This window comes from Meriones unguiculatus, chromosome 8 (assembly GCF_030254825.1).
Source record: "Meriones unguiculatus strain TT.TT164.6M chromosome 8, Bangor_MerUng_6.1, whole genome shotgun sequence".
NCBI classification, from domain to species: Eukaryota; Metazoa; Chordata; class Mammalia; order Rodentia; family Muridae; genus Meriones; species Meriones unguiculatus.
The window spans coordinates 28,464,492-29,041,207 of record NC_083356.1 but is presented as its reverse complement, the minus strand read 5'-3'; the positions used below and the strand labels follow the sequence as shown (position 1 = coordinate 29,041,207).

Sequence of the window (576,716 nt, the reverse complement as noted above, 5' to 3'; positions counted from 1 at the left end):
TGTAAATTATAAATAGCTGCTCAGTAGCCATTTCTTAAACAAACAACTCTATGAACTTATGATTTTCCAAATGGCTTTACAACTGGTTTATAGTATAACTTGCTAAGTAGTTTATGAGGTACCCAGATATTTTTCCTTTTCTTTTTTAAAGTCTGGTCAGACTCTGCTAATAAGTCACAATTTATCTTGTTATTTGCCTAGTATAAGATTTGTAGGGCTGTAGCAACATAATTAGCATAGTTTGGGTAGTTTCAATCACAGATATTTGATTTCTCTGTTTTGGAGGCAAAATACAAAAACCGAGGCTGAAGCATTCACTTAGTATAAACATTTTTGTCTTAGTTTTGACTTCTTAATTTTATGTATATGTGTGTAGAACATACATACTAAAACATATATGTGTATATAATGTGATAATACATGCATACATATTTACAAAATTCTTTGGTATCTTGGGGATTTAAATGTGGCTTAATCCTAACCTTCTCTACTATGTATGTGTTTGTTTTCCTCCAAATACTTTTTTCTGTTTTTAATAGGCTGTTATTTTCAAAGTATTTTGAGACCATTAAAAGATTTTGAAAATGCTTCTTAGAAGCTAACGGAAAACAAATATTATTGTCTACTGCTTAATAGCCAGAACTGCAATAATATGCTCAAGAATTATTTTCTCACCTCATTACCACTTAATTGAATTAAAGCTAAATTTGTATTTTTGCTGTATAATTAGGAATTATAGGTAAGGGACAGAAATGTCCTCATTAGTAGCCATCTGTTTGTAAGGCAGTGGTAACAGCACAGTCCCCATGAATGCAATAGCGAAGGCATGTGCAGACAATACTAGTGCCAAGACATAACTGTTCCTTGTTGAGGTGAAACAATGGATCACTTGTCAACAGGTCACAGAGCCATCATTGCCTTGGTCACCATTTCTCACTTCATGAGTCATGACCCCTTTAGGGGTTCAAGTAACACTTTCATAGGGGTGAACTAAGACCGTCCTGCATATTATATATTTGTGTTTGTTCATAATAGTAGCAAAATTACAATTATGAAGTAGCAATGAAAGAAATTTTTTTGGTTGGGGCTCACAGCAACATTAGGAATTGTATTCAAGGTCACAGTGTTAGGATGGTTGAGAACCACTGTTCTAGGCCCATATTGAGGCAGTTAAGTCTTAGCTGTAAACTTGATGGCATTAGGCACACGCAGGAGATTTGGAATGTAACTCTGTTGTATCTGTGGGAAGGGTCTCATAGTGAAGAGAAAAGATCACCAAGGGCTGTGCTCCTGTGAGTTGTATCTTGCTCTAGCCTTTGCAGGTATTCTCTGTCTCTGCTTCTTGGTCACTGTCACACTAATTGCGCTGGTTCTACAAATCTTCCCTAACAGAATAGATTCACACCTCTGATCTCCTAAGCCAAAATAAATCTTACTCCTTTTTCAATTACTCTTTCCATTCTTTCCATTATTTTAATCATAATTATGCAATAGTAACTAATATATCTATTTCATCACACACTTCAACTGAAATTCATGATCCCGTCAAGAAATATCCTTTGCAAATACTCACACAGATATATGTCTAAAGAACCCATTCATAAATGGATTATGGATCCTGTAGCCAGCTTTCTGGCCAAGCCAACTGATGATTAGGAGGTTGGATTCATGCCAAGTTTTCCCAGAAAACAGCAGTAGAATTGATAATTAGCCCTATGTACTGCTCTGAAAAGAAAGACCTCCTATCCCTCGAATGTGAATAACTTTTTCATCCTTTTTTTTCTTCTGCATATTCTGCTATTGCTGTTTATGTTATAACAACAGTGCCAGTGATATCCACATGCTGGAATCATTGAGAAGGCATGGACAAGGCATAGCTATTATTGAAAAGATAGCATCCAAAAGAAGATCTAACCTACAGGCAGAATAGTGTCAGAACTCAACACAAAGTAGAGCAGTCCAAATCACTCAAGAGCAAGAAGTGTAGAGAGCTGCGAAATGCTATGCCTTAAAGATGAAGCTGGTTTCCGCCTTCCACCTTCCCGATGGTGAGTGCTCTCTGTCACGAACAATTCCACATTTGGCAAGGCTGAGGATCTGGCTTGCTTCCATGTATGTGGACCTATCTGCATTGCCCACATGGCATGCCTGGGTTGGCTACCCAGAGGATATTTAAGCTGTGGGCTGGCTTTCCCCAGGGTCCGAGGATTGTTCAAGGTTCCTGAATAAACTGCATTGAAATTTAAGCTGTGGGCTGGCTTTCCCCAGGGTCCGAGGATTGTTCAAGGTTCCTGAATAAACTGCATTGAAAAAAAAAAAAGAAGTTATCTAGGCAGTGAGAAAAAAATACTTGAACAGAAAAATGGGAAGTGATCTGAATGGCGCAAAGGTAAGTAAATGTTTAAAGTGCTTATTCCTTTTAGCCTATATCATGCTCTCGTTCATTTAAGTTTTCTGGTCTGCTATATTTATTTACATGTGTATACACATATATGGGCCTGAGTGTGTCACAGAATGCACAGCAATGTCAGAGGACAACTTGCTAGAGTTTGTTCTCTCCTTTTACAGCATGACTTCTGAAATATGATGATTAAACCCAGGCACACAAGGTTGGAAGCAAGCACCTGTACATGCTAAGCCATCTCAATGACCTACCATAGTTCTCTCTCTTTGAACATTTTATGTAAATGAAGAGCTAAAGAAGACCTTCTCAGCAAGCACTGTTACCCATTTAGCCATATCCAAAACACTCAATATAATCTTCTAATAGTCATCCTAGTCAAGCACTGTGAGGGGAATGAAGATTTCTAATGGTAGCTTGTCTGGGTCAGAGCACAACCTGAAGGAGTTGGTTCACTTTTTCCATCTGTGGATCCTGGACAGTGAACTTAGGTTATCAAACCTGGCAGCACAAGTCTAAACTTGCTAAGCCATCTTACACACCTTAGATACAAATCTATCTTGAAAGTAAAGAAAACAATAGCATTTGCCTCTTATAATTACATTTATAATATTATGTGTTAGCTAGTTAGTTTGTTTTGTGAGATTGCCAATGTTTTGGTGCAGATTCAGCAACAATAACCATGACAGGTATATGTAGTAAAGGGAACTGGGATCACCATGGGAACAGAACAGGACAGAAGATATGATTCACACTCTTAAGAAATCTAATCTTAAGGAATTTAAAGATGTCTGCCTATATGGATAATAGTGTGTCATGACTCCTACATGCGATTCAAATAAAACAGCCTAGAAGCATTGCAGAAAGTTGTTTTTATTGGAATAATTCAGAAAGCTTTAAGAAGGAGGATGTCCATTCACTCTGCCCAACAGTTGCCCATCAGGCTCAGCATCTGCTTTGATAGTCTGTAGGGCAGAGGCTTTCAGAGGCCCTCTGTGGTAGGTTCCTAGTTTGTTTCCTGTTTTCTTCTTCTGGCTTTCAGTAGTCCTCTGTAGAAGGTTCCTACGTTGTTTCCTGTTTTCTTATTCTTCTGATGTCCATCCTCTTTGCCTTTCAGGATGGGGATTGACCGTTTTAGTTAGGGTCCTCTCTCTTGCTTAGTTTCTTTAGATGCACAGATTTTAGTGGGTTTGTCCTATGTTGTATGTCTGTATGAGTGAGTATATATCTTGTGTGTCTTTTTGCTTCTGGGAAAACTCACTCAGGATGATCCTTTCCAGGTCCCACCATTTACCTGCAAATTTGTTGAGCAGAGTGAATGGAATTTTATGTAAGAAGTGGAAAATAGTAAGAGCTGGAGAGGACAGGGTCTCCACAAGGAGAGCAACAGAACAAGAAAATTTGAACACAGGAAACTTCCCAGAGACTCATACTCCAACCAAGGACTATTCATGGAGATAACCTAGAACCCCTGCACAGATGTAGCCCATGGCAGTTCAGTGTCCAAGTGGGTTACATAGTAATGGGAAGAGGGACTGCCTATGACATAATCTGATTGACCTGCTCTTTGATCACCTCCCCCTGGGGGGGAGCAGTCTTACCAGGCCACAGTAGAGGACAATGCAGCCACTTTTGATGTGAACTGATAGACTAAGATCAGAAAGGAGAGGAGAACCTTCCCTATCAGTGGACTTGGGGAGTGGCATGCATGCAGAGGGAGGAGGGAGGGTGAGATTGGGAGGGGAGGAGGGAGGGTGAGATTGGGAGGGGAGGAGGGAGGGGCTTATGGGGGGATGCAGAATGAATAAAGTGTAATTGATGAAAAATTTAAAAAAATAAAAATAAAAATAAAAATGAGATGTTACAAAAAATTAATAAAAAAATTTTAAAAAAGAATAAATATTTAGCAATTAGAAATTGAAGAAAAAAAGGAGGATGTCCCAATAAATTCTGGAGGATAAATCAAATTTGACAGAGGTAGCCAGAATGGACACAGTGGGAAAAATGCAGCAAAGTACATTAAGGCACATAAGTGTGCAAAGGTAACTGGGAAGAAACTGATATGTCTGCCAGACTGATGGCAACATAATCTACATTTAATAAAGGGTGCTATTAAGCTGAAAAGGAGACCAGGGACAAAACAGACACTCAGTGGCAGGTTATGGAAACCATGGTCTACCGGGTTGCCTAGAGTGAAGGAAAATACCACTTTCATTCTTGTTCTCTACCTCCGTTCCAACAGTGGCAGCTGTCTAGAGGTAAATTGCATTCAGGGCCCTGTGTCTCGTTTTTATGATTTATTAGTTCAGCCTTTCAGTGGGGTGAAAATATAGTGTGTGCTGCATGGCACACACTAGGGAAATTTATGTTGCATAGCTAAACGTCATGTCTGTCTACCTCTTCCCAGTAATCTCCAATAATACCCAAATGGGCCTTTTATTTTAAACATCTGGAGAGCCTTATGGTGGTTGAGAATTAAGGTGCCGAGAGAAGAAAACAGCTCAGCCATAAAGTCTGCCAGATAAACAAAGCTTTCTTTGGAGCATTAACTCCTTTGCTGAGAAATCTCTGTTCCTCAAAATGCACTTAGTAACTTAACGTCTCCATCTCCAGGTACACTTTTCTTTTGCAAATACTCTCTTGGCATTTAATGGAGCTATTAAGGTAGGAAGATATGAGGTATTAGCATAGAAAGACCATTGCCAGAGGAAAAGATGAAAGAGGCCTACTTGCACAAGGGGTGCTCACCTCATCTCCATGTCCCCTCCTAGCACTTGCTTTTGTTTTATAACAGCAAAAATCCCCATTGTGGGTGTTAGTAATTTTAGCTAGATAATAATTCTGGTGGCCCTGTCACAAACTGCCAAAAGGTGTTAACTCAGGGAGGGCAACCACAAGACTAGAATGGAAAATAATCAAGTAGTTTGTTTTTAATATACACAAGCATTTGGTGAATAGAGACTACTGGGTTTTAGCTTCTCAGAGGCCTCTACAGGGTGGCTTCTTGCCCTAGTATGGCAGAGGAGGGTCTGCAGTTTTTGAGAAACCTGAGCAGTTGCAGTGTCATGCAGTCTGTCAAATGCCCTCGCTGCTCTGAAGTTCTGGACACAAGGCACATCCTCAGTCTCAGGTCCTATGCCTTCATCAGTGAGAACCCATTGGAAGAATACGAAGCAGCACCCAACAATCCTATGACTGAATTGCTGTATAGCCAATGGTCCTTCTCCCACGTGGCTCCTCCCAGGATGTGGGCTGGAGAAGAGGAGAGTCCTAAGCTTTTTGATACCTATTCCTAGCACGTAAGTGGGTATTCAAGTGGCTGCGTGGTGTTCCTTTTCTGTTGCTAAATAGAAAGCTATCCCAATATTCTTTATTAAAATAGCTCATATCACCTCAGAATTACTGTGCTTTGGGGGCTCAGTGGATCTTTGGCTTTGGGTCTCTCAGATTATACTGAGGCACTACCCAGCACTGATTTCTATCAAACATTCAACGGGAGATGAATCTTCCATCCTCAAGCTGTTGGAAGAACTTAGTTCCCTGAAGCCAGAGGACTCACATCAACTTTATCCTTTGATTCTTACAAGAACAAGACTCCAGACAGAGTTTGCTGTCAAGCTAGAATGTCACACAAAATCACGCAGCCACACAATGCCTGTCACCATTGTGCATTACAATAAATTGCTCCAAATTTCAAGTTCTACTTCTCTTAAGGGGATTATTTGAAAGTCTGGGTATTGGAAACTGAGTTTATAAACGTTTGCCGTCCTTGCTCACAATACAATTGTGTGTGTGTGTATGTGTGTGTATGTATATGTGTGCATTAAACTCACTCCCCCAAAATCTGTTTTGATTCGATATTTAATTTCTAATCATCACATCATTAAACCTGCTGTGGTGCCTGCCAAATCTTGTAATTATTTTATATATTAAGCACATTTGCCTCATAAGTTTTAGATGTGTGATGGGCAGAAGTGTATCCTGTTAGACAATACAGCCAAGGTGCTGACCATGGACTTGGAGAACAGAACAAACTCCTGATCAAAAGACTATTCTCTGACCTTGGCAAAATGCTTACATTCCAGCTGGGTTGGTGCAATCAATTTGGCTATGGGACCACCCCAGGAAGACTTCTTAGCACTAAAGACATGGGAAGAATCAGTCTTCAATTAGACACTGGCCTTCTCAGCAAAATCCATGCTCCTAGTGCAGACCTGCAGCCGTGTAGGGTCATAAGTCTGTCCGTTTTTCAAAATTATTCAGAAAGCCATAACTTTTCTCTTTAAAAATCTCTTTTCTACTCAGAATGATCTTTTCTAGATCCCACCATTTGCCTGCAAATTTCATGATTTCCTCATTTTTGATTGCTGAGTAGTATTCCATTGTGTAAAAATACCACAATTTCTGTATCCATTCCTCTGATGATGGACATCTGGGTTGTTTCCAGGTTCTGGCTATTACAAATAAAGCTGCTACAAACATGGTTGAGCAAATGTCCTTGTTGTGTACTTGAGCACATTTTGGGTATATACCTAGCAGTGGTATAGCTGGGTCTTGAGGAAGTGTTATTCCTAATTGTCTGAGTAAGTGCCAGATTGAAGTATCCAAGAAGGAGAAAGACAAACATGGTATATACTTGCTTATATAGTATATATAAGATATAATAAACATAATGAAGTTTATACACCTAAAAGAGATAAACAAGAAAGCAGACACGAGGTAAAATGATCAATCCTCACTTAGAAAGACAAATGAGATGTGCATTGGACATATGACAGGAGTCTACCGCAGAAGGCATCTGAAAGATCCTACCAAGCAGCGTTTCAAAACAGATACTAAGACTCATAACCAAACCTCCAGCAGAAGGGGAGTTAGTATGACAGGGAAATTAGTATGACTAATAGGGAGTTAGTATGACTCCTCCTCCTTGGGAGGAGCAGTTCTGCTAGGCCACAGAGGAGGACTTTGCAGCCAGCCCCGAAGATACCTGATAAAACAGGGGCAGATGAAAGGGGAGGAGGTCCTCCCCAGTCCATGGACTTGGAAAGGGGCAGGGAGAAGATGAGGGAGGGAGGGTGGGATTGGGAAGGAATAGGGGAGCGGGATGCAGCTGGGATGCAGAGTTGATAAAATGTAAATAATAATAACAAACAATAAAAAAATCTCTTTTCTAAGCATGCTTTGTTTGACACTTTGGGCTTCCCCAACATCTTAGGCCTCCTTACTCTTTCTGTGTAGTCTCCCTCTCTAGCATGAGGCTGCTTATCCGTCATCCATCGTGTGTCTGACCTCTGTGCTAGCTTACTTAGCACAGCTTTTGTACCTTTTCTTCCCCATTCTCCTCCACTGGGCAGCAGCTGAACTTTGTAGCACAACTGCAATGGGGTTTTTCTGTTCAGCCATACTTAAATTTTCCATTTGAGTCCACTCCAAAGTCCTTTTATGACTAAGACTAAGAACCCAAAAATGGGACCTTGATTTTGCTCATATCAAAACTACCCAATAGTATGAGTTGACTGAACAAATGACTTAAGTAATGGAGAGGCTACAGACATATGTCACTCCCTAGTAGGATCCATGAAAGGATAGTATATCATCTTCTTTCATTAAATAGTTTCCTTCCATGAATGGGTTAACTTGAAAATGAATAAATCAGCATCTCCTATACTAGACATTATTTTCTTTCTTTGAACATGTCAGTAAAAATGATTCTGTATTAAAAAGATATTTTAAATAGTAATAGAATTATATTACTTCTCCTTCCCTTCAGCGCCTGCCATACTCCACCACTCTCAATTTGATAGCCTCTTTTCCTTTGGTTATATTGTTACATACTTTTATATGTGTGTGTATATATGTACAAATATATAAATATAACCAGTTAAGTCAGTTTTTGTGTGTTTAGCTCCAGGACTGACCACTATGCATCAGAAAACCAATGAGGAGCCTCATCCTTGGAGTTACACAAAGCATAAAAAGGTAGCAATAAAAATAACTACCTAGATTAGTGCCATTTGTTTGTCTTTGGTCTGGATGTTTCTGGACCCTCTTTCTTCCATGTCTTCTGCATCCTTCCAACCTGGTGTTGCTTCTCCCTAACTTGTGCACATGATTGTATGTTAAGTCAATCCTCTTTCAACCTTTCAGCTTGATTCCATTTGGCTACCTGCCCTAGGTTGCTTTCTATCACCGTGAAAAACACAATGACAAAAGGCCATTGGGAAGGAAGATGTTTATTTCATCTTACACTCCCAGGTCACAGGCCACCACTGAGGGAAGTTGGGACAGAAACCATGGAGGGATGCTTCTTCTTAACTTACCCAATGCTCAGTCTCAGCTAGTTTTCTTACACAACAATGGCCCATTTGACTTGGTATGATGCCACCCACAGTAAGCAGGGCTTACTGAAAAGATGGCTCAGTGGTTAAGAACACTGACTGCTCTTCCAAAGGTCTTACGTTCAATTCCCAGAAATCACATGGTCACTGGTCATCCAGAACCATCTATAATTGGATTTGATACCCTTTTTCTGGTATGTATGAAGACAGAGCTCTCTCTCTCTCTCTCTGTCATGCACACACTCACACACACACACACACACACACACACACACACACACACAGTTGTGAGCCACCATGTGGTTTCTGGGAATTGAACTCCTAGAGTTTTCTTGAGGCTTCTTTTTTTTTTTTTTAGTTCACTCTATATTGTGTCAAATTGACAGTAAAATCTAACCAGCAGAACCACAGATTCTTTTACCATGCATAATCCTGAATCCCTGTTTTGCTATTCTCAGTCGATTTTACTTCATTTTCTCATAGGCACACCCACATGTGGACCCTGGTGCAACAGTGTCCGCTCCATTCTGCCTGCCTAACAATGAATGGCTTGTTATAATATGTGTAGTTCCTACACCTTCAAATTGGTGACCCTTCTAGGACTTCACATCCTTCAGAGAAAATGTGCAATCTTCTTGAGAAGGGTTGGATTGAGCACTTACTATTAAGCTTCCATTCCTTACAACTCTTTCACACTGGAGCAACCATTAACAGACTGCATTTCTTTATGTCAACATCTCAGATCAGGGACCACATATCTTGATTTTTGAAAGTAAATATGGATTCCATCTTTCCTTCATTCACCTATTTCTCCCACAAATAGTAATTAGTAATCACAAGAACAATGCATGAGCACACATATGATACAGTACCCATGATCATAAACAGCCTGAGCATTCATTTAACTTAACCATCATTCCATGCTTTTAGGTCTGGCCACATGGTTTCATTGTGACAAGAAACACTTATCATCTCTAAGCTGGAAATGTAGGAGCCAGGATGCATCTTCTATCATTCTTCAGCAATCGTTTAAGAGTCTGTTACTAATATGGCATGCTTGAATAGCTCACGACTCTCTGCAGAGCAGAATATATTTCTTCAAGTCACATGAGTATCTTAGACCTATGGATAAATGACAAAAGCTTACTTATACTAAGTCAATGATGCCAATGAAGCATGGGTAAATGATATTTAAAGATGAGTGACGATGCAGTTGATTCATGTAGAGGACTTCACTAATGTATGTAAGGTACTAGATTCCATCTACAAAAAAGATATAAAAGACATATGGAGAAATTTCTGGAGCCAATAGTCTACTACCTGACTTATCCTAGGATACAAGTATAATTAAAATGGCCTTGGAGGTGTGCTTTCAAGGAAGAGGAGTAATAAGTGTTATAAAATGTTTCAAGGGAATACTGGAATGAAAAGGATCTTACTTGGGTAGAAGAGTGAAGAACAAGGCAGACGATGGATACATAACACTAAGGGCATTTCGAAATGGTCACATGAAAACTTGCTACTCTAAAAGCTAAAAGAGAATTACTCAAAAACAGGCCAGAGATGTCCCTACTAAACACCAGAAGCTAACTAATAAAAGGCCCAGCAGCAAGAATGGGCCTCTTCTTCTGGAGTTGTTGGACAGTAAGACACCATAGATGGCTAAATAATAAAGCCTATTGCCGTTGCTCTTGATTACCCTCCATAACTTGACAGTAAGACCTTATTGCTTAAGATGCCACATACTTGAGCCATATAACATGGAGAAATCAAGTTGATACTCACTTTGACATCCTACTGCCTAACACTTACACTATACATGCTAGTGAAGTAGAAAAACAATCATCTCTGTTGAGATTGTTAACTGAACTTGTTAGCTGCAATAATGAGGAGTATAGTAAGACATGACCCCTGATGCATATTCCAAATATATAAATTTGGAATTTATAAATTATAAATTATAAATATGCTAAAGCATTATACCTATGACTGCTGAGAAGCCACCATTACTCAGGGCTCAGTATCCCATTGGTCCCAGACCTAAATCTTCCCATGGCAGCCACTTCTACATACCTGCTAGTTTGAATGAGAAATGTTCTCCATAGGCTCAGATATTGAACAATTGACCCTCAGCTGGTGGTGCAGTTTGGTGAGGTTTAGTGTCATTTCCTCTCCACTCTCCATCCCTTAACAGTGTGATCACCCTCAATCAGACTGGAGGCCTGAGAGGAAAAATAAGGCAGCCGGTGATAGTGGAGACCTCAGGCATCTGGTGAGCCCAAGAAGAAACAGACTTCTTGGGAGACAGACTTCATTGAGGAGCTGTTTAATTGGGGAGAACAAAGGATATTTGAACTTTTGGGGGAGTGGGTAGAGGGTTTCGGGGTGAGTGAACATCACTGGCAGAGGCCAAAGTGCTGTGAATGCCTTATTTGCATGAAGAAAAATTCCAGTGATTTCTGGACATGATCTTATAAGGAGAGAGGAAGTTGAAGTTGAAACCTGGCTACAAGGATAAGTCATTCCCTCAAGGGTGGCAAAGGTGAGGGACAAAAGGCTAAGTGCACCAGTACGTGCAGGCCCAGAACAAGGAGGTCCTACTCCTTCCAGTCTCAAGATGAGATTTCTGGGGTTTGGATAAGCTTCGACCTCACTCTTGTTCTAGGTCAGCTCTCCCACTGTACGGTTTCCCCAGCCAAACTGTTTAGGAGCCATGGTCTTGCTAGAGGATGTGAACCTCTAGAGACAGACTTTGAGATTTTATGGCCTTGTTCTAGTTTGTTCTCTGCTTCTACTTCATATTTGTCATTGAGATGTGACCTCTCAGCTCCCTCTCCCTACCACGTTGCCTGCCTCTTGAATATATATGCCTTACCATCATGATAGATTCTTAACAGTCTGGAACTGTAAGCCAAATATACTTTCTCTTCCTTTAGATGCCTTGGGTCATGGTGTTATAGTACAGAAAACTAACTAAATATCAGAGGAGAAAGCTATGATGGATATTTTCTGCACATAGTATCAGCATTCACACTGAGACCAGGAAGGAAGGTCATTTTCCTTAGCCTAGACAGAGAAAGGCTTTACAACTCATATGAAACTGAGGCATTATATTTCTTATGTTGCTTGTGCCCATGTCAAATATTATATGTTGGTTCAAGTCTTCTCCATACCCATATATCTCCTTTTCTTATATCTTAAATGTGCAGAGTGGACTTTCACACTTAGACCAGGAGATTGAAGCTTTGAAGGTTGTCAAAGACTGTTTCTGCAATATTAGCAGGAGGAACAAGCATTTTGCTTTTCTATAATGTGCTCACAGTTGGGCCATATCTATGCTGTCTTTATTATAGTTCCAAACACCCAGAAGGTGGGCTCCAATTAACTCCTGTCTAAACTTCATATCTTGAACTCATCCTAAATAACTGAATGTACCCCAATTGGTCAGCAGACTGACAAGTATTTGTTGAAACAGAGGGACTCATTAGTGTAAACAGATACGATATGACCAAGACATTAGATGTAGAAGTGTAAGTAAAATAGGGAATATTCTCTGACAGATTTTCCCTACATGGATACAATTACTGGAGTCCTCAGAAATGAAGCCTCTGGGTTATTTGAGACAGGTTTTTTAAAAACAATAGAAATGCCAAAGTGGGTGGGGGAAAGACCATTAGGCCTCAACCTTACACAAAGAACTATAGGCAATTAAGGAATGAGAGTCAGAGAAATAGTCTACACACAGAAAAACACAGCAATATGTTTTTTAATACCAAAGAGTCAATGTTGAAACATACATACAACATTTTACATAGTGAACAGTTTAGATTTAGGAATATATATATATATATATATATATATATATATGATATATTATAGCTATATGATATCTATAGGTATATGACATAGATATATGATATATTATATATCACTGCATGTATCATATGTCACTGTATGTATCATATATCACTATATATATGATAGATAGACATAGATTTATATAGATATATGCATGTTGACAATTAATGAAAAAGGGGCCATGAATTTAAAATAGCAAGGGGGTTATATGTGAGAGATTGGAGGAAGGAAAAGAGAGAATGAAAAGATGTTATCGTAATCTAAAAAAATTAAAAATTTAAATTATTAAAAATGACTAATATTTAATGCTGTCAAGGTTTATGTTTCCTTTGGCTAAGTGCCTTTCTTCCTCATGCTTCCTCTATACACTTACTGGCTGCCTTCTTATGCTTGGAATGCCATAACTGCCACATCACAGACTCCATGACAAGGAGACAGCACATGCTGTCCTCTTGGTCACGGGTGCCTGTGGGATGGGCTGCCATTGCTGTAAGATGGGCCTCAGAAAGGTCTATTGTCTGAGATTTTGTTTTCAGCCCACAGAGTTAGACAGCCTGGTGTCCATCCAGAGGACTACCATTGCACATCTGTCACCTTCCTGGTGCTTGTTTTGTGCCAAAATGATAGAATAGCAGTTAAACTGAAAGTTAAAATGGGAACAAACTTGGATCCCTCAGCTATGCATCCATTCTTCAAGTTTTCTCCTATTTTATTAATTTATCATACATTTTTTTTCAAGTACTCAAATTCATTGCCCACACCCCTGGAAGACAAAGACACTCTTCCTAAACACAGCGCAGGAACCAATGAACCTGCCATGCCTTCACCCCACCTACAGTTTCCCAAAATCTTCCCCTAAGCACCTATAACTACCCATGTCTAGATTTTACTTGTCTCAATAATTCTCACTCAAAATACTAACAGAAATAGTCTGGGTATATATAAAAATGTAACTGTCCATCTCTTGATTCTTCTTGTTCTGATGTTTTGAATTGACACACTGGGACACCCAAGGAATTGAAATGTCCTCCCATGTGTTAGTTAGGGTTTTATTGTTGTGAAGAGACATGATGACAACACTTGTTGAAAAAAAAAACAATAACAAAAAACAAACAAACAAACAAAAAACATTTAATTGGGGCTGGCTTACAGTTTCAGAGGTTTAGTCCATGATCATCAGGGTGGATAGCATGAAGATTGTGTGCAGACAGACATGGTGTTGGAGAAAGAGCTGAGACTTAAACATCTTCATCCAAAGGGAGCAAACAGAGACCAGAAGTAACACTTGGCATAGCTCGGGCATATAAGACTTCAATGCCCACCCCCGTAGGTACAAACTCCCCCCAAAAAGCCATACCTACTCTAGCAAGACCAAACCAGTCCCTACGGGACAAGCATTCAAACACATGAGTCTATAGGGGCCATTTCTATTCAAACCACCACACCCTGTATCCGTTTCTTTGTTCCTTAACTCTTATTTCTTTCATTACTGTTGTTTCTTCCTTTTATTTCTTCATTCAGGAGAAGTAATAGCAAATAATTTCTATTCACTCTCAATACTCACACGTAAAAAAGGGGGAAAGGCTTTGACCTATCCCAGTCCCTGGTCTCAGGAAGGCTTTGTCAATAGTATGGCATTGCAGTGCTTGATGGGTGCCCATGTCGAAAAATATACATTCACTCATGCCTTCACTTACTTCCTAAATGATACTGAACACAAATATATTCTGGGATAGTCTCTCCAGTGCCTAGCCCATGTGTCCTTCCACAAGCCCCTCATTTTCTTGAATGTACCGCACACCACCAGCCACAGTCTCCATGCTGAAGGTTCTCTGTCATAGACACCAAGACACGGCCCAACCACACTTGATACTCGGTGATATGACTTTGAGATACTGGATCTTCTTTGTTTTTTACCTAACCTTGGAACTAAAATTGACAGGGATAGGTGAAACTTTATCTGTGTGGTTCTCTGTCATAGACACCAAGACACGGCCCAACCACACTTGATACTCGGTGATATGACTTTGAGATACTGGATCTTCTTTGTTTTTTACCTAACCTTGGAACTAAAATTGACAGGGATAGGTGAAACTTTATCTGTGTGTAGTCATAGCCCAGGCAGATTTGGTGTATCTAAAATTTGATTGACCCTTACAGAATAAAGGCACACACACACACACACACAAGGTAATGAAATTTTACCTACACAAACAAAGGGGGTGAGCATAACAAAGAGTGTTTGGATAGGTTCAGGACCCTCAGTCCCTGGTTCCTAAGCAGATATTCCCTCCAAGGCCCTAGAAAAATTCTGAGCGCTTTTCAAACCATTCTCCATTTGGCTTGCCTTTACCATTGTGCTCTATCTCTCCTGTCTTGTACTTAAAAAAATTCCCTGAAGAATATGCTCCAATGGCAGCTGAAAGCCACTGTGGGAGGAAGAATCACATTGTTTTGTGTATGTGGCTGTTGGTAGGTTGTTCATGCCCCAGTGGATAAACCCCATGCCCATGCACATATAGGAAACACTAATTGCATACACACACATACACACACACACATCACTATATATGTATGTGTGTATATAAATAATTACAAAAGTAGGATGGGAAATTGAAAGGACAATATGTAATTTAGAAGAATGAGTGAGAGAGGTATATAATCAAGACTCACTGTATACAATTATAATTTTTTAAGCAATACATTAAAAACTACAATTTTAAAAATAATATTCTCATTTGCCAAAAAAGCCACCTAAAAATATGAATACAAAGACTCAGAATGTTTTTTTAATGTAAAACAAAAATAGAAATTACAAGAAGTGTTTCAAACAAGCAAAGAAAGCTACTGAGAGAAATCTGGAGAGAAACAAAGCACGATTCAATGTCCCTAAAATTTTGCTGCCCTGCAGCTGCCTCTTCTCTACCAGCAAACAGCTTCATTGTGGTGTATTGTGAGACTGTAGCAATCATCTACTGGAGCAAGGAAGCTGCGCCATCCAGTTATGTGGTCTGTTGTCTCATTATTCACCCACGGTAGCCCCATTTGCCACCCGCCCCTCTCAGTTTCACTTTATGCTTGCAGACTCACCCTCCCTGTTTCACACGACAGTTATGACCCATTCTGAGTCACCTCAGAATCACATTAATTTCAATAGGCAACGTGGCTCACTTCAATTATGTATTTGGAAATAGTATTCTCCTCAACCACAGTCCACTTCAGTCAACATTTTCACAGGCTCATGCTGGAATGCTTGATCTCCAGCTGATGTACCATTTCTGAAAATGGGCCAGAAATGGAGAAAGCAGCTTGCTGAGGATCTGACCTGGAGGGTTATATGTTCTGGCCCCACTTTCAGCTTGAGTTCTTTCTACTTTCTTATCCACAAAGATGTGAGTGTACCTGTGTGCGTGCACGTGCCTGTGTGTGTGCGTACGTGTGTGTGTGTGTGTGTGTGTTTCAGGGGGAGCTTTGCGGAAGCTCCTGTAAACATGGATTGGGACTACCTGTCAATCAAGAACAAAAATAAACCAATAAACCACCCCCCACTTCAGTTACTTTTGTGAAGTATTTGGTAACAAAAACAAACAGAAGAAAAACAAATGAAAAAATCGAAAACCAAACCAAAATAAACAAACCATAAAAGCTAATGTAACTGCTAAGGGCTAGGGCCACTGAAATCACCCAGACTACTGCAACAAGCCTTCATGGCTCAGACCTTTGGGTCTACGACTTACAGAATTCAATCCTTGGCTTCCGATCTCCCACACATGAATATAAGAACATCTAGTTCTGACTTTTCCCATTGAAGGGTAAGTAGAGGACATTGAACAAGACTGCTGTAAGAATAACACAAACCCATGGAGTTCTCTCAGAAAGAAGTCTTTCCAAGGCAGGACAAGCTCTGCTTAGCTGGCCTGGCCACACTCAGACATCAAAGGGAAAATATAGTGGTCACGGGACTGACAGTGGAGCAGGGAGTGGGTGTTGTAGATAGTCTGAGGAGGTTCAGTGAGCACTTTGGGTATTCCGACTGAACACCCCCAAGTTGAACTGGACTAAGGATCCCTAAGTCTGGAATGTGGGTGTCTCCTTACCAGAGAATGATTTTAAATTTACTAGGTATAGGTGCTATTCATAGTCATAGTATATAGAAAAATGACTCCAGAGGACATATAGATGGAAGAGTGAAATTAGAGTGTGTCCTAAGATGCATTTAGTCTTAGTGACCAGGAGCATAATAATAATAATAATAATAATAATAATAATAATAATAATAATATACAAATAAAAACAGAAATGGAAAATAAATAAATAAACAAAAAATAAAATAAAATAAAATGAAAGAAGAGTTTCTGCATAAAAAAAAAAAAAAACAGAAATGGAATTGACAGCAGAGTAGAACCCTGAACAGCAAGCCAGCAAGGAATATGAATCAGGGGACTGGATATCATGAGGAGACAGAATCCCACCAACACATAAACAGAGAAATCAAGACATGGGCTTTAATTATCAGAGTATTGAAAACAAGAAACAAAAATTACAAATCTGCCAGAGAGGCCAGAGGATCCTATTGCTACTGTAAACCTCCTGATGATTTTGCTTTGAGTTTAGCCGTTTACAGGTGTAAAAGCTAGTCTTCACCCACAGAACAAAAAGCAATAACAAATAGCCAATGGATTTTGATATCACAGTTTATTTTCTCAACCCGGAGCTTTACTTAGCTTGATGCCTTCAAGAAACATGAAAACCCGTAGAAAAACAAGTAAGTACACAAATACAAAAACTAGAGGTAGAAAGCGTGCTGTGGTTTTGGAGGTATATATTAAAACTTCTCTGCAAGTCTGCGGACCTCAAATGAATGGAAGAACTGGACTGTGAGAAATCATAATGGCTTAGAAATTCCTGACCTACACAGGATGTATCTGGCTCTACTCTGCAGTGCATGTTTGCATGTTTGCATAGAACTGCATGTTGCTCCACCAAGCCCTCACAGAGTCCAGCACCAGACATGCTCTTTTTATCTGCTTACTTTCCACAAATTCGTAAAAAAGAACATCAGTTTGAAAGTTGAGGTTTCTCTCAGACTTAAAAGTCTCCAACATCTGATCTGTTAGTGGATGGAAGGAACACTGGGCACAGGGATACTAAGATGCTGTAAGGGAACACCTGGGATGATTCATTTTCATTTTCAAATCAGCTGGATTTAAGACCACCTAGACACCTCTTGGAGTATCTGTAAGAATATTTTTATGGAGGTGGAGACTCAGGTGCACAGGCCAACTATGAATACAGACAGCACCATTCCACAGATGGGGTACACAGCCTCCATGAAAAATGGAGACAAATGGCAAAATATAACTAACCCCAACATGATTTCTCTCTGCTACTTGGGGACACATTGTGCCCAGCTGCCTCTCACTCCTGTCGCCATAGCTAAAGACTCTTTTCTGTCCTTGCTTTTATTCCAATGGTGCACTGTATCCTCCAACCTTGATCCAAAATCAGCTCTTTCTTTAAGTTTCTTTTGCCAGACATATTGTCAATGAGAAATGTAACTAATACAGAGCCCAGACTGAAACAGATAATATATGAATCGTCTTAGGGTGTATGGCTTTCCAAAGAACACCATAAACACTTGCAGGAAGTGGGGGAGCAATATGAGCTTCCTGGGAGAAATTAGCTTTTGGTGAACAGAAACCATCTTGTGATTCCCAATGGTAGAGTCTGAAATTTGTGCATGGAGATTCCACACTCTGCATTTCTGCAGAGTCTGAGGAAGTGCCACCCTAATCTCTTTCCTCCTTGTCTTCACACAGTTTCCATAATCAGATGAAGAGAAAAAGCCATTGTCCCTAGAAAAGAAAAAGCTAAAACTTCTCAGTGCATCTGGGCAGGGGTGAAAAACTCAGCATCCAACATGTAATATCACAGACTCTGCTGTGTAATATCACAGACTTTAAATCAGGAGAGATTACCTAGGGACTTAATGAACCAAGCCCTATAGCGGTAAAGCTAATTCTGACATCTATTACGTGAAATTATTGTAAAGATTATATATATATAGTTATTATATATAGAAACTATATATATATAGTTTCACGAATGTGTTTTAAATAGTACTAGAGGCATACAGGACATTGAAATAGTATTGGTTATGAACTCTGATACCGAGAACCCTGTTCACAATTTCCTGTGAGCTAGGTGATCAGTTCCAAGCACATTGATGTAAGAGCCCATGTGCCCTGTAACTGCCAGGGGTTTTTCCTATTTGTTTGTTTGGTTTTTTTCCTTTTTCTTATTAAAATTGAAAATAGATTCTTTTTTCATGTGATACATCCTAACAACAGTTTCTCCTCCTGCCATCTCTTTCCCACTTCCCTTCTTCCCTAGACCCACTTCCCCCTTTATTTTCTCTTCAGGAAAGAGCATACCTCCAGAGATAATAGCCAAACAGGACAGAGAAAGACAAAATAAAGCAAGGCAACATCCTTAACAGTGGGAGTAGGTATGTCTCTGACTCTTTTGCTTGCCCTTGGGACTCTTCTCCTCCTATTGGGTTGGCTGGATCAGCCAAGGACTTTCTAATATTTTGAATAGAAATTGAAAAATTTCAATATTTCCCTACCCAATTTCCTGGAAGTGTTCTAGCATATAACATGAGAATTTTTCCTGTGCTGCAAATCTGTCTAAACAATTGTCGAGCTAAATTTTAGGTAATTGGACTGGAGAATTCGATACTACGATGGAGCAGCTGAGAGTGGCCATTGTCACAGTAAATTCTACCAGAGTGGACGCAGGACTAGCCACAGGATTATCATCATGGATTGCTGCAGCCATGAATCATCTGAAGGAATGGGCAGGCATGGGAGTGCTAGCAGGCCTTCTGGTATTGGTCTCCTTGGTTTGCCTGTGGTATATATGCAAGATTAGAGTCTCACAACAGTGTGATGCAGCCATGATCATTCAGGCCTTTACAGCCATTGAAGCAGGACATTCTCCCCAAGCATGGTTGGATACCATAAAAAGCTAAAATGTTACGCTCAGGATGCGAGCTAAGCACTGCACTCAGGGTCAGACGCTTTCGACCCAGAGAAGAGCATGTCTGGTTGCATGCGGGTTGATGCCCCAGGTCCCACCTCTGAGAAAAAGGTATCAGACGGGTCTGATGCTCTTTGGGTGGATGACACCTAAATGAACATTGGTACAAAGTCCCAATTTATTTCTAATATCAGAGATCAGACCTCTACTCTTGCCTGATGCGTCTAAAACAAAAAGGGGGAACTGTAGAGAGCTGCGGAATGCTATGCCTTAAAGATGGAGCTGGTTTCCCGCCTTCCACCTTCCCGATGGTGAGTGCTCTCTGTCATGAACAATTCCACATTTGGCTAAGGCTGAGGATCTGGCTTGCTTCCATGTATGTGGACCTATCTGCATTGCCCACGTGGCACGCCTGGGTTGGCTACCCAGAGGCTATTTAAGCTGTGGGCTGGCTTTCCCCAGGGTCCGAGGATTGTTCAAGGTTCCTGAATAAACTGCATTGAAAAAAAAAAAAGAAAAGAAAACCAGACATGCTAAGATGATTTATATAACGTCTGTTTCAGTGTGGGTAGTGTTAGTTATATTTCAAAGTCCTAACTCACAAGACTTTGCACAGCATTCCACCCACTCCACAGCTCCCTAGGCATTGACAGCTAGAATATAATTTTCAAACTTTCTTCGAAAGTTTTGCTGATCTTTTCAGATAAGCAATAAAGAAGCTTTTGAACAGATCATTGAGACAGAAGCTTAAAAGAGAATAATGAAGCTAACAGAGGTCATAAATCAAATGGACCTAATGGAAGTCTACAGAACTTTTCACCCAAAAACACACATACACACAAAATATTTTTTCACAGCATCAAACAGAACCTTATTCAAAATTGACCATACAGTCAGTCACAAAGCAAACCTCAGCCTATACATTAAACTTTAATTAACCCATTTTTCTAATCACCACAGATTAAAGCTAGTCCTCAACAACAACAAAAACAACAATATTCTTACACACTCATGATAACTGAACTACTATCTGTAATGATCACTGAGCAAGGGAAGAAATGAAGAAACAAATTAAAAACATCCTAGAATTCAATGCAAATGGGAGCAAAACTTATCCAAACTTATAGGACACCATGAAAGCAGGAAAGACATAGCACTAAGTACCTTCATAAAGAAATTAGAGAGATCCCATAGTAGCAACTTAACAGATTGCCTGAAAGCTTTAGGAAAAAAAAAGAAAAGAAAAAGAGGAAGAAGCAAATACACCCAAGAGGAGTAGACATCAGGAAATAATCAAACACGGAGCTGAAAGCAATAAATTAGAAACAAAGAGAACAATACAAAGAATCGATGAGACTGAGAGCTGATTCTTTGAGACAATGAACAAGATAGACAAACTCCTAGCCAAACTAACTAAAAGACAGAGAGATGGTACCCAAATTATCATAATTAGAAATGAAAAGGGGAACATAACAGCAGACACTGAGGAAATCTGAAAAATCATTAGGTCTTACTTCAAAAGCTTCTATTCTACTAAATTTGAAAATCTAAACAAAACTGACAATTTTCTTGATAGATTTCACTTACCAAAGTTAAATCTGGAGCAAATAAAGAGTTTAAACAACTCTACAACCCCTAAGGTAATAGAAGTTGCCATCAAAAGTCTCCTAACAAGGGAAAAACATATGGCCAGATGGTTTTAGGGTGAACTTCTACACTGCTGGTGGGAATGTAAACTTGTACAACCACTTTGGAAATCAATCTGGTGCTTGCTCAGACAATTAGGAATAGTGCTACCTCAAGATCCAGCTATACCACTCCTAGGCATATATCCAAAAGAGGCTCAAGTACACAATAAGGACATTTACTCAACCATGTTTATAGCAGCTTTATTTGTAATAGCCAGAAGCTGGAAACAACCCAGATGTCCCTCAGTTGAGGAATGGATTCAGAAATCATGGTACATTTACACAATGGAATATTACTCAGTAATTAAAAACAAGGAAATCATGAAATTTGCAGGCAAATGGTGGGAACCTGAAAACATCATTCTGAGTGAGCTATCCCAGAAGCAGAAAGACACACACGGTATATACTCACTCATAAGTGGATATTCGTTATATAATATAGGATAAACATACTAAAATCAGTACACCCAAAAGAAACTAATCAAGAAAGAGGACCCTGGGTAAGATGCTCAATCCTCATTCAGAAAGGCAAAGAGGATGGACATCAGAAGGGGGAGAAAACAAGGAAGAGGACAGGAGCCTATCACTGAGGGCCTCTGAAAGACTCTACTTGATAATTTTTTAGATTGACCGTTAGTTATTCATTCACACATGTGTGGTGGGGTGTGGGATGTGAGAGAGCCAGTCTTACACCAACCATAAGACAAGTAAAGCTGAAGTCAGGGAGATTATCTGGCAAAGCCACAGAACAATGAGTGAAACATGTGAAACTGAACTCACTGGGAAGCATGTGAGATTAAACGCCAGGTAGCAAGTGTGGTGCCATGTGGACACTCATTAACTGCCTTGAAATGGCAGGATGCTTTGTTCTGGGTATAAAAATCTCAGGGCTTCTTGAAGGAGACAACACTGCTGTAGACATCAGAATCAGGAATGTTAATAGATGTTGATGCACAGACACAATTTAACACAATTGTGTCGTGGTTAAGACATTTTACAAACAGTTACTATGGAAGGTTAGCAATTAGAACTTTTCTTATGAGTTTTAGTATATTTTAAAAAATACATCTATGAGGGAGCAAGTAACACAGATAAATCATGAAATGCAATTTTGAAATATACCAGGAAAGCCCTACGAAGACTATTTTTTATAATTTCATTACATTTGTGTTTATTTATGTAAGGGGAGGGGTTGTACCAAGTGTCCATGTAGATATCAGAAGAGAGCTTCCAAGAATAGATTCTCTCCCTCTACCATATGGAATCTTGAAATTTGAACTCAGATCATCAGAGTTGGTAGCAGGAACTTTTATCCACAAAGTCATCTAGCCAGCTCATACAGAGTCAATTAATGGCAAATCAAGAAACAGTTAATGCCAAAGTCAGTACTAGAAAATGTAATTATGTATTTAGGAGACTTATAATTAGTCTGTGTTCTCACCTCCTCATATCCATCAAAATAAATCCCTCAGCAATTACAGGTACGATTTCAAACAGTAACTTTTAGAAAAACAAAGATAATAAAAATGAAAATTTGCCAAATCTCTGGAGATAGGCTGGCTATTTTGAATTTTAAAAAGAAGGGGGAAGATCACAAAAATAACAACAAACAGATTTTAATACATAAAAGTTAAAATATTTCCTACACAAAAAGTAACCTAAATTAAAGAGGTAAACGTGCTCTGGAACTTTCAGTGAATAATTTCCCAAAAGAGTATCTGCTTCATTATGCAAAGATTTCAAGTATTAAATAAAACAGGATCATGTTCCCAGGGGAACAGAGCCTATAAATGTGGAAACATGAGCAGTTCTAAACATGTTGAAATAATCACCTTTAACAGTAGTGTAAATCAATAAAATGTATGTAATGAAATGGTCGTTTCTTTCATTACTGTTTAACTTAGAAATACATTTTAAGGTATACTTACTCCATGACTATTTCCAGTTCTACCTACCAGCAAAGGAAGCAGCATGTTTTCTCCGTCTTGTATATTCTTTACAACAAAGCTGCATAGAAACTAATTATGATAGGGTGCTTCTATAAGTCACAAGTTAACAGAGTTATAAGATGTTCAGGAGAATATTTTTACTCACCTTTCACACTGCTCTTGGAAAAATCCAAGCACACCACATAATCTTAGTGGAAGAGTCAATGTAAGCCTTGGGTAGAAGACACTGAGAGCTGATCAAAGAGATCTCAGCATAGGCAAGTGCCAGTGAAGGGTTCAGTTGAGTGAGAATTTGGAAACACAGAAGAGTAAAAAGGCAGGAGGGGCAAAGTGTAAGCCTTCAAAGAACATCAAGACGGAATGTTGTCACTGTGGTTGATGAAAGACCACACCTCGGTGTGATTAAAGGGAGAAAGAAATGTGTGAAAGGATTTGGCTAAGGCTGAGGATCTGGCTTGCTTCCATGTATGTGGACCTATCTGCATTGCCCATGTGGCACGCCTGGGTTGGCTACCCAGAGGCTATTTAAGCTGTGGGCTGGCTTTCCCCAGGGTCTGAGGATTGTTCAAGGTTCCTGAATAAACTGCATTGAAAAAAAAAAAAAAAGAAATGTGTGAAAGGAAAGGACTTCTGCTCCTAGCCCAGGTGCAGGGAGGAAAGAAGATGGACCTCAGTCTTCATGTGCATGACCAACATACAGATGGCACATGGAACAATAATGATCAGACATCTGCTGTAAGTGAGGGTAGGCAGTGGGTCCTGGAGAGGACCAACTTATCTTTTCTTTGTAGTAGCAACAGGATACAACAGAGAAAGAAAGGTCCAACAGTACTTGAGGTGGATCAAGATGGGAAGGCGTAGGAAAGATACTGAAGGATAGAGCACCAAGCAGAAAAGAGATTCTCACACGCCCAGATGTGCACTATTAGGGATTCACACACTTGCCAATGTGCACTGTTAGGGTATAAACTCAGCACTAGATACATATGTAGAAGTTCTCTGAAGGTTGACAAAAATTCCTGGAAGGAACCAAACTGCTAGAACCTAGTGATCACAGTGGATGAGGAAGAATGCTTGCTGTACATAGTCAGACCAGAAAAGGTTAAAAGCACAGCATACCTAACACACAAATTTCAAGAGCATGGAGTAGCTAACAAATAATCATCTTGTCTCAGAGGTGAACAGTCATCAGCCATGGAATCAATATTGTTCTGAGAATGAACAAGAAATTCTTACCAGCAGAAAAATCTTCTTTCTTCAAATATATATATATATATATGTATATATATATATATATATATATATACACACTTTAGATCAAAGTACAGAATACTTAAATTACTATGAAAGTATTTTTAATAATAAGACAAATTCTCATATGGTAAAACGAAAAATATCATATTGTAGTTGCACAAGACTGACCAACAGAAGAAAGAGTCCAGGAGGAAACACGAGTCAGAGACCCATTCATTCCCACACTCAGAAACCACGGAAGAGCACTAATTTGGAAGCCATAATATGTATATATATATATATATATATACACATATATATACATATATACATATATATATATATACGTGTGTGTGCATACACATATGTCTGTCTGTGTATATGTGTGTGTGTGTGTGTGTGCACATAGCAGACATGTGCAGGCCCTGTGCTTACTACTTCAGTCTCTGTGAGTTCATATGACCTTGATCATGTTGATTTAAAGGCTCTTATTTCCCTGGTGTACTCCATGCCCTTTTGGTTTTACATTCTTAACTGCCTCCTATTTTGTGGTTTTCATAAGCCCCAAAAGTAGAGGAGGAAAATGAGAGAAGCAAATTAAATGATACAACCCATTTGGGATTGAGTGTTCCAAATTCTCTCACTCTCTGAGTATTGTCTTGCTATGTGTCTGTATACTTTTTTCTATACTTCATTTGCAGAAGGAAGTTTCTCTGATGATGGCTGAGCAACTATTCTATGAGTGCATTAAAATGTCATTAGAAGTAATTTTATTGCTACCTTTATTTTTTAGAACAGCAGCATTTGGGTTTACCCTGGGTGCCTCAGTTATCTAGTATCTGGTTCTTAGTCACTCAAGAAGTGTCATGGAGTGAGCCTTAAATCAAATCAATACTGATTGATTACTCTTACTTGAAGAAACATGTAGCCTATAACTGGAAGAACAAGATGACTGAGATTCAAGTGTATGCTATACTAGTAGATAAGTCCATTAAGATGACTATTATGATCAAAGGTTAGCATAGGGACATAGGAGACATAAATATAATTTCTCAGGCTGATATTACAGTAGATGAGGTTAAGGATTGGTTCAAATAGGCAGAAAGAATACATTCCTCAGCTTGAAGTCATTGCAGTAACGACTATCCAAATGAAATGTGGACAAAACAGAAAATAAGCAGGAAATCATTGTGTTCCTGTGACTTCAAGTGCAATAATGTTTATTTGAGTGAATGTTCCAAATAAATGAAAGAAAGGGGTCAGAAAAAATATTAGAGAAAACAAACATTACTTTCTGTTAGTGTGCTAGTTACCATAAACCTACAAAGTCAATATGCTCAGAATGAAACAGAAGAATTAAGAATGCTACTATCTATTATAATCACACACCATTGTCATTAATTACAATTTTAAAAGCAAGTAGAGAAAGACATGCATTACACACAGAAAAACAGAACTCTTGAGAAGTTTTATTCAGAAAAATAACAGACACAGCAGAATACCATCTCTACATGATGGAAGAGGGATGGGGGAAGGAGAGTGAAAGAGAGCAAGACAGGAAGAGACATAGACACAAACATACATACAAGCACAGAAAGAGGCTGAAGAAGGGAAAAGGGAAGAAGAATATGTCCACTTAAAATCTAAATGCCTGGTGAAAATCTTTTCCTAAAAGTGGAAATCACATCAGGAACATATTTAAAAAAAAAAAAAAAAAAGACTTCCATGCTATAACTCCAGAGTGCCAGGAACTCATTCCTATATAAGATGTATATCAAACAGCATTCTGTGCTTTATATAAAAAAAAAGCAAGTTACCTAGAATCCCTGCACAGATGTAGCCCACTGCAGTTCTGTGTCCAAGTGTCCAAGTGGGTTCCATAGTAATGGGAACAGGGACTGCCTCTGACATAAACTAATTGGCCTGTTCTTTGATCACCTCCCCCTGAAGGGGGAGCAGCCTTACCAGGCCACAGAAGATGACAATGCAACCACTCCTGATGAGATCTGATAGACTAAGATCAGAAGGAAAGAGAGGAGGACCTCCCCTATCAGTGGACTTGGGGAGGGGCATGTGTGAAGAAGGGGGAGGGAAGGTGGGATTAGGAGGGAAGGAGGGAGGGGTTTATGGGAGGATACAAAATGAATAAAGTGTAATTAATAAAAGTTTAAAAAAAGAAAAAAGCAAGGTATTAAAAATAATAAATACTAATGAATATGTAAGATCTCTTCCTGTTGTTTAAATACCATCAAAAGACATTTGTTTCTTGGAAGAAAATAACTGAAATCTGCATGGGGTTTATCACATGGAGGATTGAATCCTAATCAAAATATCTACAAGAACAAAAAGATTAGTAAGAGAAAAATAGAGACAGCTCCAAACGGCAGTGACAAGTGTGTACCATATCTGAGAGGCAGAGGATCCCAAACTCCAAAACTGGTGAGTCAACAGATGGCTGGAGCCAGAGCAAATAGATCCATATTTATCACCCTGCTGAAAACTCAAGTCCAGTGGAACAAAGATCTCAACATAAAACTGGATACACTAAATCTAATAGAAGAGAAACTGGGGAAAGCCTTGAATGCATTGATACAGAAGACAACTTCCTATACATCATCAATAAGACAAAATGGCAGCCTACAGAATGGAAAAGTTCTTCAGCAACCGTATAGTCAACAGAGGGCTGATATCCAAGATACATAAACAAATTAGACACCAACACACCAAACAATCCAATAAAAAAAAAAATGAGGTCCTTACCGCTGTGAGTGTTTCGGGCAGGAGGGGAAGGGAATTAAATCCTAGGCAATCCTCAGCCATGTGCGGTCGCCAGTGCCGAGTGCCTGTCACCATGCCTCGGAAAATTGAGGAAATAAAGGACTTTCTGCTCACAGCCCGGCGGAAGGATGCCAAATCTGTGAAGATCAAGAAGAACAAGGATAATGTGAAGTTCAAGGTTCGCTGCAGCAGGTACCTTTACACCCTGGTCATCACAGACAAGGAGAAGGCAGAGAAGCTGAAGCAGTCCCTACCCCCTGGTTTGGCAGTGAAGGAGCTGAAATGAACCAGTCCTCTGCATTTAACTATTAAAAATTCTGGAAAGTCAAAAAAAATGAGGTACAGAGATAGAGAGTTCTCAATAGCAGAATCTCTAATGGCCAGAAAGCAATTTTAAAGAACTGTTGGATGTCCTTAGTCATTAGAGAAATCCAAATCAAAACAACTCTGAGATTCCATCTTATACTTGACAGAATTGCTAAGATCAAAACCTCAGGAGACAGCACATTCTGGCTAGGATGGGGAGAAAGGGAAACACTCCTCAATTGCTGGTGGGAGTGCAAACTTGTATAACCACTTTGGAAATCAATCTGATGCTTTCTCAGAAAAATGGAAATAATTGTACCTCAAGACCCATTTACAACACTCTTGAGCATATATCCAAAAGATGCTCCACTATACAAGGACATTTGCTCAACTATGTTTGTAGTAGCTTTATTTGCAATAGCCAGACCTGTAAGCAACCTAGATGTCCCTCAACTGAAAAATTGATAGGGAAAAAAAAGTGCTACATTTGCACAATGGAATACTACTCAGCTAGTAAAAACAAGGACACTAGAAAATTTGCTGGTGAAAGGATGGAACTAGAAAAGGTCCTTTGAAGTGAGGTAATCCAGCCCAGAAAAACATACATGGTATGTACTCACACTCACTTATATGTAGATATTAGCCACAAAGCATAGAATAACCATGCTAAAAATCCACAGCCTCTCCCCCTCCACAAATCTAAGGAACAAGGAGGGCAAAATGGAGGATGCTTGAATTTCACTCAGAAAGGGAAATAAAATAGAAAATTGAAGGTGGATTTAAGGAATGAACTGGTGGAAAAGGGAGTAGGAAAAGTAAAGGTGAGGGGGTGGGAAAACAGGTATGTGTGCGGTTGTTGGTGAGGAGGTATCACTGGGACAACCCAGAGACCTGGGTTAGAGGAGGCTCCTGGGAGTCAATAGGGGTGATCTTAACTGAGACTCCTAGCATCAGGAGATATGGAGCTTTAAGTGTACACCTCCTGTAGCCAGGTGGGATTCTCAGGGGAGGGATGGGAGACCAACCCACCCACAAAACCTTCTTCCCAAAATTTGTCCTGTCTACAAGATGTGCATGGATGAGATGGAGTAGAGTTTGAGGGAATGGGCAGCCAATGACTGGCCCAATTTGAAACCCATCCCATGAAAGAGAGCCAACCCTTGACACTATTAATTATGCTCTGCTATGCTTGTAGACAGGAGCCTAATATAACTGTCCTTTGAGATGACTCACTTAGCAGATGAAGAGACCTACAACCAAACATTTGGTGAAGCTTAGAGGGACTGGTGGAAGAGTGAGAGGAAAGATAGAGGGAGCGAGAGGGGTCAAGGACACCACAAAAGATCTGCAGAGGAAACTAAGCTGGACCCATGGAGGGCTCACAGAGACTGAACCACCAACCAAACAGCATGCATGGGCTGGACCTAGGTCCCCCAAAAATATGCCACTTAGTCTTCATATACGTCCCCTAACAACGACAGCAGGGGCTGTCTCTATGTTCCCTGCCTTTGGATATCTTTCCCCTACTTGGGCTGCCTTGTTTGGCCTCAGTGGGAGAGGATGTTCTTAGTCATCCTGTGACCTGATGTGCCAGGGATGGTTGGTACTCATGGGGGTCCCTCCTCTTCTCTGAGAAGGGGAAAAGGGGTGGGTGGAACAGAGGGTGGGACAAGGAGAAGAGGAGGGAGCAGAGATGCACTTAGGAAGTAAAGTGAATAAATAAAGTAATTAATTAACTAATAATAAATAAATGGAAAAGAGTAAAGATAAAATGATTATGCACTACGAAAATATTTTTTGTGGACAAGTGAATTAATTGCCCTTAATTCAATTAATAAATTGTATATCAATGCTAATTAATCAAAACAAAACAAACTCCAGAAAGGCTATGGGTTGCTAAAAATAATTTCTCAACAAAGTTAAGTTTTTATACCACCAAAGTACTTTAGGTACGCTAAAGTGAACAAACTGCAATCCTGTGGTCTCAGGAAGCTTATGGCATAATGAGGCAAGGAGACACTGAGTTGTCTTCTGTTTGGGAAAGACACCAGCACAGCAAGGCCTTCTGTGGTGTGGGTTTACTATCAAGGAGATCCACTTTGAAGCGCTTCATGTTAGTGGGCAGGTATAAATGTGACCATGTTGCAAAGAGCAGTTATGAATGGTTGATTTAATCCAGTCAGCATTTTGTGAAGAGTTGTCCTCTGTGCTCACACATGGAGAGATGAGCTCACAAGAATGTGGAAATTTTCCATGGTCGGTGATTGAGGAAGATGATTGTAGTCACAGGAGAGCACCTTGTCTTTTTTCAGCTTAATGGTGCATCAGTCCCGGGAGCAAAGGTGGAGCTGCCTCTGTGTACCATCTGGATGCAGCCCATTGTTCTCTCAGGTCGGTCACATCCCAGTAACCCTGTCATTTAACATAGCTCTGCCCTGCTGGGCACACGGAGTCTACTGCCAGGACCACCTGAGATGCAATGAAACACATAAATTTCAGTAAAGACTGAAGTAAGATGCTTCCAGATCTCTACTGTGCGACTCTGTTATCATTCATTAACCCCTTTTTAAATAATTCAGAAAGTGCTGATCCAAACTTGACTGCAACATTCCTGATGTCTCCAGCTGACCTGCAGTAATAGGTCCCTGGAAGAACTTGATACTGTGTCATATTGTTTTCTCAGGGCCTTCCCTGCTTGGAGACAGTGGAAACACCATGGTTACTTTTAGTGCCCATCTGTGGAATCAAGTCCTCTTCCCCTAGACCTGTAAGGTGCATCTAGTGTGTCTAATAGTATATACTTTCAGTGACTGGGGGAATGAGGCATATTTGAGTGAGTGCTCATTTACTATACACAAAACCTTGGGTTTGATCCCAAACATCCCATTTACTGAATGAAGTGAACACAGGGAGGAGAATCAGAAATTCAAGGATATCCTGGAGACGCCAGCCAAGGATACATGAGACTTTCACTCAAAAACATATATGCTATGTTGTAGTCATTTTAAGTACTGAAGAGAATTTGATACATTATTTGACCTTTACCTCTACACCAGCCACTTTCTTCAATGTTGTGTCATAGTTTGGTTACATAATGTCCCCATAGGCTTGTGAATTGAGTAGTTGGTCCTTTCTACCTCTATGCTTCTTCATTCCTGGTTAGCCATGAGCTGAAATGAACAAACCATTCCTTACAGTGTTTCTCTTTTGCTCACAGCAGGTATAAAAGTAACCAATATGGTATGCTGTTAACTAAGTGTCTGATCTTAAGTACTCCCACCATTATGCTATCCCCATAGTGCTCCCACAAAAGGATCACTACTATAGAGAAAAAGACATGCCCTCCATTTGGTGAGTGCAAATCCAGTGACAACAGCTTTAAGTAACAAGTGTTTCCTGCACAGTCCACGCCCTCCTCAACAAAGCCAAGTTTTCAACGGCCATACAGTCCTACAAATTTGCATAGGAAAGTGTTTTAGGAAAAGGTGTGTTTCTTAGCTCTGTAGAAGATGTGCGTTTCTGAGATTTCTCAGTGTAAGTGGATGGTTCAGAAAGGAAGGACAGTGTGGAGACTTCTGGGCATGCTTCCCTCAAGGTCATGGAACACATGGCAGGTGAGAAGGCTTTAGGCCTTTCTGAATTTCTTTCATTTAAAAAAAGTTTTCCACCTCTAATTGGCACTTCAAGTCAGGGCTATTTCTGGTGTTGGTACAGCTCCAAGATGGCCCAGTCACTCTTAAATTCCCCATAGAGAAGGAAGAGGAGCAAGTCAGGCTCCAAGTCCAGCCAGCTTCTGGCCTCCAAACAGGAAAAGGGCAGGACTGACAAGCTAGGCTGGCTCAGTCCCTGTGCCCTCCTGCCCATCACAGCTGCCCTCTCCTGATAAGGCTAACTTTCCCACTTAGAAGCAGCCCAACCTGCTCAGCACCTCTCTTAGAGACACAGCTCTCTATTTTGTGGTGCCTTCTTCTTTGCTCTTCCTGGCTTCCCTGTAGGGGGTCCTGGGAGAATTCCCTCGCCATAAGGGGGCCCAGCCCCATTTCATTCTGACAAGCCCTGTTGGCTGACCTGGCTGCAACAGGTATGGTCAGTGCAAAGGATGCTTAGGTCCCAGCATGCCCTCCACCAAACTGTCACTACGTGGGGTTTTCAGTCCCTTCTACCCCACCCTACCTAGACCCTGCCTGAGGTTGGCTAAGCCCCTTGGCATACAGGAAGAAGGACAGGCATCTGTCCCACCCACTTTGTCAACTGGGACCCAACAGTGACTGAAGGATGTTAACACCTGTCTCCAGAATGAGGTCTCTCCTGGCTTCTACCTAACGCAGAAGGGGTACTAACTCTCCTCCCCCACTTCTACTCTAGGCTGTTCCCTCCCTCCAGTGGGCTCTGTGGAACTGGTTTGCCCCCTCCATTTGCTCCTCCCCGGGCCGCAAGATTCTGATGCGATCTTTTCCTCTGTTCACAAACTACCTCTGGACAGTTGTGTCGTGTTTTGTTCCACGTTCCTCTTTAGGCACCCGCCATTGCTGCTGCTACCAACGCCAACATTTATCCTTCCTGTTTTGCCTGCAGGGAAGGGGGCTGGGGAGCAGCAGGCTGGTCACCTACTTCCCCACACCAGAGAAGATGGGGGGCTGTGTGGTGGATGCTGCAGCAGAGGGAGGGAAGGGCCCACTTTGATGAGAAAGGGTATAGGGACAACATCTACCTTTGTTCTGTCCGGGAGGGGTTGCCAGTGTTTGTCCCAGGCTGGGGCCCTCCTCTGATTTCCTCTTTGCAGTTACTTGAATTAAAAAAAAAAAGTTTTTTTTTTTTTCTAGGAAAAAAAAAGTTGTCTTGAAATGAAAGGGGGACTTTTAAGGTGCTAACACAAGGGTTTCCTCCGAGGACACAGCCCACTTAGTTCCTAACACTGTTATGTTTGCAAATAGCTATCCTGAACCCTCTATGTGAATGGCTAATCATGACATGCTTTATGCCAATATTTACAAACACTCGCCTGATGGAACAAAGCTTCTCTGCGCAAGGAATTGTGTTCATTATAGAATAATAAAGTGGATCTTGATGTTCTCTCTTCATTATTATGCAGAGAAATGGTTGGCTTTGTTTTGTTTTCTCTCAATGAGATTTTTACCTCTTTCTATTGAATATTTCACATTCCAGGCACATGACATTTGTTAAGGAAAAAAAAAATTCAATAATATGCCACAACACTGAAACAGCTTGCCTTTCATGTATATATATATATTTTATTTCAATCTCTTTGTAACTTGACAGTTTCAGCATTACTGTTTTATAGATCAAAGCCACATCCAACACAGATGTTTTGTAAACGTCATGGCAAGCATCATGCTTAAAACAAGGAAGGTAAAGCTGAGTCCACAAGCTTATGAATCTACTATAACTTCACAACAGAGCCAATTGACACTGAATGTATTTACTCTAATTATTTTACCATATGATATTCTAGTAGCCTTAAATATCTTCAAGTGTACATGATTGTTCATGTACTCAAATTTAAGAATTCCACATGATTAATGAAGTTCATCTATTAAACACTTTGCATCTGTATTATTCTTTTTCTGAAATAGTGTTACGAGTAATAAAGTGGTTTCTATTTATTATTGGATTTATACTGAGAATTGATTTTTAAAGTCTTGTGAATTAAAGTAAGAATATAATAACTTTTCTTCCCTTTTTAGAGGAAAGAAAATGAACCGAGAAATAAAAATGAGTTGTGTGACCATCAAATACCAATAAGTCAGCTTCAGCTTTACAAGCTACTGGGACAATGCCATCACGTCAGATGAAAATAAATATGCCTCTATTCTTGATCATTCTGAAGCAAGCACTGACTATGAAGCTAGTTCCCTTGAGAAAACATGTATAGGAAACTGGGGTGGATCAATGCCAGGACCTAGAGTTGGAGACTGCCTAGCAAAATAATTAAGCTCTTTAAGCCTCCATTTCCAAACTGACAAAATAGAAATTACTTTTTCTTAGTTTTAAGTCTATGGTGGAAATCACATTTAAAAAATAATGCCACAGAAGAACTTTTCTCATCAAAATAATCTCCCCTCTTACTGTGGACCCATAATTTGAAAAAATAAGGTGATAAAGTCATATTTCTTTAATATGATTTAATATTATGTTATAGATAATATATATTATAGATAATAATATATTAAATATGTGGGGGGTTTATTTTTGCTGAAGATGGAACTCAGGAAATGTATGTTAAGGATATACTCTTTTCTAAACTGTCCATATTAAACTTATTTCCAAAATTGTAATAAATAAATCATATGATAGTTTGAATTTGTGATATTTATGCTGGCATTAATATAGACTGTTCTCTTCTCCTCCTTTCATGAGGTAGAAATGGTGTCCTCCTGCCACCAACAGAGCTGCTTTCCTGGTGCTTAATCTTAATTATCTATCTATCTATCTATCTATCTATCTATCTATCTATCTATCTATCTATTGCTATCTATGTATATCTCTCTCCCCTTCCCAAGAACTAAGTGGAACCAAGAAGCCCCAAAGCCAAGTTGAATAGATCCTCTGAGGAGTGACCACAAACTTTGTTGCCAAATTCAATCCATTATCCAATCCACCTATTTATGGGTGTGTGTGTTGTGGGGGGGAGATTTGGTCTCTTTTACCCCATTCTGAAAGCATAATGACATAACTCTGAGGTTTTAGGAGTTAATTCCCAGTCATCCTAAGTGATGGGGAAAGGGGCTTTGTAGGTGTGAAAAGAGGCACTAACTCACGAGGCATTCTTAAAAAATACGTCCCTTTTCCTAATCAGTCCCTTCTCCTAATTTAGATTGTTCTTTGCTTGCTCACATTTGGCAATTCTTTCTCTTGTTCACAAGTGGTTGAGAGCAGAGACTTTAGGAGCAAGAGAACTGTTGACCATAGTTCCCACACAATATAGAGTAAAGCTGGAAGCCATGAAGGAAAAGGCTAGTCTGTGGAATGAATTAATACTTGTAATAGGTAGATGGTAAATTAAATATGACATAATCATAGATGTAATTGTCAAACTCTCACTGTGATGGCAGTGGTCATTTCCATCCCATTTTCTCTTCTTTTTTAACTATATTTTTTGACAATTTCATATAAGAGCACGCAAATACAGAAGTATATACACCCAATTTACTGAGACCATTTAGTGTTGTTTATTTCTACCTGTCTCTAAGGCTGACTGTTTGGTATTGGATACAATTTCACAGAGCTATCCCTTGAGAAAAATGATCCACCCTCTTGGATCAGCCACTGGCTGGATATAGCCTTTTATCTAGAAGAGGACTTTGTGAAATTTCTGCCTCCATTTTGCATGCCAACTGCACTTGTCAATGTGGAAGTCTTGAGATTTCACTGGTGTAATTTCCTTTTCATTCGGGAAAATATCTCACAACATGTGTCCTGGTGCTCTTTAGAGTCTTTCTGCTGTCTCGCCTAGAATATTCCCTGAGTGTTAGGTGTAAGAGCTATGTTATAGATTTATCAATTGGGACAGGGTACCCCGGGGTCACTTATTCTCTACATTTTGACCAGTTGTGAATCTCTGTAATAATAGTCATCCCTTACAAAAATAAGTTTCTTTGATGAGAAACAAGAACTCCACCTCTCTGTAGGTAGAAGGATAAGTACTTAGAATATAGTTAAAACTTATATTGATTTAGGAAAATGTCTGTAGTAGGTTCTCTTCTAGTGGCTATGACCTTGTAGCCACAGGCACTTGCATTTCTTTTCTGAAAGTCAGTGTTCTTATCATTTGAATGAACACAGTGTTCTACATCTTTAAAATATCAATAATACAGTAAAAGAGGACTTTCCCTTGTTATTTAAAACTTACATTAGAAATGAAAGCCTTTTCTTAGAATTGTTAATTTTTTTACATTGCTTAAAAAAGATAAAAGCAATTGTTGTTCTTATAGTAGTACTTAAAAATAAGCATCATATATATATATATATAATGTTCTAGTTATAGCAGTATTTAAAATAAGCAATATATATATATGTGTATATATTGTCATTAACTAAATAAAAATGATCGAAGTTTTGCAGATCAGCTAATGATTCTGCAAACCTGGGTTCATACTGCTCTTTGATACCCTGAAAACACATCCATGCATTCTCTGTTCTTTGGTGTTTACAGCTGTGAAAGAAAAATCTTCTTACCGTAATGCTGTAAGATAGAAAATAAGAAAGTAATAATAAAATCAGGACAGAACCATTATCTGTTTCCAAGATAAATCAGCCGATAATAATTTCCTCTTTGTCAACTGAGTTTTTTAAATTAATTTCTAGAAAGTTCACATTCTTGTGAGACAGAACCTTTTTATGATATTCACAGATACATTTCTGTTATTTTTCCATTTACTTTTCACTATTCCTCAATAGAATTAGACTGTTGCAAATTTGAATGAATTCATGCAATTTTTGAGGGACATTCTTGAAAACTGTAGGATTTGGGGCATCTTGATTCCTGGGACTCAATTAGTAACACCCACGGACACTGTGATCAGGCAATAGCTTCCTCATTTTAAAAACTTAATGCCCTTCAAGCCATTTTTTTTCTGTATTTTTCATAGATTTGCATGTTTTAGGATTATTTCTGTGCACATTTTAATTCTTATTGTTATCATGAACAGAAGCCTGTATACTATCTCTGTCTTCCTTATTTTCTCCCTTTCTTTGTGTTCCTCCTTTCTTCCTTCCTATCTTTTCTTCCCATGCCCCCTCCTCCGTCCTTCTTCCTTGTATGCTTTCTCCTTCTCTCTCTTACTCTAATCTACTAGTACTTATTCTTATTCTACTACTATGTTTTTAAGAGCAAATTTAACTTCCTCATATATATATTTGTCTGTATGTGTGTGTGCATGTCTTCGTGCTTGTCCCCACATGTTTGTGTCCATGTGCTTGTGAGTGTCAGGAATTGACTTCGTATGATTTTCTCTAATATTCTCCATCCTAATTTTTTTTGACAAAGACATTCTCACTCTAGCTTCAGTTCACAGATATGCTAGAATGGCTGGCCTGCCATATTTAGAGATCCTCATCTTTGCCTCCCAAGCCCATGTGCTGGGGTTACAGAAATACACCATCATGCACAGCATTCATTAGGTGTTAGTGATTCAAACTCACTTCCTCATGCTTTTACAAAAAGCTCTTTACCACTGAGCTATAAGTCCCCAGGATCCTCATTTGAATTTGCAATTTAAGGTTTTACTAGTCAACTGAAGTTTTGTCCATTAAACTATATATTTAGAAAACCTATGAGACGGTATTATTCACCATAATCTATAGATTCATTTGCATTTTTTCTCTATATCTTTTTTTATGCATGTGTCCTGCAGCTGTTGAATTGGCATGGGAAGAGAGTTCAAATGTGAAAGGTATCTTTAGATCAGAAATTCACAGGTTTCAGTCCATGAGAGTTGGGCTTGTCTGCCTGTGACTGTGCAAAAATAGGGAGGTGGTGAGGTACAGTAGAGAAACTATGCCTACCCATGGCAGCTGGAAAGTAGAAACAGAACCACAAAGGGGTTGACAACAAGATATGTCTGCTGAATGTATGATACCTGAGAATGGCTGTCTTTAATTAGGCCCCACTTTTTAATAGCTCATTTAACTATGACTGCTCCAGTGATTTACTCCAAGGGTGAGGATGCCACCCTATTGATCCTGTCACCTCCTAATAGCACCACCAGAAAAAGAACAAGCCTCAGGGCAAGAGCCTGTGAAGGGTGTTTCACATTCAAATCACAATACTTCAAGAACTAAAGGCCAGTTTTTTTTTTCTTTTTCTTTTTATTAATTACACTTTATTCACTTTGTATCCTCCCATAAGCCCCTCCCACCTCCCCTCCCAGTCCCACGCTCCCATCCCCTTCTTCACTCATGCCCCTCCCCAAGTCCACTGATAGGGGAGGTCCTCCTCTCCTTCCTTCTGATCTTAGTCTATCAGATCTCATCAGGAGTGGCTGCATTCTCATCCTCTGTGGCCTGGTAAGGTTGCTCCCCCCTCAGGGGGAGGTGATCAAAGAGCAGGCCAATCAGATTATGTCAGAGGCAGTCCCTCTTTCCATTACTATGTAACGCACTTGGACACTGAACTGCCCTGGGCTACATCTGTGCAGGGGTTCTAGGTTATCTCCATGCCTGGTACTTGGTTGGAGCATGAGTCTCTGGAAAGACCCCGATGTTCAAATTTCTGGTTCTGTTGCTCTCCTTATGGAGTTCCTGTCCACTCCAGATCTTACTATTTCCCACTTCTTCTATAAGATTCCACACACATTGCCCAACAGTTGGCCATAAGTCTCAGCATCTGCTTTGATAGTCTGCAGGGCAGAGCCTTTCAGAGGCCCTCCGTGGCCGGTTTCTAGCTTGTTTCCTGTTTTCTTCTTCTGATGTCCTTCCTCTTTGCCTTTCAGGATGGGGATTGAGCATTTTAGTCAGGGTCCTCTCCATCCTCTCCCTTGATTACTTTCTTTAGATGTACAGATTTTAGTAGGTTTATCCTATATTACATGTCTATATGAGTGAGTATATACCATGTGTTTCTTTCTGCTTCTGGGAGAGCTCACTCAGGATGATCCTTTCCAGGTCCCACCATTTACCTGAAAATTTCATGATTTCCTTATTTTTCATTGCTGAGTAATATTCCATTGTGTAAATGTACCACGTTTCTGCATCCACTCTTCAGTTGAGGGGCATCTGGGCTGTTTCCAGCTTCTGGCTATTACAAATAAAGCTGCTACAAACATGGTTGAGCAAATGTCCTTATTGTGTACTTGAGCTTCTTTTGGATATATACCTAGGAGTGGTATGGCTGGATCTTTGGGAAGCTCTATTCCTAGTTGTCTAAGAAAGCGCCAGATTGATTTCCAGAGTGGTTGTACAAGTTTACATTCCCACCAGCAGTGGAGGAGGGTTCCCCTTTCTCTCCAGCCTCTCCAGCATGTGTTGTCACTCAAGATTTTTATCTTGGCCATTCTGATGGGTGTAAGATGAAATCTCAGGGTCGTTTTGATTTGCATTTCCCTGATGGCTAATGACGTTGAATATTTCTTTAAGTGTTTCTCTGCCATTCGATATTCCTTTACAGAGAGTTCTCTGTTTATTTCTGTTCCCCATTTTTTACTTTGGTTACTTGGTTTGCTGTTTTTCAGCTTATTTGGTTCTTTATATATACTGGATATTAGCCCTCTGTCAGAAAAGGGGTTGGTGAAGATTCTTTCCCAATCTGTAGGCAGTCGTTTTGTTTTGATGACAGTGTCCTTTGCTTTACAGAAGCTTTTCAGTTTCATGAGGTCCCACTTATTGATTGTTGCTCTTAGAGCCTGTGCTGTTGGTGTTCTGTTCAGGAAGTTGTCTCCTGTACCAATGAGTTTAAGTGTATTCCCCACTTTTTCTTCTAACTGATTTAATGTGTCTGGTTTTATGTTGAGATCTTTGATCCACTTGGACTTCAGATTTTTGCAGGATGATAAATATGGATCTATTTGCATTTTTTCTACATGTAGATATCCAGTTAGACCAGCACCATTTGTTGAAGATGCTATCTTTTTTCCATTGTATGGTTTTGGCATCTTTGATCAGGTGTCCATAAGTGTGTGGGTTTATTTCTGGGTCTTCTATTCGGTTCCATTGATCCACCATTCTGTTTCTATGCCAGTACCATGCAGTTTTTATAACTGTTGCTCTATAGTACAGCTTAAGATCAGGGATGGAGATACCTTCAGAGGATTAAAGGCCAGTTTTAAACTGTTTTCCTTTTCTTCAATTATTTTTTATTTTCCATTTCAGTAATCTGGACTTCTCAATGGTATTGATTACAGAAAACAATGGTTAACATATTTATGACTATACATGCAATTCTTCCAACTTTTTAGCACTTATCCTTTAAGTCACACATTAGGATTGGATGTTCCCAAATCATGTTTCTGTATCCTTTGCAATTATGTTAGTCTGATAACGTGAGTTATGCCTACAAGGCCCTGTGTTCTTATAGATATAGTCCTGGTGCTGATGAAATAACCATGGGCACAGGCATTTGAACCAGATTATAAGAATCATGTTCTTTTCACTATGGTGTGTTTCTCAAAGGAAAAAAAAACTTAAAAGTGTGGACGAGATCTTAAAAGTAATATGTCCTAAGGTCACCTAGACAAGAAGCAACACTGCCAGGATCAGAGTCCACTTCCCTCTCATACTCTCTCCTCTCTCTCTCAAGGCTACTTCAGTGCAGCTGCTGCCCCCACAGAGCTCTTCACCCTGTGGGCAGTGAGACTCTCCTTCAAAACCAAGGTCACCAACTAGGACTCATGCTCCCCTGCAAGCTCATTAGAGCACTCAGGCTACCAAAAACTCTCTTTGATTTCTGAAGCTCAAGAACTACCAGATGAACTACTTTGAAGTTTTGTTTCCACCTTCTTTTGAAAGGGATGATTTAAGTGGAGTGACTGGGATCAAGGAGGTCAGAAGGGGAACTGAAGCATGCTCTTTTAGTGACAAGCTCCTGAAGACAAAGAGGAGGGAGAGTGTGTCTACTGGGAAAAAGGTGTGGGGTGTGGGCCAGCTGTGTCTGGATGGCACTCACCAAAGAAAGCAGCTGCTTTAAAGCAGGAAGGTATTACATTTAAAGAAAAGCAAATATATATATAATATATAATAACATATAATATTATTTATAATATAATTATAATATATTATATATATTATATATTATAATGTGTAATAATATATTATAATATGTAATAATAATATATATTATAATATGTAATAATATATAATATATAATAACTTACAACTATATCCTAAAAATATAATGTTTAAATATATTATAAAACAATCTCATCCCTCCTTCCCTTTCCACCCTCCAAACCTTTCCATGTCCCATCTCTAGAATTCCTCCCATGCCCCACAACTCACTTTCAGATTGGCAGCCTATTTGTTATTATTATTAGTCAATGTTGCTGTTAGATATAAAACAGTATTTAAATAAAATTCATGTATTTTGCTTTATTGAAAATAACTTAGGGAAGATTATCTGTTGTATCAGGAGACCACAACAGTCTCAGTCTCTCCCTTTCATGCACTGGAGGTTGAGTTCCAGTATTGACTCTTTGTTTGATTGTTTTTGTTTATTTTGTTTATTCGAGACAGAGTTTCATATGTAGCCTTGGCTATCCTGGACTTGCCTTGTAGACCAGGCTGCTCTCAGACTCACAGAGATCCACCTGTCTCTGCCTCCCAGAGTGCTGAGATTACAAGCGTGTGCCACCATGCCCAGCTGTGATGTTGACTTCTTAACCATGAATGTATTATTATATTAGGAAGTTCCAGCAGGGTAGAGTCTTGCTCCTTGCTCACGCCTCCATTTGACTCCATTTCTATATTCTTTCTCTTTCATTTATTCCTTAAAGCACGGTTTGTATGTTAATTACAACCTGAATGACTGCTCTCTGAAGCATAAATTTAATAGTCTCTGCCTATGATTAATAATAACTAAAGCTCACAAATAATGATCTTTTGTTGTCCTTGGAAGTATGCTGAGGGTGTCACATGTGTGAGTTCATTCATTGTTCATACCCCATCCATAGAGGACCACTGTCAGTCATTTTACATGAGAACAGACTCAGGAAAGTATTGAAATTTGCTCTATGTTAGAGTCAATAAGTAGCATTTCACAGGTGAGAATACTGAGCTTAGAGAGATCAGCAGGGACTGTTTCAAATGTCTAATGAACAGATGGTCAAGCCAAGACTCAAGCCATAGATGCTTCATTCCTATGGTCCTGCTCCTTGGGAGATTAACAAAAGTCAGTAAGGCCTAGGCATGTTGTCTTTATTTGGCATATAATAAATTATATTCACTTTCACAAGGAAACTGATAGGCAAGTGGTAAAACATAATGCTCAAGAATTGTAAATCCTACAAGTAGAAATAGGTTCATATCTAAGAATCTATAAATCAGGCCCTGAAAGAAGAGAAGTAGGTACAGGAACTTTCAGGACAATTACATTGATTCAGTTTAGTATGTTAACAATATATATTCCCCCTGCTTCAGTGGGCAATAGCGAGATCAGAGGATTAAAAGACGGAAGATTAGGGTCGACATTGTTATCAAGGATGCTTTAGAAACTATATAGGCAGAAAAAAGCAGCATCCCATCTCTGGAACCTGTAAAGCAAAGTTAATAAAAAAAAAAAAAAAAAAAAAAAAAAAAAAAACGTAGCTAATGCTGAACTCTGTGCTCAAGTTTTGTCGTTTTCTTTCATTGGACAAGTGAGGCCTTGTTGATCATAATGAAAAGCAACATGAATGCTTTGTCTATTAGCCAGACACCAAAGGCTGTGTGCTATTTCTGTGGACCTCTACAGACGCACAAGAAAGGAATGCCCTGCAGGATGAACAATGAGAACCAGGAGTTTTTAGCAAGTTGTGAGCAAGCTGGGTGTGAGGCTAGCACAATGGGCATTGTATAACTCAGCACAGATACGTGGTGGTTTGGCTGGTAATCATAGCTGATTTAGGATGCACACTGTGAGGCAAGAAAGGAATATGGAGTTTTTCCTTACAAACCTGAAAGAAAGTGAAAAGCAGACCCATTCTTTCCCCTTTAAAAGATGCAGAAGGAGAAACCAGCAGGGCTAATGTGCCCAGAAATAAATAAAAGGAATTCTATTGCTTAGCTGAGGAAAAATAATTAGGTTAGCAGATTGTTTTCATCCTTGCAGCATCTGAAAGAAAGTGGAGAGCTGTGTGTCTTGACTGCAGCCTAGAGTGTGTTTCACAATGATGCCTGCTCTCCAATGGCTTCCCTATCACACAGTTTTCAATGTTCAGTATGAAATGCAAAGCCTCCCAGGGAGTTGATGACTTGAGAATCAAGACTTTATAACTTGTTAAAGTTGTATTCAAAATTATGCATGTATGTGACTACACGCATTTTTATGTAGGAACAAATTTCAATGATTTATTAAATTTCTTGAAGGAGACTGAGCTTCCAAATGTTTATAAACACTCCCATCTTAACCTCACCAGGCACTAATGATTGTAAAGTTGCTCCTACTTCCCTGTCTTGTCGTCATGCACTTTAGTTTTTTAGAATTTGCACTCTTGACCAGTGATGTGCCCATTACTTTCAGCTGACAGCTAAAAGAGCAGGTTTGAGCCTTTCTGGATGCTTGCAGAATAGAGTTCCATGAATGAGTCTGGAGTTGTCTCTCTGACCTCTGATGTCAGCTCACATTTTCTTTCTTGCCCTTTGCCTTTAAATAAAGCTTCCCATGAGAGTGTACTGTGGATTCTGGTCAATCCTTTCAGATACCTAAAAGAAAAAAGCTTTGGAGAGTTCATGAAATGCCCAGCCATGGATTTGGCTGTGGGATTAGCTTTGAAGATGGAAAATTAGGAAGCAGGATAGGGAGCCCTGAGGCACTTGAAAAACAGAAGTTGGCTACTTCAAAGTCAGTTCTATGGCTGTGAGGACATGCTTAGAGAGAACTAATGAAAAGTGAATGGTTGAGGAATAGGGAAGGACTTTAGCCTGGCACTTCAGCCAGGACCAACCAGCCAGGTTGTGTGTTTATGTGTAGATAAAGTATGTACCTACAATAGATAATAATAAATATACAACATGAAATGTAGAAGTGCATGCATGTAGTGATAATGCATAGACAACACTAAACTAAAGTATAAATAAAATTCCATTGCTATCTAGTAAAATAAGTTCCTCCCTTCGAGACAATCAATATTTCCAGTTGCTCATGTGTCATTCTAGAGAGGAGCCAGTGATACAGTTAGTTTTCATCCTAAGAAAGACCACACTTCTTGACAAACACAGACAATTAATGTATTGGCTCACAAATGCAATAAAACAGCATCATTCATCACTTGCAGTATGTCCATCTCTTTAAGTTTAAAAGCACAGACAAAATAATTGGATTACTTTCTCAAAAATGTTACTAGTTGAGAGGAAAAACTTGACCTCTAAGCCTCCCTTGCTAATCTCTGTGGCTAGGATGCATCCTTCTAGGGAAAAGAGTTGTTGTAAATCCCATTCCTTCCTTCCCTTTTGTAAAAGGCATAATGTTGTGACACATTAAAGGAAAAGGCAAAGCCACGCTCCTGCCAGTTAAAGTTGCCTACTGGGCCTCAATGAAGAAAGACGCAGCGTGTAATGGATGGAGACCATGAAAGCATCAGTCATCGTTGAAGCAAAGGCACCTCACCTTCTAAGGGTAATGACTATGACTTTAATTTGACGAACACTACAGCATTCACGTGCGAAATTAGGCTCACTTGTTGCACATGTAATATACCCCTCCCGTGTAGACATCTCTTGTCAAACTGTAGGGTACGTGTGGTTGGACAAACACTAGGTAAACTTAACACAGTCATCACAGCGTGATACATAAGCTACAGACTCAGCTGCAGAAGGGTTTCTATCCTGTCTTCTCAAGCATTTTTTGCACGGTTTAGTCACGAAGGCTGTCTGATCAGTTTTTTTAACTGAAAGAGCTGGAAGTGAGCAGTTATGGTGCTGACGACAAAGACCATGATAGCTCTAAATGTGGACGAATGCAAGGAGCCTTGGGTTTAATCCCTGTGTTAGGAAGTAAAAAGAAAAAAATACATATTCAATATGGACTCTGGCCTCTCAAGAGCTAGACAGGAACAGTGTTTCATAAGAAAAGCCATCATTATAGAGAAAAACAGAGCTGCTGTGCTAGAAGTAGAGAGAGGCCCTTAACTCAGACATAAGAGTTCATGTAGACAAGAGGGCAAATAGGACCTAATAATCAGACTAAAATGTCAGTCCACACACATTCCTTGGGAAAGGAGTCCATTCATTTCACCATGGCTCCTGACTTCCGTAGCAATGAAAAACTAAATTGTTAGAAGCACCTGGGTGGGTAATGTTTTAGTCAGGATATTTCAGCTTTCTCCTGAGCTTGATCTTCAGTATTAAAACGCATTATCCGAAGGAAAGATGTCAGTTTCTGTGATGAAGGATCTTCTGAGTAAATACCTTAAACAAACAAGGCTTCTTTGGTTCCTGGCTGGTCTGAAGTAGCTGGTACTGCTTAGCATTGGAGGTTTCGCACTCCTCCAGCCTGACTCCTTCCACCTTTGCCCACAAATCAACAACTGAGTGCTCAAGCCAGCACAAGCAGCCCCAAATGAATGCAGCAGCACTCTGGTTCTATTCCCAAACCCTTCATCAGCTTATTTGTGTTTTCTGTTGCAACCTGACACCTGTCTGTGCATGTCAGTCTCAATGCTGTGTTTATCATAAGGAAAATAACTGAGAGCTTCCTTTAATTTGTTCCTTATTCTTTTATGTATAGTAGTCTGAAGAGAATCTGGGAAACATTTCAAAATGGAAACTTAGAACTGATAGAAATGGTAGGTTCTTTGAACCCATAAATGAATTGCATTTCCCGAGTCCTGAAGCTTGATCAGACAGATGAAGCCTCCATTGGGTTGTAAAGGAGAGTCAACAGAAATCGGTAGATAATTTTCCCATTTTACAAAAATAGACGTGTGCTGCTTTAGTCTTTATGTGAGAACATTCACTTTAAAATTGCTATAAGCATATTTGGTCCCCAAATGTAGCCTGGGTTGAGTAACAATGTGTTATCCTTCCCAGGAGCAGATGAGACTTAACAGCTCACTCTATATATCTGTGTTATGCTACGCATACTGGGTTCTTTCTCTATTGGCCACAGCATTTGCAAATGCCCTCATAAAAGCCATCAGCCCTCTCCCTCCTACTAACTTACAATTTCTTTTTTTCCTTCCTGCTTTTTTATGTTCTTTCCTTGACTCCTTCCTTCTTTCTTTCTCTTCCTTCCTTCCTTCCTTTCTTTGTAATAATGAAATTACACCTGTTGGTATTTTTTTTTGTGTGTCACATGAGTATATTAGAGAAACCATGTGTAGAGCAAAGCATTTCTCTAAGTAGATGCCAGTCCAAGCCCAAGAAAGCAAACCTATCCTGTGTTTCATGAAACACACCAGTTCTGAGTTCTCTGACACACAAATGTTTGTATTTTAGCAACTGTGGGTATAGGTTACTGTTGGCTGTAAACAGGATCAAAAGAACCAAAGGGAACTCAAGGCCACTGCATGGGGTGAATGATCACATTTTTGTGGAGTGATGCTAGGAGGAAGTGTGTACAGTGGGTGGTGGAAGCTGAGAAGCATCAGCCTACAGACAGCTATGAGATTCCAGAGAAAGAAGAGTTTTCATTTATTTCTGAAATTTCCATCTCATTCTTTGAAAAAAAATCAAAACATGGTCAATCCCCCAAAAAGGGTGAACTTTCCTTATTGTGTATTTGAGCATATTTTGGATATATGCCTAGGAGTGGTATAGATGAATCCTGAGGAAGTACTATTTCTAATTGTCCAAGAAAGCACCAGATAGCTTTCCAGATTGGTTGTACAAGTTTACATTCCCACCAGCAGTGGAGAAGGGTTCCCCTTTCTCCACATCCTCTCCAGCATGTGTTGTCAATTGAGTTTTTGATCTTAGCCATTCTGATGGGTGTAAGGTGAAATATCAGGGTTGCTTTGATTTGCATTTCACTGATGACTAAGGATATTGAACATTTTTTTAAGTGTTTCTTTACCATTCGATATTCCTCTATTAAGAATTCTCTGTTTAGCTCTGTACTCCATTTTTTTTTAAATTTGGATTACTTTATTTGTTGCTGTTTAACTTCTTGAGTTTTTATATATACTATATGTTAGCCCTTTGTCAGATATAGGGTTAGTGAAGATCCTTTCCCAATCTGTAGGCTGTCATTTTGTTCTGATGACAGTATCCTTTGATTTACAGAAGCTTTTCAGTTTCATGTGGTCCCACTTATTGATTGTTGCTCTTAGAGCCTGTACTGTTGGTGTTCTGTTCAGGAAGTTGTCTCCTGTGCTAATGAGTTCAAGGCTCTTCCCCCCTTTTTCTTCTAACAGGTTTAGTGTGTCTGGTTTTATATTGAGGTCTTTGATCCACATGGACTTTAGTTTTATGCAGAGTGATAAATATGGATCTATTTGCATTTTTTACATGTAGACATCCAGTTAGACCAGCACCATTTGTTGAAGATGCTGTTTTTTTTTTCATTGAATGGTTTTGAGATCTTTGTCGAAAATCAGGTGTCCATATTTATTTATTTATGTGGATTTATTTATTTCAGGGTCTTCTATCCAATTCTATTGATCCACCAGTCAGTTTCTATGCCAATACCATGCAGTTTTTAGTATTGTTGCTCTGCCCTGTTTGTTGCATCTTTATTTGTAATAGCCAGAAGCTGGAAACAACCCAGATGCCCCTCAACTGAGGAATGGATACAGAAATTGTGGTAAATCTACACAATGAAATATTACTCAGCAATAAAAATCAAGGCTATAATGAAATTTGCATATAAATGGTGGGAACTGGAAAAGATCATCTTGAGTGAGGTATCCCAGAAGCAGAAAGACATATAGGATATATACTCACTCATAAGTGGGTATTAGACATGTAATATAGGATAAACCTACTAAAATCTGTACACCTAAAGACTCTAATCAAGAAGGAGGACCCTCAATAAAATGCCCCATCCCCATTTAGAAAGGCAAAGAAGATGGTCATCAGAAGAAGGAGAAAACAGAGAACAGGACAGGAGCCTGCCACAAAGGGCCTCTGAAAGGCTTTACCCTGGAGGGTATCAAAGCAGATGCTGAAACTTATGGCCAACTTTTGGGCAGAGTGCAGGCAATCTTATGAAAGAAGTGGGGAATCTTAAGACCTGGAGAGGACAGAAGCTCCACAAGGAGAGCAACAGACCAAAAAAATCAGGGCACAGGGATCTTTTCTGAGGCTGATATGCCAACCAAGAACCATTCGTGGAGCTAACCTAGAACCCCTGCATAGATGTAGCCCATGGCATTTCAGTGTCCTAGTGAGTTCCATAGTAATGGGAACAGGGACTGTCTCTGACATGAACTGATTGGTCTGCTCTTTGATCACCTCCCCCTGAGGGGAAGAGCAGAGTTACCAGACCACAGAGGAAGACAATGCAGCCAGTCCTGATGAGACCTGATAGACTAGGATCAGAAGGAAAGGGAGGAAGACCTCCCCTATCAGTGGACTTTGGGAGGGACATTCGTGGAGAAGAGGGAGGAAGGGGTGAGATTGGGAGGGGGGGAGGGAGTTACAGGGGGGATACAAAGTGAATAAAGTGTAATTAATAAAAATTAAAATAAAAAATATTGAAAAAAAATGACCCTTCCTTATTTTTCCCCCCTGAGTAGGTGAGAAATAGTTTGCCCTTTGTTTGGGTAAGACACAGAAGAAACAATGTATTGTTTAACTTTAGGTCACACTCACACCCACACTCTCTGATTGATACAACTTAAGGTTATCTTCCATCTTTCATAAAGTTGCAAACATCCTTCTACAGAACACAGTAAGTTAATTTTAACAATGAAGTTGATCTGAGTGCAGACATGAACTGATATAATCAGTAAAACTTAGCACGAGAAATTTCTGAGAGTCAGATGATTTTAACCTCAGCTTCAGAAGACCTGTGCTTTCAATGATTATGTGGAATCTGAAAACTTGCATTGAATTTAAAGGGAGGAGCTTCAATATATGCTGTGTGGGAAGACCACCTTGCCTGTTCATCTCCTTGTCTTTAGGGAAAACTACTAAAGGCTCCTCTGTGAGACATTTAAAACATCTTTGGAAGTTCAGAAACTTCCAAACATTTCCACAATTAAATTGTCAGATGGGGAGAGAAAGCTGACAAATACCTTCTAGCAGGCATGTCTGCATGGCTCCAGCACTCAGCAGAGGTGAGGGAGTGTACAGGGGATGCTGAGCCTTAAATTCAGATTCAGTAATCTAGAGACCTGCGTTATCAGGTAAATTCTGCAAACTCAGCCTCATATGGAGAAACAAAAAGCCCAGAATTTCCAAAAAGATCCTGTACAACAACAGATCATCTGGAGGTATCTCCATCTCTGACCTCAAGCTGTATTACAGAGCAATAATAATAAAAACTGCATGGTATTGGCTTAGAAACAGAAGGGAGGAGCAATGGAACAGAATAGAAGACCCTGAAATAAACTCACACACCTATGAATATTTAATTTTTGACAAAGAAGCCAAAACTATTCAATGGAAAAAAGACAGCATCTTCAACAAATGGTGCTGTTCCAACTGGATGTCTACATGCAGAAAAATGAAAATAGATACATACTTATAACCGTGCACAAAATTAAAGTCCAAGTGGATCAAAGACCTCAATATAAAATGAGACTCACTAAATCGGTTAGAAGAAAAAGTGGGGAAGAGCCTTGAACTCATTGGCACAGGAGACAACTTCCTAAACAGAACACCAACAGCACAGGCTCTAAGAGCAACAATCAATAAGTGGGACTTCATGAAACTGAAAAGCTTCTGTAAAGCAAGAGACACTGTCATCAGAACAAAACAACAGCCTACAGACTGAGAAAGTATCTTCACCAACCCTATATCTGACGGAGGACTTATATCCAGAATATATAAAGAAGTTAAAAAGCAATAAATCAAGCAATTCAATTTAAAAACGGAGTACAGAGCTAAACAGAGAATTCTCGACAGAGGAATATCGAATGGCAGAGAAACACTTAAAGAGATGCTCAACATCTTTGGCCATCAGGCAGATGTAAATCAAAACGACCCTGAGATTTCACCTTAAATCCATCAGAATGGCTAAGATGAATAAGTCAAGTGACAACACATGCTGGAGAGGATGTAGAGAAAGGGGCACCCTCCTCCATTGCTGGTGGGAATGTAAACTGGTACAATTACTTTGGAAGTCATTCTGGCATGTTCTCAGACAATTAGGAAATGTGCTTCCTCAAGATCCAGCTATACCACTCTTAGGTGTATACCCAAAATTTGCTCAAGTACACAACAAAGACATTTGCTCAATCATGTATCCAGCCACTTTGCTGAAAGTGTTTATCAGCTGAAGGAGTTCTCTGGATGAATTTTTGGTGTCGCTCATGTATACTATCATATCATCTGCGAATAGTGAAACTTTGACCTCTTCCTTTCTGATTTATATCTCCTTGATCTCCTTTAATTGTCTACTTGCTTTAGCTAGGACTTCAAGTACTATGTTGAGGAAATAAGGAAAGAGTTGGCAGAATGTAGTGCCTCTCCGCATCTTTTTGATTAGTTTTGATTTAAAGTCTATTTTATTAGATATTAGGATAGCTATCCCAGCTTGTTTTCTTGGTCCATTTGCTTGAAAAACATTTTTCCAGCCCTTTACTCTGATGTAGTTTTTATCTTTGTTGCAGAGGTGTGTTTCTTGGATACAGCAGAATGTTGGATCCTTTTTCTGCATGCAATCTGTTAGTCTGTGTCTCTTTATTAGAGAGTTGAGTCCATTGATGTTGATAGATATCAGTGACCAATGAACATTAGTTCCTTTTGTTATGGATTTGGTGGTCTTACTATAATTCATTGCTTGTTTTCTTTTAATTTTTGTTGGGATATTATCGATATTATCTGTATCCTATGTTTTTTGGGGGGTATAGTTTTCGTTGGATTGGAGTTTTCCTTCTAGTATCTTCTGTAGGGCTGGATTGCTTTGTAGATATTGATTAAATTTAGTTTTGTCATGGAATTTTTTTTTCTCCATCTATTTTGATTGAAAGCTTTTCAGGGTATAGTAGTCTGGGTTGGAATCTACGGTCTCTTAAAGTCTGCATGACACCTGCCCAGGCCCTTCTGGCTTTCATAGTTTCTGATGAGAAGTCCAGTGTGATTCTGATAGGTCTACCTTCATATGTCACTTGGCCTTTTTCCCTTGCTGCTTTTAATATCTTTTCTTTGTTCTGTACATTTAATGTTTTGACTGTGATGTGTTTCTTTTCTGGTCTAGTCTATTTGGTGTTCTCTAGGACTCTTGCATGTTTATGGACATCTCTTTCTTTAAGTTGGGAAAATTTTCTCCTATGATTTTCTTGAAAATATTTTCTGGACCTTGGAGCCTGGAATCTTCTTTTTCATCAATTCCTATTATTCTTAGATTTTGTCTTTTAATGGCATCCTTGATTTCTTGGATATTTTGTGTTTGGGACTTTTCTGATTTTACTTTTTCTTTGAGAGAAGTATCAATTTCTGCAAGTGTATCTTTAACACCAGAGATTATCTCTTCCATCTCTTGTATTCTTTTGGTGATGCTTACCTTTGTGGTTTCTGATCTTTTCTCTAAGTTCTCCAGCTCCTTGTTTCATTTCTTTGAAAGCATTTTTTTTTAGTTTTTGAGATTATAGTTTAAGAAAAACATTTCTTCCTTCTCTTTCTTCTTTTCAAATTCTCTCTTATACTCTTCCCTCTCTCCTTCAAATTCATGGTCTTTTATTCACTAATTGCTATTTCATGCATATAGGTCTATACATACATATTCCTAAATCTCCTCAGTCTGTGTATTACCCATAGTTCTCTAGGAGACAGAACAGAGAGATAGATAGATAGATAGATAGATAGATAGATAGATAGATAGATATATCATATATATATTATATCATATATCTTAGTTAGGGTTTTATTGCTGTGAAAAGAGATCATGACTACAAAAAAAATCTCATAAATGAGAGTATTTAAGTGGAGCTGGCTTATAGTTCAGAGGTTTCATCTATTATCATCATGGCAGGAAGCATGGCAGCATTAAGGCAGTCATGGTGCTGGAGTGATAACTGAGCGTTCTACATCTAGATCTTCAGGCATCAGAAAGAAACAATAAGCCACTAAGCCTAGAATAAGCTTCAGAAACCTCAAAGGCCACCCCACAGTAACATAATTCCTCCAAAAAAAAATCACACCCACCTCAAAATTCCATACCTCTTGACTATACTACTCCCAGCGGCCTAGGAGGGCCATTCTTATTCAAACAATCACAGCATGTGTATTACATATACACATACATACATATATCACATATATAATATAGTACACACAGAAATGTGTGTGGGTATGTTTCTGTGTGGGTTTGTTTTACAGGATAAGATCTGACTGTTTCAACCAATAACTATCTCCTGACAGAAAGCCCAGAAATTCAGTAGTTGTTCAGTCCACAAGGCTGGATGTTACAGCTCATCTTCAGTTTATACCAGAATCATGAAAACGTAGAATTTAATACCACTAAAGGAATGAACTTGTGAGTGACAGCAAGGCCTAAAAGACAAAGAATAAGAGTTTCCTTCTTCCATGTCCTTATATAGTCTTTGGTACAGATTTAAGGTGGATCTTCCCACCTCAGAGATCCTCCTGATTTAGGATTTAGGGTTGGTCTTTCCACTTCAAATTATTTCATGAAGAAAACCCCACATGCATATATCTGAAATATGCTCAACTGTACACCACTAACATTTGCTCAACCATATTTGTAGCAGCTCTATTCGTAATAGCCAGAATCTGAAACAACCTAGATGTCCCTCAATGGAGGAAGGGATATAGAAATTGTGGTACATTTACACAGTGGAATACTACTCACCTATTAAAAACAAGGAAATCATGAAATTTGCAGATTTGCAGGGAAGTGCTGGGAACTAGAAAAGATTATCTTGAGTGAAAAGGCACACATGGTATATACTCACTCAAAAGTGGTTATTATACATATACTATAGGATAAACATAATAAATCTATAGTCTTAAGGAAACTAAACAACAAAAAAGACCATAGGGAAGATGCTCAATCTTCATTCAGAAAGGCAAATAAATAGACATCAGAAGCAGGAGAAGACAGGGAACAGGACAGGAGCCTACCGCAGAGGGCCTCTGAAAAACTCTTCTGATGGAGGTATCAAAGCAGAGGCTGAGACTCACAGCCAAACTTTGGGCAGAGTGCATGGAATTTTTGGAAAGAAGGGGAAAATAGAAAGACCTGGAGAGGACAGAAGCTCCAAAAGGAAACCAAACGATCCAAAAGAAAAAGCAAAAATAAAAATAAAAAGAAAGAAAAAACAGAGCCCTGAGACTGATACCCCAACCAAGAACCTTGCATGGAGAGGACCTAAAACCTATGTTCAGATGTAGCCTGTAGACTCAGTCTCTCAGTCTGTTCCCTGGTAAGGGGAGCAGAGGCTTTCCCTGGCATGAACTCAGTAGTAAATTCTCTGATCATCTCCCCCTGGGGGGGGGGGCAGTGCAGCCTTGCTAGGCCATAGAGGAAGACAATGTGACCAGTCCTGATGAGACATGATAGACTAGGGTCAGATAGAAGGGGAGGAGGACCTCCCTTATCAGTGGACTAGGGGAGGGGGAGGGGGAAAAGATAGAGGGAGGGAGGGTATAATTAGAAGAAGAGGGAGGGGGCTACAGCTGGGATACAAAGTGAATAAATTGTAATAAATAGTAAATAAATAATTAAAAAAAGAAAAACCCTCAAAAATATAACCAGTCTTCTTCTTCTGGCTTTCAGAGGCCATCTGTAGAAGGTTCCTTGGTTGTTTCCTGTTTTCTTCTTCTGATGTCCATCCTCTTTGCCTTTCAGGATGGGGATTGAGTGTTTTAGTTAGGGTCCTCTCTCTTGCTTAGTTTCTTTAGATGCACAGATTTTAGTGGGTGAGGGCCTCTGAAAGCCTCTGCCCTGCAGACTATCAAAACAGATGCTGAGCCTGATGGCCAACTGTAGGGCAGAGTAAATGGAATTTTATGTAAGAAGTGGGAAATAATAAGAGCTGGAGAGGACAGGAACTCCACAAGGACAGCAACAGAACAAGGGAACTTCCCAGAGACTCATACTCCAACCAAGGACTATTCATGGAGATAACCTAGAACCCCTGCACAAATGTAGCCCATGGCAGTTCAGTGTCCAAGTGGGTTACATAGTAATGGGAAGAGGGACTGCCTCTGACGTAATCTGATTGGCCTGCTCTCTGATCACCTCCCCCTGAGGGGGGAGCAGCCTTACCAGGCCACAGTAGAGGACAATGCAGCCACTTCTGATGAGAACTGATAGACTAAGATCAGAAAGGAGAGGAGAACCTCCTCTATCAGTGGACTTGGGGAGTGGCATGCATGCAGAAAGGGGAGAAAGGGTGGGATCGGGAGGGGAGGAGGGAGGGGCTTATGGGGGGATACAAAATGAATAAACTGTAATTAATAAAAAAAAACTCAAAAAAAGAATTTTGAATATATAATCCTAAGTACTTCAAATCCTTTCTGTGTGACTTACAGTTTCAAATACAGATCATGAAAATGCCTATATATATATATATATATATATATATATATATATATATATGACCAGTCACTTGGGGTTTAGTAATTTTAGCTGTAGTCAAGTTGACAACCATGAACATTTATGATAATAATGAATATCTCAAATCATGACATTAGCATTACTGTCTACTTAATGTCACATGCACATTTATGTGAGCTTTTGAGGCTGACAATTTAGTACAGGACAACCAACTGGTGTGTTCTTCCCCAAGGAATTCTCAAATTTTTGTACTATTGCCTATAATTGTTTGTGTAGGATTGAAGACTCCTGGGCTTTTCCCAATCCAGTTTGTCATGTGTATTTGTGTCACTCTTGTTCAGCTCATGCATGGGCTGTCATTTCTGTGATACTTTATGAATATAGCTATTGATATTACTAGAGGACACAAACACACCAAACTCCATAATCTATAATGAAAATAAGCAAATTGAGCAAGGAAAAAATACACAAAGTATTTTGTTCAAGGAGAAAAGGGATACCAGGAAGTGAAATAGAGCTAAATCTTGTGTTCAAGGAGATAAACAGATTAAAGAAAAGCCTGATGTTAAATGGAGTAAAAGGAGTGATGATGTCAGGGCTAGACCCTACCCAGGTAGGCTTCTAATTCATAGAAAGGAATTAAGGAAGGAACAACATAGGTCCAGGTGCAGTAGTACATGCTTTTTTTCCCCCAAGGCCTCAGGAGACAGAAGTGGATCTCAGAGTTCCAGGTCAGGCTGATCCACACAGAATTTTATGACAGCCAAGCTTAGGTAGTAAAGGAACCTGTCAAAACCAGAAAGCTGGTGAAGACATGATTGAACCAGGGGGCCATGTTCCAGTCCCAGCAATCTGCAGAACTTAGTAGCTTTGGCCACATGGTTCTGGTTTTAGAATGAAGGATAGAAGAAAGAGATTGAAGAGCCACAGAGGCCAGGGATGTGTCAGGGGTGTTTCTGAATGAAGGTCTAGAGAGGCCATTGCATGAAACTGTGAAGGTGAAGCCTGGATTGTCTTAGAGACTCCAAGATGTTAATGATGCCAGAGCAGTGGGACACCTGCTGAGGAGAGGTTCTAACAGGGAGTAGAAGCAGCCCACAAGAGAGAAGTGAGTTGCAATCCACAAAGATAAAAAGGAGTTGGAGATCTAAAGAGTGTTTTGACACCAAACATAAAGATATAGTTTGGAGTTTGCCCAGCTGGTTTCTGGTTTTTGTTTGTTTGTTTGTTTGTTTTTGTTTTGTTTTTATGGTCCAGTATTCCCTCACTCTGCTCCCTTTTGTAATATTAATGTATGTCATATGCCATTATATGTTCAAAGAATGTTACCTGGTTTTCATTTTGATTTTATAGAAGGATTACAGTTAAGAAATTGCCACGAGTCTTAGAAGAAACTTTGGACTTTTAAAGAGTTGAGACTGGGATAGCCTATGGGGACTTTTGAAATTGGAAAGAATACAGATTTGCATTATGATATGGCTATAATCCTTTGGTGCTAGGGCATAAAGTGTGGTAGTTGGAAAGAAAATGGTCCTCATAGGCACATAAGGAGTATGGCACTATTAGGAAGTGTGTCCTTGTTCGAGTAGGTGTGGCATTATGGGAGGAAGTGTGGCTCAGTCTTCTTGCTGCCTGTGAATCCAGATGTAGAAATCTCAGCTATCTCTCCCAAACCTTGTCTACCTGCATGCTGCTATGCTTCCTGCCATGATGATAATGAACTATATGTCTAAGTTGTAAGCCAGATCCAATTAAATGTTTTTTCTTTATAAGAGTTGCCATGGTCATGCCATCTCTTCACAGCAATAAAACCTTAACTAATACAGATATCTGTGAACTACAATAACAAGTGTGGCACAATAACCCTAAGGGTACAGTAATGTTATGCCAACCTTGTCAGTAACCAACAGCTTTCTAATTGGACTTAAGACAAACTCACTTAGAGGAAGACTATGCCTGGTACTGGAAACCAAGCTAACAGTTCAATGCTAGTGAAGTCATGGTTATGGGAAAAGAATCTCCAAGTTCTAATTTATTAAACCATAATAATGTCTAACTACGTTTTAAATATTTGCACTTATACCCACTGGTAAGTGTAGTCCTCACCCTCCATCAAGGAAACTTCTCTTTGCAACATATATAGAGCATTAGAGAAAACCACAATCATTCATACATTTCAAACTCATACAGCCTTAGCAGGAAATAATTTCCTCTGTGCCCATATATCTTTCTCAGCCTGGCAGCCCAAGAGTCTGCATGTTATCCTCATTTTTCTATTAAACAATGTTCCTTCTTAGTATTTTCAGAAAAACCTTTCCACCATCTGATTATCAATGGCGACCCAAAGGCAAAGCCACCCAGCGTCCACCTGATGGTTCATGATAATCTATAACTCCAGTCCCAGGAGATCGCACGCCCTCTTCTGTCCTCCAAGGGCACTGCATGCACGTGACACACAGACACACATGCAGGCAAACACTTATGCATATAAAATAAATCAATAAATTATGAAAAGAAAAATATATTTTCCAAATACAGATACAAATATTCCGTTTGCAAATAACCTTACATGTATGTATACGTGAACCTGAGCACCTATATTTTCAAATATCAAGCACACAATGCATTGCCTGCAAACAAAACCCTTTTCTTCCTTAACATGTGATTTAAGTTTTCTTTTTTTAGTTTTTTTTATGGACTTAACACAGTTAAAATAAAATCACATCTGTTCAAAATTAGCGATTATTTCATAAATCATGCAGTTGGAGTTTGTTTCTCACAAGATTTCTAACTGTTCTCTGAGGAGAAGAAAATCTACCTTTGAATAAGTACAGTCTGGGGGATTTTTACTCTCAAACACAAACTGGTGATATATAGATCTTAGCAGAGGAAGCCTTATCTAATTGCAAGTGCCATCTGAATTACCAAAGTATGGTATCGTCTTGATTAAGACAGCGTCAGTGGGATAAAACGGCTAGACAGAGTGTTCTGGATTATCCCATACTTCTTGCAGATTTGTGTTGTTTAAATAGATAATGCCAAGAGGAGTCTTGGTTATGTTCAATGAACTGATTTAGCACAAATAAAAGCCAAGGATAAACACAGGTCGTAAGCTGGATAAGGTGACAAAGGCGAGTAACCTCAAAACTGAGAAGGCAGAGGCAGGAGGACTTAAATTTAGGGCAACTGGGAGATATATATGTATATGGAGGCTAAACATTCAAACACAACAAATCAGTCAGAATCAAATAGGAATGCAAGATCCATAGCCTGGGCCCAGTGGCTGTCAGCTGTCCCTGGTGATGCAGACCTCAGAGACTGCCTGCAGTCATCAGGCCATGCTGGTCCTTGGAAAGGGGCACTGTTTATAATGCTTGACATCACTGGCTTGTCAAAGGCCTTTAGGATGTGTGTCAAGACAAAAATTAGTTGTAAATGGTTTGGTCATTTTTACTAGCTTCTTCTCAAAATAAACCTATATTTCTTTTACTTACTTGAAATTTTCAAAATTCTAGTCTCTCGTAATGGTGTGAATGCACATGCCCTTCCTTTTGGCATAGGACTTCAACAGGCAGTTTCCCAAAACAAAGGTCTCTGGTATCTTTTAATTGTTGCCTCAAACAAAGTAGTTGGAATCATCCATTTAGGAGAGAAAGAAGAGAAATGGGAGGGAGATGGGATATGAGAGTATAAGGCATGATTTTGACCGATATATGTCATACATGTGTATAAACATGTAATCATGGAACCTAGAAACTTTTACAATTTGTATGCATTAATAATGGTTTTATTTATTTTAATTAAATTTATTTTGACTATGCCATACGTGTATATAATGCATTTGAATTACTCAAATGCCCAACTTACCCTCTCTTATTTGTCTCCCACTTCTAATAACCCCTCATCATTAGACTTTCCTTTCTCACTTTCATGACTTTTGGGGTGTGTGTATGTGTGTGTGTATGTGTGTGTGTGTGTGTGTGTGTGTGTGTGTGTGTGATTATCCAGGACTGTCCATTTAGCATGGATTTGGAACTCTCCATTGTAATTGGGTGGGCCAACCGGTGGATACACAACTGCAAACAGTGACTCCCTTTTCTCCATGAAAAGGTAGGGTCTTCTGAGCCTTTTGGCTATTCATGGCTTTCAGTTAATTGTGCTATGCCCACAGATGCTTTGAATCACTAAGTGCAATGACTATCATGCCCAGAATAAAGCATTTCACAGTTCTTCCTATCTCTAGTTCTATATTGTCTCTGATCCCTCTTCAGTAATATTTTATGAGCCTTAGAGATGCTGATGTAATGGCTTGCTTATGACTGAGCACTCCACTGTCACTTATTTTCAGCATTCTAAGGAGTTATATGTCTCTGCACTTACTACTATTCACTTATGAAAGTTTTCAGTAGGCCCCTTACTATGAGAGTTCAGGTAAAAAAAAAAAAATGTAACTCTATTCTTTAATGCTGAGGGCCTCTGTCCTCTGATTCAAAGCTTAGTATCCCTTGGCAGTCCTCTCATTATCATCGGAATGTCAGGGGACAGAATGCATGTGATAATTAATTTTAATTGTCAACTTGATTTGACTTGTAATCACCCACATGTGTCAAGTGTACTTTCACTGAAGTTTTAGTAAAGGGGAAAGACCCATGCTATATGTCACCACCACCTTCATTAAGACAGTGCAATGGTTTGAATGAGAATGTCCTCATAGGCTATGATGTTTGCTACTTGTCTGCCAGTTGGTGGTGCTGTTGTAGAGTTTGGAGGTGTGGAGTTGCTGGATAAAGCATGTCAGTAAGGGTGAGCACCAAGGCTTCAAAGTCAAGTGCTATTCCTCATTGGGTCTCTGTCTCTGCTTGTACATTCAGTTCAAGATGTGAGCTCTCAGCTGTATCGCCTTCTGTTGCCACAATTCCTTGTCATGATAGACTCTTATCTCTCAACAATAAATTCAAACAAAATTGTTTTCTTTTAATGTTACCTTAGTATTGGTGTACTATCACAGGAATAGAAAATTAATTAATGCACATGAAGGCCCAGAATGAATAAATACAGATTAAAAATAACTACCAGAGTTCTAGCACTGCCTGTACTCTGCTTTCTGATGTACTCAGATGTAAAGCAATTTAACTGCAATGAACCTCACATGCATTCCCACTGATTACAAATCCTCCTATCTAGGCTTACTTCTATAAGTTATTTGATTGAAACAATTTGAAAAATAACTCTCCCTTACTTACATATACTTCAAGGCTGCATTGGGAGGTTATATATGACAGAAGAAATAAAACTATCTATGGATATATTTGTTATAGCAGGTTGCTCCTCCTTAGTGAGGAAAGGGACAAATTAATGATCTGAAACAGATTTTAATTTTCAGGTGAAACTGAAACCCATTTTTATCCACCATGCTTCAAACTCTAGTAGCACTGACCCTCCTTGTGTCTGAATATCACAGTGTAGTATGTTTGTTTTCATCCTTGGCATTCGTGAGAAGTGCCACATGTCTGAAGGATGTCAGAAATTTTCCCTGACAGTAATAAAATGAGACACTAAATGAGCCACACAAAAGGCTCCATAGTACTTTGGGCATGGACATCAGTTGGTTTTGACATGAAGTCCATGGTTGCCTAAACAAGGAGCCTTTAGTGTGGCTTAGTGTTCTCAGGAGGGGCTGCAGAAGAGGTGCCACTCATTCTTCAGTGATTTGCCATTACCCAAAATCCAGGATCATGTCTCAGACTCCTACAGCTCATGCTGGAGCATCAGACATGATAAAAACACAAACAAACAACACAAAACAAACTTCACAAAATTTCCAGAGCAGAGGAGAGAGGCCCACAGAAGACAACTGACTTTTGAAGGACAGGCTATAGGCAGCCTTTTGTTACTGGATTTTTAGAAGTGTTTCTTTAAAAGCAATACTGAAACTCTACTCTGACTCTGATGGTATGTGCATTTTATCATCAAAAGTCACAAGGAAGTGGTTTCCCCTTTGTGTACATTTACTAGACTCCTAAATGTGTACAATAAAAATGTTTACTATTTTAAATATTTTCATATATAGTTACCGAATTTTAACTGAAAGATGTATGTTTTTTAAATTGTCTCTGTTATTTTAAATTCCTACAACATAAACATTGAAAATTAGAAATCCTTACCTTTCATTTTCAGTATTCTTCTCTTGTGGAAACTACTACATTAAATGCATTAACCCTAATGACTTTTGGTAAATATTGATTGAATCAAATTAAAATGAAGTATAGCCTTTCTTGCTGTGTGAATTTAGAATTAAAGTCAGTGTGACCTGCATGGCGAAGTTGGGGACACAGTCATGGAGCTTTGAGAAATGTGTTCAGAAGAGTGAATGCTATCCTTGGTGAGATGGCATCTGGGAAGTTTCCTTACCCAGCGCCCATGAGGAGCAGAAAGTAAGAATACCAACCACCTGAGCATGAATCTGTGAGTTGCTGCAATTTATTCCACTACTTTGGTGAATTACATGGATATATAATGGCTGTGTCTTCCTGTATGTGTTCAGGAGAGCCTGCTGCCTGTTACCCCAATCTGTACCTCCCACCCTCATCTTATACTTACTCATCCTAAACTGTTTCTTCTCACTTGCTTCCCTATGGCATTCTTTACTCAGAGTGAAACCTGAAACTTATCATTGTCATAACAAATAAAAGGTTAAAATGCTTCTCCTCCATGACAGCTCACCATCATTTTTCTTGCATTAATGCAACATGGCACTCAGCGACAGGCCATTCCTACAGTGTAGGCCTCCCTCACCTCACAGCACAAAGTGTGTGTGCATTCTGATTCCACAAACAAGTTTCCTCCATCATGTTTATATACCTGCAATCACTTGGCTTTTTTTCTCTGTCTCTCTGTCTCTGTGTCTCTGTCTCTTCCCCCCAATGTTGTCTTTGTGTGTGAATGGTGTATATCAAGATATGTGGTGTGTCTATTGTGAATCATCTAGTTCTATCACGCCTCTGCCTTATTTTCTTCTGATAGAGTCTCTCCACCAAGCCTCTAATTTTTAAAGATTATATATACGCATCTAATATACACAGACATAACACACAGATATATGTGTGTATAAGCACTTTACTAAGTGAATATACATACAGGTGCCCATGGGATCCAGGAGAGGGATCAAAACCCTGGAGATGGATTTGCAGGCAGTTGTGAGTCACCAGATGTGAATGCTGCAAACCAAATTCTGGTCCTCTGAGAGAGAATAATGATCTTAAGCACTGAGGCATCACTCCAATCTCTGTTTTTCTGTTTTATATCTCTGTCATCTATTGATTAAAGCAACTGAACATTTTAAACTCTGGTTTTCTGACCTATAAATAACTAATATCACTGAAAATAGTGTAGCAAAAATAGAAAAATAAAACACTTTAATAATGATACTCCAACCAAGGACCATTCATGGAGATAACCTAGAATCCCTGCACAGATGTAGCCCATGGAAGCTCAGTGTCCATGTGGGATCCCTCGTAATGAGAATAGGGACTGTCTCTGACATGAACTCAGTGGCTAGCTCTTTGATCACCTCCTCCTCAGGGGGGTGCAGCCTTACAAGGCCACAGAGGAAGACAATGCAGCCACTCCTCATGAGACCTGACAGACTAGGATCAGATGGAAAGAGAGGATGCCCTCCCTTATCAGTGGACTGGAGTAGGGGCATGGGTGGAGAAGAGGGAGGGAAGATGAGACTGGGAGGGGCTGAGGGAGGGGGCTAAAGGAGGGATACAAAGTGAATAAACTGTAATTAATAAAAAATAAATTAATTAAAAATAATGTGATTGCAAAAAGGACATTTGCTCAACCATGTTTGTAGCAGCTTTATTTGTAATAGCCAGAAGCTGGAAACAACCCAGATGCCCCTCAACTGAAGAATGGATGCTGAAATTGTGGTACATCTACACAATGGAATATTACTCAGCAATGAAAAATAAGGAAATCATGAAATTTGCAGGTAAATGGTGGGATCTGGAAAGGATCGATCATCCTGAGTGAGTTGTCCCAGAAGCAAAAAGACACACATGGTATATACTCACTCATATAGACATACAACATAGGACAAACCCACTAAAACCTGTGCATCTAAAGAAACTAAGCAAGAGAGAGGACCCTAACTAAAATGTCCAATCCCCATCCAGAAAGGCAAAGAGGATGGACATCAGAAGAAGAAGAAAACAGGAAACAACCTAGGAACCTACCACAGAGGGCCTCTGAAAGCCTCTGCCCTTCAGACTATCAAAGCAGATGCTGAGCCGGATGGGCAACTGTTGGGCAGGTGAACGGAATTTTAGGTAAGAACTGGGAAATAGTAAGAGCTGGAGAGGACAGGGTCTCCACAAGGAGAGCAACAGAACAAGAACATTTGAACACAGGGAACTTCCCAGAGACTCATACTCCAACCAAGGACTATTCATGGAGATAACCCAGAACCCCTGCACAGATGTAGCCCAGGGCAGTTCAGAGTCCAATTGGGTTACATAGTAATGGGAAGAGGGACTGCCTCTGACATAATCTGATTGGCCTGCTCTTTGATCACCTCCCTCTGGGGGGGAGCAGCCTTACCAGGCCATAGTAGAGGACAATGCAGCCACTTTTGATGAGAACTGACAGACTAAGATCAGAAAGGAGAGGAGAACCTCCCCTATCAGTGGACTTGGGGAGTGGCATGCAAGCAGAGGGAGGAGGGAGGGTGGGACTGGGAGGGGAGGAGGGAGGGGCTTATGGGGGGATGCAGAATGAATAAAGTGTAATTGATGAAAAATTAAAAAAAAATAATGTGATTGCCAGAATATTTTTGGTTATAAATACTGTTCCATTAAATTAGTCATCAAATAATTGTGGATTTTTTTTTTCTATATTCTGAGACAAGCATGGGGAATACTAAGAAAATCTAACTTCATTGTCCCATGAATGATAACTGAATAATTATGCACAGGTGCTCACATGCAATTAATTGAAAGAGTTACCATGAGAATAAAAGCTGTGTGTTTTATCAAAAATGGGAAGCTACACATAGTGCTGGGCAACAGGCTTCTTCCAAGGCAGCCATGGTCTTCACTAAGAACAGCTTTAAAGGCATAGAACATGTTCTTCTCTACTCTCCTGTCCTTATTCTCACTGGTTCTTCGAAGTCTTAGGTATACCAGAGTCATGTGATACACATGCACACACATGCACGCACATACGTACATGTGCACAGAAACACACACACATGTACACACACATGCATGCACATACACACTCGTACGCAAATACACACAGAGGGAGAGAGAGAGAGAGAGAGAGATACCTGAATTGATTCTGTACAATAGAACCTTCTGTACTATTGAGAATATCCTTTGTTTGTACAATCAAACACAATGACACCATGTCTTTGTGTCTATGAAGCCCTTAAAATGTAATAATACAACTGAGGAAATAAAATTTTTGTAATTTGAATTAATTTGAGATGAAACTTAATTCACTACATACAGATAGTGGCCACTTTGTTAGGACCTTCAACTATCCACTACATTTCTGTTTTAAAACTCAGAGTCAATTTGACTCAAAACAGTTACTCAAAACTCACACAGTGAGTTTGTTGGTCCGGGGCACACTCCATGTCTTCAGGACATTTATGGGCCCCTTATATTTAGAGTGATGGCATCATTTGTCTTTTCAGAGCAACCATAGTCTGGACACAATGACCACACCAGGCACGAACTGACCTGTAAGCCTTTTCACCAACGGATGCAAGAATAACACCATGTCCTTCATCAAATAATCAATTACTTGACACCTTCCTCTTCCTCCTGTGACACTAGACAATTTCTCTCAGTTTATGTTCAATGGACACTATTTACTGACTGGGTCTCAGGGAAGACACTGAGAATAGAAAAAGAAGGCTATCTCTGGACTGAAAGATGGCCTTGTCTTTAGCAGAGATCTGAATGAGCAACTAAGTCAGAACGTGACTAGAGTCAGATGGCGAAGAAAACTCTTTGGACAAGTCCATGAAAAGGGCTCCAGAAAACTAGGCAGGATCTACACAACACCAATAAGTGGTCTAGTCTATCCATACCTTGTTATTAAAGCCTAGCTGTGTGCAAGTATATTGTAGCCATTTATTCTGAAAAGAAGATCTTTCTTGGAGAGTCCAAGAAAGCTAAGGAAACTTGAAGTTATATTGTCCAACATGACCCTATCCAAAGTTACATAAGCAGTGACTAATTACTGGGAGAGAATAGACCATCTTCAGTGGATCTACCTGCTACTTGAACAGGAAGCTCCCAGGATGCAGCATTCATGAGTTCACCCAGGTTACAGTGGGCCTTTTTATTCTGTGGCTATCTTTGAGATGTCCATTCTCCTGCTTGTAATCTCTACAAACTTGGTTCATCAAGTTAGTCTTTGGTGGAATTGTTGCTTTGGTTTTCATCACTGCCTTATATGGGATGAAAAAACACTTCTTTTTTTTTTAGTATAAAAATGAATTAAAAATTTTAATTAAAAATAAATAAGTAAAAAAGAATCATCTATTGATTCCAAATAAAATACTTTTTGCTTCACAATTCATTAGAACATTGTCATAAATAATATTTCTGGTTTTTTTTTGTTTTTTTTTTAATTTTTTTTGTAAGTTAAGTTTTTTGGTTTTTTTTGGTTTTTTTTTTTTCAATGCAGTTTATTCAGGAACATTGAACAATCCTCGGACCCCGGGGAAAGCCAGCCCACAGCTTAAATAGCCTCTGGGTAGCCAACCCAGGCGTGCCATGGGGGCAATGCAGATAGGTCCACCTACATGGAAGCAAGCCAGATCCTCGGCCTTAGCCAAATGTGGAGTTGTTCGTGACAGAGAGCACTCACCATCGAGAAGGTGGAAGGCGGGAAACCAGCTCCATCTTTAAGGCATAGCATTCCGCAGCTCTCTACAGTTCCCCCTTTTTGTTTTAGACGCATCAGGCAAGAGTAGAGGTCTGATCTCTGATATTAGAAATAAATTGGGACTTTGTACCAATGTTCATTTAGGTGTCATCCACCCAAAGAGCATCAGACCCGTCTGATACCTTTTTCTCAGAGGCGGGACCTGGGGCATCAACCTGCATGCAATCAGACATGCTCTTCTCTGGGTCCAAAGCGGCTGACCCTGAGTGCAGTGCTTAGCCTCACATCCTGAGCGTATCATTTTAGCTTTTTATGGTATCCAACCATGCCTGGGGAGAATGTCCTGCTTCAATGGCTGTAAAGGCCTGAATGATCATGGCTGCATCACACTGTTGTGAGACTCTAATCTTGCATATATACCACAGGCAAACCAAGGAGACCAACACCAGAAGGCCTGCTAACACTCCCATGCCCGCCCATTCCTTCAGATGATTCATGGCTGCAGCAATCCATGTTGATAATCCTGTGGCTAGTCCTGCGTCCACTCCGGTAGAATTTACTGTGACAATGGCCACTCTCAGCTGCTCCATCGTAGTATCGAATTCTCCAGTCCAATTACCTAAAATATAGCTCGACAATTGTTTAGACAGATTTGCAGCACAGGAAAAATTCTCATGTTGTATGCTAGTGACACAAAGTCCAGCATATTTTCATTGACAGCCAGGTTGAGCGATTTGCCATAGGGTATCAATTTGCTCCTGCAAGAGGTCAATCCTCTGATTGAACACCTTCAAGCTTCCTTTTAGTTGAGCATTAATTCCTTTATGTACAACTAAGGCATGAGCTACATTGGCTAAATGATTATTCAGGGTCTGAGCAGTCTGCCCAGTATGACTCATGGCTAATGCCCTGGTGGTAGCTCCAACAGCCGTCAATGAGATGGTAGTAACAATGGTGGCTGTAGTTCCAAGATCCCTTTTCTGTCTGAAGAGAGTCATAGCGTGAGGGGCATCAATGGGCATAGGCACCCAGTGAGGCATGCGAGTAACCAGGGCATACCTAACTTTACTAGCATTCCAGCATTGGGCAAAAAAGCAAGTATCATTACCACAATTACTTGGCTCTATCTGGCTAATAATGAATAAAAATGGGGGATATAGACAAACAGGTGTGGGCTTATAGGAAATATTATGAGAAGCCTTAACCCCTCGTTGGAACATCCTGCGTCAGTTCTAGAACTAGCAGTGGTGGTGTCCGAGGTCTGAGTAGGTTCAGGAGACCATTGCCCCCAGGGGCGAGACGTGCTCCATGCCAATTGACTAACTCCATGTTTTCCTCCAATTTTGAAAGTCATTTAAGGTTCTTAAATTATTTTTTTCCCTTTTTTCTTAAATTTTTCATCAATTACACTTTATTCATTCTGCATCCCCCCCATAAGCCCCTCCCTCCTCTCCTCCCAATCCCACCCTCCCTCCTCCCTCTGCTTGCACTTCTTATCATAGCCTTAAGAAAATGTATGTAAGAGTTATGTCCAAGATCCCATAATGTTTATTCATCCCTTGCACACTATGTTGGTTTCCTGGCCATGCCTACCTCCTGCTATCATTCTTATACAGCATTTCTTGAACCATCTTCCCAGTTCACTCCCTGCCTTCAGAACAGTGTGTGTGTGTGTGTGTGTGTTGGCAAAAAACACAACAAAAATGTTAGTAAAGACAATACAAAGTATGCAATTCCATAAGTAGAAGGATCAGGTAGCATTGGATGTAGGAGAAAACAAGAAACAGGACAGAAGCCTACCACAGAGAGCCTCTGAAAGACTCTACCTAGCAGTGTATCAAAGCAGATACTAAGACTCATAACCAAACTATCAGCAGAGTGCAGGGAATCATATGAAAGAAGGGGTGTTAGTAAGACCTGGAGAGTGCAGGAGCGCTACAAGGACCAAATATACCAGGGCACAGGGGTCTTTCATGAGACTCTTCATCCAACCAAGGACCATGCATGGATATAACCTAGAACCCCTGCTCAGATATAGCCCATGGTAGCTCAGTGTCCAAATGGGTTCTCTAATAAGGGGAATAAGGACTATTTCTGACATGAACTCAATAGAGAGCTCTTCCACTCCCCTCCCACGAGGGAAAAGCAGCCTGGCTATGCCACAGAAGAGAACATTGCAGCCAGTCCTGAGGAGACTTGATAAGCTAGAGTCAGATGGAGGGGGAGGAGGTCCTCCCCTGTTAGTGGACTTGGAAAGGAGCAAGGAGAAGATGAGGGAGAGAAGGTGGGATTGGAAGGGAATGAGGGAGGGGGCTACGGCTGGGATACAAAGTAAGTAACCTGTGATTAATATAAAAAATTAAAAATTAAAAAAAGAAGGATCCGGTAGTAGCAAAATGCTTTCTTTAATTTTTTCTTTTAGTTTTGCCATGCCAAGGCATTTTAACAAGGAATGAATTAACAATAGAGCAAAGCATTTTCTGATGTACAATATTATGTAAGTTGTCATCATTCTCAATGACAAAGCAAAACAATGTTCTAGTTTCAAAAAAAAAAGACATAGGAGCAATACTTACAGAAAACAAACAGTTCATTCCTTTCTTTTTCTGGTCATTGAGAACCATTCCTGGACCATAGAGTTGTGTGTAAAAATAATAGAAGGAAGAAAAGAAAGTGTATGCAGAGATTTGTGGAAAGACGTTTTGGAAGTGATAGCCATCATGGAGTAGGACTTGTAGAATTCTTGATTTGAAGAGTAGTGGAGTGTCTGAATGTCTGACAAAGCTCTAGTGACTGTACAATAATGTAGACATTTGTTACATGTCACCCGTTCATCCCCTTCTGTGACAAATTCGGGAAGCTATTGTAAGTCTTGAGAGAATGATGGCAAGCTCTGAGATGTTTAGAAGTAAACAATTCAAGCAATCTGGAGAGAAGAGGGAGGAGTCTAGGATGATTCCCACGTTTCTGTTTTGTGTGATGGATGGATAATAGTGCTGTAGTAAAGATTCTATTACACAAGAAGGGAAGATTTAGGAGGAAGCATAATGGGTGCCTGGGGAGCAATCACATTGAAATATTTTGTTCGACAAATATCAAATATAACTCTAGATCAGTATTTCTCAGATCTGAAACAGGAGAAATTTCACCTTTGTGGGATGCTGAACCGTCTGTAATATTTTGGCTGGAAGGGGTACTTCTGACATTTAGTAAGAAGAAGTTAGGAGCCAAAGATGCTGCAGAAAGCCTGTCAGTGCTGTTTTGGTTTAGTTTTGTTTTGTTTTTGTCAAAGTGACACAATTCTAGATAGATCTGAGAAGAGGGAATCTTGATTGAGAAAATACCTCAATCAGATTGGCCTGAAGACAGGACCCTGGGTAGTTTTTGATTAATGATTGATATTTGAGGACGCAGCACACCTCAGATGGTGTCAACCCCTGGCAAGTGGTGTTGCATTCTGTAAGAAATAAGAAAGCAATTGGGCAAGCCATGGTTAGAAGGCTGGTAACAGCATGTCCTCCACAGCCTCCTCCTCATTTCCTGTCTCTAGGTTCCGGTCTTGAGTTCCTGCACTTCCCTGGCTTCTTAGATGATGGACTGTGGTATGGAACTGTAAGCTGGAATAACCCTTCTTCTTGCCAAGCTGTTTTTGGTCATCAAGATATATCACTGCACTAAAAAACATACCTAGAGCACTGGGTGTGTCGAAGCTGATAGTGTAGAGATGGAGAAAGTTTCCCCCCACTGTTAAGTGAGACACCGGGAAGGATGTTGACTTTGGATGAATTACACCCCATTCAAATCTCATATCCCCAATTTGCTGTGTCACCTTAAGAGTGAAATTTCTCTCCTCAGAGACTAAAGTTACGAATTTTGAAAATTGGAAAGAAGTCCCATGATGAAAATCCCACATGAAGTGCTGCTTATTGCATTGGCAGGTGCATAAGCAGCCATTAACAGATGCCTTCTCTCTTCATCTATATTTAAAATAAATAATGGTGTTAATAAAATAGGGCCACAAATTGTAGGAAACTTGCAATTTTCATCACTTTATGTTGTGATGTCTATTTCAGTAGTGATTTTTCTAGCATAAGAAATCTAAGAGTCTAGGAAAGAATTTCAATTTTTGTCAAAAATCAAATCTATTTCTGAGTTTTCCAGTCCTCCTGACTAAAGCCCTTGTTTCTTCTTGATTAATACTGGGATATGGTTGAATCTCTAGATTTCCTCGCTTTTTTATTTTATTTTTTTTAAGATTTATTTATTATATATGCAGTGTTTTGCCTGCGTGTACACCTGCACACCAGAAGAGGGACACCAGATCTCATTATAGATGGTTGCGAGCCACCATGTGGCTGCTGGGAATTGAACTCAGGACCTTTGGAAGAGCAGCCAGCACCTCGGAACTTCTGAGCCATGTCTTTAACCCATATGTCTACTTTTGTATCTACAACTCTATCTCACAAATTCTCAATATTGAATCATCCTTAAAATTAATTTTCTACAGCTTAAATAGCCTCTGGGTAGCCAACCCCGGCATGCCACGTGGGCAATGCAGATAAGTCCACATACATGGAAGCAAGCCAGATCCTCGGCCTTAGCCAAATGTGGAGTTGTTTGTGACAGAGAGCACTCACCATCGGGAAGGTGGAAGGCGGAAACCAGCTCCATCTTTAAGGTGTGGCATTACGCAGCTCTCTACAGTTCCCCCTTTTTGTTTTAGACACATCAGGCAAGAGTAGAGGTCTGATCTCTGAAATTAGAAATAAATTGGGACTTTGTACAGATGTTCATTTAGGTGTCATCCACCCAAAGAGCATCAGACCCGTCTGATACCTTTTTCTCAGAGGCGGGACCTGGGGCATCAACCCGCATGCAATCAGACATGCTCTTCTCTGGGTTGAAAGCGGCTGACCCTGAGTGCAGTGCTTAGCCTCGCATCTTGAGCGTAACATTTTAGCTTTTTATGGTAGCCAACCATGCTTGGGGAGACTGTCCTGCTTCAATGGCTGTAAAGGCCTGAATGGTCATGGCTGCATTACGCTGTTGTGAGACTCTAATCTTGCATATATACCACAGGCTGGCTTTCCCCAGGGTCAGATGATTGTTCAAGGTTCCTGAATAAACTGCATTGAAAAAAAAAATTTACATCATGTACAAACTTTCTTTGGATGTATTTGAGTCACACAAATCATGCAATTTATAAAATATAAGCATTAAAAACAAAATGCTCATTTAATAAATACATGATATGAAATAAAAAAAATGTGTAAAAAATTAATTTTCTAAGATATTTTGGAAACAGACTCTCAGGTAGTTCAGACTCTTGTTTCCAACTCAGAGATTATAGCCACTCCTAGTTCAAAGCTCATCTCAAGCTTGAAACATTTTTACATTATGCCATTGGTAAAATAATCATTACCTTCTTTGGCTTACAAGTCTTTCTTGTATTGTCTTAGTGGTAGACACCACAGTTTTTGTTTCCCCACCTTGTTCTGAACATTAACTATGCTTCATACAATTTTTCTGCCTTTTGCTTCTTTATGAATATACAACAAAGTAAGCCTATGAAGGCAAAGTTGGTGCACCCTTACCTACAACCTCATCTCTAGGGGCAGTTTCTGTTCCCTGTATCTGTGATGCTCTGTTGAACACTATTGGATGGTTAAACTTTAGCTTATGTTTTCTTAGCAGGTTTTCATATTTTCCTACACTAACTAAATACACTGTGATGCTCTTACAGATACTGCTTGTTCCGAGTCTCCACTTCTGTGGTGCTCATTTTCCTGGGAACTCACTTTTCCTTCCCTGGAAATGAAAATCTCCATTTCCAGAGAAAGGATAGAGGTAGAAAGGAGTAAGTACATTTTTGCACTTAATTTCTTTTTCCTTTAGCTGCAAGGCTCAAACTGAATTACCATGAGATTCTAAGTTTAAAACAGAAAATGAGTCACTGAGTTTGCAGAAGAACTGCGCTCATCAGTACCATCTGGGGTGTGCCAACACTCCTAAAAGGGTGTCACCTTTTAGAGAGGGAAGTGTACTCAGGAGTCATGCTTGGCCACAGCTTAGAAACCTACCAAACTTGTTTTCAAAGATGGGGTTGCTTTCAATTAATTATGCGTAACTTCTGATGAAAACACTGGGTGTGCCAAATATGTTAGAAATTAACTTAAAGTTATTCACATTACTAGTGAACCAGCATTCTGTGTGTGCCTCCTGAGCACCCTTTTTCCAAGACTTTGAAGATAATCATGGATCTCTGTGGTTCACTACACTCTACCTATCGACAATATAACTGAAATTGTGCTTTAGAGAATGCTGATGGACTTTACCAATATTTCTTCCATGATACACTGTAGCATCTTGAGAATAGAAAACATATCTATTCTTCTTTATAGTCATAATTTCCGACAATTCTACATTTTATGCCAATACTCAGTAAATAACTATTGTTTAAATAATTGCAAGAATAATGCATTGATATTTTTGATGGTGCAGACTGTGTCTGTGACAGTGTGTCTGTTGTGTGTATGTGCATCCGTGTATGTGCCTGTGGAAGCCAGAAGAGTTCATCAGATCCCTGGAAGCTGAAATTACAGGTGGTTGTGAGTTATTATAGGTTGATACTGCGGACCAAACTTGGGTTCTTTGGAAGTGAAGCAGATGCTCATAACTATTGAGTCATCACTCCAGTCCCAATAACTTAGATTATAATTCTATCTCTCATTTCATTCTCCAATTTGTATTTAATGTACTTACGTATTCACAAAATGAATATGTGAGAGCCTGTCATTCTAGGCTAGCCAAATATCTTCAAGTTTCTTCCCATACTTAACTAAACATTCCTTGTCAATACCTATTTCCTGTTTGCCTGCGGACCTGGAAGCACAAAATTTCTGCAAATGACAAGGCATCTGACAAATGTCTCATCATCTTGATAACTTTGCTCCAAATGTGCTTGCCATAGACTCTGGCTCTTGCCATGTGAGATTTGCTCCTGTTCACAAAAGCTAGGGCACTAATAAATAGCATCACAATTCATAACCAACACAGACAAAGGTCATAATAATATCTCCTTGCATATTAAGTCTAGAGAGCTAGGTTACCAGTTAAAATCACTGGCTGTTTTTCCAGAGGACACTGGTTCAATTCCCTGGCCACCACATGTTGGCTCACAGTCATCTGCAACACCTTTATCTCAGGATCTGATGCCCTCTTCTGACCTTTTAAGTGCACCAGGCACACATACACACAGATGCACATACAGGCAAAACACCCATACACACAAAAATAATTCTAATGACTACTAAAAAAATATGTATGTATGTTGCTCTGATTACTTAGCTATACCAACTGAGAACTCTGTTTCATTCATTGTACATAAGAAAATGTCAAAGTCACAATTGATACCATGCAATAGGTAAATTGTGGTTTTCAATGGGTGTTGCTATCTTTATCTTTGGACATTATGAGCTTGAACCGGTAGCTTTGTTTAACACAAGGTAGCTAATATTAATGAACTAAAATTAGCATGAGTATATGGGAGAATAAATATGGACCCTTTTGAGTCACGTGGAGCGTTAAAAGCTTAGAGCCCTCACAAGCACAAGAAGAGATACAGGGGTGCTGTCTTTGACAGGAATAAAAAAAGATGAAAAATAAAAAGATGAACCAATTATGAGGGACACTTCTGACATGGAAAAGGCAAAGCTCCTTGATTAATCGAGAGCCTGCAGAAAAGTCTACATTTTGCCTCACACTATGACTTTGGATTCAGAAGACCATGCCAAACATCTGGTATGGTGTCGAGATACTATGCCATGTTCTTTTAATCTACTAAGTGTGACCTGTTGAAGCAGCAAATATAAATCCAACAATCCAATGTAGAGAGATAATTAAAGCAGTTGAGGGAACTACCTCAATATGGATGGTGTGTGTGACATGTAGGATGCTTGGCAGAGGATAAACTCTGTAACATTTTTTATTTATATATATTTTAGTACAAAGTGATGGTTCAATGTATAAGAATACTCATCCCTAGACAAGAAGCAGAGTGGGATGTGGGTGGACGATTCCTATAGGGAACCAAGGAAAGTGACCTCATGAGATTCACAGTAAGATAGGAAACAAGCACCTTTGAGGCTCAGAATCATTAGAGTCATTCGGGGCTCTTGGGTAAGATGAGAGTGAGTTCTTGGGCCTCAGAATCATTGAGAGCAACTTGGAGCCCTTGGGGAAGCAGAAGACTGTGCTAACATAGGTCTGTGACATGGAGAGCAGCCTGTATGGACAGGAAGATAGGGCAAGGGCTTCTGGGCTTCACTGTCAGGGAGCAAGAGCAAGCTTGTGATTTCTGTAGAGTGCAGCAGCAGAAATAAACTTTCCGTCTTTCAGTGCCATCGACAGTGGCTCTTGAGCCTCAGTGCCATGGAGTGTGGGAATGTGGCCATGCACACTTGGCTTTATAGCAGGTGGATCAATGTTTAAGCACCATAAAGGGAGACATTAGAGGTTTTACCCCTATATATATTTTCTTTAAAAAAATATTTTTTTATACACTTTGCATCTTGATTGCAGGCCCCTACCCTTCTCCTCCCAGTCACCACCATCAAACACCCCTCCTCCATTCTTTTATTTCCTAAGAAAAGGGGGAGCCTCCCCCATGGATACCAACCTGCCCTGGTACATTAAGTCACACTCCTATTGAGGCCAGACAAGACAGGCCACTTAGGGGAACGGGATCAGAGATCTATTGGTATTTTCAATGGTCACTGTATCTCCACATCTTAGATCAAAGCAGTTGGCATACAGTAGTATTTTCCCTCACAATAAGATTTACATATATTTTTTCTGGGGATTGGCATGCATTAATTCAACTTGTTCATGAGATAGTGATAGCTGCCTCCACACGCAGACAGGATGCACTGAAGTGCTGCATGAAACTTATGTGGACAAAATGAAAGGAGTATAAAACTGCCAGAATCACTGTCATGAGGTATCCATAAAAGACAACTTATATTTTTAAGACAAAAAAAATAGTGTGGTTATGCCTAGGAAAATAAAATTTCCTAGTACCCTAAGTTATCTCAGAAACCAACAAGTCGGACGATGAAGAGGTGATTGCTTTGTCTCAGGACATAGAGCCAACTGATGAGAAATAGAGACCAGGACACACACAGGCCTCTGAGCCCTCCTCTGCTACTGACTATAGAGAACCTGCACTGCAACGAACAGATCCACTAGAGAGGCAAGGCATCTCTGTCATTGCCACAGGGGAATATTTTGAGCACAAAGCAGTGATTTCTATATAATAAAGGCCACGTGCTAACAGCCGCACTACCAGCTCAGGATGTGTGGTTGTATCATCTAATCCCCTTAGGAACGGGGCTTATTTTGGTGGGAGGGGCATCCACAGACCAGTATGGGTGATCATCCCTTCTAAAGTTGTATTGCCAGTTCAAGGAAAAGTAGGCACTAGACTTTAGCTAGCGTTGTACAGGAGTGAACAAAAATACAGGCTCAACATGCGAACAATAGTTCCATCTAGATTCTACAGCCTTAAGAACGTCACAGCTCTGTTCAGAAAATAAACCACATGAATCCTTCATTTTCTCATTATAAAAGCAGCAAAAGTGTGTTTTGTGAAGTTACTGTGGGGATTTATACATTAAATAACCAAATCATATTTTGTAAGTGCATAGGATGCCATGAATTCTGTGAAGAATACTTGATTTTAAAAATAATTTTGTATCAGAAATCATTGATGCATATAAATTCCAAAGACTAGTTTCTCCTTGCCCAGAAAAGAATGATGTCATGCAGACAAGAATGAGGTCTCAATGTACAACCCAAACTGTCTCACTAGCAACTTCTTCCAGAACTGCCTGCCTTGCTGTACATACAGCTAGGTTCCTCGCCACAGAATCCTGTTCCCTGTGATTATGGGCATGCAGCGCCACCTTATGGGCGTCTATGAGCTTCATTTTTCTCTCCGCAACTTAAATACCACATTACACTCCTCTGCTAGACATAGAAGTTAACTACAAGTTAAAACAACCCCAAGCCGACTTTCCTGAGTTCAAGTACTCAAACATCACACTGAGGATCCACACACATCCACAATGTGGAGAAAGAACAGGAAGGGTTCTTTCCAAGAAAGCCTGCAGGCTTATCTCCCAAGACTTACTTGGAAAACACCTGAAGTGAGGTAAGTGCTGGAGATAATCTGGCAAAGGCTTTCTGGAGGAGAAGGCAGGTCACAGGAATAACAAGCAGCATGTACTGCTACGGCATGGCCTCCTTCTGAATGGTTTAGATGTTTACAGACAATGCTCTCAAAGCAGTGTGCTTATGTAAGTAACACCAACCTCCAACTCTGGAAGGACTGGATCCCAAATTCTAACGCTCAGCTGCAAGTGCTGTGATTGCCAACTTAACAGGAGTTTGCGTTTTATATATGTTAGATAATGCTTAAGAAATGATAAAATCCTAATCACCTGGTTCTGTATAAAGGAAACTACTTTCCTTTAGTAAAATCATAGCCAATAGAATGGATGTCTAAAGGTAAGTTATCACAACTGGGTAAGGCAGTGAGAATTCGGGTGTGGTGTACAACAGGAAAAGTAAGACTACAAAAGTGAAGGTCAATTAGCAAAAAGGCTGGCTACACAGATCCTGCTCCTCTAGATTGTGTGGATAGAGTTGAGGAGTACAGTGAAAGGCATATTCTGCAGAATTATGAACTTTAGGCTACATCACAGAGAGGAGAATGAACACAGCAGAGAGATTCAAGCATGAGCACTGGCTTTCAGCTTTCTGAGTTCTGTGATATGACAGTCACATCAGAAACTGAGCATCCCAAGTCAACTTCAGGTGATGATTTTCTGCTTTTGGTGAAGTCTTTGTATTCTGCACAGGTTGTCAAAGATTAAGGCACTGATGAAGAAGCAGAGGAAACAGGAGTGGAAATAAGAAGCAGATAGCATGTGCCAGCACAAGAAAATTGTAAAGGTGACAGACAGACAGATTTGTGGCAGGAGAGGCAGGAGATTGGCGTGAGAGAATTTGTGTTTCCTAAAGAGTTCCAAATATGTGAATATTCCTTAATTATTCAAAGTACAGAGGTTGAAAGCCAGGCAGGAGAACACACTGTGTTTCTTTTGTATAGACCACTGAAGAGGGAAACATCTCTTACACCAACTGTAGTCACATGTCTGTCTTTGGAATGAGGTAGATCCTTGGTATTTTCATTGTGTGAGATGGAATGAATGTGTCATCATAAATGGGCATGTTAAAATGAATAAAAAGGTGGTTTATAGAGAAATAAGGTTAAAATGCTGTGCTCTGAGAGTGGCGAGTCCAGTGCTGCGTGATTGGGAGGGATCATGAAATGATGGCGATGGACGGTATCTCCACAAATTCTAGAGAAATGACCATGCTTTCTACTGCTATTTAATGAATGGAGAATACCCAAAGTCAGTCTCACAGTGTGCAGAAAAACATGGTACAAGCATGGCAACATCAGAGAGTAAGACATAGAACACGTGGGCTTTCAGTTGAAACACAGGTCATTATCTGGCCTCAGAATAACTCAGATGTTGCCTTGGGCAGTGGGCACATCGAAAGCTCAAAAGGAAATGGTGCCAACGACACCATTTAGAACTATGAATGTCTTTCTGTCTTATCCACATGTTTTGCCACAGCCTTGCAGAAAAAGATAATCTGACATAAATCTTAAAGCTAGCTCTGTACATTTTTATCACACTTTCAAGTGGGTGAATGATGCTGAAGCTACCAGAAGAGAAATGACATTTTTATCCTTTACAAATGATCGGGAGTTGTAAGAGCTGAGTGCCATCCTAGACGGCAGAGTGCCGGCAGACCGTGGCTGACTCAGCTGCACACAATAGATGGAGTCTGAAGGAGTCCTGCATCATCCGTAAAAGCGGAAGTGCCTAATTAGCCTCAGGCTCTTAGCTCACAAAAGCTTTGGGTTCTGAAGCCAGAAAAGTGGCTAATGTGTTACTATTAAGTAAGTGCTAATTAAGGTGTGTTGATCATTATTATCCCCCACACATTAGCATATATTCTTACAAACAGTAGCTGTACAGAGGGCATGCTCATTCCCTGAAATATGTTAAGTCAGAAAGAACCAAACGGAAGGCCATCCATTAGGCTCTTGATGGCATACATGGACCTAATTTGAATAAACCTAAAATTGCCATCCAACATTCCCTTTATTGTTTTCTTTCACAGATGTTGTGAGATAGTCAGGAAAACCTATCTCTGAATTATGGTATTTAAGTTAAGTAAATTTAAAACATTTTTCTCAAATTGTGTTGATAACTTTATACATTGCTAACGGGACTTGTGCTTAGAAGATTCTGTATCCACATAGATAAACAGCATTTCCTGGATACAGTGGGTGAATGGACAAAGGATTTACAAAGGAGTAGATGGATCTTCCCATACACAATGACATCAGAACAACCACTTCTGCCTACAGGATACTCTGAAGCTTACATTTTCTGGGAACACTGAGAATAGAACTTAATTGGATTCTGTCATTTTCACGTTAAAACATTTGTATTTCCAGGATGTGGTGACACACATCTGTAAACACAGCACTTGGGTTGCTGAAGCAGTATGAACACAGGTCCAGAACTTGATCTCATTTGTAGAACGAAGATATAAACTAAAGAAAAATAAGATAAAAAAATATCTCTGTCCGGTTTTAAAACAGAGAGATTCGCTGCCAAATGAGTTGCACGGCATTTAGATCAAAAATTTCAGATGCAAAGAACATTAAAGTTGTTTCTGTTGAGATTTGCTGTTGAAAGTGAGTTCCAGACTAATGTGAGAGTGGACCAAACCCTGAGAAGTTCATGGACCATCTCTGTCTCCTGCACAGCAGCATTTTCTTCTTAGGACCCTTATCCCATTTTGTAAAAAATCTCTAATGCTTTCATGTAGAAAGAGAAAACAATTCATTATCAACACACAATAATTGCACATGGATATGGGAGTGGTATAAAGTTCTAGTACTTAAATACATGTGAGGTACATAATAACCAAACAAATCAGACTATATGAAGTACAATGTAAGAACAAATTGTGACAGATTGATTTCAAAAGTCGTTGTACAAGTTTACATTCCACCATCAATGGAGGAGGGTTCCCCTTTCTCCCCATCCTCTCCAGCATGTGTTGTCACTTGAGTTTTTGATCTTAGCCATTCTGACCTGTGTAAGGTGAACTCTCAGGGTCATTTTGATTTGCATTTCCCTGATGTCTAAGGACATTGAACATTCTTTAAGTGTTTCTCTGCCATTCGATATTCCTCTGTTGAGAATACTGTTTAGCTTTTATTTTTTAATTTTTTATTTTATTTTTGTTAATTACAATTTATTCCCTTTGTATCCCAGCTGTATCCCCCTTTCCCAACCTCTCCAACCTCACTCTCCCGCCCTCTTCTTCTCTTATGTCCCTCTCCCAGTCCAATGATAGGGGAGGTTCTCCTCCCCTTCCATCTGACCCTAGCCTATCAGGTCTCATCAGGACTGGCTTCTTTATCTTCCTCTGTGGACTGATAAGGCTGCTCCCCCATCAGGGGGAGGTGATCAAAGAACCAGCCACTGAGTTCATGTCAGAGGTGGTCCCTGTTCCTATTATTGGAGAACCCTCTTGGACACTGAGCTACCATGGGCTACTTCTGTTCAGGAGTTCTAGGTTATCTACATGCATGGTCCTTGTTTGGAGTATCAGTCTCAAAAAAGACCCCTCTGCCCAGATTTTTTCGTTCTGTTGCTCTTCTTGTAGAGCTCCTGTCCCATCCAGGTTTTCAATCCCCCCCTTCTTGCATAAGATTCCCTGCACTCTGCCCAAAGTTTGGCTATGGGTCTCAGCATATGTTTTGATACCCTGCTGGGTAGTCTTTCAGAGGCCCTCTACAATAGGCTCCTATCCTGTTCCCTGTTTTCTCCCTCTTTCTAGGTCTGTCTTGTTTGCCTTTCTGAATGAAGATTGAGCATCTTACTTAGGGTCCTCCTTCTTGATTAGCTTCCTTAGGTATACAGATTTTAGCATGATTATGCTATATTATATATATATATATATATATATATATATATATAATGTTCCACTTATAAATGAGTGTATACCATATGTGTCTTTCTGATCTAGAATGCAGATCATCTCAATCATGATGATCTTTTCTAGGTCCCACCATTTACCTGAGAATTTCATTATTTCCTTATTTTTTAATTGCCCAAGTAGTATTCCATTCTATAAGTGTACCACAATTTCTGTATATATTCCTTAACTGAGGACATCTGGGTTGTTTCCAGCTTCTCTGGTTATTACAAATAAAGCTGCTACAAACATGGTTGAGCAAATGTCCTTCTATACTTAAGCATCATTTGGATATATGCCTAGGAGTGGTATAGCTGGATCTTGAGGTAGCACTATTCCTAATTGTCTGAGAAAGTACCAGGTTGATTTCCAAAGTGGTTGTACAAGTTTATATTCCCACCAGCAGTGGAGGAGGGTACCCCTTTCTCCATATCCTCTCCAGCATGTGGTGTCTCTTGAGTTTTTGATCTTAGCCATTCTGGTGGGTGTAAGTTAAAATCTCAGGATTGTTTTGATTTCCATTTTCCTGATGACTAAGGACATTGAGCATTTCTTTAAGTGTTTCTCTGCCATTCAATGTTACTCTATTGAGAATTCTCTGTTTAGCTCTGTACTCCATTTTGTTGTTGTTGTTGTTGTTTATAACGTTAATGAAGCCCTGATATGAAAACGGGGCATATTCTCATGCACATTCACAAATGATATTTTTGTGTTGTTTTTATTTATTAATTAATTACACTTTATTCATTTTGTATCCCCCATAAGCCCCTCCCTCCTCCCCTCCCAATCCCAACCTTCCTCCCCTTTCTGCATGCATGCCCCTCCCCAAGTCCACTGATAGGAGAGGTTCTCCTCTCCTTTCTGATATTAGTCTATCAGTTCTCATCAAAAGTGGCTGAATTGTCCTCTACTGTGGCCTGGTAAGGCTGCTCCCCCCTCAGGGGGAGGTGGTCAAAGAGCAGGCCAATCAGATTATGTCAGAGGCAGTCCCTCTTCCCATTACTATGTAACCCACTTGGACACTGAACTGCCCTGGGCTACATCTGTGCAGGGGTTCTAGGTTATCTCCATGCCTGGTACTTGGTTGGAACATGAGTCTCTGGGAAGTTCCCTGTGTTCAAATTTTCTTGTTATGTTGCTCTCCTTGTGGAGACCTTGTCCTTTCCAGCTCTTATTATTTCCCACTTCGTACATAAAATTCCATTCACTCTGCCCAACAGTTGGCCATCAGGCTCACCATCTGCTTTGATAGTCTACAGGGCAGAGGCTTTCAGAGGCCCTCTGTGGTAGGTTCCTAGTTTGTTTCCTGTTTTCTACTTCTGGCTTTCAGAAGCCCTCTGTAGCAGGTTCCTAGGTTGTTTCCTGATTTCTTCTTCTTCTGATGTCCATCCTCTTTGCCTTTCCGGATGGGGATTGGACATTTTAGTTAGGGTCCTCTCTCTTGCTTAGTTTCTTTAGATGCACAGATTTTAGTGGCTTTGTCCTATGTTGTATGTCTATATGAGTGAGTATATACCATGTGTGTCTTTTTGCTTCTGGGACAACTCACTCAGGATGATCCTTTCCAGGTCCCACCATTTACCTGCAAATTTCATGAGTTCCTTATTTTTCATTGCTGAGTAATATTCCATTGTGTAGATGTACCACAATTTCTGCATCCATTCTTCAGTTGAGGGGCATCTGGGTTGTTTCCAGCTTCTGGCTATTACAAATAAAGCTGCTACAAACATGGTTGAGCAAATGTCCTTTTCGTGTGCTTGAGCCTCTTTTGGATATATGCCTAGGAGTGGTATGGCTGGATCTTGGAGAAGCACTATTCCTAATTGTCTGAGAAAGTGCCAGGTTGATTTCCAGAGTGGTTGAACAAGTTTACATTCCCACCAGCAGTGGAGAAGGGTTCCCCTTTCTCCACAACCTTTCCAGCATGTGTTGTCACTTGAGTTTTTGATCTTGGCCATTCTCATGGGTGTAAGGTGAAATCTCAGGGTTGTTTTGATTTGCATTTCCCTAATGGCTAATGAGGTTGAGCATTTCTTTAAGTGCTTCTCTGCCATTCGGTATTCCTCTACAGAGAATTCTCTGTTTAGCTCTATTCCCCATTTTTTAAGTGGATTACTTGGTTTGCTGCTTTGCAGCTTCTTTAGTTCTTTATATATACTGGATATGAGTCCTCTGTTAGATAAAGGGTTGGTGAAGATTCTTTCCCATTCTGTAGGCAGTGGCTTTGTTTTGATGAAAGTCTCCTTTGCTTTGCAGAAGCTTTTCAGTTTCATGAGGTCACATTTATTGATTGTTGCTCTTAGAGCCTGTGCTGTTGGTGTTCTGTTCAGGAAGTTTTCTCCTGTACCAATGAGTTCTAGGGTATTCCCAACTTTTTTTCTATCCAATTTAATGTGTCTGGTTTTATGTTGAGGTCTTTGATCCACTTGGACTTCAGTTTTGTGCAGGGTGATAAGTATGGATCTATTTTTATTTTTCTACATGTAGACATCCAGTTGGACCAGCACCATTTGTTGAAGATGCTATCTTTTTTCCATTGTATGGTTTTGGCGCCTTTGTCAAAGATCAGGTGTCCATAAGTGTGTGGGTTTATTTCTGGGTCCTCTGTTCGGTTCCATTGATCCACCATTCTGTTTCTATGCCAGTACCATGCAGTTTTTAAAACTGTTGCTCTATAGTACAACGTAAGATCAGGGATAGAGATACCTCCAGAAGATCTTTTATTGTAGAGGATTGTTTTAGCAATTCTGGGTTTCTTGTTATTCCATATGAAGTTGAGAATTTTTCTTTCCAGGTCGGTAAAGAATTGTATTGGTAATTTGATGGGAATTGCATTGAATCTGTAGATTGCTTTTGGTAAGATGGCCATTTTTACTATGTTAAACCTGCCAAGCCATGAGCATGGGAGATCTTTCCATCTTCTGATATCTTCTTCTAATTCTTTCTTCAGAGATTTGAAATTTTTTTCATACAAGTCTTTGACTTCCTTGGTTAGGGTTACTCCAAGGCACCTTATGTCATTTGTAGCTATTGTGAAGGGTGTTGTTTCCCTAATTTCTTTCTCAGCCCTTTTGTCTTTTGTATACAGGAGGGCTACCGATTTTTTTGAGTTAATTTTGTATGCAGCCACTTTGCTGAAGATGTTTATCAGCTGTAGGAGTTCCCTGGTACAGTTTTTGGGGTCACTCACGTATACTATCATATCATCTGCAAATAGTGATAATTTAACTTCTTCCTTTCCAATTTGTATCCCCTTGATCTCCTTCAACTGTCTTATTGCCCTAGCAAGGACTTCCAGAACTATGTTGAAGAGATATGGAGAGAGTGGGCAGCCTTATCTTGTCCCGGATTTCAGTGGGATTGCTTTAAGTTTCTCTCCATTCAGTTTGATGTTGGCTATAGGTTTGCTGTATATTGCCTTTACTATGTTTAGATATGTGCCTTGTATCCCTGATTTCTCCAATACTTTAAACATGAATGGATGTTGGATTTTGTCAAATGCTTTCTCAGCATCTAGGGAGATTATCATGTGGTTTTTTTTCTTTCAGCTTGTTAATATGATGGATCACATTGATGGATTTCCGTATATTGAACCACCCCTGCATACCTGGGATGAAGCCTACTTGGTCATGGTGGATGATATCTTTGATGTGTTCTTGTATTTGGTTTGCGAGTATTTTTGCATCAATGTTCATAAGGGAGATTGCCCTGAAGTTCTCTTTCTTTGTGGAGTCTTTGTGGGGTTTAGGTACCAAGGTAACTGTGGCTTCATAGAATGAGTTTGGTAATGTTCCTTCTGTTTCGATTTTGTGGAATAGTTTGAAGAGAATTGGTGTTAGCTCTTCTTTGAAGGTCTGGTAGAATTCTGTGCTGAAGCCATCTGGTCCTGGGCTCTTTTTGGTTGGGAGACTTTTGATGACCACTTCTATTTTTTTTGGGGGGGGGATATAGGTCTATTTAATTGATTTACCTGGTCCTGATTCAGCTTTTGTAAGTTAAATCGATCAAGAAAACTGTCCATTTCGTTTAGCTTTTCGAATTTTGTGGTATATAGACTTTTGAAGTAAGTCCTAATGATTGTTTGGATTTCCTCAGTGTCTGTAGTTATGTCCCCCTTTTCATTTCTGATTTTGTTGATTTGGGTGGTGTCTCTCTGCCTTTTAGTTAGCTTGGCTAAGGGTTTGTCGATCTTGTTGATTTTCTCAAAGAACCAGCTCTTGGTTTCATTGATTCTTTGAATTGTTTTATTTGTTTCTAATTGATTGATTTCAGCCCTGAGTTTGATTATTTCCAGCCGTCTACTCCTTTTTGGTGTGTCTGCTTCTTCTTTTTCTAGGGTTTGTAACTGAGCCATTAAGTTGCTTGAATGCGCTGTCTCAAATTTCTTCTTGAAGGCACTTAGTGCTATGAACTTTCCTCTTAGCACTGCCTTCATTGTGTTCCACAAGTTCGGGTATGTTGTGTCTTCATTTTCATTGAGTTCTAGGAAGATTTTAATTTCTTTCTTTATTTCTTCCCTGACCCAGATGTCTTTTAGTAGCAAGTTGTTCAGTTTCCATGTGTGTGTAGGCTTTTTGCTATTTCTGTTGTTATTAAGGTCCAGCTTTATTCCATGGTGATCAGACAGGATACAAGGGATTATTTCAATCTTCTTGTATCTGTGGAGGCTTGCTTTGTGACCAACTACATGGTCTATTTTGGAGAAGGTTCCATGAGGTGCTGAGAAGAAGGTAAATTCTTTTGTGTTTGGGTGTAAGGTTCTGTAAATGTCTGTTAGGTCCATTTGATTCATGACCTCTATTAGAGATATTGTTTCTTTGTTTAATTTCTGTTTAGTTGACCTGTCTTTTTTGAGAGTGGGGTGTTGAAGTCTCCCACTATTAGTGTGTGGGGACCTATGTGTGGTTTAAGTTTTATCAATGTTTCTTTCACAAATGTGGGTGCCCTTGTATTTGGGGCATAGATGTTCAGGATTGTGATGTCTTCTTGGTGGAATTTTTCCTTGATGATTATGAAGTGTCCTTCCCCATCTCTTTTATTAATTTTGGTTGAAAGTCTATTTTATCAGATAATAGAATGGCTACTCCTGCTTGCTTCTTGCATCCATTTGCTTGGAAAGCTGCCTTCCATCCCTTTACCCTCAGGTAATGTCTATCTTTGTGACTTAGGTGTGTTTCTTGTATACAACAGATTGCTGGGTTTTGTTTATGCATCCATTCTGTTAGTCGTGTCTTTTTATTGGAGAATTAAGTCCATTGATATTGAGAGAGATTAATGACCAGTGGCTGTTAGATCCTTTGAATTTGATGTTGGCTGTGGTCATATGGTTGTGTGCTTGGTTGCTTTTTATTTTACTGTAGTGGGATTATTTATTTCCTGTGTTTTCTTGAAAGTAGCTAGTTTTCTTGGGTTGTATTTTCCCTTCTAGTGTCTTCTGTAATGCTGGATTTGTTTGTAGGTATTGTTGAAATTTGTTTTTGTCATTGAATATCTTGTTTTCTCTGTCTATGAGGACTGAGAGTTTTGCAGGGTATAGTAGCCTGGGCTGACATCTGTGTTCTCTTAGGGTCTGCATGATATCCGTCCAGGCCCTTTTGGCTTTCATAGTCTCTGTTGAAAAGTCAGGTGTGATTCTAATGGGTTTGCCATTATATGTTACTTGGCCTTTTTCTCTTGCAGCTTTTAGTATTTTTTCTTTGTTCTGTATACTTACTGTTTTGATTATTATGTGGCGGAAGGATTTTCTTTTCTGGTCTAATTTATTGGGTGTTCTATAGGCCTCTTGTATTCTTATTGGCCTCTCCTTTAAGTTGGGGAAATTTTCTTCAATGATTTTGTTGAAAATATTTTCTGAGCCTTGGTGCAGGGAATGTTCTTTTTCCTCTATTTCTATTATTCTTAGGTTTTGTCTTTTTATGTTGTCTTGAATTTCTTGGACGGTCTGTGTCAGGAATTTTTTAGATTTAACATTTTCTTTGACTGATACATCTATTTCTTCCATTTTATCTTCCACACCTGAGATTCTTTCTTCCATTTCTTGTAGCCTACTGGTTATGCTAACCTCTGTAGTTCCTGCTTTCTTCCCTAAGTTCTTTCTCTCCACCATTTCTTCCATTTGTGTGTTTTTTCTTTTTTTTATTTTTCCAATTCTATCTTCAGGTCTTGAGCTATTTTGTTGTTTTCCTTCACCTGTCTGACTGTATTTTCATGTTTTTCCGTCAATTCCTTCAGCTGTTTGTTTGAGCAATCCACTGTTTCTTTTATTTCATTCAGTGATTTAAGCATTTCCTCTCTAAAGGTCACAAACTGTTTGGCTGCAGCTTCCTCTATTTCTTTTTGTATTTTATTTGTTTCCTCTGTTATCTTCTTCATGAGCATAGATGTTAGGTCATCTCCTTGAATTTCAGTTATGCTGGGGTGTCTAGGGATATTTGCTCCTGGATAACTGGGTTTTGGAGATGCTATATTGTTCTGGCTTTTGTTGGTTGAACTTTTACGCTGTCCTCTACCCATTGGGCTATTTTAGGTGTTTGAAGTTAGTTTCTGGTTGTTCCTTGACTCCTGTAGTGGAGAGAATCCCTTTGTCAGGAAGATGGTTTTTCCTGAAGGAAGCCTTCTCAGCTTTTTGGGTATAGTCACTGGATGGCCGGTGTTTTTCAGGAGTTGCTACAGCTCACCTCAGGCATAGAGACCTGGGTGGTAGCTGTGGTCCTGTTTAGTCAATAGGGCTCTCCTCTTACTGGGAGAAGTCCTGGAGACAGCTGCCCTCCTTCTGGGTTTCTTGCTGTAAATTTAGTGATCAGCTGCTGTAACCTGTGTGTCCTGTGGTTTGGTCGGTTTTGGTAGGGATAACTGGTTGCCCCTTGGAGCAGTATCTGGGGGTTGATCTCAGGGTTCCCGGTCTTTTGTAGGTCTCAGGTTAGGGCTCTGTGTCCCAGAACCCAAGAGGTTATCTGTGGCGGGTGAGTACTGCTCTCCTGGTAACAGCAGGCTATCTGGGGCACAGCAGTTCCCTGGGTTGGGCCAGTCTGTGGGACCTTTTCTGGGGATATACTGGGCTGCCTAAGTCCATTCTCTTTGCTTTGTTCCTTGTTCCTTGTGAGGGTTTCTCCAGACAGTGTCTCTAAGACTCTGGTGTCTTGGGGCCCACAGTTCTGTCTGTAAGGAGTAGTTGGTACAAAGCAGGCCTCTGGGCTGGTGGAGCTGTGCCTGCCTGCTAACCTGCAGGAGCTGGGTTCCCAATACCGCTGTGCTCCCTGCTTGGGCCCAGGTTTGTGATGGCTGGGCGTACTCACCTGTTTGTGATCTGCGATCTGCTTTCTGCTAGACTTTCCCCAGGCAACGCCTTGGTGACCCCAGCAGCATTGTTTCTTCCTTGCCTGTGGGGCCCTCTCTGGACAGGGATTCCCAATCTCTTTTGCACTGGAGCAAGCAGATCGTCTGTACCAGTGAGCTGGGCACGAGCAGCAGCTCTCTGCGCGGCAGGAGCTCAGCTGTGAGGACGGCGGCGGGTACCCGCGGTCTGCAAGACCTTCCAGGGAAAGACTGGGTGACCCGTTATCAGACTTGCAAGTTTGCTTCCCAGTAGGGTTTTCTTGCAACTGGGACTCCCAGTCTCTGGCACCCTTGTGCCCTCCGATCAGCCTGGGAAAGTGATCAGGACCTACAGGCTTGTGGTTCCAGTTCGGAGACCCAAAGCCCGTGTTACCTGGGATTTCTTCTGGGTTCTGGCTGGGCAGCCTGAGAGTGGACCCAATCGATTCCCATACAGTGGGAGCCTCCCCTCACCTGGGAAACACGATCGCTGCAGTTTTAGGGCTCAGAGTTCAGTCTCCTGGTCGCTGCATGGAGAGTGCTGTCCTGCTTCTCAGACACAGTGCTCTCCCAGCGCCGCCATCTTGGCTCCTCCCCACAAATCTGTACTCCATTTTTTAATTGGATTGCTTGATTTGTTGCTGTTTAACTTCTTGAGTTCTTTATATGCCCTGGATATTAGCCCTCTGTCAGATATAGGGTTGGTGAAGATCCTTTCCCAATCTGTAGGCTGGCGTTTTGTTCTGATGACAGTGTCTTTTGCTTTACAAGAAACTTTTCAGTTTCATCAGGTCCCATTTATTGATTGTTGATCTCAGAGCCTGTGCTGTTGGTGTTCTGTTCAGGAAGTTTTCTCCTGGTCCAATGAGTTCAAGGCTTATCCCCACTTTTTCTTCTAACAGGTTTAATGTGTCTAGTTTTATGTTAAGATCTTTGATCCACCTAGGCATCTATCCTAAATATGTTCACGTATACACAAGGACATTTGCTCAACCATGTTTGTATCAGCTTTATTTGTAATAGCCAGAATCTGGAAAAAAAAATCCAGCTGTCCCTCAATTGAGGAATGGATATAGAAATTGTGTTAATTACAAAATGGAATATTACTGAGCAATTAAAAAAAAAACCTCGCAGGCAAATGGTGCAAACTAGAAAAGATCATCCTGAGTGAGGTATCCCAGAAGCAGAAAGACACACATGGTATATACTCACCTGTAGGTGTATATTAGACATATAATATGGGATAAACATACTAAAATCTGTACACCTAAAGAAGCTAAGCAAGAAGGAGGACCCTAAGTAAGATGTTCAATCCTCATTTAGAAAGGCAAACAGGATAGACCTCGGAAGATGGAGAAAACAGAGAACAAGACAGGAGCCTACAACAGAAGGCCTCTGAAATACTCTACCCAGAAGGGTATTAAAGCAGATGCTGAGACTTACACCAAGCTTTGGGCAGAGTGCAGGAAATCTTATGCAAGAAAGGGGAGATAGAAAGACCTGGAGGGGACAGGAGCTCCACAAGAGCAACAGAAACAAAAAATCTGGGCAGAGGGGTCTTTTTTGAGACTGATACTTCAACTAAGGACCATGCATGGCGATAACCTAGAACCCCTGCACCGATGTAGCCCATGGCACCAAAGTCTCCAAGTGTGCTCCCTAGTAATGGGAACAGGCCTTGTCTCTGGCATGAACTCAGTGGCTGGCTCTTTGATCACCTACCACTTGGGGGGAGGGGCAGGCTTACCAGGCCACAGAGGAAGATAATGCAGCCAATCCTGATGAGAACTGATAGGCTAAGGTCAGATTTAAGTGGAGGAAGACCTCCCCTAATAGTGGACTGGGGAAGAGCCTTGGGAGGAGAAAAGGGAGGGAAAGTGGGATTGGGAGGGGGAGAGAGAGGAGCTACAGCTGGAATACAAAATGAATAAATTTTAATAAATAAAAAAATTTTATGGGTCTCAGCATCTGCTTTGATGCACTGCTAGGTAGAATCTTTCAGGTGACTTCTGTGGTAGGTTCCTGTCCTGCTAATTGTTTTCTCCTATTTCCAATGTCCATCCCCTTTGTCTTTCTAGATGAGGTTTGATCATCTTACTCCTGGACCTCTTTCTTGTATATCTTCTTTGGGTGTACATATTTTAGTATGTTTATCCTATCTTATAGGTCTATATAAGTGAGGATATACCATGTGTGTCTTCCTGATCCTAGGATACCTCATTAAGGATGATCTTTTCTACATCCCACCTTTTTCCTACAAAATGCATGATTTCATTGCTTTTGATTGCTCAGTAGTATTCTATTGTGTAAAAGTACCACAATTTCTGTATCTATTCCTCCATTGATGGACATCGGGGTTGTTTCCAGGTTCTGGCTATTACAAATAAAGCTGCTACAAACATGGTTGAGCAAATGTCCTTGTTGTGTACTTGGACATCTTTTGAATATATGGCTAAGAGTGGTATAGCTGGATCTTGAGGTAGCATTATTCCTAATTGTCTGAGAAAGTACCAGATTGATTTCCAAAGTGGTTGTACCAGATGACATTCCCACCAGCAATGGAGGAGGGTTCCCCTTTCTCCACAGCCTCTCCAGCATGCGTTATCTCTTGAGTTTTTTATCTTAGGCATTATGATGGGTGTAAGGTGAAATCTCAGGGTGATTTTGATTTGCATCTCTTTGATGGCTAAGGATGTTGAACATCTTATGTGTTTCTCTGCCATTCTATATTCTTCTACAGAGAATTCTCTATTTAGCTCCATACCCCATTTTTTAATTGGGTTACTCGATTTATTGCCTTTTACCTTCTTTAGTTCTTTATATATTCCGGATATCAGCCCTCTGTCAGATATAGGGTTGGTGAAGATCTTTTCCCAGTCTGTAGGCTGTCATTTTGTTCTAACAACAGTGCCTTTTGCTTTACAGAAGATTTTCAGTTTCATGAGGTCCTGTTTATTGATTTTTTTTCTCTTAGTGCCTGTGCTGTTGGTGTTCTGTTCAGGAAGTTGTTTCCTGTGCCAATGAGTTCTAGGGTCTTCCCCACTTTTTCTTCTAAAGGATTTAGAGTATCTGGTTTTATGTTGAGGTCTTTGATCCACTTGGACTTTAGTTTTGTGCAGGGTGATAAATACAGATCTATTTTCATTTTTCTGCATGTAGACATCCAGTTGGACCAGCACCATTTGTTAAAGATGCTGTCTTTTTTCCATTGAATGGTTTTGGCTTCTTTGTCAAAAATCAAGTATTCATAGGTGTGTGGGTTTAATTCTGGGTCTTCTATTCGGTTCCACTGATCCACCTTTCCTTTTCTATGCCAGTACCAAGCAGTTTTTATTATTATTTCTCTGTAGTACAACTTGAGATTAGTGATGGAGATACCTCCAGAGGATCTGTTGTTGTTTTAGAAATTCTGGGTTTTTCGTTTCTCCATATGAAGTTGAGAATTTTTCTTTCAAGTTCTGTAAAGAACTGAGTTGATATTTTGATGGGAATTGCATTCAATCTGTAGATTGCTTTTGGCAGGATGGCCATTTTCACTATGTTAATCCTACTGATCTATGATCACGGGAGATTTTTCCATCTTCTGATATATTCTTCGATTTCTTTCTTCAGAGACTTGAAGTTTTTTTTCAAACAGGTCTTTCACCTGCTTGGTTAGAGTCACCCCAAGGTATTTTATGTTAGCTATTGTGAAGTGTGTTGTTTCCCTGATTTCTTTCTTGGCCCTTTTGTTTTGGGTATACAGAAGGGCTTCTGATTTTTTAGAGTTAATTTTGTATCCAGCTACTTTGCTGAAGGTGTTCATCAGCTGAAGGAGTTCTCTGGTTGAGTTTTTGGTGTCACTTAGGTATACTATCATATCATCTGCGAATAGTGAAACTTTGACTTCTTCCTTTCCGATTTGTATTCCCTTGATCTCCCTTACTTGTCTTATTGCTCTAGCTAGGACTTCAAGTACTATGTTGAAGAGATATGGAGACAATGGGCAGCCTTGCCTTGTCCCTGATTTCAGTGGGATTGATTGAAGTTTCTCTCAGTTGAGTTTGATGTTGGCTATAGGCTTGCTGTATATTTCCTTTACTATGTTTAGGTATGTTCCTTGTATCCCTGATCTCTCTAAGACTTTAAACATGAATGGGTGTTGGATTTTGTCAAATGCTTTTTTGGCTTCTAAGGAGATGACCATGTGGTTTTTCTCCTTCTGTTTATTAATGTGGTGGATTACATTGATGGATTTTCATATATTGAACCATCCTTGCACTCCTGGATGGAAGCCTACTTGATCATGGTGGATGATATCTTTTATGTGTTCTTGGATTCAGTTTGCAAGTATTTTATTGAGTATCTTTGCATCAATGTTCATAAGAAAGATCGGTCTGACGTTCTCTTTTTTTGTTGTTGTTGTTGGATCTTTGAGTGGTTTAGGCATTAAGGTGACTATGGCTTCATAGAATGAGTTTGGTAATGTTCTTTCTGTTTCGGCAGAGTGTAGGGAACCATATGAATGAAGGAGGAATTAGTATATCCTAGAGGGGACAGGGAGCCCCACAAGGTCCAAATATATCTGAGCACAGGGGTCTTCTATGAGACTGTTTATCCAACCAAGGACCACGCATAGATATAACCTACAACCCCTGCTCAGACATAGCCCATGGTAGCTCAGTATCCAAGTGGGTTCCCTAATAAGGGGGACAGGAATTGTTTTTTACATGAACTCATGAGCTTCCCCTCTCCCCTGAGGGAAGAGCAGCCTTGCTAGGCCACAGATAAGGACATTGCAACCATCCTGAAGATACCTGATAAGCTAGGACCAGATGGAAGGAGAGGAGCATATCCCCTCTCAGTGGACTCAGAAGGGGGCAGGGAGGAGTTGAGGGAAGGAGGGGAGGATTGGGAGGGAAAGAGGGAGAGGACAACAGCTGGGATACAAGTGAATGTATAAAATTATTTAAAAATAAGAAAATATTAAAAAAAGAAAAAAGCTACCACAATATATTAAATGATTTAAAAAATTAAAAATTTTTAAAAAGAAACACATTCAACCTAATAGCAGTTAAAATTTAAATGGAGAAAATATACAGCACATGATATTTATCTAAATAAATGAGAAGATTAATACTAGATATAGTATAATTTAGAGTAAACATGCTTACAAAGCATAATGAGGACATATTGCATAATGATTAAAAGACCAAAACATGTATAGATGAATAGTTCTGAACATGAACATTCTTAGCTGAAATATTAATACATGAAACAGGAACAAAAGTTATGAAACAAATGAAACAGAAATAACCACCATGTTAACCAGGTTTTGAAGGCCCTCTTTTTTCTTTTTAAGCCTTGAAAAATCTTTTCATCAAAAACAACCACCCACAATCAAATGAATCTTTTTGCTTTTTTAGTGTTGTTATTAGGTGTATTTCATAAACCAGAAAGGACCAACTTTAACTATGAAGTATATGCAAGCATATAACTTAAGTATATACAAGTCACCATGCAATTATTGTCACATTGTAATTCCAGAACAACATTATTTGAAATGAAAATCCAAAACAAACAAACAAAACCATCCATGGAAATATATATTTTTTTTTAGAATTGAAACATTCAATATTGGAAAATAAAATTCAAATAGAGTAACAAGTAGGTACTATTTTGAGAAAAAAAAATGACTGATGATAATTTTAAAAATACAAAATCTCCACAAAGATACACAAAATTTTTCCAAAACTTGAAATAGAAATTATTAGATTAAAAAAATATAATGTAAGAAGATAAAAAATGTGGAATAGGGTTTAAAATAGATGGAGGTGAGAAGGTAAAATTTGTGTCCTTGGGGAGAAATCAATGGATTTCACACACTCTGAACAATGCAGAGAAAATAAAGCATAAGTCAATTGAAAAGTCTCAGGGACCCATTGAACAATTACAAAACCTATCATGTGCGTCATTCAAGTGTCAGTTGGAGAGAAGCAGAATAAAACTGAAGAAATATTTAGTAAACAATGGATTCACACTTCAAAAACTTGGCAAAAAACACAAACCTACAGATTCAGGAAGCTGGGGAAAATATGATAAACACAAAGAAATGTGTGCCAGTGTACATCCTAATTCCATTTCTGAGTACAGAAACAAAGAAAAACACCACTAAACACAGCCAGAAAGAAGCAGGGATTTAGAGGGAAATTCAAAGGCAGATGACGTTCGCATCAGTGTCTCTTCCTGTTTGTCTCTTCCTGTGACAAAACTAACTTGATAAGAACAACGACGTCCATGGCCATATCACCCTGAACGTGCCGGATCTCGTCTGATCTTGGAAGAATAACAAAAGATGAAAGCGTTTGTTTTGGCTCAGAGTTCACTGGTACTTTACCCTGGAAGGGAAATCATGGGGAGGAGCAGTTTCTGCAGCTGGTCACATTTTATCTTCACTCCGGAAGCACAGAATAAGCAACACCCATGTACAACTGGGGTTCCATTTTTTATTCAGTGAATGGTCTTTGGGACTCTTTCGGCCCCCATTCAACATGGTTCTTTCACCCCAATTAGCTTAACACTGATAACTTTCACAAACCCGCTCAGAGGCATGCCTCTTAGGTGATTCTCAATCTTTCAAAGGTGGATTTAAATATTACCCACCACAACAGATTTCTAAACTAAATGATGGACTCTCATCTGTGTGTTCTACAAGCCAGTGACTGAAAGGAAAGGAAGACCTTTCAGGAGAGGAATTTTCTAGCAAGTAAACCCCTAGAGAATGCCTAATGTGCAGTTCCCTAAATGGAAAGGAAATGGCCAGGGAAAGAATTTCACACATCAAAGTAAGTTTCTATGTAATTAGCAATAGCTCACTTTCTGTTTCTCAAATCTTAGTTTTTAAAGCAAAGAGTCATGCCATCATTAAATGTGATACTGACTATAAGTATTAACATAAATTTTCTTTTAAGTAAAGATACTACATCTTCCCAATGCAGAGTAAGATTTCTGCGCCCAATATGTTGAAATGCCAACTTATCAGTAGTTTGAGGTAAGTATCCATGTTAACTATGTGAGACATCATGCCAATTCATTTGTCTACCATAATTTTTATATATATGCAAATATATGTGTGTATATATTACAGCTTATCTACATTAAAAGCTGCTGATTTGTTATTAATAAATACACAGTGCTCTATAGTTTAAATTTAGAAGGAGAAGGGTAGAGAAGGAAGGCATGCAGGGAAAAAAAAGGAAAGAATTGATAAAATTTAGAAAGAGGGGTTAACTCCCACAAGTAAGTGTTGGAGTGCTGTCCCAGCCACTCAAATGCCATGAGTAAGCCTGGGTGTGGGGGTGATACCCAATGCCTTACCTGTCACCACCAGTGGCAGTCAGGAGAGCTGGCTTCAGAGTCATGATTGCAGGATGATTATCCTGCCCCCATTGGCTGTAGCACTCACAAAAGCAGGCCCTGTGCTTTGCCAGGGTATCACAGTGGAACCTGCCCTAATGGCAAAGGCATGGGTGAACCAGCTCCCAGGGTGTGAGAGCAGGAGAGTTGGCCCAGCCCCTCACAGGGTGGGCCCTGCACCTTGACTGAACAGTGTAGTGGAGCTGGATCTGAAAGTTTGGGTGCAGGTGAGCTGGCCTGAAGGAATGAGAATGGGAGAGCAGACCCTGCCTCCTGCCAAAGGTGTCACTGAGTGGCCTAACTGGAAAAGAAGGAAGGAAGGAAGGAAGGAAGGAAGGAAGGAAGGAAGGAAGGAAGGAAGGAAGGTAAGATTGAGGTGTAAGTTGAAAGTGAAGGGATGGTTTAATGAAAGTTCAAGATGAGAGATGAGAAAGGGCTATGAATGTCAGGATTATGAGGGATACTGATGTGAGAAAAAAGAAGATGGAGGCCACAGAGAAACACTTCTCACACTACCGACCTCAGCTTTCTGAAAAAGCAAAACCATGGTAACAATATTTTAACGCTTTTAAGAGTGAGCGGAAAAAAGAGAAAATACAGCTTGTCCCTCTTTTGTACTTCACACAGCACCTCGCAGGAAGAAATAGACATATGACTGACAGTGTGGTCTCTCCAACTTCAATGTTCCTGCTTTCATCACCATTCTGTCCCCCATCTTGCTTCCTGTCTCATTCACAACAAAATTATAACCTGAATTTCCTGAAGCGAAGTCTCCTATGTAATTAATAGGGAAAAGATACAACAATAACAACCTTCCTGTGGGGAACTAAAAACAGAATCAAGGCTGATATGTTAGAAGAAGAATACAAAAGGAACCCAGGATTTGATAACCACCAGGAAATGTTTGCATAATGAGGAATATATAAACTGAAAGGAGAAGGGATGCTTAGAGACCAAGCAAGCAGATGGATTCATTAAACAAGGTTTGTGCTCCATGGGAAAAATGCTAATTCCAGTGTTTTCACTCAAAAATGAGGAAAGAGAGCTGCATATTAAGAATCCATTCAATGTGGATGCCTAGAAAGGCCATTTCTTTTCAGACAAAACTGACACTGACTATCTTCTCTCATGGGAAAACAGGGTTCAGTATGAGGTGGCTCATTCTTCAGCTTCCCTAGGGCTTGAAGGCGGCTTGAGCTCTGGATTTACTGAGAGACCCTTTTCAAAAACGTAAGGTTTTGGGTGATCAAAATAAACACCTTACACTGACCTCTGTGTGTCAAAATAAACAAAAGAAACACCTTACACTGGCCTATATACATACACAAATGCACATACACAAATGGAATTGGATTAATTTCAGATATTTAAGATAGGTCTCAGAGGGTAAAGATGCCTGCCACCCTGATAATCTGAGTTTCATCTCCAGAACCCAAACAATAGATGGATATAATCTACTCAGTTCTTCTGGCTTCCATATATGTGCCTTGGCATGATTTTTATCACACACATATACTCAAACTAATAAAAACAGTAATACAAATAAACAAAACAATCTACGCAATGTACTTTATCAACAAACAAATGTCTTATGATAACTGCTTAAGAAAAGAATTTGATAATATCCTAATGCTCATAATAAAAATCTTTAGCAAATTAGGACTATAGGTAAATTATCTAAGTTTCACATTGGAGATATACAAATATTTATATATATATATATATATATATTTAACAAAATACTTAATGATTACAAGATGAATGCCTTGATAAAGCAATGGCATTACCAAGTTACTATAATGCACCATGTGGTTAAGCCTGACAAATATAATGATCCGAGCAATCAGGATTGTGTGGGCAGTTCTATAGGGGAGTTCAGAGGCTCCAGTCCTGGTTTCAGCAAGCAAAGATCAACACAGGAGGGTTCTACTACTGTCTTCCAAAACGTTCTCCTCAGTTCTCCCCAGAAGAGATAAAATTATTTTGAGATTCACAGTACCCACAATTACTGAAATTAAGATTTGTGTTATCCTAGTCACATTATAATATGCAAATTTTTTATTGGTTTAAAGTCAGGTACATATGGATTTAATGGAAGAGAATCGTGACTGGCAAATCACTTCAATTTTTTTTTTCCTTTTGATGTAGAGGTCCTGCATTCATGTACTCAAATTAATTACTACTTGCTGTTAATCACTAGACATACCAATCTTGTAGCAAATAGCAGAAATAAAACAGATTATTTGATCTTCTGGGGGATTCCAATGAAACCCAAATTCTGCTACATGCCTGAAGAATGTTGCCTAAATCCAGTTTGTGGAATATAATTCATTATTGTGTCAAATCATTGTATGCTTATTTTTACAAATAGAAATACTCCTTCATGGAAGGAAAAAGGAAGGTCCCCAAAGACCATAAGATTATTACAAAATGCCATAAGCCTCTCTCTGATTGTAATGCTATTTTAGTAGGAAGGAGATCCTGGTGGAGCTGCCTGAAACTCAAGCAGAGAGCTTGCTGTGGAGGATTTTTGAGTTGTCACTGATGCTGGAGTGGGCTTTTCCATGATGCAGCTTCCCAAGTCCTCCAAGCTCTGTGAGAAACTCCAATAAAGTCACTGGCCCATAGAATGGGCATTGAATGGAGTTGCTATTTTTCTGTCTTTGGAGCTCTTACTGTAGTGAATAAATATTGGTGAACACATCTTCTGGAAGTTCACAAACACCATCTTGCTAAGGAAGTAGCCACAGCAAGGAGAAATTTCAAACTGTAACAAGGAATGAGGCAGAGGCTCAGCATGGAAAGAAGAGAGCCGACTCTCACAAATTGTCCTCAGACCTCCACATACACACCATGATGAGTGCTTCCTTGATTGCATAAGCACACAATAAATAAATAAATGAATGAATGAACAAAAAGTATTTTAAAACTCTAGTAAAATTAAAAACACCAGGTGGAATTAAAAGCATTCTAAGGGTGGATTTGAAACTGCTCTGTTCTAGTTTTAAAATGTTTTGTCTTATAACTGTTACATCATAACTCCTGTATCAAGAAGCCCCTGTGAATGTGTGTGTGTGTGTGTGTGTGTGTTGGGTGGGGGAGGGTGATAGTTGCATAAAGATGTATTTACAGAGCTGAGAGTTGTATGCTACTAATATGAAGCAAAATACTCTTTGAGAGCATAGTTGTAAACTAGTTGTAAACCTGTGATTTTTATATACCTATATATTTTAAACTAAAATCCCTATCTTAGAAGTGATATCTGCCATTTTTGTCTTAGTGTTTAAAGAAATGAGCCTGCTGTTTTTTGCTTCAGAGGTTATTGACTGTGGATTACCCATGTGATTCTTAACATGTCATCTATTTTTTAAAGCCACCCGCTTTCTATGAAACCAACACCAATGTGTGGTGTACAGTAAAATCTTGTTGACAGTTACGTCCTTTGAGGAACTGTCACTGAACATCTTGAGAATGTAATGAGTCATCACCACACCCACACAGGCACAATGAGTCCCCCAGAATCCACAGGACACTGTAACATTTCAGATACCCCCTTCTCCCTTCTAGGAAGGAAACCTAGCTTACTTCTCTTTGATTCATTAAGTAGTTCTAAAATGTCTTTTAGAACTTTTCTTTCCTGGCTTCAAGTAAATGCAAGGAAAACCCTGCAATTGAAGATTATCTCAGCAAACTCTAAGAATATACCTGTCAACAATAGAAACAGTTTTGGGGAGTTTATTCATACGGATTTCAATGTGTAAACATTACTTATATCCACACAGCCACTAAGTGAATAAAGAGTTTGGACAGAATTTGCAAAAAAAAAAAAAAAGTGATTGTGAGACCAAAAGAAAAAAAGAAAAATCACAGATGCTGCTAGTCCTGTTCTAGAGCAACGTCATGTTTCAGAGTCATTTGTCAGAAAATAGAATATCCTCCTGGCAGTTTAACTACACTATAGAAAGCAAATTCCTGGATCAATGTAAGATCAAAGATTTTCTACTGGACTGGGCTTCCAAAAATGACCCACAATTCTCACTAGAGAAGCAAATCCTTGACCAACATTAGCCTATATGAAACTAGGAAACTTCAGAGTCAGACAGATGCAAGCAAGTCAAGGAAGCCAGCTGCAGCCAGGTCAGGGTCAAACGGGCAGGTCCCTCTGTCTGAGCCCTGCTCTAATGCTGGTGAAATATCTCATTGGAATGATCTCAATCATGGCTCGGAAAGGAATATCAAGTACCACGGAGGCATGTACGGAATACCTGGGTTTCTGTTCCCCCAAAGACAGGAATGAATACAAGAAAGAGAGTGGGATGCAAATCAACAGAGCCTGTTCACAACAGACAGATTTTCTCTTTCCTCATACATAACTCTTCAGTTTGCAAGGATGCTGACACTTACTTCTCACTGTTTTCATCCTCTTAATATCTTATTGTGTGGAAATTACAACATGTAATCACACATAAAGAAGAGAGAAACAAAAACCCACATCTCTATCCAGGTGCTAATTTTTGAAAGATTCCCTAGTATCCAACACCACAAATTCTCACACTTCCAGTGCAAATTCCAATAACCCCAGTAAAATGTTAGAGAAGCTCTGGAAGACAGCAAGAGGCAGACAGCCTCTGAGCCCTTTTCATATGGAAATGAGTGCAACAAGGGCCAGTCTCAGCTGAGACACCTCCTGAGAAGGAAGATGAAGCTCATGTTTTGTAACAGATGTTCCTTGGTACTCAGAGCTCCCACGTCCCTTTGAATGGGCTCCAAGACAGTCGTTTTACGCAAGTTTTAATTATAGTTATAAAGTAAAACTCTTAAACTTCTCTCCAAATCTTGTATGTGGATTATATATATATTTTTTTTCAAAAATGCACCAGCAGTGTCTCATCCTTCAATTTTGCTTTCACTCCTGTGGAATGACACAACAGGGTTCCCACTGACAGCAACATCTCTGTGCCCGAGGCATCACAGCACATATAATAGTCATGTCCGGACTTCTCTGAGGATCCTCATTGGACATCATTTGGGAATAGTAGGACAGGAGGATGAATGAAAGTATGTAATCTAGGGGATAACAACCAGTTAGCACTGGCGTGCCCAAACAACTAGTTTCTGTGCGATCACATCACAGGAAAATGGGTGAGCATACCTTCAATGTAACTTCTACAGCCCTTCTTACTAATGGGGAACCTTTCTTTGCCATCTTTATGGTTCCATGTCTATGGCCTTATTTGCTGTGTTACCCCTACTCACCTATCTTACCACTGAGAAAGTTACAGCAAAATCACCCCAATATTAACCAATAATTTAAAATCCGAAGGATGTCCTCACATTTGGGTTAGAGATGCCAGGGATCCTTCACAAACAACAGATCAAAGATATATAGCAGTAGAAGGATTTTGAGACCCTACTTCTACTTCAAAATATCTTAAGAGAGTCTGACCTATAACTAAGAAAAGGGTGTCTCCGAACTTACATTAATGTTATCTTGTACAGAAGTAAAGGACAGGCATTAAAGAGAATACGAGACAAATCTGGAATTTGACCATAAGATAGAGTGATACTTTGCATATTATATCAATGGAACTCCAGGGAGCTGGGAAGTAGGGGACACTTTTGCTCATTCAGCTCTAGAATCTAGTTTTGGAGAAGAAATGGCATTTTCCTTAGTAGAAAAGGTCAGAATAGGCAGGTTCTGCACATGAAAGCACCTCTTTATAGATGAAATGTATATAAGGAGAGTTGGGATTCTTTGTGTTGGAAACAGATTTTAATAAAATCTCCAGCAAATTTGATATGTCTCCATACATGATTCTCTGCATTTTAGGGAAAACAGTGAGCATAAGAAAAAGACCACTTATTTTCTTTTATTTTAAACTTCTTTTTTTAAATTTTTATTATTAGTTACATTTTATTAACTCTGTAGCCCAGCTGTATCCCACTCCCTTATTCCCTCCCAATCCTACCCTACCTATCTCATCTCCTCCCTGCCCCTTTCCAAGTCCACTGATAGGGGAGGACCTCCTCCCCTTTCATCTGACCCTGTTTTATCAGGTATCTTCAGGACTGGCTGCAAAGTTCTCTGTGGCCTAGCGACTGCTCCTCCCTTGGGGGCTGGGGAAGTCAAAGAGCCTGCCATTGAGTTCCTGTCAGAGATAGTCCCTGTTCCCCTTACTAGTGAAAAATCAATTGGTTACTGAGCTACCACTGGCTACATCTGAACAGAGATCCTAGATTATATCCATACATGGTCCTTGGTGGAGTATCAGTCTCAGAAAAGACCCCTGTGCCCAGATATATTTGGTCCTTGTGGAGCTCCTATCCTCTCTACATCATACTAACTCCCCCTTTTTTCATATGATTCCCTGTACTATACTGAAGGTTTGGTTAGGAGTCTTAGTATCTACTTTGATACACTGCTAGGTAGAGTCTTTCAGAGGTCCTCTGCGGTAGGCTCCTGTCCTGTTACTTGGTTTCTCCTACGTCCAATGTCCATCCCATTTGTCTTTCTAAGTAAGGATTGATCATCTTATCTCAGGTTTTCTTTCTTGTTTATCTTCTTTAGGTGTATAGATTTAATTATGTTCATCATATCTTACAGGTCTATATAAGGGAGTATATACCATGTGTGTCTTTCTCCTTCTAGGATACCTCAATCAGAATGATATTTTCCAGATCCCACCATTTGCCTTCAAATTTCATGATTTCCTCGTTTTTTGATTGCTGAGTAGTACTCCATTGTGTAAAATACCACAATTACTGTATCCATTCCTCCGTTGATGGACATCTGGGTTGTTTCCAGGTTCTGGCTATTACAAATAAAGCTGCTACACACATGGTTGAGCAAATGTCTTTGTTGTGTACTTTGAGCAAATTTTGGGTATATGCCTAGGAGTGGTATAGCTGGGTCTTGAGGAAGCACTATTCCTAATTGTCTGAGAAAGAACAGATTGGTTTCCAAAGTGGTTGTACCAGTTTACAGTCCCACCAGCAATGGAGGAGGTTCACAACATCTCCAGCATGTGTTGTCACTTGAGTTTTTTATTTTAGCCATTTTGATGGGTGTAAGGTGAAATCTCAGGGTTGTTTTGATTTGCATCTCTTTGATGACTAAGGATGTTGAGCATCTCTTTAAGTGTTTCTTTGTCATTCTATATTTCTCTACAGAGAATTCTCTGTTTAGCTCTGTACCCCCTTTTTTAATTGGATTGCTTGATTTATTGTTTTTAAATTCTTTAGATCTTTATATATTCTGGATATCAGACCTCTGTCAGATATAGGTCTGGTGAAGATCTTTTCCCAGTCTGTAGGCTGTCATTTTGTTCTGACAACAGTGTCTTTTGCCTTACAGAAGCTTTTAAGTTTCATGAGGTCCCATTTATTAATTTTTGCTCTTAGAGCCTATGCTGTTGGTGTTCTGTTCAGGAAGTTGTCACCTGTGCCAAGGAGTTCTAGGCTCTTCTCCAATCTTTCTTCTAATCTATTTAGAGTATCTGGTTTTATGTTGATACTCTAAATCCACTTGGACTTTAATTTTGTGCAGGGTGATAAATAAGAATATATTTTCATTTTTCTGCATGTAGACATCTAGTTGGACCAGCACTATTTGTTGAAGATACTTTCTATTTTTCATTGAATGGTTTTGGCTTCTTTTTCAAAAATTAAGTATTCATAGGTGTGTGAGTTTATTTCTGGGTGTTCTATTCAGTTCCATTGATCCTCCTTTCTATTTCTATGCCAATACCATGCAGTTTTTATTACTATTTCTCTGTAGTACAGCTTGAGATCGGGGATGGAGATACCTCCAGATGACCTGTTGTTGTACAGGATCGTTTTGAAGATTCTGGAGGGTTTTTTTGTTTGTTTGTTTGTTTGTTTCTCCATATGAAGTTGAGAATCTTTCTTTCAAGGTCTGTAAAGAATTGAGTTGGTATTTTGATGGCAATTGCATTGAATCTGTAGATTGCTTTTGGCAGGATAGCCATTTTCACTATGTTAATCTTACCAATCCATGGGAGATCTTTCCATCTTGTGATATCTTCTTCAATTTCTTTCTTCAGAGACTTAAAGTTTTTCAAAACTTTAAGTCTCTGAAGAATGGCCACTCATTAAAGCTTTCTATTATCTGACTGTTTTAATGGCTTAGAATCTAAAATTTCAACAAAAATTTCCAGAAATATTAAACTATTAACTTCTGAACAACAGATAAAACCTCTGAACAGGGCTAATGAGACTCTCAGTGCTACATGGTACTTGCCTAGTATGCTCAAAGCCTTGGGTTTGAGCTCTAAAATAACCTAAATAAATAGATAAGTAGGTAGATAGATAGATAGATAGATAGATAGATAGATAGACAGATAGATAGATGATTAAATGATATATGAAATATAAATAGATGACAGTTTAGATAGATCAATGAACAAATGATAGAAGATAGATAGATAGATAGATAGATAGATAGATAGATAGATGGATAGATAGATAGATAGATATTAACATTAAGAAGGCCTCTTTCTCTGTGCTCTCTGTCTTTCCATTTTACCACATTGTCTCTTTGAAATGTCTAATTAAAAAAACTGAAGGAATAAGAAAGAATTTGTTCTATAGAAGTTACTTCAACTTTCTTGTCTACATTTGGGGATGCGGAAAAATAACACTAGATACAAAATGTGTGCCTTTTCAAAACCTCAGTTGGCAAACTCTGAGTTTCATTTAACTGATTCATTTGGTGTTTCTTGAGAACTGTGCCTCCCCTATCTATTTAGTCATTCATTACCATAATGCTAGACTATGCAATAGCTGCAAATGGGGCATCTCTCCCTGGTATTTATACTTCACAGGAAATCCCAGCTCACTTTTAATAGAGCAACACAAGAAAATAAGAGATAGCATCTAAACAGAAGTACTTTTGTAGCTGGGAATCAGATATTCCCATTTGAACCCTGAGACTCTGTGTTCATTTTTCTCTTACATGATGGTGTTCTTTCTACTTTTAACAAGTATAATATCTGCATTTTTAAAAATAAAACAAAGATGTCCTTCCTCTGATCACCCATCCATATATAACAAACAAGGCATCTATTTTTTTTTTTCTTGGATGGGTAAGTTGCTTCTAAACTCCAAGAGTAATATGATTTGTGACTAATATGACAACCATTGAAAGCATTTGCAGAAGTTTATGGAGGATGATTTGTCCTGGGTGCGGATTAGTATAGGCTATGTCCTTGACACTGCCACCCTGAGATTTTACCTTACTCCCATCAGAATGGCTAAGATAAAAAACATGTCCATCTGAATACACATTGTGACAAATTGGCACACTCAGTGTTCCTTCCCCATGTTTAATTAGAATGCAAAAGAATGAAAGCTAAAATACATTTTCCAGATATTCTGATGATATTTTAAGAAGTACCAACACTTCTTACTTGGTTAGGTATGTAAATAGTCTCTGTACAACTCTTTCCTCACTTACTGCTCTTATGCATTCATTGTCCAAACTGCCTGACTTGTGACTTTGCAACATTTACTCCACTAAACCCCCGTAAGGTTTGGTGTGAAATTCACTTAGAAGAGCAGAGGTGAGGTAAGGAAGCATGTACTTTACTGGGAAATATTGTGGTAATTCCACCATAGTTCATGATACTGAATATAAGGTGCAGGGGCTTTCTTGATTCTCCCATTTTCTAACCTTGAAAAAAGCAACAGCTCCTTGGATGGAGCACTCTGTCCTATAGCTTTAAAGTGACTCCAGAAATTTCAAACTACAATATGCTCCTGTAGCCTTCCTAGAGATTTAAGATAACTTTTTACATTATTAAATTTCTTTCCATTTACTCATCAAAGTGGCTGATGCTTATAACTCAACCAGTAACGAAACTCAGATTTTATTGAATCAAAGGAAAAATAAAATGTTTTCTTTAATGGAAAATTTTAAAGCATGCAAGAAAATACAAATGTAGAAGAAGAAAATGGGCATTGGGCTATGAGTGTTTTTTATTTTTCCTCGAAGTTGGGCACAAAAATAAAGTAAAGGATATGGGTAGGAAATTAAGGCCACCAGAGTTTCTATGAAATACAATTAACACTAGTTCTGAGCTCAAAGGTTTGCCAAGAGGACACAGCTACTCACATTACCTAGGTGCAGGAACTTAGTGTCCACCAAGCTATAGAAACAACTCCCTGTGTATCACAGGGAAAACTCACATAAAAATTATGAAAGTGAGAATATCAGAAGTGTTATAAACATCAGGGCCACAGGCAGTGACACAGAAGTATAATGGGAAACTTTCTTGTACACTTGGAATATTCTCATTTTAACTGAATGGTGAGTGCTGATCTATGCTGAGAGCATAAAGAGCAGTTGGGGCCAGTCACACACTCACTTGTAGAAGGAAAGAGAAGAGAGTTGTGGAGCCATCCACAGGTTAGTTTGCTGCTCATCTTTCCCTAGCAAAGGGCATTTTCCTTGAGCATTGTTTTTTGAGGTCATGTTCCTTCCCATGAGACCCGTCCAGAAAGCTGAAAAGTATCTGCCCTGTAAAAAAGTTTAGTTTCATTAGGTAAATGTTTTCCATTCGTTTAGGATTTCCTGGGTAGAGGGACCGCAAAACATTTTTGCAGTTAGTCTCACTCCTTGGTGGTTTTTCATGCATAACTAAAGGGATTCTATGAATTTTCCTGGGACAAGTTGTATTATTCTCCTTAATCACATACTGTACAAAGAATTCTAACCTTGTTGCAAAAATGTGCTCTTAAGTCAGGCTTTAACCCACATTCTTTCGCCAAGAACTCCAGCCAGTCTTTGGGAGCACATGTTTTCAGAGGCAAGTCAACACTCAGCTTATCTGGGTTCTTGATACTGTGTCTATTTGGATAAATTTCAGAAAGAATTTCTGAGGGTTACAGAAGGATATAACATGTACCTAACCAATATGCTTTTTGCTAGCTTTTCACCCCAGGACCATTCTGAAGTCTGTGCTCTAATTGTTGGAGTTTTGGCTGAAGCAGTACTTCCAGGATTTTCTTACAGGCTGTAATCCTGTAAAAAAAAAAAAAATTATGCTGGATTAGGAGGAGTCAAAGGACATAGAATATAATCTGTCCTTGTTATTTTGCTAAGTGAACCTTCTACCAAAGTATCTTCTAAATATATGTGTTCATACACACAGACCTGGTATGCTTCCAACCTTGCTCAGAGAAGCTTCTTTTTTATTAATTAATTTATGTCTTTAGTCACTTTAAAACCTGGCTGTAGCTCCATATCTCCTCCCCTCCCAGACCCTGCCTCTCTCCCCACAGTCTCTCTCCTTGACATGATACTGTGATTACATTCATGAACTCACAGCAGCTATGATTACCTGAACCATACCTGAAGAAGGTCAAGGTAGTAGAAATTCCAACATTGGTATGATGTTGCTCAAGTTGATGATCCTCAAGCCTCACCTTACTGAATAGATACTAAGGCATTTGATTGTTAATGTGGAAGGGAGAGCCATGTGTGTGTGTGTGTGTGTGTGTATGTGTGTGTGTGTGTAAAGATGTGGCCACTGCTAGTTTTCCCACATATGCCCACACAGACAAAACTAACTGATCTTAGTGAATTATCAACAACAACAACAAAAAAATTAAAGACATAAACAATGGGGAATGTGTTAAGTGTATCTGGAGGCATTAGAGGAGGAGCATGGGGATTCAATACGGTCATGCAGTACAGATATGTGGAATTCTCAGGAATAAAGAAGAAACTTTAAAATCAACAACTTTAAGAAAGAAGGGTGTATTTCAGAGCATGGCTTGTGAGGACAGCTAATTGTGTTGATGTATGGAAGTAAGGGTGGCCTCTGCTGTCACAGGAGCAGGACACATCCCAGATGGAAAAGGGTACCTTGTTCACATTCAGGACACAGAGAGCAATGAATGCTTGTTATCATCCTGTATTCTCGTCATTCTATTTCTTTTTAGTCCAGAACCCCAGAACATGAGATGGTGTCACTCACACTTAAGGTGGGGTTTTCTCCCTTCAGGAAAATCTCCCTTTTAAAGAGAGCTTTTCCTGAGGGGAAAATACTCCCAAAGGTGTGTAATCCAAGTTTTTCTAAATCTACTTCTCTTGACAATGATCATTAAACATCCCACAGATGGAGGGGGACACACACACATGCCTTTTCCCAAATATTTGGTTCATATGGTAGCAAATAAGTGTCTATGAGAATGCTGGGACATTTTAGATGGGTTCTGTTAGGAAGACACTGGGGCTGTAAACAATCCCTCATACCAGCTGTGAAGCACGGCTAAAATGGCACCTTCATACCCTCTAGAACATTCCATTTGTTAAGAAAAACATACTCAGTAAGTTTTTATTTCAATAAAATTGAAGTTTATTGAGCAAATCAGAGCCAGTAATTTTCAGTACATTCATCCATTTTCCTTTGAGAAATCCTGTTCTGTAGTCCTTTATCAACCCTGAAAAGAATTGAATTAAGACAAATAAACTATCTAAAGAAAACCCAAGTGGCCCTTTAAGAAAAGCTCTGGTAAAACAAAGGCCTCAGTAACAATTCATAGAACATAACCCATGCTTTTACATCCTTATTAAAGGCAAGTGGGTACAATTTCATTAGCACACAGAGAATATTTGGAAATGAAAATTTTACCCAGAGCATTAAAGAAGTGGGTTCCAAAACCATCAAGGTTATAATTTCCAAGAAAAGCTTTCTGTCAACACAGCCTCAAAGTAGATGAAGCAAACTGACAGTTCTAAAAGAAAAACCTGCAATGTTTTGAAAGTCCAACACCTTTATTTCAGTCATAAATGAAAATAAATCAAAGAAAATTATTAGAATACAGAATATTACATGTCTCCACCAATGTCCTTTAATAGAGGTTCAGAGAACACACAGACACAAAGATGCTTTTGTTTTCTTGTTTTTTTTTTTTTTGTGGCAAAACATAAGTTGGTGAGAAAATGCATATTTTTGGCAGCATGGAGCTTGAAAAGTGAATGATAAGAGAAAAGAGCCTATAAGAAAATTTCTACACATCAAATTACCTACACAATTCTTTACAGACCTTAAAAGAAAAATTCTCACCTTCATATGAAACAACAAGAAACCCAGAATTGCTAAAATAATTCTCTACAGTAAAAGATCTTCAGGAGGTATCTCCATCCCTGATCTCAAGCTGTATTATAGAGGAACAATACTAAAAACTGCATGGCACTGGCATACAAACAGAATGGTGGATCAATGGAATCGAATAGAAAACCCTGACATAAATCCACACACTTATGGACAACTGATTTTTTACAAAGATGCCAAAACCATACAATGGAAAAAACAACAACAGCATCTTCAACAAATGGTGCTGGTCCAACTGGATGTCTACATGTAGAAAAATGCAAAGAGATCCATACTTATCCTGCACAAAACTAAAGTCCAAGTGGATCAAAGACCTCAATATAAAACCAGACACAACCATGTATGGACATAACCTAGAACCTCCACTCAGATATAGCCTGTGGTAGCTCAGTAACCAATTGGTTTCCCAAAGTGAGGGGAACAGGGACTATTTCTAACAGGAACTCGATGACTGGCTCTTTGGTCTCCCCACCCCCGAAGGGAGGAGCAGTCCTGTTAGGCCACAGAGGAGGGCTTTGCAGCCAGTCCTGAAGATACCTGATAAAACAGGATCAGATGAATGGGGAGGAGGTCCCCCCCATCAGTGGACTTGGAAAGGGGCACGGTGGAGATGAGGGAGGGAGGGAGGGAGGGACTGGGAGGGAATGAGGGATCGGGACACGGCTGGGATACAGAGTTAATAAAATGTAACTGATAAAAAAAATAAAATAAAAAAAAAAGAAAAAAAAAAAAAAACCAGACACACTAAACCACTTAGAAGAAAAAGTGAGGAAGAGCCTTGAACTAATTGCCACAGGAGACAACTTCCTGAACAGAATACCAACACACAGCACAGGCTCTAAGGGCAACAATCAATAAATGGGACCTCATGAAACTGAAAAGCTTCTGTAAAGCAAAGGACACTGTCCTCAGAACAAAACAACTGCCTACAGATTGGGAAAGGATCTTCACCAAATCTATATCTGACAGAGGATTAATATCAAGTATATATAAAGAACTCAAGAAGTTAAACAGCAACAAATCAAGTAATCCAATTAAAAAATGGAGTACAGAGCTAAACAGAGAATTCTCAATAGAGGAATATTGAATGGCAAAGAAACACTTAAAGAAATGTTCAATGTCCTTAGTCATAAGGGAAATACAAATCAAAATGTCCCTAATATTTCACCTTACACCCATCAAAATGGCTAAGATCAAAAACTCAAGTGACAAGACATGCTGGAGAGGTTGTGGAGAAAGGGGAACCCTCCTCCACTGCTAGTGGAAATGTAAACTTGTACAACCAGTCTGGAAAGCAATCTGGACTTCCTCAGACAACTAGGAATAGCACTTCCTCAAGATCCAGCTATACCACTCCTAGGCATACACCCAAAAGAGGCACAAGTACACAATAAGGACATTTGCTCAACCATGTTTGTAGCAGCTTTATTCATAAATAACCAGAAGCTGGAAACAGACCAGATGCCCCTCAATGGAGGAATGGATACAGAATTGTGGTACATCTACACAATGGAATATTACTCAGCAATAAAAACAAGGAAATCATGAAATTTGCAGATAAATTGTGGGATCTGGAAAAGATCATCCTGAGTGAGCTATCCCAGAAGCAGAAAGACACACACGGTATATACTCACTCATATAGACATATAATATAGGATAAATCTACTAAAATCTGTACACCTAAAGAAACTAATCAAGAGGGAGGACTCTTGCTAAAATGTTCTATCACTATCCATAAAGGCAAAGAGATGGACATCAGAAGAAGGAGAAAAGAGAAAACAAGTCAGGAGCCTGACACAGACAACAGACTCTAACCTGCAGACTATCAAAGCAGATGCTAAGACTTATGGCCAACCTTTGGGCAGAGTGCAGGGAATCTTAGGAAAGAAGTGGGAAACAGTAAGATCTGGAGAGGACAGGAACTCCACAAGGAGAGCAACAGAACCAAAAAATCTGAGCACAGGGGTCTTCCCTGAGACTGATACTCTAACCAAGGACTATGCATGGAGATAACCTAAGACCCCTGCACAGATGTAGCCCATGGCAGTTCTGTATCCAAGTGGGTTCCATAGTAATAGGAACAGGGACTGTCTCTGACATGAACTGATTGGCCTGCTCTTTAATTATCTCCCCCTGAGTGGGGAGCAGCATTACCAGGCCACAGAAGAAGACAATGCAGCCACTCCTGATGAGACTTAATTGAGTAGGATTAGAAGGAAGAAAAAGAATTCCTCCCCTATCAGTGGACTTCGGGAGGGGTGCGCATGCAGAGGGGGGAGGAAGAAAGGGGTTGGGAGGGGAGGGAGGAGGGAACCATATAGGGGATACAAAGTGACTAAAGTGCAATTAATTAAGAATTAAAAAAAAAACAAAATTTCTCAAATGCTTGGAAATGAAACAGAAACTGTATATAACTAAGGGAGAAAATACAAAGTGAGTAGTGATGTAAAGGTTTACTTAAAATGGGATACACTAAATGATCCACCTAAAATAGCATTTAAAAGGATAGTCTGGCACAAAGCAAGAGAATTTTCAAGTTCTTGTTCTAAACATCTAGCTTAAGAAACGAAATGTAATGACAAAACAAATTACATTAAAAAATTCAAAAGAAAAAGCCAAAATAAATGAAATTGTAAAGAAAAAAAACACTATAAAAAGTTAATGGAGAATAAATTGGTTCTATCAAAATGAAAAATAAATTATTGTAAACTTCTAAGACAGAATGATGTAAAGAAGACAGGTTATTGAGAAGATGAACAGACTCTTCATTATCCACCCAGACATGAGAACCTAATAAAAAACTTCATGAACAAAATGACATAATGAGCAGTCTAATTTAAATAAATTAATTCCATAAAAGATATAAACTACAAATTCTCAATCAAGAGTAAAAGCTTACAGAATAAACAATATTCATTAAAGTAACTGGGTGTACAGTTAAGTATATGTCAATGAACTGATTTTGAAAATCTAAAAATATTTTGCTTCTAGAAACTAAGATTATATATTATATTACATATAGTATGTAATACATATATTATACATAATATATAATAAACAATATTTCTCAATATTTTGTATGTTATATGTTACACAGTTTAAATTATTTTAAGTTGGTAAGTGGACAGTACTGTCTAATAAAATTTTAAAAGTATAATTGAGAAATAAAGTCTGAAGAATAACATATTTAAAGTAACTTGTCTAAGCACACAGTAGAGATTACAGAACAAGTGACTTTACCAATAAACCCATCCAGCTGAGGGGAGGGAATAACATGAATATCAGATAGATCATCTTGTGGCTTTTCCTACACAAAATAGGAATATTAAAAGATATATATATATATCTTTATGATGAGACAGACAAACATTTGGTAACCAAAATTGAAAAACTGTTTTGGAAAAGCTCCTCAGAGGTGTGATATGGCTACACAACAGTAAAGCCCTGGAGAGTGGGGAGGAGGAAGAGAGGAAGAAAGGAAGGGAAGGAGGGGAGTGAGAAGAAGGGAGAAGAAAAAGAAGGAAAGGAGGAGGAGGGGGAAAAGGAAGAAGAGGAAAAGAAAGGGATAAATTGGAAGAAGGGAAGGGTGAAGAATGGAAGCTTGAACAGAAGATTCACAACACATAAAATATATTGACCTGATTAAAAAGTTAAAAGGCTGGAGAATGCAGCCTTAGCAGGCCACAGAGGAAGATGATGCAGCCAACCCTCATAAGGCTCAATAGGCTAGAGTCAGATAGAAGGGGAGGAGGTCCTCCCCTATTAATGGACTAGGATAGGAGCTAGGGAGAGAAGTGGGAGGGTGAGGGGGACTGGGAGGAGATAGAGGGAGCTACATACAGGATACAAAGCAAAAAAATTGAAATGAATTAATTAATTATTAATTCATTTTTAAAAAGTTAAAAGGCTTATAAATTACATGTAAATGTAAAGTTGATATGCAAGTGACGTGAAAGTGAGGATAACTATTTCTTAGGAAATTCAAGTTTAGTGTGACTGTGGATTATTAGGTACAGAAAAAAAATACAGGTTTTAGGATAAACAGAAAAAAATCTCGTCACAACAGCAATAGATGGGGGAAAGCAACCTTAAATATAAACACTACTTCAATGTAACAAAATAAAATGAAAACCAGAAGATAGAAGTGAGTTCCCTTAGTAATTATTGTACACAAAAAGCCTATAAGCAGTGCAAAGATCGGTGTTAAAAAATGAAGGAAAGTGCCAAGTTGAGGTAATTATGTTATAATCTCAAAAAATAAAAGAAACAAAAACTTTTGATTAGGAAACAAGCAGTCATGATTTGGGCATGAGATTACTGCAAGCAAAGAAGACACACCAATGTAACCAGCAAGGCTTTAGAATTAGTAAATGAATTTTTAGAAGTCCTGCAAAATAGAAAGGTAAATATGATTCAATTATATGTCAATATTCCAGAAATTTACTTCAATAAATAATTTAATTTATTTTCCTCTTATTAACATATATCAATTGTACTGTGTCTCATCATAACATTTCAAACTTAAATAGATAGGCTTGGATCATATCTAGCCCCATTACCCACTCTCCTCTTTATCTGATTCCTTTTATTAAGTATTCATTTTTAATTATTTTTATTTTCATTAATTACAGTTTATTCACTTTGTATCCCCCCTGTGCCTCCCTCTCTCCTACCCTCCCAACCTAACCCACCATCTTCCCCACTCATGTCCCTCTCCCAGTCCACTGAAAAGGGAGGTCCTCCTCCCCTTCCCTCTGACCCTAGTCTATCAGGTCTCATCAGGATTGGCTGCATTGTCTTCCTCTGTGGCCTGGTAAGGCTCCTTCCCCCTCAGGGGGAGATGATCAAAGAGCAGGCCAATTAGTTCATGTAAGAGATAGTCCCTGTCCCCATTATTGTGGAGGCCACTTGGACAATGAACTGCCATAGGCCACCTCTGTGCAGGGGTTCTAGGCCATCTTCATGAGTGGTCCTTGGCTGGAGTGTCAGTCTCAGAAAAGACCACTGTGCCCAGGCTTTTAGGATCTGTCACTCTCCTTGTGGAGCTGCTGTCCTCTCCAGGTCTTACTGTCTCCCACTTCTTTTATAAGATTCTCTGTACTCTGCCCAAAGTTTAGCTATGGGTCTCAACATCTGCCTCGTTACCCATAAAATTTGCAGGTAAATGTGGGAACTGGAAAAGATCATCATTAGTGAGGTAACCCAGAAGCAGAAAGGCACACAGGGTGTATACTCACTCATAAGTGGATACTAGACATATAATATAGGATAAACATACTAAAATATGTACACTTAAGGAAGCTAATCAGAAAGGGGGACTCTGGCTAAGATGCTCACTCCGCATTCAGAAAGGCAAAGAGGATGAACATCAGAACGAGAAAACAGGGCAGGAGCCTACCACAGAGGGCCTCTGAAAGACTCTACCCTTCAGGGTATTGAGGCAGATGTTGAGACTCATTAAGTATTCTTAATTATATCCTTCTACATTCAATTCTCTTCTATTTACATATTTTCAAGTATCAGAACCCTCCTCCATTGCTGGTGGGAATGTCAACTTGTACAACCACTTTAGAAATCAATCTGGTGTTTTCTCAGATATGTAGGAATAGAGCTTCCTCAAGAATAAGCTATACCACTCCTAGGCATATATCTAAATATGCTCAAGTACACAAGAACATTTGCTCAACTATGTTCGTCGCAGCTATATTTGTAATAGCCAGAATCTGGAAACAACCAAGATGTCCCTCAGTGGAGGAATGGATACAGAAATTATAGTACATTTACACAATAGAATACTACTCAGCAATTAAAAACAAGGAAATCATGAACTTTGCAGGCAAATGGTAGGAACTAGAAAAGATCATCTTGAGTGAGGTATCCCAGAAGCAGAAAAATACACATGATATATACTCACTTATAAGTGGATATTAGACATATAATATAGGATAAACATACAAAAATCTGTGCACCTAAAGAAGCTAAGCAAGAAGGAGGACCCTGGGTAAGATGATCAATCCTCACTCAAAAAAACAAATGGGAAGGACATCAGAAACAGGACAGGAGCCTACAACAGAGGCCCTCTGAAATACTCTACCCAGAAAGGTGTCTAAGGAGATGATGAGGCTGATAGCCAAGAATATATTCTTTTTCTTTTTAAGTCTGTCTTATTTTACCTGCCACTACCATCTATTCCCTGCTTTCTTTTTTGCATAGACATAATTCCTCTATTTTATGGCTCAATAAAATTCCCTTGTGTGTAAATTACATTTCTTGATGTTCATGTCTGTTAGTGGGCACATAGACTTAGTCTTTTATATTGTCAGTAGGGTTATGATAGACACGGGTATGCATATATCATTATTGCATCTTGTTTTTTTTTTTTATTCTGTTGACCATTATATAGAAATGGTATAATGGGTCATATGACACTTTGATTGACAAATTTTTGAAGAATTTTCATACTGACTGAACTAAATGCCACTCTCATTATCAGTGGATAAAGTTTCTTTCCCCCTATATTCTATCCAACATTCAGAGTTACTTATTTTCTTATTAATAGCCAATGACAAGGGTGAGATTAAACCTCAATGTGATCATGGTGAACATCATGTTTTCTCCCCGTAATCTTATTTGCTAACTTGTAATTTTGACAGTTGAGGATGTTAAAATGACAAATGTGTTGACCATTTGCATATCACTTCAGAATGTCTGTTCAGTTGATTTTTCCATTTTATTGATAAAATTATTTGCTGTTTGTGTTGAATTTATTATTTATTGAGCTCTGAGTATATTCTAGATGTAGATCACATGTCATATAAATAGCTGGCAAAGATGTCCTCTCATTCTGTAAGCTGACTCCCTCTCTTTAATATTTTCTCTTTATAAATATATTTACTTTTATTTTTCATCTCTGTGTACATATGCATATGTGTGTGCATGTGTACATGGAGATATGTGCTGTGGCATCCAGGAGAGGATGCTGGATATCCTGGAGCTGAAATTATGACAGATTGTGAGCCACCTGATGTGAGAGCTGGAGACTGAAACCAGGTCCTCCCCCACCCCACCAAAAAAGCAATAATTACTCTAAACCACTGTGCTATCTCCGAGACTCCTTGTCTTAATATTCTCTTTTGATGCATATAAGTTTTATAACTTCATGAGATCTCGTCAGCAACTCTTGCTTTTCTTCTCTGAGCTACTGGAATCTTGTCACACGTTGCTTATGTCACTGTCTCAAAGCACTCCCTTTTTTCCTGCAGTCATTCAAATAATCAAGTGCTTCCAGACATTTAAAATTGATGTATGATCAAGATGAATATGGATTGAGCCAAGCCTTATCTGTATAGACATCTAGTTTTCATGGAAATTTCCATTTATTCATTTATTTATTCATTTAATTACTTTACAACCTGATCCCAGCCCCCTCCCTCCTCTTTGCCTAGTCCCACTTACATGTCCCCTTCCTCCATCCCCCCTTTCCTTCTCATAGAAGGGGAAGTCCCAAAGGGGTAACAACCCACCCTGGCACCTCAAGTCACAGCACAACTAAACACATCCTCTTCCACTGAGGCCAGATAGGATAGCCCAGCTATGGGAAAAGGATCCTAGTCAGGCAACAGAGTCAGAGACAGCCCCTACTCCCATTGTTAGGAGACCCACAGGCTGACCAACCTGAACATCTACTACATATGTGTAGGCGGTCTAGGTCCAGCCCATGCATGCTCTTTGATTGGTGGTTCAGTCTCTGTGAGACCTCATAAGCCCAGGTTAGTAGACTCTATAGGTCTTCTTGTGGAGTCCTTGACCCTTAACGCTCCCACAATCCTTTCTCCCACTCTTCCATAAACTTCCCCAAGCTCTGCCTATTGTTCGGCTGTGCTTCTCTGTATCTGTTTCCATCAGCTGCTGGATAGTACAGGAAAACCATGCTACAATCCACAGAGCCAAAGAAGTCAAGGTGGAGCCAAGGGAGGATGCTTGAATCTCACTCAGAAGAGGAAATAAAGTAGATATCTGAAGTAGATGGAAGGAGGAAATTTGGCGGTAGAGATGGCGGGGAGGGTAACGGGAGGGGGGAAGGATCAGGTGTAGGAAAAGAAAGGTGACAGGGAGGACCAGGGGAGAGAATGGAAATCGGTGGGGTAGCATCTCTGAGATGAGAAACGCTCCCAGGAGTCTATGGGGGTGACCCTAGCTGAGACTCCTGACAGCTGGAAATATGGAGCCTGAAGTTGCTGTCCTCTCTAGCAACATGGGACTTCCAATGAAGGGAAGGAGATACCAACCCAACCATAAAACTACACGAAATTTGTTTTACCTACAAGAAGTGTAGGGAGACTGAGGGAATGGCAATCCAATGACCAGAGACCCACTCCACCCTAAAGAGCAAACCTCTGACACTGTTAATGATTATCTGGTATGCTTGCAGAGAGGAGCCTAGCATAACTGTCTCCTGGCAATACTTTTTAAGATGATTTTGCCTAGTCTACATTGTTGGCAATGATATGGTAGATCAGATGACTAAAGCTGTGTGGATGAATTTTTGCATCTCCTGTCACATTCATTGGTCCATATGTGTGTTTTGTGCAGGTAAAGGCTGCTGTTTATCAATATGGATTTATAGTATGTTTTGACGTTAGGTGCTTCAATATTGTCAGCATCTTTGTTTTTGTCAGGATTACTTTGCCTATATTGGAGTCTCTTGTGCTTCTATATAAATTTGGGAACTATTTTCTATTTCTATAAATGTAATTGAAATTTGGTTGCATTTAATATGTATATCACTTATAGTAATACATCCATTAAAAAACAGTTTTTCAGGTTTACTAAGAAAGACTTAAATGTGAGAAGTCCTTCCATCTTCTAGCATCTTCTTCAATATACTTATTAAGATCCTTATAGTTTTCATTGTTGAAGTACTTTATATAATTGGCTGGATGCATTACTAATGCTGTTCCCTTTTTTTTTTCTTTAGTTTTGGGATAATTTTCTTGGCTTTCTTGTGAATTTGATATCTAGTATTTTATGCATGTTAGTTTTGCAACATCTCTACTTTGATAAGAATTATTTATCTTGAAAGATCTTCTAAGGAAGTCGTCCTTTAGGACTTTAAACTATAATATTATATAATATGACAACAGGAAATTTTTTCCCATTCTAATCTGTATCCACTTTTCATCTTTCTCTTATTACTCCAGATAGGTTTCCAAACACTGTTTAATAAAATTGGACAGTGTAATTTCCCTTATGTCCTTTCTAGTTTTAGATGAAATGGTTTGTTTTCAATTTTTTCCCATTTTGTGCAAAATTCGGTAACAGTTTGCCCTATTGCATTTTTTTGTGTCAGGATAGTACTAACTTTGTGGAATGATTATGGAAGCATTCTCCATCAGTTTTATGAGATAGTTCAAGGAGCATGATGAGTAAGCCAATGTTAGGGACTCTTCTTTTTATAGACAAATCTAAAATTCAATATGAAATCAAATTTTGGAATTCATCTAGGTTCAGTTTAATGCTTGTTTTTGCACATTTGGGGCTTTCCACATCACCCCTACTCTCCCAGCAATCACACAGTTGAGGTTTTATTTCGAGCTTGTAAATACTGCAGGGAAGTTTTGTATGTCTGTAATTTACCACCATCTCTTCCTTTTAAATGGTACAAAATATTCAGCAGCATGTTTAATGAGAGGACATGTGTTATACATATTCTACAATATATAACACATTATGTATTATATGTATATTTTATATGTATAATATATAACATATATATATATTATTTATACTGTACAGCCCTTTAAAAAGCAGGAAGAGAAGTTCACTGAAACATAATGAAAAGAAGACCATGGTCAGCAGTATACTTAAAGAAACTCCAGTGTAAAGTACCCAGTCGGCCCAAATTGAATCACAGATTCATGGTATCTATGTTCAAGCTACCAAAGTTTATTTTGTTTACTCTTTGGATGTAGATAAATAAAATGACACTAGCGGTTTGCAGAAGTGAAAAGTGAGTACAAAACCTGAAGCATGTTCGCGCGAGAACAGAGCTGAGTGATGCAGTAGCAGACAGGAAGACTTATTACAGCGAGTAATTATGACACTGTGGTTCCAGCAGGTGCTAAAACTGCACAGAAGAATAGCATTCACAAACAGACTAATACACATGCTATTATTTGCCTTATGGAGAAGATGACAATTTTTTTTTTTAATGCAGTTTATTCAGGAACATTGAACAATCCTCGGACCCCGGGGAAAGCCAGCCCACAGCTTTTTGAACCCTCAGGAAAAAGTGGATTTTCCCATTAAATTATACTGTCACAGAATGTTCTGGGGAAGGAAAAACAAATTTTTATTATATAATTATAGAGAACTTATAAAAATGGTTGCATAATCCTGAAAGGAAACAGTGAGGTTTCTTTTTTTGTTTGTTTGTTTGTTTGTTTGTTTTCAGATATTTTTTCTTTTCTTTTCTTTTCTTTTCTTTTGTTTTTTTTTTTATCAGTTACATTTTATTAACTCTGTATCCCAGCCGTGTCCTGATCCCTCATTCCTTCCCAGTCCCTCCCTCCCTCCCTCATCTCCACCGTGCCCCTTTCCAAGTCCACTGATGGGGGGACCTCCTCCCCATTCATCTGATCCTGTTTTATCAGGTATCTTCAGGACTGGCTGCAAAGCCCTCCTCTGTGGCCTAACAGGACTGCTCCTCCCTTCGGGGGTGGGGCGACCAAAGAGCCAGTCCTTGAGGTTTCTTTAGTAATACTGGGGTCAGGCAAAAGAATAATCAAGTAGGAAAACATTGCTGGGTGTGGTGGTATATATCTAAAACTACAGCAGTCTTGATACTGGAATAGGAGGATCATGAGTTCATGGCTAATCTGAGGTACAAAGCAGGACCTACCCTGCCTCAAAAAAAAAAAGTAAGAGCAGCTGGGGAGATTGCTCAATGGTTAAGTTAAATATAAAGTGATCATTCAGGGAAACCGCATTGAATCCCCAGAGCCCACTTCAGGGTATGATAAAGAAAATTGTCCAAATCCGATATTTATTTGATAGTATCTGAAGTGGTCCACATGAAACCCCATACTATAAATGATGACTTTATACTAATAAACTTTTTTTTTCTTCTTTGGAAAATTTGTATACGTGTATTCAGTGTGTTGGAATTGCATTTACCTGTCTCATCCCCCTCCCATTCCTCTTGACTCCTCTCTTGCCAGCTAGTTCTCATTCTACTTTCAATTCTTTTTGTATGCAGGTCTTGTACAGGTGATCTTGGCTGCTGAGTGTTCATGATTGCAAAGGTCACAATGATAAATCAGAACTTCACTGAGCCTGTGGTACGAGGGTTTTTTGTACACATTTTAAGTATTATGCAATGTTGCCTTGTGATATTTATGTTTCATTGTCACGTTGGCATAACCTGGAATCACCCAGGAAGGTAGTTTCAATGTAGTATTACGTAGAGCAGGTTGGTCTTTCTGCGTGTCTGTGGGGGATTGTCTAGGTCACCTTAATCAGTGTGGAGAGATCCAGCTCACCGTGAATGGCGTCATTTCCTTCTTGAGTCTTGGATTAAACAAGAGTACAGAAGGTTCACTGAGTAGAGTATCCTGTTCACATGTATTCTCTCTGTCCCTAGTTATGTGATGTTATTAGCTGATTCAAGCTCTCACCATGACTTGCCTGTGATGATGGAGCTACACACTCTAAGCCAAATAAACATTTTCCCATTAAAGTGGCTTTAGTCTGGGTGTTTCATCTTGGCTATAGAAAATGTAAAAAGAGCATTGCTTCAGAGCAGTCCACAAAGTTCAATCAGCCTTCAGACATTATTAGGTCAAGGCTTAAGTTTTAAAAAAAATACCAGGCTTTGAGGTTTTTAGGTTTTTCTCTTTATGGTTGTAATTGTAGAGAAATCACCATCGCCAACCTTGTGTTTTATCTATACATAGGATCTGAAAATAATGTCGATGTCAAACAATTATAGAAAGAATTAAAAATAAACACTATATTTAATACAGCATGTGACACTTAATACACATGTTTTTACATGTTATTTAGTTAATATTAAAGAGTGTTGATGATGTCTCAAATGTGTTAAGCAAATAGTACACATTGTCATTGTTGCTATCAGAACTAAATATGACAGCATTTAACCCAAATCCTAGCTCATACCAACCACCACCTAAAATCACATTTTGGTCAGTATTGAAGAGAGAAACACCAAAAATTCTAAAGAAAAAGAGGGCTGCACTTGGTCCTATGGTTGCTTATAGCTCTGAATTTCCCGCTCTCCTTAAAGACATGGTACATGTAGGGAAAATAGAACACAGCCCTTTGGTTATCACTGAAGTATGAGGACCATGTTGATAATAACTAAAAATTGCAATTAGAGACATTTCATCTCAGTGCCTCTGGGTACCATCAGGCTTGTTTCACTACAAGAGTCTTGAGCCATTTTCAATCTGTGCCTCATTAGGCAGTTGCAGCCTGCATACCCTACAGAAGCATTTGGAAAAATAATCATTGTAGAAAGGAGGCATCTTTTCCCCTACAGAGCTTTTCCACTGCTGTAATGTCTGTTCTGCAGATACAGGGAGATACCCAAGTGTGCTTTGAGACTCTGACTTATTACTCAAAAGCGCTTTTTCCCAGATTACTTGTGAGAAAAGAACTAGCTGATATTTGATTTGGTATTACATGTTAAATTGTTTAGTCTTTGTGAAAGGGTGTGTTCTTACTTCTTTATAACCTGGTTAGACAGGGAGATGATTGAATGCCCCTTGTGCTTCTGGTCAAATGAGATCCACTTTGTTCTTTAACAGAAGAGATGTAGAATACACCCCCTTGGAATGCAATTAATTACCTCAGCACTGCTGATTAACCTTGACTTGTCTTTATTCAGTCGTAGAGGAAATGGAAACTAAAAGTCATTACCTGCTTGTTCTGAGGATTGAAAGAAATCCACTCAAGACTTTGTGTTTCCTCCTCCCGCCTCTAATATTTTTCAACAGACAACACATTCAAAAAGTGTATGCCCTTTTTAGATGTGCCAGAGGAAGAAAACACAGCTAGCTGGATCAAGTCCCAAAAAGCTTTTATAACAGGGTGAGAACAAACTTCATCCGAGTACAGTGGCTTTTATTCCCTGGCTATTCATTCCTGAGATTGTTATTACTGTCAGCTTGATAGGATCTAACATCTCCTAGGAGACAAACTCGTGGGCATGTCTGTGAGGGGGTTTCTAGCCTGCATTAATTGAGGTGTAAGATCCACTGGGATGTAGGCTATAATGGTCCCCTGGGTTGGAGTTCTGAATTGAGAAGAGAAAAAGTGAGCTAGCACCAGCATTCATTTCTCTTTATTTCTGATGAAAGGCCTAATGTGACCAGTGGCTTCAAGCTCCTGCCACCATCCCTTCTCTGATGTGATGAATAGCACACTAAAACTATGAGCCAAATTAAAACTTTCTTTGTTTTTTGTCAGATATATTTTATTTAAATTTATATTTTTTATTAATTACAGTTTATTCACTTTGTATCCCAACTGTAGTCCCTTTCCAATCCAAACCGCCCTCCCTCTTCTCCACCTATGCCCCTCCCCCAGTCCACTGATAGGGGAGGTCCTCCTCTCCTTCCATCTGATCCTAATCTACCAGGTCTCATTGGGGCTGGCTGCATTGTCTTCCTCTGTGACCTGATAAGGATGCACCCCCTTTAGGGGGAAGTGATCAAAGAGCAGCCACTGAGTTCATGTCAGAGACAATCCCTGTTCCCATTACTAGGGAACCCAGTAGGACACTGAGCTGCCATGGGTTACATCTGTGCAGGGCTTCTAGATTATCTCCATGAATGGTCCTTGGTTGGAGTATCAGTCTCAGAAAAGACCCCTGTGCCCAGAGGTTTTTTATCTCCTTGTGGACTCCTGTTCTGTCCAAGTCTTTATATCTCCCTCCCCTTTTTTCATGAGGTTCCCTGCACTCTGCCTAAAGTTTGGCTATGAGTCTCAGCCTCTGCGCTGATACCCTGCATGGTAAAGTTTCAGAGTCCCTCTATGATAGGCTCCTATCCTGTTCCCTGATTTCTCTCTCTTCTGATGTCTACCTCATTTGCCTTTCTGAATGAGGATTGATCATCTTGTCCAGGGTCCTTCTATTTGCTCATCTTCTTTAGGTGTACAGATTTCAGTATGATTTTTACACTGTTTCTCCAACTCCCTAAAATACTTAGTATTATCTAGAGGCATCACTTTCTGGAGACAACTGGGTGGATCATGAAATCTTTAGTTGAGACTAGTGATACTGATAAGCATTATAAAATACAAAGGGCAGTCACTCACAACAAAGAATCATCTAAATAAAAATACCATGTGGGATGATGTTGGAAAACCCTGTTTTGATATCATCCATGGTTTGATCTGAAACATCAGTGGCCGCCACCATCACGTCCAGACTCATTTCCCTGTGTAACTCTCGCAACCTTCAATGGTGAATTACCTGAACACAGATCCTGTGTCAGGTTACTCTTTGCTATGGTAACCTGAGGGCCTTCCACAGAGCCCTGTGGCAAGCAGGCTGCACAATGCTAGAACTAAATCCCCAGCCAAAGAGTTTCTGATAAGAACAAGAATGCAGTGCCTCCAGATGTTGCCAAGAAATTCTTTCTTACAAATGGGGGTTTTGTTTCGTAGATGATGGAATATAGTTAAAATGTTGGTCTACTTTTAGGGCATAGTGAACTTGACTACTGGGGGGACATGGTCACCCTAGGCAGAATATGATAAAATGCATAGACAAGTCAAGTTTTAATAGGAAGGACACTTGCCATTCTCTAACTCTACCCTTAGAAACCTGTGATGCTTTTGCAAGAATAGTTCCAGCTCTGTGTCTTACTTAGAGTTATAGGAGTAGTTTGGGTCTGGCCTTTCCCTTTTGTCACTGGTTCTTGGAATCAATAGGACCCAAACAACCATGTACCCCTATCCAAATGCCATCCAGATATGATCACAGTATTTGGCATTCTGATATTTTTTGTTTTTTGTTTTTTTTTAATTTTTATTTTTATTATTAGTTACATTTTATTAACTCTGTGTCCCAGCTGTATCCTGCTCCCTCATTCCCTCCTAATCTCAACCTCCTTCCCTCATATTCTCCCTGCCCCTTTCCAAGTCCACTGATAGGGGAGGACCTCCTCCCCTTTCATCTGATCCTGTTTTATCAGGTATCTTCAGGACTGGCTGAAAAGTCCTCCTCTGTGGCCTAGCAGGGCTGCTCCTCCCTTGGAGGGTGACCTGGAGAGGTCAAAGAGCCTGCCATTGAATTCATGTCAGAAATAGTCCTTCTTCCCCTTGCTAGGGAAACCCACTTGGTTACTGAGCTACCACAGGCTACATCTGAGCAGAGGTTCTACATTATAGCCATACATGGTCCTTGGTTGGAGAAACAGTCTCAGAAAAGACCCCTGTGTCCAGATATATTTGGTCCTTGTGGAACTCCTATCCTCTCCACGTCATACTAACTCCCCCTTCTTTCATATGATTCCCTGCACTATGCCGAAGATTTGGTTATGAGCCTTAGTATCTACTTTGATACTATGCTAGGTAGTCTTTCAGAGGCCCTCTGTGGTAGGTTCCTGTCCTGTTACTTGTTTGCTCCTACGTCCAATGCCCATCCTATTTGTCTTTCTAAATGAGGATTGATCATCTTACTCCAGGTCTTCTTTCCTGTTTATCTTCTTTAGGTGTATAGATTTCATTATGTTTATCATATCTTACAGGTCTATATAAGGGAGTATATACCATGTTTGTCTTTTCCTTCTGGGATACTTCACTCAGATGATCTTTTCTAGACCCCACCATTTGCCTGCAAATTTCATGATTTCCTCATTTTTGATTTCTGAGTAGTATTCCATTGTGTAAAAATACCACAATTTCTGTATCCATTCCTCCATTGATGGACATCTGAGTTGTTTCCAGGTTCTGGCTATTACAAATAAGCTGCTATAAACATGGTTGAGCAAATGTCCTTTTTGTGTACTTGAGCAACTTTTGGACATATGCCTAGGAATGGCACAGCTGGGTCTTGAGGAAGCACTATTCCTAATTGTCTGAGAAAGCACCAGATTGATTTCTAAAGTGGCATTCTGATATTTTTATCTCATATCTGAGTGGATTTGTATATTTGTTTTTCCTACATGATTATAGAGAATAGGATCTGGTGGAGTCTCTTTTACTGTGTAAATGTGTGTTTTTCCACTCAGTGATATGTCTCAGTTGCCACATACATCCATCTGGTACCAAAACAACAACAAGAACCACAACAACTAAACAGATTTACACACCAGAAGTTTCTCAAAGGATGCTTGGAAAGTAGCTCAGGTTAGAACAACAAATGAGTGCACAGTGGTTGTATACTTTGGAAAATACTTTATCTTTATACCTTCAAATTCTATATCTGTGTAATCACTCTGGATTAAAATATTTTTTAGTGTTGAAAGTATACAAACTTGTTCTGGTCTTTCAAACCTTAATATTAAAGAATAAGTTTCATAGAGTGTTTGCATTGGGTTAGGTATTCTATGTAGTTTATGGGTAATGTAAAGTATGTGAATAGACATGGATAAGTCATATACACATATGGCTTAATTTTATATGAGACCTCCAAGCAAGTGTAAGGACCTCTGCAAATATAATGTCCAAAGGACAGTTACTTGATCCTGTCTGAATGATGAGGAGAAATGGCATGCCTTAGAGGATGCTAACTGATAGTTAGAAACATCACATTTCATTTACATGTTTCTCAAGTTTATTTCAACTTAGAGTTATAACTAACTTATGATGGAATTTGTCATACAAAAGTGAGATTTGTTATTTACTTGCTCATTAAATGGCAAGGCAAATCATGCCCAATAATAGACTAGGCATAAAAACCACGTGTAGTCCATGGATATGCATGATAGGTATAATAAACTCAAGATAATAATTAGTCAGTAATGGAGTCTTCAGGAATGCAGTAGATACAGAAAGTAACAGAAAAGAATTATCATTGGTGATGCTCAAGTTTTCAGCTAAGCATAAGTGGGTGCTATGTTACTTACAGAAATCAGTAAAATTAGAACAAATGAACCTGAAGGATGGAGGATCAAGAACAATAAAGATGGAATGATTCAAGATGCTGAAATGGTCCCAGGTGAGATGCCCCATGGATCTTTGTGCATTTATCTGGCAGGCAGCTCTTGCTAAACTGTTATTGCTGAAATTTTGTTAACAGCAAGTTTCTTTACTACAATGGGATTGTCTGATTGCCAACTAGTATATCTACCAGTTTATAAAGGAGATCAACATGAAGCTGGCTCCAGTGGAAAGCTATGTGACAGATATTTTATATTGAAAGTTAATACTGAATGGCTTTTGTATACAGAAAGACAGAGATGGGATGAAGGTAAAAATGTACATAAAGCCAAGGACTCAAACATAGTAGTTATAAGAGAATCATGAAGGCCATGACAAATTTCATATCTTTTTAACCTTAATCTTTTAGTGCTTTTGACTGATGCTCTGTATTGCTTCTTTGTAGAGGCAAGACCCAGTGAGGAGTGATTGTTGTAGCTTTTCAAGACTTTTGAAAGTGTCTTTTGTGTGTGTGTCATTGTATTTTTAATTTCCCTTTTTTTTAATTTTTCATCAATTACACTTTATTCATTCTGCATCTCCCCATAAGCCCCTCCCTCCTCCCCTCCCAATACGACCCTCCCTCCTCCCTCTGCATGCATGCCACTCCCCAAGTCCACTGATAGGGGAGGTTCTCCTCTCCTTTCTGATCTTAGTCTATCAGTTCACATCAAAAGTGGCTGCATTGTCCTCTACTATGGCCTGGTAAGGCTGCTCCCCCCCAAGGGGAGGTGATCAAAGAGCAGGCCAATCAGATTATGTCAGAGGCAGTCCCTCTTCACATTACTATGTAACCCAATTGGACTCTGAACTGCCCTGGGCTACATCTGTGCAGGGGTTCTGGGCTATCTCTATGAATAGTCCTTGGTTGGAGTATGAGTCTCTGGGAAGTTCCCTATGTTCAAATTTTCTGGTTCTGTTGCTCTCCTTGTGGAGACCCTGTCCTCTCCAGCTCTTACTATTTCCCACTTCTTACATAAACTTTACTTCACTCTGCCCAACAGTTGCCCATCAGGCTCAGCATCTGCATTGATAGTCTGCAGGGCAGAGCTTTTCAGAGGCCCTCTGTGGTAGGTTCCTAGGTTGTTTCCTGTTTTCTTCTTCTTCTGGTGTCCCTCCTCTTTGCCTTTCTGGATGGGGATTGGACATTTTAGTTAGGGTCCTCTCTCTTGCTTAGTTTCTTTAGATGCACAGATTTTAGTGGGTTTGTCCTATGTTGTATATCTATATGAGTGAGTATATACCATGTGTGTCTTTTTGCTTCTGGGACAACTCACTCAGGATGATCCTTTCCAGATCCCACCATTTACCTGCAAATTTCATGATTTCTTTATTTTTCATTGCTGAGTAATATTCCATTGTATAGATGTACCACAATTTCTGCATCCATTCTTCAGTTGAGGGGCATCTGGGTTGTTTCCAGCTTCTGGCTATTACAAATAAAGCTGCTACAAACATGGTTGAGCAAATGTCTTTATTGTGTACTTGAGCTTCTTTTGGATATATACCTAGGAGTGGTATGGCTGGATCTTGTGGAAGCTCTATTCCTAGTTGTCTGAGAACACGCCAGATTGATTTCCATAGTGGTTGTACAAGTTTACATTCCCACCAGCAGTGGAGAAGGGTTCCCCTTTCTCCACAACCTCTCCAACATGTGTTTTCACTTGAATTTTTGATCTTGGCCATTCTCATGGGTGTAAGGCGAAATCTCAAGGTTGTTTTGATTTGCATTTTCCTAATGGCTAGTGAGGTTGAGCATTTCTTTAAGTGCTTCTCTGCCATTCGATATTCCTCTACAGAGAATTCTCTGTTTAGCTCTGTTCCCCATTTTTTAAGTGGATTACTTGGTTTGCTGCTTTGCAGCTTCTTTAGTTCTTTATATATACTGGATATGAGTCCTCTGTCAGATAAAGGGTTGGTGAAGATTCTTTCCCAATCTGTAGGCAGTCACTTTGTTTTGATGACGGTGTCCTTTGCTTTGCAGAAGCTCTTCAGTTTCATGAGGTCCCATTTATTGATTGTTGCTCTTAGAGCCTGTGCTGTTGGTGTTCTGTTCAGGAAGTTTTCTCCTGTACCAATGAGTGCTAGGGTATTTCCCACTTTTTTTTCAAGCCGATTTAATGTGTCTGGTTTTATGTTGAGGTCTTTGATCCACTTGGACTTCAGTTTTGTGCAGGGTGATAAGTATGGATCTATTTTCATTTTTCTACATGTAGACATCCAGTTGGACCAGCACCATTTGTTGAAGATGCTATCATTTTTCCATTGAATGGTTTTGGCGTCTTTGTCAAAGATCAGGTGTCCATAAGTGTGTGGGTATATTTCTGCATCCTCTGTTCAGTTCCATTGATCCACCATTCTGTTTTTATGCCAGTACCATGCAGTTTTTAAAACTGTTACTCTATAGTACAACTTAAGATCAGGAATGGAGATACCTCCAGAAGATCTTTTATTGTAGAGGATTGTTTTAGCAATTCTGGGTTTCTTGTTATTCCATATGAAGTTGAGAAATTTTCTTTCCAGGTCTGTAAAGAATTGTGTTGGTATTTTGATGGGCATTGCATTGAATCTGTAGATTGCTTTTGGTAAGATGGCCATTTTTACTATGTTAATCTTTCCAAGCCATGAGCATGGGAGATCTTTCCATCTTCTCATATCTTCTTCTAATTCTTTCTTCAGAGATTTGAAATTTTTTTCATACTAGTCTTTGACTTCCTTGGTTAGGGTTACTCCGAGGTACCTTATGTCATTTGTGGCTATTGTGAAGGGTGTTGTTTCCCTAATTTCTTTCTCAGCCCTTTTGTCTTTTGTATACAGGAGGGCTACTGATTTTTTTTTTTGAGTTTATTTCGTATCCGGCCACTTTGCTGAAGGTGTTTATCAGCTGTAGGAGTTCCCTGGTAGAGTTTTTGGGGTCACTCACGTATACTATCATATCATCTGCAAATAGTGATAATTTGACTTCTTCCTTTCCAATTTGTATCCCCTTGATCTCCTTCAACTGTCTTATTGCTCTAGCAAGGACTTCCAGCACTATGTTGAAGAGATATGGAGAGAGTGGGCAGCCTTGTCTTGTCCTTGATTTTAGTGGGATTGCTTTAAGTTTCTCTCCGTTCAGTTTGATGTTGGCTATAGGCTTGCTGTATATAGCCTTCACTATATTTAGATATGTGCCTTGTATCCCTGATCTCTCCAATACTTTAAACATGAATGGATGTTGGATTTTGTCAAATGCTTTTTCAGCATTTAGAGAGATTATCATGTGGTTTTTTTCTTTCAGTTTGTTAATATGGTGGATCACATTGATGGATTTCCGTATACTGAACCACCCCTGCATACCTGGGATGAAGCCTACTTGGTCATAGTGGATAATATCTTTGATGTGTTCTTGTATTCGTTTGCAAGTATTTTGTTGAGTATTTTTGCATCAATGTTCATAAGGGAGATTGGCCTGAAATTCTCTTTCTTTGTTGAGTCTTTGTGAGGTTTAGGTACCAAGGTGACTGTGGCTTCATAGAATGAGTTTGGTACTGTTCCTTCTGTTTCAATTTTGTGGAATAGTTTGAAGAGAATTGGTGTTAGCTTTTCTTTGAAGGTCTGATAGAATTCTGCGCTGAAGCCATCTGGTCCTGGGCTTTTTTTGGATGGGAGACTTTTGATGACCGCTTCTATTTCTTTGGGGGATATAGGACTATTTAGTTGATTTACCTGGTCCTGATTCAGCTTTGGTAAGTCAAATCTATCAAGAAAATTGTCCATTTCATTTAGATTGTCAAATTTTTTGGCATATAGACTTTTGAAGTAAGTCCTAATGATTGTTTGGATTTCCACAGTGTCTGTAGTTATATCCCCCTTTTCATTTCTGATTTTGTTGATTTGGGTGGTGTCTCTCTGCCTTTTAGTTAGCTTGGCTAAGGGTTTGTCGATCTTGTTGCTTTTCTCAAAGAACCAGCTCTTGGTTTCATTGATTCTTTGAATTGTTTTATTTGTTTCCAATTGATTGATTTCAGCCCTGAGTTCGATTATTTCCAGCTGTCTGCTCCTTCTTCGTGTGCCTGCTTCTTCTTTTTCTAGGGTTTTTAAGTGAGCCATTAAGGTGCTTGAATGAGCTGTCTCAAATTTCTTCTTGAAGGCACTTAGTGCTATGAACTTTCCTCTTAGCACTGCCTTCATTGTGTCCCACAAGTTCGGGTATGTTGTGTCTTCATTTTCATTGAGTTCTAGAAAGACTTTAATTTCTTTCTTTATTTCTTCCCTCACCCAGCTGTCATTTAGTAGCAAGTTGTTCAGTTTCCATGTGTGTGTAGGCTTTTTGCTATTTCTGTTATTGTTGAGGTCCAGCTTTATTCCATGGTGATCAGACAAGATACAAGGGATTATTTCAATCTTCTTGTATCTGTTGAGGCTTGCTTTGTGACCCACTATATGGTCTATTTTCAAGAAGGTTCCATGAGGTGCTCAGAAGAAAGTAATTTCTTTTGTGTTTGGGTGTAAAGTTCTGTAAATGTCTGTTAGGTCCATTTGATTCATGACCTCTGTCAGAGACAATGTTTCTTTGTTTAATTTCTGTTTTGTTGACCTGTCCTTTGTTGAGAGTGGGGTGTTGAAGTTTCCCACTATTAATGTGGTGGGATCTATATGTGCTTTAAATTTTATCAATGTTTCTTTCACAAATGTGGGTGCCCTTGTATTTGGGGCATAGATGTTCAGGATTGTGATGTCTTCTTGGTGGAATTTTCCCTTGATGAGTATGAAGTGTCCTTCCCCATCTCTTTTTATTAATTTTGGTTGAAAGTCTATTTTATCAGATATTAGAATGGCTACTCCTGCTTGCTTCTTGGGTCCGTTTGCTTGGAAAGTCGTCTTCTAACCCTTTACCCTCAGGTAATGTCTATCTTTGTGTCTTAGGTGTGTTTCTTGTATGCAACAGATTGCTGGGTTTAGTTTATGTATCCATTCTGTTAATCTGTGTCTTTTTATTGGAGAGTTGAGTCCATTGATGTTGAGAGAGATTAATGACCAGTGGCTGTTAGATCCCTTGATTTTGATATTGGCTGTGTTCATAAGGTTGGGTGCTTGGTTGCTTCTTGTTTTACTGAAGTGAGATTATTTATTTCCTGTGTTTTCTTGAATGTAGCTAGTTTTCCTGGGTTGTATTTTCCCTTCTAGTGTCTTCTGTAATACTGGATTTGTTTGTAGGTATTGTTGAAATTTGTTTTTGTCATTGAATATCTTGTTTTCTCCATCTATGAGGACCGAGAGTTTTGCGGGGTATAGTAGCCTGGGCTGACATCTGTGTTCTCTTAGGGTCTGCATGATATCTGTCCAGGCCCTTCTGGCTTTCATAGTCTCTGTTGAAAAGTCAGGTGTGATTCTAATGGGTTTGCCATTATATGTTACTTGGCCTTTTTCCCTTGCAGCTTTTAGTATTTTTTCTTTGTTCTGTATACTTACTGTTTTGATTATTATGTGGCAGGAGGATTTTCTTTTCTGATCAAATTTGTTGGGTGTTCTGAGAGGCCTCATGTATTCTAATTGGCCTCTCCTTTAGCTTGGGGAAATTTTCTTCAATGATTTTGTTGAAAATATTTTCTGGGCCTTGAAAAGGGAGTCTTCTTTTTCCTCTATACCTATTATTCTTAGGTTTTGTCTTTTCATATTGTCTTGGATTTCTTGGACGGTCTGTGTAAGGAATTTTTCAGATTTAACATTTTCTTTGACAGATACATCGATTTCTTCCATTGTATCTTCTATACCTGAGATTCTTTCTTCCATCTCTTGTAGTCTGTTGGTTATGCTTACCTCTGTAGTTCCTGTTTTCTTCCCTAGATTCTTCCTTTCCATTATTTCCTCCATTTGTGTTTTCTTTAATTTTTCCAATTCTATCTTCAGGTCTTGAGTTGTTTTGTTTACTTCCTTCACCTGTCTGATTGTACTTTCCTGTTTTTCTTTTAGTTCCTTCAACTCTGTTTCTTTCATTTCATTCAGTGCTTTAAGCATTTCCTTTCTAAAGGCCATAAACTGTTTAGCTGCAGCTTCCTCTATTTGTATATGGATGGCAATATTCTGTTTGAGTTTATCTTCCTCTATGTCTTTACATATCTTATTTGTTTCCTCTGTTATCATCTTCATGAGCATAGTTGTTAGGTCATCTTCTTGGATTTCAGTTATGCTGGGGTGTTCAGGGCTACTTGCCCCTGGGTAACTGTGTTCTGGAGATGCCATATTGCTCTGTCTTTTGTTGCTTGAGCTTTTACGCTGGCCTCTACCCATTGTGCTATCTTAGGTGTTTGGGGTTATTTTCTGGTGGTTCCTGGGGATCCTGTGGTGGAGAGAGTCCCCTTTGCAGAAAGCTGGTTTTTCCTGAAGGATGTCTTCTCAGCTTTTTGGGTATAGTCCCTGGATGGCTGGTGTTTTTTCAGGAGTTGCTCACCTCAGGGATAAAGACCTGAGTGGTAACTGTGGTCTTTGTTAGTCGAGAGGGTTCTCCTCTCACCCAAGGAAGTCTTGAGGGCAGCTGCCCTATTTCTTGGTTTCTTGTTGTAAATTTAATGATCAGCTGCTGTGACCCAGTTGGACATCAGGCACGCAGCAACTGTTTGTGCCTGTGTCTGGAGCACAGCTGAGTGCTGGCGCCTCGGCCCCACTGGTCTGCTAGACTTTTTCTAGGGAAGGATTGGGTGATTTAAGTCAGTACAGTTTTCTTCCTTCCCTGTGGATTCTCTGGAGACAGGGACTCCCAGTGTCTTTTTTTGCCCTGGTGCACACTGCTCAGTGTCCACCAGCTGGCTGGCCACAGAAACTGCCTGTGCCTGGAGCACAGCTGATTGATGGAGGCTCAGTCTCCGCCAGCTGTCTGGTGCGCAGAAACTGCCTGTGTCTGCCTTTGAGGCCTTTGGGAGCCTGGGTGCATCCCTAAGCTGGGTAATTTTCCGGGAACCTTTTCAGGCTGGGGGTGTCGGCTGAGTGCTCTGAGATCAGACCAGCCATCAGTGAAACTCATTTGCTGGTGCCCTGGTGCTCACAGTCCTATCTCAGGCGGCGAATCAGGCGCGCAGGCAGGCAGAGCTCTGTGGTGCCGAAGCCTGGGTCCCCGGCTCTGGCTCCGGGCTGGCTCCTGGGATGCCCGTGGACCCCGAGTCTTTTCCAGGGGATGTCTGTGTGACCTAAGGCTGGTCCCAATCGTTTCCTGTACCCTGGGGTTATCTCTCCACTGAAAATTCCAGTCTCTGATAGTGTGGTGCACATGGTTCAGTCTGGGACCTTGACCAGAGACACTGGCTTGTGGCTCTGGGCTGGGGCTGGGGCTGGCGGCCAGCAGCCAAGCATATGGCAGAACCGGGATCTCTTCTGCGGTTTAGCCAGGTGAGTTAAAAGCTGATTGAATCCCCCACACCGTGGGGTATCCTCTCACCTGGGAAACACAATGACTGTGTTTTATGGCCACGAGTTCTGATTACTGGTCACTGTGCTGCTCCTGCTGCTCAGAATGAGAGTCCTCCCGGCGCCGCCATCTTGCCCCTCCCCTTCCTTTTGTTTTTAAATTTATAACATAATTAAATCATCCCTGACTCCCAGGAACAAGGTCACACCCACAACAGCTAACACAGAATGGCGAAGGGCAAGAGCCAATTTCCATTAGTTGGGTAACCTTGAGGTTATGTTACAGCAGTCATCTGCAAGGCCCTTTCCGCTCTTGAATTTTGTAATTCTGTGGTTAGCTCTGTTTCTATAAACACTATGACAAAAATTTGCTGGTGAAGGAAAGGCTTTATTTCATCCTATACTCCAAGGTACTAGGTCATAGCTATGGGAAGTCAAGGCAGGAACCTGGTTCAGATAACATGGAGGAATGCTGCTTACTGTTTTGCTGCCAGATTCATGTTCAGTAACCATTCTTGTACAACCCAGGCCCACCAGACTAGGGGTTGTTTCTCAGATGGTGGGATGGGCCCTCCTATATCAGTCAGTAACCCCAGGAAAATGTCTCACAGAAAATGTCCACAGGCAAACCTAAGGGTGGCAAGTATCAATAAACATTCCCTTTTTTTTTTTTTTTTTGGTTTTGTCAAGTTGGCAAACTAACTTAGTCTTCTCATTGAAAAAAAAAAAAAAAAACAACAAAGAACATACCTACATCCTTAGTTTATGGAAGTGTTAAACAGTGCTAGCATAGAAATGTCTTAATTAACTCTTAGAACTTACAGAAAAGGGCCACTGAAAAGGGGTACTTACACACATGTGGCTTTAGAAAAGGAGTTGTTCAAGCTCAAGAGCCCCAGAAAACTTCCATGAGCCAGAGAGGGGAGAAAGATGCTTCTCTGGACATGAGGGACAGTGGCCCACACAGTTCTGATAGTGCTTTCCCATTTGCCCATGAATCTAACCTAGGAGTGGCCTAGATACAAGCATACCCATGTAGCAGGTTCTCCGAGGACAGATCACAGTGTTTGAAAAATTTAGTGGAAGCATTCATTCTCCTCTTCTTAGCTTACTTGGACCACTTGATAGAATTTGCACCTCACAGGTCAACAAGTTGATAAAATCATTATCTTCTGGCCTTGAATTCCTAAAGTGTTTGCCCCATGGTTCATTTCATCTCAAATATCTGCATTGGTAGTAGAAAAAGGAAGTGTTTGACATAACCTAACTTTCAAGTGAACTCTGTCAACTTGATGCAACCTAGAGTCACCTGAAAAGAGTCTCACTTGAGAGGTTACTCAGATAAGATTGGCCTGTACGCATGCCTTCAAGAGAGCAATAGTAGTATCATCAACAGTATCATTGTTGTTATTTCATGCAAAATATCTCAGCTTGCTTTGGCTGGCACCACTCCCTGGGCAGGTGTTCTGTACTCTACTGCATGGCAAGTGATCCAGCAAGCAATGTTCTCCCATGGTTTCTGCTTCAAGCTCTTGCTTAAGTTCTTGACATGAATCTTCTCCACCATGAACAGTGACCTGGAAGTATAAACCACAAACCTTCCACACCCATGTTGCTCTTAGTCAGAGAGTTTTAACACAGCAACAAAAACTAGAATGTCCACCCACATGGATGTTTCTTTAAATATATCTAAAGACATCTTCACATTGGATTATCACATCCTCACATTGGATAACCTTTTCCATAAAGCAGTGGTGGTAAGGGCTTCATGGTCAGAAATCCCTGCTTCTTATGCTATGACCTCTCTATGAATTAAGAGTGGGGCTCTGGTTTAGCCCACATTGACCTGAAAATTTCTGTGTAACTAAGAACTTCTTTGAACTTATGATCCTACTTTATCTTCCTCCAATGTGCTGAAATTGTAATTGAACATCACATCTGCTTTGTTGCATTTCTGAGGATCAAACCCAGTATCTTGTGCATGTTAGGTAAATGCTATGCCAGCTAATATGGAAACCACTTAAAAGAAGTCTACTTTTCCTCTTTCTCCTCCATATACATGGCTCATCTTTTCCTCCTTCTTCCTATTACTTATTAAAAACCTTTCATTAAAGTTTTATTAAATAATATATTTTAGCCACTCTGTGCTGCTGTCTCTTTCTAGGTTGATAGCAGTTCTTTGATTGGTTTTATTTTTATAGACTAACAGAATTAATGGTGCAATGTATTTTCCCTTCAGTACAGAATGCTCATGAACCAACTACGATGTCTTTTCCTTGCTTTTTATCTTTCTACCTGGTAACCATGGACTCATCTTTAAGATGTTCAGCATTTGTGCCCCTTACTGGGTAGTGGCTGTGTGTCTTCTCTTAATCAGGTAGTACCTTCTTCCCCATCTGGAGTTATTATCACAGGTTAGTAACATTGTGAATTTATATTTATCCACCTTTATCTGGTACTCCTATATTAGAAACCCATTCTCTGACTCTTGAAAACATGCAGCCCTGAAAATACACAATCTTAGATCCCTACTGTAGCTGGGTAAAATTATTTTAAACTTTTTTATTTCTAGGAAAACTTATTAGATTGTTAAGGAAATGTTGGTCAGAGTTTAAGGCTTTTCTTAGCCCTTTGTGCTGTAACAATATACTTGAACCAAGAAAAATTTATTAAAGAAATTTTATTCTGGCTCATAGTTTTGAATTTTCAAAGCTAAGAGGTTCATCAAGGTGATGTCATTGGTAGTAGAGTCACTAAACAATGTAGGGCATTGCAGGATGAGAGAGAAGGAAGATAAATACATCTCTTCTTGTCCTTCTGCTTCTTCTTACATCTGGATTCAATCACCCTGATATAGTCCAACCTCCCTCTAACACCATAGTTTGGTTAAGTTTTCATCTTCCTAATGTCTCCCATGATATTTGAAATTGAACATCTGAAGGGTTGGAGAATTCTCAAAACACATTCAAACCATAGACAGATGTTTTAAATCTTCCATGGGACCATGTGTCAAATTTAGAAATCTTTGACAAATATTACATAGTACAAAGGATAGGAAGGCGATCACTGAGAGTTCTTCCTTAACCATTTAGTGTCATAATTGGATTAACTCATAGATTAATGGGTTATTGTGCAAATGGTTTTGTTACAAAAAGGCAATGAAGAGCCCATTGAGGATTCAAAATTTTTAAGTACGGAATGCTATATTGCATTTGTGTCTTTAAAATATAAGACTGTGAAATGAGTGCTTTACAAATGGAAGGACTGAATTTTTCCCATTATATTCTGAACCCAGAATCTATTTTCAAATATCTGGACTCTTTGTTAATTGTTATCCTTTGCTGAGAAAAGAAAGAAAAAAAAAAAGACAGACTACAGAGCAAGTGATTTGATGAGGATAGGGAGTACATGTAAAGGGGAGAATTGGCCAAAGGCTTTTCAACTCTTTTATTGGAAAATACATGACAGCAGGCCTGAGGATGGTAAAAAATAAATAAAAATAAATAAAAAACAACAAATGTTCATGCTCAGCCTACAATCCTGAGACTTAATGACTTGTAATTCTGAGACTACAATATAGATTCTCACAACCAAAGGGCATAGAGGAGCCTGCTGATTAAAACATGAAGAAAAACACTCTGATCTTCAGCCAGGCATGGATTTTTGTTTACTTCTTGCTTGTTTTATTTTTTAATATACAAGATGGAAGAAAGTAAATCTTGGTGAAGAACTTTATGAAAACCCTCCCTACCATGGGACTTCCCAGTAATGAAAGAGCAGGTGTGTAATTCAGACTGAGACACACTCAGTGGGCATCAAACATATGCATTGATGGCTACAGGGGTCTAGCATGATCAAAGTTTTCCTGACTTCCACAGAGTTTCAGGGTGAAATGTGTTTGGAGCTTTGAGGTACCCTTCCTGAGTCTTGGTTTTTTTATTGTCACTGTTGTTCTTTGTTTTGTTTTGTTTTGTTTTCTCACTTGCAAAATAAAGTGAATAAATAATTCAAAGGAAACTCTCAAGCTTTGAAAATGCTGAGATTTTTCATATAGTAAGGAACAAAGGAATGACCTCTGCAATGTGTCCAAGATGGAAACTTATTCAGTCTGTGGCCATTGGCACAAAAGTTGGGTTGGTGGTATCACCATTTCTACTGTTTTCTGCATCTAGTTATTGTATTACTTAGATCTCTGCTGAGTTTCCAGTACTCACATTGCAGGATCTGCCTCTTTGTGGAACTACAGCCCATGATGGCAGTGCACTTCCTCTTCTAGTGAGCATACAGTATTTGTGACAGTTTTCATGTTTTGCATCTAGACTTTACACAGCCCAAACTACTGTACCTTCCAAGGCAGAAAACACACTGAGTCATTCTCCAGAACAGCATTCTGACACATCTGTACTTTTGTATGGCTCCTTTCTCCATGACTGTTCACCCTTTCATGATCCTCCACCCACAAACACATGGATCTTTGCCTAAAAGCTTCCAATGCTCCATGTCAGCAAATACTTCCCAAGAAACAAGAGTGGCAAAGCTTTACAACTTGAAGATTCTAGGCACCAGAACAGACAGAGGATAGTAGATCATGGGACTCTGGAGGCTCTGGAGTATGTGTGCTGTAAGTTTTCTAATTCTCTGGTTAGAGACTCCCATCTCTGTGGTCTGAGGAATGGAAGCAAAGGAAAGGAGTTACTTTCTTGTTTTATATTCACACGGTATGTCAACTGATGCTTGCTTTGACTTGGTGGAAATAAATGTTGGAAATAAGATAAGGTTTGGATAAAGCTGCCTCTGAGGTTTACATGAAATAGTATTTGCTTATGTATTCTTAGTTGGGGAGAGTAGTGAGAATTGTTTTTAATTTAAAATCTTTTATTATTTACAGTTTATTCATTTTGTATCCCAACTGTAGCCTCCTCCTTCCCCTCCTAATACAACTCTCCCTTCCTCATCTCTTCCTATGCCCTTCTCCAACTCCACTGATGGAAGTCCTTGTCCCCTTCCCTCTGACACTAGTCTATCAGGTCTCATCAGGACTGGCTGCATTATCTTCCTCTGTGGCCTGGTAAGGCTGCCCCCACCTCAAGGGAAGGTGAACAAAGCACTAGACAGTGAGTTCATGTCAGAGACAGTCCCTGTCCCCATTACTAGGGAACCCACTTGGAGACTGAGTTGTCTTGGACTACATCTGTTCAGGGGTTCTAGGTTATCTCCATAAATACTACTCCTTGGTTGGAGTATCAGTCTCAGAAAAGACCCCTGTGCCCAGAATTTTTGGTTCTGTTGCTTTCCTTGTGGAGCTCCTATCCCCTCCAGGTCTTTCTATCTCCCCCTTCTTTCATAAGATTCCCTGCACTCTGCCCAAAGTTTGGCTATGAATCTCAGCATCTGCATTGATACCCTACTTGGTAGAGTCTTTTCAGAGGCCCTCTGTGGTAGGCTCCTGCCCTCTTCCCTGTTTACTCCCTCTTCTGATGTTGGTCTCATTTGCCTTTCTGAGTGAGGCTTGATCACTTAAAGAAATGTTCAAAATCTTAGTCATTAGGAAATTGCAAATCAAAATGACCTTGATATTTCAGCTTACACCCATCAGAATGGCTAAGATCAAAACCTCAAGTGACAACATATGCTGGAGAGGATGTGGAGAAAGGGAAACCCTCCTCTATTGCTGGTGGGACTGTAAACTGGTATAACCACTTTGAAAACCAATCTGGTGTTTTCTCAGATAATTAGGAATAGTGCTACCTCAAGATCTAGCTATACCACTCTTAGGCATATATCCAAAAGACACTAAACTATTCAACAAGGACATTTGCATAACCATGTTCGTAGCAGCTTAATGTATAATAGCCAGAATCTGGAAACAACCCAGATGACCCTCAACAGAGGAGTGGATGCAGAAATTGTGGCACATTTACACAATGGAATACTACTCAGTAAAACAAGGAAATCATGAAATTTGCAGGCAAGTGATTGGAACTAGAGAAGGTATCCCAGAGTCAGAAAGACACACATAGCCACATAGCATATACTCACTTATCAGTGGATATTAGACATATAAGATAAACATACTAAAATCTGTACACCTAAAGAAGCTAAGCAAGGAGGACGACCCTGGGTGAGAAGTGAGAATTTGAATGGGAGAGATTTAGAGAACTATTTACTTTCCTAGCTTATTTCTCTGTAGAATCCCCCCCCCTTTTTTATTCTCTACCCTTATCCAGGTTCCAAGATGAATAAGATTGGGCTGTTTGACTAAACTGAAGGATCATGAGGGTGGGAGTATTTCAGTTAAACAGAGAGAATTTGAATCTCCCTGGAATCTTGTTCATACAGCTGCTGTGCAGCCATACATTAAAAAGGAAGCAGAAAGAGAAAGTGGTCAATGTGTATGACATTCTCAGCAAAGGTCTAACCACTGCCACAGTGTGACAGTTCTCCTTTAATAGGGAAGAAGGACATATAATAATTAAAAGGAGGAGGCAGTCTCAATGACGTAATTGGGACCAAAATGTCATGCCCTGTGCGAGAGGTATAATACATAACAGAGAATGGTGAGGGATAAATAATTCTAACAGAAAAGATAACTGAAATAATAGGAGTGTTTATAGGAAAGGCACCATCTTTCTTTAGCTATCATGGTTGTCACCATTGTACAATCCCTCATTAGTATAAAAGACTCATGGAAGCAGGGATCTTGCCAATTTAGGCTGCTGATTATGAATGGGCAAGTGGTCAAACATGATACAGAACATTGCTAGGATTCAACAACTACTTATGTGAAATAATGAATGAATCACAACCAATCTCATTAGAATTCTACCTCTGCCCTTACTGATAGAAATCCTTTGAAGTGAAACTGATACCTTCTGCATTAGTTAGCTTTGTATCACTACAACTACATAGATATTAGATATCTTAAAAGTGGTACTTCAGAGGTGTCAGTCCATCATGGCGGGGAGCATGTGGCAGAGCAAGATCAGCAAGAAAGGAGGGAGTCATGGTGTTACCTACACTTGTAGGCTCTCTCCCTCTCCTTTTCTTCTGTCTGGAGTCCAGGACTATAGGATGGTGCTGTCCTCATTTGAGGTGGGTCTTATTAATTTAATGAAAATGTGCTCACAGGCTTCCTTAGAAATGTGCTTTACTCACCTCACAGGCATTCCCCATTAGCCAAAAGGATTAGCCATCCTTCCAGGGTACATAGGTATAATATCTTGATAGGAGTGTGGTCCAACTCAAAGCAACAACAAACCAACCTCAAGTAGGAAAAGCATATGATTGATACACAGGTTCCTGATAGCTCACACATGGCTTTCATAAAATACTTCTGAATCTGTGGACCACATTAGAATGCATTCATTATGCTAGAAACAGTTGCACACCCATAACAGTTACTGCCCATCACAAATATACCTGAACTTCCTGCTTTTTGTTTTTTAAAACTAAGTATCTTTTTATCCTTTTCTTACAAATATTTCAGTCACATCCTTTGAAAGCAGGATACTGAGTTCCTGGGAGCACGTTTGCTAGTTTCCAGGCTGAGAGAGCCCTCTGCAGGCCATAGGTAACCATGCCTCTGATACCTGCATGGTACTAGGCATAGAAAGCCCAGAAAAACAACTCCTGATGTGCTGTACTTAACACTCACTGGATGAGCTGTACATTTTCCTGTTGTTAGGAGAGATGGCTCATGACAGAGCATTGGAATGAATTATTATGCCAAAACATAGCTAGTTACAGAAGTCCTGGCAACTCTCTGTATATTTAACAGAAAGACAGTGGGCTTAGGGATTTGCTATTCAGAATCCGTTGAGCCCCAAATGTGCATCAGATACAAACTCATCCATCTGCTGCCTCCATTTTCATTCGGGGCCTATTGCACAACCAGACACAGGAATTCAAAAGTCAAACAGACTGCATGCTTTCATGAAGGTGACAATTATGTGAGGAAAGAGAATCACTAAGATGAATGAGGGGGTTGGAGAGATGGCTCAGAGATTAAGAGAATTGGTTGTTCTTCCAGAGGTCCTGAGTTCAATTCCCAGCAACCCCACATGGTAGCTGATGACCATCTATAATAAGATCTAGTGCCTTTTTTTGACATGCAGGCAGAAGTGTATATATAATAAATAAATCTTTAAAAAATAGATGAACAAGTGAAATGGGTAATAAACTATAGAATGGTAAATTCTGAGAAATAAAATGTAGGACATGGACACTAGAATTTCCAGAATGGGTTTAAAAACCTATGAAATGTGAAATCGAGTCACCAAGAAAAATGTGAGAGGTTTACTTTGCAATGACATCCAGGTGAAAGGTAAAAAGCAAGTCGTTAGCTAGTTGGGGACAACATTAAAATGAGGGGATTCCCACTGAGAAGCTTTAGGCAGTAGGATACCTATAGACTCAAGTACACCTACAAAGAAGCCTGCATGAGGAACAGGAGAGAGGAAGAAAGTTGGAGGTATGTGAGGGAGAGGATAAGATGGGGTAGGAGAGCTGAGGTGGCTTTAGAAGCAGCAAAACATTGCATGTTATCATGGGGTGTAAGGAAGAACTTCAGAGACTCATCCATTGTGAACTCCAAGCAAGTCACTTGACCATAGTCTAGACTTCTGACATGAATAAAATCATGGATTTTAGGATGAGGAAGGTACCTAAGTTGATGGGCACTAAACAATGTCTTTCCTAATTGTCTCTACATCTAACTCTAGATAGCACATTTTAATTGACTAAATGGCTTCTGAAACTATTCTGTCTCAGAACAATTGTGTAATTGCTTCCATGGCTCTCACTGCCTCTCTGCATTGGAAGTGCTATTTATAGAGCCATTACATCTTCAGTAACTAGACACAAGGCTGAGACTGGAGAAGAATTGCTGGTTCTACCACCAGTAACTGAATCTGAGTCAGACACTAGAGCTCTCTGCTCTTCATTAGCTCACTCTGTCCATCTCAGTGAATGTGAGTTTCTAGGGAAGAATGTACAGGAGTATCATTTGTTACCTGGGATTATAAGTCAATGTGACTTCCATAGAGTTTTGTACAACTTCAGGTTCAAGAGACCCTTAGAAGGTTTGGATGAGACAGGGCTGGATACATCTTAACTTTGATGTAGGGAACAGGGAACCATTTGTTCATCTTTAAGAATCTTGGCTTCATTCTGTCTAATTATGGGACACAATGTCTAAACCCTTGTCTGGAGCAAAGGGTATCTTGAAACAAAAGTTTAGACTAAGCCTCTTGCATTTTGAATTAACATTTTGGAACGTGGCACGATGCTGATGTAGATTCCTTTGTAACTCGTGGGAGACCCAGTGTGATGCTCTCACAGAGAAAGCATTAAGAGTCCAGGCAGCTTCAGGGATAAGATGACTGGCAGGTAGAGCCTCTTCTCACCAGTATCCTTTGCTATGTCTCTGGCATGTACCTGCGTGACTGTATTTACTTCTCCTACTGTAAACTGATTCTCACTACAGTTCAGTTTATAACTGAGGAATAGTAAACGTACTTTGACCTGCTTTATTCCTCTCTCCTCCATGAATCTGCCTACCCAAAGTCACTGTCTGGCATATGGAACTGTGGGGAGCCAGATGGACGCAAAATTTTCTCAGAGGCTCTGATGAAAGGGAGCTTTCGATCTGACCCCATGTCTAGGAACACGGACATGGAAAGCCTGTCTAATACTGGAGCCAGTGCCTCAAAGGAATTGAGGTTTCAGCTTCTGGGACTTGATTCTTCCTCTTGGGCTGTGATGATCAACCCCAAGGCAAATGTGTGTGAGGTATCCCAAGTTGTCTATGCCAACGTTGTCTGACTTAGCTCTCCATTGACCTTGTCTGGTTTTTACCCTGCAAATAAGTTTCTGTTTCTTCTTCTTCTTCTTCTTCTTCTTCTTCTTCTTTTTCTTCTTCTTCTTCTTCTTCTTCTTCTTCTTCTTCTTCTTCTTCTTCTTCTATTTTTTTTTTTTTACTTAATAAGCTTGCTTGTTACAAACAAAATTTATACAAAAGCTCAAGACTCCAGATTTTATCTTCTCTGTGTCTACCTTTCTGTCTTTCTCATCCCTGGCACCTCTCCTTTAGGACTGCATTGCTGAAGAATGACCTAATGATCCAGGTCATAGAACCTCTGTTTTTACCTCAGTTGTCCAGCTATGGTCCTCTGATCAGAGCTCATGATGCTCTCTAGGGGCAAGAGAAATTGTCAGTATGCCAAGGCTATTGTTGCAGGGAATGGAGATAAATCTCCTAGGAATGGAGATAGCCTGCTGGCCTTCATTAGGGCAGAAAACAATAGATAGACTTTTTCTTACCACATGGTACATTCAACAGAATCACCACCCAGGGACCAGGGACACTGTTCCTGAGAGTCCTATGTGTATCTCTAAATATGAAATTCTCTGCATAATTGAGTTCATTGAACAGAGATATAAGTACCAGAATCTTCAGTCACTGGATGCCTTGTCCTATTCCCCAACTACATCCTTCTAGGATCCAGCTGAGAGTTTTCCTCTGTACTACCACCCACACCAGAACACCCTAAGACTTTTGCAGTAGAGTATGCACCCCCAATAGCACCCATGTTGCACATGTCTTTTGATCAACTATAAAAAGAAATTCTTGAGCTTTAAAATGATCTACATTTTAAATGGCCATCTGTTAAAGGCTTGGACACCCATCTTTGGGTTTATTTGAGAAGTGATAAAGCTTTCTAGAGATGAGGACCAGTGGAAGAAATTTATTTAGGTCATGAGGGTGTCTTTTAAAGAGACTATAAGGATCCCGGTTGCCCTTCTTTCTGATATTACAAGGTGAACAGCTTTGCTTATCCACATAATGTTACTCCAGTCTCAAAACATTCCGGCAAGGAGAGCCATGGACTCAACCATCTGAAACTGCACCACAGTAAAGCTTTCCCTCATTTGAAGTTGATTGTTTCCACCACTTTGTTATAAGATGGGAATGCTGAATCACGCAAAGCCCAACTATACTCCCAAAGAGTAGATATCATATATCTCGTACACGCAGGTTCTCATAAAAGAATTAAAGGTGTTTTATTATTGTTATTTTGTTTATCATTTATTCACATCACATTACACAAAATGCCAACCAGGAAGCAAATGTAGAAAAATAGTGAAACTTACTGGCATGAGTGACTAAGGTTTTTTTTATCACAGACAATTTGCAAGGATGTTTAGGAAACTGATTATTGAATATATATATATTTTTCAGCAGAGTAAAGATGAATTAGAAATCACAGTGGAATCAGGTTATACAAACAAGTTCTGTCTTTGAGACCATGATAAAATACCTTAACTCTCTTCATCATTTGAAAATAGGCATTATTTGAAAAAGGAAATAAAAGTTAAAGTAAGCAATCTCATAACCTTATCCCATGCCACCAGTGGACATTAGTCCAAGGCAGTTCTTTGTCTAAGCAAGGCCATGCTTGTGGAAGCCATTATGTGCCTCTTATTTGCTTGCAAAACTATAGTTTATCTGTTAAATGGGAAAACATGTAAAAGCATCCCTTAGAGTCTTTAGAGCATCCAAAGATTATACATTACAGCCAATTTGTATGTCTCTAGGCAGAAAGAGCTCCTTGATAGACTAGATTTTGACATGGACCATTCATCTCTCCTAATCTCCCACCTTGACACTGATACAGGAATGGTGGCTGTGTGCAAAAAAGCATTGCAATCCTACCTGAGAGGTAGAGTTTACATCACTGTGACGTCTCCTGGAAATCACTCACCTGTATCCAGACTCACAAAGGACACCAAAAGCCCAAGGTTAGGAGTATGGCTCAATGCTAGAGCCACAGGATCATGTTCTTACGGTTCCCCCTGGGACTCTTAGTTTATTCTATCCTGGGGTAGTTAAGTAGCCATCTTTTCCTCCCACCATATTTAAGGAAGCATTCTAACACAATACTTTCTATAACCAACTATAGTTAGCAAAAATCCAAGGAAATACCAAATATAAAAGAAATACATTTGAGAGTGAGTAATGTGAAAATAATGGTTAAAAGGTCATAGACTTTTTAGCAAAACATGGGAAATTATTATGACTATGTGAACTATGCTTTTTAAATGTAAAATAATGTAATTATTTTTCTTTATATAAGTATGTGTGTGCATATACACAAACATATAGGCATACAATGTTAGATGTACCTTATGATTAAAATTTCTTGGGGTATGAAGGATGAGAAAAAATTATTTTTCATGTGCAATAATTTAGCCTGAACTAAAAGACATTTAAAAATATCTCTGTAGTTGGGGGCAGTATAAAGAAATTGGATTGATATTTACAAATTTCAGCTTCCAAACACAGTTAGATGTAATTCTTTTCCTAGATGTGTGTTGTAACCTTTTCTCAACTTTTTGTAATGGCTAATGATGTGCCCTGAGTAGAAAAATTATAATCTAATGAATTGCATACTGAAATATCCTGAAAATGTGCAGGGTAAAAACACCTGGGAGTCAAGAAGGAATATTTCAACTGGTAAAAACCTAAGCCAAAATTTTTAGACACAGGACTGTCCCTCATACCATCCTATAAATCACTTGTAAGTCACATAAAATGTTTCTTATCCCAATAAAACTGCTCCCCACTAACCTTTTTGCTACAAAATATTTCCAAGCTTCCTCCAGATTTCCAAATTCCTGATGTAGCAATTTCTCTGCTTCAGATTAATTTCTTCTGTCTCATCCATTTCTGAACTGCTTTTAAATAACCATTTTCAAAATCTATTTCATAAGTGAGAAGACAGGCTCTTCTCATGACATAAAACTCTGTTGCAGTTTATTTTCTCATGATGCTACTTATTCTGGGAATTCAGAAGCTCAGGAAATCAGCACACCCAATGCTGAGTTGTTTCTGCATCAATTTCAGTTGCTGTTGCTGAGATTAAGAACTGGATAAAAAAAATGCATGGGCTTTCAAAAAAATGGGATTTTTCAAATGAAACAACCCCCAAAACACCCCATTCTCATCCCCATTTTGTGCCAAGTAAGATTGAGCCTCAGGTTTTCATTAATGGATTACACATGATGCTTGCCTTGAGGAATGATGTGTACATATGAGTGAAATGTTAATGTGATGGAAATCTCAAGAATGAATGAATTTATAAGACCGTGAACACAAGCTAATGACAATATATTGGGGCTTAGATTTATTATGCATAGGAATATCTCCTCCACAAAAAATTTAGTGGTGCTTCAAGCCCTTTTGTAAAGGGTCTTCATTTGTGGATGAATACATGTCTGCTAGCCTGGGATATGAATAATAGAAAGTACATATATCATGGTTTCAGAAACTATATTGTAGCAAAAGAAGGAGAAAAGACAATTTGGAGATGGAGAGATGAAGCAAAACAGATGATCTGCTAATAATGGAACACTCCATCTACTAGCTTCTGTCACTGAAAGTGATTTGTGACACCACCTTTGTTGGTGGAAAATATTTTCTATGTCACTTATTCATTGGTTAGGCAGATGTTTTGAACAGGATGTTAGAACTTCACAAGATTATGTATGACTTGGAAGTAATCTGGCTGCAATGTTTTAAAACTGTATCTAGAACCCCTGCACAGATGTAGCCCATGGCAGTTCAGTGTCCAAGTGGGTTACATAGTAATGGGAAGAGGGACTGCCTCTGACATAATCTGATTGGCCTGCTCTTTGATCACCTCCCCCTGAGGGGAGAGCAGCCTTACTAGGCCACAGAAGAGGACAATGCAGCCACTTTTGATGAGAACTGATAGACTAAGATCAGAAGGAAGGAGAGGAGAACCTCCCCTATCAGTGGTCTTGGGTAGGGGCATGCATGCAGAAACGGGAGGGAGGGTGGGATTGGGAGGAGAGGAAGGAGGGGCTTATGGGGGGATACAAAATGAATAAAGTGTAATTAAAATAAATAAATAAATAGATAGATAGATAAATAAATAAATAGACTGTATCTTTTTCAGTCAACTCTGGATTGAGGGAACCATAGCCAAAGAATAGTGTGAAGGCTCAATGTTCAAACCTCAACTCCAGAATACCTAAATAAACACATAACTTCGCCTCCAATATAATTTGTTCATAGTGTATGCAATATTTCATGACTAGTAGCTTTCTAATTGGATTTTTAGGCCTTCTCCACAGAAAGGAATTCCATGCATAGTACTGCAATGTTGGTCAAAGCCCATGTTAGGAGATGACATAAGCACTAAGATTGAACATACTAATTTATCTTACTAAATGGTCATGTTGGTCAAATTGCCTTCTAAATAGTTATGTTTATACCCATAGGCAGGGGACTGCTCTCAACTTCAGTCAGACAAGTAGCGTCTTTGTGCAGTGGACAGCAGTCATCACGGGGAAGCTGATCTCTAGGCCCCACTCCTTACCAGGGAGCTACTGGCAGGTAATAGCATCTGGGGAAAGCGAGAATTCTTCTCCTTTAAGTGTGTAGTTACTCAAAGGTTTCAATGGCTAGCCGCACACACAGGCACATATAGGCACTACTATTAACCATAATTATAAGATAGTTTTAAAGGACATGAGGTTGGGGGAGACTGAAGGATGATTTGAGAGAAGTGTGAAGGGGCAATTGGAAAAAAGTGTATATGGCCATATTCTATTAGATACAAATATGAAATTCTTAATTAATAAAAGAGAGACTGATTTTTTAAGCAGCCATTCTATGTTTTCTTTTACCACGTCTGCTGTCATCTTCTCGGGCTTCTCAATGGTGTATGCTATGCACCTCAAAGGGAAAGTTCAGTAATGAGTGGTGGGGAGAGCATGCCGATGGACTTCAGGCAGGGGTGGGAGATCAAGGATCCCGAAAACCAGCATAGGAGAGGGGTATAATAACACACTGGGGAAGGATTGGCAACTGGGCATCTCATTTCCAAGTAGAGTCCCTTACAGTCAGAGATCTCGGGGATAACTTCCTCTTGACAAGTGAAGAAAATGTTGCATGGATGTGGAAATCGTCTCCTTTTGTCACTATTGCTCAAATATTCACCATCTGCCCTTTAATGTGCTATTGGCCTTTTTTTCTGCTCTTCTTTATCCACATCTCTCTCTCTACCCCTTAATTTCTTTGTTTATTCTCTTCCCTTTGTTAGAAGTCACCCCAAACAGACCTTTACCAGACCTACTCTTGGGTCAGCCTTCCTATTAAATCTCAAACATCAAGTTTCTCCAGGGGAGAATTCCTAAGAGCAGTCACCTTCTCTGGCATAGGCAGGAATCCTGCCTCTGGGCGCTTCTAATAGCCCTCCCCCAGTACCTGTAGGCCCACCAACTTCATCACTTTTTTTTTTTTTTGCCTAAGCCATGTGCTACTAGACTTACCAATGCATCTCAGCAGAGAAGAGACCTTCATATAGATACATTTAGTAGAGAAATGCCATCATTTAAAAAAATGCAGTGATAGCTGGGCATGAAGAATGGTCTCCTCTTTAGAGTCGCACTTTCAAAACTATCTGCTTGTTTTTTCCCAGACAATGGCGATTAGAATTCTATGATATCCTGCTCCTGGCCATAGCTCTAGCATAGCTCTTCCTTGTAAGATCATAATAACCGGTGTGGTACTCTTAATTTCCTAAGCATCATACTTCATGTGTTGTCTATGAGTTCCTATCTGGCATAGACAGAAGCACAGAAAGTCATGGAATTGTAAAACTGTGTAGGATGTGTTTTTCCTTTCAACTCTCCCTGTGTTCTCAGCACTGCACCTGATTTCAGCTGCCACGGGGGTCATTACTTGACTTCAGACTGCTTTAGGTTTCTATCTCCTTCTCTGGATTTATTTGGTTCATGAACAACAAATTCCAAGTAATCTCAAGGTCAGTAATGTTTATTTCTAACTAGTTTGGGGAAGCTTCAAATCATACAAACAAAACCCAAAATAGAACTGAGGATGGAGACATACTGGATCATTACCTTGGCAGGCATTTTGTTTGTCATGTTTATAACCAATAATAGAATGTCCATGTTTACATTATACATATATTATATATTTATATATTATATATATTCTTTAATAGAAAGAGACATATAAAAGCCTTTTCAAATGAGGCATGACAGGTGATACTTGACGCTCTTATTTACAATACATGAAGACACTTTCTACATGATGATGATGGATTCTCAGTGGCCAGATAGGGTTTACAAAGACAGCAGGACACCTAAAAGAGGTGTGCCATGCAGCTGGACAGTTATTGCCATTAGTTCTCACTATGTCCAGACAGCACATTGAAGTTAAAAATGGCATCTGATTGTTGGAAAAGACGATGGTCATCAAATTCATTCTGGCTCCATAAATACTACAAGGTTTTCCAAATGACCAGGGGTTGACAAATGCTGCAGATGAGGACTGGAAACACAATGCAAAATGAGCATATCAGACCTGACGGGCAGGGCTCCACACATAGCCAAAAGGAAGAACTTGCTACAGACTGACCTTGCCGCACTAAGGAGCAGCAGCTGTCTGTGTCAGAAGGGCCCAGGAGAAAAACGTTCTCCAAGAAACAATGCCAGCATGTCAATGACATCAAGTAGACAGTGTCTGTCCCAAAGCCTGACTCAGGATATCAGGAAAAGGCCCAATGAAAAATGCATGCCTTGAGACCAGGATGTAAAAAAATTCAGAAATGATCCATAGAGAAACCCTGAAATCACTGTAGGGAGGTCCACCTTTGCAAAGCCTTCAGCCTCCTCCCAATACCACCCCCAAGTTTACTGTCCTACAAACTGCCAGTCTGAACTTATTTTTTATGGTCTAAATTTACTGAATGTGTGTGGATATACAGTTCTCACATGCATCCAGACTCCCATAGCTTTCTTCTCATGGGATCAGTGACCTGCAAGCCTGGTCCATTTGCCCAGGCAGACAGGTTTCCATACTGTACATGGTACTTCTGAAAAAAAAAAAGGGGGGGGGGGGAGGCTTTCTCTGCAGTGTCATCCATGCTGTCCCGTTTCATGCATTTCTTCTCTATAGCTACATTTTCATCTTTCTGCCATTTCGCCTACATAGTGAACTTATACTTAGAGACCATTTTAAATATTCTGGTTATTTTTAAAACTTCTGTATCAGTCACTTACCAATAACACTTTAAGTTGGGTCTTCAGTCTGGCTTTTGTTCTCCATTCTGATCTTACTTTTGTCTATCTGATAGTTTTTACAAATGTGGTCTTTCCTAGCCCTTTATTTTCCTAAGGCATGAAGACATCACTATTGAAAAATAACAGCACCCATCTTAGAGCTCCCCTGAGGTTCTTTACCCAGCATGCCTCTCTTAGGATGCCTTTCTCCTTCCAGGGAGAGGAGAAGCAGCTGGCCCTGTTAATGGGTTTTGATTAGTTGCTCTTGCATTCAGGGCTGGGACAGCATTTCTTTAGAAGTGCATCAGCGGTAATTTCACACACGAGTACATTCATCTGACTGCCTCTTTCTGCTAGGTAGAGCTTCTCTCAGTCTTCCCTACTTCAGAAAGAAATGTAAGCATTCACAGAAACAATTTGTAGACCAGGCAATGCATAGAAAAAATTTAAGGAAGTAGGTGGAACAATTTGTTCAATATGCTCCCTTCAGTTCTTTTTGTTAATACCAAACCTGTATTGACCAACAGTGTCACCTTCACCTCCACTTTCTCTAAGTCACCCTACCTACTGGTACTACAAGATAAAATGTGGATTTGTCATACTTTCCTTTGCCCTTTCTTTAGAAAACATGGAGAGGATGAAAACATGAATATAGCAATTTTTTTGAACAAGTAGTATGTTTGATCTATTAAGGGTTCTATTTACAGGAAGATGTCCCACTTACACACAGAAGTTAACCTGAGATCTGAAATGTTTGTGTGCACTTAATTGAATCAACACATGATAAAGCTATGACCTAGTGACAGATTGGGATAATCTAGTTAAGTTGGATCAGTTCCCATGAGCCATAGTGATTATAAAGCTGGGCTCGCCAATGGCACGTGTTCTGTTTCTTACTTTCTCATATTGTCCCTAGAAACATCTTGAATGAGACTCTAGGAAGCTAGACAAATTCAAGAAAACATTGTTGTCTTTTACACTGTTTGTTCAGCTTCCCCAATGTCTCAAATACAAGCATCTCTAGTGTCCAGCCCCACCCCAGCTTGATCCCTCCACACCTTCCACTCTCTTACTCCACTCTGGAATTCAGCGGTGTGGAAAAGCATGACCTAGCTAAAAACTCAGCTGATTTTAAACAGCTCTGGCCAGTCACCCAAGCTGTTCCCTGGAGGCTGCTATTTGAAATAGTTGAGTCCTGCCACCAAGAAAAACTTCTCAAGAAAGAGTTCCGAGTCCAGCACGGCTATGTGAGCTGCGCGGCCAATCAAGGTGTTGGCAGTGTTGGGCAGAGCATGGAACACGTTATGTCTGATCAAAGTGCAGTCCTTGGCTTCTACCAGAGGGCCCAGGAGATTGTTGATCATTTCCGCATACACTGGCCCTAGAAAGAGGGGGAAATAAAGGAAATCAGAGTGGTTTTTAGAAATATAGTCTAGAAAACAACTCTGCATTTGTGTTGGCAGAGCACATAATAGACTGAGTTCCAACCTCATGCTAGTGGGTGGAAATATGCAAATAAATGAGGAGTAAAATCCCACTTCTTTTTAGCAATTCATAGCATTAGCATGCCATTCTCTTTCTTCTTTTTCTTTTTTCTTTCCTTTCTTTTTCTTCTTTCTTTCCTTCCTTCCTTCTTTCTTTCTTTCTTTCTCTTTCTTTCTCTCTCTCTCTTTCTTTCTTTCTTTCTCTCTCTCTCTTTCTCTCTCTTTCTTTCTTTCTTTCTTTCTTTCTTTCTTTCTTTCTTTCTTTCACAGATGATATAGTGGCCTGGTATACAGCACAAGGGAAAGGGATTCCTACAGGAATGTTGTCTCTCAGCATGGGAATAAGAGAAAGAAGACTCAAGAAAAAATCATCAGAGATTCAGTTTCTGCTTCAGAAGACCATGGGGGATGGAGCCAAATGTATATAAGTCATAAAAACAGACATTTTCTATTATCACAAGTTGTTCAAGACAAGGAGCATTTCACTACCCCCATTTCAAACAAAAATGAGTGGGACAATGCAGAATTGTTGTTATCAGGTTGCTTTATTTTTAAAATTAAAAGTGTCAGTTGATGGTGTTATATCTAAAAAAAGTGACTCAATCACAGATTTGCTTTATATAGTAGGGACATAGAGGCATGCTGGAACAAAAACCAGTGGGCAGTGAGGAATGTGGCCACCAGAGTCTACAGGTCACATCTCCTCCATCTGCTTTCTTCCTGCACCATCTTCATGGCAAACTTTATGCCATAAAGAACTGGTTCTCAACCTTTGTGTAGTAACCCCTTTGTGTGTGTGGTAGCGGGGGTTGTGCAGCAGTTGAAGGACCCTTTCACAAGGATCATTTAAGACCATCCAATATTTACATTACGATTCATAACAGTAGCAAATTTACAGCTATGATATAGCAATGAAAATAATTTTATGGTTGGGACCACCACAACGTGAGGAACTGTATTAAGGGTCACAGCATTAGGAAGGGTGAGAACCACTGCCATAGAGGGGCTTAGATGACCTTGAGGGCCAAAGTGACTTCTTGACTCAGTCGGGAAGGTCGTAACCAAAAGTTAGTACATAAGCCTCCAGGTGTTTATTCAAACTAAGACTTGTATTATAAATAGCCAGTATGCTACTCACAGAGAGAGGCCGCTTTACTGAATGTTCCAGTCTCCCAGCCACAAAATGAGCATCACTCCATTCCACATGAACAATCTCACAGTTTTCCCTTCCCTTCAACTTATCAGTAGTGCACAACACTGGGGCTGTTTCTCTGAGTGCAGAGGATAATTCACTGAACTATTTGTCTCTAAATTTTATTTTCTTATTCTCCTTTTTCAAGGTCTTGATAGTTTTGATGCTGATGAAGCTAAAATGCAAACTGAAATAATTCTGGATTTCTTTGTCGACATATATGTCCCAATCTTACCAATTTGTCCATTGGGAAAAATGGCTTGTGGTTAGAATAAAAGGAATCCTTCTTCCAAAGAGCCCATAATAGTTATTTAGAATAGTAACGAATAAATACATAAAAATATTCTGGAAGACCATCATGTTTTAAAATCATGTGCAGAAAAAGCTGGTTTTAGAGAGAAAACTGAAGTCAATCAAAAGTCACGGATGTTGTGTTCATGAGCTCAAAACATCTGTTGCTACCTGCACAATACCCAGCCAGTTAAGAATTCTTTGAGGAAAGAAGGAGCTCTTAAGGTCCCATCCTATGAGGAGATATTGGCACCTGATGGCACCTGAGGATGGAGGCTCAATTTTCTGTTTAAGTATAGCCACTGGTAGATTGTCACCCAAGTTGGTTATTACACGCCCATGTGTAAATGGGTAACAGTAACTGAACTCAGTGGGTTATTAAAATGAAAGACATGACATTGGATGGGAGGTGTGTTGGGGAGTGATTGGAGAAGGGTGTTGGAAGGAGGAAATGGGAGTGAATATGACCAAGACTCATTGTATACTTGTATGACATTTTAAAGGAATAAGAATAAAACGTGTTTTAAAGGAATGACTGATAGGTTAATAAGGAGCTGTGCTTGCTGGTCTGGTCAGAAGGGTCTGTGCCTCTTCCACAGGATGCCTATTATAACAAGAATAATATGTAGATGTTGTAGATGTTCAATCAATATTATAATTTGTTAACATTCTGTATGCAATAGGGCCCATTCAGTCACACATAAAAAAGGCAAATTCATTTAAAATGTAGCAAACCCTCAAACTATTATTTTCTGCTGAGACATCATTGTCACCCTTAACCCAGAGGGAGTTCCCAGTAATTATTATTAAATATGCATAATGCATCCTTAATTATTTTTCTCAAAGTACTGCTTTCATGTTGTTTAACTTTTAGGGTAGGAACAAATTGTCTTCATGACAACAAAATGTCATGAAGACAATTTGTTGACTAAATAAAGAACTGATAAAGACACAAGGGAGGCCGGGAGGTTTAGCTCTGAATTTTTAGAAAGTAGGATTATTAACAAATAGTTAATGAAAACAAAAGTAAAAATTAAACTTTTCCCACATAGTCAAATAAACTTATGAATTAAGATATGTTCCTTTGATAATTTGTATAAAAGTATAATGGAAACAGCATAGGAAAAGAGGGGCCTGCTTTTCCCGCTATGACTGGAAGGATTTAAATTGAGAATGAATATTCTTTAAAGAAGAGCAGCAAGTAAACATCTCCAAGATGGTACAGAGCTGTATAAAGGGCTTCATCATAGCAATAATTTTGAGGTAGTGTTTAACATATCCTCAGAAACTCTACAGCAGGAGTCATTCCCATTCTAGCGGGAAAACATCATCTTCAGTCCCTCTTGAAGATATCTTTTCCTATGCAAAACTGAAACTGGAATTATGTCCCCCTCAATGAAAGGAAATGTGCAAAGGCGTGGAACTGTTCCTGACACAGAAAGACCACAGTGCACAGCACTGCTGTTCTAGCATAGGGCATGCCACAGGCTCACAAGATATCCAGGTGTGTCACCAGCACATGACTCAAGACTATCAGTGCACCTTGCAATCTAAGCAAATGTGTATGGCTGTGGGTTATATTTAGCATGTGGGGAATAAGTTTGAGGGACCTTGTTCTTAAACATTTACAAAGCTCAAGTAGTCAGCAAAACTATTACCTTCTCAGACAGGGTCTCTCACCAAGCCTGAAGCGCAACAGTTGGCTAGGCTGGATGAACAGTGGTGAGCCCCTGACCACTCTTTCCTCAGCACTGGAATTACGGACACATACAGCCACGCCCAGTCTTTTAATTCTTAGGGTCCAAGCTCAGGTCTTCAAGCACATTGCTCATCGAGACAACACCAAAGCCCTGCAAGTCTACCACTTCTAAGTTAACACATGGTTACAAAGAGAATAGAAGAAAATGATGAGGAGGTATGGAGGCGTAGAGGATGATCATAAGTGGAAAAAAATAGGTTTGACTTCTCCAAATACTCTATGAATTGGTACTTTTCTACTTTATATTTCAGGTATACGTGTGTGTGTGTGTGTGTGTGTGTGTGTGTGTGTGTCTGGGTCTATGTGTCTCTGTGTCTCTGTGTGTGTGTGTGTGTGTGTGTGTGTGTGTGTGTTTATGATATGTGTGTCTAAGTGATTTTTGAAAATGGGAGAGGGCACTGGATTTTCTAGAGCTAAAATTACAGGTAGCCATGAATTATCTGATGTGGGTTTGGGGATAGCATTTAGGTCTTCTGCAAGAATAGTGCATGTTCTTAATCACTGGGCCATCTCTCCAATTCTTTTTGGAAAATGTTTATTTTTAATAGGCTTCTGTTTTAAAAAAATATTTTCCTGGCCATATGTGGTGGTGGAGGCAGGAGGATTTCAGTGATAACAGGTCAGACAGGTCTATGAAATGAGTTCAAGCCATCCAGGGCCACATAGTAAGACTGTCTTATAAAGCCAACAAACATAAAAAAGAAATAATTCTCTGTGACATGCTTAGTCTAATTTCCAGAACACATACTAGAATGTAAAAATCACAGTCTTACTTTCTGTATTAAATCAGTAGGTTATTTTTTTTAATTTCTCTTCGGTTTCAATATGAAGGTTTAATGTTTGCATAAGTATCTAGTTTGGGGGAACTTTGATGTACTTAAAAAAATAGAATATAACAACAACAGCAAAAAAAAAGTTGCTTTTGAAACTGAAGCAAACTATTTGATATAAACTAATCAACCAAAGGAAAAGAGGAATGCTAGTTCGTATCCTGGTCCTGGTTGCCTAGGAAACTTGCTACCCTTGTCAGTTGACTTCTCCATTGGACCCCAATAGTTCCACACCTTGCCTCATTTCCCTCCCACAAAACACGAGTGCATGACAAACTATTCCCTTTCTTTATACACTGTACTTTGCTCTTAGCATTCTTACTTCTCAGTGCACTAACTGGACAATAAGCCTTAGAGCCCATCTGCCAAGTCTGTACCCACCCTTCTATTTTTCACGGATAACACACAAATGGAGCTCACCATTTCCAGAGATCTGACAAGCACATGGCTGTTCACCTCACTTGAGGGAAGTTTCTCTTAACAGGAATGGGTCTATATACCCAGACAGTAAGCTTATCCCAGCATTCCATTCTGGAATCCATGCAACGCTGTACTACTCTGAGCCTGAGCCCAGCTGCTGCTAATAAATATACTCAGGTTTTCAACCATTTTCTTTCACTTTGAAAACTACAAATTCCCTTTACGAAGGAGATGTAGCTTACCTGTGTGTCTATCTTTGAGGGCGGTTTTACACATTTCGATCCTGGCTGAATGAAATGGCACATAGCGGTCTTGGGGAGAAGCAACCAGAACAACGTTTTTAAAATACTGCAGCCCTGTAACAAGAAGGAGGGTGAACACTTCCTGCCTGGGTCCTTTACACTGACAGACCCTCTGGGATGCGCACATGTTGAAGTCTTCCCCGGAGAGTGGCAGTGAAGGAACACCAGACACCTTGCTGCACAGGCCTGATGTTCTGAGGGTCACCACAGACTTCCCAGGAGGAGGCTTCTCAGGCACTTATGGACACCTGATCTTTGACAAAGACGCCAAAACCATACAATGGAAAAAAGATAGCATCTTCAACAAATGGTGCTGGTCTAACTGGATGTCTACATGTAGAAAAATGAAAATAGATCCATATTTGTCACCCTGCACAAAACTGAAGTCCAAGTGGATCAAAGACCTCAACATAAAACCAGACACATTAAATCGGCTTGAAAAAAAAGTGGGAAATACCCTAGAACTCATTGGTACAGGTGGAAACTTCCTGAACAGAACACCAACAGCACAGGCTCTAAGAGCAACAACCAATAAATGGGACCTCATGAAACTGAAAAGCTTCTGTAAAGCAAAGGACACCGTCATCAAAACAAAGCGACCACCTACAGATTGGGAAAGAATCTTCACCAACCCTTCATCTGACAGAGGACTCATATCCAGTATATATAAAGAACTAAAGAAGCTGCAAAGCAGCAAACCAAGTAATCCACTTAAAAAATGGGGAACAGAGCTAAACAGAGAATTCTCTGTAGAGGAATACCGAATGGCAAGAGAAACTTGAAAGAGGAACTCAGTGTATTAGGCCTTTTGTGTTTTGGATATAAGATAAATTTCTTGACCTCGGGGAGGCTCACAGGAGTTTCCCTGTGAACACTGAGGAAAACACAGAAAAGTGCCTGCCAATGAGAACAAAACATGTCTCCGTGGACTGTTAAAATAAAAAGCCTATGAGGAAAAAAACAGGTTTATTGTTGTAGTTGTTGTTTCGTCCTCTTCCTGGTCCCCTGATTTTAGCCGCTCTTGCGCTGTCACATGCAGTGGGAAAGCAGCCTTCGATCCTGCTGCTGCTTCCTGCCTCCCCCCCTCCAGCCTTGCTTCCTCCAGCTTTGCCTTACTGCATTGTTGCCCACAGGGAGAACAAACTATCTTCCAACTCAAATGTCAGCTCGGCACCGTGATGCAGCCCTCAGTACTCATCATGGGCATCTGGGAACAAGGCGCATGACACTGCACTTGGTCCTGGCCTTAAGATGGAGCTTGTTTTCTTACCCTACATTTAGCTACCCTATTTACTTACCAACCCTACCCTTAGCTGAGCAAGATGATGGCTGACAGCTCTTGGCTGACCGTCCCTGTAGGTCCCCACATCCATATCCAAGATCACAGTTCAGCCTCACACACTGGGGCAGAATCCAGGGTAACGGCTGCCTGATGTTGGCCCAGAAAAAACTAAGGTGACCCCGTGATCGACTTCAGTACAGTGTATTGTACCACTACTCCAGCTCTTGACCTTGCCATGGCTGAAACAAGCTGAGACACCTTTGCTGACATCATTGCAATTCAGCATCTTTGTACGCCCAATTCTATCTCTCTTTCTCCACACAGGGGGGAACTGAATATTCCTCTTGGCACAGGGAGACACGGGTGCAAAAGGAATGGCTTGAGCATGTAAATGAACTGGATCCAGGGGTTATGGACTTATATGATAGACCCGGGCAAGTCTGCTTGTGCAGCAGCACTGTGTAGGCTAACCACTTAGTGGTTCTGCTCCTTTCCTGGACACAGACTACTGATCCAGGACTGATGCTTTCCTCTGCTTGTGGTCTCTATGACCTAGGCTGGGTTTTCACACTACTGTCTGCATCCTCACCACAGGGTGAGGGAAAATATAAAAGGAGGCTCGTGTGGCAACACAGGCAATGCTCTACTCACACACAGTCCTGGGTCCACGTGATTGACAGGAAGTAGAAGGCACAGCTTCTGTGCACTGCAGTGACCCTACACACCCTGTGCCTCCTGTGAAGCACAGCAGACAGGCCAAGACAGGGCGACCCTCTACAACGTGGCCCCTCAGCAGGTTGTAGAGACACGGCTGGACAGCCTCACTACACCTCACGTGAACAAATACACACAGTACCAAAGCTACTCTGTCTTAAGGTTCTGAGCGAGTCACACACCTGTTTTTTGGCTAAGTTGGTAAAGGAAACATTTGCGCAGATCAGCATTATCCCTGAAAGTCAGCTGCAAAAGGGAGCCGGATTTCTTCAGTTTCTGCATGAGCCACAAGCCTAGGAAGAGAAAAAGAAAACAAAGATTTAAAAAAGTAAAGCAAGGGGTCGAGATATGGCACAGAGGCTGGCCAAGAGTGCCTGCTGCTCTTCCAGAGATCCTGAGTTCAATTCCCAGGAACCTACATGCTGGCTCATGAACATCTATAGTGAGATCTGGCGCCCTCTTCTGGCGTGCAGGCAAACAGAACATGGCATACTAATAAATCTAGAAAGAAAAACAAAATTAAAAAAAAACAAAAAAAGCAAAGCAAAACAAAACAAAGCCAGAGAAGATATTTTCAGTTACCTTGAAATAAAGAGAGCAATGAAAATTTTATCAGATACCTAATAGCTAAATTTGTTTTTGGTGTGTGTGTGTGTGTGTGTGTGTGTGTGTGATATTTGGCTGTGCATATAGAGGAGAATATCAGGTTTCTGGTGAATATCAGACGCTTGCTCTGATATTCTGATATTCATCTCCACCGGACACAGAGGGAGGCTGACAGCAGCAAGCCCCAGAAACCTTCCCATCTCCATACCCACTCCTCACGGCATTGTGGTTACAGTTGTGCAGAGACACACACAGATTTTTACAAGAGTTCTAGAGACTTGAACCCAAGTCCCCACACTTGTGCAGCCAGTTTTCTTATCCACTGACTCGTGTCCCCAGACCCAAAATTTACATTCTCCTCCCTGTTGGTAGCAGGAGTCTGAAATTATCCTGGAAAATGGCAAAGCAACAGGCGTGTTAGGCCACGAAACCAGGCATTCTCTGATCTCCATTCGGTCTCCTCCAGTAAAGGAAGCCAAGGGAAAGAGGACCCAATAAAGGTCCACAGACTGGAAATCCAGAATACATATTTCTTACAGAGCCCATGAAGTGCTTAAGCAGATACTTACAAGAGTATCTGTATCAACAACCAAGGAAAGTTTCCATAAAAACATGAAGACAATATGAAAGGCTGTGTGTGTGGAGGGTGGGGGACATACACATATGCCCATGGTGGTTTATATGTAGAAGGCCACATGTGTATAAAAAAAGTAATATGAACCACATGGACTTACTTTAGGTATTCTGTGTTGGATGAGTTGGGTCTCAGCGTCTTTTTAAAACTTATTATATTTCAAGTTTCTATATGGGGAGCTGCCTAAATTAATTTATCTTTGTTCAAAGATGGCTTTGGGTTTATGCCAAAGGGAAGACTTCATGTGTATGTGAAGTCTTGTTATGTATAGAACTACCAAATAAGCCATGGGCACAGGCTTAAGATACTTGAGAGAATAATCATGAATCTCAGTCACATTTTGAAGAGAGTCGCACAGTGAATGGGAAATAGCAGGAAGACTGAAGAATTGACAGGGAGAGCGAGCTTGTTAGAGGTGAGCCCAATGCCACATAATGGATATAGCTAATCAGTAAATACACAGTCACGTTTCATCTTTTGAAAACACATCTGTTCAGTGTTAAAGCCTGTTTTATTTTTAAATTGGGCTCTTTGTTTTCTTGTTGTTTACTGCTTTTTAGGTCTTTGTATGTTCTAGACACTAACCCTCAGTCAGATGTACAGCTGTGATGTATTCTTCTTCCACTCAATAGGATGTGAATGGGTGGATCTTGAGGAGTAGGAGGTGAAAATGATCAAAATACATTGTATGTGTGTATGAAACTTTAAAACAATTAATGAAAACATATCAAAAGAAAAATAATTCAACACACCAATCATTGCTGCATATGAACAAATCTCTTGGGTGTTCTTTTGAACACAAAACCATTAGCTAAAACCCATTAGCACTGTCTGTGTTGTCTGTGCTGCGTGTGTCTCTAGCATCTTCCTGCGTAACTTACGGCCCTTCACCATCTGGCTGTTACCTGGCCCTGCCTCCACCTTGCACTGCGCAGTGCTGTCGTTCTTTCTTTGAGACTCGCCAGCAGTTGGCTGATGAAACCAACCTTCCAGGTCATCACCTACACCAGACCTTCTGCTTTAGATGCAAATGCTGCTCACGTTCCAAAAAAACATCAAGCCTCTCTCCTCTGCTTTCCCCCTCCTCCCTCCTCCTCTTCCTTCCATGCCCATATTTTCCTCCCTCTTCATTCTTTTCAGTGGTATTGGGGATCAAACCCAGGGCCATGTGAATACTAGGCAAGCGCTGTACCCTAAGATACATCTGTAGCCTTCCTTCTTTTCCCTCTCTAACCCCAGATTCTCTTACAATACCGTTGAAGTTGTGAGGACCTCAAAACAGAGGGCAAGCCAGAAGTAATAGAATTTAGTTCAGTTATATATGACCTGGAATAGATGGTGCATGTGTTAATGCGTGCAGCGTGTGCACCCCCACATGAATCAGAGCCTTGCGCAGGTGAGTGCTACATCTGCAGAGTCAACATACCAAGAATTAAACAAATTTTTTTTCTTTTCCTTTTTGTTTGTTTGAACTTAAAAAGTTACTATTTTAATTGCAAAGAAATAAAGAACCATTGGGGAAATACATAGACAACATTGTATATCAATTTCTTTTGTAACACTTGCAATTTATTAGGGACTAAAATCAGCCTGGAGATGGTATAGAGTATAAAAATGGTTGTCTAGGTTGCATGAGAGGCTTAAGAATTTTAACTTTTGTTATCCAGGAGGGCCATGGAATCAATAGATAATAAAATATAAATATGAGCACCTACATGTATCCCATGTATGTTTACACACATATATAAGACATATATGTGTTTATACACATGCATATAATATACATACACACACTAGAAACATGTAAACACATATGCAAACATGCATGCAGACATACACAGTCCCCATTTTATAGAAAGTAAATGAATATTTTAAGAGTAAGAGGCCTTAGTCAAACATACAGTCTATGGCTGTCTGGGGCTTGGATTTTTAGCTTAATATGCTATTTTTAGTTCTGTCTATTAATTTCTATGAATTTCATAATTTTCTTTCCCTTCGTGATTGAATAAAACTCCATTGCATATATGTACCACATTTCCTATCAAATCTCTGTCCACCACCCTGCATTTGGGAGTTAAAACATTCCATCATTAATTTATGTCTCCAGTTCCAAGTTCCTGATGCCGCTGCCTAATTCTGGAGGAGAATGAAGGTGAAGAGGTCTTACCTGTACTAACCAGGGTGCTGTTGTTGTACAGAGTCCCCAGGTGAGGCCCAGACAATGACAGGAATGTGTGGAGTTTGTTGAGGTAATACCGGAACCTGGGCCTTGTGAGAACTGATCTGATGATAATGTTGCCAAGAGAATGGCCGATGAAGCTGTTTAGAGGCAGGAATGGCACACATAAGTGACAGCAGGGGACTGCTGCTAAGACATGGGTTGGGATAAGAAGCACCAAGGTCTTAGCACCTCCCGCCTCCCCAGGTACAGAGGATCTGACACAGGATATGATGACTTATAAATTCATTTTCACCTGACGCTTGTGAATGGAAGTTTTATACCAGTAGTGAGGTGCGGAAGAATAACCCTGTTTACCTCAGATCTCTATTATTAGATCAGTTCCCCCGGTCTCTGGTCCCCAGGCTTCCTCTCAACCAATCTGGGGGCAGCATGGAATCCTTCCTGATGTCCCTACATCTAAGAACTGTGCTCTCCTTGTCATTTACAAAATAAAATCTCAGTCCCTTAGACTTTCCTAGAAGGCTTTTAACCTCAGCTCTGACTACCCTTCTATCTCCACTCATCTCCTCATTTCTCTGTACCTGTATTGAGCTGCCTCCTCCCACCTACACTGACTGGCCATTCTTGTGCATGTTTTGTTCAACCTTCCTTCTTCTTTCATATCCATAAATTCATATTTCAATTATTTTTTTATCCAAACCTACAGTATGACGGGGTGCTGCCTTGCCTCTTCTCACAATCTATAAAATAGCAGCAAAGGAAAGGTTGACCTCCTGGCCTATACAACTGGATTGCCTGGACTGTGTCCTGAAATTATATCCAAACCTTTAAAAAGATAATCCTTATTTGTCAAATCAGTACATTAAATCTATCTCTGGAAAACAAAAAGAATAACTGATACCCCAACTTTAATCTTATGTTGATAGATCTATATGCTAGCTGCTTCCTTTATTCTGAGATATCTAATATTTACCTATCTAAATATGTAGACCAACGTTTTTGTCATATTTTAAGGATACAATTAGCACTGGCTGAAACCCTCTCATTAGACCCCCAAGGCAATTCCTTGGGTGGTTTAGTATCTCTGTTTCCTGACAGTACAATAAGATATAACAAAAGAGATGCTCAAAGCTTGCAGAAAAGTTACCCACTCAGTACATGGTAAATCCTAAACTTCTGAGAATTTCAACTTGAATTCAAACCTAGACATCATTGAATTAATTTTAAAACTCTTACTGCTGAGAAACAAAATATTTATTCTTATCAAACACATTATGAGAGATCATATAGGTAATAAACCAGACTTGATACTCACTCATTTCTCCCTGCCTGAATGCAACCAGATTTATTAAGAGCCAAAAAGGTCAGTTATCACAGTGGCTTACAGAAGTATCTTAAGATTCGTATGCAGCAAACACTCAAATACATGGCACCCATCTTCCCTCAGTATTAGCTACCTGTTGTTTCCTTTTACCTAATTCGGGATATGGAGAGGTTGTACAACTGGATGTGTTGAATAATCTCATCCAACAATCGATCCGTCATGGTATCAAAATCTGCAAATGTGTCCATCTGGAAGAAGAGAAGGGAGAAGGTGTTGGGAGAAGTTAATGGACTCTACATAAGAAATCTTCCTTCATTAAACAGCATGATACTTTCTGGAATGGTGTGTGAGCCTCTTGGAGGGGTTATAGTTTGAGATGTAACATCAAGGAAAAGGTCGATTGGGGCTCTAATAAAGAAACTGGGTTTATGGGGAAAGGTCTTCAGTTAGAGGAATGCAGTGGACAGTCTGAGTATATGTTCTTAGCATGCGGTACCTGCTGTCACAACCTGACCTCACTGTGTCTGCTGGCATGAACTCACATGGGAGGAAGCAGGCCCTGCTAAGGGAGACCACTCAACTTGTAGGATCCAGGATTCACAACAAAGTATGCTCGACCCTTATGCTGATTGTTTTTTGTTTGTTTCTGTTTGTTTCATTTTGACGGTCATCTTGACACAAGCTAAAGACACCTTGGATGAAGGAATCTCATTTGAGAAAGTACTTGCTCTAGATTGTCCTTTTGGCAAACCTACAGTGCATTTCCTTGTCTGATAATTGATTTTGGAGGGCCCAGCTCACTGTGGGCGGTGCTGCCCCTGCATGCAGTAAGAAAGCTATCTAATCAAGCCATGAGGAGCAACCCAATAAGCACTGTTCCTCTGAAGACTTCTGCTTCTGTTCCTGCTTCTAAGTTACTGCCTTGGGATTCCGTTCCTGCTTCCCTCAATGATGGACTGTGAGGTGGAAGTGGAATTGAAATAAACCCTTTTCCCCCCAAATATATTTTGGTCATGGCATTTATCTAGCAATAAAAAGGATAACAGAGAAACTCCAAAGCTGCTGCTTAGATTATTACACAAGTTAATGCCCACATATCAGCAGCTTTGGGAAAGATATGAAAGACATCTGTGTCTTGTGAAGGATAACCAACTTATAAAGGAACACAAAAAGAGGAGGGGAAAACTCCACACTTGTCTAAGTATTTGAAGATATAATAAACTGGTCTATATAACTAAATTTTAAGAATATGATTGGGAGCAACATAGAAGCTTATTTAGGTTCAATATAAAACGTCCCTCAAACAGTGCTGGAGCAACAGCATCTTAAGATGCTGAGCTTCCAGCCAAAACTCTCATGAATATTTATTATGGTGGTGAAGAATTGAGTAGACCTGACAAAGTCACTGCAGAGATGAATGACCATCTTAAGTCCATGGTCACCTGAAGCCTTCAGCATGAGAAGGGCACAACACAGTGGTGCTTCTGCTAGGTTCCATACAATATGCTCTTATCTGAAGCTCTGCTTCCCCTGAGACTGTGGCACCAGGGTCCTGTGGCTTCCACAACCTAAGTCTGTTTCTCCTTGGTCTTTAAAAGTGAAGAATGCAAAGTAACTTCTTATCACCTTAAAGACTCTTGAAAATGTTGTTAGCACACCTAAGATTGGTGCTGCAATTATCATGACCATTTAGTCTCCAAGACCCTCTTTGCTCCTTTCGAAATTACTGGTTAGTATATTCATTTTTTTACAATTGTGTAATAATGAAGTCTGCACTCATTATGATGAAAAATGCTCTGAAAATCTCAGCAAGGTACATATTTGGTGTACTTTGAAAGGACCTTTGTATTCTGAGCTCTTTACAAGACTTTTAATATTTAAGCAGTGAAATAGCACAATAGGACTTAATCAGTACTAGGACAAGTCCCTCCAGTTTAGTGACTTGCACAGAAACCTGGTTCAAACAAGCTTCCATGTGGGTAGAACCCAAATATCCTGGGACACAGCAGAGAGCATAAGAAGGGACACACATTGAAGGCTGGAGCCCAGGCTGGAGCCCTGGCTGGACTTCTGCTATTAACCATATCCCTCTGCCCTGAAAAGAAAAGTTCACTAAGATAAAGTCAACACAAGTCCAGGGGGGAACACTGGTTAGGCATTATTCTATCCTTTTCTCTGAATGACCTGGGTTATCTCCCTCAAGACATAACCACATATGAAACATTGCCTTAGGACAGAGCACACATACACTATCTGGAGTTTGCATGACACAGTGTTCTTCAGGTTAGAGGGAGGATTCTCTGCAGAACTCCCAGGGTTCATGTTTTTGCTGTAAAGACCTGGTGCTAACAGTTAGCAATGGAGCTGCTTTGAAGGTGGAATAAGGAACTCAGACAGGCATACTGAAAAAGTAGGCCCTTGGATGGTGGTTCTCTTATGTCTTCATCCCTTATATTTTACTGCCTCTTACATAGCCTAAACCAACACAGAGTGTGTCAACATCAGGCAAAGGAATTAATCACTAGCTGTTGAGGGATGAGCTATGTCTTTTTGGCTTTTGAACATTTATTAATTCATGATGTATGAGTAGAAATCAAAGGACAACTTAGGAGAGTTAGTTTTTACTTTCTAGTATGTAGGCCTCAGGGATTGAACTGAGGCTATTAGGCTTGGCAACAAATAACTTCTCAGGTTCAGATAGTTCAATAATCATGAGACTTTTTTCTTGCTTATTAGCAATAGTATTTTTCCAAAGGATACTTGTGACTCATTTACCTCACTCTCTAGCCATCCCTATCTCTTTCCCATGGATTTGCGTTGACTCTTGGCACTTCTTTAGAACCACAGCTTCAGTCTACCACGGCTCATTCTAAAACAATCATAATCTGGTTCCTTAGTTGCAGGGGACAATGCCATGTCCCCAGTCTGACTACATGAATGCCCACAGAGTTGGTAATCCCAGTGCCCAATATAACCAGAAGCCTCCAGTCAGTTGAAACATGCTGGTTCCTACCCATGTTTTTTTCTCAGACTCCCAAGGAAACATGGTGGTTTTTTTTTTTTTTTTCCCTCCAAACTACCAAAATGCTTGATATTCTTCTTGAAGGGGCCCCTTCACTCATGTATCCATATATCATCTTAGTGATTTTAGAAGGTCTCTTTTAAATCCAATGTTCTCTCAATCCAACATTTCTTCCATCATACCTGATTCTTTTTTTTTTTTTTTCAATGCAGTTTATTCAGGAACCTTGAACAATCATCTGACCCTGGGGAAAGCCAGCCCACAGCTTAAATAGCCTCTGGGTAGCCAACCCCAGCGTGCCACGTGGGCAATGCAGATACATACCTGATTCTTTTCAGACATTAGGAAATCCAGTTTCCCCCCAGGGAGCCCAAGTTCTATGAATGTCTTCACCAGACGGAGGTCTGCACTGTTCCCTGAAAATGACAGATAATCCCAGTCCTACAATTAATCATAAGAAGTTACAAGAAATAGCTTTCTCTTCCTTTCTCATATCACAATTGAATTTACCTTTTATTTTAAATCGGGTAACAAAAATCACTGAAGAACCCCACCCCCTTCTCTTCTCTTGCTATCCCAGCCCATGCACACACACAAAGGTAGACTCTTTTGAAAGGCCTTTCTTCAATGGAATCATTCCTAGAGCTGTCACATCAGTTTTCTCTCTCCTCCAGAAAACCATTCTCTCACCAGATGTTTGGAGGGGGCTGCCTAATGGCTGAGATGGCACAATGGGCCAGTCCCCTCTTAAATAACTTGCCTATCACTTATAGGTAACTCGAAAAAGATAAATTCTCAACACGGTTCTGTTGTATAAGTAGAATAAAAATTACCCCTTGGCCAAGGAATAATGGATTAGTAAGCTTGTAAATGTTTAAGCATACCACCGCAGGCCAAGGAATGAAAGGTTGGCGATTCCGGTACATTGCTAGGACAAGAGGCACAAACAGCACATGGGCTACATTGTTGGTGGCATGGGAAGCAACATGCAAAGTGAATTTGATATAACCAAGTAAGTTAGGCACACATTTCACATGGGCTGTGGGGATCCCACAGTATCTATATTAATATGTTGCTAGTTCATAAAACGAGTTGCAACCTATTTGGTGTTTTGGCAGTGTGCTTTTCCGTGTAAAGCAACCCCAAAGGTCATGGTTTCAGACAAGGTATGTTCTGTAAGTGAAATTACAACTAATTATATATTGTTATTCATAAATTTCCCCCAATGATTCAAAGGTGTATAAAGGACTAACAAGAAACTTGGAAGAACTCAAGGTTTGAGACCAACCTTATGTGCATGTTCCCAGATGCTAGCCATCAGTAGCCTATAGCATATAATCAAACATGTAGGCCCAAAGTCACATTCTTTTAGGAGAGATGCATATTTTCTCGTAGGAAGTTAAAATTCTTCACCATTCTGTTTATTTCAATAAATATATGCTCTTTGGACTCACTCATGTTATGGCTTAAATTTCCCAAATGATATGTTGATAGTGGTCTTTTTAAAAGATGGTAATATTTATATTTAACATAAAGAGTTTGGGAATAAAATATCCCTTTCTCCTCAAGATACTAAGAGTAAAAGAAGTTTCTGAACCTAACCTTTCTAAAACCTAACCTTTCTAATTTTATTTAATTATGTGTTAGACTGAGAACTTTTACAAGAAGATAGGTTGTGGGCTTTGGGCACAAGAAAGAGCCTCTATAAATATTAATTATTTGTCTTAATGTATTTAGTTATTAATATTAATAGGCTATGAGACAGATTTAAACAAAAAATCCTATAATATTCTAAATATGTTTTACACATGCTCCTTGAACTGCTGAAGTACTATCATGAAAGCTGTCTTTATTATCAACTGTTTTTCTTTTTGACCTGGGGCATGAGTGACACTGCCATGGGTTGTTCAACTCTCCGAATGAGCACAAAACTGGCAAATCATCTCTAGCTTCATTACATAATTCCCTTTCAATATGCATGAAGTAACAAAAGAAAGTCCTGTTGCCTGACCAGAGTTCTTGCCTTAAAGATTTATTTTTATTATTTTTATTTATATGTATGTCCAGGTGAGTAATTTCCACAGGTATCGGGTAGTCCCAGAGATCAGATAAGAGCAATAGATTCCTTGGCGCTGAAGTTACAGGCTGCTGTGAGCCATTCATTCAGCATAAGTGCTGAGAACCAAACTTAGATCCTCTGGAAGAGCAGCAAGGGTTCTTAACCATTGAGCTATTTCTCTGGGTCCCCAGATTTCTTATTTGCAAATAATTTTAGAGTTTTCAAAAACATTGATAACAATCACTTTTTAGTGACATTGAGCTGATGAATGTAAAAGTCATTTTTATCTTTACAAATCCTAGAACATAATAGTATCTGGTAAACAAAAGGTGTTACAAAAGTGAGAGATGCACACAATAGCAAAATAGTTGCAATCACTAACCCCAGGCTCCTTAAAATGCATATTTTATTTCCTTCTCTCCATTTCTTCTTCAAGAACTATTCTATTGACTCAGAAATTCCACCAATTCCTGTATTTCCCTGAGATACTAATTTCAACAATACCTCTATCTCTGCATTCATTTATTTCATTCTCTCCATTCCAAATTCATTTTATAAATTATACAATTTATTTGCTCATTCTATTGATTGCTAAAATTCACATCACTTATTTAATTGATTAATTCATGAATTTGGATACACTATACAAATACATATATATGTATATGTGCACATATATACATAGATAATCTTGTGCTATGCCCTTTCCCTAGATGATAAAGTTTTCATGTTTGGTTGATTTTAGAATGAATACCTGATTTAAATTACTTCATAAACATAAACTGAATATAAGGTAGCAATCTGAGAATCAAACTTCTTTAAAACTTACCATCCAGGCCATGGACACAGACCACCAGGTGAATCCCATCTTCCAAGTTTTCCTCCTCTTCCTCTGGTGGGAAATACGGTATGTCAGAAGCTAGTACAGATAAGTCACTGTACAGAAATCCTTCAATCTTCAGTTCTTTTTTAAACTTTTCTTTGGCCTGATAAAAACTGGAGAATATACCAATTAATCATAAGCCATGATGTGTGTTCCATGTTGAGCAGGGAATGAATGGGGCTGGTATACAGGAGTGATGAGTATTTACAAGCAAATTGTCTTCAGAACATCAAATACTAAATATATCTTAGGGATACGCTCTTCTTAAAAAGGTCAAGAAAACACTCCAAGTAAACCAAAGAAAGGGTTTTGATTGTGCAGATATCTATTTTGATCCTGAAATGAAAAGAAGACTGGGTAATGAGACTTACAAGAATCATGCAGTTATAGGATATAAACACCTTTCACAAGATCTTCTGAGATGGGAAGTGCCTTCCCTGCCATACAAGCCCACCACAGTTTAGCTTCCGATTGCCTTTTAAGTACTATACCTCACCATTCCAGGCTGCAACACAGGTTTTAGGGGTTTGTGTTTTGTTCTTTTGTTTTGTTTTGTTTTACTTTGGTTTGGTTTGGTTTGATTTGGTTGTTTTCTACTCAGTACCATGAACTAAATGGCTTACTTCATATTTCTTTGAGCCTATGTGTATTCTGGCATCCCGGAATGACTTTTATTCCCAGTTAAGATGTCATTTGTATGGTTACTTAACAAGATGGTGCTTAACAACATTGATTCACAAATGAGAATACTAAGGTTAGAATCTTGGTTTTAACATTTCTGATAACTCTGGTTATCTGAAATGCTTAGGACTAGAAGAGCTTTTGTTTGTTTGTTTGTTTGTTTGTTTTTAAGACTTAGGGATATATACATGTACATAGTGAGATAGCATGAGGTTGAGTCCATGTCTATTCACATAATTTAAATTTTGTTTTCTGTATGGCCTAAGCCTATTACCTAAAGGTAAGGTAACTTAATGTAACATTTTTATTAGGGCTGAATATGACACAATTTCATGGTACAAAATTATATGTTTTGTCACACCAGCTTTCAATATATTTTAGTTTTCAATAGTATGGAAATACAATTTCATTAAAGATTTCTTGCTTGACATGAGAACATGAAAAAAGTCCTAATTTTGATCTAGAGCAGTAAAAAACAAAAACAAAAACAAAAAACATGTAAACTCTTGGATCTTAGATGATGTAAAATTGCAGATTTTCAAGTTAGTGATGGTCTGTTACTATTATCACCATCCTTATCTACTTCCTCTCAGTGAAGACATTCTCTCTTTTCTTCTGTTCCCTTTCTCTAATGTATGGTCATTGCTTCCAGATAAAACCTTTGTCTCCACTGAGCATTCAATAGTCATCACATTTGCCCAACACTGTTCTTGATTGTTATGTTGCTTGGTTTCTGTTGCTGTTCTTGATTGCTTGGTTTCCTGCAAGACTGTGAGTACAGTTAGGGCTGGGGCAACTCTGACTCAGCTTCAGACAGTGCCTATCTAGATTTCTTGAATGGGTGACCAGTATAAAATGACAGGTATTTAATACTATTTATTACACAGAATGTCCAATGTTTATCTGCTTGATCTATTTCTTTATGTGAGTATCATTAACTATTTGCTGTTGGCAAGAGAAGAATGATTATGAGGTACTTTGATAAAATACTTGTATTATGTGCCCAATAAAATATATAGGTGATAACTGAGGGTGCAGAATGAAATAGTTCAAGCCAAAGATCAAGCTATATATTCTACTACTTAAAAAAAAAAAAGTAGCAGCTTTGAGAAGCCCACAATCTTAAAGGAAACTTAGGGGGCAAATCTGATGGAGTCCTTTTCTCTCAAAGGTCCTAAAATCTCCTTAAAGATGTGAAAATGTAGAGTGTCAATCATATTCATAAGAGAGTTGTATATCAATAAAAAACAAACAAAATTTTCATATACCCACTAATAATTTGATTAATAATTCATGCTACACCCATGCAATGTACTACTATAGAAGCATTAAAATGCAGAATCAAAATGGACTTACATTCAAAGATAGCTGTAATATTTTTAAATGGGAAAAATGATCAAGAAGTGTCATGATAATCCTATTTTGATAAAAATATTTATATTTAGGAGATAAACATCAACGCACAAAATTTCTGTGTAAAAATTTGTTATTCTGTTATGTTGGGAGATGTATTTATTTGTAATTCTTTCTAATACTTAGACATTCATCATTGCAATAACATGTACATCATTGTTTTATTTGCGTGAAAATGACAAGTACCTCTATGTTTAAATAGCATGCATGAAACTGAGAAAACTAAAAACTGCTAAATGACTAAGGACCTGCAGGCTATCTACAAACTTACCTAAACATCCTTTCACTGACTTCTTCTTCCAACTTGCTGGAGTGGGAGGAAACGACGCCAAAGGAACCCAAAGGTTGATGAGTAATGGGGGCTAGGTTTTGTTTGGAAGAGAGTCCAACCCTAGCAGGGGTCTCCTTGGGTACAGATGAGAAAGGGAGACAGGTGGCAGTACAAGACACAGACAAGTTGACGACTTCCACTGCTTTCAGGCTATCCAGAGTAAAGGCCTCTGTGGAGTTCAATTGGGACCCAGAGATGGAAGTGCCTGTCTTCAGCTCCTGATTTCGTGACACCTGGGAGGCAATAGTGTGAGTCACAGTGGGGCACACGGTGCCTGCTTCATGTTTGACCTCCAGAGAGGCAGTATGTCTTCTGTTCAATGTCATGGTTTCATTGACACTTAGTGAACCGTTTTGTACACCTGTAGAATTCAGGTTGACAGCTTCAACAGCTGGTGCACAAGTGATTTCAGGCACCTTATGGTGAGATGCAGCCCTGACTTCTGAGCCGTTGTTGGAGAGTATGCGTTTACTCACACTCGATTCTTTAGGTTTGACTTTTGTGGTTTCTACTGCTGCTCTAAGTAAAGACCTGGTCCTAGAATTTTCAAGCACTATAGTACATGGTATTTTTAAGTTAAGAACTTTGGTTTCAGTACTTGATGTATTTTCAGCCATGCCATCCACACAAAAAGGTTCTGGAGAATCAAGCTGATTCTCTTTGCTTTTGCGGATGTCCACATACCCAAGGCCCTGGGGTCTGTCAGAATCTAAAGCTATATCTGCAAGGGAATGTCCTGCCCTGACATCCTGAAGCCTGGAGCTACCATAAGCATGGGAACTGTGTCTAGGTGAACTGTTGTCCTGGCTAGAAATGTCCAGGTCTTCAGAAAATACTCCTGTGTTCTTCAAGCTATCTGTACCTTCAGCAGTATCCTCAGGGCTGCTGATCTGGGGAGCAGAGACAGACTTGGTTAGCTTGGTAAGTGCCAACTCCCGCTCCTCATCTTCAAAAGGCAAAGAGCTGATAGAGGTAAGTGAAGCCTGGAAGCCACTGGGCAGACTAGTGTTGCTTTCTGTATGCCCGCCTTCCAAAGAGTTCCTGTGGTGGGCATGCCTCCGAACTACCTGATGTAAAGCTTCACGATCGCTGGGTATCTCCAGGGCTCTGCTTCGAGCCTCAGACCAGGCAACTGAGCTTGGCTCACTCTCAATGCCTGAGTCAGATATTATGGAGGCTGACCTCTTTATAACGCCAGAGAGCACTGACAGATCTTCCTGCTCGTCTACATGGTCCAGCAGGGAAGGCCTGGTGTCCAAAGGTTCCCTCAGAGCAGTGCTCATCGGATCACAGGGCTCAGCAGGGGTGAGCTTCAGGCTCAACAGTACAGGTTTTCCCTCCTGTTCTGCTCCCCTTCCGAGAGTCCTGAACTCAAGAGCAGCTGTTTGGCTTAAGGAGATGACATTATTCTGACTTATTCCTGCTATAACTTTGTTTGGCACAGTCTTAACAAGATCATGGCTGTCCCTAGAGCTACTGTGCTCATGCCGAACATTAAGGTCCTGCGTGGGCTCAGCTCTAGGGTGGTTCTTATTGCTAGATTGCACATCAAGGTAGGTCAGTGCTGGGGCCTGCCCATCCTCAGGGCCTGGACTTCTACGCATGTCCACATCTGCTAGTGAATCTTTTACAGCATCAGGTCTCGGGCCAGTCCAGCCTTCCTCTTCAGGCATTCCTGTTTTGTTTTGAAATTCACCAATGGTCAGATACACTTGAGATTCTGAGCACACATCCACAGAATTCCGGGTGGAGACATTCTCTTCCATCTCTGAACACCTAACAACATCTTCATCTGAGCCCAACTGGGATGCTTTTGTAGTAGATAAGGAAAGGTCCTTTCTTGAAGATGATTTTTGATTTGCAAGAATCTTTTCTTTCCCTTTTAGATTCATTATTGCAGGACTTGTCACTGGCACATCAAAATTAGGATAAACACTCAAATTATGCCCTGTAACAAAATAAGAAAATTGTATTATAGTTTACAAACCAATTATTATAGATTATTCAAATGCCCAAATGTATGAAAATAATCCAAGAGACCTTTATTACTATTTTTTGAAAGGGGATGGCCTTCATATTTGTGAAAATTTTCAAGTTACAGAAAAACTTTTTTTTTAATTAAGAGTATACAGATATTTTATGCTAACCAGGTGATGGGTTAAAGTCCCAAATAGTTTAGCTTGAGACAAATAAGGATATGAACATAACAAAACATATAAGTAGAGGGTTGGGCAAGGAAAAAGAAATAGCCATTAGACTTCTGTGAGAAGACTGAATCTAGGTGAGAGACCAGTGCCTCACTCAATTTTGTCCACATAAGAAAAGATCCATGAACAGCCAGGATCCTGTGGCAAAGAGCAACTCCTCAAATTCACAGAGTGACAACATAAATAGATGCTTCAGGATAAGGAAAGTCCTGAGAACACAGAAAGTTCAGGCCAAGCTTCAACCTAAGGATCACCCTCTTCTCTGTCTCTCATCTTTCTCTCTGTGTTTCTGTGTCTCTGTATGTATCTCTCCTCCCCTCTCTCTTCTTCTCTCTCCTCTTTCCTCTCTCTGTCTCTCTCTCTCCTTCTTCCACATCCAGTTTTTATTTTGGGGAAATGGCCATCCTTCATTTCTAACAATAAAACTCTAATTGCGAGCAAAGCTCCTTTTTGAGTTCTGTGAGTCATCCTAGCAAATCCTTAGATAAGGGTAAATTAAATGAACCAAGAATTTATATCCAGTGGCCAGAATTGCAGGCTGCCAATTTGCTTGCAGAATGTGAAATAAAATTTTGCTTGAAAGATATTAGTCTCTGACTTGCATTATGCGCAGCAAAAAAAAAAAGGAAAAGGAAAAAAAAAAAACTAGAGAAAATGCAGCTATTTTATCTTATACCACTTACCTTTGTCAAAATACAATTAACATCTCCTACTTACAAATTCAAAGAGGTCTATCATAAGCACAGTGTTTACAGAGTAAGATAAAAATATAATTTAGAGCTGGGAAGGTCTGTTTGTAAAGTCCAACATGGCCATTCATGAGCACCCTGGGCCACTATGGACTTCAGTAATGTTTTCCACCTTCCTCAGCTGTGGGATGGGCAGATCCATAGGAGCCTTGTATGCCTTTCACTCATTCCTAATCCATTATATGAAATTATGTCATGCATGGAGACAAACAATTCTACTTTCTGCAAAGCAAACACTATTAAGAGTGATCCCTGCCATCAGAATCACAGCCGTCTTCAGAGGCTGATAGCAGGGAACCAAAGTGTGATCTTTTATCTTGTTTTTTCTTCTGCTGTGTTCTATGAGCTGTTTTTTCACTTCCCCTCAATTTTAAATCCTTTCTTTTTATTCTTGTCCCACACAACTGATCAGTAACAAACATTCTCCATGTGCCCTTGTTAAACCCAAGACATGAGATGTGGCATGGGACATTTCCTACATATATCATATAAACAAGAGGATGTTGTGTTTGTGTTTTCTTTAATAGGTATAAACCCACTACTGATGGACTGCTACACTGGTTCCATCCATTTCCTTACTACTGTGAATAGTGCAACAATGAACACACATCTTTGTGGAAGAATTTACATTTCTTTGGGTGCATAGTACTTCTGGTTTCAGTTTTGTAAGAGGCTTCCGTTCTAATTCCTGTAGAAGCTTTATACTGCTAGAAACCATGAAGGCAAACAAAAAGGAAAAGGATATCCACAGAGGAACAAAGGGCCAAGGGAGAGCAGTGGAGGAAAAGGAGGTCAACCACACTCCCAGACAGACCCCACATCCACCCAGGAGCTTTTGGGTAACACAAATAAGACTTAATGAATCTCTGCTATTTTATTTTTAACAGAACAGAAAATTGGGTGGGTAAGGTAGTAGGGAGATGTTGGAGGAGAATGAATGTGATCAAAATACATAAAGTAGTAAGTATTAAATGTAATAAAGAAACCCATTACTTCCTATGTTAATATGTTAAAAATCAAAATAAAAGTTAAAAGGCTTCATGTGGCTTTAATAGAAGGAAAATCAATACAGCTTCTCTTATCATGAATTAAGCCATACATACATACACTGTTTGCAGACCACATGAGGCTTTGATGCATGATTGTCTAATAATTTTCAGTGCAACTTGTAATTAGATTGATAGAGGAACGAACTCTTCCTTTACCTGGGTGCATTCAGTAAACCTGGAAGTACTGGGAGGTGTTTTCTGTCCTCTGAAGACCTTTCTTCAGTTTTCAGCAAATTACCCAGCATCCTTTCTACACCCATGCAGTGTGGTACACTCTATCACATGTGATGACCCACTTGTGAACACTTGTCTCCCTGGAGGAAACAGCTTGTGTTTTATTTCTGTAGCCTGCAGTCTGACACTCTGTCTAGTACATATTTGATGAACTATGCTCCTTAGAGGAACTAAGCCAAGAACAGGAATCTAGCAAAACAAAGAATATTGTATTCATGTGTTGCTTTTATTGGCTTGAATGTAATTATTGCAATGATGTTTAATACCACAAAGACTATAACTAGCATGACTTTGGTAAAAAAAAAAAAAAATCTCCATACTAGGAAGTGGGTAGGTAAGATCAAAAGTGGGCATTTGTTATAAGCACCAAGAAACTCTTGTCTTGATGGACTTTTCAAAAAATATTGGGAAGCACACAAAAGAACAACAACAAGTTGCCTTGCCAAAAAAGTATGTCTGTTGTGGCAAAGCTAGAAAGAATGGTTTCCAGGGATCCGGCAAGTAAGGAAAGGAAATATGAGAAGAGCATAGAGAAGATCGAAGGTGGTGAAAATGATCTACATGCTGTATGTGATGTGTTAGAGTGGGCAATGTATACCACAAAAGGAACTCAGAGTAGTGTTAATACCAAATCAACTTTAGATAATAATTACTTACCTAACATAGAGGCATGGACTGGAACACAAGTTACCCTTGAGTGGAGGCTATAGGCGGTGCAGCTGAGAAAGTAAGCATGTGCAGGGCCAAGGAGTACATGGGCTACCTCTATGTAGTAGCCCACAGACTTTTTAATATCTCTATTGCTGGGAACTGAAATCTAAAAATCATTTCATAAGGAATAACTTACAAAAGTAAACAGAAGTAAATGAAGCACAGCAGGACACTGTTCTGGGGAATGCTTCCTCAGAACAGCAGACACTGGGTCGTGGTAGACTCAGGGATGTCACAAACAAAGAATAGAATTCTGGAGTGTATAGTCCCTAAGTGGATGAAGTGAGCATAAACAGAGGGATATGACTATGAACAGGCAGAGATAATCTGGAATGTGGATCGGCTTGCAAGCTGTGAGTGAGTTTGTGATGAAAGTCGTAGGGGAAAAATTATAGATTCTCGGAAAACAAAATAAAAAGGCCCATCCTTAACTAAGAGACAGGATGCAAGAAATGGCAGTGAGGAAACTGTTGCCAGCGTAATAATTTGGAGTTGTCACTAAAACTTTGAGAGACTGAGAAGAACAAAGCATCTCACTCAGAGAGACAGGTGGAGGGCCAGACACTGGTGACTGGTGTTAATTAATACCCGTTGGCCCTTGGCTTTTAGTCCTTCAGTGTTTTACACCTCCCAAAATAACCCTGTAGGAGATACCCTTTTGTTCAACTTCAAACCCTAATGGTTGGAAAAAAATATTTAAATCCGAACACTATGATGAACTGTTGTCTTGTAACAGGGTATGGACTCCCAGGAGAACAACTACAATTTCTGAAACAGAGCACATATTCCTACCTTGACTCTAACCACAAATGCACACAAATATTGCAAATAGAAACCAAACTTGTGTACATCCCATTTGATGCTACCCTGAAAGAATGTACTAAGAATGTGTCTGACAACCTCTTGGCAACATAAAACTATTCAGGCCACCACACTCTTGCAGAAAGAGGAAATAGTTCAATGTTGTATTAAGATATTTGATTTGGATTTAAAAAGCCATCCAAATACTTTGTAAAAGAACAAATCAGTCAAGAAAAGCTTTGAACTTAATAAGAATTAAGAAAGTTTAGAAGAAGAGCTTTGAGTTTTAAGTGGGCAAGCCAGTAATGCTTATGAGACAGCAGTAGCACATCAGGTCAGGGCTTTATGGGGGACACCCTGAGGAGACAGTTAGACAGGTAAGAGTAAATGTTCACTGTACCAAAATAATTGAGACTACAGGGCTGATCCTCAGCCCACAGCTTATGACAAACAATGCAAAGAGAGATGTACTGAAATTTTACTTATGTGTGACAATTAGCTTTTGCTGTCAACTTGATACAACTTAGAAGCACTCGGGATGAGAGTCTTAACAACAGATATTCTACATTGGATTGGCCTATGGGTGTGTCTGTGGAGGGCTGTTTTCATTGAGTTATCTGATGTGGGAAACCCAGCCTACTATGGGTGGCGCTGTTTCTTAGGCGCGGGTTTCTGAACTATATGAGTGGAGGAATCGAGATGAGCACAGGCAAGCAAGGAATAGAGTACAGTGTTCATTTTTCATTGTTCTTAACTGTGGTTATGATATGACTCGCTTTTGATATTCTCATAGGGATGTACTTTAGCCTGGATCTGTAGTCTGAAGCAAGCATCTTTCTCCCCTAAGCTTTTGTGTCAGAGGGTCTTAGCACAGCACCAGAAATGAAACTTGGACAATGGATGGCTTACAAGAACCTGGGTAAGCAAATGTTTGCTGTCATATCTCCTCATGTTAAGACTCCAGACCCAAATGAGTAACATGGGTAGAATGTGGTACATTGGAAGACCTTGTGGGGAAAATATATTTACTTTTCAGGTGAAGCTATGGGCTAAGAGAAAGTGTAGTTGATTCAAAATAGAATAAAATAACATGATAGAATAACATGCATGAAGACTGAAATTTATGCTCACTGCAATATTTATCAACACCTGCAACTGAAATGACTGGGAAACAATCTACATCAAATTCTGACAGAAAAATGTCAGAGGTTCTTACAATTCATGCTTAATTTCCTCAATTGCTCTAATTATGTAATTATGTAACTACAAGATGTATTAATGAAAACACAAGCATATAAACACGCAAGCACACATGTGCTAACATGCATGTGAACACACACACAATCTGTACATCTAAAGAAACTAATCAAGAGAGAGGATCCTGACTAAAATGCTCAATCCCCATCCTTAAAGGAAAAGAGGATGGACATCAGAAGAAGAAGAAAACAGGAAACAAGTTAGGAACCTGCCACAGAGGGCCTCTGAAAGGCTCTACCCTGCAGACTATCAAAGCAGACACTGAGACTTATGGCCAACTGTTGGGCAGAGTGCATGGAATCTTATGAAAGAAGAGGGAAATAGTAAGATCTGGAGAGGACAGGAACTCCACAAGGAGAGCAACAAAACCAGAAAATTTGAACACAGGGGTCTTCCCAGAGACTCATACTCCAACCAAGTATCATGCATAGAGTTAACCTAGAACCCCTGCACAGATGTAGCCCATGGCAGTTTAGTGTCTAAGTGGGTCACATAGTAATGGGAAGAGGGACTGCCTCTGACACAATCTGATTGGCCTGCTCTTTGATCACCTCCCCCTGAAGAGGGAGCAGCCTTACCAGGCCTCAGAAGATGACAATGCAGCCACTCCTGATGAGATCTGATAGACTAAGATCAGAAGGAAGAAGAGGAAGACCTCCCCCATCAGCGGACTTGGGGAGGGGCATGCATGAAGAAGGGGAAAGGAAAGTGGGATTAGGAGGGGAGGAGAGAGGGGTTTATGGGGGAATACAAAGTGAAAAAAGTGTAATTAATAAAAGTTCAAAAAAAGAAAGAAAGAAAATTAAAGGAGTACAACTGCAAAAAAAAAACAGAAAGAAAAGAAAAAAACAATGTTTAAAACATCATTGAGTTGGAGGTTTAGAGTAACTCAGGATACACTCCACTTGTCATACACTGTCTTGACGCTAGATGTCAGAGTACAACTGGAAACCAGATTCATGTTTGCACTCTTTCTCTGTCCCTCCAGGTCACCTAGATTCCAGACTACAAGTCTCCAGTTTCAGAGTTTCTGAAATGTAACCATTTTTCTGTGCTTTATAAAGCAGCAAGCAAATTAGTCTGGCTTAAAACAGCTGAGGAAGGTAACAGAGCAGTGGAGCAGAGGCTGCACTCTGGAGTTGAGTATACACCACACACACACACACACACACACACACACACACAAAATTTAAAGGATTAAAGAAATAAACCATTTTGTTAAAGTTTAGTTAAATCATTAATATGGCACTTGACATTTTCTGGTCACAGCTGTGTTTCTATGGTCAAGTTGCGAAAGAGAACAGAATAGGGACATTCATTTCTTTGTGTCTGGTCATTTTGCAGTTGGTCTCAGGGTTCACTGAAAAACAGTTCTCAGTGTGGAACACTGGAACACAAATAAAAGGTACAACCTTGTTCTTTTATTCCCTGATACAGTTATCTGTTCATGGATTCTCATAGTTACACAGACCATTTTCTCAAGTCCTTGACCTGCCTTGTGGCATTAAACAGGTACTTGGATTACATAGTGAGTGGCCGGCTAGAATGATAGCAAAACCTTATCCAAAGGAACTAAACAAACAACCACTACCACAAGAACCACCACAAGGGAGGCACTAACTCAGTGTCATTAAAGCCCAGAAAGAAATGGCTGTAGTTAAAGCTGTATACGTGAGATAACAAACGTTTATCACCAGCCTTTGATAGCTCTTGTGTGTGTGTGTGTGTGTGTGTGTGTGTTTGTGTGTGTGAATGTGTTTGTGTCTTACCCTGTAGGTAAAAACACAAGCACCAGAGACAGTTTTGAACCAGAAAAGTCCATGTAGGCCTTAATACCAACTCTTCTTTTAAAATTCCTTAACTCCAAAAGGAAAAGGCTGCCTCCATTTGCTCCTACTGTCGTGAATAGTGGCCGCCAGAACTCCAGTAGCTCTAGTTAACGCACTACTACTTACCCGGGAAGCCTAATTCTTGTTTCTTTTCAAAACAACAGAGAAAGACAAACCTGAGGCAGGGCAGTCCACATATCTGTCCTCAAAGATAACAGGCAAGGTGTTCCAGTCACCGTCAATGTCCAGGCACTCTGCGGGCAGTGGGGGCATGCTGGTGAGGTACTCTGAGTTCCGGATATCCAGAGACAGCTGGCTGTGGGTCTGTGTCCTGTGGAGAACACGGACAGGTAATCAACCACTGGGGACCGAAAGTTTTCAATAGAATCTTATCATGCTAACCCCAAGAAAGCATTAGCAGTGCTTTTAGCACATCCTGGCAAGGACCATCTTTGTGCCCTCCAACCTACCCCCTTCCCCCCGCCCCCCGCCCCGATGTAGTAGTCTGCTTTGCTGAGGAACTGATCCAGGTACCTGATTTACTGAGGTACTGATCCAGTGTTGGTGCAGTGCATTGTGGGATTGGCTTACACAGGCCAGTTACAGGAAGGTAATTAGCACTTGGCTACTGAAAGGCAAGCTAAGAAATGGCTACAGATCTAAAATTTGTGCTTAGGAGGAGAAAGTTAAATTACTCATCTATTACTCCAGCATCTTTGACTTTTTAAAGTACTCAGGGTCTGAGTCGTATTTGATACAGCTGAGTTAAAAGCCACCTGAGGTAGCTTCTTTATCATTACATGGTTACTGACAACTTTTATTAGTGTGTAAGCTACCATAAATCAGGAAGGATATAATTTCTGTTTCCCTGTGGGGGGATTTTTCAAGTTTATATTTAATCTCTATGACCTAAACATGATTCTAACAAGAAGAATTTGATTTCAGAATCTGAGGTAATTACTACTTTATGATTTAAAAGTTGGGAGGGGCATGCTATTTTAATTCCCTACCCAGAAGAGATTAAATTCTTATTATGAAAAAATAACTAATTAATGTTTTATATTTGTATATAACAACTAAGTCACTATTCCCTAAGGGAAGAGAAGGACTTCTAGGATTGTAGATTTGGGAGAAGATTGAACATGTGTCTGCCAGTCTGCCTGCCTGCTGGCCTGTACCTCTTTATGTAACAGCCTCCACTCTAGACACTCCCATGTCACTTCCCAGCCATGTGGGCCATATGTGTCTATGAAATAACTGTAGCTGTGTAACCCTGCACAGATTCTTCACAAATTCTAAACATTATATCATCACCATCAACAGAAATACCATGAGATCAACACATACACATCTGTGGTTTGTGTCATATATATGATATAAATATTAATATAATGTTAATTATGACAGCATATATTCATTTTTATAGATTAAATATGTTTGCTTATTTTTTCTATTTTCTAGTTTCACCTATAATAATAAAGTGTGAATTTTTTCCTCTTATTCAAAGTTCTATAGAAGTTGTTGCAACTTTATACCTATTTGAATATTTAACTATTTGGATGTTGTAGCTGGATATTTAAATATTTTGTTTCAGTTGGGTCTGCACTCTATTCCACCTTTTCTCTCCTAAGTATGTAAAGGTGTATCCAGAAGACTCTGGCATGTGAACTGATGATAAGCTTGCCAGATCTTGATTTCAGTGTGGACAGGCACCATTTGATAGGTTGAACAACACAGGGATGGACAGAATGAACTTTTTTTTCCCCTGAAACCAGGATACATTTGTTTTCTCCTGTTATCTGACATCACTATCCCAGGTTCTCCAACTTTCAGACCATGGGGCTCACAGCACCATCCCTAACCCTCAGGTTCCTTTATACATGAAACTGGTCCCCTGGTCCCAACATCTTCAAACACCGCTTGCTTCTCTGGCTCTCTGGCTTCCATACTGATCACAGTGGAGCCTGTCAACTTGAACCTGAGGCTCACTAGTTCAGCTAACTGACTGATCAACCAATTTTAAGGATCCTACTGTCTCTTCTTTTGCAATGCTGGCATTACAAGTACTTGCCACAACACCTTGCTTTTTATGCTGGGGCTGGTGATCTGAACTTAGATCTTCTTATTTTCATAGAAGCCATTTTCTTAACTGAGCCTTCTCTCCAGATCCGGGGGGGGGGGAGGATGTCCTTTAACTGTTAATCTATGTTGTACATGTTCCATGTAACTAATGACTTCAGCACTTCACTCTCACCAAAGACAGATCACCGAGACAGAAACTAAACAGAAATACTTAAACTAGCAGATGTTGTGAATCAAATAGACGAAACGGATATTTACAGAGCATTCCATCCAAAACCAAAAGGATGTACTTTCTTCTCAGCACCTCACAGAACCTTCTACAAAATTGACCATATAATAGACACAAAGCAAGCCTCCACAGACAAGAAAATTGAAATAAACCCTTGTAACTTATCATACCACCATGGGTTAAAGCTGGACTTCACCAACAACAGAAACATCAGAAAGCCTATAAATTCACAGAAACTGATGACTCTACCCAATGGTCAATGGGTCAAGGAAAAAATAAGAAATAAATTAAAGACTTTCTAGAATTCAATGAAAATGAATGCACAGCATATTCATGCTTAGGAAACACAATAAAAACACTGCTAAGAAGAAAGTTCATAGCACTAAGTTCCTTCATAAAAACTTGAAGAGATGTCATACTAGCAATTTAAAATCAAATCTGAAGACCTCTAGAACAAAACAGAGCAAACAGGCCCAAGAGGAGTAGATGACAGAAAATAATCAAAGTTCATGTTGAAATCAATAAATTAGAGACAAAGACAACAATACAAAGAATCAAGAAAACCAATGCTGGTTCTTTGGGAAATTCAATAAGATAGATAAACCCTTAGCCAAACAAATAAATGGCAGAGAGACAGTACCCAAATTGACAAAATCAGAAATGAAAGGGGGTCACAAAAAAAAACAGATCGTAGGGAAAGCCAAATAATTATTAGATCTTACTTAAAAAGCCTGTACTCTACAAAATTGGAAAATCTGAATGAAATAGATGAATTTCTTGACAAATTCTACTTACCAAAGTTGAATCAAGATAAGGTAAACAAAATTTTTGTTTTATTTCTTCTTTTTAATATAATATTTTATTTATTACAAATTATTCACTTTGTATCCCAGCTGTAGCCCCTACTCTTGTAGCCTCCTAATCCCACTCTTCCTTCCTCCTTCATCTCCTCCCATGCCACTTCCCTAGTCCACTGATAGAAGAGATCCTCCTCCCCTTCCAATCAGGATTGTCTTTCATAGTCTCCCTCTGTGGCCTGGTAAGGCTGCTGCCCCCTCAGGTGAAGGTGATCAAAGAGCCAGCCACTTAGTTCATGTCAGAGACAGGCCCTGTTCCCTTTACTAGAAGCCCATTTGGAGAATCAGCTGCCATGGGCTACATCTGTGCAGAGGTTTCTAAGTTATCTCCATGAATGGTCCTTGGTTGGAGTATCAGTCTCAGAAAAGATCCCTGGGCCCAAATTTGTGATTCTGTTGTTCTCCTTGTGGAGCTCCTGTCATCTCCAGGTCTTACTATCACCCCCTTCTTTCATAATATTCCCTGTACTCTGCCCAAAGTTTGGCTATGAGTCTCAGCATCTGCTTTAATACCCTGCTGGGTAGTCCTTCAGAGGCCCTCTGTGATGGACTCCTGTTTTGTTTCTTGTTTCCAATGTCTATCCCATTTGCTTCACAGAATGAGGATTGATCATCTTAATGAAGACTGATCATCTTACCAAGGGTCCTCCTTCTTGCTTAGCTTCTTTGAGTGTACAGATTTTAGTATGCTTATCCTATAGTATATATCTAATATCCACTTATAAGTGAGTATATACCATGTGTGTCTTTCTGCTTCTGGGATACCTCACTCAGGATGATCTTTTCTAGTTCCTACCGTTTGCCTGCAAATTTCATTGTTATTTTTTTCATGTCCTTGTTTTTAATTGCTGAGTAGTATTCCATTGTGTGAATGTACCACAATTTCTGTATCCATTCCTCAATTGAGGGACATCTGGGTTGTATCCAGATTCTGGCTATTACGAATAAGGTTGCTATGAACAAGGTTGAGCAAATGTCCTTGTTGTATACTTGAGCATCTTTTGGATATATTCCTAGGAATGGTATAACTGGATTTTGAGGTTGCAGTGTTCCTAATTGTCTGAGAAAGCACCAGATTGATTTCCAAAGTGGTTGTACAAGTTTACATTCCCACAAGCAATGGAGGAGGGTTGCCCTTTCTCCACATCCTCTCCAGCATGTGTTGTCATTTGAGATTTTTATCTTAGCCATTCTGATGGATGTAGTAGCCCAAAATTGGAAACAGCCTATATGTCTCTCAACCAAAGAACGGATTAAGAAAATGTAAATTTACACAATTGAATACTACTCAGCTATTAAAAACAATGACATCATGAAATCTGCAGATAAATGGGTGGGACTAGAAAATATCATCCTGAGTGAGGTAACCCATAAGCAGAAAGGCACACATGGGATGTACTCACTTATACGTGGATATTAGCCATAAGGTACAGGATAGCCATCCTACAATCCACAGACAAAGAAGCTGTGTAACAGGGAGGGCACAAAGGAGGATGATTGAATTTCACTCAGAAGGGGAATAAAATAGACACCTGAAATAGATGGATAGAGGGATGTGGGTGGGAGAGAGGACGGGGAGGGGGAAATGTGTGGGGATCAGGGGTAGGGAGAATGACGAGGGCTGGGAGAAAGAGGAATTTTTTGTGTGGGGGCATCTGTGGAACAGGGAAGGCTTCTAGGAGTCTATGGTGGTGATCTTAGCTGAGACTCTTAGCAGCAGTGGATATGGAGCTTGAAGTGGCCACCTCCTGAAGCCATGTAGGACTTCCAGTGGAAGGAGGGGGATGCAAACCAACCTATAAAACCTTGTACTCTGACAACCAATGACTCTTCTAACTTACTAATTATATTATGAGAGAAAGCCCGCCTCTGCCACTATTAATGCTATACTTGCAGACAGGAGGCTAGCATAACAACAGTTATCTGAGTGGTTTCACTCAGGCACTGATGAAAACCCAAAGCCAAACATCAGGTGGAGCTAGAAGAATCTTATGAAAGAGGAAGGTTTGGGAGAGCTAGAGTGATCAAGGATACCACAAGAAAACGCCTACAAAATCAACTAACCCGGGTCCATAAAGGACCACAGAGACTGACCCAGTATCCAGAGAGCATCCATGGGGCAGACCTAGGTCCTCCACACATATGTCACAAATGTACAGCTTGGTCCTCATGTGGGGACTCTAATAGCAGAGCAAAGGCTGTCTCTGTTTTCTGCATTTGATCCCTTTCCCCTAACTGAGCTGTCTTGTCCAGCCTCAATAGAAGAAGATGCGCCCATTGCTACTTGATATGCCAAGGAGGGTTGATATCCATGGGAGGTCTCTCCTCGTCTGAGAAGGAGAGGGAGTCATAGAAGGAAGGGGAAAGGTAGGAATTGGAAGGAGAGGAGGGAAGGACAGTTCTGATCAGGCTGTAACATAAATAAATAAATTAATTAATGAAAAAAATTAAAGAAATTAAGATGGTAAAATGGGATTTGAAATGCTAATGTCCAGCTTCATTTTCAAGCTAATAAACCATGAACTGAACTTTTCATGAATCTGCATTATTTTCTGGTGCAGAACACAAAGCATGAGCTAGTCTCCTGCCCCTCCCTCCTACCTTCCAGTTCCTGCTTCCCTCCATCATGTTTGTTTGTCTCAGACCCAGATAATTAATGGAAGGTCTTCTTGCTTCATAACCAATGTTCACAGCCCGAGTTGCTATAACCACAGACTGAGGTCAAATGTCACATCCTCAATTATATTTTTTTCTCTTGTCACTTTGTTAAAATCAGACCATGATCCACACACACAATTTTGCCTAAAAGGGTGTTGATGCTAGTTTGCAGGAATAAGCTATATGTGTCTCTTTCTAGCTTCATACATCACAATAGCTCATAAATAACTTGAAACACCATTGTGGGGAATTCACATAACAAAACTCCATAAATGCTTTACAGTACATGGCTTGGTTTTGGGATTCTGAAAACTAGTGTTCAGCCATTTATGAGAGCACCTGCCATACCCTTTCTCATTCCATATTCCCTTATCTTGCTTATTTTCTTTTACACCTGTAACTACCTGAATGAGTGAATTTATGCTTCCTGTTGGTCAGGAAGAATTCCTACCTGACCTCATCTCTAGTCCAGGTGGACAATTGATGGTCATTCATCAATCACCATCTATATTTACATAACCATTTACACAGGAAGGTCTCTGCCTTGCACTGCTTGCACTCTGTGTGGATGTTCCCATTTTGTCCTTTCGTCTTTTACTTTTGGCCATTTTATGGTGACAGAAACTATGAGTAACCCATTCATTTCCTTCCTTGCTGCTGTGATAAAATGCCCTGCCACAAGCAGCTTATGGGAGAAATCATTTTTTTGGACCTCATTTCTCAGTTATAGTCCACCCTTGCAGAGAAGTCACGCCAGCAGATGAAAGCAGCTGGTCAGTCACAGACAAGAACAGTGCTTTCTCCACTTTCTATATTCCAGAATGTCCTGCCCAGGAATGGTGTCACCCATATTAGGCAGGTCTTTTCAACTTGATCACTGTAATCAAGGCAATCCCCACAGACACTCCCTCAGGCCAACCTAATCTAGACAAGCTCTCATTAGTACTACCTTCTCAGCTGATTCTAAATTTGATAAAATTGACAAAAACCAACCATCACAATTAGCTGCAGTTGAGATTAAACTGACAGCAGGAAAATTAACTTCTCAAGGACTCACTCATTGTACACCACTGGATACCCTATGTTACGAGTACTTGGTACAGGTGTCTAGAGGGCTGGCATTCCAACCAAACTACGCTCACAGATTGTGATGCTTAATTTTCATTGTCAACTCAACTAAACTGAGAACCACCTGGGAGAGACACTCACTCTGGACATGTCCGTGATCAATTTTCCAAGGTGTCACTAATGATAGAAGAACCACTCTGAACATGGTAACATCAGTAGGCTGGGGTCCCAGTTTGAATAAGATGGGTCAAAAAGAGGAAGCGAGCTGGGTACAAGCATTTCTTGTTCTGCTTGACTTAATGCCTTGTGACAGCTGCCTCACTCTCCTGCAGCCTTGACTTCCTGTCAGGATGACCCTTCAAATTGTGGGCCACCCTCCTTTAAGTAGATGTTCTTTGGCATTTTAATCCCAGCGATGAGAAAATTAATTAGTACAGAAATCAATGCTCTCTGTGACCTTCACTTCCCCATGAGTTCACACTCTCTGAGAAGCATGGTTTACCCATAACACAAACTCCACCTTTTTCCTATTTTGTATAGACTTCCAGGAATGCACTCCTCCCCCCCTCCCCTATATTTCTGAATTTCAGTGTTTTGTTCAGTGGCCCTCGAGGTTATATTTAACTTTAACTGTTTTGTTCTTCCAGTCCTAACTGTCAAATTAGTCAGCCAGTTCTAGCCCAAGACTTGAAAAAAATGAGTGAATGAATGAATGAGTGAATTAATGAATAATTTCATTGATGTGCTTGTATAAGACCTCAGTGATATCTTAACAAGCTATTTTCACAAGAAGATGCATTTTCCTTGCTGTCCCACTCATTCTCAGAACCAAAAGCAAACACTAAATGTCACTGTAGTTTGCATACACAATGAAACCTGTGGAAGAAACAGGGTTATATACACTATAATGAAAGATTTACAGGTCTGTCTTATGCAACACAAAAACTCCATCAGCCTCTTCTGATGGATGCACTGTGGCCTCTCAAACACAATCCCACTCACCTTTTCTTTTAGACAAACAGGTTATTCAAAATGAAAATATTGGTGGTCATCAGATCTCAGTGGGGTCTCTGCCTGTCTTCCCCAGGGAACCTAAGAAACCTCATCTCTCATCACCCCTTGAACGTACTTGAATACTTTTCAGTACTTTCTGAAAAGAAGGCAATTGTAGAAAGGCATCAGTCCTCCTGATTAGAGATCTTGGGTTTAATTATTGTGCTAAATATATGTTTTAGCTACTGCGCCATAGGGCTTTTCTGACATAGCATGTGCCCACACCGCCTGCTTCCATTAATTTTGCAGACTTGGCACAGATGTCAGCAGAGACTTGGGAAGTCTCATTTCTTCCTGATAGACATGGAACAAAAGAAACCTTTGGCTATTGACCTTTCCTGCCACCTGCAGCTCGTGCCTCCCCAGTGTGAATACTTTCTCTGCCTGCACAGAGTTTGTAGACTGAGTGTGCAAAGGGAAACAGAGTGTCTGTTTCACAGCAAGAGACGAAAAGAAAAGGAAGTCAGAACAACAACAAAGGGCTGAATGCCTTGGGTGGCCACTTGAACGGGATGAAGTGGGTGGGCAATTTATTACTTACAGGTTTTCCTGAAAGGTCAAGACTGCAAGTTTTTGGTGCTCCATGTAAAAGAAAGCTTCAGAAAACCTTCGGACCTGAGGGGTGACAACGTAAACAGCTTAATTCTTCAAGTGGAGATAGCCTCCATTTTCTAAACTTGAGAGCCTGGAGATCAAGTGTGATCTTTTCATGGAAGGAAAGCTGTGCCTTCACACAGAGGACTGAAACAAGAGGCTTCCCACCCTCTGCATAAGCCTACACATCTTCATAGCACTTAGCTCAAACAGTGTAGTGTGTGTTTATAAACTCATTCCCCTTCTGCTTTGATCTTTAGAAAGTTTTACTCTTTCTACTAGAATCTGAGATATTCCCAAGCCGGCATTTTAAATAAGTGCACAATGTGGAGAATTCCTAAAGCTGTGTGCTCTGTGGACTCTGATTCTCATACAGTTATTTCTCTTGTGCAAAATGAGATCCACATTAAGCCATACATATTAATACCTACACCTACAGAGTCAGAATGAGGGCAACACTTTACACTGAAAGCACTTTTTCCCGAGTATTTTGAGACACTTGTAACAGTCAATTGTATAAGCTCAGCCATTATCAGATATGGACAAGGAATGTGTTATACAAATAACAGAACAGAACTGGAGTAGCTACTGGGTTTTTGGCCTCAGAATGCTCGTTCACAGTTGAGTGGTACCTCTGTTGAAATCTATAGATTAACACAATGCCCAAGCTGCTTACTCTCAATGAACCAACTTTCAAAAAACTTCTCCTTAAGTATAAACACATGCAGTCAGAGAGTTTATAGCACTTTACAATTTACCCTCAAAGTGTGATGTTCCTGGGTGAGATAAGTGGTCACTTGAGAGTGCAGAGTCACTGTGTCCAGGAATTGGGTCCACAAAGCCATCAGATTGGAAGCCAGCCAGGCAAGATCCTTGCTGATCTGCTCAGCTATCTTCTCTGGGTTGTTCAGCATCTGGAGGGGTAAAAAGGTATAAGTCAAAGACCTAGCTCTATTGGGCTGCTCCAGTCCTCATCCTGGGATCATTAGTCAGCTCCTCTGTCCCTTTCCAGACATGGTGTAATAACACATTATGATATATCATGAGACATGTGCTTTAATGCTACATTATTATAGCATTATAATATTATATTATATATTATATATAATATAATATTATATATAGTGTCTCATGCTATAGAATATAGAACTGTGTAATCCTGTCCCTTTGGATGTGAGAGTTAAGAGAAGCAGCAATGAGAAGGGTAATCTATTTGGCAGTTTCCCGTCTATAGATTAACATTCAGATCCCACGGTCTCATAACAAGGTTAGCCTGTATCTGTCTATCCCCAATCTATGTTTTCCCTCTCCGTGCATGTTTTAAGTGAGACCTATTTCTAGATTTCCAAAAATGTTTTGTCTAGTATGTCATCTCGGCTTTTATATACAGTTGATACTCGTTTTCAACTCTCTACCCCAAACTTCTGATCTCATCACCTTAGAACGCATTTCCCCAAATATTAGCACCTACGTCTTTTATCCATTTTTCATGGCATTTGCACCATTGCACCAAAGGGAAAGCAGCCATTGCATCCTCCCTCAGACCCACACACTCAGAGCAGAGATCCTTTTTTTTTTTACAATTGAAGCAGTTGCTCTTTATATTTTTTAATTTATTACAATTTATTCACATTGTATCCCAACTGTAGCCTCCTCCATTAGCCCCTCCCCCTCTCCCTCCCTCCCCCTCCCTCTTCTTTTCCCATCCCCCTCCCCCAGGCCACTGATAAGGGAGGTCCTTCTCTCCTTCCATCTGACCCTAACCTATTAGGTCTCATCAGGACTGGCTGCATTGTCTCCCTCTGTGGCCTGGTAAGGTTGCCCCAGCCCTCAGGGTGAACTGATCAAAGAGCCAGTCCTGAGTTCATGTCAGAAACAGCCCATGGTCCCCTTACTAGGGTACCCATTTTGAGACTGAGCTGCCAAAAGCAGCTACTCTTTCAGGGCAAGATTCTGACTGGAATACTGTATGAGTCCACAGTCTCTGGTAATCAAATACCTTAATGTGTACTTACTGATGTCTTTTTTTTTTTTCAATGCAGTTTATTCAGGAACCTTGAACAATCATCTGACCCTGGGGAAAGCCAGCCCACAGCTTAAATAGCCTCTGGGTAGCCAACCCCAGCGTGCCATGTGGGCAATGCAGATAGGTCCACATACATGGAAGCAAGCCAGATCCTCGGCCTTAGCCAAATGTGGAATTGTTCGTGACAGAGAGCACTCACCATCGGGAAGGTGGAAGGCGGAAACCAGCTCCATCTTTAAGGCACAGCATTCCGGACAGAGCAGAGATCTTTGTGCTAGAATCTACCCTGTATTTCCTTAAACTCTGAACTCAGTGCTTTATAATCACAATGGCTCCACTTACTAATATTTATCACTTAGCAGGAGGATGATCATAAATTTTATACATGCTTCACGTTCAATTCATACAATTATCTTTTAGGTAGAATATTATAACCATCCTTTCACAGAAAGCAAAATGACAGTGAATTAATAGAGCATCTAAAATCCAACTAAGATTTAACTGAATAACTATATAACCAAAAATCCATATACTCAACCTCAGTGGGTACTTAAAATACCTTTGAAGACAATACAATTCTCAGAACCCCAAAATACTTAACTATCTGGGTCATTAGACACACTTTTAGTGTCTTTGAGTCATCAGTATCTTCTTAACCTTCACTTTCCTCTTCTTATGGAAGATTTCAGGTTACCTTAATTACAATGAGTCAGACTGCAGTGGGCCTAGAGCCTTTGGTGTAGCCTCTTTTGGTAAGAACATGGTGGAGAAATAACTGTGGCTTAGAATGGGGAAAGCCATATTCTAAGGGCATAAGGGGAAAAAAATAAGAAGATGAAATGCTCCTCTGAGGAAGCCCACCCACTGAGCTCCAGGCTTCATCAACACACAGAAAGCAATTAGAGGGCTTTCCTGGTCTTGTTTGGAAAAGAAAGACATGTGCTAAGTTAGAGAGGGCCTCTGCTGTTGTAATGGAAATCATAAGGATATGTCCTAGTAAGAATGATATGGAGCTTTCACAAAGCCACAGCCATTCAAAGCCAGTCTCTTTCCCTCCTTCATCTTGTGCCTCAGTTTCCTTATTAAATACACAAACAACAGCTTCTAGATACAGTTTTGTAATTGTTGTTATTGGATTGAGGATTACTTCTGGATAAAGGCAGAGCAGGTAAACGTTCATATCTAAGAGTAAAAGGTTGAAGGAGATGTTTCCTGCACAGTGAGGCTCTTAGCACTTGGAGATACTTGCTTTTTTATGATAACTAGCTTACAGATGCAAGGCTCCAGTTACACAGCATCTTCTAAAACATGTGTATACCCTTTCATGACTATTGACAGCTCAGCCACATAAGCATTATGAGTAGTCAGAGAAAGAGAAGGAAAGGTTCAGGGGAGTGGACCTGAGGGATAGGATGTATCACTGGGAAAACTGCAGATTGCAAAGCATAGCTTTTCAATGAAATCCAAGTAGCTCATACTGAGATTCTTCAACCAGAATCTTCACTAATGACAGCCAATGTACTATATCAACACTCGGCACTATATTGCCACCGGAAATGATTCCCCCCTTATCCAAAGCTACCACACCTCTTACCAAATGTACCACCCTTGTCCTAACTGTGCTGATTCACCTATAGCAGCATGCTTAGGCCTGGCTATTTGCAACACCAGACCATTGTTCAGGCAGCATCTTCCCTTTGGAATGCCTTGTCCTCTCTTTTCATCTTCTGATTTACTTTCTTGTTCTGTTCATCACTTCAGGATGCTCTGTCATCCACCAGGGAATGACTAGGGAGTCAATTCTATTTCCCTATATTTATGACAATATTACTCTATGCTATCAGTCTAAGGCTCATTCCTCTCTTTTGAACTCTTCTTGACTATGTGCCCTTGACCTTCCTAGACCGTCCTAATGGTGCCTCTAACAGAAGTGTGGCTTGTTCTACTGCCACTGCCTCAGTTTGTCCACATTTTCAGTTTAACCTCTCAGTCTCCCTACTTCCAGCACATCAGGCAATAAATAATGTGAACTCAGCAACCCTTTAGTACAGAAATAGGTGGATTAAAATCTCTGAGAGATGTCCCATGTCTCAATTATGTAGTCCTGCCTTTCTGGGATTCTATTTCTGCCCTCTAAGCAAACCCCCCTTCACCAGAGTGGCACTGGCAGACATAGTATGAATTCTGAGTACAACTACCAGAGGTGAAGATGGAAAAAAGAAAGATTTCATTAAACAAGTCTTTGGGAGAATTATTTCCTCCATAGTTGATTCTAGAAATAGCTTCAGATGAAATTACAGAGGCTTCTAATTAAGCCAAGGGAGGACTTTCCTATCATTACCGACACATGGGCCTGTATAACTACACAAGACAGGTATGGATAGCTTTCAACAGCAGGTGAAGGAGGGGCCTTACCTGTTAACAAGCCAGTAATCATGGTACATTGCTTTCACAGGGCCTGGGGCCTTTGGTGGAGACTCTTCTGATAAGAACATGTTGGACAGGTAACTGTGGCTTAGAATGGGGAAAGCTCAGCGACCTACTTTGACTGTTCCCAAAAGCTTTGATCACTTGGGCACTAACCACATTCACTCCTCTGCTGCCTTTCACTTTATTCCATGCTCAGTTTCTGCTACATGGTGTGCTACAGTCTGGCAAGCCAGAAAGTCAGTAGAATAGTGTAATTGTGTGTGTGTGTGTGTGTGTGTGAAAAAGGGTCTTCTGGGCGTCCTTGAACCATGCCTCCTTGAGCTTAAAGTCAGTTCTTCCATAGCAGGGACACGAAAATTCATCTGGATCAGGGCATCCGATTAGGCCATCAGCTTCTAAGGTTGCTTCCCAGCTTGAAGCAAGGTACTCTCAAACCCTCTGTTGTGGTTAATTTCAATTGGCAACTTGATGAAATCTAGAATCACCTGGGATACTGGCTTCAGGCAATGCCTGTCTGGGATTACCTTGAATGTGTAAATTGAGGTAGAAAGACAGCCCACCAACAGAGGGCGGCACCATTCCCTGGGCTAGAATCCTCAACTGTACCAAAGGAGACGGGGAATTCAATGTGAGCACTTTTCGCCCCGTGCTTCTTGACCTCAAGGTCTTACTGTTGTGACTTCCCACAGTAATGACTGACTTCCTGGATAGGTGAGCCAAAATAAACTCTTTCTCTCTTAAGTTGCTCTTGATGGGTAGATTTATTAGACTAACAGGAAAAGCTGCTAAGATCCCCTCTGACAAGTGTGGCTGACACAAACAAATCAAAACCCAAGTATCACTTTCTTCTTAAGTCCTTATTTTGGAGTATTCCCCAATAGAAGGGGGCAGCTCCAGGAGCAACTACCAGATAATTAAATAATTCCCAAAAGTTCATGGAGATAAATACCAGACAGTATTTTGTACCTTAGAAATGTCTTAAGTTGTTGTGACTAAAACAGAAAACTGACCCTAACATCAAGGCTTACTTCCCATTGCTGCTCAGCGAGAGTCAGGAGGCTCTCCAGTGCTTTGGTAAGGGGCACACTTCCATGTTTGATTAATTTGTGCTGGGAGCACCCTCAGCATCACCCCACCCAGATTTGCAGTCTATCATCTCTATTTGCATTTCACGTTCTACACGTCGCAGGAAGTCGGTAAACTTGCACGTGCTCACACTCATATGTGACCTGTGCTTCACACGGAAGTTTCTCCCACCAAGTAAAGATGCCCTGGGAGCATGCTGCTGCAAGAAAACTCGGGATTTCTATTGTTTTAACCACCTGAAACCAGCCAGCTCATCCCTGCCCATAGTAGTAAGGCTTGAGATGAACACCTTCGCCACTGCTCACCACTGGCCAGAAGGTGGCGGTGTCTCATCTCTAACCAGATCCCAGCTCTGTGATCCGCGAGGGTTGCTAAGTATCCAGCTGTATTACTACCAGTCAATCCTCAGGCCAGTCAATCCATTAGGAGCAAACTAAGGGGTAGAATGAAGCCCTCACCCTTCACCGTTAATAGCTCGCACCCATCACCACTCAGAGTTTCTTACCTAATAAAATTCTGCGATAAAGTGTGCTTAGAAAAATTCCTGCAGCATCGAGAGAAGTAAGAATTCAGTGGGACACACAGAAACACACACATGCATATACACACAGGAAATGAAAGTAGAAGAGAAACTTGCGAAGAAGAATTTCAGCCAGAGAAGGAGGGGGTATGAAAGAGGGTAGTAGATGGTAAACTGGAGACCATTCATCATACACACGTGAGACTGCCATAGAATTGAAAAAAGTAAAATCAAGAAAACCTTCCCACAGCCTGGGATTCTGCAGTAAGAGGTGGAGGTGAGCACTGGCCCTCTTCGGAAATAAGTCTGATAAAACTGTTGACAGTTCTGCCTTCAAATCTCTCAAGTCATTGCCATCATCAGAGGTGACAAATTGTCATAGAGGAAGGTGTCCCAGAGACCAGAGCCACAGTGTTCTCTACCATCAAGCAGAAATTGCCATTGCACCTTGTCACGCTTTTGGTAATCTCATCCAAAAGATTACCTGAGAATTGGCTGAGAAACTTTTTGTTATTGTTGTTACAATTTATTTGCTTTGCTCTCTCATTTCCTTCCAGTCCTAACCTCCCTCCCTCTTCTCCCACTATGCCCCTCTCCTAGTCCACTGATAGGGAAGGTCCTCCTCCCCTATCTGACCCTAGTTTATCAGGTCTCATCATCTAAGGAAGCCCAGCTTATTTGTATCCACTTGCCACTGTGAATGCATGTTTGAGCACTTCCTTTGTGATGAGGCTGCCCTGTGAACCTCACTGTTGTCATTGTGGATAAAACCATTGTCATCCTTCTCAATTCAAGTTTTCTGCTGGAGAGCGCAGGTGCATTTCAGTCTTTTGTTCCTGATGAGGAGCACCCCAACCCCCTGGAATCTCCACAGCAGTAGGAGGGTGAGTGTGTGCCTGCATACGTGCATGTGTGGGTATGTAGGAGTGGGGTGCAAGAGAAAGAGGGAGAGAGAGAAACAGAGACAGAGAGACAGATTTTGGTATTTAGTCTTTTCTAACAAACTCCTGAAGTGGATCTCACTATCCCCTAGCCAGCTACAGGCTAGAAACTGCTGCCATGAAAGCCAGCTCATGGTTAAGAAGTGGGTATTGTTCCCAGATATCAAAGAAGGGAGAAGTGTTGGGGATGGAGTAAATTACCAATGTCCAGGACCTAATCAATCACATCTCTTTACTGGAGCCTCCATGAGTGAAAAATTAGTACTGTCTGTTCTAGCAAAGGGTCATACAGAAACAAATGTCATTTAAAATTGTGAAGAAGCCATTTGGCAGAAATTCAAATTCCTCCAGCGCCAGCACTTACTGAAAAAAAAAAAAACATATCCATAGGTCCTTGGCCTCCCAGAACTGCGCTCTGCCTGTCCACACTCTGGTTTGACTTATGCAGCAAAGTAAGAGTGTGAGGCCAGGCTCAGACCACTTAGTGAGAAAGAGGATCCCTTTAGGGGAAAAAAAGCCCAGTAGGACCCCACTGGGTGTGCTTGCCTTCTTGATGAGTCATGGGTATGCACCCTTCTGCAGAAATGAAATGTTTTCCCTTTCTGGAACAAGTTGGACTGTGTGATAATTTTCTTGGAGGTCCCAGATCCGCTTCTGACATAAAGGAACCATCAAAGCTGGAGATTGTAAAGCCTCTGGGTTGGTGAATGTACCCACCTGCCTGAAGTTTATATGGCTTGACTAAGCAACAGGAAGTCCACTCTTGGCCTCCTTTTTAGACTTTGACCTACATATCCTTCATCTAGCTCTTCATTTATGCCACTTGTAACATCTTTTATAGTAGACTGGTAATGTTTATGAAACTGTTTCCTGTGTTCTATAAGCCATTAAAGGAGACAATCTAACATGAAAGGAGTATGATTACAACGTCTACCTGACAGCTGATTGGTCAAATTAGGATAGGTCCATAAACTGCTTCTGAATGGGGGACAGTGTTGTAAGACTGGGCCTTTAACCTGTGGGACATGATGCCAACCCTAGGGAGACAGTTAGAATGACACTACATAGTTGGACATACTGTTAGTATCGGAGAACTAACTGAAGGAGATGGGGAAACCCCACATGCACAGATGTTGGAAGTTTATTCTTCTACACCTGCTCCAAAGGATGCACCATCCTCCCTGAGTCCCAGTGACTTAGAGAATTTGTCCAGGCCACATGGTGAATGGGACATTCAGGCTTCTTAATTATTAGTCTTAGCTCCCTCCCTGGAGCTTCAGTCAATCTCCTCCTTGCAGAGCTCAAGCTTCTGACCCTCCTTCAGCCCTGAACCAAAGACCCTCCCCCTTCAAATCTCTGTCACTGCCCTGGTGCAAAATCGCAAAGCTTTGGTATTCCCTCAGTCCTTGATTTCAATGGAGCTTCCTCTTTAGAGCCCACTAAAATCTTGTTTCCTCCTGAAAAGGATTACTGACACACTGGGATCCCATCACTATCTGCAGTATCTCTGTCCAGATATTGTTTAATTTGTGTGCTAAATAGCAGTGAAAGCCCAAAAGTGATTAGACTCCTTCTCTAACCTTCCCTCCAGGGGAAGGGATCACCACTAAGTCCCCAGAGCTAACCCTGGTGCTCACAATTAATGGGAATTTAAACATGCCAGCTGAAGTGGATCCAATTTCACCTGGTCAACAGGTGCCATTGCTCCTAACGAGATGCTTATGAAAATGCCAAAGAGAAAAGGGGTGGTTGGCTCTTTGACAACACTGCCTGCCAAGGACCCATGCATCACTAGAAACTACTCAGTAGAGGAGAGAATGCCCAGCCAGAGCCCCATGGTACTTGTGGCAATAAATAGTGTGGTTGGCTCTGTCTGCCCTCTGTCCTGTACCAGGCCCCATGTGCATAGGTCAAACTCTACTTCTATTTTTTGTCACCAGTTTTGTTTCCTATGGTAGCTTTGTACTGGGGAGCAAAAGACTCTGCCACAGGGAGACGGATGTCTCTACTTGTCCTATGTCCCTGATAACATCACCCACTCTGTGACCTGTTCCCCAGTCACTACCCTGTGGAACATAATAATATTTATTTTACAGAACATTCTGTTGACTAAATGATGACACTTTATGCAATGCTCACCAAATAGCAACAGGCAGGTTCATGCCACATTTTTAGCTAAAAGAGAGACCAACAAAACCCAGATGTGTTTTATCTCTGTCTGTGCCTGTGGTGTTTATGTGTGTCCAGATGCCCACCTATGTCTATAATTATGGAGACCCAGAGTTGACATTGAATACTTTATCAGTGGCTCTCCACTTCATTTATTGAAGCAGGATCTCTTGCCAAACCCTGAGCGTGACAATTCTGACTAGTCTAGCTGGACTGCTTGTACCTGGGATCTCATGTATATGAAGCAGCCATCAGGTCTGGCCTTTCCACTTTTACAAGTGAGTTCTGGAGATCTGAAGCGTGTTCTTCATGCTTGGGCGGCAAGCACTCTAACCACTGAGCCATCTCCTCAGCCCCTGTTCCTGCCTCACAGATAGGAAAGCCAAGATTCACAAATATGAAGTAACTGTCAATGCTGTAATACACAGGTCTGGTTTGCAGCCAGCTTCCAGCAATGAGCAACTGTGTCACTCCCCAAGTTGACCAACCTCCTTCCAATACTAAATTCCTTTCCTTTTGCAAGGACAGGGGTCCTTACCCACGTTTCTGAAGTGTGGCTGTCCCACTTGCTTAAGAAAGGCCAATGAAAACCAGATGTGTGTTATCTCTGTCTGTGTCTGTGGTGTTTTCGTTTCTGCACGTATACAGGAGCACGTGTGCACAGGTGTTCACGCATGTTTATGCTTACGGAGACCCAAAGTTGACACTGAGTGCCCCAGGGGCTGTAAATCACAGCAGGTGACTCAAACAGACACACACTCATTCCGCACACACTCTCCAAATGCACGACTCTCATTTCCTTCACAAAGCTCGAACCAAGTGTCCCCAGCATGAAATTATTCCTTTTTGTCCTGTAAGTTTCTTGAGTCATTCTTCTTCCCTGGCAAAAGCTAAAAAACCAAGAATAAAATGTTCTTTCTTAAGAAACCAAGGGGAAACCTAAATAAGTCCTCTTGGTTGCCCAGTCTTTTGCTTAGTGATCACTGGCTCCACTGGGTACAGAAGTCACAGAGGTAAACAGTGAGGTGACACACTCAGGACTAGCATCACCCCAGACAGTGCCCTGACTTGTGGATGATTTGGATGATTACGCTGTTAGGGATCTGCAGATAACTTTGTCTTGCTTAAATGGGTCAAAGTCATGAACCGCTTCACTTGAGTGTATGCAATGTTGGAGCGTGACCTTTTGGCATCTGTAGTCTCTACCCATGTACAGTGCTAATGCTGCCATTTCTGAAACTGCTGCCTATGAACAGCAAAACATTATTTGTTTTCCTCTCTGTCAGTCATGTTTCCTAACGTGGCCTCAGACACTGTCTGTTTACAGACACAGAAGTCTCTCAGCCCTTTGCTCCGGAAGGCAGATTTGAGGCCAGGCCCATCCCCCATCCCCACACATCAGTACCTGTGAATTCACTTGTTCTCTCTGGGGAAAATTGTGGCTTCAGTGAGTGGCATGCTGTGTGGCCAGCAAAACCAGCTTGGTCCAGCACTGTAAGTACCTTCCATCTGTTCAGATTCGGGGTCTGAACTGTAATTACCTGTAACTCTGAGCACAGCTGAGAAAGTGTTTCTTCAACAGCAAGGGCCTCTGGGAAGGAAGAACAAAGACCACACAATTAAACAGACCCCACTTAAATGCTGTACTTGCAAACTAAAGGAAAAGGCCTAAATGTCATGAGTTATATGGTAAACCCGAAGAGAGACAAAGGCAACTCCAGAGGACTCCCTGATCAGACTTTGAAAAGAGTCAGCTTCATTTGGTACCATGGATTGAGTGCAAGAGACACCCACTGTGGAGTGCGGAGTGGAATTATAAGGTACAATTGACCCCTTAGTGTGTCTACCATTGTGCGTTTCCCCAAACAAGTTTACATTTATTCATCCTTTTCCAGATGCATGTCCACAGGCATGTGCACATTCATTCGTACACATACACATGAACATACACACATACATGTGTATGCGCATACACATACACACACACATACACACAGAGATTCTCACAAACACATATTTTTAACAGAGCAAACACAGATTTGTGTCTCCACCGTGAGGCTGAAAAGAAGCTGCAGGAAGAGAAGTGGCAAGCCTGAGTAGAGGGCAGACTCCAGGGACCTTCTCACTAATGAGCATCATAGCAATCCGGGCCACCCACAGGGCAGCCTGCTATGCACCAGCTTGTCAGCCTGAACCAGTGACCTCCAGCTATTAGTGATTTAATGGTCAGAGTTTTGATCGTTTTTGAGCTCTCTCCTAGCTCTCCAGTGCTAAGCTGAGCCATTGGCATGCAGTTGTACTGGCTAGGGCAACGTAAGCCATCTTTTAGCACCTCTGTGTCCTGCTGACCCTCCCATCTGACCAGTTACCTCAGGTCAATTGACCCAAAAGTTCATCAGACTTTGTCCCTTTTCAACAGGACTATATCCTAAGTGTACAGCACAATGGCCAGTATAGAAGATACTCAACAAAAATATGTTGGAAATGTTTTAGTGAATAAAGAAACCTTGTTCTATTTTTAGGCTTGATCACCAACTGCTGCTTAATAAAATCCATTTTATTTTGAGCAATGTAACTGGGCTCTGACTCTGTACTTCTTTGCCTTGTCTGTGGAGCTGTAGGTCAAACCCAGGATTTAACATCTGCAAAGCAAGTACTCTGTGGAAGAGTCACAGCCTGAAACACTTGTAATTTTTTTTTACAGCCTCTATAAAATTGGCTCCCGAAAACACCCAAGTCGAAGAGTGCTTCATTCAAAAACCTGGCTGGCCACTGGCTTGGCCAGGGGTCATGGCTCATAACAGTAGATGGCAAGAGGGTCTGAAATCCAATAGCAGTACAAAAACTCCTCTGCTCTGCAGACTAGAGGCAGAGCATAAGGAATGTGAGGGGGACCCAGGTCTCACAGACCCCGTAGTCTATAAAGAGAAACTTGTACCTATGTCATTGTCATGCAACCTGCTTATAATACACCTGCCACAGGCACTACCAATGGTATGGTTCTCGCAGAAGTTGGTATCCAAAGGAACAAACAGAGAAATAAAAACTCAGTGGGATTCGGACATTGACGTATGCAATATCCTTGAACAGTCTCCCTGTTAAGCCTCTGATCCAAAGGACTCACACTGGAACCACAACACATGGCATACTCTAATGGAGGGTGGCAGGACTGAAGCATCCTACCCCAGGATCTCTGTCATGGCTATCTATTCCTATATGACTTTGAGTAGTTGTTTTAGTTCTCAAGTTTGATGTCTCTATTTACTACTCAAGTGGGATTTAAGCTCACTAAGCTCCATGATATCTAGTTTTGAAAAAAAATCTATCTGTCCCCATAACCAAATTTGACATGTCAATGGAGGTTCTAGAATACTTCACAGGATAGAACAAGGGATAATTAGATACACACAAATATAATAGATATGAATGGCTACAGGTGTACATATATGTGTTCATGATTCCCTTCTGTATAGTGCTCTTTTATGAAGCTGTTATGCATATTTATAAGTTATAACTCTATAATTGGTCTTAATTGTTAAATACTACAAACTTGTAAATTATTCCATAAAACGTGTTGTGTGTGAGAGAGAAGAAACGGGGGAGGGGAGAGTGAGGGAAAGAGAGAGAGTCTATGTTTTAATCAGTTGTAGTTTGTGGCCTGGAAAGGACTGAAGGACTCAAGAACCTTCTGCTTTACTTGATTAGACAGTCACTTTAGATTGTGAAGTTGAGTTCTCACCAGTAGGGTGAGATTCAATCTACCTACTTCAAGTGATGGAAGCCAGGAGCTATGGTGGCCGTGTTTTGCTGCTAGCCCTGTTTGGGTTCTGGCACATCCTTCTTGCAAAAATAACTGCCTTGTTGATATTTTGGCTTTGTTTGTATGTTCCTTTGTGTGATACCAAAATTAGTTCTAACAAAGGCAGCTTAACATTATTGGATAGGATGCCAGGTATGTAGTAAGTGTTCAATAAATATTTATTTGGCACATAAATGAATGAGTGGATGTCTTAGGGAACTCATATTTGTTCTTACTGCATTTGTCATTATTCTAAATAATCTCTCTTAATACAATGAGGTAGAATCCAGAGAAGCCTACATGGCTAATCATGTTTTCACCATGATCTTTGCAAAAGCATACCACCTTTTCTCCATCCACACTCCAATGTAGACTGTCAGCTACTGAACTGAGATTTTCTGCTCCTAGTCCCTTACCCAGCTTCATGGTGGGCAGCTCAGGAATGTCTCTCATGATGACTAGAAAGTAGAGCCGGAGGCCCCGATAGGCATGGAGCAGCAGTAGACAGAGGTCCCGATGCCACTTGTGTGCATGCTGTATGCAGTTCTCCGAGGGGACATAGAAGCTTCCCTGAAGAGATAGAAGAAACAGAGCTAAGAAATCCATGTCTCATCCTGGCCCCACAGTGCTCCTCTACTCCACCCAACATTTACAGAATAGTTTGAGCTTCAGAACAGCGGGTCTGATTCATAGAAAATAAGAAGACTCTAGGAAGAAAGGTGTGGTTGAGTTTCTTCTGTATCCTTCCATATAGAAAAAACAATAGGCATGCCATGCCTCTGTTGTATCATGTTCAAGTTAAGATATTAATAGTCGTAGTATTAAAACAAAAAACAATGGTAGAAAATGATGAGCAACAAGCAGATAAGACTGACAGTGCCCCTGTCAGGAAGGTTTGTGACCACTGACTGCTGCCTACTCAACAGCCATTTTCCCTCATTCCCAGAGAACACACTGTAGACACGTTTGAAGGGCGGAAGAAGTAGAATCCATTATATGAGTGGGAGGAGGATTAGAAAGACCATTGGGTGAGGAGCAGATTGTGTTTTACAAAGAGAAAGTAAAACTATCTTATAAAGTAGTAAAGAAGCATGCAGTTGAGTCCTCTGTGTTGATTTGCCTAATGAGAGCTCATATTTGAGCTCAGTTTCAGAATGCCTGGCACAAGGAAATATCTTTGAGGCTGTAGACCTGGTAGAAAGACAATGTGGTCTGGGCAACGAACAGAAAATGCTTAGGTCCACAGTGGACTCAGCATGGGGAAAAAGTGTAAACAAGAGTTTTGTTTATTTTTCATAGGATTATTTGTCACTCTAGCCTCAGAGAGAAAGATATTCCAGAGTGTTTCGAAGGAGAAATTTGTTCTAAGAGCAGAGAAAGGAAGCATGTGGTAGGATGGTAACTGTGGAAAACTGAAGATACTGAGGGGTGGCAGGAATATTTGGTGGTGTTACACACCTGCTCATTCATCCACTTCCCCCTTGGTTACAATGGAAGCAAGCACTGGCTCTTCATGGTTCCCTGCTCCCGACCTGCCCATTCTGGAGGAAGAGTCAGCTAGGCGCAGGGTGAGCTCAGTGTGTGAATCTGTATGGCTGGTGATTGTGGCAGCTTCTTTCCCATGCAGTCTCTGTTCATTTTTTTTTTGTCAGCATAATATTTTTACTGATTCTTTGGCAATTTCACATCATACACTCCAATCACACCCACATTCCAGTCCTTCCATATAAGCCCCCTCTGCCCTTGTGATCTCCTCTGCAACAACAACAACAAAATAAGTCCAATTTGTCTTATCTATATACTCACTGGAGCATAGTGAAACTCAGTGGGCTGCCCCTTCAATAGAACTGAGTCAATTCCTCTCCAGCACCTGTGTTGCAAGCCATCAGTTGTGGAGAGCTACATATTAGCAGCCTTATCACACTTTCTAGAGAGTTCTCTTCAATGGATTCATGTTTAGGCTGCTGCTTTTTTTGGGGGGGAGTGGGGATAGGTAATTTGGGGTGGGATGGGAATAGAGGCTGTCACAGAAGCTGTCCATGTCCCTCTGTCTCATCTGTGCATCAATAGTGACTGATATCATTGCCAAAGTAGCTTCCCTGCTCTTCACTTTCAGCAGGAGCACGGATCGTGGGCTTTCCCATTATTTCTGTTGACAGCACAGATAATGAACATAGCACCCAGCTACAATATGAACGTGGATATCAACATGATCTCAGGTGGCAGCATGGGCCACCCCCAGCAATATGGCTCCCAAGTGGGGCATGGCCCTTGGACATCAGCATGGCTTCAGGCTGCAGCCTGGATCATGGACATCCACATGGTATTCTGTTGCCACACAGGCCAGGGACATCAACACAGACCCCAGTTTCGAAAAAGAAGAAGAAGAAGGAGGAGGAGGAGGAGGAGGAGGAGGAGAAGGAGGAGAAGGAGAAGAAGGAGATATCAGTCTTTTCATAATAAGAAAGCACTGCCTTGGTTTGTAGGTAGAGAAGAAAAACATTTAAAGGAAATGACTCAGAGTTGTTTACTGAATGAATGTGGGAACCCTTTCAAATGTCTGTAGTCTCTGGTCTTGCTGCTAACTAAACAAGCTGAATTGGTTTAGTGAGGATATGACAGATTTAATGGGATCACACTCTCGAGTATGAGCCATCCCAGGGAACAAGATGAGATCTTTGGTAAGCAGCTCTTTCTAGAGAAGCCATCAATAGCTGGCTTACAAAAAATCCCCATCTTGGAAGGGTTGGCTCAGGATTGAAGCAACTCCTGGGCAATATATTTCATGTCTACTACAAAGGCCTCTGCTACCGCATCTCCTTTCTAATGCTTTATTTCCTGAGCTCTATAACCTTGCCTTGTATCAGGGGTTCTCAACCTGTGGGTGGAGAACCTTTATGCATATCAAGTATTTGCATTATGATTCATAACAGTAGCAAATCATAGTTATGAAGTAAAAATGAAAATATTTTAAGGTTCAGGGTCACCACAACATGAGGAACTGTATTAAAGGGTCATAGCATTAGGAAATATGAACTTAAGAGAAGCATCATACACAGATGACAATAAATCTTGAGAGTAGTTTATATACATACTGCAATGCAGAGTAGGAAAAAATAGATGAAATTGGAAATTAAGGACATACCACATTTTCTTTATCCATTCTTCAGTTGAGGGGCATCTGGATTGTTTCCAGTTTTGGGCTTTATGAATAAAGCTGCTATGAACATAATTGAGCAAGTGTCCTTGTGGTATGATAGATCATCTTTTGGGTATATGCCCAGGAGTGGTACAACTGGGTCTTGAGGTAGAGTTATTCCCAATTTTCTGAGAAACCACCAAATTGATTTCCAAAGTGGTTGTACAGATTTGCACTCACTCACACCAGCAGTGGAAGAGTGTTCCCTTTGTTCTATATCCTTGCCAGCATGTGCTGTCACTTGAGATTTTTGATCTTAGCCACTCTGACCTGTGTGAGATAGAATCTTGGCTTTGTTTTGATTTGCATTTCCCTGATGACTAAGGATGTTGACAATTTCTTTAAGTGATTCTGACCACTAGAGATTCCACTGTTGAGAATTTACTGTTTATGTCTGTACTCCATTTTGAAATTGGGTTATTTAGTTTGTTGGTGCTAAATTTCTTGAGTTCATTGTATGTTTTGGATATTAGCCCTCTGTCAGATGTAGGATTGTGGAATATTACTCAGCTATTAAAAACTGAACATCATAAAATTTGCAGGCAAATGAATGGAATTTAAAAATAATCATTCTGAGTAAGGTAACCCAGAACCCAAAAGATGTGTATTCTGTGTACTCACTTGTAAGTGTATATTAGCTATAAAGTACAAGATAACCATGCAACAATCCACAGACCTAAAGAAACTAAGTAATGAGAGCTAAAGGGAGAATCTTAGTCAGAAGGGGAAGTAAATTAGACATTGGGAGTAGATGGAAGGAGGGACCTTTGTGGGGAAAAAGTGGGGAGGAAAACAGGAGGGATCAAATGTGGGGAAAATAGAAGGAGATAGAACTGAGAGAGAATGGAAATTCTTGTTTGTGGTGGTGAGAGGTCACACCTCTGAGATGAGCCAGAAATCTAAGACAAGGGAAACTCCCAGGAGTCTATGAGAGTGACCTTAAATAAGACTCCTAGCAACAGGAGATATTGAACCTCAAACCAGGTTCTTGTAACCGAGCAAGACTTCCAATGGAGGGATGGAGACAACAACCCACCCCTAAAACCTTCAACCTAAATTTTGTCCTGCCTGCAAGAGGTTCAAGGATAAAGATGGAGCATAGATTGAGGGAATTGCCAACCAACTTGTGACCCACCCATGAGAAAGAGCCAACATTTGACACTATTAATGATGTTCTGCTATAACTGCAGACAGGAGCCTGGCATAACTATCCTCTGAGAGGTTTACCCAGCAACTGATGAAAACAGATGCAGAGACCCACAGCCAAATCTTAGGTGAAGCTCTGGGGGATCTTATGGTAGAATGGGACAAAGGACTGAAGGAGCCAGAGAAGCCAAGGACACTACAAGAAAACCTATAATGTCAACTAAACTGGGTCCATAGGGTCTCACAGAAAAGGAACCATCCCAAAGCACATGCATGGAACAGACCTAGTCCCCTACACATATGTAACAGATGTGCAGCTTGGTTTTCACCGGGGTCCCCTACCAACTGGAGCAGTGGTTGTCTTTGACTATGTTGCCTGTCTTTAGATCCCTTTCCTTTAACTGGGCAGCCATGTCTAGCCTCAATAGGAGAAAATTCTCCTAGTACCACTGCAACTTGATATTAAAAGGCAGGTTGTTATCCATGGGGAAGCCTCTCCTTCCCTGAGGAGGAAGGGAAGGAAAAATGGGGGGAGAGGAGGTGTGTGAGAAGGACTAGCAGGAGTGGAACCTGCAATCAGAATATAATGTTAATTAATTAATTAATTAATAATTGACAAGCAATAACAAACACTTTTACATTTTTTTTCTGTACAATTGATGTTAACAGCTTTCTGTCAGCTCTTAGCAAGTATATGTCAGAGTTAAACCAGTACAGTGAGGAGAAAGGCTCATCTGTGGAAAACAGAGATGACTTCTAGTAGAATATAGATTCTTGGGGAGGAACCTCCAATCCTGAGCCAGTTTAGTCAATTTCTTCCTCTCTTTTATCAATGTAACCCCATAGTCTAAGCTAGTTTGCCCTGAGGAACTAAGACATCCTTCCATTTGATTCTTCATTTCCATCATAGTATTTAGACAATGCATTGTTCATGTGGTACTCTTAACCCTTGTTGGAAATGTCAATCAAACTATTTTAAGCTCTTGTTGCAAACCATCAACAATTTAAGGTAGCAGAATAAACCTTAATATTGGCAGAATTGTTTCATTATTCTATCTCCTTTCCCCAATTAATTAATTATTAATTAATTAACTGTAGATCTTTCTAGAAAACATTCAAACAAATACATATATGGATCTATACAGCTATGTGTATACTATACACATACGTATTTATGTTTTACAACATGTGCAGATATGCCCAAAAGGAGGCAAATTATCTCAAATATATTTTTGATTTCTCTTTTATAGCCATGTGACTTCGACTTCTTTGGGAACAGACCAAGGCTAAGGCATAAGAATGCCTTTTTGTTTTGTTTTTTTGTTTTTTTGTTTTTTTTTTTTTTTTTGTTGTTTTTTTTTTGTTTTCACAGATCAAAACACTGGGGCTCAAAGAATTAAAGGACCCAGACAAAGTCACTCTGCTTTCCAGTGGCAAAAGTGGCTCTTTGAGGCTATGATGAGACAAGTGCTCTTTGCCTGGGCACATACACAGAAAGATGGGGTATGGAGGAAGAAAGGGACTGGGAGAGAGAGAGAGATACCTGTCACACAACAACTGCTTAACAGAGGTCTGCTTGCTTCCACAGAGGCATTAACACATAAGTCCTGCTGTGTCTCCATTTGCTGTAACTAAGCAGCAACAGAAGCCGAAAGAGGATTACAAAGGCATCAAATCCAGTAGTCACAATGCTTCTGGCAGTCCTGAAAATCCATTTTTTTCTGTCCCTTCTTCCTTCTCAAAATTTCATCCTTTTACCACTATGGACTTTTGGATAGCAACCCAGAAACTAACAAGGAGAGTAAAGAATCCTTCAAATCTGTTAAGTTTGACTATTATTTTATATTTTTAATTCATGACAGTGTCATGCTTAAATGCAATCTGCTATTATCTCACTCACATACTCTCCCTGCTACTCTCATCCCCTCCCACGCCCAACAATCTCTTCCCAGTTAGTTTTCCTCCTCTCTCTCTCTTTCTCTCTTTCTCTCTCTCTGTGTCTCTGTCTCTGTCTCTCTTAACCTTTTCTTGTCAGTGGTGGTGGTAGCTTTTATTTTTTGTTTTGTTTTGGTTGTTGATACAAACCCCAAACAGGTAATCACAAATACTCAACTGACTTCTTGACCACAAATGTGACATCTGTGTTACAGGACATTTCAGAAGAAGGAGTGGAAAGTTCTCTGGGAGCTAAAGGATGGGAAAGAATATGGTGCTTGTTTTCTAGATATGACATGGCCATTGTAGTCAAGTCTGAATTTTAACAGTAGGCCTTAACGTCATATATTTTAAAAAAGGCATAAACATATTTGGTGACTCTTCATAAGGCTGGCTCATTATCATTATAGAGGTGAGTAAGGAGATTAAATGGTAAACTAAGCAGATCTCCTACAAAATGGCTGGGGAGCATCATTTACAAATAAATTCCATTGTCCATAAATTATGCAAGGACAATTTTTGGAATTGGGCAATATAGTATAGAAAATCACACTAGCCAGCACTGCAGGCCCATGGAGCCCAAGTGTACATAGAAAAGCCAGTGTTTCTCCATCGGTGCTGAATGAAGTACTTCGAAGCCAACTTTTCAAAGTCTGGAATGGAATCTGTAAATAGTGCAAGAATCAAACAGGGCATGGGCGCTGCCAGCGAAGACACGAACTCACAAACGGTGACATCCTGTGGATTGGACTCAGTCCACAGGGAGATACACAACAAAAGGCTGCTGTGGCCTCCTTTCTACAGATGAATTAAATCCTTTTGTTAAGCTGGAAATATTCATACAGGTGGATAGAAGTGAAATGGAATCCTTGCCCGAGGCAACAGAGAAAAGAGTTTGGCTATCTGGGCTTTATGGTTTCTGTCCCACTGTCATGCTGGATAGAGTACTTTTCATCTCAGTACGGCAGGCATATCATCTACAGAGAGGGGTCATATACAATACAGGCATCACAGGACTACTATTAAAGAACAGATGGGGCCAGCCAGGTACCGTGTTGAATTGGTGCCTTTTGAAAAGGCACTTACACACACAGATGGCCACTGCCCCTGATGGACTTATGAACATGCCTGCAGATAACTAAAAACTGATAACAAAGGCAGACTCAACAGTATCCATTGGTGACTTGCAGCCATGTGCTATAGCTTAAACACAGATTCTGGTCTCTGCTCATGGATTAGCCTCTCATTAACCACATGTAGAGTTTCCCCATTAATATCAGAAGAGCCAATTTCCTGATGTAGGAAGTGGGGATGTTGGTTAAGTTTCACTTTGTCTGACATTTATTACCTGCCAGAATATACAAAAGTCAAACATAATTTTGCATGAGCTGGATTCCACCTCTGTATGTATAGATCCCTCTCAAGTACATACTGCTCGATCTAAATGAAGGACTGGGCTCCAGATTCCTGAATTGCACACTTATGATTGGGTATCTTGCCAGGTGTGCAGAGACATCTAAAATCAGCTGATTGTGTCTTCCATTCAACCTTTGCTTCTTTCCCTCTGGTCTTCGCCACTGGGACGCCACTTTGCCAAACACCCAAGAAAGCCAGGAAGTTCTAGGATGCAAATTCTTTAGGACTTCAAGAACCTCCAAAACGTCTAAGATTTGCATCTGACATTCTCTGCTGTCTGCCTGAGTTTCAGTTGTTTCCATTGTTCATGCAAATTACTAAAAACAAAACAAAACAAAAAAAAAACAAAAAAGTCTCCTTGCTCCGTGTTCCCCATTGTCTGCAGCCATAGACTACACACTAGATTCCTTCATCACCCATCATTTACCAACCAAACTACAAATCCTTTGGTATGGCATTCAAGGTAACTTGCACTGTAAGCCTTCTATAGTCCTTCATATAAACTTTGATTAACCACCTTGAACTCCTAACAATATTGCCTGGACACCTCCAGGGCAGAAACACAGAGCTAGCTGTCTCTGAACTGTAATAATCCAAACCACTGGTATCCACCCAGTACCTAGAGTATCAAAATAAAAAAAAAAAAAAAAATGAAGGAGTGACAACAATATCCTCTTCCTCTACATGGCACTGCAGCTCAAGACACCATGGACCTGGTTAACATATACCTATCTCTCAAGTTCCAACTTACCCTAACCTTGCCCTCTTCAGAACTGTGGGACTTTTATCAAATCAAAGATGTAAACTACAATTTCCCCCTGTAGTGAATCGCATGTACACTTTGAAAAGTTACCCTTTAATAGTGTTTAATGTATCATTATAGTGGCTCAGTTTTTAAATTTTTGACTAGGCTTGCATTAAATATATAGTCAATTCTGAAATAAGCATCAGACCAAAAGTAAGGTCTTCTGTCAAGATATGACAATATAGTTGGTCCTACAATTATGTGAAAACACATACGTGGGATGGTATTAATGTTCTCTATAATTAATCAAAACATACATGTGTGTTCAATCAGATGTCAGTCTGAAATGTTGTGATAACTGACCTTGAGTGTCAAATCGACAGGATTGGAAATGCCTGGGATTGAGTGTTCTGAATGCTCTGTAGGGCTGTGTCCCAAGGTGTCTCACTCAGGAGTGCTTTGACCTAAGTAGTGGTTCACACATTAACAGATTCAAAATTTGATGGACAGTCAAGAAGTGGTATAGTGGAAGCTGGGGCCTCGATAGCATCTTAGAGTCATGTGTTGACTGTATAGTAACCCTGACCCTTCTTTAACTCTGTTTCCTGCTGCTGTGAACTGAGCAACTGTGATTCTCCGTGCTCCTTCACTTTGAAGTTCTGTCTTACATAGCACAGGATAAAAACAGACTCAGGTGACAACTGACACCTCTGAAACCAAGAGCAAAAGTAAGTCCTTTGTCTATGTTATGTTGTTAGAAATTAAGTTTGCTTAGCACAAAAGCTACTGATATTTGCTTTTGTGACCATCGCTCACATAGCTGCGGTGTAGCTATCAAGACTTCTACGGCCCCATGCTCCCTATTCTGATAATTCAGTGACTTTTATACTATTATTACATCTGTATGGATAAAAAAACAACATTAAAAACGGATAAGCCATTATTAAATAGTTACTTATTATTGGACCTTTATAAAATGTCCTGTACTATTGAATAACTTTATCCAAGATAAGTGATCAGTTTTCATGGTGTAGGCCACTGGACATGATATGGATATCTGGCATGGGCCAACATGGCTAATTCTGGACAGTATATGGCTGTGAGTAAGCATAAAATGGCTGATAGTGAATGCCTGAGAAACCCCAAAGTAAATAGTGATGTAATCTGTTGCAGAACTATTTTTAGCAGAATTCCATGTTTGTGTGAATTTTGCAATATGGCCTTGACTTCAGAATTGAGAGCTTCCAATTTCACCAGTCTCTTCTCTCTCTCTCTCTCTCTCTCTCTCTCTCTGTGTGTGTGTGTGTGTGTGTGTGTGTGTGTGTGTGTGTAAAGCTTGTGTATCTACGTCCATGAGACATGCACCCTGGTCTGCATGTATGTTTATGCTCATATTTATTCAGTCTGTGTGTGTTAGCCTGTGTCTGGGCACCTGCACATAGCTGCCTGACTTATGATATATGTTATGGCCTTTTCCTGGAGTGAATAACGCATGTCTCATCTCCTAGCCTTTCTGTTTGTCTAGGACTGGAGCCTGGACTTTACACTTAACAGTGCAATAAGACAAGTCTGGTTTGTAGTGAGGAAGGTCACTTTTGCAGCCCTCAGGCCAGGTACATGGCAGGTCAAGAACTCAGGACTAAGCCAGCACTGAATGTCCACCCACTCTGGATCTTGGCTCTGAACTTCCTATTCCAGTAGTTTGTTCAGTCTGAACACCTGCCTGTGTAAACACAGGCATAAGTGGCAATTTTGAGCTGACTTTCTTACCAGGCTGGGACTCAGGTTTGAAGAGAAAGCTATTCCTTCAGTGGCAAAGAGAATAAAGGTCCCACTTGATAGCTTTGTCTTTGTTACTAACCAACTCTAGTCTGGGAAAATCACTTGGCTTTTCCAGACTCCAGTGCCCTCTCTGCCAGAAACACATAGCTGAGGTCTTTCTGATTGTTAGTGCTAATTGTCAACTTGACAGAGTCCAGACTCACCTGGAAGAAGGGCCTCTGGGCATGATTGTGTGAGATTATATCTTAATCACATTAACAGAGAGAAAAAAAATCCATCTGAAATATGAGCAAGGATATGCCATGTGCGGATCCCGGGTTATAGAAAATAAAATGAGCTGTGCACTAGAGTACCATTCATTGTTCTCTGCTACTTGACTGGTTCAACAGCTACTTCAAGCTGTGTTGTCTGGATGTCCCCACCGTGAGAGACTGAGCCTTGAACTGTTAGCTAAAATAAACCATTTCTCTCAAGTTGCTTTTTTTTATCATCAGCAGCAGAAAAGGAAATCAAGAGAAATCATTTTATGCTTCCTCAGTCCTATGACTGAATACTCTCACAAGGCATGAGTTTAAAAAAAAAATCTCTACTTATTACCCCGAATTAAAACATATTCCTGCTGCCTTTCTACTTACAGGTGATCTTATCTTTCATGGATCATCATATGAATGACTTCTAAGCATCATCATGGATAGATGTGGCTCTGGCCATAGCAGTAATAAAGTTGGTTCTCTGTCCCTCTCCTTCTACATATGGATTATATGCAGTGTTACATCTTGTGCTTCCGTGTAGTTGCTTGAAGCAGACTTTAAAAGAACAAGTTCTTAGTGGACTTTGAGAGATGTCTTCTACTTTCTATGGGTTCTTATGTGCTCTTTCCCTGCAGCCCTGCTTGAGTGGAATTACCACCAGTGGAGAAGTTGGGGGAGGAAACATCTTGTGGGTGGGAACACCAGTTCCCCATTCTTAACCTGTTTCTAACACAGAAATAGCATCAGCATAATAATCCTAACCCCTCTCTTCAGTTTATTAAACAAGTGATATGCTTTGGTAAGGAAACTGGGCAATGCCCCATCTTGCAAGTGAAAGAATACTTCACTGGAGACCATAGTACCACTACCAAGGGTTTAGTATTCATGTGTTCCATTTAACCTAGGATGTTAGCTAAAAATCTCCAGTTTCTCCTCCTCTGTGATTCTGGTTTCCCACCAGTATTACTGATTTTCCTTTCAGTGCTCAAGACAGGTGGGGTAATGCAGTGTGTTTACAGAGGTATAATAGATCTGGAGACATTGAATACATGGCCTCCAGTCTCACAGTTGCTAAGGTCTGGACCTCCATGCTGTAGCCTGGCTTAAAGCAGAATATTTTCCCACAAGGTTCTATGCTCACCAGAAGCACAGTTGTGAAGTTGACTAGTAGCTTCTAAACTGAACAGCAAGAGAGTGTGGATAGAAATCATGAAAATATCAGAAGCTAGAAGTAGCAGCCATCGGAACAGCAAGACTAGTTATGCACTATGGCCCAACAAAGACTACTCCAATCCCAGGGACTTCTGAGATCATTGTCTCAGATTATGTAGAACAGGGAGTCTTCAAGACTCATTCATAGAGACACTGTGACCACTGTGTGTCTTCGTACTGGGTGATTGTTGAGGGTCAGTACAGTGACTTGATGAGTCTGTATTGTACATTTTTGTGATGTTATTCACTCTACAAAGGAAAACAATTATCACCTACAAGTACTGTATCATGATGAAATTTGAGGTCTATTGTGTGAATTTGTTCTTTATCTCTCTCCATGAGATGCTTGATGGACTTTGTACATGTCACCCATTCTGCATGGAAACTGAAAAGCAGGTCAGAGATAAAAAACATTGAAAACATAATGTATATTCTGATACCACACAGACACTCAGGTGGGTTCTCCTGTCTCTTGAATTGAACCACACAGAACATGGAAAGTTTATCTGACTGTGGGATGGGGAAGAAGAAGTGGCCTGTGTATTTCCAAACTTGTCCCGAGTATGGATAGTATGGATGTTAACTGTTAGATGAATGTGACATGCCTAGTACTAGAGAGCTCATTAACAACCAGTACCAACCAATCTTCACTAATCATGACCTCCACAGTAACACTGGTAACCTCTGGATTCCCATAGAAATAAAGGCAGCTGCCTTCAGAGATTATAAAACCACAGAAGAGATCACAGATACCCCCAATTCTAAGTAAGTGCTACAAGAAACCAACTCAAAACTTGTCTAACAGTCACATGATGGTAGCAGTTGTAGAACCCAATATGGTGAACACTGTTATTTGCATGAAGTAAATTACAGTTTATCTAAAGCTTTTGAATAAACTCTACAAGGTTTGTAGCATTATTAACCTCTTGTTGGATGTTGAAACAGTGCTATATCTCACAGACAATTCAGGAGTAAAGAATTCCCCACAAAGATTTTTTCATTTTAATCAAAACCTGAACAAATTTTAAGTAATTCTGAGAATACTTGGATGGTCATGTTTCATACAAATATTGCCACATATTTTAAGTATCTGTGCATGCATGTGGTGTAAGATAATATAATCACTGTAACTATTTGTATGCTGCACTGCAGCATTTCCTTATTGAGGTCAGTGTACGGGAAATGATTTTTATGTCAACTGGCATTACTTGACTGTTTCACTAGTCTTCTGATGACTATAGTGAACACCTTTCTGCATGGCGTGTCACTGTATATCCACAGGCAGTATATCTAAATCATCTACAAGAAACAAGCACTGCAAGCCAGGATCACATGACAAGTGTCCTAGAGAGTCTCACAAAGAACAAGCACCAAAGAATAGTTATTTGTATGAGGGAGAGCCACAAGTGGCACATACAGTCCAGCTTACAGATGGGGTAAAAGAGATGGCCTCAGGAAACGTCTTAATGCAAGGAGAGGGCAACACAAGGATCCAGCAGGCAGATGCTGGCCATTGTCCCACAAATGCACTTTGCAAATATTTTCCCCTTTTTCTGGACTGAGGCACAGGTTAAAGTGTGTGTGTGTGTGGGGGGTATCAGAACTAAGTTTCCAGTCTTGCAAATGCTGCTGCCTTCTGCCCAGTTCTCTTCATTATTTTAGACAAAGCCCTCATCAGACACATAGAGTTTAACAGACAGGAATGCAAATAATACGTATAGACCATTTTACAAATTGAACTATCAATAGTGACCCTGACGACAGTAAATTCTTTAATCAAGGAGACTGATATCAGTACAACATTTCAGTGTAGAAAATAATTAACAATCTACACTGGAAAGAGCTGAATCTACCTACTGAAACATTTACAGCTTCGTCTTCTTGATTATCTAGTATTTTTCTTTCAATTGTTCTTTAAAAGCAAGTCCTGAAACTGCATGCCATTCCATGAGTTTTTTTAGCTATTGGAAATAGGATTCTTAATATTCAATCTAATTGAGAACGACTTCAACACTAGCAAGTAATTTAGTTGTCAGATCACCCTAAGGCCACAAACGTCATTATTGATGAATGACTTTTTATTTATACTCTTGCTTGAAGGAAGGTTCTGATTTAAGGGAAAACACTATAACTCTCTGATATCTATCTATACATATGTATGTATGTATAAAACAGTCACAAGGGATGTTTTAGAAATGCAAGTCCTGTGTGTTCAGCGTAATAAGTCAGGCTTCCACCTGGATTAACATGCACACTTTGAAAATTCCTAAAACTGAGATCAAGGGCAAGGGCAAGAGAGGTTATTCCTCTTAGATAAATTCTTCTTGTGGAAATGCTGAGTCTATAGAATCACATATGGTCTACATGTAAGACGACTGATAAATTACACAGTCTGTTAGATGTACATATTATATCTAGCATAAACATATTAAATAAATATAATATAGCCAAAATAAATTGAATAACAATAATGATAACTGTCGTTATAATCCATTGCTTTCTTTTAATTAATGTTGCTACAATAATCTTAGTAGTTTATAGTCTCATATTCCTTCACACTAAGATTGTATTTATAAGTCACAGGAGGCAGGCAGAAGGTCAGACAGGAGAGGATGAGAGCTGTCTTGCCTGTCATTTTCAATTTATCGAGTTCTTCTCCTTCTCCCCCATCTCCTGCCCTGATACTCTCCTTATCGTTTCCTCCTCTTCCTTCTCCTCTTTCTGTTCCTCATTCTCTTTCTCCTTCTTTCCCCACCTCTTCTCCTTGTTCTGCCTCTCCTTTTACTCCATCTCATCCTTTAAAATGACCTATAGCACTGACCTTATTTGGTGTCTTTTATTGCTTTAAGTATTGGCTCTCACGTCTAACAGAAATAGCTCTTAGAATAATTCTATTTTAGCTTACTAATGGTCAGAAGTGGAGGAATTTCACCTCTGTTACAAATTTCCATGTGTGTCTTTAAGTCAAAAAAAGATCAGTTTAAGCAAGAGTAAAGGACAACAGATAAATACAATGAAATCCTGTGAATCATGGAAGCACCATTAACTAGTTCTCTTAGTAGCAGGGAAGAGGCAGAAACTTTGAGTGTGCTGAAACTCACTGTAGATAGGAGGGAGTGATGGCGCCTCTGCACCTTTTGTAGCCCTGGAGATCCAAGGTTTAGGTCTGGTCTACCCTGCCTTAAAACGATTTTCCTGTAGACTTCAGTGGCTTTGTGTGGAGGTCTTCATACCACAGGAGCAAAATTACAAACCCAGAATTCATTCCTTTTCTTTTTTTCCCCCTCCTTGCTATGATCTTAATATTCCCTGAATGAGCATGCTCTGTCCTGGAATCAGTTGTCTTTTTCCTAACTGGGCACCAGTATTCTGACCTTTTGCCTCATCTCATCTGATTCCAGGTGGCTAGATAGATATCAGCCCCACAGGCTTTTCCATAGAGACCACAGTACTTGAGAGTTTATCTCATCTCTGCTGTTTCCCTACCTCAAACGCTGTACTTACTAGTAAGTGCATGAGTCATTTTTGGGCATGAGTCATTCTAGATAAAGCAGTCACATTTCAGAAGTGAAGAGATTAATATGTCTCATATGTGTATGCAAGAATAATTTATCCAATATTGTTTCTGTCAAGGTACTAAGCAGAAATACAAATGGAAAAATTATTTTGTAATGATTTTCTGCATTCCAGTCCTTTTAGTCTATCTAGTTCATGATAAAGCACATAGACAGATTTCAGCACAGTTTGGTAAATTCTGTAACAATCTGACACACACGTGCTACTGTAGCTCAGACAGAGACACCTCGTGCCATTCTGGGGAAAGCAAGAAAAGTGTCCAGGACAGTGATTCTACTGTTGAACAGAAATAGGTAGGCCCTGAAAAGAGTAAGAAAATTCTAATCACATTGGTATGTATGAGCCCATATGATACAAAGGGAAGTCTCTGTGGGAGTGAAAAACCAAACCAATATCCTAGTAGGATGAAGTGTGTTTGGGATACATTGACGATGAACTGAGGTTAACTTTAGAGGAATGAACAACACAGTGGTTTCCATTATTTGGTCTGATGAAAAACACAAGATTTTCTCCCTCAAATTAGCCATTGTGGGAATGGAGTGTACCTCCAGAAGCAGAAAGAGGTAAGCTGAGAAGCTATTGTGTTTTCCAATAAGAAGCAATTAGAATGGCACTCAGGCTGTGGAGGAAGAAGAAGATGTGTGAAAACAAACATAAGGTATGTTAGTAGGAATAAATCCCTTAGAGGAGAGAGAAAATGGATTGGAGATGGTTCCTGGCAAAGCAGTTAATAAACCACTTAGGGAAAAATTCAGGACCCAAGATGTCCCTAGCTGCCCAGATCTCTAGTCTTGCAGCCCCATTCCAAATCTTTATGTAATAGGTCTTGGGACAGGTATTCCTCAATGATGTATTTTTTTTTTCTATCTGTAAAATAGAAAAAATACTAATAGCGTCCCAGAAGAGTGCTAGAGTACAATAAATCAGAATATGTCTCCATCTGCTTAACATGGCAGAGGTCAGAAGTCAATAAAGATTCAATACTATGTTTTAGATAATTCTATGCTTTAATAAAAAGACAATCCTCAGCAAGTCATCCCAGTGTCATGTTTTCAGACTGTCAATGTATGAAGAAAGTGCTATGTCCAAGTGTATGCAAATACTTCGGGACCAAGAGAACACTATTAGAACCCAAGTCATATGTCATCCTTGCTAAAGCATTAAGGTTAATTTGCATAACATTCAACTGATGCTCTTTGATAAGTTACCTGAACTCCCCATTCTCACCTAGTCTCCTTTTTAAGAATAACTCAGGCACCAAAAACCATGGTGAGTGAAATTTAGAAAAATTCTCCAGAGCCCCAGAATACTTTCTCATAGCCTGGAGCAAACATTGATTTGTGTGAAAGTTCTCTTGGGAAAGAACATGAGATCAATATTGAACATGACTCTCCAAATTACCCTGATAGGGAATTCAAGGAGGCAGGGGTAATTCTTAGCAGTGAGGAATGAGGCCACTCTCAAGTGATAAATCCTGGAGCAGACTGTAAAACTGAATGACACAGTTAACATACTCCAACATCTGTCCCTATAGACAAGAAGACAGTATTGGGAATGATCTAAATGCATGGATCCAAGAGGGTCACACTTCATGCCTACCCTAGAAATAGGTGGTCTTGGATGCAAAGGTGGCCATGAGGTGCTTGATATCAATTAAACTAGATGACTTGGAGGGATCTTTTATGAACAAAACATAATATGCATAGATGTTCAAATATCACAGTGAAACATTATTTTGTATGCTAACTGTGGTGATTTGAACAAGAGTGCCCCACATATTCTCATATGTTTGAATGCCAGGTGATCACGGAGTGGCACTATTTGAGAAGGATCAGAAGGTGTGGCCTTATTGGAAGAAGTGTATCATGGGGGGGGGGAGGCTTTGAGGTTTTTTTTTTTTTTTTTTTTTTCAAAAACCCATGCGAGGCCCAGTTTTTTTCTTTGTCTCTCCTTGCAGACTAGGATATAGCTCTCAGCTACTGTTCCAACATCATGTGATGCTGACATCATGTTTGCTGTCATGCTCCCTACCATGAAGATAATGAACTGACCCTCTAAACCTGTAAGGAAGCCACCAATTAAATACTTTCCTTTATACAATTTGCTTTGGTCATGGTCACTCTTCACAGTAATAGAACAGTGACAAAGACACCAACTGAAAGTAATAATAAAAATAAATTTAAAATTCAGCTTAATTAAAACTAGCTAAAAACAAAATTTCCTAGGAAGTAGAAGAAGGCTATCCAGAGGGGGAACCATAAGGTGATGAGGTTTTGAACATAATAAATAAACACTATACAAATATGTGAAAATGTCATAATGTATTTATATATAAGTAATTACATCAATAAAAACAAATTCCACAGTATAAATTAAGATGCTACAACAACAATCTCTATATAAAGTTATAGCTAACAAGATTTATAGTCATTGGAGGACAGGAGAAATTTAAATAAGTGTTGACATATCTCATGAATGTAAGGCTTAGAATTTTCAGAGAGCCATTGTCATTTGCGTATATGGTATTTATTGAACTATAGATAGCTGTGCATGTAGACAATTATGAATATAGTGAGAAGGACCTTCAGTCTACTTTGACATGAACATTTGCAGGAAGATGATATTTGCACTAGGTAGAAAAGAAAAGGATGCAGGCAAAGCCTCTCTGGACAAACAGTACTTGCCCTGGATCCTAGAGTCTCATCAAGGAAAAGAAGAAATAATAACAATAAGGAATTATCTCATAGGTTGAGAAGCAAACACAGGGACTGCTAATTATCTTTTTGACAGCGTGGTAACAGGAAGCACAGCTGTTTCCGGTCCAAGATAAAGAGCTGGTGATGCTGTGGATGTTCAGAAATGAGAATCAGCTTTCCAAATTCCGATTCTTTCACAGACACCTTGACTTTGAGGTCCCTACCATAAGAATGCTCAGATCACATAAACGATCCTTCGAGAAGAGAGTTACAGCCCTAATCATCTCATCATGGATGAAGCTGAGGCATGTGCCATATAACTTAGTCTCTTCCTCAGGCTGGTGGACTGTGGTATCCACCAGCTCTTCTTACCACAGCTGTATGCCAAGCAACAATTGCATAAAAGCAGGTTCCTGATGCATGGGATACTGGAACATATTTATAACCATGAAGTTGTTGTGAGGGCAAAATATGCCAACTGTCACCACTGCGGTTGTCACTATGATCCCGAAAAACACACCCACTGAGGTCAAAAGTCTGGAAATCTGGTCTACAATCTGCATTTACATAAAAAAAATAGCTAAGGCGGAAAATGTAATTCATGGAGAGATTTACCTACATGTTTTCAGATAGTTATGCCTAGACAACAAAATATTAGTTCAAAGAGCCCTTGGCCTAAAAGCTGGCAGGGCCTTGTTGCAATTTTAACATTTCCTCTTTATATGGAATCTTTGTGTGCTCCCATTCCTCCTGAGGATATTATCATGACTTTCCTCCTACATGGACAATGCCAAAAGTATCAGCATTCTAAAAATCCACAGTCCCTTCTTTCATAAAGTATGAAAGGAAAGGAGCCATATGGGGGATGAGAAGATGAATGCTGCTGTGAAACACCCATGAGAGAAATTCAGGAAGCTTGGGGGTTTCCTTCTTGACAGCCTTTTAAATGTAAGTAACTCAAATCCTGTACCCAATATTACCTCTCCATTTCAAATAGCGAGACTGGTAATGAAGGCACATCTAACCTCCATATTAAGCATAACCGGCAGATTTTAATAAAGGAGTATTTAGTGTTCATGGTGACATAATAACTACTTCCAAATAAATGAGAAAAGAGACTTTGGGGAAAAATAAAACTGAATCCGGGTAAGTGTAGTTCTTGAGTTAACAAATATCATTTGCACAAATGAAAAAAATATAGTAATATCTTTGTTTCTAGTGCTTCTAATTATAGCTAACTAAAATTAATAAGAAAATTAAATACAGCAGAAGGAGAAACGGGAGGAAGGAGCTTTGACTTATGCAATATTTACAGTGTGCCAATCACTATAAGTCTGTTAGCCATGACAACACTCATGAAGATCTCACCAGGCTAGAAATGTGCCTGTTCACTATCACAAATTAGCTGTGTATATATACAAAAGGGGCAAGCATTGGAGTTTTGTGGAGGTCAGTGAGCATATGAGCTCTTAGATAAAAAGGCACCTATTTCTCAGAGCCTTGGTTTTCTCATATGTAGACAGATATTCATGAATCCTATAGGACCCAGAAAAGCCAACCTTGAAGGCATGTACCTGATATGCCAGCACTCAGGTTTAGGAAAGGTGATTGCTGTGAGTTCAAGACCAGCTTACGCTATAGTAGAAAGCTTATTCTAGTCCTCACACACATAATGAAACAAAATAAAACAAAAACATCTTAAACAAACAAACAAAAAACCTCAGAAGAGATGCTGTTTGCAAAAGCTGAGATCTGGGTAAGGCATGCAGTTTGATTAATAGTTATTCTTCCATTCTTCCTAAATTTATTCTTTTTTTCCTAAACATTGAGTTTCTTGCCTTCTAAGGTATGAGGTTACTCTATAGAGACCTGGTTCAATGCTTCACTTTCCTACAAATGTGTACACACACACACACACACACACACACACACACACACACACAAACACACACACCAGACCAGACCAAGCTCTCTGCTTAAGAAATGTCTTATTTCTTACCAGGCACAGGCTGTACACCCTTTGAGAAAGTTAAATTGAAAGAAACTATGAGGAAAAGCCACTTTAAAACTCCAAGAGTAAATGCAAGTTGAGATATTTTCCATACACTTGCAGGCAGTGATACATATCATGTACTTACTGACCAAGTTAACCCAGCACACGTGGACTCAGCAACTGCCAACAAAAATCACAGGGAGAACACTAGCAATTTTGTCTCCATGGAAACGAAAGGTAATATCCCATCCCTGTTCCTAGATGGATGTTTTATTATTTCAGTCTTTGAAAACCAATTTTTCACGGTGATAGAAACTATCAAATATAGTCAATTATTCATAACAATGGAGATAGAAAGCATGGGTCTTCAATGTTTCTCTGGCCCTGCCGATGTTTTAGGGAGGAAAGAGGACACTGGAGAGGGGAATGGCTGACCATACATCACAATTTCAGTTGTGCTAACATTGTTCAGCCATGAACCTGGCCTTCATAGCTTTCATCAGAGTTGACTTCCTGACTTCAATCATTTAACAGAAGTTCAGTTGGTACTAGCACCCAGAACCTCTATGAACTCAGCAATCACTCAGTGCAGCCAGTAAATATTGCAGATATCGTAAACTGTACATGCTGGGATGGGACTGCAAACATACCAGGGAAATGAAGTTTAAGACACAAGATCAAAAAGCCAGGGGTTGTGGGTCACGCCTTTAATCCAGCACTCAGGGAGGCAGAGATAGGCGAATCGCTCTGAATTTGAGGTCAGCGTTGTCTATGACAGTCTACAACAGTCAAGACTACAACAGAGAATCCTTGTCTTCAAAACAAAACAGACACAGATTAAAAAACAAAACATACACATACACACACACACACACACACACACACACACACAAAACTGACAACAAATCCTGGGAAGGATGTGAATGAGAGGGGGACCCTCCTTAACTGTTGGTAGTGTTGGAGCCATTGCATCTAGTCTATAAATCAATGTGCAGAATTTTTCAAAACTCTAAAAGTGAAGGGTCAGTGTGAGATTCCTTTCTAAGGCATGTGACCTCAGGATCCCTGAGAGCTTGCTGTGTTTCCAGTGCTCCCCATTATGTCCTTCCTTCTGAGTGGACCTTAAGTCTAATTAGGAAGTTGTCGGTTGCCACAAACCCGTGAGTGACACTTATTTCACCCTTATGCATTTATTTCATGCTGATCATTGTGGTTCACAGCTGTTGCAGCTCTGTAGGACAGTTTAATTTCTCCCTCCCTTAGCAGCTTCTTTTCTGGGACCATGGAAGCCAGATGACAGGAAAGATGCTTCTGGGTCAGGCCAGCTACAATCATCCCAGTCATGTATTTTCAGGATGTGTTGTCATCAGCAATAAGGTCCGACCCTTCACCCCTGAGAGGCAACCAAGTGCTGCCTCAGTAGTCTATATTGTTTGGGGAGTCTCTTGGGCTATCGCGACCGACCATCCAAAAGGGGATTTCGCATGCTTGGTACTGGGGATTTTGTTAGTCTACGCTCCTTGTGAGGACCACTGTCAGCGCAAGGGGCTTGTACATACAATGCCTTTGCGCATTCTAATCATATCATTCTACCCACAAGTAAGTGTACCACCACCCTTCATCCAAGAGTCCCCTCTTTCAGGCAAATGGAGACCATCACAGAAGACTGTTGGGTATAATTCAGAGAACAACATGTTGTGGGGGAGCCCAACCTCAATAGACATCACAGCTCCTCTCTCTATGTCTCAGGGAACATTGCAGAAGAGGAGGTAGGAAGAGTGTAAGAATCATAACACCAGAAAGCCATCTGTGAAACAGTCTCTTCTAGAAACGGCTACACAAACAAGACTGGAATAGTGCTAATGTCCGCAGACATGCTAATGTGAAAGTGGAAAGGTTTTTCCAGCCCCACACTTAAGAAAAGAACAACAGACAACTAAGGGCTCCTGGGAGAAAGATAATGAACCTCTCTCAGGGCCCACATATGGGTTGTCCAATGCAGAATGGTTAGATTTGAAACCACACACATACAAATAATAAAACCAACTAGGCCAGCTGTATTGATATATTTTGCACACACACACACAATAATAATAGTCATTATTATTATTTGGTGGTTAGTATTATTGATTAATGATATTATAATTACTATTTTAAAAAGAGGCTATCAACTTGAGAGTGGAGAAGGAAGATGGGAGTGGATGGAGGAAGGGTACCTAAGGGCCTGGAGGGAGGAAAGGTGGTGTAAAAAGAGCTGTAATTCTGTATCACCTAAGAACACCTTTTTTTTTAAGTTAAAAGACTATATGACATAGGACCACTCATTGGCATGTGCCCAAAGGACTCAACAGTCTACTCTACAGATCTACTCGCCAGTCTACTCGCCATACATATTACATCCTGATTGACAATAGCTATGAAATGGAAACAACCTAAATGTCCCTCAGTTGGTTAATGGGTAATGGAAAGTTGTACTGATACACAACAGAATTCTATTAACCTGCAAAGATAAATGAAATTTGTAGGTATACAGATGGAATTTACTGACTGAGGGAACCTAGACTCAGAAAACAAATGCCACGTGTTCTCTCTTACTTGTGGATGCTAGATTTTTAGATGGGAGCATTCAAGCTGAATTAACCATATATACCCGTAACGTTAAAAAGGAACCATGGGACATGAGGAGGAGTGCCAGAGAAGGGGGTAGTAGGGCACAGGTGCTATTATGCCCAAATAAGAGAAATGGGTATGCTTTATCTGAGGATCTGGGAGGGAAGGCCATCCAGAAGGAGAGGGATAAAGGAACATTAAAGATGCCTGAGGAGCCACAGGGAGAGATTATTTTACACCTATTTAAACACACATATATAAATTATATAAGTGTACGTGTAATATCCACTGGCACTTTCCTGCAACGCACATGCATGCACATGTACAAACACACACACACACACACACACACACACACAGATGCACACAGAGTGACTGTGTGTGTGAGAGGTGCATCTGTGTGTGTGAGAGATTGAGGTTAAATATGTGGGTTAAGGTAATCCGAAAAGAATAGTCTCAGCCATTCTCACTTTAACGTTAATCCCGTTTGTTAAATCAAGCTCCCTCAGTGGGGAGCTAGCCTATAATCGTGCCCTTGTGAACTGCTACAGAAATTTTTCAAACCTACTTCACTGCAGCTGCTTTCCCTCTATTATAGCCATACCTCTGCCATCCCTCTGTCTGTCTCTACTCTGCTTTAATTATTCTTTTTTTTGTGTTTTGCCCCTAGCCACCATTCCACTTTTTTATGGAATCGCTGCAACAGCTTCCATCCTTGCCTCTGCCCTAAACTGTAGTCACCGCCAATCCGTCTTCTGCAGTATGATAAAGAAAAGAGTTATCTTGTGAGTCCCTTGATTGTACTCTGTTTATGACCAATCTGTGCTAAATCTGGCTCACACAGCCCCAAATCATTAGGCTGGTGGAAGAGCAGAGGCTGGGGACACTACATAAAGCATAAAATATAAAAGAAACCAGTAGGTGGACAAAGCCTGAAAGGCCCTCTCCACCTGGGCTGCAGTTATCAAACAGAGCATGCTCAAGAGAAGCCCAGATATACAAAGTCAGGTACTCAGTAAATGCCCTGTAAAGCGCTAAGCCATTCCAAGCTCAGTGTTTCTGAACACTTACTTTTCCCTTGGCTCACTACCCTACCCCATTCTCCTGGGTATTTTTTTTGTTATTAATAAATTGCCCCCATTTCTATTTCCATCCAGGCGTCCCTGATCCAAATATATGCTGTAAGACACAAGAGCCTGGACATATCAGCAGGCTCAGATATGTGCCAATAACAGGGCCACTCATGACATCTCCAACCCTATGACTGGCCACATTGGCCTTCTCAGGGTTTCTCAATGAAGCATTAAACATAAGCACTGTCCAGCTGAAGACACACCATGTGACTGCCAAGCAAACATGAAGGTTCATTCATAGAAATGAGAAGCAGCCTTATTGAGGCACACCTGTTGCCAACTGCTCAGTCCTAAACACTGAATGTGAGAGCATGGTCTGAGCTGGGGCCTGTGGGTATGGGCAGATAAAGGTGAGTCTAAATGCAGAGGAGGTAAGATGTCCCCACAGTTCAACAGCATTCATACTCCAGCTGGTCTGCTTCAGTCATTAGATTTCTAGCCCCTCCAGTTAGATGATGTGAATAACTGCTGAGCCAGGAGATTTCTGTGAACAGGTAGACAGGTCAGTGGTATTACCATTTCACTGCCTTGGGATTGTCACCAAGACCGTATATGCAGAGGTTGCAAAGTGATGGGACATGCTTTACCATCACAAGTTGCAGACAAGCCTCATCACAAGCAGATTCCATCCACCCCATAGAGAAACAGAGGCTTAAAGCAGGGATGGGACTGGGACAAACACCTATAGGTAATCCACAGGGGCAATGCTCCAGTAGCCCATTCTGGAGATAGGTCACTCCACATCTATTGCACTTGCTAATAGCCTTGCTGATTTTTCACCTTGCATTCATACAGCACCTCCTTGCTAAATGTCTACCATGTTTCAGGAGATATGCTGGGCACCCATAAGAGGATGGGCAACTCTGGAAGGTCTGTGAAGAGTACAATTTCCTCCCTGTGACTTGTGATCATGAGGCAGCCATGTGAAGTGAGGGTTGTCTCCAATAACGGGGATACGGCATGTAAATAAGCACCTTATAGTTAGGATGCAAAGCCTGTTATCACAGATGTATATGCTCCTTTAGAAATGAACTAAGGAATAGTATAATGGAGTTAAGTATTTAACTCAACTGCAGACACACAGATGACCCTAGCCCATACTCCACACAGCAACTTGATACTTTTTCTGTAAGATTTTATTAACTCAGACAGTCATTTAAATGAGAAAATTTGTCAACTATTTCACATCAATAGGAGAAACACAGCAGAGGTTGTCAATATAATTCAAACAAGACAGGAGCCTACCACAGAGGGCTTCTGAAAGACTCTACCCAGTAGTGTATCAAAGCAGATGCTGAGACTCATAACCAAACGTTGGGCAGAGTGCAGGGAATCATATGAATAAAGGGAGAGATAGTAAGCCCTGGAGAGGACAGGAACTTCACAAGGAGAGCAACAAAACCAAAATATCTGGGCACAGGGATTTTTTCTGAAACTGATTCTCCAACCAAGGACCATGTATGGATATAACCTAGAACCCCTGCTCTGATGTAGCCCATGGCAGCTCAGTATCCAAGTGAGATTCCTAGTAATGGGAGCAGGGACTGTCTCTGACATGAACTCAGTGGCTGGCCCTTTGACCACCTCCACCCCCTGAGGAGGGAACAGCCTTGCCAGGCCACAGAGGAGGACAATGCAGCCAGTCCTGATGAGACCTGATAGGCTAGGGTCAGATGGAAGGGGAGGAGGACCTCCAGTATCAGTGGATGTGGAGCCTTGTGTGGGAGGAGATGAGGGAGGGGGTGGAATTGGGAGGGAATGAGAGAGGGGGCTACAGCTGGGATACAAAGTAATTAAACTATAATCAATATAAAACAAAATAAAAATGAAAAAATATATTGAAGTGTATTACCTTTTAAGCTATAAATCACTTTTTTAAATAACCATGTTTTGGTGTTGTTTTTTTTTTTCTGGTCTTTCTGATCATGGCATTTTTCTTCCACCTTTTAAGATTCAAGTGAGAATACTTAATATGAGACACCCCCCCTTTTAACAAAACTGTAAACACACAGATCAGGATGGAATGCAGGGCAGGGCTGTGCAATAGCTTTCAAGAGACCTCACTCATCACATAAAATCAAAACTCCCAACTCTTTTCTTTCCCCACATTCCTGGTGACTAATACTCTCCCATTATTTTCTATGTGATGGTCTGTAGAAATTTCACATAGTGTATTTTTTTCCTGTGATTGAGTTAAGTCCTAAAACATAATCCTAAAAGACACTAAGAACCCTGAATAGCCAAAGCAAATGTGAGAAAAGAATAAAGGGGGAAGTTTCGTAGCTGTTGATTTCAGGATACAGAGTGGAATTACAATGATTAACATGGTAAGTTACAAATATAGAGACTGGCATGTAAACTAACTGAACAAAACTGAGAGCCCACCCAAAAGCATTAAATACAGTAAGCATGTTGTTGTTTTTCTTCAAAGAATTCATAACACCATAATATACCTTTAAAAAAAATCCTAGCAATAAATTAACTGTATCACTGAATAGTGCCAAGGCTGCACAGTGGGGCAAGGATAGTTGTTCACACAAATAGTGTTAGAAAACTGTATATCCATACATAAAATACTGAACTCACTCTTTACCACATGCACTGTAAGCATCTTAAATGTATTGAAGAATGTAAAGTCAGACCAGAAACTCTTAAGAGCCTTGGAGAAAATGTCTAGGCAGACTTGAGGACATTTATATTGGCAAAGCTGCACAACAGCCAAAAGAAGAGAGACAAGTATGGCTGTGTCAATGAAGGCACCTGTCCTGAAAAGGGACAGGCCATGCAAACACGATGGAAGAAATAGAAGAAACATCCTCAACAGTGGTCAGATGAAGAGCTAATATCCAACATGCATAAGGAACTCCTACAACGAAACAAAACCCAAAACCAAATACTAAACATAAGCATGTTTACAAATTGGCAAATTGCTTAAATGGACATTCCTCCAAGGGAGATGTAGGAGGGACCAATGAGCATATGAAAATGGTTCAGTGCTAGTAAAAATCTTCAGTGAAATGCAGACCAAAACTACAACAAATAGCAGCTCAACGAATCATGTCTGAAAAAACAAAACAAACAAACAAACAAACAAACAAAAAATGCCACTAGAAGCCAGGTACACATAGGTATATAGAGAAGTGAGACCTTCACAGGAAAACTGTGACAATGGAAGACATATAGATATATTTTTTTTTTCTGGCAGTCCATTCACCTGGTGTCACAGGGTAGCTGGGAAATGATATGATACTCATTGGGTTAAAGCTTTAGCTTAGTCCCTGCCCAACTATACGATGGTAGTAGAAGTAGGACAAGGTGCTTATCTTAACTTCTTTCTGTCTCAATGTCTCCATCTCTAACATGAAATGTAAGTTGGCCATTCCATATGTTGACTCATCTGAGACATCTGTGCCTTTCTTTACTGGGTGCCATAAGGTAGAGCAGATGACCATAGGTGTGAACTAAAATGACCAGCATCACACTTCTCCTAGTGAAAGGGACCTAGTGGTGGTCACCTGGCAGTGATGGTATGTGTGTGTTTACACATGTGTGCGCATATATGGAAGCCAGAGATCAACATATTTCTTTCTCTATCAACTAAAGTATGTCTCAACTGTATCAACTGTTTGTGGCAGTGACAGGAATGCAACAGTAAAGATGGCAGAGAAGCCCTCAAGGAATTCTCCTGCAAGATTCAGTTTTCTTTCTGTGTGCAGGGAAAAAGATCTAGAGAGGGCAAGTGGCAGGTTCACAGTAACTTAATACTGAAGCCAAGAGCAGAACTCTTCAATATCCCACCTGCAAAAACACAGTCATAATTGTGGAACTGACATGGATTTAATTATGTACATTTAATTATGATATATATGTATATCACATATATATATACCATATCATATCATATATCATATCATATCATATCAGCAGAGGCTTTTCGTAGGGAATTTTCTGCTGTACTCTGCTCCAGACCATTACAGTGTTGCACCATTTTGTCTGTTTAGAATCCAGTGAGGCTCTGCTAGTTGTAACCACTCCCAAGGTGAATGTCATCTCAAAAAAGTTGAATAACTTCTCCATTGCAAACATAATTTGTAACAGGAAGCCACACAAAATCTCAGGCCATGGCTCTAAGTACAAAGTTCAAATTTCAAAGTTGCTGCAGGAGGGAATTGAGTCACAGGACACAGGGATCTGAGAAACAGGGCAGATCCAACTGCATTATCATCCCTTACCTTCCTGGAATGCTGTTTGCTCAAAAAAGCTCATTTTGCCAGTGAATCTCCAGTTTTTCTTTTACAGCCCTTTGCCAAGAAGGGCTTACTGGGAGAGGCATGTGTGCTCTGATCCAGCTGATGCATCAGCCCGTGCAGATTCTGGTACTCTGCTAATGCTCTGGGCTTCTTTAGATTTGGATGCAAAGATCTCAAGGGGATGTGGAACTGAGATTGGATCGTCTGCTTGGCAGCCTTGACTGGTGGGAAGGTACAGGGTGGGCACACAGCCCTGACTCCACATAACTGGATGGAACCCAAATGGAAAACATACAGAAAAAGAACCAAGCCCCGAAAACAACTCACTGAGCCAAGTTTCAAGAGCAAGCCTAATGCCAAGACTCAAAAGTCAGCCATTCTCTCTGAACATAGGAAAGATGGTCACATTTAATTTGACACAGAGCCAAGAAAAATAGGAAAATAAACAATCAAGTCCCACAATATTGCATCATCTGCCTGCCAGGAAGAGTTCTATAAAACGTTTATACATATGAACCTCTGATGTCTTCCTGAAAGACAGCAGCCATTTCACAACTGGGCAAACTGAGTCTATATAAGTGCCGGTTTCCCCTTGTTGTAAGGAGTCACAGAAGGTGACACATTACAACAGTATCAGGCAGTGTGTTAGGTCAAGTTTAAAAGTCCAGTGGTCCAGAATGTTCTATGGTACTCATGACCCTACCCTGTGCTGGTTCAAGGGTCTTTGCAATCTCCCAACATGGCCCAGCACACTACAGCTCCTTCTCTCTTAACAAAAAATATTTTCTATTCATTTTACATCTTGCTTGTAGCCCCATCCATCTTTGCCTCCCAGTCCCATTCTCCTTGCCTTCCCCCTTTCCTATTTCTCAGAAAAGAGGAGCCTACTTCCCATCCACCCCATCTCATCAAGTTGCATTAGGATTGAGTATGTCCTCTTCCCTTGTGGCCTGACAAGGCAGTCCCACAAGTGTGAAGTGATCAAAAAGCTGAAAAGAGTGTCTGTCGGTCCCTGCTTCCCTTACTTGAGGAAGAGGGGTGTCTAGGTCCAGTCCACACATCCTTGGCTGATGCTTCAGCCTCCACAAGCCTTTCTGGGCCCTGGTTAGATGGCTCTGTTGGTCTTCTTGTGGAGCCCCTGTCACCTTCAGCTCCTTTTCTCTCTCCTCCCACTTTTCCACAAAACTCCCTACACATAGTGCAATGTTTGGCTGTGAGTCTCTTAATCTGTTTTGAGTTGTTGCTGGGTAGAGCATCTCAGAGGACAAGTCAGATAGGCTCCTGTCTGCAAGCTTGGCCAAGCATCATTCATAGCATCAGGGGTTAGCACTCTTCCATATGGCAAGTCTTTGGTTGGGCCAGTCATTGTTTGGACATTCCCCTCAATCTCTGCTCTATCTTCTCTCTATCTTTATCCCTGCACATATTATAGGCAGAGAAAATTTTGGGTCAAAGTTTTTGTGAGTCCTTCCTTACTTTCTATCTGCTACAGTGAGTAACCTCTCGCCAGCTGTTCAACTCTGCACCAGCATGGCATACACAGTTATGTCAACCATCCATCCAACATATATGCCTTGAGCACTGGTTTTGTTGGCCAGGTGACTTGTTAGGTCCTAGGGGAAGAAGCTAAATGAGATGCTGACTACTCTGAGCTATTCAGAGTGCCTGCATAGGGGAGCCAAAGAGACTTAGAACATTTGGGAAATCAGAAAGCACCATCTCAGTAGTGATGGTACAAATGGTCCTGGTTGATGTAAATGTCTCTGAACACCAGAGCACCTCCCAAAATCAATGGAGCCTTATGACCCTTTCACACACTTCATTGGCACCAGCTAAGGACCTCAGCACATGAAGCACCTTCTGTAAATGTTCCAAATTGGGCTGTGGATGCTGAGAATTACCAATGCCTCTGGCCATATTCCCTTAGGAAGAGTCCGAGATGAAGGTTTTTAGGTGGTATGTCTATTGGGGAGACTCTTAAAACTACCACACAGTGTTGAGAGAGAGGCAGATCTTGGCACAAGGAAGATTTAACTGTGATGGGAAGCTGGACAGAGTAATTGTTCCTATGTGGGAGTCAGCTGTCAATGTCTCAGTTGCAAGGAAATTAGCAGATGACTTGGGGACACGCCACACATCTCCTGTGGGATGAGGGGTCTATTGTTGAACTTGAGGGTGGAGAGCCTTCTATTCTGGCCACCCCCATGCTGAAACATAAATTTAGTGATGCATAGAGAGGTGCCCATGTTATGCTGGCAGACTCTTAGCTCTCTCCTCTCTTTCTCCCACTCATTTGAGGTTCCTGTGTAGGAAGGAAGCACACCAGCTTCTGGGAAGCTTGGTGAGCATCAGGGGTATTGAGGGTGTGCATTCATTCTGTTCTTATTGTTCTCTAAAGCCAGGCATGATATCAAGCCTTACTATACACTCAGTTCTCCATCTTTCCAAGGGAATTGTGGCTGTCTTTCTTTGGGGTCCTCAGGACCATGAAAACATATGATACAGAAGCTTAACCCAAAGAGAGACATGACATTTGCAGCCAGATCTGGCTAGATCTCAAACTAGGGAAAATCCAGAAAATGAAAGCGTGTGTTTTACTGCACTTCCTGAATAATCTGGCCAAAGATCCTGCTGTACCAGAAGGTGAGCAGGGCTGGCTAAGCACAGTCTTGCACACTGCTGCCACGTGTTTCACCATGATAAATCTCTTGGATCTATTTGTCTGTGTCTTGGGCTATCCAGATGTTTGGTTAATCACTGCTGTGGCTGTCAGTATGGGTGTCTTTACAAAGGACCTGCCTGAGCGAAAGAGATTTCCCTCCCAAAAGTGACAGGCCTGGTCCAATCCACTGAGTTCCTGGATACAACAAAGTGAAAAGCTGCTTCTCCTAAGACATTGTTACCGAGCTTCTGTACTTAGGCTTAGCCTAGAACCCTGCCATCGGCTCTCCTGGGTCTCCAGCTTGCTGAGTACAGATCCGCAGCCTTTCATCCTCTAGTAACATGTGAGTCATTACAACAAGGGAGGAATCATTTTTGTTGGTTCTATGTCTCTGGGCAACCCTGAGTAATATTGGCTGCTTTTTTTTCTGAAGACGACGCTAATGAAATGTCTCTTGTATTTAAGAGCAACACATGCAGTGATGAGAGAAGAGTAGTAGCAGGCATCTCTTGGGAGGAAGCAAGGGGAATGGAAAGGTAGACATGTTTATGTATTAACCACCAGGCACTAGGCTAAGACTTTTACATTTAGGACAACACTGAGAGTATGTGATTGCGCGTGAAGTTAGTGGTTCTTAGTGACGCCACTCTGGATGTGAGATGACAGAAACAAGGAAAGCGAGTAAGCAGAAGGTAGACCCAGGTTTTAAAAATGGGCATGACCTACTGACAACAGACATTCACTATCACCACAGAGTGGGAAGGAAACATCCTCACAATAGTGGCACCTCCTACAGACCTCTCACCTCCAAAAGAAGAGAGACCATAAGACCATAAGACCATAAAACCTACAACTACTGCAGGGATTGACACTCAGAATTTGTCTGAGAGACGATTAGTGAGAAGTGAAAAGCTGGATGGACCTTGAAAGAAATGGCCAAATAGTGCTGTAAAGCAACATCTGAATGAAGACAGAACCTCGTAGAACAAATTCCTTGCAAGGTGAGAACTGCGGGATATGGAGGCATGGCCCCATTCGCACGTTACCTCTGAAGAAGTCGGCTTGCAGTATCCAGCTCCAAAGACCAAGTTTTCCAAAGAAATCATGGGCTGTTCTGGTCCTGTGTCTAGGCCGCCTTTCCCTAACCAGGAGCCTCTTCCTGGACGAGTGAAACTAGAAAGAAGTGGGAGGGGAAAACAGGAGACAAGTTATCATGGGTTAACCAAGCCATCTGTGAGGGGGGTAGGCACTGCAATTGAGCATCCTGTGGCATAGATCTAGGGGGATTCCGGCAGGAGGGTGTGCGTGTTGTGATGTCAAGGCTGTCTGATGGGTAGGTATGCTTGGATGAAACACTTCAATAGTTGTACAGAAGGTACCCTAATGCCTGTACACCCACCAGCGGAAAGCTTGCTGAGGCCCCGTTCTAGGGAAATATCAATTCTGGCAAGCAGACAGGAACTCCTGACCAGAACTCCTGACCACTCCCAAGTTAATCATGCTTCTGCCCTCATGGAGTCATCTCCTGCCATGAGCTCCTTCTAACCTCAGTTCCCTCCCTGTTTCTGCTTACCTTCCTGGGGAAGACATTAAACAACATTCATCTCCTTGATCCATGCAGGAACCAAGCCCTATGTCCTAGCCTGTTATAATCAACAGAGCTTTCCTTATATCCATCCCATGTGAGAACCTGTAATCTTTTCAACAGCAAATTATGCAGGTTTTTGTCCAGTTCAGGTTGGTTATAAAGAACATCTGTAAAGTGTGCTAGCCATGATCAATGTCAAACTCAATTGGCAATGTGATGAGGTCATATGATCATATCATATTTGAGGATATGGTCATTCTCTCTACCTTACACTTGGTGATTTCTTCTAATAATATATAAGCAAAACCTGCATATCCCCCAGTCACCCTTCTTTCAGGTCTCATCTATTAAAACTGTGCTAACTCAGATGAGATTGCATGTATTCGGAATGGTATGTGGGGTTGGGATGTCTTCTATATTATAACAGGGAAGCACACCCATGAAATCTCAAATATACAGTTGCCTAAACAACACATGCACAATGAGTACACCAGTTACCATGGCATTTCACATGGGGGAAATTTCACAAGACCCTAACCCTAGGTGAAGAGCTACAGGCAACTGATAGCCTGCTGAGGGGAGAAAAGAATCAGTCTTCTGAAAGAACAAGCTACCTGATAGGTTATGCAATACCACGTGGTCAGCGCTAAACACATATATATGAGCAATACTAAATGGACTCTGCAGGCTGTATTTATATACACACAGGTGTTGTGTGTGTACAAAATATATAATGTAATAATAATCAAAGAAGAAAAGGACATAAGGTCATTAGTATGAGAGGGAGTAGAGAGGGCACAGGCAAAGTTGGAAAGGGGAGAGAGGGAATAAAAATATTCTACTCTCACATGAAATTCTAAAGAAATTAAAATTCTAATTGTTCTTTTAAATTTATGATTTATACCACAAAACCCCTTTGTAGGTATCTTTTAACCTCCCAACGAGATTAATAGTTTCTCATGGCAAAAAAAAAAAAAAAAAAAAAAATGTTTCCACCAAAAAATGTCCTCAGAGCCTCAGAGGTCATCATCTTTGCTCTAGTTGCTTGAGTTTACTGGTGCACATTTCAGATAAGAAACTCATATTCCTGGTTGAAATGTTGACAGAGAAATAAAGTTAAGGTTATATATCTATTTAATTCATTTACTCAAATATTATTAGCCTTTAGCAACAAGCTAGGGAGTGTATGAGGTGTTGGAGTAGCAACATGTAAGCACACATAGACCTAGAAAGGGATTCAAATGAGTAAGTCAACACTGGAATGCGATGGGTGTAAACAGCAGCCAATAAGCAGAGAGGAGAGGTTTATGAAATGGTGTAGCACAGTGGACAGCCATGACGATGCAGCTAGCAGGAGTTACAAACTAGTGGCACCACCCACATGTTAGGGCCTGAGCTGTATTGAATCTCCTACTTCATCTCTAGACAGAAGGGTTAATAGTGCCCTTGAGCCTTGGGGCATCACAGAGACTCCTGACTGTAGCAAAAGCTAGTCTTCAGTGTAAGGCGTACCAAACGGTGATACTAAATAAAAGCTAGTTAGTAGCTATTCTTGATAAGATAATTGGTATCAAATTCACTGAGTCACTCACTGCACATCTACACATGCCCATGGGATGCCAATTTTATGTAACCCCTTAGCTATAATTGTATTGGTATTGTAAGTAATCTAAGGATAATTTAAAGCATGCAGGAGTAGTATATATATAGGTAATAGGAAAACATATCATTTCGTACGAGTGTCTTGAGCTTCTGGCATTTTGGCACCTGAGGGTTCCCTGCCTCAGTGAGGAACAATGGCATATAATACTAATACTACCTGAATTTGCTTTGTTTTGATTTGGTTTGGGTTTGTTTCTGTTGTTTTTCGTTTGTTTTGTTTTGTTTTTGTTTATGAGACAGGGTTTTATTTATGCCAGCTTGGTCACGTTCCTGACCCTCCTGCTCACCCACTTCCTGTGTGCCGAAATTGCAGGTGTGTATCACCGCATCTGCTTTTGGACTTGTGTTGAACCAAGAGTTAAAGCAAGTTTACCATTCCGCCAGAAGGAGTTAGTAGAGACATTCTAGAATTTAAAAAACATGTACATGTTTTTGATATACATTCATGGTTCATAACTCCTTCTCTAAGACATCTGCCAACAAAGAACTAAGATACTTGTTAGCTTTTATATGGAACAGAGCCTCTGAGTAAGACTCAGTTGCACTTACTTGACGATTAAAGACTCGGTTTTGGTTTGGTTTGGTTTGGTTTGGTTTGGTTTGGTTTGGTTTTTGGTTTTCTCAGTGAAGGTTAAGGGTCCTCTGAGGTTTCTGCTGCGTCCTTGTTGGATCTAACGTGTTATGAGGGTGTTTTTTTCTGAAAAGGCTTGTGCTTGCTCTATTTGACAGGTATTTCCCACTTAGAGGGTTCCCTTTGTTCCCAGCTACCATGCACCAAGACAAAAATTCTTGCAAAACCCAGAAAGTGGAAGGCGGTTCTATTTTTACCCCATCTGTGAAGTTTAACTCTCCAGCAGCTGTGTGCGCTCCCATCTGGAAGGCTGCTGCTGAAAAGCTTGCAGAGTGTGCCATTTATCAGAAGGTTAAACTTTCTGCTGAGACACCCTGACTCCAAACCCGCAGCAAGATGGCATCAGAGCTCTTAGCACCGCTAGAACCAAAAGGTAATGCCAGGTGCTAGGGACCTTTCGGACCTCTCACATGTCATCCTGCCTGAACTACTGACCCTCCTGCCTAAGGGAGCTTTGAGGAGGCTAAGACTTGATTTTTCTCAGATACAAGCATTCAGTGCCTCTGTATACTCAACTAATTTACGTCCAACCCCTCAATGCAAGCTGCCTGCCATTTGTCAGGAGCTTATCAGTGCTAAATGGTTATCCCAGAATATGCTGGGTGCTTTATATATAAAAAAAAAATCTATATACCCCAGGACTTCCTATGTGCTGTCATCGAATCCTTTCAATATTCTCCTGCTGCAGACTGAAACTGAATCCTGCATGCTCAAGTGAACAGAGCGAGAAAGTAGGGACTCAGATTTGGCACTTGGGGCTCCCCCAGCCCTGAAACTTTTTTTTAGCACATACTCTACTCAGGCCTCCCCAGTACTTTGCACACCACTTGGTTTGGAAGCTAATCCACATGGATGACTGACAGACTCAAGTCTCTTAAAGACAAGGTCACAATACATGCATCTTAGAACTGCTAGTTTCCATGTTTCTAGAATTGCTTCAAGCACCTTTACATACACACGTACTCATCATGTGAGACAGTCTATATGATTTTATTCTATATAATATATAATCTCTGCTGCTTTATTGTCACAAAATTCTTCATTTTGTATGTAAATTTATGTGTCTATGTGGTGAAACAGATATTTAGAGATGTGAGATAAGCTATTCTGAGATCACCCAGGACATTAGTGATGGAATTAAGCAAGGAGATGTCCCTTACTCTCTGGGACCCCAAACCCCATGAGACCAGTTCCTTTCCTATCTGAGTTGTTGTCTGGTCTCCAGCTGCTGTCTAAATTGACTTAGGGGCACAGATGCTCTGTCTCACCCTTGGCACACAGATCCAACCCTGAGACATTCACTGAAGCAGTGTTTCCTGATCCAAGGGAGCCATCCAGATGGGGAATGTGCTTTGCAGGAGTTGCAGCTTCCCAAGGTCAGGGTTGCTTTCCATGTTTCTACATTATAACATTTTCCTAACATTCTTATATAACGCCCTATGTGACTCAACATACCCATATCAGAGCTCTGTGAAGGAAAAGCCTGTTCCAAGGGCACTGCATGTCCTTTGTGAACTCACTTTATATATCCTAATGCCTCTCCTGGAGCACAGCAGGTCTGCCATACACACTTATTAGAAGTGATGAGGGAAGAAAACATAGACTCCTGACCCATGTTCCTCCTTTCCCCCAATCTAGGACTTTTAGTCTAGGAGCTAGAAAGGCTTGGGGCAGGAGAACATTAGGTACAGAAGACCACGGGCTATTTGACCTTGACTTTCAGCTCCAGACTCACACCTTTTGCATACTGGTGCTATCTGCACCTCTGAATTTCCCTTTCTGTCTGCTCTTTGCTATAGGTGCTGTTTTAACTCCTACGGAGACTTTTCCACTGCTAAGTGCTAGCACTTTCCCCAAACTCACTCCCTGAAATCCAGGGTTGCCTTTTAAGAATCATTTCACCTTGCCTGCCAGCCAAACATTGCCTTGTCTTTGGGCAATGCTTTTTGTCCTAGTTATTCAATATATATCATCTTACCTACTGTAACTGAGAACTTGAACTGACTCTGTTGGTCAGTAGAACAGGAAGCAAAACTGGGTCAAGGGATGAAGTCTCATCTTATGTGGAAGAGCAAATATCTCATTTTCTACTCTCAGACTCTAACTGAGATCAGAACTTTTAGAACATGGACATTGAAAGCAGTGAGGACTCTGCTTTTCCTCACACACATGAAAAATCTTAGAAGCTGTCTAGAACAGAGATTTGGACAAATTCCCTTCCTTTGTGTTAAGAGAACTTACCCTAAATATCCCACTGCACGTATATGTAACTTTACTCACATGTTCTCAGTGTTTTAAAATTATCTACATGAACATATTCAGCCATTATGAGACACTGTTGAATGGCCATGCACAGCCCACCTCAATAGTTTTCATGAACTCTGTCCTTACACTTGTACAATGAAGAAAACCTAAGTTCTCCACTGCCCCTTAGAGATGCTTTAGTGTGATTCAATGAAAGGCAAAGGCCTATATTTGAGCAAACAGGGACTCTGAGAAGGAATGGATGTGGATCCCTGACATGCTAGTCTTGTCCTCTGAGATTCACTAAAACTTCACATGAATGGCCCTTGTTAATCACACACACACACACACTCACACACACACAAAAGACATAAATGTGTTAAAAGAACTTATAGGGAAGAAAGGAGATTTACGGGAGTGGAATGGAGAGAAAAAGGAGCAGGGAGTAAGAATAATCAGAGTGAATTATATACACATATGAAGGTGCCAATGTATACATTATTTAAACTTAAATTGAATTTTAAGTAATAAAGAGCTGGAAACCTGATATATACTAAAAAAAAAAAATCAAAGGAATTGAAAAAACAAAACAAAAAAGGCAAAACAACTTTATATAGATGTTGATGATAATCACAATTTTATAGACAGAGACTATGTATCTCAGAAACATGAGGAGCATCTCAAGGCACCACTAGGTAAATGTGAGGCCATGGGAAGAACGGAATCCCTGAGGTGTGGGCTATAGTTTGTAAGCCATCCATCCCCGGAATCCCCCAAAGTCGTCTCAGATCTTGAGGCTCTCTCTGGCATGCTCCCACTTCTGTGGAACACAGTGAGACCCGAGCTTAAGTCTCCAACCAGGAACAAGCTGCTCTACTTTGTGCTGACCACCTTTGGCAAACTGTCTCTCAGTGATGCATGTAATGAGTGTTAGTGCTACTTCTAACTCCATACCTGATCAGGGGCTGCTGCAGAGCCACCAGGGCAGCGTGGATGGTTACCGAGATCACTGACAGGTGGAAGTAGTCGAACATGACAGGGACTTGGTGGTGCAGACCCCTCCGGGGATGGAAGTGAAGGCCAAGTGTGCGACTGCTGATCATCGGTGTCCCAGTCAAATCTCTCAGCCTGAAAGGCAAGGGAGCGAGCTCTTAGAGCATGTTTGGTTGGCCCTGTTTTCACTCAAGCAGCTCCACTTTATAGCCGCAACATCTTACACAGTCCTGCAATATTCTGCCTGGTTGAAAGATTTTTTTTTTCCCCTCAATTGGAAAATGGAGAATGAAGATTATGTGGCAGCTCCGGGCCCCAGCTCTTTTGTCACTGCCTCTAAATCTGTACCTCTGAGATGGTGAAGATGACCAGATCTTTCCAGGGCTGCTCTCAAGACTGCAAATCTTTTGGACCTTTTTGCCCTCTCTTCTTGCCCATAAGATGGGCATTGTTCTTAAAATGCTGCACGGATCCTTGTCGGTTTGCGTTTTCTGGTGGATTACTAACACCCAAGGGCAGGAGCTATGACTAACTCATCTTTACATCTCTCGAATCTCACTGATACGGGGCATGATGGAGAAGTTGATCAAGCCTATGCTTGTAATAATGACAACAGCTGACTGAATGGTCAAAGGCTAAATGGTATCGAGGGCACACGCTGAAGGTCTAACGAGATCTAGGCAGTCACCCCTTCACTCTGTTCTAGCACTTTGTAATCAGTGCATATCCATTCTTAAAAGACAGGCCACAGACAGACAAACTCAGAAGCACCCTTTATTACAAAAAGGAAAGTTTTTTCCCCCTAAACAAAAGTGCTGAGAAGCAGTCCCTGTGGCTCTGCAGGTTGCAGGAAACCAGAGTTTGTGGAAAGCCACTTTGGGCATCTCCTGGCAGTGCAACATAGAAAATATCCCTTTTTCCTCCATGGATTAGCAAATAGAGAACAGGGAGGGAAAACAGAAAAAGCAGGCTCCCACGGGCATCCATGGGTCTGTCTTTCCTTGTGCTCCTCGCTGCTTGTGTGCAAGGGAGCACCAGCTAGTGAACCCTTCCTGCCAAATGTAACTACATGTATGTTTTGACCAGGAAGAAACCTGATAAAGAGAGGAAGAGAATAGAGCCATGGGTGTCAGCAAGCTGCTGTCCTTCAGGCTCACATTAATTTGGATGATAATGATCTTACTCTTGACTATGGATTGGATATTCTATTTTTCCCTGTAAGACACTCATAATGTGCTTACTAATTATATTCCACTCATAAAACATGTGAAACTTATATGAATTGTTTAACTTGTTCACAGTCACAAGAAAAACTGCCCTGCCAGACCAGGAGTTTCTGCCTCTTTTCTGTCTGAATTACTGTACAGTATTTGTGAGTATTTAGAGTATGTGAGCCCCTTTAGACGTCAGCTCCTGGCAGTGAAACAAGAAGTTAGGCATAACCCAAGCCTCCTTCATAAGGAAAAATTAAGGTGAGAATTGATCACTGTTCTGTGATGGGGAATGGACAGCACCTATTCATGGAGACAAAGCCTACTTCCTAGGGAACCTCAGTGGAGAGAAGATACAGGTGAACTTTAATAGAATGCCTGAGGTTTTTATAAAGGACCTGAACAAACAAAATAAGCAAACTACAGCAAAAGTTAGTATCTCACAGGAAGGGCAGCCCTCCTGGCAGAATTATTCTGCACACTTGCAAGGAATAAAATTAAGGCCAACCAAGAGAACCCATGGGAAGACACAGCATCCCATTAAGTATTAATGAATTTCCTATCTGCTGAGCTGTGCAGGCACTGGGAAGGCTATGTGGGGATGAGTGTCCTGACCCTGTGCAAGCAGGTTCTGATGGACCCCACCAAATCAAAAATCAAAGATAGGATGGTGGTCCAGAGCATGCAATACTGACTTTTGGGACTGAATAAAGCTTTGGAAGAAACAGCTGTTCTGCACATTGTCGTATTTAGCAGCATCCTTGGTTCACATCTACTACATGCTATCATCACTGCTACCTCCAGTATCTATGAACATGGCCAAAGCGAAGGGCCATCACTGTCAAACTAATACATGAGAATGACCTCATTAGCTGGCCTAACTCTGATTAAACAACAGCCCCTCCACACATACCTTCCCCCCCCCTTGTTTTCTACATGCTGTTAAGAAAAGGGGGAGGAAGAAAACCAAAACAAAAACACCTACCTGACTTCATGATTCAAATCCTGATTTCTAACTTATAATTTATATCTGGAGGAAACATAGGCATTTGTACATGTCCTAGTTGAAGAGTGCTCTCCCTAAGCTTCTATATTTCATATGTTTTACATGACCAGTTTCCTGTATCAGGCTCCCCCATGACTGCTCTTCTGCTAGCAAGAAAAACTATTTCAACTGCAGTATGTCATTAAAATTATTAGAAGACCTTGCCAGACAATAATTTCTGGGCTATGTTTGTGACTGACAGTATGGTTCTACAGCCAACCAGATATGTGCATTGTGGAGAAATGGGTAGAAGTTTCTGAAGCCAGGAGGCATAGGGTTCTCAGGCTGAGTGGTTGCTAGAGGGTGATTACAGAGATATCAGATTACAGGGGAAGTCAGGAGAACAGGAAACAGGGGCACTGATACCTAGGTGTAAATGGACTTTCCCTAGTATCCACCAGCTAGAGAGAAAGAAAGAAAAAGAAGAAGAAAAATAGGTGTGTGTGTGTGTGTGTGTGTGTGTGTGCTGAGAACATTCTACACTAAGAAGACCTTATTTTTAAAAGAGGCATGGAAAGAAGCCTTAAGTGAGATAAGAGATTAAAGAGGTTTTGTCCTACCTTTTTATACCTGGGAGAAATATTGTTTATTTAATTCCTGAAAGAATATAGGAAGACTAAGAAGCAAATAGGGCAGCCCAAGGTAAAGGAAAGAGGCCATGAACCAAGCTTGAAGAAAGCAGTCAAGAAGGAAGAAAACTGTTCCCTGCTTATTTTCTCAGCAAGTTTTACATAAATAGATCTTCAGTTCTCAGAATGGTGAGAACAATAGCAAATGTTCAGTAGAGACACAGGGAATAACACAGCAAGAATGGTTTGAAAGGGATTTTGATTGTCTATCCTCATGGAGACATTATTTAAATCCCCCAAATCAGTACCAAATAGAAAAAAATGCTTTTATTAGAAGGTACCCATTAATAAGGCAAAAAGTTAGCAGTTTTCTGTGTGCAGAACCTAAACAACCTGACTCCACATAAATGAGCTTTTCCTGGCTCTGGCAGACATGCTGTGATGGCTAATCTTGGCTGACAATTTAACAGCATCTAGAATGATACTAATAATAATCAGCTAATACCCAATCTGCAGGGCATGCCTGCGAGGGCTTTTCTTGATCAGTTTATTTGCATCAGGAAGACTGGAACTACCGAGGGACATCACAAGTTACCAGTAACTGGTTGTGCCAGAGAAACTATGAGCACTTTGTCTTTGAGGAAGCCCCATGTGTGAGGAAGGGGCGGATGAAGAAACCCCCCTACTCAGTCCAAGGATGTCCGTGACACTCACTGCTGCTCACTATCAGTAAAATGCAGGTCCACCTTGAGCTGAAACTCCACCTCGCTCAGCGCATCTTCTACCTGAAAGACAAAGACCGAGAGAGTTAAGAGGCCAACTGGCAATCCAATGGGGACATTTAGCACACTGATTCTTAAAACAGAGAAACAGAATCTCGCTGTAGAGTGAGAATCTCTGTGGATGTCATGTAGAGTACTAGATAAGCGGGTTACCTGGGAATATTAGCTATAAAATGGAAAAACAAAAAATACAAGAACAGTGGATCCAAACAGCCGGCTTGGTAAAAGTATATTCCCAACAATTATTAAATAAGCATCCTTGTCATGCTTAATCTCAATTGTCAAGTTGATGAAATACAGAATCTCCTAAGAGATAAACCTCTAGGCATATCTATGAGGGAATATTCAAAGTCTGGGATGCAAATTAGAGATAGTCCTGATTAGGTTAACTGATATGAGAAGACTCATCCTAAGTGCTGAGCATTTGCATGGACTGGTTGCTCTCTGCTTCCTCTTTGTGGATGCAATGTAGCAAGCTGCTTCACGTTACTGCAACCTCAACTTCCCTGCCGTGACAGGCTGTGCTTGAACTGTGATGGGGGATAAACCTTTTCTCCCTTAAGTTGCTTCTGTCAGCTTATTTTTTAATCACAAAAACTAAAAAAGAAAATCAACACAATCTATCTTGCAAGCATTTTAAGTCTCATTTTTCAAATGGTTTTGACATGGGTTCCAGGCATGAGTAAGAGACTGAATAGCACCTGCTGTGTGCAGAATGGCAGAGTGAGCTGTCAGTGAAACCAAACTTGTACAGTGATGCCTGAAGTTGTCCTTCACACTCAGATGTCTCCACATGACTGGCATCCCCATCCACAGGTTAAGGGGAGGAAGCTGGCATTCAGTACGGCTAAGTAATTGCCAAGGTGACTCAAGCTCCTTCAGCTTCATAAACTCTCCACCCTTCAATGTTTGGATTTCATCCATGTCTTCATTTATTTTTACTCATTTTTTTAAAGACAGTTCTTTCCATGTGTGCCCCAAAATGGTTTTCTCATGTCTTCTCTTACACGTTGATAGGGAAATCATATGCTGTAGACTAGTCTTCCTTGTCTGCAGTCCTTGGATTTATTCAGTATCAGTACTGCCTCCATGCCATAAGGCTTGGATTCTTATCTGCTCCCAGGCTGGCTGAAGCCTCCCTCTGTAACTCACAATGAGCCTCTTCCTTTCTCTCTTCACATTCAGCACTTCTGATTATAATGGCTTGTTTTGAGCTCTTCAGTTGGAAGCCCCCTGAGCCAAATCTGTGAGCCAGGCATGTTTTGTTTAGTTCCCCAAGGTATTTTTAAAAATGTTTTGAACAAGTTGCACAGGCTGAAAAATCAGGTAATTTCACATTTGCATTCATATCGTGGGTCTTTAGCTTTTTTCGGGAAAAAAAAATCCCTGGGATCTGGGAAGGCAGGGATGACATTTCTTAGCTGTTTGGATCAGGAAAATCCTGCAAACGCCATGGTTTACCACACTCCGATGGCAGTGCTCCTCTACTTGAGGCAAAGCACCATGACTATTTTCTTGTCATATGTCCCCACTGACCTCCTTGTCATTAAGGAATACATTAGTCCTCGTTCATTGTGGCCTCTAGCTTCCAGGAACAGTGTACTACTGCAGAGGCAGTGTCTATGAATCTTCAAAGAATAAAACTATTTTCTCTCAGATTCACCTATTTTGATTTTTGTTTCTTTGCAAGAATACCCTTACCCCACAGGGACAGACATCACCCATTCAAAGGCTTCTCTGTAAATGTCTTTATGGGTTAAGCATAATTCAAGCAGAGACATATGGATGGAATTTATCTTTAAGCCTTTGTGGTTTAAAAAACTGTTATTTAAAAAAATATTTAAGACCTAACATTTTGCTGAATCCAAGTGTTGTAAATACTTCTTTTCTTATGTTTGTTTTGTATAACCACAAATCATGCTTCATATACAACCAAAGAGACACAGGTCTTACCACCAGTTTCCTGGAAGTAAAATGGGATAAGTAAATCATCTAAAGACTTTTTGAGCAAACATTTGCCTGGATATTGAAAACTTCCTATGAACATTAGATTTACTGGGTGTAATTCTCTAAGAATGGAGTCTACACTAAACCTGATTATGATTTTCACTGGTATCTTGCTAAACCTTACTTGCAAGACACTAACACATATATGTTTATAGAAAACTACATATTATAATTGCAACATTCCCGCTCATATAAGTTTATACAGTGACTCTTCCCTTTTTCCCCAAGGTCCACTGTAGCCTAAAGGCTGAGGAAGCAGCTTCAAAAGCCAGAATTTACAAGTGAAAATCACAAATCTGCTATCCACTGAATCTCTGTTGGCTTTTTTTTCCCATTCATAACATGGGAGTAAAATAATTCTACTTATGCTATTGCATTATACTTAGTGAAGTAAATAAGAAAGTGTACAAAATGGGTTAACAATTTCAAATAATGCAATTTGTTATGGTTGTTGTTATTTCTGCTTTACTACTGAGCTTGAAACCAGAGGATCCCTTCTCTCACCACATCTATAGGCTGACCCTGCATGCTCTATGGAAACCTCTTGTTTAAACCACGACTTTACCACATCCTAGTGATGTGATGGAGACAAGTCACAGTTCTAAGTGTCTGCATCCCCATCAATCAAATAGGATTGGGAAAGCCCCTCATCACACTGCAATGACTCAATGAGAAATTACAAAACACTCAGCAAAAGTCCTGACAGAATTCATCTAGCAAATATGAGATGCTACTGGTGATAAGATCAGTGGATAGTCCTCACAGGTAGACCCAGCTCCTATCACTATCCAATAGGAGATTTGCTTCCCTCACCTACCCTGGACTATCACTGTTGTCTCCAGCAGCATAACATACCCTTATAGTCCATTTCTACTGACTGCCTTATGTACATGAAGTCCTCCATCTCATAGGTATAAGTGAACTAATCTCTCTGAGCTAGCTTTGGCTGTCACATGGTTCAACCCTTGACCCTTGACCCTGTTTCTGTTCAACTGTTGCTTTCTTTGTCTTGAGCTTCACCAAGACCCGCATGGCCAACAGCAGCAACCACCTTCATGTCCTTGGTCTCATTTGTAATACTTGCACTTTGGTCAATCTCATATCTCTTCCTTTTGGAAAAATCTCCACGGTTGTTACCTCTAGGTCAAGGTAAACACGCTACTACATTGGGTGAGATCACTGTGGTTTCCCACATCATATCCTGAACCTTTTTTTTTTTTTACATTCACATCTGTGCTTGCCCTACACTACTTGATAAAATTCCCATCCCAGCTCTTGCCACCCTAAGTTTAACCCTGAATGCTCTACCACTTTCCAGTATAGTGCTGCCCCAGGTCCTAAACCTTCCAAGTGTTCCCTGTAGAAAGACCAGCAATGCCTGCTTGCTCGACCTCTGAATCAACTCATCCCCTACCCACCTAGTCTCTGAAGCACTCACCAGGTCTGTGGTGGGCTTGGGAAATAGCATTTTGCATAAGCATTATCTAGCTTCTGTCGTATGGGCACAAAGAAATTTTCCTCCAGGGATTTCCGATTTCTATATAACAGTGGCTCTCAACCTTTGTAATGTCGAGACCCCTAAACAGTTCCTCATGTTGTGGTGGCCGCCAAACATAAAATTATTTTTGTTGCTACTCCATAGCTGTAATTTTCTTACTGTTATGAATTGTAATGTAAATATCTGCTTTCTGATGGTCTTAGGCCATCCCTGCAAGGGGTTGTAAACCGCAAGTTGAGAACTGCTGCTGTATAGTGTAATTTTGTTCATTATCACTTTTTGTTGTGATCTCTACCTCTCCTTTGTCATAGGGCTAAGCATCTTCTTGTTAAACTGTCCAAATTCTTCATCTTAGCTACAGCAAAATTAGTCCTCCACATGTAAACCACTAACAGACAATGCCAAGAACATGCTCATGTGTATTTTTCCTGGTGGATTTACCCTGACAGCTCAAGACTTACCCTCTCACCATCTAAGAGCAAATGAGCCCGGAAGAGCATGACATCATTTACGGGAACTTCTTCATTCCTGTATAAGATCTGCAAGACCCGACTATGCACAGCACTCTCATGGACAAAGGCTGAATGCAGGCTGCTGCTCTCTGCAAAACAGGAAAAACAGGAGGTGATGAACTCTAGAACCATCCTGAAACCACAGTACCATCCAGGTATCTTTCTGGCCTTGGGGATACTCTGATTCCAAATCTTAAGATCATGAATGAGACCCCATCACAGGAACGTGTGTTCATTGGAGTAAACTGTCTCTCAAGAGAGCTTTGATCAATGTCTTATAAGCCACATGACTTTGTCACTCTTGCTGTGAAGAGTGTTTCCATCTAGAAGTCAGTGCTTTCAAAATTCTTCACCTGATCACATGTCAGTTCTAAGAGTCCTGTCACCTCCATCCAGGAAACAAAGAATATGGTGAACAAAATAGAGAAAGTGCACTTTCTGCAACAACCCCAGAGTGCTCACAGAACCCGTCACCACCATAAATGCTGCCATATACTGTGTAATTTGAGAAATGTTCCGTCGAGAATTTGAGGCAAGTTTCACATTCACATTGTCCTATCAAGCGGCTTAATAGACTACATTATGTTGGAGCTCCAATGTGTTCTGTGTTCTATTTCATAATCCCTAAACAATATTTTAATATTAAATTTGATTCAACTGAACAGCAAGATTAAGATACCTTTCTGCATCCATTTCCCAGAGTCATCATTTGCATGAAGTAGGTACATGCCTATAAATCTTCATCACATATATTTCAGAGGGAAAAAGCATGCAATAATTAAAAATAATGTCAATGTTTATATAAGACATTGATTACTTACTCCTAATAATATACATCTATAAAGCACACTTAATAGCTTCCAAAGCAACTTAAATGTTTTGCATACTACCCAAGGGGAAAAAAAAACTTTTAAGTATGCCCCCAAATTAGAGGCCAATGCCTTACTAGTTTCTTATTGGGGAATGAATGCTCCTGTTTATCCCAAATTATCATGTTCAAACATAAACTTCATGTGATACCAGTTGACAATATTGGTCCTTAGAAGGTGATAAGATTGTAAATGGTGTAGCAGAAATGATGATATTTCAAAGAAACAGCTGTGTCTTTCAATCTGACTACCCAACTGTTGTAATGATGGACCCCAAAGAATTGGGAATTTTCTTGGAACTATCATTTTGGGAGAAGCAAAGGACTCCAGCCAGACTGGGGAATTTGCCTCTGTAAAAAAGATTTCATACAAGTCTTATAACTTGTTAGACCATCTTAGAGGTTGAAACTGAAACCCAGATAATGATGGTCAGTGGTGGGCAGACCACACCTTGCAGAACTGCTTAGATATGGTGTCTTCTATTTAAATGTTGACCTCACTTCAGGACTACAAGATAGACTGCAGGCCTCTCTGAATCTCATTGTCCTCTTTCCTGGTGTAGACACATTAAATAACTCTCCTTTTTTTCTCCTCTTTTAATTTGGTTCCTTTAATTGACTTATTAAGAATGTGTGTCTGGATCTGATACTGACCTGACATGAGATTGCAGCTCCCTCCCCCAGTTCTACAGCAAGGATACAAAGGCTATGACTTTGTGAATGAGATACTTTTCCTGCTAGGAAGAGGCCAAAGAATGAACCACTTGCTTCTTCTGCAGTGTGACAGTGCAGAGAAGTTTTCAATGTGCCTGTTCCAAGCCAGGGCCTGAGAATCCAACCATTCAGCTATATCATGGTCTCAGACCTCATTTTCCAAAGCTGTGGGAAACACATTTCTGTCATTTGTCAGATGGCTAGTTTACATTATTTTGTTGCAGCTGCTTTGGCTAAAACACCGACCATGGCAAAGTACCATGTAAGAGTGTCCTCATATCTGTCTACTTAAATAAGAAATAAAGTTTCAGATGGTGAATGAATGAAATTTACTACATTTCTGGTAAAGGGTTAGTACTCTACAAAGCACAGTGGGGAGAAACAAAATAGCGTTGTGGGAGGTTGAATGTGAAATAATACCCATTGGCTCTAGCTTATGAACATGTGATCTCAGTTGGTGGCATGGTTTGGGGAGGTTTAGAAAGTGCGGCCTTGCTGGAGGAAATATGTCACTGAAGTCAGATTTTGAAAGTAAAAAACCCCACCTACATTCATTCCCCCCTTCTCTGTTTTGAAGGATTGAGCTCTCAGATGCCTGCTCTAGCCATCACACCTGATGCTTTCTGCCATGCTCTCCCAACCATCTAACCCTTTGAGACTATAAGCCAAAATAAATTTGTTCTTCTATAAGTTCTAAATTCCATTGAGACCAAGTTGAAGTCAAGATGACACCGCTTTTAATTAGAATTCTCCTCTGTATAGATAACCTTCATTTTGATTTCCCACTCTACCTCTTTCTTCTTTCCTTCCTCTGTCAGAGCCAGGTTGATCTGTAAGTAGGACCAACAGCATGAAAGAGGATGGATGGAGCAAATCCCCTGAAGGTCAGAGCAGCATGAGCTGTCTGCTGCCAGGAGGGACAGCTGGCAAAGAAGCTCAATCTGTTTCCTTTTTAGGGAAGTGACATCATCATTTATAACAGCAGCTTTTCTTGTGAAAAATGGGCACAACCAAACTGATGAAGTGGAGTACCATGGATATAAAGACGACCAAGCAGACCAGGATCCTATGACATAGAACATACAGGGACTGCTGGGTACACAGTGATGGCATTTTAGCTGTGCTGAGAACTGGCTTTATGAGCAGTTTCTTTTGAATTCAGTGGCATTAGACAGGTCTTTAAGGACAAATGTCCTCTGACTTAGATCATATTGGTGAACTACGTCACAGGAATCTGTCATCATTGAAGATCCCAAAGCCTCGCAATTCCCTCTTCATCCTAGGACAGGCACTTAGAAGACTGAACGGGGATCTCTGTGCCATTTTCTAGTACCACTCGACAGGGATTGTATGTTTATTCATAAGGGAAGGTGCAGGGATGATAAGACCCCCTCCCTGGTGGTGAGCCCCATCAACATTGTACCCATGTAGCCCTGGTTGCATTTTCTCTCCTCCAGTGATGACAGTCCATGTGCAGATACCCCAGCCTTTCTCCCTCTTCCTGATACCCTGAAGGGAAATGCAATTCTCTTCTCAGCAAAGCTACTTCCTAAAATATTTTACCCTCGGTCTCTGTTCTCTTTGTGTAGGTTTCTCTACCAGACTAGTGGGACCCATTCACATCATCTATGCTTCTTCTTACTCTCCTGACCAGGCACAAGGAACTCCAAAATAGGAAAAGTATGTGTTCTGCATCCTTCAGAGACCTAATAAACAGTGCTGAGGTGGTGATCAAGGTCTATCATTCCAGCTACACAGGAGACAAAGAAGCAAAACAATTTTATGCCTTCCTGAGCTAGAGTGAGTTCAACATCAGTCTGGTTAACTTGGTTTATTTTTTAATATAATTTTTTATTTATTACAATTTATTCATTTTGTATCCCAGCTGTAGCCCAACCCTCATCCCCTTCCAATCCCACTCTCTCTCTCTCTCTCTTATCTCTCCCCATACTCCTTCCCCAGTCCACTTATAGGGGAGAATCTCCTTCTCTTCCATTGGACCCTACCTATCAGGTCTCCTCAGGACTGTCTTTCATAGCCTTCCTCTGTGGCCTGGTAAAGCTACTTTCCCCTCAGATGGAGTTGACCAAACAGCTAGCCACTGAATTCCTATCAGAGACAGTCCCTGCTCCTCTTATTAGGGAACCCATTTGGAAACTTAGCTGTCACTGGCTACCTCTGTATAGGGGTTCTAGGTTATCTCCATGAATGATACTCCTTGGTTTGAGTTTCAGTCTCAGTAAAGAACCCTCGGTGCAGATTTTTTGATTCTGTTGCTCTCTTTGTGGAGGTGCAGATCCTTCCAAGTCTTTCTATCTCCCCCTTCTTTCATAAGATTCCTGCACTCTGCCCAAAGTTTGTCTATGAGTCTCAGCATCTGCTTTAATACACTGCTGGGTAGAGTCTTTCAGAAGCCCTCTGCAATAGGCTCTTATTCCTTGTTTTCACCTTCTTCCAATTTCTATCCCATTTGCCTTGTGAATGAAGAATGAACATCTTACCCAGTGTGCTCCTTCCTGCTTAGCTTCTTTAGCTGTACAGATTTTAGTATGTTTATCCTTTATAGTATGTCTAATATCCACTTATAAGTGAGTATATACCATGTGTGTCTTTCTGCTTCTGGGATTCCTCACTCAAGATGATCTTTTCTAGTTCCCACCATTTGCCTGCAAATTTCATGATTTCCCTGTTTTTAATTGCTGAGTAGTATTACACTGTGTAAATGTACCACAATTTCTGTATCCATTCCTCAATTGAGGGGCATCTGGGTTGTTTCCAGATTCTAGCTATTACAAATAAAGCTGTTATGAACATAGCTGAGCAATTGTCCTTGTGTATACTTGAGCATATTTTAGATATATGCCTAGGAGTGGTATAGCTGGATCTTGAGGTAGCACTATTCCCACCTGTCTGAGAAAGTACCAGATTGATTTCCAAAGTGGTTCTTCAACAAATGGTCCTGGTCTAACTATATATCTATATGTAGAAAAATACAACTAGGTTCATACTTATCACCCTGTACAAAACTAAAGTCCAAGTGGATCAAAGACTTGAAAATAAAGCCAGACAGACTTAAATCTGTTAAAAGAAAAAGTGGGGAAGAGCCTTGAGCTCATTGGCACAGGAGACAACTTCCTGAACAGAACACCAACAGCACAGGTTTTAAGATCAATAATCAATAAATGGGACCTCATAAAACTGAAAAGTTTCTGTAAAGCAAAGGACACTGTCTTCAGAACAAAAAGACAGCCTACATATTGGGAAAGAATATTCACCAACTCTATAACTGACAAAGGGCTAATATCCAGTATATATAAAGAACTAAAGAAGTTAAACAGCAACAAGTCAAGTAATCCAATTAAAAATGGGGTACAGTGCTAAACAGAGAATTCTCAATAGAGGAATACCAAATGGTGTAGAAATATATGAATGCTCAATGTCCTTAGTCATCAGGAAAATGCAAATCAAAAGGACCCTGAGATTTCACCTTACACCCATCAGAATGGCTAAGATCAAAAACTCACATGATAACACATGCTGGAGAGAATGTGGAGAAAGAAGAACTCTCCTCCATTGCTGGTGGGAATGCAAACTTGTATAACCACTCTGGGTAACTTGGTTAATCCCTATCTCAAAACAAAATTCAAAAAGTACTAGAGAAGTGCCCGAGTTGTAGAAAAGTTACCTGTTCTGTGTAAGGCATGACACAGATCAATGAAAAAGAAAACTAATGCACATGTTAGGGAGTTGTCCTCTATTATCTTAGGGATGCATTGATCAAATTGGTCTATAAGATGATGTACAGCCATGTCTTCCCAAATGTTTCTCATCCTCTTCATGTCAGGTATTGCACCATGCATGAGAAGGGTGGAAGGGTAAGGTCTTTAATTCATAAAAAGACAGGTGAGAAGAAGGATTGGAAGAGGAAGAAGAGATTGCAGAAAAGAAATTTGCATTCAGAAAAGTGAAGATGGCAGAAAGTTCAGAGGTCCCCACTGTACACAGAATGCATATGAATGTCTGTGCCTGGATTCAGGCCGAAGAGCAAGAGGAAAAACAAACAAACAAACAAATATCGTGTATCTTGTCATTTCCCTTTCTCCCTGCAACAGACTCTTAATCTTTGAAATTCAGATGATAATTTTCCTCTGCTGAGACAACCTTCACACACACACACACACACACACACACACACACACACACACACACAGACACAGAGAGAGAGAGAGACAGAGAGACAGAGTCAGATATACAAAGACAGACAGACAGAGAGAGGGCAGGTGCTCTGTGAGTACAGATGACAAGCTGGAGCTGCCATTCATTTAACAGAACGCAGTGGTCATCTGCATCCATGTACTTGTGAACTGAGAGCCCCAACACCATTTCAGAAAGATGCTCATGGCTCTGCTTGAACACAGGAACTATTTCAACTATAAAGTTGACATTCACCATATCCCCAGGCTTGAGACCGGCTAAGTAGGTGTGAGAACGTGCACTAAATGAAATGCTGAGATTACACTTCTGAATATTGACCTCAGCCCACACTGTATGAAAGAGTGCTTCCCACACCCATCAGAAAACACTGCTTTGGCCAATCTCTGAGTGTGAGTCCCTCCAGGAACACCTGGATTTTAGAAGAAAGATTGCTCAGACCAGGGTCTTATTTAGTTATTTCTATATTCACCCCTACGACTTTTCTGAATGTTTGGCCTAGGGCAGGTTAATAAATCTGAGCTCAAATAACACAAGAAGCTGTCCTTCCTGCTTTCCAGGAAATGGTTAGTAAAAAAACAAAGTTTTTAGCTATAAAGTTCTCAAAACTCAGATTTCCAAGTAAAATGAAGGTAAACACAAGTACACTGTCTATTTTCTGCCTGTTTCCAAGAAAGATGGAAAGCTACTTTGAAGCCGGATGATTAGTATTTTTTTTCAAGCACTTCAAGGAAGAAATGAAGCAAAGCCACATTGAAAACTAAATTCAAAACGTGAGTCACATGCTGCTGGCTCGTGGAAGTGGGGTACATGCTCAGCCACTGTAAGTAATGGGATCACCCATTCTCTCATTGAGGTAGCAAGAACCTCTGTGAATGCTCCTGTCCAAAAAGATATCCACATACTGTGTGGATCAGAGAACGGTTCCTTGTTCCTAGAAGCAAAAGGAAGTGAAGAAAAAAGAAAGACCAAGATGAGAGCACTCAGCACTTCCAGTGGCCCGGCCGCTCCTGTGTAAAAAGCTGGTTTTACTGCACTGTGACCTTTTCCACATGGGATGGACAGTCTGGACTGTGTAGAGCTGCAGGTCGATATGTGAAGGTGTTTCAGGGTGTTTCGTGCTACAACTACATATTGTAATATGTAATATGTACAGTTACATATTACATATTGTAGCATATAAACCATATTGCCACAGCTTGGAAGGTTTATAGTGAACAGGAACGTGTTGGCTCAGGGTACTGGAGGCTTCAACATCTTGCCGTATCATCCCCACGGCAAATGCCTTTTTGTAGTGGTAGCTGTCATACCCAAAAGGTAGAGTCCTACTTCTAGCATCTTCTAAAGTCCCACTTCACTGTAATAACTAACGTTTATTGTCAAGTTTAGAGATGACAAACATTCAGAGCACAGTCATGTCTAAAGAGTTATAAACTGGGAGCTTAGAAGTGGAGTCTCTAGAGATCTAAACAGATGCTTGGACCAGCAAGGAGCTCACCACTAAGTTGGGAGCGTCTTGATGAGTTCTATCAATCCTCACTTCTCCAGATTCAGTCACCAAGCCAGGGCTTAGCAGCGAGGTCCTGATCAGATCCAACATCTGGAAATGGGACTACTTCAACGTTGTTCAGGGCTTACCAATAAAATATTGCCATTTTTTACTATACTTCCAATGACTACTGAACATCTTTTGTTGTTTTCCATTTTAAGTACTCCATTGGAGATGGGATGCTGAGAATTTTACATTTATAGGAATGGGTTTAAGTTTATGTCTCTCACATATCCCCAAATTAATACGTTTTATGACTTTTAATAAATTAGCTCCATGCATGCTTGCATTTTAGTTATTACTAACACATAGACACCAGGCATAAGCAGGACACTGAGACTCAGAAATGAGCATCATTGTAGGGTTTCTTGTGTCTGTTTTATACTATTATCTGTTGATTAAGGAATGAAATCTTTTACTCAACCCAGTAAGATCTTTTCTCCCTAAAGGATGCCTCACTGTCTGCGATATGGTATTATTTGCAATATCTCACAAAGCGTAATTGAAAACTGTTAATTAAAGTGACATTTTATGTATACCAAATTGAGTTGGAAATAGATATTTTTACTAACTCTGTGGTTACAAAAACTGCTTCCACAATATGTTGTAAAGAGAAGACAATTTAAAATTTCCTCCACAGAGGGTGTTTTCCTTCCTCTTTCTTTTATGATAGCATGGCTCTTGGCATATAGCATGTTCTCAGCAAGTTTTTTTTTTTAATTTGTAATTTGATACTTTCACAGATAATACTTTCTGGTCTCATTCAAGCCTCCCACTGCTGTCAGCTCTTCCTCCTCTCTCACCAAGCGCCCATCACAATTTCATGTATTTTTTGCTTTGCTTTGCTACAAACAGGGTTTTGTCATGAATACGTGTGTGGACATGGGTGCGAAGCTTTTCATGCACATGAGTGACTCATCACTGAAGACAATGGCTTCAGTTAACTCAACCTGGTTGGTGGGAGCACCCTGGTACCCTTCCTGTTTATGACTGGAGGTTATAGGTTCTAGAACATTGCTAGGAGCTAGCTTTGGATTGGTCACGCACAGTTCAGCTGTTTGCATGCTTTGTGGTGGATTGAGCTGTGGAATGGTCTCCCATAATCTCATCTTTGGCCCATAGGGAGTGGCAGTATTAGGATGTGTGGCCTTTTTGGAGTAGGATTGGCATTGTTAGAGAAAGTGTGTCAATGTGGGGATTAGTTTTGAGGTCTCCTAAACTAAGACCAGTGTGGTACACAGTCTCCCTTTTTCTATCTGTGGATCAAGATAGAGAACTTTCAGGAGCTCCACCAGCAAAACGTCTGCTTGCATGCCACCACACGTCTCGCAATGACAATAGTGGACTGAATCTCTGAAACTGTAAGTCAGCCCCAATAAAATGTTTACCTTTGTAAGAGTTTTCACGGTCATGTGTATCTTCCCAGCAACAAAAGCCTAACTAAGACACATTACTCATTTCACTTCATGTTATTCCTTCATTATTTCATTTTGTTTCATGAGGAAATTTGCAAACACATAGTTTATGTGTATGTTCAGCATCAAATGTTGATAGCATGGAGGCTCCAGGTTGTGTTCTGTTGGTGGTGGTGTTTCAAATTTTTATTCCTTGGCATATTTATCTGACCATTCACTATTCAGCTACATAACCCATACAGGCAATAGGTTAGGCGTTATCCTCTTGTTGGTAAGAATGTAATGGCAAGGGATACTCTCCAGCACGTTGTGTAATGATTCCTCACTTCTTTCTCCCACATTTTGCTTCTGGTGATCATTTTTTATTATTATTAATTACACTTTATTCACTTTGTATCCCCCCCCCCCCGTAGCTTGGTGATCATTTTTAATCTATTGTGTTCTATCAAAGTTATAGAATAATGGAAGAGTAGGCTCTGGGTAGCAGAGTCACTCAGCTCTCCACACTACCACTTCATAACTCTGTCAGTTACTAATGAGCACAAGCCTGAAGGAGAACAAATAAGCAAAGCCATCCCATAGCAGTGGGACCCTTGTCGATGTTGTGGTTCTAATATTGGGAATTTCTCACGCCTAACTTACTCTGTGAGGAAACTAAAGTTAGAAAGCCAGTTCTAAATTCTGGCACAGATTCGTACTTATAAGAGGGCAACTAAACCCAAGACGCCATTTAAACGTCTGGCACTAAGCAAGGGCTGTTGCGGCAATTTGCTTGGGAGTGTTCTCCTATCAACCCTGAGTGGGTTTAATTGCTTAATTACAAGCCACAATGACCTGCCTGTTAGATGGAGCCCAGTCAGTCCAGCACTTGATAACACTTTATTGGTCAATAATGCACATTGCTCTACATTCACAAAGGTAAGAGGCTAGCATGAAGCCTGTAGCACACTCTAGTCCTCCAACGCCCTCCAGCTGGGCTTCTTCCAAATTGCTTCCCCCTGCTGAGCAGTCTCAAGTACTTTCAATTTGCATTTCAGTAACAGAGTCCAGTAATGAGTCTTACACATGTATGTTTTGTAAAAACCAAAGTGCAGATTTGAGTTGTTGGTGTGTGGTTGCTCTTGGCATTGGAATCTAGATAGCATGTATTCATGCACAAAGCCTCTTCTAGTCTGAGCCTAAGTTTTTCTCAGCTGTGAACTGGGACTGCGAGAGTACCACCATCTCAGAGTGAGTCTACTAAATCGCTTGATATGGGAGGTTACATATGATGGGTAGTCAAAACTGTTGAACAGACATGCTACTGGATGAAATTAGCAACCGATGTGCCTTTAAAATCATCAACTACAAGATTTTACCAATAGAACTCTCATAGGAGAATGGGGGTGGTGTGTTAGAGATCTTCAGTGTTTTTTCTTTGTACTGAAAAAAAAAAAAGAAGACTGAACACACAGAAGGCATTGCTTAGATGGAGCATGGAAAAGCTCTCTGACTACACGTGAAGGACTCCAGGGAAGATGTTTAAACCACTCATTTTTAGTTCCTTCACAGGCAAACACAGCACAAGCAGCCTTTCAGTTCACAGCATTTAAGTCCATGCTGTCAGGACTGAGCATGTCCTCTTCCCCTGTGGCCTGGAAACACCACAGGAAAGTGATCAAAAATCTGGCAAGTGAGTTCATGTCCAATGCAGTCCCCACTTCCCTCACTTGAGAACCCGCATGAAGCCTAAGCTACCCATATGCTAACTTTTTGCATGGGGCCTAGGTCCAGTTCATGTATGGTCTTTGGTTGATGCTTCAGTCTCAGCAAGCACCTCTGGGCTCTGGTTAGTCGTCTCTGTGTCTGTTGGTCTGGGCTGGGAGAAAGGAGCTTCCTTTTTCTAAGGAAAAGGGGTGGAGGGAAGGGGGGAAGGGATTGTGTGACTAGGGGAGGAGGAGGGAATAAGGCTACAACAAAGATGTGAAGTGAATTTAAAGATTAAATAAATTTTATAAAAGAGGAAAGAAAGAGAAAGAAAGAAAGAAAAAGAGAGAGAGAGAAAGAAAGAAAGAAAGAAAGAAAGAAAGAAAGAAAGAAAGAAAGAAAGAAAGAAAGAAAGAAGTCCGTGATGTCTCCCTCCCTCCTTACATTCAGGACCCTTTGCCTTCTTCAATAACCTCTTACCTCAGTGTGCCAGACTACAGATCCTTGACCCATTTATTTCTGCTTCATAAACTGTACTCTTTTCTCTGGAGAATCTGAGCTGGCTCCAAGAGTTAATACATATTTTATTCATGAGGAAACAATTGTAGCCCCAACTTCTTTCTGAGTGAGTACGATGCTTTATAAAGCTTGACCTTTATGTCAAAGATAGTGCATAAGCCTACTATGTCCAAAATAGACCCTTCCATTGTGTTTCACTACATTTGTGGGAATGAACTACATGTCAGATGGAGAAGGTAGCTTGCTGATGCAATCTCTGTTTACAGCTAAGTTGCCATGCTTACCTATAGGCCACATCAATACATGTTCTCTTGCAAACAAATATGCCTAAAAAACAAAGTATGGGACTCTTGGAGGATGGTATAACTACAATTCCAACTAATCCTGGACACACACACATATATGCATTCTTGTGCATGCATATGCACACATACACACAGACAGAGAGAGAGAGAGAGAGGGGAGAGAGAGAGGGAGAGAGAGAGAGAGAAGGGAGAGAAAAAGAGAGAAAGAGACGGAGAGAGAGAAGCACATTCTTGTCAATAAGTCATCAGGAAATTCAGCAAATGTGAAACAAAGAGCCTGCTTATGTGATTTGGGCCTTCCTGGACCATCTGCCACAGCCATATGCTTCCCAAGGAGAACTAAGTTTAGCTGCAATTGCAGCTAATCAAACATTTGCAAGTGCTGCAGTGTCCCTGCCTGATCATGAGTGTTCTATAAAACACAGTTCTACTCTCTAGATCATGGTGACTTTGGCCTAGGTCACAGAATACAAGAGAAAAGCTTAGATTGTTACACAAATAGCTGGGGTTTCCATAGCCACTGCTGAGCAGGCAGGATCCTGTGGCCATCAGTACCCCACAGGGTTCCTGTAGTGGCTGAGCACAGTCCTGCCCAACCCAAGGCTTGGATGAGCTGCTCCATCACGTATTTACTTAGCCTTTCCTGCAGCGCCTCATTTTTCCTGTTGCCTCTCTCCCTTGAGAATTAGTGTACATACTCAGTTCTGATGGATATTCCAGAGTGAAGAAAAGAGGGTCAAACAGTGCAACAGTATATATAGCATAGATGTAAGTTTATAATGTGTTCCAGGCATGGCAGTGAAAAGGGTCCTGTATCCTATGAGCTAGCTGGGCACAAATCTTTTGTTTATGAGTTCCAGGGAACTTGAAGGCCTGGAGATAGAGCTATTTGGCCACAGTAGAAAAAATAAAATAAAATGCTGGGCATCGATTTTCACAATTGTCCCTACCTGCTGCTGCTGCTGCTGAATATTGCCCCTTATTAAAATAAGCAAGATATTCCTAAGCCAAGGCCATTTAGCCTCACTGCGCCTTAACTTTTCATGCTGCCATTCCAAGTTCCAAAGGGTCTGGAGCCCTTTGACCTTCATGACACTTGAGGGGTCACCAGCATTTGTTCCCATTACTTGAACAGAGGTGCTAAATGACATAGTTTCGAATTGTTGCTCTGAGGGTAGACTAGAGTTATTCTAGGGCCAGGTCTCCTCTTTCTGGTTTGTTGGTGTCCTCAGCCTTTCTTGTCAGTCTACATGTCTCAGGGACCTGACATAGTATGTGACCTAGATCCTGAGATCACTTACTTGGCTGAGCCAAACACTGAAATTTTCTATTAGACATAGTGGGCATGAAATGGAAGAGTTTCTACTGCTCATGCTGTCTTTTCTGGAATCCTTCTTGGTCTGAACTCAACTTCCTGCCTTAGCTCCAAGACACTGTCACAGTCTTGGAAACAGCTGAGTGTCTCACAATGTCCACTTAGGGTGCTCCCACTTGAATGGCAGAAATTTGACAGATCGATGCAGCCCTCAGTATCTTGGCATTTTTCTAACCTATGTCAAGGTTATCAGGAACTAAGCTTCTAGACATGCCTTCCTCAATAAAGCCCTCTGAAACCATGAACCCAAACAAACCATTCCCCAATTAAGGTGTTTCTGTCACATGTTGAGGTTGCAATGACACAAACATAATTAATGATGCTGTTGGACACCGCGGCCACTGCCACACTTGGCCCTTTGTGCGCAATTGTGGGCAAGAGTCAAGGTACTGCCAGCCCTTGCTGATATATTTCGTTGAAGATATACATGGTTTGAAAGCTTAGTTCTCAGCTTTCAGTGCTACTTTAGAATGCAGAGTCCATCTAGAGGAGGCAGACTGCTGGATATAGATTTCTTGTTTTATATTTGGTTACTTTTTGTGGCTGTTTTTCTGTTTCCTGGTCTGCTATGATGAGAACATCCTCTACCACCATGCTCCAAGCTCTTCTTCCATGACTTATCTGACATGATGCACTAAAACCCTCTGGAACCATGAACCCAAATAAATATTTTCTCTCTTATGCTATTTTAGTGAGGTCTTTTCTCATGGATGTTCAGAGTAACTGATGCACTTGGCTTGAATATCCATGTGCAAATAATTACAGAGGAAGTTGGCCCTACCCAATGTTAAGCTGATATACATATTTTCTTATGGTCCTCAGCATCTTGTAATTATTTGCAAATATGTCTGCATGAGTTCCTTAGAGATCAGTCATGTTGCTTATCACACCTGGCCCTGGGCCTTAGAAAATGGACTCTCTTAGTGATTAAAAGGTCTTGGCTATTTTTTTCTGTCTATTTTACATACGAATTTCCCTCTGCTAGGTCAGGTCCTTTCCAATGATCTTTAAATGTGCTCCCTTTATAGTCTCTCATCAGAAATAGAATGCATACTAAAACTAAATTGCTCATTCTGCCCCGCTACCTCATTTAGGAATTAGTAGCTGACTACAAGGGATGTATCCACTGGCTTTTCTTTTCTTCAGTGTTCTATACATTCTGCAGCACCCTCAAATCTACTTCCGCCCCGTTTGTTGCAAGTAATTAGTGTCCTACAGCTTTCCAAATGGCCGAGGAATCTTCCAGTCTGCACTGAACTGCAAGGTTGTGCAGTTCTTTCTTGAGATGCTCCCCACCCTTGACATTGAACTCTGCATTCCTCCGCCTCCCTGTCAGCCATGAATCTGTTTGTTAGTGTGTTGTTCTTCCTAACGGCTGCATATTTTTCTCCATTATAGGCTTGTATTGACTGATTTCTTGTCTGACCAGAATACAAATTTTGTGAGCAGAAAGGCTTACATTCTCCAAATTTCCATGCATATATAGTGAAACCTGGCACAACAAAATTTGAATTTTGTGTCATAATTAATGTAGGAGGCTTCATACATGAAAGGAATTTCAGATTCCAGATTCCAGGTCTCCTGTGGACAAAGTAGAACACAGGCTTTTCTCCAAGATGATCATGAGGATGTTTATGCTTAAAATTATATTTACAAAGTACCTAGTCTATTGCTTGATGTATGTTCCTGTGCTCTCAACAGAAATTTATTAGTGCTACTACTATCAATCCCTGAGAGTGAGTCAGTCATTGGCACATAATCTCAGAGAGCTGAAGGAAAGCACATTGACTTGTAAGGAGATAAAAGGGATCATGACTTTTATTGCACCCTAAACCTGAACAATGCCGACCTGTATTGCTTCAAACCAAAGGAAATGACACTGGAATACACGTGCTGAGGTTGACTACAAGGCTTAAGTAAAAGGGAAGAGGCGAATAAAGTCTGGGGATGATCGTTATCACCATTTTGCATACGTTAGTTATTCAGACTCCAAGTCTTCATGTAAATCTAAGTATGGAGTGGTGCTGATTTCCCAGCCACTAAGTACTGGCGATGGGAAGGATAACTTCAGATTCCATAGGCCTTAGTATATATAAAACAAACACTTTTTACAAGAAACATAGTGTGCCTTTGCTCAATTATAGGGGTGTAAGTACTACAAAATTAAAACTTAAAGAAAATACAGCACACTTTACTTGAGGACAGGGAAACTTACTGTCTAGAAAGGAAAATGAGTATTTTCCTGCAGTGTTTTAATTGACACTTGACAGAGTGTCAATCTTCCAAACCCTCATGCAAAGGGAAACAATAAAAATAGAGCTGAGGTCTGGATCAGTTGGTAAAGTGGTTGTCAATCAAACATGAGGACTCATGGGGAGCCTCCAGGCTACACCAGAGTAGCCACATGAAATTGGCTCAAAACATCCCAATGATAGAGCTGAACCAGTGTGAGGGCAAATCAGAACATCCCTAAATCTCCAAATCTCAGCCTCTCCAACCATCAAAGGAAACACTGAGTTTCCAGGGTTGCGTTGTTTGAAGGTCTGATTATTAGGCTAAGAAACCCAGTCTTAGCCTGTAGACAAAAGCTTTAGCATATTAACCCTAAAAGTTTAAAATGTGTATGATGAAGACTAACTAAACAAGGTTAAAAGGTAAAACACAAGAGTTTTCTGCATAATATGTCAAAGAATGACTGTCAAAAATGTGTTTAGCAATAGGTAAGAAAAAATATCACATAATTTCCTAAAGAAAAAGAAGTCAGAGTAGATGTGAGAAACCTTTGTGTTCATCATCAGTTCCTGTAGCTTGCACAAACAGACTGCATGTACAACTCATACAAATTGGTTTCTTTAGAGGAAAGGACTCCAGAGGTTACACTGTGGCCTCTGTATAGCCAGATTACCAAACAGATACATAATACATGCCAAAAAATTACCTATGGTGTCTTCACTCAGATTTGGCTAGAAGTCTAAGATAGCTCTATTCTCTTTTTTATAATATTCTGAAGGAGCATTCTGTTAAGCATTACCTACCTAACAGAATTAATGATTTAACCAAGGAACCTTCAGAAAGTCCTCTTAGGGTGAAGCAGAAACCTGAATTTTCTAGTCATTTGAATATACTGGAGTTAACCTTTTCTATAGTGTACACATACAAAGTCCTCAGGCCAACATCCTCTGTGGGCTTGATAGACCTCCTTTGTGGACCTACTGTCTTGTCCCAATTATTTTACTTCAACATTATATAAGTTACATCACAGCCAAAAAGCTGAGCCATCCACAGCCATAAGGCATGGCTCTCATAGTTGGGCCTAATTCCAGTTATTCTAGGTATTAGTCAGAGGCTTTCCCTAAAAGACAGAACAGGCTGCTTTATTGATTATTTTTTTTAACTAAACAGCTTCTGTTTATCACCTTTTGGGCTGGAATGATGACTCAGTGGCTAAGAGCACTTGCTGCTCTCCCAGAAGACCTACGTTCAGTTCCCAACACTCACGTAGTTGGTTCACAACAGCCTATATGAATGGAATATAGAAATACTTCAGTTTAACCTAGAAGAGTCTGTATGTCATAAGCTTGTTGGGCGTTGGCCTGGTGCTATGCATTCTAATGTTAATCAGTGGCCCTCAAGATCTTGTCCCTGCTCAGAAGAGCATATGCGCATGTAAACCTATCCCTGCTGTGTAAACCTGCCTAAGTCCTTATATCTGATTGGTTGATTACACAGCCTATACCTGGGTAGGACAGAATGGGGTAGGCAAGGCTAAGGTTTCTGGGCTTAGAGGGGACAGGAGAATCACAGGAGACAAATAGATGGGAAGAGAGGAGGAAGGAAGACATCACAATGGGTTAGTGTGGAGAAGGAACCACATAAATGAGGAGGAAGGATTCCAATAATGGCATGAAAAGGCCCAGATGAAGAATACAAGCAAGTACCATGAGATTATGGATAGAAGATAGACCAGATAAGGAGAATTAAAATGGATGGCATTGGATGGGGCTGGGAGATAGATGTGAGGTTACTGACACAGCATAAGTGAAATATCTGCCTGGCCCAAGGTAAATAAGGAAATTTTAAAATCTAGCAGGTATCTGTGTCTCATTATTTGTGATAGTGGGTTAAATAATACCATCATGATAACCTTAGGGCTAATAATAAACATTATATAAAGCCCAATACTTACTTTTTATATTCTACAATATAAGCTCATCATTAATGTTATACTAAGTAGAAAAAAACAGAAAGCACTTCCTCTCATTTCAGGAACGAAACAAGAGTGCCAGTCTTAATAGTTCAAATGAACATAGTTCTGAAAGTGCTAGCCACAGCGAAAGAAAAGGAGAAGTAAAAGGTGTTCAAACATTGTTTTTTTTTGTGATGGATGATTGCCTAAAAATATATTTGATATTGACAATGCAAAATCCAGTATGAAGTTTCGTGGCTTCAGAATGGCTAATTTAATATATAGAAATTTATTGAGATGTATAGATTTTTGATCTGGTTAGTTTCAGTGTGATTTCTTTTTTAATTTGCAAGTTCTTTACAAGAGATTTAAAACAAACTCAGAAAGAAATAGGTTAATAGTCTCCCTTGGTAGATATTATGATTATGTATAAACAATCTCTAAAAGCTTCAACCATATATTGTTAAAACTAACAAAGCAAAACTTAATTTTTCATAATCAATATTCATAAATTACTAGTGCCTCAGCAAAAATGACAAAATGTGGACCCAGGGTAAGATGATCAATCCTCACTTAGAAAGACAAATGGGATGGACATTGCATGTAGGAGAAAACAAGCAACAGGACAGGAGCCTACCACAGAGGGCCTCTGAAAGACTCTGCCTAGCAGGGTATCAAAGCAGATACTGAGACTCATAACCAAACCTTCAGCAGAGTGCAGGGAATCATAAGAAAGTAGGGGGAGTTAGTATGATGTGGAGAGGACAGGAGCTCCACAAGGACCAAATATAATGTCTGGGCACAGGGATCTTTTATAAGACTGTTTCCAATCAAGGACCATGTATGGATATAACCTAGAACCCCTGCTCTGATGTAGCCCATGGTAGCTCAGTATCCAAATGGGTATCCTAGTAAGGGGAACAGGAACTTTTTCTGACATGAACTCAATGGCAGGCTCTTTGACCTCCCCCACCCCCCCAGGGAGGAGCAGCCCTACTAGGCCACAGAGGAGGACTTTGCAGCCAGTCCTGAAGATACCTGATAAACCAGGGTCAGATGAAAGGGGAGGAGGCCTCCCCTATCAGTGGACTTGAAAAGGGACAGGAAGGAGATGAGGGAGGGAGGGAGAGATGAGGGATTGGAGGGAATGAGGGAGAGTGATACAGCTGGGATACAAAGTTAATAAGCTGTAACTAATATAAATAAATAAATAAATGGCAACATGTTGAAAAAGACATCAAGAAAACAATGCCATTAATAATTCCACCAAATAAGATATAAAAGAAAGATATTAAAGGCAACAAACATAAAACCAAAGATACTCCATGTTCGTGAGTTGGAGGGATTAATAATCATTAAAATGTACATATAATACTGCACAAAGCAATGCAAAGACTCAGTGCAATGCTTATTTGAGTTCCAAATTTCATTTTCACTTTAAAACGTCCTAATATACAACTTAACCATTCACAACTAAAATATACAATTTACAACTAAATACAACAATACACAACTAACATCAACTCTATACATCTAAGAAAATCTCTATTAAAAGAATTCTAGAGCCATTACAGTAAATGACTTCAAAATATATACTAAGTTTTAGATATCTAAACAGCTTGGCACATAATAGAAAAAAGTTAGAACCTCGGAAATAAATCAGTGTGCTTATCAATCAGTTGACAGTCTACAGAGATGTAAAAAGTAAGCAAGGGGAAAAAACAGCCTCTTCAGTAAACGGTGATGAGAAAGCACAATATTCATATGTAGAATAAAATCTTTCTTATCTTCATTTCACAATATATACAAGGGGTAGCTGAAAGATCTAAAAGTACAAAATGATTAGAAGAGAAAATAAGCCAAATATTCACTAAGTTGATTGACATTTCAAAGAAGTTGAATTAGAGCTTGAATTCAGACAATAAGACAACAGGCAAATAACCATTGGGACCTTTCTCTGTTACCCATTAAAGTCTGTGCCCATCCTTGTATTCTCTCATCAACTTTGTCACAAAATATCAGGTCAGCCAGGCCACAAGGACAGATGTTTTCCTCTGCTCATGACTAAATAACTTCGGTAGGCTTTGAGGGGACTGTGTAAGTAACAAAGAGAGGCAAGTGTGAATATTCTTAAAGAAAAACAGAATTAAGGCCCATGGGTTCACTTGCTTTTAGCTGACTTAAGAAATTGTGGTACATCTACACAATGGAATATTACTCAGCAATAAAAAACAAGGAAATCATGAAATTTGCAGGTAAATGGTGGGATCTGGAAAGGATCATCCTGAGTGAGCTATCCCAGAAGCAGAGGGATGCACACAGTATATACTCACTCATATAGACATATAATATAGGATAAACCTACTAAAATCTGTACACCTAAATAAACTAATCAAGACGGAGGACTCCTATCCAGAAAGGCAAAAAGGCTGGACATCAGAAGAAGGAGAAAAGAGGGAACAAGTCAGGAGCCTGACACAGAGCACCTCTGAAAAGCTCTGCCCTGCAGACTATCAATGTAGATACTGAGACTTATGGGCAACCTTTGAGCCGAATGCAGGGAATCTTAGGAAAGAAGTGGGAAATAGTAAGATCTGGAGAGGACAGGAACCAAGGAGAGCAACAGAACCAAAAATTCTGAGCACAGGGGTCTTTACTGAAACTGCTAGTCCAACCAAGGACTATGCATGGAGATAACCTAAGACCCCTGCACAGATGTAGCCCATGGAAGTTCAGTATCCAAGTGGGTTCCATTGTGATAGGAACAGGGACTGTCTCCGACATGAACTGATTGACCTGCTCTTTAATTACCTCCCCCTGAGGGGGAAGCAGCATTACCAGGCCACAGAAGAGGACAAGGCAGCCACTCCTGATGAGACCTAATTGACTAGGATCAGAAGGAAGGAAAAGAAGTCCTCCCCTATCAGTGGACTTGGGGAGGGGCATGCATGCAGAGGGTAGAGGAAGGTAGGGATAGGGATGGGAGGAGGAGGGAGGGAACCACGGGGGGGGGGGATACAAAGTGTGTAAAGTGTAATTAATAAAGAAAAATAAAATAAAATAAAAAAAGAATTTGAGGTCACTCTTTGATCACCTCTCCCTGAGTGGGAAGCAGCTTTACCAGGCCACAGAAGATGACAATGCAGCCACTCCTGATGAGATCTGATAGACTAAGATCAGAAGGAAGGAGAGGAGGACCTCCCCTATCAGTGGACTTGGGGAGGGGCATGCGTGAAGAAGGGAGAGGGAGGGTGGGTTTGGGAGGGGAGGAGGGACGGGCTTATGACGGGGATACGAAGTGTAATTAATAAAAAAAGAAAAAAAAGAATTTGAGATCACAAAACTAAGCCATACATTATATGCATCCTCTCTGCATTGATAACAATTCTGACATATGCCGTCTGACAGCATTTGCTTAGGCTCTTTTGCAGTTTTGCTAAAAACACTGAGTTCAATTAGAACCTACAGATATCTGATGGGTGATTCAAATTAGATCAGAAGCTTGGTACGTCTGCATTTATATTGGATATGTTCCATTTGCTTTCTTGGCTTTTGAGTCAGACTCTATTCATCTCTGAAGATAGATAAGTGGATTTTCTGAGAAATGCATTGCCCATAACTATAACCCCCAGTTACCTTGACCTATTCTGCTTGTTGGAGTATATAGGTGTTTCTTCTACTCAACCCTTCTTTTTTGTCAGTAACTTAAGAACCTAAATCCTTCAGCATACTCCTAAGGTTCAAATCAACCAGTAAGACCAGAGCATTTATGTAAGTTGATAACATCAGCAACAGGAAAGACTCATCATTTCCTGGATGATGGCATGACTCAATAGCCCACTAAATACAAACCAAAGATGTTTGTGCACACAATAAAAATATCTTTGGATGTTGTGCCCATGACTAATGGACAATCTCGGCTAATCACCAAACATTACTCTATGCTCAACAAAAGCCAAGGTCTTCATATGACCTCTGAGCAGTGCTAGCTCCCTCTAGGTTCGGTTGGCAACATGAGTTTATGTCCACAGAGCAGGACTAGATTGTATTCTCTATGATAAGAATCTTGGTCTCATGGCTTCTCATGACATACATGACATAGCGTCTTATTTTCAGGAACCACTATGGGAAAGCTGCAAAAGTTTCTATTTACTCAGATATAAAATACTAAATATATGCTTCCTCCACACTGAAAATGGTCATGATTTCCCAAAAGCAGAATTATTATTAAATTTAAGAGGAAATGTAGACATTAAGTAAATAATGAATATATACTAAAGTTCGCTGCAATGGTCTGAAGAATAAAGAATTGCGTGACAACAGGTAACTGGGAGTCAATAATAAAAAGTCCATGCAAGAATGCCTCTCTGAAGAAGGCACATTTGAACCAAATCTGCATTAATTGATGGAACACTAAACAAATGTTGGGAAGGGAATCAAGTTCCAGGTAAAGGTTGCAAGTTCAGAAGCTCTGCCCTAGGAGTGAACCCACTGAAGAGGAATAGACATGACTCAGAGGGATTGTTAAAGCAGATGCTGCAGAGCACACTGCAGCCTGACAGAGAACTCCTGAATGCTCTAGGGTGGACAAGAAGCCAGCTATGCTCTGGTAGGATCCAGAACTCCTAGGTTATAATCTTGGTTCCTAATTCACTGTGAGTATATCAGTATTTTTCACTTCACAACAGAGACAGCAGTACTACCTAGCCCACATGTTTTTATGAATCATCTAAAAGTGTTTAAGTCAAGGATAGACTGTCCCCTGAGATGATGGGGGCATCTCTACTCTCATTTAAAATGCATCTTGTTGACATTGCTGTGCCTCTGCAGGGGGGAGGGGGAGCTGGATCCATTTTATTTCCTAAAGTGATACATTCCTAAGTTTCATTAGGCAAGCAAAAGTAAGGCAATGGATCAAAGACGTTATATAAAAAACAGGAGTGTCTTTTTTGCTTGATCTTTCAAGGAAAAAAAAACTGCCTGGAAAGATAATGTAATTTGCCTGCTTACTGAGCATAGATTTATGTCTATAGATATCCAGATGATTCCTAGGACAGGTACACAATCTCATGAACTACCACCTAGCATCACAGGGAATACTCCAAAGTGGAATGTTTCTCATTGCCAATAGTACCTGCAGCTGGGCACATGGGGATTCAGAGGGTTCAAAAACACACCATGACTGGTTCACAAGAGGCTTTAAAACACACACACACACACACACACACACACACACACACACACACACAGACGCACACACCAATCTGCACTAATACTTTGGTCCTTGGAGGTTTTTTTTTTTTTTTCATGCTTGCCAATTCTGATTTCTAAAATAACATTATCAGAAGCTAGCACTAACTGATTGAGGGCTTAGGATATCAATGCTGTGTATATGACTACATTCACAGAGTGCTGCTGATAACATTAGAGTGATGTAAACAGAGACCCTGGAAGGGTAAGGAGGAGTTCAAGGTCACTTAGGTAAGTTGGATAGAACTAGGCACTTGTTTCTGGAGACTCTGTCCTTGCCTGTTCTCACCTGTCACTGAGGTAAATTCTTTAAAACCGTATGCTCAATCTTTGAGGCTAAAAGGACCCTGCCCAGTTCCCTCGATTTCTGTCTAGGTCCCTTTGCTAAATGTGGTATAGTTTATGTAGGCCTTTCTACTGCAAGTCCAGGCCATAGTCCCCAGATGAGGATTATGCTAAAGGATGTGGAGGCTCCCTCAGTGAGTATACATGGACAGAACAGGGATATCTGATGTCATAAAGACCTACTAAGGGACCCTCCTCATTTTCCAAACAGAGGGAGTTGGCCGTGCTGACCTTGGGTATCAGCATCAGATGTACCTCACAGAAGGGAGTTTCTCTCAGAAGTTCCTTGACCCCTAGGACCCTGGGTCTCTCTCCTCCTGAACCCCCACCTCTAACACTCAGCACCACTTTTCTTCCCATTCACAGCAGATGTCCAAGTATCATTGCATTGCGCAACAACAGTCCCTCACACACATCCAATTTTGAGGAACTAAAAATCTGAGATCCAGCAGGCACCATGAAAAAATCGACAGCATGTGTGTCAGAGAGACTGTCCCTGTTTGATGAGGTACAAAGGTTATATACAGATATGATATCTTACATAGTACATGCATGTGAATATTTGAACACCCAAGAAATCTATCAGCTACTTATACCAATTTAATCAATCTTTGGCTCTCCGAGCTCTTTCCTAATGATTATTCTACATATAGAGAGATATACCAACACCTTGGCCCAGGGTTGGTATGAATCAGCTCTGGCAACTACTAGCCCTCTGTGCCTAGAGGTTTCCAGACAGTGTTGGTAGAGAGGTAGGCAGGGATGTGGGTGTCAACAATTTTTTAAGGGTTTGCCTTCAGTGAGGTCACCAGTGGACTCAGGGGACTACAGGCTATATATTTTTGCTTATCTAGTGGAGCAAAATGTAACCCTGGAAAAAAAGGGGTTGACATCAAAAATGGAATGGACACCATAAGCGGGACAGCTGTCACTCAAAGCAGGTGGAGTAGCCAATGATGTAACGAAAACTCCTGAAGCAGGCCCTGAACCCAGGCAGCTTTTAAATGCATCCAAAGAGCAAAACACAGTGAGATGTTAACTTGACACAAAGGAAGCTGAGGCCCTGGGCAGCTGGCATAGCAGACTCTCCCAGTGCTTAGGGGCAGAGGTAAAGAAACCCCCAAGCCATTGTCATCCCCAAGCTGCCTGTGGGACTTGGCTGCAGCTGAGTATGGTAATGGCTTGTAATACCTCTTTGAATTTCCAGGACTTAAAATAGGCAGCTAATCTGTCACCCCTGAGCTGGCTGTACTCAGACCCCAGATGGATCAGAGCTTGAGAGTTAAGAGTGTTTTACCTGCTTAGCATTCTCCACGAAAACAGGGACATTTGATATTTAGGTGCACTTTAATGGACCATGAAAAGAAATTAGATTGATTCATTTGAGAAATAAATGTCTCTCGCCGCCCCTACACAGTGAGCTCTTAAGTGCTTCCACTTAGTGGAAATGGAAATTACCTCTCAAAACATTACAGAAACTAATCACGGCGAATTTTGTACATTTCCACAATTTACTCTGCTATCTTTCCCTTTGCTTTGATGAGCAGACAGTGGCAGATGCCTGTTCTTAACCTAATCATTTTGCACAGCCTCAATAGACTTTGATAGGCACCTCTCTTCCAAGTCTGCCCTCTGTCCTAATTGATCAGTCCCAAGGGAAACGGCTTTTTGCTTTTCTTTACCTTCTGAAGAGGAAGAAAAAAACAAGAGAATTTATTAAACAGAACCTTTTTATGAAGGTAAATACAGAAGCTTAAGAATCCTTAAAATCTCTCCATTGTTCTGGACATGCTAACTGAAACCCTGAACTCAGAAAAGATATGCTTTGAAATAGCATAATTGGATTTTTAAAATGTCTTATATCTACGTTCCTGCTTTCCCGAAATACCTTAATTCTCACATTTCAGTTACTCTCCAGTCTTCTTTTGTTTAGGTTTTATGGTTTCTGAGAGGCAGCTGAGCAGTTTGTTGAACGCAGAAAAATGTTGTTTTGATTTCGTAGACTCAGGTAATATTTTAGAGAGATAAATTGTGATCAGCTCTTTCTGCACACACACACACAGACACAAGCACTCACATGTGTCTAAATTTTTATGTATAGATGTGATGTTTAATCTTGATTGTCAGTTTGACTGGATCTGGAATCAAGTAAGTAAAATGTCTCTGGGTAGAGCTGAGATTTCCTGGAAGGATTAGCTGAGATGGGAAAGATCAATCTTGGAGTCAGCCCCCATGTAAACAGCTCTGAAAGGAAAACCGTTTTTTTTTTTTCTAGAGCCCCTCACCCTCCAGTGTTGAGCGCATTCACCGTGTGGTTGTCAAGAGTGTTGCCGTCTGCCACTGACATCGGATTCCAAGCTTTTTGACCTAACAAAGTGGAATCAAGACCCTTGGGTCTCCTGGTATCCTCCTGGCCTTCAGTGCCATACATACTGAGGACTGCTGATACATCATGCAATGCTGTGGACTGGGCAGTTACCAAGTTCTCAGGCTTTCTAGTGTGCAGACGCCCATTGTTGAACTACCCAGCATGCATCATGCAAATTAATCTAATAAATCTCCTTTTCAATGTATATTACTCTATTACTCTAAAGACCATGACTAATGCAAAAGGCATCTATATGTTTACAAAACTATGCAATATGTATTCAAATCAATTATGAATATGTAAATACCATGTCTTACCTACTAAGAACAGTGAAATTACTATTCATTTACAGTAGTTTGGGAACCAGTGAGATTTCTGAGAGTCCCCATTACATGAGAAAAAAATGGCTTCCAGGGTGTATTCCATTGCTTTTATGCATATCTAGCTTGACATAGGTAAGGCACAGAATAAGGCTGGGAGACCTTATTATGAAAGGAAGAAGACAAGAGAGCACATCCTGCCACTTACATGGATGGCGAAACATGTTAAGGAATTCATGGCAAGCTAACTGCCGTAAGGGATGTCTACATCACAACTACTCCTGTCAAACCTTTGCCTGTCTGTGCCCACATTGCCATTCTCACTGTCTCACACCCGATTCAGCTCTGCCTTAGGAACACTTGTGTTGCCTCCATTCGTGAGCTTTCATTAAACCCATGGTAAGATGCTTTATTGGTAAAAGACTAAAATCTGCCTAAGCCTTTTCTTTTATTACATGTCAATCATGGAACAGTAGTCCAACCATCAAGCTCTCAAATCTTGGAGGTTGAACACCTTTGTGTTGGGTGAATGGGATTTTAACATGGGTAAATCCAGGGTCTGATGCAGGTACAACCTGCCTCTCCAATAGCCATATACCTTCATCTAATGATTTCCCAGTATTAACTACATCAAAAGCAGAATAGAGATATAGCATGGGGAGTCTTTACTCTCTTTTAGATTTTAGAACACCTATGGATGCCCTAGATAGTCACTTGTTCTGGTCCTATTCTGATCTTATTCTGGTGATAACAGAGACCCTAATGCTAGGTCCAAACTTCCCAGGGTCCCTACGTGCACACAGACATGTCCGTCTTTGTAGCCTATACTCAATGCCTGTGAGCATGTCTAATACCGTTAGAGCTGTCACCTGATCAAGTACCTGTCGCTTTCCTGACACTGGGATCTTTTGAAATGCCCAAGGGAAGGACTGTTCCTAATGGGCATGAGCTCAGAGCTTGTCACATTCCACTCAAGGAGGTGCTCAGCTGACCCAGATGAGAAGAAATCACCCCTCTCCAGAGAAATATCTTCTCAAGTTACTTTTTGAAAAGTGTTATGACAGGTAGTGCAAGGACACACAGGTTATGCACATGGAACATAGGAAATAACCATAAAAATCTCTTATGGACTTTGATGTGACATTGTTTTGTACCTACAGAATCTGCATTGAAGCCATCAGAACCACTGAGATGTGCTTCTGTGTAACACTTACTAAAGAACCAGCAAGCTTGAAGAAGACAGAATGAGAGTAATACAGTAGAGTTCCAAGACCCATGATGGGACAAATAGCTCCATGGGGCCTACGTGGGGCCTGAGAGGGGACTGGGAAGGGCCTGGGAGGGGCCTGAGTGTTTAATTTCTGAAAACCCTGTGCATATGAACAGCACTAGGTTCATGTGTTAGAAGTATTTCCCTTCATCCTTTTGTGCTTTTCAGACAATACATCTCTCCATTATGAAGCACAAATCCAGAAGGTCTGCCTTTTTTCTTTATTTGTCCAAGTTCTTATCAATACACTGGATCTAATCTATCCAAACATGAATAATCCAGGTCTCATTCAGATTCCAGTGCTTGTGGGGTCAAAAACTGTGGCCTCTGCCTGATCATTCATCCATACCCTCATCTTGGGCCTTGACCTTTCAGGCCCCACACTGTGAGGCTTACCAAGCTGCCCTTTTCCTGCTTAGCTGTTTGCTCCAACACAGGTCTGGAAATTCTATCTCTATTGTATTATTCTCACCACTTTTAACTCATAAAATGTCTGTAAGACCACCTGATATGAACACCAGTATCCACAGGGGTAGGACCAAGATTCTGCACAAAGGAAAATATTGTTAAGCAAACACTTACACTATGCATCATAGCTTCACAGCCTAATGAACAATGAATTATTCTAGGCTTTCTCTGAGCCCAGCTTCTTTCTAACAGAATTTTGGTCTATATCATAATCTGTAAGGTCAGTATCAACCACTGATCCCAACTTATAAATAAAGAACTGGAAATAAAATTGCTTAAATAATAGCCAAGTGCAGTGGCCCCTGCCAGTCTGCTCTACAAAGCAAGTTCAGGACAGCCATGTCTACACAGAGAAATCCTGTCTTCAAAAACAAAATAAAACAAAACAACAAAATTGAAAAGATATTGCTTAAATAACTTCAGAGTTCACATGTCTTGGAGGTGGGGGAAAAAAGATTGGAATATGGGCAGTTCAGTGCCCCTGACACTCTGTTCTACGGAATCCTGTTTCCCTAGACTCAGTAAGCTTTGCCTATGACCACATTAAAGACAACTAGAACAAAAAAATAAATTAAATAAACTACATTGACAACTCAAATCAATTAATGACTGCTGAAGATATCATTGTCCCTACTTTGACATTCCTGGATTATTTTTTTTTTTTTTTAGTTCCCTCACACTTTGCTTCCAAAGTATTTAATATATTTACTACTTTTTATGCAGAAATAACTTCAAGTGATGCAAAGTATGTTTAGATGATTGTCTGTAATCATGGCTGTCATTGTCCTCTCAACATAGGGATTTAAAGGGGTGTATTACAAGAAGGAATGGGGTATATTTCTTTCCAGGTAAAAATAGACAGCCATGAGAAAACCCCTTTACCAGTTTCACACATAGCCAGGAAGCAATGTAGAATCCTCTTTCTTTTATCTCCTAGCAATGAAACTACCATGTAAAATAGTTTGATATTCCGACTAGATGCAGAACTTAGCTACCCTTTAAGCAGTGAGCTGAAGGAGCAGACCTGTAGGTGAAAAAGTCTTGAGTGTCCCATCCCAGCTGAGCCTCAGATAACACTAGGGCATCTTTGAGGCTGACAAGCTCAGCCCTCTTGAAACATCAAGCAGAATAGGCCACTGTTTTAAGCACCAAATTGTGAAATGATTTAAAATGTAAGCATTCAGAGGAATGTGTTATAACTAGAAAATTCACCTTGAAGGAGAAATAAATACGCACTGTATCTCTCCACCCATGCAACCATCTGATTATAAGGCATTGTTAGCATGCTTGGCAGTCTGCACTACATGGCACTTGCATGCAGGACTCAAGGGCGGGAGAATTGTGTCACAGTCATCACCCTGACAAACAAACCAGAAAGGAAAAAGAACTTGAACCTAAAATTGCATTTCGTGTTGACTTCCTTTGTCATTGCAGCACCATCTCAGTCAATTGTTTCTCTGTGGACTCCAAATGCTCCTGCATGCCCAGCAGCCCCTGTGCTCACTGCTGAGACCACCTGCTCCAGAGAACGTGCATCAATGACAGGAGCTGAGTTCAGCTGCCAAGAATCTCAGAGAGGAAAGAGACCAAGTCCACACTGCTCTGCAGATAACTGTCATCATCGACTTTCACACCCACCTCTCCCCGAGAATTTTGCTCCGACTCTAAGAATGAGACCTTGGCTCTTCACGCTGACTTATGGCCACTCACAGAGCAGACTCTTGGCCCTTTATTTTACAGCAGCTCCCATCACAACACACTCGTCGTTATCATCTCTATAAAACACGTTTGCTGTATATCATCACCACAAAAAGAGAAAGATGCCATGGAGGTGAATTTCTGTCTTCCTTTCTCAAGTGAAGAAATAAAGTCAAAGTGTTGATCATTTATCTTGGATCATACAGCCAGTTTACCAAAAGCAGCGGCCAAGGATATTGCTGCCTTAGTGGATGCCATGGGCCTTTAAGGCAGGGAAGGAAGGAACATGGTACAGGATAGGAAAGAGGGAAATGGTTCCTAAATTACATGGAATCTTTATTGGGCAAAGTTTAGATTGTGGGAGAGTAGGAAGCCTCCTTTCCTCATCTAAGATGCACAATCTACTCCCAGCAGAGGGGATTGGACAAGAGGAACATCTTGAGAACACAGTGACTTACCTGATAGCTTACACCTGCTCAGCTCAGACTTTCAGAAGAGGCAGTGATCCAGCTGTATCTTTCTCTTTAGGCCTTGAGTTAGAGGAACGATCTCAAGCCTTGACTCTGTGTCTATACTGTTCGCTTGTGTGGCCTCAATGGCATGTGGCTTGACTCACCATTTTGCTGTCACCCATTCCAAATGAGTTTGATGAGGTGTGACTAGGACCGACACTCTTCTACATCTTGTTTCTGACCATCAGGGTCACTCTTAGCTAATGTGAACAGGTGCTCCATCGTTTTCCTTTTCCTTCCCTTCCTTTCTCTTCCTCTGGCCCGAAAGCAAGATCATTTCTTTTGAGACTTGCTAGAATATGTGGTTCTGCCAGGTTTGCTCCCAGACTGCCCTGTACTTCTGCTAGCTAGTCTTTCACATGTATTTCCTGTTTGTGAGATTCTGTATTTCTCCCTCAGCTCTAACAGACTGGCTCCTTAAAAACTGGGGTTTCCGCCTAACTCTCCAGCATCAAAATTAGGACCTGGGCATTGCTTGGTACTCCTTTTACACTGGACGTGAAAGGTTCTTTAACAGGCCTGAGCATGGCAAACGTGACACTGAAGGGTTTTTCCCTATTCCCCTTTTCTTTCCCCCTTGCTAAAAACCATTAGATTGCATGGCTAAAGCTAGCCCCCAAGGTCCATTCTCTTATTTGGCCACTGACTCATTCCTGAAACAGAACACCAAGGTCCTACAATCAAAAGTCAATATTTGGCTCTACTGGTTAACCAGACCAATCAAGACTTACCAACTCACCCTACCACAGACTCATCCTTTATCTATGTAAAAATTCACTCCTGTAAAAAACGCTACTGCTGCTGTTGCTGCTGTTGCTGCTGTTGCTGATGGCTGCTTGCTAGCTGCCTCTACCCAATCCAGAGGCAGCCTCCCCATCTCTAATTGCACCTTCAGGGTAATAAATCTCATTTATGTATTTAACATCTGAATATGTTCCTTACAGACTCTGAGGGGCCACCATCCTTTACAAAGTGATGACATTCAGTTATACTATTGTGCCTAGAAAGTGCCAACACAACTGCTTACTTACTTGGTCCTCTAATGCCAAGCCTTCTCCTTGCCTATCTTCTGGATACTGTTTCTCATCCATTTCATCCAGGATATGACTTCAACCAACCTGCTACAGTTAGTTTCACCCAGCTATCAGACACTCCTGGGAGAGCTTTCCTCAGTCCAGTGTCCTTAACAACAAGGTTGACACTGGGATACTTCCAATAAAGCGTCTGCCTTTCCAGCACTCACTGGTCCAAGGGTCGACAGTGAGACCTGCACTGTATTCTTCTAGACCATAACACACAAAGACACATGATGGGTTAACCCTGAGGTGGGAGCTCTGCTCTCTACTCACCTGACTGCCCAACAATGGAAGCACTCAGTCTGTGGGGAATCCTTGATGACACTTTCAGGGCCACTCGGATCTGATAATACCTAAGGAAAGAACAGAAACCAGGCCATGACGATGTGACTTCTTAATATGACTTCTAAAACTATCAAGATTTAATTATGGAAAGCCGTAAGAGACCACTGAAGGTCCTAGATGACCATGCAATTATCTGGAACCCAAAAAAACTGTGTTTTATTGGAGCAGTTGAAGGATAAGGGACAAGGCACAGAGGCAGGGAACTGCATCATTTGAGATCACGTAAGACCGAGCAATTCTGGAGTTGATGCCAATACAGAAAAGGAATGAGTGGGTCATGTGACAATCAAATGTAAACACATTTTTTTGGGGTTGCTTTTCCTTTGCTTGTTTAGTCTAGAGAAAACAGCTGTCACAGGAAGATGGCACAAGGTAGAACTGAAAATCCATATACGGAATGACTTGCTGATTTGTAAAGTGTGTACATATGTGTGCTTGTGTATGCACACTCCTCTTTCACATACCTCCTTGAAGCTGGGTTTTCATTTCTGTGTATACTGCTAAGCACTTTTCCCAGTGTGTTTGTCTTACCGCATTTTTGTTCCATCACAACGACATTTGGTACTCCTATGCAGACTACCAAGCTCACAGTAACCTCCCCTGTGTGTCCCAGCCCCCACTTAACTATCATTAGAGAAGCTTCCTCCTGCAGCAGATGGGAACAAATACAGAGACCCACAGCCAGACAATATGCATGGAGTGAGAGATCTCGGAACACTCAGCCCTAAATGGAGTGTCTCCATCAAACCCTCCCCTCAGTGCTCAGGGAAACCCAAGGAAGAAGTAGCAGGAGATATTAACAGCTTAAGAGCCAGAGGAAATGGATATCACCAAGGAAACAAGGCCTTTTGCATACAGCTCAACCATTGTGCATATGAACTCCCAGAGGTTGATGTAGCATGCACAGGTTCTGCACCAGATAGGGTCCTAGACCTGAAAGGAGAAGTGGACACAGGCTCCCGTTTCTCATACAGAAGCCATTTTGTTAGCTACTTGTAAATGAAAAATTAGTTTTATCCAAGATAATTTCACTGGCAGAAAAAACTAATCTTAACCATAGGGTGAATGCCCAGCAGAAGTTGGCTAACAGAAAAGGAACTCAGTGGCAGCTTTTGAGGTTCTTGGTCTAATAATGTCCTGTGAGAGCTTTGTTTTTAATTTTAATTTTTCCATTTTACTTGGGTATTTATAATGGCTTCAAATTTTCCAGTTTTGTGTTTTTATGGGATTCACGAACAAACAAGTGGGTCTCTGCAGCTATATCTGTTTCTTGTGACATTTGGGGAGAGGGTTCTTTTATTTCTGTTTGTTTGTCCTATTCAGGTTTTTTTTATTTGATTTTTTGTTTTATCCTGTTATGTTTTATTATTATCCCTTTGAAATCTATTTGTTTTCTAATGAGAGACAGCAAGGGGATGGACCCAGACAGGAGGGAGGGTGAGGAGGAGCTAGGAGGAGCAGAGGAAGGGAAAGCATGAACAGAATATATTGTATGAAAAAAAAAAAAAACAACCTACTTTCAATTAAAAGTAATATGCAAGCCTACACTGCATTTAGAACAGCTTTTCAATATGCTCCAAATACAAGACAAGTTCTTAGAGCCTGAATCCAAAGCAGGTCCTATAAAAGCAAAGAGGGACGACTCTGATTTCATTAAAATGAAACACTTCTGTCCTGTGACACATGCAGTTGGGGATTACAGTTGAAGCTGCAGGGAAGGAGAAAACATTCGCAAATCTCACATAGACTGTCCTCATTACTTCTCAATTCCATCCTTGTAGACTCACCTACTTGCTGACTAATTTGTTAAACTCGGATTCAAAGCTTGCATCTCCCTTGTGCTTACTCACAGACACGAATTTGGCTGCAATCAATAGCCACATCTGACATTCGGACTGCAGCAGAGAGTGAGGGAACAATTCTGCAAACATACTTACATTTGGCAATATTGTGCTTTGGGTTTATTTCTTTCCCATTAAGCATGCCTACCCCAGGGTGATGATGTGTGGCTGATCAGTGCCCCAAAGTAATTTCCCTAATATTACTAAGAGGAAGTATATGGACAGCTCTAGGAATTTGTGCCTCTGCCTTCCCAGGTCTGAGGTTAATATCACCACGCTTGGTTTTTAGTGTTATTTCTAGATATCAAACGTTTTCCTAACTGAGCCATCTCACTAGCCCAAGGTTAGGTATTGAACTGTTGAAGGAAATGTAAGGAGAGGCTCATGGGTATCATTTTCCCTAGGAAGGATGACTCAATATTCGCTAATTTGTCATAACTTTGTAGAAGGCAGCTACATCAACTTTCACCTTTGTAAACTAGCAAAGGTTTATTACCTAAGCTAAAATATTCTCCTAATTCAAAAGTTTAAAAAAACACAAAATTTGAAAAAAATACATAAATTAATATTTCACCAAAGGAAGTTGGCACATTCTGTAAAAAATAAAAACCTGTAAATAAGTTTCAGCTTCCACTCAGTCCTACTCAAAACAATATATAAATTCAAAACATCCAGAAAAGAACCGATTACCTTTTCATACTGAGATAAATAAAAACAAAAATAGACAGAAAACATAAAACTCTCACACATACTAAAGAGTTAAGATATAGGTCAGGTAGCTGCAGACATCAGATTTCCTGTTTTCAAATGACATCAAACATTGATAGTAATCAAAACTGAATGGTGCCGACATAAAATAGTCATTGACCTGTGGAATATATTCAAGGGGAACAAACAAGAATATAGAGTGAGCTCAGTCCATTCTTGAAAAAACATGGAAAATTCACAGAAAAAAAAGGGAGAAAGATATCAGTAAATAATATGGGAAGATTGTAGATCCATAAAGGAAATAATGAAATAAGAAACCCATTCAACACCGTTCACAAAAGGACCTCAGGATATAGAAAAGATGTAAACACAATACCTCAAAATTAGGAAACTCCAGATGAGTACAAATGTGGTATTGGCGATGACTGGCTTTTCCTCCGCCATCAAAGTCACAGGCCATACACAAACAAGAGGAAGCACAGCAGATAAAGATGCTGCTGCACAGCAGACGAAATCATAAACAGAATACAGAGCATCCTTCGTATGAGAGAAAATATTTAAATATCATGTGTCTGCTGTGTCTGGTAATTGGTCCATAAACATAATATGTAAAGAGCTTATACAAATCAACAACAATAACAAAACAACAAAACTCTCCAATTACATGTGGATAAAGTACAGTGATTCGTATATATGATAAAACCCGTTATTGTGTTTACTTAGTGAAAATGTAAGAATTAAGAAAAACTAAAAAAAATGTAGGCAAAGGAGAGGAAGAGACATATTCCCAAAGACAACAACAACAAAAAACAAGTTTTCACAAGGTAGAAATTATCGTAGAAATGCAACCTGAAACCACAGTAAGATGGTCACATGTCAAGTTGCCTATTGCAAGAGGCGAATAGCTTTAAATGAGGTTTGAAAAAGGAACCCTTGTGTGCTCTTTGTGGGAAGTTAAATTGTGACAGTCATTATGTAAAGCAAAGAGACTGGTCAAAACAGTAAAAATACAAGTTGCTTTGGGGTCGTTCATCCAATCAGTTGGATGTGTTTATTCCTGCTTGGACTTGAAGTGCCAGAGTGGGTTGATACCCCTTGGGGGCCTGCCTTTCTCTGAGGAGAGGGGAAATGGGGGAAGGAGGCCTTGAGAGTAGGACTGGGAGGGGAGAAGGAAGGAGGCTGGGAACAGGCTATGAAGTGATTAAACAAATAAATAAATACATACATACAGGGGAAAAGAATATCATCAAATACAATAAAACAAAAGAGATCATGATTGGTGAATTAGCTAGAAAAACAACTGAGGAGGACTCCAGACATTAACTTTGGCCCTACCTATGCAAGCAAACCTACACATGTGAGTCCATACACATGCAAACATGTACACACACGCACACGCACACACACACTCACGTATGGGTGAGTGTACGTGTGTAGAAAAGAATCTACCCTGTTCAGTATGACAGCCACAATGACTGCGCGTTTCTGACATCACAGGAAGCTGCATCAACTGCAGTCAAGTCAGGACCCACAGGTGCCAGGTACTTAACCCAGACAAACTTAGGAAGCACTGAGTCCTCTGACGTTATATTTTTTTTTTCACTTTTGACGAAAATGGTCGTAGAAACACCATACCTCCATGTCATCAGTCTAAGGCGTGTTGAAACGAAACGCTGACTGTTGTCTATGAGCGGGTGTGGTTTCATGGGACATTTTAGAGGTGACTGGGGAGCCAGAAGTAGTGGTAGGCTGACTGTACATCCCAGAACTAGGAGGGATGAGAAAGGAGGATTGCAAACTTTGAGGCTAGCCTAGGCCTTGTCTTTTTTTAATTCCAAATAATTATTGCTTAGGATATATTTATTCCTTGAGTATTAAAATAAACTAGAACATTTATGTCAGTGTTTGTTCATTTAAAACAAATTCAATGCCTTTAGGAATTTTTCTTTTTTTAATGTATTTTTCATTTATTACATTTTATTCACTTTGTATCCCAGCTGTAGCCCCACCCTCATCCCCTCCCAATCCCACCCTCCATCCCTCCCCATTCTCCTACCATGCCCCTTCCCCAATCCACTGATAATGGAGGTCCTCCTCCCCTTCCATCTGACCCTAGCTATCAGGTCTCATCAGGACTCTTTCAGTCTTCCTCTGTGGCCTGGTAGAGCTGTTCCCACCTCAGGTGGAGGTGATCAAAGAGTCAGCCACTGAGTCCATGTCAGAGATAGCCCCTGTTCCCCTTACTAAGGTGCCCATTTGGAGACTGACCTGCCACGGGCTACCTCTGTGCAGGGGTTCTAGATTATCTCCATGCATGGTCCTTGGTTGGAGCATCAGTCTCAGAAACGACCCCTAGGTCTAGCCCTTGTCTTAAGAAACCAATAGCAACAAAAATAAAAGCAGGTGATTTGAGCAAAACAGCTCAGTTCTCATGGATGAATTGTTTGTAAAATTGATGGTTTGAGATTGGTTCTGCTATAAAAGAAAAAAAAGTCAGAATGGTTCTTCCTCATTTATGTATTGTCTCTCAAAGTGAAGCCTTGCGTGGCCCAAAAACTCAGCTGAGTCCCTACCACATAAAACCCTCCAAAGCTGTAAGAAATAACTTTATTCCTTAAAAAATGCTCAAGAATCAGGTGTTCTGTTACATAGCAGGAAACAGACCAAAGCAACTGTTAGAAAATGTAAATGAAAGAATAACAAATTACCATCATGGAAAGATTCCTGCTTCATCCACTGTCCTAGCTTCATTTGTGTTACTATGACAAATAGCCTAACCGAAAGCAATATATGGCCAGAAAGAGTTTATTTGGCTTTCCATTCCAAGTTACCATCCAGGATTGACGGGAAGCTAGGTACTCACACCCACCATGAAGAGCAGAGAGAGACTACAATTATCCGTAGTTAATTATACTTATGCACAGCTAGTTTCTTTCACTCTACCATTCAGGACCCAGCCCACAAAATAGTGCAAGAGGGGAGGGTCTTCCCACATCAATTAACAATCAAGGCAGTCTCCCACAGACAGGCCCGGAGGTCCGCTTGATCTAGATAACTATTCATTAAGACTCGCTTCCCAGCTGATTTTGGGGTGGGTCAAGGTAACAAGTAAAAGCTGTGGCATCTACGGGGTTTGTGAGCTGTCACAGCCACTAATCACCACAATGCGGAAATATCACTTTGTTGCCCTATCTTCCTCTTTGTCACAGGAGGACATTGACTTCTCTAGGAGCCATCTTTAAAATGTTATATATCAGTTTAAAAATCAGTTACTAATGACAGAAGCATCATCAGTAACAAAACAGTAGCAGCATCAACCACAGCCCCAGAACTAGCAGTAAATAAAGCACTGTTGACAAGGCAGATCATATTTGCAGGCTTACTCCTTAGAACAAAGTCCTTGCAGCCTCTCCTCCACACACATGCACATTGCTGCCTTTACCCATGCATTTCAGCGACTCTATCAGCAAGGGAGCTGATATCCATCCCATCAGCACCATAACTGATTGTCATATTCTAATGACCTCTTGTCTAAGCAAATGACACCTCAGTCATTACCAGGGGCTATGAATCAATTTCCTATCACACTGTACACAGAGCAGGAGGCTGAGCTCAAGATTCATTAAGGACCACCATTCTAGGATTGAATGGTACTAAAAACTTGCATGTATGCAATCCTGTTTGAGTTCCTACAAATCTTCTGTGAAAAATGACATCATCCCAAGTGCTGGGCATGGAAAAAACTGAGCAGTTGGAAAGGTCTGACCCTATGTCAAAGCCATGGAACTTGGGGAGAGCAACCAGGATTCTCTACTCAAGAATGAACTTACAGTTTTCTTTTCTTCTACATCTAAGGGTATTGTCATTTGTTATATAAATTAGGCTTCTTTTATAACTGGTTCCAAACCTCTTGGAAACTTCTTAAAAGCATTTGATCTTAATGAATCTCCCTTTAAGGAATCAACCATCATCTTTAATGTCACATACATTGCAAGTGTGAGTTGAAGAATAAGCTTTAGGTTTGCCTATTTGTCCTGAGGAAACAATGTTTAAACTTTCTAACACTTTTATTTCATTTGAAGAGTGTGCCATAACACAATGAACACAGTTTATTCATAACACAATGAACTACACATCCATCCAAAGCACAGCAGATGACCTTTAGTTTCTTCAGGATATATTTAATGAATTTATCATGATTTATGTACTAAGTAAAATTAACATCTAGGAATAAAAAAACTAATCCATGTTCACATGATAAATAATGTACACAAACTTTTCAGAAGGGCATTACTTTTTGGTGTAAATCATCGAATGACCTCAGAGAAACATTTTCTCAAGAGGATGATTCATTGCTAGGAAAACAACACATCATACCCTTTCTCTGACCACTGATTTTCTAATATCATTTCCATGCCACGCATTTTCTTCTGCTTTCTCAGAAGTAGCTAGAGAATAGAAATGTTATATGTTGCCCCTTTGCTTTCCTTGGAGCTCTAAAAATGCACTGAGGAGGGTGCAACATCTAGCAAGCATCTTTCATCAGCTGGTTAAAGAATTCCCATCACTACAAGTTGCTGAAGATAACCATGCTCTATCCTTCTTCAAGTCTCAAGAGGCTAACACAGTTAAATAACAATAGATATATCAATAAATAGACATGGGCAGATGGTGGGATGAATTACTGGATGGAAATTTAGACACGTAGAAGAAGATCCCAATGACACAGCATCCCCTGGTAAACAACATGGCTATACAACCCAACCTCAGTATCTATAGTTCTGTGCATGACCCAGAATCCACAAATTATCCTTCATAAATCTGGAAGTAGTAGCATGTGGTGGAAATGCAGAGATGTAAAACATTTTGCAATAATAATTTTCATTTCAGTATATTGTGAAAGGACACTCTGACCCTATGGTATGACCTGAAATAAAATCACTGTAAAGGAAAGGTCAAAAGCTGACATTGGAACCACTAGTTCCAAAAGTCAAATAGTCTTCGGCATGTAGCTTTTTATCTAAACACTCATTTATTCATGGTTAAAGACGCTCACATGTACAAGCTTCACATAGTCAGAGCATATTTCATGGACTAAACAGTTAGCCAATGTGTGGCGTCTGACCCCAGATTCCAACGATGATGTGGTGTCTCTATTATTGATTCCTAAAACATAGGTTAGACACTTTCCACATCTGTAACCTGTTTTGCTTCCAGTTGTACACCTGGGGTAAATCTGACAGGGGGAATGATGTTCTGGGTAGAATAAGACTCAGAGGCATGGATGGTACTTAGTTCCTTTTTTGTTTTGCTTTGTTTTGTTCTTTTGAGACAGGTTTTTTCTCTATAACTTTGGCTGTTCTGAATTCTCTTTGTAGATCTGCCTGCCTCTGCCTCCCTAAGTGCTGGCATTAAAGGTGTGCGGTACCACGCCTAGTTCTTAGTTCTTAATAAACAGATGATGCAGTCAAGATGGAGATTCTTTGCTCTGGTCTGACTGATGACGTGGCTGGAAATGTGTCTTGTGTGTACGAGCAAAGCTGATGCTCTGTGCTACTGTCTTTATGGCCTTATGTAAATCATCTAATATCCTGCTTGACCTTCTCTTCTGTAAACAGGACAACTGGGATGGTAGTTACCTTTAGTGATCATGGTTAATGACTAAAATACAAAGTGATTCAGGTGACTGTTAAATTTTAAGCAAAAAAGAGTGTATTTATGTGTCATTATGATGAAATGGGAGAGAATCTTCTGTGAATGCGCTCAGGCACCTGGATATATACTTATCCTGTGCTAACAGACAGAACAGCTGCTTTCCCCCTTCTGCCTGCTCCTGAAGATACCAAGATTCCTATGAACAGGTGAGATGATGTCTTTTTGGGTGCCCTACTGATAATAAGAGAATCAAATATATTCTGTCAACTTACTGTCCACAAAGTGACTAGAGAGCATGAGAACATCTGTCTCATAGCTGGGTCTGCTCTACATGAGCTCCAAAAAGGAGCAATAGAAAGATATTTTGATGAAAGAGATAATAGTTCCAAATTTTTCAATGACTCCAAATTTACAGAAACTTGGTTATTTAATTTGAAATAATGCAAGATGTGAATCACAAATTCATAAGACTTCTTGTGGCGAGGATCTTCTCATAGGGCAGTGCCATCACATCCTATAAAGATGTCCTATAAAGACTATGCCTACACCCCTCATTCCCCACAATTGAAAAGATTCCTTAAGAATGTATGGCTAATGAATGGAGAACTCAGAATCTGAGTTATTACTTCTGGATAGGGTCTGGAACCCTGGGTTTAAACTTCAATTACCCTCCCCAAAATTAAAAGCAATTCTAAATATAGAATATATATTACAGAAGATGAAGCTGCTCTTAAGTGACATATATATATATATATATATATATATATATATAAAATACATATATGGTTCAAGGTGAGCTATCAGAGATTAAAGATACAAAGATTAAAATTTTAAAGCTAATTAAATCAATGTGTCACACACTAGGGAAAATGGAAAATGGGTCTTTGCAGTACCGCTCCTGTGAGGCGCACACTCAAGCAGGTATCATGCCTTGAGCAAGGTCCAACTTAATTCTCTAGGTATATGTACACTGCTATCATCATCAGACATTCATCAAAGCTGCAAATCCTCCACATTCCTGAACTTTCCAGTCCCATTTGCCTTACAAATCTTTGCACTGTTCTCACATGTCTTGTTACTAAAAGGGTTAGCTGCAATTACTTGAGTGAATCCTGTGTATTGGTTTTGTTGTCCACAATTTACAGGTACCAACTTATTTAATGCTTGCACTGACTCTAAGGTATCATTATTCCTTTATTTCACATGCTAAAAAATTAAGATGCAATATATTCAGACAGTTTTCTTGGGACACTGATAGAGTCAGGATTCAAACACAGTCTGACTGTGTGTGTTCTTATTTTTTTGTTGTGTTTACTATTGTGACCTTTGTTAGGTCTGTAGATCTCCCTACAGGTCACTAACTTTAAATAATCAGGGTTGAGTATAGAACATAACCGGAAAGTATGAGCCCTCACAGAGAGAGAAAGGGAGAGTATGAGAGAAGGGAGCTGCTGGGCAGACTAGGGCGGTATCCGGAGACAAGTGCTAAGAAGTGGTAAGCAAAGGAAAAACAGGAATAAGTCTCTATCTGGGGAGTGAGGAGGTCAATAAATTTGGAAAAGGAAAAATGAGGCACAAAGAACCCAAGGTTGTTGGATAAAGCTTCAAGGAATGATATTATTTTCTATTTACGTAAAAGTATACTATATATAATAATAATAATAATAATAATATATACATATAAATATAGAGAGAGAGCAAAGGTGCTCATTGGGTGAGAGTTCTTGCTGAGCAAACATTAAAAGCTCAATGTGGAGCCATTGTGTGTGTGTTAATGTGAGTTAAGGTACTTGGGTTGACAATGTTCCCCACAAGAAGCACCCCAGTAGCTAACACAAGAAACCTCCTTTCGAATGGTTGGTCAGGATACACTAAGTAACCTGTAAAACAATACAGACTGCTGTAACCCTTAGCTGTCTCTCATGGGTTGAGGGGCCCCATTGCTGAAGACACCACACATTTTGGACACTGGACTCAGATGATTCAAACTGGGTCTGACCTGAAAGCTCCTTCCCATAGTCTTTCATGATACCAGAAAATACTAAGCAAGCTGCTAAGGACTGAAAGCAATGATATAGTTCTACGCAGATGTCACCTCTGTGAATCATGATGATGACCAGCATGAGAAGACACGCATAAAGGTGCAATTGATAGACTCCACTCAACACACACACACACACACACACACACACTGCCTTGCTTGGTGCTGGAAACCTAGTCAGTTTTCCAGGACTAATGAAAAAGAGAGCTCATTTTATTTTAATTTCTTTTATTGTTATTCTTTCAATACCTGTTTGTTTTCTAATGAGAGGCAGAAAGGGTGTGGATAAACTTGGTGAGGATCTTGGAGGAGTTGTTGGAGAACGGGAAACTAGTCAGAATACATAGTGTGATAAAAAAAAACTATTTTCAATAAAAAAAAAATAGAAAAGAAGAATCTACTACCACTGCTTTGGTAGACCAGTATAATTCCTTATACATTCTAAAAATTTTTCTTTATAGTCACAGATAAGTGTAGATAAGCCTCTCTTTGTAGCAAATGGAGACCATCACGGAGAGCCACAAAAGGACATAATGCTGATATCAACAGATCACGGGGAGCCCATGCCAACTTACATCACAGCTCCTGCATCTATAGCTCAGAGAGCAGTGTAGACAGGTGAGGGTGGGAATATTGTAAGAGTCAGAACACCAGGAAGTCAGTTGCAAAACAGTGTCTTCCAGAGATGGCTGTACAAACAAGACTGGAACAATGGTGAAATCATTGCGCATGCTAACATAGAAGGGTGAAATCTCATGAGGGTCTCATCTTTAACAAAGAACTGCAGGAAGCAAATGATAGACAAATAAAGGACAATCAGCCTCTTACAGGCATAAACCCCTCTACATATTGTTCAGTGCAAAATGGTCAGCTCTGAAATCATATATACACAGACAACAAACAGATTCGGCATGTTGCATTTATCTATGTTCACACACATAAGTAACAGTAATAAAGAAGACTATTAGCTTGAGATTAGGGAGGCATGGGAGAAGTTGAAGGGAAGGTTCCCAGAAGGAGCTGGAGAAAAGAAAGGGAAAGGGGGAAGTAATATAAGTCTATTTGAATTAATAGCATTAAGAAGTTAAAGAAGACGAGAAGGGCTGGGAGAAAGATGCTCACTGGGTTAGAATGCTAGCTTAGCAAACATTGAGGACCCATGTTGGAGCCTCAGGATTCACATAAAATATGGGTGTGGCCATACACATCTGTAAACTTAGTTCTGAGGGGCATAGATAGGATAACTGGTGCTTGTGAAACAAACAGACCAGTCAACAAGCTGTGAGCTGCATTTTTTGAGAGAAGAAAACAGAAAATAATAGAGTAGAATCTTCTCCACTGACCTTTACATAAATATGCATGGGTGTGTACACTTGGATGCATATAACACACACATGCCCACACCACACCACACACATATATACCAGTCCCAAACAAACAAAAAAAATGGAAGAAATAAAATAGCCAACAAAGTTAAGTTTATAGCTAGTAATGGGAGATCTGAGTTGTTGGCAATAAATAAACATTTGTTCAATTCAGTTGTTTTTTTTTTAATTGGATGTCTTTAATTGGAAGCCCATTAGCACAGTTATTGCATTTTTAAGTGGTTGCCCCTCACCAGGTAGTACTGTATTGATTGTGCACAAATTCACACTCCTTGACTTCAAGTTCATATGCTGAAATTGACTGGGATGGGAGGACAGTTCACAGCATGGAAATTGACACATTATACATCCTTTTGTTAAAAGGACATTATATGTCCTTTTGTTTTTTAATGTTTATCTGCATAATGCTGCTACCCTTCCCCCATCAGCTCTAGCACTGTATTCTTCTTATCAAAATAAAATTGAAACTCACATAAAGTAAATAACTAGAATAATTCTAAGAATATCACTGTTGAGCCTTTAGAAAAAAAATACTTTATTGTTTAGGAAAAAAAAATGTCATTGAATACAGTGATACAAATTAGGCTCTTGAGATAATTCTCCAATAAACTGGAAGGAAGAACGGCCATCCTATATGTGTATCTTTAATCTATCTCCTTCAGGCAACCTTACCCTTAGCCTCCCTCTTCATTCATGTGACTTTAAGACAGTCACAGAAATGACAGTAGTAGTGTGTTTTGTTTTCCCAAAACTTGAGACTATCTGTATTATGAATTCTGATTTTTTTATAATTTGATCTAGCTAGCTAGCTAGCTATCGATCGATTGATTGGTCCATTTATTTTTTATTTATTTTAATTTATTCACTCTGTATCCCTGTTTAAGTTCTCTCCCTCTTCTCCTCCCAGTCCCGCTCACCTTCTCTCTTCTCCCCCTATGCCCTTTCCCTAGTCCTCTGACAGGGAAGGACCTCCTCCCCTTCTATCTGATCCTAGCCTATCAGGCCTTATCAAGGCTGGCTGCATCATCTGTGACCTGGCAAGGCTGCACCTCCCAGGAGGAGGTGATCAAAGTGCCTGCCACTGAGTTCATGTCAGAGACAGGCCCTGAACCTCTTACTAGGGAACACACTTGGAAACTGAGCAGCCTATGTGTTTCCTCTGAACAGGGGGTCTAGGATCTCTCCATACAAGGTCTTTGGTTGGAGTATTGGTCTCTGCAGGGCCCCCTGGTCTCAGGTTTTTTTGCTCTGATGTTTTTGTGGAGTTCCTTTATTGGGCTAATATCCAGAATATATAAAAAACAAAACCAGAAAATTTGAACACAGGGGTCTTCCCAGAGACTCATACTCCAACTAAGTACCAGGCATGGAGATAACCTAGAACCCCCTGCACAGATGTAGTCCATGGCATTTTAGTGTCTAAGTGGGTTACATAGTAATGAGAAGAGGGACTGCCTCTGTCATAATCTGATTGGCCTGCAATTTGATCAACTCCCCCTGAGGGGAGAGCAGTCTTACCAGGCCACAGAAGATGACAATGCAGCCACTCCTGATGTGATCTGATAGACCAAGATCAGAAGGAAGTAGAAGAGGACCTCCCCTATCAGTGGACTTGGGGAGGGGCATGCGTGAAGAAAGGGGAAGGAGGGTGGGACCGGGAGGGGAGAAGGGAGGGACTTATGCGGGGATACAAAGTGAATAAAGTGTAATTAAAAAAAAAGAATTGATAAAAAATGAATAAGTTAAATACTAACAAATCAAGTAATCCAATTAAAAAATGGGGTACAGAGCTAAACAGAAAATCCTCAACAGAGGAATACCAAATGGCAAAGAAACACGTAAAGAAATGCTCAACATCCTTAGTCATTTGGGAAATATAAATCAAAACGACCCTGAGATTTCACCTCATACCTATCAGAATGTAAGATCAAAACCTCCAGTGACAACCCATGCTAGAGAAGATGTAGAGAAAGGGGAACGCTCCTCCATTACTTGTGAGAATGTAAACTTGTACAACTACTTTGGGAACAAATCTGGCACTTTCTCAGAAAATTAGGAATAGTGCTACCTCAAGATCCAGCTATACCACTCCTAGGCATATACCCATACGTTGCCACACCATTCAATAAGGACATTTGCTCTACTATGCTCACAGAAGCTTTATTCATAATAGCCAGAATCTGGAAACAACCTAGATGTCCCTCAATAAAGGAATACATAAATTGTGGTACATTTACACAATAGAATACTACTCAGCAATTAAAAACAAGGAAATCACAATTATTTTTTTTAAAAGAACAAACATCAGTTACATTTTGGAGCTGATGCAGAAGTTGAAACAAATTTGCAAATCAAAACTGAGTTTCAGCAAATGTTGACTACTGTCATTACTTGTAAGCCTTGCTATCAAATCCAGAATGTGCTGTAGGTCCTGCAAGGAACTTGTGTCAGCCAACAACTGGAGTAACAGTAATAAAGAAAAGAAGGCTATTGACTTGAGAATAGGCAGCATGGGAACAATTGGAAGGAAGTTACCTGAGAAGGCCTAGAAGGGGAAAAAGGGAGGAGAAAATTATGTAATTCTATTTCAACCTAAAACGAATTTAAGAAATAAATAAAAGAAGGACCGAGGAAAAAGATACTAGTTATGTGAGCATCATTGCATTTTTAAGTGGCCTTCCCCTTTAAAAAGGTTGGGAGTGACTATATATAATTGTTGCTGAGTGCTGGAAAATTGAGAAGGGCCTCCCACTGCACATCTCCCTCTGCTGTTTTTTATTCCCGATGCCTGAGGGACCTGTTGTTCCTACCTAATGAGTCAGGCAGACGGGAGTTCTAAATTGTGTGAGTGGCACATGTGTTGATGTTTCCCTGGGAGAGTGGCTGGTCCCCATCAACTTATAATCAAACAGGCACTATTTGCAGGTAAGAGCTATTCCCCTACAAAATGCAGGCACTTAACACATGCTAAAAAGATCCTGCTCGCTTGTCCTCAGAAGGGAGGTTAACAATTTCCGCTGGGTGCATGGCGACACACTCAGGGACCCTCCAGGAATAGAAGGCTGGAAGATTGTAAGGGAGGGATTAGACATCTGAATTGTAACAGGATTTGCTGGACCTGACAGTGAGGTTGCACATGTGAACTTGTGGCTCACAGCACGTGCAACTGTGTGCACAGGACTTGTAGAAAATCAAACCAGCCAAAATGCTAACATAGGTGGAGGAGAAACTCCGGAAATCTCACCCCTGAGGAAGGTTGGTCAACTGAGAGATACTAACAGAGGTCAGGAATTGGAGAGAAGGGGATGGAGGAGTTGGATTTTATCAAAACACACCATGGGCATGTGAAATTCTCAATAAAGAATTTCATTGTGGAAACAAAATGAGCCTGAGTGGAAAGCAGGCCTTCAAGTAACTCGCACAGCTTGAGATGACACGGGTAATTTAAAACCTCAGAGCAGAAAATCTGCCTTGCGATCTCATACTGTGACGGAGGTCTCCGCAGAGAAGGCTTTTTTAAATTGACAAACCCAGAATGCACAACCAGTTCCAAACCAAGAAAGTGCAGTGAGGGCAAACCCGGCTCACATATATTTCATGCAGAGAGGGTTCCAAAGAATGAAATGAAAGCATGTGATGGAATCCAGGGTTCCAGCATTGACCCACACAGACCAGTGCTAAATGCTGCATTTGTCGGTGATTAATGGTACGTGACCTTGGGCGATTCATTTTGTGTCTCAGAGCATTGTTTTTCTCACATTAAAGATGAACTGCTCCAAGGAACAAAGGAAATAATACAGATAGAACACCTGGAACTGTGTGTGAAACATTGTATCAGTTCCTTCAGAAACTATAATTACACTTATTCTTTTGTGCCACAACAAAAGCACTTGTGTGTTGCTTATGAGATAGACACAGAAAGGGGAAAGAATGCCTTAAAAGATTTGCAGGGCCTGTGTTGAAACTCAGGGCTACTCTTCTTGTCCCACCCATTACCCCCGTTGTATTGGGATATGACTATAATTTAGAACAGACCCAGAACATTAAACAACAACAGAACTCCTGTCAGCTTGTAGATCAGTGAGCTTATTGTTGCTTTCCTTTCAGACACTCCACAAACAGCTGGAACATCAAGATCAGCCTGTGACAGGGACCATTCCAGATGTTTTATGCATGTGGTTCACATTCTACCTGAATGATATCCATAACATTATTCGGCGTTGTACTGTTGTGACTGCAGTAAATAGAAGGTCCAAAACAGAAAGCACCCTGCTTACAGACATGCCTCCCCACCCCCCGAACAAGGACCATTATGCAAGCGTGTGACCAGAAACTTCAATGATGAAGAGGATCTTAAAACTGGACTCAATGTGTGCATCGTGGAAACCAGCTGAAGGACATCAGAATATCATAGTGCCTTACAAACACTGAAAAGTCATGATAGCGAAATGGGAGAGGTCATTCCACATTCTGTATCTAACTCGGCCATAGCTCTCTAGTCAGCTATAAAACGACCAACGGTGAGGACATAGCAGTAGAGCAGCAGATGTGTGTGATAAAAGTGACTCAGCCCCAAGGAGCTCAACAAAAGCAGAGAAAGGCTGCGTTGCTAGCTTAAGAAGGCTCCCAGGCTTCCATTTAAGGTGAGAACAAGGGCCAGGCTAACACAGTGTGGCAGAGGTACACCTTCAGAAAAGATGGGATTGGCCCAATGTAGAAGAGATGATAAGGTCAAAAGTCACTAAAAAAGTCATGGGAAATAAGGATAGACCTTACTTTACATGAAATAGCAACATCATCCAAAAACCTCAAGGCCAAGGGAAAAAAATCAGGGGGTCTGGAGCAAATAGTATTCTCTTTGATGTCAAGTTTTTATCAGCTTCTTACTGAATGCTGTCTCAGGGGAGAAGGCTCCAAGTGTTTTCTGTATTTATACATTCCCTAGAGGGCCAGGGTGCTAAAACGCAGACATTGACCGACAGACATTGAGATCTGGTTCAGCAATACCCTATAATGACATTGTGCCCAGGTTGCAAAGCTTTAGGCATATGAGTTCACCTGACTTACTCATGGACTAACTTCTCAGCTGTAAATTCATATGGGTGGAGCACACACGCCATCTTGGTTAAAATGAAGGAAATGTGAAAAAAAATGCAGACAAGCTGGGCATGGAGAACAGGATGGGGAATGAGGAAGGACAAGTGATCATTCCTTTCTCAGAAATAATTGTATCACTACTATACACACCTAGGACAAAAAGCACCTTCCACCATGAAAGTCAACATAGAGGTAAATGGCACTATCTGAAATCGAGCAACTTTATTTGATAACCTGATATACCACCTTCCAGATTTTACCTTTGAAAAACTGCTTAGCCTCTATGAACTATAATTTCCTCCCACATAACATACGCATAGACAAATCCAAACCACAGACTTGACTAGGCCTGCTTTGAGAAAATTTAGTGTAACTTGGAATAAGAATTGGACAGTTGTTAGCTATATTAATTTTGTAATCATTATTATCCTAATAAGGATGAGCCATGATGACAGGAAGACACAGCCTTTGGGTTTTAGCTGCATCATCTACAATGTATGTTAAATTAGGGGTGTCATTTCATTTGTCACACTACATTTCCTCACCCATTACAGATGGGCAATAATACCTACCTGGTTGGTCTATGTTCCAAGAAGTACATGATATTATACATGAAAGGACAAATATTACCTATGTGCTTAGAAAATACAAGGGGATCTAAACCTTCTTTTAGATGATGCCATATTCTACTCTGCCTCTTTCCTAAAGGGCATTCACAACCCCTTCTCTCTCTCTCTCTCTCTCTCTCTCTCTCTCTCTCTCTCTCTCTCACACACACACACACACACACACACACACTCACATACGCATGTATATACTCATGCATCCACACATGCTTACACAAGCATTCAGGCAAAATTATCTACTAATTACCAAGTCGTAGTTCACATGTGAGCTACATCTGAAACCTATGTACACGAATAGCAAGATGGATGGTGAATGAAGTAGAGGACGTGTAGGTAAATGCTTGCATGGGTAGATTGGGTGGGTAGAGGGTTGGTTGGTCGATACATAAATTGCTTGATGGACAGGTAAGTGAAAAGATAATGAATAAATGGATGCTCTTGCCATTCTTCACTTCACTAGAATGCTTGTCTTCTGAAGAGAAAGTGCCGCTGTCACATGTTTATCTTCCCCATGTCCATCTCCCCCCACCCCCAGTCTCTTACTTTCCTATGAATATGAAATCTGACAAAATGACCTGAAGCCATTCTATGAATTTCAATGGATATTCTGATATGTGAAAGTGTTCCATTACCTCATCAAATTTTTATTTCCAGAAAGCTATTCACAAAGAATAACAGAATTCCCTCAGCTGTTTGTGACCAACAGGCATATTCTCCCGTTACAGTGAGGAAAGGGTCTTTGAACCAAAATAGCATGCACCATGAAGCAAATGATTCTGCAGAATGGTACTCTGGCTGAAGTGACGGGCAGGGTAGAGAAGCAATTCTGGGGCCACTGAGCTGTGGGGAGCTGCAGAGACTTCACAGTTTCACTGTGAGGACTAACAAGGCAACATATGTGAGAGCACAGCTCAACACCCAGCAAGACAACTGCACTTCAGTCACACCATCACTAATAAGATCATTATAACAGTGCCAAAGAAGCCCTGGAATTGGTGTTAAAAGACCTTGTTCATGAGTTTTAACAGATGGATTCTCTATAGACACAATATGAAAATCATGACACAGATACCACTGAATATAACTACAATGGACCAAACACAAAATGCCAGCTTGAATCTAGGCTTAGAACTCACTGTTTTAGAGGAAGCTGATATTCTCTCTCTCCTCAGTCTCCTGCCCCACCCCCCACCGTCCACCATACACACACACACACACACACACACACACACACACACACACACACTTAATCCCTGCACTTCCCTGACAGTAAAGTCCTGACACTGAACTTTACACCAGGCAGAAGTAGCCAATTCTTATCATTAGTTAGTTGTCTTTCACTGCATTTCTCCCTTAACCAGAAGTCAAGGTGTCATGAGTTAAAGGTTCTGGCTGCAGGGATACTGGATCAGACTCTGGTAATGACAACTCACCTGTGAACCTTCCCTGATCCTGATTTGTAAGAAAAGTAAACACCAAGTCCTGTAAAAGCAGAGCCTGAGAAGATGATATCCCTCTGGGCTCCTGGCAGTCCTTTAAAACATTGCAACATGACATTAATTGAAATAGTAGGACTCTCTATTTGTCGGTTCTAGCAACCTTGAACATGGCCAGGCTGGCTTATTTATGAAACTCAGAGACAACATTGCTCCTGTGACTTTGCTAGGCTCTGGTCTGATGATTAAGCCTGCCAGGATATAATGGAGTTCTTCCATCCTCACTAAGCATCTCCATGATTCCTGGGCAGGACTTGGATCTGCCAAGTTCCAGACAAGATTCTCAGAAGAAAGCAATCATTGTTCTCTCATCAGCTCAGCCCATGCAGCCCACAGTAGGTGATAGGATACACTACCTGAATTAACGAAGACCCCAGACCATACATCACTGGGCGTGAATGACTTATTATAAAAAATATATACTTGGCACACATTTCTCATCTGACTCACATATAGGTATTGGAAGTCTGGAAGGTTTTTAATCAATAACATATGAGCCTTGAGCTTACAGTTTTCGATTAAAAAATAGTTCTCTTCAGGATGTCAGAAAATGGTTTCATTTATTTTAAGACACGTTTTGATTTATTCTTCAAAAATATAATTTCTGTATATAATGTATATTGGTTACATTTTTCCCTACTAGTTCATTCTGTCCTACCAGACGTCTCTCACTGCTTTCCTTCCAACTCTCTCTCTCTCTCTGTTTGTGTGTATGTGTGTGTATGTGTATATATGTATGTATGTGCGGATGTGTGAGCCGTGGAGTCCAAGTAAGTGTTTCCTATAAGCACATGTGTTTGGGGGCATCCACTGGAGCACAGAAAATCTACCAGAGGCAATACAACAAAGAAAGTCCTAGGCAGGCAACTGACATCAGCCGTGAGTTCATGGATCAAAACCAGAAGATAGTTTCACACCGGTCATCTTCAAACTCTCATTCTCTGACTACTGCAAACTGCAGTGAGAGCTGCATCATGCTTAGGCTTGTACTTGGAGAGCTAGCTGTCTCTGAGTACAAGGCTTAAGACTCTTTTCCCAGAAGTCCATAAGACACTGTAGCCTTAGTCCAAGACTGGTTACCTGATGTGAAGAGAAGGATGCCTAAGTGTTGTGAGTGATTTACATTTCCCTGATGGCTAAGAATGTTGAGCATTTCTTTAAGTGTTTCTCTGACATTCAATATTCCGTTATTGAGAATTCTCTGTTTAGTTCTGTACCCCATTTTTAAATTGGGTTATTTGATTTGGTTTGTTGGAGTTTAATTTATTAATTTTTTTTATGTTTTGGATATTAGCCCTCTGTCAGATGTAGGGTTGGCGGTGAATAATTTATTAAAAAATAAATGAAAAATACATAAAATTTTAAAAAGTATTGCGAATGAATCTGGGTTGTGCTGGAAATACACCTGCTGTTCAATGGAACATTTTTTTTTTTTTGTGGCCCACATTGCCCTGTGGGGTGGTACATAATAGCAAGTTGCTGCCACTCTCAGAAGCCCAGCAAGGCTTTTGTCTCTGAGAAAAAATAATGTTCGCACTTGATATGATCCTATCATTGGCTTGAGGGACACTGCCACGTAAATTACATCATGTTGTTCTCCGAGGAATATCATAAAGTGGATGCATCCCAACCTTACAAAAGATAAATAGAAAAATGAAGATGACATGGTAAATCTAAAATTCAGACACAAATCCGGTTGCAAAGAGCACAGTTTTCCTCTCTATCATTCCGGTTGAACTCTTGTGTCAGAGAAGATGACATCACTAACTGCTATGGGTGAGGTGGACCTGGGGAAGAAACAGGTGTGTATGGTATACTGGAGACAAGGAGGAGAGAAGAGTATAACCTTAGTGAAGTGACTCACGAGTCTTTGAACACCAGCAAATGCTGAGCAATATCCAAAGACTGACAGCAGTGCCCTTCAGATAACTGGAGATGTCTTTTTATGGGGATGGCATGGTGTGATGACCTTTAATCAGATAGGGGTGGGCACCTTGTGCCACACAGGAGCTGCTCTGCCACAGCTTGAAGCTGAGACTTGGAAAACAATGGCGTATAGAGAGGGAGTTGTGGTGGCTTTATATTTTAGAGCAAACAGCTATTCACTAAAATTTAAAACACTTGATGAAAAAATCATCTACTAATACCATTGGGTCAAAGGGTCAAAGGTGATATCAGCACAATCGTATAAGATGATAAGAAACAACTACGGATATCTGTGCTTTTTAGGGATTTTCCTTATAACCAGTTCCTGGAACAAAGATAATTTCACAGAGCTCTTGCATGAGGAATATGCTTCTTCTCAGCTCTCTCTCTCTCTCTCTCTCTCTCTCTCTCTCTGTCTCTCTCTCTCGTAGGCCCAGTTTTTCTTTCGACATTGGCATGAAAACCTACACCCTACCTGGTAGCTGTGTGCTCTGCCTCTGTTCTGTAGCATGGCTTTTCGCTAAAGCATCTTGTTCTGCATTTCCACCTCTGTACCTGCCACTCACCTCAAAGGCTCCTGTCTTGACCTCTTGAGACAGCTTTCCTTTCCTGGCTTTCAAATGAATATAGTCTGATCTCTGCTATCTAAATGCTTGGTGCTCACCTCTGTTCACATCCTTCCCCCTGCATTCTAGAATATGAACTAGTATTGCTCCATCCTGTTTCTGTTCTAAAGTTCAGCACAACACCTGACACCTAACTTACTCCTCAGAGCATTGATTAGAAAAATATTAATACAATAATAAGAGTTAATATCTTCTTGCTAGGAAATCCTGAGCCAGAATGTGTTGTGCATGTGGGGAGAACTTGCCTTATTGATCGATGGTGGAAGATTCCTCACCGTTGTTTGTAGACTGAGTAGATGACTCAGCTATAAGCCAAGCCCAGTGGTCAGAATATGACTGTTCACCTGATTCTAATATCCATCTCTCTCTTCTTGACCCATCATAACAGAGAGGGTCTAAGCGACCCTTGTTCTGATAGTACATTTTTGTTTGCATGTCATTCATACTTTGTCTGTAAAATGCCTGTAAAACTCCTTAACAAATATCTATTAATTCATAAACTGGTAAAGAATCATAATAAAAGGCTATATATTTAATAATTTAATGTAATTATGCCTCACATGCTTATATTGATGTGTATAAATTCCACTCATGCAGTGGACGACCACACATTTTCTAAAGGGCTAGTAATACTTTGAACAACTCAGTTTTTCTGGTTCTGTACATTTAAGTGAACATACATTTCTCTGTTCAACAGAATGTCTTATTTTCAAGTGTTCCAAGTACAATACTAAATATGTCCTAGAATGTAGGGCTGTGAAGAGGGATCTGCTCCTTGATGTAAAGCCTAGCTCTACTTGTTTTGGGAGTGCCCCAACTTGCAGTATTGTGTCATGGTGCACAAATAGAACTTTGTGGCGAGAATAAAGTGCCCCCTCTAGAGTCTTTCTTAGCACTCAGTGAGCCAAGAAGGTACTCTTGCTGCTTTACCTCACAATTCATATAATGAGGATAAAAAGAAGAGTGTCAGCATACACATGGTGACTTCTGTGGCTTAAAGTCTAGAGTCTTTTCAACATCTTGTACCATCTTCTTCCCATAAATCAAATGCTTCATGCCTAATTAATCATGCACACAGTAGCTGGCTGGGGACACGCATTCCCATCTGATAAAGTGTATCTTCAAATTTGAGAAACAAGAGGTTCAGTCCTTACAATCAACGTTTTAGACTGCCCCCCTTGAAGGGATTATTCTCTTTTCCCCCTCTCCACTGCTCTCCTCTCTCAACCCCAAAGACAGATGGTGTATCAACGAAACGTTAGTCAGAAATGTCAACACTTAACACTTCTTCTATGCCTTCAGGATACCAGAAAGAATAGAAGTGAATTGCAGAGACAAGATAACTGCAGTGAATATTGATACTAAACTGGTGCACAAGCTTGCAGGCGGCCTCTTTTCAGAGCAGAGTTGGGCTTGAAGCATATCCCCACAAGTCAGTCCCCATGGAATGTGGATATTCAAACAGTACTGAGAACACAGAATTGGAAAGCTGCAGGATCAGAATGTCTGTGAGGGTGGAAGGGTGGAAGACCCTACACTCTGAAAAGGAAAAACTCAACTTTTACCACAGCGAGGTAGACAATTAGGTCAGTTATACTTAAAGAAAGGGTTGCAAATAATCAAGAAATCCAAGGGCCCTACTTTCAATCTAGGGCATCAAGGGAATTAGGTATGCTAGTCACTACATTGCTATCATGTGTACGTGGTTCACGTATGTCTTCCAAAAAAAAAAAAAAACTTCAGAATTAAAATTCATCAATTACATTAGAAAGAATTAAAAAAATAAAGAACTTGTTGAGTGGGTTTAGACATTTAAAAAAGAAAAACATTGCATAGACATAGAAATAATTAAGACAAAGGGTAAAATAAAAGGAATGACTTCAAGAGTGATTTTTCCATGGCAGCCTGATGGATAAAAAGTGGTCCAAGATCTTCAGAGCAGCATAGAGTCTGTCTGTTCCCCACCAGGCAGCAGCCTTGTTCCCAGCAGTGACACTAGTCTTACTTCCTTCTTTGAAATAAGTTATTCCTGTCACAGGGCCTCTCATCTGTATCTCCTACTTCAGCCTTTGTCCTCTCACCTACACTTGACCACCTTTTAATTAATCTTCAGGACTTTTCTTCGATGCTACATGCTCAAGCAAGCCTTTTCTGGGTCCTCAGTTTAACTTAGGAGCCTGCTGTCATTTTCCATGGTCAGCTGCCTTTCATGTCTTATCAGATACTTCAAGTATAAGAATCTCCTGAGGAAAAAATAAATTGGCTTTAATGGATTTTCTTCCCCCTGAACTCATGTTCTATGAAGAGCTGGCCACTCATGCTGGGACAGGACCTTTCAGAACAGGTCTAAGGAGCCATGGACTTCTCTGCCAAGATTGGTGGCACAGATGTTCCCTAGAGGGAAGACAATAGAACACAGAGTCCATCACTTAGAATAAAGACCAACACCACCTCCTTTGAGAACAGTGGTACATGATTCTGTAACTGGATCATACTCTTTATGAGAGGGCAAGATTTGTCAGCTTGATACAACCTAGAATCAGCTAGGAAGTGTCTCAGTAAGGGACTGACTACCTTGGGGTGACCTGTAGGCACCCTGTGAGGGATTGTTTTGACTGTGTTAATTGAAGTTGTAAGAAGACCTGCTACTGTAGAAGGCACCATTTAATGGGTAGGATATCTTAGACAAAAATCAGGCATGCTGTGCAGTACTCAATAGACTTTGCATAGTGCTATTGCTACTATTTTTTTGTGCTATAACTCATGGTTTTAATATATCCAGTGATGTCACTATGGCCTAGGAGTAAGACACCATGCTGTTCTGTCAAATGATATCAATGCCCTGACTCCTGTAACAGACCAAGCTTTTCTATAAAAAGTCAACCTGATTTTTAAAAAGTGAACTTTAAAACATGGATGGAAGATTTTGACCTAATCTGTCACTACCATTTTCCCACAGAATGGGGATGTCACCCATCAGAATCCCATTTTCTCCAGACTGAGGACACTCATATTTGCTGGGAGTGATCCTGGACACTGAAGACAATCCCATTAGAGTGCATTCCCTGACGGTAGGAATGAAAACCCACCTGCCTTTCTTTTCCAGAAGGCCATTGCTGATAAGAGAACTAACAGCTGTGTTTCATAATTAACAGTCTGCCTAGCGAAAAGAAGTAGCTTGTGTCCAGTCCCTTGGCTCCAAGCATAGAATGGTCAGGTGGACACTCTGAAACCTTATCTGGTCTCACAGGTCTGTGAAATAGCTGCCGCAGAAGAAAAGGGGGGCATATCCATACTTCCTCAGTTGGAACTGCCTAAGCAGTTTTGGAGGTGTATATGGATAAGCCTTAGGAAAGAAAAATGGCATACCTCTCAAGAGAGATTGACATGGAGGGGAGCCCTGAGACTTCTATAGAATAGACTGAATAACTTCATTTTGGGTACATTGCCTTTCTCCGTGTTGAATGCTGTTTGTTCATATGTAAAATGGAAAGATAACATATGATGAAATAATGTAGATAAAATGTCAACAAACAGCAGAGGATCAACTCAGTCTGGTTCCTTTTTTTTTTTCTTCCTTCCCTCTTTACTTTGAAATACCACATCATTTGGCAGAGCTGTTTAGAAATGCATGATGAGAGGCAGGGTGGGTGGGTATATGATTGATGGATGAGCTGCCATTTATATTGCTGTAACAAAATACCTCAAAGAGAACCTAACCAAGGAAGGGTTTTCTTGTGTCCACAGTGTCAGTTTGGGTCTGTTACAGTAAAGGAAACATGGAGGAACTCAGTGCAGAGGAAGTGTAAAAAGCCAGCTGCTTGTTGAAGCAGAGAGCTAGACAGAATCCATTCAATTCAAAGACTGACCTATAGAGACACACTTCCACCCAGGATCCTCATCCTGCAAAATAGTGCTGTGAGCTGAAGACGAAGCGCTTTAAGTATGATTGCATGGGGGACATTCTAGATTCAAGCCATAAACTCGAACAGATAGATGCATAAATGGATATATCTAGGTGTGGCCTCACTAGAGGCCATTATGTGGCCTACAATGAGATCCTTTCCTGTCTAAGATGAGACAAGCAGAGCCAGAAATTCAAATGTGTGAGATAGCACAGGCTTCAGAGTGCTTGGATGCAGGCTGACACTCAGACATATCAATTGGTGGTATTCCCCCACACCCACTGCAGAAAGAAATGTGGAGGAAGAGGGCATATAATAACCACATAGCAATGCATCCACACTTCTTTATTGTTTAGAACACACACACACACACACACACACGCACGCACACACGCACACACCCGCACACAAGTAGACCTATAATTTAGATGAAGAAAAGAATAATCATTTGCCCAAGTATGTTCACGTTCTTTAGAGTCTTAGGGCAGGCCCTTTTCACAACATGTGACACCATAGCCTAAGTCCCAACCACTGATCCAGCCTTTCTGTCTTCACTTGATATGTTGTGGTTTGTATTTCAAAGCTGCAAACTAGAATTTGTTACACAAAGTGCTGACTCACCTCGGTCAACATTCTCATCCTCAGTATTCAAATGAAGGCACCTGGACAAGAGGAAAAGCATAATACCCACTGCCCCAGCCCTCTAATCAATCCTAACACAGTGTAGATTTATAAACAGATCCTGCTGATGGGAGAGCTGGCAATATGAAGGTGGTAGCCACTCTTCATGATGTGGCCCTTCAATGAGTTAATGAGTACACACATATTCAAAGATGGGGGAGAGAAGAAGAGAGGGAGGGAGATAAGAGAGAGCAGAGAGCAGATACCAGGACAAAGATATACTGCTACAGGAAAATGTCCAAAGAGAGAAAAGTGTAACTTGCATTTGGGGAACAATTCAATTCCATTGAATTTGGCATGTTTGTGGAAAAAAAAAAAAAGACACAATTAGGAACCAGTAAATCTGAGGTCATGGGAGGATTCTTCTATTTGAAGGCTCAACTAATTATAAAACCTGGGTTGTCAGTGGTGCATAGATGCCCTTTAGCCCCATGGGAGTTAACTGAGCCTAGCTGTAGATGTTGGTAAAGAAGCTTTGCTAATTTGATTGACTAAAGGGTGAAATATTTTTCCATTGGTAATCTCATAATAATAGATAGCATTCCATTGCTTTAAGTGTCAAGAGCAATGAAGCCTTAAATCAGCAAGATGTTTCCCTGTGCTCAGTAAATAAGACTAAGCATCTATGACTCAAGTTCCATCAAACCTCTGAAATGCTCCTTCCTCACCCCCCCTCCCATCCCGCTGCTGTAGTCTCCAAACATTTAAGTCCCAAATCTAAAGGTTTGTATCAATTAGGGTGGGAGGAACAGAAAAATAATGCTACTTGGTTATTGTTAAATCTGCCTCCTCTTCATTATGTTATTACTCAATATGTTTTAGTTTGTATTTGTTTTGTTGTTGTTTGTTTGCTTGCTTTAACCTTACTGCTCTGAATTAAGAGAGTGCCAGAAGCTTTTTCAACTATAAGCTAAGCATACAGTTTTCATTTCAGGACTGTTTTCTAGGGTTCCACTGCTCTCCAAGTCATAGAGAGAGAGAAATCAGAGCAGAGTAAGCTTCCTGCAAATAATGTACCTGGCTTTTCAGAAGTCATTCACTGGTAGGAACTGAATTTCTTAAGCGGCCTCTCTTAGTCACACTGTTCAGTGGATGTCTTCATCATCATTCCCATCCAGCTGACATAAGTAACCCACACCCAACAAAGGAATTTAAACATAAGAGTGCCTGCTATGCTCTAGGCAGACACTGAATCCACCTGTCAAAGGCCCCTCTCCATTCTCCAGACAAACTATATGCTAGGCCAGATATGACCACATCATCTCCTACTTAAAGCACACTGCGAAGTCCAGCTTGCTGTCACTCTCATAAAATAATTGAGACAATAAGCTTATAAGAGCAAAGAGATATTTGGATCACAGTTCTGGGGGCTCCCTTCTGAGTTCCCCTGACTCCATTGCCTGGATTCTACATGGTAGTGGTGGGAATCACAGAGGACAGCGAATTGCTGACCTCCAAATCCAAGGAGCAAAGGAGAAAGGCCACTTTATGTCTTAGTCTCCAAATCCTCTTTGTGAGCACATCCCAAATATCTAAGAATCTACTCCTCAGAGTTCAGAGGTATCAGTAGTATCAACTGGGCTTGACTCCTATTCTAATTCGCTATCTGTTGCCATAATACACACTGTGGCCAAAAGTTGCTTCAAGAGGAAAAGTTTTATTTGGTTTACAGGTTGCAGTCCATTAACAAAAGGAGGAGGCCAGGTCAGGAACTAGGGCAGGAGCTTGCAGCACAAACCACCATGCAGGAATGCTGCTCACAGGCTTGCCCCAGGGTCATCTTCAACTTCATTTCTTAGCTCATGTCTAAGTACCTATGGATTATAGTGCTGACCAATAAGTCCTACATACATACCCACAGACCAATATGAGGAAACAATTCTGCAATTGATATATTTTCAATGGAAGGGCATTGATTATCACGTTCACAACAAAATCTAGCCAGCACAATGCCTTTAACATACGGACCTCGGAGGATCCTACCAAACCATACAAGACTTTCCATTTCATCCACCCGGCAGCACTGACAAAAGGTGAGGTACAAGCTCCTTTGAGCCTCTGAATTTCTTCTCCTTTTAGTATTATTGAAGTAACACATGAGGTGAAAACACTATTGCCCTAAGCTCTACCTTAGTTCATAACACAATGGGTGACTGTAGCCCTTAGATAAAAAAATCATAATGCCTAATTCATAGGGCTGTTGACTGCATAACAGGAGAGGGTATGATGAAGATTCAGAAAGATGGTCTGAACTCTCAAAGCATTTACTAGAGCCATAGTCACTGCATGATTTTGATTAGGCTTAGCAATGCCCACAAACTGAGACATATCAACCCAGATGCCAGCATGCACCCAAATGTCATTTGGCCAGAAGATGTGTGGACTCACAACTGCTACTGCTCTCACCTCGTCCTTCTCCTCAATTTTATCACATAGTTCACCCAGGGGAGAGCTGTTCTGACTTTTCTCTTCCTCCTTACCACAATGGAAAACACTAGTTCTCTGGTTCTACTATCTTAGGCTTCTTCAGCTCTTTCCTCTGAGCTGGCCCTACCTCCTCCAACACATCTCCACACCAGCTGTCATTATTTTTGTCTTCAGAGTGACAGTATGTAACTCACACGACTGAGCAGCAATCCTGCAGTGTTCTATAGCCCTCCTTATCTATGAGATGCACTTGTAGGTCAGAGCAGGACCCTTATGCCCCTCACACTCAATCCCCTGCAGCTTGAGCAGTCCTCTCCCTTGCACTATCAAGAACATCACTTCTATGCCATTCTTTCTATATAAGATCTCAGGCCTTTTCCACATCTAGAACTTTTCACAATGTATTCTCAAGGCTTGAGGTCCCCCACCATTCTTACCTGTCTAGTGAGTTCCCTCATTCGAGTAACATGTCCTGATAGCTCCTGGGTGGCTGTCTGCCATCAACATTTTGTCCTTGGACTTCTGTTTCTGATCTGTCTTTCTTACCTCTCTTCCCCCATAGGACCTTGTGAACAACATGCATTTGCATCTGGGTCTTTCTTTTTATTATGGCCAGAATCACTAGGACACAGAATATTAAAAAACAGATAATGTCCACTTATATGGGAGTCCTCCTCCCCTTCCATCTGACCCTAGCTTATCAGGTCTCATCAGGACTGGCTGCATTGTCCTTCCCTGTGGCCTGGCATGGCTGCTCCCCCCTCAGGAAGAAGTGATCAAAGAGCTAGCCACTGAGTTCATGTCAGAGACAGCCCCTGTTCCCCTTACTAGGGAACCCACCTGGATACTAAGCTGCCATGGGCTACATCTGAGCAGGGGTTCTAGGTTATCTAGGTTATATCGATGAATGGTCCTTTGTTGGAATATCAGTCTCAGAAAAGACTCCTGTGCCCAGATTGTTTGGTTCTGTTGCTCTCCTTGTGGGGCTCCTGTCCTCTCTAGGTCTTTATCTCCCCCTTCTTTCAAAAGATTCCCTGCACTCTGCCCAAAGTTTGGTTATGAGTCTCAACATCTGCTTGGACAGGGGCATGGGAGGAGATGAGGGAGGAAGGGTGGGATTGGGGGGGAATGAAGGAGGGGGCTACAACTGGGATACAAAGTGAACAAATGGTAATTAATATTAAAAATAATAGTTTAATTAAAAAAACAGATACTGTTGTTGTCTTCCACAAAAGAGAATCCACATCAAGTTGTTGGGCTTTCCACTGAGAAGAATGTCTTTTTCTGAGGTTTTGCTAGTTGTGGGCTTGAAGCATCTACTTTAGATGCTGGAACCAAACCAGACTCAGAGCCTGAGCATGCCAATGGGGTTTCCATCTTTGACACTCCCACAATGAAGATGCTTAGTTCAGAATTAAATTGGAAACAATGGTAGGTAAGGCTCTCTTGGGTAGTTCTGTAAAACCTGACCTCAGTTTTACCATGTGCTTTATACATATTCATTAGCATGTAATAAAGACGGACCAGGATGAAATCAAGTCAGCGAAGTTAGCAGCTTGAACTCAGGTCCCAGCTGGTAGAGAACAGAAGAATTACAGCCAAAGCTCCCGTTCTCAAACGTCCTCTTTTGTGCTTCACTGACTTCAGGGCCATACACCTTTAATTCTACTTAAGAAAACTAGTTGAGGGCTGGCAAGATGGCCCAACAGGTAAATGCACTTGCCACACAAGCCTGATGACCTTATAACCTAAATTTGGCCCATGTAAAAAGCTGGATGCTGTGGTGTGCATCTGTAATCAAGAACCGAAACTGGGAGCAGAGGCAAAAAAATCATCAGAAAACTTATGGGAGGACTAATCTGGAGTACACAGAATGGTAGAAACAAATAGAGACCTTGACCCAACAATGCAGAAAAAGAGACTCAACTGAACAAATTATCCCCTGTTCTCTACATGTGTGCTCTTACATAGGCCATACAGACATACACAATTAATACATACAAACAAGATTTAAGAGAGAAAAGTGGATGAGACTCAGTGAGTGCCTTTTTTTTTCTTTTTAGAAAAGAAACTGGGAAGGTCCCAGAGGCATTCTGCTTTGCTTTGATTCTGCCAGGGGGTAATTGGACCCTGTGGGTGGCTCTGAGCTCACCAGCAGCTTTCTCCACCCCTGCAGCTCAACACGTGTCCCCTGGAAAGGTCTTTGCTTTACACACCTGCTGACTGTGTCCTCACCAGGGGTTAAGAGGATAAAAGGCTCGAAGCAGCAGGCTCACAAAGTCACAGATTAAAAGAGAAATGAGTTTAAAAAAAAAAACAAACAGGTCTGGGACATTATTATCCATGTGGATTTGCTGTAAAAATAATCCACAAAGCCCATGTGCATAAGCACTCAAGTGACTACAATCAGGTCAGTCCTCACAGGGATAATAATGACATTTCATGGAGGGTGATCAAACTTTATTAAAATAATAATTATGTGATTTTAGCAAAAAAAAATCAGAGACCATGAAAGTTGCCTATCTATACTCTTTATGTCTGACTGCAAATAATACATACACTAAATCAAGAGGGTTTAAAAAATTTTTAAATGTATTGTTTTTCTTAAAATGAAAATCACACAGCTGACTGGAATGAAGAATCAACTCCATCACATCTGCAGTGTCTCTCCATGAGTAGGGACCCCTCACCTTCTGCAGTGCCTGACTCTCTGAAGGCCTGGAAACTTACCTCTCGTTTGCCTCCATGATTCTCCTAGCCTTAATTTTTCCCCCAAAATAATGGTTATTCGATGGTTTTTTTCAAACCTATATAATCCTCACACCCTCTCAAAAATGTGGGGCAGAATGAAAAGAATCTCAATACAAATTAATAAAGGAAGTTAAAACAAGATTGTTTCTGACAGAACCAGACAAATCAATTAGTTGATCTCTGGCAAGCAAAGATAATTGTATTTCAAAGTCTATTAAGGCACATCAGGGCCAGTTAGCTAATTTCACAGGGGAACTGGCTGTCGTTGGGCATTAGGCAGCAATGGGAAACATCGGGCAGAAACACAAGATGGCATTTTCTTCCAGGGATCAGTAGACCTATAAACTCAGAATTACAGTTCAGCAGAGAAGAGGCAGGTCTATTTGTTCAAAGGGGATTTCCATCCTGACAGGGCTGTGAGCAATTGAACCTCTACACCAGATCTGACAAGACTGATTATATATCCTTTGTGGGAAGTTATTCATCTAAATCCTCTGAAGAGACATCTTCAAAATGAGATGAAGGAGAAAGGGCTGAGGAAAGACAAGGGATGAATCTGAACATCAAAAGATGAAAAACATCACTCAGAAAAAAAAAAGACAATTTGGCTTAAAACCTTTTAAGAGATAGGTTAAGTTTTATTTAACTTAGAAGTAAAGTTTTAATTTCTTTTTTTTAATTAATTGAATTATTTATTTATTCACTTTACATCCTGGTCACAGCCCCATTTCTTTTTACCACTCAGTCTCACCCTCCCTCCTTCTCCCTACCCCCCTCCTGTTCTTCAGAAATGGGGAGCCTCCTTTTCCATCCACCCCAGCTCATCAAGTTACTCATCAGAGCTGAGTGTGTCCCCTTCCCTTGTGGCCTGTCAATGCAGTCCCTCCAGAAGGAAGTAATCAAAAAGCTGGCAAGAGAGTCTATGTCATTGAAAGCTTCCCATTCCCCTTACTAGGGTTTTCCCACATTAGCCCTGAGCTTCCTATCAGTTCTTTGTAGAGGGCCTACAATAACCTCCTGCATTTTATCAGACCACTATGGATTAAAGCTGAATTTCTTTTTTAAATAACAAATGTTAGCAGGGTGCAGTGGCACACACCTGTAATCCCAGCACAAAGGGAGGCAAAGGCAGGCAAATCTCTGAGTTCAAAGCCAGCCTCATCTACAAAGCTAGTCCAGGGCAGACAAGGATACACGAAGAAACCCCATCTCGAAAAACCAAACCAAAACAAATAAACAAAAACCAATCAACAAACAAATAAAACAATCTTAACTTCCAATAGTAGAAATGAGGGCTTGTATTTATTTTTGTTACTCTTACCTGCAAGTTTATCTTGCATTCAGTAGGCTGGGGTATAAGAGCTTCTAACCTAATTACTACTGGTTTTGAAAATAAATGTCTTTGTTATAGTAAAGTTGACACAAATGTGGCAATGTGGAAGCCAGAGGATAGTGGCCATACTTATCTTTGTTTCCATGGAAACTTTGAATATTTGTTTTATATGAATTTTTCTTTACCTTTCAAACAAGATATTTAAGTGTACCCCTGAGATGCTGAGCAAGCATTTGTAGTTCATACAACAGAATGTCAAAAAATTTAACTGTTGTAGTCTGTTTTGAAATCAAGTATCTTGAAACATTAAAATAAAAAAGTGAGTGGTTTTGCTCTCTTACAGGTACAAATGGGCTAGAAATACACTTAGATGATTGATTGAAAAACATGTAAAGTATGGGTCTTTAACTAATCATTCCTCTATTATTATCTATATATTTATTTCCTTAGGAGAACATTGCTGCTCGCTGTAAAATGAGACTCTCCCTACTGCCTTCTTGTGTCCAGTACCATCCTGAAACCAAGCTGAGGAGACTCTGCAGTTACTACAGCAGAAAGATATACAAAGGCATTGGGGGATGAAACATCACAATCTTCAGTTCAGAGACGAGAGCAAGAAAGGCAAGTAGACTCTTCATGGAAATCTAATCAACCATCTGAAAGCAGAGGATTTACCTGGGGACCTTTAAAAACTGCGAACTGCTCAATGCTACCGTGGCAATGTTGGGCTTAGTTGGCCTGCGGAGGGAGCAGTTTAAGCGTTCCAGGCAATTCCATTGAATGCCCAAGCTTAAGATTTTCATAAATAGGATTTTAACAGTACCCCTGCTCATTTCAAACTGAAAGACTTTAGAGAACAAGCTGTGGTTTCCTGTGAGTCAGATTCAGTAAGACAGCAGTTATGAATTTCAGTGTTAAAGATGTATTCAGGGGATGGTGGCACTGCAGCCCAGGAGCCACACTTTAGGTGCCAATATAAACAGTATGAGAGCAATTAGGATGTCTTCTCTGTACTATCACCATTTACTGAAGACCCACAAGACTGCGTCCGTAATTGATGAAGAAAAAGCAAACAAACCAGCAACATGAAGTTTAAACTCATCAAGGGTAGGCTGCTACTTCACTTTCTGTGTGCACCTTGCATTATTGGGTACTGGGATACATAAAGATAGCAAAATCAGAGCCTCGCTCTTTAAAATTTCACAATTATCAACAAGATAACAAGCTACCCATAACACCTCTAACATTACCAGTAACCTATAGCCTTATTTAGAAGAAGGAGGAGGAGAGGAAGAAGTGGAGGAAATGGAGGAGGTGGAGGTGGAGGAGGGGTGGAAGAGAACGAGGAGAGTCCTTCCCTTTATAAAACTCATTTCTTATTTTCCTTCCTTATAAATTGTCATCATTAGTCTTGGGCTAGCTCATCATCCTGACATGAAAGACACTGTGCTCTTGCTTTGTTAGACCTTCAGAGATACTAACCCCGCCATCCTTAAGCAGCCTTACCAGGCCACAGAGGAAGACAATGCAGTCAGTCCTAATAAGACCTGATAGGCTAGAGTCAGAGGGAAGGGGAGGAAGACCTCCCCTATCGTGGACTGAGGGAGAGGCATGGGAGAAGAGAGGAGGTTGGGGTTGGGAATGGAAAGGAAGAAGGAGGGAGCTATAGCTGGGATACACAATGAATAAACTATAATTAATAAAAATAAATAAACATATTCTTTTAAAAAGTTTGATACAATTGTACTTCGTTATGGCTTCTCTCACTCTGCCTGCAGACTGGATTAACCTTTCTGCATCTATTCTTCATCCCCTACATGTCTGTTTTGGTTAAAACTTATCACATATCATATATGTACTTGTTTCTTTCTTTAGGTCCTAAACACCTTGAAGTCAAAGGCACAGTCTTTTCATTGTAGTGTTTCCACACATGTCATAATAAATATATCAATGAGTGTCTGAGTCTAAAACCTCAAAAGACATCATATGAATGAGCTAAGTGGTGGGAATATAGGAATGATAATAGGTTATGAAAACATGTCTAAGTGCAGTAATGTCAGCCCACCTAAATGGTTTATGGAATTAAGGCATCCTCCACACTCAAAACTAGTCCTATAAACAGGGCCAAAACTCATGGCTACAGAATACAGGATCACCAAGGGAGAATCTCTAGTACTATTTTTCCTAAAAGGTCATGTTGTCACACTGCTTTATAAATATTTATATTTAAACCCATAGATTTGTTTTTCTCCTTACTTTGGTCAGACACACTTCATATTGTAACGGGTAGTGGTTAATGCAGACATACGCTGCTCTTCAAACTGCTGAGAATAAGCAGCTATGAGTACTAACAGATGGGACATCTGTACCAAATCTCTCTCTCTCTCTCCTCAATGCTCAGAGAACATCTAGGAAGAGGGAAGGGAAGACTATAAGAGCTAAAACACTCTGGGAAGTGCTGTATTCCAAGTGTGAACTGGCTGTTGCATACACAAGTTCAAAGCAGCTATAATATCTGTACATTGTCTTCGAAAAAGATCAAGTCTACTAAATGTTCAGCATTGGGGGCAGGGACATCCTGGTTCCCCACTGATAGCTGAGGAGCTGTTTGTAGGTGATGGTTTTCTGTAGGAGGGCCACTTATTCTTTGATTGTGTATTTGGTTCTCCATGCCCTAGTGGATAACTCCACACTCCTGTAGTTGTGGACAGCACTAATTGGACTCAGTGGGTTAAAAACAAACATGCAACCTTTAAATAAATAAATAAATAGAGAGATAGAGAGATAGATAGATAGATAGATAGATAGATAGATAGAAAGATAGAAAGATAGATAATAAGGAACACACAACTTTAGAAGGGATCCTATGGGAAAAGGTAATATAGCAGAAGTAAAGTTGGAGTCCAAATGAACAAGATACATTGTATACATATAGGAAATTTTCAAAGAATTAAAACATGAAAAAGAAACATTTACATATCACTGGTTAAAACACTAGTTTCAAGAGAAAAATGACAGCCCTTACCAGCCATTAAAAAATTACTTTGAGGAATCTATTTGAGCTATAACTTGCCTACAGTAGAATTATCAAGGCAGATACTAGGCATCAGAGAAACAAATATGTTCTGAGGCCCAAGAAGTTGAAGATTAAATTACGCAAGACTTGAAAAATAGAGTGTAAACTCAAAAGGAACAGAGGGTTCTCAACAGAAAGCACCATGGTCACAATAACCCCGTGTTTTGTCACATCCTAAATGGTATCACACACAGAGTGGAAAAAAGCATATGAGCCACATCTTACAATGGCTACTATGCTGACTCACAGCATGCTTTTTTTCTTTTGCTGTAACTTTCAGCATGTCACTGTGAGAAAGCTAGCTATTACGGACTATAAGATTTTGACTCTATAATATATTACACCTTTTTCATTTTTGTTTTTAATTAGGACACATTTATAGGTTTAATTATGGAATTTTCATATACACTCATGTCAATATACTTTGTTTTTATCCAGCCTCCACTATCCTCCCTTATCACTTCCTTGTTCCTGCTTGGTGTGACCTTCCTCCCTAGGGATGGTCCTGTTTTTGTTTCAATGTCACATGTGCTTCATTACCAGCTATTTTCCCCCTTCTGCTTTGACTCTTGTCCTCTCATCTTATTGGTTCCATATGTTTTGTGTTTGTTCGATGTGTGTGTGTCAGTGTGTGTGTGTGTGTGTGTGTGTGTGTGTGTGTGTGTGTAGTAATGTCTTGTCTACATGAATGTCTGTCAAGTACATTTAAATTTAAGTCTGGTGCCTACGAGGCCAGTGGGGGGATATTGGATCCTCTGAATTTGGAATTACAGACAGTTGTGAGCCACCATGTGGGTGCTAGAAATCAAAATTGAGTCTCCTAAAAGAATAGCCATTGTTCTTAACCACTGAGCCATCTCTACAGTCCCCTCCATGTGACTTTTCTGTGTTTTTATCCTTTGACAATTCATACACTTATAAAATGTTCTCTAGTCATGTTCATCCCCACCCTACTCTCCTTTGTTATCTGTCTTTCCCTTCTGACAAACTTGTTCTTATCAGCAAGTCCTCCTCCTGCCTTGTTTTGTTAGCATAATTACAGACACCCAGCATCTTCTAAGCTCCTGGGTGGCAGACAGTGTATGGCCCCAAATCCAGTCCCGCCTTCCAAATTCAAACTCTCCGGTAGACTGAGTCTGATTTCTGTTTGCATGAGTCTTAATGCTGAATGTGGGTGTGACACCTTGTGATATTTGTTGACTATGGTGAAGACATCTTCCCCTTTGAGAATTTGACTCAGTCAATACAGACTTTGGATAAACGCAAGTTGACTGTTTGCTCAAAGCAAACATCATCAGAAGACATCCTGCCTTCTGGAACTCAAAAAGCGATCCTCAAATATACATGTGCAAGTTACTCTGTTAGTGGGGACAATTCTCAGGCAACATTTTGCACTTAAACGTTTTCTCCACCATCTTCCAGATCTTACACTCTCTCTGCCCTCTCTTCCTTGATCGCCCCTGACTCTTAGGAGAGGAGAGTTGATATAGATGTCTTATACATAGCTGAACACTCGTTGTTGCTTATTTTTGCACCTTCAACAGTAATGAGTGTCTATATTAATCACTACAAAAAGAAACTTCTCTGATCAAAGTTGAAAGTGGCACAGTTCTATGGATATAATATAAACATTTAGAAGGCAGTTTGACAACATGATAATTTATTAAAACAACAGTAACCTTATGACTTCTCTAGCCAATGGATTTTAATCATTTTTATAGCACCAGGCATGAGTCTTCTCCTGTGGAATAACCTCTGAAATTCAATCAGGAAAGTTATTTGTTATACAGTCTTGCCACTATTGCACCATGGGTCATTTTCCAGGCTGGTTAGTATTATAGCATGAAGAGTCTAACTCTAGGTAAGACCATTGATGCCTTTCTTATCTAGCAAACTGGATAGCATCTTCCAGCACAGTGAAAACTAATCAGTGAAAAGCGTTTTCTAGTCAGTTCAAGGCTACTTGTCTATGTCCTACAACCAAAGCATGCAGTGTCTTTAGCAATAGACATCACCAATTAATTATGATGGGAAAAGAAGAACCACAACAGCCTATGTTGCTCATTTTCTTATTCTTCCACTTTTAAATAACAATGTTTACTTGCTTACCCTTTACCTGTATATCTCATCAGTCTGAAGCTGCACAACTGTAAATTAGTTTCTCCTGAATTTCATGTTTGTCTTCAATCTCAAAGGAGGCTTTGGAATAAGTCTTCTTAGCAATAATGGGACAAAAAAAGACTTCGGGACTTTAGTGATAGTGTAAATACCTCTCTCTCTCTCTCTCTCTCTCTCTCTCTCTCTCTCTCTCTCACACACACACACACACACACACACACACACACACCTTACTTTATATTACCTTACCTTTGGTGGTCAGAGAAGGATTTGGATCAGCAATGTCTACTTAATAACTATGTGTTAATGCTTGGCTATTTGTCATTGAGATATGGTTGAGACACAAATAGAAACTTTTGGATCATATTCAGATCACTGGGAGCATACCCTTGTGAGGTTCTTAAATACATCTGTCTACCCGCTCTCCATCTCTCTCTCATTTCTTTCTGTCCTTCTGTCTCTTCATCCCCCTTTCATCCCTCTATATTTCATATCTATCTATCTGTCTGTCTGTCTGTCTATCTAATCGCTATTTTTATCCCTCTTTATTTTTCACCTGGAAATAGCTGATTTTGCTCCACTATAAACTCCCTTGTCAAGTCCCACTTTGTCATAAGTCCAAGACAATTGGAGCTCATGCATCTTGGACTGAATCTTCCAAACATGAAAAACAAGATAAAACTTTTTATAACTTGATTTTGTGAGTTGTTTAAGTGATGGATCTCTGACTGACGGGCCCTCCTAGTGACCGTATGTGGAGTATTTTTGAATCATTTAGTCATCAATCCCTGTATTCCCCTAATCAACCACATTTTGAAAACTTGCTGTTTTACTTACTGACAGTGAAAATCCATTAACTTTTTTTTTTTCAGAACATACCCTAGGGCCTCATCTTCCCCACCAGGCTTGGACTGAAGCCATTCATCTTCCATGAAGTTTCACTAGAAGCATGGCTCCTTTGGGATTCACATTAAAACCATCCTCAACTATTGAGCCTCAGGGATCATGCCCATTAGGAACTCTCGTGGAAAAAGCAGAATTCTGGTTGGCATTATGCCCAGCCCATCTGCAGCTCACTGAAGGCAGGAATTTGGGGGATGAAGGGGGTGCTGATCATTATTTCAGAGTTTTATTGTTTATCCAACATTGTGGAGATTCTAGAGCTCATTTTTCCTCAGAGGTGTAATTCAAAACTTTGCAGAACCTGCCTATAGATAGAGTTTCTATGAAGTCTGCTCTCATACTTTGAATCATAAGCTCACAACCTCACCCATACATGAAGAGTGAGGCTAAATGTTAACACTCCTGGGGACAATATGCTGGCATTAAGAGCTGGAAGCTTTCTTTTAAGTTTTAGTGAGTACAGCAATAGCCTATATTGCTTGGGATCCTCTGCCTTTCCCAAGACAACTCATAGGGATGTATCCCACAAATGGCACTCAGATTTTCTTTTCATAAGGTTTGGCTCCCAGAAGAACCAACTCATAACTCCAGGGGATTTCTGTTCAAACTCTTGTTGCTAGTTAATAGAGAGGCTGATGACAGGTCAAAGAGTTGAGAGTGGGTGGCTATTGAATGATCAGTTCTATATGAAACATCTATATCAAACCACTCAAGGCTTAGAAAACACTGTGGAAGAAAAAGAAGAAAGAATTTGGGATACAAAGAATAAGCAGAAATATTGTAAAAGTTTGCCTTCTGAACATAAAATGAAATCACAGTAGTTATAGTTACCTGCACAGAACTTGTACAAAATGGAGGCATCAACACTTAGTTACCAATGCAGTGCTGGGGCTCATGAGGCCCTATGTCTCACTGAGGATTGGCAGTTCAGGAGAAGGATTCATTTTCCTTAGTGGTGTAGACACTGGTTAATTGCTCGTTTCCTGGTGAATATGCCTCTCCTGGGTTAATGCAAGCAGCCCTAATTAAACTCATTATTTGTATGGCTATTCTTGGTTGTCACCGTGATGGCATCTAGAGTTAACTAAAACCCAAGCTTCTGTCAACACCTGTGAGGGAGTTTTCTTGATTGGATCATTTATGGTGGAAAGACCTACTCTAAGTCTGGGTCACTTCTGGTGTCAGCCTATATGAAGGACATGGAAGAAGGAAGCTCTTTCTTTTTGCCTGCATGCCCTCACTCTAACTGGATAGTTCATTTCTTTTCATTAAGACACATTGTTGGAATAGTTGGGACACAGGCTGTAAGTCACTCTGATAAGTTATATATGGATATTATAGATACACACAACTAAGAGATAGATGATAGATATAGATATATTCCATAAATTCTGTTTCTTTAGAGAACCCCAAGTAATACAGTACAACATTAAGAAAAGAAGACACAAAATTAGCAAGTCAATATGTTGAAAGGGAGAAGGGGTTCATCAAGACTGGGGAGGGTAAGCCAAGCATGGTGGCACATGCCTTTGATCCCAGCACTCAGGGAGGCAGACAAATCTCTGTAAGTTCAAGGCCAGATTTGTCTACAAAGTAAGTCCAGGACAGCCAAGACAGCCAAGGCTACACAGAGAAACCCTATCTCATAAAAAATGGCGAGGGGATAAGAGAGAGAAATGAGTTGTATATGTCAGCAAGATGCATATGTCTGTAAGAATTTGTCAAAAGATATGTTTTTAGTAATAGAATTGAAAGTTGGTAAAAAATTCTCTTCTGGTGAAGGAATTCTGGTGAAGTCATCTCTAAATGTTAATGATTTGCATGTTCACTAGTAAGCATATCTTTAACCAAGCATATAAATATATATATAAAATCTCATATAAGCATTATTATATGGAGATAATGAACTAGAATGTAGAAAAGGAATGTTCAAGTACAAAATCAGGTTGCAATAATCCATCATTTAAAATAGATATTTTATGTTCTAATATTATTTTCTTCTTACTAATGACGTAAATGCCCTACATGTTTGGGTTCTAATTTAGCCTCATTTTATGCTACCCTCTGTTGATGAACATAGCTACACATTGCCTCCCAAGCATTCAAATACAAAAGAAACATTCCAGACATACTAAAGAAATTATGGTTTTCATATTCACTTTTCAACCCCCGTTACAACCTCACAAAGATCTGTCCTCACTTGGTATGTGTCAATACCAGGCTTTGTCAGTGTCGGCTATTTCATATAAGACTGCCAAGTTCACAGTTAGAATGAGCTGCGCGGTGAACATACCTAATGGTCTACATATCAAATCATCTTTAAAATAAGCCCAACTCTGCCTATTTATTAATGGATCTGATTGAACTATCATTTTAAGTTCTGCTCTATGCATCAACCAACTTTTGCCCAGGAGTAGGGTGAGTAACATTCAGGTCTTTCCTGGTGATTCAGCTATCAGTATCATCCTACACTCATAATTTATCGAATTCTGTGAGAATTAAAATAGTTAAAATTATAATGAAGTTTATGGCTGTGTCCATCTGTACACTGTCAGTATCTTGTGCTATGAACCTGGCTGTTCTGTGGAGGCTTCCTTGTTATCAATGTTATGAACTGCTGAACGAGACTCAGAACTGTTAGATATAGGAACAAAGAAAATGCTTCAGAGTTAATCAAAATCTTAGTTATTACATTAGCTTGCTTTATTTATACACCTTGGCTACAATCGCTGTAAACTTAAAGTATAATATCATCTATATTGTACACTTTGGAAAGAATGTAGACTACTTAGACAACTAGCTTAACTAACAGAAAAAACCTACAGGATTGTGAGTGAGAGAGTCCTAGGTTCTCCAATCCATTTGGCTGTGTTATGGCTATGATTTTTGTACACCCAGCTCCAAAGATGCCTGTGTAAAAAGTTCACATGGTGCTACTTGTTTCTAGAGATTGGCAATAATTAGAAAAGTGTCTAATGCCCAGATGACATTAGCAAAAATGCTTTCTTTTCTCATAAATGTGAAATTTGAAGAGTAGAGCATGCGTGAAAGCATTAGAAACAGAAATGAGCTTTCCATTCTACATAAGCTCAGTGTCCAAGTGGGTTTCTGACATGAACTCAGTGGCTGGCTCTTTGATCACCTCCCCCTGATGGGGGAGCAACCTTGCCAGACCACAGAGGAGGACAATGCAGCCATGCCTGATGAGGCTTAATAGGCTAGAGTCAAATGGAAGGGGAGGAGGACCTCCTCTATCAGTGGACTTAGAGAGGGGCATGGGAAGAGATGGAGGGAGGATGAGATTGGGAGGGAATGAGAAAGGGGGCTACTGATGGGATACAAAGTGAATGAACTGTAATTAATATAAAAAATAAAAATTAAAAAAGAAGTGATTTGAAGGAGCTTTGCAAGCTGATAGGGGAGATAAGCAATCAGTGGTCCTACCCAGCTACAAATCCTATGAAACACAACAATGACTAATGTGACAAGATGTCCCCCCTCAGGGTACAATAGTGACACTTACATCTTGGGAGTAACCAACAGCTTATTGAACTTAAAGTCTACTGAATAAGAGATACCTAACTGGTATTGTAAACCCAGTATAGTCAGAGAATTGATGGCCTCCCTCCAAGTCCTGCCACTTTCTTAAACCATTATAACTTCTAGCTGTATCCTAAATACTTACTAATACCCAATAAGCATAATACCCAATGTAGCTTTCACCATAATCAAAGAATGTTTCCTTTTTCAACACACATAGAACATTATATAAAGCCACTATTGACCAAAATGCAGAGATAACTGATCATAAGGTATCCAACCCTAGTTAATACATCTACAATAGAGTCCCTACATCTAAGGGTCAAGAAACATTTTGAAGAAGGGGTAGAAAGATTGGAAGAGCCCGAGAACAACAATGTCTGCTGTAAGATAGTGTCTTCCCTGAATGACAAGGAAGTTTTATACACAATATCTTGACAATATGGTCACCTAAACAAGACCTGCACAATGACAACATCAGATGACATGCCAATATGGGTGAGGGAAATACCACAAGGCCACACTCTTAAAGAGCAGCAGGCAATAATAACTAATGAGAGAGTGAGAGAGAGAGAGAGAGAGAGAGAGAAAGAGAGAGAATGTTAATTTTCCCCAGGGATGAACCCTCTGATTATTCAATCCCAAGTAGTCAGCCCTAAACACATTCACATATGATCAATAATAATTGGACATAGGAATGTATATAATATCTTTAATATATACATATATGTATATATGTTTAAAGTTCACTAATTTAAGAACAAGTTGGGGAATACAAGAGAAATTAGAGGAAGGAAAAGATAGGGTGGGAATGTTGTAAGTATAGTACTCATATCATTATAAATAAAACAGAATCATGGTACTCAAAATACATTAATTTCAGATCTATGCTTCCAAAACTGGAGTCTTGCTTCACTGGTTGAAACTGTGCAGAGGTTCATAGGTTCTTCCACGTAAAAACAGCTTCTACCTATTTCTCTGCCCTGACCTATGCTGGTCTTATAATTTTCTTTATCCAGCAGAGGCATTAAAAGCATGCTATGTAAATGTCAGGGCTGGGAACCAAGAGGTTTAGGACAAGGACCAAAATACATGTATCTCAAAAGAAGATGCCCAAATGACTAACAAGTATTTGAAGAATAAACCAGCCTAATATTACTAAGTATATAACCATTACAATGACAAGGAAATCTCATCTATCCTTAATAATAAAAACTATTATCAAAATAGCAAATAAATGTTGACAAAACCTTGTACAAAGGGGACTTTTATGTATGCTGACAGTATTAAAAAGATTACAATTACGGAAAGCTATATAGAAATTTCTTTTTAAAACCTAGAAATAAAATGGCAGAATGATCTAGCAAACCTAATATGAGTATATATACAAGGAAAAAATCATAAGTATGTTGCTGGTAGTGGTAGACTCATTGTTTCCAATTAGTCTAGATGCCCATCAAGAAATGAATGAATAAAGATAATTTACATACATATACATAGCACAACATATGTTACATGTGCATATTTATGTTTGTGTGTATGAATATAATATGTATGTTTTCAGCCATAGACATAGATGAGCTGGGAAGATATTATATTGGATTAAATTTAATCACATAAAGAGAAATATCACATTTGTTTTATGAAAGTGAAAATGCTGATTGTTTGAAAATAGAGAGCAGCAATATCTCAGTTACGGTTACTATTGATACAATAAAACACCATGACCAAAAGCAAATTGGAGAAGAAAGGGTTTATTTATCTCACTCATCCACATCATGATTCATCATAAAAGGAAGCCAGGGCAGGAACTCAGACATGACAGAAACCAGGATGCAGGAACTGATGCAGAGAATATGTGTATAAATCTTACTTACCAAACCCCACTTCCTTTAACATACAATGAAAATGCCAACAGAGAAGAAGGAATGTAGAGGAAAATGTACAAAAGATGAACTAAATTAGCTCTGGGTCAATGCATTGTTTACTCTCAGATGAACTAATAGTCTCAGTTTTCCATTGAGCAGGAAAATATTGAAAATTCTCCATTAATCCCAAATGTCTTATCACGTGACCACAACACAGCACACACACACACACACACACACACACACATACACACACACACACACACACAGTGAATTATACTCACCCTCTCTGAAAGAGATCCACATTATAAAATTTGTGTAGCTCTACAGAAAACTCAACTGTTCCTTGTACTTCAGACATGATCTTTTTGGTTCATTACCTGAAAAACAAAGAAAGAAGTTAATTGCTTAAGATGACTTCAGCCCAACATATATAGCCTGATTTCAATAGCCAGAAACTTAGCAATGCCTAGATAGACAAAAACATGTGTCCTACATGACAAATTAAGCACATGTGTCTGCTTCATGGTGTGTTCAAAGGTTCTTATAGGGGGGAGAAAAACAAACAGAAATACACAGTGTCTCACTTAAGATCTTGTGCTTAGCATCTGTTATAGCTGGAACTAAGTCCTGGTCCATGGTCCCTTCATCTGCTTATTACAAGGATGCCACATACACCCAGTTACTATCAGGAGTTCACCAGCTTTCTGACAGGAGATGTTAGGAAAGTCATTTAATTCCCCTGTTCCTTGTACTGTGTCCATCTGTGGGTGTGGACTAGTAACTGCATTTGGTTTGAACAAATTATGACAGGATTAAGTGAACATGCCCCACTGATCATTTTGCACACACTCTGGCATGTAGCAAATTCTCAATAAATGCTAGCCAGCACTGATGATAGTGCTTAATAATCACAGAATGTCACTCTATCATCAATATTGAAGATGCAGGTGACTGAAATGGCAGCAGAACACATGGGTGCTGTGACAGGCAGATGCTAACCCAATTTGACAGATTGATGCAAAAGCTGATAAGAAGGTTGGACGAGACACATGGAAAGAAATAGAATTACAATCTGATATTGCAAACAAATCAAGAAGAGGACCCTAGGCGAACTGAATCTTTTGAGGGTATGAAATCAACTCTATATGAGGTATTTGAAAGAAGAAGGAAAAATTAAATCAATAAAACACCTGCTATATTCACAGTGCTGTATGCCATATTATATAAACAACCTGGCTTTTGACAACAATGATTTGGTGACAGAAAAATTTCATCTTAATTTTCTTTTCAGAGAAACAAAAAGGGATAAAGGAATTCTTTCGAAAGTCTCCTCATCTTCCCAAGGACCAGTTTACTACTATGTGCCACAGACACAATGTAAGCTACTCAGTAAAATTCCGGGTAATATAGAAGGTAATTATTGCAATGTGCCTGAGGTCCAGCTGTTCTTGGGAATGGTATGATCTTTTGAGAGAGGGATATTGAGAGCAGAAGAGATAAAACTAGAGGTCACATAGGCTTTTATGGCTGGCAAAGGTGGTGGACATGCTCCCCCACTCTCTGGTTCAGAGCCCAACTATCCAGGGTCCCACTAGGCCTGCTCCCAAGAACAGCACTACACCACACAGGAGTGTGTGAGTTTTCACGCTGAGTTTCAGTACTGGCAAAGGCTCCCTCCCAGCAAATATTTCTAAGAATAAGGAAGGCTGCGTATCAAATGAGAATGCTGCACCTCATTTTCACCAATCTATATAAAGATATAAAGGCTGACAGTCAGAATTCTCATACAAAAGAAAAAAAAAACAAAAAAAAAAAAAAACACCTGGACTGCACATTGTGCTGAATACAATAGAACCAGCTGGAGCCAGAACCTGCCTCCTTAACACCAATCTCAAGATGTGTTTAGGAAGGGTCAAATACCTCTCCCTGTGATTCACTTATCACACTGAATGCAGCACCACATGCTCCCCAATTTCTTATCATCCCAGAGTCTCAATGATCACAAATCTGCAGCACTGGTTCAGCCATCTGACTCTTTGATTGTGGGTGTCAGCTTTTAATTACCCTGGAGTCTTCTGATCTATTATCCCTGGGACCAGAATGTACAGGAGAGAGAGAGAGAGACAGAAAGACACAGAGAGACAGAGGCACACAGAGCGACAAAGACATGGAGACACACACAGAGACAGAGAGAGGAAAGGAGGAAGAGTGGGGGAAAGGAAGAGAAGGGAAAACGAAGATGGAGGAGGAGAGACAATGCCAGTATTGATTGGCACATGCTAAATTTTACACATTCTAACTCACACAAGGCACTGTTACCATTCTGGGAACAGAGGTGACCCAGAATCCCAAAGACCTTGCTTTTCCAGCTCCAGTACTTATACGCAGGTTTTCTGGAGCAAGAAAGCACTATAAAATAAATACTTTGAAGAAAAAATTGTTTACTAGATGTAGAATGTGACGCTATCATTCTCTCTGTGGAAAGTTTACCACCTGACGATCTAGAAAGCCTTAATAAAGTCAGTTCTGGAATTTGAAAACACAAACACAGGAGCCTTTTTCTTTAATACCACATGATTAGTTATAACCATCCTGTGCCACTAAATGAAGAAGCTAAGCTCAAAGTTTACAATATCCACTTTGGTTTTTCAGGGGACTAACTGCACAATATGAAATTTATGCTCAATAATTCAAAACCATCTACCTTGATCCCAATCTTCTCCCAAAATCTTTCCATTTGAAAATTTGTTAATTAAAATTAATGAGAATCTTAGATTGGTGGCTTTCCAGTATGGTCTTCAGACTAGCAGTTTCAGTGATGGAAGCAACAACTTTGAGTCTTAACCTAGATCTACTGAGTAAGACCTCACTCAAAGGTTATTCAACCTCCCTGGAATTCTGATGTACACACTCATTTGAGAAGTACTGTTTCAGACACTATGCTTGGTGCTAACTAGACTTGAGTTGACCCAATGAGTCACATAATCTTGGATCATGGTTGAACTTCCTGTTCCCTGATTTCCACATGGCTTTATATTTACCCCGTAAGGCATCCTTAGTGGTGGCAGGAATAAAAGATGTTAAAAAATTTAATACATTATTGTGTATACTGTAAAATATACACATGAAATACACATAGCAGTTACAAGGGCCATGCCCAGCACAACCCACTTCACCTACATCCAATACAGAACAGTCACACAAATACACACAATATACACAAACATTACATACATACCTATATGTGAAACAATCCATGACACTTATAAGATGCCCACCACAACTAGCACACACACTGACAACCACAAAGCCCCTCACACTCAACATGCACATAAAAGACACCCATAGCAAAGCACCCTAATCACCTTGAATGCTTAGACAATACACACACATACACACTCACAACACACACATACACACTCGAACACAACGTACAGTCTCTGTGCTGCCTGCTCCAACCAACGCCACCCATAATTCATAGCTTGCAAACATCCTCTTGTATTTGTTTCTTAGATGTTCATCTCTAAGACCACATTTCCTAGAAGCTACTAAGTTCAAGTACTAAGATTACAGAGCTTAAAGGAAAACTATCCCTCCCAAATCCTCAGAATGAACAAGAGTGATCTAGTGACCATTACCTCTGGGAGCTCCATGAGAAGAGTGGTGTATTCACATAAGACTCAGAATTTCTCGAAGGGAATAACCTTTGACTGAGAAGGCCTTTGCTGAGCTTTTGTCTGGAGTAATAAATGTCAATCTTTCTTAAAAGAAAGATTTGTCATCTGAGTTCACTTGGAGTCGCCCACTTGTCCTTGAAACATAAGTTCACTGCATGTAAGACTTTATGCATAACCTGCTTCACTCACTAGCTGGTCCTGGCTAGGGTGGCATCACAGAAAGCCTACATGTGGTCAGTTTGGCTTTACACAAGAGGGTGATGGAATAGTGAAGGGCCTGAAGGTGTAACACGAGGTAACAGAAAGATTTCATTGTTCAGGAGAAGAGCAGAAGATCTGCTCTCTCCAATACAGTTTTTTTTTACTCAACATTGGCCCTAGTCCCCCCCACACACTATAAATTTAAATATAAAAAACAGACTAATGGGTCAAACAGCCAGATTTCCTCAACACCAGAAAAGACCTAGTAACATTCATAATAAAGTTTGCAGCCAGTGAATCTGCTTTTAATGTCAACTGGGACAAGGAAACACCATGGAGCTAAGAGAGGAGCTAGAGTCCAGATGACAGCATTGATTTCCTATTAGTACAACCAAAGAAAGACAAGAAAGTGACTGACTTCGGGAAAGAGTAATAAGCTCTTCTGTTGAGGGTTGGTCTGGTGCTCTGTGTATTCACATGTTAAATTCTGGGCCCCAAGATCTGGTTGCAGTCCAGTGAGTGCATTCTCATGTGCACCAAACAATATTGTGTAAACTTTGCTCCCAATTATCTCTGATTAGTTAATTAAGGAAAGATGGACAGCCTGTAACTGGACAGAAGAGAGGTAGGTGGGTCTTCAGTTCCCAGGCTTGGGACCTCAGGTAGTGACCATGAGGCCAGAGAGAGGAAGATGGAAAGCCTGAGGGAGCAGGTCCAGCCTTGACAGGACAAATATTGGCAAGTAACTTGGGGCATGTAGCCAGGAAGTAGACAGAGTAGCTTAGGAAATTACTATAAATTGAACCTGCCCAGTTATTATTGTTAAAGACTGTTAAGTAAATCAATAGGTCTCTACTTCAATCGTTTGGGAGCTAGCTGGGTGAGGAAAGCCCTCTAGAACTAATAAATTTCCTGCAATAACTTTCTCTTTGCAAATGCAAGTTCCTTCCTTTAGAGTTATGTAGAAAGCCTAGACTTGTGCACTATTATGTAAAAGGTGGCAAGTCTGGGAGGTATCCAGGGGTCTTTGTGCTTGAAAAGTCATGTGAGTGTGCATAGGTGTGCATGAGTGTGTGCATGAGTGTGCATATACATATCTGTATGTGTCTTAGGTTTGTAAATAAATAACCCAGGAATTACATACCTATTTTACCATTTGATTCAGCTTTTAAGCCTTAGTCTTCTTTTCATCTATTTATTTATTTATTAGTTTATTCACTTTGTATCCCAGCGGTAGCCCCCTCCCACATACCCTCCTACTCCCTTCCTCCCTCCCTCTTCTATGCCCCTCTCCCAGACCAGTAATAGGGGAAGTCCTCCTCCCCTTCCATCTGACCCTAGCCCATTAGGTTTCATCAGGAGTGGCTGCATTGTCTTCCTCTGTGGCCTGGTAAGGCTGCTCCCCCCTCAGGGGGAGATGATTAAAGAGCCAGCCACTGAGTTCATGTCAGAGACATGAACTGTTCCCCTTACTAGAAAACCCACTTGGATACTGAGCTGCCATGGGCTACATCTGTGCAGGGGTTCTAGGTTACTACCATGCATGGTCCTCGTTTGGAGTATCAGTCTCACAAAAGACCCCTGTGCTTAGATTTTTGGTTCTGTTGCTCTCCTCGTGGAGTTCCTGTCTCCTCCAGGTCTTTCTATCTCCTCCTTCTTTCGTAAGATTCCCTTCGATCTGCCCAAAGTTTGGCTATGAGCCTCAGCATCTGTTTTGATACACTGCTGGGTAGAGTCTTTCAGAGGCCTTCTGTGGTAGGCTCCTGTCCTGTTCCCTTAGTCTTCTTTTCAGTATAAACAAGATAGCCTATGTAATAGGGAGGAGAATGTTTACAAAAACATGTTCATCTATACCTCTTCATGAGTGCTTCATATGAGCTTTCTTTTTATATTAATATTCCGATTTCATTGATTCCTTTTGTGTTTCCTTCTAGTTTCTGCTTTTGTTGTTTTGGGTTTTTTTTTGTTGTTGTTGTTGTTGTTGTTGTTTGGTTTGGTTTTATTTTTGCCATCATTATTTAGGAGGATATAGTTAAAGGTATTGAAAACTAAGCAACATGGAGAAGGGTGAAGGAATGAGCTCACTTTTTTCCCACAACATGGCCAGCAACGCCATCCTCTAGAGTGGGGGCAAGAGAATATTCCATCCTTGGACCAGAGGTATCTGAGTGATTTCTAAACTATGTAAGTTTGTCACTGCCTACAAAGGTGTCTGGGAATCAACTGGAAATTGGTCATTTATGCTTTCAAACTTAGTTTTTGGTTCTCACCACCTTCAGTTCTTCAAATCCAACCCCTTCTCTTCATCTCTATAACACTGACCTGGGGAATGCAGTCATCATCTTTTCCTGCACTAAATGTGCCTGCTGGGTACAGGCATCTGCCCCGGTCCATGCTCCTGTTAGGACACCCACACACTCTCAACACAGTGATGCTCTTTCTAGAACATACATCAGTTTCCAATGCTGTGAAGTGGGTCCTCCTTGCCCTTAATGTGACATAAAAGTTATTTTACAGCCATGGATTTCTCATTCTTAAGACACATTGGTTCCTACCCTCACACCCAAGTTGTGTCTTACTTTACTCTCTTACCCTCGGTTCTACAGTGTGATTTCTCCTGAGGATCTCATTTTTGCACAGGTTCTAGGAAACCTCATGACTAATGATGTCAATACACACAAGGGTTTCAGCTATTGCCACCAGATTGCATTCAATTGGCCATAGAAATTACTGTTTTTATTTCTTTCTTCAACATAGGGTTTCAGCAGGATTCCTTTCTTCAGCAGTATTTCAAAAGTCCATCATAGAATCCATTCTAAAACAACCAGAATGCCTTAGCTTAGAGGTACTGGAGCACAAGTGGGACAGAGGTCCATGTTGATTTTAACTGTTTATATTTGCTTGAACTTTTACAGTATGTCTAAACTTCATAATTATAAATTTATATTTGCCAACAAATGTTTTAAAATGTTCTCAGTTACCTTCTGAGAAATCTTGTTTAAAAAATACCTCTCTCTCTCTCTCTCTCTCTCTCTCTCTCTCTCTCTCTCTCTGTGTGTGTGTGTGTGTATGTGTGTGTGTGTGTGTGTGCATGTGTGCATATGTGTGTATCATTATAACTTCAGTATCTTACTAGGTATTGCCTAGGGAAGACTTCTTTAACAAGCACACTTTCCATTAAAGAATGGTTTTCCTTCAAAATTTCAGTATTTAAGTTGTGCAGCCTTTGATATTTTAAACTAACATAAAAAGTGCATTGACCTTTACATACATTTACTTTATGAAAAGGGCACAGGGCATTAGTGTGATTTAATTTTTTTTAAAAATTACCTGAAAAAAGAAAGGTCAGCAAACATCTCTCATACTACATGGAAGGTTGACAACAGGGAAGGTCCCTGGAGGACAGTGTAGTGACTGCAATGGAGTGCGACATTCTAAGACTCAGAATGCTGTGTCCCCTGTCTTCACTCAATGATGAGATAGATGGCTCCTTGACACCTGTCTCTGAACTACATGCAGAGATGGCTCCCCGATGTAGGCACCTGCACTTCTTGAGGGGATGGTTCTAAGACATCTGCACGTGCACTCCATACAGAGAAATCGTTCCCAGATTCCTCACTTGCACTTCATGAAAAGATTGTTCTCAGCAGCCTACGCCTGCACTCCATACGGAGAAGGTTTCCTGACACCTGCATCTGCACATCATGCCCCTGTATGCTGTGCAAACATGGTTGCAGCCACCTGGTCCTTCCCTCCATACACAGATGGTTCTCTGATGCCTGCACCTGTACTCCATGCAGAGATGGTTACCAGCCAACCATGTCTCCACTCTATACAGAGATGGTTTGCAGCCATCCACCCCTGAAATCTACTTTTTCTATCTTCCCCAGAGAATTACTCCAAGCAGTTCCTCTAATAATGTGTGCTATCATAACTTGCCAGATGTCATGGCTGCTGTGAGAGAAACTGCTCAATGCCCAGGCAAATGATTTCAGTAAGAATGAAAGTGGTCAGCAGCATTTGTTGAAGATACTGAATTTTCTCCTATCTGTATTTTTGATTTATTAAAAAAACAGGTATCTGTAGGTGTGTGCAGTGATGTTCTGGTCTTCAGTTATACTCTATTGATCAGTGTGTCTGTTTTTATGCTGGTATCGAATTGTTTTTATTATGATAGTTCTGTGCTACAACTTAAAATCCCAATAGTTCTTTTTATTAAATAATTCAATGTGTCTCCACTATCATAGTTTTCTTTCCTGGTGTGTGTGTGTGTGTGTGTGTGTGTGTGTGTGTGTATCTGTTTCCATAATAAGTTTGATTGTTCTTTCAATTGATTTGAAGAACTGTGTTGGAATTTTAATGGGGATGGAACTGAGTTTGTACACTGCTTTTTGGAAGATTATCACTGATTCTACCAATCCATGAGTATGGGAGGTCTTATTATCTTCTGGTGTCTTTGTAAGTTTCTTTCTTCATTGTCTTTACATTTTGAATGCACCTGCTTCTTATTGTTCAGTTACGCTTGTCCCAAGATATTTTGAAGTTGTTGTGAAAGATACTGTTTCCATCACATTACTATACACACTAGAGGAGAAAAAGAAGTCATCAATCTCACTCAGCTACTAATGCTGAGACCTTCAATAGTGAGCTGGCTGCAAGATGTCACCTATGGTGCAGCAGCGGCACAAATGTAATGTGAGTAACCAACCACTCTTCAATAGGAATTAAGGTTCACAGCATGATATGGAACCCATACCTGACACACTCACAGATCTGGGCACAGAGTTTCTCCTCCTCAGCTGATGCTAGATACTCCAGAGGCGCTCACTCCCAAGTATGAATTGTATTAGGCACAACCGTACTGCTCATGATACCAGCTAAAACACATGCACACCAAGGCATCCAAGTGTTTGGGTACATACATATCCAAACCTCTCCATGAGTAGGGCCTCCCACTGGGAATGTGGGTTAATGCAAACGGCAGTGGCTCTGAGGATTATATTCTGACCTCACAGGCTACCTAAATCCTGCTTCAGATCTCCCAGTTTTCCTTGTCCAAAATCCTGCAAATTATACTATGTACATGGCAGTGGTTTAGCTTTTGAAAATCAATACCAATGCATATTTTAGTAATAGTATATAATCGCTGTTTAATAAATAGTACATAATATTAGAAAACATAATAATTAAGTATACATTATACAATAATATTTAGACATAAAGAAAGACGACCTTCAATCTCCAAGCTGATCTGACTGGTGGTTTGTCTGAAGCCCCAGAAATGCTTCAGAAAAGCAGAGCTGAGGGTGCTTGAAAAATATTTTAGTAGTGTGCCTGGCCCAGAGACTAACTAGGACGCTGCACCAGGGAGAGGCAGGCTGAGTATCCAGGTAACATCCATGGAAGCTGGGTCTGACTTGACTTCATGTCTCTCTGAGTGTCAGAGAAGAGAGAAGTTTCTTCCCTCTTTCTGAAGAACCCCAGGCCAGTGAGGTGCTAAGACCCACATCACTACAGTTGATCTGGAGGGAGGTGTCTCAAAGCAATGATAAAAATCACAGACGTTGGAGATAAAAAGTGACAGACACACCTGCTTGGGAGGCACAGATTTGCAGTCTCCAGAAGAATATCGGCAGCTGCTGTCTGTCCCAGAAGCTAAAGAGGGGATTCCTGCTTTAGGATGGAGCCTCAAGTCGACATCCTCTATGCTTCCTGACAGCTTTGAGAGTCTATGAATATCACACCATCTAATTTTAAGGTTCCGCATTCATTAATGGCTATAAATGTTTCAGAAGCGTTTCCTTTGCATAACGGCAGGGCACCCAATTCAATTTGAATCACAGGAAAATGTCAGCAGGTTAAGAATTGTTGCTTCCTGGTTTAACCCTTTGAGTTTACCTTTGCTCTCTGGGCACTAATACCTTACACACAAAACGTGGACATTCAGTGGACCCTAGGCTCATGCCCCCTTCATATACAGGGACGCTTGCACTATGTTCTGGGTACCTCAGGGATCCTGCCTTTTAATTTCCATTACAGAAACTTAGCATTCTTGGTAGCCACAGTTTTCAGATCTATGATTTCATTTGGTCACAGAAAGAACCCAATACTCTCTAATCAAGAAAAAAAATGATAGCCCCCGAACCCTGCTGTTAACAGGAAGTGAAGCAGATGAAGTGAGCTGCACCAGAAACTAAGGATTTTGGAGTCTTTGAAAAACTAAAGGAAATGCGAGCTCAGCCACTTCCTGCTGGGTGGCTTGAGGGACTGGCACACAGACATCTGAGAGAAAACTCAAGACTGGAACTTTAACATCTGGGTCCTCAGAGTGTGATGATATATAAGGCTGCACAGATGGACCCACCTATGCCACAGGGCCGTCCCTGGCACCAGGGTGCATCTCTTCCAAGAAACACATGAATCCTTATCATAACATCAAGGGGCTTCGGTCTTAGTCTCTTTTTCTCTACCTACCTCAGTCAACCATGGGAAAGCTCCTCTTTAGCCTTCTGCACTTGTGTACTCCACCTCCTCAGAGCATTTCTGTGCTTTTGTCCAAACCATCACTGACAGCAAGGTAAGGCCAACTTTCACCTCTCTAGCAGATAGGCGCCCTATCTTTGTGAGCCCTCTACCTGCTTCCAAGACTGTCTGCCCTCTCCAACGCAAGCTTCTGCCTACCATAGAATGTGAAGGCACATCTGCATGGAAGCGTAAAACTGTTGCAAGAGGACCACTACCAAATTTACCAGGAATCATGGGAGAGTATAGGTATAGAATAAGACTTAAGGATAGATAAGAGAAGGAATGGAGAACAAAACAAATGCACTTGTGACTGAAGGAGCCAGTTGACTGGTCTTCTTAACACTTACATATAGATTATCCATGTTCACTTTGAACTTGCATCTACACAGGCCTTGCAGAAGCCAAAAGAATTCAACCCTAGGCTTCTTTTGGCCTGTGCATATGTCTATGAGTAAGAGGGAAGGCAAATACAACCTCTCATGCCTGGAAAGGCCCCATATCACAGTTCTGCCTGGTGGGATGCAGAGGTGTCTGGGGTGTGCTCTGCAGAGAGGGCCATAGTTATCTATGTGCAGTATGAAGATTAGAGGACCTGACCACAAGCAAACAGGACACAGTCTTAACTGATGGGACAAGCTTGACATTTCAGTTGTGCTCTGTTCGTGCCCTGGATTTAATAATTTGAGATCTCATTTCATTTAGCATCTGTCATTAGCCTTGAAAGTACACCATGACTCAGTCTGTCTTTTCATTCCCACATTGACCACCCACAAGATCGATGGGACTCTATTCCAGCCTTCTCACACCCTTCCAGGCACGCTCCACTCAAGAAGAAACAGAAGCAAAGGATAGATGTCACTTGCAAGTGGTCCTCATGGATGTCTTCTGCAATTTCCTGGGATCCAAACAGAGCATGTGATCAGTCTTTCCTGTACTCACTGTGGTTGGTGCTAAGTGTGAACCAGGCTCTCTTTTTTGGGGGACACACATTCCATTTGTCCAGGTGTCCAAGCCTCTCTTGTGGCTATAGGTGTTGGATCACAAAGTGCCAAAGCTGAAGGGACCTTTGAACAGAACCAAAACCAACTCTCTCTGCTTTTCAGAAGGAATATGTCAGCTAATGATTTGGAAAGCAGCTTGGTATAGAGAGAGTGAGAACTTGGTGCCAAACTGCCATGACCACAAATCCTGTTCTTTACAAACTATTGAATATGTACAGGTGGGTTTGCTTCTTAATTTTGTGTGTGTGGTTGCTGTTAACACTCTCCAGCCAAGACTGTAAGAAAAGCCAAATAATGTCTATCTAAAGCAAATAGTTTGGGATTTCACAGACAGAAAACACCTGACGTAGAATCACTCTTGTTAGTATCGTATTTGTGACAGAAGACAAGCACTTTCAAAAATTGGGATTTAGAAAAGCAATAATCATTTCAATCAGAGTGAGAAATACTGGCCTCTTAAAGTAAATAGGGAGCTTTACTTTTATTCTTTGGAATTTACATTTGTTTTAATTTAAATTTTAAATTATTTTACTTTGCTTACTTGAGTGTTTTTCCCTCATGTATGTATATACCACATGTGTGCCTGATGTCTACATAAGCTGGAGGAGGGGGGTCAGATCTCCTGAAACTGAAGTTACCGATGGTTTAGAACCATCACATGTGTGCTGGGGACTAAACCTAGATCTTTTGCAAGAATACTTAACCTTGAGTCAGTTTTTCATCTCATTTTTCTTTTTTCACGGTGAGTATTTACTTTCCCAATCCAATCTAAACCATGATCATGGCAAGAAGTTACCCCAGGATCATAAAGAGACACCTAGAAGAAAGAGGGCAGACAGAGAGAGAAGAGGTCCATATGGGCATAAGTCTGTCCTGGACAAATCCATAGGGAAAGGAAACAGGTCAAATGACAGGCAAGAGAAAGTTCACTCATTAGAAAAACCACAGAGCTATCTCCATTATTTCCAACCACAGTGCCTGTTTCTGTCCCATCATCCAGTCTTCCTGATGTGAGGGAAACTCTTTCAGCTCCAGAATAAATGGCTCTTTAGATGAAGACTCAGAATCCTGTGGCAAAGAGATATTCATTACCCACTCTTTCTTTGGCTTCCCGCTCACAGCCTTAAAGCTGTGATTCATGCTTTGATTCAAATCCCAGCTCCTATGCATACTTCTGATGTGCCACTTACTACTGTGAGAATTCAGTTTCCCCCATCAGTAAATACATGTACATCCAACAGGAAGAAAGAGAAGATTCATGAGACATCCATGAAGTTCGAACACTCCAGTTTGTTCAGCCAGTGCCTTGTCCCTGATCAGAATGCCAACACACTGCACAGAAGTGAACTGTATAGACCCCATCTCAGCCCTTCCCTAGAGAAACTTCATATCAGCTGTGGAATGGAATGGTAGGATCCTAAAACTCCATCTGTATTTTCATTTTCCCAATAGTTACATCATTTAAGCACATTATTTATTTCTATATGTATGTGTTATGGTATTAGAATAATGCATAAAAGGAGGGAACAGAGGCAAGAGTTTTTCAAACAGCATAATCCCTGGAGCTGAGAGGATGGTTCGCTGGATGAAAGCACTAGCTACCTTCTAGAAGACCTATGCCTGGTTCTCAGCACCCTCACGGCAGGTCACAATGCTCTATAACTCCAGTCAGTTCCAGGGGCTCTAATGCCATCTTCTGGCCTCTGTCAGTACAAGGCATACTTGTGATGCACAGACAGACATACAGGAAGAATACTCCTACACATAAATATGTTAAAACTTCTATTTAGAGACAGCCACCTGATTCCCTTCTTCACCGCTGCCATCTCATGTTTTACGTAAAGGGCGTAATTCTTCACATTGATCTTCTGATTTTCTTAAGACTCCCTTTTAACTAGGTGGAATCATTTTCCTGGCTCTTTCAAAGAAGTGACTCTAAGCACCTTACCTCTAAGGACTTAGAAATGAGCCCTTAACAAATTTCTACTCTCCTGGTCATGAAACTCTATACCCTTTTCTTGGCCATCATGATCCAAATGATCTCCTTCTAGTTCTACTGTAGATAATACCTTCCTAAAAAGATGACCCTATCCACAGTTTGCCTGCTGGTCAGGAACTGCCTGTATCAGATGTACCAGAGGCTTTGGCCTGAACCTTTCTTATCCCTCTGAGGCTCTCTCTAAGGTGGTCTTAATCCAAGGTCAAATTCCTTAAAGATTCTGTCTGCTTTCTGTTCTTCTCCTCTAGTAAGTCACCTTGATTTATTGTTTTTGGAGCAACATTTTTTTCTATCGAATTAACTGTTTACTTGGTTTTTATGTCTATTAAAAGAAAATTCATTCCTGGAAAAGAGAAGCTCCCTTTGTTCCTGAGCTGTTGTGTCTCCAGAGGAGAGCATCAGACTCAGGACAGACACTGCATTTCATAAACGCTGAATGTGCTGATGTGAGAATGGGCTAAGCTCTAAAACACAGATAACTCAGATGCTAAGAAGGACCATTTTTTTAGCAGTCCCTATGATCCTACATACTTCAAATTTTATTTCAGTCCAGCTTCACAATACAACCTAACCGATCATCATGAACATGCTCATGGCTTTATGAAAGGACATTTAAGTAGGGGCAGGCAGCCACAGATGCTAAGACAATCCCACTATAATAAATTTCTTCATGGCTCTCAAACGGATTGACTGAGTCTCATTAGCCAGAGGGGGGGAAAAAACAATGAACAACCCAGAAGACAAGAGTCAGAGGTGATTAAGAGAACTATGGATAAGGGAAGCATTCAGGAGAAAAGAAAAAGATAAGGTCAGTTTAAAAAAATATATATTTCGGTAGCTTCCTTTAACTATGAATCAGAACAAACTTAAAGTTTGAAACTTTGTACTGACTTAGCTATTAATCATACAACAATGATCAACCTATTTTTGGCGTGAAATTAATCATGAACTTATGCCTTTTACTTCTTTACAAACAATATTCTTTAATATATGTCCCCACAAAGGCTGTGTAGACCTCTCTCCTACACATAAATATGTTAAAACTTCTCTGTCTCCCAAATCCCAAAGCCATCTCATCCACCAACCCCAATTCCTAAAATACACTTGTAAGTGCTCCCTGATTTTTTTTTATTTTTGCATTTTCCATCTAGAAGTCAGGGAGTCTTTTAATACAAAAATTAAATTGTATAATTTCCTAGCTACTAAATCCTGCTGGTTTCCTATCACACTTTAAATAAATTCGATGTCCCCCAAAGAAGAAACACAGATGGCCAACATATCCATGAAAAGAGGCCCAACATTTTTTAGTCATTAGAGATATGCCAACTTAAACCAAAGTGAAACATGCCAACTTAAAAAAAAAGGGGGGGGTCAAAGATATCAACAAAGACTTCAGCAAAAAAGACACACAGAAGAAAATGACACGGAGAACATACCCCTTACCTTGTGTCACCAAGGAAATGAAAACTGAGAAAAATACACAACATTGCACATCTAACCACAGTGCCCCCGAAGTCACAACACCAAAGCACCCAACGCTAGAGAGTAGGAAGAGAGACAGGAACTCTCATGCATTTTTGGCAGGAATGAAAATAGTGAGGTCACTCTGGAAAAGGATTTGTGTTTCTATACAAAATTAAACATATTCTTAACACCAAGCTCCAGAAAATTATGTTCCTTGGTAGATATACAAAGAAGTCTGGAACTACTGTCCTCGCAAAAAACCTGCGTGCAGATGGTTAAAGCGTGCTGATCATAATTATGCAAAATTGGAAGCAAACACGATGTACTTCAGCCGGTGAAAAGCTAAATGAGCACTCGCATATTCAGATAGTGGGATGGTATTTAAAGCTAAAGGGAAACAGACTCACATCCCATGAAAGTTTGTAGGAAAAGCTTACATGTCTATTACTAAGTGAAAGACACTAAGATGCATAGGTACATATTGTCTCACTCTAACTATGTCATTCTGTAAAAGGTGAAATTGTAGAAAGTGTAAAAACAAAACAAAACTCTGTGGTTGTCATCAGTTTGGGGGTTTCAAGCCATGAATAGATGGAATGTAGAGGATTTTTTAGGGTAGCAAGATAAGCAAGACAGTGGTAGGTGAGTGTCATTCTGTATCTGTCCAGATACAGCAATGTACAGCATCAAAGCTGAACACTAACATAAACCATGGAATTTGTGTTATAATAGCAACACTGTATACCAATATTTAAAAGCAGTATACCAAAATGTAGTAATGATGATGAAAATTAGACATGTGTTGAGTCAAAGCAGGAACAGAAAATATCTATTCCTTCCATTATGTCTTTATATAAACATAACATTCTTCTGAAAAACAACCTGTCAACAGACACACATAACAGTGATACAGTAACATGACTTTACTCCCACAGGATTGCTGAACTCTTTAGAAAATCTGAAAACAATTTCTGACAAGGTAGTAGAGAAACTAGGGCCCTTGTCAATTGATTATGGAAATGTAAAGTGATGCAAAGCAGTTTGAAAGGTTCAACGGCTTAATCATAGAATTACTGTGAGAGACAGCAATTCCAAACCTGGTATTTACTGAGGAAAAATGAAAACATTTGATTAAACAAAACTTTGTGTGTGTGAATGTTCAGAAAAACATTATACACAATAGGCAAAGAAGGGATAAAACTAGTATTTATCAACTGATGAATTGCTAGAACATATATGGCAGGTAGACACAAGAGTATCATTTTTTTCTTTGTTTCTCTATTCTCAAAATTGGTTATTGTCTAAGGAGTTTGAATTCCATAAATACACATGTGTTTTGACTAAATACAGCCCTATTCCCTCTCAACCCTCCATCCCTCATCTTTCCCACCACCTTTTCTTCCCAACTTCATGTAGTCTCTCTCTCTCTCTCTCTCTCTCTCTCTCTGTGTGTGTGTGTGTGTGTGTGTGTTTTAATCCATTTAGTACATTTTATGATCCAAGTTTGGGCATAGATATAGGGTTATCTGAAGCACTGCAGCCTCTCAGGTACTACAACTCTGCAGAAAACTCTTTTTCTCCCTTAGACACCAACTGTTGCCAAAAGCTAGGGGTGGGACTTCATTAGGCAATGCCTCTTCCATTTTTGGATTTTGTAAGGCCTGACATATGCAGGCCTTGGTCAGGAAGTCATTACATGATTGCTGTCTTAGTTAGGATTTTTACTGCAGTGCTGTGATAAAACACCATAATGAAGAGAAATTTGTGGAGGAAAAGGTTAATTTTATCTTACAGCTTCATAGTCCATCATTCTGGGAAGTCAGGACAGGAACTGTTTCAGAGACCATGGAGGATGCTGTTCATAGGCTTGCTCCCCATGGGTTGCTCATCCTGTTTTCTTATACCACCCAGGACTACCAGCCCAGGGTCATTACTTTCCACAGTGAGCTGGACCCTTCCACATCTATCATCAATCAAGAAAATTGCTCACAGGCCAGTCTGGTAGGGACATTTTCTCAATTGAAGTTCTCTCTTCCTGAATGACTCTAGCTTGTGTCAAGTTGACATACAACTAACCATTATAGGTTTCTTGGCTTCTTATGCAGAATATTATTTAATGATAGAAATAAATGGAGTTTTAAAATACAGGTGAACCTTACAATTTGAGGCTAAATGAAGGAAACCATACAAAATTGTTGTATAATTTCATTTGTAAGAAAGATGTGGACTGAGGCAAATCTGCACAGGAAGGAAACATGTTAGAAGCCAAAGTGTGGGGAAAGAATGATGGGCAATGGCTGCCAATGGATGTGAGATCTCCTTCTAAGGTTCTGGAAGTTTCTTAGACCTAAAGGGTGGTGTCCAATGCCATGACTGTGAAAATACCCTATTGAACTATGTAAATGTTGTCACATATGTATTTCCATTCTTAAAACAAAGAAAAAGAAAAGCCTTTCCTCCTGTCCTATTTTGTAGTTTCTCAGAGAAGTCAACACTAAACCTTTGGGGGACCCAGGAATCAGCTGCTGATATAACCATGTATACAACTAGCTTCACTGCTCCTGTCACCTGTGTGTGTGTTGCCTTTCATTTCTCTCACTGCTACAGATTTACACATAGATTGACCCTTAATTCACTTGTTGACCAATAAATTTACAAGACCCAACAAAAATAAATCCAATAATGCAAATTTAGAGATATATATTTTTTGCAAAATACATTCAATATTCCTGAATGAAAATTAAATTTAAGTGGACATGGTGCCGTTTATCTATTCACCCATCATAACTTTATTCCAGGAGCAGAGAGTGGGTACACAAAAAAAATATTTTTGAAAACTTCATGGATAAACAAAGCACAACATCTTAGAACTCACTAGTGAGTAGACAGTCATTCATTAAACATTTCTGAATAGCTCTATACTTTTCTGCCGTGTAGACAGACCATGAAGAAGATAGAAGAAGATATGGAAGCAGCATACCTCAACGTTAAGTTTGTTCCCTGTTGTTCCCTTTTGACCTTTGAAGTGACTGAGAAGGATGCATGCAGGGTAGGAATTTAGTCACTGCAGCAGACGACTCCCAAAACTAACAGTGACCCTCCTACTGATCCACCTTCTCTCCAGCCACTCTCTCCTTATAGCTCTAGAACCTGAGGCCCACCCTTTATCTTTATTTTTCTGTCTTGGACCATTGTGCATTGGTGAAATGTCAGCTTGTCTCACCAGTACTGAGACCATAACTATCTATGATGCATTCTATGATTTCTACCCTAGATATAAGAATTTTAAAGCCTCCAGGACAAGTCTCCCTCTGCCCATTCCAACACCATTTCTTCTGCATCCCCTCCGCTTGTCATCTTCTGGCCACCTGCCAGCTCACAAAGATCCTACTGGTCATAGCACAACTGCAGCCACTTCATAACCCAGATAGAACCCCCATATTACTAACTGTGCATACAGTAGACACTGCTTGGACCTAACATCTCTATCATGAAAGGTTCCTACTTTCTCTTCAGGATTCTTTGATCAGCTGTTCCTTGAGACTAAGCAGATGAGCTGGTAGGAAAACAATTTCAGGACTGCCAACCATCATTTCAGTTGTTGCCATTGTAAATAAAGAACCCATTATCTGAGGTACACTGAGAACTGTTCCCGAAACAGACCAAGTCTAAAGATTTTATGTTATTCTCTTACCCTCCAAGTGTCCTAAGGCAGCAGATGTCATTAGCATCCATTTTACTGAAGTTGAGCAGTTTGCTGAAGGGTCACTAAGTAAATCAGAAGAGAAGCTAGATTGGAGCCATTGTGCTGTGATCTCATCTGAATAGAAACATTCTCTCGTGAATGGAGGAGGAAATGAGACCCAGGAAACAGGCAAATCTCACAAATCCTGGAAGCAGAAACTAACAAGATTCACAGGGCTCCTTGTAGCTGGTCTTTGCTACTTTGTGGGATTTTCATTTTCCCACTCATTGTTCCTCCAGCCTTATCACTAGATAAGACAGAAAGAATGATAAATAGAGAGAGAGAGAGAGAGAGAGAGAGAGAGAGAGAGTGAGAGAGTGAGAGAGAGCCCAAATCGAATTTCTTTCTTCTTGTTTCTTTTTTGAACACGGCTACTAACATTCTACAACCAACCCCCTGAACAACCAAAACCACCAACCCCACCTCTTGGGGGCTCTAGCATTTATATACCCTCTGAAGTTCCCATAATTCCAAATTTCAACACAATGGCAGAAACTGCCTGCCGTGGGCAAAGCCATGCTTCTGCTAGAGCATGAGACAAATCAAAGGCAGCTGCTGCAGACACTCCGAAGCAGCCCCACATCCCTACACCTGGGATTAAAACAAAAGCAGTCTTAGATTTCTGTGTTTTTTAAAGAAACCAAAATTCCAGAATTCTCACTATAGCTCCTGCCCAAGGTTATGAAAACAGTACACAGATTCTAGGGCAAGAAATAATTCTATGACCAGCCAAGTTTCCTGAAAGAGACTATCTGGTCTGTGAAGACTTCTGAAGAGGCAGCTTTCCTGAGCCATCACCAATGCTCACATGGTGATGCAGTAGGGCAGCTGCCTGTGGGTTGTCCATGCTCCTTTACGTGATGCCAATCAACTAACGGCTACCCTAGCCTGGACACTGGGAGAGTTACTACTTTTGTTGGATCCCTATCTGGGGTAAATAGAATTTACTGCACATTCCCCAGAAATTTAAAAAAAAAAAAAAAAAGTCAAACCAAAGCACAGATCCAGGACAGCCTGGTTATGACCTTGGTTCTTCACTAAGCCAGGAGACATCTCCAAGTTAGCACTTTCACTCCATGCCTCCATACTGGCACCTGTCCATGAGGGACACAGCCAAAGGAAATCACTGGAATTTAACATTAAATCCTCAGTTGAATAGAATACAGTAACACAAGGAAAACGCCTAGCATGTTGGAAGTTGCCCATTTAATAAGGTTTGGAGTTTAACCATCTCATTTGAATAATGATTTCTTTTACAGAACTGCTCATCCATCTCCTGGCCCCTGGCCTAGGACCCCCTGGTTAAGATTTCTCTTCCTACTTGCTTCTCTAGGCCTACATTAAGAAACTCCGCAGGCCATAAGAATAAGTGGCACTTTGCTACCTGTGAAGATATTAGCTAATTAAGGTAATTCACACTAAAGTGAGAATAAAGACAATAATTGAACAGGAAGCAGGAAGGGGGCAATTAAGAGTGGTTGCTGAATAAATTGCATGCACCCAATACTATTGAAGTTATTTTTGAACCATGAGGTGAGCACCCCCAATGGGACTGCCTGATTCCCTCACCCTCCCTGAAGTTCTCCTGTAAATCACAAAGCCGAGCCACTCCGAGCCGGGGTATTTCTGAATCAACATAAATCAAAAAATACTTTATAAATAGACCCACTCCTCTCCACTTCCAACCTTGTGACTTTACACAAGAACCAATGTTTCATGAGAATCTAAGTCCTCCTCTGTGAATGATACTATTTGGGTTTAGATGGGTATACCAGAGTCAAAAAAAAAAAAAAAAAAAAGACAGGGTGATACAGGTTACAGGTTCACACTGTCCATGCTGTCCCAGAACCAACTGCTACTGACTATGATAGATAGACTTCAACTTAGATCTGTCCAGGAAAGTAGTGGTGCTGGGAGCTAGGACTTGTGTGTTGCACACAGAAGGAATGAGTCACATCAAGATACATCTTGAAACATTGAAAGGAAATAAGGTGGAGAACACATAGACAATCACATCCAATTGTTTTATAGATACTATTAGGCCACTTGCATCTTGCCTCTTGATCTCTGTTTCTATCCTTTCCACATTGCCCTATTGAAGCTAACCCCTGACTGGCCCAAGTGGCATGTTGCCAGTATATGGAGTTAATGCTTCCCCTTCCTCCTTGTAGCTTTAGCCTATATGAAAAAATATGGCCTGAACCCAAGAGTCATTTACCTAATGAGATGGCAGTTACATTAATTATATTTAATGGTTCCACTTACACAATAAATTTGCCTGCACATTCCTGCCATTATCTCTCCTCTCTAGCCCCTTTCACAGCATGTGCATCTCTGAGAAATTTCTAGCAGATGTGCCAACCCCAAAATAGAAGGAACACAGCTCAGAGATGCACCTGCCTGGGTAGCCGGAAGGTCTTCTCCTGTTTTGCATTGCAAATGTGCTCATCTCTGAGCCAACATAGAATGTTGGAAAGTCAAAAGAACTATGGAGAAAGGGGGAAGTAAGGGTCAGAAATACCTGGATTACAGACGTGCTCGGTTACTGGCTACATGGGCAGTCTTGGAACTGCCATCCAAATTCTTCAGAGCTACAGAGTTCAGACCAAAATTGGATAGATTTGACCATTTCAGGTCTCAGGTGAGTTTGTCTCAGGTAGCAATTGTTTCTTGAACACATAATATGGACCAAATGAAGTGCTTGGCTCTGAGTCTTTACATATGAAGTCAAAACTCTACCTACACTATGAGGACAGGAAGGAGGAAATGTCTGTACTCCTAAAGTCTAGCTTTTAAGCCCTTCTCTGTTGCTTAACAAATATGATGCCAGGCTGAATAGTTAATATCATGGCCCTTTATTTTGATTACCTGAAAAGTGAAGCTGAATGTTGTTTTGTTAGTAACTTTGGTAACTACAGTAAGGTATAAAATCTCTGACACAGTCATGGGTTATAGCCTTTTGTAAATTACCTTTGTCAACTTGACAATCTAGAATCACCTGGAAAGAGAGTCTCAATGAATGATTGTCTGTATCAAGTTGGAGTTGGGACACATCTGTGCAGTTGTTTGGTTGTGTTAATTGATGTGCAACCCCCAAGCCTAAAAGCAGATGGAATCATTCTTTGGGTTTGGTTCCTGAATTGTATGAGGTGAAGCGAAAGAGCCTAGTGTGTGTGAACAAGTGTGAACATGCATGTGTGTATGTATCCACTTTCTGATGTTGACAGTGCACGTGACTAGTTAGTTTTGATCCTGCCTTGAATTCTGTGCAATGACAGACTGTAGGCTGGAGCTGTGAGCCAAGAAAAATTAAAGTTACTACATGAAAGTTGCTTTTGTCCAGGCATTGATATTTCACTGACAGGAAAGGTAACTAGGACAAATTCAACAAATTAGGTGATTATTTGTTGTTGTCTTTCAAGAGATAATGGAAATGTAATCCTAAACCTTGGGATTTCTTGCAGCGAATTATACCGTGTTTTCTATAGAGGTACCTCAGTTTACCAGTCTGTGCACGAAAAAGGTTTAGTATACTCTGCTTCTTGGCCTTGGGGTTAGACTTGGACACAGTTCCTGCTCTGCTTGTGTTCCTGCCTTGGCTTCCTTCAGTGACTGTGACTTGGGCTATGTAAGACAAATAAATGTTTTCCTCCCCAAGTTGCTTTTGGTCAGTGTTTTATCACAAAAAAAATGTAAATCAAACACAGACACCACTGCATGGATGTGAGATTCTATGTGAAATGATGAAAATGATTGGGAGCTTGAGGACATGACTGCAAAACATTGAGGACATGACTGCATAACCAGAACATCATGCTCAATGTCAATATACTGTCTATTTAGAAATGGTCAATATAATTTTGTGACTTTTCATCTCACTTCAAAATGCAACGAGCATCATCATGTTTATGTGATCTATTGTACACTGTAGTGAGTTAGCAGAACCTAGAATCACATGGACATGCCTGTGAGGAATTGTCTTGATCTTTTATTTGAGGTGTCCCCCTTTTCTGGCTGGAACCCCGCAATGTGTGAGTCAACCAATGAAGCTGAACAGCAGCCTGTACTCATCAGTTTCCATCTTCTGACTGTGGATGTGATCGAATCACCTGCTTTAACACCTGCTGCTTTGACTTTCCCATCATGATGAAAACGAAGCAACTAAACTCTTTCCTTTAAGCTGATTTTGCTTGGGTTTTTATCACAGCAGAAGGAAGAAAATAAAACTAATAATCATATCTCAAAGCTCAGTAAAAATGAGTATATTGCTCTTAATTCCTCAAAGAATTAGTGACTATCATTTCATATTGTCTTGGATCTGAATTCAAAATTACCTGGTGCTGTGTTCTATGACCTGGCTTAGATTCTACAAATCAAACATCTTTCCCATTGTCAGAACTCCAGGGATCTGAAGTTCAAAGTTAATGTCAGTACATTTTTGTCTGTGCAGACTAGCCAGGCTTCAGTTTTCCAACCTCAGAAAATAAGATTCTCAAACTCCTTACCTTTCACACCCTGTTATGCTTAGAAGAAAGAATCCCTTCCTCCTACATGGGATCTCCTGTTTAGCCATGGTGGCAACCACTCCCTTGAAATACTAGATATATCCTTACCACCTGAGGAATGATACCTGCCTCAAGACTCTGAACCCTCCTTGAACAATGTATTAGAGCTCACCTGGATATGAACTTTAGCTGGCTTATCTCCCTCAGCCCCCAAAAGTGCAAATTCAGAAGTTCAGGGGCACTACATCTTGGACTTTCTAGTCATGACCCAATAACCCTGTGACAATGTGTTTCATGCCTTCTGTGAAATGGGATGTTGTACTGTGGTGCACTCATTAGAGGCCAGTGGACCATGGTTCAATGTATGGCCTCCTAGCATGACATCTAATACTTGGCAGGTCTCCTTCTGACCCCATTCGAGAAAGAACCCAGAGGAGAAAGCAATTACTGAATGGATTTTCAAGGGCATTTATGTGTGTCTGTAGTCAAAAGGATGCTGTTAAAAATAGCAGGGATTTTATGGATGATTTCATTCAAATCTCCTCAATTTACAAGTCAAAATCTTACCTCCTTTCTCTGACCTGCAGGCCTCAGAAAACTAAGAGTGTTGCACAGTGCACATAAGGATGGGACACAGATATGAGCCAAGATCATCCATTCTCAGTAACCCCAGGAAAGTGGTTAGACTTATACACCTCAACTCACAACTGAGAGCAGAAAACAAATTCTGCCCTAGTAATTCTGTTGCTCTGATAAGCATCATAATCCAATGCAGCTTGAGGAGGAAAGGGTTATTGCATCCTACATTTCCAGATCAAAATCGATCACTGAGTTATGTGAGGATAAGAACTCAAGACAAAAACCTGAAACAGAAGATACCATGAAGAAAGGATGCTTGGAGGCTTACTAGCTTGCTTACATAGCTTTCTTATAATGTCTAGGCATATTTGCTCAGTGGTGATGCCCCTCAGTGAGCTATACCTTTCTACATCAGTCACCAGTCAAGATAATCTCCCAAAGATGTAGCTGCAGGACAATCTAATCAAAGCAATTTTTATATCAAGGTTCCCTCATCCAAAGTGACTTTAGGTTGTGTCAAGTATTGTGTCACATTGTTGATAAATTCTAACCTAGACAGATCTGATATGGTGAAGATATAGCCAGAAGCTCCCAAGGGCGAGGAAACAGGCTGAAAGGGAGCAGAATGCCCACAGTTGAGGCACATTCATTTCTTTTAAGGCAGCATGGTGAAGCCATGGTTTCAAACCTATGATGGAACAATGCTTGCAGCATTCTTTAACACAGGAGTGGTCAGACCATAAGAGAAGGTGAAGGATGCCTTTGCTTTGATTTTTAGAAATGTTTATCAACCAAGTTTATGTATCTCTAATCTGAGACTCTCTTTCCTCTATCAAGTAACTGATACATTTTCTGACAGGTTGTTGCTCAAAGATTAGCTAGAAGAAAGTTGTCAGTAGAAATTGAATAACAAACAGATGTCCAGGATTCTAAATCAAAAATTATTCCATAGTCTTATCTTGCTTATTAATATCAACCACACTCTCCCAACTAACATAGTAACAGGAGTTCTTGATATAGAGCATCATTTTGATTGACATGCGCTGGATCATTACACAGAGCTAAACATGCTGCAGGAACTCTAGATGATAGATACGAATGTTATTTCCATAACAGAGTGTCAGTCAAGGTCTGACTTCCAGCAGAATTGTTCAACCCATTCCCATTCTGTTTCAGAAGCATTTGGGCTTGACTAACACACATGATCCTCTTATACTCTGCCTTATGAAGAATAAATTGTTGCTGAAATCCTTTAACAAACAAGACAGTTAAAGCTCTGACCAGGGATTTGGTCGTTAGGGAGACCAAATTAGGGAGGAGTGTTCTAATCCAATCAATGCAAAGTAGGAAGGACTACACTCTCATCATTACTTGACCACTCTTTGCAAAACATATGATTTCTAAGTCACTCCTTAAGCCCCAGGGCACAGGTCAGAGGCTCCCCATAGGGCAGTGGTTCCCAACATTCCTAGTGCTGTGACCTTTAGATACAATTCCTCATGTTGACCCTCCCAACCATAAAATTGTTTTCATTGTTACTTCATAACTGGAATTTTGCTGCTGTTATGAATCATAATTAAATATCTGTGTTTTTTTCTACAGTCTTAGGCAACCCCTGTAAAAGGGTCCTTTGTCTACAAAAGGGGTCAGGACCTATGGGTTGAGAAACATTGCCTTATGGTATACTTCATTAGGAACACAGATTCTACAACCATGTCCTCTCTGCAAACTTCATAGATGAGAGGCAAGAACCCTCTACAGTTGTTCCTTTGGGAGAAAGTACTGATGACTAAACTCCTGAACAAAATGATTTTCCTTCCATAACAGAAATGTCTAGAACCATACCAGCATACTATGTCTATAGTTAAATACCTGTTGGACAAAAGAATCAGCTATCATCAGCACTTAAGTATTGCAACTGATTGACCTGGGTTCCTGCTGCACAATTACATTTATGTCAAAACTGTTGACCAAAATATCCATGCCAGATTAAATCAACCCTGGCTACAGAGCACATCACATAGAAACAGAAGGAAAGCCCATCATCTCAGGAGTCCTTGGTCATCCTGGAAGCAAAGACATACTCTTGGCAAGGTAGTAAAGAGATGTCAACCCATATCACCATCATTTGAAATTGTCTAGGTAAACACATACTTTTTAATTTCCCCTTAAAGTGAATCATTCATTCACAAGTACACTTTCCATTGCTTCCCGAAACCCAGGTGCTTCCATTAGCACTGCTCTGAGCAAAGCCATCTTTAAAACACTAGTTTCCATTTGTATCTATCACCTAGAGTTCCTGCAGCATGTTTAGCACTGTGTAATGATCCAGCGCATGTCAACTGTATTCATAAGTGCTGGGGTCAGGGGGGAATGTCAGTGCTGGACTTTGGGCCAAAAACAAGCTAGGAACATTGGCTAGGATCATTCCTGGAATCCCAGGGAGGCCACAGCTTGAATGTGTCCTCTAAAAGTGACATATCAGAAGCATAACACCTCAAATTGCTTATAGTGGCATTCGGGGTGGGGGGAGGCTTCGGAAGCAATTAAGATTGGATATGATAGTGGAACTTGAGCCTACAATGAGATTAGAGCGTTTGGAAGACGAAAGACCCAAATTTCTACATTCTTTCTGTTTAACCACGTGAGGCCTCTGCCATATTATCACATAACGGGAAGACTCTTGAAAAACACAGCACCTCAATACCTGCTTGCATTGGCTCTTGAACTGAATAGATCCCTTTTGCTTATCATGTGTGTTGCCTGTGTATTCAGTTAGAGCCACACTCAACAGACTAAGGCAAGCTTGGGGCCGGGGAGGAAAGAAAGCGTCCAGAGGAAGGATCCACAGAACAGATACTTCTGCACTGACCCATAGCTCTACTGGACAGGGTGTTGCGGACTTCTGTGTACCGACTGCAGGAGAGGGAGGCACCCAGCATCAGCTCAGGACCAGAAACCAAGTGCCGTTCCCATGGGCCATGCCCCAGCGCTTGCCAAGTGTATCCCAGTCTCACCCTCCACCCACCTCCCTGGAAGCACGTGGGAGGAAGGGAAGAAGGGGAGGTAAGTGAAGAACAAGTAGGTCAGACACCCACTCCCGGTAGCTGGAAAGAGGAAGCAGCCTTGAAAGCTGTGGGATCCCCTTTAGTTTCTTCATGCACCCTGCCCAGTCTTTATAAGAACCTGTCCATGTCAGGGAGCTCCCTGCCTTCTGAGGTTGGCAAGGCTCTTTCTCCTTGCGCTATGCACAGAACTCACTCCAGCCTCAGGAGAAGTGGCCTACTCTCCTAATTTTAAACAGCTGTGATCCTCACAGTCCTGTGTTGTTTTTTTTCCAAACATCCACAGTGTATGAGAAGTGTTAGTATAAGGCTCAACCTATGATTTTCTTTTCTTTATTTTTTTCTAGAGACAGTGACTTTAGAGGAACTGAACCAACAACCTCTAGCAGAATTCCACAGATAATGCCAATGCATTAATGAAAAACCTGGAAATTCATAAAATGGGCCCCAACCAGAGTCCCAAATATCCCGAGTACTTATTTGTAATATCGTGAATCTGATATGTCATCAACTAAAATATGATTTAGCATTGTAAAAATGAAAGGCTAGCTTTGCTCAACTAGATTTCGGGCATATTGGATTGAATCGGTTCCTGGCACTCAGAACTTTCGGTGAGGTATTTTCCTGTAAGATATTGCAAGCACACCTAGAACAGGATTCATCATTGCCTTCTCTGATAATGGAATTCACATGCCCCATAGCCCATGGTACACTCTGAGATAGATTGATCTGGCAGCTCTGTCACTCTGAGAAATCATTGACATGCTCCTGCTCCGAGTCTTAGCTGCTTCCACCACAAACTATGCTGTAGCTAATGACAACAGAAGTGTAACCATATGTGCCATGGAAAACTACATTTTTTTTTATCTCCCCAGAGATACTTACAAACTTAAAGGGACCCCATCTGCTGACTGGCCTAGGCTCCGAGAAAAATGTCTGTCTCAGGTGTGTTTTCCATCTTTTCTTTTTTAACTCCTTGACAACAGAGGAAAAAACTGACAGCCAGGCTGGGGCAGCAAAGTATGAGTCTGCTGTTTAATGTAGTGCTGTTTAACGTAGAGACAGGAAGCAGCTGTATTTCCTTTCTCTGGAGCCAGGTGATGAATGTAACTGACAAGTAAAAGATGCCACTTGTGGATAATATATCTCGGGGAAGAGCCACAATGTCAAGCTCACCCCATCATCTCTGAGAACTGTGGGGCTTACATGGTGGATCTTCTGAAGAAAAGGCAGCATTCTGGGAACTTCTGCTGGGCTGACTTGGGAGACGTGCTCCCCATAGACCTGCATAATGTATCCAAGATAGCCAGTCACTAACAGTTGTCACTTGTATTCTGTAATCCCTATCTCTGGAAAAGAGGAGAGAGTGCAGTCCTTTTTCAGGCAATAGCTTTCTTATGCACAGGAAATGGAAAATGAGAGAAATGATAAAGAACAACTAAGGCTCCACAGCTGAACTGCTGGGGTCTTAGACACCTGCTGCCTGTGGTACCTGGAAAATACAGGAAGAATTGAGCCTCTCCTCTAGGGACAGAGAGGAGATTTGTGGTACTCTACTAGCTCTTACAAAGCCACGGTACCTACTGATAAATAATGCCCTGTTTTACTTGGAAGATGAAGTATTTTCAAGTAAGAATGATAAGGAACATGACTAGGACACTCAGCGTGGATCAGACCTTGTGCCCATCAGCCATACCCTCCTTAATTCCTCTCCACAAAGGAGAAAGATATTCCTTATCAAAGATGAGAAGACCAGGACACAAGGAGCCCCAGTCACTTGTCCCTAGGCCTCACAGCAAAAAAGGATGGGTTTTAGGTCCCAGGATGCTGCTCCCAGGAGCCCAGATTCCACTCTCAATGGAAAACTTGACAGTGTGGTGTAGATGTAAACCTGGAAGCCTAAGCATCTCAGCCCAGCTGACTTGTAAATCTGCTCTTCACAGCCTAGCGGTGGTGTGCTGTGGCGGGCATGGACATCTCTGTAGCACAAGGACCTTGGTGAGAAGCTCCTTTGTACTACACAGAGCTACCTCTATGTGCACGGCAGACGGAGGATGAAGCAAGCATTTCTCTGCATTTCTGGAAGAGCTCCAGGAAAAGGGGAGTTAAAAGATGAGAGCTGATCTTATTGGCATAAAACGATCTTGCCCTGGGACTTTGGTGACTACTGAACACAAAGTGTGCTGTGGTAAGCTGACCCTGAGATGGCTCCAGTGACCCTGACCCTATAGAGAAGCCTTTGTGTAATCCTCTCCTGAGATAAGACAGTACGTAAGCATCCTGCCTCTGCCTTGCTTGCTGTCTCTTGCAGGTTCTGATATTAAAAGAAAAAAATTATGGGTTCCATTTTGTATGCTGTGCTATGGAAAGGAGACAAGGATAAGATTGGAACTACAGCCTGCTTTAACTAAATCCTGCCAAAAATTAGAGAGAACCTGGATGTGGAACTTTCTCAAGAAATTCAGAGCCAGAGTTTAATCTACCTTGATGGTAGATTAGGCCAGATCATCTGACTTAACCACACCAAAATACTCAGTCAAAGACGTTCCTGCTCTGAAGTTGCTGACCATACCGGTAGTTTGCCCAAATGCAAAATATCTAGCATGCAACATACCGTGTGTTCTTAGGCTCAAATTGCACATGCCCATTCCCTCACCTGGTTCTGATCCTAGCTTTCACAGTGAGCAGCTCTTGGGCTCCAGTCACTCATGTACATGGATGCCAATCCTTCTTGACTGTCTCAGCTCACAGCCCCCTACTCCAACCTGCCCTCCCACATCCAAAGGAATCAAGTAACTGTAGAGCAAATCTCTGGCCATAACGAGAAAAGAAGAATATACATTCTCCTTTCTCAAGCTTTTCCTGGGAACGATGTCCTGAGATTCATCTCATTCCACTATGGGTGCTGCTCCACCTGCAGGAGTGTGTGGCCAAAAGCCATTCAGGTAGCACCCACCTGGCTGATGCCTATGCTAAGATTTTGTTCTCAGTATCTCTGCTCCCTGACCGTGGCTCCTTCTCCCTAGAAACATAATAACTAGGATTATTCATAAAAGGCTTCATGTCAAACTCTGTTTCCTAGACAGTCTATGGGCTCCAAAATACATATGTAATGTATCACAGCCACTCATTAGTGGCAACTATCCAGTTCCTGCTTTCTTGGACTAGGTGACTGCTGCAGTATCTCTTGTTAGTTTGAAAGTGTGTATGTGTGTGTGTTTGTGTATGTATACATATGTACATATATAATGTATTTATTTTAACAGCCTCTCGCTTTTTCCTGCAAATATAGCAGAATGAAAGACACAAAGAAATTGCTCATTGAACAAGTTTTGAATCATATTAAGGGGAATTTCTGTCTCTTGCCATCTCTTTCTGTCTTTCCCCTCTCCCACATTTATGATTTCTTCTATTTCTCCTTCATGTGACTTTAATATTACACCATTCTTTTCTACCTCAAAATCGCCATGCCTTATTAACTGTTTCATGCCTCTAAGTACTTGCTTATTTGTGTCCTTGATCTGAAGAGCTTCCCAACATGTGGTTAATTGTCATGTATGTTTAATGGGGTGCCATGGAATCTAGTAATTGAAGAAATCTTCCCTCTGACCCCTCTATTGGTGTAAGGTCTCACTCTCTCTGTGTTATGAAGGACCTTGAACATAATGACAGCCTTTAACTTATTTCTCTTGAAAACACTAAACCCATCTGGGACACAGCCCAGACTCTGTTCCTCTTTCTTCCAAAGCGCTGAATTAGTTTCCCTGAGTGAACAAGTGGATCCAATAAAGGAAGATGAATAGTAAAACTAATTTTCTTGTGAACATAGAGATAACTATTTCTATCTAAATCTGACAGCCATTCATGTCTGTTTTGGAAGAGCAGGTGGTCTGAACAAAACTACATGTTCATTCTACTAGGTCCCTGCTGAGCCCTGTGGTCAGTGTCATTCGTGCAGTTCAGCAAGCCATCCAGCCCACCTCATGAAGTGTTCGAAAAGCTTATGAGAGCGGCAGAGCAAATGACAGAGAAAACCTAGAGACCTAAGCCATCTTCCCTAACCTTTCACCTGCCAACACCCCATTCACAATGCTGACTCGAGTCAGCATTCATTCAGCTTTCATTCAAGAGCAAGAACATGACGCTCTCAATGTTCTACAATTTTAGAAAAGTCTAGAGATCAATGACCTCAATAGGCTGAAGGCTGTCTTGAATATTTGATAAAGCAAGGCACTGATAAACCTTGGTGTATGTACATGTATGCATATACATTTGCATTCATACATCAACACATGTGCACACACACTCACACACAAACACACACAATTTTGGAACCACATTACTATGTGAGATGGCTCAGTAGTTTTCCATCTACATACTAAATAGAAGTGATGCTCTTACGTACGGTAAGTGATCTGTGACAAGCCTTTTGATCCAGAAAGTTTTCTCATATGCAAAACTGAAAACATAGTAGGTGGTCCAGGCCCCACAGGAAGGGTGGTAGTGACAATGATGGAAAATAGCATGCAGTGGAAATTCCTAAATAAGAGGTTATTGATTTCCCAATGCAGAATTCATTGCTATGCTATGGTTTATAAGGTAAACATGTACTTTATTTCCCATGTCACCAGGACATGCAGCATGCTAGAATTCAGACATTAAAAAAGAAGTAGTTCTGGATTTCAGACTTTGAAATGAACTTTTGAATTGGATGAAAACTACTTAATGGCAAATCATTTATTTCAGAGCTTCACAGTGTGGCGATGTGAGTATGAATGCCAATTTCAGCATCTCTCCAAACCACTAATATATTACCGTGGCACACTTGTTCTACTTTTACCCTGTGACTGTGATAATATATCCCGGCAAAAGCAACTATGAGAACAAAGACTTTATTTGGCTTACAATTCCAACTTACAGTATATTATTTCAGAAAAACCAAGACTGAATCAGTTGGTCTTGTCACATTCCACAGTCAAGAGGAAAGAGAAAAATATCTTCTCCTATTTGCTTGCTTGATACCTATGCTCAACTAGCTCTGTTCACTCTTGCACAGTTCGGGGCTCAGCTTATAAAATGATGCTACCCACATCCATGGTAGTTCTTCACACTTCAATGAATACGATCATCACTGCAGACATGTTCATAGGCTGACTTCATCTGGCTAATTCCTTATTAATACTATTTTCAAAAATGAATCTAGTTTGTGTGGAGCTGAGAGTTAAAACTGACCGCTATGCTAACCTTAAAAAGAGGAAAAAATCTGATTAAATTAGAGCAATTTTTATGACGAGTGGACAAGAAGAGAAAAGGGGGATTATTTTTTAAGGACTGAGGTGCTCAGCTCTTCTGTAATCCCCAACTCTTCCTGTATGACTTATTCTAATGAGAGAATGAGATGGTTTAAAGGAATCTCTGTGCAAACAATACCGTGTCCTCCTCCCTGGATCAAGTTTGGAACACAGAGGGTCTTCTTCAGATTCCCACCAGCACCAACTGCTACCCTATTAAAAGATCCCCAAGGCTTCAGGGAGCTGGAAACAGAAACCACATGATAAAAAACTGAGCAACCAATGAGCAAAGCTCCCTAAGAAGATGTTAAATGGAGCAGGGTTTGCCTCTGAAGGAAGAACTCTTCTTTAGCACATACAAGGCCCTGGATCTTTATTGGTCCTTGCGAAACCAGTGAAAGATTTAAAGTGTGCTTCTAAAGCTACACATGGTCTGGGACACCCATACTCATTCCTTATCCTCATCATTACTGTTGTGTTCTTTAACTACAAACTCACAGGGGAAAAACATGAGGAGAAATTGGAATTTTTCTGTTTTCATCTCTGATCTGGAAGTTAGAATGGAAATGGGGTTCCCCTGTAAGCAAATGGCTACATTTTTCTGATTCTGGATTACCAAGATGTATGTCACCATAAGCAAAGGAAACTGCCTCAGTACCCAGTCTACTACAGGTGTGTAATGAGTAAACTCCCCCCCCCCATGACATGGAACTGACCCTGGCTCACTTAGATCCAAATTTAGCTGCTGCTGGTGACAATGATGAAAGATTTAATTATAGAAACTGTGGCAAAGACAGAACTTTGCAGTGCAGCTCTCTCAGTTTATAGTTTGAGAGCTGAGACCCAGGGAGAGAAATGACAGCCCTGAACACAGGACTGCATGCCATCAACTGTGTAAAAGCTACTGTATCATGGCATCATTCCTCTGCTTCCAAGGAATCCTCTTAAAAAGAACTGAGCATTGTTTTTAAGTGATTAAAGTGGTGTAAGACAAAGGGTCAAAAGAGAGTTGATTAGCACAGAGCAATTCCAGAGGCAGTGGCCCCCAAGGACCAGAATGAATGCAGTGGAAACAATAACTTTACTTGCTCTGATCATGAGTCTCTTAGTAGACTCCACTTCTGAAATATGACAGACTACATCTTTATCTCTCATCAGACATTTCCACTGGCTTCCCAGGTTTAAGAAACTGAAGTCTAGGTCCCAAGAATGACATTCGAGGCCTCTCTATCTGGCCTCACTATATACCCTACCCTCCTCTCCTTTCTTCTGACCCAGCCATGTTTGAGCTTCAACCTTTTTCCCAGGCTGCAGGGCTCTCTCTGCTATCACTCCTCAAGTTCAGCTTAGCTTGGACGGTGCAGAATAGCCATGGCACAGCCCTTCATCACCCTTTATAACTCTGGAGTAGATAATTAAAGAATATAGCAGGACAATAGAGAGGTAAGAACCTTTGAATGTGTGTCAAACAGATATGATGTGTGATAGCTGTGTGACCCTGCAAAAGTTCCTCAGAAGGCCTGCATGTTTGATTTTCAAAATAAGATATTCAAAAAGTCACCTTCTGAGGACAAGTGACTTCCTTCCACACAATACCTATATTATGATTAGAGTATGGCTGGTCCTTGCTATTCCATGCCCTCTAATACAACAGTATGCATTGGTTATATTTGAATGTCTCTCTTTCTGTCTTGTTTTCTCATTGTTTTGGTTTCTCTTGCACCTTCCTCTTCACGAAGTATGCTATATGTTTCAGCTATGTCTTGTTTGTTTACTCATTTATAAATAAATAATTAAACACCAATTTATGGCAGACAGTGCCTTAGGCACTGGAAATAGTGAACTGCCAAACGTGATTTTTATTTTCAGCAATCACACTTCATATCTGCAGACACAGACACGTAAACATTCTTATCTTCAATTCCATTTCCAATTCTACCTCACTGGTCTATACAAAAAGGGTTATTTTTATAATATCTACCTTTATGAAAAAAAATCTTACATTTAAGTATTAGACTAAACCATACTATGCACTATTTAGAAATATTTATGATTTCCAAACATGGAACTTTCCATGTTTATATTGAAAAAGTATGGCTTTATTGGATGAAATAACTTGTTCAGAGATTCTCAGATAAGAATCAATAGTACCAAAATTCAGAGTTATGTTTGTGAACCACAATATCCTCCCCTTGAATTCAGTTTGGCTTATTGGATACTTAGTCAATAAATAAATACGATGATAAGTAAAATATGAAATACAGAAAGGTTATTTAGCATTCCATCTCAAAAGTAATTTCTAAAATTGGAACCCATGCTTTACTGGAAGACATGTATCATGGTGAGCTTCGTGAGATCCTCAGGTGGTTTCATAGTAAACTTACAGTGCAGAGGTACAAGAAAACCTCTGCGGTATTCGGATACCATCTTCTACGGCATTGATTTGTCTCTCATTAAAATGTGGCTATCACAAAGGTATCCCAATACCACCATATTGGACCAATAATAGTGCAATCGTTATTCTTTTACTAATTTCAAATATCTATCCTTCAAGAACTGATACTGAATTCAAGGGTCAGCACAGAGTGGCGGCTCAAGCAGTATCCAAGTGCACACCACACAAGTTTACCTGTGTGGGCACAATCGATCTTTATTTTGGCCTTGAAGGTAGATGGCATTTCTCTAGTAGTACAGGAGGAGAGGACTCACACTACAAATAATCTGACCAAGGCTCGAACGGGATCAATGAAAGGCAGCACTTGATCCCAAAGAACTTATTTTTGGTACCGTGTTTCAGTCTTGAACACTTACTTGGAAACATGAAGTACCAGTGACAAGGTCAGCATCTGAGCAGGATGTTTCATCAGTAAGAGGTGGGTAGGGAGCAGGTAGGGGATGAACATCTTCAGGTATCCATAAAGATATCAGAAGAAAGTAGAGATATAGCCCTTGGTGGTGTGTTCTCCAGGGAAGCCTTATTAGAATGTTCTCTGTTCACAATACTCTGACTCATTGGCTGCACCAAACATTCTGTTGGGAATTGTTTGTGCACAATAAGGACTGAAGTGTGATCTCAGCCAAAGCCAAACCCCGAGGTAAAGAGTAAACAGACATAGCATTGAGGGCCCCACCTCCTGAGACTTCAGCCCTTTCCTCCACAGTGTAGCCCCTGAACCTGAGTTCTAGCAGCTTCTTTTCAGGTACTTATCTAGGACCTGAAAATGGGCAAAGGTGAAAGGACCCACTTTGCACCATAAAGTTCATGAGAATTGGAGGTTGTAGCCAGTGTTTGCTACTTTGTGGGTTCTTTTTCTTCCACCCTCCTCCGCCTTTTTAACCCCTAACACTAGATAGATGAGAAAAAAAAAAAAAAGATGGAAAGGAAAAAGGGCATCATTATCATTAGACTACTACTTCCTGTTGATTAGGGGCATCAAGCTCCTGGGGGCAGGTTTGATCTTCATTGTCAGGAGACCTAACTTTTTCTTGTTGTTTCTTCTTTAAGCACAACTACGTAACAAACTGCAAGCAAGAACAACCAAGCCACGAACCAACACGCCCCCCCCCCAATTGGGGCTCTAGCATTTATATGTCATCTGAAAATTCCCAAGAATTCCAAATATCACAAACTCCCAGAAAATATCTGCAGCTGGCAAAAACATTCCCTTGATAGAGCACAAGGCAAATCATAGTCACCTGCTGTGAAGCTGCCTCATATCCTCACACCTGGAAATAAAACAAAAACATATCCTTGTAATGTTCTTGTGTTTTATCAAGAAGCCAAAATTCCAAAATTCTCACACAACAGGAGAGCATTAGAAGAAGGCAAGCAAGGTAAGAGGAACATTTAAGCCTCAGATCACACACCAAGTTATGGTGCCAAATGCTGGTAATTGTATGAAGGAAAAAAAATGGTCACCATCATTTGTCATGTGGTAAATGCAAATTAAAATCATAACCTGTGATGTCACAATGCCTAGAATTCCAAGAGAAGATGTAGACAACACCAAGTGAGGGCATGGGATATGAGGCTACTATAACACTGAAGTGACCACTTTGGAAAAATACATTTAGCAGTGCCCACTAAAACCCAAAATGCACAAACCATGTGTGCTACCACTGAGCTTTTCATAGTGCATAAAAGAAATGCATGCACATATTGACTGAGCTGTGTATGCAGATGCCACCATCATTTCTTGCAATGTTCCACTGATGAAAGATCTCATCAAAATGTATACATGAACTGTCATGGTTTGGACATTATAGGACAGACTATGGAGCACCATCCTAGGGTCTCTACATAGCAATATGCACAATTTGCAATATATAGATATATCTGTATCTATATCTATCTATCTATATCTATATCTATATCTATATCTATATCTATATCTATATCTATATCTATATCTATATCTATATCTATATCTATATCTATATCTATATCTATTTAAGGGAGCTAAAAGTTAGCCATGAAAGAGTCCATACTTTCAGGTCACATTTGCATAATTCTATTCAAAATCGGGTAAAGGTAATCTACACTGTCGGTTATCAGCAGAGTAACTTGATGTGTGAAGGTGACTGGAAAGGAGCAGGGTGGGCTCCACTGATGTGGATGGTTTTTCTGCATCTGTATCTAGGGCCTGGTTAAACTAGTCTTTGTGCTTAGGAAATGTTTTCAAGCTCATATATGCGTATATATGTTTGGGTTTCTCTTCGTTTGTTTCATTTTGAGGCAAGATCTCACTCTGTAGCCCAGGCTAGCCTGGAACTTGCCATTTAGCTCAGACAGTCTTCAAACTTGAGTCAGTCTTCCTTTCTCAGCCACCTAAGTGTTGGAGTTACAGATACAAGCCATCATATCCAGCTCATGAATATGCATTAATTTTTTACTTTTATTTATTTTTTTTGACACAGCGTTTCTATGTGTAGCCTTGGCTGTCCTGGACTTGCTTTGTGAACCAGGCTAGCTTCAAATGCACAGTGATCCGCCTGCCTCTGCCTCCCTGAGTGCTAGAATTATAGATGTGTGCCACTACCCCCAGCAACAAGCATTTTATAATGATTATTACAATAAAATATTAACTTCTTCCACAGCATTAATGACTTGCTGGCTGATAAATGTTCTTCACTATAGTTTTTACAAATTTATTTTATCTTGAAACAAAATATATTTGAATGATACCATTTAAAATTCATTAATACAAGATCTGAAACTCTAAAACTGGCATTTTCTGAATGGGATTCTAGCTACTCAGAAAACATGGCCAAAAGCTGACTAATAAGATTTCATGAAATTAAAAGGCTTTTTTATAGTAAAGGGGGGAAATCAAGTGAAGAGACAGCCTACAAAAATGGGAGGGAATTTTCGCTAGCTAGACTTCTGACAAAGAATTAATATCTAGCATATACAAATCACTTAAAAACTATACACCAAAACAAACAACACAGTCAATAAATGGGCTGAGATGAGTAGCTAGTTACCTGATGACACACAAGAGGCCAATAAACATGAAAACCTTAACATCACTAGACATTAGAGAAGTGCAAAACAAAAACAAAAAAAATTACATTGAGTTTACATTTCATCCCAGTCAGAATGGCAGCCATCAAAAAAATATATATATAACTAATACTAGTAAGAATTTTCACAAACAGACACTTTCTACTCTGCTGGTGGAAACTAGTCCAGTCACTATGGAACTCAGTCCAGAGATTCCTCAAAATAATATTTAAAAAGAAAACTGTCCTATGACCTTGATATTGCACCGCTGAGTATTTAACTAAATGACTCCAAGTCAACACATCACAGAAATGCTTTTATGTCATGATTTATGGTAACACGTTAAGATCACTAAATTATAGAACCAACGAAGGTATCCACCAATGGGATAATGGATCCAGAAAAGGTTGCATATATACACAGAAGAATATTTCTCAACCCTGAAGAAAATAACCTGTCATTTGATGGACAATACACCCAACTGGACATGATCATATTATATGACTATCCTATAATTAAGTTAATATCATTAAGTCTCAAAAAGAAAAGGGGTCTTAATTTCTCTCATTTTGGGAATCTAGACTTAATATTCATTAAAGCACAGTATACAGGATGCAAACATAAAAACAAAACTTTTTAGGTGGATGAAGGGAATAATTGGAGAGGGAGGGATGAGGCAAAGGTCAGTGAGGAGTGAGGGCATAGACTTAAAATATAGTATATACATGTAAAACAAGATAATTTAAAGTCAAATAAATATTTTAAGACTAGATTTATGAAGCAAGAATTATGAGGTTCACGTTGACAAAACAGTTATGAAAATAACTGGAAATTTATTCCTCAACACGTCGATGAACGAGTGAGAGGAGGAATTTGTGAACGAATGAAAGTGTGTGGCTCAGTTAGTAGTGCGTGACAGTGATTGAGTGAATTACAGTAAATGAGTTACAGTAAGTGAAAGAGTAAGTACGTTACTGAGCAAGTGACTGATAGTGAGTGAATGAATGTGTGTGAATGGGTAACAATGAGTGGATGAGTGAATAAGTGTTTGACAGTGAAAGGCTGAGTGAGTGAATGAGTGCATGAATTAGTGGATGAGGGAATAAATGTATAAATAAGTACTGAGTGAATGTAAATGAATGAGTGAGTGAATTAGGTGAGCAATTCACATCACCGTTTTCACTTTAAGACATAATTAATCCACAGTTCATTAAATAATGTGGCAATGCCCTCTAAATCCAGACTTGTATATATGTACGCTGTATCGCAGTGATGATCATGTAGATCTAAAAACCATGGTATCAAAACAGAGGTTGCATCCTTCTCTGATAATTTCCCACGTTTCCACTAATATCTGAGTGCATTCATGGCGTCCATTTTCTCTCTACCAGAACCAGCCTCACTCACCTGGAACACTCTCTGTGTTTCTAAATCTCCAATCCAGGTTGTCTCATACTCTTGATATTCCCTCTGTAGCAATCTGTCCAAAACACCTAGTTTTCTCAAAGCCTGTAACACATGCAATCTTCTCAAAATCTTCCTTTTTAGATTCCATTATTCTTGGCCTATTTCTCCAGCAGCAGTAACAGCACCACTGTAAGAGCCTTCCATCAAATAGGTGTCAATCATATGGCAATCTCTGGGATAAATGTACTATATAAACTTGAGACCTCATAATTTTTGAAATAATATGAACATGTTCTTGATTTCATGATATCCAAGTGAAGAAACAAATTAACAAGAGCCATGAGAGTTTGAAGGCAATATCCTATTTTCAAATCAAGCCAAGGAAACAATTGACTGTGACTTAAGCCCAGCCATGTAGTTGGGAGTTGGATGACTTGGGGTCCAAACCAGACATTCAAAATCATGGAGGTTCAGTAGGGTATATGCTGACATAGTGTCCACTTACAGTGGGGTAAGGGAAACCAAGAGAGAGAGGTGTCTACATTGATACCTGTTAAGACACTGTGTATGCTAACACAGGAATCATAAAATAGGTGTGTAACTCAAGATAACATCTCTAGCTGCTATCTAATGAACCCATAGAAGTCAAGCAATGTACTCAAAGACATACCTAATAGTGACAGGAACTGCACTGTGCTTAAAATACAGAGATCCTTTGTACTCTTATGCCAAGCTCTTTATTATGCAAAACAGACCTTAAAGGTCCATGGTGCATGAACCTGAGCAGGGAATATGAAAAATTCACAAATGTCCAGTGAAAGCAAACTTTCATTTTAAGTTATGGTCTTTAATTAATTAACTAATTAATTCACTTGACATCCAGATCATAGCCCCTTCTCTTCTCTCTTACTGGTCCCATCTGCCCTCCCTCTTCCCACATACCCCCTCCCCTAATCCTGACAAAAGGGGAAACCCCATCTTATCAAGACACATCAGGACTGAGTGCATCCTCTTTCTCTGAGCTCTGGCAAGGCAGCTCTGCCAGGATGAAGTGATTAAAAAAAAAAAACAGGCAATAGAGTTCATGTCAGAGACAGCCTCTGCTCCCCTTACTAGGGTACCCATATGAAGTCTGAGCTTCCCATAGGTTACATCTCTGTAAGGGGCCAAGGTCCAGTCTATGCATGGTCTTCGGTTGGGTGCTTCAGTTTCTTCAAACCCCTCTGGGCATGGTTAGTTGGCTCTGTTGGTCTTCTTGTGGAGCTCCTATCACCTCCAGGTCTTTCTATCCTTACCCCTATTTTCCACAAGATGCCCTTATGCTTTTCGCAATGTTTGGGCATCTGTTTCAATTCACTGCTGGGTGGTGTCCTCTCAGAGGACAGCTATGTTAGGCTCCTGTCTGTAAGGATAGCAGAGTATTGTTAATAGTGTCAGAGGTTGGCTCCCTTAAGCTCCTTTATTAATTTACTTATTTATTTATATTACATCCTGATTGCAGTCCCCCTCCTCTTTCCCCAGTTTCCCCCTCACTCATGCCTCCCCTCTCCCTTCCCTCAGGGAGGGGGTGGAGGTCCTCATGACCTCACATGAACTCGCCCTGTCGCATTAAGTCACTGCAGAACTAAGCACATACTTTCCCACTTAGGCCAGACAAGGCAGCCCAATTAGAGAAACGTGATCTAAGGGGAGGCAACAGAGTCAGAGAGAACTCCTGCTCCAGTTGTTGAGAGGTCCAGATGAAGACTAAGCTGCGAATCTGCTACATAGGTGCAAGGAGCCTAGGACCAGTCCATACATGCTCTTTGGTTGGTGGTTCGGTTTTTGTGAGCCTTCTCAGGCCCAGGTTAGTTGACCTTATGGATCTTCTTGTGGAGTCCTTGACCCCTCTGGCTCCCTCTATCATTCCACCAGCTCTTACATAGGACACCCCAAGTTATAGCTAATATTTGGCTGTGGGTCTTTGCATCTGCTTCCATCGGCTGCTGTGTGAAGCCTCTCAGAGGCATTATGTTAGGTTCTTGTCTACAAGCATAGAAGAGTGATATTAGCAGTATCAGGGATTGGTTCTCTCCCATCAGATGGGACTCAAGTAGAGTCCGTCTTTGGTTGGTCATTCCCTCAATCTTTGCTCCGTCATTGTCCCTGCACATTTTGTAGGCAGGAAAAATTTTGGGTGGAAGGTTTTATGGGTGGGTAGGTGTCCTTCTCCCTGCACTGGAAGTCCTGCCTAGCTACAGGAGGTGGTCACTTCAGGCTCCATATCCCACTTCTTTCTATTATTTCTATTATTTTAGATGCAATTTTCTATTCACCCTTCAAAACCCAATTCAAATATCTTGTTTCCTGGGAAGCTCTCCTAGACCTTGTATCCACTGTTTCACTTAACCAACTAAGGACCTACTATGCAGAAGGCAGAACGGCCCCAGGAGTGAGTGGTGAATAAAAAGGCAGGCTCTTTGCTCTTCTAAAGAGTACTATGTGGAGAAGCACATGCATCGCTTGCAAATGCAATTTCCAGCTGCGGTAAATGATCTGAATGGAGAATACTTGGACTTTAAAAAGTATGTGGGAGCATTAGAGCTAGTTATCGGGGTCGGGAAAGGCTGCCTTGTGCTCAGGCAGAGGTAATTAGCCTGGTACTGTCTGTGCTTTGTGCCAGAATCTACTGCACTGTGCGTAGTTTATATTCCACTAGCCCATGTGTGACACAAGGACAGGACAATGCTTTATCAACACCTTGATCTTTTGCCCTAGAAAACTGCCACGGTGGCATATTATAAGTGGCTGATAAATCTCCCTTAAAGTGGCTTTTATTATCATTGCATTTATTCCTGCCATCCTTGGGGACTAGAAGTAGTGTGCCATTACTACTACAGAAAAAAAAAAAAAATACCACAAATATCTGCACAAAGGCAAGACCTGAATGACCGGCCTCTGTTCTTGCTGCACAATGGTACTTCAAGAACAAAAACAGCCATTTGCTGATGACAAAAGAATAAGTAAGCTGAGGGCCTCCGTGCACTGCAATGCCACTTTGCTCACAGTCTCTTTCTGGTTCTCTGATGGCAATTAGAGAAGCCGTGCCTAAGTTAATGATTGCCTGCAAATCCAATTTGGTGATTATGTTTTGTATTAAGCCTGGTTAAAACAGCAGCTTGCCAGTAGAAGCAGAGACGAAGGTGTTACTAGCCAGTCCAGAACATGGATCAAATAAGCTATTTTGGCAAAAGAGATGCATCCTTAGGAGTTTTATGTCTTCGAGCCATTTCTCTCTCTCTCTCTCTCTCTCTCTCTCTCTCTCTCTCTCTCTCTCTCGTGTGTGTGTGTGTGTGTGTGTGTGTGTGTGTGTGTGTGTGTGTGTGCTGTGTGTGGTTGAATGAGTGTTTGTGTTTTTGCCATCTGCTGAAGTCTTCTGGCACAGACACTGCCAAACCACCACAGTGGAGAACCTGAGATGAACTCTAAGCCTGAGAAGATAAATTCCAGGTGATACAGGAAGATGTAAACAAAATTGAAATTCTGGTTTCCAGCATTGTGTGTGTGTGTGTGTGTGTGTGTGTGTTCACACACGTGTGTGCGCATACAACAGTCCTTAAAACATCCCTGGTGATTTTGGTAAGACACAGAAATAGTAAGTTTCAAGCCAAGGTGGAATCTTCAACATAAGTTCTCCCCAGATGACAAAATTAGTGTGGATTTTTTATCCCAGCATGGCACTTGATGCCTTCATTTTCTTCCAGTCCACACTCCCACTGCTCCTTCAGGCAGCCGGCTCTGCAGTGAGATGATGCTCTTTAGCTGCTTGACAGCCACCTTCCTGAACTGTGGGTACATTTTCATCTGATAACACATGCCCCTCTTTATTGATCATAGACAGTGAGCTACACCCAGTAGGGTCCTTGGCTTACAATTCTTTTACAAGGATGAGGAATATGACATGGTTAGTTAGGATATTTAGCGTGCACCCCAGATATAAAATGATGCCCACATTTACCCTGAACTGGGTGGCTGAAAGTAGGAACTGATTGATTCTCCCCACATTTGCAAAATGTATAAATCTCACTGTGTGAATAAAATTATTTCACTCTCTCTCATTAGATTCCAGTTCCAGATCACACTGGCCTCTAAGAGAACAAAACCTAGGAAGTAGAGCAGATGCTATGGCCCTCTTGAGCCCCCTCTGTGAAAAGCAAACACAGCATAGCTGTTGCCATGCTTTCGTCTTCAAGCCATGTGACAGGGCTGGCTCAGCTTCCAGGGAGTGGAGAAAGGCTCTGCCTCTCAGTGAGAGATAACGCCTCTCTGTAGAGACCATGTAGGAAGACACTGGAAATATTATTACAGATGTCTTTAGAAGCAATAATTGCTAGATTACATTGGTGAGGACTGTGTTTTCCTAACTCTGACATATCTGCTTTATAATTAGCCCTGTGTCCATAGACAGGATGCTTCACTTCTCTGAACCTCATTCCATCTCCTAAGGAGGATATAATAGCAGCTACCTCAGAGAATCTGTTAAGGGACAACTTTTCATACATTTAGAGAAGCCTTACTAAGCTGTCTTTAGAATGGTCATACAATGAAGGGCATGTACTCACTTATAAGTGGATATTAGCCATGAAGTACAGGCTAAGCATATTACAATGCACAGACCTAAAAAAGCCAGGGAGGGCCCAAGGGAGAATCCTTGAATTTCACTCTGAAGAGAAAATAAAATAGGCATTGGAGGTAGATGGATGGAGCAAACTGGTAAGAGAAAGGGTGGGGAGGGGAACAGGAGTGAGGATCAGGTGTGGGGAGATTAGGGTGGTGGTTTGGAGGAGGACTGGTAGAGAGAACAGAAATTGGTAGGGATTTCTGGGACAAGGCAGGCTCCCAGGGGTCTATGTTGGTGACTCTAGCTGAGACTTCTAGCAGTAGGATGTTAGGGAGCCCAAAGTCACCACCTCCTATACCCTGGTGGGACTTCCAATGGAGGGAGGAGGACAGCAACCTACCCAAAATTTGTCTTGCAAACAAGAAGTGTAGGAATAAAGATGAAGTAAAGATTGAGGGAAACCAATGGCTGGCCTAACTTGAGACCGACTTTAGGAGAGAGAGCCAACACTTGTCACTTTTAATGATAGACTGCTATACTTGCAGACAGGAGCCTTGCATAACTGTCTTCTAAGAGGCTTCATCCAGCAGCAGATGGAAACAGATGCAGAGACCCACAGCCAAACAATAGGCCGAGCTTAGGGAGCTTTGTGGAAAAGTGGGAGGAAGGATTTTGAGAGCCAGAAGGCTCAAGGACACCACAAGAAGACCTAACCTAACCTGGGCCCGTGGGGGCTCACAGAGACTGAACTGCCAGCCAAAAAGCATGCATGGGCTGGACCTAGGCTTCCTACACATATGTAGCAGATGTGCAGTGTGATGATCATGAGGGTTCCCTAACAATGGAAGTAGGGGCTGCGTCTGACTTTGCTGCCTGCCTCTGAATCCCTTTCCCTTAGGTGAGCTGCCTTGTCAGGACTCCGTAGGAGCCGATGTGCTTAGTCCTGCTTCAACTTGAGGTGTCAGGATGGGCTGGGTACCCCTTAGGGACCTCCCCTTTTCTGAAAGAAAAAGAGAAAATGAGGGAAGGGGTTTGAGGGTGTGACTGGGAGGAGTGAAGGAAGGGGGCTAAGATCAGGCTGTGAAGAGATTAGATAGATAGAAGATAGATAGATAGATAGATAGATAGATAGATAGATAGATAGATAGATAGATAGAAGATAGATAGATAGATAGATAGATAGATAGATAGATAGAAGATAGATAGATAGATAGATAGATAGATAGATAGACTAGATAGATAGATAGATAGATAGATAGATAGATAGATAGATAGATAGATAGATAGATAGACAGATAGACAGACAGATAGATGGTCGTGTAATATACTACCCAAATCTGAATAACACTAAAAGAGGAGTAATAGAAGACTTTGTACGGTATAATTTCATAATTTCATGATGAAAATAGAGTTACAGGGGGAATTGAATACCTTCTGTTGATACTACTGTTAGACCTTGAAAACTAAATAGAAACTCAAAAATTCACTTAGTTACTCGCCTGCACACTCACGGGGGTCTTCTTCTGTGTCAGGCCCCGAAACAGGTAAAATAGACACCAGCTTGGGGCTGCCAGGCTGGTGTTCTGATTCGTCCAGACAAAGATATCCTCCAAATAAATACCTTTCCTGATTCATGAAAGCTCTCCTTCCCAGCTTGTCTTTATACTTTTCAAATTCTTCTAACTCTGTATTTGTGGGTGGATTGAGAAGTGAGCTCTGCGAGTGCAGTGGCAGGAGAGGTCGCACTCACACTTCCCATGACATTATCCAGCACAGTGTGCGTGCACAGTGCAATACCACCCTACACCCACGGAAGCCAGACTGGTAGCAGGAGACTCTAGTCACACTTCTTCAATTTATTCAGGGTGATACTTTCCTAGAAAACCTTGATATTCTTGCAGAAATTCAGCTATCTAACAGAAAGACACATGAGAAAGAGTGACACTGTAGTATTCATCCACGCAGTGACCAGTTCTTAGGAAGTTCTGATGGGCAAAAGATGGGGTCAGAGGGAAAAGTGAAACATGAAGCAGGACAACAGTCGCCACGCATTTGTCACAAAAGATGAATGATACATAGAGTGCATGACTAGTGCCAATAAAATTAGGTCTGATTTTTCAGCAATAAAAAGCAAGCCAAGAGCAAATATTGATGGCAATTTTATCTCAAAAACTGTGTACTGTATATATGTGTATGTAACCCTCACAACATACAATAAAATAATTGTAAACTATTTTGTTGGTGAGAAAAATGTATGCTGGGATAGACCAAGTAGAGCTGAGGCCATGAGAAAATGACAATTTCATGGCTCTCCCTGACTCTCCTTAATACTCAAATTGATGACTGCATTGTCAACCATACAGTGGACCTCTGCCCAATAACACAAATTCATTCCAGTGAGAAGAGAAGAAAAGGGTTTATTGAAAATGAAGGTGGGGATGAAGACACCAGTGAGAGGCTGCTATGCTGGTTTTGTCAAGGTACTAGATATCAGTATAGATCATAAACGAGTGAGTGAAGAAGAGCATTGCTGCAGCTGGCACAGATGTTCCCATCTTTGGGAAGTGTGCTGTGGAGAAATAATCTCGTCTACTTGTACCACTGATGCTAAATCAAGAAAGCACCATACTTGTCCGGGAGATGACAGCCCTGACTCTGGGTACACATTCTAAGCTTAGGCGAGCTATAGTCACAAGGGTAGAATATTATTAGTTTCGCTGTTTCAGTTCCAGATTTCTCCGTGAATCATGTGTGCATGAATCACAGCCACCACTCTTCATATTTTAGAAGCAGATGTATAATTTTTTTCTTATCCAAGAAAAAAAAATCAATTTCTGCCTAAATCTGACTCCACTGTTGTCTCTGAGTCTCTTTGATTTATTCAATTCTGAACCTTCCTTTTGGGGAAGAGTGAAAATAATTAGCAAAGTTTTAAAAAGAAGGTGACATTTTTTTTTCATGTATTCCATCCGTGATTTTAAGTACTCCACACTTCAAAAGTGAGGCAGATCTAAATATTCCCATTTTCAAGAACAGGAACATGGGACTCAGGTGAGCAGTTTATTGATCCAAAGTGTCACAGTCAGTGGTCAGATGGAGCTAGGATTCCACTTAATTATGTTACACAATAAATCCTTTGCTGTCATCAAACCTGCTTGGCTTTCTTGCCTACAATGTAAGGAATGATAGCAGACAGACTGAATCCAAGTGACTATTTTTTTTTTTTTATCGCACTTAGAGATGGCTTTCAGTTTTCCCCACCAATTGGTATTTGTTGTCTATTGTCATCTTAGGAACTTCATTTTAATCGCTGAACTCTAATTTCCAGTGATCGTTTTGAATCTATATGAGAAAGCAATAAACATCAAGCTGATTGCTCTGAAGGACATGGTCCAAGGACATAGGGACCAGGGCTAATGTTGTTCAAACATTGACACAAGTCAGACACAGGCAGAGAAGAACCACCTTTCTGGCATCAGTCACAAACATCTTCCCCTTTGGTAAGAGATCATTCTCAATCTTTCCAGTGAAGCTAAAGCTATATACTGGGTTCTACTCTGGACAACGCACCACATGTCCTGTCTCTGAAACTCCCAAGCACAGATGAAGCTTAGAGTATTTTCTTCATCTTGTTGACAAGAAATCAAAGTTCTGAAAGTTGCATTGTCCACAGATATACTGAGGGGCTGGACAGATGGCTCAATGGTTAAGAGCACCATCTGCTCTTTCAAAGGACCCAGCTTCAATTCCCAGCACCCACATGGCAGCACACAGATATACTTCTGTGTGACCCATTATTACTACTCTATTACAAGGAAAATTTTCACTCCAATAAACTGTGCTTCTTATTAATATGTAAAAATATTTCTCAATATTTTCAAATGCAGCAGTAATATCTATAAATACCTTATTGTAGATTTTTAACTTTTTATTTATTTTCAATGACATCATCATTGGAGCTCAAAATATTTTTTTAAAATTATGTTCCAAATAAGCATTCCAATGGCTGGCGATGGTGGTGTATATCTTTAATCCCAGCACTCAGAAGGCAGAGGAAAACAGATCACTGTAAGTTCCAGGACAGCCTGGTCTACAAATCAAGTTCCAGGACAGCAAGGCTATAGAGAAATCCTGTCTTGCAAATCAAAACAAAACAAAACAAAAACAAAGCTTTTTAAAAAAATAACCCCCAAAATACTTTACCGTGAAGTGTGCTCCACTGTGAAGTAGATGTAGAAGTGTAAAAGTGCCCAGTTCTGTGAGAATATTTGTGAAATCATACTCATTCTAGATGGACAGCTTAGATCAACATGCCTGCTTACTTTGCCAGCGGTCAGTCACTATGCTCAGGGCACAGCCTTCTGCATGATGCCATGAGAGTCCACATCCTTCAGACTTCAAATCAATCCTTGGTACTATAGTAGAATCAGAGCATCATAATTACCCAAATTTCAGCATCAAAGGAGTGTCCCTGCCTGGGCTTACATCTGAGCAAGGCTGTCTGGAACAAAGATGTACATTATGTTGGTATTATTTTTTTATGCTCTTGTATGCTGCAGGTTTGACCGTTTGGAAAATCACAATTGTCTCTAAATGCAAAATTGTTAATGGCATGCTCACTGTGAACAGGAACCCTACACTTCACTTAGCCAAATGGCCAGGAAGTGATGTGAAATCCATGTACGGCAGTCCAGCAAAGGAGGATACATTTGGCGCAGTCTGGTGTGACCATCAAATCTGACTAGTACATGGCTATCTAACATTGTGAGGACAAGAGGACAATCCATTGGAGTTTAATGAACTGATAGCATTTTTTATGGGATATGCAACCTTATACAAATCCTTTAACCTTCCAGAGTCTTAATTTCATGGTCTGTGAAATGAACATGAAGATTTACCTCAGAGGGTTGCTGTGAGAATAAAATTTGGTAATGTCTTTACTGTAACGACAGTCACATTACATCCTTAGAGAGCAAAATTTCCTTCCCTTGTTAATTGTATCTCTGAGCGCTGCATGAATATTGATAAGCAGGATGACAAACGGAGAAAAAAAGTCCAAATGCCTTGGCTTGTTTTGCAAGCCCCCACCTCCACTCCATGTTCTGACTTCTACCGGCAGTCTGGCTTCATCTCCTCTTCCTGCCATTGTATAACTCCAATTCTAAATCCCTAGGTCTGCATGCACTTCTATTTTTGGTGAGGATATATTATATTGTCCGGGAGTATAGAAATAGAGAAAGGACATGCAATGCAGTTGGGAGAGAATAATATGGACAGCTAGTCCTCAAACCTAGATTACCATCCCAACACTGACACTTACTGGGGTCACGCACGTGGCAAGCTCTTCGACCTCATTAAACCTGGGCTGCCAAGGGAAGAGAAAACCTATACTGCTGCAGCATAAAGAAAAGATAAAACCTGCATTGCAGTGTCCTTGTAAGGAACCAATGCACTGCCTCCAGGCAGGTGCCAAGCACAACACACAGCTGCCTGCAGCCACCGAATAAATGGTAGTGCAAATAAGCCTAGGGATGCCTCTACTTACGAACCACAAAATTATTGTCATTATTATTCTGAAGAGCGATGAGATTTAGAAATGTGTTTGTGTGGTAATGCTGAATTCACTGGTTCTTAGAATGACTCTGATTAGTCAGAGGACTTATTTGTGCTTCAATTTGCTCACCTGGAGAAACAGCCCCAAGTATAAAAGCAATCACCTTCTGTGTCTAGGAAACCTGTTCATTTTAATTAACCTAAAAGGTTTCTAGCAATTCATGTTGTTAAAGCACTTTGACACCCTAAGAATAAGAGGCAATTTGAATGTGAAGTTTTATTACAACAGCATTTTTACAGTTATTCCTCAAGGTACTCAAGCAATGCAGAGCCTCCGGAATTTCTTGACTCTCATCAAAAGACACTGGACTGCCACTTAGGGACAAGGAGCCTCTTCTTCCGCAAAAACAGGGGTTAGTGTTAGACTGTAATAAAACAGTTAAGATTCAAATACTAGCTAAGTGATGCTGCTTCTAAATCTACAAATCACATTTGAACACACTTCTGAGAGTAATCAGAAAAAAATAGGGAGAGATAATGAAGTAGTTTAGAAATATTTAATGAACCTTTGCTGACAGAAGACGGGGGATTACAATCTAAATCAAACTCCATTCTGAGTACAACATGAACAAATAGGGATCTGTGGTCTAGGGGCAGAGTCAGAAAGAAGAGAGCTATTTACGGGGAATGATCACTAGGAGTAAGATATCCTAGATAAAGAGACTTAGCATACTTCTTGCTGAAGACAGGTCAGGATGAGCAGAGAAGACAGAGCATGAAAAGCCAGAGAAATAAACACAGTGAGGTTTTCAAATCATCCCCAGTTTGGGTCCTTTGGGTCCTGTGTCTGAGATGCTTTACATCTTCAGCAACAGGGACTTACCTTCCACCTTTCTTGGGTAACCAAGGGTAGCAGCAATAGACTTTAATGTTTGATGTGTGTTTCAAACGCAAATGAAGCCTGTAAGTGAGAATGTTTGAATAGAGGGAAGAGAAGAAGAAAAATTATATAACTATACTTTCTTTGTTAAAACTAAAGAAAATGAGAATAAATAAACTAAATATCCACATTGACAAAGTAGAGTTTGGGGGATTTTAATAAAACTATATTTTATAAGGGACAATACAGATGGGTCAGGAGAAAATTTCAGAACTGACAATAGCTTAGTCAAGGAAATACATTCTGTTAGCCCCACAAATACTCTTTGTATATTGCAAATTGATATACAAAGTAAATTCCTACTATGTCTAAACATTTCTATGGTCTTTGCTACCATGATGTGCTTTATAGCATTCTATTCTCCTTCTTGCTCCAATCTTATCATCACACCAAAGTCCTCTGCCCAATGAAACATGGCAATACCATTGCAGACTGTGTTAAAGTCATTTTTATGTATGCACTAATAGACATCTTTATGACATTTGCCTGCACATATATTATTGTACCTTGCCCTTATTTCATCCATATAATTTTAAGTGCAAAGTGCACACACACACACACACACACACACACACACACACACACTGCACTTCTTTCTCACTGCTAGGAGTTTTAAAGAAACCAGTAGGACAGAGGCGGGAGAAAGAGAAAAAGTCAGAAATATCTCATTGAAGAGGTATTTGAGTGGAAAATAGAATCAATAAGTGTGGGTCCTTCTGTCACCTGCAGAGTTTTACAGGGAGAAGGAAAACAGCAAAGCTCTATATTAGCAAGACCTTTTTAAAAAAGAATTACTTAAAGGGCAAGCATGCCTAGAACCAGCTGACTAAAGGTAACAGAGAGCAAGAGAGGGGGTCTTCAGATGTACAGATTTTAGTAGGTTTACCCTATATTATATGTCTATATAAGTGAGTATATACCATGTGTGTCTTTCTGCTTCTGAGACAGCTCACTCAGGATGATCCTTTCCAGTTCCCACCATTTACCTGCAAATTTCATGATTTCCTTATTTTTCATTGCTGCATAATATTCCACTGTGTAGATGTAACACAATTTCTGTATCCATCCTTCAGTTGAGTGGCATCTGCATTGTTTCCAGCTTCTGGCTATTACAAATAAAGCTGCTACAAACATGGTTGAGCAAATGTCCTTATTGTGTACTTGAGCCTCTTTTGGATATATGCCTAGGAGTGGTATGGCTAGATCTTGAGGAAGCACTATTCCTAGTTGTCTGAGAAAGTAGCAGATTGATTTCCAGAGTGGTTGTACAAGTTTACATTTCCACCAGCAGTGGAGGAGGGTTCCCCTTTCTCCACAACCTCTCCAGCATGTGTTGTCACTTGAGTTTTTGGTCTTGGCCATTCTGATGGGTGTAAGGTGAAATCTCAGGACCATTTTGATTTGCATTTCCCTTGTAGCTAATGAGATTGAGCATTTCTTTAAGTGTTTCTCTGCCATTTGATATTCCTCTATCGAGAATTCTCTGTTTAGCTCTGTTCCCCATTTCTTAATTGGATTACTTGGTTTGTTGCTTTTTGGCTTCTTTAGTTCTTTATATATACTGGATATTAGGCCTCTGTCAGATAAAGGGTTAGTGAAGATTCTTACCCAATCTGTAGGCATTCGATCCCTGACTAAAATGCTCAATCCCCATCCTAAAAGGCAAAGAGGATGGACATCAGAAGAAGAAGAAAACAGGAAACAAGTTAGGAACCTGCCACAGAGGGCCTCTGAAAGGCTCTGCCCTGCAGACTATCAAAGCAGACACTGAGACTTATGGCCAACTATTGGGCAGAGTGCATGGAATCTTATAAAAGAAGTGGGATATAGTAAGATCTGGAGAGGACAGGAACTCCACAAGGAGAGCAACAGAACCAGAAAATTTGAACACAGGGGTCTTTCCAGAGACTCATACACCAACTAAGTACCATGCATGAAGATAACCTAGAACCCCTGCACAGATGTAGCCCATGGCAGTTCAGTGTACAAGTGGCTTCCATAATAATGGGAAGAGGGACTGCCTCTGACATAAACTGATTGGCCAGCTCTTTGATCACCTCCCCCTGAGTGGGGAGCAGCCTTACCAGGCTACAGAAGATGACAATGCAGCCACTCTTAATGAGATCTGATTGACCAAGATCAGAAGGAAGGAGAAGAGGACCTCCCCTATCAGTGCACTTGGGGAGGGGCATGCGTGAAGAAGGGGGAGCAAAGGTGGGATTAGGAGGGGAGGAGAGAGGGGTTTATGGGAGGATACAAAGTGAATAAAATGTAATTAATAGAAGTTAAAAAAAAAGAGAGGGGGTCTGAGAAACATGACACTCCAAATCTTATAGAGTACAAACCTTATAGTGTACAAGGAGTTTGGCAGGTAATGAAACTTAGTTAGGTTCAAGTATAGTTCTGCGCAGAGACACAACATGATCTCCTTTGCATTTTAGGAGATGCCTTTCACTGCTGGAGAGATAAAAGAATGTGTATGAGCAAAGAGAGAGTGAAGAAAACCCATTAACAGGCTATTACAACAAAGCAATCAGAGGGTGCTGGTGGCTGGGAACACAGTGGTCGCATGAAATGGTAAGACATGCAGAGTATGTGTTGCAATGAGTGCCATGCCACTGCGCACCCTGAGGGTTCCGGTGAGAAAGGAGAACGAAGGACACTTCGGAATTACTTGGAAGTTGTAATCCACTAAAACGGGAAAACTGGTTAGAGGTGAGGTAGGGAAAATCAGACAGGTAATGTGGGATATGCCAACGAGAGCTCACGCTGGGCACTGAAGCTAAAGGGTACTGCACATATAGGTAAGGGTCAAAACTGGAGTAAAAAGTAGGAGGTGATACACCTCCATAAATGTCAAAAGGCTTGATGCCCAGAAGTGTGGCCTAGAGGAAAAGAGCCAACAGAGAAGAAATGTAAGTTCTTGTCCTTGGAGCAGAGAACGGAAGACCCATATGCATGAAAGACAAAAAGCATCATGGATGGTAGAGAAGTGGGATGCGAGAGCAGTCAGCATGCTTTACATTCGTGTGTGAGATCACCTGAGAACAAATTTAATTTTTTAAACGAATCCTGTCATGCTACTGAAAAACAGAATAAAGAAATAACGATTCGATTTTTCTGCTGACTGTTTCATATGATACACGATCCTTGGAACTCTACACTGCTTAGGAACAGGTGAAGCAGCAGACAAGGCCCATGAAGAGCCTGGGAGATTCTTCTAACACCACTAACAGCTAGCACCAACTCGGTCTTACTATCATGACACAATGCCCAAGGTTTGATGTCATGGCCAAATGTTTGATCATTTTCTCTTGTGAAGAAGCATGTTGTCCAAGCTCTGACAGGCTCTGTGAAAAGGTAGTCTTTTGAGCCTAGGTTCCATAGCTTCTCTTCCTCTAGTCTGTGTCTAGGCTAATGCTTGGCACGAAATAACCTTGAGCAAACCCTCTCCAGTTGTTGGCAGAGTGTTGCATGTCTAACGCTGTGCTTCTGTGGCTGCATTTCATTCCTGTTTCTTGTCTTTTCAAGGGATAATTTCCTGCCCTGCAATTGCCATGGCAACCTTGAGGGTGGGGAGAGGTGGGTCACTCTCTAAACAGGACCATATCAGATGTGACTTCTGTTCATAATTGGTACCTGGACAGACCCCTGGGTCATCACATTAGCATGACTCAGGACATCTCTCACCAGGGCATTAGCCCCGAGGAAATACAGATTACAATTAACTTCCATAGAAATCACATTGTTTCCTGACCATTTGAAGCCTCCATTTATCCATGAGGAACTTTACCAGGCTCCAGTATGCACATATTTGAAAATCTTTGCTAAGGACCCAGCACAGAGACAGTGTTCTTCCAAGCCATAAACCCCTTGCACAAATTCTCTATTATCATCTCACAGTGGGCCTGCATGATCAATATGAGTGGGGGGGGATCCCGTCACACTGAACAATGACTGATAACTGAGGGTTAAATATTTAGTTAGGCAGAAACCCTGACATGCTGAGTCCCAAATCCTATGCAAAGATAACAAATAAAAGACTAAATATCCTAAACCTACAATACACAACCAACAAACAGGCTATGGATGAACAGGCAGGTCTCAAAAGGTAAGGGACAAATTGTCCATGAAAAACTGCTCAGCTTCAGAATGCGGAAACGGAAAATAAAACTAGATTACGATTCCATCTCATGCGCATCTCTTGCGGTGACCGTGAAGAAAACAGTGTGCGTGCCTGCAGCTACAGCACTAATCCGACTCCGTGGATTCTGTACATGAAGTTGTACGGATGTGTTGAGGGGAAAATAAGAGGTCTTAGGGGTTTGTAGGGTGTATTTAATCAAAATATATTTTATACATTTACAGACTTCAAAAAAATAAAATAATTAAAAGCAAAAAAAGAAAAAAAAAACAATAAATGCTCCTGAAAATGCAAAGAAAGAAAACCCTTATGCATTGCTGTCAGGGGTGTAAAACTGGTCCAACCACAAGGGAAATCAGTGTGCAGGTTCTAACAAACTAAAAACTCAATTAACATGTGGCCCAGCTATTCCATTTCTGATGTACCTTAGGATGCTACTTCAAGCTAGCACAGAGACATCTGCACATCCACTTTCACTGCAGCCCTGTTCACAGAGCCAGGCCATGGAATTGACCTAGGTGTCCACCTTCAGGTGAGCTGATAAAGAGAATGCATACAAATTAAAGATTTAGTTCATCACAGGAAAGAATAAAAGTATGCTCCTGAAAACGGCTAGAATTGAAGGTCATTATTTTAATAGAAATTAATCAGAGACATGAAATGATAAATTTCATTTTCTCTCATTTGTGAATCCCTGAGTGTATATAGATACATAAACACACACACACACACACACACACACAAACACACGGCACAGAAGCAGGAGGAGGCTTGGGAAGGAAAGATACTGGTAGGAAGAAGAAAGGAAAGGGGAAAGAAGGTGAGAGAAGAAAGATGTGAGAGTGGAGATGGAGAGAGCGAAATACATGACAGATCACCATAGACAATAAATGTATGACAATAACTTAAGTTCTGCTACAGCCAAGTGACTTAATGTTCTTTGTTGAATCCCAAGCTTGTCTCTGTGCCTGGGAAGCACATTGAACACTAACCCATATTACATCACAGGAGGGAGCTTACGGAACTTCAGTGTGTGCTGGAGTAATCAAGGGATCCTTGGTTTTTGTGAACGGTAATGTCTCATACAAAGCAAGTGGTAGAGAACTTTCTACCTGGGCCATATATTCCTCCTGTATCTTCACAGCCACTCTCAAATTCAAACCTGTGTTCTCAGTTACTGTATTATATATGCAGCGATATGCCTCACATGGCAATGAGGAAATTGATGCTCAGAAAATAAGACTGTCCATTATCACAGTATAAGGCAAAATAGGAGAGCTGAGCTTGGAACTCAAGTTTTCTTGACACTGGCAGATCAATGCTTTTGATCACTTCAGGCACTACTTCAAGTCCTGGGTTGCGTGACTAACTACTTCATGGCCCTTGAGATACAGAGCACTAACATTTCCCTACAATGCAGAAGGGTATTGAGGGGAAACCTGGAGGTATGAGCATCACTGAGAAGACAAGCAGAGACTAGCTTAGGATTAAGAATCAGGGGATGTTCCCGATGGTGTCAGTAGTAGAACTCACTCACCTGGAAAGTAGGGCCCTGTACTGTTTTCTTGTGTTGATTCATGCCATGGAAACAGAGGCACTTTTCTGGCCATGTTCAAGCTACCAGCCCAACTGTGCCTCAAGCCACCATGAAAGCAGGCATAAATCTGAGTTACACTTCACATCATACACACCTTTCAGAGGCAATTATCCTAGGTGAATATTTGGGTGTTATTATGAAGTTAAAATGACCAATAATAAAAAAATAAAAATTTTATTTTACAGAAATTGCACTTAAGCTTAACAATGGTAAAACTAGATTTAGTAAAATGCTCTTAATAATATTCATGAAGGCATAAATAAATTGTACTTTATTTAGCTGTATATAATAGAAGTCCCACTACCAACATCATCAAAAACAGCATCATTATAATCTTTGAAAGATGACACACTCGGTTCCACAACACATGCCAAAGCTGCCTGATAACTTGTCTGATACTCTTTTAGGAATAGGATACTGTAGAAATGATCCATCCTGGAGACAGAGATGAGAGGTGTCCCTGTGGTGCCAAGACAGCTCAGTGAGTAAAGTAACTTACTTTCAAAGGTGATGACCTGAGTTCAGTCCCAAAACCTACATGTTCGGAAGAAAGAACACCCCCCAACTGCCCCTAAGCTTCACATGCATACCCAACTTTTAACTCCAAGATGTACAGTAGGCCTCCTCTCCTAACTCCTTGGGAGGGAAAGTCAGATTTCACACCCTTGGATCCAATTGGCTCTGATCTACTCCATGAAACTGAATATAGACAGTTAGTGTGTGAGCTCCAGAGCCAAACCTCAGTATTTGCCCTTTCAGGGACCCTGACCCTCCATGAAGAAGCCTAGACTAGAATACTGACCTTAAAGAGAGAGAGGCAGTTATCACTCAACCCTGAAGCTCTAGAGCAAAGAGGTAAGACACCTTGAGCTTTGCAGCCTCAGCTGAGGATTAAGTACCCCAGCAGTCAGGAAGGGGGCCCATGTGAGTCCTGTGCTTCTTTGCGACTTACCCAGGGCTATCAGGACATTGGTGGCAGGGGTACTGCTTACCCCAGTGAAGAAAAAACAGCAAGAAGCTGAGTAGATCTGAGCTTCAGATTGTGCTGTCAATCAGGTCTGAGGAGAAAACAGAGTGCCTCTGCCGCAGGCTAGGGAAAGCCAGAAACCAGAGTCACTGATTCTTTATACATGTGATAGTTAATAATAATTATCATCCTGAAGGGATGATACCTTACCCAGGGGACAATTTTATGGGCATAATTGTGAGGGGATTATCTAGATTAGGTTCATAGAGGCAGGAAGATCTATCTTCATTGTGAACATTCCATGGGGTGGGGTCTTGAACAGAATAATCCGGAGAAAGTGAGCTGAGTACAAGCATTCATATTCTTCTGCTAGAGCTGTCATGTGACCAAGGGCCTTCCCAACCTGTTGTGATTGTTCCAAGTTATTATGGATTGTTCTCTCAATGCATCAGACAAAAAAAAGAAAAAAGAAAAGAAAAAACAAAACCTACTTCCTACCTTAAATTACTTACATTAGGATATTTAACCATAAAACAGTAAAAGTCACTAAAACAATATAGATTTCAGAATCACACAGAGTAGAATAAACACATGCTAAGCATCATAAACACTGATGAGTGTATTATTTGGGAAGTTGTGGTACACACTGACATCAAGAATGAGGCCCTTGAATCTGATTATAACTTGACTGGTCTTCAATTGTAGCATGCATAGCAAGCATAGGTTGATATAATATAATATATACTAAGAGGTAGTAAGGGGGAATACTTATATTTGAAGAGGAATTGAAACTATTAATATTAAGAGTTATTATTGAAGGGTATTTACTATTCCTACATTTGTTGTTACTGTAATTGTTTTGGGCTTGCTTATTCTCTGTAACCTCTTAGGTGTGTCTATGTTTTTCTTCTAAACTAAGTATTTCTTCAAAAATTCTCTGTAAAGCTGGCTTGATGGTCATAAATTCCATTAATTTGTTTTGAACATAAAGAGTCTTTATTTCTCTTTCAATTTCAGTAGGTAGTTTTTCTGGCTATCATACGAGGGGTCAACAATTGTGGTCTTTCATAATTTGGAATACATATTTCCAGGGAAAAGAAAGTCAGTTTTTTTCAGGGATGCAGTCCCTAAAAGGCTAGCCATGTTTGAGTAGATGGTCCTACAACTAGCAATAAGTGGACTCGGTGGCTGTATTAATTTGGGAGGGAAAAGAGTAGAGGAATTGGAGAAGATGAGTGAGAGGTGTATTTGATCAAAATATATGATCGTATAAAATTCTTAAACAATAAACATTTTAAATATGTATACATAAATATACATGTATACAAATACCTACACACACACACACATAATTTATATATAATTTTTATAATCAGTTAAATTGATAAGCTGTTTAGGTGGTAGAGAAAGGATGTAAAAGTTCATTCAGGGTAATCCATTTTCTAGGTATTTACAGGTGACTGAGGGCAATTATTTTATGTCTCTAAAATTCATTTAGTTATCATACCCTTCCCCCAATTTCACAAAAAAAGGAGAGTTCTTAAGATGCCACATGACATCTATAAGGAGTGTGAATTTAGGATTAGAATTAAGATTTTCACAGTATAATGGTTTCAGTTTAGAACTAGAGCTAATAAGTGGTGAGTGGACAAGGTCATTAAAGCCTTGAGTACCAAAGTGTAAGATGTTTGAGTCACTTATGTAGTATCTGAATATAACATACATGCTTCTTCAATATTTCAAATCATCTCTGCATTGCTTATAGCATGCAGTACACTGTAAGTACTGTTCACTTTTGTTATAGCAAAACACTTAAGAAATAAAGAAAAAAAAATAAAAAAAGAAAGAAAATATATATGCATGTTTATACAGGCCAGTATTTTCTAAATATTTGTCTTCTAATTAGTTGAAACCGTGAATTAAAAACAAACTGTGAAAACAGAGGTCTAATGATAATTGAACAATGAGAAGAAAGTCTTGACTGATGTGATAGTACAACATCTGTCATCTCAGCACCTTGGGTCTTACCGCAAGGAAAAGAAAAGGAAGACCAAAAGGAAGGGGAGCAGGGAGAGGAGGAGGGGAAGGAGGAAGGTGGCAAAGAATGGAAAGAGTGCAGAGGAGAGAGGGAGGGGAAGAGGAGGAGAAAGAAGAAGGTGGCAAGGAACGAGAAGGGGGAGGGCAGAGGGGGAGAGAGGAGTTAATTAGCTCTTTATTATCACAATGCATTTATTTGAGTCTCTTTATTATAGTCTCTTTATTATCACAATGCATTATTTTTTTTTCAACACATGTCTATTGAGCACTTAGAATATGCCAAATACAAAAGAGCATAGTTTGGGTAGATGCTACCTACCACTTACTATCCACTGTCAATACATTTAAAGGTGCCAAATTACTGGATCTTTCCAATTCTATAATTGTTGTTTTTCCATTCTATTACCTCTAGCTGGCCTCCACCATCAAACACAAAGCAAAATAAAACAAAGAGCAGAGACAGACAGGAATATAAAAACAATCAAAGTTCTGGAGAGTAGCCAGCACATTATGCCAGGCACTCTACAGAGAGTGGAATGTAAAAAGTAATAGATCTTCAATTCACCAAGTCCCCAGGGTAATAAATTCCAAGCACATAATGCTGCATCAAAGAGCCCTGCTGTGCAGGGAGTCCCCACTCCCATAGGGAGAAGCTGGTGAACTCTGCCTGGGACTGTAATTCAGTCAGACATGAATGGAGTTTGGGAAATACATTGATTTTAACGCAGTACACTGACCAGTCTAAACAAACTACGTAGGTGAGCATAGGGCTAAGTCACCTTGTCCCTTGAGGAAGGGGGCTCCTGGTGTTATGCTAGTGGAACACTGCAGCTTTCCCTGATGAGGAGCAAGGGTTCACACAAAGGCTTGAATTAAATAGTGGGTGATGGCCCCAGGAGGTCCAGTCTCCACCCCAAGGCAGTGTATGGAGTCTTGTGTGGTGAAGTGATATGGCCCATTTTCCACACTAATGCCAAGCAGTAATAGCTTCATTTTTCTCATCACATTTGGGTGAAGGAGATTTTGTCAAGCACCAAAAATAGAATAGGAAACTAATGTCCCAGAAATAAGTGATCGAGAAAGAAATTGAAATCTTGTCCATCCAATTCAATTCTAATGTCCTTTTTCTTTCCCAGTTCCAAATAACTTCCCTTAAAAGGAGGTGCAAACATGAGTTTAGTCCCTTTCCTCAGTATTGCACACATTATACTTAGGGATCTCAGCCTTAAACTATGAGAGACCAATGCAGAAAAATAGAAGAGCTAATCAAAAAAGACAGTATGTGGTCTTTCAAAATCTTAAATCGAACCTAGAAGCCAGCACGCACAAACAGAATTGCTAATTGGGCATTCCGGGGCCTTCTTTACTTCCATAATTATCATTAATTAATTACTTAATTCAGTGAGTGTTTACTAAACACTGCTCAAGAAACTGAGGGGAGGAGGGTGGAGAAAGAATGTCTCAACAACACATGGGGCCTGATAGCTTTTTGTTGGAGACACACCACGAAAACAAATATAGATGTATTGCGCATAAATCTCAGGTCCTAAGAAGGAAACAGAGGTAATAAGACAGAGCTGAAGGCGCTGCTCTGAGCACTATTAGCCAGGGAACACAGTGACTGCAGTCTTTGAATCTTAAACTACCTTTCTTCACAAGAGCTAAGGAAAAGGGGTTTCTTTCTACGTTCCAGTTTGGTGAGCTGAATCAAGGTCTCAAGTCCAAGATAAAGCTAAGAGCAGAAAAGCTGCCCTATCAGTTACTTTTTTGTTGGTTTGTTCATTTTGCTGTGATAAACAGTGTAACCAAAATCACACTGGGGAGGAAAGAAGCCATTTCATCTTACACCCTCAGTTAAGAGTTTAGCCCTGAGAGAAGTCGGGAACCTGGAGATGGAAACTGAAGCAGAGACTTTAGAAAAGCTCTCTTGCTTGCTGCCGGGCTCACGTCCAACTAGCTTCCTTACCCAGCCCAAGCCCACCTTTCTACGGTTGGTACTGCCTCCAGTGGCCTTTCCACCCACAACAGTTAACAATCAAGAGAATGCTCCACAAGTGAATCGTTCATCCCAAATGAATCTGATGAAAACAATTCTTGAACTGGGGTTCCCTCTTCCTGAGTGTGTCAGGCTGACGACCATTATTAACCATCACAGCAACATACCACAGGCCAGAGTGAGTGAAGGGAAGCCTCAAACAGGTTGAAAAGTACTTAGGATGGGTGTCAAAACAGGTTTTTGTTGAATAATTTTCTGAATTCTCTTGACTGGATCATAGGGTATCTGGATATTGTTAGTATTTTGGCAGCCTGCTTTTGAGTTGCCTAGCAACCTATGATGTCATCATGTGTCACTGGCCAGGTAGCCACACCTGGCAGGCATGGTTATGTTGCTCCTTAAAAGGACCAACCTGGGACTGGAGAGATGGCTCAGAGGTCAAGAGTACTGGCTGCTCTTCCAGAGGTCCTGAGTTCAATTCCCAGCAACCACATGGTGGCTCACAACCTTATACTGAGATCTGCTGCCCTCCTCTGCCCTGCAAGCAGAACACTGTACACATAATCAATAATAAATCTTTAAAAAAAAAAAAGGACCAACCTGCCACTTTGTCTCTCTTTGGTTCTTGGCTCTTGCCCTCTCTTGCCTTCTCCCCTTTCTCTGTCGGGGCACCCCCCTCTTCTCCCTATCAGTCTCCCTCTTTCTCTCTCTCTCCATCTCCATCTAATAAACCTCATTCATGTAAAATCTGCTGTGTGCATAATCATGTTTTATTTGATCCTAGCAGTGATGCCATCAAACATTGTAGATGTTTCTGTGAAGGCATTTCTGAGGAGGTTAACTTTTAAGTTTGGTAGACTTTGAGCTGAGTGGGTGGGAATCACTTAATTTACTAAACACCAGCATAGAACAAAAGACTAACTCTTCCCAGAGTAAGAATGAGCCCATCCTTTCTCATGTCCTTCCAGCTGGGATGCTGGCTACTGCAGACTCATCTTCATCCTGAAGCACTGCTCTTTGCAGACACCAAGGCTGCCAGCATTTGTACTGTACGGCATCACATTCATGCTCCTCTTGTGGTTCTCTGGTACCATGGAACATGGAGTTTCTTCTCACTCTCCTACAGATAAGCGCCATCTCTGCAAAACATCTGCCAAGACCGTGGTAATTTTTAATTTAGTTCTTTATCACGGTTACAGTGTTATAAAAGTTCCAGATATATTTTAGGTACTAGTGCCTTTCTAGATATGCAGCTTTTAATATTTCCTTCATGTTTGTGGCTGTCTTTTCCATTGTTTTTACAGTGCTAGGTGACTTATGTTGAACCCAAGTTTTAGTCAATTCCAACTTATTAGATCTTTCTCTCACAAAGCCATTAGTATCAAACTAAAATGTCTTATCTGGACACAAGTCATCCCAACTTTCTCCCACTATCTTCTTGAAGTTTTACTTTCGCTCATATGATGTTGAAACCTGTGATCCATTTTAAGTTCATTCTTATGAGCATCTCTACTTTTGTGATGAAATACCCTGACAAAAATTTATTTTACAGTCTGTTTTCAATGTTTTGTCTCCTTTTCAGTCCCATCACTTCTTTATGAGTTGCTATCTAGAACATTTGTACCATGCCATTCTCTCAACATATCCCTCTGGGTATGTAAGACTAGTCTCTCTCTCTCTCTCTCTTTCTCTCTCTCTCTCTCTTTCTCTCTATGTGTGTGTGTGTGTGTGTGTGTGTGTGTTTTGAAATGTGACCATATAAATGATATTGAGTATTTTTCAGTTCTATTTGTCCATTCCTAGTATACAGGAAAGAAAATTACCTTCATATATAAATCTTACATGTGTCAAATCTATTGTACAAGACTATATCCACAAAGATTACTTCTGGGTATAAATAGGCCATAAGTACTTGTTGATGGCAAAATGGGTGTGAAAAGACTCATCTGTAAGGTCTCTCTGCAATTCAGGAAATAAACCATGGTGGCTTAGCCTAAAATGGGAGGTAACTAGATGAAATGATAGTAGAGATAGTAGTAGCAATAAATGGACATGAGTTGGAAATTTATCAAATTTTATGGACTATTTGACAGAATGTAGTGATTCAAAGTAAAACAGGAGGAAAAAAAAGAAGCAAAGGTGTTCTATGAGCATTGAAATGTGAAAATGAGACAGGAAGGGCCTGGAGAGCCAGATAACATTAAGAAGAGTAGCTCCTATGCCAATCCCCCAGTGAATGTCTTCATGCCCAGGCCCCTGGCTTTGCATGTGCAAAGCCGTGTTCAACTCTCTAACACTCTGGGAGGAAGGCATCCATTATGTCCTCACTTTAAAGAGGAAAAGAAAAAAAACTCAAAGAGTCATATTATTTAACATCATATTCTGTAAAAGCAGGAACATTAGAATTCAAGCACACATATGTTTAAGTATAAGTTTGTATGGTGCAGGCCATGTCTCAAGAATAAAAAGCACCCTGCATTCAGCCTGATGACTTATATATCATATGCAATAGACAATCAAACTTAACTTAGTTTTATCTCTAAAATATTTAACTAACTCATTTCTCAAAGCCCATCAACTCTACTTTATCTCTGACCTGAGTGCCAGTAACCAGCTTCTAATCATTGTCCGTCTCTCCTTTAAATGCAGCTTCTATGAGCCCCAGACTCATCTTTCTGAAGCACAAATCTAACTGTCACTGTTTTGTTACACACTCTCCCGTGCATCCATAGTGCTTCTGTCCCTCATCCTCTGAGACCGCTTTTGTACTATGTTAACCTGTGTCCTGTGCTGATACCTTAATGACTTTACCTTCCAGCCATTGATCCAGCCTCACTTTTATAGTCAGAAAGGGACTATATTCCCTATTAAACAAACAAACAAAGCCTAAAAACCAGTGGAAATTTTTAAGTTGAAAATCACAGAAAGAAAGTATTGGTTAGTAAAACTTCAAGCTATATTGAGCATTTTTCATTTGAACACTACTGAGAATCTAGCTTCGAAGTCCAGCCTTCTTTTTACAGCTTTCTCCACCATTTAGAGTTCTAGCAGAACCCGTGACTGTTCAGTCTTTCCACATAATAAAGGCCATGGTTCTTTCGGCTTTCCTACTTAGCTAAGTTCACCAACAGAGTTGAGCTAAGCCAGGTAGCCCTGTCAGTCTTGAAGGATGATGTGAAAAAGGCAGGTGAATATGAAGTTTCCATTTGCAAGACACTATGCTTAACACTTCCTGTGGGCTTTTCTAACTTATACACTTTTTATGAACTTAGTTTTAGTGTCTCCACTACATAGTGATATTGAGAGTCGTAGAATTAAGTAACTTGAAAAGAGTCACAAAACTAGCATGTAAAGTGCTTAGATTCAGAGCTGGGCAGTCTGGCTTTCTGGATCACCAACACTCAATGCTCCTAAAGGGGGTCCAGGACCAGCACACTTTAGACGTTTATCTCTTTGAATAGCTTTGTCTCCAGAACCTTCCTGTTAGGCTTTAAGTTGGCATAGCTTCTGCATATTTCTAAACTAAGTATCATCTCTTCAGTTCCCTAATACCCCTAATATCTCTTCAGTTCCCACAGTTCCCTAATATCCTTGCAAGGCATTTGTCTTATTTAGTTTTGGGCTTTTGTTGTTGTTGTTGTTTTTCTGTGAATAAAACAGTATGACCAAAAACAACTTAGGGAAGGAAAGGTTTACTTCACTTATGTTTCCATAAGTGAAACAACCCAGCACTGAGGAACTCAAGGGTTGGAACTCAAGCAGGAACCTGGACACAGAAACTGAAGCAGAGCCGTGGATGAACACTGCTTCCTGGCTTGCTCCCCACAGCTTGCTCTGCCTGCTTTCTTATACCGTCCAGGACCATCTGCCCAAGGATGGCACCAACTGCAATGGACTCAGCCATTGTATAAGTAAGAAAATGTGGCCAGACAGTGATGGCATATGCCTTTAATCCCAGAACTCAGGAGGCAGGCAGAGACAGGCAGATCTCTGAGGCCAAGGCCAGCCTGGTGTACTGACTTTGAGGCCAGCAGCCTGGTCTACAGAATAAGTTCCAAGAAATCCAGGGCTATACAGAGAAACACTGCCTCAAAAAAATAAATAAATGAAAATTAAAAAATAAAAAATATTTAAAAAGCCCTAGAGACTTGTCTATAGGCCAGTCTGATGGAAGCATTTGTAGTTGCCTCTTCTCATATTACTCTAGCTTGTGTGAAGTTGACGAAAACCCAGCTAGGACAGTATTCATGTTTTGGGTTTTCGTTTGTATATGTGTATTTGTTTGGTTTTTAATTTTAAGTGTTTAATGATATTAAGAGCCTTCACTGACATATTCCTGCATACCCTATATCACCACTGAAGTTTTTTTTTTATTCTAAAGTTAAAGAAATATATAACATACATGCTAGGGGAATTTTAAAATTTGAAGTCTTAATGGAAGAAAAATAAGCCACAGTAGCTGCAAACACAAAGGGTGCTGCAGGTGATACAGATGGACATTGAGCCCCAGACTGTGTAGTAAATGAGTAACTGGCTCCTAGGTCAGCTGAGGTAGAGCATGTGACTGCAAACATCCTCCTGACTGTATAATGACTCCACCACATTTTCTAAATATGCCACTCCTCCAAAGGGACAGGACATGTGTTATTAATCATTATGTTCCATTATCCTTAATGATGCCTAATAACAAATATGAAATATTTGATGTGTTCTCATTATTTCCATAAAATTGCCTATCACAGCACCTCAGCTTTCTTTTGAGATCAGTCATGTTCATATTCTATTATAGGAACAGGTGTTTTTTTGGGATGGTGCTAAGAAGTCATTGGCAAATACTGCTCCTTCAACAAAAAATATTATACATGGTGTGACTAGTCTAATGCCCTCAACATATCCCACTGAGATTCAAATGAAACAAAAACAGAAATTTAACCATGATCTATGAAGAACTATGATCTTCATTGCCTAAGAGCAGGTGTCAACACTCAATAAGCAGAGTGGTGAAAAATCAGTTCCCAGAAGGAGTAAGGGATGGATCCCAGAATGATGAGCACTCAGAATCAGCAAGGTTCATGTACTTTTCTCAGCAATGGAGTGTGGTGGTCACTGAAAGCACACTGAACTTAACCACTCACGTTCAGTCCAGCAAACTAAGTGTTATTCTTGTGATTTCTTACAAGATATTTAACTTTCATACCCTCCAATTCATTAATCTGTATAACACAGAAAATTGTCCTGGTTCTATCATGCAAGGTGTAAATTAAATTGCATACTGTGATGTCAGCTTTCCATTACTATAGCAAATACTTGAAACAAACCTATTTAAAGAAAGAGAAAGTCTATTGGGATCACAGCTTAGGGTGGGATACTCTGTGAAAGACTGACCCTCTTGTTTGGGAGGGTGGCTGTGGCAACACATTATATCACGGCAAAAACACGTGACAGGAGAAGATGCCCACTTTATGGAGGCCAGAAAAGAGAGTCAGTCTCAGAGAGGCATCCAATAACCCCGTTTAAGGAGTTCCTCAGTCATATAACGTCTACTATGTGCTGCCTTTTAAAGGTTGTTCATCTCATCGATAATACTAAACAGCTACTAACTTTCATTAAGTTATAAGATCACATACCGGTCACCCATATGCTGTTCACGTTTCTAATGTAGAATCTGATTCCCAGGGAGGCTGCGAGGAATCCTATAGTTATGAAAACACTGCAGTCGTGTCTATGTCTCCTGCATTCTGACTCCCAAGACTGTGAGTGTGCTTGGCTGGTTCAGAAAGCCAATCACAGTGAATAAGACAGGTAAGAGGGGTGGACATTGGGCTAAAACTTCAAGACCAGTGCTCTTAAGATTGAAAGGCTTAATTTTGACAATGTCTTTTTGGCAGGCAGCCTAAGCATTTAAGCCAATGAGTTGGCCAAGTTTCTTCCCAATGGTCAATCTTTCAAGCCTAAATCCTGGCCCAGGTCCAGGCAAGCAGATTACTGGACCACAGCCACACTTCAGTAGCCATTTTTTTTCTACCCATCAAATGGAAACTGCCTGTCCTAAATCTGCCCCCTTAAATTGTGGCTTTTAAGAGATTTACAGTTTTAGTGCTTCTGGCAAGGATTATAAGTGACCATCAAATCCCGGCATCACCTCTGAAAGAGAGCAGGTGCCTGTCTGTTTGACCTACCTACTGAACAGAGAGAGAAACTGAGCTCAAATGAATTCTAAAGCTGTCCTGATATTACAAAGCAGGTGACTGCAACACCAGGACAGGAGCTAAGGCTAAACTACAAGTCTTTTCTCCTCCTACCACTAAGGGCTAAATAAGACAGAGAGGCATTCTGTAACATAGCCTCATATTAAGTTCCTGGGGGAAAGTGTCTCTTCAGTGCTTTTGTGACTCCACACAGAAGACACCAAAGATTTTAGAAGGGATAGGAACCAAGTATGGCCATGGACCTGCTGCATGTCTGCTGCTCTCCTTTGTACTTTCTGTAGTACTGTTGACTCTCACTGTGCAGACTGCTTCCCACCGCAACCCACATCGTGGCACGCAGTAGAAATCAATGAGCGCGCTGAATAACTCAAGAGATCTCACCCAAATCTCAGATAACCACTGAGTACAGACAAAAGCTCAGCTTCGTTAAATGATTTATCAGAGCCAGTGTAGATACAAATACAGAACCTAGAAGTAGTTTTATGACCTTCAGAAAGTGAAAGCTTTTGGGAGATCTATTTTGATGTATAAATGTATAAATGAGATTGCTCCCAAGCAAAAAGTATTGTGTTATCCATGCACAGGTCTTTTTAAAGTGCTCTGAAGTGAACTACATACCTAAGTAGTCGGACTATCTTCGCTTATTTGATCCACAGTTCCTTATGGTGGAGAAAACTATTCACAACCCTGGTGTATGAATCCCCATAGTCATGAAAGATGACATTCATATAAATCCAAGCTAAGCAGGCTCTTGTATACTTTAAACTTCAATCACTTAATCTGATACCATCTTTAAAGGTTCCTAGGGATATACTTCAGTGGTCGAGCACTTCCTTCGTATGGGCAAAACCCTGGATTTAATCTCCACCATGGAAAGAAATGATTATGGACATCTATGTACAATATAGATAAAATAATACATAATATTGGGAAATTATATCTGTTATACCATTTAATCCTCATAATAGCTTAATCATTAGGTGTCTGCTATAACTTTAATATGTTAGTTTTACAGATGAAATGACTCCATGACAGAATTTTGCAATTCTAATAGATTAATTGCTTCTAAATCCCAGTTATGCTTATACTTGTTGTAATTATTGCCGTTGTGAAAGGCTGAGTAGATGTGTGGATAAGGAGATGGATAAATAGACAGATGGATGAATGAAAGAGACTAGAGCCAATTAATGGAAAGAGTATAGTGTGGAGAGTTGGTCTACAAGCATCAAGTTTAATCCACAATTCATAAACCGAATAACCATGAGTGGTACTCACTAACATTGATCTGGAGGCAGGCCAGGAATGATAGTTATATAGGCAGTCTCTGAACTCCCCTAGCCATCTCTATCCCTAGAAGCCATTTACCTTGTTCAATAGTTTCTTCAAGTCTCAATATCTATTAAATAAATTTAAAAAAATGAGAAATATCCATTCTACACTCATACGAGTATGTGAGGATCCAATGATATAGGAGGTACCTAGCAAGTATTTGGTGAAATAAAAAGTGTCTCAACAACAAAATGTTGTCCCTTTCATGTAAGTAATCTCTGAAAAAAAAAACAAAAAACAGGATTCTGGTGTCCTATAAAATTGTCCCATTGCCTACCTACAAAATCTCCATATATATGTTAAGCCCTCACACACCTCATTGGATGTGCAGCAGAAATGTTCTCCCTCCCATACATTCAAGTCATCAAGCTAAATTAAGAGATAATTGTGATCCACAAAGCCAGAAAATCTCCCTAATCCTTGGTTGTCTTTCAACTAGATATTTTCAATTTTCTAAAAACAAGTGAATTTCTGCAAAGGTTAAAAGGAGTAAAGAGGAACCATTTTTGTCACCCAGAGATTGCTGGTCTGAGTGCCCTGTCAGCTTCCCCATTTGCCTTTTTTTAGTTAATGCTCAGGTTCAACCTGAGGAAGGAGCTTTCTCTGAGCTTCAGTGCTAAGTCCTTGCCACCAAAGGTGTGAGCTGATGAGTGGTGATGATTCTCTTCCACCCATTCTGAATGATAAATCTATATTCACTGGGAGACAAAATCACTGTAAAGCCTTTTTAGCCTTTGTCTTTAGAATATAGAACAGATTGTGGGTCTGCCGTGTCCTCCTGTAGCTCTTTAAAAGTGTTTTTTCCACATCAAAGGATATGGAAAGCAGAATCACTCATCACTGTGCTCTACGTGCATCATTTCTTCACACATGGCGAGAGGCCATGCAGTGAAGACCTGATCCACACGACCTTCCTTCCTTGAGTTGTTCCCCATTTCTCTCATGTCTGGCATGGAAAGATAGGCCAAAGGAAGTTCTAGGGAAATCATCCTGGGAGGATTTGGGAAGAAGCTTGCAACAAAAGTGTAGATGTGAAAGGAAGAGTGAGAGGAACTCAGAGAAGGGTTTAAAAGTAAAATTGGGGATGGGATAAAGGGATAGGTAAACTATTTCAGGAAAGGAGAAGGACAGTTATCCAATCTCCAGCTAGACACTGATGATGTGTGACCACTAAATACAAAAGATTTGAGTACAGAATCGATATTGGCTAAGATGAGGAAGCTAAATGTTAGGCACCATGGAGATAATGAAGAATACCAGGCTTCTCCATCACTGAACCAACATGAAAGGTTGCAGAAGAAAGGCTGGGGAATAACCCAGCACACGCTGGAAAGTACTTAAACTCATAGCAAGGGTATGCCCTTCTGGTTTCTAGAACTGAGTTCCTCACACCATAGTATCCAAGCCAATGGCCTCAACACCACCACAGATGGTTGCTGAAAATAGAGCTTCCCTGTGGTTAAGTGAATGCATACAATGCTGTGCATGGATGGGCTATTCCAAGCGATTTTGGTCTGCCTGACACTGGCAACCTCCATCAGGCCCAGGAGAAACATGGAAGTGTTTTTAGCAGGAATTTTGTTACCCAAGCTTTCAGCATCCTTCATGCTTTATCAGATTTACATCAACCATCCATCTCATATGTAAATTACCATGGTCTAGTTTACTTATTACTAAATTGTAAGCTCCCTGGTGGAGGAAAATGTTATGGTTGTTGGTGTTTTTCCTGTTCCCCTGTGCAGCATTAGCAATGAACACAGAACCCCTTGCCACGTGGCAGGAAGTCAACCTTTGCTGAGTTATTGAAGTTAAGACACATATGGGCATCTGGACAGCAAGTTAGAGGAAAATTAAAGAAATTTTTGAATTTTAAAATTAGAGAAAAGTCTAAGGCAAATTATCAAAATTTTGGATAAGCCAGATGAACACATGAAAAGATGGCCAAGATTTCTATAGGAAGAAATGAACAGAAGGGAAAAGTCTGCAAAAGATTGCCTGGCTATGACAGGGATTACTATTAGGCCAATGTGGCCAGAGAATATACTATTTGCTTCTTGGTACCAAAGTAATAGCAAAGCAGGCCCCTTGCCTGACTGTGTAAATAAAGCTTTATTGAAACATAGTCATAGATGTTTATTTATGTGTTGTCTACCAATCTCTCACTCCAGGAGCAGAGTTAAGGAGTTGTGACAGAAGCCATATGGGCAGCAAAGCCTAAAATATGAACTATCTTCAAATGCTCCTGATTTGGGGGCTCACTTATTTTTATGCTGTTTAAACAGTAACACTGAACTCAGAGCAAGACATAAATTGTGATTCTCAACTGGCACATGGTTCATTACGCAAAGAAAAAAAACTACAGGATTTCTGATATGTAAAACTTCCTAGTTGTTCAAGCAGTAACTGATGCCTGGGTATAAAATTTTTTTTCATGGAAAATCCCAGATGAAAAATGTAGAGCCCAGGATTCTGAATGTGCTCCATGCCTAGAAAAATCAGCCCCGAGCAAAAGAAGATGGAGAAATCTATCTATCTCAGTAACGTGGTGAGGAATAAGAAGTTCTTGGCAGGAGGTACCAATGGTTGTTCTGCCCAGTTTGTGAACCCCAAAAGACCAGGAACAAATAGACTCCACTGTAAGTATATAAGGTTCTTTTTATTATAAATCATTACAAGCTTCAGCTTGGGCTCACTCCTCCTACTGCCTGTGCTCACGTTAGTTGGGTGATTTAAAGATTCTGGTCCCTCCCAGCATGCCCAAGGCAGGGATGATTCCTGCCTAGCAAGCATCTATTGGTCAAAATGCTACATTTTGAATTGATTGGCTTTAGGAAGGTCCCAGACCATTAATTATCTGGTGTCCCTCCCTAGAGGGATGGGCCAGTTTCCTAGCAACTGTATCTCTAGTGGGTGGGGAAAGAATACAATAAGGAGGGTTCTTCCCCTCAGGACATTGCTGGACTTCCCCACCCACCTAGTTCAGGCCTTAAATGTTAATAATAGCTGCTAATTTTTTAATCTTTTGGTCTCTTATTGTAACAAGGCAGGGCATCACAAGACTTTGACCATGATGACCCTGATACTAAGGCTCCATAAAGGCCAGTCCTCTGGCATGAGGGAATGTACCCATCCATTCAGAGCCACTGCTCACATTTGTCAAAATATCACAAGAAAGCCATAAATGGCAGAGCGGTGGGGTCCATGGCAATGGTGTCAGAGCAGAGAATAGACTTCTAGGACTTAAGGGTATTTTAATCACGCAACTGAACAGGCAACTCATAGGCCACCTGAGCCCTCCTTCTCAGCCTATTGAAGAGAGGATTATAATTGCTTGACCAGCCAACATGGAGATGTGCCACTTCACTGAGAGTGTTGCTGAGACCAGAAAGCTAGTGAAACACACGGTCTATTGATTCCCACTTGGGAGATAGAAATCAAAAGCTCATTTGTATCCCACCGTCTGGATACAAATAGAGAGTTCTATCCTGACTCTTGGTGTTTTTTGAGACTGGCTCAAATGTGCACTAAAGAAAGGGCCAATGGGCTCTTGATATACTGCAGCCAAAGGATGCATATTCTAAAATCTCAGGTTCCCTGTCTTTTACTCTAGAGCAAAAGGAGACAAAGAGATAATAGCTATGCTCCCTTTGAAATCTGTAAAATTTGCTTTTCTATAGTGATTAGACATGGTTTCTGGGTCCAGACTGCCTTGGTACGAATGCGGATGACCTGAAATAGTTACTAGGCTTACCATTGCTTGGTTTCTGCAGCTGCAGAAAGAATATAACAATAGAAGTTTCCCTCTCAGCTTTTTGGGGGAACAGATTTAACATATGCGCAGACACTTTTAATGCAGTTGGGCTATGAGTGTTATTGCACATTTGCTCAACTTGCAGTACATGCCCTTACTGCAAGTGGTGCATTGTGCTAAGCACTCTCTACTTATTACCCGTTCCTTACCAATTCTATCTCATTCATTATTCCTTTTGTTTCCATTCACTGACACATTGTTTCCTATAACAGATTTAGTAACTTGGTTTTGCAGATGAGGATGTTGAGGTTCAGGTCTGTAAGGGAATTTGTTCATAGGTGATAGAGGAGGCAGGAATGGAAGACTCCATGGGCTGTCTGGATTCAAGGCAGAGAGGGAACCCTGTGCTACACTGCAGCACTTGAGAGCCATGGACCAAGAGTTTCAGCTTCTCACAGACCCCAAACACCAGTTTAGACTGAAACTCGGCCATGCCCCCAATTGCAGAGGACAAAGCATCAGGGCAGAAGTTCTGAAAGCAGATTAAACCTGGAAGCTATTAACCCAGGCAGGGCAGATGCTGCCATGGGTTGCAGGCTGCCTAACGTGGGGGCTATTCATTTCAATCCTTCCTTTAAAGCAGGCTTCTGACTTCAAGTACTGAAGAAAAGGAGACAGGTATTTTCCTCTCAGCATTTTCTTGCCTTGGTGATGTCAGAACATTCATCATATAAAAACAATCGAGAGCTACACACAAAGGGCTAAGGTTGACAAGGAACAACTATAGGCCGTTCAGGGGATGAGTTCCTTTGTATAAGCATGAAACAAAAAACAAAGGGAAGTCCCTCACTTCTCTAGTCTTGGGCGGCTCTAGGTCTGTGTTATTTAGTGAACATCAATCAAAGCTACAATCAGTGAAGTTTACTTTTCTTTAGAGCTGATTGCAAACCTGGCTGTTAAGGCTAGACTGTGGGGTCTGCGGGGGTATCACATTGGTATGGAGAGAGTTGGGCAGTGAACCCCAAAGTTCTAAGGCATTATATATATATATATATATATATATATATATATATATATATCATAGAGGGGAAACTGCAAAGGATTTGAACAATACTGTGAAATGATACAGGCAAAACACATACAAGAAATTACTAAAAAAAAAAAAATCATGTAAGCATGGTCTCAATGTTGGCATGTCATTTCTCTTAAATTTCAAATTCCGGTTGAAGTTTGCAAAAGCACTTTGAATGGACACACAATTTCTATGTGGATACCCATTTATGACCAAGATATTTAAGACATACCTCATTTAACTCTTCTGAGGAAAGTATGGAGTGAGTTGGAATTCCATTTAACAAAAGATGGGTCTCAGTGTTTTGAGCCAACATAAATCACCATGAAACTCATCTCCAACTATGACTGTTCCGATCTAATCCCAGGCTTGACATCCTCCATTAGCCATGGCCACACTGGAAATATCCCCAGTTCTTGAAACCAACAGGTCACGAACAAAGATAAGTTTCTCTTCACTGTGCTTAACCTACCATGGTAAAAGAAGGTTGCTAATAACCACCCACCCAGAGCACCATGACTCATGTCTAAGTCACTTTGCCCAGTGATGCATAGGGCTATTGTGGAACTGTCAGTCCCCACTCCACAAAAGCCTGAATCAAGGTTATGACCAGTTGAGTCACTAATCCAAGGTTGACTTGATAAATGAAGATGCTGATGATGAGGATAATACACTAACTCCTCCTGATGTGAACTCAACCACTAGCAGAAAATACATATAAATGCATGTCTCTATACATATGTATGCACATGCACTACTTTATTTTCCTTTTCTTTCCACTGCACCAAAGGCCATTGATGAGTTTTACTTTTATTTACATGCTATTATATCATTCTTTGCATTTAATTTTGCTTCAGTAGCTTTGCAGTCTTTATTTCTCTGTAGAGAAAGTCACATCAATGTTCTTTCAAGGATTTTTAAGAGGGCGGGATCAAGGCTTCATTGTTCTGGTGGAAACTAAGTCAGCTCCTAGGGAGGCAGTTTTACTGCTGAGTAGCTATTTGTATTGAGAGTCAGCAGAGAGGCCTGGAGCTGTGGGGTTCCAGCCTTCCTCCTGTGAGCAGGATGGCCTTTGACAGCTGCCTGAAGGTACACAAGAGAGAGCTTTATATTCATCTGAGCGTCAAGACCCTAGTCTGTAACACAGCCCAAGTAACTCTCCTCTCTTCCCTTTCTGTGAAGGGGACTTCTGTTCAACTTCGTTGGGAAGACAAAGAGATTCTGTTGTTTTTACATAAATAAGAAAAAAAAAGACTGAAGGATCTTTTCCATGAGGCAAAACTAGCATAGGAAGCAAGGATGCAAGGTGAGTAGAGCTGTTGAAGCAAGGTGTGTGTGGGGTGGGGGATGGGGGAAGGCGATCTCTCAAAATTCCCGAGGGATGTGGATGCTGAGCCTAAGGCACAGGCAAGTGCACCTCCTGTACATTTTAAGAAGAATTTCCTGAAGCTCGGATATTTCTGAGTTGTCACGGTCTACAGTTTGATCTATGCTCATGAAAAAATTAAGTAACAGAAAATTTACATTCCATTTTAAAAATGAGAGTAAGAAAATAGATGTAGGGGTGGAACAATGGCAGAATAAACAAACACATTTTCTTATTCATGATGTCAGTCTGAAACCTAATGCTTTGTACAATAATTTCACAACTAATAAATACATTTTAAGATAATAGTCTCAAAATGTGATCCTTGCTTATCTGCAAACATTGATTTAAGGCTAAGAAATGGCTTTTCAGGTTATAAAGAACAAGTTTGTGATTCTGTTTATATTATTTAGAGCTATTAAGAAAGAATGTTTTGAAAGGAAAAATAAGAGAACATAACTCAAATGTTCTACAATCTCAGGTCACAGGCCTCTCTAGAGCAGTAAGTAATTTAGAAGATATCAAAACTATCGGCCCTAAAAGGATAGTTTCTGTTACTGAATTTTTGGTGAAAAAAAAAACAAACAAAACAAAACAAAAAAAAAACATGTATTAAATACTTGCTTCATAGAGTTCTTTTGCTAAGTAGATTAAGGAAAAAAATGGGAAAAACAAAACTCCCTTTTCCCTTTCCATGCTCTGTGGTTAGGAAATAGAAAACCACTAGCTAAACACAATCCAAGACAGAACAACTGTGGCAGGGGCAGTGAGCTAGAAAAGATGGAGTCAGCCAGGAGTTAGAGCAGGGAGGGTCCAATCTGTCCAAGCAATGGAACAGAGTAAAAGGGGATACAACAGCCAATGGGACTTGGCTTTGCCATGGAGCAAAAGCCAATGGCAAAAGGATATATGCCTCTTTACTCTCCATGACTCCTGCTACTAGGAGTCTCAGCTAGAGTCATTCCCATATCTCTCAGGAGCCTGCCCTGTCATGGATCTCTAGTTTGCTTCAAAGATGCCCCCACCCATGGTTTCTCTTCTCTAGGCAAGCCCTCTGTTCTCTTGCCCCTTCTCCCCATGTCTGATCTCCATCTTCATTTCTCTTCATGATGGTTCTCTTACCCCGTTTCCTCTCTTCAACCATTTCCACTGTCTATTCTATTTCCCCTTTTGAGTGAGAATTAAGTGTCTTCCCTTGTGTTGTCCTTGTTACTTATCTTCTTTGGTTCAGTGAATTGTAGTATGGTTATCCTGTACTATATGGCTAATATATGCTTATAAGTGAATACATAATCATGTGTGTCTTTCAGGGTCTGGGTTACCTCATTCTATACAGGACGCCTAGTGGAGGGAGGGGAATATCAACCCACCCACAAAAACTTTGACCAGAATTTACCCTGCCTACAAGATGTGCAGGGATAAAGATACAGCAGACATTGAAGAAATGTCCAACCAATGCTTTTCCCAACCTAAGACCCACCGCATGGGAGAAAACCAACCTATGACACTATTAACAACACTCTGCTATGCTTGCAGGTGGGAGTCTAGCACAGCTGTCCTCCGAAAGGCTCCACCTAGCAGTGAATGGAAACAGATGCTGAGACTCACAACCAAACTTTGGCTAGAGCTCAGGGAGCCTTGTATGAGAGTGGGAGAAAGGATAGAAGGACCGAGAGGAGACAAGAGCTCTACAAGAAGACCAACAGAACCAACTAACCTGGGCCAAGTGGGGCTCACAAAGACTGATGCACCAACCAGGATGACTCATGAACTCCACCGAGGCCCCCTAAACATACATAGCCAATGGGTAGCTTGGCCATCATGTGGGTTCCCTAGTAAGGGGAGATGGAGCTCTCTCTGACATAGCCTCTGCTTCCTGCTTTCTGATCACCTTCTACTTGTAGGACAGCCTTTCCAAAGGCCACGGGGAAGAAGATGCACTCAGTTCTGTTGTGACTTAATGAGCTGGTGTTGGTTGGGGTGGCAGGGCTCCCCTTATCTGAGGAATATGGGTTTTGGGATAGGGGGAAGTGGAAGGGAGGGTAGGGCTTGGAGGAGAAGAGGGGGGGCCTAAGATCAGGATATAAAGTGAATAAACAAAATAACATAAAAAGAAATGGGGCCAGAGAAATGGCTAAGAGTTTAAAAGCACTTTCTGCTCCTTTAGAGGATTCAAGTTCAGTTCTCAGCAGTTCAGTGTCTCAAAACTCCTTTGTGGCTCCAGGGAATATGACGCCCTCTTTTGGCCTCCATGGATACTCTCATACATGGGCATTGTCAAACACTGGCACATATTCATATGTACACAAATTTCCTGGGTTACCCTAAAACCAAGTGACAAATTAGATGATTTCATAGGAAGAGAGCTAGTGAAGACAAACACAAAGAGAGTCATTCACAGCTCAGTACAAGTCACACTCAGGCGGAGCCTTAAGCTTGTTACATCAGCACCACTATGGAACCATTGGAATGATGCTTTACAGATAAAGGAGAGCTGGCAGATAACTTCATTGTGGGATAATAACAATCATTACTATTAAAATACTGAACAGCCACAGGGCACTTAAAAATCTGCCTTGTCTCTGAGTATATGATGCTATCATCTCATTTAACAAGTTCTTCAACAGATGGCCAAAACACTTGTCACCTGGTTTAAGGGAAAGAGAAACTGTGGGTTAGAGACATAGTCACCATGTTTTCTCATTCTTGCACTAAATACATGAACTTCTGAGCCAGGTGCCAGGCACTGACAGACTTCAAACCTAAAAAAAAAAAAAAAAAAAGCCGACGGTGGATGCCAAACTTGACTTCGGGTTGGTTACAGTCCATCCTGGATGAGGGAGAGATAGGTGAGACATTACATAAGAAGGTTTGCTAAATGGTTTGTGCAGTGGGTAAATGACTAACATTGGTTCTCTATGTTCCTGAACTATAAATGGGCTCTTTCTTGGTATGCAGATTGATCTTAGGGTGGGACTTTCCAAATAACCCTCCACTGAGATCCTCAACTCCGTTTTGTTGTTGTTGTTTTGTTTTGTTTTGTTTCATTTCTCTAAGTACTCTCATGGGGAACAAGGGATTTAAAAAGAGTAAGTCAAGAGATGTCTCTTGGGTGCATAATTCAATTTGCATCTCTGAGCCCTCTGGCTTCAGGGTTGTACAGATAAGGTCCCTTCCCTGTCTTCCAAACAGAGGATGAGTTAACCATATAGGTCAACCAGGCAAATACAGGTTTACTGCCGCTACAGTGAGATTCCAAGATGGAAAATAACAGAATGGAAGGGTTTCAGGATACTCTGCCATTATCTCTTCAGAGATGCCTGCTGGATGACAGTGGGCCCACTGCCCAGATCCTCAGAGCTGAAAACAAGGCAGTGGATATCCTCAGGGGAGATGCCTGCAGTACTCTGCAGAGTGGCAGTAATGCCCCCTCTGCCATCCCCAAGGCCAGCAGCCAGCACAACAGAACCTCCCTCCCTGTACCTCTGGGCACCGAAACTGTACGCCTCTGTATTGGAACCTTTGAGGCCACAGAACAAAAGAGTAGAAGCTGGGCATATCGACAGGACATACTCATTGTTTAAAGAACAATTAATGAGGAAACAGCAACAAGCTAGAATCACAGGCTGCAGGACAATTTAGCAATTAAGAAAATTAGAGGCTGCAGTTTCAAGAGACAAACTGTCAAGTCAAAAGCAGGAGAGAAACAAATATAAACTGATCTCGAACTTCCTGCGACCTCCAAGTCCACAGCAAAAACGCAGTTCAATTGGGTGCGGGGGCTGGGCAGGAGCCCTGTGTGTTGAAACTTCCTGTGTGGGATGCTTTATACTCCCACATGTTAAGTGCCTTCCATAATCCCTTCCTGTGGGTGTGTGAGTGTTCCTGGTACTAGCCCAACCCTAAGACCCCGCAGACACACCATCTCAGGCCATATTCAGCTTCCTATTCAGATGCCCAGTGCGTGTTCCCCAATCTACAGATGAGGAAGCCAGGGCTCACTGTCAATCACTCACTTTGTCCTCAAGTCACACCGTAACTTCTGTGATACTAGTAAGGGAGACTGAGGGATGTTCACACCCCAAACCAGGGTATTTCATGATCAAAGGACCTCATCCAAGTCCTTCCATGCCCGTAGACCTCTCCTAATCTCAAACAAATTCAGTCTCTATTCTTGAGCATTATGGGAGTCATGCCTGAGCCTGGAGCATGAGCGCGGCCTACACTTCTCAGTATACAGCATGCAGCAAATGGGAGCTGCAGGAGGCTGCTCTGCCAACAGCCTCTCCTCACCTGAACCTGCTCTGGTTCCAAGCTGCCTGCTCAGTGTGCTATCGCCACACTGCCAACTTCTAAGTGCACAGCTTGGCACATGAGTCATTTGATCTCTTAAATCTGACCATGAGTGTCAGCCAGGATCAAGTATCTTTTCCCCTTAGCTGGTTGGATGATTGACAAACCTTGTCCCCATAGACAGAGGACCTGGGAAGAAACCTACAATAGAAGGTCAAGCTGAGCCCGTTGGACAACCAATGGATGACACAGCCTGCTTAGTGCTGATACTGAGACAGGTCAAAGCAAGCAAGAGAGGCTGCCCTGTGACCCAGTTAAAGGGAGTGGGTTAGAATCTCAGTCAGGAGGGAGAAGTAGGTCAGCATGAGGCTGAACATGACGTGAGCCTGGATATAACAACAGGAAGGGATCCATGTCAGACAATTGTGAGGAACAGGACAAAGTGAACGGTCCAGTGACTCGATGGGCAGGAGGGTCCACAGGGCAGAGAAACATGGCAAGTGTGAAGGGATACCGCAAAGCACAGTGGTTACATGGGAGCTGGCTCACTGGCAGTTGCTGACGGAACCAATGATGGAACTGCGGACTCTAAGGAAGAATGATGTAGCCTGTGACAAGATGAGCGGTAAGAGCAAATTAATGTATCTGCAGACAGTGGTGAGAGTGGCTTCTCAGAACCCTCTCTACTCTCAGAGCTTCCAGTTAACTACATGTCAGGCAGCGATGCTCTGAGTAACTTATTTCATGTCTCATTCAGGAGATGATGGGTTTGCATCACCCCAGTCACTTAAAGATTTTCTTTTCCTAATGAGAATGGTGTGGCGAATTTACATTAACTTTGCTTTGATGATTTAGGATCAGACATCCGTGCCGCCACTGAAGCGCTGACTATGATTACATGCAAATGCCTATTAAGGAAGCGAGGCAAAGTGGGAAAGACAGTGGCAAATCCCAGAACTAATGGTCTGATCACAGTCTTCCCAGCAACTCATCTCCTCTCTCCGAAGAAGCGGTGGGTGGGTCAGTAAAACTCGTTGCAATTGTCGTCTTTCCCCAACGTTCATGAGTAGGCTACTTCCAGCCCGTACTGTAAATGTGCAGAAGGGATCCCAACCCGCTGCTTTAGAGGACTCCCTGCTCTGGGTTGGTGTCCCTGTCCATCCGAGGGTGAACAGAACTATAGCCTTTAAATCAGGGAACCAGAACACACAAGCCAGAGGCAAAAATCACTGAAAATATTTGACCTAAGTTTAATTCAGGCTCTTTGAACTGTGTGACAGACTGATAGTCATTGGTCATCAGTTGTTTCTTAAATTTAAATTGTTTGAGTATTTTTTTTTATCGTATCCTCTAATTTCATATTAGCCACGATTCCAGTGCTCAGTTACCACACGTTCCTTGCTATTACCATGCAGTGAATACAGATACGTTCTTTGGGGTAGAATTCCCTTAGACCTAATGTTTAGTGTTTCTGAAATACAGGAGAGAAAAAGTCAAGGTAAAGGACACCATAAAGACATAATCAAAAGACTCTAGTGGGTATTTTTTTTTTTTTGTAAGACAAGAGTGAAGGTCATGGGTAAAATTTGAAAGAGGAAAATTCGGAAACAGTTCTAGGGCTGAAAAGAACATAAACATAACATCAAAATAAATGTAAACACTGGCAGCATTTTGCTTCAGAATACCCAAAAAGGTATTTATTGCAGTAAGCTTCCTTAAGTAATAGAAACACATGACTATGGAGCAAATACTGAACAATGTTATGAAATACTGCTCGTATGTTTTAGTCTCGGTATATTGTTGGAGTGTTATTAAAGAAAATATAATTTTCAGAATAAGCCTGCTGAAGAATTTGGGTTGTCCTGACCTAAAATCTACAATTCCTCAACTCCCTCTCCTTTCCCCTCTTCCTCTCTCTTTCTTTCTCTCGTTAACGTATTTATTTTGAGACAGTCTTTTTGTCTATCTGTGTCTCCATGCAACCCAGACTGAGCCTAAACTTACTATCCTCCTGCCTCAACCTCTGGAATGCTCAGAATATACGTATATGCCATGACACACAGCTAGTTTATTATTAAATAATCTAGAAAAATACTTTCTTCTAAAGAAAGTATCACAAAATGTTAACAATTGTAAACTCTGAGTAGAAAAACTTTGGGAATTCATTTTACCTGTCTGTAGCTTTTCTACATGGTTGGAATTTTTTTTTTGTTTGGAAATCTTTGTGACACAGCATCCCAGTAGAATTGATGGAGCTGATAACTGTCAAAACTCCCATTTGTATTTGAAAGCCTCTGTGCTTGCCAGGCCTGGTGAGGTAATATTTCCATTCCTCTGACGCTGTCTTATTTACACATGTGTATGAGGGATTAACTGGGAGGGATAATTGCATCATGTCTCATGATCCACCAGCCTTTAGCACTCTTGAGATTCAATATTCATGTGCAGACGAAAGCCTGCATATTACACAACTGTGAAATTTTTAGTATTCTCCTCCCAGTCTAGAAACAATCAATTTTATTAAAATTCCACTGGATCTACATCTTTATTCTCCTCCTTTTTACTTTCCAGGCAGGATATTGGAATTTACATGCATTATTTGTGTCTGCCCTCTCTTTTGCCTATCCCAAATGGTTTTGACCTAGGGAGAGTAAGGAGGTTTGTCACAAGGCAGCTTATGACAGGGTACACCTATAAGTAGACACAAGCACCTTCAGGGCCAGAGAACTTATATAACAACCACATGCTTTGACTGGGGACCCTGAGGGGTCATGTACTGTGTAACACCCTAAAATATGAGAAATTCAAGTATCAAGAAAAGACTCAACGGTGTAGAAAGCATTAAATCCAGGTATTGAAACTACAGGATGGACTTTATGGGATATCAAGAGAACTTAAAATGCCAGAGGCCCTTTGATCAATCATGCAAAGTTACATAGAAAAACAAATGTCATCAAAAAGTGTGTGCAGCCTATGTCAAGCATCATACCAGTTATACCAAGCGATCAATAGTACTAGGGAAAAGGCAGTGGGATTTGCCTTGGATTTCAGCGAGACTGCAGGTCAGTTCCAAACACAGAGCTGCCAGCATTCCACACATCCACATCTATCAACTTGGAAAATAGAATGATAAATGATAAATGGGACACAGCTAGCTAGACACTACCCACGTAGGCACTGACCTAGAGGTTCACCGGGTGTTACCATGTGGGTATGCTGCCCAGTGTGCAAGGACTGAACCTCAAGTAAGAGCAGAGACATTCTCTGCTACGTGAACTAAATCAGCTAGAAAGTGAGGTAGTAAAACAATGACAGAAATGAGTGTAAGTTCCAGAGTAAGGCTGGAGGCTGTGCAAGATGTGTCTGGCTGAAATAGGAAAAACAACAGAAGAAGGAATACCATAGTCCCAAAAAGGAGGTAAGTACAGCTTTACCAGTATGTTCCTGAAATATTTTAGACTACACATTACAGTATATAACAGAAAGGATGCTTACCTCACACACATACCCGTGGATACCAGGTTCTGTACAGATGTTATAGTCCTATATCCAAAAACGTCTCATGTCTCGGTATTAGAGAGTCATGCTGAATATGTTAGAAGAAGCCCTCCTTCAAATGATCATCCAGATACACTATAGTTTGTTATATAACGTTATCGTGTCAGCTCTGTTGTTTGGAAAATGCTGGAATGACTTGGAAAAGCCTTACTCAGCTTCCACTAAGAATATAATTATCAGCATTGCTTTCACCTATAGTATCACCAGAGGATCTGTTAAAGATGCTTGTGTGGTTTAGTTAAAATGAAATACCTCAATGTACCAGTCTATACAATGGATTTCTTCAAATTGCACATGAATTGGGAAGAATGAAGAAGGACTCCATTCTAACCTGCCTTAGAATGGTACCCCCACATTCCCCCTACAGACCTGTGCTGTGACCTCATGGACTGATGGCTACAGGTACCAGTAACCTGCAGAATGCTGTCAGAAATTGGCTTTCTTACATATTGCATAAGACAGCTAATTGAGATAAAAGTCTAGCATTTTCTGTTGGTGTTCCAATGAACGTTGGCCTCACTTAAGAAGCACTGTTGGGGGTTAGTGAAGTCCAGGGATTGAAAGACTGTGAGGTGGACACGGACCCAAGAAGTAGACAGGCTGTGTCACACACTGATAACACTGAAACCTGTGCTCTAGGTCTCCCTGGTGTTCCAGGGTTTCTGAAGAGTCTGAAGAAATTTAGAAGTCCAGGGCCTCATATCTGTACTGTTGTTTTGTTTTGTTTTATCATATTTAAGAGCAGAAACGTGTAGACATTAAATAGAAAGCTGTGGCTACACAGAGATGAAAGAGGATTGTGTCCTCTTCCCATTATGATGGAGAAGGATATGGAGAGTGTTGGATAGGTTTGAGATGAACATGAAGTAGGGTAAGAGTCAAACAAGGGAAGGTCTTTGCCTTTGTTTTACAGAAATGGATGGACACGGCAAACATGCATTGGCCAGACAGAAACACCCAGAAAGGCAAACGGGCCATAAAAATCAAGAACAAGATTGGGCCTTCCTGAGCTCAAAGTGCTTTGAAATATATCCTGGAGAACAAGTCTGCTGTGGCTTTGCAGCAAGGAGCTGAGCCAGACTTGGCAGACTATGCCTCACCATCATTAAAGCTCCTGGAATGGATCAGGACACCTGGATTTTTAATTCATATTAAAATATGAAAGGACTGGATCACATGCCAGAAAGGAACATGCCGCTTAGGAATTAACTACAGAATCAGAAAGGACATGTTACAAGGAAAACAGAACTATTATAGGACAGAAGAAACTGATGGAAGAATGAAATCAGGGAGGAGTATGTGTATGAAGACGTGCACAGAAGAAAAACATGCTCAGTGTAGTCACCTAAAGACAGGTCCTTTTCCAAAGACAGAGAAAGCAAGCTGTCTCCCACAAAAGGGAAACTAGAACTGTGTTGGTGATCTGTACTGGAAAATGCACAGTGGGAAAAGAGGAATGGAGAGTAAGGAAAGGGACCACCCTGTTTAGACAAACTGGCTGAGGTGAGCTTTTCAGGGCAGATAAAGGCCTAGGAGCAGGAGGGGGCACAGCAGGCATGTTGGGCATGAACACAGGGTCATGTCTCTGGAAAAGGGAGAGCAATTTCTATCAGTTTCAGAAACTAGTGAGCTGTAGTCCAGGGTCCAGAGAAAAGAAGTTATTTTCTGTCCCGAAGAAGCCAGAAAGATCATAAACAACAGACCTCTCCTTTTCTAAGGCTGGGTCTCAGAACAGTTGTTACAGAGAGGGTCTGGCCTGAGGGGCAATCCTATTTTTTTCAGGGTTGTTATGAAAGCCTGTCTCAGGACAAGAGTATAAAGTGGAAGTGACAGGGGGCTGGGATGTGTGTGTGTAGAAGGTGTAGCAAAAAAAGGAGATGAAGAACAGTTTGTGGAGGTTTTAAGGACTCTTCCAGCAACATTAAGAACCATGCCGAGTTTATAATACAAAGGCTATGGATTTTACTGACAGCATTGCAAATAGACAGTGGGTAGAGTTATGGCTTCCTCTACAGCTCAGAGAGCTTCAGGGCACCCTGAGAGAGCCGCCTGCCTGGTTTGCTAACTGATATGTTGGTTACCACATTTACGTTAGGACAAAGGAGACATAGCTTATTATGAAGGGAGCCCGTTTGAGCCCTACGTCGGGTAGATCTCGCAGACAGCATGAACTATACTCAGCACAGCCCTTAACAGGAATCAGAACACTCTGGAATCATAGGAATAAAGTAATCAGGTAAATTCTCCTCAAACTCAAACTGCTTCCACCTTTTCTTCCACCTAGAAGTGTGATGGCATGACTAGCTCTGCTCTTGACTGACAGATGGATCCAGAAAGTAAACATAATTCTAAGCATTAGAATTGCCCAAACGCCCAGCCTGTTCCAGCCCACAGGAACACCCTTACTGCTACACCCCAAGAATAATCTAAAAGCTTTTTTGCTGAATGTCCTCCTGAGATACATGGTGCCAACAAGATAAAGTATAGCATCTCCTGAAGTCTTCAGCTACACAAATGCCCAGATACTTGCCTCACAACCCTCATGGCTATACGTTGAGGAGTTCTAAATGCCCATGGCCATCTCACTTTTATCTTTACAGGAACTGAACCTTCTTAAAGTGTTTCAGACAGATTCTGACTAACATCACTTTAAGCAATTTCTTTAAGCCTTTCTGGATATCAAAGGTAGCTGTTTATTGCCAATGAGAATCACATAATGTTAGCTCATCAAAAGGCTACTAGAGATCAGCCTGTCACCAGAGAAACTTACATTCAGTGACAAAATAAAGGAGAAAATGACAAAATAAAGGAGAGCAATTGGTAATCATGTACAGATATGTTGTAATGCATAATCAAATTGTGATTTTACTGTTAAAATTCAGCAAAGCATTATGTGAGTGCACATAAAACTACAAACAGAATGAGTCCTTTCAAACATAAGCCATCCCTAGAGACCTCTACAAGGAATGCTGTGGGACAGATTTGCTATGCACACTGTATAAACCAGTATCCATGTTTTATTGGACGGTATCAGTGCGTTTCAAGCTAAACTTTAAATAGATTCAGTGATTTTTATCTGAGATTTGCAAATTCATTGTAGAAAGCCAGCTGGTCAACAGAAAACAAATAAAGCCCCAATTCCTTCTTGGCAACATGAAGGGAGCTTAATCGGCACTGTGAGTACCGTGGATGGTGTTGCCTGAACCATTTGGGGAGGGTGATGTAAACAACCCGGGCACCTGAACCTGGACTCTGAACCTGGAATAGCACACATTGCCATTCTATCATCACCAACTGTGTGTCCATCTGCAAGTGATGGACTCTCTGAACCTCTCATCCTATCCCATAAGATGAGAATAACGATACCCTTTATGTCATATTTCATGAGGGACAAGTGAGAAGTGTCAAACAAAAGTTCTGAGACTAGTCAATAACTGTGACTCAAGGACAGCGCTGAGTGAGGTATCCCAGAAGCAGAAAGACACACGGTATATACTCACTTATAAGTGGATATTAGACATATAATGTAGGATAAACATACTAAAATCTGTACACCTAAAGAAGCTAAACAGGAAGGAGGACCCTGGGTAAGATTATCAATCCTGACTCAGAATGGCAAACAGGTTGGACATCAGAAGAGCGAGAAAACAGGGAACAGGAGCCTATCACAGAGGGCCTCTGAAAGATTCTACCCAATAGGGTATCAATGTAGATGCTGAGACTCATAGCCAAGTTTGGGCAGAGTACAGGGAATCTTATGAAAGAAGAGGGAGATATAAAGACGTTGAGGGAACAGGAGCCCCACAAGGAGCGCAACATAACCAAGAAATCTGGGCCCGGGGGTCTTTTCTGAGACTGATACTCCAACCAAGGACCATGCATGGAGATAACCTGGAACCCCTGCTCAGATGTAGCCCATGGCAGCTCAGTCTCCAAGTGGGTTCCCTACTAAGGGGAACAATGACTGTCTCTGACATGAACTCAGTGGCTGGCTCTTTGATCACCTCCCCTGATGGGGGAGCAGCCTTACCAGGCCACAGAGGAAGACAATACAGCCACTCCTGATGAGATCTGATAGACTAGGGTCAGATGGAGGGGGAGGAGGACCTCCTCTATCAGTGGACTTGGAGAGAGGCCTGGGAGAAGGTGAAGGAAAGAGGGTGGGATTGGGAAGGAATGAGGGCTACAATTTGGATAAAAAGTGAATAAACTGTAATTAATATATAAACAAATAAGAAAATTTAAAAAAGACAGCACTATATTTTGTGCAATTCTCTTTCTACCAGAGATATAAAAAAAAGCAAGTTCATTAAGAGTCTAGATGTGGGCTAAGAAGATGCCTCATTTAACACAATGTCCATCACACAAGCGGGGATCAGAGTTCAGATTTTCAGGACCCAAATAAGAAGTCAAGCATAGCAGCTTGTGTCTGATACTGCAATCTTCTGGGTGGAGGACATGTAGGTATGTGGATCCCTGGATAGCATAGGCCATCCAGACTAAGCTAATCAAGTGGCTTCGGGTTCAGTGAGAGACTATCTCAAAAAAACAGAGAGCTATGGAGGAAACACTCAATGTCAACCTCAGGTTTCTACATGTATGTAGAACTCACATGTACATGCACTCCTGTATGCGCGCGCGCACACACACACACACACACATACACACACACACACAGAGACACACACACATCTAGGTAGGAGGCTGGGTGTGGTGGCACACACCTTTAAGCCCAGCATTCAGAGACATATGCAGGAGCTAATTCCCCACCTGTGAACACTCACACACATTTCATGAATTCATCTACAATCCTGACATAAGTAACGTTGATTTTTTCTCCACCCAACCTAGACCGCTCTCACAACTCACAGACTCTGAGAATGGCTCCATAATGAAACACCGTATTATTTCTCTAAAATATTAAGTTTTGATGCTTGGTTCTCCTGCTGGTAACATCACTGCCTACATCTACCTCCGCAACACAACCTCGGAGTCTGCCAAACTTCACCATGTTCCCTCCATAGACTCCATGCGTCCAGAAGTTACCAGGGCAGTTTTCATTGTCACCCGCCTTTCCTCAGGTCCCGCATAAAAACTTAACTTGAAAACGAACACTAAAAACACCTGTGGGGTCGTGAAGTAGATTCTCTGGCATTGTTGGGTAAATGAATAGAATGTATGAAAGACAGTTGGCCAAGCCCACTCTTAATATACCATCTGACAGTCATATCCCTTGGCATTTATCCAAACTAGATGAACTCCTGTATCCATCTCAAAAGTAGAAACTGTACAGAAATATGTATGAGATCGTTATGCCTAAACAAGCTCAGAAGCAATCAAGACGTGAATAAATGAATGGGCACATGGTGGCACCTCCAGAAGATGGAGTAGTATTCTACACCTAAAAGGAATTGGGTGGCTACATCTTGAAAAGGCACGTAAGAGTCTTGTTACTAAGGAACTTAAAAACGGTGTGATTCCAACTACAAGACACCCCGGGAAAGGTAGAACTATGGAAAAAAAATGGAAAAGGTCACTGATTCTAAGAGATTTGGGGCATCAGATAGCACACTGATAGATACAACTCATTATACCCCAACCAGGAAAGTATACATCAAGAGTGAATTGCAATATAAACCACAGTCCGGGCAGTATTGCTATGTTAGTGTAAGTGCGCTGATTGAAAAGAAGGTACCCCTGTGATGTGGAATATCGATACTCCCAGCCCCCTGGTGTCAGGTGGCGCACAACTGCCTGTATTTCCAGGACTAAGAAATCAAATTTCCTCTTCTAATTTCCACAGGCACTTGCATGCATGTGGTAGATACACACATAGACAGGCAGATAAAAATAGAATATTTTTACAGGGAGGACAGGGGGTGGAGAAATGGCTTAGTGGATAAGAACACTAGCTGTGCCAGAGTGAGGAAATAGGTCGTGGCACCTATTTAAAGTGTTGGTGTGGACACACACACACACACAAGCACGCACCTGTAACCCAGCAGTGGAAGTGAAGCAGAGTCAGGAGGATCACTGGGCATCCTGGCTTTCAGCATAGCTCCGTAGACAGTGAGAGACCCTGTCTCAAAGGGCTAAGACAGAGAGTGCTAATAGAGCAGGACACTGATGTCCTCCTCTGGCCTCCACACATGTGACCTGGGCAAATGCACCAGCCCATCAGTGAAGCTTTGTGCGTTGATTCCTGGGTCCTAGGTCCTATCCCAATAGTCTAAATGTCTGTTTTAGTCCTATTATGTGACTCTCCCTGTCATTTCACTGTCATATAATTTGACAGTGGGTTCTGTTATCTCTCCATCACTGCTTTTTGCTCAGAAATGATTTGACTATTCTTTTGTGTGTGTGTGTGTGTGTGATCTCACATCAACTTTAGAATTTATTTTTCCCAGTTATATGAATATGACATTGGAGTTTTAACGGAAAATCCATTTTCTCTGTAGACCATTTTCAGTAACAAGGCTGTTCTAATAATAATCTGCCATCCTATGAAAATAGAAGGTCTAACAGTTGCCTGGCTTTCAGTTTCTTCTTTAATGTTGTGGTATCTTGTCACAGAGGTCTTTCACTTTCTTGGCTTGGGTTTTTCCTAAGTGTTTGTGGCTTAGTTACTATCAGTGGAAGATTTCAGCTTATTTATTGATTTCAAGGCAGAGTCTTAATATCTAGCCCCAGTTGGTCTGGAACTTGTGGTGTAGTCCAAGAAAGCCTTAGATTTCAAGTGTTCTTTCCTCTAACTCCTAGGATTTCAAGCATTTTGCACCAAACCTGGATGAGGTTTTTCTGTTTTGTTTTGTGTTTCTTTCAGACTTTAAGTTTAATGAATAAAGTGCAGAGGTTGAGTAATTTGGTTATGAGAACAAGGGTAATCATGATGGGAGCTAGGATTTGAGAGATTAGTTACTTTCATATACCACTATATGATACTCTGGTCCCCGGCTAAGCACAGTCCTTTGGGACCCCAGAAGAAAGTGATGAATTCAACCCTCTGATGAGTGGGAAGAGGCTTATCAAATGAGATAGAGATTGAGATAAATCTGGACCAATGAAGAAAGCTCCAAAGGTAGTTTGGGTGTGTGTGTGTGTGTGTGTGTGTGTGTGTGTGTGTGTGTCTTAGAGGGATCGAGGAATAAAAATTAGCATTGTGACAAAAGTGTAAATGAATCTCCCAGTCTCTTTTGGGGGACACCTCACCCTCTCTTTCCCTGAAAGCCAAACTCAGGGCTCCAGAAATATCTTCAAAGGAAACTTCCAGCCCTGAGCACACGCCTCAACTCTGCAATGTCTCTCTCCTATTATATTCCACTGTTCCAACATAGCCTTTGTTTTAACTTCACTTGGGACACATCTTTAAAATAGCATATTGATTTTAAGTCTAGATGCACATAATATAGTCTATTGGCATAAAAGAAGCTCCAGCACATACATCCATAACTGGATTTTGAATTAAAGCATCCAGAGGGGTGCTGAATTAAACTATGCAAACAGGAAGGAAAGGGCAGACTAGGAATTCCAGTGAATGCATTTCCCTTCATTTTTGGTTCGGTAGTCAATAACATATTGAAAAATAAATAGCCAGAATTTAGACTTCTTACCTGAATAAGTACAGAAGACATGATTTGCCCTAGATTTATTGTCCTCCTTATTTATTGCTGATTCTCTGAACTATCTCTCTATGTAGCCATGTTTGCAGTCAAACGATGTTAGCAGCAGACCTGGCATTAATACTTACCCAGAATACCCTAAGTGAGTCAGCTCCTCCACGTCACACAAAGGTTTAATCACTTCCTCCAAATTCACAGCTGAGTGACAAAAATCCCTTGGTAAAACAGGGTGAGGTTTAGTTTGTGTGATTTTTTTTAAGCCATGTTTTTTCATGATCAGTAGCTAATTTTAAACACACTTCACAAGAGTCTTCTGCAGAGTGACAAGGAAGGAACAGGTTTGTGAGGATCCAACTGCTGTAGAGATCAAGTTCTGGCTTTCATTCAGGTTTGCTGTGCAATGGAGAACAGGCTCTGGCCACCTCTGTGCCTCCATCCTCACCATCCACTGTGGCTGACAATAGCTTCTACATTCAGGGCAAGCAAGAGCATTACTTAAGAGGGAAACCACTTCAGTGCTGGCACACAGGGCCTTGGAAAGAACTCCCCTTCCCCTACCCCCATTTCAGCACTGCCTGATAACTCCAGGCTAAAATGTCCCTCAAGGGCAATTTAACGGTCATGCTTTACGTCCAATATTCACGCAATTTAAAAAAAAAAAAAACAAGAAACAAAGAAAAGCAAGGAAACCTTATTGTGTAATTCAGAAGCAATTCTATAAATAACCACCCTATCCCTCCCAAAGGCCAACAGAAGCCTGCATGCGGAAATGCCACATTTGACGGATTCTACCCTGGTCCCAAGATTTCAAAGATAAGATTATCTTTATATAGTTTCTTTAAACAAACAGGAAAGGGTAATTTATTCTTCTGTGTGTTTTATGCTCTCATTTAAAATCAACAAAGGTTCACAAACGCTATCATCTCATCTGCCTACAGTTACACCTCAGTTCAGATGCTGCGTGCCCCAGAAACCCATTTCCAGATAACTTATATCCGATCAGTCAAATAGAAAACATACTTTAATATTTAATTTCATCAATGTCAGACATGACTTATTTCAGAAATCTTTTTCTGTGTTATTCCAGCCAAGTCTATAGGCTATACCTTAGTTCTTCACATGAGGACTCACTGCTTTGTTTATGAATATGTCCTTGCTTAGACTTGTCACACGTGGTGTCCTACAGACCCCTAAGACCTAATCATCTCCTCAGTGCCACACAGAGGGTTCAAGGCCCTACCTAACATCACTGCCACCCCATAATCTACCCAGTGAAATATGTCATTTTAATAGAAGTCTAACTCAGGCACCTTGTTTTTGGCTCTAGGGGCAGGAATGGTGACTCAGTGGTTAAGAGCAGTTGCTACTCCTGTATTTATTATAATTTATTCACTTTATATCCCCACTGTAGCCTCTACATGGTCTCCTCCTAGTCCCACCCACCCTCTTTCTTTTCCTCCTATGCCTCTTTCCCTACTTCCCTGAGAGGAGAGGACCTCCTCCCCTTCTATCTGACCCTAGCCTATCAGGTCTCATCAAGGCTGCCTGCCTCATCTTCCTCTGTGGCCTGGCAAGGCAGCACTGCTCCCCACCCTGGTTCCCACTCAGAGGAAGCCCATAGTCTTCTCAGTTTCCAAGTGGGTTCTCTAATAAGGGGAACAGGGGCTGTCTCTGTGATGAACTCAGTAACCAGCTCTTTGATCACTTGCTACTCTTTCAGGGGATACAGATTCAGTTCCTAGCACCCACACAGCACCTCCAAACTATCTGTAACTCCACTGCTAAGAACTACAGCACCATCTTCTGGACTTCTGGAGTACTGCCAACACATGGTCCCCATACATACACGCGGGCAAATAACTATACATATAAAATAAAAATAAACCATTTTAAAAAGAAAAATGCCTCCTATCTTCTTATTGATATTAAAGCATTCAGACTACTCTTTAATCATAGCAAACACTAATCTCTCACCATGCACCACGAATTATAATAGAATTTGCTCAACTTTATTTGTGTTATCTTGTTACTAATAACAATTCCACATGAGATGCATATATTGTTATTTCAGTGTGAAAGAAAGCAAAGTTACACAGGTTAAATTATACAGTCTATGTCTTGGGATAACCCTGGGATAGCTGGGATTCTAACCAGGACCTTTGGAACAATGTTGCTGAATCTAGACTATGGAGACTCTAGAGCCAGGAAAGCAGCTGTAGGGAAAGAAGTCTAAAGACTCTAGAGGGAAAGCAGATAGGGCTAGGCAGGAGCAGTTGTAGAACCACACAAGGGCAAAATTCAACACTAATCTTGGAGAGGAGGTTACAGCCACAGGTTAACCACTGTGTAATGACACCTATGTGAGCAAGTTTGTCACTGATCAGGGTAGAGGAAAAGCTTCACACATCAGAATGGTACAGAGCCCACCTAGTGGGACTTGAAAGGTGCCCATGATAAAGGTGAGACTTGACAACTCTCTTCCCAGCCACTTGTCTACTTTCAGGTTTTTCTTTATAGTCCTGTTGTTTTCAGTTGCTTTAGAATTTCTTTTTATTTTATTTTTTGAGATAATAGTTTTAATTAGAAAGTTTGTCTTTTCCATTTCCCTTCCCTTCAAATCCTCCCATATAGCTCTCTCCCTGCTCTTCTTAATGTCCTTTTAAAAATTGTTATTGTATGAACCTACGTTTATGTATACACACACACACACACACACATATATGTGTGTGTGTGTATATATATATATATATATATATATATATATATAATATCTGAATATAACCTCTTCATATCATATTCTATCCGAATGCATGTTTTTAGGGCTGATTGTTTGGCATTGGGCAATGAATTGGTGTGTTCTTTCTCAAACAGTAAGTTTTTTTACATAGAATCAGACCCATGTGGATGCTTTTATGTATGTTTTGGATCATTTCAGTTATCAATGCCTCCATCTACTTTTTCTGCAAATAACAATATTTCATTCATTGTAGCTAAAAAGCATTTGCATTCAAGTTTTTGAGAGACAAGCAATGAGCAGTGCATGTAAAATGGAAAAGAAAGATATGGCAAGGCTGCATGTCTTCCAAACACTGCAAGTTTAGGGGAACCTTTGTGAGCCAGCATGATTTTCTAGATCTTTCTCTCAGGGTCCCCTGAGAATTTGGTTTGTGTCAAAAGCAGGCTTGGAGAGCTCCCATGGAAATAGGTTATAATGTAATGGAGGAGGTGGTGGTTTCTTTGCTGTGTATCCATCACCAAGTTCTTGTGTTGGCTGATAACAAACAGAAGATAGCGATCATGTTCATGAGAACTGTTTCTGGCTGAGAGTAACTTTTTCTCCTACAAATACTTTAAAAAATGTAGCCAAAGACATATCAACAGGCCATCACACAATGCTGGACCCTTGCACTATGGGTCAGGTGGCGTTCAGAGCCTGGATGCAACCAGAACTATACCCACATCCCTGTCTGCTTTCTTTTCGTTTACCTTTTCTCTCACTTTCTCTCACCTACTCTCTCACTTTCTCCTCCTCCCTCTCTCATTTTCCTTTCTTTCATTCTCTACCTCTCTTATTCCCTGCCCTTTTCAACAGAGGAAAAAAAAAATCCTCAGTCATTTATTACAGGAATCCCATTTCTGGTTCTGTATTTCAGGAACCTGACCAAAGACAAAGATTAGCAAGACCCTTCCACAGAAATCAAGGAGCTGCCAATGGCCCCTGGACAAATATGTGACCAGCTGTGTTTACCAGGACTGAGTGGCTTCTTAGCATGCAATGGGAATTCTAGGAAAGATGGAGTAAGTTGGTAACTCTAGTTGGAACAGAGATTCAACCCAAAACATGCTCACCTGCTAAAGATGATTTCTTTTGTCAACATACTCTGCCCTGCATGCACTCAGAAGACATGCTGTGCTGGCATTCACTAAGAATCCATCCACCACATGATATACATGCATGGATATTCCCAGTTCCAAGGAAGCCCCATCCCTCTACTAGAAAATGTATTCTTCACTGTGAACTGAGAGAATTGTGAACTCCGATGACTCTGGTCAAGTTTCATAGGATTTGTTTCATAGGATTTGTCTGAGAAGAGTGCCTGTCTGCTTTGTCACATGTTTCAAAGGATATTTGACATCATTTTGGTTAAGAATCACTATCCAGGAGAACTAGGCTCTTTTCTTTGGATTAAGTAGAACAGGGTGGCTGGCTGCACTGGTGCTCCACAATTACTGGTTTCAATAGGAAATGACTCCTAAGAAAGGGTAAAACACTCATCCTTGGATCAAGCAGGGTAGTGGGGCGCAGTGTGCTCTATGGCTCAATATGCCCTATTCTAAGTCATGGGGGATGAGTGTGTGGTGTGCTGTAGTAGCTCTTCTATTAAACTGCAACTTGAAAGGCCACTGCCAGTGTTGGCAGAAGGCAGAGGCAGAGGCAGAGACGGCTGGAAGGCTTGAACCAGAAGTCCACCTTCTGACCAGGGTGTCCTAAGCTGCACGTCAGTGGAGCTGTGGTCACTGATTCTTAAACTGAAAATAAAAAGTAACATTTTATGACTTAAGATTTCTGGTATTAACTCCTTGATTTTTTAATATTTATTGCATGCTGTTTGAGTGTTTGATGCAGCCTGCATATGCAGCAAAGTCCAGGCATCTTTGAGCTTGCTGTCTTGTAAGGGACAACATCATTAAGAAAATAATTTAATACATCTATAATGCTATTTCAGAGAACACAACAACTGTGATCAGCACATATAAAAATAAAGTAACTCCTGAGCCTGAACCGTGGAGCAGCTTCCAGAGAGAGCTGTATGAAGAAAGGGCTTAGGTGAGGGAAGATACCTCTCCCAAAGTAAAGTGTCCACTGATGTCAACTGCCATTAACTCGTCAGCCAGGGGTGGGCCATCAAGAGCTCCTTTCTCATTCCACATTCTTCCCTTTATTGACTTGCTTAGGATGATGACTTCTATTCCTGTTCTCTCAATTCATGTCTGCCCATGGTTTCTTAATTCTACCTATTCATCCAAGAACTTTTTCCGAGTTTTCTGATGTACCTCTACTTCACCCTCAGAGACTTTAAATTACTTTTTCAAAGAGAATTAATAATTTCCCCCCTTAAAGCCTTCTATTTGGGCCTTATGTCTCCCAACCAAAGTCAACAACCAGCCCCATGCATCAGAACAAGGCAGTCACCCTCATCTTCTCTCCCCGTGGCATACTGACTCATTTAGCAAAGTCCTCCGAGTCCACTGAGTAAACATGGTTCAAGTTCCTTCTGCCGCCTCCTTCCTCACTACCATCATATGAGTTGAGGCATCTTAGCTTTCATGTACCCCTGCGGTTCCCACTCCAGCCACTGTCTCTGGCCTCCACACCTCCTGTCTTCTCTCAGTGTATTCTCTGCATTAGAGGCAGAATGGAAAGCTTCAAAGAACAAGTATTTAACTATATTTCTCATTGTAAAATTTGCCCACCACTCCCATTCAGACCCAGATAAAATTCCCCTATCGGAATTAAGCAAATAAAATGGCCTTATTTGGCCCTGTATTTATCCATCTGCCCTTCTTTTGTTTGTTCCTTGCCTCAAGCGTACCCAAGGTGCTCTGCACCCATTTAGTCTTTTCATGTGTAGTGCCCTGTGCAACTCCCAGTCCCCACATTGGCTTTGCCCTTTATCTGAAACACCTCACAACTCCATGCCCTATGGTTGTCTACCTAACATCTCCTTTCCATTCATGTCCCCTTTTTCATATATCATTTCCTCCAGGAAGCCTCCTGCCAGCCTTATTTGAGACCAGATATCCTTCTAATCTACTGTCATAGTGCATCCCTGCCCCTACGGTGACTGACCACAGTGATTTCTCTATTCTGTTTCTCTTCACAGTCTGTACAGGTCTTAAAGACAGAAACATCATATATATCCCTCTAAGCTTCTGGAAAAGAGCAGGTATCATAAAGTGCACTTAGGAAATGTCCGTGGGCCAGATGAGTCATGTAGTATCCAAACTCCCTCACAGCACAAGTTAAGAAAATTACCCCGGGGAGGTGAGATTCCTGCTTGAGGGACTCAGGTCATTTGTTTCAGAGTCAACAGTAGATTATATGTTTTAGACTGCCTTAGATGTTTAGATGGTTGTAGGGGAGGGCTCTTTGTTTATTTGTTTGTTTGTTTTGTGTATGCATGTGAACAATCATGCATGTGTTCATGAGTACATGTATATGCGTTTTTGTATGTGCATGTGCGTGTGTGTGTGTACCTGTGCACACATGCATGTGTGCATGTGTGTTACAGATGGTCAAAGCCAGAGCTTTGTGTGAGAGAGGCAAACACCCACCAAAGCAACTGAGCTGTATCCTCAACTGTATCCTTTATGTTCTTACCCATTTTTCTATAACAGGCTTCTCATGGAAGGTGACCTCCCCCATATCCTAAGCTCATTAAAATGCCCTGGCACAAGAAGAATAAATACCTAGACACACACAGAAAATCAATCACTCAGGACAAAGTTGAAGTCAAAATGATTTAACTGACTGTTGGGCAGAAAGAGAGTGCTGGCATTGTCTGTGAAGGCTGCACAGAAGCCTTTCCTTGAGACATTACCAGAAGGTGCACCTGATTGTGAGAGGTAGACAAGTCTGAGAAAGACAGAATCAGAATCTTCTTTGTCATTTCAGTTGTACCTCATGTCCATACAGAAACTTCCTGCTTGAGGCTGTGCTTCAGAGAAATGCTTCCTCAGAAACACGTGGCTCTGCCTGTAGAATAGTTGGAATAGTCATGTGCTCAATGTTCCCTCAAGCCTTAGGATGGTATGAGGAAGGACCATGAGCTCAGAGACTGTGACATCACTTCATCATCTGCCTACATAAAGCAAAATTAGAACAAAAGCTCTCAAAAAAAAAAAAGAAAGAAAGAAAGAAAGAAAGAACCTCCCCATGGAGCCAAACAAAGAAACGCTGTAAGTGTTATTAAAATATAAGGCAAGACATCAAAGACTGGAGTGGGGAAAAATGCCTAAGATACAATAAGAGTGAGCACCAAGCAGCCAGACCTCCCAGTGAGCACCAAGCCAGAGGGCCTTCCAACAGGGATTCCTCTCAGTTTCCATCTCTCACTAAACGTCTTATGAAGTGTTTGCTCTGAGTGGTCTTCGGGTCCAACTGCCAGGACATTCATAGTACATTAGAGGGATATATCATATAATGGACAATGATTTAATTTTTAAATCTGTTATTGAGGGTGTCACTGTTTGTCTTCGGAAACACCGTAAATGTTGGGATCATCACTTACCCTAGCGTCTAGCAATCTTGTATTCACACATACATTCTTCCGCTCAACAAACATGTACTCGTCTCATTTCACAAGAGGACCTGTTGTACTGTTAGGAGTTCCCAGGAGCCAACGCAATGTTAATTTATTAAACAATTTATTCAATACACATACACCGAGCACCTATCACTTGAGAAAATTTACTATACCAATAGAAGTCCTACAAGGAAATGTTAAAAGTGCAGAAGAGAGAGACACAGCAAAGAAGAAACTTGGTGCAGAAATGGGTGACAAATGGCAGACTAATTTTCTCACAAGGAGACACACTGGAGCTGCAACCAGAATAGGTTGCAGATGAGCATTTGCTTATGGAAGAAAGGACCCCAGGAAGATGTATTTCCATGGCATGATGAATATGAGCAAAACGTGAGGTTGAAAGTGAATGTTGTGACAGGCAGGGATAGTATTAGAGGCGATGAGGAGGGTCTGACTTAGGGTGGAAATAGGGTTAAGGTTTAGAAAAAGGTTTTCAGCTTTCACTCTGGGTTACAAGAACATAGAAGGGCTTTGGCTTATCAACTCTGATTGTAATTTTCCAACCATCTAGCCAGCAGTGAAGGCAGAGCCTCACCAGGGAGGCCAGCGTGTCAGCTCAGAGTTTGATTGATTGGTTCAGGTAGAGAGTGAAAGGACCAGATGCAGAGTGATTGTACTGAGTCTGAAGAGATAGCCAAGATCACAACTGTGTCTTTCTCTCTTTTTTCCTTAGTGCTCCCCAGTCCCTACGGTGCTCCACCCAAACATTTATCTGAGAGATGAAGCCATAAGTTGCATCATTATCACACTACTTGCTGCCTCCTGTTCTCTGCAGCCTAACTCCCACTGCCTGGTTGCAAGCAACTCTCACCTGCAAGGTAACCTATAACCTTGGTTTCATTGGATCTAGCTTTTCTAGTCTATCCTCCACTCTGCATCTGAAGAGGAGCACAGCTGCTGATCTTTCCATCACTTTCCATACCCTTCAGAGGAAAGGGAACACTTAAGAGGCTAGCTCATTGACTATCCGTGATATCACCTCTCCATGCCTCACCAATATCAGTGGGCAACACTTCAGCCTCTTCTTTATACCTCAGCCCTGCCTTACACTCCCTTCATAGCACTTCTTCCTCCATTTTTCTGTCCCTCCCTTATACCCATTTGTCTTCCCTCTGTTCTCCATATTCAAATACTTTTATACCTGACCTTTTAGACCTCTCCTCTGCAATACAAATCCAACCTTGATAGCCATTCCCAGGAAATGGTTAGAAGCACCACCACCCTTTTCTGGATTATAAAGCCTTGAGCATTACCTGATGCATTCTTTTCTGTTTCTATTTTTACTACCCTCAAACAAATGCTAAGTTTATTTAAAGGGCCTTTCCAGATCATAGTGGGACCTCATGGTCGGACATGAGGAAGGAGACAGGCAAGAAAGTTTACTCCTCACACCAAATAATCAGGATCCTCCTTTGTGCACATCAAAGGTAGAGCACAGATTCATGGTATCAGTTTCCTTTGTGACAAGAGAATCTTGAGAAATTGCTCTGGGGCCACCTAAAAACCGTTCATGTTTTAGCAGACGCACTCAAAATTGCTGAGGGCCATTGGTCCAGGAACCCCTAAAACATTAGAGATGTCATGAATTCCCACTCTCTGAGTAATAGCCAAATTTATTTAGACACCTTTTAGTTAGTTAATTAAAGGACTTCTTGCAGGCTGGATAGTGCAGCAAAAAATTTTACCTGGAAGAGAGATGGAATGAGGTATCTTACAAATCTCAGAGGCAAAGGATCATGCTCAACACACTTTCTTCACAAGGAAAGAAAAGGGCTCCAGGTGACAGTGGCAGCATTAGACAAGTGAGATTTGATAAAAAGGATGGATGGAGTACCAAAGATGTAAGGGCAGAGATATAACCTTAGTAAAGAGAACATAGGTCAATGTATGTGAGCATTGAAAAAGAGTTAAGCAGAGACATTGAAATACTCCATGTCATTTATAGATTATGAAACCAAGGTCTGGAAATGAGTGTTAACAGTCCTTTTAGCAAGTAATGACAGAGGTAGAACCCATTCCTGAGTCAGAGCCACAACTAATTGTACTCCCCTTCCTCATAGACTCTCACATTTAACCAAAAGGTTCTTTCTTTTTCCCTCCCTCCCTCTCTCTCCCTCCCTCACTACTTCCATCCCTCCACCTGTCCCTACCTTCTCTTTTTCTTCCTTCCTTCCTCCCTTCCTTCCTTCCTTCCTTCCTTCCTGCCTTCCTGCCTTCCTTCCTTCTTCTCTTCTTCTCTCCTTCTCTTCCTCCCTTCCTTCCTCAATCAAGTTCAATGTCTCTTTTGTAGATGAAATACAGGAAAGAAATGGATTTGGGGCATTTAAAATAATTCTGAAACCTTCTATAATTGGCAACTATACTTTTCATTGGGAAGTCACATGCCATTTTTCCTCCTTTATATCTTCTGTGCCTATCTGGGGAAGCAACCGTCATTATGATACCTTAAAGAGAAGGCAAGTGGCCGAGGGAATACAATGATTTACTGAAGGTCACAGTGAGCTAACAAAAGGAGGAAACAGAGCTTTGGAGTACATCTCATCTGATACTGTGCAATTAAGCCCAGGGATGTTGCTCATTTTCTAGAAGAGAAATGAAGAGACAGAGAACGAGTGAGCATGTGCTTGTGTTTGTGCTCGTGCTGGGTATTTTATAGGTCATGGGAAGGGTTTTTTTGTTTGTTTGTTTGTTTGTTTGTACAGCTATTACTTTATTCCGAGTGTTCAGCATCTACTGTGAGATCACTAAAAATGAGGAAATTGAGGCAAAGTGGAGTCCAGCAACCTAGCTCTTAGTCCTCTTAGAACCTGAGTTTACTCATTGGTTTTCTGAAGCCAGGTTATATGGTTTACCATTATATGACAGATCAATTAAAAGAGGAAAATGGAAGGAGGATAAATAAATACCAAACCTAAAAGAGTCCATCTGAAATAGCCAGCAAATCTTATATGAAAGCCAGTTAGCACCACATCCCAACAATTCCAATTCTTTTTGAGGGCAAAAAGAAATGAACATTCTGAGACCGAGTTTGTGCCTGTGTTCCCCTTCACTCTGCTTCAGTGGATTGGCCCTAAGTAACGCCCAGCAGGGCAGCAACTACCGCTCAGGCTCATTGCATCCTGAGACAGGAAGGTACCAGGGATAGGCTTTGTGGTGCCTCTTTCAGGACAAGTGACCAAGTTGCAGATAAAGCCCATTTTCTCACTTAGAACTATCCACCATAGGTTGTGGACCCACAAGGGAGGCAGGGGAGGCAGGGGAAGCAGAGGCCCCTGTCCTCATGGAGCATGGCGTCTAGAGAGAAGAGACACGTGTGTATAAGCAATGACACCGCACAGTCTGCCGGTCACAACAGGTGCAGAGCGTCAGGGAAGCACACCAGAGGATCAGAGAAGGCTCCAGCTACGACAGAGCTTTTGAACTAGGGTACAAAAAAGAAGAAAGTGAGAAATGGTTACTTTCTGCAGAAACACCAGCATGGGCAAAAGCAGAAGCACAAAAGAGCAGAGAAGAGCAGAGCACAGGCCTGGCTCTTTTCGGAGATTACAGTTCCCTCAGCAGCAAAATCAGACTGTATGTATTTGGTAAGGTTCATAAAATAAACCTGGCACTTCAGGGCAGAGTTGGATTGAAATAATTGCAGCTCAGAAAGAACCCACAGTGTGTGCAACATTTAAAGGTGTCCTCACTTTGTGCAAATGTCTCTCTTCATGATCAGATGTTTGGTCTCACTCTGTGCTGCACAGAACTCACTGTTTGGAGAGAGAGGAGCACCACTTACCATGGCAAAGCTCTTGACCTTCAGCAGCAGTAAACAAGGAGGACATGCAGTGTTTCTCCCAATAAAGTCCTCTTTATATTGCCCCAGTGTCTCTGGAGCAAGACAGTATTCCAGCCATGACTCACTGACTAATAATTCCACTCTTTCCATAGGTGATATGCATGTAATGCCTTGCTAATCTGAAGATTTTTTCTTTAGAAAATGATGATTTTCTTAAAATTGCATTAGTCATGAAGCTTTAAAATCCTTCCCCTTTTGTATTCTCTGCCTTCACATTTGACTGCTGCAAGAGCCTAGCAAACTCTAAGGATTGCTACTATCCCATTCTGTGGAGCAGAGAAATTCCAACAAGGCAGGAGCAATTCAAGGTCATACAACAGGTGTAAGATAAAAACCAGAGTTCAGACCTGCCTCTGGCTCCAGAATCTTGCCCTCTTTCCTCTGCACTACAGTTAGCACCTCCCTATAAATATTGTCCTCGCTGTGGTATAAAGCCCCTGATGAAATGCTGGCCAGCTCACATCCTCTTGGGTAACATAACTACATCATAAATTAAAAGCCCAATTAAAGAACATACCCTTTTAACTGGGACTTGCCACAGTCCCCTGAGGCTAGGATATAAAAGGAGAACCCTTTCACAGTCGGTGGCTATCCACCCTGGAAATTCTTCAGAAATCTGCTAAACTCTATGAAGAGCTTTTTTGGACTCGACTTACTCATCTAGCTCACCTTTTCCTCTTCCTCTCGGGCCTTCTGGGGTTCTTCCCCCCAGGTGAACTGGGTTAAATCATGTGCCAAACTCCAGTGCTCTCTCTAGCCCAAAGATGCAGCTAACAGTCCATCATACATTGTAGACACTGCAGGTGCCTCCAGGGTTTAAAACAAACTTAACATTAAGAGCACTGGAACCCAGTGGAAAACATTGCCCTTCTAGTTTATATGAGGGACTAAAGTCCGGCTCTCTTCTCCAGCTGTCTGAAAGTGGGATGGTTTGTCAGTAGCCAAGTGCCAGAGGGTGTCTCTGAACACCATCCGTTTTTTGTTTTGCTGCTATCCGGGAGGGAGGAAAAAGTAGGTGAGGAGAAGGGGGGGGGGTGTCCCATCTTCCTCCTGGTTGAAATTTTTATTTCTGTTAACATCCAGTCCTCCAACGACCAAAACCTCTTATCTACAGAACAGTAAACTCCAGGGATAGTCCTGAGTCCCCAAACCTTAAAAGTTACGATTACCTTGTCTAAATATTCCCTGCAGCGTTGGTGTTTAAAGCTGGCTGTACATACGAAGAGCTCCTGTGTGTTATAGTCCCTTTCCGTGCCACGGTTGAATTACACTGCACCCCACCCCCCCAAAAGAGATCATCTCTGAGTCAGCCTGCCCTACACAGAACAGAGACCACAGCCCCCTCCACCTCTACGAGGTCTTCTTTGGAGCCTGCCCTGGGTTCAGTGTCTCAGAGGACCTGGAGAGGTCTGAAAAAGCCCATCACATTCACACAGTCACATCAGTGGTCCGTGCCCACATGTAGGGTAAGATCAGAGGACAGAGATATCTGGGAGAAAATAGAGAAATATAAAAACACATTTCCCGGCAGAATCCCCACTCAGTAATAGAAAGCCATCCAACTAGCAACCACGCTTCCAGAAACGTCACTGCCACAGAGGAGAGAGTTTTACAGCTGGTGACCCCAGAACGTTCTCACCTACCTGTCTCCCACTGCAGGGCTCTTTCTCACCTCCTAGGGCCCGGTTCCAGCTCTGGTCCCGCTCTCTTGTCGCCTTCTCCAGCAGCCAACACGGGCAGCGGCTGTGGGCGGACCAAGGAATCTGCTGCACCTGCGAGCTCTGTCTCAGGTCTCTACTGTGAGGCTGCCTGGAGGAGGAGCAAGCTGATGCTGCCCTCGCTGCCGCCGCCGCTGCCACTGCCGCCGTGGTGCTGATGCGGTTGCTATGGTTATGGAACTCCGCAGCTGCCCCCTCTTGGTGCAACAGCTGCCCGGCCACCGCGGCCTCCTGGCAGCCCCAGCTAAAGTGCCCGAGGCAAGGTTGTGAATGTTGTTAAGGGAATTCTTCCCCCCAGCCTAAGAGAAGACTGGGAGCCTGCACTTGAGCTCTGGCTGGGTGCCGGAGCTCTGCTCACCTCTAGCGCCCTTGCTCTTCTCCTTCCCCCCGCCTGGACCTAAGGCCAGGTTCCAGCAACACACAGGGTGCGCTCAAGGCCTAGAGAGCCACTCGGCTCTGTTCCTGCAGCCTCTGCGCACCGCGGAAGGCTGCGCGACTGGCTGGGAGGCGCCCGCTCACGTCCCCCACCTCTGTCCGCAAAAAAGAGCCTAGGCGCGCCCGGGCTGCCCTGCGGCCAAACCCCGCCCGCTCGCAGGCCCTCCTGCCAGCCCGCCCGGCCTGTGGAGGGCGCAAGATGCTGGGCCAGAGAAGTCTGGCCCCAACCAGCCCAAGCTGGCCAGGAGCATGCTCAGTCTCCACGCTGGGATTGTCCTCCAGAGGGAAGACAGCGATGCATTTGGAAGGAAAAGGTTTCTTTCAGACCCCAGGGGAGAGAGATATTAAACTTGAGAGAAGTAGGGGGATGCAACAAGTACATTCCTTAAAAGGGGGCTGAAAGCGCTAAGTGACCACTATGCGACCACTATATGCAACGCTCCATTAGGCAACAGTTCACTCATCATTCGCAGATGTTCTTCAGGCGAGATGCTGGGGCGACAGCAGTGTGTCAATTTGGTCCATGGATAAAAATGAGACCGATGGGAAAACGCAAGTCAACTCCCATCTACTGGCCATTCCTAAGTGAGCACTTTGTCTGGAAATGCATCATCTCATCGTGACTTGTGTCAAGAAGTTTTCAAGTCCTACTTGTTACATGTAGGTGACAAAACAGGCCTAAAGGCGGAACCAGTGCTGAGATTTGGAAGCACAGAGTTCTGTCGAATTAGACTGGGCTGCAAAAACGCACACAGACTAGAAAGTCAGATTGCCTAAGGGGGCTGTGATGGAAAGAGACTTGCAAGAAGGTGGGAGTACAACCTAAGGTGATGGTAGTGAATGGGGAAGAACGTTCCAGAATGCGAGGGAAAGGCGAAAACCCCGAATCTGGGTAGACAGGACTTGTTCATTTCTGTTTGCTTTTATATCCACAGGGGATGCCCAGTAAGGCAAGAGCAGAGGGAGCCAGAGAAGGTGTGATGAGACCTAGGAGCATACTAAGGACTGGAGGAGACTTGACCTTGAACACAACAGGGGACACTGAAGGCATTTAAGCAAGAGAAAGGGTGGGTTACCATGAGAAAAAGATTGCCAACTTGGCTACTGTGGCAGTGAGTTTTAAGTTGGCATGGGGTTACCTTGAAGAGGTACAGAGACCAGAGCAAACAACCTATTTGCTTTGCAGATCCTCCCCCCACCCCACCCCACAGCATCCAAACAAGCCTAGAACAATGCATACCCCAGGAAATACAGGGAGAATGGCTAATAAAGGATCATTTATTTCTCCATCAAGGAAAATGATGGCCTTTCCTTCACAAACATTTGTCCTTGAAATATGATTAAATTCAGATGACATTTGTTTGCATTTAAGTACTATGCAACCTAACTTTGGAAAGTCAAAGCAAGCCTTCGATTTTTTTTTTGTTTGTTTGTTTTTTGTTTTCCTCTGCACTTATTGATCCCCAACAGAGTAGGTACACTGGGGTTGTTGCTTCTCTGGACTGGAACAAGTTTCAAGCATAGAGATTAGAAAATTCCTTGATATGTTAAGTGAAAAGAGCAAAGTACAGAATAATGTTTCAAACAGAATAGCTCTTGTGAATCAAGGAGGGAAAGCAAATTTGTATTTTCTTGTATTGGCACAGAAATACACTGTGGGGTGGGGAGGGAAATTTGGAGAAATAGCTAAGGCCAATAAGGACTAGGAGAGAACTGCATAGACAAGTCTGAAGTACGAAAGAGACTTCCAATGTACTCCTAACATTTTTATAGTGGGAGAGAGAGGATGTTATATAATTCACCCTAGCCTCAAACTTTCTATGTTGCCAAAGGTGGTCTTGAACTCCGGATCCTCCTGCCTCTATCTCCAGAGGGCTGGAATTTCAGCCTAGTAAAACATTTTTAAATTTGTGAACCAAAAATTTGCATAGATTGTATATGCACATGTAATATGATACATATTCCAATCAGATACATCACCAAATGTACCCCTGTTCTCTTCTTTGCAAAATGTCAATACGAATTATTTCTGTGAAGCCTTCTATCTTAAAACCCTACTCATGATCAGCCATCACGATACTCATCGGTCTTTTGGCTGGAGCAATAGGATCTAGCCATCCCTGATATTATACCTTTCTTGTAGCTGGGCCTATCTATTCCTTAGCTGGTGCATTTGTTCAATTTTAATTGTTCACTTGCCACAATTTAGAAACACCTGGAAACAGAATATTAATGAAGAATCATCTAGATCAAGGGGATTACCTTGATTATGGTAATTATGGTGGGGAGACCTGTCCACTGTGGGTGGCACCATTCCCTAGGCAGAGGATCACTCATTGTTCTCAGCTACTGAGTGTGGATGTAATTTTATCAATTCCCTCCAGCTCCTGTTGCTGTGACGTCCATGCTTGATGAGCAATAACACAATTGCAAGCTAAAATAAGCCCTTTGTTCCCTAAGTTGTTTTTGTCAAAGTATTTTATCAAAGCAACAAGATAAAAATAAGTTAATTTTCAAACCCAGAACAACTAGACAATGCAAATAACCTCAAAGGAGACAGCTCTCCAAAGTCCACAGTGAATCTCAGCAGAAGTGATTCTAAAACAGAAATAATAGTTACTACTCTTCGTGCTTCTAAAAGGTTGAGTCTCAACCATCAAATCATAGAAATCAAAGACCTCACAGTCTCCTAGACATCCTTCGTTTTGCTTTCTTCATCTAATGCCATCTTATTAAATAACAAGCTGTCAGTTCCACAATGTGTATCTCTTTCAAAGTCAACTCTGACAGAAGGCCAGTGGGAATTCTGAATCTGGTTCATCGGGGGCTGTGTTTACAAAGTAGAGAAACAAGTGTACCCTTAGCTTTACTCTATTGCTTAGAGGTAAGCAGTAGGCTTGGGTACAGGGAGGAGCTTGATTCCATGACAGGCAATGTCCTATCCAGATCTAGGGCTGATATAAAATTGGGTGGTAGTAGTGCCCCCTTTGAAGGTGTGAGCATCAAAATATGTGGTCTGGGAAGTCAGAAACACGGACGTTTTTGCTGAGATTGACTCTGAGGTTCAGGGTGAGAATTCCTTCCCTCAGAGAAGAAAAAGGGACTTGAGATACTTGTGGGTGAGCAAAGAATCCATGTAGAACAGGCCAGCATCTCTTGTTGGGAGGCAAGTTTTTAACAGTGACACCCTGTGGTACTAAGAAGCAAGTGTCAAGAAGAACTCTCAGACTCAACATGGGTGGAGAACATCAGATGCCTCCCCTTAGAAATGAAGAAGACTCCTGAGTGGATTTTGGTCAGCCTAGGAGGAACAAGATTCCATCCTCAAAAGAAACTTCTAAATTGATTCTGGGCTTGTGAAACAAGCTCATGATTCAAGCGCTGGCATTTGGAGAACCTCAAAACTGACTCTGTCTCTCTTTGGTCCAGAACAGACAAAGTTTCCTGTGCTCTTCAAAGCTTCAGCATATCTGTGAATTCTTACTCATCCTACAAAATCTTGGTCTCCATGCTAGTTCCTGCATGAAACCTTTCTAGGTTTACATCCAGGGTAAATTCTCCCTTCTGGTGACCTGCCTCTGTGACTTATATCTGCCCAGAACTCTGTATTAGAATCATTTATCTAAAAAGACACTCCTTACACTAAACCGAGAAGCCTTTGAATGAAGTATTTTTTAATATTTGGTTATTGTTTTTATTATATTCTGTATATCAGTGTTCTGCCTGCATGTATATTATGCACTGCATGCATGTCTGGAGCCTGCAGAGACCAGAAATAGACATGAGATCCACTGGAACTTGAGTTAAGAAGGTTGTGAGCTACCATTCAGGTGTCGGGAACTGAACCTGTGTCCCCTGAAAGAGCAGCCAGTGTTTTCAACCACTGACTCACCTCTCCTGTGCTTATGATTTAAATTCTTAAGCAAGTGGTTGCTTTTAGCTTTGTCCAACTCACTTCACAGTGTGGAGAACATACAGATGATATTTAAGAGATTTAAACATTATTTGAGATTTATTTTCTTCCCATGTGGTTTTCTTGCTTGCTGACACAAATAAGCTAGTTTTAGAAAACATCTCCATATTTATGACAGGTGTGCAATGGCTACGTTTCAATACTCGTCTAACAGATGAAAGGATGAGTAGACTCCTCTTAGTTTGTTTGGCATGGGTTGTGGAGGGAACCTTGGAGAGGTGACTCTCTTGAGCTTTGGGGGGACTTTTTGTCCACATGGCAGTACAAGCCCCAGAAATCTGCTCTTAAAATGATGTTTGTTTTTGTTTGTTTGTTTGTTTGTTTCAGAAATAAAAGAAGACCTCCAAAAGTCAACAGCCTGTTTTGTTCTGTTTGGCTGTCATATTTTAGGGGTCTGCTTTTCTTTTCTTTTCCTGAAAAGAAAATTGATAATGAGTGGATTTTAGGGAGAGGGGAGGTAGAAAGATCTAGGAGGTGTGGATTAAAGGGAAACTGTGGTTGGGATGGACTGCATGAGAGAAGAATCTATTTTCAACAACAACAAAAACATTTGTAAGTGCACACAAAAACCTATTTCATCACTGAAAAACTGAACTAAGTTCCTTAAGTATATGAGTGCTTTGCCTGTATATGTTATATGCACCAGGTCTGTTCCTGACAGCCCTAGAGCCCGAGGAGGGCTTCAGATCCTCTCGAACTGGAGAAACAGATGTTTGTATGCCTCTGGAATTGAACCTGAGTCCCCTGAAACAGCAACAAGTGCTCTGAACTGTGGAGACATCTCTACAGACTTGAATTCATATTGTTTTAGCCACATGCTTCAATCAATGCTTTCTCTGGAGTACATGTAACAATGACCACAGCAAGCACATGGGGGAGAGCTTCTTGGGCACCAGTGCTGTCCTAGATAGTGTGCCCAACCTCATGGAGCCATTACAGTAATTATAAGGATGGCATTATGATGAGGAAACTAAAACAGTATGGTAGAGTTTGTTGAGTTGACACAAATACGGGAGCTAGGTCAGGATTTTTACAGTGAGTTCTTGCTCTTTCCAATAGCATAGACAACTTACGGTGCCTCCTGAGACTTGTTTCCATCTTCAATGTGCTTTCTATTCATATGTTACACTGCTGCCTCACCAGCATTCTGCAACATGGTGCTCTCAATCTCAGCATCCTAAAGAGTTGCATCCAAACAATCCTTGGCCTCAAGGGATTCTCTGTACACTGCAGGATGTCCAAACGTGTTCCAGAGCTCATCATATTATATGCCAGGAGAACATCCATCTTTATCCCAATCTCCAAAAACTGACAACTGTCCTACAGATCTAATGGGGCTCCCAGAAAGAGTCCAAAGAACAGAAGTGATGTTTCACCTCACATGTGTACAAAAAGTGGGCTTAAGATCAGCACACCTGCATATAATAATCTTCTCTTTTATCCATATGACTTGAAACTAAATGCTAAATAACAGTAACTGGCAGGCTTCATTCAGAGTAGGACTGGGTTAGAATCCTGAAGTCCTCCCTGAAGCTACAAACAGGAATGACATATCAGTTTATATCCTCGTTAGATTTTTTTTTTCTGGATTCAACATAATCCATGCTCTACTCTGGGAAGAAAGAATTTCATCTGTCCCCGTTAGATTGTCCCATAGGCAAGTCTGTGGGTCATTTTTCTCTATTAATGACTAATGTGGGAGGGCCAACACAGTGTGGTTCTGGGACATATACAAAAGCAGAGTGAGCAAGCCATGGAGAACAAGCCCGTAAGCAGTGTGTCTCCATGGTCTCTACCTCAGTTCCTGCCCCCCGGTTCTTGCCTTGGGTTCCTAGTATGACTTCCCTTTATGACGGACACACTGTAAACTGGAGCAATTCCAGAACCAAGTTGTTTTCAGTCATGGTGTTTATCACAGCAATAAAAATCAAGTTAAGACAGATTATAAAGGTTGACAAAATGAACTGTCACTTTATATCACTGAGACTTGGGTTTACCTGTATATGTGTCATAGAGTACCCCATTTGACTAAGATATGCAGAGAAATAGACTTCCAAACCATCACCCCAAACCTACATTGAGTTGCTGTGGCCACACCATGTGATAGGCTCCATGACTTGCCATCTAATCCTTTCATAGAAAAGGAAACTGAGGCACAGCTAGCTAATAGAGCTATTCTAATCCAGAAAGGGTGGTCTCAGCATCTGTATACTTGACGGCCATTCTGTGAAGCCTTATAAAATCTCTGAGTACTGCTTACGTATGTATCACACCAATAATGCCCATATCTGTTGAGAAAGCTTCAGTTAATAAAAATAAGAAAGGTTAGTTGGAAACAAATCTTTTCTGTCTTTGAGAACATCTTCATCTTTGAGAACTAAAAAGAGGGCTATTTTGAGTTGACAGTGAGCTCCTTTAAAAACAAGCATCATCACTAAGTATGAGCTAATGTTACTATTTGCAATTCCATAAATCAAATTATATGTATGTTTTATATATCCATATTATATATATATATATAATCTTCTGATGCTGATGAATCATTCCATTAATGATGGCAGCACTTTGGGGACAAATTCTTCCTTTTATAAGGAACACAGCCTTGGGAGCTGTCCAGGGTATTCTCACTTCTGATCGAAGCGTTTGGGACTTCAATAATGTTTCTGTCTGAAGAAGCTCCAGGCCCTGTTCCAAGGCACATCCTTGCTGAGTTATAATGCAGGAGAAAGGTTTATCATGGACCTGATGTTTCCTTTCTCCTTGTTTCTGAGACTCGTTTCTTCCTCTTTGTAATAGGATATGAACCCTTCCCCTGTAGATGGTTCAGGGCATTAAATGTAACCATGGCATACAGCTGCCATACCAGGAAGCTGGCACCAAACAGGCTCCCGGGATAGCCAAGGCCAATCTTTTCCAGACTCTGCATCTTATTTTGTTCTTCAGGTTGCAAGGATTTTATAGTTCATCCTAAGTGATGGAACAACCTCTTGAGGATAACGCAAGAACCTCACATCTCATGTGAGGTTAATAAAGTGCTAAGTGACCCTCTAGCCCTGTTTCCTTGGCCCAATAGCAGGCAGTTCTCTTCAGAAGCCGGCTAAGCCCAGACAACTACTATGTCCCTGCTATTGGGCATTCTGCATCTAGTTATGTTTTATCCCCTTCCTACCCCATGCTGTGTTGCAAGGAATAAAAATACTTCAGGTTTAACCCAATATTTAACTTAAATATGTCATTCTCATTTGATGTCACCTTTCCTCTCAATTAAATGTAGCCAAATGCACTTTCTAATGTTTTACGAAGACTTTTAATAGCTAAAGAGCCCGGATATATGAGTATTCACATCGATATTATTTCTCATACCTCCACACTATGTTGAATTTTGTGTTATGTTCCATGTTTTGTATTTGCAACATGTGTGACATGCAGAATAAATATATTTTTTTTTTGTTAAAATAGGAACAGTGTATGTGTGGTTGAAGGCCTTTACCTCTTTCCTCTTCTGTGTCCATCTTTCTGAGAGTCAGTCATGCTGCCATGTAAAAAACTCACTCATTGTTCTTGCTGCATAATATTCCATTATGAGTACCTTCATGCCTCACACATGAGTTTCTGTAGTCAGGAGGTATTTGGGCCATGTATGTGTACAAAAGTTCTCACTGCATCCCTTGGAAATGCTATTTTAGTGCATCCCTGATGGCTCATTATCTATACATATAAAGACAAATGCCAAGCTAAGGAATCACACACATGTCCCTGTGTGCTGGTAAATTCCATATTGATTCCACAGTTGCAATATTTTGCACTTTCACCATCAGGAGCATGGATTCCCATGGCATAGTAATCTGTACTACTCAATTCTGATTTGGCCATGCCGTGATTTTTATTTTTTTAAAGTCCGGTTAATGTGAAATGCATTTTGATTCAGGTATTTAGTGACTTCCTTTTTTTAAAAAAAAAAATCTGATTATAAATGATACCAGGTGTTTATCTTCACTTTCTGGCCATTTATATTTCCAGTTCTCTGAAATGCTTGCTGATTCTTATTTTTTGGATCATTTGTCCTTTCCTTGTAGATCTATAGGAATTCTCCATGTATTGTTGGGGTTTCTTAGGTTTAAATGACTTCTCAGAACACTAGCTCTTGTTTGTTCATATTTCCAAGGTTTCTTAGTAAGTGAGCTTCTTGGCATTGTCAAAGCCATCCTTATTTGTTTTGTCCTGGCTTTCCTCTCATATTTATGTTAATGTTCCTTGAGACCACTTTCTATATTTAAAGGGTTAAGATCCCACACATTTATATATATGTGTATGTGCAGTCCAATAGAGTTCTATTATCTACAAGCCCTTTCCTTTCACCCTTAATGCCTTCTACCCAATCAAGGAGCCCTTCTCATTGTGTGTCTCTCCTAACTCTTGCCATTCCTGTCAGGGGTCAGGTTTTCTGACACCATGAGGACAACTCAGAGTTCGCTGTTTTCTCCATTAGCATTCCTTTCCTTTTCTCCTGGAAAGATGTCACCCTTTGTGACACTCCAGTTTTTCATTGGGCTTTACTGTCTTATAAGGTATTCTAACACACTTTTCTCTTCCTTGAAGTGCATCAGTTATTCTTGCCCACACAAAACAGTCAAGATTCTGGAAGGAGGGGACTGCTATTTTCTTATACTTTTGGAAGAGCCTTTCTTAGGTTTCATTCTCCTCAGTTTTATTCTTCACTGAAATTTTATTGAATCTACAAAGCGAGTAAGTGATAACCTCCATGTTTATGGGAATAACCATATATCAATCTATTATATATTTCTACCTGCATCTATATCTTTTGATATGCTTTATATAATTATATACTTTTCTGCTTAATCTATTTGGGTTTTTATTTTGATCTAGGTACTTCACATATATGTTATGGCATTTTATTAGTTTTTGTTTCTTAGCACACAAAGGGGGTTCACATACTTTGTTTTTTTCTATCCTTCTCGTCTTCTCTCCCTATCCCCCACCCTTCGCTTGCCCCCCTGCACTTTTGCTTCAATGTCTCATGTATCCTGTTACTTTTACCTCCCCCAAAGATCTTACTTTCTCCTCTTGTAACTCCACTACCACCAGTACAGACAAATGTAAAAACTGAAATCTTGCCTCTGCATCTTGCAGGAAATGCTCAATGTTTGTCTATCTGAGTCTGCGTTGCTTCACCCAGCATCATGTCCTTTCCCATGTTTTCTGCTGCAGATATGTCCCTTTAATAATACAGCTTTCTAACCATTGATGGGGGGAAATGCAAACAAATGTTAAGAACATTTGTTTGTTTTTGTTTTGTTTTTCTTTTTTTAATATTTTATAATATTCACTTATTTTTAATTAATTACAGCTTATTCACTTTGTAGCCTAGCTGTAGCCCCCTTCCTTGTCCCCTCCCACTCTTAACCTCCCTTTCTTTTCTACTCCTATACCCCTCCCCCAGTCCACTGATAGGGGAGGTCCTTTTCCCCTTCCATCTGACCCTAGTCTATCAGGTCTCATCAGGACTGGTTGCCTTGCCTTCCTCTGTGGCCTAGTAAAGTTGTTCCTCCTTCAGGGGAAGGTGATCAAAGAGCCAGTTACTGAGTTCTTGTCAGAGATAATATCTGTTCCCATTACTAGGGAATTCACCTGGACACTGAGCTGCCATGTGCAGGGGTTCTCGGTTATCTCCATGAATGGTCTTTGGTTGGAGGAACAGTCTCAGAAAAGTCCCCTATGCCCAGGTTTTTTGGTTCTGTTGCTCTCCTTGTGGAGCTCTTGTCCCATCCAGGTCTTTATATCTCCCCCTTCTTTCATTCCTTGCACTCTGCCTAAAGTTTGGCTATGAGTCTCAGTATCTGCTTTGATACCCTGCATGGTAGAGTCTTTCAGAGGCCCTCTGTGGTAGGCTCCTGTCCTGTTCCCTGTTTTCTCCCTCTTCCAATGTCCATCCCCTTTACCTTTCTGAATAAGGATTGATCATCTTAACCAGGGTCACCCTTCTTGATTAGCTTCTTTAAGTGTATAGATTTTAGTATGATTATCCTGTATTATATGTCTAATATCCACTTATAAGTGAGTATATACCATGTGTATCTTTCTGCTTCTGGGATACCTCATTCAGGATGATCTTTCCTAGTTCCCACCATTTGCATACAAATTTCATGATTTCCTTATTTTTAATTGCTGAGTAGTATTCCATTGTGTAAAAGTACCACAATTTCTATATCCATTCCTCAACTGAGGGACATCTGGATTGTTTGCTGGCTATTACAAATAAAACCACTACAAGCATGGCTGAGCAAATGTCCTTGTTGTGTACTTGAGCATATTTTGGATATATGCCTAGGAGTGGTGTAACTGGATCTTGAGGTAGCACTATTCCTAATTGTCTGAGAAAGTGCCAGATTGATTTCCAAAGTGGTTGTACAAGTTTACATTCCCATCAGCAATGGAGGAGTATTCCCCTTTCTCCACTTTCTGAACATTTCTTTTTATTGAGTACTTTCTGGATCTGTGTGGTATTTTATAAAATACCACAAATTAATTGGCTTGTGAAAACAGAAGATCATTTTTTACAGTTATAGAATCTACAAAAAAAATGATTAAGATGCTTGCAGTGGATGTTGTGTATGGTAAGGGCCCTCTGCTTCCACGATAGAGCTTTCTGGCTATGCTGTCACAGTCTGCGATGGGCATGCAGTCTCCCTCTGGTAAGTCATTCTATAACGACTCTGGTATGCCCATGTGAGCTGCCATTACCCCTCAAATCTCCCCTGACACCAAACACACTGGGGATTATGTTTCAACATATGACATGACGTTGAGGGGGAAATGCCCTTGGACTACAGTCATCATTTTCCTACATTGTAGCTTTAATTCATCCAGTTTCTTTTCTGGTTCACTAGGCTTCTTGTGAAAGCAGTAGTGGTATCTGTGAGTGGTTACAGTCGTGAATGTTTTTACACTTTATACAAATAATTTATTTTCCATGCTATTGTTCCCTTGCTGAGCATAAAAACAGAGGAATTAATAGTGTGTGTTCTCAACTTGAGCTCCCTTTAAAGATAATGCTTGCCAGCAATTTATATTGTGTATATACAATTTATTTTAGTAGTAGTCATTAATTATCAAATAAATTACATTTCTTTTATTCTTGCAGTAGTAAGTTTTGAAACACTGTTTCTTAAAGGTTTACTAAACATTTTCTTCTACATCTATTAAGATAAGGGGGATACTTCCCCTCACCTGGAGAAACATAACAGATTCCATAAATGAGTTCTCTAATTTTGATACATGTTTACACTGTCAGAATAAGCCCCTTTTGATGACAATGTGACATATTTTTAAAAACACATTTTTTTTGTTCTCACTGCCAGGGCTTTTATGTAGAAATATTTTATGTGTATGAATGGGAATCAAACACACTCTCCCTTTGTTCTACCAAACTTGTCTGGGTATGGAAATAGTTACACCAGACACTTAACACTAAGCTGTACAACCATCCTGTGTTTCACTTCTGTAAAGTGTATTCATGATGTTTCATTCTTGAGTACTTCTGCGAAATCACTGTGGGCCTAACATTTTCTTGGCAAGAGGAGTGTTCATCAGTGATTCAGTTGCTAAATGGAAGAATAAAATCACTAAATGAAACTTAAGAGATGAAACAGCTTCTTTGAATTGAAACAACTAGAGCCCATTTATAAGCCAAGAAGAAAGATCCACAAAGGATATTCTGGAGATAAAGGAGAGAGGAGGAAGGAAGCACAGGGAGGTCCCAAAAGGGCAGGAGATGAGAGGATGGTTCCAATGCCCTAAGCTAGGGTGGGAAAATGTATCTCAGAAAGAGAAGCCACCTCTGTTATGCAGAGACAGACAGGGAAAAAGGAAGAGGAGTTGCTTATGAGGTGACATGGAGGTGAAAGCAGAAAAAAAAAATCTTGCCTAATGTGATACATACATGGAGACAGACAGACAGACAGACAGACAGATAGATAGATAGAGTGTGAATTGTAGTGAGGTTTTGACAAAATGGGGGTTTGATCTGGTGCTAAGAAAATGGGACTCCAAAATGGTGTTGGTTCATTATGAAGAAACAAGGGCAGGCCATGGATGTTAGCTTTCAGAGGAGCTAAAACTTCTGTGGATGAAGAGAGCTTGAAATTTAAAAATTCAGGGCAATTTTAAGATACTGACAAAAGACAAAACATAAATATCTGGAAAATGATAAGCGAATTGGGACTGGAGATGATGAAGGAAAAATTTTAAAAAGATATTAATGGGAAAGAAAGATGAATCTTAGAGACAGGTACTGTGGCAGGTGTGGTGCTATGAAATGTCCTCTAGATATGACACAGCTGTTGACACATGAACTCACAGCAGCTGTGGCTGTCTGCACCAAAAAAGCCATGAAGTTTATAGGAGGGTGTAATTGGGACTATAAAGGAGATCACCAGGGGTATGATGAGGGTAGAAGAACGGAGTGTGGAGAATATGATGACAATACATTATGTGCATGTAGGGAATTGTCAAAAAGTAAAAGGAGATTGTCCACAATACCATAACCAAAAAAAGGTAGGTGACCAGAAAAAGGGGTAATGGCTCATTCTGTCATTCTGTAAAGTATACTTCCTTTCATTCATTCTCTCTCTCTCTCTCTCTCTCTCTCTCTCTCTCTCTCTCTCTCTCACACACACACACACACACACACACACCTGAGTCCTCTTTTCTATGTTATTTATTTATTTATTTATTCACTTTACACCCCAATCATAGACCCCCTTCCCTCCTTACCTCACAATCCCACCATCCCTCCCTCTCCCCCATACCCATTCTCCTAGTCCTCATAAAAAGACAAGCCTCCCCCTCTACCATCCCACCCAGCTCATCAAGTTACATCAAGACTGAGCTTGCCCTCTTCCCTTGTGATCTGGTGAGGCAGCCCACCATGGGGGAGTGATGTGTTAGTATAAAGATCTTTGTTTTACCCACAGCACCCATAAAAAGGCTGGGACTGTGGCATATGCTTGCAATCCTAGCAACGAGGAGAGAAATGGAAACAGGATAGTCATCTAGACCTGGCAAATCAAGTTCCACACTCAGAGAGACCCAATCTCAAAAGCTAAGGTGAAAAGCAATTGAGGAATGTACCCAATTCTGACCTCTGGTCTCTACACATTCACACACACACACACACAGACATGCACACATGTTTATACAGATATATGTATATATACATAAATACAAGCCAAAAGAGGTTAAATTCATACTTATCTGGATGAAAGTTCTTGGTTTGGGATTTGCTTAGGTGCAGGACCAACCCTGAGTGACAAAGAGCTGATCCCAAGAAAGGAACAGTGCCATGCTCACTTTGCACATTTCTGATGACGTTAGGATGACCCAGGTATCTCTGATCCTAGAAATCTTCCCATTTGGCTATGACCCAACACTGCTAGAGAGTCCAGGGATTGGGATGCTTAACTTCATAACACACGTAAGAGTAGGAGAGAAAGTCCCCTTGCCAGCAGTGTCAAAGTTAGGACAGGCAGCATATGGGGGGGGGGGACATTTCCACAGACACTGAGAGACTGCTGTGTGATGAGGACTAAGACCTAGAATTCGTGGAGAACCAGAACGTGGGGGTTAAAGCAAAAGACGTATTCCATGGGACATTCCATGGAGATGTCCCAAGAAAGAAAGCACCAGCGAGGGTAAGCAGGTGTCAACCATGTGTCTGCCATCTTGGAGCGTCTCGGAATTAAAGTCTGTTTATTCAGAGTCAACTCAAGTCCCAGGATGAGCAGTCACCTTAGAAAGTAAGTCTTAAGTTGTGATTTAAGACTATATGGTAATTACAACTGCAATGGCACACAAAGCCAGCTGCTGTTGGATCCTGGGCAGAGATCTTCTGCCTTGTGTGGTCGATGGAGCATCTCCCCAAAGTAGATGATGTTTTAACTTAAGCTTAAAGCAAAAGTGTGTTTTCATTTCCAGAGAGACTTAGTGGTATTTAAAATAGAGGAAGTCAAGACTATAGAGCAGTGTGGGTCTTACAGAAGCTAACCACCATTCACAATTGCCAAAGCATGAGGGAGGTTTGTGTGGAGGTGAAATTGGCAGCCACCAGGCCCCTGTGGTAATAGAACCAGTAGAGAATGGATGGTTAGGGTCATATTTCAGTGCAGTTATACTGATGATGTACACCGAGCTGTAGATCCCAGGGAGTCATTGCCTCTCTTTGCCCACGAGGCTTCACAGAGGAGGCGATGTTTGCACAGAATCTGAAGAAATGTTAGATGAGTGGGTGCCTGCTGAGCAAATAAGAGGAGGCGAGGAAAACAGTCTCAGTGAGAGTATGGCAGTGCCCTGAAAAGTCTCCGAGAAGGAAAGTTTCCAGTACCCAGGAAGGGTTATTAAAGGGTGGAGGCAGTCTGGTGGATGCTCTTGTCTATCATCAACTGAACTAACTGAAAACCATCCTGCTGTTCACAGCACAGAGCTCCTCCCACCACAGTGCTGAGGGTAAGATCGCTGGGTCTCAACCCTGTACCTTCTCATCAGGCATGTTAAGGTGGGTCCTTCACACGTAGGTGTCCTTGGTGACTTGTTATATCCACAGACAACCTTCACAGCTTCTGGAATGCTTCTGTATATACAAATCACAGCTATTCCTTTCTCCACACCCCATAACCCCCCCCCCAGAAAAAAAAACCCAGCATTCTTCTTCTTCTTTACCCATCCACAGTCTACTTACCAGTTCCCAAGATGAGCACGAGAACTGAGTGGGCATCTCACATTTAATGTCTGTCCTGTATCCTCTTTGCCAACCATGTGGCTTGAATGTTATTTCCATTTCTCTGGCAACACAAAATAAGCCCAGAGATGAAGAGATTTGTCTGGCTGCATATATCTTCTGTAGTTGGAAAATACAAAAGGGAAGAAATAGCTCCCTGCATATTTTTTACTACCCTAGATATAGGGTTATGATCTGTTCCTTATCCAAATCCTGTCTAAAAATAAATAAACAAAATAAAAATAAGAAGAAATGAAAGAAGGGAGGGGTGGTTGGAAGAAAAGGAGGAAGGGAAAGAGGGGAGGTGGAAATATCTTTGTAACTATTTTGTTGCTGACAAAATCAACTACACGAGGGGTCTCTTTTGGTCCAGAGGTTGCAGTCCAGGCCCTCATGGCAGCAAAGGCATGGTGACACTGAAGGAAGCTGGTTGCACTGCTCCCACATATGGGAAGTTGAGAGCCATGAAGGCAGCTCCCCAGGTCACTTCCTCCACTGTATTCATCCTGGACCCCGCGCCATGGAATGGTGCTGCCCACACTCAGGATGAATCTTCCTCCTTCAACCAACCGAGTCTAGAAAGTCCTTCAGAAGCATGTCCAAAGGCTGCTGGACCATGATTGATCACCACAGTAACAATCCCTGGGCACATCGCATTCCGTCTACTGTTTATTACCAACATCTCCTTCCTTTATTCAAAGTCCAACCGTACTTCCTTTCCCACGCAGCATCCTTTCAAGCTGTTGGGTAAATGGCTAGAACAGGGTGGTTGGCCTCCCACCCCATGCTGAGATAAAGAAGACTGGAATTCCTGTCCAGTATGATAACCTCCTGCCATCCGGTGTGACCTTGAGACACTGGTTGTGTTAGCCAACCATGGGTGGCATTAAAATACTTATTAAGTCCTTCTTTTCCCTAATCTGTGATGCAGTCTGTGACCACCACACCTGGAACCACAGCCTGTCCTTCTATGGCAAAGATATCAGCTCAGAAGGCAACTCACATATCCACTGCTTCAGGGAGAGGATGTGGGCCATATATCTGCTTGTTAAGTCTTGACACACCCTTCTAATGGGCATAGCTGGGAATACCCTGAAAGCTTCAGAGGCACTCTGTAAATCGTGGATGACTATATGAATGTTAATTATCAATAAGAAGATGTTTGCTCTGCGACATGATGAAACTCAAATTGTTTAACATGATACCAAGACAAACTAACACAGGCTTTGTCACAACTACAATCTATATTCTAGACATCTGGGGAACTCACCACCACACATCACCATGTCTGGTCATATCTTCACATCCATCATAACTGCCCATTATTTGCTTGTTTATCAGAATGAAAGGTCACATTATGCCTATATTCCATGAGTAATAAAGAGCAGGGCATTTGTCTCCAGCTGCCACAAATGGGCCTCTAAATAATTTTGATTTATTTAATTTATAATCTTGGTACCTCCCTCTTCAAGATGGTTCTTACTTCTAATTTTGCTATGTATGCCGGCACCTTAGGTCTTCTTTGCTGCTACTGCTTGCAAGTTATCTAAGCAAAGTGCTGAGTCATGGATGCCCCCCTTTCAATTCTCAAATAAGTTGCACCTAGGAGAAATCATTATTGCGTTGTTTGTAATAACAAAGCTGGGGAGTTGGGCTGCCAGGTGCAATAGAGGGGACAAAAAATGATATGCTGTTAGTCAACTATCCCAAGTATTCTTTAATTGTGTCTGAAAATAAAGTGTTCTATTAAGTTAAAAAAAGGTTTAGTGGACCACTTTTGTGGTATGATTCTGTTTTTGTGCAAACAAAACAGAACAAAAAAAGAAAAGTTGAAAATTTATAAAACCAAGATAGGTGAGGAGTCCAAATTGCTCTATATTCTGTCCACTCTCCACATGACCCAGACATCACAGGAGAAGGCAGCCTGTCTTTATCATCAAGGCAAAAACAAATGTGATTCATAATCACCTCGATTTAAATGTCCCAAAGTTTGTAATCTAGAAATGTATGTATTTTAAAAGTCATAATTAATGTATCCTTCCACTCACTCTTCCTCTGAAAAGGATAGAGATCACTGCTTTGGCCTTATTTTGCTACCATTGGGATACACCCGGAGCAGAGATAGAGAGTCAGGAACCACAGGTGCAGACAGGGTGGTGCGAGGGCTGTAAAAATGCCTTGCACGATGCCTGTATCACACAGTAAACAGTTTCTTGTGCCTGATCAGCAACAGCAGAGTAAGGGACCAGTGAGACACACACAGGCTGGACAAGGTGGAGTATCACTTCTGAGTCAGACCCTGGGCTGGGGTACAGGGGCATTGCCATAGGGTGGTCTCAAAAATGGGGACTTGAGATTTGAACAAAGTCCCTAGCCAGTTTTATCCCCCAGGGTTCCTTGGTCCTACCCTGGCATTTCATTTGTCTTTAGGAAACAAATGAAGCTCAGATCTCCTCAGACCCCTGGATACCAGAAGATAAAGCCTGGTAAAGATGCCTCACTCCATCTCTGTCCCCAGGATCTCACGGATGCTGGATGTGCAGTCACCAGTGGATGTTCAGACTCCCCAGGGAACTGCTCAGCTTCCGTCTTCACTCTATATGTAAGCAGAAACAATGGCTTCAGCTTTGCCTGCCTTTGGGGTCCTTTTAAGCGACAAAAGGACAAAAGGATATAAATGCATTAAACTATCTACTCCTTACTTGTGTGGCCTGTTAGCTTCACAATCCAAGCTAGTTTCATGCAAAGACACATTATTTTGCAGCCATCCAGGCCATCCCCTAAAATACCATTTCTACACAAATGCATCTTTGGAAGCCTTTGTGAAGGCTCCAATTAAGATTTTGATGTTTAAAAGAAATGCATTCCATCTTCCCCCCACATAAAAGTAATTTACTAACATCCTACATAAAGGATCCTTTTCATTTAAAAAGAAGAAATCTTAATAATGGATGATTGCTTTATGAATATGAAAATTACATATCTGTTGCATAATCAGACATTTAATTGACACATCATTTCACTTCCCATGGAGTATGTGGAACAGATTTGGAATTATGTGACTGATTGTTCTTCTGCTTCTTCATGAAAATGAGAGGACTGTTATTTTGCTAAGGGTATAAGGAAATATTTCATTCAAATCTTACGTTATTGATTAAGCACTTGTTATATGCAAGCAAAAGATTGTTAGAGAATTCACACTGTTCAGGGAGACATATCTCCTACATTGTAGCTCAAAACTCAAGATGATCCTGGACAGATCATTATAATGTTTACAGTGTAAAAATGAATAGTGGGGAAGGGTTTGCAGAAACCAGAAAACAGGAAAGGCATCACCAAATTTTAAGGATCAGCTACAAGCAAACACTTGAAGCATAGGTACTGTCTGATGGTTATCATCTCACACAAGAAACAATTAAACCACAGCAAGAGAGCTTGTTTCTCTGAACAAGGTTCTCAGTAGAACAGCCTCAGAGTGATGAGACAGAAAGTACTCCTAGGGGACTGGGAATGAAGAGGCAGGGTTTAGGCTGAAAGCCACGGGGTAGAGAGTGTTTCAGAAGGAAGCAATAGCATGGAGAAGACTGTGGCATCGTCAATAAAGCTGTGTGTGTGTGTGTGTGTGTGTGTGTGTGTGTGTGTGTGTGTGTTCAGGGCTACTGGAGTACTGTACAGATCCATATCATGTTCAGTTTGTACCATCAGCAGTGCAGGAGGGAACAGGTATAATGTGACCACATGCATTATATTCTTGGAGAGCCATGCACAGGTAAAATGAACTTCCTCATTTCCCTCCACTCCTCCTTCCCTTTATCCCTTCAGGACAGATGTATTTACTCCTAGGATGAGCCAGACACAGGAGAGTACAGGTGGAAAGAAAGAGCTTTGCATTCTGAGTTACAAATACTATCTTTTCCACTTAAAAGCTGTCTAAACTTCTACTTTTACTGATCCTTATTCCTGTAAAGTGTTCAACAGTGCATGTATATGAAGATGCTATGGAGAGATCTCAAACAACATAACCCTTCATCACAATAGCACTAACCAAGACTATCTGTTCTCTCTTACTCTAATGGCATGAGAAAGCATTCCGTCAGTACAAGACAGTGTCAAAAATACACTCTCGTTGGACCACAGAGGAAGGAATGAGTCCTTACTGAAAGATAGGTTCTTAGCTGTGTCTTGAAGAAGAATAGGCGCGTATGCTGGTGCAAATGTGTAAAAATTAAATCCACCCAGGGATCTGTCCTACAGGACACAGCATCATTGTACATACCAGACAATCCAATAGTTTTCTTAGGACACATCTCAGTCTTATAGCTACACGTGTGAACTAGGATATATGGGTAGAACACATTTAGGCTTGATGGGTGTAAAAATAAAAAGAAGTAATTTTTTAAAAGAGAGCATAAAGTTGGGTGGGTAGACAAGAGAGTGGTCTGGAGGAGTTGAAAATTGGTTGAGTGTGATCAAAATGCTTACATGAAATGCTCAAAGAATAAAAACACTAAAAAGAATATTCAATGTGTGTGCCCAATCAATGCTTTATTTAAACAAACCAACAGAATCTTACATATACGAAATTTGGAATGTCATTTATGAACAGCATCCAGACTTCGGAAAGCGTCCCTCCTTACATTTAAGCGAGGCCCTTTTGGGGTTACAGACAGTCACACCCAGAGTCTCAGCTTTCACTTTGACATCAGAAAGAGACACAGAAATACAATGAGATGAAGATCCAGGAATCAAAATGCGGCCCTAAGGCCTGGAACATAGTTTAGTGGTAGAATATATGCTTGGCTTGCATGAGGTCCTGGATCCAGTCTAAAGTCTTACAATAAAACCTCATTCTAGAAAGGCTCTCCTCTAATCAGGAGAGGTCCTGGTCATGGCTGCCCCGCTGCTGGGTTTCTTGCTCTGAATTTAGTGAGCTGCAGCTGTTGTTCTTAAGGTGCAATTGTTGGGTGCAGCCCTCTTGAAGAACCAGGGAGTCCCACAGTTTTGTCAGTTTAGCTAGGGTCGAAACTTGGTGCAGTATCTGAGGGCTGCTGTAATGGCGCTCAGGCTTTTGTAGGTCTGAGGATGCAGCTGCGTGCCCCAGTGCCCTAGTGCTACTCAACAATGGCAGGTGAGCACGGAGCTCAAAAACTCAAGTGACCACACATGCTGGAGAGGTTGTGGAGAAAAGGGAATCCTCCTCCACTGCTGGTGGGAATGTAAACTTGTACAACCACTCTGGAAATCAATCTGGCACTTCCTCAGACAACTAGGAATAGCGCTTCCTGAAGATCCAGCCATAGCACTCCTAGGTATATACCCAAAAGAGGCTCAAGTACACAATAAGGACATTAGCTCAACCATGTTTGTAGCAGCTTTATTTGTAATAGCCAGAAGCTGGAAACAACCTAGATGTCCCTCAACGAAAGAATGGATGTAGAAATTGTGGCATATCTACACAATGGAATATTACTCAGCAATAAAAAACAAGGAAATCATGAAATTTGCAGGTAAATGGTGGGATCTGGAAAGGATCATCCTGAGTGAGTTGTCCCAGAAGCAGAAAGATACACATAGTATATACTCACTCATATATACATATAATATAGGATAAACCTTCTAAAATCTGTACACTTAAAGAAACTAATCAAGAGGGAGGAGTTTTGCTAAAATGCTCAATCTTTATCCAGAAAGGCAAAGAGGATGGATATCAGAAGAAGGAGAAAAGAGGGAACAAGTCAGGAGCCTGCCACAGAGGACTTCTGAAAGGCTCTGCCCTGCAGACTATCAAAGCAGATGCTGAGACTTATGGCCAACCCTTAGGCAGAGTGCAGTGAATCTTATGAAAGAAGTGGGAAACAGTAAGATCTGGAGAGGACAGGAACTCCACAAGGAGAGCAACAGAACTAAAAAATCTGAGCACAGGGGTCTTTTCTGAGATTGATACTCCAAACAAGGACCATTCATGGAGATAACCCAGGACCCCTGCACAGATGTAGCCCATGGCAGTTCAATGCCCAAGTGGGTTCCATAGTAATAGGAATAGGGACTGTCTCTGACGTGAACTGATTGCCCTGCTCTTTGATTACCTCCCCCTGAGGGGGAAACAGCCTTACAAGGCCATAGAAGAAGACAATGCAGCCACTCCTGATGAGACCTAATAGACTAGAATCAGAAGGAAGGAAAAGAAGACCTCCCCTATCAGTGGACTTGGGGAGGGACATGCATGCAGAGGGGGGAAGAAGGGAGAGATTGGGAAGGGAGGAGGAAGGGAATCACAGGGGGGATACAAAGTGAATAAAGTAATTAATAAAGAATTTTTTAAACCTACTTCTACCTTTTAATGACATTAAATTCTTAATTTGATTTGAGTGCAAATGAACAAAAAGACTAAGAACAAAATTCTCAGTAATTTTTCACACAACAACAAAACATCTCCATACTCCATTAATCCACGGGGAGAGTTTTCTACATGTCCAGGTCATAAATCAAGTTCACAGATACTTCTGCCTGGTCTCAGTAAGTGACAGATTAGGTATGGACGGATCAAAGTCAAACAAAACATGAAATCAAGGAAAGGAAATTAAAACCAAAGCAAAGACACTAACACTCCATGGCCTCTCAGAATCCACCACTGTGTTCAACAGAACATACACTCCCCAGTGAATGTTCTCTTGTACAAGTGTTTCAATCTCTGCCCACAGTTCACTGGTGTCTGATAGATAAATCCAGCAGGTAACTAGTCACCTCAGTAGAAGATAAACGCAATTGTAAAAAGATAGAATTTTCTTTTAAAGGTAGAATATTTGTGCTCATACATGTGGAAAGTGAGAATTTTATTTATTAATGATGAAATTACCAATGTCTTAGGAATTGGGATACGCTCAGAAAATTCATTGGAAAAGTTTCTGAGTGTGGAATGTAGGAATGTCCTTGTATGTTCTAGGGAGTTACCAAGTGATCACACACATTCTGTGGTACGAGAGAGATTCAGAAGTGGTCACGGTGTGTGAGAGAGAAAGAAGAGGGGAGGGAAGAGTGAGAGAACCGAGGGAGTGTCAGTAGAGGATGGATATGTGTCACCTCCCAAAAGACCAGAGACGGTTTCTCATAGTCTCCTTACCCTTGGCAGATTCACAGCACAAGCCCATGTTTCACAATTTCATGAGAGTCCAACACTCAAATGCTAAATTCCTTGAGGTCAAGGGAAGCACTAGAGCACACAAAATAACCCGTTTCTAAGATACAGCTCTTATTCTTCACCATACCCTTGGAGATTGCTTGTTGATTTTCCTCATTTAACACAAAAAATGTATTTAAACTCACAAGGAGCAAATCCCTACTAAAAATAATTATATCTAAAATTGATTCAAAGCACTTTCATAAAATATGAATATATGTACTATGCATCATATACATATATGGACATTTGTGTATGTTGACCTCGAAAATACCATGGTGCATCATGCCCACCTATTGGAACAGCTTACTCACAGCGTTTATTGAGAACCTCCAATGAGCCAGCTCTTCAGTGACCTTGCTGGAAAGAAGCAAAAAGCATTGTGCCGTTACTTTCAGACACAGCTAGGTATAATATGTACATGTAGCGTTATAGTCGTTGTGATTTGAGGCAGGGCTCCTTACTTCTCTGACTCTGTTCTTCTGTGGTATACCGGGTATGATGCCTTTAAGCTTTTGCCTTGGCTTATTTTCTAATGAGCCCAAAGACTAGATAAACTGTAAAGTGGGGAAGAAGGGGTGTGCTGGTTTGAATGAGAAATATCCCCACAGGCTCATGGATTGGGAGTGCTGTTTGGTAATGTGGAACTCTTAGGAGGTGGAACCTTGCCAGCTCCCTGCCCTGTTCTCTTTCTCTCTCTCTCTCTCTCTCTCTCTCTCTCTGCTTCCTTCATATGTGATCTCCACAGCTCCAGCTGCCATGCCTTTCCTGCCATTATGAACATTCTGTTTGAAACTATAAGCCCCAAATGACCCTCTCTTTCTTAAGTTGTCTTTGATCATGGTGTTTTGTTTGGTTGTTTTGTCTTTTGTTTTTATCAAAACAGTAAAATATAACTAATACAGGGAGGGATGTCTAAAAAAAAAAACAAAACAAAACTGGGGACTGCAAATGTAGAAGGAAGAGAAAATTGCCTAACGCCCATCATATGTCTGGGAATTAATTAATCCATGCTTTCCAAGGACAGTCACCCCTGGAATTAGGACATTTTAGTGGATGTGTATGTGGGCACGCGCATACAGAGCACAGCTAAGCACAGCAAAGACTTGCAGAGTTCACGTCTACCACCTTGAAAATGATTAGTGGACATTGTCACACACAGTGCTGCTAATGGGTAAAAAGTTAAAAGGATGACCTGAAGTTCACTCACAAATAGCAAAACCCAGTAGATGAGGATATTGAGCTGGGTTGGTTGCTACTGATTAGAAAGACATTGTAGAGGGATAAATACCATTTCTCTCCACTCGTGAAACCTTAGTCCCTTAGTGATTTGATCTCTCTCTCTCTCTCTCTCTCTCTCTCTCTCTCTCTCTGTGTGTGTGTGTGTGTGTGTGTGTGTGTGTGTGTGTGTCTGTGTAAGTGTGCACATGTGAGTACAGGGTCCTGTGGTGGAGAGGGCATTATGGCTTTCTGCAGTGAAAATATAGACAGGCAATCTTTCTCTGATTTCTTTGCTGCATCCTTGTCGCTAGACACAAGTCACAGTTCCTGTCAGAACTTATAAGAACCAGCAGACAAGGACTATGGAAACATCTACAGTTTGCCCATTACACCTGCTGACTGCCCTTCAAGCTCCCAAAACAGGCTTGCATTTTCCCGTGTTAGCTTGTTAATTTCTTAGCTGTGGGGAGAAAGATTACCAACGGAAATCATGTCCAAAATAATTAAAGCATGCTTTTGAAAAAATAAATTCATGGACAAGGAGTGTCTCTCACTAAGGTGGGGTTCAAGAGATCATCATTGGACATGGGGAAGAGATCATCATTGGACATGCTTGGAACAGGCAGTACAGATCCATTTGTAGTTAAGGTTACAGGTGGGACATAGCTCAATCCTTAAGAAACAGAGATTTAATTGTAAACAGTAACAAGCCTAGTTAGTTTTCACTATAAGATGGATGTAGGCTGGTTTATAAATCTGACTTCTGTATTTTAAAACCTCTTAAGCACAATTTATTTTTTCCAAAGAAACCCAGCCACTCTTTAATTTTAGGCAAAGTGTATGTGCTAGTATTAATTTACAAAAACAAGTTTAGTCCTTTGTTATAAACACTTCCACAGTTTTAAAAGGAAATGAGTCTCACACTGTCTTCCACTGTCCACAGCACTCACCATCCTTCTGCACCATGCTGCTCAGAAAGTACTTTGTCTATGGATCTGTTTCCCTTTTCCTTTTCTTTTCCAAAGCAGGCTACTTTGTATGCTGTTCTTTCTTCTTTTTCTTCAAGCCACTGAGAGGATTATTTCTTCAAGCCACATTATTTTCTTTCCTCCTCCTCCTCCTCCTCCTCCTCCTCCTCCTCCTCCTCCTCCTCCTCCTCCTCCTCCTCCTCCTCCTCCTGCTGCTGCTGCTGCTGCTGCTGCTGGCTGGGCTGACTCCACTGCCTTCACAAAGGCTACTGATCTGGAAGACGGCTTGTCTAAGATTACGGTGTTCTGAATAATGAACATGAGTGGAATTCCAGGACTTTTCTTGACGTTCACAGATAAGTTCTGATCCTGTGTTGCCACAAAATAATGGTGAGGATTCCCCTCATCCACCATGGACAGGAGACATTCTGATCCACTCACTGCTCCTTTAAATGAGGTCAATTTCGAACCTGGAATTTCTGTGCAATCAGTTTTTCTCCCACTGTTTCTAACTCCTTTAGCACACACCTCATGGTGCACAGCTGGGTCTCCCCCATAAGGTTGCTGGGCAGCTGGCCCCACAGCTGGATGCGACCCCACAGCACCGCCTGACAGAAGTGCCATCCAGAAGGATCTGGTAGGGCTTGAGGACCTCAAAATTGTTGCAGAAGAAGGCAAGATGATTCTTGGCCTGTTTCTGCCTGGCGATTTTCATGCCTGCTTAAGCTAGGGGCCAGCCTTGCTTCCGCCTCTTAAATACACCTTTAACACATTTTAAATTTATTCCTTGAGTTTGTAATATATGCACACAATCCATCTTGATCATACCTTCCCCCATCACTTTCCCCTCCAATTGCCTCCAATAATCTATAACACATCATCTCTCTCTCTCCTAACTTAGGGTCTTCTGTTGTAAATGTTTTTTATTTATTTATTTATATACTTTCAACTCATTTAGTACAATTTTTTTTTTTTCAATGCAGTTTATTCAGGAACATTGAACAATCCTCGGACCGCGGGGAAAGCCAGCCCACAGCTTAAATAGCCTCTGGGTAGCCAACCCAGGCGTGCCACGGGGGCAATGCAGATAGGTCCACATACATAGAAGCAAGCCAGATCCTCGGCCTTAGCCAAATGTGGAGTTGTTCGTGACAGAGAGCACTCACCATCGGGAAGGTGGAAGGCAGAAACCAGCTCCATCTTTAAGGCATAGCATTCCGCAGCTCTCTACAGTTCCCCCTTTTTGTTTTAGACGCATCAGGCAAGAGTAGAGGTCTGATCTCTGATATTAGAAATAAATTGGGACTTTGTACAGATGTTCATTTAGGTGTCATCCACCCAAAGAGCATCAGACCCGTCCGATACCTTTTTCTCAGAGGCGGGACCTGGGGCATCAACCCGCATGCAATCAGACATGCTCTTCTCTGGGTCCAAAGCGGCTGACCCTGAGTGCAGTGCTTAGCCTCGCATCCTGAGCGTATCATTTTAGCTTTTTATGGTATCCAACCATGCTTGGGGAGAATGTCCTGCTTCAATGGCTGTAAAGGCCTGAATGATCATGGCTGCATCACACTGTTGTGAGACTCTAATCTTGCATATATACCACAGGCAAACCAAGGAGACCAACACCAGAAGGCCTGCTAACACTCCCATGCCCACCCATTCCTTCAGATGATTCATGGCTGCAGCAATCCATGTTGATAATCCTGTGGCTAGTCCTGCGTCCACTCCGGTAGAATTTACTGTGACAATGGCCACTCTCAGCTGCTCCATCGTAGTATCGAATTCTCCAGTCCAATTACCTAAAATATAGCTCAACAATTGTTTAGACAGATTTGCAGCGCAGGAGAAATTCTCATGTTGTATGCTAGTGACACAAAGTCCAGCATACTTTCATTGACAGCCAGGTTGAGCGATTTGCCATAGGGTATCAATTTGCTCCTGCAAGAGGTCAAATCTGATTGAACACCATCAAGCTTCCTTTTAGTTGAGCATTAATTCCTTTATGTACAACTAAGGCATGAGCTACATTGGCTAAATGATTATTCAGGGTCTGAGCCGTCTGCCCAGTATGACTCATGGCTAATGCCCTGGTGGTAGCTCCAACAGCCGTCAATGAGATGGTAGTAACAATGGTGGCTGTAGTTCCAAGATCCCTTTTCTGTCTGAAGAGAGTCATAGCGTGAGGGGCATCAATGGGCATAGGCACCCAGTGAGGCATGCGAGCATTTAGTACAATTAATGCTACACATCTCACGTGGGGAAATGGCATTCCCTGGGGCATATGCAGTCCAGTAGTGGCCACCTGCAAACGTGAAAGCGATTTCACTCCTCCAGTTCTTCCTAGCTAGGGAACATAATTTTCACTCCTGTGAGGACCTCAGTGGCATATCCCTGGCTCTGTCCACCAGCTCCAACTCATCTCTATCTGCCATGCGAGTCCTCTTTCCCCGCCCTACAAGGCCAACTGTCCTCCCTGACCTCTGCTGTAGAGATGCCTGGTGCAACCACTTTCCATCAGCCACAGGTCCAAACAAACTCCTTTGAGCAGCTGTTCTGCCCTGCACTCTGCAGGTGATGCCTTTTAGCACATTTTTCTCTAAACACGTAAACCTGTCACCACTGAGATACGTACAATCCATTCTCCAAACGAGAAACTGCAGACGCAGATCAATTAATTATCTGTCCCATCAGCACATGGACAGGCGATGACAGATACTAATTGAGAGCAAAATCCTTCTATTCTTTGCACAGTGTGCCTGCCATCATTTTGCAGCATGTGGACCTCTGCTTCTGAGGCTTCCAGCTGTTTGCAAAGTTCCCTACAGCCTTTCCCAGGACTACAGTGGATGTTAATTGCCCACTGTTTTACATTTATGGTTGGAAGCCTCTGCTTTCCTTTGTTTCGTTTCCCTTTTCATCCCATCCAGGATTCTATTTGCAAAATATCCATATGATAACACTGTTTGAGACTATATGACATATCCCAAGCACAGGGGGACTGATCTGTTTTCAGTTATCAGCTACTTCCATATCCAATGGAATATTCACATCAGAGTGAAATGCTCCAGCTAGCCATGTGTTTACTTGGCCCCTTTCGCTATCAAATGGAAGAGGAACTTGTATCTATTAGCCCACTGCTACTTCATGATGTCAGAAGAAGAATCAAATGAACCTGCTTCACCATAGGGTAGGCAAACACTGTTTCATTGTTGTTAGGTTGTAGTTTCTGGGCAGACACATCAACCATAGGCTATTTTAGTGTCCCACGGTCCATGGTTATTTCTTAGCATTGTTGTTTTCTAAGGCATAGCACTGGAACTGGGTGACTCTAATCTGCAGGTCTACTAGCCTCAGCTGAATGTGTGTCACAAAATACACTTTGCATTAAGTAGCTTTTAAAAAATAATACAAGCTCAAAAGCAAGGCTTCCCACTGTGATTAGCCCTGGCTGGAAAGTCACATTCAGCTGATAGCTGAGTGTTCCCTGATAGCAGAGATTAGGTTTTTGCAGATAAACTAGAGAGATGTCCCTGGGGGAAAACAACAACAACAACAAAAACTTCAATTACTGGGATGTGAGGGAGAAGAGAGACAAACGTGCCAGTTGCCTCTCATCTTTCGGCATGTCTTCCTGAGTTTGTTGACTTTGCAGTGGTATTACAGGAGCATTGAATAAATAAAAGCAAGACCTGGGGGCTCCAAAAGATTGAACGTGAGCCCGGTGTGGTGGTGCACACCTGTAATCCCTGCACTCGGGGAGGCAGAGGCAGGCAGATGGCTCTGATTTCAAGGCCAGTCTGATCTACAAAGTGAGTCTAGGACAGCCAAGGCTACACAAAGAAACCCTGTCTTGAGAAACAAACAAACGGGGAGAGAGAGAGGAGAGAAAGAGAGAGATTAAATGTGTCTTCTGGCCTCTAAAGATGCTATATTCACATGTACAAATGCTCATACAGACACGTGTATACACATACTTTTAAATGTTGTTTTAAAGCAAGAACTAATATGTAGCTACTTTGTAGACAGTACCAACATCAAAAGCACTGCTATTCATTTGGCTGAAACAAAGAACATGGCCAACATCAAAGAACATCATTAAAGAACAGTCTTAAAGGGCTGTAAGTGCACAAGCCACCCACAGTCATCTTCCTGGTGTTGATCAGCCTTTATCTGAATACTAGCATACGCCTTTCTTCAAATCTCACTTTATTACAAGAGACATGCAGCCCTTTTCTGTCTTCCCAGTGGGGCCCCTAATTTACTTGGACTAATTCCGTAGATAACCAGGCTGGTTCTCCAGTCATCAGCTTTGTGTTATTCTTTCTCCTGTAACAAAGAACACTTAACTATTTGCATTTATGACTAAAAGAGAGCATCTGAGTGATTATTTGCAGAACGATGAAGATCTGATTCATAGTTGTTTTCGTTTGTGACTATTGTTGAGAAATAGCTGATGATTATTCTTTCAAAAAGTCAAATGACAAAATGGACTGCCAATTCGCTATCCACTGTAAAAGTCAAAAGCCATCGCTGTATATGCCCAGCTTAAACTAATTAACACAGAAAAATAGAGTATAACTAGTAATGGTGAAACCTACAAAATACTTAATTCTGACATAAATTCTTTTTTAAATGTTTAAAAATACTAATTTATTTTGTGTATGTTTGTTAGTCATGCAGAGTCAAAGAAAAACTCTGAGTACTTACTGTCCTTCCTGTGGATTTCTGCAATGGAACTTGGGTTGCCAGGATATTCTGCAAGCACCCTAACTCACTGGCCATCTCACCAGCCCCGGTTTAGTTTGCTCTGTCCCCATCTGAGCACATTTAATAAAGGATTTTTGTTGTTGTTTTTCCACGTGCTGGGCATGTGGTCTCTAGGAAGTCCCTTGTGTGCAATAAATACCCTGAACTAGCAATAAAATCGGCCAGTGTTCTATTGCTTGATAGACCATGACCTTTGCAGCTATTCTTTTACTGGACATAAACTATTTAATAGCACTGCCTGAGAATGTCAACAATTTGACAGGAAATGTCATATGGAGTGTGATGCCTTATGTATCATTTCACAGGGAAGCAAATTTTCTTGGATAATTAGGTAAACTTCAGATACACTTGCAAAAGGACACTCTGAAATTTTAAAGGTTCCCTGCATGCTCTCTACCTGCTTCCCAGGTTTTGGGGACTATTATTCATATCAATTTGTGCATTCCAACAGGGAAGTCTAAGCTCAGGGAAAGATACTGACAGAGAATCACTCATGATGGGATTCAGCCATTAGTGAATCTACTCTTAGGAGCCAGCCAGTCCTCAGGCTGTATAGATGGCTTTCAAGTAACTTATATGTGTTAATTTATTTATCATCATCAGTGGGGTTGAGGATAATCAGGCTAATTACTGCAAGAATGTGTGCTAACTTTAGCCTCTTCCAACAAAGACGGCTGACATTAAATAAGTGAGAGTCGTTCTTTACCACAGTTATCATCGCTATAGCTTAATGATATAAATTCTCATTGTATAAAATGTCTAAGCAGGCATGTCTAAGGACAACCCACACACATGTTACCTTCTGAACCATAAAGGAATAACTTACATTTTGAGCATTGGGCTCTCAGAGTCTATGAGGGAGTATGTGTTCTCAGATTCTTGGGCCCATTCAACAGTGAATCCCAAGACAAAGGAAGCACTAGACAGTGATGCAGTCTATGGGTGTCCCAATCAGGACAGTGAGAGGATACACAGACCCTTTTGGCTTACTTTTAAAGTAGTTGGAATTTTTCTAAGCATTTTCCTAGATGGATGAGCTTGAAATGACAATTTTATTATGTGAGGGCTGCTTTTGAAATCCATCCACAAGCTCCTAACTGCTAGCACTAAAGGTAAATTATTATGCCATTTGTTATCTTAATTTTCTCAAAAGAAAGCACATTTAGAACACACGGTTAAGGAACTCAACTCCCTGTCATTATTTCTAATCAGACTCCTACCTATTACTCCCTCTTTGTCTATTTGCAAAGAACGCTTCTCAATTAAGCTGCTTCACTCTGAGAATGTGAATTGAGGTCTCAGGTTCAGCTTAAATGACACAATTTACCAGCACTCCCTCTGTTTCTTTAAATAATGACTGGTCCAATGTCTGCTTTATTGTTTGTTGTCCAATTTTCCTTTGAGAGAAAGAGAAAGCCATAACTATGTTTTAACACAATGAGCAAATTGGAAAATTGACATAATTATCCAGAAATTTGGGACTAAGGGGAAAACAATAATCAAATGGAATATAATTGATGCTGCAGAAGATACTCTGCAAAAAGAACATTATTATCCATCAAATCGATCCTTGCTTTGACTTAGGACACAGATTCCCTACCCAGAGATTTCATTCTGAGTCCAGTTTAGTGTCTGTGTCCTAAATAGACTCCAGTTAAAACTTGACCACATTGTCTACCAGCTGCTGCATGATCTTCCTAGGGAGATCAAAAAACATTATCCACCAAGACTATATGGAGATAAGCCAAAGGGAGAATTCCACCCAAGCCTAGCTTTGCAAGACTTTTAGTTTATCCCACCCCAGCAAGGGTGACTAGTCATAGAAGCTGCATCACAAGACTTCCTTGGACAAAGTACGGAAAGTTCCTGAAGGATCTCATCCTAACTGGTTAGTTGACCATCTCTTAGATTATCTGGGGAAGCCTCTTGTTCATCTTGCAAAAGACATTGGATTTCATGAGCTCTGAGACTCTAAGAGCTTGGTGAGCTGAGACATATGATTCACGTGAGCTCCTTCTTCCCAATGAGAGAACATTAAAAAAAAAGTCATATTATGAAAAGAGATCAGAGCTGTTCTCAGTCAATATTGCTATGAGCATTGCAACCTAGATAAAGCCCAGTAGGAATAGATGTGTTCACAGTTTATGCCGGGTAGACCTAAGGCCATCCCTGCCGAGTTTTACTAGCTGTGTAAAGAAGGATTCTCTGGGAGCTTCCAACCCTGCCACGGTCAAGTGAAGATAGCAATGCGAACATCACGGGTACCTTGAGAATTAAAGTTACATATGGGTTTCACAGCTTCCAGTAGCTAATAGCAAACACATTACCATGAATTTGCACCCCCTTCCAGGAAGCTGCTGAGGCAGGACAGGATTTGCATGCATGGTGCCCTTCCACACTCAATGGTCTTAACAATATAGCTTAAATGTGAGAGAGAATGCCCCACCTTGGATACACTGAACTGCATTCCTTCTACAGAGGGGCACAGGAGGAAAGGGTATTCTGTTTAGAGAGACCAGACTGCAAAGAGAGATCCTCATTAGTCTCTGAATCGAAGATGCATAATCTATGAGTTATATGTGACTAGACAATTGTAATTTTGAACTAAAGTTCTATTTTATCTTTCAGAGATGTGCCTCAGAATAAAGTCTAACTTGGAAACTGACAGTGAAGAGCCTTTGGTTAGTGTGGAAGAGGGATTCTTTTGGGGTATATAATGTCCTTTTCCAAAGATAATCATGTGCTAATTCTTAGACCCTGAAAAGCCCTCATCTTGCATGACCTCACCACAGAAATGGTTCACATGCCACTGAGTAAAAGATCTTAAGATGGGGAGCTTATTATAAATGACCTTGGCCCTTTTAATAAGAAATACCCTTATAAGTAAGTGAGCAAAGGACAGTTAGAACAAGAGCAACATTGGAGTCTGAAGAAAACAGGTAGGATTGGTGTGGGCCATTAGCCAAATATTCCAAGTAATCCTTCCCTCCATGTTTCCTTCCTTCCTTTCTTCTTTCCTTCCTTCCTTTCTCTTTCCTTTATTCCTTTCTTTCTCTTCTTATTTTTTTTTTGTTTATCAAGACAGGGCTTCTCTGTGTAGCCTTGTATATCCTGTAACTCACTCTGTAGACCAGGTTGGCCTTCAACTTGTAGAGATCCACCTAACTCTGTCTCTCAGGTGCTGGGATCAAAGGCATGTGTCACCACCACTCATCCCAAGTAACTCTTAGAAGCCAGAAATGGCAAGAAACATGTTCTCCCTTAGGGCTTTTCAAAGGAGCAGAGTACTACTGACCCATTTGGATTCTTGACTTCCAGAACTAAAAATTAATTTGTATTGTTTTAGGCTGTTAAAATTATTTAACCCGTTTTAGTGTCAGATGACATTAATGTGTACACGCATATCACATGCATAGCTCTTACCACAACTAATGCCATTAAGGTGATGTTCTATTACGTGACACCAAGTGGAGGCCCCTTTTTCCCAGATCCCCCTCAGTGGAGCAGAAGAACTGACCAGGGACACAAAGAGTTATGCTGTCAGCATTGGCATATTGGCTAAGCATAAATTCCAATTCACCTCTAATGCCCCAGTACCCAAGGCCTTGTTTCCTATTGGTAATAGAAGCAAGAGTGACCACTTCCTAAGGGAGGCTGCCGTAGTCATAAAGGTGGTAGCCAAACTCTGGAGGTATACAGCACATGCCCATAAAAAAAAATGATTGTAGCTCTTAGGACTGGAGAGTGGACAATCTACAATGGTCTTCTTAAGGATTTTGGAATCAGCATTTACATCACCAGGTCCCGGGCATGTACAATGAGTAGCCACTAGGAAAGACCTTCTGGTATATATCATACTCAAAACCTTGACCATCTAGATCTGTGGCTATGTGTCCTATTCATGATCTGAAGAACGTACTAAGCTGCAGATGAGGACAAGGAGAGTGGGGGGCTAAGGGACAGGTCTAGCTACAAGTAGGTTAAACCCTAGACATTTTAGAATGTATATATATACGTGTGACTCACTGCTAATTTATTGCATGGCTCTTCTTTTTTCTTTTCTTTTTTAAATATTAGTTATAGTTTATTAACTTTGTGTCCCAGCTATAGCCTACTCCCCCATTCCCTCCCAATCCCACCCTCCCTCTCTCAGCTCCTCCCTGCCCCTTTTCAAGTCCACAGATAGGGGAGGCCTCCTCCCCTTCCATCTCACCCTAACTTATCAGGTTTCTTCAGGACTGCCTGCAATGTCCACTTCTGTGTCCTAGCAAGGCTGCTCCTCCCTCAGGGGGGAGGGGAGCAAAGTGGCATGGCTCTTCTTATCACTAAAATTGAAACTGAAGTTTTAGCTCACATGTATGTTGAGAGGAAAAGGCTACAAAATCCTGGAAAGAATTCAGTATTATATTTGTACAATGAAAGATAAGACCGTATAGAAAGGCAAAATCAAATACGAAGTGAACTTTATTCCCCCTCCCTTTTTTTTTATTTACAACAACACCACAGCAAGAGCCTGGCCTTCTTTCAAAGCGATTCACATCCTTGTTCCCCAGAACAGAGTTAGTCCTGGGCATGTTTTGAGAACAAGCAGCGTAACTGGCTCCTTGTGTTGGCGACTGCGGAACAGTCAAGGCTACCAGTCAGCTTCATACTGTTCATTCAGCTTCCAGAAAAGCTGTTGTGAAGGCCTAATCACCAGAAGAGATAAACCATCTCTGCTGATTCCTGGAGAGTTTTCATCTCTGAGATTGACATGCTTCTTAGGGTACCCTCTTTTCCTTCAGGCTGGTGTGATTTACATGCTCCTCTCCACAATAAGGAGGGAGAAAGGCCTTGTCACCCAGGTAATCTTGGCATTTGTAAACTCTATGGAATTTACTCCATAGCTGCATCTTGGAGAAAGCTTAAGTGCTAACTTTCGGCTATGAAGAGTAAGAGAAAAAGGAACGGAGTCCAGACAGCCACGGCAGGTAGTAATGACCCACTCTAGCTAGATGCTTCACCAAGTACAACACATGCAAGGACCCACTAGAAAGCAATAGGAGTAGGTATGCCAAACCCACATCAGAAGACTAAGACTAAAGACATGTAGGAAATTAATCAGGTCCTTTAAACACAAAGGCAGACACTGCCCCTGTTACCTCTGTTCTTGGAATGTTGCTACTACCATTACTCCATGTTAACCACCAGCCAAGAAGTAAAGAAATGAGTTGAAAGATAATCTCCACCAACAAGCTGTGTATTTCTCTTTTTCATATAAACACAAATTTGGAGTAAAGAAAAGAACAGAAACAGGTAGAGAAGAAATAAGGTAGAGAGAAAATATAGAGCGAAAAAGAGGAGAAAGAAAAGGAGGAGCAGAGGGAGGAAGGGGTGAAAAGAAAGAACAAAAGGGAAAAGAAATAGGAAGGAAGGGACAGAGGAAGCAGGAAAGGAAGAGAGGGTGGAAGGGAGGGAGAAGGGAGAGATGGACAGACAGATAGATGGAAGGAAAAGAAAGGAGGGGCATGAAGAAAAGGAACACCCACTAAAGGTAGGACTTAAGCCCTGACTGTGTGGTTAACAATCACAAAGTAGCTTTCTTTAATCCTGCCACTTTTTGCAAGCACCAGCTCTATGTACCATTGTACCGTGTTTTATCATAGGAATTAGGTAAATTCTTTTTTTTAATTCTTTATTAATTTACATTTTATTCGCTTTGTATCCCCCTGTAGTTCCCTCCCTCCTCCCATCCCTTCACCCTCTGCATGCATGCTTCTCCCCAAGTCCACTGATAGGGGAGGTGTTCTTTTCTTTCCTTCTGATCCTACTCAATTAAGTCTCATCAGGAGTGGCTGCATTGTATTGTTCTGTGGCCTGGTAATGCTGCTTCCCCCTCAGGGAGAGGTAATTAAAGAGCAGGCCAATCAGTTCATGTCAGAGGCAGTCCCTGTTCCTATTACAATAGAACCCACCTGGATACTGAACTGCCATGGGCTACATCTGTGCAGAGGTCTTAGGTTATCTCCATGCATGGTCCTTGGTTGGAATAGCAGTCTCAGGAAAGACCCCTGTGCTCAGAATTTTTGGTTCTGTTGCCCTCCTTCTGGAGTTCCTGTCCTCTCCAGATCTTACTGTTTCCCACTTCTTTCCTAAGATTCCCTGCACTCTGCCCAAAGGTTGCCCATAAGTCTTTTATAGGATCAGGAACACAGGAGGGTCTCAAATGTGGTAGTTATTGCAACAATAAAAGAAGGCTAACTCCACAGGAATACTGAGACAATATGTAGATCCTGTTATGCAATGATGAACAAACGTCTGTGATGAGCCTCTGACTCCCGGTGGCCGTAAGTCTGTGCCACGAGGCAGGCCGCTTCATTGCCGTGATGAGGAAAGGGCAGTCTTCACTGTGTCATAGCATGTACATACTCAGATAGAGGGGTAGAAAGGAAACATTGACACATATCCCCCCCCGAAAACATTGCAGTAATGTTACTGATTTATCCAATACATTCAGAAAGCCATGCACATTCATTAAAAGGACATATAAATTACATCAAAGAAGAAGAAAAAAAAAACCTCACCTGTCACCCAAAACATACTGCTGTTTTAATACCATTTCCTTTCAACTTTACTTTTCCTTTTTTATGGATTTTTAACAAGAAATTCTGTAGATTATTTTTTTCCTCAAAGTAGTATAACTTAATATTCAAAGTAGTATTACTTAATACTCAGCATTTTACAGTTTGCTTACTTCATCAGCATCTTGTCTATCCTTTCTTAGACATGTGAGCACAATCTTCACTGTAAAATGCATTGACTGTATTAAATTAAAATTAAGTTTTTCTGACTTTTTACTTCTTGCAGTAATGATAGTGTTAACATCTTAGTGCTGTTTTCTTTTCAAAGTTCACAAAATTCTTTGTACTTAATCAGTGCTTTGTTATTTGCCATTGGGGCTCATTTTATTCCACCAGTTGAGGACCATTACTACATGTCAGGATCTTCTGACTAGAGAACGATTAGACAGAGAAAGTTCTGGTAATCTGGATCATGCCAGATTGTAGAATTCCTGCCCATAACATCATCCTGGCCCTTCCATTTCCCCAGGGTTGCAAATACCTACTAGGATTGATGTTTGTTTTAGAAAGAGATTGTAGATTTGCTAGACAGGACTCTTCTGAGTGCTGCCTGGTATGCAATCTTGCTTTTTTCTGTCCCTCTACTCTTGGCCTCCAACATCAGGGACTGACAGCATCTGGAGATGAATCTCCAGGCACTCCGAAAAGTGTTTCTATGTATGTATCTGTCAGAACCCTGCCCTAGAAGGTCCTCAAATACAGGACTTCATCCCAGAGTCTTCACAGTTCTGCACTTGGCTCTTTTTAGGGACACCCAAAAAGTGCTCGTTGAAATCCTCAGTGACATTTCCTTCCCATCTCCCCTTTACAGTCTGTTGTAATAAGGATGTCTCCATTTATCACACTGTCAGCAAATTCCAGTGCCTACATTCCAACTGTGAGCATGTCACTCTCCTTCCAAACACTTCCAAGCATTTACGCCTTGAGAAGCTGAGACTCAGGCCTCTGTGAAATCTCAGAGTGATCCTAACCTCCAACTAGGTGCCCTTGGGAGTGGGCATAGACATTCCCCAAGGTGAAGGCTGTAGAAGAAATTATCCATCCCAGAGACCGCAGCCAGGAGAAGCACAACCTAGTGAGAATAATAGGATGTTTTCCATCTGGGCGTGAAATAGGGTTTTCTCTGTGGTTAATGAGAACAGCCTGTTTCCAATTTGACTAATGCTTTCTATTAGAGTTCTGGCATAGCCCAGCAGAGAGGCATGGCTGGGACCTTTGTGGTCTCTTCTTAAAATCTAGGACCTGCCTTGTCATTCAGTGCTTTCTTTTGCTCCTATCTCAGGATCCTAAGGTTTATTGAGGCATATCCAAAAGCAGCTTCTCCATTTGCTGATGATATTGAGCAAGATTCTGCACCTTTCTGGTTTCCAATTTTATTCTCTTGGAAAATGAGTGGTGATAGCTACCTAGTCCACTTCTCAAGTCCATTGTGGAGAACCTGACTTTAAAGCAAGAACCTGTAATGACTGCCACAATTTCTTCAGCCTGTGATATGTGCCAAACACTCAACAACCCTTTTTAATTTTCAATGTATTATTGGATGACTACAGTATTTCTGCAAGGCGTGCCAGCTAGGACCATGACAGCCCCACAAAGATGACTATATCTTAATCCTGAAACCTGGAAATAGTCACACTAGCTGCAAAGGGAAAGTTGTAGGGGGAGTGGTGTTGAAGAAAAATCGCTGCTGTGAACCCAATGGCAGCAGGAGTTCTTAAAGGTAGAAAGCAGAATTGGAGAAAGAGACGTTACCATGGTTCAGGTTCTGAGGGAGGACATGCAAGGACTTTGGCCATTGCTGTTAGCTTTGAAGACGCTAGAGGGGACCATGGACAGGTTTTCTGTTTTCCAAAGTGGACAAAAATCTTTTAAAGAAGGCTGTGGGGTGTGCTGTAGACTCTAGAGTCTAGAACAGTGGTTCTCAGCCTTCCAAATGCTGTGACCCTTTAATACAGTTGCTCCTATTGTGGTGACTCCAACCATAATATTATTTTGTTGCTACTTCATAACTGTGATTTTGTTGCTGTTATAAGTTGCAAAGTAAGTATCTGATATGCAGGATATCTGATATGCAACCTCTGTAGGACTCACAAATCATAGGCTGAATACCTTCAGGAAGTCCCCCCCATACCTTGATAACAGCCCATGGGTGCCCACCCACACTTACACCTTAATACCAGCCCAGGGAGGCTACAAGGCACCTTCTAATTGATAAGAATACAAGAACCCTAGTGTATTTAGTGGTAACCCACTTTGGGACAATTGTACAATGACCATAGAAAACAATATTCTGTTGCCATTATTCTTCTGGTTTCAAGCACATGAGGAACCTGAGAATAAGGGAAATCTAGTGTTTTTCTACATGCATGTATGCTGTTTTAAAGCCCTCTGTGTTCTTAAAACTGTCATAATTGCGTGTTTTAGGACTGGGTTATGTAATAATTTGAAGAATTCATGAATTCTGGACATGAAAACTACCCCAACCATGAGTGGGAAACAGTGTCTTCTCCCATCACTGAAACTGTACCTCTCATTTTTCTAAGCTGTGCTAGGAAGTGGACATTCCTTTTCTCCTCATAAAGGAAGGCCTTGAATAGAATGACGAAAGCATTTCTGATGCTGTCTAGCAAATTATTACAAAATCACAGCCTTAATATAACACTTAGGCTTGTTGTTGTTTGTTTTGGTTTGGTTTTACTGCTTCCAGGGCCAGGACTGTGTCCAGAAGCCTGAGATCCTCTTCTGGAAGGATCAAGCTTCAGACTCCCTTGGGTTGTAAGGAGAATCATGTCCTTAAAGCTGTCAAAACTGGGAAAAGTGCTTAAAAGCTAGTTATAACCAAGCATCTTGTTGCTCTCCTCATCCGTAAGTGTATTTACCTGATGGCCCATGTCCTTCTTGGACCTTCCCCTTTCTCTGTTACCTTTCCTACCTCCACATTCCACCTGTTTCTGGAAACATCACTTTGTTCCCTTCAGATATGTACACTCTTGAAGAATCAGCTTCTCTGAAATTCAGTTTTCTCCTCTATTTGAAAGGAAATTAAAGGGGGTTTGGTGCACCAGATGCTAAACCATGAGAGACACCACGTTAGTCTTCTCATCTTCTTTCTTTTTTTCTTTTCTTGCCTTCTCCAGCAACTTTTATTGCTCTCCCCACTTTCATTTTCCAGCCTCTTTTTCCACCTCCCTTGAACTTGGATACAGATGAAAGTCGGGGGTTTGAACATTTTCCTCAAGGCTGGGTTTCCAGATAGCCCACAGAGCATCCTGCAGCTTGTGACCAGCCTGTGCCTGCCACCCCAGGTGCCCTGTTCGTGTTCTTCATTGTACCTATCATGTGAAGTTGGCTGGCTTCTTGCTTTGGCTACTTGTTCCCAGTGAAGTGTAAATAAGTTCCTTAGGGCAGAGTCTTTGTCAGCCTTACATATAGCTCTGAGAATTCTGTCTGCTTATAACTGTTGTTCCAAAAATCACTCAAGGAGGTCATTACTATTAATGAATGGGTATTTGGATGGGCAGATCAACAGGTAGATGCATAGATGGAAGGGACAGTAAATTAAAAGGAATGTGTCAAAGTTATTGCAGCCTTTGGTGTCAAATTAATAATGAAAAGGGCCAACAGGTCCATAGGGGAGATCCAGACTGGGTTTCCATTGGCTGTTCCTGCTCCATGTTAACTTGGGGTTTCCCACACATGAAGAACCAAAAAGAGCAAGTGGCTACTATACACATGACTTGCCTCCACTGAAATAATCCACAAAGGGCATAGTCTTCATTGGTGCCTAGAAACAGCCCCCTGACTCTCATCAAAGCACAATACAGAAAGGGCAGCAGCACATGTATATCCTTTCTAAGAAAGAGAGTTTTCTTGAACAAAAAGTAAGCCTAAGCAGGTGTCATAGACCCACTAACTTGCTTCAAGGCCAAGTTAATCCAAGACATACTAGAGAGAGAGAGAGAGAGAGGAGAGAGAGAGAGAGATAATTTTTTTTTTCATTTTACAAGTTAATGAACAAATGGATTTCCTTTTCATTATTCATTGACTTTTGAAGTTTAATGAATAGCTCAGGGACAATCACTAATTTGGGGTCTTTACAGAAAATGAGGGCAAGCCAGATTCAATATGCATCAAGTATGCAAAAGTATCAGTTTATTATACATAACGAATTTCACTTATTATGTTAACGATCTAGAATTTATTAGCTTTAAATTGTTAATGAACACAAAGTGATGCACTCACCAAGCACACTTCATCCTTCTATTATTGTAGTCAATATGACCCTAATTGTGCCCATTTCCACAACTCTATGTCACAGCTAATTCAAAGGTCACTATAGCACTATCCTGACATCCATGACCTCTGCAAGATAACTGGCACTTAATTGGTTAAGGGAAACATGGCGAATGAGAGATGAAACGTTTGCTTGCACTTACTTTCCCAGCATATCACATGATCTGGGGGAAAAAGAGGCTGAAGAAAGAGTGAGTGACTGCTGTGGCAAGGTGAGACTGCTGGGCTGCTGGGCTGCTGGGCTGCTAACAATAGACATCACCATGCATTGGTTGACCCTCGGAAAACACTCCATCCCTCTGCTGTCAGCTCCATTTATGGGATCCTTGAACAAGCCAAGAGTCCCAGCATCAAACAATTAAAATGCTTTTTGCTTAAGAGTCAGCTAGCCTATCCCTTCAAGGAGTGCATCAACTCTCCTAAAAGCTGATCTTAAAACTGATCTTGACAAGTAGAATGAGGTGCAGATATAGTGCCACTTAAGAAACTAGACTCAAGAGATCATCCATACTTCTGCTCACTCTTGGATTTCACCCCAACGATTGTTTACTGTCTTGATCCATTATGTGTTGCTTTAACACCTATGTAGCAATGATTGAGGGTGGTTGCCTGAGACTGAGAAGTTTATATTCCAGTCTTCTCTGACATTTAAATGTGCACAGAACTTCCACATTCAGATACGTGCAAGATCCAAATGCACCACAGTCATAGAAGACCATGAATTAGAAGTCAAACTGTTATTATCCTGAGGGAGGAAACTCAGAGCTGGATAGACAAATGTTGAATAATATATATATATATATATATATATCTCCTGAAGTCAGGAAAGTTAAAAGGGACCATGTATGGAGGACAAGCTCTAGAAAGAGAAATAGCAGGATATGAGTGCTATAAATGGGGAAATGTGAAAGGGGGGCGGGGATAGCTGGAAAGGAGGGCAGCGAATAGAGGGAGAGGGAAGAAAGAGATAAATAGCAGTGAAGATCTTTGAAAAAAACCATAGGGAAACATTATTTTATAAGCCTACTTTAAATATATATTTAGTATGCTTGTGGGTGTGTAGTTTAAAAGGAAGCATGGCATACAGGGTGAAAGCGCTTATCCCAAGAGCCGCAGATGACCTAATAAGACTCCCAGTGCCAGCTTGGGAAATCTCCCTTCAAGGTGTTGCTCAGGAAAGTTCAAAAGACTGTCAAAATAATACAGGCTATTGTCATTGCCATTGATTGCCTCCCAGAGCTTGAAGTTAAGACCCTCTTGCTGTAAATACCACGCACTTCAGACATAGGTCTTAGAGAAATGGAGCTGAAATTGATCTGGAAGCCTCGTTCCTGAGGACTAGTTCTCACAGTATCAGAAGCCGCCATACAAGCTGCCAAGGGAGAAAAGCAATCAATAGTCCTACCCAGCAAAGCCTATGGGCTACAGCAATGTCAGCCCAGAAAGATATCCACAATGGGGCAGTAGTGGCACTTTTATCCGACATTATCTAATAAAGTATTTAATCTAACTTAAGGCAGGAATTTGTTTTCAGAACTGTAAACCTTCCCAAGCTACCCGTGGTCAGTGACGTCACGAACCCTAGAGAACCCATTACTGACATTTTCTTGAACCTATATAATTTCTAACTATGTTCAAAATACTTATCCTTATACCCACAGATAAGTGTAAGTCTCACTCCTCATGCAACAAATAGAGACCCTTACAAAGATTTACAGCTGGTCAAATTGCAGAGTCAGTGATATCTAGCCCCGATTAATAAATCTATAATGAAATCCTTACTCTTAAGGTCCATGGACCAGTTACAGACAGGAAGACAGAACTATTGTAAGAACCAGAAGGCCAGGATAGTCTCATCTAGAAATGGCAAAGAAGTTGCACCCATGAAACCTCAACAATACAATTCCTTAAAAAACAAAAACAAAACAAAACAAAACAAAACAAAAAATCCCTTCACAATGACACAAGTTGCAATTCCAATGGAGATGGAGGAAATTTCACAAGGTCCCATCCTGTAGATGAACAGCTAAAGGCAACCAACATCTGAAGAGAGAGGGAGAATCCACCATCTCCACCATGGGAAGAGCTCTCTGATACACTGGTCAGTCCTAAACACATGTACACATGAGCCAATGTAAATGGACTCAGTAGCTTACACATATATCTACATGTGCGTGTATTTGAGTAACAATAATAACCCAGCAAAAATGATCACAAATTTAAGAGGGATTTGTAGGACATAGGAAGAACTGAGGGAGAAAAGAAGAAAGAAAAAACTTAAATATAGCTCTTATGTATAAAATTCTAAAAACAATTAAAAATTAATGTCAAAAGGTAAAAAGAAGAAGAAGAAATCAAAGAGCATGAGTTGACCCTACTTCTGGTAGCAGATCAGTAGGGTGCTCGCGCAGAACCCTCCTCTCTGGACTTGAGCTTGACAGAGCTGTTCAGGGTCACTGAGAACAGCCATGGCTCCATGACTGACTTAGAGAGGAAAGTATGGTTATATGAGATATTCATTGATTCATCCTCCCAGGACCACTCAGAGATCACTTTCAGAATCAGAATGCATAATGGATACATGAAGTGGACACATGACAGGACTCATTCTGGGGAAGATTGATGACAAGTGGTCATTTTCATGGCAGGATGTGCTTTCCTAATGGAAGGTGGGCTGAGAAGTGGTGACATCAGCATGCTGAGACATCAAACACTCCTTTTCCTCAAACAGGATGCAAGATAGATTTTAGTGAGTAGGTCACCCTAGAATAAAGGATAAAGGAACACAAAGGCAGACACTCAGTGGTTGCTAGGCAGCTGGCAGATGCTGGAAATTAAAGCACTAAGGTCGGTTGGCCAATCTTTCTTAGTATTAGTTCTTTCCATGTTTGCAGGGCTGTTGCTCTGGGGACTAGCAAGCTGGAGTCATTAGGAATTATGAACGATAGTCTTTGAGAAAAATATGACAATGAGCAGATTTTAAAATACTGTCTCATGATGTTTCCCTCATTGAACCACATAAAATCCCCCTGACTGGTGCCTAATGTGTTCATTCAATTTGACAGTGAACTAGCTTTCAGTGGGACTGATATGCTGGGTGTATTAAATGAAGCAGAATTTACTCTATACTCACTAAGCCCTTCTAAGCTAGAGATGAATGACCCACTTAAAGATGGTGGAACCAAGGCTAAAGGCAAACTGACTCATGTAATGTCTAAGGCAAGATTGGATGTTTGTTTTCAGACCTTGCTCAACACAGAGCATCAATGAGGCAGCCCTCTCCTTGGGTGTCAGATTGTACTCTAGACATGATCGCTCTAGTTATTTTTTCATTACGCTGTAATTATTTTTAATTTTTTATACACTACAGCTTGATCATATTCTTTCCCCTACCTCAAGTCCTCCTATATCATAGCTGCCTTCTTCCTAACCAATTACCTCTCTCTCTCTCTCTCTCTCTCTCTCTCTCTCTCTCTCTCTGGAGCTCCTAGATCTCTCTTGCTCTCACTCTCACTCCTTCTCAAAAAAAAAAAAAAAAAAAGCAAAACAAGACAAAACGGCAAACAAACACCAAACCACAAGCAAAGGAAGCACACAAAAGAACAGAGTCTGTTTTGTGTTGGCCAACTGCTCCTGAACACCAGGTTTACCCTGCAGTGTGGTTGATATGCCCAGTGTCACATGATTGGAGGAAATTTATTTTTTTCCTTTCCAAAACCATATCCATTGCAAATAGCTTCTTGGTTAGGGGTGGGGCTGGGGGTCTACTTCCCGTTCTCAGTGCAGGTACTTTGTCTGGTTTGAACTTGCACCAGTCTTGTACTTATTGTCACAGTCTCTGTGAGTTAACACGTGTATCAGTCTTACAGATTCTGGAAGACTGTTTCCTTGGAGTTATTCACAATCTCTGGCCCTTACAGTCTTTCTGCCTTCCCTTACACATACATCCTTGAGCCTTGAGGGTAAGGGTTTGTTAAGGATATCCCACTTGGGGCTGAACCACTCCAAAGTTTCTTATGGTCTGCACATGTCCAGTTGTGGGTCTCTGTGTTAATTCACAACTACGACAAGATGAAGCTTCTCTGATAAGATGTGAGTGATGTGCTTATAGGTGGGGATAGCAGACTCTCATGAAGACTCATTTAATTCTTTGTTAATTTAGCAGGATAACAGTAGTAGGTCTTCCCCAAAGGGCCCATGACATATATATATAGATCCCTCTAGTCTTTTATTATGGTTTATTTATTTTTATTGAAAATAGTTTCTCTCATACAATACATCCAGACCAGTTTTCCTTCCCTTCAGTCCTCCCAACTCCTCAGATCTACTACCCCTTTGTTTACTCTTCAGAAAAGAGTAGGCCTCCAAGAGATGACAGCCAAACAATTGAAAAAAAAAAAGAACAGTAAGATAAGGCAAAAGGCCCTCATACTGAACAAGAAACCCAATAGGAGGAAAAGAGTCTCAAGTGCAGGCAAATGAGTCAGAAATATACCTGCTCCCACTATGAGGCACCAGGTCTTCTGTGTACTTGTTATGGCTGTTAGCTTGATGTTTTTGTGGGATCTCTCTAGTCTTAATCAGCGTGATGTTTGTTCTGGTGTTTGCAATGGGTAGATTATAGAGACTGATGCTTTGCTGAATTATTTCCTTTAACAAATGTCAAAAACATTTTTTTTATCTTCCAGGTGGAAGATTACAATAACCTATCCAGATGAAGACAGGATCTCAGGGAGATGAAATTAGTTTTCTAAGTTTATCTAGACCGTGGATATTTAGAGAGCAGGTCTGACCACCTCCAAGGTACATCTTCATATTCAGCCACTTCTCCATGTGATGGCCTCCATATCAAAGACCTTGCCCTAATCACATCAATCCTTCTGAGCACAGTGAGCTGTGACAGAGATTAAACAGTGCAAGGTTCTTTAAAATCTGACACTGTTATCTATCATTCATGTTCCAGCTCTGCCTGTATCTCACAGTCCATGCCAAGTGCATCAGCCTGTTTGGTCATCAAACTCACACATCATCTCCCTATTCTCCCCTCCTCCATGGTTATCAAGCTGGAGTACATGAACACAATTTGCTACCTGAGTTATGGCAGTGACCTCTTTCCTCTTCTCCCTGATGATCTCTCTAATGCCATTGACTCTGTAGATGGGAGCATCAAACTGCATAACACCCACATCACATCAGATAAGTAAGCTTCTGATACTTCCCAACAACACCAGAGCTGTAGCTCTGCTGAGACCACTGTTTACAAGCAAGCAAGGCCAGGTCTTTAAAAACGAAAAGTAAATCACATTTATTGTATTTCCTAGTCAATTCACAACACCAAAGAATACTGTCGTTCTAAGTTTGTCTCATAAACAGATAACTGTAAAGGGTTTGCACATTACACCTTTAATTCCTATTTTTCCTTAAGCCCCTCTTTCCCACAATTTAAAACAGCACGGTAATTTTTTTTTTTTTAGAAACGTGTGCATCAATTTATATCAGAACCAACTACACACATTTATAAGTGATTTATTTATTTTGTCTAGTTAATACTCTATAAACTTATGAGTATATATAAACTATTGTCCTGAATTAGAAAGCCTTATTTTGCTTTGCTTTTATAACATTTGTGAGTCATGCACCTTGTATTATACAAGTTTATCAAAGAACTAGGACAACAGAAAGAGGTAGAAAATGAGGAAGCTATCATTAGACTCAACATTTAATCACTAGGGGATCTAGCTACAAAGTCCATTTGCAGCACCTTCTATGACCACCAACTGTAGTTGGAGATGAAAGCTAGACACAAGCAGAGTTGAAGATGGAGAAGGGAACTCACAAGGGTGAACAGGGATGTATAAGAACACTCCACCCCATTGGATGGATGAGTCAGTGACCTATAAGGAACTTTATCAAGAATATATATATACATATATATGTATAATATATATTGTATATATAATTATTATATATATATATATATATATATATATATATATATATATAATTATGGACAAAGATCCAGCAGTTAAAGGAAATGACTTGGTGAGAAGTTAGAGAATCAGAACCTGCTCTGTCTCTAGAAGACACATAGTGGTGTGAGCAGTTTCCATAGACCCTGTGCCCATACTAATGTCTAGAGTTTAAAAAAAGGCCTCACTTTACTCCTTCCCATATGGTCAGCACCAGGTAAGAGCCAGAGAAAAACATTCTAGGAAATGTGACTCCAGAAAGTCAATCTGACCCATCACAGATCTCCACAGACCTTACTAGGAATGTGAGGAAATTCTCCTATTATAAAGGAGTTCACTAGACCTTCAGCTGTATTCAAAGATTTCCCAGGTTTTCAACTCTTGCACAAGGGGTGCCCCATGAAATGACTTGGATTTGGGAAGAGTCAGAGCTTTTCATTGAATTTAGTCTTAACAATATTCTGAGGCTGCTGCTGTACATAGCATCATTTGGTTTGCATTTGGACAATTTGTTCTTGGATAGAACACTGCTGGTGTTTATGTTGAGGATGAATCATGTAAATCCGTCATAAGTGAGAAGATAACCTACTCTCATAGATTGGAAGAGTAATGATTACTAGAATTTCTATAATATCCCACATGATCTACAGGTTCTGTATAATCCCACAGCAATCACAATGTTTTATTCAAAGAAATTGGAAAAATATCCTTAAAATTCATGCAGAACCACAAATTTTTACTCTGGATAGCTAACAACATCTTGAGCAAAAGGAACGAAATCTGGAAGACCTGTGCATTGTGATCTCAAAATCTACTACAACACTCTTGTTGTCAAAACACCATGTTTCTGGCACAAAACAGTCATTGAGCCCCAAAAGAAGAGAGCAAAAATTAATGCATGGAGAGCAGAAATTAATGCATGTACTAACAACCAATATATTTTTGGGTCTTGGCTCAGAAGTGTGATTACTTTTTGCCAAACTGATATACCACAGCCTAAACAGGGCTAGCAAACACATCAGGGCAGTAACTAAACTCACTTGACTTTCTTTGATTTCTTCCTTCTAACAGAAATACTGTTTCCTATATTAGGACCAAGTTAACCCAGCATGCAAATAAATGCAATATCTCTAGTCCTTATCATCACACACATATTTTTCTCACACCCTAAGATGTATGTAGTCTTTATACAACCAGGCATTTAAAAAAAATGCTAAATAATACTTTATCACCTAATTTATTTTAAAACATGTTGTGTTTATTTTCACAAGTCACTGACTTTGCTTTGTTTTTATATTATTTTTATTCTTTATAAGTTCATATATGTACAAATGATAAATTATAATAAAATAAATTACAATACCCACCCCTGCCCATTTCTCTTTATAAACTCCTCCTAAGTCTCCCATCCCCTACTCAGTCCCCTTCCAACTTCATGATCTTCTCTGTTTCTATTTCTATGCTTTTACAACTCATTTAATCAAAATAATTATGCCCATACATAATTAGATGTGTGGGTCCTCCACCAGAGCATGGGAAATTTATGAGTGACCACATACTCAAGACTAAAAAAGAGTTAGAAAGACTAAAAGACTAAATGCCATGAATATCGCTTCTGTATGAGTATGTGTCCACCCCTATCTATTCTGGAACTTTGGCTAGAATGATCTTGTTTATATCTTGTACAAGTAACTATAGCTGCTCATAGAGCTCATTAGTGCCAAAGCCACATCCAGCTCAGAAGTCTGCACTTCACAGCAGTGCTCCCAAGATCTTCTGCAACATTGTCCCCCAAGATCCTATGTAACAGTGCTCCCCAAGGTCCTATGCAGCTGTGCCCTGCAAGATCTTGCACAGCAGTGTTCCACAGGATACTGCTCTGACATTCTTCTGGCCTCTTCTTCTGCAATGTTCTCTGAGCCCACCACTAGACATTTCAAGAGAAATAAGTGAGGATATTCTTCCTGAGAAGGACTATATATTAGTTTGCAATCTACCCTTTGTCAAAAGCCACAATATGCTATTTTAAAAAGTTTCACCAAGGCCACGGTCACTACAGCTTCTCCCAGGGTCTGCTATTTGTGTTTTTTGAGCACTGAATATGGTATCCAGGTAGATGTCAAGTATAACAAGTTGTACCTGATACCAACAGAAAGTAATGGAAATGGTGAACATTTCTGATCCTGTTTAAGCCATCTTGGGGCCCATATCTGCTTTTAGAATATGATCAGCATTACTCTTCTTGCTAGCAAAAAAACCTATACATAGTTACAATCAGTATAGTAAGAAAGTTGGTATACAGGAGGTGTCAAAAAACTGGAAGTTCTAGCTGGGTAATATGGTGCATGCCTGTAATCCCAGCAATTGGCAGGTATGGCAAGAAGATCAAGAGTACAAAATCACGTACATAGTGATTTTGAGTCTAGCCTGGCTACATGACACTTAGTTTCAAAAGGCCCCAAACATTCTCAGAGAGATGGCTCAGTGGTTAAGAGTACTTGCTGCCCTTACAAAGAACCTAAGCTTACTTTGCACAACAATTCAAAACCATTTGTAATTCCAGTTATAGAGCATCTAAGGTGGTCTTTGAGCCTCAGAGGCACTGGGTATACGACATGGTACGCATGTAAACATGCAAGCAAAGCATATGTCATAATATATAACCCCCCCAAAAAGCCTTGATAAAATAACCAAGAAATTCTATTACTTCTACCTTTGTTTCATTTCCAGACAGAGCCACTCCTCCTTACTGTGGCTGTCAACCTCCACCTGTCCGCTGTCAGCTCTCATCTGAGTGCTGCAAACCTCTCAACCTTGTCTTCTTTTTCCTCCTGACATATCACTCTGGCTCACCAGAGGAGTCAAAGGAACCACCTACAACCTGCATCTGATCATGAACCCCTCCACTGAAACCTCTCCACTAGTTTAGTGAGAAATACAGAGCAAAGTCCACCCTCACCCTAAGCTTCAGGCCCTAGCCTGCCTGATCCTGCTGAACTCCTAGACCATAGTCTAGGGCTCTTCTATAGCACTTTGCTGCTGGCTTGGGTGCAGGCTTCCTTCTTAAGGTTCCCTCTGACTCTTAACTGCTCAAGCTCTTTCTGTTCTCTGTTCAGATGTCACCTTTCAACTCTTTCTTCTTAATTGAAACAAAGTCCCCATGAGGTTCACTTTATTTCAGTTGATTTTTCCTCAGAAAATGAACCAGTTTCCTGCGATGACTAGCCGTTTTAGTGAAAATCGAAACTGAGAGTGATCATAAGAGATGAATACCAGAAATAAAAATAACCACTGGAGGCAGGGAACATTAAAAACAGTTGCGAGAGATACTTTGTTAACTCTAGGGTAATAAATGTGAAATACAAAAAAGTGCTTATATTCCTAGATAAATATAAGTAACAAATAGATAAAGTCAAAATATATCTTTTATCCTAAAAGATGTAAAGACCATTAAATTCAGTACCATTTCAACCATTCTAGAGACTATAAAAAGGACTTTTTTACATTATCATATGCAGCACTACCAAATCCAAACACAACTGCATTTCTAAAAGATGAGCCATGTGCTGTTTAGAAGTATCAATTAAAAAAATCAAATGAAGTGTCACATAACAGAGCTCAAAAAACAGTACTTTATGACCTAATAGAGTTTCATCCAGAATACAAAGCTAGTTTGATATTTAACGGTATATTTTTCCTTATTATCAAGACTGATAAAATGATTCATGCTTTCCATAAATTCTACACAAGCATTTTACAAAAATGTTCATGCATACTTTATCACATTCAATAAAGTGGGTACATTACATAGGAGATATTACCCAGTGAAATTAGACAGGAGGAATAATTAGAGACATACTATTTGGAATACAAGTTATCAGTATGCACAGGAGAGTTGATTAGCAATTCTTAAGAGACCTAACAAAACTCATCACAAACAACAAGGTAATTCAGTCAGAAGCTGATGTGCAAAATTCATATGCAAGAATCAATTGCCTTTAAAACACAAGCTAGAAAACTGGTAAAAAGGATCACTGAAATTCCCAGTATTGAGGCAATAAAATATTTAAAAGGAGAGGAAATCAAATTTATACGAGAAAAATGTGTAAAAACTTTTTTGAGCAACATCTTACAGAATACTCCAGAAAGATGCACACACACACACACACACTGCATTATATTTTTAGTAGAAAAAAATCATTAAGATTCCATCCTGGGTGATATGTACATTTAATGTGATTTTGATTTAAAAAAAAAAAAAATCTTTTCTCCCTGATGTAATTTCTCTCTGCCTCAAGCAAATCACTTTTCTGTACTAAGAAATGGGATGGTGAGAACTGGCAGTTTTTCTCCTTGCCTCTGCAGAATAAGCCCGGTGGCTCATTGGCTCGAGTTCTCTGAAATCAGCCATGTGCTGATGTCAGTCCAGAACTCAATGCTGGAGTTCAGACAAGAAGGCAGGTCTTCTGCACCAAGCCTTGCCCTTGGTGTGTCCTTCATCTCTGTACCTATCTCCTCTGCCCGGGGCCACCCATTCCTCCTGGGTGTAATAAGGCATACTTTAACGACTCTCTGCTTTCTAGATATCTCATCTGTCACTGTAACCAACTGCTACTTGCCCCTCCATGAGCTTAATTGCCACCCACTTTAAGCATCAGGCAGACTGCTGCCCTGTTTCGTAGATCACTGTTTAGTATTCCTGTTGTCCATTTTAATGGCAACAAAATATCTACCCTCAGGATTTGACACATCTTATCATCATATGGCATTTCATCACCTTGAACCAAAAGTCTTTACTAGGCCTAAAGAAAGCTCCTCACACCCACTAGCTGTCTTTGCCACCACGGCCCACCTCAGTGCTTCCTCAGGTGTTGAGGCTGTCTCAGGCTCACCAGGCATGTCTGAAAAACCTATTGTAGACCTCTACTAATGATATTGACATCATTTTACTCTGTAACAATTCTCACACTCCAGCCCCGAGCCCTGACCCCTTTGGAGTCTTTCTTTGTTAGTTCAGTCACCTCCTTCCAAGAGCCCTTTCAATCGTGACTATGCTAACTCATTTTCATGTGCTCTTAGAATCTGGTACCAATTTCAGGACTCCTATATGCTTTGACATGGTTCTTTCTGGTGCTTGAAAGACAAGTCCATCCTTGCCCTCTAGCAGGAGAGAAAGGCTGGAAGATGGAGGACTCAGTTCTGATGGTGTGATAGTCATCACGTTTTCAACAGGATCATCCACGCTTTCTCTAGATATCTACTGTGCCTGAGAGCTACCAAGAGTCCAGAAAAGGCCTGATACCGGGAGATTTACTCTCCACTGGCCAACAATAACACAGGAACTTAGGAATCTCTGCCTAACTTCTTGCTCCTTTTTCATCCATCTCATGAACCCTTGTCTGCATTTCACAGTTCTCCTCTTGCTTCCGGCTTACTTTGGTTTATAGAGACAGTTTTCCCCAATACAATACTTAACTGTTTGATAACACAAGAGGATCTTAATCTTGTAGAGTCTGGACTCATACATTCGCTTTTAGTGACAATGCATTAAAAGCCATGAGCCTGGAGTATAGGCACACATTTAGGATAACACTGATGCCCAGATCTCTCTTGATACCTGACCTCCCACTATCTTCCAAAAATTGCCAGCGAGTACAAAAGACATCTTGGTTATGCACACCTTTTCTTATTTTAGAGGAACCCATGCAAGCTTTATACTGCCGGAGAATACCACTCATCCACCACCCTGTGAAATTTTTGGCAATGCCAGGAGTCAAGTCTACATTCCCACTTCTGTAGGCTAGCTAAGTATTTAACATTCTTTTTTTCCATAGCATTTCCACTTTGTGCTGTAAGTATTACAATTTATAAGTCACATTTGTACATTGATTCTATCTCACTGGGTTCCCCATTTTATTTTATGTGTGTGGGTATTTTCCCTGTATATATGTTAGCATGCTAAATAAGTGGGCTTCGGATATCAAGCAGCTACTGTTGCAGTTCTGAGCTATCAATGCAGGTTCTGGAAACAACCCAAGACATCTGGAAGAGCAGCCAGTGCTCTTAAACACTGAGGCATCTCTACAGTCCCATATTTCTGAGTTCTTCTAGCAAAATGAGTAATCCATTGTGGATGAACAATAAGTGTGGAAAGGAAGGGAAGGGAAAAGGGAAGAAAGGAAAGAGTGAAGAAGAGGAGGGGAGAATAAAATAAAAGTAGGCTTACATGTCAGCTATCTAGGAAGCACCTGGGTATCCCACATGTACCTCCAAACCCTGAGGAAAGATGAAAAGCTTTTCCCTCCATCCTTAAACTATAAACCAGGCTCTGACATGATATTATGAGAAGGAGCACAGAACCCCCTGGGACATAGCCTGAGCTAAAGAAACAAAAGCCATGAGTTTTGGCTGGTCAGCCTCTGAAACATATGCTTAGGTTCAATCTTTCAGTCTGCTGTTCTAAATCAAGAAAAGTATGAATTTTTTTTCGTTATAGACAATCATTACTCCAAAATTATGTTCATAAGATATCAGCTTTGAAACATTACAAAATCTTGACCTGCAATGATTGGCCAAGATGTAGTTATGAATTTTTATTGGGGAAAAACTTCAAATGTCATACTAGCTTGATACTAGTTGATACCTTCTGACAGTTTTTATTGCTTGGGTCAGCATTCTGGGATTATCACTAGGAAATGAGACGAGACATATAAAATATGCTGGACTCAAAATTTCCTGCATCCTGTAGCTATACTCCACTCTTGGCAAAGGCTCACGTGGGCTGTGCTGCTGCCAGCCTTCTATTTGTGTTTGTTTTTATGGTTTTATTTCTGCCAAGAATCCCTCCCCACTGTGTTAGCCCACTCTTATTTCTTCACCCTCCTGCATGATCATGATCAAGGACCAGTGTCCTTGCTTGGTACCTCTGTAGGATATGAACTCCTTTGTTTCTTTCTTATGTTCATTTCGCACAGATCATTTAATACCGACCAGGTAGAACACTGAAGATTCATAAGCCACCAACACAGCAAAACCATACTTCTCATTGTGAAATACCCTATTGGGTTAGAGAAATCAATAACCGTACAGTTAAATAATTACAAGTGGGTTCCATGTTGCAAAGGAGGCTATGGTCCAAAATGCATTTCGCTGGGCAAAATGGAAAGGCCATTGTATGATAATCTTACCATGACCAACAATCAAATTTTAACCCAGTTCACCCAGCTAAACTAATCCGGTACAGCTATATATGTTTTCCTCTACGAGATAACACACTACCACAAACATAGTTTCATAAGGGCACAAACTCACCACCTCACTCAGTAGTCAGCTGAGTCCTCTGCAGAGATTCCCAGTGCTGTAACCAAGATGCAGCCTGGAACTCTGACATCATTCGTGAGACAGACAAGAGACAGTGGAAATGGAGCATTAAGCATGAGAGCCTACTGCAAGGAAGAGCAAAGTGAGCTCACTCTAAGTATCAGGAGGCATCAATGATGGTGCTGTATAGATGCAGTGTGAGATCTTGTTTCCCTACTGCAATAAGACAAAAACCAATGATTTCAGGTGAAAGTGAAATTTTGAGTTTTTGGTGTTTTTTTAAGCAGATGGGAGACATGGGTTGCCAAGTAAAAAGTGCAGTGCCAGGAGGGAACTCTAACATCCAATTTTTGGTCAGAGGTACCCTGGAAACCTTCCAAACAATACATGCCATTGCCATTGCTCTTGGTTGCCCACCAGAATGTGACAGTTAGACCTATTGCTGAAGTCACAATGCACTTTGATCACAGAACATGAGAAATCAAGTTGGTACTGTACAGGAAGCCTGTTCCCTGCTGGCTAGCTTTCATAGAAATGGAAGGTCATATGCAGAGTGCTGAGGACAAAAAGCTGTCAATGGTATTACCAAGGTTTGAATCCTATGAGCTGCAATAATGACCAGTCTATAAGATATGTCCATGGGTATACAAATGTTATTGAGATAACCAATCACTTTCTATTAGATTTAAAGCTGGAAATTAAGAAACAAGTTCCTCCTCATAAGATTAACCTAGCCACCCACGCATGACTGGAGATCTCATAGGCCCAAGAGAGGACTGACTACCTCTTGGACATGATACCAAGCTGCTCTCTAAACTTATCTCTATGCCCTTAGACTGATGCAGCTCTCAGATCTCATCAGACAGGTATCTTTGTGCGGTGGGGGTGGGCAGTGGTTAAAATCACAGCTGGTCAAGGGGCAAAGAGTAACTGACTGGAGTCCTCAGTCTCAAATGAAACATGTATATTACACCTCCCTTATCCTCATGGAAAAGGGGATGAAATGATTGTAAGAACCAAAGGTCAGGGAGGACCAGAGCAAAACACCTTCTAGATGTGACAGAACTTCTACACTCATGAACTTATAATAACTGTGGGTACCAGCACAAGACTGGCACACGTTCAAACCTATCAACATTCTAGCATGGAGTGGAAGGAACCTGTGAGCCCTCACCACTAGCTGAGGAGCTAAGGGTAAGGAGCTAAGGGTAAGGAGCTATGGCTGAGGAGCTCAGGTTTATGGCTTCTGGGGAAGGAGAGTCAGTTTTCTCTAAGAGCTTGGCTCTGGAAGGTTGACCACAGTTCAGTGGATGCCTGGCATTTAGGACAGTACAGACAGCACAAACTAAAGCCAATAAATTACTAAATAAAAATATAGGGACATGGGATTGTAATTACAAGAGTAGATGTCACAGGAGAAAGGAAAGGAACTGAAGGTGAATATAATCATAATGGAGTGTATGAAATTCTCAGATAATTAATAAAAATAAAAACACATATTATATACATGTATGAAAGTTTTAAAGATTTAACAAAAATATTTTAAAGCAACTTCAAAATAAAATTTAAAAGGAAGTTACTGGGTAGAGAAAAACCAAGAAGTGTGGACCAGTGTTCTGAGAAAATTTAACAATACTGACCAATAGGACAAAGAAATCACTGTAAGTGATGACTAACATAAAGAAACACTGATCAGTATGACAGGTCTTCCTCCATTGTGGATTGCTGTTTTAGGGGAAAAAATAGAAACAATGAGAGTTGGAAACACCACTGTCTTTGCTCTTGCAGTAGCAGTGAGAAAGAAGAGACATGGACGGACATAGACGCTATAACCCTGAAAAGCCATGCAGCAAAAGCTTGGTAAAGAAAGTATGAAAAGCTCAGTGGGCTGGGGGTCTCTGCCACTAGAGTGACAGTAAGACACAGAGCAGAAGAGAAGACAGAGTTGAATGACAAAAGAGATGACTGAAGAGGGAAATAGTTGAGGGCATGCTACATAAAGAGATCTATTGTCAAAGTTAGAAAGAGTACATGTTAATGCAGGGAATGACTGGAGCAAGGCAGAAATCAAAGCTGAGACCACCAGAGGAGGGTTGGGGAGTCTGGAGATGGAGGCACTAACGGCTCACCTGTGAGGAGAGAAAGCACATCAATAATTATGAATGTAAACTTGTACAACCACTCTGGAAATCAATCTGGGTGCTTTCTCAGACAATTAGGAATAGCGCTTCCTCAAGATCCAGCTATACCACTCCTAGACATACACCCAAAAGGCACTCAAGTATACAACAAGGACATCTGCTCAATCATGTTTGTAGCAGCTTTATTTGTAATGGCCAGAAGCTGGAAACAGCTCAGATGCCCCTCAGTTGAGAAATGGATACAGAAATTGTGGTACAACTACACAATGAAATATTACTCAGCAATAAAAAACAAGGAAATCATGAAATTTGCAGGCAAATGGTGGGAACTGGAAAAGATATCTTGAGTGAGGTATGCCAGAAGCAGAAAGACACACAGGGTATATACTCAATCATAAGTGGATACTAGACATATAATATAGGATAAACATACTAAAATCTGTTCACCTAAGGAAGCTAATCAAGAAGGAGGACTCTGGCTAAGATGCTCAATCCCCATTCAGAAAGGCAAAGAGGATGGACATTGGAGGAGGGAGAAAACGGGGAACAGGACAGGAGCCTACCACAGAGGGCCTCTGAAAGGCTCTACCCTGCAGGGTATTGCCCTGCAGGGTATTGAGGCAGATGCTGAGATTCATAGCCAAACTTTGGGCAGAGTGCCAGAAATCTTATGAAAGAAGTAAGCGATAGTAAGACTTAGAGAGGACAGGAGGTCCACAAGGAGACAAACAGAACGAAAAAATCTGGGCACAGGGGTCTTTTCTGAGATTGTTACTCCAGCCAAGGACCACTCATGAAGATGTCCTGGAACCCCTGCACAGAGGTAGCCCATGGCAGTTCAGTGTCCAAGTGGGTTCATAGTAATGAGAACAGGGACTGTCTCTGACAGGAACTGATTGATCTGCTCTTTGATCACCTCCCCCTGAAGGGGGAGCAGCCTTACCAGGCTACAGAGGAAGATAATGCAGCCACTCCTGATGAGACCTGAAAGACTAGGAGCAGAGGGAGTGGGAGGAGAATCTCCCTTATCAGTGGGTTGGGGGAAGGGCACAGGTGGGGAAGAGGGACGAGGGTTGGAAGGGAAGGAGGAAGGGAGCTACAGGGCTATACAAAGTGGATAAATTGTAATTAATAAAAATAAAAATAATGAAAAGAATAATTATGAACAGTAGTGAGGCAATAAAATATTCAGAGGATGAGAAAAATTGATAGCAACTACAACTACAGGGGCTAGATGGGGCTAACTAGAGTCTGATGGCACCTGCCTCAAATCCTTCTGTAATGGGAATTTAAGGCAGGAGTCGATAATAGTCAGGAAGTACTGATGAGGGAGAAGGCATTCCACAAGGCCAAATGGTAGAGAGCCAGGCAGGGAAAGATCCACCACTGAGAAGACTGAGAAGGAGAAAAAGGTAAAGGAGGAGGAAGTGGAGGAGGAGGAGGAAAAGTAGGTAGTGAAGTAAACTGTGAGGATAAAGAAGACCCTCAAAGAGTGTTGAGGCCATGTTTTTGCCTAATTAAGGAAATATGCAGTGTGGGAATGCTCAGGCCACAGAGAAGTGGGATTTCCAGTCTTCAAGAATGACTACATGGAGGACAGGCAGACAAGCACCCAGAATGGAGAACCCACTGTCACACAGTATTTTTAGAGGGGAAGCAACTCTACCTAAACATTCAAAACACTTTAATGATTTCATTTGCATTTATGATGCCTCAAAGAAAGCTTCTGGCAGAAGGAAGTATGCAAATGATTTTCCTAAGAACTGATACAGAAGGCTCCTGGAGGCAGGCGCCTTCAGCAAGGGTGGAGATCCGTCTGAGTTGACACAAGTGTAATCCGTATGTGTGAGCAGAGGGATTATGAGTGTGGTACAGAGGGCAAAGAGTGGGGCTCCCCTTTAGGAATGCCCTATTGCCTAAAATTGAAAAAAGGGGTTTTGAGTTTCCTGAGGACAGTAAGTTCCTTGTGTTCAACATACATGAAACCATGGAACAAAGGCTTTTCTTCTCTGTGTATCAGGACAGAGACTGTCAAGTTTCCCATTACTCCCAAATCTGTGATTCTGCATGTAGAATGGGATCTCATTCGATCTTTATAGAAGAAAATCTCTTTGGGCTTTGCCAGAGCCCCCATCCTCCTCTCCTGTTTCCTTAAATTCTTTTTTTTTTCCCCTCTTTCTTGACAGGCCCAGGACAGGGCATCCCTGGTTGTCAGATCAGGCAGTATCATACCTGCCTCCTCTTTTCCGATTTCTTCCCCAACACTGACCATGCAACAGACATCCTGCTATTGTTCTTACACCATACCTCTGAGTGATTAGGGTGCTGAGCAGTTTTCTGTGACTAAACTATACTTGCTCACGCTGAAGAAAGAGATGCATCCCAAGCTGGAGCAAACAATTACAGGTCAAGTTTATAAACATATGCAATAAAAAGACACCACCTCCCACTTATATGCATGCGAAAGATCGATTGGTCTATGTACACAACTGGACAGGGAGCGCAGGTGATTGCATTTCTCAAGTGAACCGCGTAGCATCTGAGAGAAAAGAAAAGATATTAAGCATGATTCATATCACAGATTCAGGTGGGATGAGCAGGTCTTGAACATCTTGATTAGATTTTAATCTTGTTTGAGCAGCAGCAGATCAAGTTAATGTTTGTGCAGTGCAATAACAGAACACGGATTGACACATAGGTAATTACGCTATTTATCTTCTTTCAAACTCTCAGCTGGGGAGCTGTGATTATACAGAGCTTGAGAAGAATGGGGACAAAAAGTCACACGGATAAGAGAAAATAGCAAAAAGTTCTTGATAAATGGGTTTGGCATCGAGCCTGAGAGACTTGCTCTTGTAGAAGGAAGTGTGGTTGGTTTTCTTGGGGTGCTCTCCTGCAGGAAACTGCAAGGCTGCCTGTAAGTACTCAGGGGTTAAGAAAGTCTGTGTTGATGCATCTCTCCTGCCCCAGCATTTTCTCCACTTTATGGTCTCTTCCCCTGCACTGCAGTCCCCTCCCTGCTTTAAGTCAGTGTGGCACATTGATATTCTTCCCCCTTTCGTTGTAATTTTAGGATTCTTTTACCTAAAAAAAAAAACGTAACTGAAATCACTAAGGGACCGAGTGGGTTAGAAAAAGAAGACATACATTTTATGAGAAAGGATGCCATGAATTTGGAAAAGGGGAAGGGGGGGTGTCTATGAGATGGTTTGGAGGGAGGAAAGGGAAGGGGGAATGATACAATTATAATCCCAAAAGTGAAAGAGATAATTTAATATATATGCATACTTGAATATATTGTGTATAATTTTAGATAGCTACAAAATAATGATTCTTTGAGGCTTTATTTAAAAAAGAGGGCATGCAAGTTCAAAGTAACTTTACATTTACCTGGTAGACGTGTGGCAAACATTTATAGAATGTTTCTCAGTCACTTGGATTTATCCTTGGGAACTGTCTGTTTAGTTCCACACTACGTTTTTTAATTGGGTTTTGATTGCTTTCTTGATGCTTAGGCTCTTTATTTCTTTGTATATTCTACATACTAATACTCTGTCAGATGTAGCTGGTAAAGTTTATTTTTTGTCCCATTATGTAGATTCAGAAAGACAAATGTCATATATTTTCTTTCATTTGTGGATGCTAGCTTTGAATCTTCAGATATGTTTGATCCATTTGGAATGTCCACAGAGGTCAAGGAATTCCTAAAGGCTCATGGGAGGGGATTTCAAGGGAGAGGGAATAGAAGACAGTGTTCTAAATGGTTAAATGGAAATAATGGAATAAAAAAGGGTTTAAATGGTATGGAGGATGTAAGGGAAGGGTAGAGGAGGGAATATGAAGAAGGATGGCTAATAGTAAGACATTTTGAAGCACTTATGGGAACGTAGTACTGTAGAAGCTTTGTAAAACATGTGCATATGTATAAAAAGAGTTTAAATGAAGTTACTCTGTAATTGGGACAACAATGTATCTACAAGATGCTATAGACTAACAAATTAAAAGCCCAATGTCAGAGATAGGTTACCTCTTTGGGAATTGTTGGTCAGTGAGATCCCATTAGATGCCTAAACACTGCAGACTATTGCCTTTGCTTTGGTTTACCTTTCAGGACCTGATAGTAAAATCCCATTGTGGAAGGCACTACATACTTGACTGATGGAACATGAAAAATTCAATAGATACTCACCTGGAAGCTTGATCCCTAATACCTACCTTTTTCAGTGGTGGGAGGTCTATGCACCCTATCAGAAGAGAAAGTAACCATCATCCTTTCTCAACTGTGAACATTGCAAGCTACACTATCAACCTAGCAAGACACGTCCACTAGTGCAATAGTGAGAGGAATGTCACAGGAGTAACAATCACTTTCTTACTGAATTTAAGGCCCACTCTATAAGTTAAAGGCCATACTTGGAACCGACAGTGAAGTCAAGAACCTGTAAGTAGACAGGCCATAGTCCCTAAGGGAAAACTACTACTATTATCCTGCTAAATAGAAACAGTATTAAACTCACTTTTAATGACATCGTTACATACATAGACAAGTGTGTCTCTCAACCCTCTTAAGAAAAACTTCTTTTGTAGCAGATGGTGATAAACCCAGAGTCCTAGGACAGTATGAGGTGCAGGAAATGAGATTTAATAATGCTCACCCCTAAACAGGACATCTATTATCAAGTATCCTCACCCCAAGGCTTAGGGAACTTTGTAAATGAGTGGATAGGGAAATTGTGAGAAGAGGTGGTTGATGACTACAAGAAAATAGTGTTTTCTTGGCACAGAAGGGCAGTTTGAACTCAAACGTTTTGGTAATGTGTGTAAGATCTGTGCAAACTCAAGACAGATAAAATCCTGGTATGAGGAAGAGATGTAGGCAGAAACTCTCATTCCTAACTAAAGTGCATTTGACAATTGATAGCTTCTGAAAGGGGGACAGTCAGTATTTTAAAGAATATGGCTCCAGTGTGTTGACCACAGCTCCAGTAAATGGCTACATTTCCAAGAGTACATGAGCAACACCAACTGTACTTGACAAATTAAAATTTTAAAAAGGAGGACATAAACAATGTTGTACGGTAGGGGAAGTGAATGAGGAGTTTGCAGAGGGTATGAATGTGACCAAAATATACCCCAGCTCATGATATAGTACCACCCACAGTTAAGGAAGGACTTTCCCTCAATTAATCCCTGGAAACTCCAACACAGACATACTCAGGGGGTGTGTCCTAGGTTATCATAAATCCAGACAGGTTGACACTAAAGAAGTCGCCCATTGCAGTGTAGAGGTTCAACCTTCCTCCAGAATCCTATCTCCTCAGCAAACTTAAACTCGGAGGCTCCTTGTTATCTCTCTCTAAAGCCCCTACAGCTAACCCCAGTTAAGGCAGTTGTTGGCCAACTACTGATCTTATGAGTCTCAAAAAGCAGTAACTCAAGGGACAAAGGTGCCAGCAAAAACGCTGTCAGGAATGGCAAACACTAGAGATATACACCAAGTCCATTTCTGGGGCAGCTCAACCGGCAGCTGTAGGCTGGGTAGAGTTGAGTTCTATGGTAAACAGAGGGGTCCATTGGATCTGAAAAAGACGCACCACAAGCTGGATCTATCTCTGAGGTGCTCTCAGCTCACGCATGTCCTACAATTGAAGCATCCTCAATTCTTCCCTATGAGGTCCCGCCAAGGACCATGCAAACAACAAGGAGTTCCTTCTAGACTGCTGCCATCTTGGACATCCATTCCTCATTTGGACCTCAGCTTTCAGCCTGAGCTCTAGCACTGGGGACAGATAGCAACATGAGAGCCCTCTGTATTTTTCTAATGCCATAGTTTCTATTTCTACTTGGTAATCTGGCCAACTTGTCAGGTAAACTTATCTTTTAACCCAGCCAAGCCAGGGGGAGGGGACAATTTGGTTTTCTTGTTAAGTGCACTGCCTCTGACACTAGGCATTCCACCCCGTCAGAGGCCTTTACTAGGGGTGAGGTGGAATTATAGATGGACCATAAATCTTTAAGAAAAATACTATGAATAATATATTAAACAAAAAATAATAAATGAAAGGTTTCTAAAATTCAAAATCAATGCAGAAATATCCACTGGGAATAAATTATTACACTCAAAATAAGGACAGACTAGTAGTTTTTAACTTATTCCTCTGCTCCAGGGGAAAAATATGGCTTGACAAAGCATCCTTATTGATCCCAACTTGATATACACTGCTGTCTTTCATTTTATTAACTCCCTGTGTACCTTCCTGAGAGCCTCCGGGATCATGATTAGTTCTGCACTTACAGGCAGAGAGGTCAGATGACTTTGCTTGATGTAGCCAACTGACTGTGGCCAGTTTCCTCTGACACCCATCTTCGCACATAAGTGCCCCCCCAGTGGTGCTAGCCTAATGATGCTCAAGGGTCCTGAGTGAACAGAGAAGAACACAGTTTCTCTCCTAGTAATTATGTTTTCATTTTAATATGTGATTGGTAAACCTGTTAGCACAACCAACTATGAATTCACAGATATTTGCCTCGGTTGTGTTCCCTGTTGCTGTGGTAGAAATACCCTGATCAAATCAGCTTACAAAGAAAGTGTTTATCTGCCTCAGTATTCAAGGTTACAGGGCACCGTTGTGGGGAAGTAAGGATGTCAGGAACTATCAGTCAAGAGCAGAGATCAATGAGTTAATTCATGCACGTTATTTCTCCTCTAGCTTTTTATTCCTCATAAAATTCAAGACCCCTAACCCAAGGAATGGTGCCCCTCACAGAGGTCTGGCCCTCCTACTTCAGTTAGAGCAAGGAAGGTAATCTTTCACATTCTCAGGGTTTCTTCTCACCAGTGCCATGTTGACAATTAACACTGATCATTATAACATTACTACTTACAAAGAAGCCAAAATTAATTGAGGCATAAGAAGGGTGCTGAATTAAGTAGAGGGATAAAGGTGACTCCTGGATAGGGCAGCAATGTGGGTTTGAGGCTCCTCCATCACTATTTCCCTCAGGCAATTTACATCTCTGTTCTGAGCCTTGGTTGTTCCTGCTATGGAGTGGCTCTAAGCTGCCCTGCACCCTAGACATTTTGCCAATGTGAAGTCATTATTAATGGCTTACAGCAGCTCATGATCAATCGAGGATCAGAGCAGACTGACCCTGTGTGTCACACTTTGTCTATGTTTTTCTTACCTCTACCTGGATCATGGATGCACAGGGCTGTCACCATCACTCTTAGCTCTCTTCTAGACTCCCGAGAAGACATGGCTAACAAAACCCAACTCCACTGAACTTGGTCTTCCTAATCTGTACCATGATTTCCTAGAAAGTTCTGGACCTCTGACCAGGTGATTTCCTGGGAAGTCCTGGACCTCTGACCAGGTGACTTCTTGGAAGTCCTGGACCTCTGACCTTGCACCTGTTGCTTTGGATTGTCAGGTGGCAGCATCTCAGATTTCCATTGAATTATCGTCTGCTCTTGAGCTCTACTGAAGCAGAATGGGAAGTGCTGCTATCCCAAGGGAAAGAGAAAGAATGCACACATCTCTGTCTTGATCCTGCTACACATGCGCTCCTGGGCCTTTCACAGGTTACTTCACCTCTCACAATTCTTGTAAAGGTCATGTTTTCCATAAAGGTGGCTTACATAGCTGCTTCCAAGCTATTGATACCAGGGAGAATGAAATAAAGTCTGCTCACTGCCTTAGCCACCATCCACCATTCAGAAGACAACTCATAACAACCTCCTCTCTCCTCTCCACATCTTACTCAGCTCGGGATCTGTTTCATTTTTGTTTCTCTTGATAATTGTCTGGTACGCTGTGACCTGTACCTGTGTTATCTCATTCCTGGGTACAACTTTCATGGGCTATGGCATTATCTCCAGATTGTTTCATCCTGTAGTGTTTCCTAGCCTCTGAAATCACCTGCTGCCCCTGATGGACCCTACTATCAAGGGCATCATGGGCTCTGTGGCTTCCAGTTAAAAGGCCTCTGTGGATTCCAGCTGAAAGCCACCATTCTCTCAATCCACCCATCCACTCATTCTCTGACTCTCCCCTCAAGTGTCAAGTGTCAAGCTTGACAGTATCTGCAGATGGGGCATAGCAGGTCCTCATGTACCACAGGCTTTATCCAAAATCTACTGACACACCCCAGGTTCTCCTCAGTATCTTCTCTGCTTTGAAATATGGGGAGCTGAGTGTGGCTGTGAGCTACCCTTCCATCCAACAATCCATTTATGCTGAAGGGGAATGTGCCACATTATGCAAGGCTTCTGCACACCTTGAAATGATTCCTTCTGTAGGTTCCAATCAAAATCCACTTATTCTTGCTCCCTGGAAATGTTATTGGGACTAAACAGGCTCAATATGGCTGTTTATCAAATAGAAAGGCCACCTCTTCACTGAATAATTAAAATTATATCAGTTCCAAACTCAGTGCAGCCAGCACATTGGAGTAGTCAGAAAGAAAGATGACCTTGCCCTTTTAGAGTCCCAAGGGTATATAGGGTTTTACTACCAATGGTGTGTCTGGGGCAATACATCTCTCTGCTTTTAATATTGTTAGTTATCAAAACAAGGGTTGAAATAATCATCTCTTGCAATTGTGAAACAAAGGGTATAAGCACATAGTAGGTACAACAATTTCCAGGTGATCTTTATACTTTTCCTGTCCAGAATTCTGTAATACCTGTAGATCTTACCATTCATGAAAATAATCCAAGTAAACTGTGAGCTTCTGTTTGTATGTCTGTCCCACTGTGTTTGCTTAGGAACATTTTTGACGTTATGGATGCACCAATCTCACCAGACTTTGAGATCCTTCAGAATGGGTCCATGACTTGTTCTCTTAGCATCTTGGCACCAGGCTCTATGTTTGTAGGACTTAAAAGGTGTTCCCTGATGTGCATCCCACCTGAGCAGGGGAGCTGCAGTGGCTGCCAGCACCATCTCAATTGTGTGACAACAGAGGGCATTACAAGAGGAAGCTGAGGAGAGAGCAGGCCAGCCAACCAGAGAGATAACTCCATGACAACAGCTTGCCCATTAAACAAAAGATACTGGCAGTCAAAGGTCAAGTTGTCCAGGTAAGTCCTTCTTTCCCAGCACATCCCTCAGAACTATTCATCTTCCTTATCAGTCTTGCTTTCCCCAACCTCAGGGCTGGGAGACGTAAAGACAGGGATCCAATCAGCAACTGAGAATATCTGAATATGTCCATAATCAGTGGTAGAGATCAAATATAGAAAAGGTTGCTGAGGCATCACTTGGTTCCATGTACCTTTTCAGGCCACCAAGGTATTGAGGATAATCTTGGCCCTCATCTCACACATCTTCACTAAGTCTGGGCCTTTGAATATCTTCACTGGCTCACCATCTATAACTTTACATACTATGGCATACTCATCTCCTACAGAGTACTAATGATAGGAGGGCCCTGAGCTGGATCTTCACAATGGTTAACAGAAACCAAGAAAGCAATGATAGTCCTGAAGCAGAACCTCCAGCCACATTATAGAGCAGCCAAATGTACACCTTGTGATTTTGGGCATCTTCTTACCTGAAATGCTTCTCAGAAGCATTTCTGAGAAGCACATTCTCCAAGCCCTCTATATACAACAGAGTGAGCTCAGGGGCTCTTTAGAAAATGCTGGCAGAAAGCCTCAGAATCCCCAGCCTCAGGATGCAGACTGTCCGCCCCAGGGATGCAGATGCTCTGTAGGTTGCATCACTGGTTAGGGAGAGGGGGACACTTTCCTGGCAGCTGGACATCTGACTTGTATGTGTTCCAGTATGAGTCATTTTAATTAAAAAAAAAAACTCAGTAACATGATGAAGGACTGCCATTTGTATTTTAAATGTGACACATTTGGTTTTGTTTGCTGACTCACGATTCCTCTAGGATGGGACAAGCCTACTTGGTTGTACAGCAATCCAGCTCTCAAGAATGGTCAGACTTTTGAAAAATAAATGCGAACAACTACATACAAGAAAACCCAATATTAAATAGTTTTTTAAATGACAAAAATCTCTCAGCAGATATCTTACAAAAAAAATACACATGAAAATGAGAATGGACAAAGACACTTGCTTCTCTCTGTTGTCAGGAAACTTCTAAGCAAAATAAGTGGTACTTCCAAACACATAAGAGGAAGGAGACAAAATATCGACTACATAAAATGTGAACAAGAACGCTCCTTCCCACTTAATGAACGGATGCTTATAGGAGTTTTATTCATAATTATTTCAAGTAGGAATCAACCTTTGTCAACCTTTGGGTGGGTTTATTTCTGTTTTGTTTTTGTTTTTAGATTTCATTGATATACCAGTCTGTTTCTGTGCCAGTACCGAACAGTTTTAATTACCATTAAGTGGAAAAAAGACAGCATCTTCAACAAATGGTGGTGGTTTAACTAGATGTCTACATGTAGAAAAATGCAAATAGATCCATATTTATCGCCCTGCACTAAAGTAAAGACCAAGTGGAACAACGACCTCAACATAAAACCAGACACACTAAATCTACCAGAATAAAAAGTGGGAAAGAGCCATGAACTCATTGGCACAGGAGAGAACTTCCTGAACAGAACACCAACAGCTCAGGTTCTAAGATCAACAATTAATACATAGAACCTCATGAAACTGGAAAGATTCTGTAAAGCAAAGGAGACTGTCAACAGAACAAAACAACAGCCTACATACTGGGAAAAGTTCTTCACCAATCCTACATCTGATAGAGGGTTAATATCCAAAATATAGACAGAACTCAAGAAGTTAAATTCCAACAAACAAAATAATACAATTAGAAATTGTGGTACAGAGCTAAAAAGAGAATTCGCAACAGAGGAATACTGAGTTTTGGGAGAAAATTTAAAGAAATCTCAGTGTCCTTAGTAAATGGCAAAATGCAAATCTAAACAACTTTGATATCCATCTTACTATCCATCAGAATGGCTAAGATCAAAATCTCAAGTCTCAGTACATGCTGTTGAGTATGTGGAGAAAGAGAAATGCTCCTCCATTGCAGGTGGGAGTGAAAACTTGTACAACCACTTTGGAATTCAGTCTGGTGCTTTCTCAGAAAATTGGAAATAGCTTTACCTCAAGACCCAGCTATACCACTCCTGGGCATATGCCCAAAAGATGCTCCACCATACAGCAGGGACTATGTTCATAGCAGCTTTATTCATAATAGCCAGAAACTGTAAACAACCTAGATGTCCTTAAATCAAAGAATAGATACTATGGAAATTTTGGTACATTTATACAATGGAATACTATTCAGCTATTAAAAACAAGGAAATCATGAAATTTGCGGACAAAAAGATCATCCTGAGTAAGGTAACCCAAAATCAGAAAAACACACATGATATCGCCTCACTTATAAGCTATATCAAACATGTAATACAAGAAATCCATGTTACCATACACAGACCTAAAGAAAGCTAAATAACAAGGAGGGCCTTAAGGAGGATGCTTAATTCTCATTCTGAAAAGCAAATAGACTAGACACTGGAAGTGGTTGAAGAGAGGGAACAGGAAGGTAGCCTACCATAGATGTTTCCGGAAAGACACTACCCAACAGGGGATTAAAGCAGATGCTAAGAGTCACAGCTTTGGGCAGAGTGCTAGGTGTCCTTTGGAAAAGTAGGGGAATAGAAGGACCCAGAAGGTCAGAATCTCCAAAAGGAGACCAATAAAGCCAACAAATCTGGGCCCATGGGGGCCTGACGAGACTGATGCACCAACCAAGAACCATGCATGGAGTGGACCTAGACCCCATTCTCAGATGTAGCTCAGTCTCCATGTGGGTCTCCTAGTAAGGAGGAACAGGGGCTGTATGTGACATAGACTCTTTGATCCCCTTCCCCTAATGGGGCAGCCTAGCCAAAACACAGAGGAAGAGGATACAGGCAGTCCTGATAAAACTTGATAGGCTGGGGTCAGATAATAGAAGAGCAGGACTCCCCTTTTTGAGGACTAGGGGAGATGAGGGAGGGTGGAACCTGAAGGAGATGAGGGAGGGGTTACAATAAGGATGCAAAGTGAATAAATTATAAAAGAAAAATTAAAAATAAATGAAGACACTCAATAGAAAAAAAAAAACAATACCCCCCCCAAAAAAAAAACAAACAAAAAAAGTAGGAATCAACTAAGATGGCAGTCAGTAGATGAGTGGATACAAAAGCTATGGTATCTCCAAACAATGGAATATTATTAAGCAATAAAAAGGAATGAGCCATCTGGCCACAAAAAAAAAGACATAGGAGAATGTTAAGTGCACATTGCTAAGCAAAAGAAGGTAGTTTGAAATGCTTTAGTCTATATGACTCTAACTACAGTATTCTGGAAAAAGCAATACTGTAGGAGGAGTATAAAGGTCATCAATTATTGGGGGTTGGGGGAAAAAGGAATGATCTGGCAGAGTACAACAGGTTTGGGAGACAATGAAACTTCTCTGTATAAAACTATAACAGTAGGTACATGTCGCTGTACTTTAGACCAAACCCAGAGTCTAACAACGAGCCAGAACGTAAGGTGTGAGTGCTAGCTGCTAACAATACAGGTCCATCAACTGTAGCAAATGCAGACTCTACAGTTCAGTTTTGACAGGGGGAGGATATGTGTGCATGGGGACAGGGCATACCTAGCAAATTTTACTGGTTTCTCCTTAATTTTTCTGTGGATTTAAAACGCCCCTAAATGTATCCCATTTAAAATAGTAACAAAAATAAAATAAAAATAGATATTAAAAGGGAGTCATGCTTTGTCAGGTTAAATATTTTATCCCGAAATTCATGGTATTCACACACACACACACACACACACACACACACACACACACACACACACACAGTAAGTGTGCCTCTTGCTGTGGGTCATGATCACTGGATGAGATTTCCTACCCCTCGAGACTTCTTCAAACAGAAATATTACACTGCTTTGGCAATTTATGTGGTGTTGAAGACAACTGAGCTGGTAGATAGCAAAGAGGCTCCAGAGAAACACTCTCCTGTCCAGAGGTATGCTATCCCCCCTCAACCCTACCACAAATCCACCTTCTGCATCAGCACCAACTCGCCTAACACTAGGAATAGGTCTCAGATTTTTTTTTTAAATCACTACAGTAATATTTCCCTACTTAAGCAATCCTCCAACCTTCTTTGGATGCCTATACCTCTTGTTCCTAAACCAATCAGAAGCGTCTATGTCAAGGGGTGCAAGGAAGGGGCTTGGTGAACCAATGCTGCCAAAGTCTGTGAAGAGGTGGATAGTTGAATGAACAGACATGTGTGTTGGTTAATTTTTTTGTCAACTTGACACAAGCTGGAGTTGTTTGAGAAGAGGGACTTCCTATTGAGAAAATTCCCCCACAAGAGTGGCCTATAGCCAAGTCTGTGGCATATTTTCTTGATTAATGATTGATGTGGGTGAACTCAGCTCCCTGGGGTGCTTCCTTCCTTGGGCATTCCTAAGGTTCCTTCCTATACCTTGATGGTAAAATAAAACAATCCGAGCAAGACATGAAGAGAAAACCAATAAGCAGCATTCCTCCATGGCTTCTACTTCAGTTTCTGCCTCCAGGTTCTTCCCTTGAGTTCCCCCAGTGATAGAATGTGAAAGCATTGTAAGCTGAGTTAAAACCTTTCCTCCACAACTCGCCTTTGCTCATGGTGTTTTTATCACAGCAACTGGAACCCTAACCAAGGCACTATATGAACGGACAGCTTCATCAGTCAATCCTTCAACGTCTTCAGTCAAGTGGAGAACATGGGCAAGAAGAGTAATTCTTTTAGACTGCTGGTAAGTATGTACGCCCACAGGAAGCATCCTACCGAAGTCACTTTTCCAACTTGCAACAGACTCTGCCCCACAGTGATTCTGAGCACACCAAAAGGGCTTTTTTTCCACACGCAAAACACAGGAATATACCTACAAAGGGCAGGGTGATGAAGTGCCCCCAAGCTAGCTCCATGCCACGCTTACTCATCCAACATCTGGAGGGAACAGGCAGACAAGGTAATGCAGTTCCAGGAAGGCTCACCTGGTGCTCAGGAGAGGCTAGAGAAGGGAAGCAGATGATCAAGAGCAACTGAGAGGGTAACACATTTAGTGAGTACCTGCTCACAGTGTGCATGTAGAACACACAAGCACAAGCACACACTAGCGCACGTGCACACACACACAAGACAGGACTGATCCACATCCCCAAGGCATGCAGTGGTGAACCTCCCATGAGCAAGAAAGACAAGTGGCCACCGGAAACCTTTATTTCGCAATTCACACAATTCAAACCAGCATGAGGAACTTGAAGGGGTCCTGGCCATGGCGTAGAAACAAATCCACACCCCAGAACTGTCCTTCAGCACCAACTTGTTCATTGAGGGCCCAGACACAAGCCACTGCCAACCCTCTGTGTGACTTCTTTTGGTTCTGGTAGCTTCAAGCACCAAGGACACTCACCCCCCAACACCCCAAGGCAGTTCTGAACTTCCGAGTGTGCCTCCTGTCCCCAGAGGTCAGCGCATTCTTCCAGGCTGCATATTCTTCCTCTTCCTGGTTCAAGTCTCTCCTGGGAGGCGGGATTTCAAACTTCCTTTTCCCCTGGGGCCGTCTCTAGGCAGAGCTGAGGAAAGCTTATGTCTCCATCCCTTAAAGTTTCCTTTCCAGGAAAGAGGTAAATTCAGCAAGTGCATGGTCAGGGCTGCATAGCACCAAGGGCTCCTCAGAACTGGCTGCCACTCCTCAGCTGGTGCTGATGGGGGAGCTGAGCCAGGAAACCACTTCCTGTCCCCCAGAACTATTAGCATTTGAAATAACAGCAAACAATAACATTAACAATAACCTGACTGTCTGACAGTATCTGTTGGTTTTAATAACTGTGAGGTCTCTGAGGAGGTGAAGAGAGAATTGAGGTTAGGAAGGCAGGGAGGGGAAAAGCAGGAAGAAGGAAACAGAAAGAAAAGGAGAGAGGAGAGAAGAAAGAAGGATATGAAATGTTTCAAGGCCTCTGGCTTCCCACTGGGCTCTGAGTTCAAGTTTCAGAAATCCATAGTAGTGTTTTGATGTTCTAGAATCTTCTATGGGCCCTTCACATTGCTTGGCCTGGCAGCAAGGCTGGCGAAGTACACACACTGGGAGGGGTCACACTGGCCAGGAGGGCCGGGAGGGCCAGGAGGGCCAGGATGTCCAGCTGGTCCTGTCTCTCCTTGAGGGCCAGGGATCCCTGGAAGTCCATCTTTAGCATAGCCAGGTTCCCCAGGTTGACCTGGCCAAGGAAACAAAAGAAACAGAAGGCAGTTGACATCAGAAGCAGGATTGAAATAGGCCTGTAATCTTTGTACAATGTGTAAACAGAGAGAAGAGTGTCTGTCAGGAGCTCTAGACTGAAAGAAAGAATGGCCGGTGTGATCATCAGGTAGAGCAGCAAGTTGGTGAGCAGCCCTTCGCTGTCTGAGCTAAGGAAGAAATCCAGAAAACATGAAAACACGGGGTAGGAATAGACAAGGGCAGATCAAGGCCCTTGCTGTGCAAACTTCCCACTCAAGTCAGACGAGAAAGCAGAACTCCATGCTCTTACAAAGTCTAGTAGCCACGTCTGAATTCAGACTGGTACCCCAAAACAGCCTAGTGAGTCTCAGCCCAGTGCACCTGTCCTTGAAGGGATACTGATGACCCTACATAATTCAACATTCAAATTCTCTAGGATCTGTTATCATTTCTCAACTTTATCTGCATGTTAAATCTGAACCATGTACTTGAACTATACTATTCTAGTATGCCAAGTAAAAAATACAGCATCCAAGATATATAAAAATGGCCATTCTACACTCCCAAATTTAGACTGAGAGAATATTACCTATAAATAAACCTCTATGCCTACATTTACTATGTAAGTATTTAAAAGTATATACTCTCATATGTAATTAATCTAGCTTCCTCTTTTGCCTCAACAACTGGAAAGTTTGGTGTTAGGTGTGTTGGCCAACTTGGGCATGTCACAGTCTCCTTCACTTCTTAGCACTCTTCAAAATACTTCTTAGAAAGTAAACAAAAAGCAGCCTTTCCATTGTGAGTGTCTTTAGGATTTTGGAACTCTGCTGATGCTCTGGCAAGAATTATTTAATGCATAGCCCTGCTCATGAGAAGCCCTCGGTGCAGCCTCATGAACCATTCCTTCCACTGAGATGCTCTGAGGATGGTCCCTGATTCAACCTCAGCTGGTCTAATCTGCCAGATATTCTATAGACATCCTTGCCTAGACACCGCCACTCTGCCTTTCTACAAGCTCTCCTAGTTCAGAATGGTGTTTATATTATATTCCATTTGAAAATCAGCATGTGAAATCATCATCTCTAATGAAAATAAGAACGCACGCCCGGCTGTAGCAAATTTGGGAAATCATGGAAGAATAAAGCTAAAGTTAAATTCTATGTAGGTCAAATGTTCATACATGATCCAGAGTAAGCATAAAAGTTAAGAGTTAAATTTAAATGGAGTCCTAGGGCTGGGGTAGGGTTTGGTAGTGGAGCATGCCTGAGGCCCTAGATTCAATTACCAGCACTGCCCATAAACACACACACACACACACACACACACTAGTGTGGTAGAATTTGGCAATCCAGAGTTGAGGGTCCCCAACGCTCACACCTACTTTCCAAAGCAACACCGCTGTCCTTAGGACTCTTCCAGTACAGCCACTGGGCACAGTGGTCAACTGGTTGCCATTTCCCCACAACCCCTCAGCCCCAAGAGGGCTGACCTTTGGCTGAACCATTGGCTAAGGCCCCTTAGGCATATTCTGAGAAATAATAATGGGGTACAAATGAGTGTGGGGTTTAAGAAGACCTTGCCTGTGGGGTTCTTACCACTCAAGGCCAGTTAAAGTGCAGAATGAAAGTCCTAAGGAGAGATCCCTCTCCAACTTGCTTAGACTCATTGAGCATTTGTCAATCCCTCTCTCCCAGGACCATTTCTCATGATATTTCTCATTTGTTATTTTTAATTTAGGCATAGTAATTCTGTATATTTCTGGGGCATGATGTGGCCTTTAATGAATATTTATTTATATTTAATGTATATTCCATTTTTCTTTTATTTACGTATGTATACCAAGTTCTTGCAGTACTGGTAGATACCAGAAAAGGGCTTTAAATCCTTTAGAACTAGGGTGACAGATGTTTGTGAGCTGCCAGGTGAATGCTGGGAATCAAACCCAGTTCTTCTGCAAGAACATATATCGCTCCTAATCTCTGACCCAAATATTCAGCCCTACAATATGATGTTTTTTGAGACATGGGCACAAAATGTAATGACCAAATTGGAGCAATTAGCATCTGTATCACCCCAAATATTTATCATATCTTTGTTAGAAAAATCCAATATCCTTTCTTCTGGTTATTTTGAAATAGTAAATAAATCACTGGGACTTTTGACTTAGGAGGTATGTCTCAAGGTCTTGAAAAATAGTTCATTAAAAACTGAATATTCCTTTTTGATTAGTTTCTTTAGGTGTACAAATTTTAATATGTTTACCCTATATTATATGTCTAATATCCACTTTTGAGTGAGTATATACCCTGTGTCTTTCTGCTTCTGGGATACCTCACTCGGGATGATCTTTTCCAGTTCCCACCATTTGCCTGCAAATTTCATGATTTCCTTGTTTTTAATTGCTGAGTAGTATTCCAATGGGTAAGCGTATCACTATTTCTGTATCCATTCCTCAAGTGAGGAAAGACTCTGGGTAAGATGCTCAGTCCTCATTCAGAAAGGCAAAAAGGATGGACATCAAAAGGGGAGAAAACAGAAAACAGGATAGGAGCCTACCACAGAGGGCCTCTGAAAGACTCTACCCAGCAGGGTATCGAAGCAGATGCTGAGACTCATATCCAAACTTTGGGCAGAGTGTAGGGAATCTTATGAAAAAAGGGGGAGATAAGAAAGACCTGGAGCAAACAGGAGCTCCACAAGGAGAGCAACAGAACCAAAAAAATCTGGGCACAGGGGTCTTTTCTGAGACTGATACTCCAACCAAGGACCATTCATGGATATAACCTAGAACCTCTGCTCAGACGTAGCCCATGGAAGTTCAGGGTCCAAGTGGGTTCCCTAGTAATGGGAAAAGGGACTGTCTCTGACATGAACTCAGTGGCTGGCTCTTTGATCACCTCCCCCTGAGCAGGGAGCAACCTTACCAGGCCACAGAGGAAGACAATGCAGCCATTCCTGATGAACCCTGATAGACTAGGATCAGAAGGAAGGGGAGGAAAACCTCCTCTATCAGTAGACTGAGGGAGGGGCATGGATGGAGAAGAGGTAGGGAGGGTGGGATTGGGAGGGGAGGAGAGAGGGGGTACAGGGGGGATACAAAGTGAATAAACTGTAATTAATAAAAATAAAAATTTAAACAAAACAAAACAATCAAACAAACAAACAAAAAAAAAAAACAATCAAATTCTGTTTCCCCCTAGAGTGGCCTGGCTGCTCCTCCCTTCCTACAATCAGAGGTGCCACTGCTTGCCCCTGCTGCCATCGTTGGTGTCCACTAAGCCTGTGACCCTGAACTTTCATACCTGGTATTCCAGGGGGACCCATCTCTCCTCGGAGGCCAACTCCAGGTGTGCCAGGGTCACCTTTGGCTCCTCTTTCACCTGATGGGAAGAATATATATCTTGAGTGGTGGAGAACTAAGATAAGTGCAGAGTCAGGGAGTGCCAACCCACAGGCCACTTTGTGTCACTGATATAGCCCGGTGTTACTGAAGTACTCCACTCACACCAGACTGTTCCCAGATACTCTTTCTATAAGATACTACACACACACACACACACACACACACACACACACACACACACACACTTAGAATCTGTACATGAAAACACTAAAAAAAAAAAGATGTTTTCCCCTAAACACATCCTCAGATACACTTCTTTATACATACATGTTCACTCAAGCACCTACCTATCCAATTACATGTGTATTTCCACATGTTCACACACAGAAGCAAATGCAAAGTACATAGCTCTATACATACATTTACTGAACCACAGTAACCAAATTCACCCATCCCACAACTCACACATATCAGCCTGCATGTGTGCCCTCATCGTTGCCGCTGTACTAGAAGCTTCTTATCTGAACCTTCATGAAGAAGGAATTGGGTTGATAAATGAATGAATTCAACATACTAGACGATGTGGTCATATACAGTAATGAGAAAAAGCTCTGATCTAAGGAATACTGAAATCTAGGAAGACAATAAAACATGGAACACGAAATGCTCCATAGAAGACAGATGATAAATACCATCCCAAGAATAAAAAAGAAAGGACACATGTATGACATATACACTCAGAGAGAGTGAGGAGGAAGAGATCATGTTCTCTGGGGAGCTATTTGGACCGTGTCTGAGTTAAGGGCTTATAGGGTTGTTTTACCCACTGTCAATAATACCATGGTCAATACTATTACGTCTACCACTAGTATTATTGCTAATGCCAATAACACAACAAATTCCAACTTCCCTCCAGTGTCACCTCTACCAGTGGTGGTATTGCCAGAGATATGGGAGTCCCGAGGAAGAACATATCTCTCTCTTTCAATTTATCTTACTAGGAATTAATACATTTTGCTAAATTGCTTCCAGAGCATCTCGTAGACACAACATATTTTTTATTATTTAAATTTAAACCTCTGGCTCACCAGTTTTTAGAGCACTCATTTTATTTTATTTTTGTTGTTTGTGGGTTTTAGATTTATTCATTTACACTGTATATGTAAATGTATATATACATACATATGTATATATATATATGAATGTTTTGCCTACATATATGTATATATACCACTTGTGTGCTTGGTACCTGAGAAGGGAAAAAGAGTGGATTGAATATCCTGAAACTGAGCTGTGAGCAGCCATATTGGTACTGGGAACTGAACCCAGGTCCTCTCCAATTGTAGCAAGAGCTCTTAATGACTGAGCAATCTCTCAAGCTCCTCATCTTCACGGTTTTAACTGTTACGTTTGGTCAGTATTCTGCCACAATCCAATGTAGTCTATAAAGTACACTTCGTATGACCATGTATTTCATGTATTTTGTCTTATGAATGAATACAGATAGTCAGGAACACACAAGTTTAATGAAAGCCCCTTTAAATAGAAGAAATATCACAGGGGATGTATGTCTACACAGTAATAAAGATGTGGGAGATCAAAAGAGAAGATGTGAGGTTCATCTGTTTTCCTTGACTAAGGTCGCCAAAATCAATCCACAAGTCCACCCATCAGAAGGAAATGGACCCCAGACTGGGAAGTTTGGAGTCAGGTTATTCCTCCCTGCTCTTCATGTTAGCTTTCCTGCAGGAAAAACATTCTGACCAGCTGCCACTGTACAGCCTGGGGTAGGCTCTTCCACTTGAAGGAGTGCCTCCTACTGTCCAGAGGTCCAGGGTTTTGATAAATTACACAGCCTGAGAGCCAGACAGTGAATGGCCATTTTAGCTGTAGCTCAAAGCTTTTGGTTGTATTTTAAATCTGCATTTAACATCCATTGCCTGGAAATTAAATGTCATATCACTCCATCAGTACCAAACTGGGTAGGGGAAGAAAAAAACATTTGAATCACCCCTGTAACTTGAGCAAGGAAATGGAAAGAAAGCAAAAAAGTAGGGGGTGAAAAAAACAACAAAACAAAACCAAAAACAGGTTCATTCTTCCTGGCATAATTTCTCAAAACTGTCAAGTAAAAAATATTGAATGTATGAAAAAATTGCATGATGCCAAAATTCAGTGTTGCTGGGCTGATGGGACTGAAAACAAGATGAATAATTCAGGCTCTGCCAGGTATACACCCAGCACCTATGTCCACACTCAGCCCTCAGTTTCTGAAATGCTGTTCACTCACCTTTGGGGCCTATTGGTCCAGAGGGTCCTTCTAGACCACCCTGGCCTGGACGGCCTGGCTCACCCATGGGACCTGCTCGGCCCGGAAGTCCATCTTTTCCAGGGGGTCCTGGAGGTCCGGGTCTGCCTTGAGAGGACTTCATGTGTGCTGGAGGCATCTGAGCGAGGAGGTAGGCCAGTTTGGCTATGGAATAGGAAGAACAGAGGAGTTCATGAAGAATGGATAAAGAGCACACTGCAAGCTGGATATAAGAAACTAAAACAACTGGGGATAAAGACAAGAAACAGTTCACTTCTGACTGACTGCAGCCTCAGCAGTAGGAGAGATAATTAATAGCAGTATTAGCAATGAAGTGCCATTGGTCCTGGCAGTAGCAGTATTATTGTTGTTTGTGATAGCAGCGGTAATAGCAGTGGCTGTAGCCATCATTTTGAGAAGCTGTAGCCTGGGACATTTAAGTGGCTTACACAAAGCTATTTGCTGACTTTTGTCTTTTGAATATCTAGTCCCCCTTCTACCACTGAAGAGCCAAATGAGCTGTTAATTGGATATGCTTACACATCTGTTATAAAAGCATTACAGAATCATTTTAAAACCCAGAGTTCCAATTGTGGGCTGGCTCACTTTCCTGCTGGACAAGGGGTTCAGTGCATACCTTGTGGCTACCAAAAGCCACCTAAGTTTGTATAGTCAGAGAGCTTTGGATCCAAATGGCTGTCTAAGGGGTGGAGTGAGTCAGATAAAGACTACCATTTTGGTTAGTAAAACTAAAGAAGAGATGGGATTTCTCACTGCCTCACTGACACTCTCTGCCATTGCATCTTCACAAGGCCCAGGGGTCTGTGGAGGCTACCTTGGTGACCCTGGCAATTTGCTGAACTTTTCTGAGTCTTTAATTTTCCTATCTTTGGTGGAAGTTGATATGCTCTCCTCTAAGACTGTTTGAAAGGGACTCATTCCAGCAGGTGTTCCCAGATCTGTTACAAAAAAAAAAAAAAAAAAAAACAAAAACAAACAAACAAACAAAAACTAGTGGCTGACACTCCACTAGGGCAAAGGCTATTCTGTCACTGGTAAGTCTAACACTCAAGAGGTAAAACTTGGACCTCCCCGACAGAAGTCCTCAGTCCTGCCCTGCCCAATGGAGCTCACATTCTCTTCAGCCTGTCTCCTGACTTCCCTCAGCTCCATCATTTCCAGCCCATCCATGTTTACCCAGAATCCACAGGGGCCAGGGAAGGGGGGTACTTTGCTTCTACAGATTCGTATCTAGAGCAGTGTGAATGTGTGAGAACTGGGACGTGGGACATAGGAATGGAGGCACCTTTTGATTCTTCTTCTTTCGTGTCATGGGGCTATTGTGAGCATCTTCTAAGCTTTTAATGGAAAGATTAGCTTCTTAAAAAGACCGTAGTGGCATAGTGCACAGACACTATCTAGGTTGTGAACACCAGACTTATATTCTAGTAGCTCAGGCTCCCTGCTCCTTATTATCCTCCCAATGACCATGCTGCCTCAGTCGGTCATTACTAGGCTCTTATGGAACACAAATTCAAGCTCCGAGTACCCTCCTGAGACAGGAACCCCCCGTACTGCTGCTAATGCTGCCCCAACTACACCTTTCCACTCCAACCCCTGCCTTAGAGCTATTTGAGGCATAGCCTCCTGTCCTCTTTCAATAGTCTCTGTGCCAAATGATATCACAATAGTCTTCTGAGGGCAGTATGGTCATCTTGTCTGTCTCCTGACTTATCTCTTCCCCTGGAGTTCAGTGAGGCTCACTGCAAGCTTTTCCCAGAACACTGATTCATCAGATACATGGTTGAACACACAGCAAGCATAGATGATCACCACACAGCTGATGGTGATACCTGGTGTCATCATTCACTAAAAGTCATCTTCACTAGATGTGACCAGGGGAAGGTGACTGCAGACCCATTTGAGGGAGGCTCTGGAGGGTAAGTAAGCCTGGGCCCTCAAGTTAATTCTCAAGCCTATTGCTCCACATTACCTGCCCCAATTATGGAACAAGAGATGAACTCTCTTGTCCTGGTACTTAATGATGAAAGCAACAGCTTCTCACTGGGAAGCAGCTTACCCTGGCACCTGCAATGACATCCAGAGACTCACCTTCTAGCTGCTTCCCGAGCTCTTCCTGAATGAGGCGCCTGAGGGTGTCAATGGATGGAGACTCGCCCTAGGAGGGAAGGAAGCATATTTACTCATCTTCCCAGCAACTCTCATTGAAGACCCAGTATCACTCTCAAAATCAAGAAGCTTGTAAGCAGCAGAGACATGGGCAATCACACCTTCTGTCTAACCCATCCCACATCTGCAGCTTATTTCTCTCCTCGTGGTTCAGACCATGCCGTTTTATTAGCATGGCTGCTTAGACCTTATGTTCTCAGAGCTACAATGTCCTTCCGCCAAGAAACTTCTATCTTTTTCAGTTTATTTGCTCCTGGTACAAACCTTGTGCCTATAAAAGCCTTTCCATGCTGGGCTTGGGCAGTATGGCCCCAAAGGCTTGCCCACCTCCAGAACTTAGCTTATGGGCTGCCTCCTATGTGAACTCAAATTTGACTCTTCTGGTTGGTATTTTTCCCCTATGCTCCCCAGAGCGAGTTCTGTCCTGCTGAAGTCCATACTGGCCACTAGCAGGTAAGTAATCCATTAAAGCTGAGGAATTTATCTGTGAGAGAGGCTGAATGTTAACATTGTAACAATTCTCAGATGGTCCTAGGAAAGGATTCTCTCTACCCTATCAGGATCACCTTTTCCTGTTTGACTCCTGGCGGGGTAGTGTTACCCCCCAAGAGTAGGATCTCCTGCGTTTCTATCAGCCCAACACATTGCATGGAATAAATCCCACTCCCTTGTTCCTTGTAACAGCCTCGGATGTTCCATTGCTCCACACAGCACAGGACACAGAGGGCTTGGCAAGGCTTCATAGGGGCTTTGGATGCCAACTGAGTCCTGTCGATTTCTCCTGGACTTGGCCAAGGGGGCAGGCTCTGGACATCAAGATACTTAGAGGCACCAGAACCAGTAGCAAGAGGTGAAGACACAAAGTGTCCGAGCTGGCAGGAACAGGAAGAGACCATGACTATGCTTAGGGAACATAAAGCTCTCCAGATGACTATGGGGGCTGCAAAGAAGAAGAGGTCCCAGGGCCTGGGCCACACTCCCCATCGAGAGAGTTCATCTCTTGTTCCATAATTGACAACATATTTCTACAGTCCAAAGCAGGATAAACCAAGAGCTCTGCCACTAGAATGACATATGTGGGAGAAAAGTAAGCAGGCTTTCTGCTCACATTCAGTGCCCAGGACGGCAGAGAGAGGACTGTCAAGACCTTCAGTGAATGAATGGCGAACCATTCATGATGCTTGATGGACCAATGAGATCCCATTGGGTGCAAAGAAAGAAGGGATTTACAGCTCAGGAAATTAAGCCTTGAGACTCATCACCCCAGGGGGAGAAGGCACTGCAAAGAAGAGAGTCTGTTTCTGAATATCTCTTGAGTTACATGCATTACATCATCCTAATGTGAAGAACATTCACTAATAAATGTGATGAGCATCTCAAGGATAGAGACATGGAATGCTCTGCCCCTTGCTGTATAGTCAGTCCCCAGAAGCCTGGTATCTGCTTGCTGTACTCCGCAAAGGCCACAGAATCAGCTTCCCCTCCATTCTCATGGAATCTGTGTTTGAAATCTTGTTGTCATCCTTACTCGAAGTCCTGGGAATCCTGGCTGGCCAGGTGGCCCTGGAGGCCCGGGAGGGCCACTCTCCCCTGGTTGTCCTTGGGGACCCATTAGGCCAGTATGACCTTTGTGACCTGGGGTTCCAGGGTCTCCAGGCTGGCCCTTCCCGCCTGGTAGTCCTTTGTCACCTTTGATCCCAGGGTCTCCCTAAATAAAAGAGAAGAACATCAGCAAATGTGTCTGACCTGAATACACAAACCGCAATCCAAGGTACCACCATCTTCCTGCTGGGACTCACGCAGGGGTGGAAAAGGGGATCTCAGTCTTGGGTGAGTCCAAGAAAGGAAGGCCCAGAATTATCCCATCTATAGTCCTGACTTACAAAACAGGGCAAGCCAGGAGGAGAACTTCTAATTTCAAAACCCACCCCACATAGCCAACAACAGGGCTGTCTTCACAGGAGCAGCAAGGTGTACTGGCATTCTCATACCACAGAGCAAACCACAGGCTGCTTATCAGGGACTATGCAGACAAAGCACCAGGTATTATGCAGAAAATTCTAACTATAGAAAAGTGTTCACAGTATGTAAAAGTTGAAGAAGAAAAAAATGTATATATATCCTCAAGTATGCTTTGTGGGCATAAAACGTTGTAGAAGGCTCCATAAAGTAGTTAATTGTAAGGATGATAAGAAGGTCTCTAGAGAGATGACTCAGTAGTTTGCCACACAATTATGAGGGTCTGAATTTGGATCCCAAGTACCCAAACAAAATCAGATGGGATTGCTTACATCTTGGGGTACAGATAGGCAGAACCCTGGGGCTTACTAGCCTAGCCATTTGCTAGTCTCTGGATTCAATGAGAGAAGCAGTCTCAAACAATAGAGAGTGATTGAGCGAGGCACCTGTCTAATCACAGGGCTTAACATACACATGCACACACTGACAGATTCATTCACTCACCCCCCCCCCCACACATGCATAGGTATACACTATACACTACGCACAAACACACACACAAGTTTAACAGGGAGAGGGATAGAAACACAGCTGTCATTTTAAAAAACAGGAAGAATTTCCTTTTTTGCATTTTTAATTTTTAATTGGTTTATTTAATCTGTTCAGTTTACATCTGGATTATAGCCCTCTCCGTCATCTTGTCCTGGTCCTAACCCTCTCTCTTTTTTTCCTCTTTCCCACTTCCCATTTTCCTCAGATAAGAATTTTCAACGAGCTTAATGGCATAGGTCTGTCATTATAAATACTCAGGAGGCCAAGGACTGCAAGCTTAAGGCATGATTAGGGTCAGCTGGCTACAGTGTGTTCAAAGCCAGCCTGGACAACTTAGTGAGGCTGTAATGTCACAAATCACAACGTTAAGGGATATAACTCAGTTATAAAGTACTTACTTGACACGTACAAGCCATTAGCGCACATGAATGCGCGTGCGCACACGCAACACACACACACACACACACACACACAATTTCCTAGTCCTAGGACAAACCACAAGTGTACATCCCTGGAAACAGTTGCCTAGCTGTGGAAACTGAGGCCAAGCTGCCACTCCATCCCTGGAGTGATTTTGGCCTCTGTCAGTAGAAAAGGCAGTCTAGTAGTTCAGCAGCCTCTCATTGCAGGCCTTCTCTCTCACCAATGGGCTCCATGGAGGACTGGCAGGCTCATTCTGTGGTGCGTACATTGCCTGGGGCCTTTTCCCCCCACCCCAGTGAATCAGATTCTGAAGTTCTGGGTAGGTGGTTTGGGGCACAGCAAGCCCAGGACAGGCAGTCCAGTCCTTACCCTTATGTACTACTGTGTGTCTGGCCAGCGAATCTCAGTGGACAGTGAACACAGAGCAGCCATACTAAGGCCCTCAGAGTACAGTGGAGCCACAACTACTGTGTACAGTGCAGAGAGAGAGGGGCAGGAGAAAGGAGGATTATCAAGGTGGAATCAAACATGTGCTATTGCCACAGCCATGGCAGCAGCCTCTGAGAAGGAATGGAGCCTGATTCTGAAATGTCATCCCTATGTGTGCTAAAACACGGAATGACAGAAACATGGTGTGGAGAAGGTGTGATAGGTAGACATGAGGGAGGGTAAAAGTGAAGGCACACATATGCTTGAAACATCCTCATCTGTGTTCACAGACTCCAGAATGCAATGGGAAGTGGAGCTCTGAGGAGAGATGGGAGGTATGCCCAACTTCCGCTGCATTCACTCTTGTAATTCCTATTCGTTAACCAGGCCCCACCCTGCATGGCTTTACATTTTTGAACAATAACCAAAGTATCGGTGACACTTTATGTTTTAATTTAGGCAAACCCAAGGGAGCTGCTCCCAGTTTCCAGGTCTGAGGCCCATCACAGGGCCTGGAAATATGTTGGGTGATCTTGGATCCAGAGCTATAAAATAAGGTGTTCCTGAGTTACCTGGATGCCAGGTACCATCACACATGTGGCACAGCTTTTCCACTCAACAACCCAATCACTTTGCAATTACAAGATATGTCTGCTATTTTAAGCATTCCTAGGATGAAAAAAAAAAGAGTACTCCAAAGGCCTGGTGGCAAGGTTCCATGGAACCACTTAACAGGGGACAGGCAAGCTCCTCAGCTATTGATTGTGTATGAAGAACAGCTTCCTGTCTGTAGGCTGAACGCCCTGGCTCTGAGCCAGAACCCATGCCCACACTCCTAGGCAGTCACTCTCAAGACCCCTGAGTGACACTCTCAGGAGAAAATCGACTCAGTGGCAGGCAAGCACAAGGCTCCCGTATGCTAGATCAAGCGGTCACAGGATGGTGAGAACAAAGTCATCTGAAGGAGAGACATGAAGGGAAGGCAAGAATGCCAGAGATCACTTCCATTTCTCTCTTCCCAAGCTGCAGGAAAAGCCTGCCAGCTCGCTACCCATCCAACTTGTGAAGAAAGCTGAGATAAATTCTTTGCAGGACCGTGGAAAACAAGCCTGGGTGGGGGTGGGGGTGGGGGTGGGTGACTGGATACCTTCCATGTGGCACAACATCATGACAGCTGACCAGACACAGGTCTGCGGGGAAACCAGCCATGCAGAGCCCTGAATGGAGCGAGAACCCGTGAGTGTGAGTGTGGGAATGCTCCCTGCCCCCTTCCAGCACTTCTGCAAGAAAAATGACTCTCCCCTGTTGGTTTTTGGAGAAATGAAATGTAAAGAAAGGCTTTCAGAGTGTGGCGCCAAGATGACGACTCGTTATGGGAAAATCTGTTCCCTTGTCACCCCCAGTGACAAATCTGGCTCCCTGCAAATTGGCACTTAGGGAGCTGGGCACATCCTGCATGCGCCTTCACACATGGTGAGCAGAGAATCTGTCAGAGTCTCCCAACACTTGCCTTGCATTGATAATTATGGTCATGATTTTATTCCTCAAAATAACAACCAAAAAAAAAAAAAAAAAAAAAAACCACACAAGACAGAACACTGACTATGACAGTATTAGGGGAGAAAACATATCCCCACTGCATGAAAGGCTTGAGATTTTTCATGGAAAGCCATTGTAGAAGACAGCAGTCCAGATGGGCTGCTTATTAACTGCCCTGATAAATGCTGGTCTTGCAACTGTAGGAAGGTCACCTTGAGCATGCTCAAGTGCCTCCACATCCCCACTTACCCTCTCTCCTTTGGATCCTGGCTCTCCAGGCTTCCCAGGAGCACCCTGCAATAAGATAATAGGACAGTAGTCAATTTAGCACTGCCATCTATGCCTCCATCTTTACCTTTCTATACAGCACTTCCTGGGGAAAAGGAATACTGGAGAAATATAGCCCCCCCACCCCCATCCTAAGATCCCCTACCATGTCAATCTGGATATGCAATCAGTCCACCCCCTCTTCATTACTTTATTCCTGCCCTTGCCCATTCTTGACCCAGGACAGGATAAACCAATGGTATGGCTTCTTTGATGTCTTCATCTGCTTCTCCAGGGAAAAAACCCAACTCTCCTTGGAACATCCCTGAGGCCTTCCACAAATTGGCCTTTGGACAAGCTAACATCACCTCTGATATTCAAGAGCCTGTTGTTCTGCAGTCTCACAGGCTCTCCTTACCATCTTCTCCTGGACCCTTCACCTCAGATGACCTGACATGGCCTCAGACTTCCTCTCCAGGAAGCTCTTTCTTTCCACCAAGCACATAAAAAAAATCAACTGGTTGCTATGTTCTCATAGCCTTTGGGGTATGGGGACAGTCACATGAGGAAGAAAAGGCATCCTCCCACACTTCCTGCTACTGAGACGCTGTTTCCTTCCAGCCTATGCTTCTTCCATCCTCTCTACCTGGAATAAGATTTTTTTTTCCCTTCCTTCCTTCCTTCCTTCCTTCCTTCCTTCCTTCCTTCCTTCCTTCCTTCCTTCCTCCCTTCTTTCCTTTTCCTCTCTTCCACACTTTTGATATCCCCTATGCAAAGCTTTGGCTGTGATATCTCATCAACATCTACCCTCAAGCAGTCACCTTCCTGCTAGCTGCCACCCAACTTTCTTTCTCCCAGATGTGGGAATATACTCATGATTATTTGCTCATCCTTAAACAGCAGAAGTTTAGAAAGCAGGTTCTATGCTTATTCCTTAAATGGGGCATCATATTTCTATCAATCCCACCCTGCACCTCCAGGAATTCAAAATATGCCAACCCATATTTGTCAAACCCTAAAGTTTGACATTAGGGCAGCCAGTCCAGCCTAGCCTGTCATAGCTGGTAGACATAGCATACATTCAGATGCAGACATGGGCCGGAGAGATGGCTTAGCAGTTAAGCAAATGTACAACTTTTACAAAACTGAGCTCACTTTTAAGCATTCTTTAAGGGGGCCTATAGAAACCTATCACTCCAGCTCTGGGGGATCTGACACCTTCCTCTGGCCTCCAAGGGTACCTGCATTAACATGCATATATCCATATAAGCACACATATATATAATTAAAAATTAAATTAATATATGTTTCAAAAAGGAATGAAAATATTCTAGTTCTTCTGAGCCTGGCCAACTCAGTCACCTCATTCCAAAAACATTCACTACCCTACTAGGGTACTACTCTAAGCTCTGTAAAGCCAATAAAGAGGGGCATGGGGACATGATCTTTTTTTTTTCTCAGGGTACTCACAGCCTGGTTCAGAGCTGGATATGGGCATAACAATTCTGATATACACCAAATAATTTTCCTTTCTGTAGTATAATCATAAGAAACTCCCACAGCACTTCCAGGAGAAAAACATGACAGTGTATGCTGGTAAGCACACAGCCTGAAAGTTCAGATAGAAGTCAACAGGGATTACAAGAGGGAAATGGCTCTGTAGGTCAGAGTGAAGACCAAGCCTCAGACAGAGAGAGAGAGTAAAGGCTCTCTGTGTGTAGCCCACCAAAAAGGAGAGGTCGCATTTGAAAGAACATGTTGGTCGAGTTAGGGATGATTTGCCAGGCCTGGTTAGCCCTGAATTTTATTCTGAGGGCAATGGAAAGGCAAAGAGGACTCATGTAGAGGGCAATCCAACTAAAAAAAAAAATCAAAGAGTTGATGCAATCATCAGAAATGGGAGCTGGGGTATATTCCCTCTGCCTTAACCTGGTAAGCAAGAGCAATGATTGGTCAGAAAACAAAGAGCAGGTCTAGTGAATGACAAGTATGTCTGGGCCCAAAGCACAGGGTACTGACACTTGGAATGTTTGATCCAGCTTTAAGGAAGGCAGTCTCTTATAACAGTGGCCCAAAGGCACACAGTGACAAGGGTGTTCTCTTTCAATGTAAGAGGGTAGGCTTTGATACACAAATGAGCAATTCCCCTCCAAGTCTTTTCTCCACATCTGCTCATTCTACTCATTCATCATCAAACAGTTCTCTGAGCTAGGCTCACGTGCTGGGGCAGCACAGAGCAGATGATCAGCAAATCAGGTCAACAAGTGCTTCCCTCTGCTTATCCACTGGAGAAGGAGAAAGGACAATAGGTGATTTTGTAAAAAGGACCCAGAAAACTAATTTTCTGTGTAATTTAAAGACCAGAGTGGAAATAGGTGACTGGAGAAAAACCAAACAAACAAAACAAGGAAGGACAAGAGTATCTCAGGGCCATTTGCACCACAAGGGGAAAGTACAGTTGCAATTTGAACTGAAAAGTGGCATAAAATGTTGATATCCTGTGGATATCTAGCTGTTATAGAAGTCACAGTTTGACAGAGGAAACCATTGGAGAGGTTATAGCAATGGTCCTTGTAAGAAGGAATTCGTGATAGGGCAGGGTTCATTCAGAAGAACTGAGAGGCATCACAAAGAAAAAGTTGAATGGATCTCCTAATAGAATGATGCTGAAGAGTAGCTAAGGAGACATATTCATCTACCTGGTGCCCCTTTGGGCTTCAAAACTTGTGAGAGTTTAGGAAATTAAAATGTGAGACCACAGTCCAAAAGGCTCTACACTGGTAGAGGAATTTTGATAAGCTCAGAGCTTACTTCTCAACCTCCTCACCCGTCGGCAGTTCCCACAGAAAGGGGCTACCAAGGAGAAAGGGCAAGGTTGGAAAATACGTGCCTCTTTTCCTGGAGCGCCTATCTCTCCTGCTTCTCCCTGTAAAAAAAAAGAACATGGGGTCAGCAGGCTCAGCAACATCATCCAGTGCATGCCAACCTTCATGACAGATACTTCACTCATCATGTTCCAGCAAAGACAGTAGCCAGTGGTCCAGATAGTCCAGACCTTACAAGGCGACCCCACAGGCAGCCTTCTGGTCAATGCATGCAGAAGAATTCAGAGATGGGAAGAGATCATTTCCAGAATGGGAAGACATCCTCTAGTTATTGGGCACTCTGTCAGTGAAGTCAATATGCCTTTACTAAACAGGTCTTAAGAAGCCATTTTTACCAGTTGTCTAGTGGGAAGGAGGCCACTCTTATCATCAGGGGACAGTGTGTTAGGTAAGATGCCAATAAGATGGTGGATGCCAACTTTAAATTGACTCCCCTATTGAATGGCTCTATGACTTTATATGATTTCTTTGCTATTCCCTTAAATTCATTTTAACAGTTTACTCATCTATAAATTAAGAGGAGTCATTTCACCTATGTCATAATTACCATAATACTTATTTTCATTGAGTTACATAGCATGTAGAAAAACTACATAATTGATATCTCTTTATGATTAAGGATTAATTTTTGAAAAAGGCAGGTATCTGGCTGCTCATTGGCAGCCAAATTATAAATAAGTACTAGAAAAGAGAACAATGGAGCAATCCAAGAAAGTAAACGGACAAGCCATATACATCTTAGACAATAGATCAGAAGTGGATAACAGTGAACATGATACCACGAGGAAAGGATAGATCCAGGCGGCCCTGTGGTCACATGAAAAGGGCAGAGTCAAACTAGAGGGAGTACTCAGGAATATGGGAACATTTTCCATCTTGAAGTGTCACATACAACCCCTATCCATCCATTAGTGCAGGCCAGAGTCGGCAAAACACTCCAATGGCTTCACGTGCCTATGAATAAACCCTCACTACCCCTTTAGTAGCTTCAATATACACTATAAGGCAAAGTCAGGGGACCGAGGCTAAAGCTCCAGTTGGGCAGACATGTACACTGTGGCTTTGAGTCAACCACCTACCTGTGTCTGACCCTGTGACTGAAACTTGTTCATCTTGACAATCATTACAAGCATCCTTAAAGCTCCAGGGCCATTACTGCCAATCACTATCCACCACAAACACCTACAAACATCATCATCACCTGTATTTACTGAGTACTGCAATAGGCTAGACATTACCAAAGTCCTTTATGTGGATTCTCACATTTAATCCTCAGAAGAGAGTGATGCTGTCACACCCCTTGATTAAGAAGATAGCCACCATAATGAGATGTTAAATGGTTTTCCTCAGGTCTTATGATTAGAGTCCTGGGCCTTGGAATCCCATGCAAATTTCAGTCATGGACCCTCAACTGTCTCCTAAATTATGATGCACTTTGACCTCATACTATGTCATCATGACATTAAAAAAAAAATTGGCCCATCAGACATGAGTTGGCAGGAACAGTAGAAACTCAAGGTTACACCTAGAGCATCTTGGCCCCATTAGATTCTCTGCTTACTGGAGGCCCACGGGGACCCAGGAATCCTGGAAGTCCTGGGCTGCCATTTTCTCCTTTGTTGCCCTTCTGGCCCTATGAAGGAAAAACATACAATTAATTATTCAAGGTAAAGTAAAGCTCCATCAGATTCAGAAACTTGATGACACTCCCAAACCGTGGAGCCCTGAGGACTCCTACCCTTTTCCTGAATTAGAGAAAGAATGGATCAGAAAGAGACATGGGGTTCATGAAACTCCACACCATCACAGAGGAGCAGAGAAGGAAGATGAGATGTGGGGAAATCTCCATTGACAAAGAACAGCCTTTCCATCTGAGCAGTAACATCTAAAAATGGATTCTTGGAAACAACATCTTTATCTCGATGTGCACGGCCTCTTCGAGGTGGGTACTGCTTCCCATGACGCTGCTAAGGCTCCCAGTGTGGTGGTTGCAGCCTTTGGAGGAAACATTTGAGTCTAGTGCTTTAGCTTTTCATAAAGTGCCCAGAAGTGGGTCAGTTTCCTCTGGGGCTAGCTCCTCCCTGGGAGGTTCCAATCATACCCTATCTAGTTTGTCTCAGTAGGATTGACAGAGCCTACACTGGAGTTCCTGGTAGAGATTATTGACATTTTCATAAGAACAGCCACTCACTGTAGTTGTTCCTGGACCAGTGGGGTGGTCTCTACACGTGTGGCTGGGCATCCTGGGATATGTGGATTCTGGTCATCCAGGCTTCTACAGTCTTGGAAATTATCTGGAATGCACTAGCTAGCACACTGTCCTGGCCATTTTTCAATGACATTTTATACTTGCAAATGGCTCCTGAATAGTTCTCAATCTAAGCAAATAAAAATACAAACAGTCTGGGCAAGAATGAAATTCATACCCGGACTTGAACCTATTGAAGCCCAGAATATCCACAGAAGAGCCATCTGCCCCATTATGTCTACTCATTGACCTGGCATGAACCTCAAATCCAGAATCTAATCATTCCCCAGGAATCTACCTACCTGCCATACTCTTTTCACTACCTGCCATTGAACTTTCTTGCTCTCCACTCATCATCGCCATTTCAATTCGCATGCTGCACCCGACCTTGTTAACTGACATGCTCAAGGCTGCTTGGTCCAACCCTGCCCTTTAATTAAACCATTATATACTCACTGTGAATAGTCTTTGACATTGAATAGTTGGAGGTGCCCATATTTGAGACATGAGAGATTGAGAAATGTACTCAAATGGATGGTAAACTTTTTGTTTTGTTTTGTTTTGTTTTGTTGAGACAGGGTTTTCCTGTGTAGCCTTGGCTGTCCTTGGCTCCTTTTGTAGACCAGGCTGGCCTTGAACAAACAATGAACTGCCTGCCTCTGCCTCCCAGAGTGCTGGGATTACAGTTGTGTGCCACCAGGCCTGATTTATAGTAAACTTTTAAAGACCTGCACATCCCTATTCTCTGGCCTTGGGGCTATCTGTACCATTCAAAGGAGAATTCATTCCCGTGTTTTCATGGATGGAGAAAAAGGAAGCAACTGTGACATGAGATCCTTGCCCTGATACCATCAGGAAGCTGGGGGTGAGTACTCACTGGGGCTCCTGGACGACCAGAGTCTCCTGGTGATCCAGGTGGTCCACTGTTACCCTGGTGGGAGAAAGAGAAGTGTTTATCCTGCCAGTATTCTGTGCCAGGACTTCACCAGGCTGGGCACTAGAGCTAACTCCACTGCAGGTGGATGACTTAATTACACAGGCTGTTCTCACTCGGGCTGGCGTGGCTCTCTGAAAAGCACTTCATTTTGCAGAGGATGTTTTTCAACTTGTAAAAGGAACCCATGATATTTAATTCATAACATTATTATGGAATTAAATGAGTCCGTGGGCATGAAAAGGCCTAACTCAGTGTCTGGTGCCCACAGCACTGCACGGTAAATGAGCAGGACTAGCTTCATTCATTCGTCCATTCATCCTTCAACGCAAAGGCTGGGCTATGAAAAATACAACCCAACTCATGAATAGTTCCTTACATCATAAGGCTTGTCTTAGGAAGCAGGTCTGCCCACTCTTCTCACTGCACACCCCTCCCCTAGAGCACTATCATAATCCCAATGAATACATGAAGGCACCAAGATATGGGGGACCAGGGTAAACACTGGCTAGTGCTGTCACGCAGTTAGGGACTGAAAGATTCCATTACTGCAGGTTCTAGGCCAAACTGCCTTGAATAAAATATTTCCTAACTTGACAAACATTTAGTGAATGCTTATAATTTTGGCAACTATCTCTTATCATTAAGATTTCTCACAGTGACATTCTCCTGTAATCCCAGCCATTCTGGGTGTCATGGCAGGAGAATCAGGAATTCCAAGTCTGCCTCAGCTACATAATGGCTTAGAATTCTGCCTTGGCTCTGTGAGGCCGTTTATCAAAGTTAACAAACACAGAAAGATCCACCATAGAGTAAATATCAGGAAGCTGGGGAATTCTCCTAGCTACCCTTGTTTCAATTCCAAATAAATCCCCACACCCTCAACTTGCCAAGGCTCAACGCCTTCTGCCCGCCAGCCTTCCCATGGGATGCTCTCCCTGTGTTCAGCTCACATCCCTGCCATGAATCTGTGACTTGTGACTCTTTAGCATCTAGTGAGTGAGTGACAGACACTGAGGTTCTCTGTTTAATGAAAAGACCAAGAACATCACAGAGATCCATTCAGTGCTGATCCTGAAAATGCAAGATTTGAATGATGTCTAGTAACTGAATTTTGTACTCACGAAGGTATCAACATCTCCAAACCTTGATACCATCAAGAGCCTTTAGCTGACCCTGGCCAGGCAACCTCCTCTTATGTTACATACCAATCCCCCTTATAAATCATTCACCTCTAGTACCAAATGCAAATATACTACTTACTATTTTATACGGAGAGAAGCTGAGGCACAGAAATGTTAAGTCTCACACCCAAGAGAGAAGTGGAAAAACTGGGTTCTGAGCACAGTCAGTACTGAGCGCATCCCATACTGCACTGCCCTTGTGAAGGAGGTGGCGGTAACAAGAAACACAGCCTCTGTCTTCTGCCTCTACCGTGCCCGCCCGTGGGTCCACAGGTATTCAAGCGCCTCATCTCAACACATGCACCCAGAAACCAGGTAACATATATATATGTATATATATGTGTATATGTATATGTATATTTATTTCACAGGGAAATCGAGGCACAGATAAAGTCCAAGCTCTGCCTGGTATCTCAGCTAATGAGTGCAGAAATGGAAGCCCTGAGCATTCTTTCTGACTGACAGGCACACTCAGACCTTCGAGTGAGCGCTGCCGGCTGCCCCTCCAGCATACTCCTTCCACCCACCACCAACCCATCTGTGTCTCTCTAAAAATATGTTCTTTAGCTCATCCCTATGGAAATGATATCTCTCCTGCTTCTTGCTCCAGTCCTCCCGCTGCCTCTGAGGAAGGAGGAGGGCCACCAGACATTAGCACATGGTGCCAGCACTAGTTTTAGTGGCCACCTGTTCCTGTGAAATTGGTCTTTTGGTGATGGGACCAGGGTCCTTTTGAGTCACAGAACACCTCTCTCTCACACTCGCTCTCATTTTTCTGTCATCCTCCAACAAGGAGCCCCCTGGGTACTATACTGCTTATGAGTGGAGGCTGAAGTCACATTCTCGCGCTTCTGATATCCATACTTGTTTCAAGCCCCTTCCTTCAGGACGGCGCTCCTGACAGGACAATCTAGTTCACAGACATTTAAGGTGGGGTCTAAAACCTCAGACTCTTGGTCTAGACTGCCTGAGTCCAAAGGCTGGCTCCATTGCTGACTAGCTGTGTCATCTTGGGCAAACCATGAGTGTCTCTGCATCTTCATTTCTTGCCTTTGCACAGACAGATTTATAACACAGTTTCATAACTCAGAAGTCTTGGGAGAAAACCGAATGAATGATATCTGTGTTTCATGCAGTGAACTCGCCCATATGTCTTTGAAACCAATGGCTGAGAGGTAGTAGTCACGTGATTACTATGTGACTGCAGATTTTAAAGAAAGCAAAATGAAGATTTGGGGGGCTGTGTACACATCTACCATTACCACAACATGAATGAAGTCAATCTGAAAACATCACCACACACAGCAGAGCTGAAGCACACATAGCACCAACAGACAGCGTGTCCAACAGTGGTCCTTGAAGAATGCAGCAGGGCTGAAAAGTTCATGTTTCTGAGTGACATTATATCCGTTCCATTGTCACAGCATAGCACATCACTTAGACATCAGCAGTGGCACTGGGGCAACCAAACTACCACAACAGGTGTGAAAAAATAGGCAACAGGCTAATGATCCATGCAACACCATACTTGACAATGACAATAAATTTCTGTTCTGGTTTACATACTTGAAATGATACACTTTCTATCTTTTTAGGGTGCACTCTTACTTACTAAAAAGCAAACTTAACTCTTCATGGTAGGCTACATTACACACAGCTCCTCTCATGGGTCTCCAATGCTTTGCTCTTTACACAGCACTTGGCATCCAAATATCTACTTTCTGCCTTTCCTGATACTCTACAGATTTACCTAGGTGTACAAATGTGAATAAAGCCCCAAATATTACCAACATATGGAATATTGTGGGTTAAATTTGCATGTTGAAATGATAATGCGTAGGCCCTTGGAATTTTAATTTGTTAATAGGATCATCAGAGATGTAATAAGTTATATGAGTTTATGGTATAATAGGTTTGGCCCATAAATCAATAGGAATAATGCCAGTATGAAAGGGGAAATTGGGATAGACACATACACACACACACACACACACACACACACACACACACCATACATGTAGGAGTAATATTAATTACTGAAGACGGAAGCATAGCTAAAGAATGTTACTACAGTCAGCTAACCCTAAGAAGTTTTGACCTCCAGAAACAGGGCGAAACGTCTCAATATAGAAGCTACCAGATGTGGTACGTATAGGAAACTCATGTGTGGTACATGTATAAATTTATGCAATGGTCCCAAACTGGAAGTATGCCAGCTCCTGAAAGTCCTTGTGGGTAGACTGTCAGTGGGTTGCCCTGGGGTAATATAGGAAAGCACTTGGGGGCAGAGGGCAGTGGCTGTTTAGTATCCTCTAGAACACACAGCATCATTTTCAAACAATGCATGTACCCACACCAGGTTAAAACAAGCAAACATCACTGTGGTAACAGTTCTGCTGAACTGTGCAACAAGTTAGTCTCAAAGCAAAACTCACCGGTGGGCCTCTTGGTCCTCTGGGACCCTGTGGTCCAGCAGGTCCAGTGTCACCCTGGAACAGAGCGGTCATATATTCACCGAGTTACATGCGAAGATGGCAAAGGGCCGGTTTGGATCAGACTTCACCAACAGACCCCAAAGCCCAGCAGTGTGTCCCAATACTTCCTGTTGAATGCCAAGGATTTCGAGCTCACACAGATTTGTTTCACCCAGATGATGCTTTTTAGTTCACATCTGTAAATGAGTATGATTATTTACAGGCTCAGGCAGGGGTCACCTGTTTCCCTGGTAGTTTAAGGTGGTCACATCTTGAACCAAGAGAAGTCAAAATGGAAAAATTGCTGGACAATAACCTGGAGCCATTCCTGCCAGAGTCACCACAGAATGAAGCCTGCTATCCAACAGCACCACCACCCTGCACAGAGTCCAGCATCCAAGGCCATCAGGGCAGGAACTCCGATGTAGAGGCCATGAAAGGGTCCTGCTTACTGGCTTGTTCCTCATGGCTTGCTCAATCTGATTTCTTATAAAACCCAAAGCCACCAGCCCAGGAGTGGCACCACCCACAATGGGCTGGGCCCTCCCATATAGATCACTAATTAAGAAAATGCCCTACAGGCTTGCCCGCAGCCCAACCTTATGGAGGCATTTTCTCAATCGAGGGTCCTTCCTCTTGGATGACTCTAGCTTGTGTCAAGTTGATACAAAACTAGCCAGGACAAACTACTAGGAGAAAGCAAGGGAACTAGGCTGACTTTCCCATGTGATCCCTTCTAAATCCTTCAGACACATTCTCCAACCACTATGTTAGAGCATCAAGATGAACAAGAGGATTCCACTTGCTGTGTAGGTTTCCACCTAGGTTCTGAAAGATGTAAGGTTCTAGACGGAGACCACTTGGGACCTCAGGACCCTGTCCCCATGCTTCGGACAAGCTTCTCATTCCTAGGAGAACAACCTATATATCCAAATGTCAGGTCGTCTTACAAAATGCTGTATACAACAGGTAGTCAAGTCTTGGGGAATAAGCATGAAGGGTGAGCTCCAAGTATTAGGTCTAGGATGTCTCCCTTTATCTCTGAATCTCTAGATAACAGTATTATCACATATGCCTTCCATCTGTCCCAGTCTCTGACCAAATAAAAATGAGAAACATCTGACATGTTTGAGGTGAGCTATAGCTCAAGCAGCAGCAACTGCTACTGCCACTGCTGGTGGTGGTCATGGTGATGGCGGTGTTGGTGACAATGACGATGATGAAAGTGCTATAATTAGTGATGGTTAAGTGATGGCTGTGGTGATGGTGGTAATGGTATTAGTCATAGCAATGGTAGTAATGGTGGGGGATGTGGTGTTCATAATGGTGGTCCAGTGGTGGTTGGCAATGATGACGGTGGTAATAGCAATAGTCTTGATATCAATGGTAGTGGAGAGTCTGTGGGATTCATAATTATTCTGAGCACCAAAGTGATCAACAGATGGAGAAACAATTTGGGAGAAAACATGAAATGCCTCACAAATCATGTAAGGTAGATCCAAAGGGCCCACCATCAGCTCCTAGACAAATCATATGAACCCCGAAAAGCCTTCATCAACTGTGAGATATAGGCTGACCCTGGATGGAAGAATCTCAAGTCTCAGTGAAAACCAGTTATTCCATATCCTTCACAGAACTGCCACCTGCAACTCCGGTAGGGTACCTGGGTGCCCCCTCTTTGTTCTCTCCACCACTGCAGACCATGACATCCTGACTTACATCTTTTCCTGGTGATCCTTCCCTTCCAGGAGGGCCTGTCATGCCAGGTTCTCCCTAGAAACAAGAAACTGCTGTTAGGGACAAGACTGACTTTAGCTATAGGCCACCTCAAACACAAAGCCTCTGAAGGTATGGAAGAGACCCAGAGACCCAGAGACCCAGAGACCCAGGAGGCTTTCAGGCAGAAGTGGCCCCTACGGATTAGGGCAGCCTCTATAGGAGAACTCTGGATCCCAGGAGAGTGTGTGGAACCCCGAGTGCCTCCCCAACAGGGAAAGCAGAAATAATACATGGTGATGGGTCAGACGAGCCTGTTTTAGCCCACTGTTACATGCTTATCCCTGGCTTCTCTCTATAGCATAGATTGTCCTGGTTATCCACAACACTCAAGGAGTATGACAGTTTGTCCAATTGTCTTGTCTATTTGGGTCATTTAGAAAAAAATAGGTTTTAAAGCATAAGAAGAGGCTCTTGGGGCTCCCCATCTAAGAAAAGGCCTTTGTGTTAACATATACACTCTGTGACCTGGAAATGTCACCCATGACCTCTGACCTCAGTTTGTTCCTCTGCAAACTAAGTCTAATACCACAGGTTGTTTCATGGAGATCAGAGAATGTGTGTATAGCCCACATAATAAAGGCAACCAGAGTTCAGGTTGTTTGGCTAATTTGGCTGCATGTCATTGGGGGCTCAGAAGAACTTTCAAGAAGATCCAAATCAAAAGGAGGGACAGTGCCACCCACTCTGACACCATGATAGCATGTCTACTATTCTTCCATGAATAAAACAGCAAGGTGATGACCTGAAAAACACTGAATCCTCTCTTCTCTCCCTTGTGAGTGTCACCTACTTACCCTCAGACCAGGTGGGCCAGGATCACCTGTGTGTCCCTTGAAGCCCTGGAAGAAATATGATGAAGTTATGAAGTCACTCTACCAAATTACAGGCTGGGTGAACAAAATGGCAGAGGGTTGTGAAGATATCCTGCTTCATCCCATCTTCCTGCTGTGGTTCACGCTATTGCCTTTTGCTTGCTGACATCTTCAGGGTGTCAGAAATGTGTAGAGGAAAAGCAGAAAGGAGAGGCAAAAAACAGGAAAGAAAGAAGGTCCTCTACAGGATCCCACTTTGCACGATGATATAACCATTAAAAGTGCTCATTTCATAGTCTTGAAACCCTAAAACAGAGGCTCTGTTTTTTCCATTTTATAGAGAAACCTAAGTTCAGTCCTGTGTATCATTCAAATAGTAATAGTGACGAGGTACCATGATTCATACAAAGGCCCATCTGTACAGAGGCCACATCTCCACGGCCATTCTCAACACAAGGATGGCAGAGAGCCCAAGGAATCAAATCCTGTTACATCTTGGGTGCATCCACAAGGCTCTACTCTGATTTAATCTGATGATGCAAACAAAGGAAGACACAGCTAGGGAGCAGAAAGTCCTGGGGTGAGGCCAGCTCACAGAGAACTGCATCCTAAAAGGCCCTGCAGGGTATTAAGGTCCAACTGAGAAATGAAATTTGTGCATCTCCGCCTGCCATGGCCATTTAGAATATGCAATCTGCTGACCTCTAGAGGATGAGGCAATAGAATGAAGTGACAGGAAGTGGTCCCTCTAGGACCCAGTAGGGCCAGTGGACATGGAACCTCAGTCTAAATATATGAGAATTTCTTCACCTAAATCTGGGCTTATGCCTAAATCTGGTGTTCAATAACACTCTGTCTAGAAATTACACAGTAAGCTGTTAGAACAGAGTAGCCAGCTCAGATGTAGCCCATAGGCTCAGTCTCCAACTGGGGTTCCTAGTAAGGGGAGCAGGGACTTTCTCTGGCATAACCTCAGTGACAGGCTCTCTGATCACCTGCCCCTGGGGGTTTCAGCCTTACCAGGCCACAGAGGAAGACAATGCAGCCAGTCCTGATGAGACCTGATGGGCTAGGGTCAGATGGAAGGGGAGGAGGATCTCCCCATCAGTGGACTAGGGGAGAGGCATAGGAGGAGAAGAGGGAGGGCAGTATTGGGAGGGAGGGAGGGAAGGTGCTACAGCTGGGATACAAAGTGAATAAATTGTAATAAATTTAAAATAAAATTTTAAAAAATGACTGAATCCCAAGGCCAGCAAGCCTCGAAGAAGGGACTTGAATTTCCATTCATCTCATAAACTCCAGACAAAACCAGAACTAAGGGAGCCCACTGCCAGATACTTGACTGACAGTTTCATAGGTACCCTCCTTTTTGTTAGCATTTGCAGCTGCTGCACAGGTGTGACAGCTACTGTTATCACCATTACACAGAAAACAGATGTCCAGAAAGGCCCCATTTGATCAATAAATAACAAAGGAAAAGACCCAGGTATATCTCTCTTCAAACTCATCTTATTCTTCAGAGCTTTGCTCTGGCTCAGCAACCAACCAAAGGAATTCAACCTCTTTCACCAGCTGAGGTGTCTAAACTGCTCCCCTACCTTGAAATTCCTGGTTGTAGCAGTGGGTCCAAGTCCTAAGTCAGTCCCCAACAAATGGGTCTCCAGCTCACAGGGATCCCCACTTATTTCTGTAAGCCAGAACCCACCTGATGAAACTGGACCATTATTCACCAGAATCACTCAGTTGTAAGTGAAGAGACTGTGTCACAGTGAGCAGCAATTTGCCATGTTTAAAATGAAAGTATTTAATGGGACATCAACTACAAGTACGTTTTAGCAAAAAACAACCAGCCACTGATTCGTGGCTTTAGTCTTCATAGGCCAAACATTCATTCCCGTGATGCACATGGGAGAAGCAGAGAGACTGGGGAAAATGAACATTGATTTTCATGTTTTGTTTCCTCTTTAATGAATAGTAGCCAGATGAATTATTGATTTTTTCAAAAGAAAAATAACATGAAGGAAACAGCATTTTCATCTGCTACTTCTTGATGGATAATTGGGTTTTGGGATTGTCATTAAATATCATCACATTTTTTAAATTAACAAATTATATATATATATACAAAATCATCAGCACAAAGAGGTAAAGTGTTTAAAAATTAAAATCTTAAAACATTTTATTGTTATAGAAAATTATGTGTTTAGTGCAATAATTAGATGTACATTTAAATATAGCTGCAATCTATATAACCACATAGATTAGGTATAAAGTAAAGGATTAGAGAGAGGGAAGGATTTTATGAGGAAGGGAAAATAGAATACATAGTTATGAATTGATGGGGGCCTGGAATGGAGGTATTAAACGGAGAGGGGAAGAAAAGAGGAGGATGGGGTAAAAGGAAAAGAGGAGGAAAAGAAAAGAGGAGCTCTAAGGAGGGACTGATAAAACTAAGAGCCATTTGAGGGGCCATACAGAAACCTACTACAGTAGACGATTCTTAAAATATATACATACATGAAAGAAATTTAAATGGAATCATCAAATAACAGGGGAGACAAAGCCCAAACTAGATGTCTATTGACACCAAATGAAGTCTTCAGTACCAGGAATGAGTTGTTGGCCAAAGAGGCCCCATAGAAACCCTCAAACCCTCAAGGCTATTTATTGCCAAGGTTCCTGACTGATCTCCATAAACTGATGATAAGTCCCTACCATTGAAGGAGTCTATACACCACATACCTACACATCTCCCTGAACATGGAAAAGTTGAGTTGGTGCCCACCTAGAGCCTTTACCCTTACAGAATATTGTTCACGGTACTGAAAGTTGCTCTGCATATTATCAGAGGAGAAAGGTAAACATCATCCCAGTTACAAACCCTTCAATCTGCAATGGTGACCTACTTGGAGGATATGCTGGTACAAAAGTGGCACAAAAGTTGTAGGAGTGAGCAATCACTATCTGAATGGATTTAAAGTCCATTCTGTGAGACTGAAGCCATGCCTGACACTTTTCAGATGGCCAAGAACCTGAGAATAAAATAGCCCTCAGACCTAGAGAAAAATATAACATTATTGTCCTGCTAAAAGAACATAGCAATAAAACGACTCCTAATGACATTCTTCTATACTCGTAGATCAGTGTCTTACTCATCCACCATCAGAGAAGTTTTCTCCTGCAGTAGGTGGGAACAAATGTAGAGACCCATACAGAGTTAGAGGACTTGAAATGTTCAGTTCTAAATGGGATGGCCCCTTCGAATCCCTCCCCTCTGCATTCAGTGAACTTTGCAAACGAGGACTTGAAAAGATTGTGGGAGCCAGAGCGGGATAGAAGACACCAAGGAAACAAGGGCACCTAGGCACAACAGGGCTGACACACATATGAACTCAGAGACTGTGGCAGCATCCACACAGCTTGCACTGTTCTAGGAAAGATGGAGTCTGAGCACTGAAAGGGAAAGTGGACAAAGCTCCCATCTCTAACGCAGAAGCCATTTCTACATGAGAACCTCTTGCAAAGGAAAAATTAGTTTCCTCCAACGGAATCTCTGGGTAGACAAGCCATGTTTCAGGGGAGAACCATGCCCAGCAGTAGATGGACACTACGAAAGAAAATTAAGGATTTGAGGGTGAGAGGGATTTTTTCCCTCACAATGCTCTCTGTGCTTTTACTTTCAAACCTTATAGGTCTTGCACTCATATAGAACAGTTTCTGATTTTGTGTTTTTATGGGATTTCTGTGTGTGAAAGCATAAGTCTCTGGATCTTTATGTGTTTCCAATGCTCTTTCTTTGATTCTATTTTTTTTTCAGTTTGTTTTACCCTATTCTATTTTGTTTGTTTGTGGATTTTTAGATGCTTATTTGTTGTCTGCTGAGAGATTTTAAAAAGTGTGGATTTGGGTGGGTGGAGAGGAGCTTGGAGGAGCTGGGGAAAGGGAAACCATGATCAGAATTTATTGCATAAAAAATAGATTTTCAATATAAAAGGAAAAAAAGACGTACAGAAATGTTGTAATTCATTCAAGTAAAACTAATCCTGGCACTACAGTAAACACTGAGTGCCCTTTACTCTGTTGGAGAATTAGAGGCAACTTACATTCAGCCTTGTACCCCTCCTGCCTTTCTCCCTAGTATCACTATTACTGTACTGTGAAGGTTGAATGAACTTACACAACCGAAAAGAGGCTAGTTAGGGAGCTAAAGAAAGGGGCTAGGGATCGACCTCAGTGGAGAAAGTGCTTGCCTAGCATGCACAGGGCCCTGAGCCCCAGCCCCACCACTGCAAAACCCATCATGGTGGTGTAAGCCTGTAATCCCGACAAGCAGAAGGTAAAAGGTCATTCTCACGGACAAGATGAGCTCAAGACCAGCCTGGCTTACATGAAACCCTATCTCCAAAAACAAGTTAAATAAAATAAAATAAAATAAAATAAAATAAAAGCCCCCAAAACAACAAAACCCCACAAATAAGCAAACACCCTGGTTTTCCCCTTCAACCATTCAGAGTAGAGACCATTAAAGTGGGGATAAAGAGGGAAAGAATGAAGAATGTTTAAAACACTAACTAGCACGGATGGCTTGCAGTCTAGGAGATAAAAGCCTGAGCAGCCTGCAGAGAAAGCAGAATTGGTTACACAAGCACCAGAAGTTTGGGTGACAGACTTCTGGAACTCAGAAGCCCTGCACAATTTCCTGGGAACAGCATGGGACCTATACTTACCGGTGGACCTCTGGTTCCCTCTGCTCCTGGTGGGCCTGGCTCTCCCGTCTTGCCCTGCATTAAGGAAGAAAAGAAGACACTCAGGCTCCCATCTTCAGGATCTTCAGATGTTTGGCTACCTGCCCTTTGTACCACTGCTTTTCTACATGCCCCTGGCCAAGCAAGTTATCAGCCCTGGCCCCAGCATTTCTAAGGTATTCCTCGAGATCAATCTCCAGAGCATATTCAGGCCTGATGTATTCTAGTTTTTCCGTGGTGATGATAGTTCAAGCCTTATCTTCCAATTAACCATTCACAGGGCCCCTTTACTGTCAAAGTGCCCTGTCCTGATGAGAAACTATAAAACCATATTAGTGATTAATGACTTAACTCACAAAGGCACTTCAAGGTGGCTATGAACCATTACACTTTTCCAATGGCCACATTGAAGATCAAAGCCATTTTATTTTACTAGACTTCTAAGGACAAAGCTAAAGAATACCTCAGCTTCCTGTCACCCAGGCAGAGACTCTGCTCAGGCCACCAGTGGCCCCACTCACAGGGGCCTGTGATCTCATTCATGCAGCCCTTTCCAAACCCCATGTTCTTAGATACAAAGGAACTCAAGCACACACTTGCTACATGAAATTGTCCACAGTTTAGCATTACCTGAGAAAGGCAGCAGAGGGCCAAAGGAATGTCTCAGAGGTAAGGGAGAAGATGCAGAGGAAGAGGTTGAAAGGGAACTGTTTGATGGGCACCTTGGCCAAATTTGGATCTTTCTTCACTATAGCTTGAGAACATAGCCTTCCCTAAATACGCTGCATCTCTTTTTTTTTCTTTTTCTTTTTTTTTTTTTTTACATAAAGTAAATTTTGAAGACTTCCATGATGTTCTCATTGAAAGAGAAGGGAGAGGGAATGAGGCATTCTTCGATTTAAAGAGGAATTTCAGGTCTTTTCCAAGGATCAAAGATAAACTTACTTTCTTATCCAAGTCTAGCCGTGTGGTGTTAGGTTGTCATTTCCTCCCTGCATCTGTTTCTGCAGTTTTAACTTTGTAGATCTTGGCCTTGACCCATAAGCAAAATGATTACCACTACTAGCCCCATTACTAATAGACAAATAGCCAGTATCAATTGCAGGTTACCCCTGCTTTAGACATCACTAAGATATTTTGAATCATGATAAATCCTCACTGAGAACCAATGAAAGATAACACTTAGGGAAACCCCATGGGGGCTGCATGTAGGAGGTTAGGTCATCTGTTCAAGGACACACACTGAGAATTATAATTGAAATGATAACTGATACTCTGTACGTCATCCTAAACAGCAGTGGATGCTCAACTATATCTTATTAAAACATTAAACAATGGGCAATTCAAAACATCTGCTTAATTTATACATTGGAACATTCATCTGTCCATTGGGCTGTCATCTACCTCTTATCTGTCTATCTGTTTCTCCATTTATGGCCCTTACATGAGAAAGGGTCAAAATGGAGAAGAGGCTTGTAGTGCCTCCTGCCATTCTCTTTCCACATATCACCAGCATAAGGGCAGATGCTGCGATGATGGGAAATACAGATATTCTCAGTTTGCTCCTTATAATTTCTCAGGAGAGAACCTGGATGTCAGCTGTTTCTGGGCTTTACTTTGTAGAATACCTTCCTAGCATCAGAGTCTCTGCCTCAAGATCTCAGGGAATCCCAGACTCCACATTTCCATGTCAACTTCCTCCCAGTCCAGCTCAGTGTAATAAACTATAAGGAGGCCCTGAGGCAGAATTCCACAGCAAGCCAGAACGAAGACTCAGGGATGCATAGCTCAGGGTCTCAGAGTTCGACTACCTTTGTGGGCTCACTGAGCATGATCTGGTCCATGAGAACCAGCTATCTCCTGTGTAATCCTTGCTTTCCCAAAATAGGACTGGTCTTGTACCACAGTGACAGTCCCTGGCGCAGGCATTCAATAAACTAATGAACAAAGACTAGTGACCCTGTGCTGTGGGGACAATACTTATTCAGCACAAAGTTAGACCGTGGCTTTGAGCACTGGGCTCTGGGTCAGCCTCAGTGATACAATTCTCAGAGTTTCACTCGCCAGCTGGAAGACCTTGGTCCAGGTGTTAGCTTCTGTGTAGCTCCAGTTTCCTCATATGGGGACAATAAGAACATCCATAATCCTGGACTTTACTGGGGTTTATTTGGGGAATGGAGTGAACGTCTGGCTGCTCCTGGCCCCAGATATTCCCAAGAATACCTCTCTGTCCCTTCCAAACTCCGTCACAATCCCTCCACTCTCTGGGTGTCATCTGCCTCCTTGGAGCATCCCATGTTGCTCTCCCTGGAAAGGCTCTTTCCTTCCCCCTCAGCAATGAGCTTGGGATGTTGCAACCAGCAAACAGTATAAAGTAATGAAGAAGGTGCTTTGGGCAAGCTGTGTAAGATTTCGAATGACTCATAATAGTTTATGGCCAAGCAAATTAAACGGACCATGAACCTCGCTAGAAAAACTTTTTATGTAATCCCACTTAGTGGCTGTAAAGGCTCTACGGTTCTGACCTCACCGGGAGTTAAAGTAGGACAGTTGCAAAGAGGACCTCACTAAAATAATTAAGAGTTAGATAAACCTGGTGTGCTGTGCATTCTTCACCTCATTTGATCCCCAACTTCTAGCAAGTTCGTATATTACGCTCCATCTACATGGAGGAGACTGAAGCTTACAGAGGCTGCTTGACTCACTCAAGGTCACGTGAGGAGGAGCTCCAGCATCCAAGCCACTTGGTTGCTATTGTCATTGCTGGCACTGGGCATAAAATAATTTCATTTCTTATATTAAACTTAGTTCTATCAAGGTTAACTACATAAACCTTGCTTTAAAATATTAAAAGAGGGGCTGGAGAGACGGCTTAGCTATTAAGAGCCCTTGCTATTCTTCTGAGAGGTCAGACTTCTGTTACCAGCACCTACATCAACACTACATCACAATCGCCTGTAACTACAATCTCTGGAAATATACCTTTTGTCTGCCCCAGTCCCTGGCGCTGCACAGTCACAGTGCACATAAAGAAATGCAGGCTCATAAATGTTAATTAATTAATTAACTGATGAATTGATTGGCTATGAATTAACTGACTATTAACTTAAAAGAGAGAGATGGGACCAGTGAGATGGCTGGCAGTTAAAGGCACTTGCTGCCAATGCTGACAACCTTCATGATAGGAGGAGGGAACCAATTTCTGCAAACTGACCTCTGATCGTTGCCTGTGCACTGCCTAGATATACACAAATAAACAAGCAAATGCAATTAAAAACATTTTATGAACAATGAACAGTAACTAAAATGCCATGAAGAAAGTCACCTGCCCGTTCCCTTCATGCAGAGCCACGGGGAGAGCTTTCACTCTTCCTAGAGCTGCCTAGTGGGGGAACCTAGGTCTCAACCTATCCCTGCAGCCCATATCTTCCCTACAAAGCAAGCGATTTGCTAAGGTGTTATTTTGTTTTGTGTTGCATTGTTTCTCTCTGCTGTGGTGGACCTGGGGGCCTGCATGATAGGAAAGCACGCTACTGAGCCACACCCCAGCTCTAGATTCATGAAGGCAAAAGTAATGCCGGAAACTGTAGAGTCATATCATCATTACAGAACCCTGAATCCAGGCAAGAGTCACCATGAGAAGACTTTGAAGCCATAGATAAGCCATGCAGCTGTGGGCCCACCAGGACAACCTCAGGAACTCTTTGTCTGTCCACCTCACTGAGGTTCCTAATGAATGTCATTAAAAAAAAAAAAGTAAAAGCAACAACAAACACCTGAAGAACAGATTTAAAACATAAAGATGGGGGGGTGGCTCTCAAGATCAGAAGCCAGTGGTAGCTCACTTGCCCCCAAATCCCCTTCCATATCCATAGGGCTGAGGCTACATGGACAGCAAAGCCTAGTGTGGAAGGACGGGAGAGCTGAATTTGAAATTCCTGGACTGTCCCCAGACCATTATGCGACTCTAGGCTGGTCAGCTTACCAACTTAAAATACAGTTTTATCAGCTGCAAAGCAGGGCTGTTTTTTCTTGCAGAACTATGAGAAGAAAGGAAAGCACAGGACACAACTGTGTGTCTGGATCATAGGAGCCCTTCAACATCCCCAAAGAGCTGAGAAGGGATGGCTTTGGCATGTGGGTTAGTGTCGAGTCCCTTACCGGTTCTCCAGGGGGACCTGGCTTTCCATCTCTGCCCTGTTTGCCTTCTTCTCCCTGCAAGATAAATTCAAATTATTTATTAGGTCAGGGAAGATAAGCAAGTAGGGGCGACAGACACGAAGGGATCCCGTATACGCCTCTCTGTGTAGCAGCAGCCTTATGTTCAGTTGGCGGTATGGGGGCATCTCCCCAAGCCCTAGAGTTTGGATGTGCATTTCTAAGTTAGGAGCTGATGTCTGGAAATGCAGACCATTTCACGAACTTCATCACAATCCCTGCTTATCTATGTACAAAAGCCCTTACTATGGTCCTCACCATGGGCCTCTTTGATGAGTGAGTTGAAATGGTGTGGTTAATGGGGAATAAGAAATCACACAGAAAAAAACTTATCAGTGTTCCTGAGGCATTAGGGAATGCAAGAAACTGGGAGTTGCTTGGTTCTAGAAAGTCCAGTGGTACTTTATAACTCTCTTCACAAAACCAAGCTATGATTCTCTCTCTTGTCCTTCTATCCCAGTTAATCTCAGCTCTAAGTGAGGATACTGTAACCTTGAATTTTATTTAATAGATGGGTACATATTCAGGTTCTCAGAAGAGGACAAAGATAAGACAGAAGAGAGTGCACTCCCATACCACCTGAATCCAAATGTGGGTTTCTTGGTGTGGGTGTTGGCAACTGACCTCATGTTCTCTAGAAGGACAGTAAGCATCCTTAAGAGTTAACCTATCACCTCAGCCTCTGGTCTTAAGTCTAGTTCAAGTTCATACCTAACCCTGCTGGGAGGTCATGGGTCTGTCTAAGGATACACAGTAAAATATGATGAATTTGATGCACATGGAAGTCATCATGATTCTCAGTGTCCAGGTAGAAGGCAAAGGAAGATGTGTCTGGTAGGATCAACTTGACAGAGGAAGGCTGGGTAATCTGGGAAGGGAAGGAAGCCACAGGGAGGATGGCCCACAGCTATGCACAGAAGAAAGCCAGTGCAAGCCAGGTCTTTGTACAATAGTCAATAGTGGCAACAGGCGCTAGAAAGGTATGACTAGAGCTACACTGAATGTGCAGAGGCAAAGGAGAAGATAAGTAGAGACAGCATGGAAAGTAAGATCTTTGACCTCAGTGTTAAAGGCCAGAAAGGAGAAGAGTGAGGAAGAGGCCTGGGCAGATATAAGGAAACAGCACGATTATTTCTATGGCTTTCTGCCTCTAGTGTCACCCCGTGTTAATTACAAGTGGTTGGTGCAAGACCCAAACTGGGGATTTTCTTTACTTGGCTTTACTATTGATGGAATCAAATCACTTCTCATGTAGCAGCTACCTGATGCACCCATCTCCAGTACTGTAGTTCGTATAAGCTCCACACTAACACTTCAGATTTGTGAACCTCAACAGGTTACAATGGTTTTCATGATGATTATCCAGAGAGGCCCTGTCCCTCATGCTTGTTAGACAGTTGAGTAAGAAGGGACCTCAGAGATCTAGCCAACTACTCTCACATTTCTCTTACTACTCTTTGCTGTGTGGGGACCTAAGGCTGAACACAAGCAGATGCCCTCATCACAGAAACTGAAACCCATAATACAATCCCCAATTATTCCTCTTTATTATGTTCCCCAATCTAGTATCCGGGGACTTCCTAACTACAGATGCTGAATGATAAATAATAAAGGAAGGAATATGACCAGAGGCAGAGTAGAGATTCAAAAAGAAAGAAAAGAGAGACAGGTACTTCAACCTGGCTTAGAAAGAAGCAGGAATGAACATCTGGCCTGAGATTGGCATTGAGACTAAACGCTTCAACTAGGGGTCTGCGATGGCCTAGCATGCTCAACATACTAGGTCTGATCAGAGCCAGTAAATAATAATAAAATACACATAAAGTATGTGCACATATGTCATTACATTAACATACATATACACATAATGAATTAGGGCAAAGGGAAGTGGCTCAGTGGTAGAGTGTTTGCCTAGCATGTTTGAAATCCTAGGACCCTTCCCAATTACCCAAGAGTTGAAGAGCACCAACCACTGCAGAGGGGTAACCAGAGATTGTTCTGGGGTGGCAAGAATGCACATGCAAAATCCCTGTGGCTTAGAGGCGATCATTTGTGGCAGGCGAGGCTATAGCACACTCTAAGAATCAAAAGAAAAATCAGTGTGACTGGACTAAAAGAATGCACGTGTTGGATCCGGAGTGGGACGCTGTGGGCAGTCCATCATAGGAGCTCATTCCCATGAGAGAAAGCCTTCCCAGGCAATCAGCATAAGCCAGAGAGCTCAGCTCTCCTGAGGTGTACGTTAAGTTGTGGAATGGAGAACAAACATTTGCGTGATGAGGTAATTTTGCAGCGTATGTCCGGATCCTTGCCTATAACTACAATATTACAACAATTAAACTCCACTCCAGGTGGTCACTCTAAGGGAAACAAAGAACTGCTTTGCACATGAAACTGCCCATTGTTGTGTTTTATGAGGCAACAGAGGAATATCACACGTAATGTGCCACCGTTACATATTATATGTAAATTGTATGTGACATCAGTGCCATAAATAAAAACATGTATGTGTCTGTAGGACACATATATTGTACCTATATTACATGTAGGAATGTGTATTTGTGTGTAACTGTAAGAGAGAAAAAAATGAGAACTCTTTAAATCGGTAAGAAACCACCAGTTTTTTAGCATAAAATGAGATTAAGATGCACTCCACTGAAATTTTGTTGTCCTTTCTAATAACCAGGTTGAAGATTATTTTTCTTCTAATCTTCTAAAATATCATAAACTTTACTGGTGGCCACATTAATGCATTTTTTGGAGGAAGAGGGAGTTTTTGGTTTGGTTTGGTTTGGTTTGGTTTGGTTTGGTTTGGTTTGGTTTTGGATGTTTTTTTTTTTTTTTTTGATAGTATCTCCTGTACCCCAGGCTAGCCTTAACTCCTGCCTCACCCCTCTAGTGCTGGGATCATAGGAATTCACTACCACACATGGCTGGAATACAATTTGCTTATTTTTTTTCTGATGAGAAACAAGACTACCCAGATGCTCCAAAGTGGTACTTACTGGGATTCCTGGAATGCCTGATGGACCTTGGGGACCAGGAGGTCCTTCTTTGCCCTGAAAGAGCCAAAAACAAAACAAAACAAAACAAAAAAACAAAACAACAACAACAAAAAAAACACATCATGAAATCTTTGGTCAGCTCTCCTGGAAATAAATCCCACAGGGGGCTGTGCTGTGAGATGGAAGGAGTCTTGGCTGAAAACTAGAGTTCTCCAGAAGCCAACTTGATTCACAGACTATGCCCCTCTCAAGGGCTGTGGCATCTACAACAGAGCATGCTCATCCAATGCTGTCATGGAGAGACCCAGTCTACATTCTAGAGACTCGAGGACCCCACTTCAGAAGACAGTAGAAGATTTGGAACACTGGAGTTCACATGACATGGCTCCAGATCCACCTCAATGTTTGTCTCTTCTCACAGCACAGCCTAGGACCCTGGGGTGCTGCACTTACAGAACCCAGCCTAAGTGAAAGACTGACTTGGAGGCCTGTGTGAGCAACAGTTTCATTATTTTCATTATGTTATTTCCCCAGAGACAGGAAACCTTTATCCAGAAATAGCTACAAGTCATTATCCCCTCCATGGAAGAAGGGTGTTATTTTGAAAGTCTATTTTGCCAAACTGCATCAATCAGTACTTTGTTTCCTATTTACTCATGATGGGCTTAGAGCTGCTACCAGGACTTCAGCCACTGTTCTGATAACACTGCTCAGATTCCTGTCACTGTGTTCCTGCCATGAGTATGAAGAAGTCTTGATGACTTTCTAATCCCCTCCCAGTGCCTTAGCAAGATAAGATTCTAATTAACATTCTAATCACATAAAATGGGATATTTTTAAAGGGTTGCGATTTTATCCTCAAAATATAAGTGAAAACAAACAAAAGTGTGTTTATTCTACATTGCTACAGATTTTACAAGAAAGGTCTCATCAGGGGACCAAAACACACTTTATTAAGCATTATTTGTACTGCACAAAAACTGTTTTTTAGCCAATTATAAAAAACAAACAAGACAGCAACAACACATGCTTATACCTCTGAGGGACTGTTTTAGAGACCCTTGAGTTCGGGGAGAAGGATCGTGCTTTACTTGTATCATTGTTTGAAGAGTCTGCAAGGCATCCACACTTTGAATATGCATCTAAAAAGTTACTTGTCCTCTGCTTGGTCTTGTAAAGAAACTTTTATCAGTAGAAATCCATACTCTACTATCATATCATATGTTACAGGCCTCCTTACTGGAGCTCAGTTGAGTTACAACAGAGAACTGTGTCTCACGGAGTCTGAAATGTTTCCTATTTGTTTCTTCACAGATAAAGTTTACTAAGCATTGAGCTGAGTCACTCACTTGATTCTCAGGTGAGGGAGGCAAGTTCAGGAGAGGACCCTGCCTCCTGCCTCCCCAGCCATCGTAAATACTTCTCCACTATTTACAAAGCAGTTCACTTGTCATGGGGGCCAGGAGATAAACACAGTGGAAGACACCCTCTAACACTCCTCCAGTGGCATGTTCCAGCACCTAGAGCCAGCCCCACCAACCTTCCAGAACAACCTGACCCAGTCTGCCTCACCACTGAGTGTTCACAAGGTGATGCGGGGCTTTGTCCCTAAGTTTGCTTGTATAAGTCACTGGCTGTGGAAATGAACATTTAAATATTTATGAAGCAACTAATTGAAATCAAGGCAAAAAAAAAAAAAAACAGAAAAATAATGATTTTTTTTTCAAATTAAGTCTTGGCTTTGAAAATTCGAGTTCCTTGCTGTATAAATAAATAGCTGTAAGACAGCTATAAAAGATCAACAAACCCCCAACAATCTAACTATCCCGCCCATATTGCTTCAGAGTTGTTATGTCCTCAAAACATTCAGTATTAAATGATGGCTATATAGACATCATGTTTTATAATAGTAATTATAAGAGGTGACTTTGGGGGGGCTTAACATCATTCTGCTGCCCTTCAAGCCATATCAAAACAATGGCAAATAATTCATGTTTTAATTCAAAACAATGAGAATACTTAGGGTTGTATGAACTGTGTGTGTGTCCATATTTCCCAGCCAACATTGTTTCTCCTAAGAAAACTTCAACCATATCCTGACTTAATATTTATGGTAATCTATCAGGACTACGGACAGCTCCAACTGCTCCCATAACTTACCAGGGGGTCCCACGGTAGAATCAAAGTCTTATTTAATAGAGTTTAATTCGTAGAGATGTAATGATTTTACAACCGGGTTTAGTATCTTATTCTCCTCAGGCAAACAGTCCATTAGTTTTATTGGGAAAATCTTTTATGGTCTGAGAATCAATAAAAAGCTGCCTGCAGTGTTTTCTGTCCTGGGATTTATGCATGGGTTGCTTCAAACGGATTGACCGCAGGATGATCCTACAAAGGGCCAAGGGGCTGTCAGTTATTCAATCTCAGTGCTCCACGGTGAGTTGGTGTGAAATAGTAGAAAGAACAACAAACCGATAGTCTTCAAATTGACTTAATTCCCAAGCTGAACATTAATTTCCTGTATGCCTTTGTCTACTGGGCACTGTATTCCACGCTGGCTAAGAAGGATGTGCTGTTGCTAACTGTACCCTAAGGGTCCTTCTGCACAGGAGCTTGCCAGAGATACAAGGGCAAGAGCTCAACCTCAGTTTCTGTGACTGTGCTGCTGAGCTTCCTGTAACCAGCGGTTGGCAGTGCTTACTCTTCCATTAAATGTCAGGTGCTTTCCTTATTCATAAAACGGTATAATGATTCAAGGCTAAAATGGCTGGAGCGAAGTCAGAAAGGTTAAAGGATATTGATATAGTGAATGTATCTCTAAATGTCATTCATGTATTCAACCAGCACAATGCCTCACAACCTCGATTTCAGCTTTTGCTCTATGGCACCAAAGTCAAATGTGGTTCTAGCAGCTTTCTGCAAAGAAAAGAATTATTAGTTTTAAGAGAAACTGCACTGAGGTCAACTGCCAACCACATGAGCTATGATTTGGGGACCAATGAATGGCCGTCCTTTCTGATTTTTACCTCCTTCTTGAGCTATTGTGACAAAAGAGCTGTCTCCTACCTGATACGTACTTGAGCACATCACAACACAAAGTGGGCTTCTCCACTCACCTGTGGTTGCTCAAACAGAAACTACTTTACCGAGGAGAGATGGAATATACATTTAGAGCTTGCCTTCACTGGGAAATAAAAGGCCAACAGACCACTCTATCAGAATCTTCATTTTAGTGGCAAAGTAATGAGACACCTAGCGGAAGGCAATTTACCTTGTGTGTTCCCGTCAAGAAACCATGGCTCTGAACAGAATCTCAGGAATGTGGGGGCTCACAATAGGAGAGGAAAGAGACAGAGTTGGAAAACATGGGGCCCTAAAACATCCTTAAGGTCAACATAAGGATGATTCTCTCTTGCACAGTACTTACCGGGGTTCCTTGGGGTCCTGGTGGTCCTGCAGCTCCTGCATTTCCATCTGCTCCCTACGAAGAAAGACAAGGCAGAAGACCAGTTTCAAGTGCAATTGGACTGAGGCTAGAGGAGCAGCCAACATTTCAGGAAGGAGCAAAGCACTGACCGGCCAGTCACCCTAAGACAAGCTTCACACTTGTAAGTGACTTCCCCAACTAATGTCAGGAAGGAGCTTACTGGGACACAGAACAATAGGTGAACACCTGGGTCTATCTTCTTGGAGACTATGGAGAGGATAACTTGTGTCAACCTATGGATGAAGAGATAGTCAGGCTAAAAGATGGAAGAAGAGGTCCAGAGAGGTAAGGAGCAGTGCAGGGCGAGCCCCAGGCATGCATCTGTATCACTCCTTTTGGGGGTGGTGTTCCTTCTGCCTACATCCTCCTCTGCATGTCTACAGGCTCAATGCAGGTCTCAGTTTCTCAAAGAGATATTTGCTACCTACAAGACTGAGAAATTCAAGCACTGAACCCTCACAAACCACAGTTACATATTTTCTCCTTTGTAGATATATATCTACAAAGAAGAAAAAAAATATATTTATATATATATATATATCTACATAATATATTATGTAGATATATATGTAGTATATATATCTACATATCTATATACATACATATATATATATATATGTATATATTTTTGCTGCAGCACATGCCAATGTCTGATATCCCAGGGTTTGTTGACCTTAAATTTGTTTATTGTCTATATTTCTTTTTCCCAATTTTTCCTACATTACAAACTTGACTTCTTCTCTTCCTGGGGATGTAAGATGAACCCTGAACATACTAAATACTCAGTCAGAATTTTTGAATAATCAGATGGGAGTAGGGGCAGAACTAGCTAGGTGATAAAGAGAGAAATTATTTTTTTACTCTCTCATCTTTTATATCTGGATGGGAGTTTTCCCCTCTCTTCCCTTTCCTAATCTCTCGATGACTCCCTTCCCTCTCCCCAGGATCCTCCTCCCTACCCTTTCTTCTGCCTCCTCTCAGAAAAGAACGGGCCTTTCAGGGAAATCAACCAAACACAGCATAACAAGTTACAGTAAGACCGGGCACATTCCATCACATCAAGGCTGCACAAAGTGGGAGGAACAGAATTCCTCAAGCACGCAAAAGAGTCAGAGACAGTCCCTGCTCTTACAGTTAGGAGTCCCACAAGAACACCAAGCTACTTAGCATAACATACATGCAGAGGACCTAGGTCAGACCCCTATAGGCTCCCTGATCTCTGTGAGCCCCCATGAGGTCCAGTCAGTTGACTCTGTGGGCCATGTTTTTGAGGTGTCCCTGACTTCTCTGGCTCCTCTGATCCTTCCTTGTCCTCCTCTGCAGGAGTCCCTGTTAGGAATCTGCCTAATGTTTGGGTTTGCCTTGGGAGCAGTTCTTAGACAGAATTTAGACATCTGCCTCTTGCCAGCATTCCTAAGCTGTGTGTGATCTCTAAGCTTGGTTTCTTGCTCTATGAAAGAATGTACATTTCCTACATCCTAAGGAGCTGAGAAATGTTTGAGGTGACTCAGAAGTGCTTTGTGCATGACAGAGGGATTGGCTCGGACAGAAACCTTGGACTCAGAATTCTGGGTGCATATCCTGCCTGGATAAGATCTGGTATCCAGATCTGCACCTCTACAATCTGGTGCAAGTTACTCTGCCCCTCTGAATCTCAGTTCCTTTGTGAAATGAAGACAGAAAAATGAAAGAGCAACAACCGCATGTGGGTTGTTGAGTAGGCTGCAAAAGGCAACACATGTGAACAACTAGCCCTCACCAGACACATCCCAAGGACTCTGCACAATGGGCCACTTAATATCACATGTCATCCAAGGAGCAGCCACGGCAGTTATTGACTAATCATGGAAGCATAACCAACATGTTCTCTCAGAACTTTATTGATAACTATTCAGTGGCCTTTGGTTAGCTAATGTACTGATTGAGTGATATTTTGTAGTTGCTGGCCATGTTATAGGATCAGAGAAGTACCCATATTATAGCAAGGAAAGTAACCATATTATAGTGCCTCAAGGAAACTTGCTGTAAATATGGCTGATTTTCTATGGACTGCAAGTTCTTAGGGTAGAATGCTGTTTGATTTGCCTGCATCTCCTGGGCTAGATAAGAAGCAATGTAATATTCATGAACTATAGGAACATCAGTAATATTTAAACAAATAGCAGGAAGTTCTTAGCGATATGACACATGCAATCCAAAACCAGCAAAATAATGTGCTTTCCATCGCAAATCTGGGTTTTTCTACACAAATTTGGCAAAGGTTTCTTCTGCCACACCCTGGACTTTTTGAATCTGGAATAAAAAGTAAAGCAGGAAAGTGGAAAAGATTTTATCTGGTAGAAGGACACAGATCGAGAGCAGAAAATCAATGAGGAAAGAGCTCTGTGGGCTTGGAGCCTAGATCATGGAACACCTGCAGAGGACCTAACAAATAATAAGCACTGATGCATAAAGGCCAGTCTGGTTACTTCTGAACCTAAGGGCTGGCTCATCACCTAAACTCCAGCATAGCAGCACAAAACAGAAGCACAGTAAAACATATACATAAGCTGCAAGCACTCCTCAACTGAAAAACAGACACACTGCCTTCTGATGAAAGTTGCCTTTGTGTCTCAGACTCATCATTTTGCACGAGAATCCAAAGTCAGGACCAGTGCTTTATGGTGCTCAAGGAGATCTGAGTTATAGCAATTTCTGGCAGGAAGGTATTATACTCACTTTCTAGCTTTGGAACTACCAGGATGGAGAAAGGAAGAAAGCTTACCCTTGTCTTCATTCTGTGTGATCCTCAGCTGACTGGGGTGCATTGGAATCATAATACTATCATGACAAGAAATTATTTACCAATAACTGATTTTTTTTATAAAGAGGAATATCTGTCATACTCCCCTCTTTAATTAGTGTGGATGCCTCTCCCCAGTAGACACTGGAGTCCCATCTTTGTCAGGATTTTCTTTGCCTGATTTGGGATCTAACAATAAAATAGGTGTGATGGATAATTTTTGTCAGCTTGACACAAGCTAATGTCTGAAAATAGAGAACCTGAAGTGATAAAACACCTCCATCAGATTGGTCTGTATGCATACCTGTGGAACATTTTCTTGATTAATGATTGTTACGAGAGGGCCCAGCCCACTTAGGGCAGTAGCACCCCTGGAGAGATGGTCCTACGTGATAGAAGAAAGCTGACAAAACAAGCTATAGAAAGTGGGCCAGTGAGCAGAGGTCTTCCATGGTGGGTCCTTGAGCTCTTGCATACATATTCCTGCCTTGAGTTCCTGCTCTGGCTTTCCTAAGTGATGGAATGTGACCCGGGATGTGTGAACCAAATAAATCCTTCATTCCCCATGTTGCTTCATGGTCATGGTGCTCTATCACAGCAATAGAAAGCTTACTGGGACAATACGCAAATTCAATGCAACCTAATTTACTAAGTAACACTCTGGAAAGAATTTAAAAATTCTGTGCAGTTCAATGACAACAAATTAATCAGACCCTTATCATTTCTTTCATAAAAGACACAGCATAACAAGGTAGGAATTGAAGCTGAGGAATTATAAAAGCTGTAGAACCATAAATATGAGGAGTGGGTAAGTCGTTCATATCAATTAAAGGTTTAAAGTAAACTTTTCATTCTTTCAGATGACTGAACTTCTTATGAACTTGATGTAGAGGTTCACTGGGAAGGGACAACTGCTGTTTCATGCTCTCAATGACTTCATTAAACATATACTTTTTTTTTAAATGTTTGATTTTTTAATCAATTATCACAACTAGAAACCAATGAGTTGCTATTTAAAATGGCAAAGCAAGGGCTGAAGAGATGGTCCAATGTTTAAAAGTACTTTCTGCTCTTGCAGTAGACATGGGTTTGGTTCAAAGCACCCACATAGCATCTTACAACCATCTGTCACTCCAGTTTGAGGAGCTCTGATGCTCCCCTTTTGGACTCTGTGGGCATCCTCTGCACATATGTACATACATACATGTGCACATACACAAGTGAATACACATACACAGAATCTTTAAAAGGCATAAAACAACATAGCAAGCTTAATTTCATAATTTTAACTTCATAATCCAAACTGACCCTCTTTTTCAAAATTTATTTTAAAATCCTGGTTTCTGTTTGGCATAGTTTCCTTCTCAGTGGGCTTTGAGTCATTCAAAGTAGCCTTGTTTGCAAGGGTCTGAGAGACAGAGTTTCACTGAGAAGCCATAGAAATCTCTGGGGTCCTGGACTCAGCAGGGACAGCAATTGCCACTGCTCGTTGTCATGGCTACCTTCAATGAATCTAGGAATTGCAACTGCAGTTGGCTCCAAGCAGAAAAACAATATGACTAATCTGTGGGAACAGAAAATTGTTGAGGCTCTGTGTCAAGGTCTTGGCCACAGCTACTATATGAGCAAAGAAAGTATTTTCTTAAGTGGCACAATAAATTGGATTGTTTTAATGGTGGATGCTTTAGTTATCAAAGATGCCATAGAATAACAATAGGTGGTTAAAAAGAACAATAGTGAATGATAATTTGTAATTATTAGCTATTGATTGCAGAACATCGGAGAGATTCTGGACTTACATGGACATCTTCAAGTTTGATGTAAAGAAGATCTTTACTTGAGATCCTAACGTTGAAATACTAGTCTCACCGTTCTTTTTCAGGAATCCTCAAGCCCAAGGTCACCTTGATCATCCCATCCTTCAAGGCTACTCAAACCCCTCTATATTCATCCCACTCACTTCCTTCTCATCCCTGGATGATTTAAAGTTAAACCTATCTCTTAAAATAAGATAGATCTCCCTCCATGAATATGGCCTTGAATGCCATAACCAAGACATAAAGGTCATTAGTCTACTTACTGGCAGCCCAGGATTTCCTGGTGGGCCCATGAAGCCTGGAACTCCAGGGTGACCCTAGGAAGACATAAAAATTAATTCTTCAAAGGTGACTCATTGAAAAGATATCTATTTTTTTTTTAATTTTCTTTACCAGGCCACAGAGGAAGACAATGCAGCCACTCCTGATGAGACTTGATAGGCTAGGAGCAGAAGAAAGGAGAGGAAGACCCCTACCAGTGGACTGGGGTATGGTCATGGGTGGAGAAGGGGGGAGGGTGGGATTGGGAGGGGAGGAGAGAGCGAACTACAGGGAGGTACAAAATGAATAAACTATAATTAATAAAAATAAAAAAATTAAAGATTTCTACTTGGGATAAATAACAAGTTTCAAAAACCAGTCTAGAGTCTGCCTCCTAAGCCCAGGGACATGTTTGGTTGAAGACTCAGACCAAAAAGGGTCTTTTTTTCATCTATCTTTAGTGACCCCATAAAGATAGTTCCTTACAATATTTGTAAAAATGATTGTCTTGAAAGAGTATTTGCAGGAGAGGAGGACATCCCCTCTCAGTGGACTCAGAAGGGGGCAGGGAGGAGATGAGGGAAGGAGGGGAGGATTGGGAGGGAAAGAGGGAGCGGGCTAGAGCTGGGATACAAGCAAATGTATAAAATTATTTAAAAATTATTTTAAATTATTTAAATTATTTAAAAATATTTAAAAATAAAAATATTAATAAAAAAAGAAAGAGTATTTGCTTCGACACCATTGGGGTGGGGGAGGGGCATATGGCAGTGGCTGAAGATGCACATAAAAACAAAAAGGATGATATCTTAAAGCTCTTATATCTAGATGGAACCAGAAAAATTATTCTTTTTTGGATTTGTTGAGACAGGGCTTCCCTGTGTAGACTTGACTGTCCTGGACTCACTTTGTAAACCAGGATAGCCTTGAACTCACGGAGATCTGCTAGCCTCCCTGATTGCTGGGATTAAAGGTGTTCTCATGCCCTGCTGAAGCAATGGAATGGGGGAGGGCAGACAGGTAGAGGTGGGAGAAATGGAAAGATGTAGGCTCTTCAGATAACTGAGAGACAGATCAGGACAAAACTAAGTAGAGAGGTCAAGATGGAAGGCTGACAAGCAAGACTCAAACATTCTTGTAGGCACAAAAGAGGATGACATCAGAATTGGTGGGTGGACACTGATGAGTGAGACTTTCTTAGAGTGAAAGCTTCTTCATGACAGAAATAGGCTTTACCTGATCTCCTTTCTGTCCCACCTCACCCTCTGCACCACGCTCTCCTTGGCTTCCCTGGGAAAGAAAGCAGAAAAGACTAGTCAAGTCACAGAAAATTTCACTAGAGCTATGCCGCAAATATAAAAGTATACTGTAGTGCTTTCATCAGTTCTTCAAATTCCTTATCAAATTATTGCTGCCAACCATGGTAACAGCAAACAGAAGCAAGCCCTGCTTGAAAGATTGCTGGTAAAACTGTTTAGCTGAGCTGCAGGTCTCACAGGGGAGCATGAGCCAACAAAAAGGGCTGGGAGGAATGCAGGATTCAGTTCTCTGAGCCTGATATATCCTTCCCGAATCTGGCCAGAGTGGTGGACAGAAGACACCACAGAAGGATGGACAATGGTCCTAGATTATATCTGTGGCCATGGTGAGAGGTGGGTCAGAAGGTCAAAGAGAAAGTGGAGAGAAGTGAGGTCTTCCAGGAAGGTGAAACAGACGACGAAGTGAGTGTCAGTGGCTCTTGAAGAGCAGATGTGCAATAAAGGTAGAAAGAAGGTGGAGACAGGGTAACCAGGCAGCTCTGCACACTGAGCTCTCTAGAAACTTTCTCCATATACATATTCCTTATGCTCCCAGTATTGACTGTGGGATGAGAAGGAACCATTCAGCCTCTTAGAAGTAGTGCTTTTCTTAACAAGTGAACACCACCCACAAAAGTAAGTAATAATCTATACCTCATAAAATGCCTGGATTGAACAGCTAAATGGCATATGGAAGCATTTCACATAGAGTGCAGTACAAAGAAACTCATAACTATTTGTTATATTATCCTCGTTATTTGGCACTTTGGTCGTGACTTTATCATTTGCTACATGCCGCTTTGACTCCTCTCTTCCTTCTAAATGAGAGTAATAATCATAGTGCAGCTGCTATGAGTTACAGTGAAAACTGTAAGTGACCTAAAATCTACGAAGTTCTCAGGCAATTGGTCGGCTCAGTGCTAGTAGTTCTCAGCAAATATCTGCTGCAATCTGCATCACCATCATTACCTGATCATCCTCATCGTCACCACGGTCAGCAGCACCATTACAAACATAATCATTACCTCTACCACCACCCCCTCTAACTATTGCCATCCCTATGGTTGCCATCATCAGTACCACTATCAAAATAAGCATCACCCCTCTCACCATGCCCTTCTCATCACTACCATCACCATGGTTATCATCACCAGGACCAATATCTAAAACCATCAGTCCATCCCTATACCCTTCTCATCACCATCATTATCATCACAGTCACCAAGAGCACACAATCTATTGGAAGTATTTTTATAGATGAAACCTAAAAGTATAATTCAAAAATCTTAACTATCACTTATCCCAGGTTCTTCATTTACTTATTGTATCTTAGGGCAGTTTTAAAAAAATTTTTGGGGGGGTATTATAATTGTACTTCCCCCTTCCAATTTTACTCTTCTAACTCTCCATATAACTCTTCTGCTTTCCCTTCAAATTCATGGCCTCTTTTTCCATTGTTATTACATGCATATATGTATGTGTAAATACATAAATATCCCTAAATATAACCTCATCAGTCCATATAATATTATTTACATATATGTTTTCAGGGATGATCAGTTGATATTGAATACCCAACTGGCATTCCCTTTTCTTCTTCTCTCAGCATTTTTAGTTGCCTGTAGTTCCTTGGATAGTTTTAAGGCCTTGTGGGCTCTTCCCCATCTGATTTGGCAGGTCCCATTGGTGTCATGCTTGTCCAGCTCATGTTTGCCAGTCATGTCAATATTTATTTTAAAATTTTTGATACTTTTTTTTTGCTTTGTTGGGGGGGGGGTTGTTTTGTTTGTTTTGTTTTTGATACAGGTTTTTAAACTATAGCTCAGGTTGTCCTGGAACTATGTAGCCTAGCTTGACCTCAAACTCATGGCAATGTACCCGTATTTGCATCATGAATACTGGGAATACAGGTGTGAACCACCACACAGGGCTTTTGGTTTAGTGTGTGTGTGTGCGTGCGCGCGTGTGCGCGTGTGTCTGTGTGTGTTTTTGTTTTATAAAACAGGCTTTTATGCTGTATCCAAGGCTAGCCTGGTAGTCACTAAGTAGCCTAACTTGGGCCCAAGCTTCTATCACCACTCCTGCCTCAGCCTCCCAAGTGCTAAGATTACAGAAGTAAGCAACCACACCAAGCATACTTACTGCATTAACAAATGCATTTCAGTAAACGTTATTAAACAGCAGCACACGGGTTCCTTTAAAATAACCTACTGTGCTGTGAAGAGTCCTTGAAAGTGAATCAGTGTAGTACTGATTTCCGTCCTGTCCCTCCTCATCTCTGCATCCTTAAGCAGGTCATACCCCTTCCTAGATCTCAGTCTATCCATCCAGAAGGTTTACGAGGTGGGGGAAGGTCAACCTGTTAGTCCGGACCCCCACGATTTTCTCATGAGATTTGAAAGTCCAGGCCTTGTTCAATTCAGCTCACTGATGGCATGGCTTTAGAATACGGACACTCTTTCCCACAGTCCTTAGACTGTGCTGCAAGGGTTAGATGAACTGATGTTTATAAAGTGCTAAGTTCCATTGTTTAGAGGAAGGAAGAAAATTGTTTACAGGAAAACCAAAACTTATTCTGACGTCTTTGTTTACTATTGTACCTAGGTGTCTGAAGTTGGTGCTCTGTCTGCAGCCACTTTATAATTAAAGAAGAGCTGCACACAGCCTCACTGGAATTCAGGACAATTTGCCTTAAAGGTAAATGTACTGATTTCAAGTCGCAGCCTTCAGCCTAACTGTAGAGTGGTTTCAACATTCACCTGGCAACAATATATACGCCAACAGCTCAGGTATCCATAGTTGTCCCCGACGCTGTGCCCACTGCCGCTGAAGATCTGCACAAACGCAGTCACCTCCAAACATGACTCACTTCCTTCAAGGAAAGGATCTGACATTTCAGGAGCTCTTGCCCTGCTGGGTACTCTGTCAGGGCTTTGCACAAAAGACTCTTCTGCATGCAGCTCTTTGTCTATAGGCTGAGCTCATGGCTAACCAGGTACAATGTCTAAGACACCTGATTTAGCTATTGAAACTGCTTTTGACGTTGGCCTTTGCAAACTGATAAGAAACCCTGGGCTAAAAACTATGGCGCCATTTAATCCCTACACTTGTGCAGGAAGAGCAGGAGGTGAAGGAGTTCAAAGTAATTTTCTTTTCCATAGTAAGTTCCAGACTAATATGGGCAACATGAGACCTCGAAAAAAAATTTTAAAGAATCAATCAATAAGCAGATTTAATCACTCATCCAAGGTCACGGAGCAGAAAAAGTAAGCTCCAGGACCAAAGCCAGGTCCCAGGTCCCAATTTGTCTGATTATCAAATATCCAAATAGCCCCTTCCTGGCTAAGTTATTTTCCTGGCTCTTTCTCGAGTCCATGGTACCTGGTTTGCATGGTTTATAGTTTCCTGGGACTTGATTGATGGTGGAGAAGGCATACCACACATATCAAATGGTCAGCCCTATAAAACACACACACAGACACAAACACACATGTAACATTATACATATTGAGCAGTTTATGCTGAGGATATGTGTGTGTGTGTGTGTGTGTGTGTGTGTGTGTGTTTGTACATATATGCATTCAGGTAAAATTAATGAAAAAAGAGGAGATGAGTTTGAAGGAAAGCCAGGAGGAGGTCTTCGAAAGAAAGAAATGTAGGAAGGGGAAATGTGATTACAATCTCATTTTTAAGAAAAAAAAAATAAAAAGAAGTTGTTTTGGGTACATTTTACATGATATATGTTTCAAATAGCCAGTTACACAACAGTAATAAACCTGATTCCATATTAAAATAATTAAATAAATATGTAAAAAAAGAACTATATCACTCCACATGCGCATGGTTTTCTTAAAACACTTGTATATTTGTTACTTTTGCATAATTGTGACCAAACACCTGACAGAGAGAGATGAATTATTTATTTTGGCTCACATTTTCAAAGGTATCAATCAATGTGGTAGAAGCAGCATGGGAGAGCAGAAAAGTTTGCAACAGAGAAGCCATCAAGTAGAGAATGGGGCACAGGAAGGATCCAGGGAAAGGCATACCGCAAGGGCCTGGTGACCTGCTTTCCACTGGAGTGTTTTTATCACAGCAAAAGAAAAGTAACTAATATTCAAACATTCTGCCTATTTATTTCCAGGAACCCAATTAATGTCTTTCTCAGACCATAATAATCATCTCTCTGGAATTTAATGAAGAAGGGGGAAAATATTCCTCCCTTTTCCAGTTCCTGCAGGAGACTAACATTGGCAGCAGTCTGGATCACAGGCATAAACTGCCCCCTGTGATAAAGCTTGAAGATGCTTGTATAATGCCCCTTGATTCTCCAGTAAGTATGGAAGCTAGCTTACTGAGGACCACCCAGGTACCTAGGCCATCTGGAATGAATGTGTTTGATAAACGCCATGTCCTCTATCTTAGAACTTATTGGTGCCCACCCCCACGACATATATGCATGCTGAGGTCAACCATACAGACTGCTACCTAAGACTGAAGTTGTTCTGAATCTCCAGCCTCCTGCCCAGGCTGTGGTTTACACTGCATTCTGGATTGGTGTTTGGATGGTAATAAGATTGTTCTTTTTCTACCTTTAAGGAGAGGATTCTTAGCTTGAAAGGAGACTTTGATTTGCATTTTAATATAATAGTAAATTAATATAAGCATTAATTTGGAAATCATGGTACCATTTGATTTGTGTTTCCACTATTTAGAGTCTGCCTTTGTGCTATCCTTTTAAAGTCAAATCCAATGGATCTCCTCACGGAGTCTGCAATCTGTGGAGGAGAGGGCATGAACACTCCCACCAAATAAGTCTTTGCTCCTCTCATGTGAGGTGCAGCTGTTTCCTGTCTATAAAACATCCCTCAAATGCATGGCAAAGCCAGCCTAATTCTTCAGTGTAACTAAAATCCAGCTCCTTCAGGGGCATCACAGGTCACCTTTTGTCCCATTACACTCATTTCTTTAAATGTATCTACATTTCTCCAAACACCTGTTGTGTTTGTTGTTAAGTCCAATGGCCTGTGTGCCATGAGGACCATCATAGTCATGTGTACTAAATGATAATCTAGATCCTGGACTTTAAAATGTTTTTTGTTGTTGTTTGGTTGGTTCCCAGACATTTCTTATCACTTAGATTTCACAACTAGAGTTATCATCAGGGTTTGGGCTACTAAGATTTATGAGCAAACCATCTGTCCAGTCAGCTTCTTTAAATAACAAACTGAAGATTCAGAGACGATGACAAAATGTCCAATTATTGTAATGAGTGAGTCGATTCATTCAGGTAGCAGAAGGCAGGGGAGTTTGGAGAGGTACCCACTTCCAAAGTCAAGCCTATGTCTGCCAGTGTAAGAGCCTCCAGCCACAACACCCTTTTTGTGTGTTCCCATCAGGTTGTTGGGTTTTCCCCTCCATCAAGAGAACAGCCTCTATCTGTCTTCTCCCTGTACTTACTACCTGGCTTTGAAGAAAGATGTTATATGTAACATGTAGTAATAGTATCCAGGACTGATACCTGTGCATATAAAGACATCATGGAGTAAATGGCCCTGGTTATATCTAAAGTATGGGATCTTGGATATTAACTGTCAATAGAAACAGCAATATTAATTCTGTCTCCTCAGAATTATCCAAGACTTCCTGGAGAGGATGTCTGCTCTCTGGGGTACCTCCAGATTCAGTTTAGGGCCCCATAAGACCCATGAACTGGATGTGCACTGAGCAGGAAATAAAATGCTTTTCAGAGGGAGCTGTTAAACCATAACCATTACCAATGCAAGAGAAGTTCTTATAGCTGATTACAGAAATACATGTTCCCAAAGCTGTCACTGTGACTGCCATCTTACTCCCGTTCTTCCTTTATAAGGATGGCAAGCACGATAGCACCCAGTCTCTAGGCCCTGCCCCTGGAGTTTTGAAACCCGGGTTGGAACGCTGAAGCTATCCATGGTGCTGATCCTCAGCCCCAGCCCCAGCCCCACCTTCTGCAGACAGCTCTGCACAGAGGCATACAGGATGAATCACGGGAGGCTGTTGGCCAGATAGTGAGTCACAGCTGCAAACCAAAGAGCCAGTCCCTCTTGCCAATGCAGGGAGACCAGAGAACACTCAAAGGTCTTCAGCAACTAAAGGACACTAATTGGTTATTGCTTCTCTGTTTGGGGGAACATTTTCTGCTGACAAACTCGTCTCTGTGTCCATAAAGCTTACAAAGATGTTGTTTGATGGGTGAGGGCACACAAGGAGAAACAAGTCTGTTTCCTGGAAACTGGCATGGGGAAAGTAAAGAGGAGAGAGACTGGAACACCAGCCTGAGGATGCTCAAAGAAGGCATCAAGTCCTCCATGACTCATTCATCAACAGTGCATGGTGACAAGAACAGGCTATTCCAGAGGTCTTACTGTCAGCCTAGAATTAAAGAGCACTGTTCTCCAATGGGAGCTGGTCTAGGTGATGGTGATAATGTCACCATTGCAGTATCTAAAAGTATGATGAAGTATGGACTTATAGGTCAACGTCAGCTATACTATCTGCAGACTTGGTAACTGGTATCTTGTCTTGCTAAACTCTACTTTCCTTACTTATATGATGAGACAGTTTTCTTTGCAAGATCATGTTCGGTACTGCAGGAGTCCATATCACATGGGCAATAGCCTGGCTCCAAGAACACTGTTATTATGGGGGTTCTCCATGAATCCCAAAGACTTTTCAAGATCACCACCATTTGCTAACTGGAGGATCAAGAGCCTTTGTCTTCAGACACAACACTGAGCTTTGTTCTTTTTCTGGCCAGAGCTCTTTCAAAATATTTAAAGAATACCCTCCCTAGGAGTAAATGAGAGAACAAGAATGGAGACATCATCCCAAAACGTCAGTGCTTCCTGCTGGGTTGAGATGACAGAGAAAAATCGTGTCTGCAGTGTAGACAATTTAGTTGATTCACTTTCATTTCTCTGGATACAGGCTCCTTCTTGTCAGAGGTAAGCCTGGCAGCCAGCATAATGGCAGCAAAGGTCAACTAAGAAACAGCTGAAGTTATTGCACAGAGTCCTCCAGGGAAAGCTTGAGCCTTCCCTGCAGAATCAGAGAGAAAGATTTGCCCATGCTGTGAGCTGTGAGACAATCAATGATGCTACTCCCTTGGTATTGCTCAAGTAAAGATGCTCTTGGTCAACTTTCCTGGTCTGTGTGCAATGAAAACTAATAATGGCAGCTTTTGAAGCCAAATTGTTAACTTGGTCAAAACCAAGTACCTCTTGACAAAGTGTATGTACGGATCACAAATGATAGCCATCTCAACCTTTCAGGCAGGGGCTGGGGGACCTAGCTATCTCTCATCATGATCCATCCTCTGATTTTGGTCAGACCACTTGCTTTTTTTCATTTGTTTGATTTACTGCTTTGTGCCAGTGGTAAGTATGCAGCTTCTGGCTTCTCTTGCAGAGGACCTAGGTTGAGCTTGCAGTACTTAGATGACAACTCAACTATCTGTAACTCTAGATCCAGCATGTCCAGTGGCCTCTTCTAGCCTCTGCAGGTACTTCCTACTTGTGGTGTACATGCTTACGTTCAGGCAAAACATTTATAGACACAAAATAAACATAAGTAAAGCTAAAATAATTCAACACTATGTCGAAGGGCTAGGTCTAAGGCAAGGCAAATACTCACTTTTAAAAATAAATTTACTAATTTATTTATTTTGAGGTGGTCAACATGCCACGGTGAATGTGTGGTGTCAGAGGGCACCTTTCAGGAGTCAGGTCTCTCCTTCTACCACGTGGGTTCCAGGGATAAAACTCAGGCCATTAGTCTTGGCCAAGAGTGTTTTTACCCATAGAGTCATCTCACCAAGCCAAGCACTTTGATTTAAAAAAAAAATTCAGAACCAAGATTAAAGTACACAACCCCGAGCAACATTTAAAAAAAATCTAAAACCAATTAAAAGAATCCAAAATGAAGAGAATTTCAAAGGGTAACCAGACAGGGCTTTTGGCCATCTGGGACTAGCAGAGAAGGCGTGAGGACAGTTGATTAAATGGGAGTTGGTCTTGCCTTTGTTTACATTTTTATTTATTTATTTTTGTTCCTTTTGAGTCTACCATATTCATTTCAAGTTTTTCAATGGTATTACATTGAAATATTTTTTTTTATCTTGGTTACTGAAATTTCTGGCTAACTTTAAGATTTTACATCTACTTTCTTTCTGGCCCTTCCACAGGCTGTGACCCCAGGGGCTGAAAGAACAATAAACCTACTGAGAGCCTGTAAGATAGCAGGTGTCGATGACAGCATTTTACCTTCAGTTGCCATGGAGACACTCATCAGCTCATTAAAACCAAAAGGCAGAAAGTTAAGAAACTCTCCTAAGGTCATAGGCTGAGGGTCTATGCCCATGCCTAGCTCCTGACCTAAAATCCCTGTTATCCACACTATCAGAAGAGTGATAGTCCACCCAGACATGACACAGGAAGAGATAAAGGAACTGGTCCTCCCTCACTATTAACACTGAGGCCACAGGAGACCAGAGTATACACACTACCGAGAATCAAGGGGAACAAGGGTGGGACCTGAGTCTACTCTCATGTGCCTATCCCAGCTCTGTGCACTCTCTCCTTATAGCTGAGTGCTGACAGCAATAGCCCTGGTGGCTCCTTGCTATTAACACTTGTTCCAACAGGCAGAGAGCATTTCCTTGCCTGCTCTTTGGTTGAGATCATACTTCTCTTCTCCCTGGTGTCCTCTTAGCATCTCTGTGGCTTCACACAGCTGACTTGAAATGTGTGCCTCATGTTCCCGTGAGGATAACAGAACTCACTCACATTTATGAAGCACGTTCCTCATTCTGTTATAATTGATTGCCAGTTATTTTATGTGTCCTATAACTCAGTTCTAGCACTCCTCTGAAAGCTGTTTTATTCTATGCAGTGAAGTTGAGGTGTCTCATGCCAAATTCATCACTATCCAGTAAGTAACACACATTCCAGTGCCCTCAATGGTCATACTGTGCATACCAGGTGTTTGTAGGGGGGAAACTGAGGGTTGTAGGCTACACGGAACTTTCCAAGTCACTAGAAAGTCAGAAACACAATGTGGAGTCTGACTTCCCAGATGCTAAGGCTATTAGGCATTACTTGCCTCAAACTTAGATAAAGCGATGAAGTGGTAGATTATAGGGTGTTTATTGGGATTCACTGACCTGTGGTCCAGCTACTCCTGGAGGCCCTGGGAGGCCTTGGGGTCCAGTATCTCCCTGTAGCAGAGACAAAAGACATAGAAAATTAAGGAAACAATAATTCCTTAACTAAAGCTCAAGTTGAAACCATCATGAGGCATCAACCTTAGAAGGCAGCCAGGCTCTTCCTCAGGTATGGGCAAAGGGTGTAGTCAAGCAATGATGTCAAACATGACCATGAAATCATAGGTCTAACCGCCACTAATACGTCTAGCTAGTAATGATGTGGTATCCAAGGCGGCCCAATAACTCCCTGCCTTCCCACATTCACATAATCAGTCTGTGTGGCCAGCAGAATATGATGGGAATTGATAGTGTACTGCCTCGGCAATCAGGGTGAAAAACATCCAGCTCCTGCCTTGTGCTGTGTCCTTCACCTTTGTGCCTTGTCCAACTACTCATCAAAAGAAAACCAGCTTCTTCATCTCAATTGCACTGGACAGCTCTATGACACAGTCACATGGGAAGAGGGACTGGGACAGAGTGAAACTCAGAGCTAAGCTAAAAGCCATGGGAGAACCTTGACTATCACACAGAACTTAAAGAAATTATAGGTCAGGGCTTGAGGGACACCACAGGGAAGACCTGTTCCTGAACTGAGCAGCTTAGCCATGTGCACCTATTGTTTTGAACAAAAGTGTAATGAACTTACAGATATCCAGTACACTCAGGGTGGGAAGTTCTGCCTGAGTGATGAAGTTGGGGTGTCTTGCTGTGTGTGCCCATGTGTCTTATGTGTGCACACATATGCACGATTACACACAGTAGGCACCTTGTGGTGGCTGTACTTGCTTTACAACACCTAGAATGGTAGCTGTTCAGCTCTGAAGAGGAGCTTCCCAGAGGGCAGGATGGGGAAATCACAGATACCCAGCAGCTGCGGCCAGGAGGAACAAAGCAGAGTGGGTCTGAACTTCAAAAGTGCTTGAGTTGCAACTGTTGTTGCTATCGATTTTCAACCTACAGGACGCACAGCTCATTGCCAGCACTGTGATGAAAGACTGTGCTGTGGGGAGTCCTGAGAGTGTTTACCTAAAACTCTCCCTAAAGGACCTGGAGCTGCAGCCCTGAGAAACCCCTGCTGGCAGCACCCCAAAGTGAGGGCTCCTGAGGATAAACCACATGTTCAACTTAAGAGACTGCCTTTCCTTCCTTCCTTCCTTCCTTCCTTCCTTCCTTCCTTCCTTCCTTCCTTCCTTCCTTCCTTCCTTCCTTTCGTTGGTTCTTTCTTTCTCTTTCCACATTACTATCTTTATGTTTGTTTATTTATTTATTTTCATTTTAAAACTAAGTTTTAGTATACAAAGTAACAGGCTTTCTTGTGGTATTTTCACACCTATATGACATTATACTTTATTTGTATTTACCCATCCATTGTCCTTCCGTGCTCTCAAATCACTGGTCTCCTTCCTTCTGCAGCTGCCCTGCTTCCATGTTGCATATATCCCATCACTGTCTCCTTTCCGATGCCCCTTGTCCCTTTCTCCTAGAATTCTTTCTCCTATCTCCTTTCTTCTTGTAGGACTGCAAACTAAGTAAAAAAGTTCTTTGAATTGTTTAAAAATAAGCAGAAGAAAGATCTATACACATCCAAATATGACCATTTCACATTTTATAAAATATTTCATGAGAAATGTCATAAACAAATATATGAGTTTCTTTTTTTTATGACTTGATCATTTGAGGAACTAGACCAAGGGGAAGTATTCTTACTCAATTTAGTTCTAGAATGCATTTTAGGACTCTTCCAGAGTTGCAGAGGATAGAGGTGGATGGCTGGGATTCTGCCATATATACACAGGCTAAATGTGTCTAGATGTTTGAACCTCTGCAGTGGAAACTTAAGGCATAGTAGAGAAAATAAAGGCTATAGTTCATACCTGTGATTGTATCTGCACCATATAAACCAGTTAGGAACTTGATTATCCCTTTTGATAATAAGAGAAGAGACCCTACCCTAACCTATTTACTGAGCATTTATTTCAATGTGAGAACTCACTTGAAATGTTCACAAATCATTTGCAAAGCTAAATGGGATCTTTGCTAGATTTATAACATGTTAGTGTCTTCAGCAATCTATAGTAGAAGACTACATTTGGACTTTATCCTGAAGGAAGGAATCTTTAAGTACACACTGCTAACAGTTGGCTTTTGAGTTAACCTTAATTCAAGATGTCATCTGAAGTCTTGGGATGTATGCAGAACCCTTGGCCTTGGTGTGTGTGAACCTTGTCCTGCCACTAGAAGGAAATGATAAAAGGGGAAGGGGGATCTCCGAAACAAAACCCAGCTGAACAGAAGCACTCCAGTAAATTTGAACTGATTTATCACCTGTGAACTTGTTCTCTATAAAAAAAAAAAAAAAAAAAAAAGCTGCAGAAAAACAGATTCAGGAATGTACACTTCACTCAGATTCCCGGGCTGCTGGCTCTGAAGAAAGCACATTCTGCAGTTCCTGGGCTTCTTTCATGTGACAGGCAAAAATGGGTCTGAAGATTTACTGTGGTAACTAAAACATGCTAGGTAGCTCAAAGTCAGGTGAGGGGATGAAAGGAGGCAGTGAGAGAGACCCTCAAAGGAGCATGGATTTCTAGACATCGCCATACATTGGCTGCCATGGGCAGTACTTTGATAAAATGGCAAAGATCTGTGGATCTCCATCCAGTCTGCCCTCCCTGTACTCCCCTGTGATCCACACAGTCCTGAAACCTGTATCTGCCTAAAGAAATGAGGATCTAGACAATAGGTTTTTTTTCATTACAGAAATGGACCCTTGGATCCCCTTCTCCTTACCTTTTTGCCTTCTGTCCCTTCTCTCCCTGGCTTTCCTGGGAGACCCTTGTCCCCTTTGAAACCTGGCAGACCTGGGAGGCCTGGGGGACCGGGAGGGCAGTCATTGCACACATCCTTAGAGAAGAAAAAGAAACTAAGTAAATAATTCAGTTACTTCAAGGGCAAAATGGCCGCAGGTCCTACCTTTCCGGGTAATATTTGGTTATAAATGCCAACAAAGATGAAAAAAAAAAAATTGATGGATTGTCACAGCCCAGGCACTTTTGTGTCCAAATTTATTTCAGCATAAATGAGTCTTGCTTGTTGCCCCATTTCCCTCTAATTCTAGCCAGTCACCTGGCTGGAAGTATGGCCTGAGAAAATGATGTCAAATTCCATGTGAAAATGCCTGTGAGCACGAACAAAAACATTAAGAGTGCACACTGACGGCAAACACTTAGTGTTGCTAGAAATAGCCTGCTCTGCCCTGAGGACAAAGTCAAACAAAGCCAGAAGGAGAAGTCTCTGTGGTGTGCCAGGGTAAAGTGGCTTCCTAAGAAGGGAGAACAAAGGAGGCTGAGGGCACCTAGCACAGTATGTCTTGGCCGCGACACAAAGCCACATTCCGACCCTGCTCAGCACTGCTCTTTTCCCAGGAAAGGCATTTAATAAATGGTTCCAGGAACTCAGCCCTGGTCTTCACCAAGACAGGTAAATGTTGTTCCTGGAGTAAATTTAAAGTTTCAGACTTGTCTGTGTCATCTCTTGATCTTAAAAGTTCACAGCATGGGAAGTCCCAGGTAACCTGACTATACTCCAGCCACATCCTGTATCCCTTCTCTTGGATCTCCTCCCCCTAAGCTCTTGTACTCAGTCTCTCATTTCTTTCCCTTCTCTCTTCTTATAGTAAAGTTAAATAACACAAAGAAAGCACCAAGGAGATAGTGTGACAGGGTAGATGATGCCCAGTAAAGTCAGCCATTTTTGTTGGCCCATTATTCATTTGCAAAAGATGCTTGCAGAGCCTCTGTCTGCTGAAGGTTGGTTGGTGTTAATCAACACTAAGTAAATGCACTAGCAAAGGTCCGCTGAATGCTCTGAATGGAACATCAAATAAAAACATGTCACTGCTATATGAGTTAATACTCTGTGACCTGCAGTGTCAAGGAATTCCAGGTTCACCTGTTGACCTCTAATCTCAGAACATAGTTTTTCTGTCATAAAAGCAAGCTCTCCTTCCCTTGCTTCTCTCCACTATATTCTTCAAATATACTTTATGCATCCTCTACTCCAAGCTTTTCTGATGGCATCTGGACAATGACAGTCTTGTCATGCTCCCTTGGACTTATCTCACTTGAGTAATCTACTTTTAACTTCATTCTCTCCCCACAAAGTAGAGAGAGTGGAAACAGTCTTGACCTTAGAAGGGCCAGTTGACAGCAAATAGACTTTCATGAATGAAATGAAACCAAAATACCCAACCATCTTAACAACAGAACCAACCAACCACTGGCTTTTTCATGTATCATTCCATCTTCTTTCAGCATGCTATTTGAGAAACTGACTGAATATTTGGAAGGTATACAGCATAATTGCTAGAGTATATGAAGCAAGGGTGAGTGAGGTAAAATGGAGAAACATGTTTCCTGATTTCTTTACTTCTTTTAAAATTAGAAGAGCTGAGAACTAGGCTTTTTTATTACAGTGTTTTTAAATGAGATGTCCAAATGGGCCACTGGATACATGAATAGATGGATGTAGGTGTTTACGGATAAATGGATATATGGGTAAGTGGATGAGTGGCAGATACAAAGAGGTGGGTGAATGGATATATGGCTGGTGGATGATATTTCAAAAGAAAAGTGGGTAGGTGGATGGATAGAGGGAAAGGTAGGTGAGCATGAATGAAGCTAGTTTTATGACAGCAACAATTCAAGCCACTAAGACTTTCCTGGACTTGGAAATATAAAATCCTTGCCACTTTCTATTATTTCCAGCAAATCTTTCAGCTCAGGTGTTTCCTAGCTGTAGGCTATGCAAGACTGTTCCATGAAGATCAGAGCTGTCTGTAGTCCCAGCTGAGCCAGTAATAAGGCTGGACATGACCTACTGGACCAGTCTGGAACATCAGTCAACACAAGACAAGACGAGCACCACCTACTGATAGTCTCCTCGGCTGCTGACAGCATGTAACCTCAGTTTTTCTAGATCCTTCACACCTTGTGTGTATTTTCTGAATTTCTAGAGACTTAACAGGGTCTTTTTTTTTCAACCAGATGTTCTTGGCCAGGTCCTACTGGCATATAGCCTCGTATCTCTGGCATATGACTTCTGGTTTTTGTCCACTTTGAGTATGTGCTCACATTCATGAGTCTCAATCGCCTTGTGAAGTAAGGATCTCAAGTCCACCAATACGAAATAATGAATGGAAATGTTCAACATTTCATCGGAGATAGAGTGCGGGCACAATCAACCGCAGCTGCTATAAATTCCCATGTGGACTATTATTTTTCAATTTGAATCTGATGGCTCATCTGTGACTCAACCTCCTCACCTATAAAAGGAGGTCAGTAATGGAACATTGCCGAAGAATTTAGGGGAGGGGAAGGTCAAAATTTTCTATTGAGAATCATTTCATGAAGACATCCTGAAGTTGGCCTCCACGGCACAGATCCAACTACAGAAGTCCATGTCACAGGGCTGGTCTCAGATGAACCTTCTGTCTAGGCAGGGTCCAAGCTGTCATGAGGGGCTGAACCGTCAGGAGTAACAATTTTTGTAATGAAAGATGCCTTCTTAGTTCCCAGTTAGCTGGACTAGACTGTCAGACTTTAACCCAAAGCACACAGTGGTTGTAGACTCCAGAATCAGAGCAAAAGATCCAGCTCCACAGATCCAGCCAAACCCAGTAGGGCAGGCTACAGTCTAAAGGCTTCCAAGCACAGTGTAGCTTCCCTGACCACAGTGCTCGTGTTCTCTCGTTCTCTCCATACTTTAATTTGATCAGATGAATACAACTGCATTCTTTATAGCAGTCAGAGAATAAACATTGGGTTAATGTCTATCTCAGTGCTGTGTCAATAAGGTGTGAGATTCCACTCTCACAGGTCTCATCTCTCCTGTTATCACTGGCATGCAGACTAAAATATCCTAAGGTTTAAATCCTAAGAAGTGGGGGCTGACACATACTCAAATCCTCCAGAGCCACAAACCATAAAGAATTATCTTAGTTAATAAAAGCCTTTAAGAAACAAGACACTGAATCAATAAACAACTATTTTTTATAATCTCTTTGATGGTAGAAAAAAACTTTCCTGTCAATAAAAAAAATCTGTAGATATTACTCTACTCCTCATATTTTAATAAAATTTGATTTTTCCATTAATACATGTCAAGGTACAGGATGATTAAAAGCCTCGAGTTTAAACGATTTGGGGGAGGTTGTTTGGGTTTTTTGTTTTTCTCCCCATTGGGTTCATATGTTACCCAGACACCTTCTGTGGTCATCCAGTGGTTTTTGGTATATAAGTATTAGAGACCTACAGTCACATGAAATATCCTGTTAAGACAAAGGCTTGGAGTAGAGCTAGCCAAGGTTCCTCCATGCATATCACTATCTCCAGAGTGCTTCTTTCTGAATATGAATCCAAAGCTGGATAGCCCCCCCCAGCTCTTCACCAGTCTAGACTAAAGACCCTTGAGCAAAACCCCTAGGCACCTCCACAATTCAGCTTCCAGCTAGGACTCTGGCCATACTTCAGTTTATTCTTGTCCAGGTATGCTTAGTGCTTTGTATTTTTCAGAGAAAGGAAAAATATCACTCTGGAAACCAGTTAAGTATCCATCAAGCCAGGACTATGCTGTATACAAGCATCTGTCCTTATGTTCATGGACCTGTGTTTCCATCCTTGAACCAACAAGAACCAGAAACTGTTTGGCTCTATCATCAGCCATTCTCCAAACAGAAGACATTCTTTTATAGTGGCCAAGTACAACCTTTGACTATGAACACTAGATTCCATTTCCAAAACAATCTACTCTATCCATTAGCCCACTTTGTGTCTCTGGTTTTATATATGCACAACAGTAACGTGAGTCATACCTACCTCATGAAATAAAAAATTGAATAAATAATTTTCATCATTTCAACATTACTCTGCAGAGAACTTCTGTTCCATGTCTTCACTGTCTCTTAAGGGAGTTCCCAACTGCATAGGGCCACTAAGTACTTGTAATGTGCCTAGTTGTGTCCAAGGACCTAACTTTTAGTTGTATTTACTTTTAGGTAGATTCATGTGGGCACTGAAGAAATGAATCAGCTGTTAAGAGAATTGAATGTTCTTCCCCGAAGCCCAGTTTGATTCACAGCATCGACACCATGGCTCACAACCAACTATAACTCCAGCTCCAGGAGATCCAGCACCCTTTTCTGGCCTCTGTGGGCACTACATGTAGATAGAGCATATTCACACATGCAGGCAAAACACCCATACAAATAAACCAAAATAAGTAAATGTTTGATGCACGTGGCTGGTAGCTGTCATATTGGATCGTACTGATCTAACAGGTGCAGGTCACACAGTGAATTCATAACCAATGTTTTTGGTGCTGTTCTTAATAGTATCAGATATTTGAGGGGAAAATGTTTTGAGGCCTATATTCCCCCATCACTATGTTAAACACATGAAGTTTACCTTTACTAAGAGATTTATGTCCTCTGGAGACAGCAGTGAAGAAGGGCCCTGTCAAAGTAAAAATAAATAAGAGCAGACACACATGTAGACATATGGAATCTTTCATGCATCTTCAGAGAGTGAGTGGCCTTCAGAGTATAAGCTTTTTGAGTATTCATGGGATGCAAATAGGTCTAACACAGTCCCAAGCCTGAAGACTACCAAAGAGACTGCCAGAGCAGTAGCCACTCAGGCTTTCAAGCCCTGGACCTATCTGAAGGACGTCAGGCCTTCTAGTTCCCAGTCTTCTCCTGTTGTCACCTTCTGTTCTTCCTCCTTGTCCTTATCAGAGCATAACAAGTCACAAAGATATGTGGAAAATAAAGGGACAGGCTACCTACAATTCATGTATCACGAATCTTCCAGATGGCCAATACCTTTTGCTGTTAATCATTCATGGTCTAGTATGACTGTAAACCAGTGTCTTTAGCTCTTATCAGTGAAAGAACATTTCAACAACATATTTTATTCTGGGATGAAAGTCTTTGGTTACAGAAAGGGAATCTGAGACATTTCTGAAGGGTCCTCCATTTCTATCACCATCATCACATGGTGATGTGAGATATTTGAAGGTATGTAGTAAAATGCTGTAGCCACTGGACACACAAACCCACTGAGTTGGAGCATGCCGTGTGATGATTATAGCTACCCTGAAGCTCAGGAGAGGATGACTGTGCAGATTGCACCAGGCTCAAGGAGCACTTGGGACAAATGGGAAGGAAAGACAACCCTTCCCAGGAAGAAGTACCATGAAGTATTCATTAGGAATTGGGAATCTCTGCTGCAAGATGCAGATTGTGCAATGGGAAGGGACACAAACTGGACCACTCCCCAGGGCATGACTCCACCACACACCATGGGAAACTTGGGCCACCATCAGTCTACAGAAGTGGCTCTTGAACAGAGTAAGGCCTAGACAAATTTTCTAGAAACTTCTATTATCCCTAGCGCAGAGGCTCCATCTCATCCCGTAAATGACAAGCCATCTCACTGCTCTACAGAAGTTAATTGCTGGTGGCTACAAAGGACTTATGTTGTTTCCTGTGCTGAAAAGTTCAACTATTCAATCAGCTCTCTGAGCCATTGTAAGGAGGTTTCTTAGAGACACAAGGCTAGAATAGCCCAGATGAGGGGGAGGGGGGGAGTGGAGTCACTAGCATGGCAAATAGAACCCATTTAGCATGCAGTTGCTAAAGATGTATCAAAGTGAGACACTTTCTCGCCTCCAGTTGTCAGAGTGAGACACTCTGGAGAAAAATCTGACCTTTCTGATAGCAATTTATTAACCTTTTAATTTAAAGGGGGAACGTTTTAGTTGAGATCTTTTATATTTCCCTGAGAAGGTCATTTGGGTTGGGGGTGGGGGCCATATAGCTTCCAGTGGGGCATTAGCAGGCAGCTGGCACTGTACCGTCATATCTTATACTGTCATTTGTGCTCTTTTAATATCTGGCATGAGCCCTCTGAATGTGTTGGGCATTATTCACAGAGGGCAAGTACAGACAACAGAAGGGCTTTGTGGTGATTTCATCGGGGTCTTGCTTGTATCACTTGTGTAACCCCCACGAGAGGCCTGAGGAATGTCACTTTGGCTTTTAATGGAAGGGGGAAACCTTTGGGCAGGGGACACAAGAGGCACAGCCAGGTGACATGGATGCCTATCAGGAGATGTTCTTATGCTTGAGATTAGGCCCAATGAACTTACTTAACACACGGTGGAATGTTTTAGGACAAAGAAGACATACACCCTATACCCACCCAGAGTCTCCTTACTCCTGCCCAGCTGCTGCTGCTGGGAACACTGAGTAGAACTTCTGGGGAAGTCATACTGCCAGTGATTAGCAAGGAGGTGCAGAGCGAAGGCCTTGCCTGAAGGTGAGATAGCTCTACTGGCCACTCACTCTACAGCTCCATGTGGGATCGGGCCAGTCAGATAAAGATAGAGCTGTCCGTTCTGTGGTGACCACCTGTGAGACACAACTGACTATCCTCTCTGTTGTACTCTGCCAGCTTATCTCTGCAGGGTGGTGTCAAGCTCTATCAAGTGGAGATGTGATTCAAACTTCCAATGCCTTTGGCCTGAGTCTCACTCTTCTATGTGTTTCTGTTTCGCTGTGGTCTTGCCCTTCAATGACGACACAGCTTGTGAACAGCTTCTTTGGCTGCTATAAAGCTGAGTCCAAGGAGGGAAAGAGGTAAGTTATTATCAGTTTCCAATGTGACTTATATTCATCCCTCTGGAAGTCTTCAGTGAAAAGTGTTATAGCCCCAGAGACAGAACAAGATCCGTCTCTTGCTCTCTGCTGTGGCCACCAGCTCTAACAAGACAGGGAGGGTTGTATGAGTCCACAATGTTCTATGCACCTTGGGCACTCATCTGAAGCCATGCTTGCAAAGAGGAAAAGCAACTCCTCAGACCCATCATGATGAAGCTACTGTCCAGGCGAACAACTTGATTCCAATAGTAGAGTGTGGACTGAGTCTGCAGGCCTGAGACTCCTGCCTGATGGCCTCTCTCTTGAACCCTGGCTACAATCTTCCAATGGTCTTCCTCCTCCTGGAGTTACCTCTTCTACCCCTGGACATGTTCAGTTCCATGAATGCTTCCCTAAAGGGGCCACAAATGAACTGGTTGCCTGACTAAACTTTTGGGACTTCTCCACTGCCATTGTCAATTCAGGGCATGTCCGAGAAGATGGAGGGACTTGTGCCTCAGGGACATCTCTTCGACCTCCAGTTGGCTTGTGATCAAGCTAAGGACCTGTCAGTATCTCCTTAGGTTGTTAAGAGAGCCAGTCTCCCATGCTTATCTGAAACAAAATAACTACGTTTGGGTAGTATCTAAACAGTGCCAACAGGAAAACCAAGCAAAAAACAGAAAATGGGCAAGTTAGAAATTTTCAGTGGACGTCACTATTGCCCAGTTTCTACACTAGTGCCATGCTCTGTCTTCTGCTCTAGTCACTATATCTTAGGGCTAGCCTGCCTGCTGCCCCATGGTTCACCTGGACTAAATGGAGGCCCTTTCAGGGGCCTGGAGAGTAAAAAGATGCTCACGTGTCTCAGGCCAGGCTTTCTGGCAGTGACCTTGAATCCATATCTCTCACCCCACCATCCTATCCAGTACCCGGCTCTATAAACAAGCAGGGTGGTACCCCACAGCTCCCCACCATGGCTATGACTGGTTGCACTGCACCCCAAATCACTTCCCTCTGCCCAATTTGTCCCCTTGTTAAAGTCTCTTGAACTGTCTCAGTTGTACTTTATTTCTCGCTGAGACCCTGACTAACAGTCAGCATTCATCCAGACCAGGCAGTTGACATACTGGTTTTCCAGGAGGCCCTCTTTCTCCTGGATTTCCTGGTGCACCCTAAGAAAGGAAAGAAAGAAATCCATCACTATGGTGATCAGGTCATCTCTTACTCTGCACATCCCCCTGAAGAACCTGTGCCTCTGCCAACTGTGACTTAGCTGGGGGAAAATTCACCCACCTCTGAAGATGGGCCATGGTTGAGCTTCCAAGAGACAGTGCTAAGTGTGTAGGAAGAAGTAAACCTTCCTTTAAGTCCATTTCAGAACCTCAAAATGAAACCACCCTTTGCACATTTGTGCACTTGCAAACACACATTCACATACAAACCTGTCTTAATCTTTCAGTCCAAATATGAGGGGTAGGAATATCTTTGAAAAGGAAGTGATTTCACTGATGACTGGATACAAGAACATAAGAACGACAGGGGAGTAGTTAAGTCTGAATGTTGGGAAATAAGAACTACAGGAGCTTTCTTTTCTGAAACGGAACTCAAAAAAGGGAAGAGGGTTGTACTGTCCCTGCCTAATGGGAACAAAAGAAGCACAGGCAGGCAGTGAGCAGTGAATACTGCTGATTACTGAAGCTAGGGATTTTTGCCCTTTGATAACTTGTAGCTACCAAATTAATTCATTTTCTCAGTGAGTGTAGATTGAATGCTTCTGGGACCTGGCATGCTCTTAAGGATCAGGACCCTACAGATGCCGAACTCAAGGAGCTTGTATCAAAGGCCAAGAGATGAAGACAAAAAGATGACTGCCATTATAAATGGGTCTTATCCCAAGGAGCCTCAGCTGAGCCTGTGTAATTCCCTTGAAGAGAGGGGGCCAGAGCAGGGCCAGGAAGAAGTCCATGGAAGAATCAGACCCTATTTTATCGATACAGAATGACCAAGAAATAAGAGACAGTGAGTGTAATGGAGACCAAAGACAATACACGTTTCTGAAAACATCGCAAAAATGTTTAAGAAATAAATCTGAATATTTCAAAAAGCCACAACTGACAGAAAATAAAAAATACACAAACAAACACCCTGGGGCTTCTCAGAAATGTGACTGAGCTTGCTTGTCCTTGATGGACAAGGTAGGCTAGGGGCTGAAATATGAGCGAACAGGGGAGACTCTAAACACTGACTAAACCCATGGCTTTTCTTCTTACTTACGTCCTGACCAGCTGGTCCCTGAGGGCCGGGGAATCCAGGTAAGCCTCGAGATCCCTGATGAAAAAGAAAGACAGGCTCCAACTGTGAGAAGATAGGACTCACCTTGGCTGTGATTACAGGAATGCTACTGTATGGGGAGCAACGACTGGTGTGAACTGTCATCAGCCTAACTGAATCTACAACCTCCTCAGAGCTGGGCCTCCAGACATGCCTGTGGGGATTATCGCAATCATGCTAACTGATAGGAGATGACCCATCTTAAGCATGGTCAGGGGATCCGGGGCTGTAGAAAATGAAGAGGGTGAGCGTAGCACTAACGTGCATGCATCCCTGTCTCCTAACTGTGGATGGAATGTGAGCAGCTGTTTCATGCCCCTGAATCCGTGTCTTCCCTGCTACCTCAGGTTGCACTTGCACAGAGCTAAAGACAGTCTTTTCTCCCTCCTAGAGCTTTTGTCAGGGTATGCTATCACAGCGGCATGGACAGAAATTTGACAATAATGTATGTGTCAAAAGCACCATGCTCAAACCATTTTAAGCAGGATGTGCTCTGTTCAGACCTGTGCTCTATACACAGATATAATGCTCAGGAAACCCTTCCCTGTGGAGAACCAGGCTTGAGCACCAATCCAGAAGGTCCTCCTATGCACCTTGAGTTGCATAGCCAGCCCCATGAATTGCTAATTGGTTAAAAACATGTCCATGCAGAAGGTCCAACAAAATGCTTGGCTCATGCATGACACTGATTACTTTCTATAACATCACTCCCATTATGTTGACATTTTCTAGGCAACATCAGAGAATGGCACAGATCTGATTCCCCTTAAATTTATAAGTGGAAAAATCAGCTCTTCTAGGGGCATTGGCTACCTGCTCTGCAGAAGCTGAAACTGTCGCCTCTGGGGTCTTTGAAGATCTCTATTCAAATGTATCCTTCCTTCAGAATCTCACCTTCCTCAGCATAACATACTTTGAAACCTCCTGGCCATAAGCCTCAACTATTCTGAGCCTCAGCATCTTCATCTAGATAGACAAGCAGAAGGCCACCTGTCCTCCTTAATCAGAAATCACAAATGAACATCGATTTAAAATGTATGCACAGAGCCAGAGGCTGGGCATGATCCCAGCTCTGGATGTGCAGCTCTTCGGCCCACGAGGTGACTTAAAAGCGGAAGACGCATCAGCTAACATGCAGTGAATGCTTGAAAGTAGCCACCAGCAATGGTGACTGTTCCTGAGAACAAAGGCATGCTGGGAGTTCTTCTGTTGAATTAGCATAGACCTAGCTCAACAAATTTCCACAGTGGCTCATCGCTATGGCTGTCTTCATGTGTCAAGTCAAGATAAATTCCCGTACATATTCTTGGCCCTGTGGTTGGGTAAAGCCAGAATTCAAAATGGCCTGGTTTTCTGGCCATTTGGTTAAAGCCACTAAATTGGGGCTCTACTTCTGTCCTGGAAATGTATTAACAGGTGAATGCAGTCTCTGTGTACCCAACTATAAAATCCAGTGTGCTGGATTAAGTGACCCCCTCACTCCCTTCCTCCTCCTATGCCCATGCTCACATTTTGGAAAGTGTGAAGAATTTCTAGTAACTTTTGATTTCCCCTAGTTGTGTTAAGAGTCTTCCATCTAAAGCATACTATACCGGGGGTCCTTTGTCTCCTGGTCGTCCTGAAGGGCCCTATGAAAAGAACAAACAGATTAACAAACAAAATAGGAACGCTCATTTCACGATATAAACATGCTGTTGTCATTCTTAAAAAAGGAAAACAAAAAACCAGGCCCTATCATAGCCCAGGCTGGCCACAACACTATGTAGTTAAGGATGACCTTGAACTCTTGATCGTTTTGCCTCCACTTCCAAAGTTCTGAGAATACAGACATGTACCACCAAGCTCTGTTTTGTAAAGCATATTGCTAAGCCATATTCCCTCTATCCTTCCCTGAAAACATGTCACTCACTGTTGCTCTCCCACAGTTTCTTGGTCCTGTTCTGTCCCTTCCACATACCTCTGTTGTGACCATGGTTTCCCATATTATATACCTGTGGAGAAGTACTGGTTCTTCGTGCAAGGGCCAGACTTTAATTTATCAATGAGTAACTCTCAGTTTTTCATGAACAGATCAACCTGTGCCTGAGCCGTTGATACCAGATTGGTGTTTTCCTATGGAAGGCTGCCATGCCTTCGTGACTGGACTCACCTTGTCACACTTGAAAAGCCTTGCACTATGGAGGTAATCATGGCCCTGCCCTCAGCTCAGTATTCCCTGCATCTTGCTGTGGCAGCACCCAGGAGAGCATGATAAATATTCCCAAGAGGGAGAAGAGTTTTCACACAAAGGCCCCTGATCCCTTCATTGTGATGAAGTACCCAGTTCCCCTATTGCTTATGTCCCTGAGCTACCAGACAGCAGTTGACACCCTTTTAAGTGTACAGTAGAGCATCAAGGGAAGCAGAGATCTAAGGAGACAACAGAGAGGCAGAACCCTGAGGGCATTAGGTCTGAGGTGGGGAGAAAGGTTCTAGGAGCTGTATAGAGGCAGGAAGTGAAGGCAAGGGACCTTTGGATAAAGATGTTTCACACACACACACACACACACACACACACACACACAAACACACACACACACACCACTCCAAACTACAAACAAACAAACATTGGGACATTTAATGGATCATAACAAAAACCCACAAACATTTATGTGATTTTTCTCTTTTTTTCTGGAGAAACCATCACAGGCTTTGTATGACAGTCTCCATCACAGTGCCACACCCTGCTACTGAGTAAAGCATCCACCAATGATCTCTCCAAACACAAGCTTTTCCTCTCTCTTTCTGCATGCACTGCAGCCTGGGATGCAGCCTTCAGTGAGTGAGCATTTTTCTATGCAGAAGTATTCCAGCTAATAAAAGCTGGTGGAATGTGAATAGCATCCCTTAGCTAATGATGAGTTATTATCCACTTCTCAAACTTTTATAGCACTCAGTAATGACTAAATCCTTATTCACACAAAGGAGGACCAGGTAAATACATAGAGAGTTCTGTGAAGGAGACTTTCCATTATTGTTCTCTGGTGCCAGGAGGGTGACCTGATCACACACACACACACACACACACACACACACACACACACACACAACTTCTCTTTAGCCCCAGCTGGATGCCTGCATACTGGGTAGCTGCATCATTCATTTGATTTAGAGAAGCTGGAGTCGAAATACATTAAGTAACTTAGCTTAAGTCAAACAGGTGAAATTATGGGCTTGGAAGTCTCTCCTGCTGTATTTGGCTCTGAGGCCACTGATTCCTCTATCATAATGCATCATGCATCTGAATTTTGTTCTTCTCAGGTAGTTTCCAAAGGGACTGCAATATATTATTTAAAGAAATGTAATGAGGGCAGCCTGTCCTTGGCATGAGAAATGTTGCCATGTCATTTTTAGTGTCACTCTTTGTTTTCAAATTAAATTTCAACTTTGAAACCTTTACTTTGCTCATTAAGCCAGGTTCCAAATTACTATCGTATGCAACTTTGATGGATGGTCTTTTCATTTAAAGATACTCGTTTCATGTCTTAGCTTTATCAAATATTAGCTGTTTAACTTTAAAGCAAATTCTTTCACCTCTCCGAGCTTCAGTTTATTCCATTACAGTACAAAGCTAGATGGTCACTTTTCCTCATGTTGATAGAAATAAAAGAAAATATAGAGTAGAAAAGCCACCTGGTGTCTGTACCACAAAAAGCATGCCCATGGCTATTCTCTATAACTTTCAGGGTTTTTGTACAGTAGATGGAAATTAATACAGAAATGAATCAGAAACAACCCATGGAAATGCAAAGAATAAGTCAGTGGAATGCTCAGATGCAAGTGCAACACCTCTGCCACATCTTTCTTCCCAAGACTCACAGACCATCACAATAGAGGGAACAGAAAGATTAGAAGCTCAGGGAGAAGCGAGAAAAACAGTGTCTTCTGAATACGGCAGGACCACTGTGTGCTCATGAACTCAGAGCAGACATGGTTGCCTGCATAAGATCAAGCCAGTGAACACTCCAACACGGAGGGAGTAGAAGGCCACGAGCCCCACCAGCTGAGGAACTATGAACTTCTGAGAAAGGACTAGTGAGTATTCTTCAGGGGTGTGGCTCCCCACGCACTCTAGTGGAAAGCCTCACACCTAAGTATATGGCTACCACAACTGGAAACAGTGGGTTATAAACGATGAGTTTTTCAGAAGAGGGCATAGATTTGAGATGGGCTGAGAGATGAATCTGGGAGAAGTCAGAGAGAGAGAGAGGAAGAGGACGAGTTTGATCTAAATACATTGCATAAATGTATTTAATATTCAAAAAAATGAATAAAATATTTAAGTGTGTTTTGGAAGAGGACTGCAGAGTGATTTCCTTCCCAGGTTCTGAAGCCATTTTAAGACTTTGAAATGGTCCTAGGAGGGCACTTTTCTCAACAGTTGTTCCCCATATGATGATGTTATTTGAGCAAGTTATATGTTTATGTGTATATATTATATATATAATCTAGATAACCTGTAAATTATATATGATATAACTTTTGCACATATTTTCAGGATGGAGAAAATGGAGCCAGTTTGTACATGACTTCACATAATATCCTAAGTTCCTTCATTTATACCAAGTAAATAAAGATTATTTATTTTAAAATAATGCTATGGAGGTGGAGCCTATCTGGAAGAAGTGGGTAGGTGCTGTAAGAGTCCTAAGGGCTAAATCCTGGGCTTTATTCCAGTCTGAACTGGCTTTATTCCTGGCTGCTGACATAGCGTAACCAGCTGTCTCCTGCTGCTTCAACTGTGAGCTAATACCACAGCCATGATGGACTATATCTCCCAAACTGTGAGCCTGGGAAAACAAATCATTCTTCCTTTGTACTGTCTTTTTTTTGGGGGGGTACCCCATCACAGCGATGAAAGGGGCAACTAACACATAATCTGATGTGGACATCCAAAAGGCATCTTAGTCAACACCCTCATTTCAGCCTTTGGTACCATTTTCCACCCACAGAAACTACTGCTACAGTCAGAGATGCATAGTCAGAGATCTAACCAAAGCACATATGTGTCAAACCTGGACCTCTATGCCACAGACAGCAAGGGAGTTACCAAAAGCTGCTAGGCTTGTGTCAGAAGGCTCAGGGTCAACTTGCATAGGCTCCTATGGGAATAAGCTAAAACAACTTGAACGTTAAAAAGACACATTAAAACACCAAATGCATTTAAAACCCTGAGTTCAAGCATTATTTCTAAATATTCAAACAAAAGTCTAATGGGCCAGCTCTGTAAGATATTACATGGAAATCACTCACAGGAGAAGACCCAAGCATTTCCATTCACACTAGGTATATTAAGCTTCACAGACAGATTGTAGGAAGGAAGCTCTTCTCTATAGAGAAACAGTGCAGCTAATAAAGACAGAAGAATTAACTGACAGAACTACCATAGCACCAATTTGCATCCCTTGATGTGTTAATTGATGGGGCTTTGGACATCAAAGAGTGTGAACATCACAGAAAGAGCCCACCAGACATCCTACGTGCCTCCTGATGTGCAACGGGCCATCTGTAAAGTCTTGCCAAAAACATCAAACCTGAGTCTGATCAAGCCTCTGGACTTGAATACTAACTAATGAGAACTGCATGGGTGGTAGCTCCTGCTAAGCTAGCATATTAGTGAATCCTGTTAGCAAACCTAAAACAACCCCGTAAACCAAAGAAGAAACCCGATGTCCCCTATAAACAAGTAGCAATTTTTTTTAAAGAAAGGTAAATGGAAAACATAAAATTTAGTCAAAGATCCCTTTGTAAAGATTGGGCAGTTGCCATTTGTTCGCTTGGCTCTTGTTTCCAAAGGAGAGAAAAATCGATGAGCAGGGCACATGTGAAACAATTAAAAGGTGATTGGCAGCAGTATATTCGGCATGATGTTTTTCTCTGTGCGATGATGAGGCTGCACTAACGTTTTAAGAGTTCTATCTTTCATAACTATAGTCTATAAAATGTGTAGAGATAAAATTATGTATTTCTGGGCATGATTCAAAATAAAAGAATCAAGAGATGATAAAAAGAAAATAGGGACCACTAACTGAGAGATCCTGGTGGGTGACCATTTTAGGGTTTATGTTGCTGTGACAAAGCATTGTAACCAAAAGAAGCTGGGGGTAGGGAAAGGGTTTACTCCAGTTCACAATTTCAGGCAGTCAGGGCAGAAACTCAAGTCAGGAACCTAGAGGCAGGAGCCGATGCAGAGGCCATGAAGGATTTTTGCTTATTGGCTTGCTCCTCACAGCTACTGTCTTATAGCACCCAGGACCACCAGCATAAGGTTGACACCACCCACAGTGAGCTGGGCCCTCCCACATCAATCATCAATCAGAGAAATGTACTATAGGATTGCCCTCAGGCCAATCTGCTGGGGGAGGCCATTTTCTCAAGTGAGGTTCCCTCTTCCAAAATAACTCTAGTTTGGGTGAAGTTGACATAAAAGCCAGTCAGCACTAAAGTCATTTGGCTACCTGGGGTGGGGGTGGAAGGTCATTGTATTAGTCTTCCTGCTGTTGTTACAGCTATCATTCTGTATCATAAGAGAGAGAAGATGACAGAACAGGGAGGGGTACTAGTTCTCTTCTGTGCATGCCTACTATCCTATTTTGGAGACCTGGTGTCTCTTCTGCAGGCACATCCTGTTTCTCTTCCCTGTGAAACTCCTTGCTCTTAACCTTTCACCTGTTTCTCTCTGAGTAGAGCCCCCAGATTTTCTTACGAAGATTTCAGTGGCTCTTGGTATCTCTCAACCCTGGCCTATTGAGTCCTGATCAGGTGGCATGGGAGTGGCTTGCCTCAAACAAGGAGCATCATACCTTGGCTGGTTCTGGTTCTGGGAGTCACTGTCCTCTGTCCCCAGCATGTAAGACACATCATAGGTATAAAGAAACAAAAGTTCTGGAAAATATTAAACTTACTACACTTCCTCATGTATATATGCTAAAAGGAAGAAAGATGATCAACTTCGCGAAAATGGAAAGGAGTGCAACACAAATAGCAGAGATAAATGGAAGAAGGTGTGCACCCACATACCAGACCACTGGGACTATCTGTCTTGTCAGTTTCCACTAGCTGCGCCTGTCAACAAGCACCATTCTAGTGTGTAGTGAGGTGTGTATGCATCCCTGTGTGCATTGGTATTTGTGCCTGAGTGATATATATCTGTATGTTTGTGGTCTGTATACAAACTAAAGACAGAGACATGTTCAGACAAATATACTGTTAGGCAATTCTGTCATTGTGCATATGTCCTAGAGTATCCTTAAAGACACTATGATGGTTATGGCAGCACTAAACAAAATAGTAGTTGGGGACTTCATGATACATGCCGTCTTTTGTTGGCTGGAGTATCCTTATGCAGAGGGAGCATCAGGCAGAGAAAGGGTGCCAGACTTTCTACACGACCGAGAAATAGAGCCAGGGAGAATCAAGGGAAACTGAGGTCCAGCTTGGGGAGGACTGAATATCTCCAAACAGGCAAGAAGTGGTTCTTTCATGTCGATGGTTAAGAAGAATAGCTCTAGGTCTGCATTCTGGAAAGCGTACAGGGAACAAAATAGGAATCCAGAGACCCAGAAGTGAAAGAGATATATGGACACTTAGGAGCAGAGAGAGAGATAAGGAAGCAAAGGAGTGCCAGGTGGGTACTTGGCAAGGGCATGGGCTATTGAAGAAGCAATGACAACAGTATCAGCAGCCAAGACCTTTCTCTACCGAGGACCAAGAGCTTTTCCTTGTGATGGCTTTGGCTTGTTCAACTAGAACTATCCAGAAGAGCTAAGGTCCCTGGCATGTCATGAAACATGCAGGTGCCTCAGACCCCCCAAAAGCAGAGACTGACCACAGTGCCTCCATCCAGAGTAAAGCTCAACTTCTTTCAAGAGGCTCCCATGCCTCTCATGAGTAGTGTCAGGGCCAGGTCCCTAGAGCTTCAGGTTATTTACCATAGTGTACCTCTTTCTACTACTAAAGGACATAGACAAAATCAGACAGATAAGATATAGAAACAGAGAGAGCATTTGACTGGCCACATAAGCCAAGTTCAGGAGCAGTAATAGGCATAAAAAAGACACAAGAAACATTGAAGACAGGACATATGAAGTGGACACAGCCCCTCTGTCCTCCTGCTAGAAGAGCCACTGAGAATCTGTTCTCAGAGTGCTGAGGGTTCAAGGTCAGCTTCTCATGCCCTTTACACGCCTTTAGGGGGATGGCGTCACATCTTCATGTCTGATTCCTCATCAGCAAGCAGTGATGGTCTCCCAGGCTGTTGGGAGGAACAAATGAGAATGAAAGAGGGAGAGCTGAGGCTTCTTCTCCGACTGCCTTCCAGATGCAGCTGATATTAGGCGGCATTATTCTACTTCTCACACTGCAGTGGCTGTCAGCTCTATGATTTTTACGTTATTCCATAGAAACTACAGTAATGTGCAAAGCACATTCAGATTGTTTCCTTTCCTGAAATCGGTTGGTTCTGGGCTTCCTGCCATTCTCTTAAGCTATCAAGCTGTTGGAGGGCTGTAAGGATGCCTCAGTGCACGTCCTCACTCCGCACTAAGGCACATTGACTGGTTAAGGCACCCTAAAGCTAACTTCCAGACATTTCAGGCTTTGAAGGCTGATAAGCCTTGAAGTGGATTCTGATGACATCACAGGAGCAAAAGCAGGGTGCTGGGGATCATTACCAATAGCATCAGGCTACATTCTCCCAGGTCCTATGATGGTGGTGCTGAAATTCCTGGCACTTGGTCCATAGGGAAAATGATGGTCAGAGCAGAAAAGAACTTGTCCTGGGTTACGTGGTTGTCACTGAGAGCTTTGTCCTTACAGAGCTCCTTGTATTAAACCCATGAGCACTTTTTGATCTTCCCAAAGCCTGAATAAGCTCATGCTTTAGCTTTTAAATCTTACCAAAGGAAGATCAGAGACAACTTGAAGATGAAAAGAGGAAGCCCCTGCACTGCCATACTGCCTCCTGTCTGCTGATGGAGCAAGGGTCAGCAGACCAGCCCCTGGCTCCCTTCCAGGAGATAGCAAAGTCTATCAATGATAAAAGGCTTGCCCCCCCCCCCAAGCTCAGGAAGCAGAAAGCAGAAAATAACTTACAAGAGGATCCTCCCACATTCCTGTCCCAGGGCTTCTTTAGCCAGAGGGCAATGTGGCGCTCTAGCCCAAACTGCTGACAGTTCCTGGGAGCAGCTTTCTAGCATTTTTTTTTTGTACCTCATCACTGTAACTCCCTTGTTCTTTTCGCAGAAGGCCTCAGAGTACACCATGTAGTCAGTACAGAAGGACTCAGCTGCCCACAGGGCACATCTGCTCAATTATAAACTCTACCTAGGCTCTCTTCTTGTCTCTGATTCTCTCTGTCACTCTCTAAGAGCAGACTTCTAATATCTCTCAAATAAGGTGGGTTGGGATACCCACCTTAACTCCGAAGGATAACCTGCCTTTCCTAGGAGTATAATGCTGGCTATGATCCTTTGTTCCCAACATAGAAGAGAGAGACAGACATAGAGAGAAAGAGAGAGAGACTGGACTACTCAGCAAAGATCCATGTTCCCCAATAAACTGACACATCCTTTCTTCACCTCCATCACACACCGACTAGCAGCAAGTCCTTGAACCTCCCATGCAGCTTCGCAGGACATCCCCAGCCTAGGCTGCTGGTCAGTGAGATTTATGGTAATGCAATACGGTTCCATCCACCAGGAAGCTTTTAATAAGCCCAAGTGGTAAAAATGCACTAAAGAGTTGATTTATAGCCTCTTGGCTGCAGCCAGCAAATTACATTTCCTGTGGAATCGGTTAGGCAGGAAGACATTTCATGGTGATTTCAGCTGGCTGGATTTGGGGTGAACAGTGCCACCTGTGCTGCCTGGCTGTGTAAAGATGAGCTTGATGTGGTGTGTTGTTGAGGAGTGGATGGGACACAGAGGGACAACCACTCAGCATGGTGTTTCCTTTTCTGAGGATCAACTCTCACAGAAATCAAATTCCTACTCCCAGGGAAAGGGGCCCTTCTTAAAGGACTTCAGAAATAAGAAGTCTGGGCTACTGTTTCTTCCAGTTACCAGACACCAAAATAATGAGCTTTGGTTTTTGGAAATTCTAGCTGAAATTTTCTGTTACAAAAAAAAAAAAAAAAAAAAAAAGGCAAATCAGACAAGACTTCCCCAAGGGAATTCATTTGCTCCTACCACAGTGTCTGTGGGAGCCAGAAAGACCCAGAGAGCCCTTGTAATTCTGCCACCTTGAAGGAGTCCTCCTTGCTAGTAGGAGAGGTAGCCGGGCCTGTTGGAGAGCTGAAGAATAGAGAGCTGTGTGTGAGGAGAGAGGCCTAAACTGACTCACTGTATGAAGACCACAGATAAAAGCTGGCAAAGGGGAATTTTATTTTCTGCGCTAGTATAAATAATAAGTTAGATCCCTCTCCTTATTGTTTGGGAGTTACATATGAAGAATTGTGTCACTTGGCCTAGGAACCACAACAATGACCAGCACCGCAAGGTGTTCCCAAAGGTGCAACGGGGCCACGTATATCATACTGGCAAGCAAAAGCTGTCCAGCTGGACTTCTTAAAGCATGCTCAGCTGCTCAAAAGGAGAGAATTTATGCCTGGTATTGTAAACAAGCCAACTATCCAAAGTGGTAAGGCATGGACTCACTACTGCCACGATTTCTAACTGCAAAGAAATACTTATTCTTATACCCAAAGACAACTCTAGCTCTCAACCTACATCAAAGAAACTTTTTTTTGCAGCAGACAATCTAGCAATCCACAATTGGTCAAAATGCAGAGAACATGTGACAGTAGGATGCCCAATCCCAAGCCATCCATATGCAACACAACTCCTCACCCCAAAGGCTCAGAGCATGTTGCGGAAGATGGGGGTGGGGGTGGGGATTATAAGAGTCTAAGGATCAAGATGTCTACTGGAAGAGTGTGTCTTTTATATATGACAGGAAAGTTGTACCCAGGAAATCTCAACAATATGGTGGATATAGAAATCTTGCAAAACCCCACCCCTAAATGAAGAGATATGGGGAATTAATAGTTATCTAATACCAAGTAACCAGCCCTAAACAGAAACACCCAAACAACTCGAACTAAACTCAGTAGGCTATATTTACTCACACACACACAGACACACAGACACACACACACACACACACACACACACACACACACACACTCCTCATAACCATAATAAAGACAAGAGGTCATAAACATGACAAGGAGTGAGAGATGGACACAGAAGAAGTTGGAGAGAAAACGGTGCGAATACGGAACTCTATCTGAAATTCTCGATTAAAATAATAAAAACAATGGTGTTACTTAAGATCTTTCTGATTGCGGTCTGCGTTTTCCAAATGTGGAGAAAGCATAGACTGGGCCGTGCGCTGTTCTAACCAGGTTACATTTGAGCAGGATGAGGTCAGCCTGAGCACATGGCTTAAAATAATAATTATACATGGGTACTTGAGCTATTCCAAGTCTTAGCTGAGTGTTTGAGTTTCTCTCAAGTAATAGTAAGACATGGCTGGCTGTCAAGAAGGAAAAAAAATGCGGTTGAAGCTGAATCAATATTCTGCCTTTAGCAAAGAAGAGAACAGACGGGAGGAAGAAAAAAAAAAAAAACCTCAGATTGAAAATTGTCCTTAAATTTTGAAAGCTATCACTCACTGACAGGGGAGAAAAAAAGACACACAAAGACACACTTTTGTGGTGGTGAAAAGACACAAAACATGACTCTATTCTCAAGAAAAGCAATGTAGCACTTCACCAAAAACAATTTTAAATTTCAACGCCATGTGTCCTGGCTTGGACAAAGTGAGCCTTCTTCAGGGGATGGCTGGTTGAGGACAAAGAGTGAGCCTCCACTGGACGATCATGTATAACTCAGAAACAACAAAGCTACAAGTGCCATGGGTCTGAGGAGCCTGAACCTACCACTAGATGCTGTAAACTACCTACAACACACAGCGTGAGGATTGTCTGTGGATTCCATTTATGGTCTCACCTTTAACAGTTAGAGGAATCAAGGTAATTTTTTTTTTGTCCTGAACTACACAAAACCACAATGATTCCCTAGACCACACTCGTTCCCCGGCATAAATTTATTGGCTATGAATTTGTTATTCAAAGTTTGCTCCATAGCTATTTTTTTTTTTCTTTACAAACATTGGGTGAAATCACATTAGCTGTAGCTACCTGAACAATTCTGGACACATCGACACGGCATCATGAAAAAGGGAAGGACTCTTAAGAGCCCACCTGGCCCTGAGGAGCTACAGACACTTGCTGGGGAAAGAAGTCAGGCTCCACTTGTGCAATGGAGCACAGTGGCAATCACTTGTGCAGTGAGCGTCCTTTCTCAAGTAAACAAGCCCAAGCAAGAGACGTGGAAACAGAAGGATGACTTGGTGGGAAGAAGGGGTTCAGTGAGAGGAAGAAAGTAAAGGAGAATGTGAGGAATATGACCCAAGTACGTTATATATATTTATATTTTTGTATATTTAACACGAATACAAAATATATTCATATGTGTGTTTTATATATATATACATCTACATGTATGCATTTAATGCCAATATTTTATATTATATATTAAATATATTCATATATTATATAAACATGTACATATTTTATATAAATATTTTATATTTATATATATTTCATATGTATGCAATGGAATTATGAAAGAAGATATACAAAATTGCCCTTGTTTTGAATCAGACCCATGCATTGGTCCAAAAGTTGTATTTTTCTTATTCCCATTAGTGGTACACAAATTCTGTACCAAACACAGCCAGGAATACAGACCCTGCATTCAGTGGACCCAAGGATCCACAACCCATGGCAATATCAGCAGAAACAGTATGGCCTACAACTATCTCTGCAGGAACTTAAGCTGTAAGACTTCCAAGAGAGCTAGCAGGGGTTTGCAACGTGATCTGAGAACAATGATGTTAGCTGAATAAGGACTCACGGGTGGACCAGCAGCTCCGATTCCTGGGTCACCACGGCTTCCCGGAGAGCCAGGGATCCCAGGTGTTCCTCGGTCACCCTGGGGGACAGAAAGATGGGATGAATGAGTCAGTGCTGGCAAGATCAGGAACAATGTTTAAGAACTGTGCTTCTCACAGAATCCTGACTCTTGCTCCATCGACTCCTCAGCAAGCACCTGTCCTTCATGCTCCATTCCAGAATGTGCTAAAGGAGCTCATCTTCTCTCTTGGTCCAGCACTGCATGGGCCAGAACCCCATGATTGTGATCACATACCTCTCAAAACTCCCCTTAACTTAAACATGACCCCAAATATGATTAGACAAACATGACCCCAAATATGATTAGACACAGTCCTCTAACACCCCACGTTGGAGACCACATATCTACTGTGATTATCATACCTCTCTATTCCAAGCACACATGCACCCACATTTCAACTCAGATCCCATATCATCAATAAATAACTGCATCAATGTTTCAAGACTTTCCCAATACCTGCACATTGTGATTAGCTCTTTTGGGTGTGGCAGAGGCGGCCTTAAAAGGTATCTCAAGTAAGACCATTGCTTCCAAGTATCACAGCTAATCACACGTTGCCATCTCTCCTAGAAGGAACGCCAGGTTCCAGCTTCCAGTATTTTAACTCCCTTGGTCTCAGAGAAAGAAGAGTCTCTGCCCAAAGCTACTCTGAGTGGGCAGCAAGCCCCCTGGTGCTGACTGGCATTTCCAGTCTTGGATCACCCTAGATTGCAGAAATATTTTGATTTTGGGTGCCTAACTGCTAATGAGCTTGTCTGCTGTGCCTCCCTGACTACACAGGCAACGTTAGAAAATGCAGTTTGCCTAGGACTGTTTCTCAGAACCCAAATTCAAAATATACATCACTACATTATATAAGGGATCGCCCTCCTGTATCTCTGGCCTGACAATGCAGTAGCAGGCATCCTTCCTCAGGCCACTTAATATCGCTGGGATAAGTCAATTTGTCTGACAAAAGGAAACATCCCAAAAGCTAGTCACAAAGAGCCAGATAAATTATGCTTGAAAAACTGACTCTAGGAAACACTGATTTATTAACATGTTTTTAAGCATTTAAAGTATTTTTAATAAGCTGGCTACTGGAAACCTTTGCATTTGGGGACTTTAAGAAAGCAATGCTGATTATTGAGTAAGAAATCATTGCTGCTGTTGGTTTATGGGTACAACAGTCACATCAGAGCCAAACAGCATTTCACAGCAGTCTTTCCCATCTATCAGGCCCTACAGCCTTTCTTCCTACTCTTCTGCTGTGTTTCCTGGTGTGGGAAGACAATATAGATGTCCTTTACAGCTGATGCTCACATTCCTCTATCTCCAGAATTTGTACAGTTATGAGTCCCTGCATTAACAACTGTCCACAGCATGAAGAAGCTTCTCTGACCGAGGCTGGATATCTCCAGTGGATATCCCTACTTCCATATGCACACAGGAAGCCATAGTTGCACTAAGTAGGTTAGAAGAAGAAGAAGAAGAAGAAGAAGAAGAAGAAGAAGAAGAAGAAGAAGAAGAAGAAGAAGAAGAAGAAGAAGAAGAAGAAGAAGACACGAA

General features: G+C 41.1%; 3 protein-coding genes and 1 pseudogene across 4 annotated transcripts in view; 1 reads left to right on the top strand and 3 right to left on the bottom strand.

Moving 5' to 3' along the window:
- The first annotated feature begins 27,318 nt into the window (after positions 1-27,318).
- Positions 27,319-27,612, top strand: LOC110563443 (large ribosomal subunit protein eL38-like). Its single transcript, XM_060390562.1, has one exon. It carries the CDS (start codon positions 27,327-27,329, stop codon positions 27,570-27,572), a length of 246 nt encoding a protein of 81 aa, XP_060246545.1. The 5' UTR covers positions 27,319-27,326; the 3' UTR covers positions 27,573-27,612.
- A 114,756-nt stretch (positions 27,613-142,368) lies between these two features.
- On the bottom strand, positions 142,369-423,514 carry Fam135b (family with sequence similarity 135 member B). Its single transcript, XM_060389317.1, has 20 exons — positions 422,856-423,514; positions 320,293-320,388; positions 275,934-276,013; positions 245,474-245,613; positions 241,440-241,510; positions 237,862-238,035; positions 231,829-231,955; positions 200,593-200,746; positions 197,919-197,968; positions 187,964-188,119; positions 187,153-187,226; positions 178,841-178,995; positions 169,768-171,775; positions 167,349-167,515; positions 164,785-164,876; positions 161,589-161,686; positions 160,100-160,251; positions 156,875-156,985; positions 154,637-154,750; positions 142,369-149,799 (listed from the first exon to the last, which is right to left on the bottom strand). The coding sequence occupies exons 2-20, from the start codon at positions 320,367-320,369 to the stop codon at positions 149,594-149,596; spliced, it is 4,206 nt and encodes a 1,401-aa protein (XP_060245300.1). The 5' UTR covers positions 320,370-320,388; positions 422,856-423,514; the 3' UTR covers positions 142,369-149,593.
- Positions 423,515-447,515: 24,001 nt separating this feature from the next.
- Positions 447,516-448,211, bottom strand: LOC110557619 (rRNA-processing protein UTP23 homolog; annotated as a pseudogene).
- Positions 448,212-492,864: 44,653 nt separating this feature from the next.
- Col22a1 (collagen type XXII alpha 1 chain) overlaps positions 492,865-576,716 on the bottom strand; it is a 231,665-nt gene continuing 147,813 nt past the window's right edge. For both annotated transcript variants that reach the window (XM_021652125.2, XM_060389316.1), the window contains 25 exons: positions 575,109-575,186; positions 563,682-563,717; positions 562,033-562,086; positions 560,886-560,930; positions 557,522-557,569; positions 552,849-552,962; positions 550,020-550,073; positions 540,756-540,809; positions 539,522-539,575; positions 534,600-534,653; positions 531,173-531,226; positions 528,111-528,164; positions 523,932-523,985; positions 519,187-519,231; positions 518,333-518,386; positions 516,575-516,628; positions 512,899-512,952; positions 511,335-511,406; positions 509,779-509,814; positions 506,871-506,915; positions 503,248-503,427; positions 501,642-501,708; positions 499,512-499,694; positions 497,181-497,258; positions 492,865-493,873 (listed from right to left, as the gene is read on the bottom strand). In XM_021652125.2, the coding sequence (XP_021507800.1) occupies positions 493,686-493,873; positions 497,181-497,258; positions 499,512-499,694; positions 501,642-501,708; positions 503,248-503,427; positions 506,871-506,915; positions 509,779-509,814; positions 511,335-511,406; positions 512,899-512,952; positions 516,575-516,628; positions 518,333-518,386; positions 519,187-519,231; positions 523,932-523,985; positions 528,111-528,164; positions 531,173-531,226; positions 534,600-534,653; positions 539,522-539,575; positions 540,756-540,809; positions 550,020-550,073; positions 552,849-552,962; positions 557,522-557,569; positions 560,886-560,930; positions 562,033-562,086; positions 563,682-563,717; positions 575,109-575,186 (1,809 nt within the window). In that variant the 3' untranslated portion in view covers positions 492,865-493,685. The remainder of the gene's footprint in view (positions 493,874-497,180; positions 497,259-499,511; positions 499,695-501,641; positions 501,709-503,247; positions 503,428-506,870; positions 506,916-509,778; positions 509,815-511,334; positions 511,407-512,898; positions 512,953-516,574; positions 516,629-518,332; positions 518,387-519,186; positions 519,232-523,931; positions 523,986-528,110; positions 528,165-531,172; positions 531,227-534,599; positions 534,654-539,521; positions 539,576-540,755; positions 540,810-550,019; positions 550,074-552,848; positions 552,963-557,521; positions 557,570-560,885; positions 560,931-562,032; positions 562,087-563,681; positions 563,718-575,108; positions 575,187-576,716) is intronic.

Bases quoted from the DNA above. Each gene is read 5' to 3' on its own strand.
- LOC110563443 (XM_060390562.1), top strand. From the start codon at position 27,327: ATGTGCGGTCGCCAGTGCCGAGTGCCTGTCACCATGCCTCGGAAAATT.
- Fam135b (XM_060389317.1), bottom strand. From the start codon at position 320,369: ATGTCTGAAGTACAAGGAACAGTTGAGTTTTCTGTAGAGCTACACAAA. The intron at 164,877-167,348 runs GTAAGTTTTAAA...TGTCATTTTCAG, and splicing joins CTGTGTCCATGGCCTGGATG to GGAACAGTGCAGACCTCCGT. The intron at 161,687-164,784 runs GTATGTATCTGC...CTCTTCTTCCAG, and splicing joins TAATGTCTGAAAAGAATCAG to ATGGACACATTTGCAGATTT.